The sequence below is a fragment of the Centruroides vittatus genome, unplaced genomic scaffold (genome assembly GCF_030686945.1).
Source record: "Centruroides vittatus isolate TY-2023 unplaced genomic scaffold, ASM3068694v2 contig_436, whole genome shotgun sequence".
In the NCBI taxonomy this organism is placed as follows: Eukaryota; Metazoa; Arthropoda; class Arachnida; order Scorpiones; family Buthidae; genus Centruroides; species Centruroides vittatus.
This window is the reverse complement of record NW_027122237.1, coordinates 1,225,197-1,698,495: the sequence shown is the minus strand read 5'-3', so window position 1 is coordinate 1,698,495 and position 473,299 is coordinate 1,225,197. Positions and strand designations below refer to the sequence as shown.

The 473,299-nt window shown below is 33.0% G+C and overlaps 8 protein-coding genes and 1 long non-coding RNA gene across 20 annotated transcripts; 4 read left to right on the top strand and 5 right to left on the bottom strand.

Annotated features, from left to right (window-relative positions):
* Positions 1–12,345: 12,345 nt before the first annotated feature.
* Positions 12,346–42,382, bottom strand: LOC136976960 (mitochondrial glycine transporter A-like). Its single transcript, XM_067272364.1, is given in 13 exon segments — positions 12,346–12,785; positions 15,359–15,451; positions 16,015–16,181; positions 18,496–18,594; positions 29,461–29,530; positions 29,801–29,906; positions 37,361–37,431; positions 37,778–37,859; positions 37,928–37,976; positions 37,979–38,039; positions 40,425–40,500; positions 41,572–41,685; positions 42,220–42,382. Coding segments are annotated over 12 exon segments (909 nt in total). The 5' UTR covers positions 41,580–41,685; positions 42,220–42,382; the 3' UTR covers positions 12,346–12,758.
* A 392-nt stretch (positions 42,383–42,774) lies between these two features.
* LOC136976959 (2-oxoglutarate and iron-dependent oxygenase domain-containing protein 3-like) lies at positions 42,775–85,910 on the top strand. 2 transcript variants are annotated; one of them, XM_067272363.1, is made up of 8 exons: positions 42,775–42,975; positions 62,094–62,311; positions 65,648–65,723; positions 68,415–68,522; positions 70,895–70,951; positions 71,039–71,192; positions 75,285–75,408; positions 85,535–85,910. In XM_067272363.1, exons 2-8 carry the CDS (start codon positions 62,182–62,184, stop codon positions 85,672–85,674), a joined length of 789 nt encoding a protein of 262 aa, XP_067128464.1. In that variant the 5' UTR covers positions 42,775–42,975; positions 62,094–62,181; the 3' UTR covers positions 85,675–85,910. The 2 variants fall into 2 exon arrangements, with proteins under 2 accessions (XP_067128464.1, XP_067128463.1); XM_067272362.1 differs by lacking the exon at positions 42,775–42,975 and adding an exon at positions 49,827–50,001.
* Positions 85,911–90,395: 4,485 nt separating this feature from the next.
* Positions 90,396–188,835, bottom strand: Hrs (Hepatocyte growth factor regulated tyrosine kinase substrate). 3 transcript variants are annotated; one of them, XM_067272319.1, is made up of 16 exons: positions 188,687–188,835; positions 157,357–157,421; positions 152,477–152,561; positions 143,428–143,503; positions 142,113–142,205; positions 140,656–140,779; positions 135,153–135,274; positions 132,852–132,976; positions 125,401–125,464; positions 122,377–122,490; positions 117,192–117,257; positions 103,114–103,299; positions 96,111–96,318; positions 95,855–96,027; positions 94,788–95,124; positions 90,397–91,008 (listed from the first exon to the last, which is right to left on the bottom strand). In XM_067272319.1, exons 5-16 carry the CDS (start codon positions 142,137–142,139, stop codon positions 90,659–90,661), a joined length of 1,896 nt encoding a protein of 631 aa, XP_067128420.1. In that variant the 5' UTR covers positions 142,140–142,205; positions 143,428–143,503; positions 152,477–152,561; positions 157,357–157,421; positions 188,687–188,835; the 3' UTR covers positions 90,397–90,658. The 3 variants fall into 3 exon arrangements, with proteins under 3 accessions (XP_067128419.1, XP_067128420.1, XP_067128418.1); XM_067272317.1 differs by lacking the exon at positions 157,357–157,421; XM_067272318.1 differs by lacking the exons at positions 122,377–122,490; positions 157,357–157,421 and having other exon boundaries at positions 90,396–91,008.
* A 1,259-nt stretch (positions 188,836–190,094) lies between these two features.
* On the top strand, positions 190,095–252,156 carry LOC136976939 (queuosine-tRNA galactosyltransferase-like). Of its 3 annotated transcripts, none has more exons than XM_067272332.1 (12): positions 190,097–190,301; positions 203,947–204,063; positions 216,430–216,529; positions 226,874–226,938; positions 228,669–228,734; positions 228,865–228,960; positions 230,507–230,602; positions 234,450–234,574; positions 245,394–245,529; positions 248,504–248,572; positions 249,451–249,525; positions 251,795–252,156. In XM_067272332.1, exons 1-12 carry the CDS (start codon positions 190,284–190,286, stop codon positions 251,873–251,875), a joined length of 1,044 nt encoding a protein of 347 aa, XP_067128433.1. In that variant the 5' UTR covers positions 190,097–190,283; the 3' UTR covers positions 251,876–252,156. The 3 variants fall into 3 exon arrangements, with proteins under 3 accessions (XP_067128435.1, XP_067128433.1, XP_067128434.1); XM_067272333.1 differs by lacking the exon at positions 190,097–190,301 and adding an exon at positions 203,336–203,636; XM_067272334.1 differs by lacking the exons at positions 228,865–228,960; positions 230,507–230,602 and having other exon boundaries at positions 190,095–190,301.
* A 1,176-nt stretch (positions 252,157–253,332) lies between these two features.
* On the bottom strand, positions 253,333–264,145 carry Rpp21 (ribonuclease P protein subunit Rpp21). 2 transcript variants are annotated; one of them, XM_067272308.1, is made up of 5 exons: positions 263,638–264,145; positions 261,218–261,318; positions 257,771–257,853; positions 253,906–254,054; positions 253,333–253,827 (listed from the first exon to the last, which is right to left on the bottom strand). In XM_067272308.1, the coding sequence occupies exons 1-4, from the start codon at positions 263,689–263,691 to the stop codon at positions 253,909–253,911; spliced, it is 384 nt and encodes a 127-aa protein (XP_067128409.1). In that variant the 5' UTR covers positions 263,692–264,145; the 3' UTR covers positions 253,333–253,827; positions 253,906–253,908. The 2 variants fall into 2 exon arrangements, with proteins under 2 accessions (XP_067128409.1, XP_067128408.1); XM_067272307.1 differs by lacking the exon at positions 253,333–253,827 and having other exon boundaries at positions 253,869–254,054.
* A 200-nt stretch (positions 264,146–264,345) lies between these two features.
* Positions 264,346–285,475, top strand: LOC136976927 (coilin-like). Of its 3 annotated transcripts, none has more exons than XM_067272304.1 (7): positions 264,346–264,589; positions 269,276–270,212; positions 271,378–271,491; positions 277,879–277,926; positions 278,033–278,105; positions 280,356–280,426; positions 285,319–285,475. In XM_067272304.1, the coding sequence occupies exons 1-7, from the start codon at positions 264,357–264,359 to the stop codon at positions 285,364–285,366; spliced, it is 1,524 nt and encodes a 507-aa protein (XP_067128405.1). In that variant the 5' UTR covers positions 264,346–264,356; the 3' UTR covers positions 285,367–285,475. The 3 variants fall into 3 exon arrangements, with proteins under 3 accessions (XP_067128405.1, XP_067128404.1, XP_067128406.1); XM_067272303.1 differs by having other exon boundaries at positions 269,276–270,236; XM_067272305.1 differs by lacking the exons at positions 277,879–277,926; positions 278,033–278,105; positions 280,356–280,426; positions 285,319–285,475 and adding an exon at positions 274,715–274,803 and having other exon boundaries at positions 269,276–270,236.
* Positions 285,476–288,356: 2,881 nt separating this feature from the next.
* On the bottom strand, positions 288,357–395,471 carry Dgkepsilon (diacylglycerol kinase epsilon). Of its 3 annotated transcripts, none has more exons than XM_067272324.1 (11): positions 395,234–395,471; positions 351,305–351,390; positions 345,394–345,694; positions 343,888–344,240; positions 341,831–341,974; positions 336,737–336,882; positions 332,607–332,661; positions 330,551–330,664; positions 323,800–323,999; positions 308,285–308,396; positions 288,357–288,637 (listed from the first exon to the last, which is right to left on the bottom strand). In XM_067272324.1, exons 1-11 carry the CDS (start codon positions 395,268–395,270, stop codon positions 288,515–288,517), a joined length of 1,671 nt encoding a protein of 556 aa, XP_067128425.1. In that variant the 5' UTR covers positions 395,271–395,471; the 3' UTR covers positions 288,357–288,514. The 3 variants fall into 3 exon arrangements, with proteins under 3 accessions (XP_067128425.1, XP_067128427.1, XP_067128428.1); XM_067272326.1 differs by lacking the exon at positions 395,234–395,471 and adding an exon at positions 380,552–380,621; XM_067272327.1 differs by lacking the exon at positions 351,305–351,390.
* Positions 395,472–399,881: 4,410 nt separating this feature from the next.
* Positions 399,882–462,056, top strand: LOC136976934 (kelch-like protein 20). 2 transcript variants are annotated; one of them, XM_067272322.1, is made up of 13 exons: positions 399,882–400,041; positions 416,155–416,551; positions 422,024–422,146; positions 429,516–429,817; positions 433,718–433,889; positions 435,902–436,088; positions 450,370–450,516; positions 450,774–450,905; positions 452,300–452,476; positions 454,047–454,193; positions 457,732–457,897; positions 461,264–461,366; positions 461,452–462,056. In XM_067272322.1, exons 2-13 carry the CDS (start codon positions 416,363–416,365, stop codon positions 461,485–461,487), a joined length of 1,881 nt encoding a protein of 626 aa, XP_067128423.1. In that variant the 5' UTR covers positions 399,882–400,041; positions 416,155–416,362; the 3' UTR covers positions 461,488–462,056. The 2 variants fall into 2 exon arrangements, with proteins under 2 accessions (XP_067128423.1, XP_067128424.1); XM_067272323.1 differs by lacking the exon at positions 399,882–400,041 and adding an exon at positions 411,176–411,218.
* Positions 462,057–470,589: 8,533 nt separating this feature from the next.
* Positions 470,590–471,119, bottom strand: LOC136976948 (uncharacterized). The gene is made up of 2 exons (XR_010881006.1): positions 470,937–471,119; positions 470,590–470,791 (listed from the first exon to the last, which is right to left on the bottom strand). It is a non-coding gene; the product is annotated as an uncharacterized lncRNA (long non-coding RNA).
* Positions 471,120–473,299: the final 2,180 nt, after the last annotated feature.

Here is a 473,299-nt window from a genome sequence, read left to right as displayed (position 1 = left end):
AAGGGCCCCGTATATGTTATAGCTTAGGCCGACGACAAATTAAATCTAAATGCCTGGTCGTTTCGTGCGTGATATTTACTTGTCTTTAACATTACGATAGAAACGTCCCGACTGATTTAAAAAGCTTTTCGTGCTAAGTTATTTGTAGATGAAGAAATAAACAGCGTTATATTATCAAGTTCCGCATTCCGTAGATTTGGATTACGTATCGATCGTATCTCTTTATATTACGGTGGTATATAAAGAGAGATGTTTCTAGACATCGTATGCCTCGTAAGATTTCATAATTGTCACGAAAATATCCGTAATAGCTTTTTTTCTGCTCCGAAAAGCATCTAGAACTCGAGGGCGCTGGCGTTTTCGCGTAATATTCATCAAAACGAGTAGCGATAAGAATAATTGATGAATCTCGTTGCTTAATATAGATTGCTACTTGATATTCAATCTTCGTCTACTCTCTCGGGCTCGATTAACTTCTAATAATCTTCGATTGGTTTACAAAAAGCCAATACTTTTAGTATATTGCCGGCGCGACGTACTCGCTGCTTGCGGAACTAATCTTAAGCCCGCGCAGACGCTCTCTGGTCAATTTTTGTGTAACCAAAAGATTGGGTGGCTACACCGATGTCTGTCGACGTAAAACCGAGCCAAGAATATGTTTAAGAACGGGTTTGTAAGTGCGGACCCGAGCCCCGCACTTACAAATTTCTAAGAAATTTCGATGTTTCGGGGATGTATCGATATAAGAAATATTTTAATTAAGTTTATATCGATTCTTTGTTCTTTTATCGACGCCGGTACCGAGTACGACGAGATAAAAGACACCGGCAAATACGAGTCCCCGCATTGCCAGTATTACGACTATTTCGGAGTCGCACTAATAAGTGATTCCGGGGCCCGCAATGCCGGCCCTGCTTAAGAGTAGTTAGGATTAAGCCTTCGAAACCTCTGCTGCGGAGGCATTAATATAAGCCGGATTGCCTAGAAAATTTTTTCCGTCCCGGATGTGTTAAGATCCACACGGCAAAGTGAGACTCGTCTATTCCCTAAAAGACGGAAATAGTAAAAACTACAAGAAGGGCTTTTATAGTACTCGAATCTCTACAGACGTGGATTTGTATAAAGATAAAAGCATTCTGGTTTGTATTATCCTTTCTTTTAAGATAGCTCTACCATTGTAGTGACCGAAAATTATTTTCGGGACTGACTCCGTTAGTTCTCGGTATATTGTGTTCTATACGAAAACGATTGTCTGGAACTCCCAAAATAATCGATACGTCTGTACTAATGATATATCGGACGGTATAATTATCGGACTTACAAAAAATAAAAAATATCTGATTTAAAAATATATAAAATCGAGTTTTTTAATGTATATATACATATATGTGTATTACTGTTACAATAATATATATATAGAATATAAAATTAAAAATAATCTTTTTGGTTTCTACTTTTCCCGACTGGTATAAGTATATATAACGTAGGAAAAGTATGGCCCCCTAAAAATTTATTTTACATTTTTGGACTCGGGGAACCTCGAAACGTAGAGAAATGCATCTTAGGTGTTTCTGTATGTATGAATGTTAGTATAGGGCACGCTTTTGTCTATCCGCTTTGAAGTTGAATGACTCGTGTGCCTTTTGTCGAAAATTTCTGAAATTTTGCGAAGAGGTTTGGGTATTAAAGGGATCGATACCATTAAATTTTGGTGGTTAAAGGTCAAAAAGATGGGGAGATAGAGGGAATCGTGTGTGGTATTTCGAGTGAGTCGGAATTAATGGAGATTTTGCTCGTTATTAGCATTTGTAATTATTTATAAAACTCGTCTCTACCCTCAAAATTTATCTTTTAGCCATTTTATAATAATTAATAATATAAAAATTTTCTACAATAAAATCTCGTGACAGATGGCGCGACGAACAATTTTAACTTTGTGTTCTATTCCACGTAGTTCCAGTTGATTGCCTAGACACCTACGTAACGATTTGTAATTAACAAAAAAACTGTGTTAAGCAAAGATAATCGCTTAGCAGATGAATTAAAAATGAATTTTGAACCAATTGTCCTTCCAGTCTAATTTACATAAATAAAAGTGTGTGTGTATTTTTTAAGATATAAATCAATAATTTCCATTGTTCATTTACAAATAGCTAAGTTAGGTTATTTTGGTGAGCGACATTAACATTTCTTTAAGATGTTACTTTTTACGATGCTTTTTTTACATTAATAACAAATAATCATTATATAGTAACCTTCGAGTTGTTCCTGATAAATTCTTATGTATTATTTATATACTGTATAACATACCATAATGATAAGTTCTTTTTCAATAATAATATATTATTGAAAACGTTTTTTAACCCAAAAGGAAAACCTTCCTCGTTTCGTGAGTCATTCCCAGACTGGGTGCCAACATTATACGTGGGGATGAGACGGGGCCACGACTCGAATGCATATCGGAAGCGTTGTGAAAGAGCACGTGATCAGCAGAAACACAGCCACTTGTAAGATAGTTATGGCACTCTAAAGATTTGTAAAAATCTTTAGAGGGCCGTACTAACTTACAAGTGTACTAATCTTTAGAGGGCCATACACTCATTTGTAAAAGAGTGTAGTAATTTGTCGTCAAAACCAAATAGTTTATGATGTCACCAAATTCTATTTTAAGCCACAATTCTCGATCTACAACGAAGATGGATCGACACCTTGACATAATGAAACTTTCTCTTAATACAAAGCAGCATCTTGTGCTGTCTGACTGCGAGAATAACCCGCCAGAAAAGCATTTTTTCTAACTTTGTTTATGATAGAAAAATACTGCAGTTTTGTTATGTTTAAATTGAAAAATACGCCGTCAACCTATCAAATAGCGAGCTAAGCAAGTGGAAGCAAGACCACAAACATGGCGGAGGGGCGAAGCAAACGTGCGTTTTATCACGTGACACGCGACCTTGAAACATTTTCTCAAGCAGTTTACTCAATAGAGTAAACTGCTTGAGAAAATGTTTCTATGTCTAGTGCGATGCTTTAGTGGAAACCAAACATGTGGCCTGTGGTCGCCTAAGAGAGACTTTTTACCTTTCTCCTCCGGACATACAGGTCTTTTTTTTTTTAACTCTTTCCGCCCTGTGGGCACTAAGAGGGCCCCTTTTAGTAGGCTCATTATGGGTTCGGCTAGGCCCACAATGGGGCGACCGGGTGGTGAGGGACGGGGCCCGACATATCCAAACGGACCACCCCCCGAAAAATTCCTGGGGATTATTCGACCCGTTCGGATTCGATCCCGGGTCCCCAGAGCGGTAGGCTGTCACCTTGACCGCTCGGCCATCCGGCCGTCCCGGACATACAGGTCTGGAGGAGTTACTAGGGTGTTTTTTTGTAAAAGAAAGACATCTGAATGTAATTTTCCTATTTTTCGTTTTTTTTTAAATCATAAAATGGTGCTCCAAATGTGGTGCCCAAGACAAGCATCCCACTCGCGCCATCTTAGTTACGCCAATGCGTAACTAAGATGGGCTTAGTATGCCTATATAGAAACTGTACTTTCTCATCTAAATTCATCGCTTTTTCAGTGTTTTTTTTACCCCTTTCTACGTTACTAGATACATTTCTTTTGGAACTTGTTGTATTCACTTCAGCACAATTATTTTAGGCGCGCAAAATCAACCGATCTAAGGAACAGCGAACGTCATTAAGCATTCGCAGTTTCGGTTCTGTTACTATAGTGTCAAACGTTTATTCCATTTTAGTTTTACTTTCAAACAATTCGAATACTACACACACCAAACTTTTTCTGTTTTTTACGTGTCCGCATTAGAACATTCTACTTTCATTTCATCTCGATAGTTCTTTCTTCTGGGATAAGTCGTACAACACGGCCTATCGTAAAACAACATAGACTCTAAACAAAAATGTTCCGAGGGAAACCAAAGGCGACGCGAGGCAGGTTCAGCGCGTTCGCCGGAATCCGGCCTCGCGTTTTGGAAGGTCTAGGAAAACTCGTCGGACATTTTGCAGGACCCCCGTATAGTGGGTGGAAAATGCAATCGCATCTTGGGCTCTAGATGCGATGAAATACATTATAAAAAGCCCGTCTTTCGGAAGCAAACCCAAATTTATTAATTGCGTTACAAATAATGTTAACTATGCCAGTAACCTTGGCTTCTGCGGAACGTAGTTTCTCGCGGTTGAAAGTAATAAAAAAATTATCTTCGGTCATCGATAAGCCAAGACGGATTTACATCTCTGGCCATTCTTTCGATAGAAAGCGAAGTAGCAAACTCGATCAATTTTGATGACGTAATCAAAGATTTTGCGGCGAAAAAAGCGAGAAAAATTATGTAATATACATCTTAGAAAAAATATATGTAACATCCTTTGCACTTATAATAAATAATTCCTTATTGTGAAATTTAAGTATAGGATTTGAATGTGTATTCTGGCCCCGCAAAAGGTCACGCCGACCCCGGAGAAACTCCAATATTATAAAAATACAGTATTAAACAATAAACTTGTATTTATTGTGAATAAAACCAATTGTCAAGCGAATAAACCACTGAATACTAGTAGCATAGTTGGTCGCGGGTTCGAGCCTCACCGATTTCTTTACATTTGTACACCTAAAAAGAGCAGTTCTCCGTAGAAGCTTCTCTCGGGAAGCATCTCCTCGGCACATCACCGGTATCGACAGTAACAACATTTATTAAATATTTATAATCAGGTACAGATAATATTATAGCGCAAAAAGTAAAATATTTCACAAAACAAAACAATCTGTGTAAATCTGAAGTCAAAGAAAGTACGCGCTGTCGTGACAGTCTAAGGCAAAAGTGCATATGCTGTGGACAGATTGCTGACTTATGGTAATCATTTTTGACATAATTGCTATTTATTTAGACTCGAGTGCGCGAGAATTGTCACAGGAGCATGACAGGAATGCCACTGAGTTACCGTACAGTTAATTGTACGGCAAGATATAAAACAGGATCCGGTATCACGTTTCACCGGTAATTTAGATATACTGTAGGCCTAGTTGCTCTGATACTATATCATCTTATGTACAAAAAATGAATATGGTATCCTTTTTTGTACGTAAAACGATCACACGAGGGATGTTTTGTTGACAGGTTTCCAGAGAACAATCGATGCTTCTGTCGGGGGTTGACGACAATCCGCCGCGCAGTGACAAATGGAAACCGGTTCTTTGCAGTCGGCACTTTGAACCTGATTGTTTCTACACACAGAACGGAAACACCTATTTGCATGAAACATCTGTTCCTACAAAGTTTGAGTTTCCTCGGCATCTACAGAGACAGCCGGTAGTGCCACGAAGACGTTAAAGCGAACGTCTTTGGCTAACGTAGATGATGATATCTACGATCTCTGTGCAGCAGCAAGATGAAGTTCAAATGCCTGACCCACCACATCAGATAATCGGGCTCGTCGTGGCAGTGGCGTAGCGTAGTGGGGGCGGCAGGGGCGGCCCGCCCCGGGCGGCACTTTTAAGGGGCGGCAAAATTTCACAATAAATAATAATAATATCTTGTAAAAATTTGAACCTGTACAATACACAATAATGATGATTGTTCTTGTTGAAAAGTTCTTTAGAATTACTGTATATTTTAGTGTTTTAAATTGAAATACAGTGGAGCATCGATTATCCGACCCCGATCAACCGTCAAATCGGTTAACCGACCGCGTTCTAGTCGGCAAATTCAAATGTCCGCTAGTGATGTGGCGCTACAATATTTGACTATGTCTTGGCTACAATAATATTATTTTTGTTAAATTTTTGCGTGTTTTAGCTGGCAACAGTGACTGGACCATGAAAGGGAGGCCAGTGTTTAAACGAGGCATAATTTTATTTAACGACACTATGCAATTGCTGTTTCTAAAACATGTGCGAGATTTAGCGGCGAAAAAACGCGTGTCATCTGTGAAGCAAAAGAAAATTTTGGACTTCTTTTTCTAATGTATAGGCCTACTTTATGTAAAATATGTAACCCGAATATATATTTTTTTGTTTTACTGTATATTTTTCAATATACAGTACAGTACTGTATTTATTTTGTGCAAAATAAAGAAATAATTTTTAACGATACAATAGCGACGATTAGTACAGTATTTTTAAAAAAAAAATTTGTTAGGCTTAACATCGATGAAAATTCAACGCGAAGTAGGTTAATAGCGATATACTAATATACTATACTAATAATGTATTTTTTCATACTTTTCGGTTATCCGTTTTTTGTTATCCGACCAACCCCAGTCCCCAATTGAGTCGGATAATCGATGCTCTACTGTACCTAAATAAGGGGGCGGCGAAATTTTTTTCCGCCCCGGGCGGCTGACACTCACGCTACGCCACTGCGTCGTGGTATTTCTGTATAACAAATGTACAGTACATCAAACTTGTTCATTTTAAAGGTTAATAAATTACGTTTATCGTTGAGTTATTGCATTTGAATATATTTGTACGTGGATATCCATAAGTTACGTCCGCATTTTTCTTGAAATTTTTACTCCCCCTCCCTTCTTGTCTCAGTTTCCGTAACCCCTCAACTCTTCGTAAGTCCAACAAAACTCAACCCCCGTTAAAACCTTCCTCACTTTATGAATGATAGATACCTTACAGATTAGTTGAATATTTTTCAGAGCATTTTGACTATTTCATTTATTTATCAGTTCTTCAAATTAGTCATGAAAATTGTGTATTTACGTTTTGCACAGTCGTATCTGTATTAGGAATTTTTTGCAAGTGCGCAGCTTTCTGCCTTTAAGTGTCATTGCAGACACACGTTCAATTCGCTTCAAAAATGGCGCCCCGGCTCGGGGTCTAGTAGTTATACGTCGTTGGTCGCATCCGTATCCAAATCCGTGTACAAGGCTATGCAGCCCCGGGGGCTGAATTACGAATGCTCGGATAGTGACGTCACCTAGTAGCGCAGGAGGAGTGTGGAGGATGCGTACGCACTCCCTAAAATTTTAAGTAGAAAAGAGTATTTTATAGCACAACTACAAAGCTAGATTTACAATTATGTTATGCGATAATGCCAAAACAATTTTCAATCCCATTGTGCATTGCAAAGTGACTGATAATTTCCCCAGGAAGTGACACCCAAAGTTATTCATTTTTAAGCATGATGTTTATTCATAAATTTAGTTTATTTTTACTTTTAACTAATAATTTCGAACAAAGCGTTTATAACATAATTATGAACAGAAAACGCAAGTATTGCACCGCTATATCACATATCGTACTGTTTAAACTTTGTCTATGACTATATTTTAAACACTTGCTACATTTCATTTTATTTAACTATAACGAGTTCGACAACGTTGACAGTACGATAAACAAATGATAAACGTGATATTTTACAATTCGGATCGGGCGAAAAGGCTTCTACTACCCGAAAACTAACAAATCCAGTGCCGCCATTGGCGCTGTTTGCCGTAGCGGCACAATTTAGAACTAATGCTCGTTCGGGAGCTAACTCTTGTAGTTAGAAAATCCTTATTATTAAATACAGCAGAGCTTGTTTTTTACTTATTCGTTTGAATAAAGAGAAAATGTACTGTAGTACTAGCTGACCCGGCCACGCGTTGCTGTCGCTCAAAATGTATCTATTATAAATGTATAACACTTCCCCCGTGGGGGGAATTTCAAAAAATCCCTTCTTAGTGTACATTGAAAACACCTTAACATATCATTGTGGTGTTTTCAATGGGTCAAGTGTGCTTCGAATAAGTTTCGGCAAGCTCCTAAATCTGTGCAATGGGTTTTCTCTGTGTGCCTCGATATCTTAGTGTTCAGCGTGTTTCAAGTAATCAACGTGCCCTGATGTATTCGACGTGTTTCTAACTGTAGTACGAAATTTCAGTTTTTTGTGGAAACCAATGTGTTTATGTATGCTTCAGTTGTGCATTGAGAGGTGCTGCTTTTAGGTCGTCCCTTAGTGCGTGAACTCTACATCGTCTGAGAGTTGCGCCTTGTTAAAGGCAAAGTGTCTTAAACTACTGGGGCATACTTTACTGCTGTCAAAAGATTTTACTGAAAACCGATTTTATTGCCAGCACTATGGTCCGTGGAGTGAAAGAGTGGACACCAGTCAGCCTGAGGGTCGATTTCCACACAACAGTGACGTGCCGGCACAGTGACCGTTTGGTGCATAAACATCGATAAATATCACACACAGCCAATCAGAGTTTTATCTATGATATGTGATCTGTATTCTGTCAATCATACAAGTGTCGTACATGAAACTCTGATTGGCTATGTGTGATATTTATCGATGCTTACTGCACTGTGCCGGCACGTCACTGTTGTGTGTAAATCGACCCTGAGCTGGAAGGGTCTATGTCAGATGAAAGGAGACATTTGGCTATCCCCTTGGGAGTTGTCATCTCTTTCAGCCGTTTTTTTAAAAATATTTTTAAAACGTTCTTATGCCATCTTTATCACAAATATTTTTGTTGTTTTATTTTTTTACAAATTTTATTACTTACTCTAAATTCTGATGTTATTCGCATGCCTTCTTCGGTCCCTTTCGTGTGACATCCCGCTCGGGCTGACTCTTGTCTACTCTTTCGCTGCGCTGATTATAGTTTAGGAATACCGATAGGGGTGTACTATAGATTACCCCCTATGGAATTTCAGGACTTTGATTATATATTGGAACTCGGGGGACCGAGACGAGTTCAACGGTACCCTATTTTTGGACCGGAGACGAAAAATAAAAAAAATTATCATGCTTTTTAAGTTACCATACTTTTTTAATGCTCTCACGAAGACTGCACCATAGTTGCTAGTACTGCCATCTTGCGGTAAAGTCTGCAAACCATAACGTCGGACTACGGTCATCTCCAGTAGGGTTAAACCAAGGCCGTGTAGACGGCCTTGGTTTAACCCTACTGGAGATGACCGTAGTCCGACCGTCGTATCGCGTGTTTAACCAAGGCCGTCTAGACGGCCTTGGTTAAACACGCGATACGACAGCGGAGAGAGCGACGCGACTTCCGATCATCGCGCCATCGCCATTTCGATTAATGTTACTTATGGCTAACGTGACCAGACGTCCCGTTTTGAACGGGACTGTCCCTTTTTAGAGTTACGAGTCCCGGTGTCCCCGAAATGAACTCTGGGACGCAAAATTGTCCCGTTTTCTGAAACCGCGCGAAAATTTGAGTAGTCGAGCCGGCCGGACGGCCGTCGCGCCGGCGGCCGAACGCGCTCGGTGTGCGAGAGCAAACCGCGTCGTCGGTTGACGCGACGATAGCCGAGAGTGGCGAAGACGTCATCGCTCGCGCTTTGTTGACTAATTGTTTGGCAGATTTTTCGTTCGCCCACTTCTCGATATTTGTTTTGTTGTTGTCTGATGCTCGTGTACCTAGTAAATAACTTAAACTTCTTTTGTTTTGGAATCATAAGTTAAAATGCCGAAACGCAAGTATACGTTCAATGTTAACTTACAAGCAAAATATCCGTTTATCAAGCAAATAAATACTCCCTCAGATGTCAGATGTGAAAAGTGTCGTACAGAATTTAGCGTTTCCCATGGTGGTGCCAGTGATATCGAACAGCATTTAAAGTCTGAAAAACATAAAAATGCCGATCGTACCGCCGCTTCGAGTTCTTCGATGTTAACCTTTTTCAAGAAATCGGACTCACCAACTTTAAAGGATTTGGATATCGCCGCGGCAGAAGGCGTCTGGGCTTATCACACGATACAAGAAAACCACAGTTTTCGCTCTAATGATTGTGCGTCGAAATTAATTCAATCGTGTTTTGATCCCAAATTTACATGCGCGCGTACGAAATCAGAAGCTATTGTAGTAAACGTTTTGACGCCTACAGCAATAAAATAATTAAAAGATGGTCTTGATAAGTCCAATTGTATTACAATACTAAACGACGCTTCAAACCACGGTAACAAGAAAATATACCCTATTCTACTGCGCTTTTTTCAACCTTACGTAGGTGCGCAAGTAAAAATTTTAGATCTCAAGACCAACCGGATGAGACTTCTGACATCATTGTCGATTATTTAAACCAAGTGTTGACAGATAATAATTTGACAGCAAAAGTCGTGGCATATTGCGGAGACAATGCCAACGTCAATTTCGGAGGTGCGGCTAGGCGAGGAACTAACAATCTGTTAACGAAATTGCAATCATCACCGAAAAAGCCATTGAAAGGTATTGGATGTGGAGCCCACGTAATTCACAATGCAATAAAATCTGCTGCAGACAGGCTACCCTTAGATTACGAAAGCATTATTGTGAAGATATATTCATTTTTTTATATTTACACGATTCGAGTTGAAGCTCTAAAGGAGTTTTGCGCCGAAACTGAAACGGAATATCAACAAATGCTCGGCTATAGCAAAACTAGATGGCTCGCTCTTATGCCTGCCTTGGAAAGGGTTTTAAAAATGTATCAGCCATTAAAAAACGACTTTTTGAGTATTGAAAAATGTCCCCTGTTGCTAAAAAAGCTTTTTTGAAGATCCCGCATCCGAACTGTGGCTTTATTTTTTACACGCTCTGTCAGCAAGTTTTCATCAAGCTGTATTGAAACTGGAAGGTCAGACTGTATCGGCAATTGAAGCTGCAAAAGAAATCAATCAACTAAAAGACAATTTGACTCAGAAACGGACCAATCAGTTTCTTCCATTTATGGTCCGTCAATTAATAGTGAAATCGAAGGATAATGTTACTGACATAGATGAAGAGTTTGTGAAAAGGGCGGCTACAGAATTTTATCAAACAAGCCGTGAATATCTGGAGCAGTGGACTCGCTTTCTTACCAAAGAAATGGAGATATTTTATTGGACAGATTTAAAAAAGGTCCCCGCATGGGAAGACGTTCAAAAATCATTGGATGTATTAATTGAAAAGGAATATATTGACTGTAATAAAGATGCAGAAGTTTTTGACGAATTTTCGTTAATTTGTAACTACATTACATCGGATAAAGTAACCGAATGGAATAATCTAAATGTTTCCACGGAAACTCGTTGGGTGGAAGTATTCAAACACTTTCGAGCCAACAATCTTCGGCATGAAAACTTTTCTATTTTAATTGAATATATTTTATGTTTGCCCGCTACAAGTGCTCCAGTAGAAAGAGTATTTTCTATGATGAACAAATTGTGGCCATCTGAGAAGACCCAGTTACAAATTTCGGTTCTAAAGGCGATGTTGATAATTAAGGTGAATATAAAAAAATCGTGCCAGGAGTTTCATTCTTACTTAAAATCATCACCAGCTATATTAAAGCAAATTTGTTCCTTTGATAAATATAAACATAACTAAACGTTTCGGGTATATATATTTTTTAATTCGTAACTTTTAAGCTAACTGACTTTGTCTGAATAAATAACTTTAAAAAAGTGTTTTTTTTATTGACTACCTGTTAATTAACCTAAATAAACCAATGTCCCGTTTTGAGTCAAAAAATAAATGGTCACGTTACTTATGGCAGCGAACGTGGTGGCCGTTTCCACTGTTCGTGCTCCCGACTGACCTCCCGGAGGGGAGCCACTAGCAGGCTGCCATGCGCTAAACGTCACTAGTTATTGATTCACGGTAGTTATTGAACACAGTAAAAAAAAGGGGAAAACGTCTACTAAAGGCAATTTTAACGGCAAGCGACGCGACTCCCGATCGCGATAGCGAGGCCGACTTAGCGGTGAGAGCGACGCGACTCCCTATCATCGTGCGATCGCCGTAAAAAGTATGATAACTTTTTTATTTATCGTCTCCGGTCCAAAAGTAGGGTATCGTTGAACTCGTCTCGGTCCCCCCAGTTCAGATATATACTCAAAGTCCCGAAATTCCAAAGATAGTAATCTATAGTATCCCACTGATAGTCCTATGTCAGACATATACCCACATATTTCTGATTCATTATGAGACAGTGGATATGGATAAGTAGAGTATACGGCAACAGCTTTTAACCTAACAGAAGTCACAAACCTCCAGATGCGCCAAGCTTCCGTAACTCTGCTGGAGAAAAATATATTTTTTTCTCTAATTGAACCTTTAGATAATTTCTTGCATATTATTTTTTGAGAACAGTGTCTCTTCTTTTGAGATAACTTCGGAATAAAAATATACGGTCCCGTTCAAAATATTGCTCGGCTTCTCGGTGGGAGCCGTCTTCGGCTTGCGGAACGCCGTACCGGTTGGAAATAATTGTTTAAATGGAATCCGCACGCTAATTCGGATTGAATCCGATCCAAATTAATAAGAAGTCAAAAAATTAGTTGTTGCAAATAAGTGAAAACAATTAAAACAACAATGTTCTTTTCACTAATGCAGTTACAGTAAGAAAACTAATCCTTATTTACAAAACAATATTTTATTCAATCACAGATATGGTGCTAGTAGTTGTAGAGTGCTACGATATTATAGATATTCTGTAAAATATAAATAGATGTACAACAGCATTATGCAATGAAAAAGTAATACAGTACATTGTTAATTAATTAATATTGAATTTAGAAATCGTATGATCATTATCATTTTTTAAAATAAAACTTTCATATTTGAAATTTTGAGATTACATTTATTTGTGAAATCCATTTATGGAGAGAAGCTTTCTTCATAGAAGAAATTACATTTAGATATTATATATCAAGAATATTTTGTAATCGTCGTCTTTTGATAATAGTTCAAGCACAAACTTATTTGAAACTAATGCTTGTAAATTCAAAAATAATACTAAGGCACACTTTAATTAATTTTGCAGTATTTCATTTCAATCCCATATTCCTAGTCACCTGTAATGGAATTTATAAATACAATTATATAATATCATAACTAACAAAATAATAATTCGATAGACTTTGATAAATGATTACTAACTATAAATTTAATTATCTATAAGTAGTAGCATTACCTATTTATTATGTGAACAGTTAGTCAATTAAATCCATTTTGAGGAATATGGACCTTGTAATTATCGTGACGAGAAATAATACTTATTATGGTGTTACATAATATCGTAATTATTTCTTGTCGTGATAAATATGGTATTATGTCGTATGTATGCATGTTCTTAATGTTTGAAGCTCTAACTGACAAAGCTCGATTAGCGTTAGGTAAATGCAGTAATGTTATTTTGTGTAGTTCGTATTAAAAGAAATTTAATCTAATGTTGCAAGTTAATTTAATTTCTAATACACGGCAACGTGGCCAAACGGTCGAGGTGGCAGCTTACTGCCGAGGGGAACCCTGGATTGAACCTGGACGAGTCGAAAAACCTCTGGAATTTTTCAGAGGTGGTTCGTTCTGATATGTCGGGCCCTGTCTTGCATCTGTCCCACCGTGGGCCTAACCGAACCCGTAATACCCTTGCTAAAGTAGGTGGCCCTCTTAGTGTCCACAGGGCAGAAAGTCAAAAAATAAATAAATAAATGCATATTAACATGCAAGTTCTTCACAAATTTGTTAAATTTATTTCATAAATTCGAATACCTTGAGAAAAAGTTAATCACCTTCTTGTAACGATACCGGAAAATATAAAATGACTCGCTAAAACCTTTGACAATCCAGTAAAAATATTTAATTGAAATAACAAACGTTTTTGACCTTAGTATTCGGTCGTCGTCGGGTTTACAAATACTGAGATTCTAAGAACGGTTATGTGCAACAATTTAAAAAATTTTTTAGGAATTTCCAATTCTGCATATAAAACCGTCGTGCGCGTGCGTTGCCATAGATGATTACGTGTTGCTAACATTTGTAGCATGCATAGCACAAACGAAAGAATATAGTTATTATATACACAAATAAAGGAACAGAAGTGTGTGTTAAATAGAGCCGTGGGAGTTGACTTCCCTTTCGTAACAGAACTTCCAAGCTTGAGATATATTAATTGCATCCTTGGAATTGATGTCGTTAGTATGTAATCCGGCTTTGTACATTTCAAGAGTTTTTAGAGATCGTATGTGTTCTATGCGATGCGAGAGTCTGATCATTTTGGCATTGTGAAGGTCGCGGTCGCGCAATGGCAAAGACAAAAGAGACAAAAGATTGGTTCCGGGTGTATACTCTGTTTCACTATGGGACAACAGGTTTCAAAGTGAGCTTGTGTATATTAGTTCCACGAAACGCTCTCTCCATAAGTATCTATGCAAACACAGATATGACATCGATCGCAACAAAGACGCTACTGCCCCATCCATTTATGCCTCGACCCCGGGCATAAATGGATGTTTACATATATTTTATACAATAAAATATATGTAAACATACATATATTTTATTGTATAAAACTAATTATTTTAATTTAATCGAAAATACCTATGTAAAATTTTTTCCCGAAATTTTCCGATGTTTCGTTAGGTTTTTTCCGGGTTTGGTTTTCTCTGCCTGTGGCCCTCATTATTAGGCCACACTAGGCTGTCGCAGTAATAGAAAAAAAAAATTATGTTTAAACATAATTTTTTTTATAGTTTTGTGGGGGCCCTGGGCACAGGCTCCAAATGCCCTTATGTAAATCCGGCCCTGATCGATGCCACTCGTCATATACAAGCTACCATGCCAAATTTTGTTTCTTAATCTTTACCCCATCCTGAGATATTAAGCAAAATAGTGCCAACATATACATACACATATATCCATAGAGTTTTTTTTTGTCATTATTTTACTTTTTTTGGATTCGGGAGGTCTCAAAACGTGGAGATTTGCAAAAGAACTCTGAGGGTGAAATTTGCCACGATTCCAATACTTTCCCTCCTTATGTATACATAACAGCCAGGAAAGTAGTGTTGTGCATGCCATGAATCAAATGTTTGGAAAACTGATTTATAAACCAGAACATTTATATTCTGCTTTTAATAATAATATATGACTACTTTCTAATTAGCTATTTCACCAAATTCTTTTATTGAATTCTAATATATTCCATATTATAACTGGAGAAGTTGAGTTTATTATCTATTAAGGCCATTCTTGTAAGACTAACTCGCTACTAAATAAAAATAACATATTGGTAAAAATAGCTTACGGTTAAAAATGATCATATTATCAAACATCAATAAAAAGCTATTACTGTTTTTTTTATCAATTTGAAAATAGTAGAACAGTTATAGATTAGTTAGATAGTTTCTATTAGTTTTTATAGATTACCATTGTATATTTAACAGGATAGCCTTTAAATTTTGATAATTTCTGATAAAATCAATCAATCACAAATTTAATATAAATTAAGATTACAAAAATATAAACTTGCTAACAGTAAACAAAAAAACTATACCAAACTACATATTTTAATGAGATTTTTTAAGGTAATAAAAATTAAAAAATATATACAAATTATTTTAATTTAGATAAATATAGATTTTAATACTTGTTCGTAAATGGTCCAAGCTGTTGCCGACATTAACGACCTGCGAACGATACGAGGAACTATTCCTTTGAAAAACCCAGAAAGTCCGTATTCCTATAATAATAAAATTTTTATTTATACGGAGGTATAACAAGATACAAATCATTTGAATTATTATTTTTATTTTTATTTTTTAATTAAAGAAACATCTACTCAGATTTATCATCTTCATATTTTTCCTAATAACTTCAGAAGACATTATAAAAATGGAAGATAACAAAACTTTGTGCTCAGTAATTAGAAAGAATTATTACAACTAGATTTTTTTTAACGTTTTACAACCAAAACATGATTAAAATGAAGTCTGTAAGGGATTTTAAAAACTTTTCAGATGGAAAAAAATAAGCGATCTACTTGATAAATGTGATAATTATTTCAATATATCTGTGATTTGATATTTCAAATTATAAAAACTGCTTCACTGTGATACTGTACAAACAACAAAATATTTATATTACAAATCTATATATAACATAATATAAAAAAAATAAAGTTTGTTATATATTTTTATGTATTTTGAAATGTTTTATATATTTTTAGAAACTTACTATTAATTAGTTTTAATAAATGAATTTAATAACGACATGTACATTTTTAAACTCTAAGCAATGAATTACCTGATAAATAAAAATTACTGCCGACTTTAAACGTCCAAATTTTTTTGGATATAATTGCATTTGTGTTTTGATTACATCTGGAGGTTGAGTAACAAAAGAAGCTAACAATCCTGCTACAAGTCCACATCCAAAATCAGCTGGAGCTTTACTCGATCCTTCTTTCCAATCTAAAAAAAACCATTGCAATTCTATTTATTACAGTAAATTTTAAAATCTATTTTTACAAAATCAGACATGGAATGTATTAACTAGCAATTAGTACATCCTCAAAGAAAAGCATTTAGAATGAGTTGATTATAAATAATTTTAATATCACAGAATTTTCTTTTTGAAATATTTTCAGTTTTTGTTTTTAAACAATTAACTTAAACTAAAAATAACTGAATACACAAAGAATATTTTCACATTGTAGAAGTCAAGTTACAAATATTTAATACTTTAAGAAATAATTATACATTAATACAAAAAAAACATAAAACAGAAAAAAATTTACAAAACTACTAGAAGTAAAGCTTTAAAATTGAATAAAGAATGGGTTAAATTCAGTTATTTTCTCTCTATTAAATCTAAATACTGTATACTTGGCACCTGATATAACACAAGTTTCTGGATTCGAAATATCAGCCCACATTGTGAGTGAATGTGCCAGCTATTTAACATATTTTGACAAAAAAAGGCATACCAGAAATTACTCAATACATACAGTAAGTGGGTAATAAATTAATTATTACCGTGATAGTCACGCGAGTGTACAATAGTCCACGAGACAGTACGCAAAAAAAATAACAACAATATTTTATTTTTTTTCACGTGATTAGCAATATACGGGATTCTTTCGGATTCCAACTCTTAACATTATACGATATCCAAAATTGGGGCAAGGAATCGAGCGAATACGGAACAAAAGAACACGCTCGCGACAAATAAGAAAAGACGAACTTGTAATCTTACGACTAACTTACACTAAATTCTAAACTAAAAAGGAAGGGAAGAATAGCAAGAAGTTTTAGTATGATAGAGGAGGTTATAAGGAATACCCGGGTTCTCTGTTTGGTATTGACGCTCTTCTGGTGGGGAACCACTCTAAATCGTTTCTCGCCGATTTTTTTTGGATCTCTTCGAAGATTCTCCTTATACAAGGGATGTCTCTATCTCTTTACGTTAGTGGGGTCCTTTCTCTTTCCGTAGGCCACCTTCGTCTCCCTTTGTCCTTCTAGACGACGAGCGGGAGAGTAACTTTCGCACGTCTACCTTCGCCGAGAATCCGACCCGAGAACGAACCTTCTTATCGTTCTAGTAGCCTCGGGGCCTTCTCTTCCTATTGTTAACGTGATTTGTGGAAAGGGTTACCCCACCCACGGGAAGGAATGTTACTAGAAAATTCGAGAAAACAAAAGGAAGAACATAGAAGAAAGAAAACTTAAAACTAAACTTATATCTAATATATACAATAATATGGCATATTACCACATTACAAACAATTAATTATATACTCTTTTATACTTCATTTTAATACTTGTATGATGTCATATAAAAGAAATAACTTTAATATTAAATGAATAAGTTAATTACAGTGCATGGTAGTAAAAAGGATTATTGTTTGACACACACATGAAAACCATTGAAATTCAGAGATAGAAATCAGTGTTAACCTTTACAATCTCATCACTGATATCATCATATTACTGTTATTTGATATCATTACATATAAAACTAATAGAGTAGGTTGTTGGGAACAAGAAAAGCAAATTTTTATAAAATTTTATGAAGCAGCTCAAACTACCAAACTGAAAACAATAGCATCTTTAAATATGAATTTTACAATCACTATTAGGGTGTATGTTATATTATAAATGTCATTATTAATTATTTACTTCTGTGCTTAAGTTACGAGTTATAATTTAGTATCAGTTATTTTATTCATTAAATGCCAAAATTTCATTACATTATAATTGGGATAATTGATTTAATAATTAGGAAGCTTTAACCATTGGTAAGCATGTTGTATCTGTTGGAAATTAATGATCAGTTTATTTTTGTGTCTTAAAACTTACATTAAGAACAGGATTCTAACTGAAACACTAAAGTATGAACATATTAGAATAATGTTAACTGTGTTCAAGATAGAAGTTAGTCAAACTAATTTGATTAATTTTAAATTATAACTATAGCATTGGTTAATTTCCATAATTGGTTGAATGTCATTTAGAAGGCCCATGGACTCCAAGTGTACTTGACTGACAGAGCAATTAATAGCTACTGTTATGTTTAAACTACAGTAACACCTTACTCAAATTAGGTACTATATTACATTAATTATTTACATGACAGAAATAATTCATTGTTTTCCTACTATTTTTTATTTTATTGTCTCCTGATAGATTTAACTCAATTTTTTTTCAGTTACCAAAAGAAGTTATTATTATTTAAATATTATCTTAAAAATATTTTTCTTTCACAATAAAATATTCAAGTTATTACCTTTGGGAATTAATGTTTTTGTCTGTGTATAAAACATAAGATATATTCCAGAGAATGGTGCATCACGAAAAAGAGTTGGAATTAAACCACTGAATAAACCTAAAAAAACAAAATTAATTATTTAATAAGTTATAATACATATTAATTAAATTTTATCTAATGAACTCTCTTGATATAACTTAAAAGTATGTTTTACGTTTCTGTATTGATCAAAAAATGTTATTGAATAAATATTAAATAAATCAGCTAATGTTTATCTGTTTTTTCAACATATTCTATCATAAAAATATAAGAAACTTGACACCATACTGTTCATTAAACAAAAAATGCTTGATTTAAGTTACCAAAAATTGTTTAATATGAAATATTTTTGGCCTTATTTCGGGCCACCATCATTGTGTGTGAGAAGTGAATAATAATAACAAAATAGAATATTTGCAAAATTAGATTTTTTTTTAATTTACAAAATAGAATTAAAAATAAAATTCATTTTGAAAATTAAAATGTGAAGTTGCTTAAAACAATAAAAATAATGATAAAATAAAACAGGTAAAAATAAAATAACAGCTAAATTATAAATGTACCCAATTAGAATGATAGAAAAAATAAATAATTAAAAATGAAAAATTTTAATAATAATTTAAAGTTTATTAATTAGCTTGCTACATAAAGAGAAACTGAATGAATGTAATAACAAAGCCTATGATGTAAGCATCATATTAATTAATAATATCAAAGCATTTGCAATGTATAGATATCTTTGTTCTAGAAATAAATTCAATATATTGTTAAATTAATATATTGAATCTAATGTATAACATCAATAACCAAAATTATTTAAACTCTATGAAAAAAATGTTGCACATTTTCCTTCCAAATCATAATTAAATTTTCTCAAATGACTCAAGATCGTAACACACTAAAATGATATCATCGACTAGAGTACTCTCCCCATTAACCAGAGCTCGAGCAACAGGCAAAAACAAAATCAAAGAAATAGAACCGTAATAAAAATTAAAATCAATTTCTAGCAAAAATGTAAGTTTAAACTTGGCACACCACACTGTGAATAAGTGCGTGCATTGCACACCAACAGTTCTCTCTCAATCTGTTTGACTGCCATTTACGTAAAATTGCACACTGCATAATAATATCTAGTTAATATAAAGTTTATCATACAGTATGGATTAGAGTATTGGTTAGACCTATTTTTAATAGTAAATCCCAAGCAACCAGACACTAAATTTATCTGTCATCTACCAATCTCCATGGTTAACTGAGAGTCTACCATATAAAGAATGACAAAAGTGTTACACATCTCCTGGACAATTATAGTTGTTGTTATATTTCATTAGAATTATAGCAAAGATTGTTTGTTCAAATTATTAGTTTTTATTCATTCTTATGATCAGAAATACAACATTTTTATTTGTAATCTTTATTAACATTTTTGCTCTAGGTCAGTCAGTATGGCCTCTTTTGAGAATATAAGATTTAAATACAGAAGAATATAAGATTTAAATATAAGATTGAAATACAGAAGCCACAACATTTTTGCTTAGGAAGAATGAAGACAGTTTTTACAATGTTATTTGTAAATGAATTTTTTAGATTTCATGAAGTAAATTATTTGCTGCTGCTATTTCTTTTCAGCATAAGAATACTAAGCCCTATTTTCATTTGTAGAATTTGTATTTTATGAAACATTCATATTCTGTTGTGTGTTATAACAGAATATCAATGCATTTCTATTTCATATATCAGTTTTGTCTACACATATCTCATATTATTTTATAGTATAAAAATGACACAGAATTATTAGCCAAATCAAAGATGTCAACTTTTTCCAAGTTAATAATTATGCAACTAAGTGAATTAAATACTAAGTAATACATCCTGAAATAGACACAATGCAATGTCATATGCAAAAAAGTTTCTATAATTTATTTACCTGGATGAAATAGTAAATTAGTAACACAATTAATTTAGAATTTTCTTACTCGGGTTAAGAAATCTCGTGCTATTTATTAACATTACACACGGTACAATAAATTTAATCGTTGGTAATGTTCGAAATACAACTATTTAATTCGTAGTTAATTAAACAATCTGGATTGTAGATGGTTAGTTTTTAGTAAATTTTGCCTTTGTTTTTTTTTATCATCATCATATAGTTTGAACACCATTAATTTTTTTAATTCTTGATGATTATGAAATTCATTATAACTATTTATAATACAATTATATATGGGAACCCAATTGTATAATAAAAATATCTAAGGCTGTGGCAAAACCAATTGCTTTCACTTTGTAAATTTGTTTTCAACTGGATTTAAAAATAGAAAATAAAAAAGTAAATGCATTTCTTCTTGATCATTAAACGAATCTAGGTACAATTTTGAAATGCATGCCCATAATATACCTAAATCATTAATTGTAATTAAAAATGTAGGAAAATGATGATTAAATAAAAATACAGTAGAACATCGATTATCCGACTCCCGATTAACCAACTTATCGGTTAACCGACCGCGTTCTAGTCGGCAAATTCAAATGTCCGCTAGTGATGTGGCGCTACAATATTTGGTTATGTCTTGGCTACTTTAATTATTTTTTTTAAATTTTTGCATGTTTTAGCTGGCAGCACTGGCTCGACCACGAAAGGGAGGCTAGTATTTAAACCAGGCCTAATACACTATACTAATAATGTATTTTTTCATACTTTTCGGTTATCCGACCAACCCCAGTCCCCAATCAAGTTGGATAATCGATGCTCTACTGTACTTAATTCACAAACAGAATGCTTAGTGTAGATACATATAAACTATAAGCATCCTTTCTAAATTTTATGCTGTTAAACCTTATCTTCTGTTATCCAATATTCATTTAATCATACTAAAAGAGCACTCCATATCACAATTTGTGATAGGAGAATAGAATTCAAGTTTTGCATCATTTTTAGGACTTCACCACTTCTTCAGAAAGATAATGCCCAATTTCTCATAACTTCAGTCAACATTTTTTGCCAGAATGCACTTTATTTATTCTTTGACCTTTTGCTTTCTGTTAGTTCGTAACCAACTAGTTTCTGATTTGATTCTTCAATCTTTAGTCCTTGGGTTTCCAACTTGGAAATGGACTGTGAAAGAAAGCAGAAATTTGAATTAACAAAGGTGCTGAGTCTGCTGTCAGACAAGTATTTTCGAGACATTTCTATGCTTTTCAGTTGCATTCAGCCTCCACATGGTCAGAGAGAGCATAACTTACTTTTTCAGGTCAAAAATTTGTTGCATGGAATTTTATCACATCCAACAATATACCTCAACAGATCAGAACAGGATCAGGTGTCAAAGGCAGGTCTGGCAGCATCTCCTTCACACTCTTTGACAGTTTGAGGAAAACTCTTCGCAGAACTGATGTACTTATCCACATTGGGACATTGGGATCTAATTTTCTCACACACATGCAGGCTTTAAGCTAAGCAAGTCAAGAATATAAGATTTAAATACAGAAGCCACAGCAGCTTTTACCTATAGCTAGGACTGCATCTGTTAACAGCAGGGTGACTCTACCATACTGAATTCCACCCATAGAAAGCCTAAGCTGAAATAAAAGAAATAGGGCAAAATATGCCAAAACATACACACTAAAAGTCCATTTATAGAATTCCTTCACCCCTTGTTACCAATTACACAACAAAGAAGATACACATTGTGTGCAAACTCTTTCACTTAATAATTATTATTAAAGTTTGAATCAGTAAATTTTATATTAAAAAATATAAATGGACAATTGCATCTGATGAATTTCTTTTTCTTGTTAATTATTGCTAAACATAATTGCTTATTTACCAGAAAGCATGTATTCAATGGCTAATGTTGAACTAAACAGGACTCAACTCTGTTCTCCAATACTGAAGCATATAGAGATGTTCTTAGTCCTCAATTTTGAAATGATGCGAAGTTTGAAAATAAAAACAAAATTAATATCTCAAAAAATATAAATATAAATTACTTAATTGAAGCACTACAGAGAAAAGAAGAGAGAAGGAGAGAGTAAAGATTTTTTTGCTAATCAGTCATCTTTAGAGTATCATGAAAGAGAATGGCTGCTTAGTAGAAAAATCTTTGCTCTCTCCTTGATTCTTGGGCTTTTAGTTTAAAATTTTTTCAGGCCTCTTTTTTTAAATAATAAATTTACAAAAATATGTATTTTTATCCCTTGTAGCTCGTGTTTGATCAGTTTTAGCCAAAAGAGGCCATACTGACTGACCTCTTGTTTAAAAAATTCCTCAAAAAATCGATCCCAACCAAATGTGTTTTACATATTGCAACATTTTAGAAATCTTAAATCTTTCTATGAATTTATGTTCAGGTATAGGACTGCCCTAAGAGAGCAGGCACTGTACAAGGCACCACAGGGAACACCAAAAGATATTCCTAATTAAGTCTCTAATTTGAATTATGAAATGATAAAAAATGGAACAAAACATTCAATAATCCAAGTCCTGATGCTTGCATTATATATTTATATGGATTTATAATATTGCACAATCAAGATGTGTGAAGAGGTCCTGGTGGCAAGTTTCTTGTCAGGCAAGGAATAAGCTTTTATGGATTAATATATAGCAATTTTTCTTTGAATTTGGATTCTACATATGTCACATCCAAACTCAATTCAAAGGAGTTTTGATGGTTATTATAAAATAGGAATTTACAGTATATTTGCACTAATTCTTATTCATAATTTGGGTGCAAAATGTAGAACTCACATGCAAATGCAAAGATATGTTGTTCAGATATGTAGACATAAGAAAGTTATGTGATGGCTCATGGCCACATTACAATTATTTTTTACTTTAACAAGAAATTTCTAAATTAGTATTGTTTTATACCTTTGTGTACTTAACAATTACATACTTAGCATTATGACTTAAGACCCAAATTTAGGGCCATAACTCAGCTCTATTAGCTTTTATATAGATCCAGTACTGGGCAGGAGCATAATGCTTTTCTATGATGTGCTCCTGCAACATGATTTATTTGATGTTAATTTGATATTTTGGTTAATTTTCTATATCAATGAATTGTATACATAACAATGGCAACTTGTTGAAAAATTATTTTTCAAATGTTTGAAGACAACTGTTTAGCTGAAAACATACAAATTTTTTCCTCTCTAGTTTATGATTATATATAAATAGCTCTTGCATTTCTCTGTAAATGTCCTCTCTGCCTTTAAATTAATATCACAAATCTAACTTCATTAAATACTTTTTCTTCAAATAGGAAGAAAAGTATCTAAAAATTTTATTGCATAAACAGCACAATTATTTAATGTTACATGACCTTCTTTTCATTTTGCATTTTTCTAACACGCACATAAATAACACCTTATTCTTGCCAAGAAATGTATTTATTGCACTAATAAACGTTTTCAGCCTGATTTACAGGCCATCCTCGGGTTGTGAACAAAATTGGAACTAAGGCATTCCATTAATAGAATACAAAATTCGAATTAAAAATTAAATAACCAATGGAATAACGTAAAAACAAAATTAAAATTAAAAATCAAAAAATTAAAATAATCAAGGGAATAACATAAAAGCAGAACAAAAAAGGTACATAGAATTAATAAATTCAAATTAACATAACTCTTCTATTAAAATCCCTAGTTTAATTAGTTAGAGTTTTTAGTAAGTTTTTTAACCATAAATTTCCATGCAGAGAGAAGACTTTCTGCATCCCTCGCATTCAAACATCCTTCCTGTAGTTTGCTTCTATAAATCTGGATCTTTTATCTATCTCTAACCAATTAAACTAGGGATTTTAATAGAGGAGTTATGTTAATTTGAATTTATTAATTCTATGTACCTTTTTTGTTCTGCTTTTATGTTATTCCCTTGATTATTTTAATTTTTTGATTTTTAATTTTAATTTTGTTTTTACGTTATTCCATTGGTTATTTAATTTTTAATTCAAATTTTGTATTCTATTAATGGAATGCTTTAGTTCCAATTTTGTTCACGACCCGAAGATGGCCTGTAAATCAGGCTGAAAACGTTTATTAGTGCAATAAATACGTTTCTTGGCAAGAATAAGGTGTTATTTATGTGTTTGGTGATTTGCTGAGTACTTTATGATAGTTTTTTTCTAACATGTTTTAAATATATCCAAACAGTTTTCAGTTGTCTTTTAAGAGCATTTACAATTGTAAAAGCAGTATTACCATTTCAGTTATTTCAACATTAAAACATATTATTTTCATTTTCTAGTTATTTTTCTTGTTTTATTCTCCATTAACTCTAAAAATTTAGAAATTGAAACTTTTCAAATATATTAACAATACTATCATACAAATTGACTTTACTCTATCTCTACATATCAGATTTCCTTCTGACTTTATACTTCCTTAATGTTCAATACTTAGAAAATTACTTTCATTGCTTTGATAACATTTCTAGCTATAGTGAAAATTTGCACATACGAGGGTTGCCATAAGTTCAAAACCAGAAACTGGGGCATTGTATGTAAGTGAAATAGAACTCAGTGGAGTGTTATAATGTGGCTACTTGCCATATTGTTTGTTTTATTTTTACACCTAATGTCTTTCCTTTCATTCTTTGTTCCTTTGTTTTTGAGAACTTTCTGTCTCCTTTTGTTCTTTCATCAGTCAATGAGGAGGATCCATTCCTGGAACCATCAGGAACAATAAAAAGAGAAGTCACACGGGAAGTGGGGAGGAAAGTCATGGGCACTTTTTGCCCGACCATCAGAAGAAGAGGATGTACTTTCACTCGAGCCAAGAAAAGGACTGGGGGTGCTAGGAGCAGAGTCGAACGAGAAGAGGTGGCAGGTGATCCAAGCATACTCTACAGATTGTTCGATGAACTCTTGTGACAAGTAGAAAGAAAAAGAAAAGCATCAAAGCATATTGCACCTAAAGAAAGAAGTAGAACACATAAACAAATAATAAAAATATCTTCTTTACTCGCCATGTCCAATCACCAGGAACAAACTATTCTCCACAGAAGAGATGACCTTTCTTTAGAGGCTACGCCTCTCCCAAATTATGTAAAACAGTCTAAAACCACATGTCCACAGTTGTCACCTGTGGACATTTTAGACTGATTTACATAATCTGGCAGAGGCTCAGCCTCTAAAGAAAGGAATATTATTCAATTGCAAAGAAAAAATACCCCGGGTATTTCTATCCTTATTCTATCCTATCTTCTTCATGTGTCTTATTTCATATCTTCGTGTTCTACTTTTTAAGATAGTTTTACTGTACCTTAGTTTGTGATTATTGTAACATGTAAATGGAAATTACTTTTGTACATTTATGACGTAAACAAAAATTTTTGGGAGGAAACAATCACTGGTTGCAGACTATAACCAGAATCTTGGAAAAGAAAAAGATCCTGTAAGCACAAGCTCAAAAAATAAATTTTTGTTTCGTTTTGTTTTATATACCAAACATTCTTACTGATGACTTGTCTGAAATTTTTGATCCAGTCTTCATTGTAGGGATCGCAAAAATGCGTAAAAATGGTGAATAGTTATAAAGTTCCGAAGTTGGGAAGTTTCGAGAGTCAAATTGTGTCAGGAACATGTGTTGGTGATGTAAACCAGATACGAAAGAAACTCTCCCAAAACTTATCCTAAAACAAACGCGACACAATAATGAACGACCGAAGAGATGTCAACCGAGAGAGAGGGAGCTTTGTCCAGGTGCTCGTGTACGAGTGTCAGAAACGGGAAACAAAGAGGGGTAAATGGCCACCGAAGCATCTGGCGGACCGCTTGAGGTCAAAAACGTCAAAGAGAGAGCCATAACGGCGAAATATACGAGCACGAACTTCAAAGACTCCGTCAACACCTCTCGGAACTCTCCCGACCCAGATCGGTCTCCGGTTTCGCATAGAAACAAAAGAAATGACCAATTGGGGTAAGGGAGAGGAGGAATAGAACCAATCAAAAGGGTGAGATTCAAGAGGGAAAAGATTATAAAACTCCCGAGTTGCGAGGTCAGGGGGGTCGATTCTCCTTCGGTCTTTCGGAAAAGAAGTGCAGCGGTTCTCCTGCAGACAGGTGGTTCATCTCCAGTCGAGTCTACCCAGGTCAAGACGATCTGGGTCAAGAGATCCCGGGAAAGGAAATCTGCTGTCTACATAGGCTGACAAGATTCCCTCTCATCTACAACGAGACCATACCTCATCGTCCATCAGCGCCCAGAGACTGTCTCTCCAGAATTGACCGAGGAAGCCCCAAAACGTTCCCAACATTACCTCAACTACGCTACGCTAACGATCTAGATCGTGTTGTACTGCAATTATATGTAAGTTAACTTAGTAGTTAGAATAAACGGTTTTGTGTAAGACACTTGTCATCTTTGTCTCCTACCGCCACCACCCACATATGTTTTCGACCCTAGGTTTCCTGACGCGTGATTAACTGTTTTCCCCTGGAAGTCGGTGACCTTACATCATCGGCAAATTACATTCACATACAAAACTCACTATAGCTTCACAGGGCCCAGGCAAAGTTGAATTAGAGGGCCCCTAGTACAGTGTCAACTTAAGATATTTTTCTTCGAGAAAATTTGTTGGAGAAAATTCTTATAAAAGATTGGTTGGGGGTTTTGTTAGCAGGGGCCCCAGGCAATTGCCCTTTTTTGCCCATAAGATAACATGCCACAGATAGCACTGTGGTAAAATTTGATGGATACTCAGCAGCTACTCTGAAAAATAAGTGAATAGTTCTTATAAAACTAATTTTATTGAATATGCTATAATAGTATGCAGTACATCTAATAATTTAAAAAGATGTAATATTTTACAAAATAGTATTTTACGAATTATTCTAAAAATTGTCCCTATAATTCTGAAAAACCTCTTTATGAAAAAGAACATATAAATACTATAGAATTATTGTGTACAAAAAGATTAATACTGTTTTATTATATACATAATTACATGGATAAGAAAATAGATCACTTTTTAACACTACTTAATAGATATATAAAATGCCAGTTACAGCAGTCATAATAAGACAGATTTACTGTGGGACAAAAATCTGTTTTTTTTTCACTCCTGTAAAGCTCTAGATTAATTTATAGTATAGATAAAATTACAAATTTTGAATTAGGTTTTTGTTGTTGTTTTTTCTTTTCTTTTGTTTTTTGTTCAGAGTTATTTACTGTATACTTTATAATTAATTTTGGTTAATGTTACCTATGGTAGCGAAATATGGCGGCCCTTCCGGTAATCTCGACGGCACGAGTTTTTAGAAATGAAATGTAGATGGCGCTTATTGTACTGATAAATTTGTATGCAAATTTTCAACAAAAGTTTCCGTTCTGGAATAATGTGAATTTCGATTTTGGTTACGATGTAGATAGATGGTGCAATATGCACCATATTTTTAAGTTTTCTAAAGGTGTCCGTATTTTTTTAAAGTATGTACAATTTTCTCTATTTTTTTAAAATTTAATGAGTAGGAAAATTTGGCCAATGGTAATTGCCTTGCTAAACGTGTCCTAAATGTGTATTAAATGTGTTAAACTGTGTTAAATGTGTGTTAAAAGTATGCTAAATGTCATAACCAAGGATATGTTTCTCGTGATTTCCGACGCCATGAGACAATGCAACCGACGCATGGAAGGCGAGGTGTGCATGGATCGCAGGAGCCAACCTCCATGGAGACACTGTCTCTCGTAGTCGTAAAGGCGAGAGATGTGATCGCAAGGTTGCTGTTTTTAGAGGCTCAAACTTTTACGTATACTCCAGGCAAATTCTGTTCGACCCACTGATGTATCCAATCTCGTAAATCACTATGTTCAGTTATCGACGGATTTGAGGTAGAATGATAAACTTTTTGTTTTTTGTCTTCGATCCAAAAATGGAAATGAAACCAAAGTTTTGGGGAAAAGTAAGTAGCAAATTCACGTTTTAAAAATGTTTTAGTTTACAAAAAAGTTTAAATCTAGTTGCGTATTGGTTAATGTCGACAGTTGCCATCTTGTTTGCACATATGCTTGCGCAAACAAGATGGCGACTGGAAGGGCCGCCATATTTCATTACCATAGGTAACATTAACCTTAATTTTTATGGTAAATCTGAGAGATGGTTTTGTTGCCAATGGTTCATCCATACAGTACTTTTTCCACAGGGTGAAAAGAATAAATAAATAAATAAAGGCTGGACTATGGCTAGATGTAATCATTGATCCATCATCAATGATTGGACAAAACCTTCAGTAATTTTGAAGCCAGCACACAGCACTACACAAAATACAATGCATGTGCTACAGGTTATTAAAAATGCATGCGAGGAAAGGTGTAGGTTTCGGATACCTATTGTCCACTTCTTATTTGACTGTTTTTAATACAAATTAAAATATTTTTGGATAGAAATGGATACAAATAGGGACATTCCAGAAAAATACTCCAACTGGTACAAAATGTTCTAAATTAAACAAATCCTGGAAAAATCAGGACTTACAGTGCAGACTTCAATCATCAATAGTTTAGTGATAATTTTAACAGTGTTAAGCATTGTTAGAACACTGTTATAAGCAATTAGTAATACTGATGACAATATTAATTTGATATAACAAATATGCTAACAAATATTGTAAATTTAGTTACTTTTCCATAATGATTTGCACAAAAGTAACAACAAAATTTCTACAAAAAGTTATTGGTCAACTTAAAACTGTAACTATTAAATTTTTAATGAATAAAACATTTTTATTGACAAAGATATTGTTAAACTACTTTATAATTTAAAATATGGGTTATTTTATACAGGTTAATTAATATTAACATTAAAAAATATATTGACTTTTATTGTTATCCTGTCTATTATTTTTGTGGATGTAAAAATGAACAAAAAAATTTCTTCACTGAATTATGATTATTATTCTAATTCAATGAAGTAATTTAATAAAACCCAAAACGCCTAACCTCGAGTTCCTTCTGTCCTATATATTATTTTTAATGCTTCTGTCAAACTGCCATACCGGTAGACTCCACTCTAAAAAAAAAATGCATAATTGTATATTAATAGTTTTATATTTGAATTTTCACTCATAAAAAATTATTTGTTTAATTTTTATCTCTCAAATTATCTTTAACTTTGTTTATTATAAATATGTTGATAAATTATATCATCATCATTTTTTATTTATCAAAACAGCTTATGAAGTTTATGCTGATAAGAAAACAAAAAATAAGTTTATAAATTAATTTTTTATTCCATAAATTATTCATTCAATTTAAATTATATTAATAATTATTGATGTACCTCAAATCGTGTTTTAATGACTGTGAAAGGAAGCAACGTCGATCCAGCTAGGGTCCTTGCCATCACTCCACAGCAAACTGCTTCGATAGGAGATGGATTTCCAAGGCTAAAAACACCAGTTGACAAAAAAAGGTAAAAATTTGCAATGTTGACTAATAATCCTCTTCACTATCAACAATAAACAACATAGTTATAACATGGAGACAAAATTGGAAGACTGCAACTCTTCTCTTCATAGCAACACTGCAAACATTGTAACAAAATTCAACCATTAAAAATTAACTTTTTTTGACCTGTTTGACTTATCCAATTCTAATATTTTTTTTTTCTTTTTTCTAAATCACTTGAAATGAGATGTTTACTTTCAAATATCTCAACCATATCATATCAATTCAAAGGCAACAAACAACTGATATAAATTATATCCAATCAACAACCTCAAACAGTCTATTTATCAAAACCATTACATAACTTATTTTGAAAGAAAGATTAAACTCAGTAAAAATTAAGCTAATAAACAATAAATTTATCTACATTTTTTTCCACATAAAAGAAAGAAAAAGATACAAAATCAACATGTTATATTAATAAATCTCAATTCTTTAACATAAAAATTCTTACATTCTTTATACTAAGGGATTATTGAGCATCCGGCTGCATGTAAGGAAGGAAGAGGCAGAAGCAAACATAGAGCTATGTCCAGAAGAAAAAGAAAACACCAATGAGGGGTTAGGTTAAATTCTTTACTTTAATTATTTATTTTATAAGAAGCAGCACTAACCATCATTATAAATAGGAAACAATATACAAAATAGATAAAATTTAGCACCATAATGAAACTAAAACACAGTACTTTCTTAGTTGAGATGACCAAAAAATGCAGGGTTGCCCAAAAATCATTTAAAATAAATTTTAAAATCTATCTTAGTTAAGAACTGGTTTGAAACAGCTGCATATTATTTTTGTAATTAAATTGTTTCCAATGAAATAAAAGAATCATGAATAGTAATATGCAGTTGGTTCCAAATAACTTTTAACCATTTTAAAAATAACTTTCAAAAACTATACGCTGATCATTTTTCAGTTTATGTACGAGTTGAATAATGAAGAACAAAATGATTTAAAACAAAGAACATTAACAACAAATTAGTGGTTTTATGTTTAATGCTCTTTATTTTAAATTATTTATTCTACATCATTCAATTTATATGTAAGCTGAAGATGGCCACGCTAATGGACACAAACATTTCTCACTAAAGAAATAAATTTATGGCTTTGTTAACAAAGCAATGTGTTCAATTCTGATTGCACAAAACATATAACATTTTTATAAATAAGAATATTTATTATTATAATTACTCAATTTTGTTCCCATCATCAATACATAAATATCATAAAATTGAAAAAATAAAGCAAAGTTTAGACATTTGAATAAAGAAATATTTACTTTTATGTTTGGAACATTATCGTCGTTGTCTTATCTAAATATTTAATGTATTCATTTATCTATAATTATAATAGGCCATTAAGAAGTTCAATTGTACTTGTACGGTCAAACTTCTATATAAAAAATTGCCTCTGGAAAATATGGATAAATTGTTATACAGAAAATTTGTTAAATGGAAAGTGCACTGGTAGTGAATATAAAAAAAAATTTATTTTCAATATTCTATAGGAAAACTTGTTTTATAAGACTTCATGATACAGAATTTCAACTGTATTTTATTTTAGTATAAATTTTAATCTTAACATATAAAACATTCTCAGAACTCTTACTGGATTTTGGACTAATAAATTTAGTTTCTTGTAAAATTAATTAATGATTAGATAATCTTAAGGCAAGTGATCATATAAATCTTTTTGTTCATTAATAATTTTAATAAAACATTCATCCATTGCTGACTAAATTCAGATAAAGTTAAACTTTTCATATATGGTTCAGATAAGAATTTTAGTCCCATAATATTGGGTGATCAAATAACAAGTTTATTTGCAACTTTGGCAATGAAAAGTTTAAAAAGTACACTTGACATGTCAAAAGCCAGACGTGCTTTCTTGTATGTCCTTCCGAACTTAGCATAAAGTTGCTAACAAAAACAAATCGTACAGGAGCACTCAAAAACCTTTGCAGTGTAATTTTTTACAATTGTTATGTTGACGACTGCTTTGTTGTTTATAACACGAAATCGACCGGTCCCCGAATTACACTTCAATACACCGATAATATCCAAAACAATATATGCTTTGAAATAGAAAATAAAAATAATGGCAGGTTAAACTTTTTAGATATCATAGTTCAAAGATATGATAATTTTATCATTTTTAAAAAATACATTAAACCATGTAGCATCAGAAAAGTCATCAATTTCTATTCCAGCACACCTATTTATATAAAAAAGAACATATTCAATATGTATATAAACAAAATTAAATTATGTACAAGTGATATAGCAGACCAAAACATATAAATTGAGCATATATGAAGTGTGCAATGCCATAAGGTTGTAAATGCCATTTTTCTCAAAATACATTTTATTGAAGAAATGAATTTTAAATGCAATGTTTTTTCCTACAAAAAAATATTGTGGCGATAGTGACGCTCTAAGTGGCTATATTTTGAAGACGAATTTATGTGCAAGCCATAACGTTTTAAGTGCCAAAGTGCAAGCCACGTGACTTTTGGCATGTAAAATGTTACGGTTTACATTTACATCATTTTGTTATTTCAATTTGTAATGCAGTAAGTTTTTTATGCAGAACCGGATAACTGAATGCCAGTTTATTAATAGTTAACCTGTATCACCTTATTATTTGATATTTCAAAATGATATTCGGACTTCCATTAATCTTTCAGATTTGAAGTTTTTAAATACATTTTAACTTTTATTACACTAAATTAATACCTTATTGTTTATATTTTCCTTTATTTATCATAATCATATTACAATTGATAAAGATTACAGCCCAGTTCAAGTACCAAAACTGTGGGCCCAACATTGTTGAAGCCAGGAAGCAGTCACTAATAGATTATTGCCAGTTTTTAATGTTAAAATTGATATTGAATTTGTAAATTGTGTTTAATAATTTAAATGTAAGTTTTTGGTATTCAAAACTGTTTTTCAGCTGTAGAAACATTAATTTTATGATTGCAATTGTTTTTGGCATTTACAACTTTATGCACTTGCACAATTTTGGCATTTACAACGTTATGGCTCTAACCCTGTTTTTAAACATTTTTTGTTTCCCTACTATTATGCTTAGGTGTTTGAAATTAAACCCAATGTTTTATTTCAAAGTGTAAATTGTTAAAATAATTTTTATAGCATTTGACTAAAGTTTGTTCATTAGAAAAAGTGTTTTTTCTCTCTCCTGAAAAGTTTGTTTTTTGGCATTTACAACATTATGGCATTGCACGCTTCATATATACTGCATCTCTCAATTAAATAACTACACCAACAAAATGGCTACATAACCACACAATAAAACAACCAATACCTAAAACACAAATAATTTATAGAAAACTAGATTATACCCTGATAATTTTTGAAAACATCCAAAAAATATTAACACCGTATATTATTATTCTAGTCCCCACACTGAATAACAAAATCAAAAAACCAATTAATAATAAAATAGATGTATTGTTAAACAATAATTTAGTTTACAGCTTCACCTGTACTTGTCAACCAAAATATTATTATATAGGTGAGACAGGTAAAATGTTAAAAATTAGAATAAGAGCATATAAGAGCTGTGAAGTATAATTACACCAACTTAACAGTGTCAAAATTCTTAAAAAAGAAAAAAATATTATTAAAAGAAAATTTTTTGAACATAATGAAATTAATAATATAAATGAATTTAAACACTGGCCTTGTCATCTTGAGATCTGGCAACCATTACTACCAAAATAAGAAGTGTCTATTTTAAGATGTTCTTCCTCCCCTCCCCTTTTAATCCACTGTATGGTACAAAGTGTCATACTTCCTGATAAACATACAGCAAAAGCTTTTACACATTGTTTCTAACCAGTTTTTATTGATTTTAAGAATTTTATACTTTTTCTACCTTTATTAGTCAGATTTTTATACATTTCAACCAAAATACTTTTTTACAGGTATACCATATTATTTTTAACAACATTTTATTATATTTATTTATTTACTTATTTTTGAATTTATTCTAATTTTACTTATTTTATCCCATAGTTTTAATAATTAGTTATTCCAGCTGTCACTATAATTATTTTTAAGTAATTATATTTTTTTAAAATTTTTGTGTACGTATGTTAAATATAATTTGTACATTCTGTAATTTCTTACCTAGTTTTTACCAATATACATAAAAAAATAAGGACCAAAGAGGGGCATAGAACCCGAAATGCATATCCATTCTAAATTATAGAAAACAAATATATTTTTTCCATCAAAAGGAGTGTTTCTGTGTGATTTGTTCTCAATAGCAATTTTACGCTAAGTTCCGAAGGACGTACTAATTGAGAGAACGGCAAGCAATCAAATGCTTTTTTGTCATTGCTACACGCCGGGAAAAACACTTAGCTCTCGAACATTTATTTGCTACGTATCTAAGGATAATATTTGAAATTTTAAATAAATAAATAAATAAATCTGTGCCATGTGACGAGTCTACCAGGTATCAATTTCTGCTGTTGCAGAGAGTAGACTCAAGAATTAAACATTTACTTAATCACCCTACAGGAATGTTGTCAAAAAATACAGCTAACTTTTAGTGTCAATAAACAATAGAAAGAAGATATATTTTAATTTTTATTAAAGTTCATTAATTATTCAATTGTAGTCATTGTCTGTAATATTTTTAGATCAATAAGACAAATAAAAACAAAATTTTCGTATATTCAAACACAAAATTTGGATTTTTTTCACAGTACCGGTAGTCTATTTACAATTTTTAAGCATTTATTTAAAGATTGATAATGAATGAATGAGAAATTTTGCAAAAGTGAATTTCTAACTGAATATATATAATATATATATTTAATAATGCTAATAAAAGTGCATGGCTTCTTTATAAATTTATATATTAATAATCTTGTCAGTATGCATAACTTTTCCACAAAAGAATAATTATAAATCTTTCATTTGTTTTTTACTGATAACCAAATTCAGTTACTAACTATAAAATCAAATCATGTAAAAGTTAAGAGAGGTGATAACAGTTATCAAAAAATTATGATAATTTTAATTTTAGTGTATTTAAGCAATACATATGATTCTGTAATTGATATAATATTCATAGCTTACAATTGATAACTTTTAATATTATATATAATTTATAATGTGACCTGTTCTAAAATAAAGCTCAGTTTTTTCTGTGAAGGTGATAAAAATTACTCTCTTTACCAGAAGTTTTTATTATAATAATATATATATTTAATAAATTTGGTAAAAAGTGATTTTATAGTTAACTAAACTGAGCGTATGAAATTTAACCAAATAGATCAGATATGTAAAAAAAATTAAAAATTTGGCAAAATAAGAACCACAAAGATTTCTGTTTTCTAACAAGTAAAAATATCATTTGAAATTATGTGTTAATGGTGCACCATCTTAAATAATATGACATGATATAACAAAACTTGAACTTGACATCATGTTGTATTTGGCAAATGATGACTTGATTTCATTTGTCAGGAACATTATATGACTTGATGTCAATTATCAGAAAATAATATGACATAACAATACTTGACATCACGTTTTGCTTGACATCAAGTGAGATCGTTTGTTAAAAATGTTTCGTATGTTTTTAATTTTTAATATTTTAACATCGACTAATGTCGAGTGATATTGTGCCGTGATCGACATCGCTCGATATCATTCGACGCGACGCGACGTGTTCGGATGATTTTGAAAATACTTTGAAAATATTTTATCGTTATTTAAAGATTGGAGCCACCCGTTAATTATGTGTACATTTTTGAGCGACCTTTGATCACCTCCCTCCCTGTTGTGATGTACTTTTGCAAAACCTTTTCCCCTTCAATTACCTGTACCATAATTCATAAAATCCATGACATTGAAGAAATGCCAAATAAGTTCTGTAAATATTTTCAGTCTGCATGATTACTAAAATTAGCTTATAAAAACAAATTTGTACACCACTAATACAACTAAAAAGTCTATGTAGACAATGCCACAACATTCACCCTCTGCCCCTTTCGTGACAGCCATCTCTTTCTTAAACTGCAGAGTTAATTAACAGACAGCCCCGTTTCTGACTTGTATAAAAGAATTTAGCGACGTACTTGATATCATTCAAAATTAATCATTACAGAAATGATATTATGCCTTTGTCATTTGGTCATTGGAAGTGTACTAAATCACTTCTGATATCGCTAGAAATGACTTTAAAAACGACGAAACAATATCTTTACTAGGTTCTAGAGTATCTTTAGAAATAAACAGATAATTCATACCTTCTTTATTCAAATTCTTAACATAAATACAAAATTTTGATAATATTAAAACTCAATCTTAAACTTCTTAAATGGGTTATAATTGCACAGATAAAGGAAAAACGTTTAATTTTAATAAAATCAATGAAGAAACAAAATGATAATTTACTTTATAAATTACTTTTTGTGGCAGCAACCCAATATTTGACCCCAGCAAGAATTGAAGACAGATTTCACTATGCTAAAATTATTCAAAAATTTATTAATCTGATCAACATTGATTAATCTTAGAAAAAAAATGTTTTCTATCATTAAGTAAATAAGTCAGCAAAGGCCTATCAAAATTAATGATAAGAATGTACTGCACATCATCAATAATTTAAAATTTAGGCTATGGCCTAAATTTTAAATCAACCTCTTTTATTTATTATTATAAAAATAATTTTAAGTCAATTCAGATTATTTAATACAAAAATTATCAAAGATTTAAACTCCAATTTCTGTTTTTATTAAATTAATTGTATCATTCTGTATATGATATAACCTTTATCTAACAACTAGCTGTTGCTACTCACTGAAAATAAAGTTGCATATCTACATTTCAAATATTGATATGATCCCAAATTTAATTGATTGATACATTTTATAACTATGATTTATAAATATATCATCATAATTTAAACATTACAATTACAGTAAAACCTTAAGTTTACTTTGCTCAAAATCTATTCTTTTTTTATTTAACCAATTTCTAAATCTAAAATAAATGTATGTTTTTACTAACTAATACTAATGATAGTTAAAAAATAAAATGGTAAATTAACTACAGAAAGGCTGTTTGTGCTATCATTTGTCATGAGACTGAAAGAACAATCTGTGATTAATGAAAATTAAATTACCATATTATTCACATTACTCTTTTTTGGATCTGCAATTTAAACAAAATTCTTTAGATAAAAAACAACTTTGAATATTTAAAGTAATATAAATATAATTACAGATAATTGTAGTCGTATAAAATTTTGACCGATTCCTAGGAAAATATAAACAAAAGGTTTTATTGAAATTAAAATAAAATAAGCATAAATTCAATATTAAATTTTAATAATAATAATATCTCTTACTTAAACGAAGTTTGGATCCAATGTAATGAACAAAAATACATCCCAATACCAGGAATGCACCTCGATATGGACTGTGTAATAATAATATATAGTCAGTTAGCTTTTTCAATTAATAGAGTACTTTATATATTGCCATATTTTCATGCATATAATCTGCAAAAATTTGCTAGAACAAAAATAAAACCTTTGCATAACTCATTCACAATGTACCTCACATCTATGGGATCAGCCATTGCTCCATGAGTACATAACTGCAATTTAAAATTGGCATATAGCTTTCCCATTGCATAACCCTCACCCCTTTCAAACAAAGCCACAGATAGTATGCACAAAAATACAGTTCTTAAATATTAAAATAATAAAAATTTTAATAAAAGAAAAATGGGAAAATAATAAACACTGAGACTAAATTCTTACAGGAACTGTTCCTCTCCATAAACCAAGAAGTCTCTCATCTTTGGCAACTTGTATCATGAGGCTCATCATTCCTTTATGTGATCTGTGGCATTATTGTTAATTTTTTTAAAAATATTTACAGTTATTATTAAAATTTTAATGTTATCTTACCCTCTCGAAGAGGCATTTTGTATCCTAGTTTTAACTAAATCGAGCGGTGAAAGAGAAGAGTCGAGCAAGTTCCACTCAAAGCTCCCGCAAGAAACGACTTAAGGAGAGGATACTAAAACATTTTTATATATTATAAATATGTTAAAAATTTCATTAACATTTATAAATTAATATTTTTGCCAATTCAATAAACTTCTTTTTTTCAAAAAACATCAAACTAATTATGTAACAAAACAAAATAGAAATAATCTTTGGCTAACATTATACGTACCGTGCACAAAATCACTTAACACTACTTTCGAGCAATTATACGACCCTTTAAAGTAATGCGTTAAGTAAATTCTCCATACACCCACCACCTAGGATCGACTTCTTTCGGGCCATATAAATAGCATACGGTACGAAAATTATCCATAATTAACGAGTTACGTTAAAACTTAACTTAAAGCGCATCGACAGAAAACTGTCCATATACCATTTGGAGATATCCATAAAAGTTGGAAAAAATTATAGTAAACTATAATTTATTAGATTATGTTGATGTTAGTTGTATTATATATAAACTGTATCTTTCTCTTCCAAACAAAAAATGTTTGGAAAAGAAAGATACAATTTATATATAATGCAACTAACATCAACACAATCTAATAATTTGTACAACAATTCATTAATTTTAAATAATTTGCAGAAAACAGATCTTCTTTCCATCAATAATCAAAAACACAAAAAAGTTTATAAAAATATATTAATTTTATATCATGTTTTAAAAAATATATTGATAAAATAATAATTACAACTAAACTTTAACTTTGCATTATTTTAATAAAAAAATAATGAATATATTTTGATAATTTCCATTAAAAAAATATATAGCTTTAATGCCTGTAATGAAATTTTCACTTCCAACTTCTTGTTAATATCTTCACTCAAGTTTACAAACTTTTTCTAAAAAAAAACTAAGTATTTACTAATTTTAAAAACTGAAATTATCGTCGTAGTTATCTCAGAAAAATACAAATTTAATCCATAAATCGAGTAAGTCGATAAATTTAAACATAAAATTCGACGTTTTTGCTCGAATTGTGATAAATTAAATAAATATTCTCGATAATAGAGTAGATAAACGTTCAAATTTCAATCTTTAAAATAATTATCAATAAACTTCAAATAGTAATTTAGTCTTTAATTTTGATATCTGTTAGACATTTTGAAATACTTTAAAATAAGGATTCCCAAGTTTGTTTTATTTGTTGATACCTTTCCAAAATTAGACTGAATTTGCTAAATCTCCTTTCTACACTAATACAAAATAAGAATACATTACAATTAGAATTAAATAAAAAAATCAAAAAAGAACTGATAGCAATTTTTACCGTTAAAGATAAAACAAAATTCAGAGTTATGTCGTTTATTTTTCGAAAATTTAAGGCCGTGTCAATTATTGTTAGATAAATTTATTCGCCGACTACGACCTCTAGCAATATTGACGCCCCAGATAAATCAAATGACCTCTCTGGGATCACTAGTGACTAGGTTGAGAACTCTCGCTTCAGAAGAATAAAAATATTCATTAAAATAATTTATATAATTGTATATTTTATAAGAAAAATAAATGCTCTTGCAGAATTTTAAAAAGTAAAGAATCGGTTTTTGTACAAATTTTTGTATCATTTTTATTCACTAATTATAATATTAATGATTCAAGTATCAGATGTTAACAACAATATTTCTCTTCAATAATTATCCGTAATTCTATGCGCTTTACTTAAAACTTATATAATTCTCTTTATATGTTTAATTAAACTGTATTTTATTTAATACATTAATAAACAACTCATCAATGTACCAATAATTACCGGCACATAATAACAACATTTATCGTTATTTTTTAAACGACATACTCGAATTTATGCAGCTTTACAGTTGCCGTGCAAGTTTAAAGCTGTTATTTAAAAAATTCTAAAGTTTATCTTTCAGAAATTCAATATTTATTTAATAAATTGAATAAAATAAATATTTGTAGCACTCCGTGCTTAATAAAGTAGCCAATATATAAACAGATATAGAATAAAGACGTAAGCAAAAAAATCGGATTTCGATATCCGTCGGTAATTTTTTAATAAAATACGGATATAAATTTTAAATTCTTTCAAATAATTCTACTAGATTTTTAGTTTTTCAGTTAATAACAATCTTTATGCAGTTTAACACATTCTGTAAAATATATAAAAATAATAATCTTGAACTAATTTATAATCAAATACATTAAACTAAAAATCCAAATGATAAATTTTAAATCATCATTATTTAAAAATTAGATAAAAGAAATTTTTTAAAAAGTATATAAATTATTAGCTTTTAGAAAAATTAATTTTTTAAAAATTTTTACAAGTTAAATTATATAAATGATAACGTTAACTATATACATATAATTAACATTAAAATAAAAGTTATTTTAGTGCTCTACGTATATTTTAGAAGGTGAAAAAATTCTTACGCCGTGCACTAAATCCATGACAGAACTGGAAGAGGAAGCGTAATCGTCTTCTAGGCCGTTATGTATCCAGCCAATCCTGTAAACGATTATCGAGCGTTCTTTATATTTATCTTATCGTATAAATAATAGTATTTAAAGGCTTGTCTCTATGTTAACAATCATAATTTTTTTCATTTTTGGATATTTTATGAGCATTTGTTCGTGTTTTTGAGAGAACCGATTTTTCAAATTGCTATAAATCTTATCGTAAAATAAATTTAATCTAAAAACATAGATGAAAGTTAGATATCAATGCTTTAACGTTGTTATATATTTTATTTATAGTACTGCCGAGAACGTAAAATAAAGTTTTTGAGACGAGAGCACAATTTCTATTCTTGAATCGTAACGTGTTAGATTCAATGAATTTTTGTATGAAAAAACATCAGATATTTTTCAAATTATATAAACAGACAGATCTTGATAAATATTACTTAAGCAATTGAATTTCACTTTTATTTATAATGAAACTAATCAATTATACAATAGAATTTTCGTCGATCTGCTTTTATTTTCTACGACGACGTATTAGACCGGCGGTTCCCAACCTTTTTTTGACCAGGGACCGCTTTAATTTCATTGTTGTTAGCAGAGACCACAAAGTTTAAAAAAAATAAACTTTAATCAAAACTTTTAACATAAGTAATTGTTAAACTCAAGAGTAATACGCTTTAACAGTACTATTATAATAGAAAACATCACATTTTTAGTAAAAATTAAATTCGGTTTGTATCAACGTGGGAATAATAATTTAAAACGAATAAAAGTTTTAAATCTTTCGCGGACCATATTTTAGCTCTTGCGGACCGCCGGTCGGGAACCGCCGTATTAAACTAAGGCTATTCGGATACGAGTCGGTAAGTAGAAAACAACAAATTTTTTGCCATTTTGTAGTAGGAAAGCAAAGCTCGTCGGTCGTCGCACGGATTTATCTCTGGCAGAATTAAAATTTCTATCCTTACGAATCGTTTCTCGTTTTTGTGCTCGACGTTAACCGTCCGGTGCATAAAATTCGTTCGCTCGCGTCCACATATTTATAACAAAGCATAAAACAAACGATTTAATAAACGGTCTTCCATTTTTGGCTTACTTTTAAAACGCCACTTACCTCGACATTTCGAGTACACGTTAGCGTAAAGTCGTTCTCCGGACGAATTTATTCGTCTCCCTTATTTCGGCACGTCCGTCATTATTTCGTTCGAAAGCATTTACTCGTCGTCTCCTATATAAAATATCGAACAAAACAAATTCGTTTCTTAAGCTCGAAACCTATCCGTCAACCTAAACGTATAGTCGATCGCTCAAACGGTTCTTATTAAAACAATACGATTACTACACGTAGGTACTTCTCGTAACTCGCTCACGCACACTAATTAGATATTTTACGTAGCTTTAAGTACATTATTATAATTTTTTTCATAATATTGTTTTTATATGTATTTATAAATTATGTATAACGTTTATTTCCTATAATCTGTGAATGTTTATTATAGAATTACAAAAAATTATTGAAATTTTACTCCATATCGGCAGTTATTTCGCTTTAAAATTGGAAGCAAGCACCACTCACTGACACTAAAACATGCTTACGTCGTTCCATTTCATAATTGTCATAGCAGATAAGTATTAAAAAAAATTCATCGATTACAACAATTAACTTTGAGAAGTGCAACTTTTAACGAGTAACAACGAATGTAAGTTTGAATCGCTTCTTAGGCCTTTCTTAATACATTTCGTAGAAGAAAAACCCCTTTACCTTTCCTCCCGTGGTTTCCCCGTGTTTATTATGCAATCAAGACCGAATTAATCGTCATTATCAGACATAATTTCTTATCGATCGTGCGTCATATTCGATACAAACAAGTTTAAAACTCTTGCAAAACTCCCAAGGTTGACTGATGTAACCAACAGTGGGGAGACTGATACTTACGCAATCGTTATATATGACATGTAGATACGAAGGACGTTGCACCATCGCCGACCGAGTGCAATTTAATTATAATTATTCCCGTATGTTAACTAGTTACCACGTGATAACCTCGTCTGCCGAAAGTGGCGTTTAATCAATTTAATGGCTGTATAAGAAAATAATTATTTTTTAAAAATTGTACATTTAACGGCATTGCACGCTACGCTTCCATTATGCAATTTCTAGTAAATATTATGCAATGAGCACATTGCCTGGTATAAGCAAACCAATAGATTACGCGTTTGAAACGAAACGGACTAATTTGTTGGTTTGCTTGTCCGGTTGCGTTAAAGCCGCTTTACCGGGCAATGCGCACGCACAAATTATATTTAGGAATTTGACGGAAAAAAATGGTCACGGTTTAGTTCTTGGCAGCAGGCATACGCGGTGCACGATACATTCTCCCGAAGATAATCGTTATCCTGTGTTATCGCTGAAATAAAAAGTTTGCTTACGGTTAGCCTTAAACTAGAACTGTTTATCAAATTTGGAACGTCGATACTCTTCAGTTATGTAGAAACAAATCCTCATTTTCCTATTTAGGTAAATGGTTTTTTTTTTATTTAATCTGAATCTTGGCATCTTTTTAATTGTCTAGACATCAGTTTTATAAAGATAAAAGTGTTATTTTCTTAAGGAAAGTTGCGTTATCTACGGAAACTGTTTCTATCGTTTGAAAAAATTTGAGTGCACATTTATAGATATCGTTTATCTCTTAGCGGCGGTTATCTTCGAAATAGGAACAATCCGATAGTACGAACATTCGGGTTAATTTACCAAATATGGTTTCGTGGTACACATTGTCAAATTGTTCAAAATCTGTCACTCGTAGTGTGCCTTATATCAGGGCTGTCCAACTGTCAAATTGTTCAAAATCTGTCACTCGTAGTGTGCCTTATATCAGGGCTGTCCAAATTATTTTTACGGCCCGCGAGTACATTTTACTATGAATAAATTTATGTTTCTAAATTATTATTATTAATATTAAAATTATTTTACTATGTGAAAATTACGGCCACAATGTTCTCATTAATATATTACGAATATTTTAAAGTTTTCTTTTTAGTATAAATAAAATATATTTTTAATTAACATAAACTGACTTTTCATTTATCAACCTTCTTGGCTCCCGAAATGTTTGGTGAAGAAAATATGGCCCGCGGGCTATGATAAGTTGGATAGCGCTGCCTTATATTGTTCTTGCTCGTCAACCAACGCGGGTGTACTATAGATTACCACCTATGGAATTTCAGGACTTTGATTATATATTTGAACTCAGGGGACTGAGACGAGTTCAACGGTACCCTATTTTTGGACCGGAGACGAAAAGTAAAAAAGTTATCATACTTTTTAATTTATCATACTTTTTTAATGTTCTCACGAAGACGGCACCATAGTTGCTAGTACTGCCATCTTGCGATAAAGTCTGCAAACCGTGACTTCGGACTACGGTCATCTCCAGGAGAGTTAAACACGCGATACGAGAGCGGAGAGAGCGACGCGACTTCCGATCATCGCGCGATCGCCATTTCGGTTAATGTTAATTATGGCAGCGAACATGGCGGCCGTTCCCACTATTCGTGCTCCCGACTGACCTCCCGGAGGGGAGCCGCCGGCAGGCCGCCATGCGCTAAACGTCACTAGTTATTGATTCACGGTAGTTCTTGAACAAAGTAAAAAAAAGGGGAAACGTTTACTAAAGGCAATTTTAACGGCAAGCGACGCGACTCCCGATCGCGATAGCGAGGCCGACTTAGCGGAGAGAGCGACGCGACTCCCTATCATCGCGCGATCGCCGGAAAAAAGTACGATAACTTTTTTATTCTTCGTCTCCGGTCCAAAAGTAAAGTATCGTTGAACTCGTCTCGGTCTACTGAGTTAAGATATATGCCCAAAGACCCGAAATTCCATAGGTGGTAATCTATAGTATCCCCGGTTCTTCTATTCTATTCTATTCTATTCGTCTCCTCTCTGGTTCATATGGAGGTTATAGCCTTATATTCGCCTTTCCTCTGAAGAGTGGTGTTATGATCGCTACGCGACCGAAGAGCCAGCCGTTTATCTCACGGCCTAAACGTACGCGCGGGAAACCGTGTCTTCCAGGAGGACTTTTATGGGGAACTGGCCTCCTATTCAGTCGTTATTGGCTAGGAGAAAACCCAGAAAACTCCTAGCAGCCAGCCTGTCCGAGTCGCGGCGCGAACCCGCGACCGAACTTCCCAGTGTTTAGGGTCCGGTCACCACCGCTATGAGCGGCAACGGAGACCACTCGGCCACTGGTGGGCCCCCGGTTCTTCTAACAACTGAGAAGCAGGTAACACGAGCAGGGCGCACGTTTATTGGGACACGTATCCTCCTTTTTCTTCTGGGTTGTCCTTTTCTTAATCCCCAAGGAGAGCCCAAATTTCATTATCAACAAACAACAGAAAATTCCTGACTTCTGGCTAGTCTATTCCTCAAATATAAAAGAAACTAATGGACTATATTTGTCCATTGTCCCATGCAAATTCGTCGTTTGTTGATCGTAATCACGTTCCTTGTTGTCGAGGCCAAGTTAGCCTCGAGTGCAACCAGCACTACCTTGTGAGAATGCTGATCCGACATTGAATTATAGTTCGAAGCTTCTTGCTTAATATATAATGCCCCTTTTCACAGCTTGGCACTCGCAGACTATAGAAGAGTGTTTTCTAAAATTTGCGGGCGCCGCTGCGTACGAGTTTCCTGTTAGTTCGTCGGCAGACTAACAACGAACATTGTGAAGATAGGCTTACAAAATGAAAAAAAAAAAAAAATTATGAATAGAGGACAGGTTGTTCTGAAAAGGAGAACATAGCGAGTGTGTTTGAATAAAAACACATTTTTAATTAAAATTGGGAAATGTTCTCATTTTGGAGGACACTCATTTTAGAGACCATGGGTAGGTTCGTAAAGTCGAACGTGTTAAATGAGAATGACGTCATCGTTATTCTTTCTTTCGCTAGACATTATGATGACGTTTGCAACAAAATAGCCGTTTCTAAACTCGTTTACAAATAGTGTTATTGTGATCCACGTGTGCTCCCACTTGTCTCCTTCCATCTCTATCCAGTAGGTCTTTCCATCTCAGGCTGATTCTTCTCTTTCGCTGCGCTGATTATATCCAATATATATATATATTTAGATTGCTTAAAGATAATAAATATACTGTATAGAAGGAAAGAAACCGTCCATTAATTACGTGTACAATTTTTGAGCCACTTTTGACCCTCTCCCTACCTCCGTTGTGTACAACGGATATACTTTTGGCAAAGCCCTCCCCCTTTAATTACGTGTAACCTACGATAGTTTGGGGAACCTGATTGGTTCCCGCAACAGGCAGTTTCCCCGAGTAAATAAACGATAAATAAGAGAATACTGTATTCCAAGTACAAAAAGTCGACGCATTTGATTCGGAGTTCGAACGGCCTCCTGAAACGAATTAAATTCGAAGTAGAAGGCATTACTGTATACACACAGTGGTGCCTCGTACTTCGAGGTGTACGTGTGTTAGCGTATATTTCGTTTAATATCTTACGGTGGATAAAGATTAAAAACCGAAATTTGTCAGAGTAACTTGTACCTAAAGGGCATTGATGCTATTAAATTTTGGAGCATTGAACTCGAGAGTGTTGGAGATAGGAGGCCTTTTGTCATATCTGGAGTGGGGCAGATCTAATGAAAATTTTGCTAGTTATCGGCATTTACAATTAAAAAAAACGCATCTTTATCTCAAAATTAAGCCTTTATCCCAGTGTTTCTCAACGGGGGCGATATCGCCCCATGTGGGTGATTTTCCATATTGGGGGGCAATTAGTAACAATTTATATTTTGGGAGGGCAAAAAATTTTTTGGGCGATATAGTAAAACATTATATTAAGAATAATTATATATTTTATTCGTTATATCGTACAATAATTAAACAAATAACATTATACTAGTCACTAGTCTATTCAATACAATACGAATTTGATGGCCGAGGCTAACGCCCAACAAAATTTTTTTCAAAGTGAAGAGGGCGATACTACGTAATGATTTTATTGAAGGGGGCGACGATTCGTTAGAGGTTGAGAAACACTGCTTTAACCTTTTAGCACGTGAAGTGCTTGACTTAGGACTTTTGTCCGTCTGATTTCCACGCGCATGCGCAATGACTTCACTTTTGTTACCTATGCGTTATGTTCGTTCCATCCATTCGATTCAAACGTAAAAATTCGGTTTATAACTTAGGCTTAAACTCGATCAGCAAGAAATTTTCAACGTTAGGCTTAAGAGTTACCTAAGTGTTATGTTCCGTTCAATCCATTTATTGCGCATGCGCAACAGCTATTTGATGTATTTCCTTATTAATTTTTAGCACGCTCCACTAGTCCAGTGGTTCTCAATCTTTTTGAAGTCGGGGAACACTAAACTTTTGACATTTTTTTCCGCGGAACACTTACAATACATCAGCTTGGCACAACACTTGCTGATTACATTCCCATACAAAAATTATTTTACATTGTATTTATATTTCTTTTGTAACAATTTTTAATTGTATATTGACTTTTCGCGGAACACTTGGTGGCTTCACGGAGCAGCCGTGTACCGCGGACCACGGCACTAGTTCGATCCATTTATTGCGCATGTCTATGAGCGTGCTGTGGCTTTATTAAGCCTTGTTATTTATTTTTCTTTTCTTTATTTTCCTTATACTATCTTCCTGCGATAAAAACTGTACTTCCGGCTTCTGTTTCCCTAACGACACTGTAGTTAGTTGACCCATGTGGTCTGATCTGTTATAAAACAAAAGGGGGTGACACCCGATCTGTCGAGGGGTTACTGGCAGAGGAGGGAGGGAGATTCGAATGGGAATAAAGAAAACACTTTCGGGAAGAGAGGAAAGCAGGACGGAGGATATGTGAGGACGAGTACGTAAAGAAGACAATTATTAGCGAGGTTGAGGCCGAAGTTTTAAACGCGAAAACGTGTACGTCGGACGTTCGGCGCCACTTTCCTGTAAGCGTAGAAGTTTGACAATGGCGTTTGGAATGTCGAGCACGATTCCACTGACTTTCCAAACGCCATTGTCAAACTTCTACGCTTACAGGAAAGTGGCGCCGAACGTCCGACGTACACGTTTTCGCGTTTAAAACTTCGGCCTCATCCTCACTATTAAGGAACGGATCCAAGGTTTTTTTTTTTTTTTTTTTTTTTTTTTTTTTTTTTTTTTTTTATTGTTGCCAGTCACACCTTTGAACTTTTCATTCTGTACAATTCCTGTATAATTCTGACTCATATCTTACTATAAATTTTGGGCCCGATATTGGTATAATTTAGTTAAGTTAAACCTAAGCTATAGTAAACTCTTTGTTTGTCAGTACTTGGGAACTCGTCAGTTGTATTGTAACGACTGGTTCCAGTTAATTTGTATATCGTAGTTTGTAAGCGTGAATATTTGTATATTCAGGATTTGGAATAATTTTTGAAACCATTAAATTTTTATCAACGCCGAGCGATTCTCCGGATTCTGTTATTTATTACTCGGCTATAATATCATACCTATTTTAGGATAATAACATTTTGGTGTGCCGTGTTGAGTCATGGGTGTGCCGCAAGTAGAAAAAGGTTGCGGAACACTGCTTTACGATACTCATGAAAAAGTTTATTTAATCATTTATTGATAACTAGTAATCAAATGTTATCGCTTATCCGAAATGAAATGTTTCTGACAGACTATTGTATTGATATTCACTTTATCCGTATTGAAATTTTTCTGGTTAATTGTCGAGAACCATGCAAATTACCTTCGTCGTAAAAGCTCTTCAGTTTGGGGTCCTCGATGACAAATTATGCCGGGAATTTTAAAAACTAACGTTCCTTTGTTCTCGAGTGAACTAGCATTACACCTAATTACACAACAATTCACCATAGTGATATTCGCGACGAATAAACAACACGAGAACTCTAGCTAAAGCGCGCATAAAGACAAATAAAACGTACACAAACCACAAAGATGGCACCGGACAATTGCCATGCTCATGACGTGGACTTAAAACCTCTCTATATTTTTAACGTCGTGTCTGAAATCAGGTGGGGCCTAATCATTTTATTTTTTGTTTGTGGAAATTGTTAAATTTAAGTTCACAAGTTATAACACAATTTAAAATAGGTTTACGTCAAATCTTCTACAACAAAGAATTAGCGAATATTTGAATTAAAATTTAGTGGGACATGAGTTTTGATTTTCCTCATTAGGGATGGATACGACTGAACTGACAATGTGGACAGGTAACAGAAAGAATAAGCCGGCTCTCGTTGTTCTAGATGTGACGAAACCCAACTCGAATCCAGTGTTGATAACCTTTTGTGGTGAAAACTCCCAAAACAGGTCTGAAATTTCCCATAAAACTAATTTGAGCGAAAGCATCGCGAAACGAAGCTGCCCGCTCCGATCTTGCCGCGAGATTCTCGCGCAAGAACAGTCGTCAACCGTGTGACTTTTGCAAACTCCAACTCGTCGCCGAAACTGCACTAACCAACACGACAGAATTTATATTTTCTCCCTAAACTGTTTCACCCCATCCTGCCGATATCCCCCACGATTGACTCGCTGCCCAAATTCGAAAATTTTCAAATTTTACGTAATTTTTGTATAAAGTTTAAAATAACTAAAAATAATTTATACGGTATTTAACGATAACGATTAGAATTTGTACAGGCAACCCCGTATAACATGGCACTTCTATAGCACGGATTCACACTAACACGGTTCAAGAATTGGGAACATCTCCCGTATAACACGGTGCTTTTATAGCACGGGTTCACTCTAACACGGTTCGGGAATTAGGTAAAATCTTTGTACAACACGAAATGTATTAAAAACTGTTACCAGTTGATGATTTTCATGCTGAGATCATCATATAGGATGAATAATCTCTGGTAAAATATTTACTTAAATAAGTATTTTACCCATAAAAAAAAATCTACTATATAAAACTGAAAAACCGGTTTCTATCACTGTACGTTAAAAATGGCCACTAGGGGCGCCCCTAGCAATTATTTAAATTAATTTAAATTAACAATATAAATTATTTTATATATATTTTATATTTTTACAGTATACTATTCAGTATATTATTATTTTTATTTGTAATTTTGTATGCCCCAATGCCTGCATCGGCATTTTGTGAATCATAAATCCGATTTAAAGAAGGATTTAACAGCATGTTTTTTTTTTTAATTTTTGAACCTAACCCTCCTTTTCGCACTAGTTCTTTGTTTCTTATAACACGGATTCGCATAACACGGCAATTTTTTGGAACGTAACTCCCGTGTTATACGGGGGTTACCTGTATTTATATACAATTTACCAAAACGGAACGTTTGGCGCTGCTATCGCCGTTGGCGAGAAATGTGTCGTGAGTTGTTGGCAATGAGAAATAAACATTTAGAGAGATTTTCCTGCTCGCCTTCGATTTCCTCTTGATTTCGAGTAGAATTTAAAGAAATGTCTCCTAAACAACGCAAAAAAACTACAGAAGAAAAGCAAGAAGATATCAAGGAACAGGAAAAGTTAATATTTTCAACATTATTATTAATATTACTTTAATATTATTTCTATTAGTTATAAAGTAAAATTTTATACAGTAAACGAGGAAAATTGGCGCTAAATCGTTTCGTAATAACCTTGGATCAATTATCGATCGAATATTTCTCTTTGTGAGCTGTTTGCATTAATTCTCTTCTATAACATGTGATAATTACATAAGTTAATATTTGCTGCGTTATAACAGGAATAAAACAGCTGAAGATCAGCTGATTAACAACTCCACCTCTTACTTGCATTGATCAATGGGGACATTGAAACACCTGGCATTGTATGTTATCAGATAAGCTTTTTCCTGTACTTAATTTCTTACCTTTCATTTTACCAGATCAAATAACTTGTTCTATAACTAACAAATCTCGATATCTTGCAGTATTTAGTTTTGACTAATGCAGTCGAATAATTTTATGAGCTTTTTAATTATATAATTGCCTATGCCGGATTCGAATATGAAATTTTAAGCACGCTCGTCTGTCGTATATGTATATATAATAACGTCCGTAACGGTCCTCGGATTCGACGGACTATCTTACGGACTTTACGGTTTTTACGTTTCTACGTTCCTGCAGAGCTTGTGATTTAGGATTCTTGTCTCGATTCTTACTTTTTTTAATTTGTTCGCAAATGGGAAAATGGGGTAATGTTTCGCTTTTTTTACTTACCACCGGAGGCGGTTCTGTCGATTACTCTGTCTTTTTGCAACAATTAGAAACTATGATTTGCTTTTAGTGCTAGTGTGGATGGTATTTTTATTAATTTATAGTTGTAACAAGAAATTTTAATTTGTTAAACTCAAATAAAGTTAAATATTAAAAAATTCGTAAAGTTAATACTTAAAATGGTCGACCTATGCACATTTTCGGCAGTGAAGGTGTCCGACAAATGAGGTCGATGCTTTTAATTATTGATTTTTGTTTTAGCTTTTGGAAATTGTATATTTATAAAGTTTTCAAAATGATTTTGCAGACTGTCATTTTCTACATTGAATGATTTGGTTTAAAAGTACGTGTTCTTCGATATAAATTCGTACACTTTTTTGTCAAACGAAAATTAGTATTTTAAAATTAAATATCGATTCTGTTACGACGACGATACTCAGGAAGCGGTCGTCGACTATCGATGCCGAATGAAAAAATGAATGGATAAAAACCACCAAACGGTGAAGTTGGTCCCGACAAACAAGTAGGCCACGTAAGGTTATTTGGGTTTTCTCCATTTGACTAACACTTAAAAAGAGGCCAGTTTATCATAATAGTCATCCTTGAAATCACTCCATTGATAGATCACTTATGTTATGTTTGTATTATTTCATCAGTCCAATCTGAAAAAAGAGTAAACTCAAATAGAAACAGTAGAAAACCATATTATGTTTATATTCACAACTAATCTATTTGGAAAGATTCTATCCCCTTAATACTCTGTTCCTGTTTCTGGTCACAATAATTTCCAAAATAATAATTTATTATTTGCATTCAATCTTTTGTTTATATACATGAAATTATTTGCCAGGGGTATAATTATTATAACAATAATTTTTTTTTTTTTTTACAAATATCTTGTAGCTTAATGATTTGCAGATTGATTAAAAATGAAGATGGTTCTTAGTATAAATAGTGTGTTATCCAGATAAATGTAATTGTAAATGTAAAGCATCTATACTTGTATGTACAGTACATTTAGCAATTAAATGGTAATTTTTTGATAATTAATGCGAAACATGTTTGGCCAGAACTTTGTATTGTATAAAAATAATGTGCAATTCCATTTATTGTATAAATCTAGAAAACGTTTCCAGATAATTTATATTTGTCATCTTTTATAATCTTTCTGAGATTTTTTAAAATATCTTATTGTCACGCTATTAAAAAATTTGATAGTAATTCTTATAACAATACTTGTTAACTTATTCAAAATTGCACTTCATACAGGAAGTGAACTTTTTCTATTTCCTGTAAAGTAGCTGTCTGCATGACAATGCTTTGTTTACATTATGTACCTGGTCTAGATATTAAAAATAGTATAATAATCTTTTTCTACTTCTCTGGCTTTGAGCCCTAGAGATTCTTTGCTGCAAAAATCTGTCACCATTGTTTTCTGTCGTGCTATGGATTCGCAGTCATTTATGTTTAGTCTGATGTCTTCCCTGGTCTTGTGTCTCCATATTTACCATGGGCAAATCAAATCTCTTCTCTGTTGGAAATTCTAAAAATACCTTTTTGAGTCTTTGCTGATTGTCCATTTCTAGGATATGTACAGTATGTACCAGCCACCATAGCCTGTTAGACTTAATGATTATTATTATATGCATGTCTTTGTATGGTTAATGGAGCTCTGAATTTGTTTTTTCTCATCATCTTTCAATGTATGGACCAAATATGGCTCAAAATTACACAATATAAGTATATAACGCATTCAAAGTTTCTGAACTCCAGATTTCATAAAGAATTGAATCTATGTTTGTTTATTTACATTAAAATTTACCCTCTCATGTGGGCACTAAGAGGACCTAATCATATTCATTATGGATTTGGCCAAGTTTACAATATGAGTGGTGATTATAGACATAACCTGACATATTCAAGACTTATTGCTCACAAAAAATTCCTGGAATTGCTCATCCAGATTGATTTTAGGCTCTCCAAAGTGGTAGATTGACACCTTAACCAACAATTGCCTTGACTATTTGGTCAATGTATAAGTTGTGCCACTGACTTTAGCACTGAATGATAATGGAATATAGATGTAAAATTCAGGAAATACAATTACTACATATTCTCCTTCATTGTTAATTATGTTCTGCTAGCATTTAGGCAAATAATCAAGTCCTTTCTTGAAAAATGCTACAGGTTGAGCCATGAAGAAGTCATCCATCCAAGTTTCTACTGTATTATTATATTGAATGTTCAAGAGAGAATGAAACAGGTGAAAACTAGTAAGGGTCAGGTCTGAAAGTACGGTGGATGAAATGGATTTAAATCTTCCAGTTTGAGTCCTGAATCACTGTTTTGGTTATGTTTGCTTTGTGTGCAGCAGCATACCATATCTATAACAAGGTCATTTTATGCAAATGGTTCTACCAGATGTGGTATTGACCACTACTGTCCAGCAGGGATGGGCAACCATTTTCTATGTAAGGGTCGCATTTTAAGACTTTTGAACTGATGCGGGTCGCTTACAAGAGAAAGAGAAAAAAAAAAAATGTTGATAAATCAGAATTATTTATTCATATATAATTATAAATTAGATTAGGTATACTTAATTTAGCCTCTGGAACTGATATAAACGTAATATATTGGAAATATTTGGTTAAATATTCGTCACTGCTAGTTTTAAATTAGTTTCCATGTGTCTGTTAGCCAGTTTCTTGTTTTAATTTTTACTAAATTCGTTGTGGGAAAAACTATTCACATACATAAGTTGTAAAAATAACGTTTGAATTTTTGCTGCATACTTCCTTAAGCTGGGAAATTGATATATTTATTCACATTTTATGCGTCGCGGGCCGCATGTGGTCCGGGGGCTGCAGGTTGTCCATCCCTGCTGTACAGCATGATGGTTTGGTTTCTCTGAAACAATTCATAGTGGATAATGCATTTCATATTCCACTATACACACAACATTGTCTTGCATGGATAAAGATTGTGTTTAGGATGGGATATTGTTCATTTCTGTGGGCTCAGTCACTTATTCCATTTTTTCACATTGATTCTCATTTTCTGTGACAGTGTGGAACAGGAATTGTCATTGATCACAAGCATGGTGATACTGACAAAGCAGAGGCACAGCTGATTGATAAGCCTTTACCAAGTTTTTAAATACATATTCTATTTTTTGTTTTAAAAAAATTTGACAAAGGTTTATGAGTCAGGCTGAAAACATTTGTTTTGATTAAATTTAGTTGCTGGAAAAGTGTATAAGATATGTTTAGTGTTTTTATATACTGGTGAAGTTCCAGCTTCAACTATTAATATAATTTTAAAAATGTTTATTTCATAAATTACAATAAAAAAATATAAATAATTAAGAATTTATTGCACAAGAAAAAGATGACTGCATAGAAAGCAACTAATACACTCACTTTATAAGCAGCAAAACAGTATTTAATAACAAATGTTTTCAGTCTTATTAAAAGACTATATTCAGGTTAAGAAGAAGTCTGTCAAATGCAAGAAAATGGTTAAGAATGCAAGAAAAAGAATACAAGATTAGAGAATGCTGAACATTTCAAATTGAAACAAAAATAAAATACTGGAAAATAACTCAAGTAAATACCAAAAATACATAAAATGCTTAAATAAATAATAAGTTATAAAAAATCACTTACATGGCCTTCACATAATGATTTATATATATTTCCAAGGCTTTCACGTATTGTAGGAGATATTTATTTTTGATGGCCTTCATGATTCTGGCCTGATTCCAATGTACAGTAACTTAAACAATCAAGTGTATAAGCCAACAGTGCCATATTAGATAGCAGATTCTGGGTGATCCAGACATCACACCAATATTTACTAAGTCATGAGATGCTCTCTAGTCAGTAATGGGAACAGAAAATATTCCAGGAATACTCAAAGGTCCAGTGGGCCCTTGTCATTAGAGTATTTTGTAAGATCAGTGGAAGATGTTTTATAAACTCTTGCTAGTGGCTTTTGTTAACTTAAATTAAGTTAATCATTAAACCATTATTAAGTACAGCTGGAAAACTGAACAGAAATGGAGAAGTTAAAATATATTCAAATTTGTTTTCACTGATTTCTGCCAACTAAAAGTATATAAATCAGAAGTTGCATAATTCAGTTTCAGTTTTATTTTCAGGTAACATATAGTTGGGTCTTAAGCTTTGAATTTTGGACTCTTGATAAATCAAGTTCAGTCACTTTAAAAATATTTTCTAGCAACATCTTTTGGATACTCAAACTTGTAAACTAATGTTTTCAGTCATATTCTGTGACCACCTTCTGGTTCACTATTCAGAAAAACAATTTAAAACACTAGTGGAAAATGAAGTTAAAAAACTTTAGAATACCAAACAAGGTTTAAAAAATTAAAATAAAATTTTTCAAAAATTTTATTTTAATTTTTTAAATCTCATTTGTCATTCTTATGTTTTTGTTCCGTTTTCCAATTAGCATTTGTAAATCATTTGATTTTTTATTAGTAAACCTTACAAAGGTTACTGAAAATATTAGTTTATGTGGATAAGAGGTGCTGAAATTCTTTCTTTTCTCTTTAAACCTTACAAGTAAGCTTGAGAATATCAATACAGCACTTCTAACATCCAAAGGTTTTCAATGACAATGACTTTAATACAAGTGCTGCTTAATAATAATTGGTTTTTGGATATTTAAATGCCTTCATGAATAAGTTAGATTCCTACATATGAGCTATAAATTGTTATAGAAAGCAGATGTCCTTTTAAAAATTATAATCAAATACAGGTAACCCCCGTATAACACGGGAGTTACATTCCAACAAATTGCCGTGTTATGCGAATCTGTGTTATATGAAACAAAGAACTAGTGCGAAAAGGGGGGTTAGGTTCCGAAAATTAAAAAAAAAAATGCTGATAATCCTTCTTTAAATCAGATTTATGATTCACAAAATGCCGATGCAGGCATTGGGGCATACAAAATTACAAATAAAAATAATAATATACTGAATAGTATACTGTAAAAATATAAAATATATATAAAATAATTTATATTGTTAATTTAAATTAATTTAAATAATTGCTAGGGGCGCCCCTAGTGGCCATTTTTAACGTACAGTGATAGAAACCGGTTTTTCAGTTTTATATAGTAGATTTTTTTTTATGGGTAAAATACTTATTTAAGTAAATATTTTACCAGAGATTATTCATCCTATATGATGATCTCAGCATGAAAATCATCAACTGGTAACAGTTTTTAATACATTTTGTGTTGTACGAAGGTTTTACCTAATTCCCGAACTGTGTTAGAGTGAACCCGTGCTTAAAAGCACCGTGTTATACAGGGAGATGTTCCCAATTCTTGAACCGTGTTAGAGTGAATCCGTGCTATAGAAGTCCGTGTTATACGAGGATTACCTGTAGTTTTTTATTTCTAAAACGTCTCGTGGGATGATTGATACTTGGTTTTTAATTCTATGCTTTTTATTACTTTTTTACATGAAAAAAGCAATAAAAATATTTGAAAATACAAATGAAAGATTGTATAAATTGAAAAATAAAGTCAGTTTTGTAATGTGTCTTTTTGATTTCTAATAATTTCAGTATTTTTTTTAACACTATTATATTCTCCAAAAAAAAATTTGTTATGATGAACAAAACGTCTTTTAGTTTGCATAATAAATATTTGACTTAGTTTTAGAGTAAGTAGGAATGTCCCAATACCACAAAAGTATCGAAACTTGAAATCTTGCCAGCCGTTACTGTTCAGTCTTGCATCACCTTCCAATTGTTTTTACTGCTGAGTATTCATTATAATGAAGGCTGAATTGACCCAGAGCAGCAAGTAATATTTTGTTGCTTACTCCAAAGAATTGAATTCTGGCTATCTGGTTCAAGAGTCAGTGCATCAGTTAGTACTCCAGTTTACACTTATACGATGTCTTATGTACAATTCACAAAACGAGACCCAGATCTACAGCCCTGCTAATGGGCTGTGTACACAGGATAGGGGTGGATAAGAAATCATTGATAAAGACATAAAACAGTGTCTTTACACTAAAAGTTCTTTATTATGTTCAAATTATACAAATGTCAGTGCAAACAAATATATACAAATTTTAGTTCATTTTAAACATCACTGGTGGTCCAAGTTGATTAATAAAAATACTGCATAAATATTTATTTATAAATACTAATCAGAACTAAGTGAATTAATTGTGTATTAATTATTTTTTTAAGCATATGTATTATAATAGGACATATAACAACATATATATAGTAATGTAGCCAGCACCAGTGGTTAAATGTTAATTCTGTTGAAAATTCTTGTGGATATGTTAGATATATGTCTGATTATAAGCACTAGAGCAGTGTTTCTCAACCTCTAACGAATCGTCGCCCCCTTCAATAAAACCGTTACGTAGTATCGCCCCCTTCGCTTCGAAAAAATCCGATGCCGATCAAGCTTCAAAATTTCGATGCCGGGGGCCGAGGCTAATGCAAAATTCGTAGTGCATTAAATAAACTAGTGACTACTATAATGTAATTTTATTAATTATTGTACGATATAACAAATAAAATATCTAATTATTCTTAATATAATGTTTTACTATATCGCCCAGAAAATTGTTACTCCCCAAAATATAAATTGTTACTAATCGCCCCCAACATGGAAAAATGTCCACATGGGAGAGATATCACCTCGTTGAGAAACACTGTACTAGAGTCATCAGAAGTATTTCACCAGTTGTTAATTGTCAAAGCCTGCAAATATCATTTGATAGATGCATCAGTTATATATATGACTGTACAAATACAGTAGACATCAGAAGTATCTCACCAATAGTTAAAATATACTGTACTGTCAGACGTATTTCACTAGTAGGGAAACGTGAACTCATTTGAACATCACTTTGAACATGAAAATGTGTTTGTTACACAAGTAATTGTAAGCAATCACGTTTTTACTTTGTAATAATCTGAATTGTATTTATCCTTATTTTTTAAAATATTGTATAATTTTTAGATGTAATACCGAAGAGGAATCACTAAGATGGTATGATCTGAAATGCATTTATATTAGAGAGAGAATAATAGTAAATGTGTCAAATGCTAGCTTAGTTACTTGGTTTGTCGCAGTTCTAGACAATTGAAATTTGGAAAAGATCTGTACCGAAATCACTTGGTTCACAAATTAAGAAAGAAGCAACAGAATAAGCATATGAAATGAAATTTGATGTAATACATTTATTGATTTTTGGTCATTAATATTTTTTATATAAGTTTAACTTAACAAGTAAATTGCACTATAAACCTATTGCCTGGTGTAAGAAACACCAGACAATAGGTTTATAGTGCAATTTATTTGTCATCTGGTGTAAAGTGTTCTTTTTTGTTTAACTTAACTGAAAATAATGTAAAGTTCCATTTCAATTTCTGATTCAGCTGCAAAACCTGGTATCGGACAGGCCTTATCTATCTGTAAAAAATGTAACGATACCAGATCTTATACTCAAGGTAAAATATCAATACTAGTATCTGTATCAGCTCAAAAGTATTGAGAACAAGTACTTGGTATCAAAAAATGTATCAGTATCGACTGTATTGTAGGAGTAAGCAAGTCAATTCAACTTTCAGATTTTTTAGCCAAGAACAATTTCTGGTATTGTATTTAATGTGTTACTCATCTGTTTTTGTAGTTGATTCTGATCATCAAAAAGGTTTCCTCATCGTGGACTAGTAAAATTATGTGAATAATTTTACATGGACTCATAATTATAAGCAACTACAAATTATGTTTATATATGCTTACCTAGAATCAGTCTATGTAACAAAGTATGGTAACTTTACATTACTATTTAAATGTCATCCAAAATCAATTTTGCCAAGTATCAGTACAGTCAGATATTTTTCTGTGAACTAGCAATTTAGAAACGATGGTCTAGAAGATCTAAATCAATGAAAAAAATCAGTAACTTCTAGAACAAGCCATATTTTTGAGTTTATTAATTCATTGTAATAATAAATTTATAAGGAACACTTGATGCTAGAAAGGATTAAGGAGTCTATTCTTACTCTCCCAGCTCTGTTATATATAACAGAGGGAAAGTATGGCAATCAGTCAAAAAATGACCTCCAAAATTTTTACATTTTTGGACTCGGAATCTTGAAACATTGAGAAATGCAAAAAAATTCAGGGTTTTTTTCTGTATATATGGATGTTAGTGTGTGTGGGTGCCCACCAGTGGCCGAGCGGTTCTGTTGCCAAACACTGGGAGTTTGGTCACAGGTTTGTGTCACGCTCGGATGGCCTGGCCATAGGGGCCAGTTTCCCTTACAAGACCTCCCAGAAGGCATGGGAGGTCTTGTAAGGGAATAACATTGCACCCCAGAGAAGACAGTTAGTTAGTTAGTTAGTTATTTATTGATTAAAATACCAAAAAGGTACATTCTCGATACCGTAGTATAACATAACCGGGTGCAAGCGCAACAAATGATAAGATACATTAGATGAGAGTGTAGATTACAATACATAGGAACGTAGATACGGCAAATTAAAATACCGTATACAGTGTAAATAAAAATAATAATAATACAATGATGCACTCAAAGTGCAATGACATGACAAAGATAAGATTATTAAATTTATACATGAGAATTAAAATGTAAAACAAAGTTATGATAAAAAAAAAAGGTGGGATAGAATACAGTTAAATACAATACAAATACATATGATAAAATAAAGAGAAATAAACTACAATATTTACAAAATCTACAATGAATTGTGCAATATACAAGCAGAGGCTGGACGAACATGCTGAGGAGTAGAATGAGAATCGCCGCTAACCGTTGCCAAGAATTCAGTAGGCAGGTACAGATGTTCTTTTAAAATACACAGAAATAAGGTGGAAAAAGGCACTGTAGGTGTCTTTATATTTAAGAAGACTGACCAGATGTTGAGGGGGCCAGTTGTCATTGTGGGTCTCGATGGTCGTCTTGAGGTGGAGTCGTTCCAACTCCAGAAGCGGGCACTGCAGGGTGTAGTGGGTGCTGCCATCAGAGGTTCCACAGATGGTGCAAGAAGGGTTAGTTGTCTCTTTAAACCTAGCCAGGTAGGTAAAGAACCTACCATGGTTGGTCAGAAACTGAGAAAGATGGTGGTTGGGAGTGTACCACTTAAGAGTCAGGAATTCCTTTATATTTGGAATAAAGTTAAAGGTGATGGAGTCGTTATGATTCCATTCGTCCTGCCAAGAGGCAAGGAGATCCTGCCAAAGGATGCCTTTGATGGCCCTGATGTTAATTTTATTATAAGAGAAGGGCAGGGAGTAGTCAGTGGAAGCTTGTTTAGCAATAGCATCCGCCCTCTCATTACCGTGGGTGCCCTGGTGAGCTCTGGTCCAGCTGATGTGAAAATGGTTGGGAGAGTGGATAACAGTTTCGTGAATGCCAGTGGCAATGGGATGATAAGTCTTGGCCTGAAGAAGTGCCACTGCAGAAGCGCTCTCTGTAATAATAGCGATTTCCTTAGTAGTGTAGTTATCGTTTGACCAGTCGATGGCTTTTCTAACGGCAAGAAGCTCTGCCTGGAAGACGGAACAGTGCTCCCCAAGCTTGAAATGGCCCATAGCAATTTCTTCGTCATTATTGAAAACAGCAAAGCCACAGCCCACGTTCGAGTTGGTTTTAGATCTGTCAGTGAAAATATGGAGGTCAGTCTGGTTAGAGGTGTCGAAACGGATATTGCAAGGAGTCGCTGGGTGCCTAGAATTGGCAAAGCTCACATTGGTCTCCAAGTCTTCATGTTTAATACAGTGATTATCAGTATAGATATCTCGACCCCATTTTATGTGCCACAGTTTGGAGTTGAGGGCTATCACTTTATTGATGGGTGCCTTTTTTGCCAAAACTTGTAAAGAAGCTCTGGGGGTGGTGCAATACGCCTTGGTAATTTGAAGAAGAGCTCTACGTTGGACGGTGATAAATTTCCTTTTGATATGGGATTTGGTGATGTCAAGCCCCCAGCTTCCACAAGCGTATGTAGTGATTGGCAGGAAAATCTGATTATATATTACATCAAGGGCTTCGGCTGCCAGGCCCCAACGCTTCCTTGCCATGCCTGCCAGAGCATTGAAGATCTTCCCGGTGCGATCTGTAATATACTGGGTGTGGGTATTCCATAATAAGCGAAAGTCCAAGACAACTCCCAAGTACTTAATAGTTTTCTTCCCAGAGAAGGCAATGGGAAACCACTCTGGATGTAACTTCCCCTAGGATACACCTCAACGCATTACTAACTACTTACTAACCTATGCCAGGTGTTTGCCGACATCAGGAATCTGATAAGGCATACAAAGAAGAAGTGTATGTGGGGGCACAATTTTGTTCACCCACTTCAAAGCTTAATAACTTCTGTGCTTTTTGTCAAAAATTTCTGAAATTTTGCACGGAGGTTGGTATATTAGGGAGATAGATGCTATTGAATTTTGGTGGTTAAAGATTGAGGGGGTGGGAGATAGAGGTGGTCATGTGCCATATTTCAAGTAGGGTTGGACTTAATAACAATTTTACTCATTATTAGCATTTACAATTTTTTATAAAACTCATTTCTACCCTCAAAATTAAGCTTTTTGAAATTTTATAATAATTAAAAATATAAGAAGTTATGATATTTTAAAATAAAATATCATAACAGATAGCACCATACATAATTTGAAATGTTGCTGGAAAAGTTAAGCAACTTGTTGCTGGATTTTTTTTAATCAAGATTTTTTGGGATTATGCATCCCATTGTCAGAATCCTTACAAAAAATGGAACATGAGTGTTGGCACTGCATTCCAATGTTTCTTTTTTCAATTGTTTAGAAAATTCAAAAGGTATTTTGAGTTCATCAAAGCCAAATGATTACTGTAATGAATGAATCAGACTATTTTCTGCTATTAATAATTAAATTCTAAGTAATTTGATATGTTAGTTACTAAGTAATTTATTACAGCAATTGTTTGGTTTTAATTAATAACATCGAGCTTTGAGATGTTTATTTAGATATTTTGAGTATATTATTATCATAATATATTGTAAAAGTTTTCGAACATTTGAGATTTTAAACATTTATTCAGGAGTACTGTGACATAATGGAAATAATGTTAACTTGAAGTAGTGGAGCAAGCAATTCACATCAAATGCAGAAATTTGCAGCTAGTTGAGTATACATACAATTGGCATAAACAATTAAAAAAATTAAATGTTTTTCAGGATATGTAATTTCACAAAACAACTGCAATAGATTAAAAAATTAGACTCATTAATTGTTTTTAGCATCAAATGTTCTTTAATTTTTCATAGAATATGTGTAAATGCTTAGTAAATTTCAATTTAATGGAGGAATTTTATGATTTTTACAGTACCGAAACCAGAAAACAAAAATATGGAAATACTCCCGGTATTTTATGGAAGAAGATATTCACCAGAATAGCTCTTTCTGTTGGAATAATGCTACTGGTATATTTTTCATCTCAAAACTCTGAAAAATCATTTGCTTTACAGTCAGAAACTGTTAAGGAAAAATTACTTGAAGTTCCTTGTTCTAAAAAATATAAAAAAGAAATTCTTAAGTACAAAGGTAAGGGTACATTTGTTTTAATATACAGTGGGTGATCGGTTAATGAACAAATTGGATAACGAACACTTTCACGAAAGATTTTTATGTTCGGATAACAAACACCTCACAGAACAAACACAAGAAGAAGTGACTTAAAATAATGAATACCGATTGGTCTTCCCTTGTTTCCAGGCAACAATTCGAAACTTTTCGGAGTGCAGGAGACGTCGACTCGACGCTCAACCCGGTATATACTGATCGAATAGTATTCCTCTGAACTTTGAAACTCTCCCTTGAAATTCCAGCCTTTTATTTTTCTGACAGAAACAATTCTTTTATAGTATTCACGAGAGTGGGTTTTTATTTTCAAAAGTTGAGAGTATAATAGCAAAGGTAGAGAGTGGGCAGATGATGTCTGATGTTACTGGACAGTATGGCTTGAACAGATCAACAGTAGGCCACAGTTCAATCTTATCTAAGAAAGATACTGTATAATCAAGAAGACTCAAGCAGCTTAAGGAGTAACAAAAATTACATCTGAGAAATAAAGAACATCGAAGAGCTCATAACGGAACCTGAAACTGATCTGACGATAGAAGAACGCCAAGAACTCTTGAATGAAGAACACAAAGAAACTCGGCGAGATATGTTTTCTTCTGAAAAAGAGGATCAATGCCGGTATCTGCTATTAAAGATTTTTTGAAGAAGTGGGAGGATGTGAGAACGATGATCTTAGAATGGCATTCAAACCAGGTTGAGATTAATAGGCTTAGGGATCTCTACATTTACAATGCTATTAATTACTTCTGAAAAATCCTGAAGAAAAGAGAAAAGCAATCGACAGATTCTTTACCTCTCACAAACGGAAAAAACACAACTAATAAAAATGCAAGACTATGTATATATGTATTTTTATTATTACATATAAATAAACGTAGTAAGAAAGTATATATTTTTTATTTTTGGGGGTATCCAGAACGAATTAATCAAATTTCCATAAAAACCTATGGTAAATCGGTAATCGGTTAACAAACAATTCGACAAACAACAAACAGCGAACAAAGTCTTGGAATGGATTATGTTCGTTAACCAATCACCCACTGTATAACTCAAATTTTGGATTGTAATCTAAAAAATAATTAAGTAATAATTACTGAACAATTTAAACGATAAAGCATTTATTTTTGTGTTGCTTTAATGATTTACATCGGGTTGGCATCACAGCACCTGTGGTGCATTTCAGATATGCCCACTAGAATCATAGTCATGCAAGGGAGGTTTAAAACTGATCTAAATCTAAAATAGAAAATTGTCGTAGAGATCAATGTGAACTGATAGCAGTCGGAAACTTGATTGACATGTAGTGTACAACCAGCTTGCAACTGATGATTGGCCCATAGATCAAATTTAAAAATTTCAGCTTTGTTATGATGTTGGCTTTGCCGTGCTGTACTTATTTGTAAAAAAGTTATGTTTAGTGTTCATGCAGTTGCTTTAAACTTCATCACAGACAAAACACTTTCTGAGCTCCATTTATGCTCCTCTCAAATATATATATATTTTAGAATGGAGAGTGATGAGGTTATTGCAAAATACATAATTACTACCAGAGCACAATAATTACGTATTTCACAAAAATTTTTATATTATGATCAGTAACTCGAGCATATTTTGTATAGCATTATTAGATTTCAACATGTTCACTGTTAATGGTATGGCAGGTAACCTGATGAAATTTAATTTTGTATGTGAAGATTATTGACTTCATATTTTATTTCTTCGTGAAATAAATTGTAGTATGCTGTATTTTAATATCATATATATCAAATCAGTTCATAAGTCCATGCACATTTTTATGATCTTGAGAAAAATCTTGTTTCGTTAAAATGGAAGTAACCGACGAATATAAAAGACATGTTTATACTTTTTATTTTTAAGTGGTGAGAATGCTACAAATGCAGCCAAAAAAATAAATACTGTACATAATCAAGCTGTAATTAGTGCAAGGACTGTGCAGAAGTGGTTTGAAAGATTTAGAAACAATGATTTTAGTGTAGAGGATAAGGCTTGTACTGGAAGATGCGTTGACTTTGATAATGATGCTCTATCTGCACTAGTTGAAGCAGAACCATCTTTAACAGTTGACGAAATTGTGGAACGTTTAAATTCATCCCACGGAACTGTTCATAGACACCTACAACAAATCGGAAAAGTTTCAAAGCTAGGAAAATGGATACCGCGTGAACTGTCAATAGCTAACCGACAACAACGTGTAAACATTTGCACGTCTCTTTTATCCCGTATTGCTTTAGAACCTTTTCTTGGTAGGCTGGTTACTGGAGACGAAAAATGGATCTCCTATAATAATGTGACGAGAAAAAGACAATGGATGGATTGCGACAAGCAGCCAAAACCGACTGCAAAAGGTGGGTTGCATCCAAAAAAAATTCTTTTGTCTGTTTGATGGGATATGTCAGGTGTAATTCACTTTGAGCTGTTAGAACCTAATCAAACAATTACAGCTCAAATGTATTGTGAACAATTAGAGCGTTTAAATGAAAAATTGAAAAATCGACCGTCGTTAGTGAACAGAAAGCAGGTTCTCTCTCAGCATAACAATGCCAGACCACACGCTGCAAAAATAACTGTACAGAAACTTGAAAGCTACAACTGGGAAATTTTACCTCATCCACCATATTCGCCAGATATTGCTCCCAGTGATTATCATTTTTTTTGCAGTTTGCAGAATTTTTTAAAAGGGAAAACTTTTGAGGATGAGAACAATGTAAAAAAGGCTATTTCTGAATATTTTGATACAAAACCGAAATCATTTTACGAAGATGGGATTAAAAAGCTACCATCAAGATGGCAAGAAATTGTACAAAATAATGGTGAATACATTATAGATTGAAATAAAATTTAATTAAAATTTTTTGCTGCTTTTTTTGTAGATAAAAATACGCATGAACTTATGGACTGACCTGATAGTAGACTCTAAATTATCCTTGATTTTATTAATGAGGATGCCAAAAATATTATAGATGAATCATTAAGTTATTACAAGGAGCTTTATGATCCATCCAGTTTAAAAGCAATTGGCCAGAAAGAGGGGAAGGAAAATGTAAAACTTAATAAACATATGTATTATGTGTGTTTGTGCATCTCTACTTTTATTTTTATGTCTATTTTTAGCTATCTTGCATTTTAGTATCTTATTTTCAACTTAATTATCTTACTTATATTAAATTATTGTACTAAGTATTATAACTTTAATATTTGTAATTTATATCTTTTATGTGAAAATTGCAATATTTAGAATATAAACATTTATTTATTTACTTTAATATTTTAAAACAGGTTGTGCACCCCAGCTATGTGGTCGCTTAGTAACAGATGATCTTATTCTACCTCAAGAAAGTGCTCAATTATTACAGTAAGAATTAAGCTGTTTCAAAATACTAAAATTACTAAATGACATAATTTCCATAATTTTTCATGACATACTTGTTATTTTTCCAGAATAGTTTAAGAACGTTAGATAATTCCCAATAGCTATAAACAAAGGAATATGATGTTTGCATTTTATTATTTTTTTTAATATTCTTTTTCAAACTCTTATTGCATTACTTCTTCTTTGTCCTTGTTGATTTAATTTGTCTCAGCTGTACAAAACATTTATTTTTAAGTTAAATTGGATAAAAAATTAAGAAACTAGAACAATGATTTCTTTGGCTATGTCATGTAAATTATACTTTACATTCCACTATTTGTGCCACTGTTTAGATTTGACTCTAGCAGAGTCTAACACGTGGCTTTTATTACCTGTTAGATCATCTGTAGTCAAAAACTCATTTCTGGAATTTAAGTCACACCATGCCTTGGATCTTGTTTCTGTAATTATCTTTGTCTTTCAAAATATATGGAGAAATGCTTGACATTCTTTTTTTAATGATATATAATCAGAAACTGAAAATTTATTTAATGCATTTTTTATGGAACTATTAACATTAATGTTGTTTATTAGAAATAACCAACGATCTCCTTAAATATCGGGCTATAATCTGGCTAATTAAATGATTGAAATAAAGTAATTTGTGTTGTTTATTAGTATATACTACTTACTTTAATAAAAAAATTATTTATACATTGATAAAATTTGAAATTATTTTGTATTAATCCAAATGTTTATTATACTGTCAAACCTCGGGTTTCAGACTTGATTTGTTCTAAAACTAAAACAAATTTTCCCATAAGAAACAATACAAAATGGATTAATCTGTTCCTGATCTCCAAAACAAAACCATTTTCTTTTACCTTTTTAGCTGTATTTCATTTATAAAAATGCCTAAAAAGGCAATATAATATATTATTATATATATATATTCTCTACCTGAATAAAATATCAATCAGAGCATGTAGAATAAACTACTTGTTGTCTGTCTTGAAGTATTATGTTTCAATTGATTTGATATCAGTTTTAATTTAAATTAATTAATTTTGATTTTATTTTTAATTTTTGTTTGTGTAAAGGTCAGAGTTTTAATTATTATTTTATTACTTTTAGTTTTAGTTTTAATTAACTGGCTACCTAATATTAATTAATATTAATATGTCAATAAATTTTTGTCATTTAATTTAACTTAAACTCATTTAAGACTTCTTGAATGTCATTTATATTACATTAATATCAATTAACATGGTTTTTATTAATTAATTTGATTTAAATTCAACTGCGGCATATACCAAAAACCAGAAATAGCATTTTTTTTCCATGCACATTGGAATGTAAATTTAACCCGCTGTTACTCGAGGGTGAGGGCTGCGCTCACTTTTCATTTTCAAATGCATGTAACTCAGGCTTCTTGGAAGTTTTGTGGCCAAATTCTCATTTACCTTCCTTCCTGAGTATCTCCTTTAACAAGATACTGGAATCAGAAATAATAGTCATTGCTAACAGTTTCAGTGCTGCCTTTGTTTTAGTCGTGTTTGACAGGTTAACACAGCACGCACCATAAATAAGCCTATATTTTGTTTTTTTCGCATTTGAAGTAGTATGATTCTAATTGAAAAGTGATATTGTATGTACCTAATATCAAAAAATGTGATGAAATGTTACTATAATGGCTTGATGAGGAGTCTGGGGAAGATAATAATGTAGGCTCCTTCCTTGCAGACAATGACAGTGAGGAGCTCCATATGAAACTCCTGGAAGCATTGAGAAAGAAACCAGATCCTCCACAGGCAAACATCTGTATCAGGAGAAAAGTGTGCCTATTGTCCAAAAAAAGAATAAAAAAACAGCTCCAAGAGTGTAAAATGTAGCCTTCTGTGCCGATCTGCAGATACCACATAATAACAATCTGCAAACGATGCCATTTTAAAAATCCAAACTAAACAGATTCAGAACTTGAATAGAAATTATACTATTAAGTTTAACAATAATGTCAGATATCATATTTCAGTTTTTTCATTCTGATCAGATTTTATTTTTTGTTATATATCAAAATTACTTTTAATGTATTCTAACTGAAGTAAAGTAAGATAAACATTAAAATGTGTATTATTCATAACAAAACTTCCTGATTTATGTAAAATTTCTCACAACAAATCATTAAAAATACAAAAATGTATAGGATGAACACTGTACTCACTCTCAAGTAATAGTGTTACAAATACGACCACAAGTAGCACCAGGTTAAACATCGATGTCATTGATGATTCGTATTGTGACATGAGGCAATCTTGGTGCCACTAATTTTTGAATCAGTAGTCCTGTCGTTGATTGATCGGGTTGTCGACTTTCTTTAACATAGGAAGTTTAGGAAGTTGATCGTCAATGATCGGTTCTGCCAAGTAGCTTGTTTGGCAACCAAGTTATCATAAGACAATCAGGTCAAAAATGAGTTCAAAATTTTGTTTGTAAACTGAGTTGTTCAAAACCTGAGGTTTGACTGTGTTTCAAATTTGATCCATTTAGTTTTAACAAAATAAAATTTGGACAAATGAATTTATTTCAGTATTGTAATATTACATATAATAACAGAATTAATTAATAGTATATAGTATTTCCATTTTCACATTTTTTACATTCAATTCTTACTGTTTTTTTTCCTCTTTTTTATAGAATAGCTAAGAAAGGCCTTTCATTAAGCAAGTCTTCAGGAGGAGCATCAATTCTAGATTTACATTCCGGAGCCATATCTCAAGGTAGCTCATTCGTCAATGTTTACCAGTAAGTGTTTATGCTTAAAATCTTAAATTTATAGTTTTTCCCAGCTTTAAACAATTTCCATTTCTGTTATAATCTGTTCAATATTACAAATTTATTTAATAATTCATTTTTTTTTTTTTTACAAACATTTTGAGTATTTGTGAATTATGAACAACTATTTTGATGTCAAGTAATATTATTATGTTAACAAGTAAAACAGCAAAGCCGTATTTGGGACAAGACTATGTCTCGGAGACTCACTACTAAGCGGAATCACTTTGACGCTCAAGTGGGTCTCGTTTTCATTCTCCAATCTCCTTTGGTATCGCTGGTTTTGAGTGCAATCGTTCAAACTTCGCCGGCCACGACCACGAGGTCGTCCACGATGCATTTTCGGTGAAATTAACCTATCCAGGTATACCCTATCGAATGTCGGAATTTCTTTTCATTGCATGATGGCCAGGGTTGAATTTTTGTCCGTACGTAACAAAAATTTCCCGTTTTTGAAAAAATAATCGTGGCTATTGTATCGTCCAAAATTATTTTATTTTATTTTGCACAAACAATATACAGTTTAATCCAATTATAACCTCATTGGATGTAACGGCAACCCAAATATAATGTCTTTAGTGGCGCGGCTAAAATTTGTACGTGGCACATTCTACCTTGTCCGCGATGTCCACGTTGACCTCGACCACGTGTTCTGTGTCTTTTGTTCTACCAGTAAAAATTAACTGAGAAATCGATAATTTACTTAATTTGTATCGGCTACGTGATATTTACAATAGTATCAAGATATAATATATATCCAAGATCAGCACGGCTGTCGAATCGAAAGGTCAACTAAATGAAGTAAAAAGGTGTCTCTCCTCATTAGAATTTAGGAGTAAAATGAGGTCAAAGGGCGAAGGTCACGTGATGGCACCATCTGCCCTACATGCAAATTTTTATCGGTTCCACGATTTTACTATACCAGATAATGTTAAAAAAACCGACTTGTAACGACATAAAACTATTTTAACGTCATATTTGAAGCACTTCCAAATTTACAAAATTAGATTACAAGTTTTATTTAACATAGGACTGAACATGTAGTATTTTCTAAGGTCAGAGTTCACTTCTTAGAATGACTGTGGGTGATAATCTCTCTACCTGACTTCGGTGGGATGAGGTGCCTGTTTCTCCTGTTTGTAGAAGAGGGTCGCCATTTTGTATTTTATTTTGACTCAGTTCTTCAGTCCCCTGACTACCTACAAGTCTGGATTTTTTTATGTGCAAATGATTTGGGCAACTAACACTCTGTGCCAAATTGCAACTCCTGGCGTACTCCTTCATACCTCTAAGCTGGTAATAAAACGGCAGTACGATTTTATAAACAAGACATAGTCTTGTCAATAAAAAAAATAAATAAAAATTAATTTGACAATTCAGATTATTTTTAAATGCATAGAAAACTTCTTTCATCATAGTCTGAACACCACAATGTAAACTACAGAAATTGATTAATTGCTATATTTTGTATTGCAATACAAGCTGCTCTTACAAAATTTATAACTCATAAATTTTTTCTTATTTTTATTCAAACAAGAGCAATTTTTGTGAAGTTTGAATAGGATAGCAGTTTAATCTTCACAATTGTTACTGACTTTTGGTCACTGTATATTTTATAGAACAAAAATTTTGTAAAAAATCTTTGTATAGCACTTATTCTTTTTCAATTTTGGCAATCTCTAACTTGAAACTATGTCATCTCTTAAAAATTATCAGTCGTGATTTATCTTCTTTGATTTACAAATCAGAGTAAAAAATCTTCGAAATTACATATTTATTTAGGAATAAAGTCATTTAATTTTGTTTGGTCACTTATCAAATGGCTAGAGAGGAATGCATATATGTTTGACAGAAACAAACTCAAAAAAAATTGTAGAATTGTTACAGAAGTAACTTTTGGTCATTAATTAAATTGTATAATTAAAATTGTGTAACTTTTCAAAAACTTATTGGTTAACACTGATTTCTTGCAATTACCCTCGTTTAAAAATTGTTAGTCAAAATAAAATTCACTTATAATGAATTGCAGGAAATAGTTAAGGTTTCGATGGTGTTAGGTGATTGAGCTGGCAAGTTGGAATAGGATCTTGGTGGAAGCTAGTTTCTACCTCTTCCAGTCTATGTAGATCTCTGCCTCCTTTTCAATGGGTACCCAAGAGTATGGGATTGTCTGTCTCTGCTTATTTGTCTGGTTAGACCACCAATGTACTATACTGTACCTTTGTGGCATCCTTTGTGGAGACGCCTTTAATTTACAATTTAAATTTATTAAAAAGTTAAAGAATACAATTTTTAAATAAATAACTTAAATTTTAATCTTTTGTTTATCTTGTTTTTTATAGATTAATGAAAGAAAATAATTTGAATGTTTTTACGCATCAAGATTTCCAAGTATATAGGTTTGAATTTTTTTATTTTTAATTTTAATGATGTAAAATTTCAATATTCTTACAATTAAAATTATTCTGGTTCTTATTTTTATTTAGAAATGTAAAGAATAAAATAAAAGAAATTATTGCTTTTAAATTTGGGATTATACCTCAGTATTTATATCTCACACATCCGACATTTTTTTCTCAAATGACAAATCGTCCACCAAAAACCGTTCATGACGAGTACTGGCACATCCACGTCGATAAGGTATGGCTTTCGTGCATATCATAAAAATAAATACTTATCAATTTTTAATAACTATAATAAATTGTTAAAAATTTGTATAACGTAACTACAGTATTTATATGAAATAGAATGGAACTGTCTTCAGTCAATATTAAATTTTGTAATATATATGAGCAATTATTTTATTCTGACATTAAAAATTTCAGCCTGGCATTGTAACAATGTTCTCCACCTCAGATTAGTAGTGTCTTGCCCCTGTACATAATACTTTTCCTGTTAGCAATAGTGCAATAGTGTTGTGTCAGTCATCTATCTAACTCCTTTTAGGGGAAATTTTTGAATTGAAATAACGTGACTTCTGGTGCAAACCAGAAGTTTGTATATAGTTAATCGGGGCGTCCTGCCCCTAATCCTTCCATATTTGGTCTCGATTTTCATGTATCTAACTCTGTTCTCGAGATAAGGAAGGGCAGACAGATAGACAACAGTGGGAATTTATAGGTCTACAACTTTTTGAAATTGCAGCCCAAATATTTTATATATTTGGTATGAGGTTCAAGCTGTATTCTATCATGGTTTCAAATAAACTTACTAAAAAAAGTAATTTAAATACGTGACTAAAAGTATCGGTGCATTTATACATATACAGTAGAGCATCAATTATCCGACCCCTGATTAACCGACTGTGTTCTAGTCAGCAAATTCAAATGTCCGGTAGTGATGCGGCGCTACGATATTTGGTTATGTCTCGGCTACTTTAATATTATTTTTGTTAAATTTTTGCATGTTTTAGCTGGCAGCACTGGCTCGACCATGAAAAGGAGGCTAGTATTTAAACCAGGCCTAATACACTATACTAATAATGTATTTTTTCATACTTTTCAGTTATCCGACCAACCCCAGTCCCCAATTAAGTCGGATAATCAATGCTCCTACTGTAGTAGTAAAGTATCAAATAATGCCAAATTTTTTTTTCAGAACTTTCATCATAAAAATGAGTGAATTTTTCATGATAACATTAAAAAATCAGGGGAAAAAGTTAATATAAAACTTGAATAAGCTTCTGTGAAATCATTGTCTTTCTACTGAACTCCTCTTATGCTAAAAAAGCAGCATAACTGTTAATGCAGTATACTTTTGCTAATCTGAACTAATTATTGTATAGGATAACTTATATACACTCATTACCATAAAAATTAGTACACTAAGAAGGATTTGTTGGAATCAAACAAAATTGTAAAGGTGACATAAGTGATTACAAAATGAAAGCAAAACAATTTATTGCAGCAAAACCTACAATTGAAAGGAAGTTCTAATACACTGTTGAGCCACCTCTAGTGTGAATACACAATGTGATACTAACAAGCATGTTGGCATACAGGTGCCATATGGTCTCCTGCAGTATCTCACTCCACAGTTGCTGCAAGTGGTCCTCTAGTTCGGTCAAACTCCTAGGCTGTCCAACTTGGCATCTCAGATGATCTCAGATATGTTTGATTGGTGGCAATGTGGCAGAGACAGTCCTATGACACCCTTGCCATGTGTGGTCGAGCATTCTCATGTTGGAAAATGGCTCTTGGCCCTGCCACAATAATGACATCTTGCAGTCACATGTGTTGGTTAAATATTGCTGGGCTGTCCTTTGGATCACTACTATACAGGGTTTGTCCAATAAATATTGGGACTGAAGTCATAAAAAGAAATTTATTGAAGATATATGTACAGTGAGCTAATAATCTTCAAAATATAATCCTCCTGCATCAATACACTTCTGCCAACACTTTTTCCAGTCTTTGTATGCCTCCTGGAAGGCAGCAACTACAGGGCTGTTCAGGCACCCTGTCGAAGCCACTTGGACCACCTCAATCGTCCCAAAAGATGTCCTTTCAGGCTCCTTTGATACGAGGGAACAAAAAAAAGACATCAGGGGAGCCACATCTGGACTGTAGGGTGGTTGGGGCAGCATTAACATGTTGTGTTTGGCCAGTGCCTCTCTCACAATTAGCAACATGTGACTGGGCGCATTGTCATGATGGAGCATCCCAGTATCAGCGATCTCCTTTTGGATGCAGCAGATCCTAATCCTCAAAAGTTCTTGCACTTTGACCACATTTTCATCGGTTTGGGTCACATGAGACATCCAGCATGTTGTTCGTCTTTGACATCTGCCAGCCATCTTTGAATTTTTTATGCCACTCAAAAACATGCGTTCTGGACATGGCTTCATCCTTGTAAGCCTCACGGATCATATCCAAAGTCTCAGTGGTGGATTTGTTCGATTTAACATAAAATTTGATGGCAAAATGCTGCTCGATGATTTGCTGCATCTTGACTCTCGATCCGAGCACTAAACGTACTTTCACTTCAGATGCAATCTACACACTCCAAAGGTTCAGAGACAACTGAGCTGGGTCTCGTAGCTTACGTTACATTCCCACCACCGATCTTGCCCATAGAAACCGTCTTCCACCCCTTCCCATTGGCAGGAAAAAAATCAGTCTCGATACTTATTGGACAAACCCTGTAGATGACTGGCTGTCATATGTAATGGCACCCCAGATCATCATGCCAGCTGTGGGGTGGTGTGCTGCTCCAAAGCATATGTAGAATTGAGGCATTCATCACCAGGCTTCTAGAGCTTCCAGACACATATTCAGACTGGCATTGACAATGGCCATGTTTGTCACTGTAAACGACTTGGTTCATTCCATTGTGGTCCAATTCTATTGGGAGAAAAACCACTCTAAACGGAGGTGATGATGGGTGGTGTCAAGAGTAGTGCATGTAATGGCTGCCATGATACCAAATGTTCCTCACCCCAGCTCTTTGAAATGGTACAAACAGACACAGGTCTGTAATGATGGCTCCACTTGTGCCTGGATGGTGAACAATGATACCTTCGGCAGTGACCACTAGCCAAGAGGACTGCCTGGTCCTCTCAGCTTTGGCTAATGGTCTAATGAGGGCATCTTGATCCTGAGTGCTGCATGCACAAGCTCTCTCTCATCCACTGATCTCAACACCTCCTTACAGTGTTGTCAGAATGGCTTAGGTGGCAGGCTATTCAGTGAGATGACCATCCTTCCCCTCTCAAACTCAGTTAGTTGTTCACATGGTCTTTGATTATGACTTAAAGACATCTCTAGTGAAATATCCAGCATCTCTCTGCAACAGGTAAACTACAGACAAGATGCCTTTGGGCACTTTTTTATAGGCCAAGGGGGGGACACTTTGCATGATGCCAGCAGAGAGCATTAATGAGCCATCACGATATAACTCTAATCATTTCCATACCTGCTTTGAGACTTATCTGCATGGCAAGTTTTGCCTCAATACAACAACAACTCCTTGGTGTGCTAATTTTTTGTGGTAATGAGTGTATAAAGAAACTGAAGTCAAAAAGGAATTATGGAGAGTTTATTGCATAAATTTTTTGTTATTTAAAAACTTTAATTATTAACAATTTATTTTTTACAAATACAAATATGTTAAAAGTGTCAAGAGACCATTTAAATATATTTGTATTAAACAAAACAATAGAGATTTTGTTTTTGAGGGAATATTTAGAGATAAAATGAACAAATTTAATTAGAATTAAGTGGAATTTGTATCAGCAAGAATGCACTGCAATGAAGTTATTTTATTTGCTACTAGATGTAGTCATTAGGCACCATCTACCTCTAGTAGCAAATTACTTGGTATTAATTATTAAAAATAGCAGATTTATAGTCTGAGTATTTAAGGCAATCATTTGGCTATGTATGATCTTTGGAGATCAGATATCATCCGAAGAAGATTCCAATATTATTGTTGCAATCATATTTTTAATCGTTTGTACTAGCAAAACCAAGTTATTGACAAACAAGTTCTTTTACTGTACTACTCGGCTGGAAAATGACAAAAGTAGATATTTTGTGCAGTTGACTGCTGACCATTGTCAAATCTTTCAAAAAATGCTTAAACGTTTCATGTAAATTAGTAAATGACTTATCCTTTGTCAAACATTTAATAGTGTTTCAGTCTGTATACAAATTGTTAAAGTATTGATTAAATATTATGTAAATGTTATTAAATTAGCACTGGCATTTATATACTTTTTCAAATGTGCCATAGGAAACATATCCGTCCTTTCACTACACGTCATTAATCTACTTGAACGATTACAACAAGGACTTCACGGGAGGACGTTTCGTGTTTGTCGGAAAGGACTTAAACGTGACGGTGGAACCAAAAGCCGGTAAGTCTACATTTTATGACATACTAAAATATCATTTACTAATACATTATTAAAATGTCGTCGTACATTTTGGTATAGTTTTCAATTTTGAACATAGTTCTCCAACATGTAAAAACATTATCTTTGTTATAAATTATGCATTTTACAATTTAATTACAACTTTTTTCGTAAGGTGAATTCATTTTATTAATAAATATCACATTATTTATTGACTTTGGTGAGATGCAGATTTGCATTAATATTAAGCATAATATGCTATTTTCCACACACACAGTGTTGGAAGTAAATTTTTATTTGTCTGAAGACAATTACAAAAACATTGTAGAATGTATGACTTTGTAAATTTATTAACTGTTTCTGCTGGAATTAAACAATGAAACTAACGTTCTTGGCTAAAAACCTGAAATAGGCCACTTTAATTAACATTCAGAAATAAATACAAAGTTTGGAATGTCAGCAAAGTATGTTTTGTAAAATTTTTATTCACTTGTGATAAATGGTAAAAATAAGGTATAGCAAGTATATAGTGCAATGTGTATATGTGAATTTAACAGGAAGTAAATATTTAATTACACAAGTCTGCAAGTAAAAAACCGCATAGGATTTTTATACATTTTCTTATAGATTTCAACTTGGATTTTTTTTGTTACACTCAAGTTTTTGTTTGTATTTAGCATAAAATAACTTAAGGCCATTTTTTAAAAATACTAAATTTTAAAACGAAGACTTCTCACATTAATTCTATCAATTATAGCTGGACTTGGCAATAATTTTTTAAAAAATGTTAATGGTTGAAGAGAGTAGTGGTAGGGGGAGGTGGGTTAAGTAGTTTTAGCATTAAGAGGAAGGTTAAAAGTTGATAGTGAGTGAACAACACTTTCTGGAACCTTTTACCGGTGTTAGACACAAAACGAAAAATTTCCGTTAACGTTTTCGAACTTTGTAGTTCTTCTTCAGACGGTAAAAACGCAGATCGAATAAAAGAACGAGTTATTTTTAAACCGAAATCGAATGCTTCACGATGCAGCTGGTCAGACATGCGCATACGATGCGAGTAGATGGTGATTAAAGGTCCGTGTCGATGAGGGTCTGCCAGGCGGTGGACAAATTGAGTTCCTCTTTATAGTTAATGCAGGTGGCGGTGCGGCTGTGTTTGTAAATGGAGATAGCCTCCAACCACCTCAGATGCTCAGGGTGAGGCGATGCGATGATAAGCCTGGCTTGGTTGAGGGCCGCTTCGATGTCCGGATCGGTGGCGTAAGTTGAGAGTGCCGTAGAATCTCTCTCATGCAGAATATCAGCATTGTGTTCACGTAATCTGATCCCCAAGGATCTCTTGGTTGAGCCGATGTAAACAAGGTTTCTGTCAAACCTGTGATCCTTAAGAGGAATGGAATAAACGCCTGGAAGTCTGTTGGGGTCGGGGGGATCCTTCCCGTTACGGAGTGTGTCCAAGATGGTGGGACGTCTTCTGTATGCGATCTTAATACGGCGCTTGCGGGTAATCTTCTTATATAACGTCGCCACGTACGGATTATACGTGACGGGGATCCGTGACTCATTCTTCAGGTTGATTGGCGAGACGCGATCGGATGTCGGAAATACGTGCTGTGCGACGGTGACGGTTAACTAATCTATTAACGAGCGTGTGGTATCCGCGGATGGTCGCTACGCGTCTGACATGCTCCAATTCGGTGGCCAGTGCTGCTGGAGTGAACGAATGCGAAAACGCCCTCTTAATTAACGTGTTGAAAGTGGCGGACTTGTATTGGAATGGGTCACATGACCCAACAGGGATGTAGAGAGAGGGCGTACCAGGTTTACGGTAGACCGAAGTGTGTATATATGGGCCTTCAATGCTGATGTTTAGATCTAAGAAATGGACCCGAGTGCTGTTAGCTTGTTCCAATTCCACGGTCAAGCCATAAGGGTTGTCATTAACCGCTTCCACGAATGCCGACACATCAGGTATATTTCTCCATAATATGATGATGTCGTCGATATACCTTTTGTATAACATGATGTCAGGAAGATAGTGTGGCTGGACCTTTTGCTCCAATTGTCTGATGACCATCTCGCACAAATCTCCAGCTACTGGGCTCCCCATAGGGACCCCTCTTTTCTGTGTGTAAACAGCTCCATTGAACATGAAGAACGAGTTATAGCACAGCGTATGGGCCATCTCCAGCACTTGTTTGTGCAAAGTGCGGTCTCCAACAATACCGAGGAGGAGGTCCCTAAGAGCGCAAAACGCTGGGGGGAGCTCCAGTGATGGATATAAAGATTTAAAATCCAAAACGGTGATGAATCTTGGGGGAGAGGGAAGATCCTTAAGGATAGAAATGAGGTCCACAGAGTTAGCGATGTTGAACGAGTAGCCTTCCATTAGGGGGGCTATCAATGAGTGTGCGGCCCTTTCGAGTTTACGAATAGGGGCTCTAGCTTTATCCACCACCGGTCGTAATTGCCGACCTTGTTTATGTGTCTTGGCGAATGCGAAGAGCCTCGGCGTGTCGGGAGAGTCAACAACAATGTTGCCCAATTCCAGGCGTTTAATTAGCTTCGAACGGGCTAGTCTCTTGACCTTAGATTGCAGTTTGTCTACCATATCATCTGCCACCCTGTCGCACTGTGTGAGATTAAAATATTCGGTTAGATTTCGTTCATAAGTGGAACGCTTCATAAGCACCAATGACTTAGACTTATCCGCTCTGACCACCGTTACGTTGTTAATTCGCATCCACCTGGTTGTGCGCCGTAGCTTGTTTCTCAACTCCGCAACTTCAGAGGGTTCCTTAGCCCCTTTGATTCTGAGTGTTGCCATCCACCTATAATATTCCTTTTGCTTGTCGGGCAGGCCTTTAATTAGGTTTTCTAAGTCAGGAATGAGGCTCCATGACCCAGTTTTAGGGGGTGGAGGTGCAAAGGACGGTCCGTACTTCAGGATGTCCACCACAAAATCGGGAGGATGTAGGTCGTCCCACACAATAAACGGAAATGTCGGGTGCTCATGATACCTGGGCACTTGGAAGCGTAATATCCATCGTAGTTTCTTGGCGTACTTTCTCCTGAGGTTGGCATTTAATCGGTCTTGTATGGACACCAGATCTATGTTCTCCCGTGCTAACTGCTCAGGGTCCCGTAGGAACAACAAATCCTCAATCTCCACAAGATGTGTTAATTTAGAAAACACTTGCTTTCTGGTAGATCGGATGGCCCTGTTGAAGCACATTAATTGGACCTTACTGAGGACCTTACCGTATTAAGATCGCATACAGAAGACGTCCCACCATCTTGGACACACTCCGTAACGGGAAGGATCCCCCCGACCCCAACAGACTTCCAGGCGTTTATTCCATTTCTCTTAAGGATCACAGGTTTGACAGAAACCTTGTTTACATCGGCTCAACCAAGAGATCCTTGGGGATCAGATTACGTGAACACAATGCTGATATTCTGCATGAGAGAGATTCTACGGCACTCTCAACTTACGCCACCGATCCGGACATCGAAGCGGCCCTCAACCAAGCCAGGCTTATCATCGCATCGCCTCACCCTGAGCATCTGAGGTGGTTGGAGGCTATCTCCATTTACAAACACAGCCGCACCGCCACCTGCATTAACTATAAAGAGGAACTCAATTTGTCCACCGCCTGGCAGACCCTCATCGACACGGACCTTTAATCGCCATCTACTCGCACCGTATGCGCATGTCTGACCAGCTGCATCGTGAAGCATTAGATTTCGGTTTAAAAATAACTCGTTCTTTTATTCGATCTGCGTTTTTACCGTCTGAAAAAGAACTACAAAGTTCGAAAACGTTAACGGAAATTTTTCGTTTTGCGTCTAACACCGGTAAAGGTTCCAGAAAGTGTTGTTTACCTCCCCCTGGTGTTCCTTGATGTATGTAGATTTTTTGATAGTGAGTAATATTACTGGTGACGTTGAGCATGTTTCGACATGTTATCTGGGATACTAGGAATAAATATAAACAACCTGCTGTTGGATTAGATCATGTTTCGACAAGCTAAATAAGTTCAGGCTCTTGCTGGCCATCTAATGCCACACTTGGTTTATATCCTGCATTCGAACGCTACTGTGCTCGTATTTTTATTTCTGGAATATGGTTCGCAGAGGTTGTGTAATTTCTCCCGACAGCTTATGTTTGTGGTGAATACACTGTGAAAACAGAAGTCAACAGAAACGTGAGTTTGTGAAGAAAGTTTATTTTGCGTATTTCAAATTGAAACTTGGAGATCGAGACAAAGCATGGGCTCTGCATAAGGTGTGTAGAAGATGCGAGGAAGATCTTCATTTGTGGTTTAACCCTTTCCCTGCCAGGGGACCGATCTATCGTTACCCTGATTGTTTCGCAAAACGGCCAGGGTACCGATTCATCGTTACCCTGTTAAAAATCGATTTTTATAAAATTTATCGACAACAGATGTCAGCACTTGACGGTATCGTCTTGTTTATCGTCTGTTTCACATATTTTTGTCCAGGTGGTGTTTTGTAGATGTAAAAAATTTTAATTATCGATGTTTTTTCCTTAATTTTTCATTTTCTGATAATTTTTTATTTCATTTTTAGCATATTCATGCAATAATATTACTATAATAAGTTTATTCAGCTATAATATGTTAATGCATTATAAATATTCAAGTTATGACCTTCAGTTCTGATATTTTATATATTTTTTTAATTTTTAATTATTTTTTAAATCTAAAATATCAGCAAATGTTACATCTGTTGCTACTAGTAATCATATGTTTATTACGAAAATAAATAATCTTGTTTGATATAAAATGAATAAAGTATATTAGTTCATTATATTAGTTGAAAGCAAAATAAAGTTTAGATTTTAAACAAATGTTTGATATAATGTGCGATAATTTCACAACGAATAAACGTACATGCATAAATGTTACATCAAATTGTACAGAACAATATTGTACGTGGTATTGGCTCAGTGACAATAAGAATGAAGTAACCAGGCAATGTTAATTTTGACAAATAGTAACAAATTTTCAAGTCTGAATGTCAGTTATCATATATATTATTTTTTTTTCTCATAAATTTTTTAAACAAACTTTATCGAAATATGTCGTATTTAAAACTAACTATATTCGATAAATATATGTGATTTTTTTCATATGAATAAGATAATAATTTAATTTTTAGTGAATTTTTAAAATAATATTGCCTGATTCACCTATTTTGACCTTGGCCGTTTTACAAAATAAGGGGGCGTGGCAAACGGCAGGCTAAGGGTTAAGGGTAAGAAAAATTCATTTCGTTTTGGCATAGGAATGCCAAACAGAACCGAAAAAATCACACAACCGACTGCTACTTCTGTTCGGTAGATGTGAAAGGATTTAATACAGGTACTCCTCACTTTACGACCACTCGCACTTACAACCGATCGAGTTTCGACCTGCAATTCGAGGAATCCCCCTTTCTCAGCTTGAGTGTTGATCAGTGGCGAATGGTGACATGCGCACTAAGTGTACTATAATAGTCTTTTTATGAATAAATTTGAAGTTTGTTGCATAATTTGTTAGTAGTTTAGTTTAGTTTAGTTATAATAGTTTACAACGATCCTACATTCCAGGCGCAAGCTCCCGCTTATTGACCAATTCGCTTAACGACGTAGTCGTCGGAACGGAACTCAGTTGTAAAGTGAGGAGTACCTGTACAGAAAATAAAAAGAAAATATTTTACTCTAACCTTGACTCAGCTATTCGTCCAGTGTCCCATGGTTCTGAAATACCAGTTCCATAGCCACCTTCTAATTTAGATGACATCCCGAGTGAGTCAAAGGACTCTGACACATTAGCTTCCCAGGACGAATCTAGCTCAGATTTTTCCGTTGACGAAGGACCTCAAAGACCTAGTAAGACACTTAGGTCTTTCAAAAGATGCAGCTGAATTACTAGGATTAAGGCTAAAAAACAAAAACCTGCTATCATCTGGGACCTCATTTTTGTGGTACAGGCATCGAGAGAGAGAATTTACTCAGTTTTTCTCCAAAGAGGGAAATCCAGTTTATTGTAATGATATTCATGGGCTCACGAAGTGCATTGAAATAGAACATGATTCATCAGAATGGTGCATATTCATTGATTTGTTTAAAACTAGCCTCAAAGCAGTCTTGCTGCATTATGAAAATGTATTTGCATCTCTTCCTATGGGATACTCGGTTCATGTGGGAGAAAACTATACCGACTTGGCTACGATTCTTAAGTCAAATATCAAGAGCATCAATGGATGTTTGTGGAGATTTCAAAATACTAACCATGTTGTTGGGTCAGCAGGGAGGTTATAACAAAATATCCTTGCTTTCTTTGTTTATGGGCTAGTAGAGCGAGACAGCTACCCTGGACAAAAACTGGCTGGCCTCCACAAGACAGTTTAACTCCCGGCAAGAAAAACGTCATCAATACGACATTGGTTCCCCAGAAAAAATGTTATTACCACCTCTTCATATTAAATTGGGGCTCATAAAGCAGTTTGTCAAATCACTGCCCAGAGATGAAACACAGATGTCCGAAGCCAAGTTAAAAGAGGGAGTTTTCACTGGCCCCAGGATCAGATAAAAGTTTTCTTATCGATCCCCAAAAGGGGATCGGATAAGAAACTTTTATCTGATCCCCTTTTTTTGGAAACAATGGGAGAAAAGGAAAAAGAAGCATGGGACTCTTTCAAGAATGTAGTCCATAAGTTTTTGGGGAATACTGAGGACCCTGACTACAAAACCATTGTACAATGCATGCTGGCAGCATATGAAGGTCAAGGATGCAAGATGAGCTTAAAAGTTCATTTCTTACACTCCCATATTGACTATTTTCCCAAAAACTTGGGAGCCTACAGTGAAGAACAGGGTGAAAGATTTCACCAGGATGTCCGTGATATCGAGAGACATTACCAAGGAAAACGAGATGTCAGTATGTTAGCCGACTACCGTCGGATGCTAAATCGAGAAACCAGAGAAGCAAATTGGAAACGAGTTCGGAGAAGCATCAAAGAGAAGAAGAAAAGGTTTCATAAGAAAAAAGAATAGACCTAAAATTGTGTATAAATACAACTAATCAAAAAATTGTTTCTGATAACTCATATTTAGTTCATTGTAATAAATATTTTCTTTTTATCAAAAATTTGTTTTTATTTTGCAAAAAACCTATATGTGACGGGATGTTACAGAAGTCATTTTTAGAATCTCTGATCTTTAAAACATATAATTCAGCAAAAATATCCCTTGCAGACCTGTATTATCTATCCAATTCAGATGAACTTAGAAGAATGAGATTATCTACTAGTGATGACTGCTATGCTGTTAATGCAATTCCCTTAAGGGTTTCAAGTTTGCCATTATATGTGCAATTTACAATTTTGCTTTCATCCCATTTTTGTTGTTAAGCTAAGTATGCAAGCAAACAAGGCAAATTGCTACTTGGAACATACATTGTGATCCGCTTCGGCAATCTATGTTAGCTTTCGATCGGTGGTACGGAATATATTTCGTGCATCTGGCATCGTCGATTACCGATCGCGTCTTTACTAATTGTTACTTTCATATAGTAAATCAGCTTTGACTTTTGTGGCTACAATTTTATAAGTCTGGCTCAATTTGGAGTCAAAGTCAACTACATTTTTTGCTGTTGTATTTACAGCTCCGGTTTTTGTATTGTGTGGGCTTGTTTATTAATGTAGCTATAGCATATAGTTACAGCTGTGTGTTTTATTCGTTGTAATTCACAATGCACCTTCCATGCTAGAGCAATGGGCAAACACTGAATTAGGGCATTTAAGGCACTATTTTATAAGCATGTGGGTCATTAGATGTTGAGGAGAGAAAGGTAGGTTTATGGTAAATCTTTGTAGCTGTATGACTATCTTTAAATTGGATATGTAAGTCAAAAAATGGGCTTCTCTACCACTTTCTTGGTGTAATTCTAATGTAAATTAAAATTGATTGCTATTGAAAATTTGTAAAATACTGCCTGTATTAGGTTTAGCCCTTCAAATAAGAATATTGTCTATGTAGCATGCATATTCTATAATTTCTGACTCTAAAGGACTAGTTTTTCTAATTAATGCTTCTGAAGTATTTATTGTGCCTGCTCCAAGATCCCCCACCTTGATGTAAGCAGGCTTGCATGCCCTATAGACCCTGTGAGCTATGTCAACGGTACCCATGCTGGGGATAGGAGCCAGAGTTCAAAGATGGGATCACTTATCCTCCACACTGGGGATTGTGCACAAGGCTAATACTCCCATGTAAAAACTCTCTCTCGTTAAAAGAAGGCAAAAGGAAAGAAAGCAGTGGGGGTCTGGACTTGGAGTTATCCCCACCAAACAGGAAGTGACAGGACCAGAATAGGCAGAAAGAAAGTGGAAGTGTGACTGTCGATTGGGTTTGTGGAATGTAAGAGGATCAAGAGAGTTTAAATTGATTCTTTCCTCATTATTTACAAATGAAATTGCAAAACTGTGGTACAGTAATATATTTTTATTCCAGTTTGAATTTCAAACTGGTTTTGTGTTAAATTCTTGTTTTTAATGATGTCATTTAACTATTATAAATTATGCTGAAGACCACCGACTCTGCAAGCTCTGGGGAGAACGATCGCTCGATTTGAGGAAACCGGTCGTCTGGGAGTTCGACCCGGTTAAGGGCACAAATCTATGCTTCAGAAATTGAAGATGTTACCATAGGTGGTGTTGAATAATCAATGAATAAGTGAATGAAATGAATACGGAGTGAAGAAACAAGAAGCTGCACAAGTGATAAATAAAGTGCATATGTGGCAACAGACAGAAAAGTGTACTCTATGTACTGTACAAAGTGCAAATGGTGAGGTGGCATGAATATTTTGAGAACCTGTTGAGGGGCAGTGCAACTGTTCATTCATGCTAAGTGAAGATAGTAATGGATGTGGGTGGCACTATTTGACTGAGTGAGGTTAGGAATGCAATTAGAAGAATGGAGAATGTGAAATGGCAAATCTTTGACTACTGAAGTGTTAAAATATGGAGGGAAAAATAAGTTGTAGAGTTGGAGCATCCATTCTTCATGTTGGGATTTGGGCACGTTGCCACGCGATTGGAGAAATGTTCGGATTTGATCCGACGTAAAAGGACAGTCTGCAATTACTTCCGTGGCATAAGTTTGTCGAGCACACTCGGAAAAGCGTTTGCACGCATGTCGGTCGACAGAGTCTAGAAGCCGACCGCAACGTGGGTTTACGAAAGGGAAGGGGTGCGTGGACCAGATCTTCACATTACAGATGTGAAGATCTGGTTCACACATCCCTTCCCTTCAAACACTAGTGTTTATAATATGCTTTCTATAGATCAGCAGAATGAAAAGGGAGAAACTGGAATAAGAAGTAAATTACAGTTCTTAGAGGTGCAAGAGCAATATATGAAAAAAGCAAAGCATGTGGATGCTTGGATGGCAAAGTTTCCGAGTGGTTCATAATTGAGGAGGGTATAAAGTAAGGATTGTTATGTCTCGCTGGTTCGTGGATGCACGAACGAGAAGATCCAGAGTGCCCACCCAAGTATGGAATGAGAATTGGCATGTGCAGACGATTTCCAAACAATTATTGTGCTAATAGCACAGAGCAAGGAACAGCTTCAGACACTTGTTTCTAATCTTAAAGGTGTGTGGAGTGAATGTGAGTAAAACTATTGCGATTGCTCACCTTTGTGTTCAAGCACAAACACATTCCGGTTGTTCGTCCCAGAACAATTATGCAATGGTTTGATATTGTCCCAACAGACTATTGGATTAGTAGTTTGATTTTTGGTGTGCAAGTTCCATCTTATTTTTTAGGCAAGGTTTGTACACCCCTCTGCTTTAAATAGTTTTTTAAATATACTTTATGGTAAACCAATGGCCTACAGACAAATAGAAGCATTGGATTTGTAATTGGGAATCAAACAGACCAGATATTCACTTCATCCATACAGTAACCATTATTTTAAACTATAGTTAGCAGTTTTGATGAGTTGCACAAAAAATTAGAGAGCCTTAAATGGCAATTTATACAGATTAGTTTAATAATTGAGGTGACATATTTACATAAGAGTATTTCTCATTAACGAAAATATCTCTTTTCAGGTCGTGTGTCGGCATTTACTTCGGGTGCGGAGAATCCCCACAGAGTAGAAAAGGTGACGAGCGGGACGAGATACGCACTGACGGTGTCTTTTACTTGCGACAAGAGTTCGAGTATAGCCGATCCCACTCTAAAGAACTAAAATTATTTTTACATTTATTCAATATTAATTACTCTTGAAAAAAAAATCATATAGTATTATTTCTTTAAAAATGTTAATGTTAGCAAAATAAGTGCTCATAGATAAATAAGGATTATGTTTGCATTCCACAAATATTTTTATTGAGAGAGATTATCTTGTAAAGATCAAGTATGTTCAAAAATTGATGTTTTTATAATGTATGAAATTTTTATATTAAACGTTGAAAATTTTTTAAATTGATTTGTCATTTAACACAAAACCAGTTTATAAATTATGCATCTAACTATGAAATTTAATCATTGAAAACAAGAATTTTAAATAATTTTATGCACAAAATGTTGTATAAAGAAGTTGGTGTTGTGACTGTTTTTAGTACAATTCAATCTCTCACTAACTTATGTTCATTCTCGTTTTGCAGACATTAACGTCACAAAGCTCGTCTATATATATAAAATTACACGTCCCAATTCGTCGCTGCCCAGAACGAATCTCTGAACCGAAAGTGGCAAAATTTGGGAAAATGCACACTAAGAAGGGATTTTTGGAAATTCCCCCGCACGGAGGGAGAGGGAGAACGTCGACTTAACCCGAAGAACGGCTTCTACCGTACTATTTTAGATGCAATTTTTTGTTTTTAATTATGTTTAGTCTTCATTGAGTACTTAGATGTATTAAATTGATAACATTTCAGATATTGTTATAAATATTTTTATATATTTTGATTTTTTAACCAAATGTTCGAACCGTTTTAAATTCGATATTGGTCGATTATAGAACGATTGGAAGCATTCGTTTGAAGCAGTAAGATGGTTCTCGACAATAACGGGCGTGTGTTATATAACAATTACTACGATCGTCGAAGATTACCATTCGTAGTAATAACTTAATTTCCAAACGTACAATATTTACCAAATCGTCCAAATCGTTTGCCCGAGCGACGCCGGGCTCATTTGCTAGTAGAATATACAATAAAGATCTGTAAATTAATTTCAGAACCAGATTTAGAACAGTATACTAATTTTTTCTCTACCATAAGTACTCTATAATATTCTAATGGCAATGTAGTATTATCTCAAAATTTATAAAAAAGTGGAGTTAGAACACACTGGTTCTAGAGCAGCAATTTAACAGTACAAATGCAATTGAATCTGGTATTGTAAAATTTCAGGACATGCAGAAGACATTCCCGTAAAAAAAAATTTAGCACCAAAACTCACCAATGGGCCCTTTGACACCGGAAGCAATGAAAAAGAAGTTTCATTTGCATAAGCATATGCATTCTAACCAAGTCCACAACTGTTGAATGTTATCCTTATTAGCTACGATGACCATCACCTTGCCAAAATGTGCATTTTGTTACTGCTGTTTTTGTAAAACAATAGAAATGCTGCAGCTGCACTTTGGGAATTTACCACCGTAGGAATTTATGCCAAAACTGTCGACTCCGCAAGCTCTCGGGAGAACGATCGCTCGATTTGAGGAAACCGGTCGTCTGGGAGTTCGATCCGGTTAAGGGCACAAACCTATGCTTCGAAAATTGAAGATGTTACTTTAGGTGTTGTCAAATAGTCAACGAATAAGATGTGTCCAAAGTGAAGGGACACAAAAATTCGACTGCTGTAGATTTAAAATGAAATGTTATGATAAAATTATCACTTTTTATTGAACATAAAAGTTATCTTTCTTTAGAAATTCAATTAGTTGCATTTAACACCCTTATATCCTATTTCTTGAAGTTTTCTTGCAGCTTTTCCGGATTCCTTCGACATCTTATTGCTGCTATTTTGCCAAATTTGTTGAAATCCTCTCAAATTCTCTTGCAGAATGCCCAAAATCTTTTGACACCTCGTTTGCAGGACATTAGGAACGTTTTTCATCTTCTGTACAAAATCAATATTTTCTTCTTTTAAGGTATTGGTGACTTTTCTTGCAGAATGGGCTATTGCCATGTCTGGCCAGAAGAAAACATCATCCTTCTTGTAATGTTGATCTATGAAAGATAAAAGAATGCATTCAAGGCAGGCTTATAAGTAAACTTCACAGTAATAGTGCCTTCAGAAATGTAAGGTTTAGATACATTGCTAAATCTGTCCATCGCTTCCCAGATGAGATACCGTTTGTAGAATTTAGCTTGAGATTTGACAGTTTTATCATAGGTGACTTCTTTCGGGTCTTCTGCATGATAATACTTCTTGCCTGGTACTTCTAAAGGATTGAAGGGAACATACGTTTCGTCATCAATAATGAGGATTTTCTTCAAAGATCTTTTGTACACTGCGACATCCCGACTTTCCTCGGATTTCCTAACTGCCAGAGTACTAGGGTACGCATTTTACGTGTGTCTTGATCCCAGAGGTCTACGATATCCTATATTAAAATAGGGTATCGTAGACCTCGGAATTTTCGATTTATGGGCCGCAGCTCTTACGGACGTTGACGGGTGCTTACGAAACAAAGCTTTTACTTTGTTTTCGTTGGTTTTTTTGTCTTTAGTGTCCCTAAATACCCAGTTTGAAGCTTGTAACCTCAATTCCATTCTTTTTATTACGTTCAATGATACAATAAATGCTTGACCTTCTGACTTCTTCCAATAAGTGATGAACCGTTGCTTTTTGTCCATAAGATTTGTAAAACGAAATTATGCATTTTGCTAGACACTCCTTTTCAGTTCTACATTTTCATAAAGATGAAGCTTGTGATTGCACCTCCTGCATATTGTACAACAACAACTTTTCACATGCATGTGCAGATGTTGTAAGGTTCTAAGATGAGATTTGATTGTCTCTCTTCACTTTGGACCCACTTTAATAATGCAGGCTCTAGTAGTGCAGATGCAAAGTCATGGCAATAGGGTATATCCTATGACAAAGTGTGGAAAGTACTGAGAAAATGGTTCATCGTCTGTATAAGAGCAGGTGATTACCACTGACAGAAACTTGACTGACATTTGTATTGCCTTTTATTTCCTTGCCAGAATGAAAGTGGATGTGTCATGGACATTAAATATGCCTCACAACGATCGCCGAAACGATCAGGCTATAATATGGCTATAATCAAATAATTAATATAAATAAATTTGCTATTAGAGGTGGATGTTAGGCACCATCTCTTTTCTAAATTAATAATTTTAATTTTAATAATTTAATAAATAATTTAGAACATTTGGAAGAAAAGAACTGACCTGGGGCTTTTCTTCCAGAATGTTCTAAATTATTTATTAAATTATTAAAATTAAAATTATTAATTTAGAAAAGAGATGGTGCCTAACGTCCACCTCTAATAGCAAATTTATTTATATTAATTATTTGATTATAGCCCGATCATTTAGGCAATCGTCGGTTGATTATAATTACTCATTGGGCTTCGGGATGTGTATTATATGTATATGTTACTGTGAAAGACCGAAATCTGGCAAACGTCAGCATTCACACAGTTGTTTCGTGTACGTACGAAATATTTGTTAAATATCATTATCTCTCATTTACGCCGACAAATGTCGACATTCAGCATGCACCGACGTGAACGTTGAAGAAAAATATTGTTCCTAGCATTTAGTCGTGGAACACTTCTTTTTACAATTACAGCATGTACAGCTTGCCTTTCACTTCTCAAATTAGTTGCAGATGCTTCTCTCGGGAACATTTTTACCTAACATTAATAAAACCAGATATTTGGTCTTTTGTATATGTCGACATTCTCTAATTTTGATATTTCACGGTGACATATAGATGCCTCACACAACAAAGATCTTCAAACTGTAGCATTTGGGCCATAGAAAATCCTCATTTTCCAGAAGATTCCATTGATTTGCCTACAATTAATCTGATATGGAGTCATACCCGTATTTATCCTTGGACTATTCTTCAAAAGAAGTTAGTCTTAATGGGCTTGTGACATGCTCTATAAGCTATTTAGGAATTAATAGCAAATAACTACATGCTGGATATTCACATTGTAATTTGCTATTAATAAAAATTTTTGTTATCGATTATTCTTTCTTGCTAATACTATTTTGATCACTGAAAGTGAGATATAGTTTTAGTTAGAACATGTTCTGAATAGTTAGTTACTAAATTAAATTTTAACAGTTACAGCCTGAATGAATAATAATTTTACCAAGATAGAAAGCTGAAGGAGTTCATTAAGATATTAATAAGTTGTTATTAAGTGCAAAAATCACTACAAAAAAGTCAAAACTTTAACCATGATATATATGCACCTTTATTTGAATTCAAATTTTAATCTCTTGAACAATACATTAAGAACAGAACAATTTTATTTTATTTTTTTAATTTTAATTAGTATTTTAGTAAATTTTAATATTCTTATTTACAATTTTTACATAATAAAACACATTGTTAAGTAATAAAAAAAACTGAAAATTGATTTTCTTTTTGTGGAAGTTTCTTTAAAATTATCCCTTAAAACAACTAATTTCTACAGCTAATTTTAAAATAAACATGAATTATTGATACGCTATTAATTTGTAATTTCTCAAACTATCACGAGTGTAAATAGGATATTGTAACTTCTTCCACATGACTTCTAGTTATCTAAATGTTCTCAAAATATTCACACACTCCACAATACAATTATTTGAAAAATTTACCGTTTTGCACTATCTTCAACGTGTATAACATTTTATTTACTTTAAACAGGATTTAACTTTTATACACGCTGTTTCTTAACAGTTTATAACATAAATGATTATTATTTTATCATAATCCTTAAAATTAATAAGATATTTAGAATAATTTTAAAGATATGAAAAAGTTTTCCATTTATTGATGATAATTATAAATCAAGGTTAAATAGCATAAAATCAGATTAAAGCAATAATATACATGTATATATTTTACTAGGCTACTTTCTTTGATATTAAAAGGATTATAGAAATTCAGAAATTTACAAATACCATTAGAATATATATTTCAAATTTTGTGAGAACTAAATGTAAAAATTAAATTTGACTATGGACGACAAATTAGTCAAACGAGATTAGTGCACCCTCTGACGAATTTTGGGAATCTGCAGAAGGTTGAGGGGGTTGAGGTGGAGGAGGCTGCTGTTCCGATCTGCCAGGAGGGGACATGGGTGGATTGGTTGGAGACACAATCTGGTGCCCGGGCACTGCATTTGGTCCTGGCTGAGTCACCTGCTGGGGCAGAATTGCCCTTGGTGCAGAATCGATTGGACCCCGGGGCGGATTCATGACTCCCGGGGGAACGGACGGAATCGGACCGGGGCCCGGAGGAGCGGCAGCAGTGGTTGCAGTTCCTGGAACGGGAGGATACTGACCCATTTGGGGAAATTGAGGATGACCACTTGGAATACCTGTATAAATAAATTTGATTATAATAATAAAGTAGCTACAATTATTTTTTTAGTTATTATTGCAATTTTTAATTTTATAATCATGTATAGTGAAGACTTTGCAATAATATATTGGGATACTTTACCACTACCATTAATAGTCAAATTTTAAGTAATTTGGAACTAGAGTTAGGTGTTAGGCACCATCTCTTATTAAATTTAATAATTATAATTAAATTAATATTTACTAAATAATTTAGAATATTCCGGATGAAAAGATTCAGTCCAGAGTAGGACTAACACACAAGTCCTGCTTCTCAGTCTGATCCTTCATCTAGACCAGTGATTCTCAAACTTTTTCGATCCACCGTCCCCTTTGTCTATAAAGTTATACCCAACGCCTCCTAACCCATTTTCTCTTGTGTGAGAAAAAATTGGAAACATTCTTAGGAAAACTTTTCTATGAATCTCACACTTTGTGCCCTTATCGTACATTGTTCTCAACATCTGGAAACCATTAAATGCAATGTTTTCTCTTATCCGTTTAACAGAGAAAAGGGAACGGCTGTCAGTGACCCCAACTTTTGCCTTTGGTCACCGTTCGGTACCCTGCTTCCAGTGCCCCCCTAGATTTACTCACCTCCCACAAGGGGACGTTATCGCCCACTTTGGGAAATGCTGATCTAGACATTTAATTTTAGATACCATAAGTAACCATATGGACGGTTACATTTAAAATTAAATATGTCTGGAGGTGAAGTGTCAGAGGTCTGGGTAGCATTACTGGCAATGCATCTGCATGATAAGCAGGAGTTGTGGATTTGAGTCCCACTTTAAGCTTATTCTTTTCTTCTAGAAAATTCTAAATTATTTAGTAATTATTAAATTTAATAAGAAATGGTGCCTAATGCTTAACTCTAGTTCCAAATTATCACTACTATTAATAGTTAAATTTTAAGTGAAGCAGCCCGATTCATTACGGCAATCATTTGGCTTATTATTAAAAACACTGGGCTTCAAGATGTTTATAGAATATGCAATAAATGAATAAAGAGAATTTAATTATTCCATAATAAAAATTGATAGTTCTGAGACTTCTTTAAGTTTCTCATTTTATATTTTAATTTTAACTATATTTCATAACTTTCTTCTAGAAGTTATTTTATAGAAATTTAATTAAATAAGTGAATAAGAGTTAATAGTATATTTGTATAATTTTAGGAGTTGACAAGCTTTATTCCAAGTTTTCCTTTCAAGGAGTAAAAAAAAATTTCAGGAAATTTAACAATTTATTAACTCTCAGCAATACCATAATGTTGTTGCCTATTCTTTTGTCTATTGTAATATATAATCTAAAATACTGGAAGAATAGGCCTCAATTTATGCAATCCAAGAATTTAAACATTTTTGCCAAATTTCGGGAGAGTGAGCAACCCTATATACAATAGAGTCCTGATTAAACAAGAGCTGTTTAACCAAGGTTCTGCATTATCCAAAGTGAACTGTTCACTTAATATTCTTGAAAACATTTTAGTTAGGAACAAGTAGCTTCTTGATTTAAGTTTTGGTGTGTATTGGTAGATAAACCTATGATTACAATTAAATTTTATAAATCTTAAAAAATATTAAAGATTGTTGTGAGAATTCAACAACAAATTTTTAAAATTTCTAGAACCCTTTTGAATATTGTTCATTGTATGGCCAAAATTTGTAAGTCTACTATAATATGTTCTCATCTTTATTAACATAATATTTTTCCACAATTCACTTTGGATAATGGAATCTTGGTTAAACAGATCTTGTTTAATCAAGACTCTATGGTGTATTATACATACATATTAAACACATATTGTATCTATTAAAAAAATAAACGACTTCTAGAAGAAAGTTTTAATGACAATTTAACTATTTTGTGCATGCATGCTTGCATGTTGATAGATATGTACAGAATGATTCCTGGTGATACATGTCAAAATCATAGGTTTATGTTTTCATTAATAAATATAGATGTAAATGAATTGTATAATAAAATACTTTTAAAAAGTCATTATGTTCAACACATAATGACTTTTTTGTGTATATGTGTTTTTTGTGTATATTACTAACCTAAATATAAGGTATATGTTAAATTAGGAACTGGATTTGAGATGTATTATCATGTCACGAGTTTTTAATTTTTCTGAAATATCCTCGTTCCTCACCTGGAATGCATTTCCTTGGATAATTGGGAGTACTATATATATATTATATAAGTATATATAGAAAACTAACATTCTTCAGCTTGTTTTTTTTTTATAAAATAAAACAATTTTTTATGAATGACAATTTCTTATATCAGTTTAATTTAAAAACTACAAAAGCCAAGTTATGCAGGAGATTCCACTCAGTGTAATCAGGGTTTGGTTATCATCCTCACTAGCTTCCTATAAATAGGCATCCTTAGGCTTTCTTTTCACATCATCAGCTTCAATACATAGCTTAAAACATGCAATTGTTATCAATCTGAACTAGTGGTTAATGGTTAAAACAATAAATGTTTAATGTTTAATTTGTTCTCAATTTGTTCAATTATATTTTGGATGCATTATTATTAATAAAAATAAATCTTCAAGTCATACATTATTTAACTGTTTTAACTTGTCCTTTTAATGTCAGAATGAATAAAACAGAAGTCTACTTAATCAGTAGTCTTATTTATTTACTTTGCTTAATATTATCAATCAGTTATTGTTTCAGTCCAGGCAAGTCCCAATCAAAGTAATAATTTTTTTAACACAGAAGAATCCATATAACTTTGTTTAAATTTTGTGATCAATTAACATTCATTACTGTTTTCATTTTAATGTACACAAGAATTGAACAAAGGTATAAGATGTGCATTCTGCAATTCAGATCCACTATACTAACAAAAAAGTAGCTTTAAATAAACTTTTCCAGACCATAAACCATTTAAATATGTTAAATAAAAAAATTTCAACTTACAAAAAAATGTTAGCTAAAATATTACATAAAATAATCAGATCTTTAAATAAGAGATTGGAAATTTATTAAAATGAGAAATTGATATAGCTTGATTTTTAAATGATGTAAAAATATCAATTTATCACAAATGAATGTATCGTATCAACCAGGTTAAATATTAATAAACTGTTTGCCATCCAGCATGATTCCAGAATGCCAAAGTGCATAAAATTTGAAAACTCACATCATTCAGAAATGAATGTATTTGATTGTGTAATAAATTCATTCATATTTTCAGATAAATAGGAAAGAAATCGTTTTCATAAACATAGTGAAAAAACAAAATCCAATTTGTTCCTTGGTGCAAAAATTGATCAAACTGTATATAAATAACACTTCATTCACTCATAATTCATCCTCTTTATATAATATTTTAAGATAATGCTCATAAAAATGTATACACCATCAAAATCCAAACTAATTCATTTATATAAACCAAAACAAACATATATATCTATAAATAAACTCACTAATATATTAGTCAGCAAGTTTGTAGATTGATAATACAATCCAATGGTTAATACTGTATATTACAACCACTGTAGAATTATGTTTAGAATAAGCATTACGTATATTAATATAGTACAAATCTAAGCAACAAATGATGTTTTAATAAAAGTAATGCTTAATTATCGATAAGCTATGCTTATCCATAATTATGAGGAGCATAGTTTTGCTTTAAAACTTTACTAAAATTTGAAGAAATTAATTTATCATATTGCTCATATTATTATAGTTCAAGGAAATTCCAGGATTAAAAAAATTTATTATTTCGATACCTTGCATGTTAAAAGGCTGAGGTTGAAATTTTGCTTGGTTAGATGGCACCATAGCAGGATTTGACGGACCAAACGATCCAGGAACAAATGGAGGGTGTGCAGGAGAATTGCCACCGGCAGTCCCTGGAGGTGGCATTCGATAGTTGACGTTAGACGGAGGCGGCACATAAGATGGCTGCGGAGGAGGCGGAGGACCAGAATACACTACGGGCGGAAGTTTGGTTCCCTGCTGCATGACCTGGTACTGCTGTTTTTGTTGTTCTTGCCTTAACTGCATTTCACGTTCTTGTTCTTGCATTCGTTGTAGAGCTAACTGTCTTTGATATTGCAAATATTCCTTTAAAAGAAAAGTATTTTTTTTAGTAATTGCAAGGCCAATTTATAAGAACTGATTTCTAGTCTAAAATTATGCAAATTCAAGAAAATTTTTTACAACTGTAACTCATTTAAATTCTAAATAAATAATAATTGACAAGGGATTTCAAAATTATGATAATTATATTGAATCTTTGACAATAGTAGCTAAATTCTCAAAAAATCTTAAAATATATACCAAATTTCTGTGGCAAAAACTCATTTTCATTATTCCAAGAAAACATTAGACATAGCTATATAAATAAACTTTAGGTTAGGGTTTACAAGCAATTAAATAATTTATTATTATTATTATTCCTAATATTTAAATGAACAAAAGCACACTTCCCCTAATTTTACCAATTATTAATTTTCAAATAATATGTCAATTATAGCATAAATCAATTCCTAATACTTCAAAAATAAATTTATACTACTGTTATTTTTCCATTACATAAATATCCAAATTTCTTAGTTCTCTTTGTAAACTGAAAATATTGCCATCGAGTACTCATTAATTTTGAAAGTTTTAACATTGTTAATGGTTTTATGAAACAAAAACATTTTAAAATACATCTCTTCAGTTTTTTTCAACTCAAAAATAAAAAATCAAAGTTAAATTTTTTGCATTCTACATTCTTTAGGAATTTATAAATTCCTCAGAAGTTATTTTACTATAGCTATCAATGTTGATTTAGATCAGCACTACAAACCTGTTTCTTTTTTCGCATAATTTCTAATTTATGAGCCATTTGTATTTGACGTTGTCTTTCTGCTTCTTCGGCTTCCCTTCTGCGATGTTCTCTATGTTCTTCTCTAAGAGAATCTAAAGCTGCCCTTGCGTCACGAATCTGAGCCAATTTATCTTGAAGACCTTCATATTGTACTAAAGGAATAATTTAAATTCTGCTTTTTTAATACAATAATAAATAAATATGCATACTCAAATACATACTTTAATTCTCTTACCTCTTAAATCATCTTGTTCTTGTATATACTTTAGAAGTTGGGAATGCATATTAGTAATATTCATAAATAAAGACTGAACATAGGTATCATTTGCTAGAGGTCGGCCTCTACTAGAATTGCTTTTCATGCGATTGACAAATATTTCTAATGTGCTCCGAAGATTGAATAGAAATTCTTGCATTTTATCCATTTCACCATTTTGAAATTTCTGAAAACGATAAAATAAAAATCTTAATACAAAATATACGAATACTTCTAAACACTGTTCTAAATTTTCTAGTCTCTTTATATAAGCTTAGTGAATTCTAAATATATGAAATGGCCAACAGTAATATAGTTTTATTTATGAAATATTAATTTAATATATATTATATTATTATTATGAATCAATATTGATTCATAACACTATGCTGTTAATCATGAACAAAATTAAGGTCAACTATATAGTCAAAGAAGAATGGATATCCCCGAGTGAAATCTGCTACAATCCAAATTAAATGGATTTCAATGCTTCTTAATGTAAAAGATTAACTTGCATTATAAACCTACAGAAATGTAAGCATTTTACATTCAGAATGGCATAAATTCCAGAATTAAAACATCAAAATCAGAAAAAAACATTTTTTTCACAAGATACTAATACTTTTGTAGAAGGAAAAACAGTGACATCAACTTATATTAATTAAGGCAGCAGTGAAAATATAAAGCATAAAACCTAACTTAATTTTATGTTTGCATAAGCATAAAATTCCTGTTCATCAACCCACTATATTTTGCACAAATAAAGGAAATGTATTATTAAAATAAAAATTTACTTGCTTAATAAATAGTAAAAGCTGGCAAGGGCTCATGCTCAACTTAACCCAGCACTCAAACAAGAGATTAAGGGGGCTGAAAGTTGATAATTTTCAATTATACAACAATATAAAATTTAAACAACAACAAAAGCTCAAGAGAAATAATTTTGTTAAATTATGAGAAATTTCTCTACTTAAATATTATTTTTTACATTTAAACACTAAAATACATTAGCACAAAGTTAAATTGTGTATGGCAATATCTTACAAGATTTTATTAAAAACTAATTTTTATATTATTAATTATCATAAAAAGAAAAAAGGCTTAATTTTCAGAATAGAGATGAGATTTTAAAAATATTACAGATGCCAATAACCAGTAACATCTTCATTAAGTCCAACTCCACTCATGATATGACATGACCCACTACCTCCTCACTCCTGATCTTTAACCATAAAAATTTAATAGCATCAATGCATCATGTATTGAAATAATCCTGCAAAGTTCAAATTTTTTGGTTCATCCAATCCTGAGATATAATGAAAAATAGACACCGACACATACTACACACAATTTCGTTTTTTACATTTTTGACTCAAGTCTCAAAACACTGAGAAATGCAAAAAATGGGGAAGCAGTCAAAATTTGGCTGATCACACTTTGTTATATTCTATAACAGCTGGAAAAGTAAAAAACTAGAAATGATTACCAATACCAATCCAATACATCATGTTCTACTCACAACCATAGGACAACCATTTCTCATCCTTGAAATGAATACTTCTCCCATTTTTCAGCTTTATAAATTTCTACCACTTCCAGAGGCCTGATGTTATCCAATTGTCTGGCTAGTCTAATAATGATGGTGTTCTGTAGATTCACTTGTCCATTTGTCTCCAACAATGACATTCAAGGCAATGGCATGTTTCTTGTTGCTGATATTGTAATTATTTCCACTACCCTACTATATATAGAGCTGGCACTAGAGTTTATGCTGCCCAGGGCAAGACAAGCATTTGACATCACTTATTTCCCTACATAAAATGAAAAAAATTTGTTTTGAAATGCCATACCTCGATCTGTCAATCAACATTCAACTGATGCCATGTAATTTAAATAATAAGATGCCAGAAAATTTTGTATAAATTTATAAATATTTGTCCGTATGGTAGTGCCGACCCTAACTATATATAACCTATTACACAACGGAAGGATGTGGCCAACCAATTTCACTAACCAGGAACATATTCAATTCTCGCAACAGACCAAAGAATCCACTGGGACTGGGAGTACATCACTTCAATCACATACTCTACAAATATTAGTGGAACATATTTACAATATCAGCAACAAGACACACATCACAGTCTAACCATTTATGCCCTGGACAACATCCAAGCCAATCTACAGAACATTTCCATTAGGCTAGCCAAGCAATTGGATAACATTAGAGCTCTGTAAGCACTAGAACAGTGTTTCCCAAAGGGTGGTACGAGTACTCCCAGGGGTACGGGAAGAGTTTAGTGGGGATATGCACCACACCGCGCTTTGGCTGCGCCTGGTGCAACAAGCAGTTTACTTTTTTCGATTACAAACATAGAAAAATAATAAAAAACTTCGTTACTTGTTAGTGGTTTCACCTGGCACTGTGATTCTGCACATTCCTCCACCCTATGGCCCAGACAACAGTGTCATACAAAAACCTCTAGTATCTGCACATTGAACTGTTACAGCATACGCGTGTGTATTTTTAACTTTTGTGTGATTTTTCTAATAGGAAAGGTTTGTTATGCACTTTATTATTAATAAAAAGCTAAAAATGCCAAATAAAGCAATTTTTCTGTAGATAGTTACTACCACTAACAATTCTCAGCAGAGACTTACTTTTACAGTGCTTCTAGAAAGACGAAAATGAGACCTAAAGTCCATATCGCTATATCTAGGAATGATATTTTTCACATAGCCTTCTATTTTGGCTTTTTTCGATTTTTCAATTGCAGCAGCATATAGAAATGGAATATCCTCATTATCTTTGGTTTTTGATTTAAAAAACATCTCATAACCCCCCTCTACTCTCAAATACTATTTAACAGAACAGTCACAATCACCACTAGGGTTTCTCAAATGGGATCTCAGGATCCGGGAAACAGTTTACTTTTATCCCGGAATCCCGGGACAAGCAAAAGACCAGGAAATGAGAAACCCTACTCGTTGCAAGAATTCAAAATGTTGCCCCAAATGTCATATCCACACATTGTTGCATACACAGAGGTTTTGGCAACATGTAACATGCCCACTGATCTACAGGAAGTTCTGGATGAAAGCGTGAAAATCATTAATTACATTAAAGACCGTCCTTTGAATGCACGACTTTTTTCACAAATGTGTGAAGAAATGGGAAGTACTCACACTCGGCTTCTTTTTCATACCGATGTTCTTTGCCTATCTCGAGGGAAAATTCTAAACTGATTATTTGAACTTAGACATGAACTTCCAGTTTTTCTTAATGATAGATTTGAGCTGAGAAATTGTTTACATGACTGGAAATGGCTTTGTAAACTGGCATACTTAGCAGATATATTCTCTGTTTTAAATTGCCTCAACTTATTGTGTATCTGGTTTTAACAGAAAAAGTCCTGAAGTACCTCTTGTCTTTTCCAACTTCATATCTATGTGAAGTTGCTTTTTCAGCATTTGTAGACATTAAGTCGAAAAACAGGAACAGACTTTTGGATGCGGAACCGCATCTCTGATTAAAATTAACAACCAGGGAACCAAATTATGATGATCTGCCGTCTCAACAAACAATTTCATCCTTCTCATTGGTCCTAATAAATATTATTTATAATATAACTTTTATTTATATTTTATTATAAATAAATTTAATTTTTTGTTTATTATTATTTTGTTTATGTACTAAAAAAAGGAAAAAAAATAAATATATTTTGATTGTTATTAAAGTATTATGCAATGTTTTTTTGACGAGGGGTACTCGGCGTTACGAAAATTATAGAAGGGGTGCACAAATGTGGAAAGTTTGGGAAACACTGCACTAGAAGCTTATAAAGCTGAAAAACAGGGGAGAAATATTAATTTCAAGGATGAGAAACAGTTGTCCTACACATAATAGATATTGATTTAAAAACCACAATCCAATGCAACTGTAACAAAATTATTTGTAGAATATTCCCTAAGTGCTTTTGGAAATTTATATACTGCACTTAGTACATGTTATCAATTATTATTTTATGATAACAATTTCACATAACAAATTTAAACCTGTAAATGCATTCAGAAACAGAACATTTTAAAAAACACAATATTCTAAATGTAGCGATTGCAAATACAGTAGAGCATCGTTTATCTGACTTAATTGGGGACTGGGGTTGGTCGGATAACTGAAAAGTCGGATAACCGAAAAGTATGAAAAAATACATTATTAGTATAGAGTGTTAGGCCTGGTTTAAATACTGGCCTCCCTTCATGGTCGAGCCAGTGCTGCCAGCTAAAACATGCAAAAATTTAACAAAAATAATATTAAAGTAGCCAAGACATAGCCAAATATCGTAGCTCCACATCACTAGCGGACATTTGAATTTGCCGACCAGAACGCAATCGGTTAACCGATAAGTCGGTTAATCGGGGTCGGATAATCGATGCTCTACTGTATATTCAAAAAAAGCATTCCAATTCTAAAACCACCATTCACCCGAGAAAGACCCAGAGTGAGGATTGAAAATGCTAGTCTTGCTATGAGTGATGACTTACTGGCAATTTTATTTAAAAAGGTTCTGTAAAGTGTTTTAGTACTATAAACTGATAATATATCAGAATGTTCCAAATACTGTTTTACAGAGTGATACTCCAATCTCTTTTTAAATTCCTACTATTAGTTCACACTCTCCCTATATATATACGGAGAGTGTGAACAAGATATATATATATAGTTCAAATTTTCAATTGTTAATAAAATACTTTTTATTCATCCACTCAAGTTCAAATACATTTTATTAAACTTGTAGTGAATGGCACTTGATGTTACAGTTTTTTCAAATATTAATTAATTAATTTTAGTTTTATATGGGAGAAAAAATTTCTCTTGTACAAGATATTTAGCATATTTATATACATATTTATATTAATTGTAATTATTTAATAAAAAGTAACTAGAATAAAATTTCTTTGTTGACCTAAGTAGGAATTGACTTTAAAAAATTTTTTTTTTATATTACTTGTTTTTAATAATCCCTAAAAAAGAAAAAAAATATCAGAACATCAGCTTTTAAAACAGTATACTAGGAAAATTCTGATATGCCAATACATTGGTATGGTTATCATCTCTACACTAGCAAAACAAGAAAAGATCTGATATTGATTTATAAAATGAACCAATCCTATCTGATATATCAGGAACATTCTAATATACTAAGTATTGGTTTGGTATCAGTTACATCTCTAGTAAAAACTTTATTAAGCAAATTAAAAAATTATTATATTCTTTAAAATTATGAAAAATTAATTATGAAAGCTCTATGAGGGTTGTCCCGGAAGTACCCAACCTGACATATAGATGGTGGTAGTTGTCTGAAAAAATTACTGTTGTCGAAAGTGTCAACCTTATAAAGCTTAAGTTTGAAGTTTGAAGACGCTACGTTGTTTAGTATTTGTTTGACAGCCATCAATAGTGAACAATCCCAGTGAATTTGTAAACATGGAAAAAATTGGTCAGCATTATGTGATACAATACTTTCATTTGAAAGGTTTCAGTCCAACCAATATTAAAGCTGAGTTAGATTCTACTCTGGGGGAGTCTGCTCCCTCATTTACAACAATAAAATATTGGGTGGCAGAGTTTAAATGAGGCCGTACAAGCTGCCAAGATGAACATCGCAGTGGACGACCAAGTGAGGTGACCACGCCAGAAATGGTAAAAAAAATCCACAAAATGGTATTGGATGACTGTCGACTCAAAGTGCGAGAGCTAGCAGACACGGTAGGCATTTCAAAAAGTGCTGTACATCGCATTTTGACTGAAAATTTGGACATGAGAAAGCTGTGCGCAAGATGGGTGCTGCGTTTGCTCACAATTGAACAAAAACAACGTCGTGAGGATGTTTCAATCGAGTGTTTGGCGATGTTTCGCAACAACAAAGCCAAGTTTTTGCGTCGATTCATAACCATGGATGAAACATGGGTCCATCACTTTACACCTGAGATGAAAGAACAGTTGAAACAATGGAATGAAAGGGGAGAATCAGCTCCAAAGAAGGCGAAGACAGTTCCATCTGCTGGCAAGGTCATGGCGTCAGTTTTTTGGGATTCGCATGGGATAATTTTCATTGATTATCTTCAAAAAGGAAAAACAATCAATGGCGAGTATTATGCAAACTTATTGCTGCGCTTGAGTGATGAAATCAAGAAAAAATGGCCACATTTGGCAAAAAAGAAAGTGTTGTTTCATCAAGACAACGCACCGGTTCACACATCCATTATTGTGATGGCCAAAATCAATGAGTTAAGATTCGAATTGCTCCCTCACGCACCCTATTTGCCAGATTTAGCCTCCTCGGATTATTTTCTCTTTCCAAACTTGAAAAAGTACCTCGGTGGTAAAAGATTTGCCAACAATAAAGAGGTAGAGTCTGCGGTTGATGGCTATTTTGAGAAGCTCGACAGTTCTCACTATAAACAGGGTATCGAAGCTATTCAACATCGCTGGGAAAAGTGTATCGAGCTAAAACGAGACTATGTTGAAAAATAAAGATATGTTTTTCCAAATTTTTTCTGTCTTCTTTGTTAGGTCGGATACTACCCTTGTAAGTCATTCACTTCATCATGTACCTAATCGAATGAATTTTTTAAAAACTTTTATATAGTTTCCTCTATTATTATTATTATTTAAAAAAAGAAGTTTTTCTTTTATTTTATAAAAGATCTGCAAATGCTTGCCAATTACTCAATACCCACACTTTTCCCACAGCACCTAAATTTTCCAATTCAAAAATTTCTCCCATGTAACAACCTTGGAATGCACACGATGTATACTACATTTTACCTAGTACATTACAAAAACCAAAAAATAAAATGAAAAGCATAAAAATGTGATACAATATAATGCAATACAGTGTGTTATCACAATTATCCAATCGCAACTGAAATACTATTTTAAAAATTATTCTTCTCAATTTTATTTCCTTTTTCTTACCTCTGTTAATTTCTTGGGTGCTTGACTTGTTACAACTGTTGAAGGAGCACTAGGTACAGGACTTGTTCGAGTATGAGGAAGACCTTCTTGCTGTTTCTTTTCCCAGAAAGAACGGTTTAAATAATGAGCCAATTCAGATTCTGCAGCATTATTTGAAGACTCCTTAAGAGACTCATTACTAATTTCCTAGTTATACAATTATAATCTGTATTTAGTATATTAGCTTGTTTTCAGTTAATATTTTTACATACACAACATGGATACATATATTTGAATCAATAAAATTAATACAGATTGAGAAACCTTTATTTGAAATGCTTGGGATCAAAAGTGTTTTGGATTTTGGAATATCTGTATATTGATATCTGATTTGATTTATATTTGTTTGATTTTACTTCTTTGTGTTATTTATTTAGGAATTTTTATTAATTTTCAGATAAAAATTTTCACACATCTAGATGAATGTGTTTTTTTAAAAATGCCTAGTATAGATAAACAATATTCTTTCACATACCTACTGTAGGGATGTGGAGATGTTTTTAAAAGATATTCACATAGTTGTATTAAAGTAATTTTAGATATGTTCACAAAGTTGTTAATTGATCTGAAAAAAGTCTCTCTTTAAATTTTAAATATGTTCTGATAAATTTGTTAAAAATTACCATATTTTACGGACTATAAGACACTACAAACTATAAGACGGACCTGAATTTTTAAGCAATTTTTTTAAAAAATACCTGTAAGATGCACCTGAATTTTGGAGGCAATTTTTCGAAGAAAAAAGTGCTTCTTATAGTCCGTAAAATACGGTAGTTGAACTACACTGTAGGTATATTAAAAAAAAGTCACATCTTTCACACGTGCGTGTGAGGCATGCACACACCTCAAAAGTGAAATCACAACACCATGAAAGAATGCACATAGCCAGATGTAAATTTCAGACCAGTAAAGGTGACAGAAACATGCAAATGATGAAGTTTACATGCACATCAAGTCATGTGGTCACCACTATGAAGACCAGTTTCCAGCTTCGGCTGTAAATACTACTACTACTTAAATGGAGCAGTCCATCCTTCCTGACAGTTCGTCGGGAGGTTGGTACTCCAATTTTATTCATGACCTTGCTTCGCATCTTGCTTTGCAAGGGTTTAAATACATACATGCGGACGTAGCCGCTACATTATTATCCCGACATTGTTATCTAATTTATAATTTATTTGTATCCGGATAATGTTGATGAGTTCGAAAGTTCACTCATGTTAGAATGTTCGTTAAGTTTTTGAGTAGTGACAGTTTGTCTTTTCCTTGTCTAAGCTCCTATGAACTCCCCTAACACTTTGTGCACAATACTCACTTCGGTATTAAGAGGATTCTTATGTCTTATTGTGTTGTTCTGTGGTATTGGTGTGTATTTCTTCTTCCTCCCCGTTGTTTTATCGCTGTTTTTCTGTCCTCCATTTCGTTGTATTCTATCTTTTCTCATCGTACTATTCTGTCGTTCCCATTGACATATTCGGTCGCATGTTCCCGATACTTACTTTCGTGAGGATAGGGGTTTCTCATCTTTATCGTTGAGCGCTATCATAGTATTCTGTGATTATTCCTCCTAGTTGTTGCGTTATATCTTTTTGCTGACGTTGTATTCTATCATGGAGTTTTATTGGTATTTTCCTTTCGTTGTTAATCTTGTAAATGTGTTTGCAGTTAGTGTTTCATACGAAACCATTTCTTGTTTCAGCGCGTTTTCTCAGAACGCACTGGTTGAGTTCTTACATGTATTCCATTATATATTAGTTATCGGTTATTATGGTTATAGAAACAATAATAATATTAATTGCTTTATAATACAGTGGAGGGTGTATCACTATAATCTATGGTCGGCTACGAAAGTTTATTTCACAAACTATTCCAATAGTTGATAGGAATATGTTAGATAAGGCACCTATGTGGTGCAGGTGGTTTTGATGATTTAATTTACTTAAGTGAGCAGTGCAGAGTATATCACTATAGTCTAAAGTCTGCTATGAAATATATTAGCACCGTCTCATACTATTGATGTTGAAGAGGTGAACAATTTGGCATTTATGTCGTTCAAATGATTTAGTTATGTACATTTGCGGAAAGTATCCTAGGCAATTTGAATTAGTGTAGAAATCACCTATGTGTTACGGTAGAGAGGTGAAAGTCCCATTGCAGATATTATGTATTTCACCGAACTTTTGGACCTATTTTATATATAGAGTTCAGCAATCCCAAGGAAAGCACTGAGAATTAACTTATAAAGAGGATGGAAGTGAAATGGAATGTCCTAAACTCAGCATTGAATGTGAACACTAAAGACCTGTTACCAATTTGTACTACCCTAACTGCTACAACAGAAACATTCACAGACTGTATTCATCCCTTAGGAAGAGCTAGTTTTTATCGAGATAATTTCGATTATAGAGGTTTCCCAGCATAAATTAGCTAACTGTTATTTACTTATGTGAATATTTTTTTTTTCTATATTCTTTTCTATATTCTATTTTTATAGCTTATTTTAATAAATTCATTAAAATGATGGTAGATATGCTCATTATTGATCAAGATTCGTTTTCGTACTGGCCATTGATATCCTTCTTTATTGCATATCAGCATTAAATTATGTCTTGGTAATTCATATCTGATACAGTCCATTAGTATGTGTGTTGGGGTTTCCTCAGTTCCGCAGTTTTCGCAAAGACCGTCACTCCCATGATTAAATCTTCTGTGGTAGTCTGCAAAATCTCCGTGTCCTGTCAGAAATCTTGTATTTTTATGGTGTATAATAAAGTAACTATTCGTAACTCTTTGGTTTATATCCGGTAGATATTCAAATAGTTCTCTGCCTGTTCTTGACTCTTCCCATCTTCTTTGCCAAATGATTAAATATTTATTTTTTATTTCTCTTTTTATATATTGCTCTGACAGCTTACTGTATATTTCCTTTAGTGTTAAATCACTGGCCTCCTTTGCCAAGTTATCCGCCTTCTCGTTGCCAATGTTTCCCATATGGGCTTTAACCCAACTAAGTTGTATCTTATTTATTCCAATTATGATGTTTTGTCTAATACTGTTTATAAGTTCATGCGTATTGTTTGGGTCATTAAGTGCCTTTAGTATTGATTCACTATCCGTGCATACTAGTATTTGTAGATTCTTCTTGTTTGTATTGATCCACTTTATTGCCTGGTGGATTGCAACCAACTCTGCTTGGTAATTATTACATCTGTTATCTAGTTTAAATTTTTTGTGATATTGCTCACGTGTTCTTGTAAAATAGATGAAGGCGGCACCCACTCCCGTTGAACTTCTTGAACCGTCCGTATATACTCTGTGAGGGTGTGATTCATTGTATTGTGTGATTTTGATATGTTTCCATTCGAATCTTTTCAGATGTTGATGCACTTTTAGTTTCTGTTCTATTATGTCTCCGTTTCTGAGGATATCATGGGAATTTATATTCTGTTTAATTATATTTCTGGTGTCTCTTCTTTTATTCACTTCCAGATCCAACGGTAGCAGTCCGGCCATTACACATAAAGCGTCGTTAGATGTAGTGCTATATGCACCTGTAATTCTTAGTAAAATTTTTCTTTGGAGACTAATTATTTTTCTTTTTGTGTGTATTAGATTTACTCTTTTCCCCCATACTTGTGCACCATACGTGACAATTGGTATGATGACACCTTTATAAATTTGTATTAATGCTTTCCCACTCCTGCCCCATTCTCTTTTCGCTACCTTGGCAATCTCTTGGAATAAGTTACCTACTTTATTCTTTATTTGTTCTATCTGTGGTGTCCAGAGGAGTTTATTATCTATTGTTATTCCAAGATATTTTATTTGAGTTGTGCATCTGATTACCTTTCCATTCATTTTTATGGTTGGTTGTCTACGTTCAATTTGACATTTTGTAAAGGCAATGGCGTTTGTTTTGTCCGGGTTGAATTTTAATTTGTTCCTTTTCCCCCAATTAACTATTTTTTCTAAGGTCCTATTGCATTCCTCCTCTACTCTTAATCTGCTACCTGCCGAACAAACTACCATTATATCGTCTGCGAAGGCTGTAATTTTGTTATCTTTTAGAGAATTATCATTTAAGAGATCGTTTAATATTATAGACCAGAATAGCGGGCCCGAACACGAACCCTGCGGGCATCCCATAGTCATGTCTTTTTCTATTATAATATTTGAGTATTCTATGAAGGCCTTCCTGTTTGTTAAGTAGTCACATATGAGTGCGTAGAGATTACGTGGGCAATTTAGTTCTTCTAGTTTTGTATGGAGGAGAGGCCACCATGCATTATCAAATGCGCCCTCTATATCTAAGCTTAAAGCTATGACCCATTTGTATTTTTGTTTGTCTGTTTCAATTTCGTCTATAACTTTTGATATGGCGTCTTCGGCTGAACAGCCTTCTCGAAACCCGTATTGATTTTTATTTATCCATTTCATTGAACCTAGCCATGCTGTAAGACGATAGACTATCATTTTGTCTAGAATTTTCCCCATTACCGGTAGAAGGGAAATTGGTCGATAACTTCTCGGATCCCGTTTGTCTTTGTTTTTCTGTTTATATATTGGTATGATTTTTGCTTGTTTCCATTCTGATGGAAATATTGCGTATTGTAGGCATTTATTATATAGAGTGTGTAATAGCGATGGAATCTTATTATTTATGATATTCACCATTTCTATTGTTATTAAATCGTGACCGGGAGCCTTTCCTTTCTTAAAATTAGATATGGTCCATGAGATTTCTTCTTTTGTAAATTCTGGTATATCTGGTCCATTTGTTTTATAGTTAAGTTGTTCTCTTATTCTCTTTTGTTCTATGGTGTCCAATATGGGATTGTCTTCTTTGACAAATTCATTGATTAGTAATTTTATACATTCGTCCTGATCACTTATAAGATCACCATTTTTGCTCTTCATTTCTGTTAATTGAAAATGTTGTCTTAATTTCCCCGCAGCGATTTTATATATTAACCCCCATGGATCACTTTCACTTTTTTGACACAATTTATCCCAACTCCTCTGTTTAGACTCTTTTATTTGTTGTTTGTAGTTCCGTTGTTCTACTAAAAACTTTTCCTTAAGGTATGTCCTTTGAAGTGGGTCTCTACATTTGTTGTATTTTCTTCGTTTAGCCCGTACTTTACTTTTAAGAATTGTCAGGTCAGATGTCCACCATTTTGCGGTGTTATTTTTCATTTCATTGCATATCGGGATATGTGCACGTAGTGCTTTATTTAGGTTATCTATAAGTTTCTTTATATCGCGCTCAGCTGTAACTTTGTTTGTTGCTGTTCCCAGATGTGTTAGTGTTGGTTTTATATCCTGTATAATATTTTCCCATTGTGCTTTTCGTAGATTATATTTCTTAGTCGTTACTGTGCTTAGGTCGTGGGTGATGTCATATTCTATATATCGATGTTCAGATAAGCTTATTTCGTCATTTACTATCCAGTTACTGATTTCATTTAGGGCTAGGCTGTTTACTATGGAAAGATCTATGTTTGATGTGCCATTTGTACTTTCAAATGTACTAACCATACCTGGTTCATTCAATATAAATAGGTTTCGTCTATTGACAAATTCCTCTACCTCTTCACCTCTAATATCAGAATTATCATCAAACCAAACGTACGAGTGGGCGTTACTATCCCCTCCAAGGATCATTGCATGACTTTGTTGGTATTTATCGCAGAGCCTGTCTAGTTTTTCTAGGTATTCTGTTATATTTGAGTCCATTGGAATATAAAATGTGCAAATTATCCAGTTTTTGCTCTTGTGGTTGATTGCTATTGTTGTCATGTTATTGTCACTGTATTCTGTGAGTAACATACATTGTATGTTCTTGTTGTTGATGGCAATGATAGTCCAAGGGGTTTGTTCAATACAGTGATAGAGAATTTTTGTTGGAAGTGGCCAGCCCATCGGTCTCTTATCTTTACAGTAAGGTTCTTGGATCAATAATATGTCAAAATGTTGGAGTTTGTTCCCTACTAGTTGGGACACTGCTTGAATTCCTCTTCCTAAATTAATTTGCAGTATTTTTAAGCCTTTATTTCCTGTTATATTCCCATTCTGTCGACAATGGTTAGTTTCCATAGTCGGTTCTTTCTTTTATATATTTTAATACTCTTTGCCTTTCTGGGCATTCGTCGCTAATCGCCTTATGTGTGTGGTGTATGTGTTTAAATTTGATGCAATTTGTACATGTTGGGGTTTTTTCCTTGTTTATACATTCTTGATATTTATGATCCCCTGCGCAGTGTGTACAGTAGTTACGTTCACTATGACACTGATTTGCTGTATGACCGTATCTGCAACATTTATAGCATTGAATTATTCCATAGTATTCTTTTATTTGACATCGAATCCACCCCATATTTATCTTGTTTTGCTTTAATAGTACTTTTCGTAGACTTGGTGATACTTCAATTACCCAGTTTTTTGAGTTTTGATTCTTGCCCCATTTAAATTTTATTTTAATTTCTTCATTATATTGGGTATCGTCTGTTACCGCCTTTAATATATTTTCGTTTTGTGAAAACAGGTGATCTATGAAGTTTTCTGTGTCTATTTCGTTAGGAACGTTATAAATACAAAATTTTGGCTGTACTTTTTTGGGTGTTCTCGCTGTTAGTTCTACATGGTTACTTATTTCGTTCAATAAACGTTCTCGTTGTTTATCATTTTCCACCTCCACTAGAATAGCTTTATTACGAATTTTTCTTATGTTTTTGATTCCTATACCTAATTTAACTGGATCAAAAAATGTTTTTATTTTTTGTTTAATTTCCTCCGATTCGATGTTTTCGTTTTTATGGTTAATGATAATCATTGCCTTATTATCCTTCGAAGATTTTTCCCCTCCTTTAAGTGTTTCTGCATATGTTGGAGTTTGGATAGTTCTCCTGGTGTCAAGATCCTTCATAATTGTGTCTAATTTATTGTTTATTTCGTGCACTTTATTGTCTATGATAGGCCTGTTTTCTTTATAGATGTCTATTATCTTTTTAACGCTGTCTAGTATGAATTTTGCATGAATCGAAGTACCTAGTTTTGAGTTTGAGTATTCTTTTATATACTTTTCCATTTCATTTTTAATAAGTAGAATTTGTGATAATCCCTTATCTCTAATTTCTGGCTCAACCTCAGATTTACTCAGTATTGAATTATCATCTTCCATGTTTATATTATACTAGAGATCTATTTATTTCCATGCATTTATTTAGATTCCTCTTGATGAGCCGAATCCAAAAATATATATATTGCCCTATGTAAGTAAAATAGAATTCGCGAAACACGGCAATCACTGATTTTCGGACCTAAAGGTCAATGACCGTAGCTAGGCAACGAAGAAAAAGTTCAATGTTTAATTTCGAATGTGGTAGTAGAATTGCCATAATTTAAAAACTAATGGACGGATTTAAAAGTTATTGTACAGTTATGATGACTAGAGGGTGTAGAAAGAAATGACCGAATATTAACTGTCTACCACCAACAGGAAGTCCGAAAAACGCGTTCCATGGACAACCGGAAATAGATAAAAAATAGCTAATAAAATCGTAAATAATGGCCCTATAACCACCAAATTTTTAACTTAGTGTTATATTAGTAATACGAAAGATATCCCGTACTAAATTCCGGATAATCGGAATCGCAACGGCCGGAAAATCGAGTATGAGGACTTTTCCGTCAAAATTCGAAAGTGATGGAATGAAAACTATCCTACTTGACTACACCTTGCTCTAGGTACCTTCCAATGTTCAATATTTTTAAAATACACACTCTGCAAAATAAATTTCCGCATAAAAATCAGGTTTTTGTAGGAGCACAAACTTATACAGCTTCTCTGCATCAGACTTCGAACCTTCGACCTACTCAACGACCTATACAATTAACTTCTAGACTCTGAATGGGATAAAAGTTAACGTAGAAACTTACACCGCCATCCGAAGCCAAAGAAACTAGGCTTGGCCACCACAGTCTAAAGGTTAGATCATACTCGGCTGTAAATACTATCAGGGACAGTTTGTGGAAGGCAAATTTTTGAAGTAGTGTAGAAAATGCCTTGGAGACAACAGTGAGTTGACTGTCACCATAAGCTGTCCAAACCAGCAAACATTTTGTTCATTGCATGTTAGACGGCGCAGAGCTCGTCTATCGCTGCCTTAGAAACCTAGCGACTAGCGAGAGTAAGCACATCAGTTTGCATCATTCTATTGCTAATAGTAGGGCTGGAGTTCATTTTGGTTATGACAGTATTACATAATAAAAAAAAATTACAAGAATAAAGTGACACTCAAGGCAAAAATTCAGAGGTAAAGTACAATTTTTGTGTTCTTTGATAAAAAAATTTGTTGCTCTACAACAATTTTTTTCAACAAGACAACCACTCCCCCCATCAATTTTGTCCCACTTTACCAATGTTAAAGTCTGGCCATCTTACTTTGGTCATACAAGTTTAGTCTCTTCTTAACAACCAAAAGTAAATTAAGCATTCTTTCCAACACCGATGCTCTATCAGGAGAAAGTGCCTGGCGTGAAATTGACACTCTTTTATGGGAATGAGGATTTTCAATGCTGATTTCACTAATTTGGCTATACTGGGATATTTATCATTATCAGAAACTGTTCATTTTTTGGTTAATGTTACCTTAGGTAGCCAAGATGGCAAACCTTCTGGTAATCTCAATCCAGGGTGCGTTTTATGATGGAGCAAATATGCACATGATATGCTCTGCCATTTATTAAATACTAAATCCCGATTTTAGAATTTAAGGATTTTTTTAAAATAAATACTATTTCGAAATATTAAAAAATATATAAAAATAAATAATAAATATAATGTTATTACTTACGTGATTGTGCATGTTGTTGTTCTTTTTTTTCGATGCTTTGATTCGACCAAATTTGCTTCTGTTTGACTACTTGACTTTCTCTTCTTTTTTCTGCCCTCATTCCTACTTTTATCGATCTTATCAGTAGTAATATTGCCTCTCTCTCTTTTCTTCCCCTTTTCTTTTACCGCCTTTTTTACTTTTTTCTTAATATTAGAAACTGGGGCTGCAGGGACTGTCTCAGATTCTTTCCACAAAGGAATTCGTCCAGAACTGGGATATATCTTACTTAAATGATTCACAAATGTGTAGAACTTTTCCCTGGATTTTTTGGACGGCCAATCACAAAACTTTTTATACATAAAGGAATACATGTACGAGTCAGACAGATCCTTGGTGTGATGCTTTGGTAGGTTTTTTTTATTTTTTAAATATCCCCATAGCCTTTTTATATTTTGAGTATGGTCTCCTGTTCTGGGGTTAACGAAATTCTCTAAGTGATTAACTGTCCTGTGCTCTATTTTGACGCCTTCTAAATCACCTATGTTGTTGTAACCTTTCCATTTGTCAGTTAGGACCAAGCTTCCTGAATTAACAAATTTCGATATAATCCAATTTAACGTGATTTCGGAACGATCGTTTATTTGACAGATAAAACAGCTCGTCTTCTCGACATAATCCCCCTACGACCCATTTCGTACTTTTTACTTTGCGGCCTTTTTCGTATTTTCGTTTACATATAACAGTCTCGTTGATTTTGACAGTTTTCTTCAGACCTCCGATTTTAAACGATGTCATACTTGTGCAAAGCTACTAGCATAATAAAACGTATATGGTTGGACCAGTCGACAGCAGTCTTATTAGAAATACCTACAGCAACACCTGAGGTGGTCGAAGAGCATTCCAATGCAATATAATGCCATATAAAAGATAATATTCTACTCCATGATATTTTTCCACATTTACCTTTAAAGGTTCCATCGAATGCCAAACTATTTCTTCAACATTTTTTGCACCTCATCACACACGAATCTCGGTCATGTCGATAAAATATTTTGCACGAATTCGAACAAATCTTACACACTTCCTCAATATGCTGTAATCCAAGACTGACCGCAAATTTAAAACCTTTATCGATTCTGGGATACATATCTAATTCAGAAAATTCCGATTCAAGCACTTGATAGAAATTATGGTGGTGCACGCTGCCCAAAATTCTTGGGAAGAAATGTCGAAAGCACTCATAATTAACCAATTAATATTAAACACAAAAATTCGAAAAGAAAAAAAAAAAATCACATCTAAAGTCAAAAATCACTCAAATCAATGCTTATCAAAACTGTTACTACTTTCTGACGATAACTCAACACGAAATGCGTCGTTAGTATTAATTTGCATAACACATCGTGATAGTTTGCAGCTCCCTCCATTACCAACGTCACTAAGTACCCTGGATCGAGATTACCAGAAGGTCCGCCATCTTGGCTACCTAAGGTAACATTAACCCATTTTTTAATGCTTTGAGATGTGTAAATATTGATTTCAAAATAAAATAATAAATCTGAGATAAATATATTTCAAATAATAAGTAAAATAATATTTTATTAATGATTTCATAAATAACAAGAAACTTTTTCCTGCAGACGAATAAAAACCAACATCGTTGCAACATTGTTAACCTTTTGGAAAGTGTGTGAAAATTTCTCTCACAATCACATGTACTTTTTACAACACTTTGAATCTTTTAATTTATTTGGTAAATTTTATATGTAAATATGAATTTACATTTTCATTTACTTTCTTAGTCTCTCAATTAATGCACAATTACAATCAGCATAAGAGAAAAAATTAAAAAATGGATATTTCACAAGTAAAGTAATCACACATTTTATGAAAATAATACTTACTATATGGAATAATTATATTGTAGTCAATTTAAACACACACTTAGGAATATATAGATGTGATTTAATGTTAACAATATGTCATGAAATCATTAAAATAACTTTATTCTATTTAACTCAAGTTTATGAAAATTTAAAGATAAATCAAGTAAAAAAATATTTTTGTAAACGACAACTCCATAACCCGATTGTTAATTAAAACCAAATAATCTGCCAAATTATTGGGCTGTAACAAGGATAATTAAATGGCCAGAAACGAAATAATTTGTCTAGTGGTAGGAGGTTATGCTACTATTTTGTGTTAATTTTAATAACTATATGTTTTGAATTTAAAAGTGGCAGCAGTGTTGTCAGCTTGAGAGAGTAATCCCACAATGTGTGTTTTCCCCCACAGAAGGATTTTAATGATTTTCTTAGAAAACAGCCAAAAACACAGGGATGCTTACAATACTCATTTTTAAACTCCTTAGAAGGAAATGCAACTCTGAAGAATTAGATTTTGGCTAATAATGAAAATATGGCATAAGTATATAACTTTACTCAACACTGGGTTCTGAATTTGTAATGAGGGATTTTTTAAGTGAATAAAGGATTTTTTTACATACATAAAATAAATTTTTGTTTCCTATAACCTAACAACACTGAGTGGCAGTTGCGATTTTGGGTCTTGCTCATGGCCGAGTATTTTCTTCCAGAAAATTCTATTCTGATAGTCCAATAATTCGGCAGATTGTTTGGCCTTAAAATTATTTTTAATTTGTTCCACATCTTAATTAGGCATGTGGAAATGACCAAAAAAGCGAGAAAAGTGAGGATACTTCAGAAAAGTGAGAGACTCAGAGGCCTGCATTTTGTATCATTCTTGGAACAAGGATTTCAACTGTGCAAAGTGGATGAGACATACTGATCACAACTACATCCCAAATAAGTATGCTTCCCTTATCAATCCACGAAATACTAAATTATTTCGTGTGACTACAGTGGACACACACAGCATCTTAGACATCAAGGAATGGTAGCCAATCTATTTTAAACATTTGTCTATACCAGGGATGTCCAATTTGTAGCCCGCATGCAGCCCAATAAAGATGTAAACAAAATTGACAATTTTTTTTATTTTTTATTTATTTATTTCAACAGCATAAACTCAAACAAGTTTCAAAATGCCGTAAACCTTTATACATACTTTATTTTTGAATGGAAAGGAAATATTTTCAAATACTTGGAAATATGTGAATGAGGAAGGAATACTAAATAAAGCTGGAGTTAAGACTCAAAGGATTACAGATCCAAATTCGGGGAAAGGAGGGAGAGCCCAAAAGATAAAAAGTAGTGAGAAAGATTAAAGAGATCTTTTGTTATGCAAATATTGACTCTTAATTTTCCAACCTTCCTCACTTCTTCATCTTTTGTCCTCTCTCTCTCCTTTCCCTGCATTTGGGAGTATAATCCTTTGAGTCCCAACACCAGCTTTATTTAGTATTTCTTCCAGCATTGCAAGATTTGGCTCCTTTGTGCCAAATTTGGCTACCCTTTTTTTAGTTTGGTGTAAAAAATATCATTTGGCACATTGGCTACTTTTTGGCTACGTATTATTTATAAATATATTAGTCAAATATGGTGGTTTGTCATTTTTTTATTAATTAGAGACCCAAATACAACAAATATTTGTGTTTTTCAAATAAATTTTTGTCTGTCTCCTTTATAATAAATGAATTTATCTATTTCTAAGTAAAAATTGAAAGTGTTTGTAGAAGTAATTTTTTTAAATATCCTTTTTCGTGATAAAGTTTTAATACTTACCACTATAATCTAGACATGTTAATCCTTAAATATACAAGTATACTTAAGGATTGGGCTACAAGTATATTATATATACTTGTGGCCCAAAACTCCATGACTTCTTCCAATGTGGCCCTGAGAAACAAAAAGGTTGGACACCCCTGATCTACACAGAAACATGAGGTTGCCATGTAAAATCAAATGACATTTCTTTTATGTGTAAGTGCCAAAAGCCTGATAGCATTGTCACCTATGCTTTACTTCACTGATTTTCAACAGGATGCTGCAATGATATTTCAAGGGTACTGCAAAATATAGCAATGAGTAGCCCATAATACTTTTTACATGTATTATTAAAAGTTATTGCATATTCACATGTAAGTAAAATTATAAATTATTTAACATCTTTGTAATCATTTTATTGAAAATATTATATACAATTTAAACTAATACATATTATAAATGTGTGTTCAATTAAAGTATATAAAGAAATAGAGGTGCTGCAAGAAAAAAAAATACCATTAGAGTGCCACTATTAGAAAAAGACTGTTCCACATCAATGGGATGTTGATTAATACCCTCTTGTTGAGTGTACAAGACCAAGCCTATGATATCCTTCTGATTAACCAAAAAACATTTCCAACATCACAAAGGTCATGTTGTCTATCAGGCAAGAATTCTTAGATTTATGTAATAAGTTCATAACATAGAAGACATTCACTGTGGAAGACAAACAATTTGGAACTAGTGTCAAGAGCAATGATCAAAAGACATTCTCTTTTATTCATTCATAGACTGACACATTTTATTTTTTATAATGAGAAAACTTCCAAACTTTTGCAAAAGTGTCATACTGTTTTATGTTGCAAGATAATAAAATAATCATAGTATTGAGTATTAATACTTTTGTGGATTATTATTTTTTAAGAAGGAAAAAATTGTCAAAACAATAGCATAAACTTATGGCAGAGAGAGAGATCACAGGAATTAATAAGAGAGAATTGGAATGAGTAACACTTTATAGTGTATAAACTATCTGCTGCACCAAATTTATGCATTGCAAAAATTAAATTGCAAAAAAAATCCATCATTTATATAATGAATACTGTAAAAAGTATCTGTTATTGGTGGCATATTTCCTGCCAGAAGATTCCCATCAAATACAATACTAATGGGCAAAAGGATTAATTAATAGCAGTCTCCATTCTGGCAGAAACTGTTTATTGTGAATATCTCAAAATTGTCATTATAACTTGTCACCTATGGCAAACTACTAATTCAATTATTTCTAAGATAAATAAATAACATTTTCAGTTTGATTTGTAAATGTAAATAGGAATACTTGTAAACAAAAATCATGAAACTGGTAAACAATTTTTCATTATATAATAAGTTATTAAAACTTGGAAATGATTAACACTGAATCTGGAGAATTTGCAAATTCTCTAGTTACAACCTAAATTCAATAAAATACTTAAAAAATTCAGAGTTTAATAATACAAATAAAATGTATATTTACTGTAGTTGCATATATTCCATTTAATCCAAAATCTTTCTGATTTGAAAGCAGTTTTCCTGTAGTTCTCTGAAAATAATAATAAAAACTATAAACTACTTAAATATATTATAAATTAAATACTTAGTAAATAAAAGTAAACATTGTAAATCATATATTTACTACTAAAAGTAAGAGAGATTAAAATTATAAAAAAATTGAGCAACATATTAAAATGAGCAAATACAGTCAAACCTGTTTTTATGCGCTCTTTTTATGTGCGATTTTTTTAATGCGAATTTTTAATTTGTGCGGTATAGTTGGCGACTAGTCTCGTGCGATTCGTCATGTCTCACGTTGACTTATTATAGCTAAATAAACTTATTATAGCATAAATGCACTTATTATAGTAATATTATTGCATGAATATGCGAAAAATGAAATAATTTATTTTTTAAGTCAACAAAACACCAACTGGACAAAAATATGTAAAACAGACGATAGACCAGACGATGCAGTCAAGTGCTGACATCTGTTGTCAATAAATTCTATTTCGTACGGTTTTGAGTTATTTTCTATGTGAGACTTCTTTTATGCGGTCCCTGTTGACCGCATAAAAAAAATAGTTTTTAATTGTGTTGCGAAAACTATTATTTACAGCCATTCGTGAAGTTTCGTGAGATTTTTTTTATGCGTTTTTTTTAATGCGGTCCCTATCCCCCGCATAAAAACAGGTTTGACTGTATATTTGTTTTCATGGTAGCATTAGAAAAAATGATCTTCAATACATTTATTCATCTCAACATAAAATTAAAGAAATTTTACATTGTAAGTTATGAATGTCTGAAGACCTAACAAAAGTTTTCCCAGCCAATATGGCAAGGCAAAATTTATTCATTTTATACACAAATTGTTCTAAATAAATGCAAACTAATTTATCTTATAAATGAAAATCCAGTATAGTTTAATGCAGATAAAATACAAACATTTTCAATGTACATAGGAGATCATCTTCAGGTTAATGTGTTCCAAAATGGAATGTGAGGCAAGAGACATTTTAAAATTTTTTGAAAACGTTCAAATACATAAATAATGCACAAGTATATGTGATGGGATATGAAATAACAAAATCTGTAACAAAATGAAATATAGAATTTACAAAAAAATTTTTTACATCTGTCATTGTTGGTATAAAGATTGCCATGCATATGATAATTGTTTATAAGTTATTTTCAGTTATAAGGTTCATCAGTTTGCATTTTTCTGACATGCTTTATTCCAGTCTTAACTTATTTAGAACAAATAGTTCAAACACTATCTTTAAAATAAAGAATCATTTAAAGAACATAATAGTTTTTTGTTTTGATCATTAACACTTTCTGGTTGAACTTATGAAGAAGTCTTACTCATAAAGTCAGTTTGCCTCTAAAAGAAAAAGGCCAAGTCTCGCTTGTTCAGATTTACATGTTATTCTATGATGTTGGACAGCTTGGAATCATCCATAGTTGATGTGTGTTTAATGAAAATAAATTATCATTTACACCATTGCATGGCATGCATTATTTAATATTTTGATGTTTTGTAAAATGTCTTCATGCAATGCTATTGGTTGATGCTTTACATTTAATAAATGATAATCTCAGGTCAGAAATAAATGGTTCTGATGCTGAAATGAAAGAAAATGAATCAAATTTAATCCCTATCAATGAAAAGACCATAGTATTATATCAGACTTTTTAAAATTTTTTAAACACTTTTTTCTTTTTAATTAAATTGTTTCAGGTTAATAAAAGTACAAGGAAACAAATCCCAAAATGTTGTGACAAATATTGGTTCTTTTATGATTTTTTGAAAATAACCAAAAACCCCAGTCTACACAGGAGTTCACAAGGACTTACCCCAATTGGAAAGTGTTAACTGAGAATTATTTCATTATTAACCAAAACAATTTTCTAAAATAATAACTAAGAAAATTTGTATTTTTATAACAAGTATAACTATATTTAGTCTTAACAAATAGTCTCAGAACTGTCTTTAAACCTGATTCAGAATAACAATGTATTATTATAATCAAAATTGTAATCTTTGTTTAGGAGCTTATTATTATTAGCTCCTAAACAAAGTTTAAGTTTACAATCTCATTAACAACAATATGTTATATTTATATCACAAAACTATGTTAAATGACCACTGTTGTTAAAAATATACAGAAACTCTCTGTTCAACCCATTATAACCTTTACTTATTAACCATGGCATCCAAGAAGTGTGTAAAAGGTTGTAATATTGCCAAGTGAGATGATAAAGCTACCGTATTTTTGCGAAATGACCAGCATGCTGGTCTATCCAGGGAGACCATGAAATCAGATATTTTCATATGGTAAAAACCAGCATGCAGATTTATCCTGGGGAATGCCAGCATGAGTGAGATTATACATCCTTCTCTAGAGTAGTGTTCTGCAACCTTTTTCTATTCATGGTACACCTATGACTCGACATGGCACACCAAAATGTTATTCCCCTCAAAAATGTATGATATGATACTATTAACAGAATTTTATAATTCCATAAACGTATTATTATTATTATTATTATGTTGGGTTTTGTGAGTTATACTGGGTTGACACTGATGGTTGTGTAGCAAGCCGGACCAGAGTCAAGGCACAGTAATTTCAAAACAAGACAAAATTAAATAAGTGTGTCAGTGTGTGTGTCTGTATTTAGGAATTTCCTAACAATATGACGTATTCAATATAGTGTGATGTATTCTGTAGTGTGATGTGTACATTTCTATTCAATTTTAATGTTCCCAAGCTTTTGTGTAGCATGTGTGGTATGACACCTGTAGAGAAGAGAACAACAGGTACAATAAGCACCCTATCCATCCTCCATGATGCCGTATTTCCTGGGCGAGTTCTATGTACTTGCTAATTTTTTCAGTGCATGCGTTTTGTATATTGTGAGTGTTTGGAATGGATATGTCTATAATGTATGTGATTTTATTGTGTTTGTCAATGAGTGTTATGTCTGGTCTGTTGTGGTAAATTGTTTTATCTGTGATTATGGCTCTGTCGTAGTACATTTTGTGCGTGTTGTTTTTCCAATACTGTCTGTTGATTGTAGGCCTATTTGTAGTATGGTTCGTGGATGTCTAATAATTCGTGTTTCTTTGCAAACTCGATGTATTTGCTATTTGATTGTGTCTATGTAAATAATCTGTCTGTGCCAAGAGCTTGCAACCAGAAGTGATATGTTGTATGGTTTCTGGCATGATGTGACATTTTCTGCATATGTTGTTTGTGAATGTTGTATCTTTGAGTATGTGTTTTCTGTAGTTTTTAGTATTTATGACCTGATCCTGTATGGCAATCATGAATCCTTCCGTCTCCCCAAAGAGGCATCCCCGAGCTAACCAGCTGTTTGATGCAGTTTTGTCAACAAAATCCTGGGCCAGATCATAAGGATGCCTGCCATGGAGTGCCTTTCAAGCCCACGATTGCTTAATGGTGTCTGTGCTTTTTATATGTTGTGTTGTGTCCATATGATGTGAGTGTAAGTTTAATGGTGTGTTATTCGAGTCTGCTAGAGTTACTGCTTTGTGTAATTGTGATGTTTCTTGTTTTTTGTAGAAAAACTCTCGCAGTGACTGTATTTGTTTGTAGTGAAGGTTAACTATGTCAATCAGGCCACGTCCGCCATCTTTACGTGGAAGGGTTAGTCTTTCTGTGGCGGATTTAGGATGATGTTGTTTATGCTTAGTAAGTGTTGTTCTTGTTTTCCTTTGGAGTTGCTCAAGATCTGTGTGAGTCCAATGTATAACTCCAAAAGAATATGTAAGTACTGGAATGACATATGTGTTTATAGTATTATCATCATCTTATTTCATCAGTGCTGCAGCTGAGAATGAAATAACACAGCAACTGTGATAATATATAAATAAAACTTGAAATTAATAGAATATGTAAAAGTTCACGTTACACCTTTCACCTTGTGATGGCACACTGGTTGCGGAACACTGCTCTATAAGGCAAATTAAAAAAAAATGAACAAGTTTTTATTCTAAAATTGTAAAACTCAGCATTACATCAAAAACCACAATTATATGTTTATTTTTTCGTTTTTGTCTTCTTTCTAATGATGTAAAGTACTAGTGGAATTCCAAAAGTCTTTTTTATGTGCATTTTATTGTTATTTGATTCAAAAATGAAAAATAAACATATTAAATTTAAGAAATTTGCTGTAAATTATCTCAACTTATACCAATTAACATCTGCTTTGTGTGAAATTTAAGAGGAAGGTGTCATTTTTAAAGTCAGGGTAGATGGTCAGTGTAGCCCACATTGATGAACTACTACTACTCTCAATAAGTTTTTTAGTTGTTTTATTGTCTTAAAATCAGGAAGAGTTTTTGCTTACAAGTCAGTCAAATTACAATGTAGTTATGTTATTGTACACCAAAGAATGTTTTCTTTAATGTTTAATTAACAACTAGTTGTGTTAGATCTGATTAATTTTATATTTTAATTGCAGCTTAACTGGCATGCTGGTCATTCCACAAAAATACAGTATTTATCTTGAATCATGAAACCAGTACATGTGTGACAGATCAGGCATCCATGTTTAAGAGCTGAAGTCAACACGGTGCGATCAATAAACGCAATTTTCATTTATTATATAGTATTTACATATTTTATTTATTGTTTTCATGGTTTAATTTATTATTAGGGCATTTAGTTGTGTTATTTTTTTACCTTAAACTTTGTGTATTTACTGTTTTAAGTTCATTGAAATTGGTATTATTTAGGGTTTGGGAATGGATTAATTCAGTTTTCATTATTTCTAATGAGAAAAATTGATTTGGACTTCCAATGATTTAGAGTTTAAATGGCCTCTCAGAATGAATTAAATTTGAAAAATGAGGTACCACTGTACTTCTTTCAACCACAAATCAGAAAAGAAGAACAAGTTTTGTGAAAGCTTGTACTTACAATTTGATGAAGACATAAGAGATTCCACAATATAAATCTCTACAAATAAGACAGACTTTTTTTCTTTGGACTACTGCTACAAAGTCATCTGGTCTATCTAGGCAAGTCTTACACTGAACCTTGTTTTGGAATTAGTTTGTTTACATTCAAAATAAATAAGAAACCTTACTTTTGACATTTTCCCCTCATATTTAGATGCAGAACTTAAATATTTTTACTCACTTCTTTTTGACTTTCAGCTTCACTTTGAGATAAAGCTAAAGCTAATTGCAATTCTTCTTCCTCCTGCAATTCTTGTTCAGACTTCCCTCCACTAGTACCACCACTTCCAGCAGTCTAAGAAAATTATGCACATGTTCTAATATTATACAAGTTCATTTTGTCATAATTTAGCTATTAGTTAATTTATGCACTTTTTACAGATGTACAATACCACCAATGTATATGTGTGTACACACACATGGCAATAACAAGTTTTATTCCCAGCTGATTATTTTAAAAACAAATAGTAAAAATCATAGTATACTTTGGCAAATGTTGACAAAGTTAAGTATGCACTAGAGAATAATGCTACTATCCATCATCTTTTCCTTAGGTTATGAAAGATGAAAGCTATTACTGCCTCTACTGAAAGTAGGCATTAATGTCAATTACAGAGTTGTAAAAATTGACAGTATATAGTTTCTGCTTTACTTTCATTGGAGCACCTATGAGTATATTGCACAAGTGTACAATGCAAGAGATTGAATGCACCAGTCACACAAACATGGACAAAATCAAATGTTTCAGCTATTTAAAAAAATACATTAAAAAACTGATGTTTAGAAGATTGTTAAAAAAAAAGACCAGATTTTTGTCATAGTGCATGAACCATCACACTGATCAAACTCTGGCAAGTGATGCCATACAGCCAGAAACGTCAGTAACACAACACCACTCGGCACATTATAGAACTGTGATTGGTTGGCAATCTAGAGCTGTCAAAGTAAACACATGCAGTCACCACTCTGCAATGTGAAGTTGAAAGACTTTAAGAAACATGTTTGGGCAAAATTTTACTTTAAGACTGACAAAACTTTTACTGAAACTGGCTTTGCTTCAGCAGGCCTACAAGGAAGACTGTATAAATCATTCACAGTGTCACAAGTGGTTTAAGTGTTTTAAATCAGGCAGAACATCGATTGAGGAAGATTCAAGACGACCAACTTTCTTTGTTTTTTCTATCATCAAGGCATAGTCCGTCACAAATTCATGCCATAAGGTCAGACTGTTAATAAGGAATTCTATATAGAAGTTTTATGGTGTTTGAGAAAAGATATGCACTGAAAAAGGCCTGAATGGTGGGAAAACAAGAACTGGATGTTGCATCACAACAATGCACCATGTTACATCTCTGCTTGTTGACCAATTTTTGGCCACTAACAACTTTAGCAGTCCTTCCCTACCCCCTACTCTCTAGACTTGGATCCTGCAAACTTTTTCCTGTTTCCAAAGTTGAAAACCACCCTGAAAAGATGATGTTTTCAAATTGTAGATGATATCAAACAATATTCACAGACAGATAGGTGCCATTTCACAGAGTTCCAGGGAACATTCCAACAGTGGCAAAAACAATGGAAACAGTACATTGCAAACAGGGGAGTACTTTAAAGGGGACAAACATGCATAATACTATAATCATGGTATTAAAGTTTGTATAACAAAAGTTTGATATTTTTTTGAACAGATCTCATACAAATCTTTAATTTTACATACTCAAAACTATCACTTTCTACAATGATGTATGCCTATAACTTTGAAACTTTAAAACTACAAGACAACTTGCACAGCTAACTATAATATTATGGCTACATAAGAAACCAGAATATATATTTTAAATTGCATTCAGTGGCTATGTATGATAAACCTTGAACTTCAAGTAGCCCCACAGAGGAAAAAAATCCATTGAGGTAACATCTAAGAATTTTGGGGCCAATCCATTGATATCTGAATGTGACATTTAACCACTCCCAAGCTATATCCATGTTGAAGTGATACTCCATCATTCTGAAATCATAGCAAATCTCTTATAAATTCACCTCTAATTTTCAGTATTTACTATTCAACTGGATCTTTCGAACTTACCTATAACTGTGTGAACATTGTATTCAGTCCCTCCTGCATTGTACACTAGTTATGCAGAGATGTATGTAAGCATTGTTTCTTTTATAGCCTGTTCAATTTGCTATTTTGGTATGGAAGAAAAGCTGAAATCACACATTTATCATTCTCTACAACTTCTTAATTGATATTAATGTCCTATTTTCAATAGAAAGGATCTTGTTTTGTTCCACATCTAAGAAGAGGGCAGATGGTGACAGCATCATTTAGTACATACTTAATTAGCAAAAATCAACAAGTTATTATTTGTTTCTGAAATAACTGCCTGGGAAAAGACTTTTGTTACCATCTTGTGTAAAAGAATTTTATATTTTTTTATGAATAATTATTTTAAATTTAATGTATTAATATCTAACTGAAAGAAAACAAGAAATATCTTATGTTATACTATATATATTATTAATTTCATTTTATAAAAATTATATCAAGTGATAAAAAAGATTATTATTGTGAAAATTTCTCTCTTAATATGCTGATAAAAAAAAATATTTGATCAAATGTAATACAGTCAATAATACTCTTTAAAATGTTACCCTTTACAACAATAAACCCCAGTATAACAATAGAATTTCCATGGTCTCGGCCAAAGTCCTATACAAATACTGTAATTTATAACCCACTACAATGATAGTAAAAACCCTGATACAACAATATGATTATTAGGATGTGTTGACTGCATCATACTTTTCCTTTAGCAATAGAGTTGTGCTGGTCATCTATCCAACACCTTTCAGGGAAAAAATTTTTAAATTGAAATAATGCGACTTCCCATTTGCATCAAAAGTTTGTATATAGTTTAATCAGGGCCTCCTGTCCCCTAAGGCCTTTCATATATCTAACTCTGTTCTCAAGATTAAAGAAAGAAACAGTTGGATGGATGACAGTAGAATTTTACAGGTCTGCAATTTTTTCAAACTGCAGCCCAAAAATCTGAACCGATTTACTGTAAACTTTTTAAACAACAATCTTAAAATAATAAATTAAAACTAAACAGTATATTAAGGAATAAAGATAAATATTTTTATTTAAATTGTGTTCTAATTTCTAATTAAATTTATATATCAAATTCAAAAATTTTATTCTTACTTTGTTAGCAACATTGGAAGGAGATTGTTCAGATCCTGAATTAGTTTCCTTTACAGCTGCAGATCTAATAAATAAATTTAAGAAATATAAGAATTTATAACAAATTATTAGATCTTTAAAGAAATATTGATTTATTTTTTAAATATTTTTCTGATTAAATCATTTTTATATTACTTCTGTGAAATAAATCCCCTTACACATGATTAACAGTAATAAATACAAGGTTTGTCCAAAAAGTAATGCACCAGAATTTATTTTGCTGTTAGTATTAAACATAGTCACAAAACTTGGACATCTAACTGTTACCTTCAGCTATTCATGTTATTTTTCAACAAAGTCTCTTTGTTTGGCCATATGCCAGTATTGAAGGAGGGCATGTATGCAGGCTCAGTACCAGTCATGATTCTGTGCATGCAACCACTTCCTGATAGCACTGACATCTTTATCTGACTGGAACTTAATCCTTGGCTTGCATCATCAGATGCAAGCAAAGAACTTGTCACCATCAAACTCGTAGTGTTGCAAGAGTTCAGAAGCAATGGTTTTCCCTCGCTTCTTTTTGGTCAATCTTGAGTTGCTTCAAAACCCATCATGAACATACTTTGAAATACCCATGTTCATGAATGATTTGATGAACACTCCTGGCACTAATGCACAACCATTCTTCCAGCTGTTGGACTTAAATGCATCATTCCTCCTGAATCATTTCATCATGACTGCCTGACAGCTGTGGCAAGATGATACTTTGTGCCATTGTCATTGACTTTGCCATTTCACTCAATGACTGACAGTACTTCAGTTGACGACACAGACACCACACAATCATTTGTGAATGTTTCCAATAGTTCCCTTTTGGCAACGAGAAATTTTATCACTGCACACTGTTTGGAATATACAGCACTGACATTTGCCATTTTTCAGCAAAGCTTAGCAGTCCCGCCTGGCAGAGGAACTTGAAATTTTCCACAGCATTAGCAAAAGCTTCCATATACAACTTCTGAAAAGCAGAACCATGTGTAAGATTTGCCGACTTTCAAGGGGGTTATAATTAATCCCACGTCAGGATGAGCCTAAGGGAACCCGTGTATGTGGGCGGTTGCAAAGGAGGCAAATGATAACAAGTGTTTACATGCAGAAAACTGTTTATTTGGATGAATACGTGCTTACATCGAGTACTGTTCCAAATCTCGGCGATCTTCTGAAACGTGAGAGTTCGGCAGGTTGATCTATCCAGTCCCGGGCGGACGAGAAGGGCCGTTGAACAATGGGGACGAGCAGTGATACACTTAGATGTTCCGGGTGACGACACTACACACACCGTCGGCTTAATCCATAAGAGGCAGTCCATAATTCCGAAGCTATTTCGACCTCAAAGTCCCAGTTTTTATACGTTTTTCTCGTTTACTATCCACCTTTCGGACTGGTCCTTCATCCCTTTCCTCGTTTCCTGATTGGTCTCCCCTTTGTTTTCAAGTGCAAAACAAGACCATGTCGGGTCGTGGGAAAGGTCCAATTCGAGGTGTCTATTTGACACCCTTTGTCGACTATGCTCCGAGATTGTTGATAGAACCTCAACACCTGCACTCATAATTTAATCCGTTGTTTATAATTGATGTCATTTTGGAATTCTAACAATCATGCAATATTTTTCAATCTCTCCAATTTTTCCCCTTTTCTGAAATTGTTTTCCTAAGTTGAATTCTTGGTGTCAAACTTATACCTCTTTATCAGTGTTGTCAGAGTTCTACCTTTGGATTGAACATTAACAGGTCATTTAACACGCGTTGACGTCGTCCTGAGACTCGTTGTTTACATTTTTTGTTATGTTGTTTTGATCAAGAGTTTTTTTTCTTCTTCTCTCTCTCATATAATTTATCGTTATTTTTTTTCACAACAAAATTCTGCATTTTTCTGATTTTGGACCTTGTCTGGGTCCTTACACATGTCAGTCTTCATTTCTCAGATCTAAATTATGGTGTACTACTTTTTGAACAACCCTTGTAATAATAATAAACTACAGTAAAGTTTCATTTTAATGGATTGCCCAAACTGCCAAAAATCATTCATACATACATAAGTACATGTACCAGTACATAGCTAATATTTTGTTAATTTTAAACATTTACATCAGTGGTAGTCACTACCACTGATGTAAATGTTTAAAATTACCACCAACTAGTGGATGATTTGAGCTTTCATGGTGGTCGGTAGGGGTTTTGTCCAATTCTGAAGCTACTTTCTGTTATCATCGTGCATCTATGACTCACTGATGAAGCAGGTTGTACTGTAACAGTGGCCATCACTCAAGTTGAGCTCATTTCGTGGTGGGGTCAGCATTACCAGATTTAGCTACTTTTTTCAGTTTGACATAAAAAAAAAACACTTGGCACACTGACAAAAAATTTCTGTGTATTATAAACATATGCAAAATATTATTATTATTATTATTAATCTTTATTAGCGTATTATGGGAAATTCCCGTTACAAGGGGGAAATCATAGAAAAGCGGAACAATAATAAATATGGCTGTACAATTTTGTATTATTTCTAAGTTACAATTTATATCAATTAACTCTATGATTCGCTTTCTATGTTTTTACTTACATTCTCAGACATTTTAATATATTTATTGAAAAAGTTATATAGCCTAATTAACACTGTTGCACTTATTTGAAATAAGTTGTTATAGAATTTCGTGATTGATTTACTGTTAGACAGGACAGTAATACCAAATTGATTTCTGATCTCTGTACATTCCTTACATACACAAATTATATGATAAATCGAGATTTGTTCTTTACATAAGTTACACAAATTGTTTTTAATATTCAGATAATTCTGATTAACTATTACATAAAAACTATTCAGTCGGAGTTGCATGTAAAATCTTTTCATCGCGAATGGAATGGGAAAATGCAAATAAACAGACGAAGGAGGGAAAATTAGATTATCAATATACCAGGGATGAAATTTAGAGTTCTGTAGTTTATCCATTTCTTGCTGGATTGAGTTATTAAACATGTTTTCTATTAGAATGGAGTACCCAAAATTCCAATCTGCTTCCGTATTATTAAATAGTATAGGTGATATTCCATATTTTGCCAACATTCGACAAAATTTATTATACCAATTATTTACGTAATTTTCCTTTGTCTCAGTTAGACTCTTAAGTTTTTTTAATATAATATCTATCCAAATATTATGACTATTTGTCAATCTCTTATAGAATTTTAGAATTCTTACTACCAAATAAGACTCTAGTTGTAATCGATTTGTATCATGCCGGATCGCATATCCGGGTACAGCTCTGTCTAAGCCATATATTTTCCTTATGTATAATAATTGAATTTTTTCCAGTCGGGATATCCAGTCCATGCCCCATATTGGAAAGCCATAACATATTGAGTTTATGACTATTGTTGAAAAGAGCTGCATTTGTTTCTGTATAGAGTTTATTCTTATTTTAATTAATAAGTGAATAAGGTTATTAATTAATTTGTGTGCTTTGTTCCATATATATTGCGCATGAGCTTCAAAAGATAATGTTGAAGATAAACTAATTCCCAGGTACGAAATCTCCTCGACTACTTTTAGTTTCTCATTTAAAAGGTAAAAATTATAATCTTGTCTAGACAGTCTTCCACCCCTTCGGAATATCTGAACATACGTTTTGTTTGGATTAATTTTTAAACCTAGTTGTAAGAAGTATTTCTGCATTAAATTAATTTTTCTCTGTAGACCCATTTTAGTGTTCGAAATTAACACAATGTCGTCTGCATATTGAATTGAATGAATTAGCTGATTCTCTATCAAAATCCCATCCTCTTCTTTATTAAATTGCCCATTAATGTCGTAAATCATAAAATTGAATAAGTGAGGCGACAGTGGATCACCCTGCAGAAGACCACCATAAATATCAAATGGTGGGTATACATTTTTTCCACATTTAATTGTAACGGAGTAATGACCAAATAAAAACTTTATAGCCTTAATAAACAAAGTATCTGCACCATGATTTTTTAGTTTATCACATAATGTTCCTATTGAAACCGAGTCAAAAGCCTTTTCTAGGTCCAAATAAACTGTATATAATTTGTGTCTTTTTCTGGATAAATGGATTTGAATGATTGAGATTAATGTAAATAATGCTGTTTCTGTTCCACTCTTTTTAGTAAATGCAAATTGGGAGTCTGAAATCAGGGAATTTGCTTCCAACCATTGAATAAATCTTGTCGCCAAGATTGATGTAAAAATCTTCCTTAATGAAGAGAGAATTGCGATAGGTCTGTAGTTGCTAGGATTTAATTCATCGCCTTTTTTAAATATCATTCGGAAATATGACGAGCACCATGACTCAGGGTAAATACTGTTTTCATACATATAATTAAAACTAAGTGCTAACAATTCAGCCGTATCAAATGGTAATCTTTTTAAAAAACTATTTGGAATGGAATCAGGTCCCACAGCAGTAGTTTCTTTTAATTTTTTAATAATGTTTACTATTTCTAGAGCCTGAATTGGCGAATCCAATACACCCTCATTTCTGTTCATTGTATCCTGTCCTGATTCTAGAGTATTATTTATATTATTTGCCTTCCTTTTTCCAAAAAATTCAAACCATTTTTCAAATCCAACAAACACTTGCTTTTCCTCCTTTATCCTCGGTCGATATTTTTTAACTGTTGACCAGAAAAAATTATTGTTTTTCTCAGTAAGTAATTTTTGATTAATCGTATTAAAATATTTCTTTTTCTTCGCCTTTATAAGATTATTATATCCTTTTCTTGAATCTATATATTCCTTTAGTTGTTCTCTTAATCGATGTTTACGAAATAATACCAATGCATGTTCTTTTTTTCTCTTTGCTCTATAACACTCCATATCAAACCATTCTTGCTTAAATTTATATTTCTTCTTATTTAAGTTTTTAGTTTTATGACAATTCGGTTCTATAATATAGTCTTTAAAAATTTTTATTAAAGAATTGTATATTTCTCCAATCTGTACTCTATGGATTAGTTTGATTCTTTCTCCTATTTCACTTTCGTATTTTCTAATGTTAAATCTACATTTCATCTCTTGTAAGTTCTCTTTTATATTTTTCTTTTCGCACAATAATAGGTTAGGCAGGTCTTCTCCTATAATTAGTTGTAAAGGGAAGTGATCGGATTGGTCGTTATCTAACACCTTAAATTCAATACAATGGTCCAATATAAATTCTGAACATATTATATAATCTATGACCGATGCTCCTCTTGGAGACAAAAAGGTATGTCTGCCAGGATAATCCTCTATAGTACGACCATTTAGTATGTATAAATCGTGACTTTTGGCAAGTTTAAGTAACAAGTTTCCTTTTTTATTACTTCCTGTGTCAGAGCTACTTCTTATATTGTAAATTATTCGGTTATTTCCTTTATAATATGAATCGTTGAGATTTCCAATTCTGGCGTTAAAATCGCCTATAATTAGCCATAATGGAGTAAAATGTAACCAGTTCGATAAAATCTTTTCAATTTCTTGATAAGGACTTTGAAGCGTTTCATAAGGCGGAATATAATTGACTATTATTGCCAGATATCTTTCGGCGAAATTACTAAGTTTTTTTGTTTCCAATTTGATCAAAGAAAATATTAAATATGAACTTGTATAAGAGTAAATCAAGCTCCCCAAAGTTTTATTCATTATTAACATAATTCCACCTTTAGGCCTGCCTACACCAGGATTTTTTAAAGCAGGGACCATTATGTAATCAAAAGTCTGTAAAATTTGTATGTCGTTTGTGGTTAATTTATTAACCCAAGTTTCTTCTATACCTATTATATCATACTTCTCCATCATCTTTTTTAAATAAGTTGAAGAAAACTTATTTCTGAATCCTTGGACATTCCAAGTGAGTATTCTAATTCCAGACTCTTTCATATATTCCATTTTAGATTTATCGCACTTACTGCTATTATTATTAAAAACATTAGTATTATTGGGTAAATTTAGTAATTGAAATTTACATCTAAAAAAGTTTTAGCATCCACTAGGCAGTTATTTGTAAAACTATATGTAATTTTCATGTTTTTATAAATGATATAGTCATTTCTTAGTAAAATCTGGACACCTTTTTTCTTAGCCTCTATATAATATGGAAGAATTTTGGCTCTACGATCTCTTGTTTCTTGGGTAAAGTCAGATGACATGCGCAAATTATTATATGGCTCTTCCAATGAAACTTTTTTATAATTATAAAAATAAGATATTATTTGATTCTTCCTTTGAACATTAGTTAAAGAAATTTTTAGAATAGTAGGTTTTTCCTTTTTAATTATATAAATGTCTTTAATTTCTTCTAATTTAAAGTCTGTTATTTTTAAGGTCTTCTGAATAAATTTAACTAGGCTTTCTTTTATAATTGTACTTTCTTCTATTGGGTATCCGAATAACATTAAGTTAGCTTGCTTAATTATATTTAAAGTGTTATTTACCATATATTGCTGGGCTTCCATTTTTCTGTCAAGGTCAGGAACCATCGCCTCAAGTTGATTTACTTTCTGCTCCAACAGGCCAAACTTTGTTTTGAATTCCTTTAACTCCTGGTGAATTAAACTTATTTCGGATTTAAGTTCCAGAATTTGTTCAGTTATGGATTTATGAGAAGCTTGTACAAGTTTTGACAGTTGTTCTATGCTGGTTGTTATCGGATTATCATCTCTCTCCCTCACTTCACCATAGATTTCCAACATAGACTCCTTTTCCTTTTCTCTCTCATTTTCATGTGTTATTTCCGTCCCTTCCTTCTCCTTGGATGATGTATGTTGTCTACGGAGCATTGTATCCACACAAGCTGCTTTAGACATCTTAACTGTACTTGTACTTCTAGTCAATGGCGGTCGTCCTCTCTTTGGCGGAGAATGTGACAATGGACCTGGGTTTTGTTCTATCCCAGCCATTATCAGCTTTATCCGTATAATTATTAATAAATATACCTGAATTAGCCACAAATTTAACGATAAAAGTTTCTTTTTTTCATACCAAAAAAGCTCCGACTTAATTTTCACCCTCATGGTTAAACGCCTGGAGCGCCCCCCCATATGCAAAATATAAGTAAAGCAATCAATTTAACTACCTATTTTTACTAAACTGCCACTCAAAAATTACGAGTACTTTGCAGTTGCACTAAATTAACTTACTGTGGAACTAGTGGGCAGTTAAAAAATTTTACCACCAACAAAGATACAAAAGTGGGCAGTAGGTGTAGAAAGGTTGACTATCTCTGATTTACATCAACTGTTAACACTATTAGAATTAGATTATTATTAAATTTTCACATATAAATTACATTTAAACCATATTTTCCATTTATTTCCTAATTTTTATAACCATCTTTCTCTACTAATATTAACTTGATAAAATAAAATAATAATTTTTTTCTTAAAATTTCAGTATATAAATTCAGATACCTGTTTAGTTTATCCCAACATAATTCACAAATTCTAACTTCTCTTTCAATACCATATCGAGGAATTGGAGCAGTTCTAGAAGAACATTTATTACAGAATATTTGACCGCAATTTCGACAATGGTGCTGAAATTTATTCATTATTTTAAATTTAAAAATGTAACAATATATAATTATTTAGTTAACATTATACAATTTAAATATTTATATTATATAAATAAACAATAATAAAAAAGATAGGTAAATATTAGTTGTTTCATTGTTTGCTTGTTTGTGTATTCATGTATTATATATACATTTAGTAAATTTTAAAATTTCTATTGCTAATTCTCTCCTAGTGAACAGCAGACAATATATCTGTAGATATCAAACCTAGATAACTTTATAATCAACTTTTGGAAATAATCAATGCATATTAAATACAGCAAAATTAAAAAATAAGATTTAATTTTCATTTAGTTTGTTTACAATTTATACAGAACATGCTAAATGGTAAGTGAATTATGGATCTCTGTCGGAAGCTAGTATTATAAATCTGCTCCCCTTTGGAAAAAAAATAGTATTTGTCAATGACAAAACTTTTTTCCCACAAAGCAGCCAAACTGCTATTAAATAAAAAGCAACCTATTTAATGAATGAGAAGTTCAGGAAAAACATTTTGCCACTGATCACAAAAACTTACCCAATGTTCAAAAACAAATACAATGAAATAAATATAAAATGGATATTATTATAAAACTTTCAATTATTTCTTATTGTTTATGCAACTTTGCTAAAGAAATTACCGTATTTTACGGACTATAAGACGCACTTTTTTCTTTGAAAAATTGCCTCCAAAATTCAGGTGCGTCTTATAGGTATTTTTTTTAAAAAACTGCTTAAAAATTAAGGTGTGTCTTATAGTCCGTAAAATACAGTACTCCATATACTCTCTAAATATATAGTTTACCAAAATTAATTCTGTTAATTCTCTTTTTCTTAAAAATAATTTAAAACTACATTTATTTTTTATAATAATCTTAATCATAATAAAATCATTAAAAAAATAATAAAATCAAACTGCAAGATTCATTATATAATAAACATACAAAATCATAAATTAAAATAATATATTAAACTTTTTACATTTCAAAGAAGTTTAGAGACATTTAAAATACAAGTTAAAGTATTTGAGGAAACAGTTAAAGAAAAATTTTTTTATCATTAATTTTACTAACATTATTTTGAATGGTATTAAAAAATTTATAAAAAATTACTTATCATTTCATTACATAATATTTTGATTAAATTTATCATCATCTAATATACCAGAATCATCTGTGACCAAATTTTGACCAAATGAATTATGTTTAATATATTTATTTTTAAACTTCTAGACAGAAGTTGAGAATTTTAACATTTAATAAATGTATTAAGCATTGTTTACAAATAATTTCAAACTAATAAATTAAAAATTGTAAGCTAAATATTTCTTAGAAGTAATCTAAGAAATATTTAGCTTACAATTTTTAATTTATTAGTGAAAATTATTGAAATATTTTCATCATAATTTTAAATGAATCATTCTACAAATTTATAGTACCCAAATAATAGATATAAGCATAATCAAACCATAACAAATTAATTTATTAGCATAGTAAGTCATTATTATCTAATCAAAAGATGATGTCTGGAAAATGATGGATAACAAAACATTTAGGTAACATAGAACATGGTAATACCTAATACAAATCATATTCGGAAATGCAAGTTTATTAATAAAATAAACATTTGTAAAACCCTTTCAGCACCCTTAGTAACCACAGGAAGGAAAAAATTCACTTCACTTTCAATTCTATACATGGCAGGGGGCATAGTGAACGTATGATACATATGATACAAATGAGTCTCTGAAATAAAATATCTAAAAAAGAACCATTGTTTGATGCAAGTAGTTCTAATATTTCCCATCAAAAACAATTTTCAAAATGTCCAGCACAATAAGAACAAAGACAAAAAATACCTGTAGTCAGATAAACAAGAGAACTTTACTACATTAAGAATTCTGATGTAGAAATGAAATGAAAAATTTTAAAATCTGATATAAAAAAAAATTGTTATAAACATTAAAATTTCTCTAATTAATAATTAGAGAAATGAATCAATAAAAAACTAATTGCAAATTAAACAAATTGGAAGATCATGGTGTTTATTAAAGAGATCTATAAATTCAAGCTAAATAGATCAAAATATAAACACTAATTTTTTATGGAAAAAAAAATTTACAACTTTGCTTTAAAGCTGAAATATTTAAAAATTTTACCTTTCTTTGTACCATTGAAAACTGAACTCGACAACGATGACAACAATCGCCATCTGCCCATTTTGGTGCTGCATCTGCAGCAAACATTGCATCGCTTTCCTTCAGTACTGGAAATTTGAAACCTATTAATGTTAAAAAAAAAATCATTTTTAAATATTTAATTAAAAACAATTATATAATTTTATAATCAAAGGTCTTTAACAAACAGTTATTTAACTGTCATACATATTTTATTTCAATATTTCTATAGAAGCAGAACTATATTTATTATAACAGTAGGTAGTTTATGCAGTTAAAGCTATGGATAATTAAGAAAAAGCTTTAGCATAAATTTAAACAAATGCTTTTTATAAATTTATAAACTTGTTGCTATAAACAACAAGTTTATAGTGTTTTTCAGGTTGCAAGAAAAATAAACTGAAGTAAAATGTTATAAGAAAAATTCAAAATTAACCATTTCAGAATTAATCATTTTGAAATTTTTATAAATTAAGATAAAAAAATTATTCTATTATAAATCTTACAATGAAAGGGAATGTCTCTCTCACTAACAGAATTTTTTGTTGAATTTTTCAATGCTTAATATGTTTATTTAAAAGAAATAAACAATTCTTCATTAATTTCTAGTATTCACAGCTAGCTAGCTTTCAAAATTCCAAATAGTCATAACTGTCAAATATTATACATCGTAAAATGGTGCTAAGTTTCAAAATCCATAAGCAGTGTATTTGAAAGAACAACGTTCTTATTCAAAAATTTTTGTCTCAGACAGACAGACACACACAGTGAGTCATAAGGAGGAAAAGGAAATAAGTTGGATGATGATAGCATATGGGTCATTGTAAGCAAAAAACTTCATAAGAACATGGGTATTATTCTCATTCGTTTCAGAGATACAGCTGTTTGAAAGTTGCTCATATACACAATAATAAATCATACACGTTATGTTCATAATAAATGCTCAAAACCTGATCTGTGGACCTTAATACACTTTACAATGTGTGTCTAAAGATGATGTATGGTTTCTTTGAGTTACTGACCATGTATCAATTGGAAAAATTTGATTTGTATCTCAGCATCTCCCATTAGCAGATGTTGGACCCATCATTAGTGTAAGGTATTGTTAGTGATGTAAAGTTCAATTGTAAAGTGTATTGAGGTTTGCAGTTCAATTTTTGCACATGTATTGTGAACATAAGTGTATAAATTCATTATTGTTGTCTATGTGAGCAACTTTCAAAACAACTGTATCTCTGAAACTGATGAGAATAATACCCATGTTTATATACATTTTTTTTTGCTTACAATACACATACAGTTAAACCTTAGGTTTTGAACTTAATTCGTTCTTAACAGTTTGAAAACCAATTTGTTCTCAAACTGAAACAAATTTTCCCATAGGAAACAATGTACAAGGGTCATCCCAGAAGTACCCGACCTAATGTATAGATGGTAGTAATAATCTGAAAAAAAAAAAAAAATTACTGTGGTCGAAAGTACCAACCTTATTAAGCTTAAGTTTGAAGATGCTACATTGTTTAGTATTTGTTTGACAGCCATCAATAGTGAACAATCCCAGTGAATTTGTAAACATGGAAAAAATTGGTCAGCGTTATGTGATACAATACTTTCATTTGAAAGGTCTCAATCCAACCAATATCAAAGCTGAGCTAGATTCTACTCTGAGGAGTCTGCTCCCTCATTTACAACAAAATAATATTGGGTGGCAGGGTTTAAACGAGGCCTTACAAGCTGTCAAGACGAACATCGCAGTGGTCAACCAAATGAGGTGACCACACCAGAAATGGTAAAAAAAATCCACAAAATGGTATTGGATGACTGTCGACTCAAAGTGCGAGAGCTAGCAGACACGGTAGGCATTTCAAAAAGTGCTGTACATCGCATTTTGACTGAAAATTTGGACATGAGAAAGCTGTGCGCAAGATGGGTGCTGCGTTTGCTCACAACTGAACAAAAACAACGTCGTGAGGATGTTTCAATCGAGTGTTTGGCGATGTTTCGCAACAACAAAGCCAAGTTTTTGCGTCGATTCATAACCATGGATGAAACATGGGTCCATCACTTTACACCTGAGATGAAAGAACAGTCAAAACAATAGATCGAAAAAGGAGAATTGGCTCTGAAGAAGGCAAAGACAGTTCCATCTGCTGGCAAGGTCATGGAGTCAGTTTTTTGGAATGCACATGGGATAATTTTCATTGATTATCTTTAAAAAGGAAAAACAATCAACGGCGAGTATTATGCGAACTTATTGCAATGATAAAATGAAGAAAAATGGCTGCATTTAGTGAAAAAGAAAGTGTTGTTTCATCAAGACAATGCACCAGTTCAAACATCCGTTATTGTGGTGACCAAAATCAATGAGTTAAGGTTCAAACTGCTTCCTCACACACCCTATTTGCCAGATTTAGCTCCCCCTCAGATTATTTTCTCTTTCCAAACTTGAAAAAATAGCTCAGTGGTAAAAGATTTGCCAACAATGAAGAGGTGGAGTCTGCAGTTGAAGGCTATTTTGAGAAGCTTGACAGTTCTCACTATAAACAGAGTATTGAAACTATTAAACATAACTGAAAAAAGTGTATTGAGCTAAAAGAAGACTTTGTTGAGAAATAAAGATATGTTTACCCAAATTTTTTGTGTCTTCTTTGTTAGGTCTGATACTTCTGGGACTACCCCTGTAATGTCATTTAATCTGTTCCTGACCCCCAAAACAGTTTTTTTTCCTTTTTAGCTGTATTTCATGCATAAAAATGCCTACACATGCAATATATTATTATCTATATCCACACACACATATATATGTATGTATGTATATATATGTATGTATGTTACAGTAAAAACCCGTTTTTAGTGAAAAAGCATTTTAACTAGTCGAAACTAGTTTTTACTGGATGTCATTGTTATAACATTTTTACTAGAATTTACTGCTAGTCAAAAATAAATTTGAGTTAAAACTAGTTTTAACTAGACAAAACGGGTTTTAACAAAATGGCTTAGTAAAAACTGTTTCGACCAAGGTCATTCAGCTAACACGTTCCTATAGTGTATGATGAATTTCGTATCGCTTTAACCCTTTTCCCCCGACATCTTGTTTACGTTTATTTTGCGATCCCTCCTAAGGCAATATAGGTCAGTCGGGCGATATTATTTTAAAAGTTCACCAAAAATCAAATTATCATTATATCTATATGAAAAAATTCACTTACATTTATTAATATCTTTAGTTTTAAATACGATATTTTTCAATGCATTTTATTAGAAAAATTTACAAGAAAAAAAATAATATATATCAGAACTGACACACAAACTTGATAATTTGTAACATTTTGTGAAAATTAACATTGTCTAGTTACATAGTTGTTTGCTGGCGCCGAGCCAGAAAAATGTAGAATATTGTTTTGTACAATTCGATGTAACACTTATGCGTGTATGTTTATTCGTTGTGAAATTATCGCACATTATATCAAACATTTGTTTGAAATCAAAATTTTATACTGCTATCAACTAATATAATGAATTATTATACTTTATTCACTTCGTATCGAACAAGATTATATCTGTTGTTAATAAATTTTACAAAAATCGATATTTACCAAAGTAACGACGAATCGATCGGTGCCTTCGGGGACAAAGGATTAATTAATGTTAATAACACAGATGTGTGACCAATATTTTCAACAAATATCGTATTAAATAATACAAATGTTTTAATCCCAATCATCACTTTATTTCTTTCCCCCAAACATATTTATGTAGCTAAAATTAGTTTTAACTAATGTTAAAAGTTAAAACTAGTTTTATCTAAAATCAAAACATGTACAGCAGTAAATTCTAGTTGTAACTAGACAAAACGGGTTATAACAATGACATCCAGTAAAAACTAGTTTCAACTAGTTAAAACGCGTTTTCACTAAAAACAGGTTTTTACTGTAACATATATATAAAGCAAAATGTTCCATCACCTCCAACCAAAACAATTTTACAAAGTGTTATAAATAGAGACTCAACTCTACCTGGATGAAATATAACCAAATTAATTAAGACCAATAACAAGTACAGTACTTTATTCATACTTTCTAAAATTTTATGTTTCAAATGATTTAAATTAAATCAAATCAATTGTGATTTTATTTTTAATTTTAGTTTTGGTATAAAGAACAGTTTTAATTATTATTTTTAGTTTTAATTAACTGGCTACCTAGTATTAATAAATATGATATATAATACATATTATAATATTATTATTATATTAATAAATTTTTGTTATTTAATTTGAGTTAAACACGGATTCATGGATGTCATTTTTATTATGTAACTGTCAATTAACATGGTTTTTATTAATTAATTTGATTTGAATTCAATTGGGACAAACAATAAACAAAAGTGATATCTTTCTGATATGCTCATTGAAATCTAATTTGAATAACTATGTCATCTATAGTTTGTGTCAAGTTGTCTGATGATGCAAGGCAATCTCAGTGCCACTAGCTTCTGAATCAGTAGTCTCATCATTGAGTGATCAGGCTGTCAACTTTCTTTAACACAGGAAGTATAGGGAGTTGCCCATCCATCTCTCTCTAATCTGTGGCTGGCTCTTGCCAAGTAGCTTGTTGGCAACTGAGTTATTGTACAGCAACTGGCATTCAAAATTTTGTTCATAAACTAAATTGTTCGAAAAGCAGGGTATTTGAAACCTGAGGTTTGATTACACTATCACATCTCCCAACTTGTTTCCCTTTCCTCCTGACTTATCGTGTCTAACTGTTCTACATTTAATTTATATGTATTCAATAGCTTGAAATGCAACTGAAAACATTTTTTGACTTTTTAATGTAAAAGTAATTACAGTAAAACTTCTCTAACTCAAAGCTCCAAGGGCAGGAAAAAACTGAGTTACAGACAATTCAAGTTAGAGAACAATAGAGTAAAAAATGTCAATTCTGAATATATCTGTATTTTTACCTCTTGCATTACATGAAGAAGCTTTGATAGTTTTGTTTTAAACAGCCCTTGTAATGCCTTTCAGCAAAATGTTCAAAATGATATTGAACAGTTTTGCAAATACATCTTGTTGAGATGTATCTGCAAAACTGTCTGAAAATTGATGTTGAAGAGTAGAAACAACCAACCAACTGTCTGAAAAATTGCATGGAAATCCAATAATTAAGATCACTTTGGATAGAATAAACATTAAAATTCAAGTCAGGGAAGTTGAAAGTAACAAATTGGTATTGAGGGACCATGAAAAACTTCAACTCGAGAAAAAGTCAAAAAATTCAAGTTGGAGACATTAAATCCCTATGCTATTCCATTGAACCTACCAAGTGCTTCATTTTCTTTGAGTTAAAGAAATATTGAAGTTACAGATGTTTGAGTTAGAGAAGTTTTACTGTATTTAGCTATTATGATGATGATCACTGTAAAATAAATCAAATGTAAATAACTATTATTTATCATCACAAAAATTAAATTATAAATTTACCTTCCATATTCATTAATGAAACTGTATCTTGAACAGCACGATAATTTGGTTCGTTACGAAAAGCGTGAGCCCAAGTTTGTATTAATTCTAAAATTTTATTCTTTATATCATCATTTGGAGTAATCTATTTCAAAAATTTTAAAAAAGCATTAAATATTTTTAAAATCTCATAATTATTTTATTTTAATATATTAGTAAAAGTTTACTATGAGTAAATTAATTTTAATAAATATGTTAGTTTTAAACAGTTAGATTAACATTAATAATAGTATAATACAATATATAAACAATTATTTCAAACCACAGTCAATCTTCTGTATAACAAATTGCCTCTGAAAACAAATTTGTTACATAGACAATATATCAGAAGTGAAAACACATAAGTGAACTATAATGACTTAATACTTTCAATTAAAATATTTTTGTATATTATTTGTATTAAAAACAAAATGATGTTACATATGCATTATAAATGAAAAACTCAGATAAACTGTTAACAGCAATATAGTGTACAACAACAATATAAATTACTTATTTTTTGAACACAAATATGTAACTGTATAATACTTAGGAATGTAATAATAAAAATACCTTTCTCACTTTTTCTAGCAAGTTTTAATAAAGTAAATTAATGTTTTCAGCTATTTTGAATAGCCTGCCTCAGGTTTAACATAATTTTGAACATCAATTAGAACAAAAAATTTAAAATTTGAATTAAAAATTTAGTTCAGCTATTTTGAATAGCTGAAAATGTTAGTTCATTTTATTAAAACTTGCTAGAAAAAGTGAGAAAGGTGTTACTATTATTATCTAGAAGTTCTAGCTTATAGTGCATAGAACTTAGGAATGTTTTCATTGAAATAATTTTTCAAATTCAATAAATGAAACAGTTTATCTGAGTTTTTCATTTATAATGCATATGTAACATTATTTTGTTTTTAATACAAATAATATACAAAAATATTTTAATGGAGAGTATTAAGTCATTAAATTTAAAAAGTTAACAGTTTTTTCGCCATTTTAAAAATTTAACATTTTAACGATGGAATATCCAAACATTTTAAATTTAAAACAAAAATATAGATAAATTAACAAATAATAAAATAATAAAACAAAATATATTAAATAAACTAAAATAATAACGATATAAATAATATAATAAAATACACAAAAAATGCATCCAAGTATAAGGGCAGGTGCAGACTTAAAATTTTTATATTTTAATTTTTCTTTTACGTAGAATTTCCATGCAGAAGCTAGTCCATCCACATTCCTGGCATTAATATAACCATCCTTTAATAGACAACCTGCTATTATTAGTTAAATTCCTATGCATATCAGTAAATTAAGCCATTTTATATAAATATCATTATTCTTTGATCATAAGATTAATTTCATGATCATTGTCTCTTATATTTTTATATATAGAAAATAAAATAGTTTCAATTATTCCATACCTTAGCCAATTCTCTCAATTCTTCCATAAAAGCTCTTGTAGATACTTCTTGATGAACAGGTGATCCACAGTTTTTGACACATGATTCTAAAACCTACAACATAAAATAAAAATAAGTTACTTTTTACACCTTTATTATTCATAATGAATTTGGAAAATGACAAGTAGGAAGAACAAAAACGAATTCCCAAAAGTATCAACTTGTAGACTAAGGGCTCCAGAAAATATTTTTCTGATTACATGTTCAGCTATGAAAAAATGATTTGTGGCTGCATCTTTGTGAAATATTTCTAGCAATAACATCCATATTCCTTCATATTTAAGTTTTTATTATCCAAGATGAACTTCAGCTGAAAATTATCTAAAATAGTGACTATTTCAATGATACTCAGTGAGTGAAAACTTAAAACATTAATTTCATGTTGGTCACATAATATTTCCTTGGTGACTGCATGTGGTCATAATGGCCACATTTAAGACCCATTCTAGATTCATTTTTTGTAAAATGTCAAGATAGGACTGAAACTGACTTTTCTGAACAAGTGAAGGAAAAAATTCAAGATTTCTATGCATTTAAGCACTAAAGGCATATAATATCAATAACTTAGTAGTAAAATAATTTGTTCTCATATGTTTGATAAAAAAAATTCAGCTTTCTGTATTCTAACTGGCCAACTGAACAGCACAATAAGATATTAATGGTTGCTCAATTAACATCTCATATCATGCAACTACTAGCTTTAGAATATATTCTGTATAAATTTATTTTTTAAACCAGCATTTTCTAAATCCTTGACTCAAATTCTTAAAAACTGAAGATTTTTTTTAAGTTGTCAAAATTATTTATTTGAACATTGAAGTTTTGAGATCTCTTAAATCATCTTCAAACAAAAAATGATTTAAATTTGAAACAAAGGGTACTTGTATTAAAAACAGACATATCCAAACAGAAAATTAACTAATCAATAAATTATAATGTAAAAAGAATACAGTAGAATATAAATTGCAATAAATACTAAAATAATAATGAAATTTTTAAAGTTAAGAAAAATGTCAATTACAGCTTTGGTTAGGAAATTAATTCAATATTCTAAAAATTTATGAAATAAAATAAGTTATATACTTTGTATAATGCTATTTGCAAAATGTTCAAATCATACATCATTAATTATTGAGTCCAAATTTCAACAGAGTGACATTAGATTCATTTATTAATTAAGTTTACAAATTAGATGCCATTTGTTTAATAATTATTCTTAGTTTAAAACTAAGAATAATTACTTAACTAAAATTAAAGATTCAAAGTTCAAACTTACCTGCAGAGCAAATAAAGCAACGTGTGGATTTTGTGCATATAATTTTTTCTTTATGGCATTAACAGCATACTTTGCTCTGTAAAAAATATGAATTACATCAAATCAATTATTCATCAAGAAGCAAAATTTTTTTTTTAAATTATTTTTCTGATATCCTTATAAAATCTGTTAAATGCACTAAAGATAATTTCAAAACTTTATATATTAATTATAAACACAAATTTTATTATTTAACAAAAAACTGAAATGAATACTATCTATTAAATAATATAACAACTATACAATTATATCTATCTATATCTGTCTAATCTGTTTAGTCGTGTCCGACTCTTGGTCACTATGGATCAAAGCTCTCCATGCCTCTCTATCCTGCACAGCCTCTTTCAATTCCATTATAGATAAATCAGTGTCACTTTTGATTATGTTGAGCCACCAAGTCCTTGGTCGGCCTCAGGCTCTTTTCCCGCTAACCATCCCCAGCACGATCACCTTCTTGAGGAAGCTGGTTCTCATTATATGCCCAAAAAAGGACAATTTCTGTTTGGTTATCTGGGATTCCAGTGATAACTTCGGTTGGACTCTGTCTAAGACAGTTTTGTTGGTGATCTGCGCTGTCCATGGAATGCGCAAAAGCAGTCTCCAACACCACAGTTCAAAAGCATCTATTTTCCTTCTGTCTGATTTCTTTAGATTCCAAGTTTCACATCTATATATGACAATAGAAAAAAATAATCACTCTAACTAATCTGCATTTAATTTGGAGGCAGATATCTTTGCTCTTCCAAAAGCTGTTCATGCTGATCATTGAGGTTTGTCCAAGGTCTATGCATCTTCTGACTTCAGGACTGCAATCACCATTACAGTTGATTTTGGACCCGAGGAATATGAAATTTTCCATTACCTCAATTTCTTCACTGTTGATCACTGTTTTGAGTTCCGCATTCCATGCAGTAGTCATTATTTTGGTCTTCTTGAAGTTAAGAAGCAGCTCTATCTTTGCACTTTTGTGCTTGACTCTCAGAAGCAGCTGCTCAAGATCTTCCCGACTTTCTGCGAGCAGCGTGGTATCGTCTGCATATTGGAGATTATCAATGTTCTTGCCTCCAATTTTCACTCCAATGTTAGACTCATTCAAATCTGCTTTCCTCATCGCCACTTCTGCATATAGATTGAATAGTGATGGTAAAAGGATACAGCCCTGGCGAGTACCCCTTCTGGGGACCTATTCTGAGTAGTATCGTTAAGCTAACGAATACGATAAAAACCAGTTTCTATCGGAACCACGTGATTCGCGTTTAATCAACTGTGAAAATGCTATTCCGAGCTGTACGTTTCATTTTCGGTGCCAATAGCCACGTGCGATAACTAAGTTTTTGTTATCGGTCACTCTCAAGCTGCCGTTAGGAACGTAACGAAAGTGAAAACAACATGGCATCTTTTCGTGTAAGAATGATTTTACTTCACGAGCAATTGGAGAGAGGGGACAGCAGTAACACCAATTAAATTTAGTACTCTTTCTTCAACTTCAGTTAATTTTTGATTAACTGAAGGCCCACCTCCTGTTTGAAACGTTGATTTTTTTTATTTGTGAGGCTTTACTTTTAATGTTTGCTTACCAGTCACTCCATGTCTATGCAAATAATATTTACATTTAATAAGATGTATTGCATTTGACATTTAATCATAATACTAATTCTAATTTGGTTATAAGGTTTATAGAAGTAGAACTTGTGGCAAAATTAAGTTTGTCATTTTATTCTTAATGAATGAATTAAAAAATACATTAATTACATGAAGTTATATAGAAATATACAAAGAAACTTAGACATACTTTGTATAATTGTAAAATGTTAGCACTATGTAATAATAGAAATCTTTATTTTGTAGATCTTATCTAAGTTTAATGTCAGCTTTAATTCATTAGTTTTAGTAAAAAAAAAATATATCCTATATGTGTAACTTAACAGTAAACTATACACTATACATAAATGACTATCTATCACATAAATTATAATTTTTAAAAACAAATATTTGCTTAACGGATGGGCTGACAAAATAAACCCAGTAACAGACCCAGACATTTTAAAACAAAACAAAACTATATCACTAGCAGTAGTACACGACAATGTTAAAAGCGCATGCTTCACTTAGAAAATGGCGGGTTGCAGTCACGTGACAAAATACAATGTTAACTAAACTGTGATTGGTTAAAGCGTAATAGCTATCGATAGCATGGAACCCAAACGCATCTTGACCGACTACCCGTAGCAAAACCCACTTAACGTGGAGCACAGAATAGCAATTTGTCTAAGGTTCGTTAACTGCCTTTCGCTAAGGGGACTTATCAAATGTCCCGTGTATCGCTCTCTTCAGTTATCGGAAGAGCTCAGAATAGGTCCCCTGATCTTGAACCAGTTTGTATCACCATATGGCGTTCTTACAGTGGCTTCTTGTCCAGTATATAACGATCGTATGAGTTGGGTGAGATGCGGTGAGATTCCCATTTTCTGTAGGAACTTCCACAATTTGTCATGATCAATACAATCAAAAGCCTTTGAGTAATCAATGAAGCACAAGTATAGATCTTTTTGGTATTCCCTAGCTGTTTCCATCATCCAATGAAGATTAGCGATACGATCACGTGTTCCACTTCCTTTTCGGAAACCTGCCCATACATCTGGTATCTCTCTGTCTATGGTTAAGTACATACACTGTTGAAGGATCTTCAGTAGAATCTTACTAGTGTGTGAAATCAGAGAGATAGAGATGATGCAATAGTTGGAGCAATCTTTGGTATCGCCCTTCTTTGGTATGGGGATAAAAATAGATCTTTTCCAATCCTTTGGCCATTGGCCATTCTTCCACACATTACGGCACAGTGCTGTCAAAACTTAATGGTAAAGGTTTCAGTAACTCTGCTAGTATTCCATCAATTCCTGGGACCTTGTGGCTGGCCAGTCGTTTGAGTGCCCATGCTACCTCCTCTTCTAAGATGTCTGGCTCCAGCTCTGTCAGTTCTTCCTTTTCAATACCTTGGGTATCAACTTCCGTTTCACTGGCGTAAAGTTGTTCTGTGTATTCCTTCTGTCTTTCTTTGATTGCGTGTTAATCACATAATTCACGACCATCTTGGCCATTGACAGCCGCCTTACATGCAATAAATGGTGTTTGGGCTTTCTTCACATAAGCAAAGCATTGTCTAATGAGGCCTTTCTGAGCTGCTGCTTCCATTTTCTTGCACTGTTCTTCCCAGAATTTTTCTTCATCTTTCCTGGCTTCTTTTTGGAACTTTGCATTTAATCTTCACATTTCCTCTTGGTTACCAATGATTTTTGCCTTTCTTCATTGTTTTGCTACTTCTATCATAGTTTCTGACATCCATTTCGCCAATTTTGCCATCATCTTGAATGGAATGAGTTGATGCACTACATCAGTGATATATACTTTTATATCTTTCCATAGTTCTTCTGATTCTTTTTCTGCAAAATTGAGTGAGTCAAATATATTCTTTATTTCGATATCATAGGCAGCAGAGATCATTTCGACATCAAATTTTGGCATCGCTGATGGTCACTTGACATTACAAAACCTTAGTTTCACTTTGGCAACGAGCTGTTCATGATCCATTCTGCAATCAGTGCCAGGATACGTTTTCACAGACAAAACAGAACTCTTCCACTTTTGCTGGACCAAGAAGTAGTCAATCTGGTTACGATAATTTCCATTGGGAGAAGTCCATGTATACAATCACCACCTTGGCTGTTCAAACCACATATTCATCACGGTCATCTGTTATTCTTGGCAGACTGAATCAGTCATTCACCTGACTCATTTCGTTCTCCAAGACCAGATTTTCCTATAATGCATGATTCTTCCATTTCACCTACTTTAGTATTGAAATCACCGATGACATAGACAACATCTTTTGTTCGTGTCTGATGCAATGTTTCTTGGAGTTCATTGTAGAAAGCCTCATTTACTTCTGAATCAGCAGTGGGCACATAAACCTGCAAAATCATAAAATTGCGAGGTTTCCCTTTGATATGGATTGCTATGATTCTGTCGTCAATTGTTCGAAAGCTTTCTATGATGCAACTGATCTCGTGCAGAATGAAACCTACTCCTCTTCGCCAGATAGTATCATTTCCAGAGTAGTAGATAATGTAATCATCAAATTTAAAGAATCTGCTTCCAGTCCAGTGAACTTCACTGATGCTTAGAAGATCTATCTTCAACTGATTCATTTCATTTTTGATGATGTTCAACTTTCCTACATGTAACCCATTCATGTTCCAAGTTCCAATTTTAAATACTTTAGTACAGCACAGAGTTCTCTTCTCACTATAAGCTACATCAGCAGTCAGGTGTCCATTAGGATTTAGTGTGATTGCATCATCAATGCTCCTGCTACTAATAACTCATTGCTCTTTCCCAGTTACTCAATTAGTACCTTCTGGCCTAAGAGTGGCACAAATCAGTACCACAGTTGAAACTGTATTTGTAAATTGATCCATAGGGTACTTTGGCAAAATACTGGAGTAGGTTGCCAGGTCTTTCTCCAGGTCTCTAAATAATTTGCTACTTACATTAAAATGATTTCAAATGCTAATGTTCAATTATATAATGAACACAAAATATATTTTAGTCTAACAAATTTCACTTACATTAGTGAATAAATAGAACAAACATACTAGTAGTGTAAATACTAGCAAGTATATATTCTGGATTCTCACAGTAGTTATGCTTGGTAAGATATATATATATATATATATACACAGAATAATCATAATTAAATTTGTTCTATTTAGAGGACTCTGAAGCTCCAACCAATAAACTGATTAATACCAAAATTTGTATACACACTATTCAAAGAATGCAAAAATAGATTTTGCAAAGAAAAATTTAGGTTCTCAAATTGTCTGCTACAGAATAAACAATGCTGCAAGCAATAAAGTGTGATATACATAGCTATGTGGAATATAGCCAAGACTGGGTAAAAAAACACTGATAACTAGTGAATGTTATTCTTATCAGCTACAATGACAATCACATTTCCAAAACAAAAGCATAAAATACTTTATAATTTCTTGATTGAGAATGATTATTACTAATCTTATAACTAGAAGCCTAATCACAAAACTCCTACTGAATTTTATTATTTTATGCAAAATAGTGCATTTTTAGAATCATCATAATTTTGATTGAAATTTTACTTACACAAATATAGAGAGGTCTAATCCAAATTTTATGTGTTTACATTATAGATGTTCAATGCAACACTACTGCACTATAAAGCAATTAATCAAATCTGATTAAAAGTATAAAAATATAAATCATTTAAACACTTCTTAAAAAATATAAGATTAAACTGAATAAAATTTCCATCACCAGAAAAGGAGGAGATATATTCTACATATCATATCATTTAAAGTTGAATCCTATTACTACTGTTTTGGCTCTAGACAATCCATTTCATTCTGTACTGTATTGATAAGAAGAAAAGTTGTTACATTGGTTTTCATTAATTAAATTAACTGGCAATTCCAATAAACTATATTGTTTATTGCCATTGCCTAAGGATTTTAATCATTTTGTTTAAATGAGATGAAACTAGAATAAACCAATTCAAAGTTTAAAGGTTTAAGTGGTGGATGGACAGTACCAGTAGTTAATATCACTTTTAGTTAGTGCCTTTATCATACAATGTCTAAAAAGCACAAACAAATATTACTGCTGAGGATAAAGTAAAAGAATTTTTAAAGGAAATTTTCCACACTAATAACAGACACATGTTTCTGTATTATCTGCAATATTGTTATTAATTAATCACATCAGGAAAGACACATTAAAAAACATTTGAAGTCTGAGAAACATGAAGAAAGAGAAAATGACAATCAGGCTTATTCAAAAAAAACCAAAAATCTTTAAAATTTACATTCAAATATGGTAAAGAACTGTAAATTCACAAAAGCCAATTCACTTGAAGCTAGAAAGTGCTTTTCCATCAGCTAATGTTCCTTTGGGAAAACAAACTCCTAAATTACAGGAATTAACAACCATTTAACTAACTGCAATGCACTGATATTGAAAATTAAGCTGAAAACAATATTATCTAATTCACAAAACAACACCTTTACTTGTTGCTGAGATAGTTTTATTGAGAGAACTAACGTTTTCGGCCTACTCAATAGGCCATCCTCAGGCTTAACTTTCGAAAACGGAACATTGGCGTTCCATTAAAAGAATACATTAGTTTAAAAATTCAAAGCATCAGTAACGGAAAAAATTAAAAATAAAAAAAGGAAGAACATGGTAATATACACAAATATAAATATACAATAAAATCGACATAGTGAGAATAAGAAGTAAAAAATAAAAATAAAAAATAAATCTATTGGTGATACTATATATAAACAGAGTAGCAAATTATTGAGGAATAATTGATGAAAAATGTAAATATAAGCTAAGGCAAGCCTACGGGTTTGTGATACATTTCTTGACTACGAATTTCCAAGCTGTTGGTAGGCTGTCTGCGTCCCTCGCATTTATGCATGTCTCTTCCAACTTGCTTTTGTAAATTTCAATTTTTTCAGCAATTTCTTAGCTTATATTTACATTTTTCATCAATTATTCCTCAATAATTTGCTACTCTGTTTATATATAGTATCACCAATAGATTTATTTTTTATTTTTATTTTTTACTTCCTATTCTCACTATGTCGATTTTATTGTATATTTATATTTGTGTATATTACCATGTTCTTCCTTTTTTTATTTTTAATTTTTTCCGTTACTGATGCTTTGAATTTTTAAACTAATGTATTCTTTTAATGGAACGCCAATGTTCCGTTTTCGAAAGTTAAGCCTGAGGATGGCCTATTGAGTAGGTCGAAAACGTTAGTTCTCTCAATAAAACTATCTCAGCAACAAGTAAAGGTGTTGTTTTGTGAATTAGACTAATTATTTGCTGAGCAAGTATCTGCTTTACAATATTATCTACCAGTTTTAGATGAAATTCAAAAAGATAGACTACAGAAGATTGTAACAGAGGCTAATTTTGTGAGTGATTACAAATGACAATAGTGACTTATAAGGTTAATGTGTTTTACACATTTTCTTGTACTACTATAAAAGGACAGTAATGACTATTTAGAATTACACCTGATAGCTAGTGAATATTTAGAAACTAAATGCCGCAGCAGTTTCACAATAAATAGTAAAAATCTACATTAACAGTTGCCAAATTAGATTGTTAATAGCAGTAGTAATTGATAATGTCCATGAAAAACCGAAAACGGTGCATTATCTCATATAAATAAAATTGTCGCATTTATTTATCGCGGCATGCGGTTGATGTTTTAGCAGTAGTAATATAGCCCAATTAAATGCTAAGTAATTTAACCTAGAGTCAGGCATTAGGTGCCACCCTTATTACATTTAATAATTAATTTTAATATTTATTAATTAATTTAGAAGATTCTGAAAGAAAGTAATTGGTCTGCTGCAGGACTTGAACTTGCAACTGCTGCTTACTGGAAATTAGGCTTTAATATAAATAAACATCAGGATTACATATGTTTATATTTGTATAAGAATCTGCATGAATATGGAATCAAACCATATTAAGTATCAGGATAGATCTTGGATAATGTTATGTACATATAAAAATACATTACATTTAAAGTTCTAGAAAATTTTCCAAACTGCATTTACAACATGTGAAGCACAGATTGCTGCATTAGTAGCAAGTTTTTGGTAAGCTCATTTTACCATTCTAAAAGTTTAACATATGTGATGGTAACCCTTCTTCCAGAACATGTAGTAACTTGGTGGAATACATGATTTGTGTCAGTCACAGCTTTACTTTGAAATTAGGAGTGTTCTATAGAAAACTATCTTGCTGTAACGACTATGGAACTTCTTGTAATAACTAAGTTGAAACAATTAAGAGAGATGCTTGATAGTGAGTTCCTTCTAGAAGATATGAAATTTATTGCTGAACATGCTTCAACACTGCAGTCACTTTGATCCAATGCAAGCACTCATACTAATAAGAGCTTTTCAAGTTCAGCAGTTTCTTTTACAAGTAATCTTTCCATCTCATCACTATGGGCTGGAATTTCTCACTACTTGAAATGTGCCCACAGCATAGATGAATCCACTTCAATTGTAAAGTTTGGAAAAAGAAAGCTACTGCTAAGAAATTTCCTTTTCTTTCAATTTGGCAGTCAAATATTTAAGTATCCCTACAAACTTTGCAGATGTAGAGAGAACTGTTTTCTGATAAAGCCAAGTGTTCATTCTCTCAAAGGCAAAGGCTGTCAGAAAAAGCCAAGCAGCTTCTAACTATTGACATTTTTCAACAAAAATCTTTAGAGACTATGATCTATAGTCCAAGTTATGATTAGGTATTATATAATATATACAATTATAAGAATTTACAAAATAAAGTAAAATAAAATCTCATAAAAATATGTCAAACCTATTTTTTTACATCTTACAGCAGCATAAAGTTCAGGATAGAACCTTATGTTTTTAGCACAAAAATTCTTCAAAATTTTATAATTTAGAATGCAAAAATGTATGCCTTTACTTATAACAAAACTTTATAAAAACTTCAATAATTTTAGCATTAATACATGTTAAAGCAAATAAAGAGAAATATAAGCTTTTATTTTTATTAGTTTTTTTGGTGTTAAATTTAATATTTATATGAAAATATTAGTAATTTCTTGATTTTAATAAAGTTTGCACTTTAATTCATATTAAAGGCATTCAATTGGGTTTAGGTCAGAACAATATGCAGATCAGTCCAGTTTTTTAGAATTACTATCTTCAAATTACTCTTTTTACAAATCACACAATATCCTACTGCTGACTCAGGAATAGTCTATCCTCAAAATATTGTCAACTTCAATATACATTAGCAGCAAAAGAAAATTTTAAAAATTTATCAATTTTTTGAATAATAAATATCATCATCATTGTATGTAAATATATTTTTTAGTTTATCTATTCAACATATTTTTCAAAACTATGAAAAACTTACTGTACATCTCCTTGACGAATAGAGTCACAAATTTGTAGTATTGCATTCCAATCAGGTTCTAGCTGTAAATGACTTGTAGCTTTCTCTGAAATATAAAATAAAAATAATTATTCTAAACATTCAAATTTCATTACTCAGATTAAAGTCTCAAAATTCTGAATATAAAAAAAAATAATTATGCTCTTACACACCACACCCACACACACACAATAAGTCAAAATTGCACTTTATTTTATACATAAATTTTCTCTTTAAAATTAAACGAAGTGATAACCTATTTTGATAATTTGCTATTAGTAATCAAGCTATCAAATCTGTATTTAAATATTAACATTATATATTAAACATACACAATTTTTTAAAAATTAACAGATAACACAGATCTATATGATTTCTGAAATCTACAAAGTTTTGGCTGTTCTTTGCTAATTTAGTAATGCTGAACATATAAATGATGTCTATTTTTTCCATCACGTGCAATTTTTCCACAACAGTAAAATATTTCAAATTATTCCACCCATTTTTTGAAGACAAAATATTGCCAAAAACAATCTAAAATTTTTTTTATTACCCATCTGATATAAATCAATATGATCCAGTTCAAACTAGTTTCAATCAATCTAACCTAAAATATCCTGGTTTTGAATTTGTAGCTTTATATGAATATACATTATATGATGCTTTCTACAACTTACTATTATTAAAATGTCATAAGAATGTTATGTAATAAAATAAAGTTGCTGAAATTGTTTTTTTAAACAAATTCTATTATTTTGTATGATTCTGGAAAACAAAGACAAACTATGATATTGCATGTAGCATCATAGAGGTTTGAAAATGAGAATGAAAAAAATGTTGCATTCCTACAAAATTCCTATACTGAAAGAAGAATAAAGGATTTCACCAAGATATAAAAGAAATGAAATATAGATACTAAAGCTACTGGAATGCAAATACAATTACTGTATATCTCGGCAGATAAGACAATAGTTAAATCATAAAGAAAAAGCCCCCAAAATCCCGAGTCATCTTATAGGACAGATACAAAAAATTAGATTAAAATTTATATAAATTAAAACCATTATAAAAAACAGACGAACTGTAATTATTTACTAGTAGAGAGTAGGGTATGTGCACAAAATAGAATAACCCATACAACGTTTTTGTGAATAGTCAAGTCATTACCCAAATGCCAAATCAGTGTAAAGGTTTGCAACAATCACAAGGCAGTGCTGCAAGATGCAAGAAAATAAATTTGTTCATTTGAAAAATTACAAATAAGACATAATTCTGTATATGCTATACAGTATTAATATTCAGATGATGATCGCTGATCTAAACTAAATTCATAGGCCATTGATAGTTTGGGGATCGTCTTATAGGACAGATATAAGCTAAAACTATAAAACTTTGATGAAAATTTATACCTCGTCTTATCTGCCGAGATATACGGTAGCTATTGCTGGTATATTAAAAAGAGGAAAAAACAAAACAGGAGAGAGATAATAAATCCATAAAATAATCTTGCAAGTTAAAGAAAATATCCAACAAAAAATGACAGCAGCAGATGGAATAATTAGGAAGTCAAGAAATTTCCAGATAGTGTCACAGTAGAACTTGTCAACTCTTCTTCATATTCATAGGTGGTCTCATCAGAACTGAATCTATGTATTTTCTGCACTTGCTTGAACAAATCCTATCCACCAATGAAGACTGACAAGGTTAATTAAATTTGAAATCATGTTTTAATGTTATCCTGTATTTTCAATGCATTTTTTATTTTTATTAAATATCCTGATATCTAAAATAAATATATGCTATTTTACAGTGATAAACAAGTAATTTTACCTTAATTGTGAGAAAATCTGGTGTGATAGGAAAAAATGGATAACATTTCTAAAATCTGCCTAGCAAATTATGAATTACATATTAATAACAAACACCCATCAAATCTTATTTCATATGGTTAGTGTAATTATCAAAAACTGCAAAGTTACAGCTTAATTTTGCTAAACCTTTTATCCAGTGAAATTGTAACTTATTAATTATGCAGCATTGCCAAAAGTTATCACCAGTTTTTAAAATCAGTTTGAAAATTTCTTGAATGTATTTTACAACAAAAATAATTTTGCATATTATGAATATTTAAGTTATAAGACAAACATATTTATGCTAATCTTTAATTAGCATAAATTTAGCATATTATAATTTATTATATTGTATTATTTTACTACCATCAAAATTAAAGTTTGATATTTGAATTAAATTTTTTGGATTAGAGTTGATTCTCAATAAGTCAAATTTTATTACTGTTCTGGCATAATTCTCATAAGTATTAATGCATTTTGTATTTCTATAAATTAAAACCATTTTCAAGGCTTGCTTCTCTAGTTGAAATACTCACCTAATAAATTTAGTATGTATTTAATTTTGTATAATGCTTGACATTATTAGGTATATGAAGAATGGGAGCTTCTCTACTTGTATTATGGAAAGACAGTACGTTTGAGCAGTAAATTTTTTGTTTGCTGGAAAACACATTTAGGTGTTGGTTATTTGTTCAGCTTATAAGCAATGTGTACTGTTAGATTTTTATATTTACCAGGTGTATAAGCTTAAATCCGCTGTTTTTTAGTCAGAAAAAAACACGTTTTATTCATAGAAAGCAAACTAAATATATATTAATGTATTTATAGTAGCTTAAATGTAGTCTGATGTGAGATACAGCAGAAAGAGGTGTTTTATAGTACTGGCCATTTATGTTATGTAAATAGCAGCTCAACTGGAAGATCAAGAAACAGAAACCAGGCCCTGATATTTGCTCAAATTTCAGGACCTGAACACTTCATAAATGCTTTTTCTATCTGTTGTTGCTCGATAGATTTACCTATTAATGACCATTGAATAATGTGTTGAAATGTGTTCAGGGAGGGACAGAAATTAGTATCATAGATGACAAGCAACCTGTTCCTTTTATATGTAGGAAAGCTTGAAAAGTTCTTGAGCTGTTATCAGTTTTTTAGGGGTCTAACTCAAAAGCAAATGCTTTAAAGCATTTGCTTTTGTGTTAGACCTCTAAAGCATGAAACAAGGGGCATGAAACACTGTCAAATCTACAAACAATATTCTTTCATGAATGGTATGAATGTTTTGTAAATGTTTATAATATGCAATACCTAGAAATTACTTTTAAAAAATGTATTATATTTAAGTCTAACTACATTGTACACATTGTGATGTTTATTATCTCATTGAAGTAATGATAATTTCCATAACTTTATAATTTTCTCTGTTCCTTCCACTGAGTTATCAAGAGTCAACTGTGAAGATCATAAAAAAAAACAAAAATTCTGTGTGGAATATATAACAAAAATAGTACTGTACATGCAATTTCAATTTAGTTGTTTACAGTTTACAAGGAAAATAAATTTGGTATATTTCATATTATAATTTGAAACAGTTTAATTATTAACCTATTTTGATTAAAAAAATAAACAATGTGACATATGTTGGTGTAGTTAACAATAATACTGTTTTGTTCATTTTTGGTCAGCTTTTATGACACTTATAAACTGGAACTACATGAACAAATAAACACCTAAATGCATTTTCCAGCAAACAATAAACAAAAAATTTACTGCTCAAACATTTTCAGCCATTGTTTAGAGGCCATCATCAAGAATACATAAAAAAAGTTCTATCTTTCGAAAATTTCTATCATTCGAACTTAGCTGCATTCCAATCTTTTAAACATTTAAAAAGATGTTTGATGTGGACGTCGTCTCATTTACATCACAAAATTAAATAATTGTTTTTAAATAAAGCTACAGATAAAAATTACTACTACTACATTCTGTGGCAATCTAAATAATATTTCCATGGTTGTGGTACTGGAATACAGTCCGAGACGATGCAATTTCCTTTCACGCTGACTATATAAATTTCTAAAGCCATTGGGTTTTCCATCGTTTAGCTAATGCAAAATACAGCTTGGATAACACAAAAGCGCCAGGGGTATACTATATTCCATTACAAGATGGACAATTTAACAGGCATATATCATACATCAGATCCACATACAGATCCCTTCAAGCCAGAACATGTGACCAAAGGGAATTATAACAGCACTTTCCTGTTATGCTGCCAAAACCCAGGGTTTCCCCATTGGGATGAAGCTACCCTTTTACATAGGGTCTTAGACCAACACGACATACAATCTTTGGAAGCTTTAGAAATTTATATAGTCAGCATGAAAGAAAATTGCATCATTTCAGACTGTATTTCAGTACCACAATCATGGAAATATTATTTAGATTGCCACAGAATATAATAATAATTTTATTCGTAGCTTTATTTAAAAACAATTATTTATTTAATTTTGTGATGTAAATGAGACGACGTCCACATCAAACATCTTTTTAAATGTTTAAAAAATTGGAATGCAGCTAAGTTCGAATGATAGAAATTTTCAAAAGATACAACTGTTTTTATATATTCTTGATGATGGCCTCTAAACAATGGCCGAAAATGTTTGAGCAGTAAATTTTTTGTTTATTGTTTGCTGAAAAATGCATTTAGGTGTTGCTTATTTGTTCAGCTTATAAGCAGTGTGTACTGTTGAATTTTTATATTTGTAATTTAAACTGTTAGAGGGGGAAAACACATAATTGACAATAAAGCTATATAGTGAATAGTAAAATTTTAATACATACATTTTCTGTTTTGTAAGAGGAAAAGAAAATATGACTTTAGATTTGTCTGTCTTTCCAAAGAATGAAGAAACAACAGGAAGTTCATTGTATGCACAAAATTTTAATGTATTTCTCAAAAATATAAAATATGCTCTTTTGTTAGTAAACTTATCAAAATTAACAACTCACTTCTAGAAGTCCTAAATTTATTTTGTTAAACACTTTCATAGGCCTCTTCCATCATCTTCAAAAACCTTTTGAGAACAATTACAGATTAACCAATAATTTACATAGCCTATTATATTATTAGAAGCATATCTGCTGATTTAAAATTAATTTATGTTATAAAAAAGGAATAAATGACAAAAACTTATTTTAAAAATATTTAAAGTTCAAAATTAGATCAAAACAAAATAATATATTAAAAAAAACTTATTTTAAATATATAATAATTTAAAATAAATGATTTAAATATCTTGTTTCTGATTTTGTTTATAATATCTTCTTTTAATTTGTTTTTAATAAAGGTTTTATTTCTAATAATTTAAAAAAGATAATATACTATAATTATTTAAATAGAGATTTTACAAACCAAAAGTTTTATAAATCATTAGTTAACATGTAGCTGTTTTTAAAAAATATGAAGATGAGGAAAAAATCTTTTGAAAATATTTAACAGAATTAAAATTATAACATTACCAAAATTAACAATTCTTAAAATTTATGTGAAGAAAATCAATCTGATAAATCTTAATTTTCCTATAAATAAAAATTTTGTCACAAAAGACCACAGTAGAAGAAAAAGACACTTTCTGCCCATTTTTCTTGAAATAGTCATGTCATTCAGTGGTGATTCACCTATCTGAGAGGCACTATTACTTCACATAAACTATTGGGTTGTTCGGAAAGTAATTTTATTTTTTACCACCAGAGGAATTAGTTGTATTTTTACCCACCAATTTCATTCTAAAATCGTATTGTCATTGTTTATTTTAACAGCTGACATTTCAAGGCTTATTTGTAAAAAATTTTGTTTGATTCTGTGCAATTGTTTTTTTTTGGTGCCCCATCAAATATGGAAATTGAAAGCAGCATTTTCAGTATATTTTACTTTTTTTATTACCAAAAAAATAAAAATGCTGTTCAAGCAAGAAAAAAGTTGTGTTACATGTATGGAGATGTGTTGACAGAACGACAGTGCCAAAACTGGTTCACAAAATTTTGTTCTGGCAATTTCGATATTGAAAATGCACCACTCTCTGGACCCTTAGTCTCGAGTTTTTTGTGTTGTACTCGAATTGACATCATTGAACTCATGTTACTATGACTCACATAATTGGTAGTCTCAAGTTAGACCCATTGAGCAAACTCGAAAGGCAGGCGGAAATATGTCATATTCACTTGGTTACATATGCCCTTAAGCATGATGGGATTATTTACAATGTGTCTGGGTTTGTGACTATAATGATTCGACCAATCAACTTATACTGTAACAAGTTGTAAACAAATCAACGTGAATTGAGCGGCTCACTTGCCAAATTGATTAACTCCACAAAACAAAAAGAATAAAAATTGATAATATAAATTAGTTTTTTAAAATTCCCTTTAAACTTTTTAAAATTTAAATAAACATTGCAGAATGTATTTTTATATATCATTATATTAAAGCATTATATTATACAAGATGGCGGCATTTGGGGCATTGGTTAAAAGAGCCTATACACACTTATCCACGCAACAGGTGCTCACAGAAGAATTAAAACACTTGGATGAAATTGCCAGGACCCACGGAAAATCTCTGAGCGACACAAATGAACCCAGGCTTCTTCCAACATCCCTGCAGCAACACAAAGAGGTAACATAAGGATGGATAATGGGAGGATACATCTTACTTTCAACCCCATCCTGAGAACTTTGTACAGTTCCATCGCAAAAAAACGTAATATTACACTGGCCTACAGGAGATGCCCTACTCTGTTTGACATCTTACGTAACGGAAAACACCGATCCAGTATGGGGAGACTATCTCCCCATACTGAATTTATAGTGTCCCGCTTAGGGACAACCGATTTAACAGAGATTTGGTGTATATAGGATCGACGTGTATATAAACATTCATTAGGGGTTAGGTTAAAAGAGCATATCTCCGATATACAACGTAATAGATGCACTACCTCACTCTCCACATACGCCAACGACCCCAAAATCGAGGCGGACTTCGCATGAGTGCAGTTAATTGTTACCACACCACACATTGACCACCTAAAATGGTTAGAGAAAATTGAAATTTTTAAAGCTTATTGCACATCCATATGCATTAATACAAGGGACGAAATTAGCCTTTCCATGGCATGGCAAGCATTAATACATATGGAGTGATAGCGTTATAGTATCAATCTTGGTAAAAAAAAAAATGCTTGACAACATGTGTATTTTATCAATCATTTATTTTTCAATCTCTATTTTATGTATCTTGACCTAACTTTCGTTACCGTTTGGATGTTGATGGTCAAATTCGAATGCTTTTCAACACGTCACGTGACCAAATACGCAAACGAACTGGACATTCAAAAACTAACATCGTTCAGATTATTTCAAATTTTCACATTCCAATTTCGATCCAGCTAGTTTTACCCGAAGAAAAACCCAGAAGGGGTTAGGAAAACGTTTGTTTTGGGAAGAATAAACTTCATACGCACTGGTTACAGGTTCAAGTAGGTAGAATTTATATAAAATTAGTTACGTGAAAAATTTGAAAATAATGACAATTAAGAATTTACAAATGGAGTTAGTTGATTTAGCCTGTAAACAGCTCAATTATTACAAAGAATTGCTTTTAGCTCTTGGTTTAATTAGATTAATTAAATATCTACTAATGTGGGGTAGGTAATAAGGACTTATCACATCAGTGATAATAGGCACAAACGCTCTGGTATCAATGTAGTACTGTACATTTAATAAAACAAAAGGGGGTGTACATTAAAAACTCGATTAGACACGTAATTAACATGAAATAATCGAAATGCATTTCGGACTATCGGAATAGTCCCTCTTCAGTTGGTATTAATATAAAAAGGTTATAATACTGAAAATTATACAAGACAAACAAACTGCTATAAAGGTATGATTAGTGAACATTAAATGGGTGCAGAGAAGACAGGCATAAGGCAGCTTCATAATGCTACAAGGTAGCTTGACATAATAGAAGGAAGATGGAGTTTGAAGGTGGCATTACTACAAGGTGCAGCATATGAAGGACGTGTAATACAGGCAACATCTGGTGACTAACTTCTTAATGGCCAACCTTCATTCCATCACCTCTTAATTAGTTTGCATGTGCTACAGTTACTTTTGTGTTAGAGCAATATAGGACGCAGAAACAAAATGGAAGCCTCCAATGTTTTATCTAAAAAAATAAACAAAGAACAAAAAGACACAGTAGTCACACATATAGAAAATAATAAGAAAATAAACAGTGGAAAATTTGACAACGAATTTACTAGAATAAAAATATTTCGATATGTGAAAAGAATTAATTCAAAAATTAAATGCGTATGTTGTAGCTAAAAAATCCATTGTGAAACGGAAAAAAGTAAGTACAGTGTTTTAATTTAATCCTTTCTTCAGTTTTTCTTCCTTGATCTATTTCTTAAATTGTTCAATGAACTTAACACTTCTGATTAATAAATAATCTTACTATGTGACTATGGTCCGGCATAGTACTTAGCCACCGGTGTTAACCAAGTATATTTCACTTAACCCAACATAATATAAATTATATTATATTGTAGCGGAGACAAACGGCAACAAGTCTTTAGGAACACAAAGGGGTGTTTATTCACTCAGAAAACGTACAATCACTGCAGCTTGCAGTGCTGGAACAATAACCGCCCTCAACCTGAGAGCTTGCGATTATTTACTGTGAGGACATGGTTGATATATGTAAATGATAATGAATTACTGTGTGTTCTCAGACTGTGAGAACATACAGACCAAAAAAACCACATCAAAGAGGTTTGAACCAGAAACCTTCTTCCGATAGGCAAAGACGCTAACCCCTGCACCGTAAATGACACAGTGGAAAAAGTGAGCTGTGGCATTATACCCTCCACCTAGAAGACAGCACCTCACTGTTGTTTAGGCACTTCCTCCTTTGGATCTAGCTCTAGCACAAGTCATTGGCCCAGCCAATGTTGAGCTTGGTGGTCCTTTTCCAGGCACACCCGACTCACCAGTGTGGGTTTCACTAACAGCAGGACTATAGATATCACAGGTAGAAGCAGGGTCTTGCATACTGGGATTACAATAAGGTTTCATGCAAAGAACGTGGACAGTATCCTTTGGCTTCCTTTGCTTGGACGCAGGATCGAAATCCTCAACTTCATAGGTAACATCAGACAAGCATCTAAGGACTTTGTACGGGCCAAAGTAACACTTAAGGAGTTTTTTTGGACAGACCCATTTTGCGCACCGGTGTAAATATCCACACAAGATCACCAGGGTGATATGATACAGGTTGATGGGCAGCGTCATACCGTCCTTGATCTTTCTGCTGGGTCATCAATGTACGTAAGCAAGCTAATTGTCGCGACTCCTCAGCCGTTGTGACTAAGTGCCCCAGGTGAATTGTTGGCTTGATATGGGAATAACGTGTCCATTGTTGTCTTGGCTTCACGTCCATGGAGTAAATAGAATGAAGTGAATCCAGTAACATCCTGCTTTGCAGTATTATATGCAAAAGTGACGAAGGGCAACACTGAGTCCCAGTCTTTCTGCTTAACACCGACATACATAGACATCATATTGGTTAATGTCTTGTTAAAGTGTTTGGTTAAGCTGTTTGTCTGCAGATGGTATGCGGTCGTCATGCTGTGTGTTACCTGGCAGCACCAAATAAGTTCAGACACAAGCCTGGTTTGAAAAACTTTTCCTCTGTCAGTGATGAGTATTCTTGGGGCTCCATACTTCAACAGAATTTCGTCAACAAGGAATCTAGCTATTTCTCGGGTCTCAGCTGTTGGCACAGCCCTGGTGATGGCATATCATGTGAAATAGTCAGTGCAGACCACAATCCATTTATTACCTTTGAGGGATTTCGGGAGCTGACCAAGTAAATCCACACCAATTCGATGAAAGGGCGCTATCGCTGGTGGGATAGAAATAAGGCAACCAGGGGGTTTCTGTGGTACCTGTTTCCTTCTCTGACATTCTCGACAATGGGAGACATAATGCCTTACTGTACAGTATAGCCTTGGCAAAAAAAGAAATGCTTTCGGATTCTGTCATAAGTTTTAGCGAACCCTAAGTGACCAGCCATAGGGGCGTTGTGGAAATGTTGCAGAACATTCAGGTGCAAGTGCTTGGGGATAACAGGTAACCATCTCTTTTCAGTCGGATCGTAATTTTTCTTACAAAGAATGCCATTGATAAGTTCAAATTCTCCTTTGATAGGCTCAGACCTTTCGAGAGCACGAATTACTGCTGCCAACTTTGGATCCTTCCTCTAATCGGCAGCAACATTCGTAAGTGTGGCAACTAAGCCAGCCACTATAGAAGTGTCGACATCTATGGGATTCCTCAAAAGACAGTCTGCGTCTTTATGTTTTTGTCCGCTTTTATAACAGATGGAAACATCGTATTCTTGAAGTCGTAAGGTCCATCTAGCAAGCCTTCCAGAGGGATCCTTCAGTCCAGCTAACCAGAATAATGCATGATGATTGGTTACCACAACAAATGGTTTACCAAAGAGATATGGCTGGAATTTGTGGATTTCCCATATCACTGCGAGACACCCCCTTTCTGTCGTCGAATAATTCTTTTCTGCCTTGGTAAGTATCCAGGATGCATAAGCAATTACCTTTTCTTTGCCATCTTGCGTTTGGACTAAAATACCCCCAATCCCGTAACCACTGGCATCTGTGTGGAGTTCCGTTCTCGTTGTACAATCCTAATACAGGGTCAGAAGTAAGTGCCCTTTTTAAGGTAGCAAAGGAATCAGCTTCTAGTCGACTCCCTCTTTAGTAGTTGCTATAATGGTTTAGAGCTTTACAGAAGAAATTTTTAATAAAGCGGCGGTAATAGGAACAGAGACCCAGGAAACTTCTTACGTCATGCGTATTTTCTGGAGTAGGGAAAGTGGTGACTGCTTGTAATTTTTCAGGGTCAAGTCGTATTCCATCTCTTGATATGAGGTGTCCAAAGATCTTTCTCTGGTTAGCACCAAAGATACACTTTTTCAGATTCAGTTGAAGGCCTGCATCCCGTATGCAGCTTAGAACAACTTTTAACCGCAACAGATGATCTTCAAATGTTTCGGAAAACACAACTATATCGTCAAGATAACATAAGCACATAGTCCACTTCAGATGGCATAACAAGTTATCCATCATTCTTTCAAACATAGCTGGCGCATTGCATAAACCGAATGGCATGACTTTAAATTCATATAACCCCTCTGGTGTAATGAAGGCGGTTTTCTCTCGATCATGTTCATCGACCTCAATCTGCCAATACCCTGAATAAAGGTCCATCAAGGAAAAGAAATTGGCTCCCCTTAAGCAATCTAGGGTATCGTCAATGCGTGGCAAAGGATAAACACCCTTTTTTGTGATCTTATTCAGTCACCGGTAGTAGACACAAAAACGCCAGCTTCCATCTTTCTTCCTCACAAGGACAACTGGCAATGACCATGGGCTCTCGGATGGTTGAATTATATTATCCCTCAGCATCTTCTGAACTTCCTCCTAGATAATTCGGCGTTCAGTGGGGGACACTCTATAAACCCTTTCACTGGTTAGTGGGTGATCTCCGGTGTTGTTATTATGATGTTCTATAATACAAGAACTATTTCAATCATTTTTTAGTAATAAAGAAAATCTAAAAATAGCTCACCCTCCAATACCGTTCTTAGGCCGTGTCTCTCTAAAAATAGTACATTGTTTCAGAAAGAATGATTTCATTTTACCGATAACCCCCACAACCAACCCTAAGATTATTATTATGCAACAATAGAGACAACAAACAATTTGATAGACCCCAGATTTTTCGTTCAATTGAAAAGATATCTTTCAATTGAACGAAAAATCTGGGGTCTATCAAATTCCACTAAAGCATGCTCTGTCAGGTGATGAAACTAGCTACATAGGGGCCATGGCTAGAATGTTAAATTCTCATATTATAGAACATCAGGAGGACATCAGAAACAGTAGACCATCAACAGAATTAGCAAAAAAGTGCTTGACCAAAATTATAAACCACTCTGGGCCCAAACAAAACTACTCAAATGGTGCAACGATCAGAAAGAATTGTTTATTTGGGAAAACCTCTACATAACAATAACACCATGCAACACCCCAACCCTTGAAATCCCACAAGTGTGGGTAACATTATTCAAGTAATTCAACCTACAATTTTAGTTCTTTTTTGCATAATCATTTTTACTTTATCTATTGCTCACTATGTAACCTTGGGTAAAGTCTGTCACTCGTAATTGCCATTTTATAATTTTTAGAACATCGTTCTAATTCAAATTTGTTTTAATTTCCATCCACATGCTGCTTATAATTTTAAATTGTTCGAAAGCTTAAAATTCAATAGCTGTTGTATTCATTTGCCTGACGATGGTAACTTTATGCTACTGAAAGTACTAGTGAACATTCTCATTTTAAAGTCTATTTTAGTAACGCCACAACATTTAAGTGTTATTACTATATGAAGCGTGCAATGCCATAATGTTGTAAATGCCAAAAAACAAACTTTTCAGGAGAGAGAAAAAACACTTTTTCTAATGAACAAACTTTAATCAAATGCTAGAAAAATTATTTTAACAATTTACACTTTGGAATAAAACATTGGGTTTAATTTCAAACACCTAAGTATGATGGTAAGGAAACAAAAAAAGTTTAAAAACAGGGTTAGAGCCATAACGTTGTAAATGCCAAAATTGTGCAAGTGCATTGTTGTAAATGCCAAAAACAATTGCAATCATAAAATTAATGTTTCTACAGCTGAAAAACAGTTTTGAATACCAAAAACTTACATTTAAATTATTAAACACAATTTACAAATTCAATATCAATTTTAACATTAAAAACTGGCAATAATCTATTAGTGACTGCTTCCTGGCTTCAACAATGTTGGGCCCACAGTTTTGGTACTTGAACTGGGCTGTAATCTTTATCAATTGTAATATAATTATGATAAATAAAGGAAAATATAAACAATAAGGTATTAATTTAGTGTAATAAAAGTTAAAATGTATTTAAAAACTTCAAATTTGAAAGATTAATGGAAGTCCGAATATCATTTTGAAATATCAAATAATAAGATGATACAGGTTAACTATTAATAAACTGGGATTCAGTTATCCGGTTCTGCATAAAAAACTCACTGCATTACAAATTGGAATAACAAAATGATGTAAATGTAAACCGTAACATTTTACGTGCCAAAAGTCACGTGGCTTACACTTTCGCACTTAAAACGTTATGGCTTGCACATAAATTCATCTTCAAAATATAGCCACTTAGAGTGCCACTATCGCCACAATATTTTTTTGTAGGAAAAAACATTGCATTTAAAATTCATTTCTTCAATAAAACGTATTTTGAGAAAAATGGCATTTACAACCTTATGGCATTGCACGCTTCATATATTATCTGTGGTAGTTATATATGATAAAAACATGCAAATTTATAAAATGTATATATGTTTATATAATAAAAACAAAAGTAAAAATTTTTTATACTGTATAAGGTAAGTAGGTATGTAAATTTATCAGATGTTAACTTATCTAGAATTCATTATTTTTATTAATTATAATACGTATTATATTGTTGAATGTCAAAGTTAGGTTCAAGGCAAACTGATCCAATTGGAAAATTTTAATCTTATCATTTGTTATATTTTAGGTGATTCAAACTAAGTCAATGGACATTTTTATACTATTTATTTGTACAGGGGAAAAAATATAGATGAGTTATACTACATGATGCAATTCTTACATTATCAGCATTGAAATATATATATAAAATATATAGGAAAGTACTGTACATGTAAAGTTTATAAAAATTTATAGATAATTTTATACATAACCTATAAATTTAAAAAAAAATAATGTATTTTTTTAAAATGAAATCAGTCTCTTTCTCTTACAATACCAATAAATAAAAACAAATGAAATACAAAGCAAGTACAAAATAAACAAACATTATATATATATATTATACGTGTTTCAGGCTAGCATGCCCCCTCATCAGCAGTATTACTACCAAACATGTAAATACATATTCCGATCCCAAGTACAACTGGATAATATTTCTTGCTTTACAATCATTTAGCATTTCACTGTATAATTGAAATTAAATAAGTAAAATAAATAAAGACGATAATTATTAAAATCTAACAATATCATGTAAAATTTCATTAAAAAAACTCGCATCAAGGCTTCGTTTGTCACCATTCAACAGCATTATAAGAAGAGTCTGTTAACTATTTTCACACTATACTTTTTTATAAACGTCATTGAGTATGGTGCTCCAGGATTGGTGGATTATACGACCTAAATTATTGTTTATTCTTTTCTTTCTTTCTTTATGTTTAAATGTTCGCCCGAAACACGTATAATATGTGTACAGAAATTATTACTACAGGTGATATAACAATTTTTTTGTTTTTTTCCTGAACTAACTTTCATTACTGTGCCAACCTTTAAACACCAGTATAAAGTCCTATTAATTAGTAAAGTCCAAGTAGACAATTAACAATAATATATATATACTAGCGGGTAGGCCCGGCGTTGCTCGGGCAAAAGTAACAATAGTGAAGATTAAGATTATTACATTATAGTCACAAAAAAAAAGAGTAATTTCATCAACAAACTAAGTTTTTCTGAAGAAAGATCGAATTTGAAAATCGAATGTTCTAATATTGTTTGATTTTCTTGACGTGTTCTGATTATATCCTTTGATTTTCATCAAACGTTCTAAAGAAGAAAGGTCGAGAAAAACCGAACTAATCTGTTTAAATTTGAAAATCGAATATGTTCCAACATATTACTCTTTTTCTTTTTCCTTTTTTTTTCCAGTGTCCATAAATCTTGCACGTCACTTTCTCTTGTTCTCCATTGTTACTTAACACTTTGGTACTTAAATCTGGTACCCTAACTGTGCACCAAATTTCAACTTTCAACTCCTAACTGTTTTAGCAAATATTAAGATTATTACATTATAGTCAACCTTACCCATTTTCACAGAATGTGAGAATTGGGTCCTCCCTGTTTCCAGACTAATTACAGAATTTTTAGATAGGTCTAAAAATATGTTTGATTTCCCACGAAAAATAATAAAAAACTGCATCTGCGTCTTGCACGTCACTTTCTCTTAACACTTCCATTGTTACGTAACACTCCATTGTTACGTAACACTTCCATTGTTGATGGAAGTGTTAAGACTTAATCCTGTCCCTCTCCCCGTGGGGAGGAATTTCGAAAAATCCCTTCTTAGCGTGCGTTCTCGTGACGTACCCTAACAGTGTACCAAATTTCAACTTTCAACTCCTAACCGTTTGGGCTCTGCACTGATTATTATCATCATTATCAACTCGTCTCGATTATATATATAGATATATATGTATATTTCTTAATTAAATAAATGAGGCATAATTAGTATGAGTTAATTGAGTGAATAAAGACCATTTTATGGTATTTTTATATGGAATGGTAAATTGTCATCCATTACTTACAAGAATAGTTTTTGAGTCACTTTTGACTTGCAAATCTTTGATTACATGTACAGTAGTGTTCATGGACCTTCCTGACATTGAAGAAATAACTTAAAAAAATTTTGTAAATATTTTCTAACTGATAGTTTATTCACAGAACTGTTATAAGAATACTTACTAGTCATGGGTTATATATTAGACACACAAGCTCCTACCTAATGTGTGACCCCGGGGCTTTGACAATGCAGTTTTATTTTCCTGTTTCTTGTCTTGTGCCATTATGCAACCCTAATTAAGCTGATATTCATGACAAAGAACAAACTAAACTTGAGTAGAGTCCATGCAGTGAAAGATAAACTGAACAAGCAATTATTTATTGTGACATTGTCACAATGCCAGACAGCAATTTTTAACCATATTTTTTATTTATTTAATTTAAAATATATGCTCGCCACCTGAAATTAGTATTGTAGTGTCTTGCCCTTGCACACCACACTTTTCCATTAGCAATGGAGTTGTGCCAGTCATCTATCTAACTCCTTTCAGGGGAAAATTTTTAAATTGAAGTTAATGCTAAAGGAACTATTTTAATGCCGAACTCAGTGAAATCTTTTACCAGAAGCTAGTTAAACCTTGGCGTGAGTACTTATCCTTATTTTTGTTTACAGGTAACCCTCAGTTTACGCTGCAGTTCTGTTCCTACAAAAGCCGGTGCAAATCGAATCGGCGTAAAATAAACCCAAATTTAGTGAGGTATAGGGTTAGGTTCTACATAAGTGAAAAATAAGTAAATAATTGTGTTTATTGATACAATATAATACAAAATATAAATTTAATTTTTAAAATGTATGTAATATATTTTATGATGAAATGTTTTTATTAAAAAATCTTAAGAAAAGCAAATGATATTTCAAAGTTTCGGATCTATTACATATTTCAGAAAAAGTATCCATCTTTAATTGTTTAGATTTTTGTTTTCTTTCATTAAGAATTTCAGAATATGGTCAAATGGATGCGATGATGCTCCTTTTTACATTTGCACTTCAGTCCCAATTGTTGTCTAACTCAGAAAGTTCATCCGTCAAACTTTCCATAGTTGAAAGGATACGCTAACCCAACGTAGAGCTACAGACGAGCAGAGACACAGTTTGGTCAACCGCCAGCCGCTGTAGCGCATATATAAGGTCAGTTTGAGCAGGAAAACTGAAGGTAGCTAAGGAGAGAGATAGATATCATCTGGATAATAAAAAAGTATCGTCTGGCCAACAAGTAGATTTGTCTCATTAACGATAATTTGTGATTGCCAGAAGTGCTACTGCGTCGTAAGATGTTTTCCTGAACAAACTATACGGAATACATTCATTGGCGCTATGGATTCAAACGCCATTTATTGGACTATTAAGTTTAATAACTTGACTCGTGGGTACCTAAACGTTTAGTATTTTAATATTAATTTAATGCAAATGTATACATATCTAATAATATTAAAACAGAAAAAATAAACAGTATATTCAATAAAAATCTTTGTTTTAACGAATGTACAATGTCGCGGCTCAGTAAATATGTCAACACTGAAATGAAAATCAGTCTAGCATAGGGAAAAATCAGGGAATTACACCACAAAATGGCAAATTGCACAGCAGCATTATTGTGAATCGGCATAAATTGAACCGGTGTAAACCAAGGGCTACCCGTATATTATTTAAGTACCTGTACTGATAATTATGGAGTATGTTAAAGCTAACTTAGAGCCTAGTGCACTGATAATTATGGAGTATGTTAAAGCTAACTTAAAGCCTGCAACTGCATAAGAAAAAATGTGTGGCCCACTGGAAGCTTATAAAGTTCCTTGCCACTCTCATCCAGAAAAGGTCGTTCATCATTGGCTTATAAGAAAGAATTGCCACTAAAAAAGTTAATGTATAATGCCTTGACTCTTTCCTCCCCATTGTGTATAATGATATACTTGCAATGACATCCCCATTAAACTATACACATAATTAATAGACAATCCCTAAAACCAGCTATTGGTTTTGGTAGTATGAATAAGAACATTAACAATAATATTTTCAATTACGTAAATATTTAAATGCTTATAAAAATAAGATTCTATCAGAATAATTGATTCAAAAGATGAAAGTCTCTAAACGTACACACAAAATGTCTAGTGAGAAATGAAAATAATAAAAGTATTCAATAAAAGATAAATGAAGTGTGCAATGCCATAATGTTGTAAATGTCAAAAAACACTTTTCAGGAGAGAGGAAAAGAACAATATATAAGAAAAAAAAAAAAAACCTTTTCATATAATTATAGCACTTCTTTATAGTTCTAACGAGTGTTTTTGGCTTGCTTTACAGGCTTTCTTCAGGTTTTTTTTTTTTTTGTAACTCTTTCCGCCCGGTGGGCACTAAGAGGGCCTCTTATAGCAAGCCCATTATGGGTTCGGCCAGGCCCACAATGGGGCGGCCGGGTGGTGAGGGACGAGGACCGACATATCCGAACGGACCACCCCCCGAAAAATTCCTGGGGATTTTTCGACCCGTCCAGATTCGATCCCGAGTCCCCCAGGGCGGCAGGCTGCTAAGCTTGACCGCTCGACCATCCGGCCACTGGCTTTCTTCAGGTTAGAAGTTGTTCTAATTAGGAGTTTAAATTGTTTCATTTTGGAACATAGCATACATTTCTGTGAAATTATTTAAATTTCAAATGTTGTAACTTGAGATTTATAAATTTAAATAAATTTATTAAAAATATAAAAGAACCTATAATAAATATTAAGCAAATGGAGGTGATTAATAAAAAATTATTAATTGATTGATCACCACCATTTGCTTAATATTTATTATAGGTTCTTTTATATTTTCAATAAATAATTTTATTTAAATTTATAAATCTCAAGTTACAACATTTGAAATTTAAATAACCTTGCAGAAACTTTAAATTGTTTCATTTGGAACACAGTGTAACTCCTCCTAATTAGAATGGCTTCTAACCTGAAGAAGGCCTGTAAATCAAGCTGAAAACGTTCATTAGAACTATAAAAAAGTGCTGGAAATGTATGAAAAGTTGTTTATATATATATTATATATAATTTATAAAAATTACAGCTTATGGTAGAAGATTTAGTATAAAAAAACAGTTTTTATAGTAAATGAATTCTTTCAAGTCTTGAAGGAATTCATTTCAATTTTACAATAAAATGGTAAACTCACTAGGTTACAAATTCTTTTGAACAACAAAATGATGTAAATATAAGCCGTAACGTTTTGAGCACCAAAAGTAACATGATTTGCACTTTGGCATTTAAAACATTAAGACTTGCATGTGAATTTAACTGCAAAATACAGCCACTTACTACACCATTATCGACACAGTATTTTTTTGTAGCAGAAAACATTACATTTAGAATTCATTTCTTCAATAAAACATATTTAAAGAAAAATGGCATTTACAACATTATTGTATTGCTTGCTTTAAATTGGCTAGAAACTCAAATAGCTTAGAGGATTAAATGGGTATTGCATAAAATGGAAGAGCACTTACTTTGACAAAAAAAAATTGAATTAGTAAATTATTCAACATATAAAATAACTTCAACTAATACAGTTGGATTCTTATGAGGCTATGTTATGGCTAATTAACTAGCCATATTATAGCCTGATAAGAATCTGACTATATCATTTGATTATTAACATAACAGATTTGGTTTTATATGTAATTAAAATAAAAAAAAACAGAAATATATCCTAGTACTATGGTATCATTTCAACTTATTTTCAGGCATACTTATAAACCATAATGACAAGATTCTAGTTCCTCTGATCTGAATGCCTACTAATAAGACACTTGTTGGGAACATTAATCAGGTTACAATTCAGAACTACTTCACAGTTTTTATCATTTTAAGAAATGATAAAGAACCAATAGAACCTCTAAAGCAGCGGTTCCCAACCTTTTTTTGACCAGGGACCACTTTGATTTCATTGTTGTTAGCAGGGACCACAAGGTTTAATAAAAATAAACTTTAATCAAAACTTTAAACATAAGTAATCGTTAAACTCAAGAGTAACATGCTTTAACAGTACTATTTTAATAGAAAACATAACATTTTTAGTAAAAATTAAATTCAGTTTGTATCAATGTGGGAATAATAATTTAAAATGAATAAAAGTTTTAAATATTTCACGGACCATATTTTAGCTCTTGCGGACCATTGGTGGTCCACGGACCACTGCCTCATAAGGTAACTCTTTTCCCCTGCTCCGCCTCAAGGCACTACAGGGTTTTAGAGACTATGCCTTAATCATGGGCCTTGGTCTCTCACCCAAAGGTAGTCACCGACTCTTATTTTATTTAGTTGGGACACCGAGAACATCTCCTGGGCTCCCATCCGTCCTCTTAGCCCCAACTCACTAACTTAGCATAACTTTTGTTTAATGTGCAGCCTGTTCTGCGCTTATAACAGCTTTGTCCCTTTTAGCTCAATATATCTCCAACATTATCAATATGATAATTGGTCAGCGGGGTCTTCCTTCCCTACAAGGTGACCCATTTAGTGTGTCCACTAAGTCAGGGTCTATAGATTAAAAAGGTCTATGACCCATACCATCAATTCCTTTAGTTTCATTAGGTTTCTTTTACTTGCTGCAAGCGTTCGAAGTACTTGTTCAGGCGGCTGAGACCAATTGACTTGGCCAGCCCCTCGGCGAAAGTCCTCTGTAAGAGGACAGTCAAGTACATAGTGTCTCGCGTCACTGTGAGGACACCCACAAGAGCAGCAGCCATCTCCTTGTCTGAATTTGGACTTGAAGTGGGGAAACCTCCCGTGTCCAGTCAGTATTTGGGTCACTAACCAGTTACAGCACACTGGGGTAAAGCCAACTTCAGGCACGAAGGCGTAGGTTGACTTACCTACTGTACTATGAGTCCAGTGCTCTTGCCAGCTTTTCATCAATCGCTGCAGTAGAGTACCTTTTATGTATGTAGCCGAGAGTTCCACCATCCTCATTTCAAATGGGCCCTTAGCACCCGCCTTGGCCAGTTGGTTGGCACGCTTGTTACCCAGGATCCTGATGTGGCCTTGGACCCATCTCAAAGCATCGTGTTGCTTGTGCTTCGCCCTCAGTACCCTACCTCTGACCTCCTGTACCAACTCGTCTCTGTGGTAACCATCGCTTAAAGCCTGAAGCGATGACTAGCTATCAGAGTAAACCGTGACTGGCTCTGGGCCTGGATGTTTTAAGACCCACTGGAATGCCCCCTCTAGGGCCACCAGTTCTGCCTGGAACACGGACACCTCCTCATTCAATCTGACCGATTGACAGTACACTTGTACCCCATCAGAAAAGACGTAGTATGCGGCACCTACTAAGCTGCCGTCTTCCGAGCTGTCAGTGTAAATTTCTACACCTGTACCTGTCGGTTCACCGACATCCCAGTCAAGCCCTATCCTGTAAGCTGAATGGACCTTTAGAACATCTGTCTGATGTCTAAGTCTGGCTGGGTACATCTGGTCACAATGCCTTGCCTCAATCCTTTCAACTGTAGTGTGATAGAAGGCTGCCTCTTGGCTGACTACCAGAGGCAACGGGAACAGCCCGGCCAAAACCAGGGCCGCCTCCATGGACACAGTTCTGTATGCTCTCGTCATCCACAGGGCGACGGGTCTCTGAATCGTGAGCAGCATCCTGCTCTGCTTGACATTAGCAGAATCTTTCCACCAAACACCACAGGCGTAGCAGACTACACACTCTACGCTCATCTTATAGATGGCTCTGAGCACTTCGCCGCTAAGGCCATAATCCTGCCTAGCTAGTCTTGATAGTCCTGCTATCATTAGGTTTGTCCTGTCACAAACACTCCTCAGATGGGGCGTCCAGCATAGTGTCTGGTCGATGATGATACCAAGGTACTTTAGCTCGTTCACCCTTTGGATGGGGTTGCCCCGTATCCGGTATATTGGTCGGCGTGCCAACACTCCGGTATGGGCAACCATCAGGGCCTCCAATTTCTCGGGACTGAAGGAAAGCTTACGCAGCTCTCCCCAGCAAACGAGTTGTTCTATTGCTTCGTTGCCGCAAACCTCCATGTCACGTTGGTTGTGGCCTGCTACTACTAGCAACAGATCATCAGCGTAGGCCTGCAGCTGGACTTCGTCCGGGAGGACTAGTCGCAGTGCCGTATCTGCTAGAACGTTCCATAGAAGGGGCACTATACAGGACACCTGGGGACAGCCCCTTTCCAGTATCCTCTCATACCTGTCGGTGTCTCATAAACAACTGTACGATCACTCAGGAAACTCCTGGTGAGTGAAATGAGGTTGGTCGGCAAATTCGCCTTCCACAGTTCACCCACGATGGATGGCCACCAGACATTGTCGAAAGCCCCCTTGACGTCCATCGAAATGAGAAACGTATGGAGGCCCTGCCGGTGGTTCTGGTGAACCAGAGCAACCGCCAGATGTAATGCGCGACAGGCCAACGTGTCTGGGCAGAATCCAAATTGAAGTGGGTGCAACAGCCCTCTACGATTAAGGTGGTGCAGTACTTTGTCACTGAGGATTCTGTCGAGAATCTTCCCCAGGACTGGTAACAGGCTGATCGGTCTGTAGGACCTAGGTTTGTTCTTTGGGCGCCTATTTTTGTGAATAAACACAAGACGCACCCATTTCCATTGCTCTGGGAAGTGACCCAGGAGCAGGCACTTTGCAGACCACTGGTTGGGAACTGCTGATTTAGAGGAAGAAGCTTAAGGTAAAATTATAAAGGAGGATAGAAAACGGGATGAAATGGAAGTCCCAAGGGCACCTGCATTGCTTTTATTCAAAACAAAATTAAAAATTTACATTCAGTTGTGGAACAGTAATTAAGAATTACAGAAGCACCCTAAGTGATGGGCATGCAAACATAACATATTTACAATGCCCATTGTACTTGCAGTGGGGGAACTGACAAAGTTCCTTATGACAAGACAATAAACAATATGTACTGTACAAACACAGAATAGATGTCCATGTTACAGAAGTGTCATAAGTGAGGGACATTCTGAATAGACAAAACATTGCAACTTGCAATGGGAGACCAACAAGAACATTAACACAGGGCATAAAACAATGAACGTATGCAAAAAAAAAAAAAACACCACATGTTAGGAAAAAAGCATGCCAAACTAAGGGGGTATGCGAACAAACATATGAACATTGCAACTTGCAATGAAAACTGAAAATCTTCACCAAGGAAGAAAATAAACAGATATATACATGGTAATAAAATACAACACATACTAAACAAAGGTGCCCTAGATGGGGGCTTGTGACCACTATTAATACAATACACATTGCAATTTGCAATGGGAGACTGACAATTTCCTGTGAAGCAAGTGTCTGACAGTTGGTTGACACTTGCAAGAGTCCTGCCTGGTCTTCTTAGTAGCTGAAGATATTGAAAGCCTGAGTTGAATGTGGGAAGAAGCACCATTGAAAACATAGGTTTAGTCTGTGAAGATGAAGATCACATTGAGTCCCTTGTGGAGTACTCTTGAAAACACCAAGTATAGTTAGTCTGTGGAAATGAAGTTTGCATTGAGTGCTTTGTGGAACACCATTGACGACACCAAGTATGTATATTTAGTCTGTCAAGATGAAATCCCCATTCAGCGCTTTTGTAGAGCATTTTTGAAGACACCAAGAATGTATGTTTAGTTTCTGGGAGTAAAGGTATCGTTGAGTGCTCTTGTGGAATCAATAAAGATGTTTAGTTTTGTATATAAGTCTTTATTGTTGATGAAGGCATTCAAAGGATGTGGCCAATTCCATCCTGAAAAAAGGACCTTTTGTAAAAGTGGAATCCTTTTAGTATCAAAAGAATAGCACAGTTAAAGATAAAATGATGAACATCTTGCCGAGTTTGTCGCAATTACACTAGTTACTGTCTCAAAGATGGAACCTATGGAGATAACACCATAGGATTCTGAGGCCTGTGAGGAGTTGGGAAGTGGTATGGTTGATTTTCAGGTATTTCCATTTAAGTGTTTCCTGGATTTTTGGTATAAAGGAAAAAGTTAGCTTCCCTGTATTTTCTTCCTCCCACTCTCTCTGCCAAAGAGCAATAACTGTGTTGTGTACAATGTTTTGGAGAATGGTCTTAGCTATTCCATTAATGCTAACTGGAATTTCAGAGTCTGCAGCTTGTTTTGCAAGGTGATTGGCTTCCTCATTTCCTTTTAGTCCATTATGTCCTTTGACTCAGGTTAGTCCATAATGATTATTATCATCATCATCATCATTTATATCTTGATTAATAATTCTTGACTGGAAACAGTTTTGATTATGGATTCTTTTTAAGGTAGTTTGGCTATCGGATAATATGCAGGTATGTCATGACTGTTGATCTTTTGATTATTTAATTGCTTGGTCAATGGCTAGTAGTTCAGCTTGCATGATAGTACAATATTCCACAAGATGGAATTTGTTACTATAAATTGGCTGAGTAGGGTCTTTACCATACATGACGAAGGCCGCCCCAACCTTTGTTCTGTTTTTAGACCCATCCATAAAAATTTGCAATGAGGGTTTTGGTTCCTCATTTTGGTCGAGTTGTGAGATGCTACTGTGATGACTGGGATGTAATTTGATTGGTATCTGTGCATAAGAAAGACCTTGGCATATCTGTTTCATGAAGTTAACATTCAGATTTGGTAGGAGTCCGATTTGAGTATATTTCGACAGGTCTTCAGGCTTGTTGAGATCTAAGATGTTCCAGATGTGCCATTGCCACATAATTTCTTTTACTTTCAGATGTAATGGTTTAAGACCAGTGAGCACCTGAAGGGCAGCTGTGGGTGCTGTCCTATAAGCTCTGGTCAGCCGAAGAAGAGAGAGCCATTGGACTTTAAATATAAACACCACCATGAAATTCCAGTAAAGTTTGATAGAACTAATATTTTCAACCATGTTTTAATGGTCATCATTATTTAGATTAAAGAAATAGAACAATATTTAAAAATGGAATATTTAAGAACTTAGGTTGTTTCTGTAAATGAAACAAATGCATAAAAAATTATGGAATGGAATCATAGTCAATAAATACAAATTTGAATTATGTTTTATGTATAAATACAGACATATTTTGAGGAATAACAATAAATACATAATGTTAAAAAATTAAAAAATAAGATAAATATATAAAAATGCAATATAGATTTGATAATATGACATGTAGAAAGACAAGTTAGGGAACAAGTTATTGAATGTCATAACATGCTTTTCATGCATTGGAGAAACATTTTGTATTTATACACTAAAAATTTCTAGCAGACTTCTAAATTTCTAAAATCTTCACTCTTTTTAACCCTGTATAACTGTAGATTGGTCATGTTCAGTGTGTTTGCTTTAGATATACATGTACAGGAGCTCCACTACTTACAAATATTCAACTTTTGAACTTTCAGACTTATGAATAGTTTGACTATGTCTAAAACTTAAGTTTTGTGCAAATTCTGACGTTCCATTGCTGCTTGTGAAGTGGCATCAAAGTTTTTAATATTGAAGTAATGGTGTTTTTTGCTATTGTTTGCAATTTTTATAAATTTTATAACAAGTTCTTCAAAAGTATCTATAATGAAACACAGTGGAACCTCAGTATACAACCTTAATCCGTTCCTGATGTTTGGACTTATACCGAATAGGACGTATACCAAACCAACCTTTCCCATAAGAAGTAATGTAAAAATGATTAATCCGTTCGTATGTAAAAAAACTCTTGATATGATATATTAATGGGTTGTAAAATAATTGAAACACTGTTTGAGCACATTAATAAAAAAATAAATTTTATTATAGATTTTTAAAGTTATTACAGTATATTGTATTATATTATTAAAATCATTAAGTCAAAATCAAATCAAACTCTCCTTAATACTAATAATCTCTTTACAAATTGATTAAACCCCTTTTGCAACGTTATCAGATTTAATAATGTCTTTATTTTTCATGATTGTCGATATCAGAATACGGTATGCAACAGTTAAATCTCGAACACCCATGCCACCTTCATATTTCTCAACAATCTCTTTTTTCAGTTCCATTGTGATTCTAGTCATTGTTTTAGTTTTCTGTTGCTTTTCATTTGCCTTTTTGCAATTCACAATTAATAAAAATAATAAAATTTTACTTACAAATTAAAATCAGAAGAAATTTAACAAAGTTATAAACTGTGGGACTGCAAACGTCTAGTCTGGTATAGTACACCAATAGTGCTACTTGTTCATAGATGGTGCATATAATTGAAATTAAGTCGTATACCGAGCAAAATTTGTTTCATCCAAACAGGATGTATTCCGAATTAAATGTATTCTAAAGCAGACATATACCGAGGTTCCACTGTAGTAAATCTAGCAGTGGAGACAAATGCAAGAAATATGGCTCTATTATCATGAAAAATAAACTTGACATTATAAAACTAAGTATGTTAGATGAAAAAAACCATGCTTGAAACACCTGCTACTAAGCAGTAACAAGTGAGTGGATAAGCAAGCATAGTGTATTCTATTAAGTACATTGAAAAATATAACTTATGACAAAACCTCTAGAAGTTAACCTGTTATTAAGGAAGTGCCTGTATTTGTACATTAGGATCCATGACAAATGCCACTAATGATGACCATTAAAATATGGTTGAAAATTTTAGTTCTAGTAAATTAACTTTGCTGGAATTTTATGGTGGTGTTTATTAATTTTGTCTCCAGTTTTTGTTTGCTTATATTAGCTGCATATGCTTGGTGTTGGCTTGGGCTTTTGAGGGAATGGTTGATTGGTGAGGTTGAGTTGGGAAAGAATGATAAATAAAAACATTGATCTTAGTAACTAAAATGTAAATTTATTGACCTTCCTATTTACAATAATGAAACTGCAAACAACAAAAATTACTCAGGGTAAAGTTAACAGGGTGGGACCCTGACATGTTTGTCCAATTGCACTGCCATTTTGCCACACCTGAGCCATGGTACTTGTCTCAAATCTCTCATCATGATCAGCATCTACAGCAGCGGTTCCCAACTAGTGGTCCGCAAGAGCTAAAATATGGTCCACAAAAGATTTAAAACTTTTATTCATTTTAAATTATTATTCCCACATTGATACAAACTGAGAGTGGACTGTTCCGTCAGTTGGAAGACAGTGGATAAATCGAGCTCCTGATTTTTTTCGAGATTTCATCGGGAAAAAGGGATTCTTGTGCAGTTTTTTGCATATATTTCGATAGCATTAGTTAGTGTGATCCTTTTGATACCATTTTTACCCAAGTGGACCCGATATTTTGGAGAAGTGAACTTTTTAAGTGACCAAAGATTCGGAACCGATTTTCCGGATTCCAGGACCTATCAACCGGAACTGATTGTAAAGGGTGAAGCCTTATTGCCATGTGAGTATATCATTCAATTTTGAACTTAATTGGCCTGATAGTTTGAGAAATTGAACTTTTTTCTTTCAACTTCGGCGGCCCGCATCAGGCCTCCTATCGGCCATCCAGTCAAATCATCGACGGGTTGGACATTAGACCTATTTTTCCTCCTTCTGTCAAAATTTGGTGGACCTACCTCCAGCGGTTTTGAAGATTGGACAGTTTTAAAACTTTACAAAGTCATCAGCAGTAAAGGTCAATGACCTCTCGTCAACGTATTCGATCAATAACGGACTTTTCAACGAAACTTTCCAACGATCGCCTTGGAATAAGAATTTAAATTTAGACTTGTTTGTTACGCGATTTAATCATAAGATACCTTAAGTTATTTTTAAGTAGATTTAGTTAGTTTTAACTATCTCCTTCTCTCTGCACTGTTGTGTGACAACCTGACAGTGCAGAGTTGCTGGTACAATAGCTACCTCTGTCCAAAACTTCCCTTCAGATTTTGGGTATTAGGTACAGGAGGGTCTAATGATGTGTTCACTTGTTTATAATCGATCAGCGCAAATCGCAACCGTCAATCTCGTAACGGTCAAATCGTAACAGTCAACTCTTTGATAACAGGTGCGTGTCTGGGAATTGTAACGGATAAGTTACGGCGGCGCTGATCGATTATAAACAATGTGAACACATCATTAGACCCTCCTGTACTCACAAGGGCAATAATTCTGTCTGTCCCTTATTTTGCCATACCATGGAGGAAGACAAAGGCCCCCTTATGGAAGATTTTTTAGAAGAATCTTCCGAAATATTAAAAGAAACGAGACAGTATATAGATGATAGCCCAGATGGACGATTATCAACAAAAGCCCACCGGAAATTCATTCTGGAACAGATGAATAAGTTGATACGATTAGCAGAAACGACATTCGTAGAAACACCAAAAAATGAAGAAATCAAGGAAAAATTAAATGAGCTGATGAATAAAGAAGACTTTGTGAAAGTGATAGGGGAACTAGAACACAAGACTGTAGAAGCTATAAATGATATGAAGGTAGAGGTGAATGAAATGAAACAGGCGGCAAATAATAGATTTAACCTATCTGAAAATAATGAAACATTTAAACAGGAAATCGCTGAGATAATCAAAGAAAATAATAATAACTTAACATTAACTGTTTCTGCCATTAAAAATAGATTAGAAAGATTTGAGGAGACGCTGAATGAGAAATCATCGTCAGTGCCACTCTACAGCTCAATCGTCAAAATGGGAGCAACTAGAACACATCGTACCACCATGCAAACACACATCTCTAGGGAAGTTTTGTTGGTCTACCAGTAAGAACAAAGAAGAGGGTAATAGCGATAAAGTTAAATCGTTACTTCAAGAAAGGATTAAACCGTCAGAATTGAACATAAAGGTAGAGAGACTTCGCAAGATCGGAGGGGGAGGTGTGGTGATCGAAATGAGTGGACATGGGAATGCTAAAATCTTAGAAAACTGCATTGAAGAAAAAATTAAAGAACTTACTGCACACACTCCTAAAAAAAGGTGGCCCCATCTTGTCTTACATTCAGTACATAAAGATATCTCTAAAGATGATTTACCAAACGAGATATACACACAAAATCAGCAGATCCAAGAGGAATATACTCAGGATGAGTTTAATAGGCAGTTCAGAGTTAAGTTTCAATTGGGGAGAAGAACGGCAACATATAAAAATTGGACTGCAGAGGTTTCTCCAACACTGAGGAAAATACTTTTGAATTTAGAAAAGATTAACATAAACTGGTCGCGCTGTAGGATCACGGACTTTTGTCCGGTCCTGCAGTGCTTCAAATGCTGCTATTATGGACACACCGCGAAGGAATGTACGCAACCACAAGTCATCTGCAGTCAATGTATGGAAGCACATCTGTATCGCGATTGCCACTAAACAGAAAGAAAAGCCGAAATGTTGCAACTGCTATGCTGACAAGCTAAAGGACATCCATCACAACGCACGAGACACTAAGTGCCCGACATATCAAAGAATAAAAAATAGCATACAACAAAAAACTGATTATGGAGAAGAACCATAATCCAAATAAGGATATTGCAATGTAATACGCAAAGAAGCATTTCGGCTGCTTCCTATTCTCAGTAAACAACTGTGCAACTATGACTTAGTGCTCATGCAAGAACCGTATTGTAAGGGTACAGACACCAGCATGCTTACCAACTTTCTGCCCGATTATCCAGGGCACCAGCAACTACCCGTAGGCAGTTACGTTAACTCCTAACACTGATCTGCCTGTCTTGCACCACACAAAATTAAGCAATGATTGGACTGTTGTGATTGAATCAACAATAAATAATGAAAGACTTGTTATCATTAATGCATATTTTCCCGGTGACATGGATGATGGCTTTCTGATGGGAAATCTTCAGAATATAATAAACAACTTTTCAGGACGCCAATGTCATTATTGCGGGAGACGTGAATGCTCACCTCCCCTGCATGGGGGGGTGAACGCGTAGATGACAGAGGAAGAATGTTTGAGGAATTTCTCAATGAAAATGACTATTTGATATTAAACAACCCATTCTCTCCCCCGACTTACTGTTCGGTAAGGGGGGAATCATGGATTGACGTTACTGTTTGCAACTCACGCTGCTATACAAAAATAGACAACTGGAGGGTCTTATCGGAAGACTCACTGAGTGATCATGCGCACATTGCCTATGAAATTGTCAACAATAGAACTGAAGCAAATTATATGGACACCGAGGTTAAGGTATGTTATACACAAGGCAAACTGGGAACAATTAAAAAACTACCTAGAAACCAACTTACCCAATATATGCACTGACAACCGAGAAACAGCAAAAAATCAGATTGAAACAGCTATTGATATAATTAATAAGGCATGTGAGGCGCACATACCAAAGAAAACCTCTAACAAACCGAAGTGTTCCATGGTGGTCAAGTAAACTTAGCGAACTGAGACGCCAAACAAGGAGGTTGAGAAGAAAATACCAGAGGTGTCACGATATTACTATACGAAATCAATACAGAGAGGAGTACTTGGAATGCCAAAGATTCTATAAAAAGACAATAAGGGAAGAAAAAACACAGAGTTGGTGGGAGTTTTGCTCAAGGGCATCGAATAACCCGTGGGGTTATATAACCAAGATGTGTTGTGATAAGCTAAGAATTACAAAAATCCTTACTGACATCCAGGATAATTCACAAGCTCCTTCAATGACGCAAGCAATGATATCTCAGTTAAACAACTACTGTCCAGATGACGATCCTTCACTAGACACCGATCTGCAAAAACAGATGCGCCTTGACTTTGACAACCTTAACAACGCTGAAAATACTCCTGCATTTACTGAAGAAGAAATCAACTGGGCCTTCATTTCTCTAGGAAGGCGCAAGGCGCCAGGCATAGATGATATAAGAGCTGAATTGGCTCTTAAACTATGGAACTTAATTCCAGCCTATTTCATAAACCTTTACAACAGCTGCCTTCATTATTCAATCTTTCCGAAGGCCTGGAAAATAGCAAAAATAAATACCTGTGCCCAAACCAGGCTCGAATGTTGGACAGTAGTCCAATTTCACTACTGCCTATACTGGGAAAGTTTTTTGAAAAACTGATTGCAGGAAGGTTAACCTGGCACATCGAACACAATGGGCTATATAATAGTGCCCAACATGGGTTTCAGGCAGCAGAAATCTGCGGAGGAAGCAATAGAAAAAACTGTTTCACTCAAATAAAAAATTTGTTGGAAAATAACAAGTACGTCCTAGGGGTCAGCCTCGACATCTCAAAGGCATTCGACAGTGCATGGTGGCCCCTAGTGATCACAACAACTCAGGAACTTTATTGGCCAAAAAATTACTAGCCTGATTATTGATTATTTTAATGATAGGAAAGCATTACTGCAGAGTGGTATACATACTGTTGAAAAGGCAATAACAAGGGGTTGTCCGCAGGGATCGGTTTGCGGTCCATTGCTTGTGGAACGTAATGTTTGACAGTTTCCTTAACAATAATTTTGGCCAAACATATTGTACAGCCTACGCCGATGACGTATTCATGATATTAGGAGGACGATCAAGAGCAGACTTGGAGGCAAAGGGCAATAGTTTACTGCAAGGAATATATAACTGGGGTGAGAGTACAGTACAAATTGAAATTCAACACCAACAAAACTAAGACAATTGTATTTAACAAATCGAGGGAAGCCAATCTATACACGAGACCTCCGCACCTAAAGATGAATGGGACAACAATCAAAGTCGAAAAATCTTTACGCTTACTTAGGTGTCATATTGGATTTTAGGCTGGCATGGGACAGTCATATTACCTACATCACCGATCGAACTGGTCTAATCAGCCAGGCATTTTCACAAGTCGCTAAACAGAAATGGGGCCTGACCTCCAAAACATTGTCTATAATATACAACGGAATTTATATCCCTACCATTACATATGGTTGTGGCACCTGGGGGTGGGCTATTTCCAAGGTCCACCCCAGGAGGAAAATGATCTCATCTCAAAGGCGCATGCTGCTAATCATCTCTAAAGCATATAGGACAACAAGCAATGTTTGTTTGCAAGTCATTACAAGAAAGCCGCCGATTGACCTAGTGATAGAGGAAAGGCAAAAGTTATTTAAACTAAAAAGAGGAGAAAATATAAAAATTGGCACGAGAGAGATAAATCATCAAGACATTGAATGGCCGTCATCAATTAATTGCACTCTACCACTGGATAAATCCATCCTTAGTCAAAATATGCCATAGCGGAAGATACTATAGTTATCTACACAGACGGCTCTGTGCACGATAACAAAGTCGGATGTAGCTACGTTGTTTTTGAAACTGACAATGAAATTGACAACTGTAAATTTCATCTGCATAATGAATGCTCAATATTCCAGGCGGAAATGTGGGCGATAAAAAATGGCCGTCAAATACTCAAATAACAATTTCAAAAACAAAAAGATAAAAATATATACTTGATTCGTTCTCATCGGTCCAAACTATTAAAAATAGAAATTTACATCCAATAGCGAGGAAATCAGAAAACTAATTTATTTGTCAATGAATAAATACGACATAGAATGGGTAAGAGCCATCAGGGCGAGATGGGGAACGAACGAGCCGATTTCTTGGCAAAGGAGGCTGCTGCCGAAGACACCCTGCCAATATCATACAATAAAATTACTAAAAGAACTACTTGTAATATATTAAAAAAGGAGACCATCAGGCAATGGCAAGAAAGGTGGAACCAGCATAATGAACATATTACTTACAAATTTATTACAGACCTTGAAGACTTCATTCACAACAAGTGGTATAGCCCAAAACCACCACATTTCGCAGCTTCTTACAAATCATGGAAAGTTCGCCACCTATTTGGAAAGGTTTAATCATTACACTTCAAAAATCTGCCCTACCTGTCAGATGGAGGAAGATGGCGCTCTACACTACCTTTTCCGATTGCCCAACTTTCGATAGAGAAAGGATTGAGCTTCAGACAGCTATACAAGAGCATGGTTTCGTATGGCCTTGTAAGCCATCAGACATCTGGTTTTCCAAAGAATACCTTCATGGCCTTTGATAGGCTCTGCAAACAGGTGAACTTTGTCAACAGCAATCATAACTTCGATTAATACGAACTGCCTGCTAGCTTTGCCCCTTCGCGGGAGCCCGTGTCTGATCCCAGGTTATGACTCCTTATTGCTTTAGAGTGAGCCCCGATGCCGTCGGGTGCCAACATACTGCACCTGGACTGCCGGCATCAACAGGGGGCGGGGTTGGCCACAGGGGACCGCTGCTTGGGCTCTCCCTCTTTAAATTTCATTTTGCTTTTGTTAATGTATTTGTTTCATCCTGATAAGTCATCAGAGTCATTATTAGTTGTATTTATTTGTTAATTATCATACTTGTGTATATAGTCCACTTTTAAAACTTGTAAATACTTATTGTTACAAACTATTTTACTGTAAAACACAATTTTCATTGTTCAATTCTTCCTGATAATGCCATTAGCGGTATCAGGACATGTAACCAAATTTGTACCTAAATAAAAATATGATGATGATGATGATGATTGATACAAACTGAATTTAATTTTTACTAAAAACATTATGTTTTCTATTATTAACCCTTTCCATGCGGGCGATCTACAGCAAATAATTGAGTGGAATTCGTCATGCGGCGCATTTTTTGCAGTTTTTGGATGATTTTTAAATCGCGATATTTCGCTTTAAAATCGCGTTATGTTTAATCTGTTTTTTGCGTTTGATTAAGAACATATTACAGTTTACGATTGTTTAATTTTTAGTTTAATAGAAATTTAAAATAATATTAAAATTTGAAGCTTACGAACAAAAGAAAAAAATAATTAATTTACAGAAAATCGCTAAACTTTGTACATTTGTTAGTTAGATACATCTGTCTTCTTTTAAATAAAAGAAACCGCAGCTCTCTAGCTAGAGCGGGGGAGAAGTTATTGTCATTATTTACACTATGTCTCTAATTACTTGGCAGGGAGAGGGTCTATTTTACCGAAAATATTTATGGCCCAGGGGTGGTCACAAAACACTTTTTGGCTTAAACAAAGTCAATCGACCTACAGAATAGCGAATCAAAGCTAAGATTGCTGGAAAATCGAATATAACGCAAAATAATCAAATTTTTTGATTAATTACGCCGAAAGGCGTATGCTGCATCACGAATTATTAACGGCAAGTCACGTGACATACGCCTAAATGCATATAACCGCATGGAAAGGGTTAATTAATATAATAGTACTGTTACAGCATGTTACTCTTGAGTTTAACGATTACTTATTAAAAGTTTTGATTATCGTTTATTTTTAGATTGACACAGTTTATTTTTCTTAAACCTTGTAGTCCCTGCTAACAACAATGAAATCAAAGTGGTCCCTGGTCAAAAAAAAGGTTGGGAACTGCTGCTCTAAATCATCTTTCTTCATTTTCACCCTAGGCAATACCTTTGAGTAGCCCTGGTTTCATCCCCTATCTGCTAAAAATAAAAGGCGGTGTTTATATTGAAAGTTACAATACTGGACCAGGCTATAAAAAAAACATAAATCCATTTCCAATTTTAAACAACTTTACAGAAATCAAACTGAAATTGATGAAAAAATTTAAAAAAAAACTATTTCTTATCTAAAAACAATAACTGACATTACATGAACACATTCATCTGCTAAAAGATGACAATAACCATTCTTTTTGATCCTTCCAATATTAAAGAATATAATAATCTCATTGACCTGACTTCAAATCTATATATATAATCGAGACGAGTTGTTAATAATAATAATAATAATAATAATAATAATCAGCACAGAGCCCAAATGGTTAGGAGTTGAAAGTTGAAATTTGGTACACAGTTAGGGTACATCACAAAAACGCACACTAAGAAGGGATTTTTCGACTTTTCTTCTTTAGAACATTCGATGAAAATCGAACGATATAATCAGAACACGTCGTGAAAATCGAACAATATTACAATATTCGATTTTCAAATTCGACCTTTTATTAAAAATATTTAGTTTGTTGATGAAATTACTCTTTTTCTTCTGTGACTATAACGTAATAATCTTAATCTTCGCTATCATTACTTTTGCCCGAGCAACGCCGGGCCTATCTGCTAGTAACCATATAAAATTAAATTTAATGAAGTTTCATTAAACAAGTTTTGGTGTGATTTAAAAAAAGAATATCCAAATTTATTCAAAAGGAAATTTGTTGTTTGTTGCCATTTAATACCATATATTTGTGTAAAAGCAGATTTGCATTCTACACTGCAACAAAAACAGAAGTTAGATGCCACTCCTGATATTAAAATTCAGCTTTCAACAATCAACCCAAATTTTGAAACAATATTGAAAGAAAATAATAGTTTAATCCTACACAGTAATTACCAGTTTGAACTAACATTATTTGCTCTTTCATTATTAATCTGTTTTTTTACATTAAATTATTTTTTATTTGTTTTATTTATAAATCATTAAAAACCGTCAGGGTTCCAAAATTGTTTTATCAAAGTGAAAGAGGTTCTCTTAAAATAAGCTGTGATTCATCAATATAGAATACCAATTCTCAAGCATCCTTAAACTGTATGGCTAAATTTCAGTAGTAGTTCTTACAACTACTTCATCTTTGTATGAATGTTTGAAAGAAAGAAGAAACAAGTTTCTTCCAGTTCCTACATTTTGTTACATTGCATGCTTTTTATAACTTAAACATCTTAAGTATGTATACACTTTCTTTAAAGATGTGCAATAGTATAGAGCTCAAAAACACTTTGAAAGTAGAATTTCACATAAAATACTTTATTGAAAGTTAAACTAAGTTGTTCATATTTAGTTAGGGTCCAGAATACTAGATAAATAAAACTAAAATAAAAACTGCTTATCAGAATAAAAATGATAAAACAAAGTGCACTAGTACTTTTAGACAATTCGATTCCATCTTTTTGTACTTTTATCTGAATTTTTGAAGTGTCAATAAGTCGATAAGATTCTGTTACTAGAGACGATTATTATTTAGACCGAAAAAAATAATTCCGCTCTTTACGTCAGTCAACACAGACTACATATTAAATTACGTAGATATTTTTAATTACGATTAAAGAACGAGCCAAACAATTGCCATAAAGTATCGGGCTATTTCCCCACCACTATTAATAATTAAATTATAAGTAATTTGTTTACGGCAATCGTTCGACTCCGAATAATAATGTCGGGTTTAAGACATTTATACAGGATTATTTCTTCTTACAAATCGAAAAAGATTCTCAAATATTTAATGACGATTATAGATATATTAGATTTTTCATATTATATATTTTTAATAACGATTTTTGAAAATTTGCAATCGGCATCGACCGACGTAAACTGCAAGATTACTCATAACATTTTTAGCTTATTTTTTATTAGAAGAAAAGCTGTAAAGAAAAAAACAAAACAGAATTTTAGTTATACATATAAAGATGGTAAAAGTTACTCTTATGTACTATGTTTATGTAAATACATAAAGAGCTAAAAGTAACCTCTATAGACCTCATTAATTGCTTACTAACTGTTCAAGGCTTTGGTACATAAAAAAATTAAATAAATAAAATTCCATTAAAATTTCAACAAAACATTTCTGCCATTTTTTCATATAAAACTTCTTAATAATATCATCTGAGTTTAAAATTTAAATTTTTATAATTTTCCAAATGTGGAATTATTATTTGTCAATCAAATTTCATTTCAGAAAATTAGAAAATATTGTAAACAAATGTTCAGCTGATGAGATTTTTTTTTTTTAAATTAGTTAAATTTACATAATTTGTGAATTACGATTTAATAAAACTTACCTAAAAGCTTATCGAAATTAGAAGAAGTCCAAGTGAACATTATCTTTATGTTATAATTACCAATACAATTGCAAAGATGTGTAATGCAATTTATTTGATGACTCACAATCACGACACCACACTTGGATGGTCTCTTTCGCAGTTACGTCGTCTGCGTATCGAAAAATATAAATTATATCGACTTTATCATTTTAATAACTATTTTAATATCGTATGCTTTAATAAAACTATTAAAATATTATTTAGTTTATACTTTTTTAAATTCTAACATTTTTTTTCTGTTTTAGAAATAATTTTTTTTTTTTAAATCTTTACTTTTATTTTATATTTTATAGTTATATTTTTTATTTTTTTAAATTAGTGGTTGGTTATTTTGTAATATATGTTTTATTAAAAATTAAAAATAAATAAATTTGTATAAGAGATGACGTCATTATGTTTTGCTGTAAAACTATAAATTAATATGAAATTATTTTATTGTCTTTTTTTATCTTTATTTTCTTTATGTGAAAATGTTACTGACTTAAAAATTTAAATTATTTTATTTAACTCTTTAGATTATAAACTAAAATTTTTTGAAATGATTGAATAAATGCAAGTTTTTCATTATTGATTTTTTTTTCCTGCGGACACTTTCTAAGATTCTTTCTTCCGTACCCATCGTGAGTTCGGCCAATCCCACGGGATGACCGAGTGTTGAGGGATCAGTTCCTACACGAGGCCATTTTACAGACGGAAGGCGCCGGTAAGCCATACCGGCAGACAGCATAAAAAGAACCGATAACCGGTACTTAGTACCGGCTGTTGTTCATTAAAAACAATTTTACATGTTCCATCACCTTATATAAATACCGATAATAATTTTTTATATTTTAGAAAACCCAAATATCCGAGACAAATTGCCTATGAAAAATTCTGCAGTTGCTCGCCCAAATTAGATTATGGGTCCCCAGAGCGGTACTCTGACTTAACCGCCTTGGGCCATCCGACAGTCAATCATAAAAGGAATTAGATGACAGCGCGATGCGGCGACCTACTGTAACGAAGAATCCAAGTTCGAATCCGATTCGGATTCTTCGTAATTTGTGATGAACAGTTTAAGCTGAACTGTTACTCTCCACTCGAACGAAAAAGAGTGATCCTATAACCCAAATCTGTGATAAATTCTACAAAGTCTATGGCTATTTCTAAGCACACTCAAATCATTGGTAGGCTTACTTAGATGCTTCTCATTCAGAAACCTTATATTCGGACAACAATACAGTTTTTTTAAAAATGAAAATAAAACCGCGGAATTTATTTTTCTTTGTTTTAATTAAAAATTACATTTATTAGAATAAAAATAAATTATAACTTGATTCTAATATTTATGATTACTAAAACTAAAATTAATTTTTCAATTTGAAATCTCCATCTCCGAGAGGTGGCAGTTTTTATTTTTATGCAACGTGGTTGAAAATTTAATATATTAGTTGCCAAAGTTGAATTCTATTGTTTGAATGTAGATAGTAATACGAATAACAATAGGTTTTATCTTTAACACAGAGATTATTGTTATTTTATTTTTCTCAATGTTTTAATTTTTTTAGTTTAGAAAATGAACTGTGTTGATGTGGTTAGTAACTAATTAAATAAATAATCTATACAATAAAGATTGTTGAGTACGAATTAAGGAAGGAGTGCATACTGTTTTAATTGCTTAGAGGTAATTAGGTGAAATGTGTCAGATGGTGATGGTTCCGGTGCAATTCGGGGTGGGGAATGGGATAAGATTGCAGATGTGAATGATGCTATTGGGACCTTAACCCAGCTGTAAAGCATGTTTGTAGGAGCAAAAAAGTCAAACACCTCTAAATGTGACCCTTTGCGAGATATAGCCTCTGAAAAACTGGCTAAACCCTACTTCTGTGTTATGTTGCCACCAGGCCAGTTTTCGGATTCGTGTTCCCCGATTAATTATTAATTTGTCTGGTTTTTGTAAAAATTGTGAAATTATGATGAAACAAAATAAATTTATAAAAATATCTGCGAGTATTTTATTTTAACAGTTAAAGACTTTAACTTCACACCCCCACCAAACTTTCTTATCCCCATCTTATCCCTAGGCTAAGAGTGACAGAAAATGTACTTTTAAAATTCTAACTTGCAAATATCTCTGGCAAATATTAGGCTTGTTCCAACACAAGTCCCTGACTGGTTTAAAACTGGCATGTGCATTGTTCAGTTCTTGGCCGTAAAATGACATTGAGCATTCCTTGTATAGTTTCAAATTCAAACCAGTCAGGGACTTGTGTTAGAACAAACCTATTGTAAAGCAAATGTGAGTTTCAGTTTACAAGTTGATAATTTCTATTTTAATAATTTAATATGACAACTCAAGAAATTGAAAATCCCAAAAAAGGAAGCAAACTTGTAAATTTAATAAAGATTGACTGACGAATTTCAAAAATGGTTATAACCTGTTCAAATAGTGTTGCCACCTTTTCAAAATTGCTGACCCTGTCTGGGTAAGCAATTTTGAAAAGGTAGTAACACTATTCCAGGTGCTATGGGATACACCTGCCTGTTTGCTCCATTAAACCTGTCGCACATTTAACAGTACAACACTGTGATCAGACATTCTAATGATAATTATCGGTAAAGAATAAAGAAAAGTCTGATGGCTGACCTCTTGTGAGATATTTGTCTCCAAATATAAAACGGCAGCAGTTTCCGTTGCCATCTTGCTTGCGGATGTCATGCTTGCTAGGAAGTTGTTATAGGCACAGCAATCAGTGCCTGTAACAACTTCCTATAAATGCATTAACTTCTACTGACTAAAAATAGTATGTACTGTACATTGAACTAGTACTACTACTTGTTCTCCATGCTCTGTGTCATCAAGGCTCTGCATGTAGTTGTGTAGTTTGATGCTCGCACCTCAGTGCCCAGGTGGGGGCTAGCCCCCACACCCCTAAAGGTACATAACATCAAGTACTCTATGAATAGTGAAGTGGGCTTCTCGAAACCAGCATTGTCTTAGTGGAGAGTGTTGTGAGTGGTGTAACTAGTGATCACATACAGCTGATTTTGAGGGATCTCATGAAGGGTCACATTTAGTGATATGGTTCCTTTGACTTTCTTGCTACTATAGATATGCTCTATAGCTCTGTTAAGGTCTCAACAGTGTCATTCACATCTGCAATTGTACTGGGAAGGGCACTACACCACATTGAAGCTTAGTACACTGAGAAAAATTTTTTCGATTTGGAAGTAAAAAGGCAAAGCTGTGAAGCTTGCCTTTTTACCAGAGTATATACACTCTAAACAGAATTTTTTACCTTGAAATCAATACTACTGGTATTGCCTATTCAATTGACAGTAAATCTTGATCTTCTCTCCACACAGATGTATGCTTGTGTGCTTGCTGATGATTGTATCTCAGTGCACAGGTGGGGCTTGTCCCCTGTATAACCCCCAATTATTCATTCTGCATGAATGGTCAAGCGGACTGCTTGATACTGGCATAGGGCACATTTACTTTTAGCCTGCTCAGCCTGTATACTTTTTGTTAGCTACCAATGAGGTCATTGTTTACTTTTTGCATTTGTGATTGCTAGTATTACTGGTGTGCTCGGAGAATTTTCAATCAACTTGGAGTTAGTTCAAAGAAGGCTATGCCTATGTATGGCACGACCATTAATTTACCAGACAGAAGAGAGATAAAACTGCATGAGTGAAGATGTTTTTGTCAGATGATGGATGGTAAGTAAAAACAGATTCCTAAATGTATAATTTTATACCATACAATATGATTTCAATAATAGAGGAATGTGATGAACTTCATTGTAGATGTAATTTATGATATAGAAGTGGGTTTGGATTCTATTTCCACTGCTTCAGTTCAACCCAATGTCCTTGCTGGTAAGTCAAATTTTGATTTCAAATGAAATCATCGAAAGGATAAACTGATAAACCAAGATCACAATGTATTTAGTGTTGATTGTTAAAAAGTTTTAGAAATTATAAACTTCTTATAAGTGCTCCACATGCTAAGTATTTTCTGTCTTTTATTATAGAGAAACTCTGTGGCTTCCAGTGGCCCAAGCCAGAACAATACAGTTAATTTCTTTACAGGGAAAAGTTTGAATTGCCACAGTATACAAATATTCAGACTTGCCAAATGAACACTGTTTCTGTGAACCTTTCATAAATATTTTCTGACAACCTTCTCTAATATTCAATATCAATATGGAGGATGATTGCAAATAAATTGAATGAGGAGGGATTTTCTGTCACTCCAGCACAGGTTGATGCCAAATGGACGGGAATGAAGAAAACATTTAAAAAAATTAAGCAACATAATTCTATATCCAGTAATAACTGAAAGCATTGTAAATTTTATTCTTTAATGGAAAATGCCATTGGGATTAGGCCAGTGATATCTCCTGTTGCTACTTACAACACAGATGAATCTAGACTCAAATTTGCTTGGACAAGAGAAGGAGATGAAGATGTGGCAGTGATGAGTGAAGACTTCAAAGTCACCCTCTTCATCTTTGTGCATTTTAAGAGACCAGACTTCATCTGCAATCAGTTCTCGTAAGAGAAAACAAGATAACAGTTAACTGGAAAATTTTAAAAGCCATAAGAGAGGAAAGAAAACAACAGAGTGAAAAGTTACAAGAAATATTGAATAAAATTCTAGAGAAATTATAAATAAACTTTTTTTTATTGAAAACAAATTTTTTGTTATTTCATATGAGGTAAACATAAGTTAGCTGTATCCAAACATTTATGCAATGAAGATTACCTAAAAAATATTAAAAACTACGCAACCCTTGATGTTTAAACTGTTAACATCACTTTATGAAAGACTTCAACTGCAGACATTGCACATTCTAAGACAATTCATCATCTTCAGACTCTGAATCTAGTGACTGTAGTTTGGAAATTATAGCTATAGCCACTGATACTAATCCAGAAGCTGCCATTATTTTGTGTATACTTTTACAAATGCTAATATGACATCAGGCTGTGCTAGGTGTCTGCTTGGTAAGCTTGGAAGCTAGCAAGCAGTAAACACACCCATAATCATGTTGGCCAGACAGAAATATGGAAATGTTAATATTGTCAGGAAAAACATGCAAAAGTGCCCTTTCCTTGACTTGTCTCGGAACTACCACCAATTGTCACATTTCACATAATTACCTCATAAGTAAAAAAAGAAAAAACAACAAACATCCCTTTCCTTAACTTGTATCAATTCTTGAAATTAGCAAAAATTCTTATCATGTATTTTTAATTTTCATTTAGATAGAATGTTAATTCTTTTATAGAACTATTAATAGATAAATTGACTAAAAGAAATAAAGATCATGTTTATAACAATTTAAAGAATGATCACAAAGTAAGATTGTGACAGGACATAAACACAAATTAGAGATCTGTGATTAAGATTTCTTGTATATGCATACTCATTAATACCTGTTTTATTTCTGCTCATTTTTTTTCTGATACAGTGCTACGTTGAGTGGAAATATGATATAACAAATATATATAGTATTATGCTAATTTGTTTATTATTGATTTGTATCTTCTTCTCATACATATGATAAATCTTTAAAAATAAATAAATTAATTAATTATTGTTGCTTGCTATATCTGTTTGCTAAACTCTGTGCAGAAAACATTACAGATCTGTATCATGGAGACATTGTTTACTTTTGACCTCTTAACCATGTAGATCTGTCTTAATAACTTGTCTAGTAATTATTTTTCTTCATTGTAAAGAGGAAATCTCTTGAATCAAGAGAAACTTGATATACATGTATAGTGTTCTATAAAAGTGAGGCAGTACAGTCCGCGAATGAAACGTACAGAAAGGACTGTAACGACTACAATAATAGACAATGTCCCTTTATTTCACTTAGAACAAATAAGGTTTTTGTTGTTAAGGAATCCCAACTGACTTACAATTTGAGGTGTTTCACACGGGACTCTCTGTCCCTAAACAAAGCACAATGGTGTGTTATTTTTCTAGCGCGTAACAATCAGTCCCTCGTAATCGCGTGACTAACCTAACTTAAATCTAGCTTAAATCTAACTTAATATTAAGGAAAAATAAGAAAGATAGGATAGCGGGAAGGTAGAAGAAATGAAGGGATGATTCATCTGGGGTTCTCTCTTTCTTCGGCAGATACGCACTTTGTGTAGGATCTGGGTTCAACAATAGCGGCTTTCTTCACTATCCTTTCTTCTCTCAATTATCGGGGTTTTCCAATATGCTGGTCTCTATATTTCAGTTCCTCACTAGACTATCGCAAACTTCTTTCCTCTCTCGGAAATCACGTTCGAGCCTCTCTCTTTTTGTCCGACTCTCTTCGTGTCTAGTCAAAAAGTGACCCCTCTCTTAGGCACTTTTTCCCCAGGCCACACTACCTGCTATTGTCTCTACCGATTCTCAGAACGGCTAATCCAGCCCCACGGCGATAACGGTCATCTTGGAAAGTTTAAGAAAGAATAGACAAAGGAAAAAAGAGAAAATTGCAAAAATAAGATAGGATTATAACTATACAGTAAAATATATATATACAATATGGCCGATGGTCACACATGAATACCTCGATTATCACGGTTTATAATTTGATACCAAAATTCTAATTATTTCATTCCAAATTTAAATTATCATGGTTGCAAGATGTAGCCCACTACATATGCAACCAGAATAACATTTAGTTCAAGTTGCCATTCTCCAAGTAGTGCTCTTTGTTTTTATCCGACAGCTCCTGCTCACTACACACACACCAGTAGCTGTCTGCCTTTGCCTGAAGTAAATGTGAATATTTATTTCTCTTATTTACCCATACAATGAATGCTAAAAGAAACAAGGATGATATCAAGTCTACAGCTGTCAATGCAGAGTGATCAGCTTAGAAGATAAGTTGCATATGATAAATAAGTAGAACCAAAGCCAAAATTGCAAGAAAGTACAGTTTAAATTTATCAATTGTACTTCTTATATATAAAGATTAAAGAATAATCTTGTTTTTCTAAATGAACCTTCATTTTTTACTTATGTTTAACACATTTTTTTTACCTCACATATAAAATTTAATTAATAGATTTGAAAAATCTTTGGCAATGATCATCCATTTTACATGCATTATTTATCCTGATTATTGCAGTATTTTTTATGGCAACAATAACTGCAATAATTGAGGTATTCCTGTAGTTAAACTTTTACTAACTGGCATAAAGTTAAAGTGTTTTGTAACTAGTATAGTAGAACCTCACTTAACAAGCATAATTCATTCCAGAATGCTACTCACAAAGCAAAACAATTTTTCCCATATAAATTAATGTCAAACATGATAATGTGTTACATGGCAAAAAAAAATACTCAAATATTTTATGTATAATGTTTATTCAAAGAAAATTTTACAATATTCTTGTTCAAGGAACATGAGTCGTCATCATCTAGTGCGGAATGAACCAACCTGGAATGCGATTTCCATTGCAGAGAACAAAAAAAAAATCAAAATACAGTAATTTCTAATATTTAATTATAGCCTTTACATAGCCCAAGAATTTGGCATATATAACGGGCTATGGTTGTTTATGTTTTATGGTTTATATATAATATGTCTGAACACAAGTTTGGGAAAATGTGTGATCATAAGTGACACTAAGATATGAGTGCTAAACACAGACTGATGGAGCATGCACACAATCTGGGACTTCTCCTCTCCTCATCACTTGTTATGCGAAACATTGCTTGTTAAGTGAGTCATTTTTTTTTACAATTTGCTTTGCTCATTATGCAAATTACTCGTTATTAGAGGAGCTTGTTAAGCAAGGTTCCACTGTACTTACACAAATTAATTCAAAACTGGATTTTTTTATAAATTTTTACACATTTAATGTAAGCAATTTTTAGAAAAGGTTCAAAAATATTAGTTTTGAAAAAAGTTATGCTTGTTAGTAAAGATTTAACTATATCAAGGAATCACATTTTAGCAGTTAAAAACTTCTGTTACACTACAATTTTATAGAATTAAATCCTTACACTCCTTAGTTAGGTTTTATTGCAGTTGAGATTAACATTTTAATTATCGATAACTTCAAAATTTGTATGTTTATATCATTTTATAAATTTCTTAAAGAATATTAAAGGTACTGAAATCAAAAAGAAATGGTTTTCATTTTAAAGCACAAGGACATTCAGTATAAACAGTTGTTGATTTCATATTTTTCACATAGAAACTAATCAATGCACTCTGCCAAGCAGTGCCATTGATGTAAGAACGTAGAACAAGTTAAAATAAATGTTAATTAGTTGATTGATATTTATTGAATCTGTAATTTATAATTTTTATTTTGTTGAATTATATTGGCTGTTTATTTTTGTCTTTTGATTGGGATCAAAAGAAGTAAAGGCTGATAAGTTGCAATAAATAGAATTACTGGTTAGTCATCTACTGATATGATTGATCTGTCACACAGTGATCAGGAATTATACTGATGCATAAAAACTATTAATATAAATAGCAACAAATTCATTTCATTTTTTACATATACAAACATTTTTGGCTAATTAGTTATCATCAAGTTACAACACAAAATTTGTAAGAATGAACTAGCCGTTATAGTTACTCAACTGAATTAATCAATGCACCTCTAACAGTGGGTGAGGTTTAAAGAATATTAACATTTTCAGTCCTATTAATGGGTCATCTTTAAGCATTTTTTAACTGTCTATGCCAGAAGATGACTCATTAACTGGGTTGAAAATATTAGCATTCATTAAACCTTACACACTGTTAAAGGTGCATTGATTAATTCTACTAGAATTTGATAGTTTAAGTTCTGTTCTGTAACTGGAATCAGATAATGGGATAATTAAAGTAGCAAAACTGTTTGTTCATGTTAAAAATTAAATGCTAAAAATTAAAGGCTTAATTTAATATAAACTATCTTACAGTTAAGCAAGAATCTCAAAGATGATGTGAAAGTAAAAACTTTAGATATTTTGTTTTATTTTTTCCATCAGATTGAAATTAAACAAATATGTTTAGTTTCTTTCTGAAACGTGTGTTCAAATGCTGACATTTAGAAAATACATTTAAATGAGATGGATGTACTGTACATAGGATCTGTAAACTGTTTTTACAATGACACACTCAAAATAGGTCTTATCATACACACAGCTGTCAGAATGTGTTTTTATCCTGCCTGTTAAACTTCCATCAGAAATGAAAGTTTGTACCATATATTGTTAAGTGTAAATGTTATATGTATGTATGCACTTTATGAACAATAACCTGAAATTAATTACTGTAAATTTAATAATAATAGATTTTAAGTACATTCACAACATAAAAAATTTTTCAATTTAAAGATTATTTCAATATGATGTAGTGACAATTCCAATGATGTTTGTAAATGCAATGTAATATTCTATTTGAATAATATGATCATTTTGTTGCTTTTTATTCTATAATAAATTATGTGTTGTACAATATTAAAGACCCTTTACTTCCAAAAACATTTACTAAATCGTGTAATGCATGCTTTCGACCTTATTCAAGGTCTGCATCGAGTTATAGAACCGTCAAATTCCAATGTCGGAATGCATTGAAAAGAATGATTTTGAATATTAAATTTAAAATATTTGGAATATATACAGAGAGACTCAATGTTTGCAAGCACATGAATTCGACATATACATACAAGGCAATCCCCATGAGCTTATTTGAGGGTTCAGCATGACAGCAAATAATATAAATTTAACAAGCGTTATCATTGCCATTCCTCTCACATACGTAATGCCAAGCATATGATAATGCGTTACCATCCTTAAAATTGAGACACCTGCCTGTCAGGCCAGCCTCTATAACCTGATGCAGACCTTGGAAAAGGTCGAAAGCATTTGTTACATAGTTTAGTAAATGTTTTTATTACCGGAAATAAAGATTCTTTAATATTGTCATTGTCACCAGTAATTGAGGTAGAAGATATCTTTGTGTTGTACATTTAAAATTATTTTCTGTTAATCAAGGATCATTTGAAAGTGCTAATTTGATCTAAGATATTGCTTGTAATCAGTTTTTATGCTTTGTGTCTGACATATTGAAAACTTTAAATGCCTAATAGACACCCACAATTGCCATAAATAATCAGGCTACATTTTGGAAATGTTAATTACGAATTATAAATAAATTTGGCTCTATGGCAGTTGTGGGTGTCTATTTGCTAAGCATTGGGTTTTGGTAGTTGTTTATATTTTTATTAAATGCCATCTGCAGTTTGTGAAAATGAAAATCAGGAAGCAACATTCAGAAGTTATGAATAAATCAACTAGAATTAAAATGTGTTCTTATTAAAAAAAATATATATATATATATAATTTTTTTCCAAAGAATTTGGCATTGGCATCATTTTCATATTAATTACGTTCTTACTAATACAGTCAAGGACTGACTGATGTACTATAGTTAGCATAATAGAATTAAAGCAGTAAAGATTTTTTTAGTTTTTTAAATGTACATATAGGGTTGCCACCTATCCGGGTTTAACCCAGAGACTCCGGGTTTCACTGAGTTATCTCCGGGCTCTGGGTTTAATTAATATTTCTCCAGGTTGTGCAAGAAGGTTCTCAAAGTCGGTTATTCCAGTGGAATAACCGACTTTGAGAACTTTCTACTCACCCTCAACTTTTGCAGGTGTGGAGAATGAAACAATAGAGAGCAGGAGGCCCTCAGGGCAAGTTCCCACTAGTTGAGATACTTTTTGCCAAGACACCTAAAAAGAAAGACGTGCGATCGGTGAGAAACACGTGGAACAATGGGTACCCCTAAAAACTTATTCCTTCCTAAGATCTTCTTATTCTCTAATCTTTTTCTATCTTAATATTAAGTAGGTTAAGAATATAAGATTAAGTTAGTTGTTAAGTGCGATTAAAAATTGTGTAATTACATGATGAGAAAACTGTATACACAAGTCCGTGTAGTTATTAACCGGGCTCATTTTTGGGGTAATTGTCGCCATATTTTGTCTCTGTACACACAATAGGGAGACACAATAGAGTTGGGACCTGTATATTTATGTATCTTGTGTTTGCTTGAAAATAAAATATATTACATCGTCATTATTCAAGTTGCACAGCATACTAGCCCCTAAGTCTATTCAAGTAGTTCTTGACGAACTTGGAATCAATAACGGCAAAGCAATTCTGTTTTCTTTGGCTAATGATGCATCTAACAGAGGTAACAAAAAATGTTCCCAATTGCAGTTCAATATTTTCATTTAGAAAAAGGAATTCAAAACAGAATTGTTGAGTTTCATGAAGATCCAAATGAAAATTCTGAGGCAATTGCAACAAGATTATTGAATTGTCTTCAAGAATATAAACTTGATTTATCAAATTTAAGTTCTTATTCTGCAGATAGTGCATCTGTTAATTACGGCAAGAACAAATCTGTTTACAAAAAATTAACCGACCTTAATCCACAAATTTTGAAAAGTAATTGTAACTGCCATGTAATATGTAATGCAGCCAGACACGCACCTAAGCCATTATCTCTTGATGTTGAAAACTTAGTATTAAAAATATATGCCGGATTTTCTATTAGCTCTAAAAAAACTGAAGAACTAAAACATTGCTTTGAGTTTTTGGAATTAGAATATGACAATGTTACAGTAAAAACTCGTTTTTAGTTAAAACGCATTTTAACTAGTTGAAACTATAATATTTCTTTGTAAAAAGGGCTGGCAGAATTACAATTTAATAAAAAGTAAAAAAACATTACAGATGGATACTACTCCAATCTTCACTGCTTGCCATGTCCAATCACCAGGAACACCTGTGGACATTTTAAACTGTTTTACATATTTGTGCAGAGGCATAGCCTCTAAAGAAAGGTTGTCTTTGCAATGGAAATAGTTGTTCCTGGTGATTGGACATGGCAAGCAGTGAAGATTGGACTAGTATCCATCTGTAATGTTTTTTTACTTTTTATTAGTTGAAACTAGTTTTTACTGGATGTCATTGTTATAACATTTTTACTAGAATTTACTGTTAGTCAAAAATGAATTTGAGTTAAAACTAGTTTTAACTAGACAAAACAGGTTTTAACAAAATGGCTTAGTAAAAACTGTTTCGACCAAGGTCATTCAGCTAACACGTTCCTATAGTGTATGATGAATTTCGTATCGCTTTAACCCTTTTCCCCCGACATCTTGTTTATGTTTATTTTGCGATCCCTCCTAAGGCAATATAGGTTAGTCGGGCGATATTATTTTAAAAGTTCACCAAAAATCAAATTATCATTATATCTATATGAAAAAATTCACTTACATTTATTAATATCTTTAGTTTTAAATACGATATTTTTCAATGCATTTTATTAGAAAAATTTATAAGAAAAAAAAAAATATATATCAGAACTGACACATAAACTTGATAATTTGTAACATTTTGTGAAAATTAACATTGTCTAGTTACATAGTTGTTTGCTGGTGCCGAGCCAGAAAGACGTAGAATATTGTTTTGTACAATTCGATATAACACTTATGCGTGTATGTTTATTCGTTGTGAAATTATTGCACATTATATCAAACATTTGTTTGAAATCAAAATTTTATACTGCTATCAACTAATATAATGAATTATTATACTTTATTCACTTCGTATCGAACGAGATTATATCTGTTCTTAATAAATTTTACAAAAATCGATATTTACCAAAGTAACGACGAATCGGTACCCTCGAAGTTTTGCTTAAAAAGCCGGGGTACCGATCGATCGGTGCCTTCGGGGACAAAGGGTTAATTAATGTTAATAACACAGATGTGTGACCAATATTTTCAATAAATATCGTATTAAATAATACAAATGTTTTAATCCCAATCATCACTTTATTTCCCCCAAACATATTTATGTAGCTAAAATTAGTTTTAACTAATGTTAAAAGTTAAAACTAGTTTTATCTAAAATCAAAACATGTACAGCAGTAAATTCTAGTTGTAACTAGAAAAAACAGGTTATAACAATGACATCCAGTAAAAACTAGTTTCAACTAGTTAAAACGCGTTTTTACTGTAACAACAATATTATTCAACATGTGAGAACAAGATGGCTCTCTCCTCATAAAGCTCTAGAAAAAATTGTTAATTCCTGGTCAGCAATAAAACTTTATTTTATACAACTGGGTGAAGAAAATATACACAAAATCATTTGGGAATTCATGAAGATGAGATTCGAGAGGATAGTTTATATTTTCCTGAATGTTATATTCACCTTATGCATCATTTTATGGGACTGATGAATCATCACATTTTACAGGTTGAAAATCAATCAGTAACAAGTTCAGAATTGCATGACATAATGCTATCTCTTAAAAACAAACTGGAGACTAGATTAGAAGATCAATTTTTCGGTAATAAAGTGAATACAAGTTTAGATTTCCTAACTACCTATGAAAAACAAAAATTTTTGAATGAAGCGAGTAAGGTGTACATAAAAGCTATTAATTACTTGGTAAAATTTTATAATTTTGAAAACAGCCCTTTCAAATATTTTCCAGTAATTAATCTTAAGGACGAAAATTTTAAATGCTGCAAAACACGTAAATGTAGAATTAGACGCCGATAAATTAAATGATGACATCTGTCTTCTTAAAAAGATCATTCCTTCCACCAAATCGCTCGATTTGCCAACTGATAAAAAATGGATAAAAATATTTTCCTCTTATGTTTTCACTGAACTATCCAAACTTGTTGGTAAGATTCTATCGATACCTATAAGTAATGCATACGTGGAACGAATTTTTTCGATTATGTGAAATACCTGGACAGACAACCATAACAGGATGAGGGTTGAGCTAGTAAAGGCAGAATTATGCGTAAAGCTTAATTTTGACACGAGCTGTCGAGAATTTTATGAATTTGTAAGAAAGCCAGAAAATGTGGATCTTGTAAAAGCTGCGATGTCAAACGGGAAATATATATGGAAAAATCTACATAAATAAATAATTAATTACACATATACCATTTTGTATCTTGCATATTTTTATATTTATTTGCCTGTATTTATTTTATACATAAATTGTTAGATTTGTTTTTTATTATTTCTTAGTTTTATTAGTTTTTTATTAGAAACTATGTTGTGATTATTAGAATTGTATTAAATTTGTAGAAACTTGAGTTTTGAATTTGTTAATTTATATAAATAAAACAATTGTATATGTATACGTATGGGTTGTTTTTGGTTTCTTAAATCGTCATCTCCGGGTGAGACTAAGTTATGAGGTGGCAACCCTATGTGCATAGCATAGATATGAATTGATAAGAAGCAAAATTTTGTTTATTTTTTGCTTCTATGATGCATAAATAGGATAAATTCTTTGATGGATGAATATATCAGTTTTTATACCCATTATGGAGAACTTATTACTGTATAATTATTAATGATCTGTGTATAAACAAATCTATCAGGAGTTTCATCGTAAATGTTATAAATGTGCCAAATTGAAGGGCATAGAGCCAGAATTATGCATAAGTCCACATTTTCATTCTTTCCACTTTCTGAAAATATAGTCTATTATTGGTTAAAACTCTGAAAATACTTTATTTAAATGTTTGAGTTATATTTCATTATACTATAAGACAATATTTAAATCCAACAGCAAATATGATATAATGGCAATTGTAAAGACTAATTTCAATGATGTACATCAAAGTCAATAAGATGTAGTTCTGTCTCTAGGCCCTTCAATTGCATATAATTTTGAGCATTGGCCCAATGTTATCTGTAGAAACTAGATATTCATTTATACAAATAGCTATGGAAATTAGATCTTACATGCTAAGGAATTCTTGTGATTCAATTTTTTGGTCTACAGTTTGTTTTGATCTGTATCTCTATATCTTTAAAGAAAGTGTACAGTAGAATCTTGCTATTATGTATTAGGTAATATATTTTTCATTGGCTATCTCAGTGTTATAGTATCATATAGTTCAAAGTTTATTTCTGGAAATACATGCAATTTATGATACTAAGGCTTATAGAAAATACGATGGTTAATTTAATAAAAAATTTCTGATTCAGTAATGTTGTAAAAGTGAGGAACTATCTTCAATAGACCAAAATTATTCACTGCTATAAAGTTAAATTGGAATTGCATAATAGATATATTTTAAGTATATTTATTAAATTTTTAGTATATTTAATTGAATATTAATAGTATGAATACATATTCTGAATGTTTTTTTATTTACAGTCTATTATTTTACCTGTTCATAATGCTGAGAAATGGTTTGATGAATGTTTAGCTTCGGTTGCCAATCAAAAATTTAATGGAAAGCTAGAACTGTCAGTTTATTTTGATGCCAGTATGGTATGTTTTAAACTTATTTATTGTAATAAGTTTCTTTTTTTTAGCAATTTCTTTAATGTAACTAATGTTTTCAGCTACTTTGAATGGCCTTCTTCAGGTTAAATAAAAATAGAATGTCAGTTATAAAATAAATCAGAATGTAAATTTAAAATATCAAGATCTTGTGACGTTGTGGTTTCAAATAGAATAAATAAATAAAAACAAAAATAAACATGAATAAAATTGAAAAAAGTCCGTGGGAAACAGTTTTAATTACCGAATCAATCAGATAATTTTTTGAACAACTAGAAAAAATGTTATAATAATTTATTGTCTTAATATAAGAAAAATTGTCTTAAAATGTTCCTTAAAAATTATAAAGGTTTCTTTTAGTAATACAGGTTTGGTCCTCACATGTTCAATTTATGCAACAACTATATTACCAATGAAGGCCCCTAAATATGGCTGAAAACATTTGTATTTCTATTGAAATCTTGTGCTGGAGTAAATATGAATGGTGTATTTTGCTTTAGTTATATTGAACAGATGGCCAAGGAATGTAAATGCATCATTCTGTTGCTTTGGGGATCCAGGTTCTAGTCTGGATAGAGAAATTTAGGAATTTTTCACATTCAATTGTTCTGGAAATGCCTGGCTCTGTTCCTCACTACTTGGCTGTACTAATTGGGGCCTACCAAATATCAATACATATCAAAATACAATATCAATTTTCTAGAAAATACAAAATACAATTTTCTAGAAACACATATCATGTGATATGTATTTCTAGAAAGGTGTTCTTAGTGCCCATAACATAGAGCAGGGGTGGCCAACCCTGCGCCCGTAAATGATTTATTATGCGCCCATGACACGATTCCCGATAAATTAAAATAATTTTTGTATTTTATTTCCAATTAATTTCATGATCCAGCTTTTAAGCAGAATTTTCTTGAAATTACTTATTACTTATTTATTAAAATAAAGTTGAGAGCTCACGCCAAGTTTTAACTGGGTTCCGGTTCTCCTTAGAACATTCTGCACATTTGTTTTTAAAATAATTCTTTTCACCTGAAGACGACGATTATAAACTCGTCGAAAGTGCTAGTGGTAATAAAAGAGAAATAGTTTAATGCCGAAATCAGTGAAGTCTTTCTACCAGAACCTACTTATTTATTAATTGAAATTTTCAAGTAATTATTTATTGACATATTAAATAACTCTATATGGATAAAAATTTGAATGCTAGTTTAAGAGTAGCAGTATCAAATTACTCTATTGATTTTGAAAAGTTATGTCACGAAATACAGTTTCAACCTTCTCATTAATTTTTCATGTATTATGTAATAAATGTCTTTCAATAAAATTGTTATTACACATTTTTATTATTATTTTAACCTATAAAATAAAATCAAAAAGAATCAAAATTAAAAATGACAAAAATTAAATGAAAAAAAAATTTAAGAAAGTATAATTAAGAATTAAAAAAAATTAAAAATAACTTTAACAATAAACATATATGATGTTTTGGGTTCTAGATGAAATAAACACAGAATTTAACAGGTAAAACAAATTTATTTGGAACTCTAGTACAGTGTTTGTCAGTAGTACCATACACGTGGTCAGAATGGCTGACCGGGAGACATAGGGAAAAATCTAGGGGCACGGTAAGATGTTGCCAGGTTGGCCACAATGTCATTACATATTGTTGCACCCACAATGTTCATGAAAATTTTTAATTGTGCCCTTGCTTCCAAAAAGGTTGCCCACCACTGACATAGAGTGAAAAAGTAAAAAGAAATCCGTTCAGTATGAAAATAAAAACATTTTCATTAAAATTTGTATTATAGAAGAGTTATGTACCAGAAATGTAATGCATTGTCCATTTGTTAAATTTAACGCTTAGATCATTCGGGGTTTGGGAAATTGTTCTGTAAGGCTGCGACTCTACTAGCGTAAAAATGGCCGTAAAACCCCTCGCCGTAAAAGCTTTTAATCACGTGACCATGATATTTTATGCCTGAGTAGGTCGTAAAACCAACATAAAAGCGAGTTGAGCAGTGTTCAACTTTCGAAGTGAATACGGCCATAAAACAGTACCATCCACCAATCAGAAATCAGTGAAATCTAGGTCATTGTGACACAGTGCGAAAATGGTGGAAAACGAGCTTTTGTGTATGTTCTTTCATGACTATTCTAGAATAGATCTGGAAAGATTTGTTGAAAACATCCAAAAGTATTCATGTATCTACGACAAGAAGTATTCCGATTATAATAATGGATGCCTAAAACACGTGATATGGAAGGCCAAAGGAAAATCCTTCAATTTAGAGGAGTATATTATAAAAAAGCTAAGCATATAAGTGCTGTATATTAACTTAATAATACAATAATAAAAGTTAATATATGAAAGTAAAGATATTATTTTTACTACATTTGTAATTATAGTACAGAAAAAACTTGTAGAATATAATCATTGTCTTTATATCAATATATCGCATATACAACCGTACAGGCGTAACTTCGACAGCACTATGATCGTAAAAACTTCGCTAGCCGGACCTCCACTGCAATCTGAGTGCAAACGCAAATAGGTCACATGATTAAAAGCTTTTAAGGCGAGGGGTTTTACGGCCGTCGTTACGCTAGTAGAGTCGCGGCCTAAGAGTTTATTTCTCAACTCAAAGTTGAGTTAACATTCAATCTGATATAAACAATAATCAGAGGGTATTCATAAAACACAAATCTTTAGGTTCCCATTACAATTAGTTGATTCATCTGGTCGCAATAATGAAATATTAGTCTAATCCCACAAATTTTCTTTCTTACACAAAAATCTTACCTTCAGCATACAGTCAAACAAAGGGGAGAAGAGACATAAAAGAAGAATTTCCTCTAAACTCCATGCCACATTGTGGTGTACATGAGGACGAACAAAAAAAATACGAAATTTTACACAAAAGAATAATATTTTATTATTATTTCACGTGGTCCTTTATACACTATATACTTTGTGATCCCAACTATACACCGCTGATATATATAACTGTATCTAGTCAGTGCGGTAAAACTGTGTACATACAAAGGGGATTGATGCGTTTACGCGACAATGGTCTTTGTTTGTAGCTCTCACAGAGGTAATACGGGTTAACTTAAACTATCTTAAACTAGCTTATAATCTAAAAGAAAATAGGAGAGGGAAGAACAAAGAGTAAGAATAGAAGAAAAAATGCTGGGTACCCAGTGTTTCTTTCTTGTCTGGTCTTCACTCTTGACGAAATGGAGATTTCTATCGCAGTCACTTGTAGTTGTCCTTTTCAATCGCTCCGATCAAATGAAAGAGTCTATATCGCTAAACTCTCAGTTTTTCTTGTTTTCGTCTATGTCAGTTCTTTTTCTGTAGACGACCTCGGCACTTTGTCTCGATCCGTGACGACGACCACTTTCTTTTTCGTCCGCTTCTTCTCAACGCTAGCCTCGGAATGCCTCACCCCCGCTCCCTGACTTGCCTCAGGGTTTTTGTTTCACACCTTGTTTCCGGTGTTATTCTATGAAATTTCGTCCCCATCAGCCGGAAGGAAAGACCGTTAGAGAATTCGAAGAACAGACATAGAACAAAGGATTAACGAAACTTAATACTAGGCTTAACGCTATATATATATATACAACAATATGGCGTATCGCCACATATGCCCCCCTTAAGAATCAAACTCCGTAATGCAACTTACGGTAATCTATTTTACACCCACGAAGATTATACGGGTGTTGACTTATCACATCTTTATTACTATTAACAATTTTTTTCTCGTTATTACCCTCCTGTTCTCTCGATTGGTGGTTTCCTACACCTGATCTTGGTTCTCTGTTGGGTGTCCCCATCCTCAGGTATTCATATGGATCCCCAACTTCCAATTCCTCTTCCTCGACTGGTGCTTCCCGCATTTCGCGATGTCGAGGAGCTATTCTCTTACTTTCTTTATATACTGGGGAGTAGCATAGTTTTAGGCGGTCGGTATGCACCACCAATTTTTCCTTTATACGATTACTACCAAGTTCAACTGTTACAGGGCCTAACACACGAATAATCCTATACGGCCCTAAATATTTTGGGGAAAATTTTCCCGTACCTCTCCGCTTACCCTTTCGAAGCAACCACACCTTCTGACCTTCTTTCCACACACTAATTCTTTTGCCGTCGTTTTCTCTTATTCTGTTTTTTCGGTTCCGCTTTCTCCCCAATTCGTAAGCAGTTCTCCTTAACACATTCAACTTATCTACAAATTCAGGACCTCTTTCTTGGCGTTCTACATCCCCAACATTTTCTTCTGGGAACGCGCTAGGAAAACGAGGGTCAAACCCATACAGGAGAAAGGCTGGAGATTCATTAGTCGCTGAATGGGTTGAGTTGTTGTAAGCGAACGCAGCAGGGTGAATGAAACTGTCCCAATTACGATTGTCGCCCTTTGATATCCAGGCAATGATTCCACATATGGTTTTATTAAAACGTTCGCATACGGAATTTGAGGACGGGCGATAGGCGGTCGTAACATTATGTTTAATTGTTAATTCATTACATACTCCTTGGAACAAACCAGAAGTAAAATTTGCCCCTCTGTCAGATATAATGACGTTGGGGCAACCATACCGACATATAATATGGTCAAAAATTTTATCAGCAATCTCCTGAGCAGACTGATTAGAGATGGGGATTGCTTCAGCATAGCGGGTGTAAATATCGACTATGGTTAATATGAATCTATTCCCTTTCTGGGATGTCTGAAGTGGGCCTATGATGTCTGTAGCCACTTTCTGGAGGGGAAAATCAGCGGTCTCAGTTTCTTGAAATGGGGCTCGGCCTCTGTGTAAATTATGCTGCTGGCAGGTTTTGCAGCCCCTGATTACACGCTTGACATGATTTTTTAAATTTTTTATATAGTAATATCTATCGATTATATTACATGTTTTCTCGACCCCAAGGTGGCCAGACAGGGTAGAGCTATGGAAGGACCATATCACACGATCAATCATATCTCTCCCTACACACACACGGGCCCACCTCCTAAGCCCCATTCTTCCTGGTTTTACATTCATAACAACCTCACCGTCAAGTTGGAATTCAGGTTGTTGAACACCACTTGTAACCCCTTGATTGTCAGTTCTTTTACAATTGTTTCGTAACTTCATTAGGAAGTCATCTCTCTCTTGCGATTCCACTACCTGCCGCCATAGTTCCTTATTATCAATGACGTTACTGCTCACATCTTTCTCTAACTTCTTATTACCATAATCTGGCCGTGATAGTAAATCCGCAACTTCATTACGTTTTCCTTTTACGTGGTTTATCCTTACATCATAATCAGCGATCTCTGTTGTGAGGCTCTGGATAGGTCCGAACCTCACTGAAATTCGCGTTAAAATCATTTATTTTTAGGAAAAAATTATTTTTTTTAGAGGAAAAAAAAATAGAAGTTAGAAATAGTTTTTCTTAAGGAAAACGACGCGAACTGTTAAACAATAGAACAATGGGGAAACGTAGATCGTCTATCTCCGAGTGGGAATCGAATTAAACTTCGATTTTGACCTCTCCCGCGCCCCCGAAAGGTTTCGAATTGTCATCAGGTGACGAGAAGAGACCAATCGGAAAGCGGAATCGGAGGAAAACAGATAAAACCTGAGAATTCAAGGACGCGAGGGCTTCTTCTCCCGAAAGTTCCAAGTGACGGATCTATTGTTGTGTGTGTGTCTGGTGCCCATCTTCGTCTCCGTCTCCCGACCTCGGATCGACATCTTTCCATCAACGGAAGTCGACCGCATCGTCCTGGAGTCGCGGAGTCGTCGAGGGAACTGGCCATTCGCGACCTAGGGACACTCCTTCAAAATGAGACTATATTCGAAAGGAGAGGAAGACCCAGAGGCTGCTGCCGACCTAGAACTTCCAAGATCGCGGAAATCTTGTAAGCTTCTTTCGTGTCAAATAAACGGTTTCTTGTAACCGTAGAGTCTGTCTCAGTGCCGATCGCCCACATACGACCCTTCGCGACCGCTCGACCTTCTTGACATAGTCGGCACCCTGTCGGCAAACTCACACTGTTGACCACCTCATGATCCTTTTGTTATGGTTTCTCATATTGCCGATGAAGATCAAAGGCTTGTGATCTGTGTGCAGCTCGACTCTGTATCCAAGAATTAACGGCCTGAAGTGACGCAGCGATAATATTATGGCCAAACATTCTTTTTCGATTGTTGAGTAATTTTTCTCGGCACCTACGAATTTTCGGCTGAAATATCCCACCGGATAGAATTCACCATCCTCCCTCTGTCCTAACACTGCGCCTGCACAATAGTCCGACGCATCGGAATATAAATGAAAGGGGGACCCAAAATCTGGGTGTTTCAATAATGGGGGTTTCGATAGTATGCTTTTAAATTTTTCAAAACTATCTTGACAGTCGGCATCCCACGCAAACCTTGCATTTTTCTTAGTTAATTTAGTTAGCGGGAGCGCAAGATCTGAGAACTTAGGTACAAAGCTCCTAAAAAATCCCACCATCCCGAGAAAACTTCGCACTCCTTTCACACTACAAGGGGGTTCCAATTCGAGTATCGCCTTCATATTGTCGACATCCGGGAGTATCCCTTCCTGACTTATAACGTGGCCTAGATATTTAACTTGCCTGACAATAAAAGAACTTTTTGTGGGATGTAATTTCAAGTTCGTTTTGTCCAATGTCCCTATCACCTCATCCAGGAGAGATATGTGATCGTGGAGTGATTTAGAGAAAAGTACTATATCGTCCTGGAATACATAGCAATTTATGCCAACAAAACGGGCTAACACTTTAGACATTACCGCCTGGAAGAACCTCCCGCTATTCTTCGCGCCTTGCGGGAGACGGCACATTTGAAATTTACCCCAGGGAGTCGAAAATGCAAAAACATGCCTAACAGATTTATCTAAGCTTATCTGAAAATAGCCAGATTTTAAATCTAGGACTGAGAAGTACTTGCTCCCATGAAACTTACTTAGTATCTCGTCTACTCTGGCTATAGGGAATTCCTGGGTTGTAGTGACCTCATTCACGCGCCTCAGGTCGAGCGTCATCCTGATCTCCCCATTTTCCTTTTCTACGACGTGGATTGGGGAATTCCACGCGGACGAACTTTCTTCGATTATCCCCGCTTTTAGGTACGCGTCAGTCAGTTCTCTCAACTTAGGCAAGTGGCATTCGGGAATGCGATATTGCCGCACGTTTACCGGTCTGTCCTGATCAACGATCGGTTTGTGGGACTCGCCTATCATACCCGTTAATTCCTCGACGCGTTCGGCGAAGCAACCTGGGTGTTTTCTGAATATGTCATGCACCTTTTTCTTCTCTTCCGAACTTAAACCTTCTAACCCTTTAATTACTATATTTGAATCGCTCGTCAATTCATCGTGTACATCTATATACGCGCTACAACCACGTGTTTTCTCCTCCATGGATACTCTCATACTATCTATGACCTTATAGATCTCCCCAATTACATCCATCCCTAGAATACCTTCGTATTCTACGTGTCCCGGTAATAGCATACACGCGATCCTCACTTTACACGCCTGATTCCTGTACTCCACTTTTGCACGTATTAATTTCTCACACTCTGTCACTTCACCGTTTATCCCCCTGATTCCCAAGCCTTCACCGTCTGCTGTTGCACGTGCTATGTTCCGGTTCGATATACCCCTTATCACCTTAGAATTTATAATAGATTTTTCCGCCCCTGTATCTATAAGAAAGTGACACTTCACGCCTTCTATTCTTCCTACCACTAGCGGAAGACCTCTTTGCGATTTAGTTACTTTCTCGGCCAGTCTCACATTTATGAAAGGAACGTTATGCTCACCAGTGTTACGCTCCTCTACAAGTTTAAATGATTTTTTCTACGTTCCGGGCAATTTTGAGCGAAATGACCTATCTCTCCGCACGTGAAACACCTTTTCCCTACTACTTTGCTCTTCTGTTCGTCTCTATTCACCATCTTATTCACGGCCTCAACCAGTGATTCGACTTTCTTCTCCAATTCCCTAATTCTATCGTCATCTTTATTTCCCCTAACTATCCTATCACTGCTCTTGCCTACTATGGCATCCGATTCTTCCTCTATCCCCACGTTTACGTTTTTACGTTCAAAACGATGATCGCATTCAAGTCCTATCGCTTCCTCGCCCTCGGCTATAACAAACGCCTCTTCGAGGGTCTTAGGGGCCCTTCTCAATACATTTCCCTTCAAACTACCTTTCAGTCCCTTTACAAATCTTTCCTTAATTATATCGTCCGTAAACGATCTCAATTTGTCGTTATCACTAATGGCCCTTGCCAACAGAGTTTTTGTGCGGATTGAAAATTCCGTTACAGATTCATTTTGTCCTTGCTTTAAACTTAAAAGTTGGTCCAAAATATCTTTGTCTCCAGCTTCTCTTTTCTTGAAGCACTTTATTAAGTCATTCTTAATGTCTTCGTATGACCCGGGGTATTGGTCAAGGAGACACATGAATGTCGTCAGCGGTTCTCCTTTCAGCCTCGATTGCAGGACGGCAACTTTGACTTCATCATTCCACCCGGCAAGCTGGGCAATATTTTCTATAGTTCGAAAAAACTGTTTCACATTTACGGTGTCCCCCTGAGTTCCCGTAAATATAGGGATCATCCCTAGAAAGCCCGTCACCACCAAAGGTTGAGCGGGGCTCATTCCGTTACTGCCAATTGAACTACCGACTTGGCCGTCCATTATTGTTACACTAATCTTAATAATATATAATAATTACACAACACAAGAATAGATATAACACAAATTAACCCTATAACACGTGTGGCCCGTATACCTCTTCACAGTTGGGATCCTGTCGCGGACGCCATTGTGGTGTACATGAGGACGAACAAAAAAAATACGAAATTTTACACAAAAGAATAATATTTTATTATTATTTCACGTGGTCCTTTATACACTATATACTTTGTGATCCCAACTATACACCGCTGATATATATAACTGTATCTGGTCAGTGCGGTAAAACTGTGTACATACAAAGGGGATTGATGCGTTTACGCGACAATGGTCTTTGTTTGTAGCTCTCACAGAGGTAATACGGGTTAACTTAAACTATCTTAAACTAGCTTATAATCTAAAAGAAAATAGGAGAGGGAAGAACAAAGAGTAAGAATAGAAGAAAAAAATGCTGGGTACCCAGTGTTTCTTTCTTGTCTGGTCTTCACTCTTGACGAAATGGAGATTTCTATCGCAGTCACTTGTAGTTGTCCTTTTCAATCGCTCCGATCAAATGAAAGAGTCTATATCGCTAAACTCTCAGTTTTTCTTGTTTTCGTCTATGTCAGTTCTTTTTCTGTAGACGACCTCGGCACTTTGTCTCGATCCGTGACGACGACCACTTTCTTTTTCGTCCGCTTCTTCTCAACGCTAGCCTCGGAATGCCTCACCCCCGCTCCCTGACTTGCCTCAGGGTTTTTGTTTCACACCTTGTTTCCGGTGTTATTCTATGAAATTTCGTCCCCATCAGCCGGAAGGAAAGACCGTTAGAGAATTCGAAGAACAGACATAGAACAAAGGATTAACGAAACTTAATACTAGGCTTAACGCTATATATATATATACAACAATATGGCGTATCGCCACATATGCCCCCCTTAAGAATCAAACTCCGTAATGCAACTTACGGTAATCTATTTTACACCCACGAGCAGAGTCTGTTCACTCTCGTAGTTTTTCCCTTGCACAGATATCATTGTCATTGATTGCCTTCATATTCCTCCTGTGATGGCACTGAAAAGAAAGAGAGAGTCTCTCGCAACAATGTGTCAACATATACGGCCTCACTGCTCCCCCACTGGGTTTATTGCCCTCCAGGCAACAATGGGTGATGGAACATTCTAGAATCAAATAAATGAAGGATTTTTAACTATCAATTTCATTTATATGTTACTGTGAAAGACTGAAATTAGAGAATGTCGATATTCTCCGGTGAATGTCAACGCATACAAAATACATCAGTGAAAGACTGGATATTTAGTTATATTATTATACACTTGAACAATCTCCAGTGTATGTTGGCAAGCACAGATAAGCTTTGGTCGATGTCGACAGAGAGGCGACAATCTGTTGCCAAATCCTTTGTGGGTAGCCGGAGGTAGGACAAAGTTGTACCTTTTTTCCTGGCAGCGATTTGATGGAAACCGCCCACTTTGTCACTGGATGGTGTTTTTGTTCTTTTGATCCCGTGAGGTGGGGATCGGTTTGTCAGCTTTATACCCATAATCAGTTCATAATTTGTAAAGAAAAGCTACTTTCCATAGATGAGATTTCTTCTCAAGAAATATTGCTGAGAGAAGCAGCTCCAGCTAATTTGAAAAGTGGAAGGCAAGGCTATACACACTGTCATTGCAAAAAGAAGTGCTCCATGAATAAATGCAGTTGTAAAAGCAAGGGACTCTTGTGCAATTCAAAGTGCCATAACAGTTTAAGTTGTTGCAATAAATAAGATTGTATAATGTTAATCACATAAATTATGTGTACATTTATTATTGTATTATTTTCTTTAATGATTTAAAATGTACTGTTCGTTTTAGATTCAACAGTTTATTTACATGTGCTGTTACTTAAGCTTTTTCCTATTTTGACATATTAAAAAGTTGCATTTTTGTCTTAATGTAATAAAAATATTTTCATTCAACATTCACCATCAGTGCATGCTGAATGTTGACAATTGCTGATGTAAATGAGAAATAATGATATTTAGCAAATATTTCATACGTACAGGAAACGACTGTGCAAACGACAGGAAACGACATTCTCCTGATATCAGTCATTCACAATAACATATGTACGTAATAGGATGAGTGATTGTCACAGTTCCACATGTTGATGGACATTTTTATTTTCACAACATTCTTAAGCTTATTTTGATAATAATTAAATAAGACATGCATAATAATACTAATTAACATATGAAAAGGCATTGTTTGTGTAAATTATGTCATTATACCCAGCAAAACGGTAATTAATGGCATAATTAATATGTTTATTACCTTGCAAGATATTTTATATTATTTTAGCTAATATCATTGTGATAATCGTCAAACATAGAACAGTAAAAATACTAAAAATAAAAATTATCTTTAGATTTAAAACAAGTAAAAACTACTTTAACTTATTCCGACTTCGAGGAACGATATGAGTTTAAATGGATGAATCAATGATAAAAAATGACTTCAGTATTTTAATATTACCAGTTTTATTTTGTTATCCTTTTTACAATTTAGAAAGTCCATGGACTCTCTAAATTGCAATAATTTAATCCTTAAAGTTTAAAATGCCAGTAATTTTGTGGGGGATGTCAGAGCTGATGTTTTTTAACCCAAAGGGCACAAATATGTATAGAACGATCTTGCTCATTTGTTTCAATACCACATAATGACATGTCCCACTAGCAATAATTGTTCTCCATCTATAAAATTTCTCAATTATCAGCTATAAGCAGCATATATCATATAGTTCATATTTAAAAATTTTTTTTTAAATTCTCGTTTATATGTTTTTTAAATAAGCTTAAGAATGTTCCATTTTTGCATTCCATTTGAGAACGCTTTAACCTGAGGAAGATCTCCTGTGTAGATCGAAAACATTTATGTTTGCATTAAAATATCCTGGAATTGTACTTTTAAGGTTTAGAGATGTGCTGTTTTTATGATGTATATCATTATATCGGACAGTAATGTATGATTAATTTTACATTACTAGTTACAAACGACCTAGATAAAGTAGCCATTTTGTAAAAATGCAGCACCCTCTATAGTTCATGAAAAACACGAATAGACAACGAAAGCATGATACCACATCTACTTGACTTAAATACCGGTTAACTTAATACACACTCACTTCGTTTAACCTTAACGAAGTGAGTGTGTATGACGATCAAGAAGTACCAGATATTAAGGTTAAACGAAGTGAGTGTGTAGAAAGCATGATAGAAAGGGCGTGAGAGGGGAATCCCCGCGTTAACAGTTTCAACATGTTTATTTTATCACTTGCAACGAATAAATCAGTTCAGCCTAGGTCAAACTAGTTAAGCCTGAAGTATTTAGGCCAAACTAAATTGTCCTGGGCTAAACTAGCATATCATGACATGCATAGGATAAACCTGTTTGGCCTGAAATCGGGTTTGGTCGGTAACATATATAATATATTATATATATATATCAAGTAATTAGAATTAATATTTGCTTGTTTAATCATTTTATATACAGTATATAAAACAAATAAACAAGCAAATATTAATTCAGTGTGTATACTAATTTTAAAGTTTTTTGTTTTAATATTTAGAATTTTTATTTTTAGGATAATTCACAAGATATATTAAAATCTTGGTTGGATAAGTTACAGAAAGAAAATATAAAAGTAGTTATTTCAGAAGGAAAATCATCTATATCTAAAGGAGGTAAGTAAATAGTTTAAAATTTTAAAAATAAATATATTACAATCTCTGAATTAGATTGCAGAGCCCTCCGGTGGCAGAGTGGATAAGATCAGTGAGCTTGGTCCTGAGTTTTTGCCTGATCACTGGGCTTGCCATGTGGATTTTTCAGGTTTCATTCATGTCTGACACAGAAATAGGGATCAGTTTCCCATAAAATGTCCTCCCGAAAGATGTCTATCTCCCTTGGCAGATCACTCTTGTGTTGAATTGTCTTATCCCATCAAACTACACTATTAAATTGCAATGTATTTATTTTCTCAATTAAAGAATGATTAAGATTATAAGATGTATCTTATAATTTAAGTTCAAATGTTCAAAAGGCAAAACTATTTTTATGAATTTCTATAGTTCCTAATATATCAAATATAAGATTTTTGAATATATTAAAATTCAAACTTATTCTCATATTAATTTTGTTCATGAAATACATCATGTACAATACATGGTCCCATAATTCAGTAATATAAATTTAATAAAAAAAAATTACTTTTTAAATTATTTATTATATATATTTGATTTTAGATGGCACCTAATACCTGCTTCTAGTGACAAATTATTTGGAAATTAATTAAAAATAACAGCAGAGAAGTAGACCAATTTAATCCAGCAGTCATTTATTTCTAAGTTTCTTGGGATATATGCAATAGTAATGTTGTATTATTACTATATGTATTATACAATAGAAAACTAAAAGAAATGTTGAAGTAACACAAAGTTAACTTGATATTTTAGGCAGTAAGCTATAACCTCTATATATTATTGCAAAACACCTTTCTCACTTTTTTTAGCAAATTTTTTAAAATTAAATTAAATGAACTTACGTTTTCAGCTATCTTAAATAGCCTTTTTCAGATTTAGCATAATTTGTAATGTCAGTTAGAACATAATTAATCAATCAACATTTATTTGTTATGGCTTTTGCCTTTACAAAGGGGGTTACAAATTCATATCAAAATGAACAAATACAAACATTATTATATGTAATTGTAAAGAAAAATAAATAATACAACTTAAGTTTAGTAAGATTTTATTAACATGTTTAATGAATAACAGGAAAATTTATAAATATTATACATCACAGAACTTAAATTATCATCATATAAACAAAACATATCAAAATCAATTGCCAAAAAAGTATTCTTTAAGTAGTTTCGCAAGATACAAATAGGTGGTTCTTAACGTTTTCACAAAATCTGTTACATAGAGGACAATTTGAGTGAGCCAAAATATTCATTCTACGCCCATTTAAAACAATAGTATAGTCATTAAGTCGCAGTTGTATATTAAAGATTTAATATTGTAATTTAAATTTGATAATAGATAATATCAAGGTGTCCATGGGAATGATAGGGAAGTTTCAAAAAAACTACACTTTTGCTCAATATAATGAATATCTTGGGTCCAATATTTATCTTTTAATGACTGAAATATTTCAGCTAGAAAGAGTTTTCTTTTTATCAGAAATTTGAGTATAGTAATCAGTAGAATAACCTAAATCAGACAATAAACGTTCAACTGAAGAAGACCAAGTTACAACCAAAGAATTTCTACCTATTAATTTCAATTTATTATAAACTGGCTTTCTAAGATCAAATTCTGGTAACTCAAAAATTTTAATGCAGTATCTAAAAATGGCCAATGCTAAACGTATAGCCATTGGCGGACGGCCCAATTCGAATCTTAAAGCACCGAACGATTAATATGAAATATTGATCTAATAAATCTCAGTTGTGTCTTCTCAAGTTTATTGACAACAGATGATCCCCAAATAGGAAACATAAATCCCAAACTTGAGCGTATCAAGGAATCAAACAATCAAAAGTATGACTTAATAGAAGACTGCTTCATTCTAACCATATGCTTTATTAAATTAAAAAGTTGAAGTTTATATTTCAAAAACAATTTATCTAGGTGATAAGAAAATGAACCCTGAGGAGTAAAAATAGATACCCAGATATTTGTAAGATGAGACGATCTCCAACTCAGAGTTAGATAAATAAAATTTATCAGCCTTCCCCAGTCTGCCCCTCTCCAAAAAACCATTACTTTAGATTTAGCCTTGTTAATAAGTAGTTTATTAGAATCTTACATATTGTACTTTCAAAAAAAGTGCACAAAAATTTCAAATTTTCTATTCTTTTCTGACTTTTAAGAGGACTAAAAAATTAAAAATTCTAAAACATTTATAAAAAATGAAATAGAATTCTCCCAACGGATCAAGAAAATCAAACAAGTATATAGAGAGAAAAAATTTTTTTTTAATTACATGATGTTTATTAGACTTACAATAATCCTGTAAAAGGTCAAGTTTCTTTTGAAAGCCAATAGGCGAATACGAAAATATTACAATATCATCAGCAAACAAAAGACAGTTCAATTCTACCTCCAGTGATATAGGTATACCCATAGTATTATGACTATAAAAAAAGTCCAGGAGATTGTTAACGAATAAATTAAACAAAATAGGACTAAGTAGTTCACCTTGTGGAAGACCTTTATTAGCAATTACCGCTTCTGAAAGACAGCGATTAACTTCAATTTGAAAAGTGGTATCAGAAAACAATTGTCTTACGAGGTTAATAAAAGAAGATATACCTATCCGAGAAAGCTTCGACCATAAAATATCATGATCTATTGTATCAAATGCCTTTGACAAGTCAATAAATCCAACATATAATTTTTTATGTTTCTTAGTCAAAATTAATTGCAAAATTCCAAGAAAAAGAAATAAATTGTAACCAACACCTCTAATTGCTACAAAAGACCCTGACTAATAGAAATAACATGAGACCACTCAAGTCAAAGTCACAAGCGATTAGCCAATAACGTAGAGAAAATTTTTCTAATTACACTGATTAGCAATATTGGATGATAATTCAGAGGATTGAAACGATTACCCTTCTTACATATCATTTTTAAGCAGATGTTTTTCCAAGTAGTAGGAAAAGAATAATTAGTTTTGAAATTATTAAATAAAGATAGCAAATCATTTAAAGCATTAATTGGGAGAGATTTAATCATTTAAGCCAGGGGCTTTATTATTTTTTAGAGAATGCACTACAAACTGTAATTCATCAGAAGAAAATTTTTCTTCAAGTAATGGGTCCATAGTGTCATTAGTACAAATAGACAGTACAGCCAAAGATGGTCCAGAGAAATAGGTTTTCAAATAATCCAACCAATCACAAATAGAAATGTTGTTATAAGCAAATTTGTTAATAAATTTAGAAATAACAATCTTCCAAAATTCAGCAGAGTTTTTAATATGCGATAACTGAAAATTAATCTTATTCCAAAACAGTTTCTTTTTGGTCTTACAGAGGGATTTGAAGTTTTTTTCCAAGTTAGAATAAATAAAAAATTGTTGCTTAGATCTTCATTGCTGAAATGATCGTAGAGCATGATTATTCTCTCTTTTCAATCGTAAACAGTCAGCATCAAACCAAGACTACACAAATTTTTTTGAACAGTCATGCTTGACATACATATTACTTTGAATTACAGATTGAAGGATCACATCAAAAAAGGAAGAATAAAAAGAAAAAGAATCTAAATAGAATTCACTTTTAAAATTTGCACATTGCTTGGTTACATTATACAAATACTTGTCCAGACACAAAGGTCTCCACACATAACGACAAATTTTAGTAGGCAATTCTTTACTGAGAGGAAGAGAATCAAACCTGAAAGCATTAGAAACTGGGAGATGATCGGAATCAAATTTATTCCGACCTTAAAGTCCACTATGTTATCGACTAACATAGTGTTTGTAGCTATCAAATCAATAACTGATGCACCCAAAGAGGAAATAAACGTAAAGTTTGCAGGGAAATCAGTAACAAACTGATCATTTAAAAGAATCAAACCAAAAGATTTGACCAAGTTCAAAAAATTTCTTCTCCTATAGTTAAAGATCTTATCTTTAGACTCTCTAAGGTTATAAAAATTTAAATTAGAATCTGTATATAATGTATCTATTTTGGAAGCAATTCTAGCATTAGAATCACCAAGAATCAAACTGTCATCATCATCTTTAAAATCAAGAATCAATCTCTCAAGGTACTCAATCAGTGAATCATATTTATTGATAGAAATATAAACCAAGACGATTAAAAGTCCAGGATGATCATTAAACAGAAGTTTATCGAATGTAAGTTTAGCGATAATAAAATTATCGGAGCGATGACAAATTTCTAACTTACCAAATTTCCTAGAAACTACTAAGAACAAACCACCAGATGATCTTCCAAGTCCCTCAGGTTTAAGAGCTAAAAATTCAGTAAAATAAAACTGAGAATCTAACGATGAAAGAAGGGTTTTCAACGAAGATGTCATCCATGATTCAGTTATACCAATAATATGATATGAAAAGACGAAATCAACAAAACTCTTATCAGAAAAATTAGTATACAATAAACCTTGGCTATTCCAAGATAATACCTTTAGCGTAAGAAAGTTCTGAGCAAGGAATAACAGGTAAAGTTTTTAATTTTCATCCATTTGACGATCCACTGACTTCCCTGGTGATAAAAAAGGTTCAATCTTCATCAATTTATTAGTAAGTCAAATGTAAAGTTATCTCCATCATTATCTCCATCAAACAATCAGCTCTCATGAACGCAGATTTACCTGTTGCCTTAGCCTCTTGATAGAAAGAGACAAGATTTCTTCTCCTAATTCTTCATCTCCAATGTAAATCATCAAAAAACTTTACCCTAGAACACTTTTCCCTCATTTGGATGTTATGTACATTTCAGTAAATGAGTTTTTTATCAGAGACAACGTCGAGTTCAGCCACCACCAAATTATTTTTTGAAACTATTTTAAGATCTTTCACCAAAATAGTCACCATTGGGTCTTTTCACAGATGACAGAATGTCGGAAACCAAGGACAGAACTTCAGACAAATTTTCCTCTAATCTTGCGATAACAATATTATTTCTCTGACATTCATTAAACAATGAATCTAAGAGAGATAAAAAATAGGAAGTCGGAGTAGTAGAAGAGACATTTAAGTAGAAAATTTTTCTACCTTCTTCTCCACATTAAGATGCTGTTCAAAGTCTTTATGCAAATTTGCCATCTATTCAGATATAGTAGCTAAATCTTCGAATTTAGTCAAAATGGTATCAAATTTCTCCTCCAAAAAAGAAAATAAATTTTGAGGTACATTAGTAGATGAAGCCAGAGGAGGAAAAAAGATTTGAGTCATTGAGATTTTAGAGTTGGTTCACTAGGAGATCTTTGTCATTTACCGACAGACAATATGGACAACTTGGAAGGAGGAGTGCAAGACATCGGGCCAGGGTTAGACTTGATGCCTCCAATTAATAATAAAGCATGTAGTAATAAATATATATCAAAAACTGAAGTAAAGAAGCACACAATTTGTAAAAAAATCATATCCAAAGCGCTAGAGTTCATTAATGACAGCTCACTCAAAAACTCACCAACACTCCAGTTAGAACATAAATTAGAACATAAGATTTGAAACTTTGAGCTTTGCTCGCATTTTTATGATGTCATGATATTACCATGATATCATAAGAATGCCATTACATTTGCTTATACGATGTTGCCACCTAGCCAACAAATACAATAATAATCATCAAAAATGTAGCACCTTTTGTCAGATTTAAATCTAAGTGGTTTTGATTTAATTATTAACTGTGTGATCAGTTGAAAAGTGTGAACATTTTGTTTATTTTTTCTAAGTATGATACAGACACAGAAAGAGCCTTTGAAGTACAGACTGTCCATACTAAATATAAATATGGTAACCCTATTATTATTATGTAATTTTGTAGTGGGAAAATAAACTTTTCTTCACACTGTATACATCATTATTAACTTAAACATTTTGTTATTCTATGTAATCTTCCATGCTTAAAGTTATTTTAATTTAGTGTATCTACGTCGAGAGAAAATAATAAATATCTTTCATAATTTCAATATTTGTTTAATTTGTTATATACAGGGTGAGTTTTTTATCTTGAGACAATGTAATAACTTAATTGGATCTCATTATTTTGAGAAAAAGGTATAGACAAAAGTTGTAGGGTTTCGAAGAGCCAATCAATTAGTGACCTTGACCTTCAAGGTCATTTATGTGGAAAGAACGGGAAATTTCACAATGAGCTATGACCTTGAGTACCCTAAATTTGACCTCTGAAGGTCATCTCAAGCCTGATAATTTTAAGTGCGGCTGAACAAATGCATCCAAGTGAAAGGGCATCATTTTGAACATTTGTTATAAAATTTTCCCCCGAAACCAACATTTCAAGCAATGGTGAGAAGTAAAGTGACTCACCAAAAGCAAGCACCACGATAGTGAGAGGCAAGGGGACTCACTGAAAATAATCACCTCAAAGGGAGCAGAAAATTACTATGTCCACATCGTTACTCCTGGGTAGTGCTAAAAGTAGTGAATGCTTTTAAAGGTCAAAATAATAAGGTCATGAAAAAATGTAACTTTTATCTCCCTGCCTATTCCAGTAATAAAAAGTACAGTTTCCCATTAGAAAAAGCTTATACAATAGTGCCTCATATAACATATTTAATCCATTTCAGGTACAAGTCCATTAAGTGAAAAGTCCGTTATACGAAACGCATTTTCCCATAGAAATACATGTTAAAACATCTAATTCGTTCTACTGCATAAAATAACTGTACTGTACCATAAAAAAAATGAAAATGGAGCAGTCACCAATTATGCTGGGTGGTCAGATGTTGTGAGGAGGAGACAGAGGAACGCTTTTCACACATTCATACAGACACACACTTTTTACACATTGCAGCAGGTCTCTTTTTTATTGTTTTTTAATCAGAGTCAGATTCAAGAGAGGCTACTGGGGCTTGCAGCGTCAACTCCTCTTGTTCCATCCTTTGTATTTTGGCAGCTGGCTTCTTGAAAAACATGTCCAAGGTGGTCTATTTCTCTCTCTTCTTCAACACCTGTTGGAAATGATGGGCAAGGGTGTCATTGTAGAGATCATTGATCCTGTTGGCCTTAGCTGTGTTTGGATAGTGAGTGTTGGTAAACTCCTGAACCTCTCCCCATTTGACAAGGAAGTCCTTCATGGCATCAGTTGAAATTACTTGATTGGATTGCTCCTCCTCCTCGTCAGATGAAGCTTCTCTTTGAGCTTCATTGTGTACCTGGGCTAGAAGTGCTTGTCAGCTCTTCTTGGTGTTCTTCAATGAGCTCCTCCCCACATCCTCCATTTCCACCTCCGATTCCAACTCTCAGGCCGTCGAGATGATCTCCTGCACCACTTCTGTATCCTCAGCTGGTTCTTCCTGGGTCCATTCAGGAACAAGCCTCTTCCAAGCTGAATTGAAGGTCTTCTGCAGACTTCTCCCCAGGCCTTCTGGATGAATCTGATTGCCACAAGAACATGAAACTTCTCTTTCCAGAACTTTCAGACAGTCATGTCTCCACAAAGCTGACATTCTTCAAACACCTTCATGAAGAGAGCTCTGGTGTACAGTTTTTTGAAGTTGACAATGATTGCTGATTTATTGGCTGAAGGATGGCAGTGATGTTTGCTGGCAGATACTGCACTTTGATGAAAGGATAGCTTTCTTCCAGGATCTCCTCCAGATCTTTTGGGTGACCAGGGGCATTGTGCAGTATCAGTAGGGCTTTGAGCGGCAGCTTTTTGTCCAGCAGGAGAAAAAGTTTCCAGGATCCATTCCTTGAAGATAACTTGGGTCACCCAGGCTTTTTGGTTAGACTTCCAATGGACAGGCAGGTTGGACAAAGAAGAAGAAGGAAAAAAAAACAGCTTGCTCTTCTGCAGCCAAAGAGCAACTGTTTTCAATGGCTCCCAAAATACCTACATCAAGAAGCTATTTTGGGAAGCCAAGAAAGGGAAAACATCTAAAAAAAAGCAGATTGTCATTGGCAATGGCAAAAGAGTGGAAACATCATTTGCACTTGTTCACAGAAAGTCCATTGTTTGCCTCACGTATCTGCCGAACGGAAAGTCCGTTGTTCGCAGCCAGTCCGTTGCTCGAGTCACGTAACGGCCAAACAGAAAGTCTGTTGTTCGCAGCGTCCGTTATTCAAGGCGTACATTATACGAGGCACCACTGTAATTTAAACCTTAAAATAATCTTGACCTTTGATCTAGACTATAAGGTCAAAGGTATATCCGGTTGTGAAATTTTCTGCTCTTTCCATTGCCGGGGTCAAAAATATGTGTGTCCATTGAAAAAAAAGATTTGACCCTCAAATGACCTTGCAGGTTAAGGTCACCAATTGATTGGTCCTTTGAAACCCTACAACTTTTGTCTATACCTTTTTCCCAAAATAATGAGATCCAATTAAGTTATTTCATTGTCTCAAGATAAAAAACTCGCCCTGTATATTTGATTTCAGCTATGTATTGTTAAACTTTATTGTTATAGTTTTAATTTAAATGTTTTTTAAAAACAAACATTTTTAAATAAGTTATTTTTACTTGGTATTCTTCTTTTGCTTTAATTTATGAACTAAGAAAGCATAAAAGATAATTTCTGGAATAACTGAATATTATATTTTATTTAAATCTTTGACATACTTCACTTATTGTTGAAGTGAAGAAGTTGCCATACATAATAATGGTCACATTGAACACTTGATTCACAGAGGATAAATCATGTAATTGTCCCTCTTTTTATATGTTATTTTCTGCTATTGTAATTTAAGTAAAGATTGTGTTAAAAAACAAATGTTGGATCATCTCTTACACCACTTTTCATATTAGCCCTTTGATGAGTGGGTGTACGTACTAGTGGCTCCATTTCCATTCAGTGAGTGAGTTTTTAAAAATGTAGCATTTATGAAAAAATTACTATCTTGTCTTCTAATTAATATTTTTTAATAAACTAGGTAATATTTTCTTTTTCCAATTCAGTTGTGTTGAATAACTCAAACAATTCAGAAGGAGACAGCATATGTGAGTGACTGCTATGTTTGAGTTTATGCTGGAAAATTCTATTCTAGATTTCATAAAACTTAAAAAAACCACATAAAAAAAAATTCTAGATTTGTCAATAGCTTGTAATTAGTTGTCTGTAAGGTTTTAAGTTTGTCTATAAATATATGACCATACTAAAGAGAGATATACTTGAAGAACATATGTATATGTGCTTACTCTGTACAGTACAAACCACTATGTGCATCACAAGTAATTATAGACATACTCAGCAGATGGTTAGTTTTCTAACTGAAATAAAATATTTACTTTCACCATTAAAAGATTTTAAATTTTAACAATATATGTTGTTGATGAGTCCAAGAATGTTAAATATAAATAAATATTTCTTTTCTGGAAAGTAGTTATATTTTTTGTTTTTTTTGTGCCAAATAAGTTGTTGATTTTGATTCAGTTATTTTAAATTTATGGAATTTTTATTGTCTATATGAAATTATTAAATATTTAATTATAAATATGATATATATATATATATATATATATATATATATATATATTAATATTTTAAATTAAAATTGTAAATTTAAATTACAGTGGGTGATTGGTTAATGAACACTTCAGACTGTGAACAAATGGGACAATGAACACTTTCGTGAAAGATTTTTATGTTCAGACAACAAACATAATGAATACCTGACAGAACAAACACAAGAAGAAGTGATGCTGCATTTAAAATTTGTAAAACTATATTTTAATGGCATCTATACACGGTTTATGGAATGAGACTTTCATAGTTGTATACATAACTTCTTTTGCACTAGTTAATCTCTGTTCTCTAAATTTTGTAAGTGCTTTTCTGAACTTTTTATTTAAAAAACTGATAATAATATGGGGCCTAAAAAGAATGGAGTGTCAAGAATTATATTCACTATAGAAACTAAGCAAGATATAATAGCCAAGGTAGAAAATGGGCAGATGTCTGATATTGTAGGCAGATGACTTCAACAGGTCTACAGTAAGCACAATCTTAGCTAAGAAAGATATAATAAAAATGAATCAAGCTGATTCAGGAGTAACGAAAATTGCATCTGAGAAACGAAGATGTGATATCCATGAAAAAAATGGAGAGAATGCTTTTAGTTTGTTATTACATGTAAATAAACATAGTAAGAAAGTATATAATTTTTTATTTATTTTTTGGGGTCTCCAGAATGAATTAATCAATTTCCCACCAAAATCTATAATTGACTAACAAACAATTTGGATAGCGAACATGGTCTTGGAACAGATTATGTTCGTTAACCAATCACCCACTGTATTAAAAAAAAGTATATATTTTTTTTATTGGTATTTAAGTTTTGATATGAAATGTATTTTATAATAGTTGGATATGCTAAAAATAGAGCAGTTGAACAAAGTAATGGAGAATATCTTTGTTTTTTGGATGCTGTAAGTAATTATTTATTATACTTATGAGAGCTTAATGTAAATTAATATATAATACAATAAAGTTTCATCAATTCAAGAATAAATATTTTGTATTTTGTTATATTGCATGTTATATTGTTGATTTCTATTTGCATCCTGTCCCTTATGTATAGTACAGTACATAAAAGATAAGGATATGTTCCAGACTTCTTTCACAAATTGAATTTCACACAACAATGGAATAACTATTAAAATATTGACAATATATTCTTAATATACCAAAATTATAAAACTCCATGTAATATTCTAAACATTTTATTTTATCTGCATACAGCAGTGATGTAGTCATAATGGTACATAAAGAAAACATATTGTTAATGTTAGACTATTTTTATTTTTTATCTGTATAATATACGTATATATAAGTATATATTTTAGGGACTACCCCCCACACACACACGTGTGTGTATCTTGTTAATTATTATAATTGATTCTTCTTTTATTGGGTTGTTTGGAAAGTGATTTCGTTTTTTTACCACCAGAGGAATTAGTTGTATTTTTACCCATCAACTTCATTTTAAACCATATTGTCATTATATATTTTGACAGCTGACATTTCAAGGCTTATTTGTAAAAAATTTTGTTTGATTCTATGCAATTTTTTTTTTTTTGTGCTCCATCAAATATGGAAATTGAAAGCAGCATTTTCAGTATATTTTACTTTTTTATTACCAAAAAAATAAAAATGCTGCTTGAGCAAGAAAAAAATTGTTACATATATGGAGAAGATGTGTTGACAGAATGACAGTGCCAAAACGGGTTCACAAAATTTTGTTCTGGCAATTTCGATATTGAAGATTCACCACGTTCTGGAAGGCCAGTCAAAGTTGATAAAGACAAAATAAAAGTATTGATTGCAGAAAACTGCCAAATAACAACACAAGAAATCACTAAGAGATTAAATTTCTCAAACTGAACGATTTATGATCACTTGACATGACTTGCTTTCATTTCAAAGCCTGATATATGGGTTCCACATGTTCTTAAAGAAAGAGATGCTCTCTTTAGAGGGATTTTAAGGAAATTCTTTTTCTTTTTGAGTTTCTACCAGACAATTCCACAATTGACTTGAATGTGTACTGCCATCAAATGTACAAATTGAGTGATATCATCAAACAGAAAAGGCCAGAATTGATCAACAGAAAAGGTGTGTTCACTATGATAATGCCAGACGTCACACAAGTTTGGTAGCTCATCAGAAGTTGTTACGGCTTGGATGGGATGTGCTACCACACCCACCATATTCACCAGATCTGGCACTCTTGGATTATTACTTGTTTCAGTCTTTACAAAATGTTTTAAATCGTAAAACATTTACTTTAAATGAAGATGTCAAAAATCACTTGGATCAATTTTTTGTAAGCAAAGATCAGAACTTATGACCATGGAGTCATGCTACTACCAGAAAGATGGCAAAAGGTATCTGACCAAACTGATCAATATATAATTCAATAAAATATTTATATATTATAAGAAAATTGTTTTTTTCTCCACAAAAAAATGAACTTACTTTCAGAACAACCCAATATTTTTGTACCACAAATTTAAATTTATTGATTCTGATGATAAACATTATATAAATTGTCAAATTTTCCCCAACCATAATAAATATCATTTATTGAATTCTAATATTTAGCTTTCTATCAATACAATACAATTTGTGATATTTAATTAATAGCAAGTTCTTTTAGGATGATGTCATGCATCCTTCCCGAATCCAGAAGCAGTACGAAAGTGCAAGCAAAAATAAAGATGCTGTAAGTTTATTTAGTTAAACATTACATAATATAAACTACACCTATATTATAAAATAAAATTAAGAATAAATTTTTATTTATATTACTAGTGAACATATTAAGGTTTTATTCATATTTTTAATGTCTTCAGATTATTGGAAGCAAATTTAATCGTTTTCCTGTTGGATCTACAAAAAGATTTACTGATTGGGCTAATAATTTGAATAATAAACAGTTATATACCCAGGTACAAAATTTGATGATTAAAAAAGTGTAATTTATTTTGGTAATTTCTAGAATAACAAATTTTGAAATAATTTTTAAAATATTTTAATATACAGTAGACTTGCTTCATAGAGACTGTAGGGGACTTTCAAAAATGCTATATTGAATTTTCCCAATGTTTTCCAATTTTAGTGGGAAGATGTCAATTATAAAAAAACTGTAACTGAAGGTCAGTGAAACTAATCGAAAACTTTCTTATTTTATTAAATTCATTGCTGGATTTATAAAGGTGTGAGTTTTTGTGATCGATCTCTCCAGTTATTTCAAAACTTATAGATGCCAATTATGTCATAATCTTGTGTTTACATAAGAAAACTACTCTAAAACTTAAAAAAGTTATTTTTTAAAATTATATTATTTAAAGCAATTTTAAAAAATTAATTAAAAAAGTACAGAAAAACATCACTACTATCTTTTTTTTTTATAACTAAATGATAGTCAAATTAGAAAAATGAAAACTTAAACAGTCAAAAGACCATTACTAGATATGTATGTACTTTACATATGTTTTATTATTGTAATCTTCGTTGTTTCTTGAATTAAATTTTAAAAGCTTTTATGCAATCAAAGATGGCACTAATCTATATCTTCAGTTGTTACATGTTAACTTCAAAACATTTTTGATCTTTTAAGTCCATCATCAGTGTGAGTTTTTCAAGAAGCACGATGAAACATACACAACTGATATGCTAGGACTGGTATTTAAATTTAATTTTTTCCATATTCCTTTGAAGGTTTAAACTCAAACGTAAAAACAAATGCTTTCAATGAACAATATCAAATAAAAACTATTCAATCCAGAGTTTCAGATAAAAAATTGGAAAATGAATGATTTTCACTGAATATTTCCATTTAAATGTTTCATTCTTTCGAATTGTATTGAAAGATTTTGACCTTGATGTATTCAAATGAAAGGAATGAAGATACATGAACCATGATTCAAAATAAAATGAAAGACAAGACTTAATAAAATAAAAATAATCAATATACAATGTAAATGCAACTATTATAATTCAAAGAGGGTTTTCCATGCACTGGAAATGGTTCTACAATCTTTAAAATTAATGCAAATTGACTTTATTTCAGATTGTTGAAATTTTTCCATTCAATTCATTATCAAAATTATATTTATTTATACATATTTTATGTACAATAAAGGTAATTTTAGTTCAAAACCTTTTTTAAACATTAAGGCATATTTTCACCTAAGAGGGCAGTTTGATTTTATTTTCAGATTTGTTCATTCAAAGTTCAAAAGGTCAAATCAATAATAAAATAATAATATGTTTATGAGAGATTGATCAGAACTTTTTGTGTTGATTGATATATCATGGTGAATCACTAAATCAAGGGTTGCTATAAAGCAAGTTTACTGTATTATTAATAAAATTTAGCTTTATTTATTCTGTGTGATAAATTATGAACTTTTTGCAAGTACATTTTTTCTTGTATTAATATAAAAATAAAAAATAATAGATAACTTTAAAACATGTGACTAATTTTTTTAGATATATACATCTCATGGACCAACGTTAATAATGCCAACTTGGTTTTGTTCCCGTGAAGTTTTCAAAAAAGTTGGAGGATTTAGTGAAGCAGGAATGGTAATTTCAAACATCTAAATTATGTATATATGCATACATATACATATATAATTCTTAAAGTAAGAAATAATAATAGCATGCATCACCATTGAAATGAAACAACAAAGAGGAGAATTCAGTCTTCAGTATTAAAACACTGAAGACTGAATTCCTTAAAAATGAAATACAGTAAGACCCCGCTTAATGCAGAGGATGCATTCCTAAATGACAAAGCGCTAAATGAAATGGCGTTAAACGAGGTCTTTAACATAGAGTAAATAGGGTTGGGGAAACACGCGACCAAAAATAAACAAATTTTACTTTAATTTTAAGTTATTTTTATATTAATTTGTATAATAATATATAAATAACACATAAACATATGCACACAGAAATGTAAAGTTCATTTTTTGTGATGAAGGTCCTGGCTCTTCTGGAATTCATGTTTTTTTTTTTTTTTTTGCAATAAAGTCATGTAGTTTCATTTGTTGCTTTTTCTTTCCTTAAGCAAATGTCGGCAGCAGAAGATCACATCCGAAACGCCTCGTTTTGCTTTTGCACTCCTTTCAAAACCTTGATCATTCTCTACAATTTGATTGACTATTTCAGTTAATATTACCAAACTTTTACTAAGGAAATTTGTAAAGAAATTTTTTGGGTTTTTCATTTTCAGAATCTCTATTTTCCAGTTTTACATGAATTCCTTTTTCTGCCAGTTTTTGAAGGTTGTCGTTGGTAAGGCTCTCATCAGAAACCTGCGGTAACTCCTCAATATCCTGCTCATCTTCACCTCCTAATCCTGCTGTATCAATTAGGTTGACCAATCAACCTAACGATACAGCAATAGGCTCTTCTCATTGAGAATTCTTGGATACCTTCAGCCATAACTTCTTCCACACTTCATTCATGCATTTATCAGTTAATTCTCGCCAAACAAAGCCGATATTGCCTATGGCATCCATGATGTTACATTTTTTCCAAAATTGCACCAAACAAACATGGATTTAAAGAAAGTACACCTTTTTGCCACCTTTTTCTGATTGGTTCGTGTTCGTAAGTAATCACCTTATATATGAATCAATGAAATGCAGCGATAATTTAAGATCAGCATAAATTTTGAGCTTTTTTTTAGGCTTTGAGCAGACCGCATTCATCATCGTAGATGGCAGTCAACGTGTTAAGTGGGATCTTATTGTACCTTTAAATATAGAAATTTCTTCTTAAATGATCCTCATATTTTTGATGGTTTTTATTTTTCTGGTTTTAAAGGGACAAAAACTTATTATGACTTATAATCAAGTTTGGTTACTAAATCAAAGAAAACTTTCATTTTTTTTCTTGCAAACAGCATGAATAGATATTTGTTGCCATTGTGCAGCAAAACTCTTTTAAGGCTGAACTTTGACGAGTCAATAAAGAGTCTCCACTCCACAAGATCCTACGGAGTGGAGACTCTTTATTGACAGGATCCTCCAACAAATGCAGTATATGGTTACAAAAAATGAGATTGTCCTCCATTGAAAAAATTTCACTTTTCCTGATTTCCTTTTTCTGTAATAGGATGCCTTAACTACTTTCTCCTTTTTCACTGCTGGAGATGTGATGCAAGTAGTTGAGCCTTTCTTTTTGATTTTATGATTGGTGTAAGTCCATTTTTGACAAAAAGTTAGTTAATGATAACAATGAATGCAATCTGCTATGAGCTTTTTATCTATGAACAGTTCCCAAAAAAATACTTCAAAATTTTCATCCTTTCGTCAATATAAGTTTACGTAGTTAATGAAATTACAAATATAATTACTTTGAAAGTGGTGTAAGTCCACTTTCTGCAAAGTAGACTGAAATGTATCAAAATAAGAGTTTATTTTATAAATACCTACCTGAATCACTGTCCGATTCTAAGGTGACATTATCCATTTTGAATATTATATAATATAAAATGCACACTTGTTATAAAATTAACAATTTATTAGTAATTTTAAAAGTAATCATACTTATTTACTTCAAATTAAGTGAACAAACAGAACACACTACTAAGTTTTATACTCTACATAAGATGCAGGAAGTACCAAAATTCCAATGAACAAACAAAAATTTGAAAATATAATACTAGCACCTTTATATCACCATGCCAGGCCCATCACATCCGAAAAATTCAACGATATGATGGATCTATTACCTTATATCCCTCTAATACATCATGACTATTTTCAAAAACTCCCTCATAATGATAAAAATTAAAAATGGCACATATTAATATAAAGTTGTAATTAAAATAATTTAAATGGCATTACCTGAAGAAATATTGAAATAAAGCCTTTTTCTTTTGTTTTTTTTGACATATTTAATAAAAATTTCATTAAAAAATTGGTTTGATTCAATTCAAATCCCATATTTAATATTTCATAAATGTATGATTTTTGCATTTTGTTGACTTTGAAAGTGGTGTAAGTCCATTTGAGGTCTAATACTAATACTAATAAGGTAACTAATACTTCAAAAACAATCACATTATAAACTTAAATCAATTTAATATTTAAAAAACATAAAATGATCATATTAACATATACCAATATTTTTCAAACCATTCAAATACAAACCCTTAAATATCTCCATATAATATAAAATGGGCTTACACCACTTTCAAAGAAAACAGCTCAAATGGTAAACATCTACATCCAAACAACACCAGAGTGAAATCACCAATATTGTTAAAATCCAAATCATGAATTAATCTGGCACCTGACAGCTGATGCCTAATAGTATACTAAGATGTAGCACTATAAACTACTTCAGAATTGGCAAAAAAAGTGCTTGATCAAGATTATCAGCTGCTCTGGGCCCAAACAAAGTTACTCAAATGGTGAAACAATCAGAAAGAATTATTTATTTGGGAGAACCTCTACATATCTGCTTTAACACCGTGCAACACAACAACTCTTGAAATCCCACAAATACGGACAACTTTATTCAAGCAATCTAATCCACATCTCTAGAACATCATTATCGCTCTCTATGTATATTTAAAGAATTATGTTACTCATATTGCTGATCAAAAAATTTTAAAATTCTTATTCTATTTCAAATTTATATTGGTATTCCATCTATGCGCTTCATAGAATTTCATAAGTTGTTCGACAGCTCAGAATTTAAAAACTGTTGTATTCAACATTCACCTGACAATGGTAGTTTTATGCTATCAAAAGTGCTTATGAACTCATTTATACTTTAAATTCACCATAGGTAACGCCACAACACACAATTGTAATTGTTATACAGTTAAGTGTTGGCATGAAGTGTACTGTACATTACTTTTATTAGAGTAACACAATACAGTAGACCAGTGATTCTCAATCCGTGTTCTGCAAACTTTCTTAAGTGTTCCACAAAAAAGTTTTCATTGCAAATTTATTCCAATGTACTGTACTACAATATATCACCTTATTCGTAGACAATTCCTTGCTTAAAATTGGATTCAATATAATAAAGTTTATTGCTTTATTGTTTCATGAGAATAGTAAACATGGAATTGCTTATCAATTTTTGAATATATTGATGCTAATGTTCTGCACAATAAAAAGTATATGAATGGTGTTCTGCAGCTTCAAAAAGCCTCTGAGAATCTCTGCAGTAGACTAGAGAGGAACTAAATAAGTACAAAATAAATATGTTATATACAATATATTGTTTTATTTAAGTTTTTAATTTTTCCAAATGGGAAATTAAACTCCCAAAAAAACTCCAGTGCACATGGCCTTGACAAAAGTGATTCCTGTCCATTTTATATACTACTATATTTACAAAAATAATTAATTCAGTAGTAATTAATTTTTTTGACAAATTATCTTTATACTTATATTACTTACAGGGAACACCTGAAGATTTATTATTTTATTTTGCCCATTTGAAATTACATGGAAGTTTATACAGGGTGGATGAAGATTTGTTGATGTATCGTTATCATCCTGGTGCTACTACTTTTTCCATTGATGAGTATGTTTAAAATATTTTATGTATTTATATCATCAATATAAACTAAATAGCTAGACTTTACTGGCTCTTTTTTAGATTCTATTTTAATTAAGTTAATAAAAGACACCTTCTGCATTTCTAGCACTAGTTTATTTTTAGGGTCAAGGAATGGAGCTGGCAAAGTGTGGAAGGTGTCTTTTATTATTGATCAACTCCAGTTTCTAGGAGTGTTTTATTAATTAAGTTATTAAAGAATTTCTGACTAAAAGTAAGTGATGTTGCTCTTCTGTAATAAATTTAATGATTGGAATTAACTAATATTTTAGAAAAGTCTAAAAACAAAAATTAATGTGGGAAAGGACTTGATTCCATATCTTTACAAGCTAGGTGAATATATTACCACTCATATTATTCATACTCTAGTCTAATATACAGGGTGGGCCAACGAAAACGTAACGGCAGAATGTTCGTGTTCGTCCAAGCAAATCGCTCGGACAGGTCGATTTTATTCTCGAGGGGACATCTTTTGCAATAAAGTTTTTGCAATTCTGAATACAACAGACAACAAAAATTTTAAAAACTCATTTATTTTGTATTAACTAAACAAACATTTATTTCGAAAAAAATGTTTGTTTAGTTAATATTCAGATTCGCAAAAACTTTATTGAATAAGATGTCCCCTCGAGAATAAAATCGACCTGTCCGAGCGATTTGCTGGGACGAACACGAACACTCTGCCGTTTCGTTTTCGTTGGCCCACCCTGTATACTGTATATACATAAGAATCCCTTGTCAACTGTAGTTTAGAAATACAATTTCTACCAAGAATTGAGTTAATGAAAATGTTACAAAACATTTTCATAATATTGTGGTATTATTATTTGACATATTTGATTACTGAAATAATATACTTTATTTTAAAATGAAATAAAAATTATTATTTTCTTTACATAATTAAAAAATTATTTGTAATTAAATGCTAAAAATGACATTATTCTTTTTTATATACCATTATTGATTGTATACAACTACGAGGGCAAGTCAAAAGAAATTTTATTTGTATGATTTTATAATAAACTTTTATTTTTGCTTTTTTAATGTCAAACAAACAACTTGACACCTAAATGAGAATTCCAGCATATAATGAACAAATAAACTTTAATGTTCAAATGTTTTCGGTTGTCTTTCAAAGGCCGTTGTTAGGAAAGAATGCACAAAACAAAAAACAGCTCTATCTTTTGAAAAGTTTTAGCTTTCGAACATAGCTGTGTTCCAATTTTTAAACATTTAAACAATGTTCAATACAAAGATAATTACGTATTACAACATATAAATAAATTATTTTTAAAATAAAGCTATAAATAAATTCATTAATAGTATAATATATGGCATTGTAAAAGTTAGCCCGATGTTTTAAACGATAACAACACACAAACAATGTTCGATAAGAAAATTTTTCCTTTACAGTGCCTAAAGATAAATGCATAATTACATATCAAAAATTATGCTTTGTGGCATTGTAAATAATACTTCCACGGTTGTGGAACTGGAATATAGTCAGAGTTAATGCATCGTTTATACATTAAAACATTGGGCTAACTTTTACAATGCCATATATTATATTATTAGTGAATTTATTTATAGCTTTATTTAAAAAATAATTTAGCCATCCGACGAAAGAAACAAACTTTTTGCAATAATTCGTCACCAGAGGGGATCCCGAAATCTACATTTACCAGCGCATTCTTCTGTGGATATAAATCGGCCAAAATCTCCGAGTGGAACAGGATGGAACAGGATGGAACAGTATTAGAAGATGTCGTAAGACCAACCTATTCCGAATTTTTAGAAAATTTTATATTTTTAATTGGATAAATTTTGTGTTTTTTAACTAGAGGCAGCCAAGTAGCCTAAAAAGAAAGGTCAGGTCGTCCAAATGTTTTAATCAAAAAGCATGTAATAAATGGTGGTCTTTTGAATTGACTGTGTCTTTAATTTACAAAAAATAATTTATTTATATTTTGTAATACGTAATGATCTTTGTATTGAACATTATTTAAATATTTAAAAATTGGAACACGGCTATGTTTGAAAGCTAAAACTTTTCAAAAGATAGAGCTGTTTTTTCTGTTTTGTGCATTCTTTCCTGGCGAGGACCTCTGAAAGACAGCTGAAAACGTTTGAACATTAAAGTTTATTTCTTCATTATATGCTGGAATTTGCATTTAGGTGTCAAGTTGTTTGTGTGTCAGTTTTTTAATGTCTTTATTATGATTGTTTCATACCTGTTTTTATTGTTTATTTGTGCATTGCATGTTTATTTTTATTGTCTATTACTTGTTGTTATCAGGGAACTTCTTTCTTGTCCTGTAGAATATTACCTGTATTAATTTATTTAAAAAATTAAATTAAATTAAATTGAGAATGATTTTCTTCCTCACACAATAATCACTATGAGATGTAGAAACTAGTATATTTTTAAATGTTTCCCCTAGAATTGAATGCACTTCTGCCATTATTTCTGTTAGTTCTTGAAGATGTATAGTAGTCCATTTCTTGGAATGTTTTGACCACCAGTGCTGTGAACAGGAAATGAGTTCCCTTGTAACTTCAGCTTTAGTGCTAGGAACAGAAAAAAGTTGCAGGGTGCTAAATTTGTGCTGTACAGGTGATGTGGGCTGCACAAAATAATTTTCTTAGTCAAAAACTGTTTCCATGTTAGTAATGGGTAGATGTTCATTGTCATTTTGAAACAGATAGGCAGCAGATAAATTTGTTCAAATTTCTATACAATTTTTTTACTTTCCTGGTTCTGTTATATATAACACAGGGAAAGTATGGTGATCGGTCAAAAAGTAACCATTAAGATTTTGACATTTCTGGTCTCAGAGAGACCTTCAAACATCCAGAAATGCAAAAAAAGGTTGGGAGGGTTTCTGTATATATGGATGTTAGTACATGTGTGTGGAGGGCATGATTTTGTTCACCTACTTTGAAAATTAATAACTCCTGTGTTTTCTGTCAAAAATTTCTGAAATTGCAGGGAGGTTTGTATATTATGAGGATTGATGCTATTAAATTTTGGCGATTAAAATTTTAGTCAAAGGAGTGGGGAGATAGAGGTTGGCGTGTGTCATATCACAAGGAGGGTTGGACATAATTAAGATTTTATTTGTTGTTAGTATTTTTAATTGTTTATAAAACTCATCCCTATCCTCAAAATTAAGCTTTTGAGATATGATATTTTATTAAAAAACTTTATGTAACAGATGGGTTTGTATGCAGTTTTAAATGTTGTTGCCAGAAATGTTTTTTCTGGACAGATGCATTAAATAACTGTTCTTTACAGTGATATAAATCTAAAATGTGTTAATGCAGTACTTTTGACAGGAAAAAAATCAATCTCTGTTTGGACTCACCCTTGTGTATTGATCATTTTATAAACACATCAGTTCCAAAACATAGTTTGAACTTAAATGAATAGAAAAAATTTTGATACCCTTTAAAGAAATTCAAAAATATTTGAAAAGTAAAATTTTCCAGACATCAATTCTTAGTTTTTTTAGAGAAGTTGTGATGTTTCTCATCTAGTTTAAAATAGTTTTTTTCAATTCCTTGTGATTTACAAAAAATCAGAATGTTGCATTTTTATGTAAAATAAAATTTATTATTATATAACATTTATTCAGTATTGTAGTTATCTTTGTTCTCCTAATCCTTTATTGCTTATAGAGTCTGTTTTCACAAGCATGATTTTAACAACTGCCCCATTTTTTTGTTCATGTTTTTTTATTGGAACATAATTTCTACAGGTGGCAAGAAATGCATATATTTTATTATTTTGGAATATAACCATACAGAATGATATATACATACCAACTAAAAATCTTTTATTGTCATGTTTCTAAACTATTTATTAATTAATTTTAATCATTAAGTTTATTAAATGACATCATTTGCTTTTAGTAAGATTTTTATTATGTTGGGTTAAGTGAGATATACTCGGTTAACACCGGTGGCTGTGTACTATGCCGGACCAAAGTCAAGGCATAGTAACCAAAACAGAAATTAAAGAAGTGTATCAGTGTGTGTGTCTGTATTCAGGAATTTTCTCACAATATGACATGTATTCAATATAGTGGCCTTCTGTAGTATGATGTATGTGTTTCTATTCAATTGTAACATGCCCAGGCTTTTGTGTAGTGTGTGTGGTATGACACCTGTAGAGGAGAGAACAACAGGTACAATAAGCACCCTATCCATCCTCCACAGATGCCTTATTTCCTGGGCGAGTTCTGTGTACTTGCTAATTTTTTCAGTGCATGCGTTTTGTATATTGTGAGTGTTTGGAATGGATATGTCTATAATGTATGTGATTTTATTGTGTTTGTCAATGAGTGTGATGTCTGGTCTGTTGTGGTAAATTGTTTTATCTGTGATTATGGCTCTGTCGTAGTACATTTTGTGCGTGTTGTTTTCCAATACTGTCTGTGGAATGTATTTGTAGTATGGTTCGTGGATGTCTACTAATTTGTGTTTCTTTGCAAGCTCTTGGTGTATTATATTTGCTACTTGATTATGTCTGTGTAAATAATCTGTCTGTGCCAAGAGCTTGCAACCAGAGGTGATGTGTTGTATAGTTTCTGGCATGATGTGACATTTTCTGCATGTGTCATTTGTGAGTGTTGCATCTTTGAGTATGTGTTTTCTGTAGTTTTTAGTATTTATGACCTGATCCTGTATGGCGATCATGAATCCTTCCGTCTCCCCAAAGAGGCATCCCCGAGCTAACCAGCTGTTTGACGTAGTTTTGTCAACAAAATCCTGGGCCAGGTCGTAAGGATGCCTGCCATGGAGTGCCTTTCGAGCCCACGATTGCTTAATGGTGTCTATGCCTTTTATATGTTGTGTTGTGTCCATATGATGTGAGTGTAAGTTTAATGGTGTGTTATTTGAATCTGCTAGAGTTACTGCTTTATGTAATTGTGATGTTTCTTGTTTCTTGTAGAAAAACTCTCGCAGTGACTGTATTTGTTTGTAGTGAAGGTTAACTATGTCAATCAGGGCCACGTCCGCCATCTTTACGTGGAAGGGTTAATCTTTCTGTGGCGGATTTAGGATGATGTTGTTTATGCTTAGTAAGTGTTGTTCTTGTTTTCCTTTGGAGTTGCTCGAGATCTGTGTGAGTCCAATGTATAACTCCAAAAGAATATGTGAGTACTGGGATGACATATGTGTTTATTGCTTTAACTGTGTGTTTTGCATTTAACTGTGTTCTGAGAATAGCATTTAACCTACTTTGGTATTCTTTAATTAATCTTTGCTTTATTTGTGTATGTTCTGTTAGTTTGGCCTGTTGGAATCCTAAATACTTGTAGAACTCGCCCTCTTCCATGGATTCAATAATGTCTCCATTTCCAAGTGCAAAATCTTCTTTCTTCAGGATTCCTTTTTCTATGTGAACTGTTTTGCATTTATCTAGGCCAAATTCCATTTGTATGTCCTTGGTGTATGAATGTGTGATTTGTAGGAGTTGATGAAGTTGTTTTTGTGTGGATGCATAAAGTTTTATGTCATCCATGTACATGAGATGTGACAGTGTAAACTGTGTTGTTTTTTTGTGTCTGATATTGTAACCATATTGCGTGTTGTTTAACATGTTGGATAATGGGTTCAGGGCTAAGCAGAACCAGAGAGGACTCAAGGAATCTCCTTGAAAAATTCCTCGCCTAATAAAAATTTGGTTTGTTTGTATGGAAGTGTTATGAACCCTGAGATGTAGTGTTGTTCTCCAGTGCTGCATAGTGTTTTGAAAGAATGCAATGAGTGATGGATGTATTTTGTACATGTGTAGGATATGTAGCAGCCAACTGTGTGGAACACTGTCGAATGCTTTTCTGTAGTCTATATATGCCATGTGTATGTTTCTGTGTTGTCTGTGTGCTTGCCGTAGAATGACTGAATCTATGAGTAACTGTTCTTTGCATCCCCTGTGGTTTCTACGACAACCTTTTTGTTGTTCTGTTAGAATGTCGTGTTCTTCAACATGTTTGTATATTTTGTTTGCAATACAGGATGTCAATAATTTGTACAGTGTTGGAAGACATGTAATTGGTCTGTATTGTGTGGGGTCTGTGGTATTGTTGTTTTTAGGTTTCATGTAGGTGATGCCCTGAGTAAGAAAATTTGGCATGTCTTGTGGATTGATGATGATGTGTGTTAGGTGTTTAGCTAGTTCCTGGTGCAGTGATGTAAACTTTTTGTACCAGAAATTGTGAATGTTGTCTACACCAGGTGTCTTCCAGTTGTGTGTTCTGTTAACAGTGTATTGGAAATCATGTATGTTTATTTCAGCACAGGGCATAGTTGGTATGTTGTGCAAGTTTCTGTTCTCCTCCTCGATCCAGCCTGCATCAGGCATTGTGCGTGACAGCACTGGACCAAAGAGAAGACCAATATGTTGTGAGTTCTTCTTCTGTTGGTGTGCCACTGTGCTGTGTATCAGTGTTTGCTTTGTTATTAATTTGTCTGTAAAAGAGTTTTTCATTGTTTGTAAATAATTTATTTTGTTGTTTTCGTAGTGTACATGTTTTGTATCGTTTGAGTCTACGTGCTTTGGCAGCAAGTTTTTGTTTTAGTGTATCAATGTATTCTGTAATGCGTGTGTTGTGATGTTCATGTTTTGTGTGTGTTTTTATTTTCTTGAAAATGTTTTTGAGCTGTTTCCTTAATTTGGGTGTTATGTTGTTTTTAGTGTATTGTGTCAGCCTGCCTAATTGCTGTCTAATGTCATTTATTTGTGTTTCTATTCTTCTCTGCCAGGCAGGTTTGTGATAGAATTGTGTTTTCTGTGTATTTGTCTGTGATTGTACTTTCAGTCCATGGTGTGTCACTACTGTGACTGCCCCAGCATAAACTAATGTATGAATGTCTGCGAGTGTAGAAATTGAATGAATGTAGTGTGGTAGTAAGTGAGTGTTTACATAATTTAGTGTTTTTCCTACTTCCTTCGACGTGTTGATTTTTGGTATTCGTGGTCGTTGTGTGGGATCTGTACCTGTATATTCAGTGAGTGTTTCCTGAAATATAAGTGAGAGCGTATTAACTAAATTCATGTCTATGTTATCAGTGATGGATGAAGAAGTGTCTGTAGTATCATTAGTGGTAATTGTTGTATGTGTGTTATTATCAATGCTTGTTGCTGGATTATCCTGACAGGTTACATGATCTTCATTAATGTTAGATGTTTCTGTCTGTTGATGTATTTGATCAGCAACCTGTTGTTTGATAAGTTCAAGTGTTGTTTGTGGAATAAGGTTGTTGTGTATAATTGTTCTTTTTTGATCAACAACCCTTTGTTCGGTGACAGTGAGATGAGGATACTGTTGTGTGAATCTATGGTGTAGTTGTTGTCTGTATGCTGTCATGTTTGTTTCGAGTTTTGTGATGGTGTAATAAGTACGGATGATAAACTCGTTCATTTCTACTGTCCATTTCATCCGTTGGCGTGGTTTTCCAGCCTTTGTGGTCTGTGGATGCATTGCCACAGAAACACCAAGGCTGGGTTGGTTCCTCACATCTGTTGAGGGCATTGCAGTAGCCATGCTTGGGCCGGTGCTGCTTTCGCCACCGGTAACCAAGGGAGACTGTGACCTATTTTTCGAACGTGAGCCTCTGCCTAACCCACGAACGCGGACCTTGTTAACCCGGGCGACGTCCGAGCCGGTATCACACTTTGATCTAGTTATTACCATGATGAATATCTCCACAGAATGTGGGCGTGGTCACTCTTAGCTTCATTTCTCCCCATAGACCTTACTGGCATGGGTGTCCCTACCAGGAGCTTGTGCTCCAGCCTGCATTGCCCTACGGATCAGTAAAATTACTGGGCTCTCCCACCACGACCAGGTGGTGACCACGGGAGAGTTATTATTATTATTATTATTATTATTATAGCCTGAAAAATAGTTCATAAATTCCAGCTGTATGATTTTTATATAATTCAGTTTGTATTTTTGATATTTATAATAATAATAATAATAACCCGAGTATATCTCACTTAACCCAACATAATAATAATAACAACAACAACACCAACTCTCCCATGGTCACCACCTAGTCATGGTGGGAGAACCTAGTAATTTTATTGATCCATAGAGCAATGCAGGCTAAAGCACAAGCTCCTGGTAGGGGCACCCATGCCAGTAAGGTTTATACAGAGAAATGAACAACACTCACAAATGATACATGCAGAAAATGTCACATAATGCCAGAAACTATACAACACATCACTTCTGGTTTTAAGCTCTTGGCACAGACAGATCATTTACAGAGACATAATCAAGTAGCAAATATAATATACCAAGAGCTTGCAAATAAACAAATGATTAGACACCCATGAACCATACTACAAATACATTCCACAGACAGTATTAGAAAACAACATGCACAAAATGTACTAACAGAGCCATAATAACAGATAAAACAATTTATCACAACAAACATTGCACTCATTGACAAACACAATAAAATCACATACATTATAGACATATATATCCATTCCAAACACTCACAATGTACAAAACACATGCACTGAAAAAAAATCAACAAGTACACAAAATTCACTCAGGAAATCAGGCATGGAGGATGGATAGGGTGCTTATTGTACCTGTTGTTCTTTCCTCTACAGGTGTCGTACCACACACACTACACAAAAGCCCCGGAGCATTGCAATTGAAGAAAAACACATACCATATATCACACTACAGAAGGCCACTATATTGAATACATGTCATATTTTTAGGAAATTCCTGACTATAGACACACACTGACACACTTATTTAATTTTTGTCTTGTTTTGGCCAAAACAAGACAAAATATGTCATTGACCTGTGTACTATGCCTTGACTCTGGTCTGGCATAGTACACAGCAACCAGTGTCAACATAATCATCTAGCAATCACCTTAATATTTGGGCTATAATATGGCTATAATCAAATAATTAATACAAATAGATTCGGTACTAGAGGTAATCATTAGGTGCCATCTCTTATCTAAATTAATAATTATAATTTTAATAACTTAAATAATTTAGAACCTTCTGGAAGAAAATAACTGACCCGGGGCGGGGCTTGAACCCGCAGCCTCCATTTGCCGTGCAGTGCTCTACAATTGCACCACGCGGACCCCAAGCCAGCCTTTGATTCCAGAAGTATTTAAATTTTCGATATAACCTTCCATGGTTACTAACGGCGCTGACTGGAGACAATCCTATGTCAATGGCTTATGAACATCTCTGCGGCACTCAGCCAGCTATCCCTGTCCCCAGCGAGGTATATACATACATACATACGTACATACATACATATAATACACATCTCAAAACCCGAATATTTAGGCAATTGTTAGATGATTATATTAATTCATCAGGCTTTGAGATGTGTATTATAACCTGTGTCAAATGAGTATAACTCACTAAACCCAAAAAAATATAATAATATGACAATGAATGATACAATTAACATTACATTGATGATTCAACAAAGTAATTCTCTGTTAACATAATAGATACATTCCTTTAAAACAGAATATTAAGTGTTGTATTCTATTTTCAAGGAATGTATCTGTCATGACTTTCAGGACTATGTTATACCAAAACAAATGTGTTATAAAAAAAAATTGTCCATAATTAATAAACATTAAAATAAAAGCATGTTATGAGGAACTCACTTAAAGTTCCAATAAAATAATAATCATTTTTTTCACTCATAAAGAAAGTTAAAAGTAATGAACTATTTTTGACAAGAGGTGGCACTAAAGATGAGTTTGTCTGTTGTCTGCTCTATTTGACTACCTTTTCATTTTCCCTGCACATGGTTTTATTTTTGGACTCCCCAATTTTGAGGAAGATGATAATGATAAAACACTTGTTTATAAATAATTTTTGTATTCACAAGAAATATACAAGATCATTCACATGTATTTATAATTATAAACAAAGATATTATTATAGTATATTTGACAAATTTTTGTCAGTTCCATTTCAAGGATCCTATGTCCTGGGCTCTGTGCCTATGCACCTGTTGCACTTGCCTAGTTACAGCATTTTTTGGAATACAAATGTTTAAGTTTATTTTTGGTTCCTCTATTTGTTTAGTCCATTTCTTTTGTAATTGTTTTTGTTTTGAAAAAGAAAGCACTCTGTGCTTTAACAAGCCACTCTGTTAAAGATAATCATATGAACTGAATGCATCAGGGATATAGAGGTCCTAGAAATTTTTAACTGATTTTTCTTTGTAACTGATGCAACTGCCCGTGAAGGGCAGTTACATCAGTTACAAAGAGGAGAAGTGTGTTTTCAGGGTATGGCAAGTCTGGTGTGTTGCATCGCAGTGAAACCAATATTCATCCAGTGGACATTCATAATTTGGAAGACCTAATGGCATTTAAACATCAAATTCTATATGACAAAATTTTGAAGTGCACATTCCAAGCATTCCATTTTCAAACACTATGATTTCTTGAAGAAAGTCTTTGGTGTAGACCAAAAAACATTTGAAGAGCTTTGGTGTTCTGCTGAGTTGACATTTAGGCTTATTGAGACATTGTACAAAGAGAGAGCATATTTTCATCCTGAAGTCTTTCTTGTGGTTTTTTGAAGTTGGACATTATAATGTTAACTGAGAACCACTTGTCCTTAATTATTTATGGAATATTTAGTAAGAAAACAATGTAATTAAAAGTAATAATAAATAAATTTAAATAGAAACAGCTTTTTGCAGTATTTACTGTTTATTTTCATTTAATGATTATTTAAAAATTTTAAATTATTTTCATACAGAAAAACAATATGGGACATTCGGATTAAGGAATTGGAAGAACATGTTTTGTGTCATTGGCCAAAATTTACAATTTGGAATGCTGGAAAACAGGGAAGAAAGTTCTTCCGTTCTATAAGTACTTCTAACAGGAGTAAGGTAATTAATAATATCAAATTGTAATTTTTGACTAATTTATAATGTAATTTGTTATTTGGTGTTTAAATAAACATAATATTTTTGAATCATGTACAAATATTTATAAAACAATTTTTATTTTTTCTTATATTTGAAAAAAACAAATTCCTCACCAAAAGTTTTCTTTAATTTATCTAGTTACTCTCATATAAATTAAAGTTGGTCAAAATTCCCAAATAATAAACTTTAAAGATTGAGAATTATCAAATTATAATATTTTTGTAATTTCTGTAAAAGTATTTTCATCGTTCTGAATAAATTCAACAGTACTAAAGCTACTAAAAAATTAATGTCCAGCAGAGAAGTTCGGAAATGCTAACATTTTTGCCTGTGTCAAATGGGCGAAAATGTTAGCACTTCCAAACTTTTCTGCTGAGATATTAGGTTTTATAGTAGCTTTAGTTCAAGTATACCCAGTTTTTAAGTGATAGTATTATAAATTTAACAGTTTCTGTTATGTCTGTGGTCTCCTCTAGTCAAAGGATTTTAGCTGACAGATGGTGGTTTTCCAATGGTCACAATTCCTTGTTTCTTGCAGATACTATTGTATATAGTCTGTGAAGTTTCCTGCCCAGTTTATTCAGGATCTTCCTCTTTCCCTAGTGCCCTCAATATTTCCCTGAATTAGTCTTTAAAATTTTCAGATTTCCTTAAAGGTGTACTTAGGATTTGCTAGATCCTAGGCAAAATTTATTTCTAAGGACCATTATAAGAGCAATGAAGGCAGAGGGTGATTTATTTAGATCTACAATAATATGAATATTTTTAATATAGAAACAATTTTAATTTCAATAATTTCCAATTTTATGATTTAAATACTAAAATGTACCAAATTTGCAAGTGCCTAGCATCACTTTTTGCCTGTATGTAGGCCTAATTCAGGTTTCCTCTTATGAATGTGAATTCCTTTTTGTTATAAATTCTATCAGAAAATAATAATAGTTTTTATTTATTTATTTACTTTTTTGAGGACTAATTTAACATACAGTCGCAAAGTTTCTAACAGCATACTTATGATAGCAATGATATAAATTCTTCTATAAAATGGTAGACTAAACCAATTGGATCGTTACACCAATAACATTTTTCTTTCAAATACTTATTAGTGTTTGTTTAACTTGAGTTAAATGATCAGTCTTTTAATGGAAATTGCAATTGGCATTATCGTGTATGGAACCAACAGATGGAATTTCTAACATCTAAGGATATCAACTATGCAAAGTAGATTTTAGCAAAGATTAGTCAAAGGAAAAATGTAATTATAATACAGAATAAAATAATATGAAAAAAATTATTCATTACAATAAAAAAAATAAATATGGAAGGACATACAGAACATAGATTTAAATAAGTTCCTTTAAGGTGCACTCAGCAGAGAGAGACTACAATCTTATTACACCTTCTAAGGTTCGCTGAGAGAAAACTGTTTGTTTAACAAACATTTTCTACTTATTAACATAGACTATCATCATTTTTTGAAAACGATTTTTAATTTTAGTTTAAAACCTGAAGATAGCCTATGTTAATATGTTGAAAATGTTTGTTAAATAAACAATTTTCTCTTAGTGAACTTTGGGTGGTGTTGTAAGATATAATTACCTTGAAATATAGTGATCATTTCTACATCAGTAATATTAAACAATGAAATATTATAACAAAAGGATTTTGACCTATTTGAATTTTTGCAAAACTTTTAAACTTCAAATTCTATTATTGTAGCATATAATTCAGCAAATTAGCTGTTTTAAGGTTTAGAAAATCCTGTTTTTAATATGTTGAAATTCCAAATTTTGAATGCTGTTCTCTAAATACTGTTCTGTTTTATATTGATCACAATACAGAAAAGCTAAAAATATTTCTTTCATAATATAATAAGTTCATTTTGGTTGCCTTAAATAAGCAATATTGTTGTATTCTTACATGATAGTGCCAAGATTTATTTGTTCTGATAATATTTAGTTCTTTATACATGATGGAGTCAAAAAAAATAAATCAAACTTTTAATGTAACTTTCATTAAAAAACTCAAACATCAACACCTGTTTAATATTACAACAAGATTTACTAATACTTGAGTAAGATTTTTTTTATTAAGTATAACCATTTTTAGAGTGGGAAGTGTAATTTTCATTGTGCTAATAATACAAGTATTTACAAAGACCTTCAAAATAAGCATCTTCTGCAGTGCACACTTGCCAACATTCATACCAGTTATTAAGAGTCATGCAGTCCATTCTGTACTACTTCCTTTACCTTGTTCAGTCATGATGGCACTTTTTTTTTGTGAAAGACCTGATGAATTATGAGTTTGCTCTTTGTTACAGACCCATCAATAAGGAATTTTATGTTGACATGCTTGGTTGTCTTTGCAATGTGGTGAAAAAATCTCATCTCTGGCAAACAAAAGCTGGTTTCTCCATCACAACAATGTCTTGGCACATGTTCCTAGTTAGTTAATACTTCCAAAGCCTTCTTACTTACCTTACTCTTGTAGACTTCCATGGTTTCACCAAAATGAATGCTCTGTTGATGGCTCTCAGTTCCAAATCAATGGAAGAGATTAAAAGTGCTGTGAAAATTGCACTAAGGAATTAATGCAGAATGGACTGTAACACTGTCTTAATAAGTGGTACAGATGTTAGCAGAGACATATAGTCTCTTCCATTGTATCAATTTTGAAAGTGGTCATTGGAAATATATCTATTATTAATATGATAAAAGTTACATTAAAAGTCAGGTTTATTTTATGACCCTACCACATATAATTTTTTATCATAAATAATGTATTGAAGTCAGCTTTATTTTCCATAATAAATCTTCAAGAAATTATGAAAAATATATAACATAATTCATAAAATATTAATTTAATTTATGTATATATCTACTGAAAAGAAAGGTGGAAAATATTCTGTTTAAAACTTTTCATATTATTTCAGATAGTTGCATTTTGTGATGTAGACAGAAAGAAAATAAGTAAAGGATTTTATACATTTGAAGAAAGTGAGGTAAGTTTCAAATATTTTATCATACTGTAGTCAAATGTAACATTAAATGACTTAAAACCAAATGATTGCTGGATTAATTGGGATATATTACTTCTACTATTAATAATTAAATGCTAAGTAATTTGGCTTAGAGGAAGGCATTAGGCACCATCTCTTATTAAATTTAATAATTAAAATTAAATTAATATTTATTAATTAATTTTATCCAGACAGATTCTTTTCTTCCAAAACCTTCCAAGGAGGTCTGGAGTGGGACTTGAATTCACAACTGCTGCTTACTGTGCGAATGCATCGCCAGTTATGCAGAGCTTTGTTTGATCTTCATTTCCAGAACTGTTAATTAACATATACTGGTTACTCATGGCATGACTCACGTAGCCTAACTGGCAATTGAAGAGGTTTGAGTCCTGCTCTGGGCCAATTCTCTTCTTCCAGAACCTTCTAAATTAATAAATATTAATTTAATTTCAATTGTTAGAAATTAATTATCGAGTAAAATAAAATCCATCCAATGAACAAAGTGATAATAAATACAAATAGGTCATACTAATCTTATATAGCTTTGCAATTACTTTTTGAAACTAACACTAACTGCAAAGCTATATAAGGTTAGTGTGACATATTTGTATTAATTATTGAGTTTTTATACTTAACTGTAAAATTAAATTTTTTCTTAACAGATAGAATATGTTCATTTATTTTGTATTGCAGATTCATTTTTTTTAGTCTCTTAAGATTTATACATCAGGAATTATAGTTTAAGTAGGAACTATTTATGAATATAATTAGTACCATTTTATCTATACATGAAAATTAAAATTTCATTTATATTACAATAATTTGAGATGCTACTGATATTTAGTATTTTAAAATTACAGGATTTAGTCAAACCTAAAATTCCTATTATTCATTTTACTCAAGCAAAGCCACCATTCATTATTTGTGTAAAATTAGTAAGTATAATTTTAAGTGCTTGAATAATAAATAATATTTTGGATAAAATTATTATTCTACATATTTATTAGAAATATATAAATTATTTTAAAATTATATATCATAAAATATATTAACAATTATCTTAAGCATTCTCAGTCATCATTGAGTATAACCTATATGATTATATCTAAATTAATAATAAAATTATTATTGAAATTACATAATACAAATCCTACATAAACCATATTACTTCAAATTTAATTTTAAAAAAAACCAAGGTATTTTTTTCTTTTTTAACATTACACACATAATTACAAAATAAGACTGACAAGGAGAGGGTCATATGTTCAGGTCTCTAATTTGAACAAAACTTGGTTAGCATGTAGCACTTCTCAAGCATTTCCAAAAAACGGACTTTTGGAAATTAAGTGTTTAGTTTATATATCTTTGAAAGTTTCGTGTCTCCTCGGAAAGCTGAGTGGATAAGATGCTAGGCAGTGGAGCTACACAACGTAGGTTCAAATCTTTGCAATTTTAGTTTTTTTTGTGTAACATAATTATTCTATTATTCTATTGTATTATTAGCATTATTATTATTATTATTCCTCAAGTTTAAAGCTTATAAAACAAGAGATTAAAAATCATGATGTAATTTCTTGTTTAGTGAAAAAGAAGTCTCTAGATTTAACTCTTTTATGTCATTAAGTAAAATTTTCATTTCTTCATATTTACTTTCAGATGTGGTATTGTTATATTTGAAGTGTAACAAACATGAGAGCATGAGAAAATTGTCCATAAAATTAACAATTAAAAGGAAAAATATTGCAAATACACTACCCTATTTTGATATCAGACTTGTCTTTTTCATCCATACACAGTAATGTCTGAAGTTTATTTGTTTATGGTGACATAGTATGTAACCATGAACAAAAATATCTGAAAATAAATAAGAAGATATGAAAATTTTACTTAACGACATAAAAGAGTTTAAATCTACAGAAACTTCATTTTTGCTAAACAGGAATTGATGTCACAATTTTGTAATCTCTTTACAGCTTTAAATTTCAGGAATAATAATAGTAATAAAAATAATAATGATACAATAGAATAATAAAATAATTGTTACAAAAAAAATAGAAAAAAGCTAAAATTGTAAAAATTTGAATGTACATTGCGTAGCTCCACTGCCTAGCACCTTATTCACTTGGCTGTTGCCTTTCTGAGAAGACATGAAACTTCCAGAGACTTATAAGCTAAACACTCAATTTTCAAAGGCTTGTTTTTCAGAAACATGTGAGAAGTGAGTCCTATTATTTGGACAAGCTGATTGTGTTTAGGGCTATATGCTCACCAAGTTGTTTGAAGATTCAAATGTCTGATCCTCTTCTTGTGAGTTCTATACTGGGACTCTTTTCATAAGTTGGATTGGTCATAGCTCAAACATAAAAATTAATGGCAATAAAGGGATATAGTTCTCATTGTCACATACAAATTATAGAATACCACATAAATATCATTGCAGAAGCTGACTGGTTTTTATGCTTACTGGCTATATTCATCAAGTTGTCAGTACAAAAATATAGTTTATTAACACATATTCAGGAGTACAGGCAGACAACCATATTTAAAATCACCAAAAATCATATTGAGAAAGTATTTCAATCTTCATGTACAATTGATTTTATTTTGGATTGTTAATTTTTATTTATTTAATATTAGTTAATTTATTTATTATTAAACTCAATTAACTTTATTATAAAATTGATATTAGAATAATAATCCTGGACTGAGCAACTCTGCAGAAAGTTCTTTTTGCTTTTTTGGTAGTAATGACATGAATTCAATAGTTAAGCACAAATAAATTTACCAGTTATTGTTATATAGTGTTTATACCCATTGTGCTATTAGTGTGATCAATTGTTTAGACTCAAAAATAATAAGTTAAATTTACCAGTTTTGATCATACCAGTAGTAAGATTTGAGACTGGCTGTATGTTATTTTTCTTACATGTAATGCTCATTTTAATCTTAGTTAAAAACTTGTTATAAATGGATGTTTAGTTTTCTCAAGTGTTCTAGAACATGTTAAAGCTCCTTATAATTAAATCTAATGATAATCACTAAAAGCCAGCCATAATAATTTATTTATACTGTAAATTTTTCTGGTTATTAAAGATTTGAATTTATTTTGTTAACCAGTTTTTTTGTCAATAAACCATACAATTTATTAGCTTTATAAATATATATATTTCATGTAAATAATATATTTATATTATTTTAAATTAGGATCTAACAGGAGGAAACTTTGAAGAAAACCTTTCAAGTCTTAATTTAACAGAAGGCATTGATTATTTTCTTTTCAGCTGAAATTTAATGTATATTAAAAATTAATCTTTTATTATCCATGTTTGAGAATATCTTCAAAACTTCAGTAATTTCCATATTTTTTTTAGTTTATAAATTTGCTTTGTGGAAAGATATGTTGTTACTCAGAAATGCATTTTACCATCCTTATCTTTACCTAATGACAAGGAAACAATGATTTATATCTAAATTTTATTTTATATCATAATATAAAACTGAATAATTCTCCAGTACACAATTCGATTTACCTTCAATAAAATAAAAAAAAAATTTATGCTTTATTGAAACTGAATAATGTTTTCTAATATATATAAAAATAGAAATTTATCTAAGAGCATATAATTTTTAATTGTATTCTATACATTAAAGAATTGTTTGTACATACTGTATATGACTTGTTGAATATTTGTCTGTTGTCTCAATTTTTCTGAATACAGTCAAACCTGTTTTTATGCGCTCTTTTTATGTGCGATTTTTAATTTGTGCGGTATAGTTGGCGACTAGTCTCGTGCGATTCGTCATGTCTCACGTTGACTTATTATAACTAAATAAACTTATTATAGCTAAATACTTATTATAGCATAAATGCACTTATTATAGTAATATTATTGCATAAATATGCGAAAAATGAAATAATTTACTTTTTAAGTCAACAAAACACCACCTGGACAAAAATATGTAAAACAGACGATAGACCAGACGATGCAGTCAAGTGCTGACATCTGTTGTCAATAAATTCTATTTCGTACGGTCTTGAGTTATTTTCTATGTGAGACTTTTTTTTATGCGGTCCCTGTTGACCGCATAAAAAAAAAGTTTTAGCAACACAATTAAAAAATATTTTTTACAGCCATTCATGAAGTTTCGTGCAATTTTTTTTATGCGTTTTTTTTTAATGAGGTCCCTATCCCCCGCATAAAAACAGGTTTGACTGTATTTTATACTATGAAAACATAGTTTTGCATAAACATTGTGAATGAGAGGTGATATGCTTACAGATCATGGTGTATTTATCCACAAACACTTATTTATAATTCAAATTTTAGCAACATTATAAAAAGATACAACTTTTTAAATTTACATACATGGAGCTTGCATGGCAATCAACTCAGGTGTTTCATGCAAGTTTGAATCACGATTAAAAACAGCTATATACAAGTTTTGTGTTAATTCCAAAAAAATGCTGAATCAATTTTAATTTTCCACCTTTTGTATACTTCAAAAAATATGTTAAAAAATTCATTTTAAATAAACATCAATATAGTATGATTCTATTGATGTAATTGGAAAAATGTAATATATATCAAAGTAAAGTATCACCAGAATCATAAATATCTTGAAGATGCTTCAGTTTAAATACAGTAAAACTTTTATATAGACATCTTCAGGGTATACAACTTTTATCTACATAAGTAGTGTGATCACTTGTGTTATGAAAAAATTGACACTCATAATCTATATGGTACTCTTATTATTTCTTTACTTACAGAACTGTAATTAATTTCACATAATACTGTACATACATAGTATGAAAGCTTGAATTATATATTACAGAATAATTAACACTATACATGGTATGTGTAAAATGAATGCAAACAGTGGGGTTCATTTAAATACAGTACAGTACCTAAGCAGGTCTCTAGAGGAAATCTATATGTTTATGAAATGGTAACAAGGTTTTATTTAAAGTCTGTATTTTAACAGAAGACAGAAAAAATTATTAAATGGAAATCACTAAATATGCGGAAGTTTCCAAGTGTCAAAAAAAGTGTTAATTAAACCAGTTTTTACATCAGGTTGAGTGTTGCAAATGATAGACTGTGATCATCACTGATTGAATGTTTTCAAAATTTACAGACCTATAAATTCCCACTGGCATCTGCTGTCTGTCCGTTCTTCCTTAATCTCAAGAATGGAGTTTGCTAGTCATCTGCAAGTTTGCTACTTTCAGATTACTAGAATGAAAAACAAAAACCTTTATAATGGAATTGTTAACTTCAATCTTCTGATAAAACTACAAATTAAATTAATACATTTTATTTCTCAATATGGTTTCCCAAATATTCAATAGATACTTGTGCTTCTGGTCTGTTGTACCAAAGTTCATAATCTGCTTTATTTAGAAATCTTTTTATGGTTCCACAAGTTAAGCATTTGATAATGCTGTGTTTTGACCTTTTACCTGAAAAATAAAACCATTTTATCAATAAAAGATAAAACAAAATAGTAAATCAAGTAGTAATAAATTAGTGTTGGACCGAATATTCTGTATTATTTGGTATTTGACCAAATACTAAACACATGTATTCGATATTCAGCCAAATAATCTCATTTTAGTTGAGAGAGAAAAAGGAAAAAATGAGATTAATATTGTGAAAACTCATATTTAAAAATATTGTTATATTTGTTTCTGAGAGGGATAAATAACTTAAGCAATGATTTCTCAAGATTATTTATTAATTATTAATCACAATTCAAGAATGATAAATTGTAATGAACAGTAATGCTTCTGCATTCATAGAAGTAAATGATTTTTTTTGGTTGTCAAATACTTCCAGTTTCACTGAACATACCATATATTCACTAAATACAGTACTTAGCAAGGCTGCCAAAAACCAATTGACCTCAATGGCAATATTTAGTTTTTTTACTTTACTTTAAAATTAATTGTATTATGTAATTACATAATACAATTTTATTTTTTAAGAATTATTACATAATCTTTATTTATTGAATAGAAGACACTGTCCTCCACCTTATTCGAAAGCTTAGGAGTTTAAGTATTCTATTTCAGGCAGTTTCATATAAACTAGCTGATATTCAGCTAATTTATATTTGGTATTCAATACTAATAACATCCAAATTATTATTCAATATTTGGCCAAAAATCCACATTTACTGTATCCATATAATTAATACAGGCAGTCCTTAGCTAGTGCAGTTTCAGTTAACATATTTTTGCTTTAATGCAGTTCATTATGAACAATTTTCATACTATGAAATAGTAGTGATCTTCTCTGGAACCAAGTACTGTGTGCACAGTTTGCTTAACATACCTACCACATTAACTGAGGACTACCTTCTTTAAAAGTACTATCTGTGGTAATTATGATTCAATTACTTAGCTAACAAAATGAAAAGATAGAAAATGTTTTAGCTAAGCATGCAATAATAGCTGAATTATCATATGAATTCTTTTCAAATGGCACATATATTTAATACATTGAAAGTAAAATTAATTTTATCACTTATATAATAATCATACATTAGTTCCCTACACAGGCCTAGGAGTGCTATTTCCCGTTTGAAAAAGTGAGAAAAGTGAGTTGAAATACAGAAAAAGTGAATAAAAAGTGAGTGCAATAGTGACAAAACAAAGTGAAAACACAGAAGGAAAACTCAGCAAAACAGCAGTAAAAATTGTTATTTCTTTTTATTCTGTTATGGTTAAACACATTTTAAAAATTTCTGTATATACTGTAATATAGTAGCCACTCGTTATATCGCGTTTTTTTTCTGTTTCCCGATAACCAGTGGCTTCTGTATTTCCAGTAAACCATGAATACTTGAAATGTCTTTGGCTTCTGTAAATAATCAGTCATGAAAGATGATGTTCTTTTATTAAGATTATTCTGCATGTTATCAACTTCCTTCTATTTCGCTTCCTCTTGCTTTTGAACACTTAACACTAATAAGCATCACACGTGCTGCTTGTACTTCATTCATGTTCTTGCTGTTAATAGCCTTCTCCAGTTTTTTTGTTTGCTGCTTCTAACAAAACTTAGACTGTCGCATGTATTTCATTTTCTTCTACATTTTTCTGGTTTAAACTCAGTTGCCGTTCCATAATCTTCATGTTACGAACAGCTTTCTTTTGTTGTTCTTCAAAACATTTCTGTGCTCTTTTTTCCGTTTCTCTTATTCTTTTAACTTCTTTTCATTTTCCAATCGTTCTTGATAATTTCTATGCACCGAGGAAGCTAATTTCAGTCGTCCTTTGCAATAGGTACAAGGTGTGGGCTTTGGTCATACATGTTTAGTCCCTCCTTAACAATCAAAAGTGAATTAAGCATTCTTTCCAACACTGATGCTCTATCAGGAGAAAGTGCCCGGCATAAAATTGATCCTCTCATTCATGGGAACGGGATTTTCGATGCTGATTTCACTAATTTGGCTATTCTCGGATATTTATCATTATCAGAAACTGTTTATTTTTTAATGCTTCGAGATGTGTAAATATTGATTTCCAAATAAAATAATAAATCTGAAATAAATATACTCCAAATAATATAAGTAAAATAATATTTTATTAATGATTTCATAAATAACAAAAAACTTTTTCCTGCAGATGAATAAAAACCAATATCGTTGCAAAGTTGTTAACCTTTGGGAAGCCTGTGAAAATCTTTCTCACAAGCAATTACGTGTTGTACTTTTTACAACACTTCGAATATTTTAATTTATTTGGTAAATTTTATATGTAAATATGAATTTACATTTTCGTTTACTTTTTTAGTCTCTCAATTAATGCACAATTATAATCGGCATAAGAGAAGATTAAAAAATGGATATTTCACAAGCAAAGTAATCACACATTTTATGAAAATAACACTTACTATATGGAATAATTATACTTGTAGTCAATTTAAACATACATTTATGGGAAGATGTAGATGTGATTTAACGTTAACAATATGCTATGAAATCATTAAAGTAATTTTATTAAACTCAAGTTTATGAAATTATTTAAAGATAAATCAAGTAAAAAAATATTTTTGTAAACGACAACTCCATAACCCGATTGTTAATTAAAACCAAATAATCTGCCAAATTATTGGGCTATAACCAGGATAACTAAATGGTCAGAAACGAAATCTTTTTTAGTGGTAGGAGGTTACGCTACTATCTCGTGTTAATTTTAATAATTATATATTTTGAATTTAAAAGCGGCAGCAGTGTTGTCAGCTTGAGAGATTAATCCCTCTGCGTAATGTGCTTTCCCCTGCAAAAGGACTTTAGTGATTTTCTTAGAAAACAGCCAAAACCGCAGGGATGCTTAGAATACTTATTTTTAAACTCTGTAGAAGGAAATGCAATTCGGATAAGGTAGATTTTGGCGAATAATGAAAATATGGCATGAGTACATAACTTTACTCAACACTGGCTTCTGAATTTGTAATGAGAGGGATTTTTTAAGTGCATAAAAGATTTTTTTAAATACGTTAAATAAATTTTTGTTTTCTATAACCTAACGACACTGAGCGGGCAGTTGCAATTTTGAGTCTGCTCAGGGCCGCGTATTTTCTTCTAAAAAATTCTATTCTGATAGTCCGATAATTCGGCAATTCGTTTGGCTTTAAAATTATTTTTGGTTTGCCCCACATCTTAATTAAGCACGTGAAAATGACCAAAAAAGTGAGAAAAGTGAGAAAAGTGAGCGACTCCGAGGCCTGCCTACACTATCTAACTTAAAAAAGAAAGTCATTAATTCTTACTTTTGTGATATTTCTATGATTAATCATTTTAATAATTTTCTAGAGTGATACTGAAAGTACTGTTCATGTCAAAAACAAAGCCAGTCAGTAACAATTTATATAGATGTTTGAACAAAGCATGCTTCCACACCAACAGAGCTCTACTCAACAAAAGGTATTGATAATATTGATATATTCTCCACCTTCGTACAACTGATGTATGTATCTTTTCACCAAAGATTTACTTTTATCGCTTTGATTGTAGTCCTACAAGTTATTGTGTATTATTCTGTATTAGATGTCAAGTAATACAGTCCTTGCTGCATTTGTCTACAAGTCTCTCTATTCATGTACAAATGACATCTGTTCTTAAATTTTGGACACGTATTAAAAAATATATCAACTTTCAATGAAGTGAACTTACTTTTTAATCTAAAAGTAGAGGTTATTCCTGGATATAATATAATGTAACATTTCTTACACATTGTCCTTTTAATATCTGGATCTCTAAAGAATGCATTAAAATATTCATTAAATTGAATTTAGGAAATAAAGCTAAAATGATATAAAAATATTTCTATTAATTACTATATACTGAAAAATTTATAGATTTAAATTAAATAATATTGTAATAATATTTAACAGTAGTTTTAAAACAATGTCTACCATAAAAAAACTAAAATACAAATAAAATTGCAGCCCAAAAATAGTGCTTAAATCTTCAAATTACAGCCAAAAATTATTGTTCATCTGTCTGTCTATCTTTCATTAGTCTTGAAAACGGAGTTAAATATATGAAAATCAAGAGCAGATATAGAAAGCTGAGATGACTGGTATGACTCAATTGTTATCAGGAGAAGTATGATGTACAGGCAAGACACCACTAAAATTAGACCAAACATGGAAAGTTTAAGGGCTGGACACCCCAATTTACTATATATGAACTTCCAGTCTGGACCATAAGTCACGTAATTTTAAATTAAGGCAATCCTGTACTTTCGTACAATTCGCTTTTTCATACTTTCAATTTTTATCAATATATATGGCAAAATGTGCATACTTTCGTGTAATGACTCTCCCCTTCTCATGAACTATTAGTCACTAGTCCCTCCCCACCTCTCCAATATTGCATGTCCATCAGTGTAATGTTGGAGATTATCACGTCCATTTTCAGTGTCACAGGTTCAATCATTGAAATAGTCGATATAATAAATGAATTAAAATTATTAAAATTACCTTCTTCGCAATACTATAAAGAATCACAAACACACTTTAAAAATGAACTAGCTGTCAACAATGAAGATATTGATGAGTTAATGCAATCTCGCTCAGAACCTCTGTGAAATGAAGACCTGATTAGACTACAAGAGATGAATGAAATATAAAATGAAGAAGAACCTGATAACAAACTCATTGTTAAGACTTTGACACTCAATAAAATGAATGAAGTCTTTGTGCATCTTGACAAATTTTTGACCATCATGGAAGAATGTGATCTCAATGGAGAGAGTATATCTCATGTATGAAGGGCAATAGAAAAAGACACAGCTTGTTACAGAACTCTTTATTAAGAAAAGAAAAAGAAGAGTACAATTCAATTATCTTTTGACAAATTTATAAAGAAAACACCATATACTAATCAATAAAAAATAAATCTGGCACCTGATAATCCAAAATATCCAGTAATCTGGCACTAGGAAAAGTAGCAAATGGTCTGATGATAACTCTACATGCTAGTATTCCATGAATCAAAATTTGTTTGGACATATGGTGGATTAAAAACCAGTCCTAGGTAGAAATTGAATTGAAGAGGAGGTGTACAGCCTATGTTGGAAGATCAAACATGGAATTAATGTCAAAAGTATTTGCTTAGCTATTGTGTATGAAATTATTAAAGTGTATTAAAGTCTCTTATTAATTTTATCATTATATGGTCAAATATGGGATCTAGAACAATACAATTAAGAAAACTACTCATTTTGTTATAGCATCTTGTTTATGTTGAGTTGAAAGCTTTCGTAGGTGCTTTTCTGTGCCTAATACATGTTTACACCACAACTGCCAAATAAGTTGGTGCAAACATCTTTCAGGACTGGACTTGAAAGAATCATATGATGTTTGCAAGTTTCAACAAGAGTTTGATTCTCACTATCTGTTTGGTAATGTCTATAAAAGAAGCTTTCCACTATTGCAACATGAGTTACTTGGAATTTGCTTTTCAGTCAACAAAGTCAGTAAGTAGAATCAAAGGTTGATCTGACTTCTAAGAAATACAACTTGTCTTAAATATGAGCCAGCTTCAGATACACCACCATTAGTTGGCAAAGCAAACCATAGATTAATTAAAAGAAGATGGAAAACTGCCGTAATTTCATAATTTTTGTTACTCTTTCAATGTCTGACATGCTAGATTATAGAAAAACATGTAATTGAGTGACTTAGGCATAAGTTCACTCCCATGTGTGTGGCTCTCATTTTCCATCTTTTCTTTATTTATGCAGCAACATCCACAAAACCACTTTATTGCAGTACATTCTATTGTGTTTTTTTTATACAATATTCGTTATTTATAAGTATATTTTTCTTATTTTAAAACACGTAACAAAAAATCGTGGTGTTTCGGGGTCCGGAACAGATTAATAACATTTAATAGGGAAAATTTATTTGACATAAGAGTAATTTAAGTTACGAGTTCTGTCACGGAATGAATTAAACTCATACACCACTGTATACAGCAATATCTGCAACATTCAGATTGCCTATTAGTTATCAAATTTTGTAAAAATACAAAAATATTTAAAACACGTAACAAAAAATCGTGGTGTTTCGGGGTCCGGAACAGATTAATGAAATTCGTAGCTCTATTAATTACATAAATGATAAGTGAAATTCAGAAAAGAGTAAATTTTTTATATGCACTTAACACCAAATTATACACTATACAAACAAATGAGTGTATCTTTCACTGTTAAACTTGGAAAATATTATTTATTTAAAACTAAATGCTCGTATTTAGCAAAGTATATTCAACATCTTCAGACAGAAGATTCTAAAGAGAACACAAAATAGTTTCCATGTTCTAATGGAACATATCCACATCTTTTCATTGTCTAAAATTTAATGCATTTAACTGTATTGTACAATGCTCTGCTTGTTTGGGAGATGAAGTTTCAAGAAGTTCCACTTACACTTACAAGTTAGTATTTCTGAGCTTTCCAGTCCATTCTCACTGGTTCCAAAACCATTGGTACCCTTGTTTCAGTACCCTGAATATAGATTAATGTTGTCTTAGTCAAGTTTCTAAGTTTTAGTTTTAATACTAAAACAGAATTTGGATGTATACACTAGCATATTTGTTTTCACTGAAACTATACTGGTATGGACTGGAAAGCTCAAAATAGTAGGCATTAGTGAAATTTTTTCAAATTTCATCTCCAAACAAGTAGAGAACTGTACATATTAAAATTGTTGTAGAAATAACCACTACATATAAAACATATATTCAGCAAAAAAAAAAAAAAAACCACTACGTAAAAGCAAATATTTAACCTACAACAACCACTCAACATGGGTGAAAATATTTGCTTTTATGTAATGTTTTGTATTTTTTTTTTTTTTAATGGATATTGGTATTGTGTGTAGTGCTTATTTACATATACCCAGTTTGAGTGGTTGTTGTCCTGACATCTTCAATTTAGAATTTTTGAATCTCAGGATTCCAGGACTTTGAATCGGGAAATGATGATAGCCATTCTATAGTTTTACCATACTTACTTTTTCATAATATTCTGGCATTAATAATTTCATAAATTACAACAAATAATATATCTTTTAAAACATTAAGCCATCATAAAAAAAAAACATAACTTACAATTTTATTTGACTTTTCTGACATATCATCTTGATAGTGCGGCCATAATATCTTATTAGATTGAAATTTGTTGGAGTCATAGCTAATACTGTATAGGCTGCCTAAAACAACAATAAATTTATTAATTTTAACACTTTTTATTACATAAGTTAACTACTAAAATCAATAATTGCCAGAAATAAATACAAATTTATTTTAAAACATATAAATCATTAAACTACGATAATCCATTTTGGGTGTACTACAGATTACCACCTATGGAATTTCGGGACTTTGGGTATATATACTCAGAGGACCGAGACGAGTTCGACGGTACCCTACTTTTGGGCCGGAGGCAAAAAATAAGAAAGTTATCATACTTTTTTCAGCAATTGCGCGATGATACGGAGTCGCGTCGCTCTCTCCGCTAAGTCTATTGCGTGTTTAACAGGCAGTCCGGCAATCGGCCATATATACCTTCAACAAAGATGGATGTTTATCCACGAGCACACCGATCGTCTACAGTTTGAGTTAAGTCCTTTTTGCAACCCTCGCACTTGTCGATCTCGGGGCTACGACTCCTCAGTCTCGCTATCGCTCGCGGTCGGCTAGTAAGTACTACGAGCCGACCGCACTATCATGATCGGGAGTCGCGATGCTTGAAAAAAAGGAACTGGCGTTCGACTGTTTGTGCTCCCAACGAACTCCCCCGGGAGTCCGTCGGCAGGCCATCGATTGTTTGACGTCACTAGTTATTGATTCACGGTAGTTCTTGAACAAAAGAAAAAAAAAAGGAAGTGGCATTCGACTGTTTGTGCAATTTCTTGCCTTTCACAATGCTTTTTTTAAATTTGTTTGCAAACTTTACCGCGAGATGGCAGCACTAGGAACTACGGTCCGTCTGCACGAAAGCATTAAAAAAGTATGATAATCTTGTGTGAACCGTCTTTGTAAGCCAAGTAATGATATTGGTAGACGCTCCAACAGCATCGGTTAGGGAAACTTAGTTTATTTATTCATATGCATTTCGGGTTGGTTTATTTCCCAATCCCTCTTCGGTGCTGTTAAGGAAAAATTACAAAAAACGTCGAGGTTTCCGACAGTATTTAGGATCACGTAAATTGGAAAACAATAAACACAGAAACTTACATATTATAAAGCTGGTGCGTTATTATAAGTTGGTACAATTTTTATAATTATTTTTCTGTATTTTTAACAGGAGTGTTACATTCACTACAACAAAAAATCTGTGATTTAATACAATATAAACAAATTTGTGATTTAATACAATTGTTAAACATATACATATTTATTTATTTACAGTTATTCATTTTATATTATTTAAATAAAAACTTACATTTGCAGTGCAGGTGTTATGTTCATGATGAGAGTGAAGATGGGTAAAGACCGGTGTTTAACGGGACTTGGCTACGTACTGACATGTGTTGTAAGGTTATCCGAAAGCCCAGGCAATCTAAACAGTGGGGTGTGTTGTAAACGATGTTTAACGGATGGAGGTGTCTTTTATTAGTTGGTACCAATGGGGGTTTATTGTCATACCCTCAGAAATATTAATGAGTTGCTCTTTAGGGTGTTTTCTGTTTTCTGGTACCAACTAATAAAAGACACCTCCATCCGTTAAACATCGTTTACGACACACCCCACTGTTTAGATTGCCTGGGCTTTCGGATAACCTTACAACACATGTCAGTACGTAGCCAAGTCCCGTTAAACACCGGTCTTTACCCATCTTCACTCTCATCATGAACATAACACCTGCACTGCAAATGTAAGTTTTTATTTAAATAATATAAAATGAATAACTGTAAATAAATAAATATGTATATGTTTAACAATTGTATTAAATCACAAATTTGTTTATATTGTATTAAATCACAGATTTTTTGTTGTAGTGAATGTAACACTCCTGTTAAAAATACAGAAAAATAATTATAAAAATTGTACCAACTTATAATAACGCACCAGCTTTATAATATGTAAGTTTCTGTGTTTATTGTTTTCCAATTTACGTGATCCTAAATACTGTCGGAAACCTCGACGTTTTTTGTAATTTTTCCTTAACAGCACCGAAGAGGGATTGGGAAATAAACCAACCCGAAATGCATATGAATAAATAAACTAAGTTTCCCTAACCGATGCTGTTGGAGCGTCTACCAATATCATTACTTGGCTTACAAAGACGGTTCACACAAGATTAATATTCACAGCATCCACACCTACTACATTAAAAAGTATGATAACTTAAAAACTATGATAACTTTCGTATTTTTCGTCTCCGGTCCAAAAGTAGGATATCGTTGAACTCGTCTCGGTCCCCTCAGTTGAGATATATACTCAAAGTCTCGAAATTCCATAGGTGGTAATCTATAGTATCCCCTTCATTTTTAACAAAAATAAAAAATAGAATTTTTTAAATTCACCTGATAAAGAAAATTAACTCTTTGGTAAATATCTTTTCCTTTTCCTTTACCCATTTTGACAGCTGCAAATCACGTGGTCCAATTATTTATATAAATTATCGCATAAACGGTTGCTTAAATACAACACGGAGATCCAGTCTTAATTACTTCTCTCTCTCTCTTTTTTTACTGTTCGTACGAAGGTTTTAGCCTCTTAACTTCTTATTTTGATACAAAACAAACATCATCTTTACCTCCATTTTTCAATCACAGGCGACAACATTTCTATTCTGGGGCCACGTTCTTGTTCTTGTTCTTGTTCGGAGGTTTATATTGGAAGGTGTAGCTGTTATCGGCTTTTCTTCCGAGGCGCCGCCTGGTGGCTAGGCGAAGCGGCCGGTCTAGTAAATATACCGCTCGAGAGCTGATATGTGATGGCGCATGGCGCGGGTCAATGCCCGCGTTTGGCCAATAAAGTTGGCTAAGATGACGAATCTGGTGCAGGTCCAAGGAGAGGGCTTGGCCCAACTTCTGGGGCCACGTGTCTCTACGTAAAATATTTATAGCTCCGCCTACCGGACGGAAAATTATTTATTAATTTTAAATAGACTATTGACCGTTTTCAAGAGAGAATTTTTTATTTATTTTGTAAATAAATAAATATTAACATAATGTTTAATTAATTAGAACGAAAATACTAAACACGAAAATAAATTTCCAAGTTAAAATTTAAACTAGAAATGGCGGTTCCTACGATTCTGCGGATAAAGTTAGATTTGAAAGAAGTTTCGCACGCCGTTTCGAACACTTTAATTTGGATTGCCGTGGATACGAATATCCTCAGAACTATTCAAGATTTAAAAAATTTAGTTGCGAAAAGGATTAATATAAGAGAGTTTAATTTATTTTTTAAAGATTGTCTTCTGCCAGATGACGAGACGATTTCAATCGTTAGAGACGAGGATCTTATTAAGTAAGGGAAGTTAATTGTTTTATATGATTTTAGCGTATGTTAACATATAAGTTGCAGTTTATTCCAGCAACCATTTTTAATTTATTTAAAGCTTTCGGCTATCTGTGTAGCCATTCTCAGGATCCAGGCTTATAAATAATTACCTACCTCGCCTTCAAATACCCATACCACAGACATAAGGGACACCATTAAAGAGTTGAGCAGAATCAAAAGCAGCTATGCATGGGTATGGCCATACCCAAGGTTGATTATTTAATTAACACGTACGATAACGCCAGATCTCGCAAGAAACCTAAACACCTTCCGTCTTTAATCACCCCGTGACGTATAATAAATTATTGGATAATGCCTATGGTAAAACTGTTAGATCGAGCGGCAGAAGTATCGCACGTAAGCGCGACGAAACTATTTACGGCCGGTTATGTAACTACGGAGACCAGACAGATTCGGGCGTACGAGATACTGATTAATTTAGGTCCGGAAGACAAAACGAACGAGTACGTAGGATGCGCATCCGGAAACCTCCCTACGAGACTTAGTGTTGGTGTGACGTACGTAAAGGCAAGATTGCGATCGTAACTTGGCTATAATTGTTGCCGTTCCGGAAGATACGCCAAACTTTAATGAAACCGAGCTTTTAAGAGCAATAGGGGATTAACAAGTGAGTAAAACTCTAGAAAAAAATATACATATATAAATGGTGTTAAGAATTCGTGCATAAAGCGTAAAGATGCCGCTCATCTATTGGAAGCTCGGAAGTACCGGTACTTTCCAAATGCAGTGAACGGTGATACTAAAGACTAAAATAAATATTTTCTTTCGTTTATGCATTTGTTTATTTTATTTTTATTTTTTATTAATTAATTAATTAATTAATTTTATTCTGTATACTTTTGTCATTGTAGTACAGTTTTATTTGTATTCTCAATTTATCAATTTTATGTATTTAAATAATTCTTGTTTTTAGAACATAATATTTAAACTTTAAAGAATTCTATTCAAAAGTGTTTGATCCCGAGAATGGCTACGCATGTAGCCGAAGGCATTAGATAAGTTTAAAATAGTTGCTGGAATAGGTTTTTCGTCTTTATGTACAGTAAGACCCTGCTTAACACGGGATGCGTTCCTAGACGACAAAATGCTAAACGAAACCGTGTTAAATGAGATCATTTTAACATAGAGTAAATAGGGATAGGGAAACTCGTGACCAAAAATAAACAAATTTTACCTTAATTTTAAGTTACTTTTATATTAATTTGTATAATAATATATGTTAAATAATACATAAACATATGCAAGCAAAAATGTAAAGTTTATTTTTTGTGATGAATGTCCTGGCTCTTCTGAAATTCTTGTTTTTTTGCAATAAAATTGTGTAGTTTCATTTGTTGCTTTTTTCTTTCCTTAAGCAAATGTCAGCAGCAGAAGATTGCATCCAAAACGTCTCATTTTGCTTTTGCACTCTTTTCAAAATCTGGATCATTTGCTACAGTTTGATTGATGATTTCGGTTATCGTTACCAAACTTTTACTAAGGAAATTTGTAAAGAAATTTTATGAGTTCTTTGTTTTCAGAATCTCTGTTTTCCAGTTCTACGTGAATGACAATAAATAGACCATTAACGGTTTGTTGGGTGCTTTGTGTCTTCAAGTAGTTTTCAGTGGATATATTTGTTACAGTGTGGTGAAAGTATATATTTTCAGATTCAGGAAAAGCTTTTACGTCGATTGGTGTGTTTAATTTTGCGATTCAACAACATCGGTGAAAGTTATCATCGTCGAAAAGCACAGTATCAAGTGGCGACAGATTGGGCTTTTGCCTACCTGTACAGACTTTTCATAGTAAGAGATTTTTATATCATTGTGTTCAGCAGACAACGTGGATCATTTTGACTAGCTACTCTCCTGATTGGATTGTTTTCTTTTAGAAAGTCAGACTCTTCATTGGGAAGCTTGGATCCTTGAGGACTCATCTATGTTTCTGTGGGCTTATTTTTGGTTTCCGTGTTCCCCGCCCGGGCATGTATATCTGCATTTTGTTGGGGGGGTGTGCAATAATTTGCTTGGAAGTTATAGTGTCCCAAGTCTTTGACCACGTGTTTGGGGAACAAAGGCCATTGTTCTCACCTTGTGGTCCATCCGACCCTAACCTAACCTCTCTGGCTGGACAGCACACTAGTTTCTCTACTTGGTCACTGTTGGTTTCATCATCCCAATTTCTGTGGACACAACACTGTGGTTGTATTATGATTAATATGGTATGCGGAAAAGCTGCCAGGACAAGTGTGGTTACAAGGAACAACTGTGTCCCTTGTAGCCCCAACCAGTCCGGACTGGAGACTCAGTTAATACAGACTTTGTTGAAGAGGAGTTAATATCCACCATTAGCTCGTGTTTACAGTTCTACACGAATTCCTTGTTCTGCCAGTTCTTGAAGATCATCATTGGTAAGGCTCTCACCAGAAACCTGCAGTAACTCCTCAATATCCTGCTTGTCTACATCTCCTAGTCCTGCTGTATTGATTAGGTCGACAATTTAATCAACCTAACGGTACAGCGATAGGCTCTTCTTATTGAGAATTCTTTGATACTTTCAGCCATAACTTCTTTCACACTTCGTTCATGCATTTAACAGTTAACTTTTAACAAGTCGATGTTTCCTATGGCATCCATGACGTTATATTTTTTCTAAAATTGCACAAAACAAACAGCTCTACGACGAATTGCCACCTTTTGCTGACTGGTTCGTGTTCGTAAATAATTATATTATATATGAATCAATGAAATGATGCAATAATTTGAATCAGCATAAATTTTGTGCTTTTTTTTTTAGGCTTCAAGCAGACCGCATTATATCGAGGCAGTGTTAAGCGGGGTCTTACTGTATTTTACAATAATCCAGTTCAAGGTTAATATATGTGTTAAGTTCGATATTCAATTTAACAAAATTGTAACACGTGTGTTTATGTTATGTAGTGTTGATGTACAGTCCACAGCTCTGTCACACGTGTCAGGTGTGTTGTGTAACTATAGACTTGGGAATGCGGGGAGAGATCTTCCTGCCTAGAGAAGGAAAAATTGTGCCTTCCTTTGTTGTGGCCGGGCAGTGCTGACCAGAGTGTGTGGCTGCAAAGAACCAGTGTTGTGCCTTTATTAATTAATTGTCGGGTGCCTGAGTGTTACTCGCTTGTGGACTGCCAGAGTGTTACTCACTAGTGTTGAAAATAAATTACAAATAGTTTTGTTGTTGTGTTATAAATAATTTGTGTACTGTGTTTAGAACGTGTAAACAGCAACATGTTAAAACATTTTACAATATGAAGTTCTAGTTTATCGGGATATGATTTGAAACTCCTGCTTTGGGCATGTTTCCTTGTCAAGCATCTAAGTAAGCAAGCCAATGATATAAATCATTTCATATGAAAGGAACTGTCATTGATTTACTTATTTAGCTGCTTGACTAGGAAATGTGCCCCTTTGAGTTTGTGAATGGCATGAAGCACTGCATACTGCATAAAATGTAGAGAGAGAGGGGTCAATCACAGTTATAGCTTACAATCCTGCAACCTTTCCTTCAACACAAGCCACTTCTGGTGTATGTATGAGACCTAGGTAAAAAGAAGGTAACATGCATGAATGAGAATACCCTCCGTGCCTTCTCAGTGAGATCACATGATGGTTAGATGTAAACTCTGAATGAGGGATTTTCCAGAATTGTAGACCCTCTGTACAAGCAAAAAAGTCGAAAGGGACCATATCTGTATATGCGACATTTCATGAAATATTGGCCTCCAAAGATCAGTTTTTCCTGTGTACCAGTACTATTGCTTATTCTCCGTAGTTAATATAGATATATTATTAGTGATCTTGATTTGGTAATGTAAAAGAAGAATGTATAAATTTCTCTAAAAGATTTTTTTGAAAATCTAATAAAAAAAACTATATTTTTATTATAGAAAGTTATGAGATCAAGTTCAGTAGTTAGATTGAGGTAGAAGATTTTTCTGGGATCAAACCAAGAATCTTTTTCAGATCAATTTATTTTATTTAACAAGTTCTGGTCATTTGCAATTTTATCATAAAACTTATTGCATTGTAAGTTACAGCTTTGTTTTATAATTATTATGGCTTCAATATTTAATCTTGACTCTTGATCACGTGTGAAAAATTTTTTTTATATAGAAGCTATAGTTCCTGGAAAACAAAGGACTAATTCTGTCAAACAATTAAAGTTCTTAGAATTCAAGATCCTTTTCTTGCATTTCATTAAATATTTTGACCAAATTGTCAGCTAAATTGATGTTTTTTTTTTTTTTTAATTTCTTCAAGTATTTAGTTATTATAAAACTACTGGTGGTTGGTTTCAGGTTTGTGCCTTACCGACAGGATGACTATGTAGAGTTTTCTAGGTTTTCTTTGTGTGTCTGTATCTAAATAGGGGCCAGTTTCCCCTCAAAAGTCCTCTAGGAAAGCATTCCCTTGGCAGATCACCTGTGTGTTGCATTTCTGTATTCCATCAATTATTCAAACCAACCATTTGCTAACAAATCACAAGTTCAGAATACAATATACAAATGTTTAATGTAATTATTTTAATATTATTTTACACATTAAGTTTAATTTTTACTGTATTAATGTGTTATTTAATAATAAAGCTTATCTCTTAAAAAATTTATTTATGATTTAGAATCCAATTGAATAATTCGTCAAGTTGTATTTTGGAAAACAACAAGATAGAAAATTGTTCTGTGACTGTTGACTGTAAAAATAGAAGTAAAACTGTTAGAAAAAGGAAAATATCTGATTTGAGTGATGACAGTGACAAATTACAATCAAAAAATGATGTAAAGAATAATGAAGATAATATCGAAACCTTTCGTGATAAATCTGTTACATGTAAGAAAAAAAAGAAGAGAAAGAAAGAAAAGTATGAAAATAAGTACAATGAAATTGTTGTTACACCCGAATGTGAAATTAATGTAAATGACATTTCTTCATTATTTAGTGAGAGAGACAAACAAGAAGAGTTAAAGTCAAAAGAATTAGAATTAGTGTCAGATAAATGTAAAACTAATGATGATGAAGGATTTGATAAAGAAGCAACTTTACAAATCATGCAGAATACTTTTGAAGAATGTAACCAATCTTCCGCATGTGATGATACGAGGATTAGTAAGGTTTCAAAGAAAAGACGAAGGTATAGAAAGAAGAAGAAAGATAATTTTTTAGATCATTCTGTGCAAAATATGACAGATGAATCGAACAAAATTTCAAAAATTGATGAACAACCTCTAATAGTTAAAGTTTTAAATGTTCATAAAAATAAACACACTAGATTTGATGAAAATGAAGGAAAAAATGATAATGTTACAAATGCATTGCTACACGAAGAAAAAGTGAAAAAATTTACTGAAAAAATTCAAGATTCTGTTTCCTTTGAAGAAGAAGCTTTGCAAATCATGCACAGTACTCCATTAAATGAACAAAGGAACAAGAAAAGTTCTCAGTCAAAATCATTATCACAAAATCATTCATGTTTTCAAAATTCTTCAAATACAGAAAACAATTTTAATGAAAAGAAACCTAATTTATTTGCACAGCTTAAAAACAAAGAAAAACAAGAAGTAAGTGCATTGTCATCATTCACAGTAAGTAATAATTAAATTAATTAATATCACATTAATGATAATTGCAATTTATTACTATTTAACTTTTAAGATTATAGAAATGATACTTAACATCAACATAAACAATAAAACACAGTTGCAAACATTGTCAAATGTCAAAAAGTAACTGTAATGTTCAAGAAAATAAACAAATAAAAAGTACACAAAATTTAGTTGAAGGGAAGAACTTCTGATAAATTAAGTTTATCTTTTTTGGATAATTGAACAGAACAATATAATTATTATCCTAGTTATTAGACCAAGTTTTCTTTTATAAATATTTTGTAATTAAATTATTTAGTCAAATGATTATGGTACAGTATATAATAACATAATCCTTGCTGTTTACATCAAAGTACATTCATAAAGCTTCTTATTAGTGATGTGTGATTAGTGTTTTTATTAATTAATTTATTTCTTGGAACTTTCCATTCATTAAATCCATATGTATTGTTACTTTTTGAAGGTGTTTACAGTGCTATTATTTAATAAGAGGTACTTTTTAAAGGCTTAATTTGATGGTATAATTATTATGGAAACACATATATGCTATTCTTATTTTTGGCTAATAAAACCAACTAGAGACTATTAACAATTTTGTTGAGTCTCTTTTGTTATATCTGTCTTTCAAAAAACTAAGACAACATAATCAACTCCTAAAATTATCTTTTATTGCAATGCAATTTGAATGGGAAACCACATCCCCCTTTAGACAACTGTTTTGTCACAAATTGTTAATAGCCTCCAGTTGTTTTTATTAGCCAAAAATAAGCTTCATTTGATGCCAACAGCTTAGATCTCCAAGTACAGGTTGCACTAATGTTACAAATACAAATTTTAAAAGTTTGGGAGAATATTAAGAGCATGTAAAACAATTCAGCCACAGAAATTAAGATTGACAATAAAGCCATGATTAAATATAAAAGCTTCATTTATATACCATACAATAATATGACATGTTCAGTTTTAAAGCAGAATAGTTTCAATAACAATTTTTCTTGTTTAAACTAATAATTTATGTTTGGCCTACATTTATAGTTTAACATAATTAGTATTTTTCAAAGAAGCAATCTTTTTTTAATCTGATGCTTTTTTTATTTTATTTTTTTAATTTAATGTTAAGAATGAAGATGAACAACAAAATTTAAATGAAGTAATTACAACAGAAAAGAAAGATTATCAACAATATCCAATTTTGAGAGGACCTCCCAGGGTTGGCGACATTGTTGCATTCAAGGTAAAAAAAAATAATATAATATGTAATTGTAATTTTTATATTATTTTATCATATAAAAATTTTATTAAAAATGTTCTTAGTATATATATATATATAAAACAACTTATAACCCAATTTTAATTGATGAAGCCAAACAGTCTTGCTGAAATTATTGGGCTACTTTTGGCTCAGTCAGCACTGTAAGTAACCAGTATGGTTGTGTCTAAATTAATAGTTCTAGAAGCAAAGATCAGATGGAAGTCCAGGTAGTGTAACTGGCAATGCATTGTACCATATGTGGGAGTTGCAGGTTTGAGTCTCACTCTGGGCTGATTGTTTTGTTTCAGAACATTTTAAAATTAAATTAATTTATTATAATTATAAAAATTAAGGAGATGGCAGCTTAACCACCTACCTCTAGTTGAATTAATTATTAATGTAGCCCAAAAGTAACCTGATAATTTTGGCAAAACCATTTGGCTTAATCATTCTTAGAATGTTCAAATATTTTGAATATTTACTTGAATTGATTAAGAAATTGTACTTATGTAATTTTTACATCTGACACTTTAATTTAAAAAGATAATTTCTTTTAAATGTAAAATTATTTTACATTGTTTATGAAAAATTAATAATTATGATTATCATTTGGTAACTAAATATCCTACTCAGCACCTTAAACAATAAATCATCCAACACCTGTTGCTGAGAAAATGTTTATTAAAGAAACATTAACATTTCTGACCTACTACAATAGTCAGATGCTGGCACATCTTCAGATGTACCAGAAATTCGAACGTATTTAACATTTAAACGGCAGAACGTTCGAACACTTTTTACATTTAAATTTAAACAAAATACTGAGTAAATTAACAAATAAATATTAAATACACTGAATTAACAAATATAAAAATGATGTAAATAATGTAATAAAAATAATAAAATAAATACACAAAAAATGCCACTAAGCGTGAGGGCAGGAGCAGATTAAGAATTTTTGTGTTATAGGTAGAACTTCCATGTGGAAGCTAGTCCATCTGCATCTCTGGCATTAATACAACCATCTTTTAGTTTACTTTTATATATTTCAATTTTTTCTTCGGGCATTGTGAGTGATGGAAAATGCATAGTCCCGAGAATAGTCACTTCATTCCACTTGACCACCGAGTTCTCTGCTTGTGCCATACAGGATATGTGCTTGTGTTGCAGTGCCGTTTGTTGATATTGTATTTGTTCTCCTTAAGTCTGGTAGCTAAATTACGTCTTGTGACCTCAATATAGTCCTTCTTAATTCCTAATTCTCAAACGGAATTCTATATACGCCCGCTTTTTCTTCTTTTTTAATCATGTTTTTGTCATTTCTTAAAATACTGTATACATTAGGCGATCTTTTGAAAACCATTTTTGAATGCTTTCTGTCTGACATTTGCCTCATGATTTTTTTGATGTTTGGATTATAGGTGAACTTGGAGATTTTTTTAAAATGATTTGTTTGTGTTCTTATTACATTGCCTTCTTCATATCTTTTAATTAGCCCTTCTATTGTACTCTTTTTATATCCCAAGTTTGAAGCTGTTTCTTTAATTCTATTAAGTTCTTTGATCCTATCCAGCAAATTAGAGCAATATGAACAGGGCCGGATTTACCAATCCAGGGGCCCTGGGCACAAATTCGGTTGAGGTCCCCCCTTTAAGAGTAGGAAAATTTGATTATTTAGAAAATTTACACAAAATACTGTACTTTCAATTAGATTTGAACTAGGAAATTGTAAATTTCATTTAAAAATAAGGTTATTGTAAACATACATATATTTTATTGTGTAAAACTAATTATTTTAATTCAACTGAAAAATACCTATGTGAAATTTTTTTCTGAAATTTTCCAATGTTTCATAGGGTTTTTCCCGGGTTTGATTTTCTCTGCCTGTTGCCCTCATGATTAGGCCACACTAGGCTGTTGCGGTAATAGAAAAAAATTATGTTTAAACATAATTTTTTTTTTTTTTAGTTTTGTGGGGGCCCTGGGCACAGGCCCCAAATGCCCTTATGTAAATCCAGCCCTGAATATGAATACGCTCTTCTGATGAGTGCTCGAAAGGCAGACAGTTTGTATCTGTAGGGGTCGTTCGAGTTAGCGGGAATGTATAGTGGACTAAGTGTTGGTTTTATGTAGATACCTGTTGTTATACCATCTCCTTTCAATTGGATGTCTATATCCAAAAAATGTATCCGTTTGTGACTTTTTTGCTCTAGTTTAAGTTTTAATCCATTGCTGTTGTTATTGTTGATTACATGTAGAAACTGTTGTATTCTCTTGTCATTTCTCCAAATAATGCACACATCATCTACATATCTTTTGTAAAATACAATATCCATCTTGAATCCATTGATAATGCTCTTCTCCAAGTTGTATAGACTAGTTTGCACAATAATCCTGGCTTCGGGCTTCCCATAGGTAATTTTCCATAATCATCGGGCTTCCCATAGGTAATTTGTTAATTCAGTGTATTTAATATTTATTTGTTAATTTACCCAGTATTTTGTTTAAATTTAAATGTAAAAAGCGTTCGAACGTTCTGCTGTTTAAATGTTAAATACATTCGAATTTCTGGTACATCTGAAGATGGCCTATCGTAGTAGGTCGAAAACGCTAATGTTTCTTTAATAAACATTTTCTCAGCAACAGGTATTGGATGATTTATTATCATTTGGTTTGAAACTACAGTATTTAGAAACATTTTTGATAGATGTTATACATGAAAAGAAAACATTTTAATTCTACTAAAGAAAGGGGTAATGATTCAGTAGAATAGATAAAATCAAAATAGAGTAGATTCTGCTTAGGTTTGGCACAACACCACTGAAAGGTTGCTGACCCTTGCTCTATGCAATATATTGATCCTTCACTCATTAATTTGTAAATAGTTACGTTGGGAAAGGCAACATTTATTGGCCCCCTTAATTGATTATAAAAAGATGTTTGATAGTGTTTTTCTACCAGTTTTATTTACAAAATTAACAGCATTGACAATCTCTGACAAATTCATTAAAGTCATTTAAAGTTTATTTACAGGGCTAGAAGCCTGTATAGTTACAAATTTAGGAACCACAAATAGTTTTAAATTAGAAAAGGGCCTACCACTGGATGATACCTTTAGTCTTTTGTTGTTTGTTATGGGTGACAGGTAAATAGTCCAGATTTATCCAGGTTAGGATGTTCTGACACTGTGAATTTTGCCCCATAGGAAACCTTCAAGTGCAAGCAGTCTTGTACAGGACTTGAGTAAGCAGACAGAGGATGAATTAGAGAGAGAAACCACCCATAACTAATTCATTCAAATTGTGAGTTTAATAATAAAGAACATTTATTTAATTAAGCTAAGAATATAATAACAAACATAAACAAATAACTAACAATTCTATCAATACACATTCATCTCTATGTACAGAGAGTTTACAGTTAATTCATAGGTTGATATAAATACCTTGCACCTGGCAAGGTATTTATATTGATCAATCTGACGTGACTCTTAAATTGTAGTATTTAGTTCTTAAATCAACAGTTCACTTAATCCCATCTGTATAGTGGAAAGTTCTTGGAGGATATAAACCCAAATATAATTCTGTGGAATGTTGAGGCGGCTTTGAGAAAGACTTTTATGAGGTTATAATCAAGGCAGCAGTGACAGTTTAAATGTTGCCTCTTCTTTTATACCTTTCTTTTTGAAAAAGAGCACTTACACCAAATGACAAATAAATTGCATTTTAAACCTATTATCCAGTGTTGGTAATATAAACTTCATGAATATTTTTGGGCTTTACCTGAAGCAGAACTCAGGAGAAGCCCAAAAATGTTCATGAAGTTTATATTACCAACACTGGACTACAGGTTTAAAGTGCAATTTACCTTTTCTTTCATCAGATACACCAGTATCTAACCAAATTTAATCATCTCAATGTGGTTCCTATCAATTGTCCAATTCAACAATTTAACCACACTTTCTTGGAGTAACACGAGTTGCATTCAAAGGAAGATGTCTCATTTTAGATGGAAACAAAGTCAAAGATAAGATCTCATAAACTTCCTTATTGAAATTTGTAATCTTTCGGCTTGTTTAACTTTTTTACAAATATTAATACAGATACAAATAATATTTTATATAATAAACAACAATCCTGGATTCTCACTTATATAAACAACCTGATGCAGGCTTTTGATCATTTAAGAGCTTACGCCATTACTTTGAGTGGTTTTGATGTACTGTACAGTACAACTGCTTTAGTTTAGACAATACAGTTTTGTTGTTGATTACACTGGTCTACTTTCAAAGGAAGTTTGATATAGTATATCAATATTTATTTTCTTTGGGTTTAAGGATTAACTTCCGTAAGTCATCAGGGACAGGAAGGGTGGCTAAGCAAATCAGATAGGTTTGTTTTTTTATATATATATAAACAGTAAAGAGATTAACATTGTAAGCAAAGTGATATACCTGGGTATTCATTTATCAGTATCAGGTCCTTTTGTCAATTATGTTTTCTTTGTAAAGCGTAAAGCTTTCTCTAAGGCAAAAGTAGTGATTGATATTTTAAGAAAGATGAAAAATAGCCACATGCCACTTTTTAAAAGATTAGCTGCCTCTCTATTTATGTCGAGTTGGTCATAGGGTTTATCTTTATGAGGACCTTTTTGTTTTGACAAGATTGATTTGATTGAGTTGCCGATCTTTTGTTGCTTTTTATGTCTCGAGAGAGAGACATCGACATACACTATCAGATCTGAATTCGGTTTGGAATTTCCTCATAAATGTTTTATCAAACTTATACTTAAATTTCTGTCAAATATTGTTTCTGACCCTTCCTCTCTTTAGTTTGCAGCATATTTAGTTTTAAAATGACGAACAGATTTCCGAAAAATAGTTGGTATACCGAATTGGGTGGTCTGCTGAATCGAATTGGCTTTTCCTTAGTTTTAATTGATTCATCTTCAGAGACCATAAAATATTATAGCAACACAATTATATTAGAATTTGACAAACCTTTTCCAAGGAGGAGAAGGAAAAATAGCCAATGCCAAATTTCACCTTTGGTACACAGAAATATTGGACAACTGGTAGGGGATTTTTTTGTTTATTATCATCAATTACCTTATGTTGTAAAGAAAATGATTGCCTAGGTGCATTTAAATAAGTTTCATTTAATGTGGAAAAATTTCAATGTAAATGTAAATTCTTTAGATAAGTGTATTTATACATGGGGCAATGCAGCTTTGAATCATTATAAATTGTGAAAAATTTGTATCTTCTCATCCAACTGATGATTGTATCAGTGTTTGTAACTCCTTGGTTGACAAGATACATGAATTGTTTTCTAATACAGATGAAACAATTTGGAAAAAAATATAACTTTATTGTAAAATCCATTAGCTGTATTAACCCCTCCTCCTAGGGGAGATTTTCTGTAAGGAGTATACAATAAAATAAATAAGAATAATGCATAAATTAGTACAAAAATTTTATTCTTTATTATTATATTTATTAAATTACAGCTAGACACCAACCAATGCCGAATCCCATCGGGCTAGACACGGCTATATAACTAAATAAATTATGCAACCAATTTAGCACTAGAGGGAGGAATTAGGTGCCATCTCTTAATAACTTTAATAATTATAATTTATAATTAATTAATTTAAATAATTTAGAACTACCGGAAGAAAATATCGGCCCGGAGCGGGACTCGAACCCACAACTCCCGCTTACCGTGCAGATGCGTTGCCAGTTACGCTATCCAGACCTCCAGTATATATAAGCTTACATTATAACCGTCGACAGTTATTACAATACCGGTTGGGGACGCATCCAGTGCCCACGTCCCGTAAACATCTCCCAAGGCACTCAACCGGCCATCACAAACCCCGGCAAGGCATATATAAACAAACAACACTGCTAGACCCAATATATTTGGCATTGGTGGGTGTCTAGCTTTATAATGTGTCGGGTTTAGCGACGTTTATTAAATTACAGTAAACACAGTATATGTAGAGATATTACACCAAGCATTTGTATAACAAATTCCATATAAACAATTTGAGTAAACAAATATAAATATTAACAGTAAAAGCAAAAAAATAAAATAGAAAATTTCTACTTTTATTTTAATGTAACAGCTAATAAATGATTAATGTAAGTTACACGGATTTTCTGTAATTTGCAAACAACAGTTAAATATTTGGTTTATTTAGATATTAATAATCTAACATCCTGTTTAATACTTTAAGTTGATCAGAAAAAAATAATTTTGATCTTTGATTTATATTAATTTTAAATTAAAATTAAAATTAGTTTAAATAAGTATAATGTCATATTTAATTTGATATATAATTTAATTACTTTAAATTAATTTTTAGGTTTTAGAACTGTCTTCGTCATATTGTCCAGAAATATCGAGTTATAAAGTAAATATTTTGTTATTTTTAATTTATATAAATTTGTTTTAAAAATTTATCTTAATTCACATATCTGAAATATAAAATATAATTTTCTATGCTTGCTTGTTATTAGGAAGGAAAAGTATTACAACACGATCAAGGGACGGATAATTTTGTAATAGAAATGTTTACTCCAAATGCAACTCGTACGTATATTTTTAAAGTTAATAATGTTAATGGATATAATAAAAGTCATACAGTCAAAACTACTTAATGATGCAATATTTATCAGTTTTTTTGTCACTTCCATAAACAACTTGCTTGATCATTGGTTGCCAGATATTTAGGAATTTTTTAGATTTAAATTTAAATTACGAAAGGTTTCGTTCATGGCATATTATTAAATTATTTTATTTTATTTTAGATTTGATTCATTCATAAGTTTGCTTTTATTTCTGTCCTGTCAAAGAACAAGAAAAACAGTGTACATAAGAAGTAGGATAATTAATGCTGAATTCATAGAAAAATATATTTTTCAATGAATTCAGCATTAATTGTTCTAATATAGAATATATATATTTGATTTTTTTGTTAGAGGAAATGCTTTTTCATTATTTCATCAGCCTAAAGAAATTACAATATTAAAAAAAATCATGTTAAAAGCTATTACCCAAATATAAAACTTTATATGATTTATCATTAAATTAACTGATACGCAGGACAGTTGCAATTTTTCTGATTTAACATTTTAATTAGTCAACTATTTCAAGTAATGTTTAAATTTTAAATTGTCACTCTTAACATTAATTCAAAATTTTATACTTTATGTAAAATTCTATTACAGATAGTTTTCTATCAGATTGATATTTTTGAAAAGCTTGAATTGCTTTGGGAGTAAAATTTGTGCTTGCCCATCATTTCTTGAAAACTTGCCTCTGTATGCAATTTCAGTTCTTTTACTTTCTTGTTCACTGATTAAATTGTATTAATTAATGAACAAAATATAGAAATACATAATTTTACGTTCTAGCTTTATTAAAGCAGATATGCTAAATTTGAAGGGAATTTTGTAACTCTTTCTTTCTTTACTTTATAAAGAAATTGTTGCCAAAATTGGTACTTGGAATAAGTATGGAAAGAACTTGTTTGTAATGTTAAATTTTCCTCTCAAAGAAAACTTTGTTTAACTGCTGTTAAATATAGTTATATTTAATAACTTGATGGAGTCTCTGCTGACTATGATCCAGTCATATTTTCCAAAAATATATCCAATACTTAAAAACTTCAAATACAGAAACTTAATTCTACCTTCCCCCTCTTCTTTACTATTTATTTGGTTTACTAAGAAATTTTCTTAGGTTAATATATAACTTAATGCAGTATACTGTAGATGATAATTTCATTAGGTTTTTGTTTGTCAATTTGAAATTCTTTATTCTTTTGAAATTCCTATAACAATTTAAATAAGATATTCTTTATCATCAAAAATACTTTTTTTAATATAAATAATTTGCTTTCTTGAGGAAAATATTTATTGTGTAATTTTAATTAGTTAATATTTGTGTTAATATAAAATAATATAATCTATATTTACCTCGTTAATAACAAAAATAAAATGAGAATAATGTGAAATGAGAAATATATACTCTGCTTATTGTATTTGCAAACATTTTTGTCGGTCATTTAATGTTTTCAAGTCCCAAAACAAAACAAGTTAAAATTAAACTTTGCTTACTGTTATATAATCAGAATTCAGTTATTGTTATCATTATATTCTGGTAAACAGGCATTTTTAAGTCATCTGTTTATATAACACCCTCAAGTTTCATGTTATCAGTCATAACCAGTATTTTAGATGCTAATTGTTTTAATCATTATTTGCTAATACCATGGTAGCTTAAATTGCTGATATTTCTTGCTTCAATAACACTACTATAAATAATACTGCATGAATAAATAATAATAATTATTATTATTATTTACTTCATACAAAAATTAGTTCAAAAATTTAGCTCAAGACTGATATTTTAGTTAATACACAATTTTGATGCAATCAACTTTATCTTAGAGATAGTACATGAAAGGGGTTAACTTTCATTTTCATGAAATATGTTCTGTTGAACTGAGAAAACAAAGACTTTCAGACAAACTTCTGGTGAATATTTGGGATCCTTCTCAATATAACTTGTATAGTTTTTGTGTACAGTAGAGACATTTCTGCCTCTAGATAATAACATTGATTAAAGATAAAAACATATCAAATACAAGTGTAACTTGTATTTTGACTATAATTATATAAACAAATATTTAGTTTTATATGTTTGCTATACTATACTAATATAAATTTATAATCCCCATTATTTTAATTTTATCAAATGTATGATGTAATTTAAATAGTATGGTATACTTTAATTGATTTATCATTCATAAATTGAATAAATTGATGTTTTCTTTAGGAACAAAAGGCAAGTTTGATTTATCAGATAGTGAGACAGATGAACAAGCTTCAAGTAAACAGCAGAAAACAGTAATGAAATTTTTAATATATTTTATTAAACTAGTGACATATTAATTAATCTATATTATCGGTAAGTTTATCGATACCATTATAGACTAGTTTCGTTAGACTCTCGTAGGTTGTTTCAAAAAGTTTTGAGACTAGACTTGTATAAACCAATTACCGGATGTATTCGTGTGCATTACATATTTCGAGCTCGTTACTTTAGACGTGTCGGGTCGTGTGGCAAGACTCCCTTTGTTCGACTCTCGCAGGCTATCTCCAATAATTATAATTGGCTATTTAAGTTACTACTTACAACTGCAGTGTTGTTAAGATCGAATTACCCCATAGCTCATTTCGGTTGCAAATAGTATTACTTGAATTCTCTGTATAGGTCAAAATAAAATTCTTTTTTACAAGTTTTTCTTTCTCTTTTTTTTTTTTTTTTTTTTTTTCTTATGGCTAAGAAAAATTAATGTAACAACTTGCACTCGTGATTTTATGCACGTGTAGTCGTGACGTAGACACGTGTCGCCGTAACGGTGCCGGGATGATACAAACCGTCGACGTGCCTGTGGAGTTACGATATATACTGAGCATCCACTATAGTAGCTACAGTGGGCTTGCAGTGTATATTATTGATATATCTGATATGTATCCAGTGTTAGAGTTTTGTTTATTCTATTTACGATGATGATGATACTCTATGAATAAACATTTAACCACTTCCAGAACCTTTGAAAGATAAAAACACATTCTAAACTCGGGTTATGATTTTTAGGCTACCATGTATACACAGTTACTTGAGTTGTGAAATAATCTGCTTTTATTAAAAATTTTAAATTACAGCAGATTTCAAATACAGAAGAGTCCAAACTAATTGGGACCGAACCTTGTTCAGATTAGCCGAATAATTAAAATAATGCAGAAGCAAGCAGTAAAACAGGTCTGATTTATATAGATCCAACACCATCAATGACTTTTGTTTCTGTTTTTGTGTGTAAGTACTGTATAGATCTGCTGTTTTAATAGGCCATGTCAAACACTGATTTATTAATTTTGTACAGTATTCAAATTATAACTCATCGTAGACTGCATATCTTATTAAAACACTACACTCATGACACCTTATAAATTTGCAGCCGTGTTTATTCGGTACAAACGAACGTTTTCGGTCGTGTTTAACGACCTTCTTCAGGAAATATCCAAAAAAAAAAAAAAATTCGAACACAACGAAAATCTGCAAAAACGAACAAACTTCGGAACGTTTTTAAAAATATTCTAAAGAGAATTGCGTGCGCCATCTCTACATCGATGCGTATTAAATAACACATTACATGAGAATAAAATAAAAATAAATAACAGACAATAAAAAGTAATATGATCTCGCTGAGTCCCTCTATTGCCTGCTCGATTTCCGGCATGATTTTTCCGAGTGTGAGTTTAGGTTTCGGGGCGTATTTAGGGCCATATTTACATGCTTCTTTCACGTATGTGGGAAGTGTGATATTATCCCAGCATATAATAGTATGGTTTATCTGCGTTCTAGAACGAGTATCCTGGTGCTTTCTTATCCATTCCATTTTTTTCCCATACCTCGTCTTTAGTCTGTCTTTCACTTGCGTAGCTAGGTGTAAAACACGGGCGTTAACTTCCGTTAAGACATGTGGACCTTGCTCGTACAGTTCGTTTTCAAGTTCAATGAGTGCTTTAATTAAGTAAAATCTTCGACGCCGTGTGGAGCGGATGGCTCAAGAAAGAAACATTTAGATGGGAAGTCGCGTTCAAAATCAAGCATGCAAATAGTAAAAAAGACAGCGACCCCATCTGGTACTATATCAGGAAAACTAAAGAATGGCTGAAAGCTAATAATATTGTGCTCACAAGGGCAGATAAGTCAAAGGACTTAGTGGTCATGAATAGAAGTACTTATGATAACCTCATGCTAAAATACATAAAAGACACGCAGTGTATTACAGTGCATCCAAATGCAATAGAGAAACTACAAGCAAGGATTAAAAAATTTGCCATCACACCGCTGGCTAAAGAACTGGGTCTGACAAAAGTCGTAGTCCACTCTCCCTCGATACCTAGGCTATTTGGGTTCGCCAAAACTCATAAAAAAGATAAGGCATTAAGGCCGGTGGTAGATAAAGGATGCGCACCCACAATCTTACTAGAAAGGTTGGTTAACGGCTTCGTTAATAAATATTTACCCCAGAGCCCTTACAGCATAAAACAACCCCTAGACCTTCTACAGAAAATGGCTAACATGAACCCGCAAGAAATTAAATATATGACCGTATTAGACTTCAAGGCTCTGTATCCCTCTGTCAAGCTGGAACCATGCTTCTGTCATCTAAGGGATTTCCTGTTAACCGTGATCAAGTCCCCAGAAAAGAAGAGAAAACAAATACTAGAGATGGCGCACCTAACCACATTCTCATCCATCTTTAGCTTTAATGGCATCGCTTACACGCAACAGAAGGGTGTAGCCATGGGTAGCCCCCTGGCAGGTACTTTATGCGAGATGGTCCTAAGAACTCTGGAGAATGCACTCCTGCCAAAATATGCAACGCAAATCCTAACATATGCAAGGTACGTCGATGATGTGGTTGTTTTCTGGAATGTCAAACCCAACTTACACCAATTCATAACGGACATCAACGATAACAAATTCGGCCTCGAGATCGAACTCGAGCAAGAAAATGATAAGCTTATACACTTTCTAGATTTATCTATACAGCTCGACAGCCAAGGAGCTTTCCGTACTAAGGTATACAGAAAGCCTACTTACAACCCAATCTTTATCCCATGGAACTCGCACGACCCGCCGACGTACAAACTCGCAGCATTCCGAGCGCTCGCGGCACGAGCACACACACACTGTAGTAGTACCCAAGACAAAAACGAAGAGATGAACTACATCATTAAGCTAGCTCAGAAGAACGGGATCAGTCCTAAAGCTGTCACTAGCGAGATTACGACACGCAATAAGGAGCGAAACCTCCTAAATACAGAGGAGTTTACATTGATGGAATACAGAGCGGAACTGGGCAGCATCTATAGACGTATAGGAACTGCCACAAACAAAAGAATATATAAACGGAATCCCACTATATACCAGCTGCTAAGAGCTGATAAAGACGCCATAGACACTAACTCCCTTCCGGGGGTTTACAGGATCCCTATTACGGACACACGGAGGCAAAATAAGCTATTTTACATCGGAGCCACCAGAAGATCACTCAAGGAAAGGCTGGCGGAACATCAGAGAAATATAAGAAGCGAACAACCATGCACAGTGTTGGCGACTTACATCCTGGCAGATCCCCAAGAAGTCCAAGCTGAATGGGCCCAAGCAAGATTAGTACAAACAGTTCGCAACGTAAAGCACCTCCGTTATACAGAAGCCTGGCATATCTGCAAAGCAAGCCAAAAAGGACAATCTATCAACTTCAGAGAGGCTAGTAAAATATCTGCAGCCTGGCGCTCAGGCGACATGTAAACCTCAGAAAAGCGGATATGCGGAAGCCTACACAAGGACAGAAACCGTAGTTTTTTGTCTCTGCACAGCTCCTCTCCTTCCCTATGTTCTGTGCGCCGTTCGGCTTGCACCATAGTTTATGTTTGTATTTTATTTTTAATGTCTCCAAGGAGCATATTACTTTTTATTGTCTGTTATTTATTTTTATTTTATTCTCATGTAATGTGTTATTTAATACGCATCGATGTAGAGATGGCGCACGCAATTCTCTTTAGAATATTTTTAAAAACGTTCCGAAGTTTGTTCGTTTTTGCAGATTTTCGTTGTGTTCGAATTTTTTTTTTTTTTTTGGATATTTCCTGAAGAAGGTCGTTAAACACGACCGAAAACGTTCGTTTGTACCGAATAAACACGGCTGCAAATTTATAAGATGTCATGAGTGTAGTGTTTTTGTACAGTATTCATACAGTACTACAATAAGATACAATTTTTTTTTGTTGTGGAATTCTAAATCTTTCTGTACCATTAATACCATTTAAATTCAACTGGAAAATACAAAAAAAACATACGTTTTGCAAGCTAAAACATTTCCTCTCCACCGACCGAAACACGTTCGGATTAGCGGGACTCTACCGTACAAAAGTTTGTCACGGTACCCATTTTGAAATCTCCGAGACAATTTATCGTAAATAAAAAATCCATTTTGTAGAAATACGGCAAACTTCCGTATAACACGACAAAAAAATTTCGACTAGTACTCATACCTACCCACGACAAAATTAGAATTTTGTACGTTTTCTTCTTCGGCTTCTGGGCGTAGGTTTAAACTTGCATAAAATTGTCCGACAATGCACGTCTCAATAATGTTGAATTATCCCCACGTCATAAGGGACTCCGTTTTAATAAGTTAATGCAAGAGGTTTGACGATGCCAGAAGCCCGCCACGCCATTGCTCTGGTAAACGTGGCAAGATTTACATCCCAAATAATTATGCAGTTAGTTGGAGTGACGAGGGTAGTTGTCACGGAGAGAGAAACCGACCTTTAGTAGTACAAATCCACCATTCTAAAAAAAAAAAAAAAAAAGGCCGTGCGACATAAATGGTTTCGGAAACCGTTATGGAGTCATTCGTTAACCAGAATTTCAGTATAAGTGCAAGTTTTTGCTAAATGGGAATACATGTATATGGGGGAATTTTGAACAGACAGATTATGCAGTTTAGTATGTAAATGTCTACTAGGACTTAAATTTGCAGAACCAGGTCGCCGGTATAAGTCCTAGTAGACATTTACATACTAAACTGCATAATAAAAACACAATGGCATATGAATTAATTAAGAGATTAAACTTCACTTTTTATATCCAGGAAATTGTATAAAAGAATAATTGATGAATTTTATGCAATTATTAATTTAAAATTTTTATTTTCTAGGATTCTGTTAGTTGGTCGGAGATGATAGATCCAAGACTGGTAACCTAGAGTACCGGTTAACAGATTGTTGTAATAGGTGTGTTTTAATTTAAAAACAATGCAAGTTCTGTTGTAAAATATTTTTCGATATTTCTTAATAAATGTTTATTTTATTGTATTTATTTGTTGAAAAATTTTAAATATCATCAAAACATTGCATAAAATTAACCATCCTGCTTTTGAAAGCATGAGAAAATTTTCAGGAATTTTACTACAGTAGAGCGTCGATAAGTGGAACGTCGGTAAGTGGAATGGCCAGAAAGTGGAATGATTTTCAGTCGGACTGTGTCGTGCTGAATCGAATGTTTTTGATACTAAATTTACTTCTAAAGTATAATTTTCATGTTTTTTATATTCTTTAATATATTTATTTTGTTTGTACAAAATGCAGAAATAATTTTTAACGATACGATAGCCTCGATGATGATTATAAAAATTTTCGTTAGGCTTAAAATCGACAAAAATTCGACACGAAGCGACACGCAACGGAGAAAAATTTGAACATCGGACAGGTTAATGTATTTTTTCGTACAAAGTCGGAAACTGGAACAAATCATTAACTGGAAGGACCCCAGTCCCCAATTGGTTCCACTTATCGACGCTCTACTGTACTTTTAAACTGATTCAGAGTGATTTTACATAACTTTTATGTTTTTATCATTGCTTATTTAATTTTATTTTCTAAGAACTAAATTGTAACACCATGTCCATAGTTCTTCATTTTGATTCACTTTTTGTCAGTAGTTTCTAGTGGTATTTAAAAAAAAAAAAATTTTCTTAAGGAGTTTTTGTGTCGGCCAATAGTGATATGTGAAATGTTAGAGCCAAGTGTCTAATACCATATAATGTGGTTTTATATTGTATTTACATGGGGTGTTAAAGTGAAAGCAGAACTTTGGCTCAGTGTTACCAAACTCCTCCAGCTTTGCTTGTTGCACCAATAGTTCAAAGTGTAGCAAATTCTTGTTATAAAATAGTCCCGGAAACTCTACTCTTGATAACTCGTCGTGTCGTTCAAAAACAAAATACGCGTAATCTAATTTTTACATTTAAACTTATTTGATCCTAGGATTAAGTTAATTGTTCTTCACTGGCAACACTTGATAATAGCATCAGTTTCACTTGTTAACAAAGAATATAATCCCTTTTCCAAGGTGTCGCCGTAAAACATTACGACACGAATGTCACTACCGAACGGCCAATATTTTTTTAAATTATTTCTATTTGTGGTTAAAATTTAATCACTAATAATGTTATGAAATGACGATGCATGTTGAGAACTGCATTGTGTATCACTTAAAGTGACTTTGTTGTTTAAATCGGGTGATGGCATAAAAAATTTCCCTGCAATCTTTACTTAAAAAGTATCAAACCGAGTAAATACGTCTAATCTTTGATTTACACAAAAACAATGTAAAATTGAAATTATGCAAACGGACGATGCATTTTTATAGGAAATACGGAACCTTCTATTCCTTTGGTTCCGCAAAATCTTTGTGTAAATCGATCCGCCGTGCACGTCGAAAGTCGAGTAAAACTTATTCCGAAAGCTCCACTAGTAATTTCCATTACGACACACTTCTCTGGCATCAACTTTCTACTATTACCGGTACATCTTTGAGGTCCCGTTTAAATTTGCATAATAGAAATAGTAAAATTAATCTTGTTTTTGTAAGTAGTAGTGATAGTTCATACCAATAATCACTTTGTTGATTTATTTTTAATTTCATTTTGAAGTGTCTTTATTAGAAAAATCATTTTATTGATCTAAATATATTGTCTTCGGGAAAAATAAAACTTATCAAACTTCTTATCTATTCTACATTAAATATCAGAAATTATAAAATGATTTTGTAAAAGTTTAATAATTTCTAATGAGCTCTTAAAATTTATGATGTAATTTTTTGTATTTGTTGTATCTTTATTGGAAATTCTGGAATAGTTATATTACGCAAGTAATTATTGTAATATATAAATCTGGTTAACATTTAAGTGCACGAATTAAATTTTTAACGTCAAAATCAAAACTCAAACTTCTGGAGGGCTGAGAATTTAGCTTAAATAAGGAATCCATCTACAATATACTAGTACTCAAGTACTGCAAATTATTTTATTTCATTGTCTTGGAAGGATTATATCAATCAATAGCAAAAAATGGGGAAAACAGTTAATAATGCATCACCTACAATATTAAGCAGTAGAAATTTCTAATAAAAACACTTCCCAAAATTAAAGCAGCTTCAACTGAAGTAGTTTAAACTACTAGAGCATAAACAGATATCCTAAAGGATACTGTTTATGCTCTAGTTTTGTTAGTAGTTTAAACAGTGCGTGTTTGTAAAGTAGCTCTAGTTATGCTATAAGTTTGTCGACTTAGTTCGACTACGGATGGTGATCCTTGGACCGGTGCCGTAAGCCGTCGACTCGAGGAAAGAAAGTATGATTTTAGTAATGCCGTGTTTTCGAAGGACGTGTTACGCGATTACGGCGCGTACTTATCTAAATACGAAGATACCGTTACGTGGGCATTCCGATGTCCGAATCCAAAAATATGGTATCGGTTCCCGACGAATTGGAGAAAACGTCGCCAGTTTGAAAAGTACAGCTTTGAGCTGTTAACCAAAAAGCCTAATTATCTAAAATAGTGGAAATTTTGATAAAAGCCTAACGTCGTACATGGTTTTATTAACTGGTTTATAGAAAAAAACACTGATACATTTATAATTTGTGTATAAAAGCATTAATTAATGAATATTTAAATGTTGTATTGTATAATAGGATTCAATGGGTTAAGTACAGACTATAAAGTGTGTTAGTTGTATTAAATTCAAAATGAAAACTTAATTTTTTTAAAAACAATTATTTTATACATGAATATAAATACAATAAAATATATTAAAAAACAAATATATTAACAATAATTAAATAAAATTAAATATATAAAAAACATTACAATAGTAAGATATATTGAATATAATTTAAACAAGTAATTTAAAATCGTAAATGTATATTAATGTGTATATTGATATAAACTCTATTAACTTTAACATTTTCTTATTTAATGATTCAAAATATGTTTAATAATGATTTTGATTAATAATATCAACTTAGCATGCACTTGTAATGATTTTACACACACAAATTCAATGTTTGAGTTTTATTCCTGTGAATAATTATAGAGCATGGTGACCTGTTTCAAGTGTGTGATGATTACGGACGAAGGAAATTGTTCCCACGGCTCTCCGTCCACCTGCACCGGTAATCTTTCGTGTAAATTAATCTACAAAATTAAACAATGAAAAATTTGTCACATTTGAAACTTTAACTTTTATGCTTATAATATTACATAGAGAATCTGTATTAATTATACAGATTTTCTTCTTTGAAATGCAATTTATCACAATGAAATGAACCCGAAATATTTTCCAAAATATAGAAATAATAGCATCATAAAATGATGCAAAGGAAGTATAATTTACACAAGAGCTCTGCCAAAAATAATGCAAAACTGGACACAACTTTTTTATTTACTGACATAAATAGTTCAAAATTCAAAATAGTGGTTGTTTGTAAAGTAACTCTCCCTCTATGCAAAGTTACTACTCAATGCAGTCTCCATTAAAAAGCAATACATTTGAGCCATCATTGAACCCAACTCTAGAATCCTCTCTGAAAAAATTCAGGTGTGCACTGTCATACCCACTTTCACTTTGTGTGTATCGTCGAACTGTTGTCCCCAAAGACTGTCTTTCACTGGACCGAACATGTTGAAGTCAGAGGATGCCAGATCTGGTGCCCTCTGTCCAAGGCCGGATCATCGCACAGACAAATGAGACAAATGTCTAGGGCCCTGTCAAACTCTATTTTGAAAAGATTTGTAAATAAGATTATTTCAGAAAAGTAAACTAAGTCTATTCATATTTATATACTTAGTTTTTTTAAACTATCTTGGCTTTTACTTAAATTATCTTTTTCATTACTCAATTTACTTTTCGTGGGTAAAATATTATATTATTTAAATATTAACCAATTAATATTTTAAGGTAATATTATTGTATAACAACTTTTGTTAGACATTTAATAAAATAAATTTCAATTTTTTTAAATTTATAAATAAACTGTTCAAACTTTTCTAGAAAAACTAAAATTTATTGTTGTATATTAAATATTTTTTTATTAATAAAAATTTAAGATTTGTTTTAGTTTTTCACATTATTTAGTTTTGTTTTATTTATTGTTTTATAGTTTTTGTGCGTTCTGTTTCTTGCGGGAAGGGAGGCAGCCCGGTAAGAAAAAAAATGTCTAGTGGGTTAATCCGGTCCTGCCTCTGTCCTTCAACTTCCATCTGTTTGGTCCAATGATCTTTGGGGACAACAATTTGATGAAACAAAGTGAAAGTGGGTACAACAGTGCACGCCTGAATTTTTTCAGAGATAATTCTAGAGTTGGGTTCAATGATAATCTCCATTACAAGCAGACACATTTGAACCGTGCTGATTAGTATAATTGGCACAATGAGGAATTGCACTTGGTCGATACTAACTGTGTCTATTTTAGAGTGATGGGATGGGGTAGTACTCTCCACGACTATACCTTGTATAGAGGAAGAGTTTACTCCATCAACAAGTGCAATTTGAACAGCCAATATTATTTAAATGAAAGAAAAATTATATTTTTTTTATGCCCAAAAATTTTTGATATTAAAGAATAGCACATAAATTATCAATATAACAACTATTTTAGATATATAGGAGAGACCATTCCATGTACAGATTGTCTGTAGGTGGAACTATTTAAATTTTGCAATATGTATTTTGTCAAGAAACTTCCCAAAGTTTGTTGCTAAATAATACCCATGTATTGAATCTGCACTGTAAATTTCAGCAAAACTGGTGCAACTGCGTGGACCAGAAAGTGTAAATCAATTTCGAGGGTCTTGTTCGACTTTTTTGGGTATGCTTATAAGAATCTCGGTCAAAATGTTTTGCGGCATTCCATCCTAGCAGTGAAGAAATAGGTCTATCGTTAGTCGGATGGATTTTGTTTGTGTTATGGTAGGTTTGAATCAGCATTGCAGTTTCTGAAAATTAATCATTATAAGAACTATATTTACATCATTAATAAGTTTTCTGGGTGGTAGTGATCGTCAAAATGCCACTGCCAAAGTATTGCCCGAGTAAAAACGGGACGAAACTGCATCTGATGACAGACTTGCCATCACATACCTCACAAGGAAAAATTGCTCATGGATATTTACAATCACAGATGAAAAGAAACATTTAGTTGAGCACATAAAAGGCATATTTGCCAAACTGCCATTACCAATACCTGTAGTTTCTTCGTCCCGTATGGCGTCGGCAACCTTTTTATTTAATGTTTCTTTTGATGGGTATCTAATGTCGGCTAATAATAATAATCAATATTAAAACATATTATTATTAGCACGTTTAGCTTTATGTTTTTAAGTAAAAATTGGATATTAAGACATTCAAAATTTTTTATTGTCAAATGAATGTCACTCCTTTGATTCTCAAGTCATTTTGTAATCACTTAAATACAAAGATAATAGTTTTAAACTTTTTACAAAATATGCATGATATATTCATACACTTAGATAGATAGAGTGAGATATGATAGAGTGAGAAATGAGGAAATTAGGAAAAAAATGGATTATCAAAACTCTATAGTCAACTATATTCATAACAAACAATTAACCTGGTATGGCCATGTTCGGAGGATGGAAGAAGATAGACTACCACAAGAGAAATTGAAATGAATTCCGGCCAGCAGGAGGAGGAGAGAAAGGCCGGGGACTACAAGGATAGAGGAAGTAACAAAAGCTATGGAGCACAAAGGACTGACAGAGGAAGATTGTCAAGACAAGAGAACGGAGAAGAAAAGTTTGGGCACAAGAAGATGTTTAAGCATTATTAACCTATATTATAATAATAGTAATAATAATAATAACACTGCACAAAAGCCTGGGCACATTACAATTGAATAGAAACACATACATCACACTACAGAAGGCCACTATATTGAATACATGTCATATTGTGAGAAAATTCCTGAATACAGACACACACACTGATACACTTCTTTAATTTCTGTTTTGGTTACTATGCCTTGACTTTGGTCCGGCATAGTACACAGCCACCGGTGTTAACCGAGTATATCTCACTTGACCCAACATAATAATAATAAATGTCATGAATAGAACTGTATTTGAAATTGATGATATCAAATTCATTATTCTTATCCATGTTACGATGATAAAAGTGTTTCTAAGTTGATCAAAAAATTGAAATGAAGCTAAATATATTATGTAGAAAAATACAAAAGGTTTAGTAAATCAACTTTATAATTATATATAAATTCAATTAGAAAATTTGCAAATTATAGAAATCAAAACATGTTTGATTGAAAAATGAAATTGTACAGCATTACTACATGAGGAAGATACTTAATAGCTATAGCATCGTGTGATGAACAGATATACCTGTTATTATTTTTGGCTGTTTTGTTATTTTTTTGGAGTGTAGCTTCTGTTATATCTCTTAAACCTGAAATAGATGATTTTTTCTAAAACTGTAAGATAAGTGTTAGTAAATCTTTGACTTTTTATTACACTGTAAAGAGACCATTCCATGTCCAAATACTTTTTAGTTTACAATCATTTGTTGTGAGGCTATAGAGAACAAATTTAATTATATACTAACCCAACTTTTGAAGCTACCATTCTGTCAGTATTGAAAGTGGGTTTCCCAAATAACTTTTCAAAAATAGCAAATCATCCAATTGTGGAACAGGATGATACATAACTAGACATCGCTTTTCCACCTTTGGACATAAAGATTTCTGGCCAAAGAAAATTCAAATATCATGCATAATATCACAAAGCACTCAGCAAAATATATATATTCATACACTTAACACCTTATTCTTGCCGAGAAAATTTATTCAAAACAAACGTTTTCAGCCTGATTCACAGGCCATCTTCAGGTTTAGAATACATTTGAACTAAAATTCTATCATTGGAACACAAAATTCAAATTCAAAATTAATAAGATACATTTAAACAAAAATTAAATAGACAACATAAATACCAATAAACTAAAACATAAAATATATAAACATGCAAGAAACGAATATATAAGTATTAATAAATGCAATACTAAGACATTCAATAAAACAGTTATAACTATTGGTTAGAGCCCTTATTAAAGTTCCTAACCATGAACTTCCACGCAGAGGGTAGACTTTCTGCGTCCCTCGCATTTAGACAGCCTTCTTGTAATCTACTCCTATAAATCTGTAACTTTTCTGCCGTCAATGCCAAAGATGGAGAAGATAAAGTGTTTATGATGGTCGCCTCATTCCATTTAACTATAGCTCCTGGCGCTTGCGCCATTTGGGACAAAATTGTTGTATTAGACCTCTTTCTGATGTTATAACTATGCTCCTTGATTCTAAGCCCTAAACTTCTAGTGGTTACTCCAATGTAGTCTTTTTTAACGCCCAATTGCATGTTCTCATATGGAATTTTATAAACTCCTGCTTTCTCTTCTGATTTTATACCATCCTTATCATTCCTGAGGATTTTGTATAAATTAGGCGCCCTTTTTAAAAGCATTCTCGAATCTTTTTTGTGTGCAATCTCCTTCATGACTGTATTCATACTCTCATTATACGTAAATTTTACGCTTTTATTGGGAGCATTTTTAAAAAACCTTTTTTCGATGTTGGCTTCATACTTCTTAATTAATCCCAGAATCGTACTTTTTTGGTAACCTAGGGCCTTGGCTACGTCTATTATTCTATTCATTTCTTTCCTCCTGTCTTGTACTCTTTCACAATACAAAAATGCTCTTCTTATTAAAGCTCTGAAAGCCGCAATTTTATATTTATACGGATCCTTGGATTGGGAGGGAATGTACAAAGGGCTGTGTGATGGTTTAATAAAAACGTTAGTGGACAGGTGGCCTTTTCTGAATGTAATATCAATGTCGAGAAAATGCAGATTGTACATTCCCTCCCAATCCAAGGATCCGTATAAATATAAAATTGCGGCTTTCAGAGCTTTAATAAGAAGAGCATTTTTGTATTGTGAAAGAGTACAAGACAGGAGGAAAGAAATGAATAGAATAATAGACGTAGCCAAGGCCCTAGGTTACCAAAAAAGTACGATTCTGGGATTAATTAAGAAGTATGAAGCCAACATCGAAAAAAGGTTTTTTAAAAATGCTCCCAATAAAAGCGTAAAATTTACGTATAATGAGAGTATGAATACAGTCATGAAGGAGATTGCACACAAAAAAGATTCGAGAATGCTTTTAAAAAGGGCGCCTAATTTATACAAAATCCTCAGGAATGATAAGGATGGTATAAAATCAGAAGAGAAAGCAGGAGTTTATAAAATTCCATATGAGAACATGCAATTGGGCGTTAAAAAAGACTACATTGGAGTAACCACTAGAAGTTTAGGGCTTAGAATCAAGGAGCATAGTTATAACATCAGAAAGAGGTCTAATACAACAATTTTGTCCCAAATGGCGCAAGCGCCAGGAGCTATAGTTAAATGGAATGAGGCGACCATCATAAACACTTTATCTTCTCCATCTTTGGCATTGACGGCAGAAAAGTTACAGATTTATAGGAGTAGATTACAAGAAGGCTGTCTAAATGCGAGGGACGCAGAAAGTCTACCCTCTGCGTGGAAGTTCATGGTTAGGAACTTTAATAAGGGCTCTAACCAATAGTTATAACTGTTTTATTGAATGTCTTAGTATTGCATTTATTAATACTTATATATTCATTTCTTGCATGTTTATATATTTTATGTTTTAGTTTATTGGTATTTATGTTGTCTATTTAATTTTTGTTTAAATGTATCTTATTAATTTTGAATTTGAATTTTGTGTTCCAATGATAGAATTTTAGTTCAAATGTATTCTAAACCTGAAGATGGCCTGTGAATCAGGCTGAAAACGTTTGTTTTGAATAAATTTTCTCGGCAAGAATAAGGTGTTAAGTGTATGAATATATATATTTTGCTGAGTGCTTTGTGATATTATGCATGATATTTGAATTTTCTTTGGCCAGAAATCTTTATGTCCAAAGGTGGAAAAGCGATGTCTAGTTATGTATCATCCTGTTCCACAATTGGATGATTTGCTATTTTTGAAAAGTTATTTGGGAAACCCACTTTCAATACTGACAGAATGGTAGCTTCAAAAGTTGGGTTAGTATATAATTAAATTTGTTCTCTATAGCCTCACAACAAATGATTGTAAACTAAAAAGTATTTGGACATGGAATGGTCTCTTTACAGTGTAATAAAAAGTCAAAGATTTACTAACACTTATCTTACAGTTTTAGAAAAAATCATCTATTTCAGGTTTAAGAGATATAACAGAAGCTACACTCCAAAAAAATAACAAAACAGCCAAAAATAATAACAGGTATATCTGTTCATCACACGATGCTATAGCTATTAAGTATCTTCCTCATGTAGTAATGCTGTACAATTTCATTTTTCAATCAAACATGTTTTGATTTCTATAATTTGCAAATTTTCTAATTGAATTTATATATAATTATAAAGTTGATTTACTAAACCTTTTGTATTTTTCTACATAATATATTTAGCTTCATTTCAATTTTTTGATCAACTTAGAAACACTTTTATCATCGTAACATGGATAAGAATAATGAATTTGATATCATCAATTTCAAATACAGTTCTATTCATGACATTTATTATTATTATGTTGGGTCAAGTGAGATATACTCGGTTAACACCGGTGGCTGTGTACTATGCCGGACCAAAGTCAAGGCATAGTAACCAAAACAGAAATTAAAGAAGTGTATCAGTGTGTGTGTCTGTATTCAGGAATTTTCTCACAATATGACATGTATTCAATATAGTGGCCTTCTGTAGTGTGATGTATGTGTTTCTATTCAATTGTAATGTGCCCAGGCTTTTGTGCAGTGTTATTATTATTATTACTATTATTATAATATAGGTTAATAATGCTTAAACATCTTCTTGTGCCCAAACTTTTCTTCTCCGTTCTCTTGTCTTGACAATCTTCCTCTGTCAGTCCTTTGTGCTCCATAGCTTTTGTTACTTCCTCTATCCTTGTAGTCCCCGGCCTTTCTCTCCTCCTCCTGCTGGCCGGAATTCATTTCAATTTCTCTTGTGGTAGTCTATCTTCTTCCATCCTCCGAACATGGCCATACCAGGTTAATTGTTTGTTATGAATATAGTTGACTATAGAGTTTTGATAATCCATTTTTTTCCTAATTTCCTCATTTCTCACTCTATCTAGTTTTGGTCCCAATTGTGAACTATATGAGTGTGTTTTTTGGCGATTTTTCGAGCTATTTGCTTTGCTTTTCACTGCTTTAACTCGTGTTCTTTGGGAAAGTGACTGTCTACCTCTGAGTGGTGAGGCCCGCAAGTACCGAAAGGGAAACCAAAGACAGGTTGCGTTTACTTTAAGTTGCCTTTTAAGGCAAGTTTGGTGGGAGTGGTATGGCTTTTGAGCCTTCACTTCCTGGAACACAAGTTGTGCTTCCCCGAAATAAAGAGGAAGATGTCACGCTGGAGCGTGAAGATGGCTTCCCTAGCCTTGCAAATCAGCAAGGTAAAGGGAAAAGTGCAGGAGTCATTACAGCTAATCAACTACAAGAGGAACTTCATCAGTATCTTATTGCCAACAAGACATCGAAGATAGGATCCAGAGATCATATTACCCAAATTATGGACAAGTTCAAGAAAATTATCGATTTATTGTCTGCGAAGGAGGATTTACTGCAGATGGTTACCAGTATAAAGGAACAACTGAATGAAATACAAGATCATGGACAGGGATTCGGAGGAAAAACTTTTGCTCAGGCCATTACAGGAGCGCCTTTCGTTAATAGAAGGCCAGTGGAATCCAGAGAAGTACTTTTAGTGCAACCTACGCTAGGAGAGGAAGATGGAGATGCAGAACACACAAAGAGGATCATAAAGGAAAACATTAATACCAATCCTCAAAACGTCCGGTTTAAAGGTTTGAGGAAGTTACGGAATGGGGCAGTTGCGGTTGAATTCGACAGGAAGGAAGATAAGCTAAAGTTAAAGGAGGCTGTTGAGGCCATTTCTGGTATGTCAGCGAAGGAACCTAAAAAGAAATTGCCTAAAGTAATAATTCATGCCGTTCCAAAGGAAATTGTCAAAACCAAGTTATTTAAGTATGTTTTTAAACAGAATGAGGATATCTATAAGGATTATAAAGAGTTGAAAAAATTTTCCCTGGACTTCGTGGTGAGGTTTGCTCTCGGGAACAGGAATAAACCGACTACTAGGTGAAGGAGAGCTATATGGAGAGGAACGACCCTCCTTTTACTGTTGAGGAAATTCAGGAGTGTATAAGGAAGATTAAGGCCAATCGAGCCCCTGGTGAAGATCGAAAACGTTATTATTATTAAATATTTTTTGCTGGAATTATCAAGGTTTTTTGTTTTTAATAGAAGATGATATCATTATACAGATAGTCCAGGCGATTTGGGAGGTCTGTCCGGCGGTTTTCCAGGATGTGTTTAATACTTGTCTGCAATATGGTGTTTTTCCTACTAGGTGGAAGAAGGCACAAGTGGTGATAATTCCAAAGCCAAGTAAAACAGACATGACGGACCCTGGTAGCTTTCGGCCAATTAGTCTTTTGCCTGTCATGGGGAAGATTCTCGATGACCTGATGATTAAGAGGATTATGTATTGGGAGCATGATGACATGTTAAACGATGTCCAATTTGGATTTAGGGCTCAACGAGCCACTGACGATGCGATAAATAAGGTAATTCAGGATAGTAAGGATGTGTTACATGAGGCCAAGTACGCAGTGGCAATAAGTTTGGATATTCAAGGTGCGTTTGATTGTGCTTGGTGGCAAATTATTCTACATCAATTACGGACCCATCACTGCCCACGGAACTTGTACGAACTTGCGAAGGATTATTTTACTGAGCGTAAAGCAAGGTATACTCTTAACTACATTGATGTTGAGAAAACCCTCGAGAGGGGTTGCCCTCAGGGATCAAAGTCTGGGCCAGGTTTCTGGATTATTCAATTTGATATTATTCTACGGAAGATTTTGGAGAAAGGTATTCGTTGTACAGCGTATGCCGACGATATCATGGTGGTTTATCCGGAGAAGTCTCGTAGGGATATTGAGATTGGCTCATCTATTGGACGATGTTGTCCAGTGGGGGATGGATAGTAAGTTGCTCTTTAACCCTAAGAAGACCCAAGCGATGGTATTTGCTAAGAATTTTTCTTCTGCTCTTCAGAAGCGACCTCCGATTATTAAGATGGGGACGGAAAAGATTGCGATAGTAACTCACATGCGTTATCTTGGAGTTATTTTGGATACTAGGCTGAGTTGGAATGAGCACATAAAGAACTTGAAGATTAAAAGTAACTTAATTTTTTTTCTAAGCTTGCCCAGGTTGCAAGCGGCACCTGGGGGTTAAAATCGGAAGCTATGGAAGCGATATATGACGGGATGTTTGTACTGATCATGACCTATGCTGCGTCAGCCTGGTGGGAAAAGGTGAACACCACTACTCAAAAGAAGTGTCTTCAGCAGGCGCAACGGACGGCACTCTTAAGGATGACAAGGTGTTTCAGGACCACTTCTACCGAGGCACTCGTGGTTTTGGCAGGCAAGGTGCCATTGGAGCTGCTAATTGAGGAGCGAGCCAAGAGGTACTGGATAAAGAAAACTGGAGAGGGCTTTATGTTTGGTCTCTCGTTACCTTTACATAATTTCAAAAGGGGTGTTCCTGCTAAGTATTTGCCACATCCAGCTAAAAGGCATACTATTAATGTTAAGGATGTTCACCAAGTCAAGACGGAAATTTATACTGACGGTTCCCGGTTGGATTCGGGGACAGGTGCCAGCTTTGTGGTGTACGAATTTAAGGAGGAAATTTATAATGAATTGTTTACGTTGGAATCATATTGTTCCATTTATCAAGCAGAGTTATTGGCAATTGAGAAGGCAGTAGACTGGTGTATCATAAATCATCGGCATGAAGGAATACGGATTAACACCGACAGCCGGAGTGCTTTGGAAGCCATGATGGATAGGAGCTCTACTCATGCGCAGGTTTTTAGGATTCACTCTATGTTATGTGATAATCACCTGGTGGATCAAATTCATTTCAAGTGGGTTCGAGCGCATGCTGGTATTCTTGGTAACGAGCGTGCAGATTACTTGGCAAAGGAAGCAACTAAAGGGGATGTTTGTGTTTTTCATTCTGTTCCCATGAGTTGGGTCAAAAAGGAACTGAGGACATTAACTATTAGGAAATGGCAGGAGAAGTGGATTCAAAGCGAAAAAGGTCGAAGGACATTTGCATTCCTGCCCAATGTCGAAGAAAGGATTGGGCAGTTGACTTGGTTCAGGTTGCAGTGGACTATGCTGGTGTGTCTTTCCGGACATGATGGGCTAGGAGCTTACAAACAACGATTTAATATACGTGGTGAGAGGACGTGCGTTTGTGGAGAGGAAGTAGTAACTTTGGAACATCTGGTGTATGATTGTCCTCAATGGCAAGTGAATAGGTATTACCTGGAGTGGATGGCCAAAAAAGAAGATCTGTCTTGGCCCTGCGATATGTATCATCTCATACGGAAGGAAACTACGTTTAATCAACTTAATGACTTTTTCCAGATTATTTTGAAGAGCAAAGTGGCTCTTATTCAGTGTTAACTCTACTTTCTGAGCGAGGTGCTCAGTTTGGTTCTTTTCATCTAACTTTGTTTGTACCTATGTTACATTTTGGTTAAATGATTCTATGTATGCTGGTATTTAACTCTGTTGTGCGTCAGCGGTGCGGGGAGACTGATCCTCGAAAGGGGAAGTGATGATCCCTAATGAATAAAAAAAAAATTAAAAAAATCTATCTAGTTTTGAACATTGAGCAGATCTCAAAAAGTCCATTTCTGTGGATTCTAATTTAGATTTAAATTTTGAATTTAATACCCACACTTCTACTTCATATGTTTTCACACTTAGAACTAATCTATATATATACAGTAGTACCCCAAACTTACGCAATAGGTGGGACCGAGCGATAACCGCGCAAGTTGATTTCACATAAGTCAGGGTATAATTTCGCATATAAATACATACAAATTATTTTTAATTTGGGCAGGAGACTAAAGAAAACAATTTTCCTAAATTATTTTCTTTAAATAAAATCTTAGATAATATATATGTATAACAAATTATATTATTAAAATTGTAAACCGAAGTTATTTTGATGTAGAAGGCTTCATAAAATCTAACAAATTCATCTGACGACTCAAAGATTTTTTTCTCCTGCGAAATTTCCTCGTAGCATGCTAATAATTTTTTTATTTCTCGTTTTGTAGAAGAAATGCGCTCTTCGTTGGAGTCGGGTTACAAATTTTCTAAAATATGTAACCCCTTTTCAATTGAACTGAGGCCTTCTGTCAAGTTTTCACAGCTTTGAGAATTTTTTCTTTGCCTTTTATAATTGTTCTAACCGTCGATTCCAATAGATCAAACTTCTTTGCCAATTCACAAATTTTCATTTTTGAATCAAATTCTTTAATAATGTTAAACTTTATCTTTGGAATGTAAAGTTTTCTTTTCTTGTTTGATGCAGAAGAATCTCTCAAGAATCTGACATAGTAGAGTCTCTCAAGTCTCCATAGATAAAACAAACACAGAAATAAATAACAAAATAAATTGTAGCTATGCGTCGATTCCGCGCGACACGTCCGAACATGTAAGCTGAACAATAGTGTGGGGGGAGTGAGTAATCAAGGGTTGCATGGCGCTCAAACAAACGACGAATTGACAAGATTTGAAAATCGCGTAACTCCGGGTTCGCATAAGTCGAGGTATTACTGTATGTATATGTCGTATTATTTTGCAGTCGTAGTCGTGGGGTCGAGTGTAGGGTTAGCAAGACAAAAGAAAATTGGAGACCATAAAAACACGTCCGTTCACTTTCAGGTCCTCACTCGAACTCTCCTTTATTCTTTATTGGTGTTGTTAACCTCATTCCAAAAGGGGCGAGATTAACAAAGTAAATTACAGAAAAATATACAAAAATATATACAAAATTTAAAATATGTTAAATGCCCCCCTCCTGAAAAGGCGACATCATGGAGCCTCAGGGAGGTTGGGCTGGGTGTTATACAATTTATCGGCTTGAACTCTAAAGTTGGTTGGATTATAATACGGTATAATTTTATCTACATTTACAATATCAGTTAATTTATTTAATGATTGGACAGGTCTGTCTATTTCTACGTTACAAGGAGATACTATCTTTAATATGGTGAAAGGTCCATGATACTTTGGAGCAAGTTTTCCTTGGTCGGGATGGAAAAAGGTTTGTAGTAGTATTTGGTCTCCTACTTTGAAGTTTGGAGTTTGGTGTTGACTATTATATTTATCTCTGTTTCTTTCATGAGCTATTTCGGTTCTTTCAGTGGCAATCTTACGTGCTTCACTGAGAGGAGGGATAATTCAAGTTGTCAGGTGAATCGGGGATTTCTCCGTACATTAAAAACATTGGAGGGAATCCTGTTATAGTATGAGGCGTTTGATTGTATTCTTTCACAACGTCACGTAACATTTGAGTCCAGGATCGTTTTGGATTCTCTGAATATTTTATTCTTAGTCTAGAGACAAGTGTGGCGTTTAGTCTCTCAACTATCCCGTTGTGCTGAGGTCGCTGAGTACTTGTTAGATGTTGTTTGATTCCATTCTTTTCTAAATATCTTCTGAATCTAGAGGAGGTAAATGAAGGTGCTCTATCTGTTAGTAGACGTTTCGGGCTGCCTGTCTGTAATATTTTGCCTAGACAATCTATGTAGGCGTTTATAGAAGTAGATTTGGATGGAAAACACCAAGCAAACCTAGAAAAGTGATCGATGGCAACATGAAGGTAGCCTTTAGTAGATCCGTATCTTTGCATTCCAGAGACAGTGTCCATAGATAACATGTCAAATGGAGCTTTTGATGAAGGTAAATCACCTAACAAGCCAAACCTTTTATGGTTGTATGTCTTTGCTTTCTGACAAGCATCACAATGTTTAACAAACTCTACAACATCGTTGATGACATTCGGCCAATAGTAACGTGGACTAATTAGTTTCAGCATCTGTGTTATACCTGGGTGACCATAGTGTGCATGTGCCCTGGATAGCACCTTGTATTGAAGCGATGGAGGTATGACTTTCTTTGTAAATCCCTTCTTTCTGATACAGATTACATCTTCACGATCTCGGAAGAATTTGGGTGAGGTGAGTAATGAGGTATCCTGGTTGGAAAGGACTTCCTCAGTGGTAACAAAATGGCTCACGGGGGCTCTGGATAAATAATCAGCTTCTACATTCTGGCTTCCCTTCTGATGTTTAATATCATACTGATACATGCTTAGTTTCAAAGACCATCTAAATAACCTTCCAGATGGGTTTTTTATACCTTTCAGCCACTGTAAAGCCTGATGATCAGTGTGTATGGTGAAATAGATATCATGAAGATAAAAGTGAAACTTTTCAATAGATGCTACAATTGCAAGGCATTCTCTCTCACTAATGGTGTAGCTTTTTTCATATTCACGTAAGGACCTGGAGAAATAGGCAATAGGAAGTAATCCTTTAACAGGGTGTTCCTGTTTCAAGATACTCCCTATACCATCTCCGCTAGCATCTGTATAAAGATGTGTAGGAAGCAAAGGGTTATACATGTTTAAGATGGGTCTGGAGATAAGTGCTCTTTTTAATTTCTCAAAAGATTCTTGACATTTAGTCGTCCAAACCCAGTTTTGATTTTTCTTTAGGAGCTTATTTAGAGGAGCTCTTAAATTTGCATAATTTGGAATAAATCGATGGTAATGGTTTATGGACCCTAAAAAGCCCTGTAATTGTTTGATATTAGTTGGACATTTTAACTTTTGTATTGTTTCTATATTTGGTAATGAGGGGGAGTAACTTTCTGGTTTGATGTTGAACCCAAGATAATTAATTTCAGATCTAACAAACTGACATTTTTTAAGATTTAAGTAGAGACCCTCCCTTGAACATAATTCAAATACTTGCGTTAAATGTTTTAGGTGTTCGTCCACGTTCTGACTAAAAATTAACAAGTCATCAAAATAATTGATGAGAAAAGGAAATCTATATTTATTTAGGATATTTTTTAGAACTAGCTGAAAAATCTGGGGTGAAGTCTTTAGGCCAAATGGTAAACGATTCCACTGGAAATGACCAGAATTCGTTACAAAGGCAGTTAGTTCTTTGTCTTCAGAATGGAGAGGAACCTGCCAATAGGCTGACAGAATATCTACCGTAGAAAATATTTTCGCACCTATAAGTCTATCCAGTAGCTCATCTATTCTGGGAATAGGTTCATTGTTAACTTTAATCCTCTCGTTTAATTTCCTATAGTCCATACATAATCTAGTTTTTCCCTCATCTCTTTTCTTGGCTAATGTGACTGGGGCAGCGTAAGGGGACGACGATGGTTCAATCAATCCCGACTTTAGCAATAGTTCCACCTGTCTATCAATCTCTTCCCTATCACGGTAAGATGCTCTGTAAGGTTTTAAAGTTATGGGTCTTTCGTCTTTAAGTAATATTCTAGGGGAAGCTATTTTTAGGGCTGGCACTGAAAACTTCTCAGCAGAAAAAACTTCCCGAAATCCTAAAACAATGCTCTTTAGCTTCTGCTTCTGATCATCCTTCAGATTAGGGTTAACAACATCCCTAATGTTAAAAATATTTAACAGAGATTCCTTTAAGGAAGTAGAACTATTCCTACCCCTACAAGTTCCTGCTGCATTTTGAGCCAAAGGAGGTGGGAAGACAAGGTTAGGAGCCTGAGGGGTCTCCTTCTGATCTATCTTATATAAGCTATTACTATTTTTACTTATTCTATTACAAAAATGATTAATGTCTCTACTATAGTAACTATTTGTGGAACTAGAGTGATTTGAACGTACTTCAAAAGTATTAGGATCTAATGCTAGGATAGTCTGATTTTGGGAGATCTGATTAAGACTAGAATCTATGACAAGACTAAATTTTCTAATGTCTGGATAAGATAAAATTAAATAAGGGAAATACCTGGATACTACATGTAAAGTAATGTTTTTTGTCAGGTTTCCAATCTTAAGAGGGATTGATACATTAGCCATGCTTGTGGTAGATCCTGCAGCTGTAGTGATAATCTTCACATCCGATTGGTATTGAAAGTATTTGGATAAAGTATCTAATAGTTTTTGGGATATAAGGCTGATGGAACTTCCTGTATCGATGAGCGCAGGCATCGTCTTGTTCTCCATTGAAACAGTTAGTAGTAGTCAAGATGGTGAAGTTGGTTCTGCCTCATTTGCTTCAGATACCTTGTGGACGTCTCTGTGAATAGGAGCTGAATATCTTTGGGGACAGTCTCTTCTCCAGTGCTGTGCTGGTAATCCCTGCTGATAGCAAAAACGGCAAGGGGATGGCGGTCTGCTCATGTGATGTACGAAATTTCTGTACTGGGGTTGACCCCGTGGTGGAATCCAAGATGGCGTCGTTTTCTTTGTGTGCGGCCATGACAGTATCTGGTTTTTGGCAAAGTGTTGGGATCCTGTGTAATTTTCTCGATTCGGTTTAGTTGCCGGATGATTTTCTTTCTGGGTCTTCGGCGGATGATCTGCTTCTTCTTGAATTTTTATTAATTTAGTAGCCTTCTGAAGCCATTCGACAGCGGTGGCTGGCGGTGCGGCTATCATATATTTTCTAATTCCTGCATTTATGCCGGCATTGAGACCTGTAATGGTCTGTTGCATGTTTAACTTAGCTTTTTCCGCCAAGGAGGTTTTTTCCCTATAGTAAGTTAAGACGTCTTCATCTCGCTGGTGTTGTCGATTTACAAAATCGGTGAAGTAATCTTCTTCTTCCTGTGGAAAGTACTCGAGTAATTTTTGTTTAATTTTGTTCCAATCCGTTTCCTCCACTAAATTTTCACAAAAATAGTCGAAAGCTTCATGCTGTAAATACTCTGGTATGTAAAAGTGGAGCTCTTGTTCGTCAATCCTTTGTCTCGCCGCTTGCTTCTCAAACAGTCTCATCCACGAAGTTAGACTTAGCTTTCCACGTGGGTTAAACGGAATAAGATTTAGTTTAGGAGGAGAGGTAGAACTACCTGTTTCTGGGATGGATTTGTCTCTAGATTTACTCATTGCTGGATAAGGTAATCCTGTCGACTCTTATAAATTGTCGTATTATTTTGCAGTCGTAGTCGTGGGGTCGAGTGTAGGGTTAGCAAGACAAAAGAAAATTGGAGACCATAAAAACACGTCCGTTCACTTTCAGGTCCTCACTCGAACTCTCCTTTATTCTTTATTGGTGTTGTTAACCTCATTCCAAAAGGGGCGAGATTAACAAAGTAAATTACAGAAAAATATACAAAAATATATACAAAATTTAAAATATGTTATATATATATAATTACATGTCCTGACTGACTGATTCATCATTGCCCAGAGCAAATCACTGAACCTAAACAGGTGAAATTTGGTACACAGTTAGGGTACATCAGGAAAATGCACACTAAGAAGGGATTTTTGGAAATTCCCCGAAAGGCAGTACCACAAATGTGGTTTACAAAGAGGTACTTGGTGTAACTGAAACTCTATACTTTAGGAATTTTAGAAAAATAAATACTTTAGGAATTTTCAGATAACATCATTTATGTTTCAAAGAAACACATTAAACTCAGATTTATTGTATCTCAGAATCCCATAATATTTGAAACTTGAATTTAGGTGCATTAGTAGTCCATGGTTTGAAACAAACAAAAATCTGTAATTTTACCAAATTAGTAACAACTAATGATTGAGAATCTTGGTGAAGTACTGAGGGAGGGTTATTTCTATCAAATTGCAAAATCTGCACGGGTGAAGCCGTGAGTAACAGCTAGTGGTTTATAAATGTTTATTTTTGTTGTTTTAAAGATTTGGGATAAACAAAAGATTCCATTTAACATTCTTATCATAGATCTTCCTTTCATAATTCTGTCCCTATTTTCAATTTCCATTCAACCATCATTAGTAATTTTTGTTCCTAAATATTTAAATTCATCACATCCTTTAATCAATTCAATTTTTCCATTTTCCTCCAAAACTAAATCATGTATGTCTTCAGTTTCAATTACCATATAATTTATATTCAGTCCCCAGTTATTATATTCTTCTTTCAGCTTTCTTGTCATATATGTTAAATCATCATAATTGTCAGCTATAACTAATTGGTCATCTGTAAATAATAATGTATATACAGTATTGTCTCCAACCATTAGACCCATACCACTACATTTTCTCTTCCATATTTCCATAGCCTTTTGAATATAAATTTTAAATAATGTTGGGGGAATGTAGCAACCTTGGGTAAACCTTTAGTAACTAGAAATCCTTCAGATAATCTTGTTGTTATTTTAATTTTAACAATAGAATTATTATATAATTTTTTAATACTATTTATTATTTTCCTGTTTATTGTTGTATTATCTAATAGGTATACTATCGTATGCCTTTTCTAAGTCAACAAATAATAAATGTGGAATTTGATTTCTAGTAACTTTTTCTCGATTGTTTGTCTAACACAGAAAATATGATCAAGTGTGAATCCTCCACTCCTAAAACCTGCTTGTTCCTAATTTTCCATACCTTTGTATTCCTCTTCTAGGTAATATTTTAATAATTTTCCATATATCCTGCTGAATGTACTGTATACATGTAACAGTAATACTTCTGTAATTCTTACACTCATCTTTTTTTGCCTTTTTTGTATATTGGTGACAGATATCCAACTTTCTAGTCTTGTGGTATATCTTCTTCACATCGTTCCATTAAGTTTTTGCAAATTCTAAGTAACCTATCAGATCCACACTTAATTAGCTCTACTGGTATTTCACCAATGCCACTAGCTTTATTATTTTTTTTAAAGATTTAATTATACTTTCAAAAAGTTTCATATCTATTTGAATATAGTTATCTTTCATATTATCTCGTCCATCCTCATTCTCTGTATTATAAATCATATATTCATTAATAACCTTTTAGCAGAAAACAGTAAAGTAGTCCTCCCATTTATTTAGTGATATGTACTGAGCAGTATTGTTTCTCTTATTATTTCTTCTTAAATTTTTCAAAATTCTCCATACTTCAGTATTTTGTCTTCCACCTATATAAGCTTGTATGGCATTACAAATTTTTTCCCAATTGTTATTCTTTTCTTGCAATACTTTTCTCCTAATAACAGCCTGAAGTTTCTTATACTCTATTTTATCTTATATATTTTTTGTATTTAGCCATTTTAAATATAAAATTATCTTATTTTTCACCAATTCTGCTATTTCCTCATTCCAATAATACATTTTTGTCTTACATGTTTCTGATTTAACTTCTCCCAATGACTATTTCACTGCTTGATGTATACTCTGCACTATATGATTGTATTATATCAAAGTAGATTTCTTCTAATTTACCATCTAGTTGTTTCTGGTAAATAGTCAAGTACTTTCATTTTGTAAAGAGAGTAGTTTATATCTTGGAATTTGTAATTCTGTCCCTTGTAACTCATTACTGATACTACTGTCAACTTTAAAGTATGGAAAATTTATTTTACTATTAATCACATAATGATCACTTCCACAATCAATCCCTTTAAAAACTCTGGCATCTTGGGCCAATAGTGCAATATTCTGTTTTACAATGATATAGTCCAATATTGATTTTGAATTCAACTTGTCTTGATGTTGAGTGTATTTATGTATATCTTTATGTTGGAAATACCCTTTTGTTATTTTTAATGAGTTCTGCATACATAGTTCAATTCATCTTTTGCCATTATCAGTTATTATATCCTCTTCAAAAGGTCCAACTATTTGGTTCATATGCTTTTTTATCAATTTGCCCATTAAAATCCCCTGCCATTATAATTTCTATTGTTGCCAATATTATTTATTATAGTATTTAATTTCTCAAAAAATCATCTTTATCTAATTTATTTTCACTGTCACTTAAAGCATATATTCCCAAAATTGTAATATTTCTACTGAATAGAGTTAAATTAATTTTAATCGTATTTTCATTTATTGCTTCCCAAGATGTAACATTTTTCTTATATTTCGTCAATATCAGAACAGAAACTCCTCTTTTTGACCTAGTATCTTTTGGTACTCCACTGTAAAAATGTAGATATTTATCCTCTATAACTGTCCCTTCTTTTTGGTTTTTGTTAATACAATTATATCCTGCTGTATTCTGTTTAATTCCGAGATAATTAATCCCTTTTTATTAATAATACTTTGCACATTCCATGTTCCTATAATCATTGTCCTTTTCCGTAGCCTCTGTCGTCATTTCGAATATCCAGCCGGCTTATTTCTGTTGGGCTTTTTAGCATTTAAGTTTTTTCCGAGAATGGGGGAGCGGGCCCCGTGTCTCAACTTCCAACTTGTAGGTTGAGATTTTTAATCACAGTTTACTCCTCTAGGAGAGTTGCTGTCACCACCTGCGAGTCCCTCCTAAAGTATTAATCTCACAAAACATTTAAACAAACAGACTTACCATTCAAAACTTTTAAATTTAAATCTCTATTTTATTTGTCAAACCAAACTGATAGCTTAAAAATTTATATTCAATTTTTCTCTTAAACAATAGCTTAGAAAGAGTACTAAGAATAATTTCCTCTCTTTTTGTACAAGTAATTGCAGCAGGAATCTAATATGCAACTATTTTTTTTTTATTCTTTGTGTATTTTTAAATTGATATTGAATTATTTCTACTAATTTTAAAAGCATTTCCATCTATAACGAGACAAAAAAAAAACAGAAATACATACTTTTACTTCCTTTGCTTGTCCAAGTCTCACTGGTTCAGATAAACCAATATGCAACTGAGCAATATGAAATGAAGAGTAAATTCCAATGACTTCCAGAATTCCATCATCATATCTATAAGAATAAAAATGATTTCTTTAAGTATACAATAAAACAGAAAATCAACCAAAAAACATCTTTCAAGTCAAAAATTTGTTACAATAACTTTCAGGCATGAAGAAGGTGTCTGCTTGAATTTTTTGATTTTGTCAGATAATGTGTGTAATGTCATTCAAGAGATAGCTGCTTGCTTTCAGACATATAGTGAGAGACTCATGTCTCATCTCCTGTCACTAACTGATCCAAAAATTTATCATTTTATTTATGACAGTATTCCAAAAATGACTGAAACATGGTATTTGTTTCTGCTTGTATTCCAGTTTAAGCATTTGTGGAGCCATCTTTCACAAATCTTTTGGCAGTGAAGATGAATAGTGACAATTTTGTAAAAGATAGATAGAGAAACAGTAAGGAACATCTTATTATGCTTTTCTATAGTGAAACATATATATTTTCTGAATGTGTACATCAACATCAGTTTTCAACCCTTCCTTAAATGGTTAATGCTAATTATGTACATTTCCTTTATTGATAATATCTTTTCCATACACCTCAATAAGCTGACAATAGATTTCAGCAGGTCAAATGCTTTTTGCATTAAAAAATATATATTACTGAGCACACCTTGCAATCAGAAGGATTGATGATTCTCTAAAATAGCTGACATCTGGTGGCCATTCCACTTAGTAAGTAGGATAAAGTTGCACTACTTTCATTTCTAAACCATGTGAAGCCCAAACATGACATCAATAAAAACAAAATTGAAATCTCGTCAATATTGTTGTAATAATTATAGAAATGAAAATATTAAAATGCATGTTTCCAATAGATTTAAAAATCGTTAAGAATAGACTTCATCATTAAGAATAGGGAAGAGATAATATCAGAGATGGTTGTATTTTTAAAGCATTTTTGCAAAATACTTTTATTTTTTAAATAAAATTAAAAATGAATTTAACATGGCCAACAGTAATTTATGTTTAATAATAATATAATAAATATAATTACAACTTTTAACAAAGATAAAACTTTGCTTCAGTCTCTGTGAGTTTTGTGATTTTATGAACTGCAGATGGTGTAAACAACAGAAAGAAAGACTGAAGCAGAGTTTTATCTTTGTTAAAAGTTGTAATTATATTTATTATATTATTATTAAACACTTTTATTTTTAATAATACAGTGATACCTCGGTTTTCATCAATAATCCATCCAAAAATAATCTGCAAAATCTGAAACCGACAAAAACTGAGGCAATTATTTCCATATGAATTAATGTAAATACAATTAATTCATTCTAGACACTCCAAAACACATACCAAAAACACTTTTTACAGAGAATAAATATAGTGTTAATACTAAAAACAATAAGAAATGAATATAAAAGATGAATGTAAAGAATAAATGAACATTTAACATGGCATTTTCCATGATGGAGCTAAAAGGAAAGGAAAGCAATAGAATTGGGCATATTCAAAATCTCAACATCAATCCAGTGAGATGCTGCTGGAAGCATCAGGCAACAACAACCTTCCCATTACTTATAATAAAATTAGCATTAATACCATCAAAGCAATTCTCTGGAAGGACCTTATCTTGGACTGGCAACAGGACTGGAACACCAACAACTCCAGCAGTATTACTCATGACTTCATCCCTAATCTTGAGGAGTTCTTTAAATACAGATGGTATACTCCCAGCCATATGACTACACAGATGTTCACTGGTCATGGCAGGTTCTTTGCCTACCTGGATTGTTTCAAAAATACTCATAGCCCCTTGTGTCCTATCTGCAACATCACCAACGGCAGCAGGTGCTACATTCTCAGCTGTCCAATGCTGGAGCGTGAAAGACTTAATCTCAGAATCCTCTGTGAGGCTCACAACTACGGATGGCCTCCCTCCATTCTCAACTGTCTGCTTAAGCATGAGGACACTTATCACACTCTCTTCAACCTTTTCACTGCGTGCCTCAGGAATACTCCTGTCCCAGGATTCTCCTAGTTTCATCGCTGGATTTTCCTGTGTCATCTTATGTTTCGTGTTTGTACTATATGTGCATGCATTGCTCGCTCTTTGCTGCACTTGCTTTGTATATATTCTCCCGTATCTTTCATTTTTATTATTTTTACTACCGTTTCATGTTTTTACTACTTCTGTACATACGCGTTTTCCTTTGTATTTATTTTTCATGTATTTAGTGTTATGTTATTGTATTTATGCGTTTGTTACTTGTACTGTATCCCATCTTTTTCTGACATTGTACTCATGCTTGTTTGTATTTTCCTGGTTATGTTATACGGCACCGGTTATGTACCCTTTGTATTTCTTGGTACCTTACAACAAAATGAATGAATGAATGGAAGTGATGCAAACTGTTGGCATTTTCTAGAGAACAAACGCTGAAAGCCAAAAATTTCGGGAGAGAAAAACAATAAAAATGGCAAACTATGTGGACTTCCACATTATGTTAAATTTATTTTTGAACTTATTAAATGAGAACAGCTTAATGAAAAATGAATATTTCGAAAAGAGAAATAGGGATGAAGATTTTTAAAATTTCCATAAGAGTTTTAAATACAGGTAACCCCCGTATAACATGGTACTTTTATAGCATGGATTCACTCTGACCCAGTTCAAGAATTGGGTAAAACCCTCGTACAACATGGAATGTAATAAAAACTATTAAAAGTGAACTTTATCTAATTTGAAAATAGGGAAATCCCCGTTCAATAAACATGATAAAGCTTTTAAGTGCAAAAGATACATCATTTGACATTTTTCGTACTATCAGATTTTCATGCATAATTTTTGTGGACTATTAGTACTTAAGTACAGTATGTAAATTGTCTTTTCCCACCTTCTGTCGATACATGTGGTCCTTATCGAAACTTCTCTCAGTGTTGCCAGATCTCAACACTTCTGCTTTTAGTGTTGCCAGATGTTATTCTCTTATTATTCCCTTTCCATACTTGCTTTATTCTGTCACCAGTTCTTAGGCATTGAACCGCACCTCCGACCGTTGGGACAATCCACACCTTTACAAGTATACTTTAAGACTTTAATTGTCTCTCTTTTTTGGCTATGTAGATTAAAAATTTTCGGTTAATAGTGCTTAGTGATGATGATGAAAACATTGTTTAATTTATATTAATATGTATCACTTCTTAAGAAAATTTTAATAAAGATATTTATCTTAATTATGAAAATATAATAGCATGTTTTTTTAATTTTTGGAACATAACTCCCGTGTTATACGGGGGTTACCTGTAATTAAATCAATCCTAAGGTTACACTTTAATAACTAAAAAATAGTATGTGATGTCTTATGTAAATACAGTGGGTGATCGGTTAACGAACAAATCAGATAACGAACACTTTCGCAGAAGATTTTTATGATCAGACAATGAACACCTCACAGAACAAACATAAGAAGAAGCGACGTAAAGTAATGAATACCGATTGCTCTTCGGGCAAAACTTCGAAACTTTTCGGAGCACGGGAGATGTCAACATCAACACTCAACCTGGTATATACTGATAGGATAATATTCCTCCAAACTTTGAAACTCTCCCTTGTAATTCCAGCCTTTTATTTTTCTGACAGAAACAATTCTTTATAGTATTCACAAGACTGTCGGATGGGCACGCGTTAAGTTTTGCGTCAGTTTTTATTTTCGAAAGGTGAGAGTATAATAGCAAAGGTAGAGTGGGCAGAAGATGTTTGATGTTGCTGGGCAGTATGGTTTGAACAGGTCTACAGTATGCTGCAGTTCAATCTTATTTAAAAAAGATACAGTATAATCAAGAAGACTCAAGCAGCTAAATGAGTCACAAAAATCACATCTAAGAAATAAAGAACATTGAAGAGCTCATAATGGACCTGAAAGAGATCTGATGACAGAAGAATGCCAAGAACTCTTGAAGGAAGAACACCAAGAAACTCGGTGAGATGTTTTCTTCTGAAAAAGAGGATTAATGCCGATATCTGCTCTTAGACATCTTTTGAAGAAGTGGGAGGATGTCAGGACAACGGTCTTAGAATAGCAGTATATTTTGTTTGTTGTAAGTGTTGAAAACTAACGAAGACTGGTGGACTCGTGATCATCCAATCCGGCTATCTAAAAAAATAGGTGTTTTCGTTGGAATCATCCGTTTTTTCGTCTGGTTTTTGTGTTTCAGCGGACAGAACTAGTAATTGTAACCCTGCTGACAACAATTTCGGCTACGTGGACCCACTATGTTGGAAGTAATGAAGTCTTAAAGATCACGTTATTTCGGGTCAATCTTCCGAAACTTCTTTCACCGTTAAACCGGAATTGAAGACGACAGGAGTAAGATTATTAATAAGTGAGTACAACCTTCAAAAATTTATGGGCTTTTGCCCAACCGTTCTCCTAATTTCAAACCTTTTGTGCGCAGCACTCGGCAGCCTGCATCAGGCTCTTGATGTGCCATCGGGACCTAATTCCTGGTTTATTGGAGGAAGGAAGTTGTCAGCTTTGCGCTGTTAAAATTTTGGAACTCTATCCTTTTTAGTTTTTAAGTATTGACAATTTTAAAATTTGTACTGGCTTCCTCACTGACCTGTTGCTATAGTAAATGTCATTGACCTTGTCAGTTGTAACGTTTTCCAACGGCTCTAACGGTCGTTTTGTAATTGTCGCGCTCTTTTATCTTGTTATTAGTTTGTAACTTAGTATAAGTTATTTTAGTTTATTATGGGCTCTAATTTGAAAAAAAAAATTTCGTGTTGAAGCTCACATTCTGATTGATGAGGTCAAAGGGTACTTTGCCAAAAACCGCCGTGCCAAACTGGGCACAAACCAACATTTGCGATATGTTACTGATCAAATGAGTAAAATGATTAGCTTAGCTGAATGGGTGCTAAAGATTAATAGCCTCCCAGACAGAGTAGAAAAATTATTTACATTGCTGACCCACTTCTGAAGAGATTATCAACATTTTAACTGAACGCAATAAGGGAATACAAGAATCGATAGAGTCTGTGTCTGGTACTAGCAGGATTGGAGGTTTAGAGATTGAGCAAAGACTGAGGTCAATAGAGTCCCAACTGCCCAACCTGGCCACTCGAGATGACATTGGGAGGGCAGTGGTTGCTGCTAATAGCCTGGAAGTCGATATTCTTGAGATTAAAGAATCATTAAAAACTGTGTACAAAAATAAACAATGTGAGGACAGTCTTTCCAGTCAAAGAATAGCCTCCTTGGAGTCTCGGCTTTTGGGACTGGCTGCACGGGAAGACATTAGTAGGGCTATTGAGGCCATAAGTAAACTAGAAGTGGAGATTGCAGAGGCAAAGGTTTCCAGCAATACACCTCGTAGCGTGGTCAATCCGGAGGGACAGGCACCTCTATATAGCGATATACTTAAAAGGAGTCTAGGATCAGGGAAGCATAACAGGAATAGCTACCCTAGCTCGCTTCTGATTTACCCAAAAGACAACCACATGAGCTCAGAGGATACCAAAAATATTATTAGAGATAACATTGACCCCACACAGTTGAAAGTGGGCATTACTGGTTTTAGAAGAATTGGGAAGGGAGGTATTGCTATTGATGCTACCAAAATGAGTGAACTCCAGGCTCTGGAACATGAAATCAACCAAAAGGCTCCGGACCTCAGAACCATGGTGCCAGTTAAAAGAAAACCAAGTATATGTATTAGACAGGTCCCAAATTACTTGGAGAAAGAGGAGATAACAAACTGTATATTTGAGCAAAATGAGGAAATACAGGGACAGTTAGGCAGAGATCAATTCATGGAGGAATTTGGGCTACGTTTTGCCTTTGGCGGAGGCAAAAACAACCTTGTAAATTGGGTTACTGACATCTCATCCGGCCTTCTGAAAATTTTTACCATGCTGAGAAAAGTTAACTTGAAATGGGCCAGATGCACGGTAGAGGAACATTTCTCTATCATACAGTACTTTAGATGTTGCGGGTTTAGCCATGTCAGCAAATTCTGTTCAGAGCCCAAGGAGGTCTGTAGCCAGTGTGCTGGCAGTCATAGGTTTAGGGACTGCCCAGGCAAAAATAAAATTGCAAAGTGCAACAACTGTCGACTGCAGAAGGAAAAGGATGGCTCACACAATGCTTTTGATAAATGTTGTCCATCGTTTAAACATATCAGAAACTTAATTATGACAAGAACAGATTATGGAGAGTGATTATAAAAATATTAATTTTCTGCAGATAAACCTTCAAAGATCGATTAGTGCCACATCCTCCCTTAGTGTCGACATGGACAACTGGGACATAGTATTAATTCAAGAGCCCTATTGTATTGGGGGCAAGGTGGCCTGTGTTCCTCACAGGCATTTGGTGATTCAAGACTCTAACAGTACTCCTTGGGCTGCAATTGTTGTACCCAATAATGGTGTTGCCGTCTTCCATCACCAACAGTATACCACAGAAAACAGGGTGTGTATCGAGACCCAGCTTGATGGTCGCAGCCTCATTATTATCTGTCAGTACATACCGGGAGGGACTGACATACGTCAGGAGCTGCAGGGCATACAAGACATTCTTGATAACTTTAGAAACTGCTCTATTATCTTGGCTGGGGATGTCAATGCCCACTCCCCCGCGTGGGGGGCTAAGCAGTTGGATACCAGGGGAAAGGCAGTGGAGGAGTGCCTAGCAATAACCTGATCATTGTTAATGATCCCAATTCCCCACCTACCTTTGTTGGGCCGAACGAATCGTCATGGATCGACATCACTTTCTCGGTCAACCTCATTCCGCACCTACATAGCTGGAGAGTGCTAGAAGAAGACATCCTCTCGGATCATAATTCCATTGTCTACAAGTTATACTGTGCCTCCAGACACAAGCCCAGGAACTTCAACAAGATCTACAATTCTAATGGGGCAGATTGGGACTCTTCTACAAGCATCTGGACGAGAACATTGATGATAATCCCTTCCTGGAGAATAGGGACTCTGCAGTCAAGTATGTTGACTCAGTAATCAATACCATAAGTATAGCCTGTGACCAGTCAATGCCTCTGTGCAGTCAGGGCACTAGGAAAGGGGGTGTCCCATGGTGGAGCAAGGAGTTAGCGAATATGAGAAAGATCAACAGGCAGAATAGAAGACTTTTTCAGAGATGCAGAAGCGAAGATCGGGACTCATTAAAAGCAAGGTATTTAGACTTTCAGGCCACCTATAAGAATGCCATCAAAGAGGCAAAATTGCGTTCTTGGAGAGACTTTTGCTCATTGGCCTCTTCTAACCCCTGGGGGTTTGTGTACAAAAGTTGTGCTACAAAACTAAAAACTCCCACCTGCCTTAGTAGTCTGGGTGCTGGAGATGACAATGGGGAGATAGCAGACATGGAGAACACTATTGAAGCACTATTGGACAATCTATGCCCTGAGGACAATTGCTCAGAGGATAGTGCAACTCAGCAATATATTAGGAATCATGCAACTACTTACATCCCAAGCCCTTGTCCACCTCCCTTCACTGCTGTGGAGGTTAATGAAGCCATTAAGAGGCTTGCTACTAGGAAAGCTCCGGGACTGGATGGCATAAATCAGCATTTCTCAAAGTGGGCGGTAACGCCCCCTTGTGGGTACTGGAGGCTTTCAGGGGGGCAGTAGAAGGCTCAAAGGAAATTAGGGGGCATTAAGGAAATCTAGAGGGGTGATGACAGACAAATTCTATCTATAAAAATCTGACTATAATATATATAAAATGCTGACAATCTATATATTTTTAAATTTTTATTGAAGATCACAACCTGACTATTTCTAACACGTTGACTTATATTATAGCATGAATGAACTTATTATAGTAACATTATTGCATAAATATGCTAAAAATGAAAGTTCAAGAATGGCTACCAAGAATTTTGGCTGCAGAAGCAAATCTCTCAACTGTACCCTGAGTTATGGTCAGTTGTTCAACGATTTCTGATAGCATTCCCAAAGTCGTATTTGTGTGAACCAGTGGCGTAGCGTAGTGGGGGCGGCAGGGGCGGCCTGCCCCAGGCGGCACTTTCAGGGGGCGGCAAAATTTCACAATAAATAATAATATCTTGTAAAAATTTGAACCTGTAGAATACACAATAGTGATGATTATTCTTGCTGAAAAGTTCTTTAGAATTACTGTATATTTTAGTCTTTTAAATTGAGATACCTAAATAAGGGAGCAGCGAAATTTTCTTCCGCTCCGAGCGGCTGACAGCCACGCCACGCCACTGGTGTGAACGTGGATTTAGTGCTGTAGCAACGTTGCTAACCAAAAACAGAAATCAGCTGCAAGTTACTGAACGCGGCGACTTACGGCTGATTTTAAGTGAATTCGACTCTGATGTTAACAAACTGGTCGAAATACATCAGATTCATCCTTCACATTAGATAAGTTTTAAATTCAAAGCCTTCTTTTAATGTTAATAAAAATACTTCTAAATATGATTAAGTATGAGTTTTATTTCCTCTCATTGAAACATTCTTTGATCTCAGAAATAGGATATAGATCACACCCTATCTATCCTATCCATATAATAATGCATGTTTAAACATTATATTTGCAACTGTTTTTAAGATACGCAACAGATGGTAATGTAAAAAGGCAAGTTAAAAATTATGGGGGCACTAGGAATTTTTTTCCACCTCCCTTAACTGCTGTAGAGGTTAATGAAACCATTAAGAGGCTTGCTACTAGAAAAGCTCCGGGACTGGATGGCATAAATGAAGACATCGTTAGGGAATTGTGGAAGTACCGTCCCGGTTTCCTCTTGGCAATATTTAATAATTGTCTCAGGCATGGTATTTTTCCAGAGGCCTGGAAGGCAAGATTGGTTTTAATTCCCAAGGATAAAAGTGCCAAAATAACATCTCCCAGCGGGTACAGGAATATCTCCCTCCTGCCCATAATGGGTAAGGTTTTGGAGAGGTTGATTTTAAATAGACTAGTCTGCTTTCTGGAGAGAGGTGGACATCTTCATGGGCAGCAGTTTGGTTTCCGCTCGGGTTCTTGTACAACAGATGCTATTGGATCTGTGGTGAACAAAATCAAAGAATTACACATAATGTTCCCATATGTTTTGGGTTTCAGTTTGGACATAGCCGGAGCATTTAATGCCGCATGGTGGTCGATGATCCTGCATAGGCTCAGGCAATGTCAGTGCCCAGCTTACCTATACAATATAATTAAAAGCTACTTGGATAATCGTTCAGCCATCCTTCAAATTGGCTCTAGGAGCTGGACTAGAAAGATCACTCGAGGGTGCCCACAGGGCTCCGTCTTGGGCCCCATGCTGTGGACCATGCTCTTCAATGGCTTTCTATTGGAGGACTTTGGTGGAGACTGGGTTGTGGCCTTTGCCGATGATGCTATGGTGTTGGTTGCAGCACGCTTGAGGGCAGAGATCGAGCGGAGGGCCAACTGCATCCTGACCAGAATACAAGACTGGGGCAGTAGAAATAAATTGGTGTTCAACCCTAGTAAGACTAAGGGGATGTGTCTTCTCCAGACCCAGGGCTCCACATCTGTACCGAAGGGTCCCGACCATACGTATGGGAAATCACAGTGTACGGGTGGTTACCACTCTAAAGTACCTGGGGGTCATCCTCCACCACAAACTTAGCTGGATCTCACATATAAAGCAAACCTGTGACAAGACCAATCTGCTCTTCAACGCCATGTCGAAAGTGGCTAAATCAAAATGGGGCTTAAGTCCACGTATCATGAGCATCATTTACGACTCGGTTTTCCTTCCTATGATATGTTATGCTGCACCAGTCTGGGCCGAGGGCTGGGGATGACCCACATTGATAGGAAGCTATTGAGTGCCCAGAGGAGGGCTCTTCTCCACATCTGCAGGGCCTACTCAACCACCTCTACCGTTGCCTTGCAGGTGATTGCTGGAAAACGACCGATTAACTTAGAGATTGGTACTGTTGTGCAAAGATGGAACATGAGGAAAGGCACCAGCATTGATCTTAACAACAGGGTCTTCGACAACATCGAGATGTCTCACAATGGTACTCCCAGTGTTGACCCAATGAATAGCCACTTGTACACAGTCAGCCTTGGCCAGATCAGACCCTTAATATTTTTACGGACGGGTCAAAGAATGATGATAAAGTAGGGTGCGCATTTGTGGCATTTCAGGATAACACGGAAGTCTACAACTTCTCTGATAGGCTTGGGAGCACCTGCTCAGCTTATCAGGCGGAGCTCTGGGCCATCCTGTCAGCAATCAAATGGTGTAATATCATGTTCAACCTCAACAATATTAATATATTCACGGACTCTTGTTCATCGGTGCAGGCCATCTCAAACTACAACTGGCACCACCCACTAGTTAACAGCATACTACTCGAATTACATAAGAGCAACAACAGATTTGCAATTATGTGGATTAGAGGACACTCTGGGGTGGTCGGCAATGAGTGGGCGGATGAGCTCGCTCGTTTGGCTGCCACTTCTTGTGTCGACCCAACCTACAAGGCAACACCACAGAGCTACATGATACAAGAATTTAAAGAGGATGCTAGAGACAAGTGGCAACGCAGCTGGAATACCCAAACTAACAGCCTAACGAGGGATTTTTTTCCTTTGGTCTCTACTTCTGTTAAGAGAAACATTGAGCACTGCCTTACCCAATTCTACACGGGGCATGGCAAGTTTTATCAGTATCTACACAGGTTCAGGTTATCCAATCAGCAAAACTGTACTACGTGCGGTGTTCCTGATGGTGCTCGTCACTATCTTTTGGAGTGCCCTATGTTGGATGACATGCGGACACGAGTTACTGCTTTGTTGCCCCGTGACTCTGGCTGGCCGCCCAACCTCAGTGTACTGATTCAGGATGATAATTTGTTCCAAGCTACCAAGGACCTTATCAAAACGTACTTTAGGAGAACTACTGTGACTTAGCCTCATCCTGGTTTTGTGGTTTAACTGTATCTTAGCTACTTCATTGTTTTGTTATATGTCTTATGTATTAGTACTGTTATCCTAATTGGCTTTATTGTATTGCCCATGGCAGTTCTAACTGTTAAAATGCTGTCATGGGCATTGTCTATAAGGGTTTTCAACCCAACTTTTTCCTTCACTACTGGCAGGTAGCCTTTAGTGTCTGTACATATTGTTCTCTGCTGCTTGTGTTGATTTGTTAATATGTATATAAGCGCATCACATATTTCTTTTTGTAAATCTGTAACATCAAATGTTTATGTTGAATATGTAACCTTTATGTACTATTTCCTTGGCTATGCCTAGCGGTGCCAAGGCATTGATCAATAAAGAGTTTTTAAAAAGTGAAAAAAAAAGTGGTCTTAGAATAGCATAGTACAGCAAGCCCCTGTTCGTGTGGTCAAGTATTTCGTGTGCTCCGCGATTTTCAATGATTTCGTTAGAAAAAACAATTCTTGCCCGGATTTTAGTGTGTTGCTTGACAGATCTAAACAGTGTGAGTCCATTGACATCAAATTTGACCAGGTGGACCCATTATTTTTAGAGCTGCGGACATCTGAAAACTCCGATTTTTCGGATCGTCTCTCCGGACGCCTGGTGTTCGGTTCTCCGGAAACAAAGACAGCGGAGGACAGATCGTCTCACCGTATGTACGTTCTCCAAATTTCATGTACTTTGGCCCAGCCTTTCGCTAGATTTTGGCAATTTTGTATCGGCCTGCAACGGGCTTCGTGGGTTTTATCAACCAAAATCCTGTCACCGTAGGGTAGCTGACCTCTACAGTAACCATGTGCCAAAAATTTTGCACCACTATCGCCAGTAGAATTTAAATTAGGGCAGTTTTAATTCTTGGAGCATTTCTTCACTGAACATCAACTAACGCTTCCCAGGTAGCAGTCCTCCAATACTTAACGGACATAACGGTCATCTCCAATCTATTTACAATGGATAACGTTGACTTCATCGTGTTATAAGCTTTACATCTGGTGCTTAAAGATAAATAAACATCTTTCTTATGTATTACATTACCTCTTTTGCTGTATGTTAACAAGTTCCATACTCTTCATGCGATTAATTTGTTATCTTATTTTAAGCTAATTTTAGCTTAGTTGTTAATTAAGTAATTATAAGCTATCTTTCTTCTCTCTGCTCTGTCAAGTGGCAACTTGGCAGTGCAGAGCATTTGGAACAGAGTTTTCTACTTTCCATTTACTTCTCTTCAGAATTGGGATTAGGTACTCCCACTTACAGGGGCTATTGTTTGGGTGTCTGTTCAACTCATCATCATGACCCCGCAGATTATCAAGAAATTCCTGGATAAGTCAAACCAGGCCCTGAATGAAATAAAATGCTATGCAACTGAAAACAAGAATGCACACCTTGGCACTCCACGGCATATTAAATACATAACCGAGCAATTTCAAAAGGTTGTTAATATGGCAGAGGAAGCCATGAAAAACTGCTATATGCCAATTACTTTGATTTAAACATTGAACAGCGCACAGCATAAGATTGCTGAGAAACTTGACAACATCGAAAATAGTGTTAAGCAAAAGGCTCCACTTGCTCCACTGTACAGTGCAGGTAGGTATGGGAAGATAACCAAAAGAAAATAGAAAGGATCTGGAACATGCTACACCGAAAGAAGTCTTGCTGGTGTTCAGCAAGGAACAGGATAATAAAAATAGTGACACAGTTCATAAACTTTTACAAACGAAAATCAAACCGTCCGAAATAAATATTAAATTGTTATATTGTTATATATAACAGAAAGAATGGTGATCAGTCAAAAACTAACCCCAAGATTTTTACATTTTTGCACTCAGGACCTTGAAGCATTGAGAAATGCAAAAAAATTTAAAGTTTGCTTTTGTATGTATGGATTTTAGCATGTGGAGACTGCAAGATTTTGTTCACACTATTTGAAGCTTTAAAGCAAAAAGCACAGGAGTTATTACTCCTGTGCTTTTTGCTTTAATTTTTCTCAAAAAGCACAGGAGTTATTACTCCTGTGCTTTTTGAGAAAAATTTTTGAAATTTTGCAGAGAGGTTTGTTTTTTAGGAGCGTTGATGCTATTAACTTTTGGTGATTAAAGGTCAAGGGGTGGGGAGATAAAGGGGATTATGTGTATCTCCAGTAGGATCAGACTTAATGACAATTTTACTTATTATTAGCATTTACAATTGTTTTATAAAACCCATCCATACCCTCAAAATTAAGCTTTTTGCCATTTTATAATAGTTAAAAATATAAAAACTTGTTTAAATAAAATATCATAACAGATGACACTGCCAAATGCTGCCAGGAAAGTTAAGAAATGCATTGCTGGATTTTATTAAAACTGCAACAATATATTTACATTTTTTGCTTAGAACAGTTTCACAGCTACATTTTGCTGACCATTCATTCATATCTTTTAACAATTTCAGTGAAATTTTACAAGGATTGCTATATAATTTGCTTATTTGTAAACAACATCCAACAATTTTAATTTTGTTTCCATTTTTTATTGTTATTTCACATAATATTACATCACCAGCATTAAAAACCAGTTTATCTTCTTTAATAGGTTTCAAATTACCTAGAAAAGCTATTATATTGCTTATATCTACTTGTAATTGCATTCTAAATATAAACAAATACCTTGTAATCATATACAGTGAAACCTCGCTTAACAAGCATAATTCATTCCAGAACCTTACTCGTAATGCGAAACACTCGTTAAGTGAAACAATTTTTCCCATAGAAATTAATGTATAATATGATAATACATTCCATGCCAAAAAATACTCAAATACCATATTTACTTGCATATAAGATGAGGTTTTTATTCATTTTTCACTGCTTCAAAAACCTAAGTCATCTTATATGCACGAGCAAAGGATCCTTTGTGTTTTGCAATTATTTTTGTGAGCCATGTACATGCTGCCATTATAGCAGAGTGCTATCGAGGTCAAGATGAATGTCGCTTTTAAAGAGATGATCCGAAAATAGCTGGTCACTTAGCAATGATTATAAATGTACTTATTTCATATTTGTTAAATTGGTATTTTTAATGAATATTTGTACATTCTGAATCATTAAAAATAAACTTTTTCCTGTCATGTGCATTATAATCTGTTGGTTTTGCTACCTGGGTATCAGGTGCGTGGAAAAGCAATCTTCAAAAGCTGATAGCAGTCATTCAGGAAATACTGCATTTTAAATTCACTCGACAGATCAGAGGACAATGTTTTGTGGAGTAAGAGTGAAAAAGAGGAGAATTGTAGCAAAGCTTCGGAGGACAAGTCCAAGTAGACAAAAGGTTATAGCATCAAGAAAACATGGTTGTTTGCCTTAATATGATGCATATGATGAGAATTTATTTGTGATTAAATGAAATAAAATTAGAATTGTACTAATAAATCTAATTTTCTTTATTTTGGTTTTTAAAGTCACATCTCATCCTATATGTGAGTAACTGTGGTATTTTAGGTATAACATTTATTCAAAGAAAATTATACAATATACATTGTTAAGGAGTGTGAATCTTCATCATCTTTTCTTCTAGCATGGAATGAACCAATCTGGAATGCAAATTCAATTTGCAGAAAACAAAAAAAAAAAAAAAATCACAGATACAGCATGATGGAGCATGCACACAATCCAGGACTTCCCCTCTCCTCTTCACTCATTATGCGAAACTTCACTCGTTAAGTGAGTCATTTTTTAAAAATTTGATTTGCTCATTAAGCAAGGTTTCACTGAACTCAACTGTCAAAATGTATGCTATCCCACATTTTTTAAAGCTAGGTGATGCCACCTATAAGGCTTTTTGAATGCCAATAGCATACAGAAGTTCAGAATTTTCTAGACATATGGTGAACAGTCTAAAAAATGTTTTCAATCTTGAAATGGCTCTAGTCACTGACCTGCACAGATGATTCTTAATTTAAAAACATCTTTCATACTCCATTAGATAATTTTGATAACTTGAACATTAAATAAAAATAATTTAATTTTTTCTGAGTCTCTTGTAATTCAAATTAAGAAAAGTTCATAGTGTGTATATATGGTGTGTGTTTGTATGTATGTATATATATATAATAATAAACTTCACAGATATCCACCGTGTGTATGATAGACTTCAAAGGGGCCATGAGATGGGGCTCTCACTTTCATCATGGAGGTGCTACAATAGGAGAAAACTGGGTCAACTGTATTTTTCTTAAATGGTAACTCCATTTTTTATTGCATATTATTGATACTATATCAAAAGCAAACAAATTTTCATCTCAAACATCTTTTTGAATAATACACTTATCGGAAATTATGTGCATTTGAAGTCTTATGTGGATGTGAATGTGTGAATCTATGAATATCTGTGAAGTCCATTGAATTGAACAAAAACAATTTATTTATAACCAAACTCCGTTATTCTATGTAAAAACACATCAAGTTTTAAAATGAATTTTATTTAAATATATTTACCTTTGAACAGGTACATTTTGTTGTTTACCCATTGTCCAAGGTCTTATGCCAGCACCCCACGATGGAATATTTAATACTACTATTGCCTCCACTTCTGGTAACTGCACATTTCTGCCATCCAATTGCAAATCTAACTTTTGATGTAGATTTTTACATTCTCTTTCCAAAAGATCTTTTGTACCATAACTCATATATAAAAACTAAAAAAATTATAATGCTTTATTAAAAAATATAATATATTTCACAAATGAAATAAATAATAAACAAAATACACTCAAACCTGTTTTTGTGTGGTCTTTTTTGTGCGGGATATGAAAATTTCAATCAAATTGGAACATAATTGACTTCTGTAAAATTTTTAAAAACTCTATTGGATGTTTTCTATGACATCAGCAGGTTTTTCATTTTTTATTCAGTAAAATTTTTTTCTCTTACCTTTTTTGGTCCCCTCATATTTTAATAGCATAAAAATCAGAAATATTGTGTTAAATGTAGACTGCAAGTGTGAAATTTCATGCCTTGTTAAATGAAAGAATAACACTTCCTGCAGCTATATTTATCAAATAAAATAATTTTTTAACAATTATTTTTAACTTTTTATATAGTTTTTCTGTAAAACCACTTTTTGGGAAGGTGTTTATTTCGCGGGAATTATTTCCCGGCAAATTTTTTAAATGTTAGATTCGTATTTAAGTGGAAATAATTAATTAATATAAAAAATAAAATTTTTAGAGGATTTTTTTTCTCATTAGGGATTGCAGAAAAAGGCTTAAGGAGTTAAAAAAGCAATTTCTAGTTATTTCGTACGGTTTTGAGTTATTTTCTACGTGAGACTTTTTTTATGCGGTCCCTATTCACCGCATAAAAAAAAAAATACTTTTTAATTGTGTTGCAAAAACTATTTTTTATAGCTACTTGTGAAGTTTCATGCGATTTTTTTTAATGCATTTTTTTTTTTATGCGGTTCCTATCCACCGCACAAAAACAGGTTTGAGTGTATGTCAAAAACTCTAACTTAAATCATTTATTGATGAGACTATGTCTTGTCTATAAAATCGCACTGCTGTCAATGACTGGATACCTTAGAGGTATGGAGTACTGTGCATATCAGGAGTTGCAATTTGGCACAGAGTATTTGGTGCCCAAATCATGCACACATAAAAAAAACCAGACTTATAAGTAGTCAGGGGACTGAGAACTGAGTCAAAATAAAATACAAAATGGCAACACTGTTTCTACAAACAGACACTAGTGTGAGACATGCGCATGCGTTGCTCATTGGGAATTTCGAAATGCAACCATTGCAAAATTGAATTTTGACAAATGTGTGACACATGTTACACATGTATTCTCTTGCTCTGGTCATTTTGATTTTCTTCTGTGTTGCTGACACCTCATTCAGATCTATTTGACATTAATTTTACCGAAAATGCCACATGGATGACCTCTCGTGGTTGTCGCCATGACGAAGGTCCATGAAGTTTGAATGATCGAATGATTGCACTCAAACCAGCAATACCAAGGAAGATTGGAGAATGAGCACGAGACCTGCTGTGAATGTCGAAGTGATCCTGCTTACCATAGCCAAGAACAGGCAGGCCCGTGACAATGCAACCCATCGTAACCACGGTGGCAATGAAGCTCGCCATAATCTACACCAAAACCCCAAGTACCAATATCGGCTTTTCCTCATTAGTTAGCACTCATTTTTCTCTTATCCTTAGAAAACAGTGCACAGTCAAGCCAAGTCTCTGAGACATACTCATCCCAAAAATGGCCTTGTCATTTTACTTGTTTGATTTTAATTTTCAAAGTTGACAAATACAAATAAGAATTCCAGACCAAACTGCCCATCTTCAAAGAAAATTATTTCACAAGAAATAAATTTTTTACATTCAAAAAAGCAAACTGATTTAAAATAATATATATAAAATTCAATAATTGTTACATAGTAATACTAGTCTAAATTTTTATTAGTCACTTAGTCATTTTCATTACTTTCACAAAAAGTAATGAAAATGCTGTAATGTGATAAACTGTTGTTCTAGCATATAATGCATATGTGAGATCCGGAAATTCCTCTGAATGAAAAATTTTAAAAATTGTTCCCTTTATTCAATTGAAAAATTTTCCTATTATAAGCATCCTGTCTAAAAACGGTCCTGGACGAGAAAGTATGCATCCCCGGCCATATAACTATCAACTATCTATTGTTCTTAAGCTTTCTACAGATCATCTTGCAACCTAAGTTTATAGTTAACATTCAAATTCGTCATATATTTTTAGTCCCGGGAACACCTATGACCCAAATCGCCATCAACCATCGATCACGTGACCACTTTTCCCAGCCTAAAGCTATAAAAGCCACTCCTTTCCCCCCCCTCAGGGGAGTCTCTTATCATCTGCCGGATGAACGCCATTGCAGGTCGTCACCACTCTGGACCTACAGTCCCAACGTCTCCACGCTCAGTCACGACTTTATGAAACTGTGCCATTTTTGGATACCGATTTCCACTTTCTGGATATCAAAGTGCTAACTCTATAAGGAAACTGATAATGAGGTATGAACCGAATCTGTAAGCTCTCTCTCGAACCCTACGCGAATTAGGGAATTTAGTCAGATTTTGTATTTGTGTCCTTTGTTAATTCCAATAAACCTTGTTTTAATTGTTAAATGGTGTCCTCCTTGACTCGAATATCGCTTTTGCCTTATCGTCGACCCCATCTCACCTTCTATCCACTCGCCCGACAAGAAGAGTCCCGACTCTTGGGACTGAAAGCGAAACTTTAGCCATCTTGACAAGTGAAAGGTCAACGACCTGTTGCCAGAAAAGGGAGATACGACTTCCTCCTACCTCCTCGATCTCACACATATTTTAATGAACACATCGAAAACCTTGTAAAAACACTATACATGAATGGTCTCCCACAAAAATTTTAAGACAATATATAAATAATAAACTTACTGGAGTGAATGAAGTTTTACAGTCAGAGGTAGAATTAAAAGATGGGAATGAATTGGGTTAATGTTACCTTAGGTTCCGAGATGGCGGCGGTGGGAATTTTTCCCTATTTTGGCGACTGCGGCAGGGAAAAATTTTTTCCCTAGAGTCGTGACGTCGACGCCGTTGAGAATTTTTCCCCGTTTGGTTTCAATCCTGAGATCGACGTTGCCGAGTATCCTGTAACCTCAAAACGGCGACGGTCATGTGTAAATTTGCGATGGTAGAGGAAGCCTTTTCGTGACGTCGTGTGAAAGTAATATCGGCGGGAAATTCATAGTTGTGTTACGAACGAATATGCAAATGCTCGATCTGTGATGTGATTTCTGTTCATTTCAATGCAATTTTATGCAAATCAACTAGTTTCCAGTTGGAATCGTTTACTGCAGTGTTGCGACGAATTGCGTATTGGAATATTTGCTGTTTTTTTTTCTGGTTACGATATTTCATTTTTTTTCCTCACCACCTCCCCGCGTTTAGTTTATTGCCAATTATTCGATAATGAGTAGTTTTGCCGATTTGAGTTTCAACGACGAATTTCGGTCGAGTTGCACCACACGTGATTTCTACAAGTTAATGGAAGACGACTTCTTGGAGCTAGGTTTGCCTCCCCGTATCGATAACGCATTGAGATTTCCGAAATTTGCTGTAAAATTAGGTATACAGCCGACCGAGACCGTTTGCATTCCGTGCGATTCTAAATGCAAATTATATCATTGGAGTAATAGAGAAAGCTGTTTCTTGCAAAGTAGTAAGTGCGGAATGAAGACTTCTGCCTTTGAAGGAACATTTAAAAGTAATTTTGGCCACATTTCTTGGGGTTGCATTCTGTCGTTTATATGGCCAAGTAGTAATAAATCGAACAGAGGGAAACGCCAATCGACCAATAAAAGAGCAGCCGAATCGAAAAGAACAGGGAAGAAAAGAGCCGTACCAAGAGAAAAGGAAAGTATCCAAGCTGGCAAAACCGAAGAAAGAATGGATTGGAAAGGAAAAAAAAAGTAGGAAGAAGTAGGCAAGCACCATCGAAAAGTGAGTAAAAATAATCTTTTTTTTTTTTTTTTTGGTTATTTCGGTTAACGTCCGCGGAGTCTGCAGAGAAATTCAAGATGGCGGCCGGAAACGCGGCCATCTTGAATCGAGGAAAAAATTTTTTCCCCGTCGCAGTCTCCAACGTAGGGAAAAATTTCCCCCGTCACCATCTCGGAACCTAGGGTAACATTAATCATGAATTGTATACTACTTTTAGTATAATATGAAAATATACACTGTACTTTACTTAATTTTTGTAAAAATTAATTGGTTTATTGATAAATAAAATTTTGTTTTACTTAACAAGTTCCACATCTTGGACTGGAACTTGTGACCTTTTCATTACAACAAATGTTTTAACTAAAAATACCTGTACCATGGTGATGATTGCTATACATGTGCCAATATTTTTATTAAGGATATTTAATTCATTATTTATTTAATTGATTTAAACCTGATTTTCACATTATTTCTATCTAAAGTAGAAATTTTTCAAAATGTAATTTAAACCAGACATTTTTTTAAAAGTTTAATAAATTTGTTCATAAAGTTAACTTAATCACTAGAATAATTGATATCTTATGACAAACAACAAAATGATCTGTGAATAAAATTAACACTACTTTTGATGTGATACAGAAATATTTTTTGCTTAATTTTTATAAAAATAAACTGACTTATTTTCTGAGCTGGTTAGATAAATGGTAGCCAATAGAACTACAGTAGAGCATCGTTTATCTCAGTGTTTCTCAAACTTTTTGGTCCGCGACCCCCTTTTGCACTTAAAAATTTCAAAGGACCCCCGAAGAATGAGTATGTGTAGAAAAACATCCCGGAGGGAGGGGGGTTAATTTAAATTCAGAACAAGTTAATTTTTGTTTAATTAATCTATTCCATGTTGAAATTTCTCTCCGTTGCGTGTCGCTTTGCGTTGAATTTTTGTCAATGTTAAGACTAACGAAATTTTTAAAAAATTATTTCTTTATTTTTCACAAACAAAATAAATATATTGAAAAATATAAAAACAAAAAACATTATATTTTGGAAGTTAATCTAGTCTCGAAACGTTCCGATTCAGCACAACACAGTCCTCAGAAAAACAAGCAAAACTTACCACTCACGATGGGAAAAAAGTCTCGTTCAAATACTGGCGCGTCCTTAAGTCCCTCTCATGGTCGCGCAGTGTTGCCAGCTAAAAACGCATATCAACTAAAATAATATCGGAGTATCCCAAGACATAGCCAAATATTGTGGCGCCACAGCACTAGCGGAAATTCGAATTTGCCGACTGAAACGCTTTCGGTTGATCGGTTTTTCGGATAACGACGCTCTACTGTATTTCTAACTCGACTTGCCTACAGACGCAACGCTGCTAGCGAACACCGTTCCAAATGACAACGCTGTTCTATCATAGTTTAGGCGGAGAGTGGAACTCGGGGATTCCCCAATAGCGCACAAATTTATGAATATTATATTTAGGCTCGTATTTAAATATTTATATTGTTTTTATTTATATGTGCAATTTATTTAAGTAAAAATTATTTTATATATTTTTTATTTCTATTATTTCTAAATATGAATCTATAGTAAATTTATAAAATATTTGAAAAAAAAATTGATTTGGCATCAATTTTTCAGCGACCCCCCAAATATTTTTCACGACCCCCTTAGGGGTTGCGACCCCCACTTTGAGAATCACTGGTTTATCTGAAAGCCAATCAACCGAAACGCCGGTTAACTGAAAGCATTCCAGTCAGACTGTTGTGCTGAATTGAATGTTTTTGAAACTATTAACTTCCAAAATATATATTTTTTGTTTTTATATTTTTCAATATATTTATTTTGTTTGTACAAAATAAAGAAATGATTTTTAACAATACAATAGCCACGATTATTATTTTAATAAATTTTCGTTAGGCTTAACATCGATGAAAGTTAAATGCGCAGTGACACACAAGGGAGAAAAATTTCAACATGGGATAGGTTAATATATTTTTTCGTACATAATCAGTTATCTGAAAAATTAGTTATCTGAACAACCTCAGTCCCAATTGATTTGGATAAATGATGCTCTACTGTATTATTATTATTTTAGTATTCCAAGAAATAGAAAATAATTTTCATTGTGACAGACATCTTATAGAGTAACATAAGATGCAATTCATAAATAAAATATTTTTTCAAAACCATGAGAATTTTCAATATTAGCACAACAAACTTACTTCACATTTAATATAAAAAAATAACTTAGTTGTTTCCAATCATCTGGTAAAAAAAAAATCTGTCCTAATTGAGATGACAAAATAGATTGTTTAATTGTTCTTTTTAATGTTTTAACTGATTAGAAATGCTGAGAAATTTGAAAAATTAATTTTAAAACGAATAGAAGGAACTTACAAAAAAATCAATTGTACAATCAGAGGAGCATTTGCATTGGAATTCTCTAGATTCATATTGAAATAATACACAGAACACAATTTCTAACTCTTTATCTAAAATAGCTAACTAACACAAAATTCTAAAATATAGTTAATAAAGCACAGGAGTTCATTTTAAAAATTATTGTTTTAACATTTTAGATTCATCTTGTGATATACATTCTAGGTATGTCACAAGATAAACTTAAAATATTAACCTAGAATGTCTTCACATCTTCCTAACACATAAGTTGGGAATGACTGGTTTAAAGAACAATAAATGGAAACAGAAGTACAAACCTTATTCAACAATCGACTTCCATAAAAGTAAAGTTTGGATTCTCTTGTCTTATGAAAATTCAATGCAACAAGTGCATCAACTCCAACAGATGCATAATTGTTCATATAGATTTCCTGAAATTAAAAATTTTTATTCAAAATAATTAAAACAAGACAAAGAATGAAACAAATGCAGACTATTAACAAAAAGAAAAATGAAACTAAATCAGAGATATTTTATATATTTATTATATTTCTAAACAGTATATGTTTTATAATGATAACCTTTTATATGTAAATAATCACTTTTAACAGCAGTGATTATTGGGCTGCAATTTAAGAAAATTATAGACCTATAAATTCCTACTGTCATCGCTGTCTGTCTGTCTTTCCTTACTCTTGAGAATAGAGTTAGATAGATGAAAGACAAGACCAGATATGGAAACCTTAAAAGCAAGAGGTCCCAATTAATTATATGCAAACTTCTTATGCAAACTGTAAGTCATGTGATTTCAATTCAAAAATTTCCCCTGAATGGAGTTAGATAGATGACTGGCATGACTGGATTGCTAAAGAGAAAGTATGATATACAGGGGCAAGACATTACTAATTTGAAGGGGGAAAACATATATTTTAAATTAAATAAATTTAAAAATGTGATTAAAAATTGCAGCCTGGCATTGTGATGATGTTACAATAGAATAATTGCTTGTTTACATATAAAAGATTCTTATTCCTAACTAAACATTTATTATTATGAAATAATACTAGAAATTAGTCACTTTTACTCTAAAATATATTTGTATTTTTAAATACAATGTATAGAAATAGATATTGATTAAATAAAGTAAAATATTACTTAAAACAATTATAAAGTAACTTTTTGCCTGGGCAAAGCCCTGCATTGCCCAGGCAAAAAGTAAGAACAAACATTAAGATTACCTAATTTTGTACTTCTAATCATTCTAATTATATATTATAGAATTTGGTTTATATTACTACAAAGATTATCTTACATAGCCGATCTTACCTGTTTTCACTGGGTGAAAGAATTAGGTCCCCTCTCTTCCAAAGCTAATTAGAGAATTGTTAGATGGGTCTAAAAATATGTTCAATTTTCCAAAAAAAATGCAAAAAACCACATATAAAATAGTACAGTAAAAACCGAGTTCTTCAGGGTAATCCTTAATCCTCTCCCTCTCCCCCACAAGGGAGAATTTCCAAAAAATCCCTTCTTAGTGTGCAATATCATGGCATACCCTAACTGTGTACCAAATTTCAACTTTCAACTCCTAACCATTTTGGCTCTGTGCTTATTATTATCATCAACCCATCTTGATTATATTATAAGATACTGTATTTTAATCGAAATAGATATAGTCAGTCTCCTACTTATGACAAACCTTACTTATGATGCCCAAAAATATTAAAAAACTTATTTCAAAGTTTGAATAATTCATCACTCTTAATAATGGCATAGTATAACAGTTAAATGTTAATGCAATACTGTAACAGACAATAAACATGTCTTATATAACAATAAATATTAAATTTATTCATAATTTAATAACTCAAACTAACATCTAAGAAACAAAAACTTTCTGCAAAGCTTCTCAACCACAATTATCATTCTAATTAATCTTAGAATAATTTTATTATAGTGAATTAATAATAAATTATTTAAAAATTAACAAAAAAATAAAATCAATTCCACATGAGGACTGCAAACATAAACGGCTTAAGTAAAGCAAGCTTATGTTTTAGTTTTACAGTAATTTTCTAAAATAGCTCACATAAATTTTTCTATCTCATGTAAGTTTCATAAATTTTGTTTTACTTGTTTTCATAATAATTTTTTCTTATTAACATCCTTTACTTGCTTGATAGAATCAATATGGACATTTTTATAAGAAAAAAAATCAATTTATGAAGATTTCTTTAAATATTCCTCATAAATTAGAGAAAAGAAGAAATAGTTTATTCACTTCAATCAGATTCCTGATTCAAATGCTGAGATAATCTTTTATTGTCTATTTATTTCAGTAAATTATTAATTATAATTATAGATAAGGCTCACCTTAGGTGGTCTTTGAATTCCCAAGTGTCGTTTAGGAATAATTTTTACTTTCCATCTAAAAAGAATAAAACATTGAGAAGACAATCAAGTAAATAAATTAATATAATAAGAAAGATTGATAGGTATATATCATTTATTGATTGCTGCTAATAGCAAAAAATAAATACAATCATAATATATAAATAACAAAACTCAAAAAGTTATTATACATAACTAAAATTATGCATAAGATCAATTATTTAATAGATTTTTTTAATTATAAACAGTATTAAATCTGTAAATATTTTAAATAATTTCTATTTACATATTACAATCTTAATAAAACAGAAAAATAGTTTAAATGTTTTCAAACTATTTTCAATGATAAAATGTTATTAAATTATCAATTTAAACTAGTTAATTAACGCTGCATCAGCGTGTAGTCGGAACGAAGCTGCTTGCACCTTTATTTTCTAGATTATGAGGGAACAAAGAATCATTTGTTCTCAACAATATATTTGATTTCTATTGGATCATTTAAAGGTACAGATATAAGGTCAGAATAAGCCATTCATTAATTGCTATGCCAACGTTTCATGAAATTCTGTCTATCACTACGGGCCTTGGACTTACAGATTGACTTGTAGCAATCTTTATTGTAACTCTTTAAAAATACTGAGTCAGTTATTTTTTTCACTCGACTCAATGTAACATAGGTAAGACCAATAGCTGTCTCTTTTTTCCCTATATCTATTTTGATTTTTGGAAGAGTTAATCCCTGTGATTTATGTATAGTCATCAAGTATGCTAAGGTAAGGGGAAACTGTCTACGAGATTGCAATATACTGCCATCGTTCGAAGAGAGTAGTTATGGGAATTATTGGAAACAGATTACCATAAATGATAGGTCTTTGATAGCTATCGAATTCCACTAAAATAATCAAAGGAAGAGCTGGAGGGCGAGCATTAGGAGCATATATAATGTAGCGTATAGTTCCTAATGAACCATTGACGAGACCTCCTTGCACCCATAAGTTGACTCTCGGCATGATTCTGGCATTAACTGAGAGATTCAAATACTTGGAGACACCAAGGCTGAGTCATCCTTGGAAGCAGGCGGGGCAATATCTGAAGTGTTTTCAGATGCTATATAAGCAAGAGGGCATCCAGTTGACTGCAAGTAGTCTTCGTTGCTTTGTTTAACTTGCTCATTTGTTGAATATAGCTCTACTGCCGTTTGGAACTGATCAAGTTCATCTCTGGATAAACAGGCTCGATTTCTTGTCATCAGAATGTTCAGATCTGTATCAGAGAAATCACTCAAAGCTAGATGTAAGACATCTGTGAAGGAACTATCTGCGCTATTTTGTCTATGAGAATTACTAAGTTCAATGAACTTCTCAAAAGAATCAAATGCAAATGTAATGTAATGTCCCAACAAGGTCCCTACCTTGTTGGGACATTACATTGTAAAAAACACTCGAGTAGAGAGGAGTATCTTTAACAGGAGGAAGCTGATGAATTGACCAAACAAATAGATAAAGAATCCACCAAACACTTTCATTTTGGACAAAAGACAAATTTAAATGTTCAAACACTTTCACATTTAAATTTAAAACAAAATACTAGATAAATTAACAAATAAATAATAAAATACAACAAAATATACTAAATGCACTAATATAATAATGACGTAAATAATATAATAAAATAAAAATGAAATAAATACACAAAAAATGCCTCTAAGTATAAGGGCAGGTGCAGGCTAAGAATTTTTGTGTTTTAGTTTTTCTTTTATGTAGAATTTCCATGCAGCAGAAGCTAGTCCATCCGCATCCCTGGTGTTAATACAACCATACTTTAAACTATATACGAATATCGCTATAAATACTAGCACTTTTGACGAAACTATTTCCGTCTTCGTCAGGCAGATGATAACGGTTAAAATCCTTTTTCGAACCAAAAATTTTTGAATTGAACTAACGGCATTAGAGCTTTGGAACAAGACCAACGATGGAACCGAGTGTAAAAAAATTTAAACATGCGCTATAAAATACTGAGACATGGAGCTAGAGGCAATGCCTTAATCTGTTATATAAGTTGACCCACATAGCAGGCAAATCAAGCATGGGTGTGTTGCACGGATTTAGTGCAGCGGTAAGAAAGGCCTCCCAAATAAACACAATGCTCCTGTTATTACAATGCCTGAGCTTCACCACCTGGTCCCACAGCAGGGTGTATAGGTGCTGTAACACCATTCTTGCTAGCTCGGTATCACAATTGCCTGCCCTGATGGAAAGTTGGTGTTCGGAAATACGACAAGCCAACATTCTAGTTGTCGCACCAATGTAGTGGGTGTAAATACCAGATGTAGTATTTTCCATTGGGATAGAGTAAACTCCAGACCTCTCTAGTACGGAAGTAGCATCCCTGTCATTGCACAGTAGCCTTCTAAAGTTTGGCCGCGGGGAGACTGGTAGACACGTGTTGCCTAAAAACACGGCAAATACGGATGGTGACTCAGCCACAGAATGGTAATGCGGGAAGAACTACCATGCATTCCTTTGGAACATGTAAAGCCGTGGCAGGAAAAAGTGATCTTTTGACCTTGTTTAAGATGTACCAGTACTTGGCATTAGTGTACCCCGGGTACACTAAATCTGTGCAACACACCCATGCTTGATTTGCTTGCTATGTGGGTCAACTTATATAACAGATTAAGGCATGCCTCTAGCTCCACGTCTCAGTATTTTATAGCGCATGTTTAAATTTTTTTACACTCAGTTCCATCGTTGATCTTGTTCCAAAGCTCTAATGCCGTTAGTTCAATTCAAAAATTTTTGGTTCGAAAAAGGATTTTAACCGTTATTATCTGCCTGACGAAGACGGAAATAGTTTCATCAAAAGTGCTAGTATTTATAGCGATATTCTTACATAGTTTAATGCCTGAATGTTAATTTTCTCGTCTTTTGCCTATTCAGTGATTGGCGTGAAGTCCACCATCGTTACAATCAACCATACTTTAATTTGCTTTTATATATTTAGATTTTTTCTTTGTGCATTGCCAATGATGGGAAATGCATAGCCCTGAGGATAGTTGCTTCAATCCATTTAACCACAGAATCTTCTACTTGTGCCATACAAGATAATACTGTGTTGCAGTGCCCTTTATTAATGTCATATTTGTGCTCCTTAAGTCTGATAGCTAAATCCTTTTTTGTGATCCCAATACAGTCCTTCTTAATTCCTAATTGCTGATTTTTCAAATGGAATTTTATATATGCCCACTTTTTCTTCTTCTTTAATCATGTTTTTATCATATCTTAAAATACTGTATAAATTAAGCACTCTTTTGAAAACTATTTTGAGTGTTTTTTCTTCAACACTTTTCATGATGTTCTTGATGTTTCAATTTTAAGTGAACTTGGAGATGGTATAACAACAGGTATCTACATAAAACCAATACATAATCCACTATACATTCCGGCTAACTCAAACAACCCCTACAGATACAAACTTTCTGCCTTTTGTGAACTCATCAGAAGAGCATATTCATATTGCTCTAATGTGCTGGACAGAATCAAAAAAATTAATAGAATCAAAGAAACAGTTTCAAACCTGGAATGTAAAAAGAGTACGATAGAAGGACTAATTAAAAGATATAAAGGAGGCAATATAATAAGAGCCAAACAAACCAGTTTAAAATCTCCAAGTTCACTTATAATCAAAACATCAAGAACATCATGAAACAAGTGTTAGACAAAAACACTCAAAAATAGTTTTTAAAAGAGTGCCTAATGTATACAGTATTTTAAGAAATGATAAAGACATGATTACAGAAGAAGAAAAAGCAGGCATATATAAAATTCCATTTGAAAAATCAGCAACTAGAAATTAAGGACTATATTGGAGTCCCAAGAAGGAATTTAGTTATCAGACTTAAGGAGCACAAATATGATATTAATAAAGGGCACTGCAACATGATATTATCCTGTATGGCACAAGCAGAGGATTCTGTGGTTAAATGGAATGAAGCAACTATCCTCAGAGCTATGCATTCCCATCATCATATTCAATTTTCATTAAAAGAATTTTTTTAATGAGCATAAAACTTAATTTATTCAAATCAAATATATATTAAATTTTCTTACCTATCAAGATTCACTGTATCAGCATTATCTATCTGATTCAAAATTTTTTTAACATCAATAACACCAGAAGATCCAGAACCCCAACCTAATACCCTAGCTAAATCATTACCAGTTCCAAGTGGCACAATGCAAATATGAGGCAAAGGCTGTCAAAAGAAATCATAATAAATTTTTATATACAAGGTGTTTCAAAATTCCTATTACAAACTATTAGGGCAGATTCCTTAAGGAAAACTAAGATAAAAATGTTCAGTAACATTTTTTGAATAAAGCCTTTATTACAAAGTTATAGCTCCATATTTGATTTGATGCATCTGAAAATATTAAAAAGTATGCTTGTATTTGTTTATTGTAATCTATTATTTTCATTAAAATAACTATCTTTTAATTGAATACGGTAAATTTTTACTTTTTAAGTAAATTATTACCTCCATGCAGAAGATAGTAATAATTATGGTCTTGGCACAAGAAATTCAACACACATCAGATATTTTTCAGAAGGTGTACCAGAACATGCTTTGCAGTCGCAATGTTTGCATAGATATTGGAGGTCACCATATTGAGCAGCTCTTGTAATGGATCAGGATGCGAAAAGAAACAAATGCTTAAGTAGTATTATACATTCTTATAAAAAGAACATTGCTTTCAAATACATCAAAATAAAATAAAAAATTTTAAATTGAATCTATTTTTTTTTTCTTAAAACTTTTCAACTTAAAGAAATATAACATGAATTTGTCCTCATCTGTACAAAAACCTGGAAGTGGCATCACTGAATTTTAAACATCTAAAACTCCTTAATAAAGACTATTTGAAAAATGTTACTGAACATTTTTATCTTAGTTTTTCTTAAGGAATCTGTCCTAAAAGATTGTGACAGGAATTTCAAAACACCCTGTACAAAATAATATTAAATTATTGAATTTAATGTAATACATAACTTACAATATTATTATTTAAAGGAATATATATGAAATTTAAATATCTTGTTTAATAATGCACTCATCGACAAAAAAAGTTACACATTAATAGACCATCAAAATACACCTTAAGTTGCTGAGATAATTTATTTAAAGCTAAACTAACATTTTCAGCCTATTCAATAAGCCATACTCAGATTACACATTCAGGGGAAGACATTGGAATTGAATGGAACTTTATTAACGCAAACATAATGACTTATAAGGAACCAATACTAGAGATTGATTAACTGTCACATGAGATAACTCTTTAGACCAGGATGCCAGCAATGGGAGCAATATGCTACCCAGTAGTAAAGGCAAGATTGAAGTGTTCACCAGTGATCTACACTCTAACACAATGATCATCTGCTCCCACATAAAATTGAAATTTGTTGCTAAAGATGATATACTGACAGTATGTAATACTCACTAGTACTTTCAGTTACATTCCTACCTCAATCACGTCAAGAAGTAAATCTTCATTCTCTGGCAAGACAGCAGGGACCATGACACCACTGGTAGGCTCACCTACTCTTTCATCCCCAAGGTTGACACTACTGCGATTCTTTGCCACTTTTACCCTAGTTACATCCTCACTCAGCTACTTACAGGACACGGCAACTTTAAGCAATACTTGCGTAGATTTAACCTTGGGGACAATCCACAATGTGACTGTGGTATTTAGGAGGACCAAACACCACTTCACTTAGTTTTTCGCTGCAATAGGTATAGTACAATCACATTAGGGATAGTTTAATAAGAGCTGCTATCCTTGAAGGGTACAACTGGCCTTGTAATCCACACCAACTCATTCACGCATGTACAATGTTCCATCATCTACTCACATTTATATCCCTTAGTGGAGCTCTTGAGAGCACTCACTTCAGGGGCATGAATGGCAATTAGCTTTTCTTGCTTTGTTTCAACTGTTAGCATTTAGCTGCCTTTTAACTTTGTATTTTAATTCTTTTTTCTGTCTTCTTTTTCAATCTAAATTCAGTTAGTTCTAGTTGTAAGTTAGATTAGGGACTCTTAGCTTGGTTTCGAATTAGGATATGATAGGTTAGGTTAGATTAGATTAGGGTTTGTTAGCTTTAGTCCTCTGGTTAGGTTCATCCTAGGTTATGGTAGGTTAGTTTAGTTAGTGAGTAAGTTAATGTTTAAAAATAAAATAAAATAAAAAAAAAAAAAAAAAATTGGGGTCTTGCCTGTTTGTCTGAATCGGTCCGTTTGTCTCATCTAGTTTGTCACTGTTTTCCTTTCGTGCTGTCTGTCTAGCTGTTAAGTAGTATTAAGATTCACAATCGCATTCAGTTTTATTAGTATTAAGTAGCTATAAGTCTTCCTACTAACAGCCACTTGGCACTAAGGGGCTGGTCCATAAATTACGTAAGGGCGATTTCGGTTATTCTAGACCCCCACCCACCCCTGTGTAAGAAACTGTAATATTTTCTTTGATCCCCTCCCCTTTCCTATCTTACATAATATTTAGGCATGATTTAAAAAAAAAGATTTTAACAAAAAAAATTTTTTTATGAAACCCTAAAAATCTTAGGTCCAAAATATATAATTATTAATTAGTTAATTAATATGTACTATTATTTATAAAGACTTTATGTGAACAAATTTAAAAATTTAATGAATTTGAATGAACAATTTATTTTAAGAACTTCATTTTTTAATTATTAACAATCTTTTCATTATTATCATCATTAATCAATGTCATAATATTCATTTTTATATTAATTTTAATTTTCACAAAAGGACGCAAAAAACTTTGACAGATCAACTAGCTACTACACATGTAAACAGAAACATCATACAAAACAAAACAAGAGAAAGAAACCACCACACTGCCTTTCTCCCATGATAAAAAATGTGTAGAGCATGAGTCTGCTAGCATTAATATTCTATCATATCACACGAGATGGCATTGGTACAACGAGAGTTCTTAATAGAAACTGCCAAATTCAAAACTCCACCACTCAACGAGATCAAAAAATAAAAATAAGAATATTACGTAAGACGAGATCTATTACCCCCTACCCCTGAGTAAGAAATCATAAGAAATCCTTGACTCCCACCCACCCCAAAATACCTTACGTAATTTATGGACGGCCCCTAACTTCTACATTTAGCTATTCATGGCGGCACTCAATTATTGGTGTTTGCTACACTTGGGTTTTCTTTTAGACCCTTTGGGGACTATGGCCTTGCAGCATAAAAACTGTGCGCCAACATCAAACATAGAGGATACTGTAACCATATGTATGCCATTCAGAGGGATCCTATCTTTCTCTACTGTCTATCTCCTCTCCCTTCTTCTTCCCCTCTTTTCTGCTGGCTAAACACTTAGTGTACAGTCTTTCTTGTACATGAGTTGTTCAGTTCATGCTTCTCTATCATGGCACCACTGCAAGCAAAATCAACAATGTTGGAGTGCTAATGGCAGAACATACAGCAATCACTATGTATACAAATCTGTCTCTGCTTGTCACTTGCCAATAGTAAAGAAAAAGACAGTTCTGTAGCAAGACTTCCATCTATCTCTGGATAGTGGACAAAGATGTTGTTTCAGCTATTCACACTTGTCTCACAATCAGACATTCATCTATCTTAAAGGTATGTTTGAAGATTCCAGAGCCTTCCCACATGTTCCCTAGTGTATCTACTGTATCACCTCCAATACCTCCTCACAATCATGTCAGAACAGTCCAGAAAGTGATCAATTTGGCAAAACAACTATCCTGTTTCCCTCAGACTGAAGATGCAGTCTTTTTCAAACTCTGTCAGTGTACATAATGTCTTTGTCTGTGTCATAAAGACTTGCCTGATGTTTGAAGACTTCCAAACAATGGATACTTAAAAATTCTGAATGTAGTGAGCCACTGAGAGCTTTTCTATAATATACTGGTGTAGCAATTTTAAGGCACTTTTGTAGCATTATCTGATATGCAATTAGATCACAACCGTAAACATTTACATATCTCTGAGTCATAACTGTTTTCATTTACAATTGTTTAGCTGTTAAATATGTAAATGGAATAAGTTATTCCAAGCACTTTCATTTCATTTCATTTCTTAATGCATTAATAAGTATGTTTAAGACATCAGCATACCAATCTGGAGAGCTAGAGATCAAATACCAGAAAGAGTAAAAACCCCAAGAATTTTTCAGGGATGTTCTGTCCCAGATATGTCAGGGTCTCCCTCTCTCACAACTTGCCCTATTGTGGGTCTGGCTGAACCCAAAATGGGCCTGGAAAAAAAAGGATCCCTTAGTATCTATAGGGCAGAAAGTTAAAAAAATATATTGTAATAGCTTTTGTGAATTAGATCTACACTGAAAAAAATGAAAACATCTAGATCTGTTTAAGAGTTAACATTATTTGTCAAATAATATGAAAATCAACTTTGACTGCAGTTTTATAACTTTTATGATCTCATCAGAACAAATAATTAATTCTAAATTCTGTGGCACACTTATGGGGTTGTGTGGGTGTTGGATACCAAGAGGCTTTAGAAATAAAAAAAAAATTTGTTTTAAACGACAAATCTAAAATTACATTTTATTAATGAATAATTCAATATCAATCATTTCATTTCTTATTATAATAAAAAAATGAATGCTCAGTTATCAATTGCTTACTTATACTAAATGATTGTAGATTGTTCTAGATGAAAGATCATAGTCTAGATATTGAGATTGTTCTCAAAGTTTCCTTCTAGATTTATCAAGAATATTATAGAACGTATGTCTGGTGGGTATATAAAGGATGCTCAATTGTTAGCAGTGAGTCAGGCTAATACTAGACAGCAATCTGAGTGATAAACACATCCTCTGAGATCATCTCCCAGAGCAAAATCTTAGTTATGACACTGACTGAATAAAAACTAAAAATGAAACTGAAAGCTAAATTCCATTATTTCTATTTTGATTCATCCAAAATAAATTTGATTGTCATTAGCAATTAATTGCACAATCTAATTGCTTTAATTGCTAAATTCTAAAACAATTTAAAATTTTGATAACTGTGATATATATTCAGCTTCATGTTTATAATAGAAATATCTTTAATTCTAAGATATTTGAAAATATAATATTAGAAAAATGTAAAAATGTAATGTATACCTCAATTTTTAATTTATCAATAATGTTTAAAACCCAAGATATAGTTCCATCTCCTCCAGCAATTAAAATACGACATGTATGATTTGATATTAAATGACACCACTCCAATCCATTTTCAGGTGACACATCATGTATATCAATTACCTGTAATGAATTGTTATATGAAATCATAAGTAAAACAGCCTTATTATTTTTTATTTATTGGTACACATAAAACAACTTATTCAAAATTCATTTTAAATTACAATTATAATTCAAATTATAATTTATATGAAATATAATAAAAATTATGTAACTTCAGTATTTCAAATTTTGTTTTGTCTTTATGTTTTTATAGCCTTAAATTTATTGTAACTAAATAATGTAAGTTGAAAGTGATAAACAAATAGTAAAACTGTAAATTCTCATATAACAAATATTAAAAAAAATTTTCACTCATAGTAAGTTATAAAGGAATATAAGTCATTTTAGATTCAATATTTGAAATTGATAGTATACAAACTTTTATTTTCTTTGAGTCAGTAGAATGTTTTAATAAAAATTATATGTAAAATTAATCTTTGTATTATAAAAATAATGATTTAATTCTAAATTAATAGTTGAATTTGGTTGAATATGCTTTTATTTTTGGTAAACAGCATTTGCTTACTTCTGTTCAGTAATATTTAGGAATTCAAATACAGTTGACTCACCTTAAACCCAGCAAAATGCAATTGTCACAACATTAATTTTTACACAATAAAGCAAACAAGTTTTACCAGAATTCATTAAACCAAACTGTAAATTACCTTCATAACCCCCCAAGAAATAATCCTATTTCCACTAATGATTTTATTATTCATGTCAAAAAGTTTAAAAAGCAAAATGGTACTGTAATAAAAGTTCTATTTTGAGTAGAACATTTTTTTCTCCTAGTAAGCAAAGACAAGTTTGACCTCCAATTGTAGAGTGATTCAAACATCTGGTTTTAGCAGACCATTCTACTGTACTCAGAAAATAGGAGTTACGGTTTAAGGACATCCACTGTTTTAAATAGATGCAATTCCATGCAAACACACACAAGTTTGCATATCAAGAATTGCATACATAATGCCAGTTGTGGCTATTTTGCACCATATTTAACTCCTTTTTTATCTTTTGCCACAAAAAATATTTTATACTTTTTCAAACAATTTTCAACAGAATAAAATTATGAATTACTTTTAAAGCTACACTAACTGCTGTACAAAATCAGGCTATATGTCGGTGATAATAATTATAAATTACTGATTAATTTGACCGCAGAGGGAGGCATTAGGCACCATCTCGTATTAAATTTAATAATTATAATTTAATTAAATAATTTTAGATTAAACTGGAAGAAAAGAATTGGCCCAGTGGGACTTGAACCCACAACTCCCACTTGCCATGCAGATGCATTGACAATTACACTAAGGAGTTGAGTGTTCAGGTCCCATTCCAGGCTTATTCTTTTTTTCCAGTTTAATCTAAAATTATTTAATTAAATTATAATTATTAAATTTAATAATTATAATTTAATTATATGAGATGGTGCCTAATGCCTCCCTCTATGATCAAATTAATCAGTAATTTATAATTATTATCACTAACATATAGCCTGATGTTATATGGCAGTTGGTGTAGCTTTATTGTAATGTATAGGGTTTCGTAAGATGTTTATATTTGAATTTCTTTTTCAGTTTTATTTTTTTAACCTCTCTGATATACTGCTCCACACTTTAATGATGAATACCATCTTCTCCATTATTTTTTATTTGAAAAATCATTTAGAATTTGTTTTTGTTAATAAATTTATTTTTATATAACTTTATTTAGTAAATTACTTCAAAATATTGTATTATATTTTAGAGATTTTGATCGTCTGTTAAGCCTTAATTATACAACCTTGACCTTGACCCTGAAAAAACATTAATATGAATTTTCAATAAAGTGAACTAACTACTGTTCTCTTAGCAATTCATATTAACACAAACTGACTGTATTAATACTTATTAGAATGATTTTACAATAACTAAACTAAAATGTTCAAAACTTACCTGAGCAGGATTAAGAACTGATCGGAAGGCATTTAAAATGTAACTTCCTTCATTATTTCCACTTTTACGATTAGCAATTACAATCAATGGATTCCATGGCTTAAATACAGGTGGTCGAACTTCTGAAACTACTAAATGACGTCTTCCTTTAATGCCTACTAATTTCAAACGCACACAAAATGGAGGAACAATAAATGATTTGAAACGACCTAAATCACATATTTCTGACATTTTTTGAAGACAATCAGAATGTACTGTTCTTTGACACCAACAACAACGAAAATCGGCTAAACAATCTTCTGTACCACAATTTGTTTCACAGACATCACAAATACTTCCAGATTTTAAGTTTCCTGATAAAATAAAAATGTCAAATACAAAAATATTTTTAATAACTATTTAATATTTTATTTGAAATTTATTTGATTTATATTAAATTTAATGATTTATAAAAGGCTTTTTATTTGAAATATGTAGTTTATAGTCAACTATTTGATGGATTTTATAATACATAGTTATAATAACGTATTTAATATATTTGTTTCAATTTATTTAGTAGATAATTTTGAAGGATGTGTTTTTGTTTCTTCCAGAAATGCATATTTAATTCCAATTAAATGTTTTTATTTTACAACCTAGTATTGCAGGTATTTAAAATAAGACATTCTTTCAAGTCCTGTTCATGTACAATACACTTATAAGGTTCAAACTGCCAATGCATGGATGTTTATGTTTAAATAAAAAATATAACTACAGTATATACTATTCTTGCACAGGAAAATTTTTTATGCAAAAATAATATGCAGTAAGAATAAAGTATAAATCAATAATTAAAACTGCTTTTTATAATTGGTTTTTTAAGAAATAAAAATAATTTCAGATATTTCTCCAATGCTTCTATCATAAACACAAGAAACTACTGCTCATTACTGTATGTTACTTTCAGAGAGTTCAATTTAAAAACACTAATAAAAAAGCATTTGTCATTCTGTTTGAGTAAAACATTTATAGAATGCTTTATTGAAATAGAATACACAATATAAATTAAGATAAATTCATATAAATATGAATAACTATAGTATCATTTTCAGAAGGTTTTTAAAAAATTCTCAAAGAAGACTAAAAATACTAAAACATTTACAGGAAGTTTTTGTCACACATGCATCTTATGATGCACTCTGATAAAGCATTTTATAAACATACAAGAAAAAAATTGTAATGATAATTTTAAAATAAAGAAAGTTTTCAGCTAATGGTAATTAAATTCAAATTTTTTTATAAATGTATTTCATTTAATGTCAATCTATTTCACAACAAATTTCTTAAATATTGAATTATTATAACCATGTATTGTTTTGTGTTTTATTCTTAGGCAATTCAATATTGTTGCTTTTAATTAGGGATATTATTACATATGGATAATTCCAACTTGCTTGATGACAATGCTTTTGTAATTAGATCATTTAAATAACATTTGATTTGATTTACCATATCCATTTCACTTACCTTTCACCCAATGGTGCTTCATAGAATTTCCAACTCCAGATAAAGATTTGCAATAAACACTTTTATCTGCTTTCTTAAAACATGACTGATCAGCATAAACTCCACATGAATCACAATACCATCCATCAACAATCAGACTTTTGCAAATGATGCAATATGCTGTCTGGGAAAATATATCAATTACACACCAACTATGCCCTTTGCTAATATCTCTTGCAGGAATTTCGTAGTGGCATTGTCTGCGAAAAATCTTCCACAGAAAAACTGTTGTTAACATTATAACACTGGCATAAAAACTCACCTACATATAATAAAAAAAATGTAATTATATTAATAATGAATTCTAGTAATGAATATCAAAAATATTAATTATAAATTTCAAATAAATTTATATTTCAACCCTTTACACCTGCCAGCTTGTTTATGTTTATTTTGTAATCTGTCCTAAGGCAATACAGGTCAGTCAGATGATATTATTTTAAAAATTCACCAAAAATCAAATTATCATTATATTCATATGAAAAAAATCACATACATTTATTAATGTCTTTAGTTTTAAATATGATATTTTTCAACACATTCTATTAGAAAAATTTATAAGGCAAAAAATAATATGTATCAGAACTGACATTTAAACTTGATAATTTGTAACTTTTTGTCAAAATTAACATTGTCTAGTTACCTAGTTTTTTACTGGCACTGAGCCAGAAAGATGTAGAATATTCTTTTGTACAACTCTATATAACACTTATGCATGTACGTTTATTTGTTGTGAAATTATCGAACATTATATCCAACATTTGTTTGAAATCAAAACTTTATTCTGCTATCAACTAATATACTTTATTCAATTCATATCGAACAACAATATAAATTTGTAATAAACATATGATTACCAGTAGTAATACATGTAACATTTGCTGATATATTAGATTAAAATAAAAAATAAAAACTACATAGAATGTCAGAACTGAAGATCACAACTTGAATATTTATAAGACATTGACTTATTATGGCATGAATGAATTTATTATAGTAATATTATTGAATGAATATGCTAAAAATTATCAGGAAAAAATAAATTAAGGAAAAAAAGCATTCATTAAAATTTTTTAAGTCAACAAAACACCACTGGACAAAAATATATGAAACAGATGATAGACAACACGCTGCCATCAAGTGCTGACATCTGTTGTTGATAAATTTTATAAAAATCGATTTTTCTAGGGTGCCTACGAATTGGTACCCTTGAAGTTTTGCTTAACAATTGGGGGGTACCAACTAGTGATTGCATTACCGGTAACCGGTAATGCAATCAAAAAAATTAATTACCGGTAAATTTACAGAGGTATAATTTTCCTATTTTATCGGTATATCGGTAAACCAGTTACCGATAAAATAGGAAAATTATACCCCGGTAAATTTACCGGTAATTAATTTTTTTACCGGTATTTCGGTAAAAAAACCATCTTAATTAACCCGATATTTATTTTCTAAAATTCCCACGGGTATTTCCCGTGAGAAGATTTCTTTTTTCTCTCACCCCATACCATAGCAAGAAAACTAGGGTCTCTCAAACGAGATCCTGGTTGTTTTTTTAACCAGGGAATTATCCTGGAAAATTTTTCTTATCCCGGGAAATCCCGCAAATTTTTTAAAAATTCAATTTTTTTTATTTTGTGTTAAGGTTGAGGAAACTTTGCCAATAAAAAACATAATTAACCCATAAACTGTCAGAATACATTTGTATTTATTAATTTTAAACTTAGTTTTTAAAATTTTTGCTCGTTATGGCATGTCACAAATGGTCAATAATTAATATGTAGCTTATTTGTGGCAGGACTCTCAAAATTCTTTACTTGTCAGAACCTGTAATATCTGGAATAATTGTGCTTATGCTCTATTAATATTCAACCATGCCCAGTAGCTTCAAAAACTGCATAACATCAGGTTGTGCAAATTAGGCAAGGATTTAAATGAGTACGAAGTGTGCAAGTGTGAAATTTTTCTTCATAAACCTGATTATTAAAGACAAACGAACTGCTGAATTATTGAGCTATAAGCTTAATGTTTCTATTAAAGCAGTCGAGGTAGATAAATCAAGAATAGTAGAGAGCAAAAGAAATACAATAGAGCATCGATTATCCGACCCCCAATTAACCGACTTATCGGTTAACCGACCGCGTTCTAGTCGGCAAATTCAAACGTCCGCTAGTGATGTGGCGCTACAATATTTGGTTATGTCTTGGCTACTTTAATATTATTTTTGTTAAATTTTTGCATGTTTTAGCTGGCAGCACTGGCCCGACCATGAAAGGGAGGCTAGTATTTAAACCAGGCCTAATACACTATACTAATAATGTATTTTTTCATACTTTTCGGTTATCCGACCAACCCCAGTCCCCAATTGAGTCAGATAATCGATGCTCTACTGTACTACAATCTCAAAAACAAACTAGAAATCTTCCAGGCTACAGGTGAAAATCACATAACATCTGTCTTCTCTTGAATGCATTAAAAACAATTCCACTCACGTCAATTGAATCGGAAAGGGCATTCTCAGTAGCAAGACTTTTCATTACTAAAATAAGAATTACATTGAGTGATCAGAATATTGACGATCCTTGCTTTGTAAAATCTTACAAAGTATTATTGTAAATTTTTATATTATGTTTTATTTAAAAAACGAAAATTGCCTTCTAAGTTAGAAGTTTGATCTAAGTCCATTTTTTTCCAATTTTCAACTTAATTCAAAGCATTGTTTTTTTTTGTATGCAGTTTCCAGCAAACTTTAATGATTTTTTTTTCTATTTGTGAAAATTTCAATGTAATTCAAAAGTAATTTTTAATATATATCTTACACAGCATTATTAATATGACTTTGGAGGTTACAGAACGTATTAAATTACTTTAAAAAATGAAAAATAATTATATCATTTGATTTTAAGATATTTTGTATAACTTAAAAATAATTAATTCTATCCCGGGATTTCCTGGGATCCCGGAAAATAGTTCACTTTTATCCCGGAATCCGGGGACAAGAAAAACACCAGGAAATAAGAAACCCTAGTTCAGACTCAGATTCTGGTGAGAGATTTATTACTTACCACACCGTCAACTTCTCACGTCGACACGAGAAAAAAATCTCCAATAAAATTTAACAATGAAATAGAAATTGGATTTATTCATTAAACATCAAACAAGCGTAGACACTGATAACAGTAATATTAGTAAATTTAAAAGTTTGAGAAATACAGTTAAGAAAGAAATGAATTATTTCGTAGAGCAAAAAATACAAGGAACGTATCTTAAAAAGGTTTTCAATGCTCTAATGACAGTATGTCCAACTAGTATTGGTTCCGAGAGAGTTTTTTCTAATGCAGCTGCCATTTGTACAAAAATTAGATCTAGATTAGATGACGAGACCCTAAATGTATTATGTTTTTTAAGAGCCTACTTTCAAAATAAAGAAAAACATGATTAATAATTAGCATTATTTCAATGTCTGTTATGTCATAATAATTACTATTATAAGAATATTGTTTGTCTAAACTGATAGAAAACTTGAAAATAAATGGTTGTTCAATAATTCTATCAGTAATTCAGTTTCGTTTTAAATTATTTCTTAATACGATTTTACCAGTAGATTACCAATAAACCGGTAATTCCGAATAAAATTACCGAATTACCGGTAAAGTAATATCCAGTAAATTTGCAATCACTAGTACCAACCAATCGGTAGCCTCATTAAGAAAGAGTTATTAAATGAATTTAAAAACCATATGTAATGATCCCTGGTGTTCATGAATAATTGGGATCAAGAACCCTTCATAAACATTGAATTCTTGAACTTTGAGTTCTATTTTCAATGTTAAATTTGTAATTAGTTCCAAGACTTTATGTCAATGATGGCCAAATGATGGCTCACAAGCCACTTGTGGCTCCCATATACTTATACAATTTTTTTATAAACTTGATGCATACTATTTACTAGTGATGCCACAAATAGTGATTTTGCCGAATACCGAATATTTGACTACGCTCTCAGCTGAAGCACCAAATGTTTGGCAAAATATGTGTACATTTCGCCGGTGACAGGTTACGACCTGTCTCATTGTGGTGGGTGCGGTAGCAATGCCGTGGGCGCATTTGTTTTATTTGCTAGTAGATCATGTCATGACGCGCATTATGTCCATTGTTACATCATATTGTGTTACTAATAGTCCTATTAGTAACACAATTTGAGCTTGAAACACAGTTTAACTTTGATGAGAATGACAAATATCTGGTTGCCACTTTTCTTGACTCACGTTTCAAAACCAGTTTCTTGGGATTAGTTCAAATGCAAAGAGCAAAACAAAAAGTTCTTTTAGAAGATCTGAAAATTAATTGTGATGAGTCTACTAATACCGATGATGATTCTTCTCCACTTCGTAAGAAAAGAAATATTAATGAAAATGATAAAACCATTGAAATACATGACAGTTTCTGGAACTGTTTTGAGGAAATTGCTACAGAAAATATGCAAAATGATAAGGATGTGGAGAAGAAAAGTGTTATTGCAAATGAGATTGATTTTTATATGAAACTGTTCACCTAGGTCGGACAACAGACCTTTACAAGTGGTGGTCAGCAAATGCAAAACAGTATCCAAGCCTGACAGAAATTGCTAAGATCTATCTATCGTCTCCCGGCAGTAGTGTATATAGTAAAAGGTTATTTTCAGAAGCAGGTATAGTTTATGAGGAAAAGCGCAATCGTTTGCTATCAACAAATGCTGAAAAAATTGTTTTCATTCATCACAACTTACCACTGATAGATTTTAAGTATTAAATGTAATAATTTGTGATTAAAATAAATACATTTTTAAGTAATATGTGCATTTTTTTCCCATGATTTAGTATTCGGTATTCGGCTGAATAGTACGCAACATTCAGCCAAATACTGAATATTAAAAAAGTAGCCAAATATTTGTGGCATCACTACTATTTACACATATATAATATTTCTGTAAGTTTTTTGACTTTTACAATCTCTGTGTATATGACTAAAAGAGCATTTTTAATCATATTTATCATGGGTTTGGCCAAGCCCTCAATGGGACAGCCTAGTGGCAAGGGATGGTACCCAACATATCCAGGACAAACCAATCCCAAAAATTCCTGCGATGTTGCTCACCCAGATTCAATTCTAGGTCCCTTACAGCAATACACTTCAACTGCCTCAGCCATCTGGCTGTTGAATGGTTTTGTTGAATGGCTATAACAGAACAATTAAAGTGATATATTTCAAGAGACAATAATCATATTTCAAAGACATATTGAAAGCAGATGGAAAATATCAATAGGATTTTTAAATATTTTCAAAATATTTATGCAGCATTAGGTTTTATATCAGAAATGATAAAATAAATTACCATAATTTAGGTAAAGGAATGCTGATTAAATGGTAGCAACATTGCTTTGCCAGTTTTAACCAGTTGCACATCATTATTTAAATTGTGTTTTTAATAATTAAATTGTTTTATTAATTTGCTATTTCTAAAATTAAATAACTGAACATGAAGTTAAATGTGTTATGTTTTCAGTGGCAGATTAGTCTAAAGGCAGTGACATCAAACATTCATTTGCTAAAAGAAACTTTTCTAGTCATTTGAAAAAAAATTGTGGACTTTCATTATATTTTATAGAAAAATTTGTAACGCGTTTGTAGGAAAGTTATAAATAAAAAGGAAGAGAAAAATTAAGAGAAAAGAAGAAAAAAATTCAATGGCACTGTGAAATGTGTCAACTGTTCTATCTCTGTAAGGCATTTACCTTACAGAGATAGAACAGTATGACAGTGCTACAATCAAAATTTTTCTTTTATTAATAAGATTACAAAGAATAAAAAATATACAAAAAAAGCAAACCTGAAAAATTATACTTGATTCTCCTGGGGTTGGTAAGAACCACATGATTGAAAATGGTAATTTATGAAATGATTTTCCTAATTTACCTAAACATAAAATGCAAATATTTAATTTTAAAAATTTATTTTTTATTTATTATAAAAAAAATATATACAATGATGCCTAGTATAATGTACGCCTCGAATAATGGACGCTGCGAACAACGGACTTTCTGTTTGTCCGTTACGTGACTCGAGCAACGAACTGGCTGTGAACAACGAACTTTCCGGCATAATTGGTGACTGCTCCATGGGTACGTTCTTTAATAGCGGTTGCTCTGTGTCTCCGCTACTACGGGAGTGCGCTGCTGTTTGTAGGCATTTACAAGGTCTGTATAAGAAGATTGGGACACACTCCCGTGATTCTATGTGGCAGCGGCCATGTTGGGACATATCGATAGAGATCACCATATGTGGTCCCTGCATGAGTCAACTATTATTATGTACATACGTACTCAGAATGTTGAACAATGGGTTATTCTGTGGCACCTAATTGTAAAAGTAAGTCTACTGACCTTCGATTGTTTAGATTTCCTGCAGATAAGCAGAGGAAAGTGAAATGGGTGCAGAACTGCAGACAGGATAAGTGGCAGCCAACTGAACATTCTAAACTATGTGAGAGTAGTGTATATTATGTATTTTTCTATAGATACTGTCTTTGAGATGTACACTCAAACCTGTTTTTGTGCGGTGGATGGGGACCGCATAAAAGAAAACGCATTAAAAAAAAAAAATTGCACAAAACTTCACGAGTAGCTATAAAAAATAGTTTTCGCAACACAATTAAAAAGTATTCTTTTTTTTTATGCGGTGGATGGGACCGCATAAAAAAAGTCTCACGTAGAAAATAACTCAAAATCTTACGAAATAACTAGGAATTGCTTTTTTAACTCCTTGGGCCTTTTTCTGCAATCCCTAATGGGAAAAAAAATCCTCTAAGAATTTTATTTTTTATATTAATTAATTATTTCCACTTAAATACAGATCTAACATTAAAAAGTTAAAAATAATCGTTAAAAAATGATTTTATTTGATAAATATAGCTGCAGAAAGTGTTATTTCATTTAACAAGGCATGAAATTTCACACCCACAGTCTAAAGCTGGAGGGGAGCTAACTTACCTCATCTGTTCAAATATAACATAATATTTTGATTTTTATGCTATTAAAATGAAGGGGGGACCAAAAAAAACGTAAGAAAAAAATTTTACTGAATAAAAAATGAAAAAACCTGCTGATGTCATAGAAAACATCCAATAAAGTTTTAAAAAATTTTACAGGAGTCAATTATGTTCCAATTTGATTGAAATTTTCATATACCACACAAAACAAATCGCACAAATAATAATCGCACAAAACAGGTTTGAGTGTATACGTGAGCTCACATTAAATTATTTGTTGTTCAGCTTCATTTCGAAGAATCTCAGTTAGAACTGTTAATCTCAACTTTTCTGTCAGTGAGATTACATATTTTTGCCAAAGATATGAACAGTACTTTGAATGTAAAAAAACTGTATGGAAGCAAAAACTCATTTATGCGTCCTTCTACCGACTTCCGAAAATGGTATTTTATTATATTTGTATCTTGTGTGTTTACAGAGAAAGAAGTTATGTTTTGGATAAGCTCTGTTAAAAATATCATCAAATTGTGTTTAATATTATCCTTTTTGATTAAATTTTATATAATTAGGAAAATATGACGTTTAAGCCTTTGTAAAGCCAAAAATGTTCATTAATTAAACGTTAGTCCAGTATTTATTTTTTAATGCATTAATATCGTATTGGTAAATGCTTTAAAATAAAATTTTGGATAACTTATGTTATTGCATTACTTTACCAAGTGCTTATATACATAATTGCATCAGTTTTAGCACCTATTTAATTAGTTTCATTCACGACAGCGAGTGATGTGGATGATTGTTTCTTTTAAACTATTTGATTGAAAAGTTACATAAAATTGGGGATGCATAATCATCCGAAATTATTATTATAATTTTGACTGGAAATCACTGGATTTATGCAATTTTAGTTTAATTAATGCCATATAAAACTGACTGCTCGTACAAGTTTGCTTAAAACATGCGACTCAGAATACCCCAAAATGACGGCTCGAGAAGTAGGTCACGCATGTCCTGACCTCCTTATACAGACCTTGGGCATTTAGGAATGATGGTGAAAGAAAGAAAGATGGCGGTGCCCGCACTATTGATAGTATCGTAATGGAGGAATCTATAATTTCTAAATATGAGCTTTAAAAGGCAAAAGAAGAGTCCCAATTTTAAAATATAACCATAAAATGGATTATTTGTTGAAAGAGAATTCAAAATAGCCTCGAAAAAAAAATTCGTAAAGACACTTACATCACCGCATGCGCTAACTTGTGCTTTCACAATTTCTAAATTCTCATTCATAAAACCACATAATGGACCCGGAAACGAAACTATCTGAGCCATGGAGAACGCCATGTTGCTTTCCACCGTAAACTACTGCTACAAGCAGCTGTTTTTGCCGTTCGACGGCGTGCATTCCCACCAAAATTTAGGAACGCGTTCCGCAGGAATTTTTTAATGGATGTCGCTCTCGCAGAGTTACACGGAGGAATAAAAGAACGCACCCCATGTTCATTTTTTTTATGATACAGTACGGTTATTTTATGCTGTGGAACGAATTAGCTGTTTTAACATGTATTTCTATGGGAAAATGCGTTTCGTATAACGGACATGCACCTAGAACAGATTAAGTACATTATAAGAGGCATCACTGTATTTAAAAAAACTATATTATAAAAATTATATTACATAATTACAAAAAATGTAAATTACAAGTTATAAAATATGTAATATTTTAATGAGATAAAACAAAAAGAAATACCACTTATTAATAATTAAAGATAAATCTAAGAAACTGTAAGCATTATGGATAAATGTGTTTAATTGACAAATACTTTTCAACAGCATATAACCATCATCTTCAGGTAGTACAGCAGATAGAACCTTAGAACTGTAGAGACAGAACACATTTTCAAATTGCTCTTTGCACATAGGCATGGAACATAAACATTATTTAAATTGTTTTAAATTGGTACAAATATAAAAAAAAATACAAAATTATACATTATTACAAAATAAATATGATATACAATGGCTATGGCAAATGAAATTAACAGAATTAATATACACAGAAATAATTGATAGCAAAACAAGCAAAACAAACATTGGAACACTATTGACACTGCTATGTTTTTGTCACATAATTGTGCGAACTATGATATTAAAAGTTTAAACAGCGCAACCCACAGCTCAGGTTTATTGAGTGTGAGAGAGTTGCACAGTAACATTGATGTAATGTACACATACACGTAGTTAAAGATAAGGCCAAACTCGAAGGTATGGCCTTTTAGGAAGAAGGGGAGGGAATGAGGTAGTTAGAAAAAGGAGAAGGTATAGGATGGGAGGATGGAGGAAGAGGAAAATGGAAGAGAGGGAGAGGGATAAGAGAAGAGAGGGATCCATGGGCTTCTGCCAGGAACCACTTATTGATTTAACAAATGATACAATTAATTCCACGTGTAGTTGGGTGTACATATATACAATAGGGAGGCAACAGAAGTTAACAATATGGAAGAGTGATACTGGGAGAGATGCCAATAAAGTGACCGGTACAAAATAGATGGAGGTATCTAGAAGAGTAATAATGTACAATAGGTGTGGCAGAATTGTGCAATTTAGAAATGCTACACACACGATTAATAAAACAGCATTGGGTAGCTGAACCAGAGGATTTCAGCATAGACGAGAAATCAGTTGGGGCAAAGTTTGGGCCTTTGTAAGGCAGACCACCCATTGGTACAGGTGAGAAGAACCTAGGTGGGGGTTGTAGGCAGAAAATTTGATGTAATGTACAAAGATTCACTTGTTTCCATAGTGTTTCACCAGAAAAACTTGCAACCAAAGAGAGTCAAAATTATACTCCATCACTTTTTTGGTTAGCTCTTGTTGTACACCTCCTAATATATATAAACAACACTTTAACAATCCAGTAATTTAATGTGATAATAACATTTTCGACTATCTTAAATAACCATCTTCAGTTAAACGAACTCAAACAGAAAAAATGCAGAAAATAGAATACAAGCAATACAAAAATTCAAAAGTTCAAATTAAATTCCAATACCATGTATTAGAAAGCATAGAAATGCGCATGTGCCATAAATAGTAATAATATTAATAATAATAATAAATATCCTGTATCGCAAACAAAATATACGAACATGTTGAAGAACACAACATTCTTACGGAACAACAAACAGGTTGCCGTAGAAACCACAGGGGATGCAAAGAACAGTTACTCATAGATTCAGTCATTCTACGGCAAGCACACAAACAACACAGAAACGTACACGTGGCATATATAGACTACAGAAAAGCATTCGGCAGTGTTCCACACAGTTGGCTGCTACATATCCTACACATGTACAAAATACATCCATCACTCATTGCATGCTTTCAAAACACTATGCAACTCTGGAGAACAACACTACATCTCAGGGCCCATAACACTTCCATACAAACAAACCAAATTTTTATTAGGCGAGGAATTTTTCAAGGAGATTCCTTGAGTCCTCTCTGGTTCTGCTTAGCCCTGAACCCATTATCCAACATGTTAAACAACACACAATATGGTTACAATATCAGACACGAAAAAACAACACAGTATACACTGTCACATCTCATGTACATGGATGACATAAAACTTTATGCATCCACACAAAAACAACTTCATCAACTCCTACAAATCACACATTCATACACCAAGGACATACAAATGGAATTTGGCCTAGATAAATGCAAAACACTTCACATAGAAAAAGGAATCCTGAAGAAAGATTTTGCACTTGGAAATGGAGACGTTATTGAATCCATGGAAGAGGGCGAGTTCTACAAGTATTTAAGATTCCAACAGGCCAAACTAACAGAACATACACAAATAAAGCAAAGATTAATTAAAGAATACCAAAGTAGGTTAAATGCTATTCTCAGAACACAGTTAAATGCAAAACACACAGTCAAAGCAATAAACACATATGTCATTTCAGTACTCACATATTCTTTTGGAGTTATACATTGGACTCACACAGATCTCGAGCAACTCCAAAGGAAAACAACAACACTTACTGAGCATAAACAACATCATCCTAAATCCGCCACAGAAAGATTAACCCTTCCACGTAAAGATGGCGGACGTGGCCTGATTGACATAGTTAACCTTCACTACAAACAAATACAGTCACTGCGAGAGTTTTTCTACATTAAACAAGAAACGTCACAATTACATAAAGCAGTAACTCTAGCAGACTCAAATAACACACCATTAAACTTACACTCACATCATATGGACACAACACAACATATAAAAAGCATAGACACCATTAAGCAATCGTGGGCTCGAAAGGCACTCCATGGCAGGCATCCTTACGATCTGGCCCAGGATTTTGTTGACAAAACTGCGTCAAACAGCTGGTTAGCTCGGGGATTCCTCTTTGGGGAGACGGAAGGATTCATGATTGCCATACAGGATCAGGTCATAAATACTAAAAACTACAGAAAACACATACTCAAAGATGCAACACTCACAAATGACACATGCAGAAAATGTCACATCATGCCAGAAACTATACAACACATCACCTCTGATTGCAAGCTATTGGCACAGACAGATTATTTACACAGACATACCACGAACCATACTACAAATACATTCCACAGACAGTATTGGAAAACAACACGCACAAAATGTACTACGACAGAGCCATAATCACAGATAAAACAATTTACCACAACAGACCAGACATCACACTCATTGACAAACACAATAAAATCACATACATTATAGACATATCCATTCCAAACACTCACAATATACAAAACGCATGCGCTGAAAAAATTAGCAAGTACACAGAACTCGCCCAGGAAATAAGGCATCTGTGGAGGATGGATAGGGTGCTTATTGTACCTGTTGTTCTCTCCTCTACTGGTGTCATACCACACACACTACACAAAAGCCTGGGCACATTACAATTGAATAGAAACACATACATCACACTACAGAAGGCCACTATATTGAATACATGTCATATTGTGAGAAAATTCCTATATACAGACACACACACTGATACACTTCTTTAATTGCTGTTTTGGTTACTATGTCTTGACTTTAGTCCGGCATAGTACACAGCCACCGGTGTTAACCAAGTATATCTCCCTTAACCCAACATAATAATAATAATAAAAATATTGCTGCAATACAAGCATATTACAAGATAACCATTATTCTTTATAGTAAAATGACTTCCATGCAGTGGATAAGCCATCTGCATCTCTGTGGTTAATACAACCTGTGCTAATGTAGGACTTGTAGATTTCTAGCTTTTCCAGATGCTTCAGCGCCTGTTTGTTGTTCGTGGACCTAACGATAGAGGCTTTGTCCCAATGCACATTGACATCCTGATGCTTAGCGAAAGCCACTAGCACAGTACTATCCAAGCACTTATTGGTGGAGTATTTATGCTCCTTAATTCTCTGCCTTAAATGCTGCGTGATAGCACCGACGTACACAAGATCTGAATTAAAGCGATGATCCCTTAAAGGTATAGAATATACCCATTTTAGAATTCTGGTTTTCTTTTTTCTTGTCGTTTCTTAAGATTCTATATACTGTAGGATAACGCCGATATAACAATGTTAAATTATTATTTCTGGTGACATTCTTAACCAACATATGTAAGAAAGGTAAATAATTGAGAACCACCTTTCTTTCTTGATCCATAGGAGGATGTCGATTTTTTGGCCTCTGAAATTTAGTAATAAGCCCATCAATTTCTTTACTCCGGTAGCCCTGTTGTAATGCTGTAGTACGAATGTAAAGTAATTCTTTATAGGTATCAACCACACTGGTACAATGCGTGTAAGCACACTTGATCCATGAATGAAATGCTGCATATTTAAAATTCCTAGGATCGAAAGAATTTTTTGAAATAATAATGGGCTAATAACTGGGCTAATAACTTTTCTATAAATGTCCATCCATATTTGACCCTCTTTGCATGTGATGGAGAGATCAAGAAAATTTACATTAGAGGCACTTTCTTGGTCCAGTGATAACGTCAAACCATATGGGTTTTTGTTAATTTTGTTAAGGAAATCTCGAGCGCTGCTATCATTTTCCAGAAGATGAAAACATCATCCACGTACCTTGCATATAAAACGATTTGGATAGTACTGTGCTAGCAGCTTTCACTAAGCATCAGGATGTCAACGTGCATTGGGACAAAGCCTCTATCATTAGGTCCACAAACAACAAACAGGTGCTGAAGCATCTGGAAAAGCTAGAAATCTACAAGTCCCACAGTAGCACAGGTTGTATTAACCACAGAGATGCAGATGGCTTATCCACTGCATGGAAGTCATTTTAGTATAACGAATAATGGTTATCTTGTAATATGCTTGTATTGCAGCAATATTTTTATTATTATGTTGGGTTAAGTGAGATAAACTCGGTTAACACCGGTGGCTGTGTACTATGCCGGACCAAAGTCAAGGCATAGTAACCAAAACAGAAGTTAAAGAAGTGTATCAGTGTGTGCGTCTGTATTTAGGAACTTTCTCACAATATGACATGTATTCAATATAGTGGCCTTCTGTAGTGTGATGTATGTGTTTCTATTCAATTGTAATGTGCCCAGGCTTTTGTGTAGTGTGTGTGGTATGACACCTGTAGAGGAGAGAACAACAGGTACAATAAGCACTCTATCCATCCTCCACAGATGCCTTATTTCCTGGGCGAGTTCTGTGTACTTGCTAATTTTTTCATTGCATGCGTTTTGTATATTGTGAGTGTTTGGAATGGATATGTCTATAATGTATGTGATTTTATTGTGTTTGTCAATGAGTGTGATGTCTGGTCTGTTGTGGTAAATTGTTTTATCTGTGATTATGGCTCTGTCGTAGTACAATTTGTGCGTGTTGTTTTCCAATACTGTCTGTGGAATGTATTTGTAGTATGGCTCGTGGATGTCCAATAATTTGTGTTTCTTTGCAAGCTCTTGGTGTATTATATTTGCTACTTGATTATGTCTGTGTAGATAATCTGTCTGTGCCAAGAGCTTGCAACCAGAAGTGATGTGTTGTATAGTTTCTGGCATGATGCGACATTTTCTGCATGTGTCATTTGTGAATGTTGCATCTTTGAGTATGTGTTTTCTGTAGTTTTTAGTATTTATGACCTGATCCTGTATGGCGATCATGAATCCTTCCGTCTCCCCAAAGAGGCATCCCCGAGCTAACCGGCTGTTTGACGCAGTTTTGTCAACAAAATCCTGGGCCAGGTCGTAAGGATGCCTGCCATGGAGTGCCTTTTGAGTCCACAATTGCTTAATGGTGTCTATGCTTTTTATGTGTTGTGTTGTGTCCATATGATGTGAGTGTAAGTTTAATGGTGTGTTATTTGAGTCTGCTAGAGTTACTGCTTTATGTAATTGTGATGTTTCTTGTTTTTTGTAGAAAAACTCTCGCAGTGACTGTATTTGTTTGTAGTGAAGGTTAACTATGTCAATCAGACCACGTCCGCCATCTTTACGTGGAAGGGTTAATCTTTCTGTGGCGGTTATTATTATGTTGGGTTAAGTTAGATATACTCGGTTAACACCGGTGGCTAAGTACTATGCCGGACCAAAGTCAAGGCATAGTAACCAAAACAGAAATTAAAGAAGTGTATCAGTGTGTGTGTCTGTATTCAGGAATTTTCTCACAATATGACATGTATTCAATATAGTGGCCTTCTGTAGAGTGATATATGTGTTTCTATTCAATTCTAATGTGCCCAGGCTTTTGTGTAGTGTGTGTGGTATGACACCTGTAGAGGAGAGAACAACAGGTACAATAAGCACCCTATCCATCCTCCACAGATGCCTTATTTCTTGGGCGAGTTCTGTGTACTTGCTAATTTTTTCAGTGCATGCGTTTTGTATATTGTGAGTGTTTGGAATGGATATGTCTATAACGTATGTGATTTTATTGTGTTTGTCAATGAGTGTGATGTCTGGTCTGTTGTGGTAAATTGTTTTATCTGTGATTATGGCTCTGTCGTAGTACATTTTGTGCGTGTTGTTTTCCAATACTGTCTGTGGAATGTATTTGTAGTATGGTTTGTGGATGTCTACTAATTTGTGTTTCTTTGCAAGCTCTTGGTGTATTATATTTGCTACTTGGTTATGTCTGTGTAAATAATCTGTCTGTGCCAAGAGCTTGCAACCAGAGGTGATGTGTTGTATAGTTTCTGGCATGATGTGACATTTTCTGCATGTGTCATTTGTGAGTGTTGCATCTTTGAGTATGTGTTTTCTGTAGTTTTTAGTATTTATGACCTGATCCTGTATGGCAATCATGAATCCTTCCGTCTCCCCAAAGAGGCATCCCCGAGCTAACCAGCTGTTTGACGCAGTTTTGTCAACAAAATCCTGGGCCAGATCGTAAGGATGCCTGCCATGGAGTGCCTTTCGAGCCCACGATTGCTTAATGGTGTCTATGCTTTTTATATGTTGTGTTGTGTCCATATGATGTGAGTGTAAGTTTAATGGTGTGTTATTCGAGTCTGCTAGAGTTACTGCTTTATGTAATTGTGATGTTTCTTGTTTTTTGTAGAAAAACTCTCGCAGTGACTGTATTTGTTTGTAGTGAAGGTTAACTATGTCAATCAGGCCACGTCCGCCATCTTTACGTGGAAGGGTTAATCTTTCTGTGGCGGATTTAGGATGATGTTGTTTATGCTTAGTAAGTGTTGTTCTTGTTTTCCTTTGGAGTTGCTCAAGATCAGTGTGAGTCCAATGTATAACTCCAAAAGAATATGTGAGTACTGGGATGACATATGTGTTTATTGCTTTAACTGTGTGTTTTGCATTTAATTGTGTTCTGAGAATAGCATTTAACCTACTTTGGTATTCTTTAATTAATCTTTGCTTTATTTCTGTATGTTCTGTTAGTTTGGCCTGTTGGAATCCTAAATACTTGTAGAACTCGCCCTCTTCCATGGATTCAATAATGTCTCCATTTCCAAGTGCAAAATCTTTTTTCTTCAGGATTCCTTTTTCTATGTGAAGTGTTTTGCATTTATCTAGGCCAAATTTCATTTGTATGTCCTTGGTGTATGAATGTGTGATTTGTAGGAGTTGATGAAGTTGTTTTTGTGTGGATGCATAAAGTTTTATGTCATCCATGTACATGAGATGTGACAGTGTAAACTGTGTTGTTTTTTCGTGTCTGATATTGTAACCATATTGCGTGTTGTTTAACATGTTGGATAATGGGTTCAGGGCTAAGCAGAACCAGAGAGGACTCAAGGAATCTCCTTGAAAAATTCCTCGCCTAATAAAAATTTGGTTTGTTTGTATGGAAGTGTTATGGGCCCTGAGATGTAGTGTTGTTCTCCAGTGCTGCATAGTGTTTTGAAAGAATGCAATGAGTGATGGATGTATTTTGTACATGTGTAGGATATGTAGCAGCCAACTGTGTGGAACACTGTCGAATGCTTTTCTGTAGTCTATATATGCCATGTGTATGTTTCTGTGTTGTTTGTGTGCTTGCCGTAGAATGACTGAATCTATGAGTAACTGTTCTTTGCATCCCCTGTGGTTTCTACGACAACCTTTTTGTTGTTCTGTTAGAATGTCGTGTTCTTCAACATGTTTGTATATTTTGTTTGCAATACAGGATGTCAATAATTTGTAGAGTGTTGGAAGACATGTAATTGGTCTGTATTGTGTGGGGTCTGTGGTATTGTTGTTTTTAGGTTTCATGTAGGTGATGCCCTGAGTAAAAAAATTTGGCATGTCTTGTGGATTGATGATGATGTGTGTTAGATGTTTAGCTAGTTCCTGGTGCAGTGATGTAAACTTTTTGTACCAGAAATTGTGAATGTTGTCTACACCAGGTGTCTTCCAGTTGTGTGTTCTGTTAACAGTGTATTGGAAATCATGTATGTTTATTTCAACACAGGGCATAGTTGGTATGTTGTGCAAGTTTCTGTTCTCCTCCTCGATCCAGCCTGCATCAGCATTGTGCGTGACAGCACTGGACCAAAGAGAAGACCAATATGTTGTGAGTTCTTCTTCTGTTGGTGTGCCACTGTGCTGTGTATCAGTGTTTGCTTTGTTATTAATTTGTCTGTAAAAGAGTTTTTCATTGTTTGTAAATAATTTATTTTGTTGTTTTCGTAGTGTACATGTTTTGTATCGTTTGAGTCTACGTGCTTTGGCAGCAAGTTTTTGTTTTAGTGTATCAATGTATTCTGTAATGCGTGTGTTGTGATGTTCATGTTTTGTGTGTGTTTTTATTTTCTTGAAAATGTTTTTGAGCTGTTTCCTTAATTTGGGTGTTATGTTGTTTTTAGTGTATTGTGTTAGCCTGCCTAATTGCTGTCTAATGTCATTTATTTGTGTTTCTATTCTTCTCTGCCAGGCAGGCTTGTGATAGAATTGTGTTTTCTGTGTATTTGTCTGTGATTGTACTTTCAGTCCATGGTGTGTCACTACTGTGACTGCTCCAGCATAAACTAATGTATGAATGTCTGCGAGTGTAGAAATTGAATGAATGTAGTGTGGTAGTAAGTGAGTGTTTACATAATTTAGTGTTTTTCCTACTTCCTTTGACGTGTTGATTTTTGGTATTCGTGGTCGTTGTGTGGGATCTGTACCTGTATATTTAGTGAGTGTTTCCTGAAATATAAGTGAGAGCGTATTAACTAAATTCATGTCTATGTTATCAGTAATGGATGAAGAAGTGTCTGTAGTATCATTAGTGGTAATTGTTGTATGTGTGTTATTATCAATGCTTGTTGCTGGATTATCCTGACAGGTTACATGATCTTCATTAATGTTAGATGTTTCTGTCTGTTGATGTATTTGATCAGCAACCTGTTGTTTGATAAGTTCAAGTGTTGTTTGTGGAATAAGGTTGTTGTGTATAATTGTTCTTTTTTGATCAACAACCCTTTGTTCGGTGACAGTGAGATGAGGATACTGTTGTGTGAATCTATGGTGTAGTTGTTGTCTGTATGCTGTCATGTTTGTTTCGAGTTTTGTGATGGTGTAGTAAGTACGGATGATAAACTCGTTCATTTCTACTGTCCATTTCATCCGTTGGCGTGGTTTTCCAGCCTTTGTGGTCTGTGGATGCATTGCCACAGAAACACCAAGGCTGGGTTGGTTCCTCACATCTGTTGAGGGCATTGCAGTAGCCATGCTTGGGCCGGTGCTGCTTTCGCCACCGGTAACCAAGGGAGACTGTGACCTATTTTTCGAACGTGAGCCTCTGCCTAACCCACGAACGCGGACCTTGTTAACCCGGGCGACGTCCGAGCCGGTATCACACTTTGATCTAGTTATTACCATGATGAATATCTCCACAGAATGTGGGCGTGGTCACTCTTAGCTTCATTTCTCCCCATAGACCTTACTGGCATGGGTGTCCCTACCAGGAGCTTATGCTCCAGCCTGCATTGCCCTATGGATCAGTAAAATTACTGGGCTCTCCCACCACGACCAGGTAGTGACCATGGGAGAGTTATTATTATTATTATTATTATTATTATTATTATTATGTTGGGTTAAGTTAGATATACTCGGTTAACACCGGTGGCTAAGTACTATGCCAGACCAAAGTCAAGGCATAGTAACCAAAACAGAAATTAAAGAAGTGTATCAGTGTGTGTGTCTGTATTCAGGAACTTTCTCACAATATGACATGTATTCAATATAGTGGCCTTCTGTAGTGTGATGTATGTGTTTCTATTCAATTCTAATGTGCCCAGGCTTTTGTGTAGTGTGTGTGGTATGACACCTGTAGAGGAGAGAACAACAGGTACAATAAGCACCCTATCCATCCTCCACAGATGCCTTATTTCCTGGGCGAGTTCTGTGTACTTGCTAATTTTTTCAGTGCATGCGTTTTGTATATTGTGAGTGTTTGGAATGGATATGTCTATAATGTATGTGATTTTATTGTGTTTGTCAATGAGTGTGATGTCTGGTCTGTTGTGGTAAATTGTTTTATCTGTGATTATGGCTCTGTCGTAGTACATTTTGTGCGTGTTGTTTTCCAATACTGTCTGTGGAATGTATTTGTAGTATGGTTCGTGGATGTCTGCTAATTTGTGTTTCTTTGCAAGCTCTTGGTGTATTATATTTGCTACTTGGTTATGTCTGTGTAGATAATCTGTCTGCGCCAAGAGCTTGCAACCAGAGGTGATGTGTTGTATAGTTTCTGGCATGATGTGATATTTTCTGCATGTGTCATTTGTGAGTGTTGCATCTTTGAGTATGTGTTTTCTGTAGTTTTTAGTATTTATGACCTGATCCTGTATGGCAATCATGAATCCTTCTGTCTCCCCAAAGAGGAATCCCCGAGCTAACCAGCTGTTTGACGCAGTTTTGTCAACAAAATCCTGGGCCAGATCGTAAGGATGCCTGCCATGGAGTGCCTTTCGAGCCCACGATTGCTTAATGGTGTCTATGCTTTTTATATGTTGTGTTGTGTCCATATGATGTGAGTGTAAGTTTAATGGTGTGTTATTTGAGTCTGCTAGAGTTACTGCTTTATGTAATTGTGACGTTTCTTGTTTAATGTAGAAAAACTCTCGCAGTGACTGTATTTGTTTGTAGTGAAGGTTAACTATGTCAATCAGGCCACGTCCGCCATCTTTACGTGGAAGGGTTAATCTTTCTGTGGCGGATTTAGGATGATGTTGTTTATGCTTAGTAAGTGTTGTTCTTGTTTTCCTTTGGAGTTGCTCAAGATCAGTGTGAGTCCAATGTATAACTCCAAAAGAATATGTGAGTACTGGGATGACATATGTGTTTATTGCTTTAACTGTGTGTTTTGCATTTAATTGTGTTCTGAGAATAGCATTTAACCTACTTTGGTATTCTTTAATTAATCTTTGCTTTATTTCTGTATGTTCTGTTAGTTTGGCCTGTTGGAATCCTAAATACTTGTAGAACTCGCCCTCTTCCATGGATTCAATAATGTCTCCATTTCCAAGTGCAAAATCTTCTTTCTTCAGGATTCCTTTTTCTATGTGAACTGTTTTGCATTTATCTAGGCCAAATTCCATTTGTATGTCCTTGGTGTATGAATGTGTGATTTGTAGGAGTTGATGAAGTTGTTTTTGTGTGGATGCATAAAGTTTTATGTCATCCATGTACATGAGATGTGACAGTGTATACTGTGTTGTTTTTTCGTGTCTGATATTGTAACCATATTGCGTGTTGTTTAACATGTTGGATAATGGGTTCAGGGCTAAGCAGAACCAGAGAGGACTCAAGGAATCTCCTTGAAAAATTCCTCGCCTAATAAAAATTTGGTTTGTTTGTATGGAAGTGTTATGGGCCCTGAGATGTAGTGTTGTTCTCCAATGCTGCATAGTGTTTTGAAAGAATGCAATGAGTGATGGATGTATTTTGTACATGTGTAGGATATGTAGCAGCCAACTGTGTGGAACACTGTCGAATGCTTTTCTGTAGTCTATATATGCCATGTGTATGTTTCTGTGTTGTCTGTGTGCTTGCCGTAGAATGACTGAATCTATGAGTAACTGTTCTTTGCATCCCCTGTGGTTTCTACGACAACCTTTTTGTTGTTCTGTTAGAATGTCGTGTTCTTCAACATGTTTGTATATTTTGTTTGCAATACAGGATGTCAATAATTTGTAGAGTGTTGGAAGACATGTAATTGGTCTGTATTGTGTAGGGTCTGTGGTATTGTTGTTTTTAGGTTTCATGTAGGTGATGCCCTGAGTAAGAAAATTTGGCATGTCTTGTGGATTGATGATGATGTGTGTTAGATGTTTAGCTAGTTCCTGGTGCAGTGATGTAAACTTTTTGTACCAGAAATTGTGAATGTTGTCTACACCAGGTGTCTTCCAGTTGTGTGTTCTGTTAACAGTGTATTGGAAATCATGTATGTTTATTTCAACACAGGGCATAGTTGGTATGTTGTGCAAGTTTCTGTTCTCCTTCTCGATCCAGCCTGCTTCAGCATTGTGCGTGACAGCACTGGACCAAAGAGAAGACCAATATGTTGTGAGTTGTTCTTCTGTTGGTGTGCCACTGTGCTGTGTATCAGTGTTTGCTTTGTTATTAATTTGTCTGTAAAAGAGTTTTTCATTGTTTGTAAATAATTTATTTTGTTGTTTTCGTAGTGTACATGTTTTGTATCGTTTGAGTCTATGTGCTTTGGCAGCAAGTTTTTGTTTTAGTGTATCAATGTATTCTGTAATGCGTGTGTTGTGATGTTCATGTTTTGTGTGTGTTTTTATCTTCTTGAAAATGTTTTTGAGCTGTTTCCTTAATTTGGGTGTTATGTTGTTTTTAGTGTATTGTGTTAGCCTGCCTAATTGCTGTCTAATGTCATTTATTTGTGTTTCTATTCTTCTCTGCCAGGCAGGCTTGTGATAGAATTGTGTTTTCTGTGTATTTGTCTGTGATTGTACTTTCAGTCCATGTTGTGTCACTACTGTGACTGCCCCAGCATAAACTAATGTATGAATGTCTGCGAGTGTAGAAATTGAATGAATGTAGTGTGGTAGTAAGTGAGTGTTTACATAATTTAGTGTTTTTCCTACTTCCTTTGACGTGTTGATTTTTGGTATTCGTGGTCGTTGTGTGGAATCTGTACCTGTATATTTAGTGAGTGTTTCCTGAAATATAAGTGAGAGCATATTAACTAAATCCATGTCTATGTTATCAGTGATGGATGAGGAAGTGTCTGTAGTATCATTAGTGGTAATTGTTGTATGTGTGTTATTATCAATGCTTGTTGCTGGATTATCCAGACAGGTTACATGATCTTCATTAATGTTAGATGTTTCTGTCTGTTGATGTATTTGATCAGCAACCTGTTGTTTGATAAGTTCAAGTGTTGTTTGTGGAATAAGGTTGTTGTGTATAATTGTTCTTTTTTGATCAACAACCCTTTGTTCGGTGACAGTGAGATGAGGATACTGTTGTGTGAATCTATGGTGTAGTTGTTGTCTGTATGCTGTCATGTTTGTTTCGAGTTTTGTGATGGTGTAATAAGTACGGATGATAAACTCGTTCATTTCTACTGTCCATTTCATCCGTTGGCGTGGTTTTCCAGCCTTTGTGGTCTGTGGATGCATTGCCACAGAAACACCAAGGCTGGGTTGGTTCCTCACATCTGTTGAGGGCATTGCAGTAGCCATGCTTGGGCCGGTGCTGCTTTCGCCACCGGTAACCAAGGGAGACTGTGACCTATTTTTCGAACGTGAGCCTCTGCCTAACCCACGAACGCGGACCTTGTTAACCCGGGCGACGTCCGAGCCGGTATCACACTTTGATCTAGTTATTACCATGATGAATATCTCCACAGAATGTGGGCGTGGTCACTCTTAGCTTCATTTCTCCCCATAGACCTTACTGGCATGGGTGTCCCTACCAGGAGCTTATGCTCCAGCCTGCATTGCCCTATGGATCAGTAAAATTACTGGGCTCTCCCACCACGACCAGGTGGTGACCATGGGAGAGTTATTATTATTATTATTATTATTATTACTATTTATGGCACATGTGCATTTCAATGCTTTCTAATATGCGGTATTAGAATTTAATTTGAACTTTTGAATTTTTGTATTGCTTGTATTCTATTTTCTGCACTCTTTCTGTTTGAGTTCGTTTAACTGAAGATGGCTATTTAAGATAGTCAAAAACATTATTACCACATTAAATAATTATTGCTGATTGTTAAGTGTTGTTTATATATATTAGTATAGTTCCAGTAAGAATTTTTGGTTGTACACCTCCTATTTATAATATCTTCATAATGCTCTGCTGGACAGATATAGAGCATTCTGGCAATGGCATCTATATATAATAGTTTTGATCCAGTTAGCTGATTTTGTAAATGAATAGCATAAACTCCAGATTTTCCAAAAATGTAACCCTGCCTCAATCATTGTAGCCCACATTGAATAGGATACTTTGAAATGATTGAGACAGCATTACGCTTTCAGAAAAATATGTTAGTGCAGTTTTGTTACAAAATTCCCCTAACCCCCTATTTAATGTGTTTATTTTTGAGTTTTTGAATCAAATAACAATAAATTACACGTAAAAAAAGCACTTTCAGAATTCCGAGTATTTTATGACATTAAAAAGAAGACAAAATGAAGAAATTAAACATATAATTGTAGTTTTTGATGTAATGCTGACAGTTTCACAGTTTTAGAATATTCCACCGAAATTCATTTTACCTGAAGAAGAACTGTCATTTATAAACATTTCGAAAACATTTGTAAAGTGCTATTTCTGTTTGTTAACAGTTTGGTCAAAGAAGGAGTTCACACAAGTTTGGGAAGAGTTGTTATTAGTTTTAGAATAAAAACTTGTTAGTTTTTATGTGACGTAACTCATTTGTTTTTTTTAACATGCTCTCTTTAGAGGAATTTATAACCTCACTTAAACTGGCATGTCTGCATTTTCCAGGATAAACCAGCATGCTGGTTTTTACCATAGGGAAATATTTGATTTCACGATCTCCCTTGGATAGACCTGGCATGCCAGTCAATCCACAAAAATACAGTAATAATTTGCCACATTATTTTAGAGTTATTGGATGTCATCAAGCTTTTATTTAAGTTCCAAAAGTAAGATGGTGTTTTCTTCTGACATAATAGTTTACTCTTTTAAATAATTTTTATACAAAGCATAACATTTATCTGTGTTTAATTTCTCAGTATCTGATTGTAAAATCAGTACAAATTTAACCTTAGAGACTGCATCAAATCTGGGTCTTCCAGGTCCCTCATTGCTATGAGACATGTAATGACATATAACCATCAGGGAACTGATTCAATTAACAAAGATGTATGCCATGTTTCTATCAGACAGAATACATACATTTTATGTATCAAATTCCAGAAATTAGGAAAACAGTATTTATTATTTAAATCTTCAGTATTACAGAAAAGAAGTTTTGTATTATCATCTTTATCCAAATACAGGACTTCATACTGATCATCCTTGTCATTTATAGTATCATGTTGTTTACCATTATAAATTATAAATTATATTCCTACAAAAAGTTGTTTTCCATCTATCTGGAAAATTTTGCCTTTGTAATTATGAGCAAATATCTTATCAGCTATAATTAATACGTTAAATTTACTGTGGATGTCACGCCAACAATTGTTTTAGCTCAAGCGAAAATTCATACCAAAGGCATTAAGGAGCATTTTAAATAACTTTTTATTTCTGGCTTGTGCTTTCGACATAGATAAGAACGTTGTCCTCAGGCAGTAATTAAAAACAAACAGATTTCAAATGGGTTTAAATTTAAATGATTACATAATATAACATTAAGAACATGTGGAACGTAATTTAAAAGATTAATTTGAAGCGCGTAACAATGCCGCACATGCGCCTTAACACACATGGGACACGATAAATGCATTAGTCATTTGGAAGAACAACGATAAGAATAAGTAAAATTAAACATTAACTTGAAACACATGTAACAACGACATGCATGCACCTTAATTTGTAGTAAAGGTGGGGGGGTAGATGCAGAACTAATGTTGATGTTTTTTAAATGTTTGTACAAACTAATCCAAAGTTCAGGCAATTCAAAAATGGGGTGGTGTGATTAATCTGTCGTATCGCAATTTAAGATTTTTGGCTATTTTTTAACACATTTGTGAAATCTGGAAGTTAAAAACCTAAATTTCTGAATTATTTCACTCCAGTTATAAACGACTTAATCAACAACATTCCATACCCGGGAAACTGTTTTAATAATAATTTAAATGTTATGGATGTGAATATTAAGTGTGCTTCTAGAATTGGAAAATTTAAACTGAATTAAAAAAAAAAACTGGTCACTTTTGAGTTGTTTAATTTTGAAGATAAATTAAAAGTATATAAAAATGTTAGTAATTTAAAATGTTTAAGTATATTCATTAATGATGAGTATTTGATATGAAAATTATCACCTTTAATTGTCCAGCACAAATGTTTTAACAAAAATAAAAACGTTTTCGGTCGTTTTCAACGGTCATCTTCAGTTACAACTCAAATTAAAAAAAGAACGATAAAATAGAATTAAATACGAAAATAATAAATGCGCATGCGCAACTATAAATATATCGCGCATGATGCCTAATATACAGAATAAATGAATAAAATTATGTAAACAAAAATACGTGGCCGCATCTCTTGTATGTTGTTATTGTTTATCTTTATAAAACGATTTCCATGCGGTTGATAAAGAATCCGCGTCTCTATGATTGATACATCCCGTTTTTTCTTGGGCTTTATATATTTCTAGCTTTTCTAGATGTTTGATTGTATGTCTATTGTTCGTCGGCTTGATGACGGAAGCTTGGTCCCACAATACCTCAATATCTTGTTGCTTGGCGTATGAAGCTAGAACCGTACTGTCCAGATTCTTATTAATCGAGTACTGGTGTTCTTTGATTCTTTGCTCTAAGTGCCGTAAAGTAGCTCCCACATAAACAATATCCGAATTAAATCGTTGGTCCTTTATTGGTATGGAGTAAACCCCGTTAAAGAGTTCCGATCTTCTCTCTTCTTGTCATTCCTTAACAATTTGTAAACTGTCGGATTACGTCGGTAAACGATACGTATATTATTGGCCTTAGCAATTTCGTTTATCATTTTGTTCAAGAAGGGATAATAATTGATTACCATCTTCTGTTTACCGTTATCCGCGGGAGAGTGATTACTTCGATTCTGGAACGTTGTGATAAGTTTTTCTACTATATTTCTCTGGTAACCTTGTTGTGTTGCTATTTCGAGTATGTAATCCAATTCTTTATAGGTATCACATATGTTTGTGCAATGAGTACAGGCACGCTTGATCCAAGATCGGAACGCCGCATACTTAATATGCCTGGGATCCACCGATTGATTCGGGATGATGATAGTATTTAGACCCGGTTTCCGGTAAATGTTCGTCTTGATTTCCCCTTCCCCGCAGGTGATATTAATATCGAGGAAATGAACATTATTATAGCTCTCCTGGTCCAGTTGTAAAGTTAAACCATAAGGGTTATCATTGATATCATTTAGGAATCGTTGAGTGTTGTGCTTATTATTCCATAGAATGAATATATCGTCTATGTATCTAGTGTATAGAATAATATCATTTTGGAATCCGGGAAGAATAGTATTTTCGAGTTGTCGTAACACCAAATCGCATAGTATAGCCGACATCGGACTGCCCATTGGCACCCCTCTACCTTGCAGGAAAACTCTCCCTTCAAATTGAAAGAAGGATGTATAACATGTTAAATCAGACAGCTCCAGGATGTGTTGATGGTATTTGTATGAATTCTTGATGTTTTTAAAAAGGAAATCCCTTAACGCACAGAAACATGGGGGTAATTTTATGGAGGGATATAACGATTCGTAATTTATAACAGTCATGTACTCATCATCCTTGAGAGCAATGTTTTTGAGCTTCTCTATCAATTGTAGCGAGTTGGTGATAGTAAAAGGGTGATTTTGTTCTTTAGAACGAATAAATCTTTAGCAATTAGTAAGATTTATTCGTTCTAAAGAACAAAATCACCCTTTTACTATCACCAACTCGCTACAATTGATAGAGAAGCTCAAAAACATTGCTCTCAAGGATGATGAGTACATGACTGTTATAAATTACGAATCGTTATATCCCTCCATAAAATTACCCCCATGTTTCTGTGCGTTAAGGGATTTCCTTTTTAAAAACATCAAGAATTCATACAAATACCATCAACACATCCTGGAGCTGTCTGATTTAACATGTTATACATCCTTCTTTCAATTTGAAGGGAGAGTTTTCCTGCAAGGTAGAGGGGTGCCAATGGGCAGTCCGATGTCGGCTATACTATGCGATTTGGTGTTACGACAACTCGAAAATACTATTCTTCCCGGATTCCAAAATGATATTATTCTATACACTAGATACATAGACGATATATTCATTCTATGGAATAATAAGCACAACACTCAACGATTCCTAAATGATATCAATGATAACCCTTATGGTTTAACTTTACAACTGGACCAGGAGAGCTATAATAATGTTCATTTCCTTGATATTAATATCACCTGCGGGGAAGGGGAAATCAAGACAAACATTTACCGGAAACCGGGTCTAAATACTATCATCATCCCGAATCAATCGGTGGATCCCAGGCATATTAAGTATGCGGCGTTCCGATCTTGGATCAAGCGTGCCTGTACTCATTGCACAAACATATGTGATACCTATAAAGAATTGGATTACATACTCGAAATAGCAACACAACAAGGTTACCAGAGAAATATAGTAGAAAAACTTATCACAACGTTCCAGAATCGAAGTAATCACTCTCCCGCGGATAACGGTAAACAGAAGATGGTAATCAATTATTATCCCTTCTTGAACAAAATGATAAACGAAATTGCTAAGGCCAATAATATACGTATTGTTTACCGACGTAATCCGACAGTTTACAAATTGTTAAGGAATGACAAGAAGAGAGAAGATCGGAACTCTTTAACGGGAGTTTACTCCATACCAATAAAGGACCAACGATTTAATTCGGATATTGTTTATGTGGGAGCTACTTTACGGCACTTAGAGCAAAGAATCAAAGAACACCAGTACTCGATTAATAAGAATCTGGACAGTACGGTTCTAGCTTCATACGCCAAGCAACAAGATATTGAGGTATTGTGGGACCAAGCTTCCGTCATCAAGCCGACGAACAATAGACATACAATCAAACATCTAGAAAAGCTAGAAATATATAAAGCCCAAGAAAAAACGGGATGTATCAATCATAGAGACGCGGATTCTTTATCAACCGCATAGAAATCGTTTTATAAAGATAAACAATAACAACATACAAGAGATGCGGCCACGTATTTTTGTTTACATAATTTTATTCATTTATTCTGTATATTAGGCATCATGCGCGATATATTTATAGTTGCGCATGCGCATTTATTATTTTCGTATTTAATTCTATTTTATCGTTCTTTTTTTAATTTGAGTTGTAACTGAAGATGACCGTTGAAAACGACCGAAAACGTTTTTATTTTTGTTAAAACATTTGTGCTGGACAATTAAAGGTGATAATTTTCATATCAAATACTCATCATTAATGAATATACTTAAACATTTTAAATTACTAACATTTTTATATACTTTTAATTTATCTTCAAAATTAAACAACTCAAAAGTGACCAGTTTTTTTTTTTAATTCAGTTTAAATTTTCCAATTCTAGAAGCACACTTAATATTCACATCCATAACATTTAAATTATTATTAAAAAGTTTTTGAACATTAGTTAACAATCATCAATTTTATCACTATCCTCTAAGCCTGAGATTACATTATTCCTTCTTTCCATACCTTCTAATCTCATTAACTTTTTGTGAAAATTATAATAATAACGAACAACCACACACCGAGGTACACCGAGGTGTATAAAATAAAATGTTACTCACAAAAACCTTTAACCAATGCATAACAGACAATATCAGTCACTAGAAACGTTTTCAAAATCCCTCCTGTGTTCTTCTTCAGGTAAAATTAACTGGAATAATTTTCGAAGATGAAAAAAGGAACCAAACCACGTGCCAAACAGCATCAAACGTCAAATTTTTTACATAAGGCCGAATGTTATTTTAAAAATATTGATGTCACATCGCATCGTGGGAAACAAATTATAAACGCTTCCCTAGCTCCTCCACAAACCATCCTTTATGTAAAAGATACTGTTAAAGCATTAGGGCCTGCCAAGCCAAGGAAAGCGTGATCTCATCTCTAGAATTGATGGATGAGAAAGTACTGTAAGCCTTATAAATCTCCATCTTGTTCCAACCATTTGAGATGGTCTACGCGTGTTGTGGTGACAATCAATCTAGCTTTTGATAAGTCCACCGTAATGTCAGGATCAGAGACGTATGTTGATAACGAGGTGGAGCATTTACTGTGTTGTATGTCGTGCAAATGCTCCTTCAATCTGACCCCAATAGCATGCTTCGTCGATCCCACCTATACTAAGTCCTTATCAAAACAGTTATCCCTAAGTGGTACTGCATACACTCCTGGAAGTCTCTCCATATTAGATCTGTCTTTCTCATTACGCAGCATATCAAGCAGGGATGGGCATCTTCTGTATGCAAGGGAGACATTCCATTGCCGTGTGATCCTATTATATATCGATCTCAATACAGGGTTGTAAGTAACAGGGATCATCTGTTTCTCCATGCTTTGGCTGCCATTTTGTGAAATATCATCTGCGGAAAAAGGGGCCTTCATTCGATAGATCTGCTGAGAAATTTTTTTGTATAATGTTGTGGTACCCATGCCTTTTGGCTACGTCATCCAAGTATCTCAACTCCTCGTTTAGTGCCTGTTAAGTAGAAGAATGTGTGTGGGCTCTTCTAACTATGGCTCTAAAGACAGCCATCTTGTATCAGACTGGGTCACATGAGTCTACTAGAATGTATGTGGGTTGGTTAGATGATTTACGATATACAGAGGTGTAAACGCCAGACTCCCCAAAGTTAATATCTAAGTCAGGGGAATGAACCCTTGAGTTGCTATGCTGTTCAACTTCCAGTAATTTTTTTTTGGACGAAATGAACAACTCGTATGGGCTATTACTGGAGCTTTAACAGTATCTTTTACATAAAGGATGGTTTGTGGAGGAGCTAGGGAAGCGTTTATAATTTGTTTCCCACGATGCCATGTGACATCAATATTTTTAAAATAACATTCGGCCTTATGTAAAAAAGTTGACGTTTGATGCTGTTTGGCACGTGGTTTGGTTCCTTTTTTCATCTTCGAAAATCATTCCAGTTAATTTTTACCTGAAGAAGAACCCAGGAGGGGTTTTGAAAACGTTTCTAGCGACTGATATTGTCTGTTATGCACCGGTTAAAGGTTTTTGTGAGTAACATTTTATAGCAAATTATAATGTTACATCAATTTCTGTATTTGATTTGCCACTTTTAACATAACCTTTTTCTCAAACAGTTTCAAAGACATAGAACTTAGGTTCAAGATCTACTAGAACTGTATCAATATTCTCAATTCATGTTTGCATTCTATCTAAACATTCTAAACATACTTGTAATTTACTATTTGAAAAAGCTTTAATTCCTTCTTAAACATTCATCTCGTTTTCAGCACTTATATAAGACAATATCAACTGTTCTGTTGACTCACCTAGGACATTTTTATTGCTTCAAATTTATTTTCTTACATTTTGTGGTGATACATCTTGAGATAATGGTGAAAAAGTTTTCCTTTTCTGAGATGGAAACTGACATTTTTCAAGAAGAAAACAAAAATGAGTTATATCATAAGAGTGAAACATATATAAATTAAGTGAATGGGTTCCACATTAACTCACAGCAGAAAACAAATTCTAGAGATTTTCAATTTTTCTCTCTCTTCTTTCTCATCATAAAAGCAAGCTGTTTTGGACAGACTACTGATATGCAATGAAAAATGGATTATATATTGCAATACTACCTGATCTTATCACTAGCTATCTTCCAGGGAACCTGCATCTTCCATATCAAAACCTGCACTTAAACAACAAAATCTTCTGTTGATGGTTTGATAGAATATAAGAGGTATTGTTCATTATGAGCTCTTATCCTTAAACAAATCCATCACAGGGGAAGTTGACTCTACTCAGCTGCAATGGGTGCACGAGAAGCTTTTCTAAAAACAGCTGGTGCTGATTAACTTCAAAGGTGTTGGTGTGTTTCTTCAGATAATGCAAAATCTTACACTTCCCAAGTGACTCAGGAAAAGCTTCATAGCTTCTTGAAAAATTCTACCCCACCTACAACATTCACCAGACCTCTCACCATCTGATTTTTACCTTTTCTTCTCACTTGACAATCATGTGTGTAACAAATTTTGAAGTCAAGAATTAGAAAAGGAGTTGAATGAGAATTTTGCTTCTGAAGACAATTTTATAAGAGGGAAACTTATAAACTTGTTTCTCACTGCAGAAAAGTTATTAGTCACGATGGTGCTTATTTTTCAGAATACAATATCCTTGTTTTATTTTTATGATGTTTTAATTCTGTCTTAAAAAAAAACTGCATGAACATTTTTGGTTACCTGATATATGAGCCATTCACAAGCCAAATTGATTTACCCACATTTCAATTTTTTTTTTTATTTTAGTGTCAAAGCACTTGATATATTTGTAACTTTTTATATTCATAAGTTTCCCTAATAATAAGAATTAATATCACTTAATCACAAAATTTTATTGGCCATCAAAAAAAATTTTATTTATTTCAGAAGCCAATGTAATTAACTCCATACTGTAACATAAATCTGCCAGCGCACACTGCAGCATTGCAATCTCAGTGTGCACTGACCAATGCCTTCTAACGGTATATTATTTCATGTTATCTCATCACAAAAAGTAAGTAAAAGAAATTAGTTACATTCCAACTGCCACAAAAGTAAGTATACTTGTGGAATATTAAACAATTTTTTTCTAAAAACAATTGCCATCAAAATTAAAACAAAATTATTCCATTATATCATGATGGATGAAACTAAAAATAATTTTTTCATTCCTCCTATTAAACACGATTCTTATAAAAATTTAAGAACAAATCGACATGATAGGACCTCAAATACAGCTGATGAAGAAGACATCATTTATGGTGCTGAATAATCAATTTAAACAATATAATGACAACCATTGTAACAGTAACAGAACAGTTATTATTCATTTCTGCAAAAAAACTTTAATAAAAAATGTATGATAATGAAGTTTCTCTATAATAAAAAACTATGTGAAGACTGAATTTGATATTACTATGTTTTACACTTGCCAAATCAATTAACTCTCTCAACCACACCAAAATCATAATGATAATAATGATTATAGCATATCTATGCTATCTTATACATTTTATATGTTGTTAAATAAAAGCTACATTTACAATAATACATTTTACAATGTTTATTTGAATTTATATTTTAAAAGGAATTTTAAAAAAGAATGTATATTATTTTGTCACTTTTCTCCACTTTTTGTTTTATGGAGTTAATCGATTTGGCAGTGAGTGGCGCACACACACACACACACACACACATATATATATATATATATATATACATGTGTGTGTGTATGTAATGTATGAGCCTAAATATGAGTATTATTGTTAAAAAGAACTTAATTCATTTATTTATAGCATCTTTTATATAACAAGTATATTTCAATAAACTGATTTTGCTTCATTTGCTTTAAATTTATTACTTATTTTTTACTGGCATGAATTGCTGTTATAATCACATTAAAAGTAACTAGGTTATTTTCATTGAAAATAAAACTACTGTAGTAAAAATGCAATTAAAAAATCTAACAGCTGTAAATATTTATTATTTAACTATATTTATTGGAGTTATATTTTATACTTTGCTCATTAATAATAAATCAGTTAAAAGCTTTCACAGTATGTAAACTCATTCCACAGTACTTTAACAAAATTACATATCAATATATTTGAATTCTAGAGAAAGTTAAATTATTTATTTATATTTTTTTAGCTATAACTTGATGAAATTTGTTAATTTTATTTAAAAAAATATGTAAATCAATATACTAAACCAACAATCGCCTAAATATTTGGGCTATAATATGGCTATAATCAAATAATTAATACAAATAAATTTGGTACTAGAGGTAAGCATTATTTAGGTGATCATTGGTTTAGTATATTAATTCATCAGGCTTTGAGATGTGTATTATATGTATATAATGCAATATTGAAAACTAGATTTTTTTCATATTATGACATAAATAAAAACTTACCAAGTTTCATGACTTTCTCATATTTTAAGTAAAATTAAAATAGATTCAACTGAGTCAAATTTATTTTAATAAGAATATTTTCAAATTGCCTGATCCAATATCAGCTGTTTCGAATTACCCAAGTTTTAGAAATGAATAATTTGCTTAGATTTAAATTGTAAAAATTATGTTTTTAAATGTAATATACTCTAAAATTTAAATTCTTTCATGTTCTTAAATTTAGCAGACAATTAAGAAGTAATTTAAATTTGTTAATTACTTAAATATTAATTATATAATTTAATAAGTCTAACAATTTTTGTTATTTAAACTTAAATAATTTGTTAATTACATCACAAATGACTTAAATTTAGCAACCACTTAAATAAAAATTAGCAGATTAACAACAACCTACAGTTTATGCAATTGTATGTAGATCATTAATAATTTGCTAATTGTCCCTTATCTGCCGATAAGATTTAATAATATAAAACAATTTGAAATTATTAAATATATATAAAATTTAAAAACTTAATTTACTCCATCTGAACAACTTTTAATAATCTTAATAATAATAAAAAAAAAAATTGTTATTGGAGTGGAAAGTCCAAAAATATTTGTTGAAACAAATTATGGCATCATTACCAAATTTTGATTAATTTTTCTCAAAATGAGCTGGAAATAAATAGGAAAAATATAGTTATAGAAAAATTTTGTTGGAAAATTTATATTTATAAAAGGAAAAATACAGAAAACATAATTTTTATATAATAATAACTTAAGTTGTTTTAAAATGATTGCTTTTTAATAAGAATGTTTTACTTATTTTTTTTTTTATTGCAAAATTTAAAAATCTGATTACAATTGTGTTATCCTAATGGAAACATTTTAATTTCAAGATTTTTCAATACCAGAATATATCACATTAATTGACTAGGTGTATCGACACATCCTCTGTCAACGCTAGCCCAGGACTCTCTCTCTGCACGACCACTTTGGACATGTTATTGTTGTACACCCGTTGGGGCAGCTGTTCATGGGTATATTCAACTTGATGTTGTTCCCTTGCCTTGGTGTCAGTGTACCTTGGCCAGCTGTAACCAATTCTTCTATTGCAAAAGTGCGGTATAATTTCTTTTTTTTTAATTCTAACAGCATTGTAGGTAACTGTAATCAGTTAACTGTATCATCCATAGCCAAATTAGCAATTATACATATGTAAATGTTTCTATACTATTTCAGCTAATGCATTGTAGGACACATGATGACCTCTTCCCTACCACCTTCCTTCCTTCCTTACTTTCAACCCTCCCCCTCCTTTTCTCTCCCCTCCTTCCATGGCTAAGTCGTCTAGACAGCCTTCTTACTTTAAATTAAATAAAATAAATACCAGAATATATATTTAAAAAATGTTCATTTATTATTTTTTCTATACTGTAATAATCATGTGTGCACTCATATATATGCATGTACAGTACATGCACAGGAAAAATGTGAAGTGTAAGAACATATCTGCAATTAAAACTATGAATATTAATGTTCATGGAAATGATGGTAAATTTTGGAATCTTGGATTAAGTCATATTCATGGATCTGAGCCTGCTGAAGTATGCACAGAATTAATTGAAAATAAATTAAAACAATTTAATATCTCTTTGGCAAATATTGTCTGTATAACATCAGACAGAGCTGCCATAATGAAGAAAATGATAAAATAAATTAATTTACATATCTCCAAGCCTGTTACTGGTGTAAACTCCAAAAAAATGACGAAAAAACGATAAAAAGCAGTTCTTTACTTTGCTTGGAGGCCATTTATATATACAGATCTAGCCTCAACAATTGTATCAACCACAAGGAGGAATTAACTCTGTCCACAGCATGGCAAATGCTAATGGACAAAAACCTATAAATATCATCAATTGCTGGAGTGCGCATGCCCACAAGGATGTCATCAAGAGACCCATGTTCAAATTTCAAATTATGTTTCTTTTTTATTTTTTAATTTGCATTCTATCGGAAATTCACCTTTACCTGAAGAAGAACTGTTTAGGGTTCAAAAATATTTGTAAAGAACTGTTTTTTACCATTTTTTCATTGTTTTTTCAGAGTTCACACTGGTAACAAGCTTGGAGGTATGTAAATAACTTCACTCCGGTGTTGGTTTAGTGGTGTTTTTAAAATAAATTAATAAAAATCACCAGTTATGTCTCGCACATGGACTACAATTAACAGTTATAAAAGTTCCTTATAACGTAAACACAATAAATAAACAGTATGAAAATCAATATGATGCTAATTTACTACTTACTACTGATTCTGATAATTCAGATATGGAAATTTGATGATGTCAAAAATTATGGAGAAACTTTTGAAGTAAACCAGGATGATTTATTTGATACTGGACATGTTTTACAAAATGCAGAATTATATTTTTTAGTAACAAAAATACAAAAAGTAGTAAGTTGTTTGGGATTTTCTTTTTAGAAAATCCCAAACAAAAAACAATGATGTCCTACAGAAATATGTGAAAGAAATCACAAGTAAAGACTTTTCTTTAATTTTAGATTGTAAGACTTGGTGGAACATCTTATAAAGAATGCTAGAACAATTTTCACTTCTTAAAGATGCTGTTCAAAAAAGTCTGATAGATTTAAAATTAGACATAGATTTTAATGACAAAGAACTGAAATTACTATCTAATATCATCTCAGTCCTGCAACCTATAACGTTGCCGTTGAAACACTAATGTTAATTTTTATGTAGCTGATGTTACATTAAAATTTATGCTAAATGAATTAACTAGCCAAAACACATTTTTAAACATTGAACTGAAAAAATCTTTTCATATGTAGCATAAAGTTACTATTCATAGACATGCTACACTACTTAACAGATCCTAATTTGAATATTTCAGACTAGGAAAATTACAAAATTTTTAATCTAAGCAGTAAAGCCACAATTATAAAAATGATTGCTGATATTGTCGAAAACATTTCTTACAATAAAACAGACTCTGACAATAGTACTGACTTAAGTGATTTGGATAACAAAATTAAAACTCCATCAACTGCTGGGTTATCTATGAAAGAAAAGCTTAATATGTTGTCCTCCTATGTCCTATGAAAGTACCTCAGGAAAAATCAGTTATAATAGAAAAGAAAACCAAGGAGCTGAGTTAATAAAAAAATGAATTGGATTATTTTCGACAAGAAAAAGTAAGGGGAAAGTACATTCAAATAGTTTTTGATTATTTGATGACCATCTGACCAACAAGTGTGGAAGCCAACAAGTGATAGTTTCAGCAGCTGAATTGTTTTGCACCAAAATTAAATCCCAATTAGGGGATGAACATTTGGATAAATTAAGCATTTTGCAAACATACTTTTTAAAAAATGTTAATTTATAAAAAAAATATTTATTATATCTGTAGTAATCTCCATATGCTTACATTTTAATATCAGTATTTTATATTTTTCATTAATATTTTTATAAATTGGTTATTAAAAAATTTAAATATTGTTTTGCAATTAAAAAACTGAATGGAATATTTTGTTTATGTTTAAATGTTTACATTTATTACTATCTAATATTTTGTGTTTGAAATAAATGCAAAGCACAAACCAAAAATTCTTGTATTTATTACCTTTAACATGTTATTTTTCAGAAAAAAATTTACTGGTAAATTACCGGTAAACTGGTATTCAAATTTTCATTTACCAAATTACCAGTAAATAAAAAGTTATTAAATTTACAAACTCTATTACATAATTTGGACAACCAAAAGAGAAAATGATATATAGGGATATTTTTCAGCCATAACATGCCACTTATCCAAGATAGCATAACAGGTATTGATAGCTGATACGTAGTATTGGCAGTTGCTCAGTAAGAAAAGTCTGTATTTTTAGTCAAGAAGTCTGATAACTGGTACAATAAAAACAAACAAAACAAACTAGGTTACTCTATTGGCCACAATGAATACCATGGGCTAATCAAAGCTGACATGAAAAGTAAAAATGGGATAAAAAGTCAAGGCTATCATCAAAAGGCAATACTGTCTAGTAATTGTCTGTTGTCTCTAAGCTCTTGTCAATAAACAAGGTACAGAAAAGCATTAATGATAATATAATATTTTGAGAAGAAAGGTAAAAACATAGTTATTAAAAAGGCAACATTTAACTTAACAACTGACATTAAATCCAAAACAATAAATAGGAAATGCAGTGCAGACAGAGACATAAAAATTTGGAAAATACTATAAATGCTAAAAGATAAATGTATACATTTATAAATAAAAATAAATACCATTAATTAGTCATATTAAACACTTTTTAGTTGTTACATTTTTCCTAAAATGGAACCTTATTTTTAGTCACCATATATGCATACCAAAAGTAATATTTTTAGAAAAAAAACACTAGTTATATAATTAATTAACTTTTTTTATGCTACTTTAACATAAATAGTATTTAATGACAAAAATCCCTTTATTGGAATTTACTTTAATAAGTTTCTCATTATTTTCAGGTAATTGTACCCATTGTTAGGTGCTACAAAAATGTTAAAAATACTTGATAAATTGTTATTGAAGTGAACTCCAATAAAGCAGAGTTTTGTCGCAATTTAAAGAATTCAATGTTGTTTTCACTGTTTATAAATAATATTCATCTAAATTCTGCATAATCATTTGCATATTTTAAAATAAATGAAATATTTTGTTCTTTCATACATATTTCATTGAGTCCTACTATAAACTACTTTCATATAAAATTTCATTTAATTTGTTCATAATTTTTTCAAATATTTCAAATTTTCAGAATTCTTACTAAACTTCTCACAAGTTAAAATTTAAATGTTTTCTAACACAAATTAATTATTAAAACACAAATCCTGTAAACAAAACTTTGTAGATTACAAGATTTCTTAAGAATTTTTTCCAATTATAAAGATAATTTTAGAAATTATTTAATAATTTATAAAATTAAAAACTATACTGTTAAATGAAAACATCAAATTCATCTAAATAACAGTGTTAACAAATTTAAGGATTCATACAGTAATATTAACAACAGAGGTAAATTTTCTAATGGAATTACAATATGAAATGAAACACACATGGCATGTACTGTACTCAAAGATTTTGAAAGCATGATATTGAGAAATATTTTTTCATCATTTACTTAAATATAATTAAATATTAATAAATTAAAAAATCTGCTTTATTGAAGCTTTAAATTTATTAAGAAATGGGAGTTTATTCATTATTGTAACCAAATACCATTTTCAATTAGATAAGGAGTAAAGAATAACAAATTTGATATAAAATATTGATATCTAGTATTGCATTTTGTAAAGAAAGCATGAAACCAAAAGTATCAAAGAACCTTCTAGTAAAAAATAAAACAAATCTATTAAAAAACAAAAGATCATTACTTTTCTCCATAAATTATACAAGTATTGTAAATAATAGCAATGAATTGAACCTTAAAAGAAATTCCAGGATAATCTATTGCAAATTCTTTTAAGGTTCAATTTGTATTTTTTATGATATATTCCAGGCTTGAAGAGTTTGAGCTAGTATTGTAAATACTTGTATAAGTAATTTATCAATGTTAATATATTTTAATATAAAATATACCAAGGAATTCTATAAAACATGACATCACATTCAAATGTCACAAAATAGCTTCTAAGTTTCAATAACCCAAGAAATGTATACCAATCCTAAAAGCAGAGTGTCATAAAGTGATTTACTGTTTCTACATTCCATACTGAGTTTTTAAATATTAAACATATTTTTACTGAAAGTAATTTATTTGACAGTGGTGCATTATCTAGGGATTGCAATTGCCGGATCCCTCATCCAGCAATCCAGCTGGATCCAGCGCATTCTTCGGCCTGCTGGATCCAGCACTTGGTGCTGGATCCAGCGCTGCGGATTCGCAAATACTCAATTAACTTTCTAAATAATTGCGCAAAAGTCTACGTTGTCGCGTTGCCGCTTTGATACCTACTAGACTGCTACTAATTACTTACTAATTATTTACTCACTACTTTACTAACACTAATAATTAAATTACTTATAAATAAACTATACCTTAATCAATCCAGCAAAATTTAATAAAATAATAACATATTCAATCGCTTTTAACGATCTTCCTCAGTTACAAAAAAATACAACATTAACTATAGAACATAAAATGTGTTTCGAATAAATATAAAAAGAATAGTGCTTAATTACATCCCATTTTTTTTAAAACAAGATACATAGATGTACTGCCAGGTCTGATAATTTTCATATTGTATACCGACGTAATCCCACTGTTTTCAAACTTTTAAGAAACAATAAAAAGAAAGAGGATCGGAATTCAACAACGGGTATATATTCGGTGCCTTTACACAACCAACGTTTCAATTCCAAGCTTGTTTATGTGGGTGCAATGATGCACAGTTTAAAACAAAGGCTCAAGAGCACAAATATACAATCAGTAAGAACCTTGACAATACTGCGCTGACATCATACGCAAGACAGAAGGATGTTAACGTCCAATGGGATCAAGCAGCAATTATAAAAACGACGACGAATAGGCAAACGGTCAAACATCTTGAGAGATTGGAAATCTGCAAGGCACACATGACAACTGGTTGTATGAACCATAGAGATGCGGACTCATTGTCTACCATGTGGAGATCCTTTTACATTAATTAATGTTATTAACGGTCAATGCTGGTTTCGTTGTTATATCTTATATACAGTAATACCCCGAACTTACGCAATAGGTGGGACCGAGCAATAACCGCGTAAGTCGAATTCGCGTAAGTCGGGGTATAACTTCGCATATAAATACATACAAATTATTTTTAATTGGGGCTGGAGACTAAAGAAAACAAAAATTTAGAAAAAAATGTTTAATAAAATCTTAGATAATACATATGTATAACAAATTATATTATTAAAATCGTAAATCGAAGTTATTTTGTTATAGAAGGCTTCCTAAAATCTAACAAATTCGTCTGACGGCTCAAAGATTTTTTTCTCCCGCAAAATTTCCTCGTAGCATGCTAATTTTTTATTTTTCGTTTTGTAGAAGAAATGCGCTCTTCGTTGGAGTCTATATTTTCTAAAATTTGTAACCTCTTTTTAATTAAACTGAGGCCTTCTGTCAAGTTTCCAACCGTCATTCGATCATCTGATTGAACTGGGTCTAAAGGATCAAGTTTTGCCAATTTACAAATTTTCATTTTTGTATCGAAGTCTTTGGAATGTAAAGTTAACATTATTAAAGATGGAGTTTTTCTTTTCTTGTTTGATGCAGAAGAATCAGTTCTACTTCGTTTGGATGACATAGTAGAGTCTCAAGTCTCCGTAGATATAACAAACACAGAAATAAATAAGACAAAATAAATTGTAGCTATGCGTCGATTCCGCGCGACACGTCCGAACCTGTAAGCTGAACAATAGTTTGGGGGTAGTGAGTAATCAAAGGTTGCGTGGCGCTCAAACAAAAGACGAATCATCGAGATTTGAAAATCGTGTAACTCCGGGTACGCGTAAGTCGGGGTAGCGTAAGTCGAGGTATTACTGTACAGGGTGTTTTTTTTTTAAACTGACGGTACTCAGAGACATCTGTAGAGCAATCTAACAGCCAGACTGTCGCCAAATTTGGGAGAGTGACAAAGGACAACATGGGAAAGAGATTCCGCGAAGAAAAAACTAGTACCCAAATTTGCCGGTAGGGGTGGATTTAGCGCTGTTGTAGCGAAACAGCTAAGAATCTGCATAAAATCCAGCTGCAATTAACAAATACACGAATGAATAATCAGACAGAGGTTTCAGTGTAATAACGAAAGTTTAATTAATCAGCAAATAACCTCTCTTCTTCAATGTGATCACCGTCCTGCTGGAAAAGGCATTGCATCCTGAACACCATATTCTCTATGGCCTAACGTAACATGTCCACAGGAATGTTCATCACAGTTCGAGAAATGTTGTCCTTCAAAGTCATCAAGTTTGGGTCACTACCAAGATAGACCTTGGACTTTAAGCAACCCCACAGGAAAAAGTAACATGGGGTTAGATCCGGGGAGCGAGGCGGCCATGCAAGTGGAAAAAAGCGACTGATGACCCTTTCTTCAGTGAAGTGCTGGTAACTTTTTCGCTACAACAGCGCCAAATCCTCCTCTACCGGCGAATTTAGGTATTACTTTTTTCTTCGCGGAATCTCTTTTCCATGTCGTCCTTAGCCACTCTCCTATATTTGGCGACAGTCCGGCTGTTAGATTGCTCTACAGATGTTTCTGAGTACCGTCAGTTTAAAAAAAAACACCGTGTATATATTTTTTCCGCTATTTATTTTGTTTATTTATCTATATTTTGCCCGTTTGGGCGTTTTCCTTTAATTTTTATATTTATTCCGAACACATTTTATGTTCTATATTTAATGTTCCATTTTTTTGTAACCGAGGAAGATCGTTAAAAACGATTGAAAACGTTATTATTTTATTAAATTTTGCTGGATTGGTAAAGGTGTAGTTTATTTAACTTATTCTACTTCCAGTACATAGTTTTATATACCTATAAATAACTACAGACTAATATGTAGAGCCTATATATGAAAACTGGTAAGACCGATAGCCACTTAGCCACTGATTATCCGTCCTTACATTATTATAATATATTAATATAAATTAATCAGTAGAATTACCTTTGCTTTTATTTAACTTAAAGATTACATTATAATTATAATCTAACTAAACATTTAAAGTTAATTATCTCTATCTCAAGTGTTAAACCGAACCAAAGTTAAGTTTACTACCTAAATGTGTAAGAAGTTTTACTGATTTATAGTGACCAGTCTAAATAATAAAAGCTTCTTAAGTATTTTTTAAAATGTTTTATTTCATTAAAAAAACATAAATTGCAGGATAGATAAATAGACAGATAACACTATTGCACCAAAAATACATCCACGCTGGATCCGCGCTGGATCCAGCTGGAATGATTTCAATCCAGCAAAAATCCAGCTGGATTCAAAACACTGCTGGATTGCAATCCCTAGCATTATCCTATGGGCAAAAAGGCAATTCCCAGGCAAACCAATCTTTTATAAATTCATCATTGTATTAACTCTTTGGGTTAGGTGGGTTAAAAACTGTCCCACCTTTTGCTTAGCTTTTTATGCATGGTGGGATATATTTTAATCCACTTTGAAAAGTCGAAGTTACTCATAGTCATACAGTTTAATATTTTATTTAAAGCGTTTCATTCAGTTGGCAAATGTTTTTTTCCCATTTTTTATATTTAAAAAATTCTGTGCAACTAAGAGAAAACTTCTCTACCTCAAAGAGTTAAGAATATCAAAATTTAAATTTGTCACCAGATCTGAGAATCCTAGATTGCCACTGTGGTGATAATCTCTAGAAGGTTAAGTTCAGTGCTATGTTAAAAAATGAACAAGGAAACCCTCAAAGAAAAATGTCTGAAGTCAAAACTGTACATGAAGCCCCTAATTCAAATTTTCCTGGGCTCAAGAAGTTATAATTCGCAACTATTATTTTAATACAAAGTATAATGTGGCAATGTGACTGGATTTTTAATACTTTTCTTATGCTTATAGGGTTTCAATTTAAAAAAATTGTAGACCTATAAATTCCCACTGTCATCCATCTTTCCTTAATCTCAAGAATGGTGTTAGATAAATGAGACCAGATATGGAAATCTTAGGGGCAAGAGGCCCTGATTATCTATATATGAACGTCTGATACAAACCAGAAGTTACATCATTTCATGACACTATACATGAACTTCCAGTATAAACTGGAAGTCATGTGATTTCAATTCAAAAATTTTCCTCTGAAAGCAGTTAGTTAGATGACTAGCATGACTGCATTGCTAATGGAGAAGTATGATGTACAGGGGCAAGACACTACAGTACTAATTTGAGGTGGAGAGCATATATATTAATTAAATAGATTAAAAATATGATTAAAAATTGCAACCTGGCATTGTGACAATATCACAATAAAATAATTGCTTGTTCTTTATTCTGATTGTCTAAAATTTTAGCAATTTTCTGGAAATCTTAGCTTATTTAAATGAAATATACAGTATCCTCTCCATTAACCAGAACCAACTGAAAAAAAATCAAAGAAATAATATTTTAAATAAAAATTAAAATAAAACCAATTTCTAATGAAAATGTAAGTTTAAATCTGGCCTACTGTGCCATGAGTAAGCCCCACACTTCATACACTACATTTGTCTCCTATTGCCATTTAACTAAAATTGCATACCGCATTCACAAAGATGTTTTTATATCATAACCATGTTACGTTAAGTTTGTCTTTATTTGTCTTAATTGGGCTGTAATTTTCAAATTATCTGTCCATCCTTCATTAATCTTGATAATGGAGATAGATAGATGATAATCGAGACCAGATATGAAAAACCCAATTAACTACATACAAACTTCAAGTCTGGATTAGAAGTCATAAAGTCATATGATTTCAATTCAAAATTTTCTCAAGAATGGAGTAAGATAGATGAAAACCGAGACCAGATACGGAAAGCTTAGAAGCCGGAGGCCCCAATTAACTATACACAAACTTCCAATGCAGACAGGAAGTCATGTGATTTTTTTAAATTAAATGACAATTAAAAAACACAGCCTGGGATTGTGACAACGTAACAACAAATAACTGCTCGTTTACTTTTAATCAGTGTTCAATCTTAATATCAAGTCATTAGAGTTTATGGTACGTTATGATTTAGCATGAGATATAGTATTAGGTCTACTTTTAATAGTCTCTCAAGGACCCAGAAACTACAAGTGCATTTCCTATGTACGCAAGCTAACAACATACAGTAGAGTCTCCCTAGTTCGAACTAATTGGGACCGAACCCCATTCGAATTAGCAGATTTTTGGATTAGCCAAATAATTGAAATAATGCAGAAGCAAGCAGTAATTTATATAGATCTAACACCATCAATGATGTCAGCACCCCACCTGGGACAAGGATGAAAGTGCAACAAAATTGGCAGTAGAAATTGGAGTAGGCAAAGCCACAATAACCAACCAAAAAAAAAAATTGCACAAAGATCAAGCAGTTTTGTGCCTCTACTTCAGAAAAATCAATTGAAAATTGACAAACAGCAAGGCCCTCAATGTTTGACAAGCTTGATAAAGCTGTGGCCGCCAGCGCCAGAGATCCTGAACACTGCCTGGCAACACTTGCCGACGAGAGTTGGCCGGCAACGTGAAAAAGGAAGCGCGAAAAGTTCGCGGGTTTTTGCCTGGATGTTGGCCGAGGATGTCGGTGACAGTTCTCACCTTTTTAATAAAGTTTTTTGTTACTGTTCGTGTTTGTCTGCTTAGTTCTAAAGATCAGTAGGAACGAATGACAAAGTGGTGACCCGAACGTGATGCGATTAACGAACTACCTGGACTTTCGACTAAATTGGATAGTGAACAACTCTGTGTCTATGAAGGAACATTTTTAACAGGACATGCAGGTATGATCAGTTTCTGAATCGTAAATTCAATAAGACGACTAAGAGTGCGTGACTCGGGCTAAGCCTAATCAAAGACTATCCCGCTTTCCTTGTACCCGCATAGTTAGGCGCCCAAAATGGCGGAACAGAACGAGTTGGAAATCGGACGTGTACAGGCAAAAATGCCTATCTTCACTAAAACCAACATCAAATTATTTTTTGTGCAGCTAGACGCAGCTTTTGCCATTAATCGGATTACAAGTGAGAACACTAAGTACAACTATTTAATCAATTCCCTGGACACGGAGATTCTATCTAACGTCAGTGACTTAGTATTTGACCGTCCAGCCAAGGCTCCATTTACTAAACTCAAAGATCGACTCCTCGAAATTTTTCAGAACTCCACTGCTAAAGAGGCTAAAATTCTGCTTGAAGATCTGGCGTTAGGGGATCAGAAACCCAGCGTTTTACTCCGTAAAATGAGGGAGCTTTCAGCAGGCAAGATTACCGAAGAATTTCTTAGAAACTTGTGGCTCCAACATCTCCCCAAAAATATTCAGACAGTTCTGGCTGTTAGCGGTGATGAACTAGACAAGCTAGCAATCCTTGCTGACAAGGTTGCTGAACTTACAGAACCAACCCAACTGGCCAGCATCAACTTAGAAGCCGACAATCCCGTAATCAAAAATCTCGAAATGCAGATTTTAGAACTCACAACGAAGGTTGCAGAACTTAATGTATCGCGTACTGCTCGTCCCCGTTATCGTAGTAGGGAGAGAAACCGACATGACCCGAATTCGAGGTATCGCATTAGTTCACGCCCTCGAGGAAGAAGCCTCAATCGTCAGGGATATTGTTACTACCATGATAAGTTTGGATCAGCCGCTAGGAAATGTCGTTCGCCGTGTTCCTTCGACCGAACTGCATTACGATCAGGGAAACGAGCGCAGCCAGCTGCAGTAACGGCCTGTGGGTCCAGCCTGGCTCCTAAATATAGCCGTCTGTTTGTGTATGACAACAAAACTGGCCTAAATTTCTTAATTGATTCTGGAGCAGATTTATCGATCATTCCCAATCGCACTAAGAATCAGCCTACAAAGGTTGAATTGTATGCTGCCAACGACTCTAAAATCTCGACGTATGGAACAAAGGTGCTAGAACTTGACCTGAACTTAAGACGTTCTTTCAGATGGGAATTTACCATAGCTGATGTGCAGAAGCCTATAATCGGTGCAGACTTTTTGGCCAACTTTGGACTCATTCTCGACATCAGAAACAGATTACTGGTTGACCCCCTGACTTCCCTTACTACACGAGGAAGATATTATACAGGACCACCTACTTCGGTCAAAACTATAATCAGCAATTCCCCAATGCAGGATATTCTCAAGGACTTTCCACATCTCACTCGTCCTCGACCGTTTTCAGATAAAGTCAGGCACAACACAATGCATTATATTGAGACACACGGTCCACCCGTATTTGCCAAACCCCGTAGATTGCATCCGGCTCAGCTGCAAGTAGCAAAGCAAGGATTCCAGCACATGATGGAGTTAGGTATATGCAGACCATCAAAGTCCAACTGGGCTTCTCCCCTCCATGTGGTGCCGAAGGGCCGTAACGATTGGAGACCTACTGGAGACTATCGTGCCCTGAATAGGATAACTGTTCCCGATCACTATCCAGTGCCACACATCCACGATTTTGGTCAAAGTCTACATGGAGCCCGAATATTTTCCAAGATTGATTTGGTTAGAGCCTTCCATCATATACCAGTGAACCCAGATGATGTGCCTAAGACAGCCATTACAACGCCATTTGGGCTATTTGAATTCGTTTTCCTTCTTTTTGGTCTCTGCAACGCAGCCCAATCATTCCAACGATTCATGCACGAAGTTCTGAAAGGCTTAAACTTTTGTTTTTCATACCTAGATGACATCCTCATTGCTAGCACTTCGTGGGAGGAACATAAGATGCACATGCGGCAAGTGTTTCAACGCCTTGACAAGTACGGTCTGCAAATCAATGCATCCAAGTGTACTTTTGCTGCCCCACATGTATCATTCTTAGGATATATGGTGTCTTCCCATGGCGTTATGCCACTTCCAGAACGTGTATCTGCCATAACTCAACAGAAGCGACCACAGACCCTCAAACAACTGAGAAGGTTCTTAGGCATCTTGAACTTCTATTGTAGGTTCCTACCCCATGCGGCCCATCACCAAGCTCCTTTACACGATCCTACTTAAAGGAGCAAAGAAAAACGACCAGCGCGAGATTAAATGGACTGACAATTCGATTCAGGCATTTGAGTCATGTAAGTCACAATTAGCAGATGCCACCTTACTACATCATCCTTCACCAAGTGCTACCCTTGCACTTCACGTCGATGCATCCGATTCTGCTGTGGGCGCTGCCCTTCATCAAGTTACAGCACAAGGTCTCCAGCCACTGGCGTTCTTTTCCCGCAAACTGAGTAACTCTCAGCGTCAGTATTCTGCATACGACCGAGAACTTTTGGCTGTGTATTTGGCTGTGAAACATTTCCGGTTTATGCTGGAAGCACGACAGTTCACCATTTACACAGACCATAAACCATTAACGTTTGCCTTCCAGCAACGACACGATAAGTGTACACCCCGTCAGCTGAGACATCTTGACTTTATAGGACAATTCTCAACAGACATCAGACACATAAAGGGGATCGATAACGTTCCAGCTGATGCTCTTTCCCGTATTGAATCAATTAGTAGCCCATCTATAGATTATAGCAAAATTGCAAAAGACCAACAGCAAGATCCTGAGCTCCAGTCTCTCCTGACTTCAAGTGACTCATCACTTGTACTTAAGAAGTTTAAACTTCCTGATAGTGATGTCGAAATTTACTGTGATGTATCGACAGGTCGCATTCGTCCATACATTCCGCCTAGTTATCGTCGCACTGCTTTCAACACTGTCCATAACCTGTCCCATCCAGGTGTAAGGAGCTCAACAAGATTGGTAAAAGCAAAATTTGTTTGGCTATCCATCAGTAAAGACTGCCAGACATGGTCTCGCACCTGCATTTCTTGTCAACGGTCAAAGATCCAGAGACATGTCGCTAGCCCTTTGGAAACCTTTCCTGTTCCAGACGCTAGATTTTTAAATATTCATATTGACATTGTTGGTCCATTGCCACCTTCCAACGGCTCAACATATTGCCTCACAATCATCGATAGATTTTCTCGTTGGCCTGAAGCAATCCTGTTGCCAGATATAGCAGCTGAAACAGTAGCTTCAGCCAGGGCCGGATTATCGAATAGGCAAAGTAGGCAAATGTCTAGGGCCCGTAATTCGGAGGGGCCCAGCTTCAGTGCAGAAGATTTCTGTTTCAAAACGAGTTAAAAATTATGTAAGAAATTCGATAGGACAGAAAAGGCTGTATTTAACAATTCCTACTAAGCTCCGCTCGACTAGCCGTTGCCTAAAAAAAAAAAAAAGGTCAACAGTCACCCGTGCGTCAGAAGTAACGTACTGTACGCCACAAGATCTTTTCTAAATCTAAACTTATACGTCGTGACATCGCATATTCGATATAGCGTTCAAGTTGCTCGAGTGTGAAAATATTACAATTCAATAGTGTTTTATAAAAGAGTTAAAAAGGGTGACACTACGCTGTGACTTGGGGTGACACCACGATATCCGCACCGGGTGTCACCCATGCTAGCTACGCTAATGTCACATTATATAAGATTTGTTTAGAAGCAACTTATTTAAATGGGGCCCCAATTTAAATTTTGTCTAGGGCCCGCTAGAGGCTTAATCCGGCGCTGGCTTCAGCCCTGTACTCAGGCTGGATATCTCGCTTTGGAGTGCCTGCCCAAATAACATCTGATCAAGGACGGCAATTCGAATCTGGCTTATTTAAATCCCTCACTCAACTTCTTGGTACCCAAAGAGTTAGGACAACAGCATACCATCCAATTGCAAATGGCATTGTTGAACGCTTTCATCGTTCACTTAAAACTGCCATCAAGTGTCACTCTACTGAAAGATGGACGGAAGTGCTGCCTACAGTCTTGTTAGGATTACAAACTGCGCTCCGTGAAGACATCAATACTACCGCGGCTGAGATGCTTTATGGCACCAGCCTCCGACTGCCTGGAAAGTTTTTCGTCCCAGGTTCTCAGGACGTCAATCCATGTTCTTTCATCGAAAAACTCAGGACGATGATGGCAAACTTAAAACCAGTGCCTGTGGTGCACCACTCCTACCGCAACCCATTTATCCATAAAGAACTGCAGTCATGTTCCCACGTATTTCTTCGCAATGATGCTGTACGGAAGCCCTTGCAGCCTCCATACGATGGACCCTACGAAGTCGTGTCACGTGGTAGCAAGACATTCACTCTATGCATAAAAGGAAAAGAAACTGTAGTTTCTATTGATCGACTGAAACCGGCTTTTATTCTCGCAGCGAGTGAGTCGGACCAGTTACCCCCAATGTCTCCAATGCCAAGACCAGCACCAACTAAACATACCACAGACAATCCAGCCCTAACGCGACAAACTACCACACGCTCTGGCCAACATGTATCCTTTCCCGCTCGTTTCGTGTCGCAGACACTGGGGGGGAGTAGCTGTGGCCGCCAGCGCCAGAGATCCCGAACACTGCCTGGCAACACTTGCCGACGAGAGTTGGCTGGCAACTTGTAGAAAAGGAAGCGCGAAAAGTTTGCGGGTTTTTGCCTGGATGTTGGCCGAGGACGTCGGTGACAGTTCTCGCCTTTTTAATAAAGTTTTTTGTTACTGTTCGTGTTTGTCTGCTTAGTTCTAAAGATCAGTAGGAACGAATGACAAAAAGCCTTATTCATGTGGTTCACTCAGAAAAGAAAAAGTGGAATACCTCTATGTGAACCTCTTGTTAGAGAAACTTTCCTCTCTGCCGACCAAAAGACGTTCGGACTCTACTGTAGTTTGTTTCATACGTAACGATGTATGTCATTGGTTTATCCATTTATCCGGCATCAATCAATCCCCACGATGCCGGTTAACCGAGAGTCTACTGTATATATAATATTTACAGACAGTACTTTTGCATACATTTTACTTAAAAGAATCTATTGTTGATAAAAACTTGTTTCATACGTAACGATGTATGTCATTGGTTTATCCATTTATCCGGCATCAATCAATCCCCACGATGCCGGTTAACCGAGAGTCTACTGTATATATAATATTTACAGACAGTACTTTTGCATACATTTTACTTAAAAGAATCTATTGTTGATAAAAACTTGTTTCATACGTAACGATGTATGTCATTGGTTTATCCATTTATCCGGCATCAATCAATCCCCACGATGCCGGTTAACCGAGAGTCTACTGTATATATAATATTTACAGACAGTACTTTTGCGTACATTTTACTTAAAAGAATCTATTGTTAATAAAAACTTCCATCCAAACATTTAAATTAAGTGTGTTAAACTACTATAAATTTAGGCAAAATATATTTACCACATTTATGACGAAACAGCTTCTTGTTTACAAACATTTCATCATTTCTTGCTTGCACGGACTCTTTATATTATTATTAACCTTTCTTTAATTATTATTATTATCCTTCCAAGGAAACGACATGTTTATAATTAAATTCGCAAGATTTATAAACAGCATATCTGCACGTAAGGATGTTTTTATCATAAGAGTAACGTTAAGATTTTATTTTTAAAGCGTTGCAACCGAACGTCAAACGGTATCTCCGATCGTCTGTTTTTTTTTTTTCTTTTCTTTTTTTACTTTGCATCGATATCTGTGAACTTCATTAATCTTTTTGAATTGATTTTAATAAGTTTTAAAATATTGAAAATATTTATATAATATTAGAAAGATATATAAATATTAAAGAAAGCTTGAAACTGTTTTTACCGATGAGCCAGTCGCACTGCATGATGCCAACTTAGGAGTTTTCCCTAAATTTAGGGGGAAATCAGCAGAATGAGGGAAATGTAAAAAATCCTCATATTGGTTTTTTTAAAATTCTTTTCGCCCTGGAGCACTAAAAGAGTCTTTTTTTTAGTAAGCCCGTTATGAGTTCGGCCAGGCCCACAATGAGGCGGCTGGACAGTGAGGAAAGGACGGGCCGACATATCAGGTCGAACCAACCCCCGCCCCGAAAAATTCCTGGAGATTTTTCGACCCAGTCCGGATTCGATCCTGAGTCCCCCAGAGCGGTAAGCTGCCATCTTGACCGCTCGGCCACCCGGCTACCTCCCCATATTGGTTAGAAGAGTTTCGGTGACGAATAAGAGCTTCCAAAAGTTACATGACATAAGATTGTTCTCTCGGCGAGATCCGAATCGAGTCGATTCATCACATGATGCTTTTCCTCAATTGCGATCACGCCGTCGCGCCCTAAAGTAAAAATTTGTGTTTCTCTGGTTTGTCAAGACTCATACTTTTTGTAAGCATTGCACTTGGAGCAAAGCTATTCAGGAGAAATTTGTTTTAGTTTTTAGGGAAACGCTATTAGTTTTAGGGAGTTTTCGCGACAGAAGGTTGGCGACTGCTGGATAGTAAATCAAAGTATCTGTTTGAAACAAAAACTATTAAACTATGTGCATGTCGTACACAAGATGTTAACATGTTACGCACATTGATCATATTCTGTGACTTAAAAGTGAATGCTTTTTAAAATTGCTTTAGCTTTATATACGTGTATATATATGTGTGTGAGTAAAGGGAGATTATATCATTCTTGCGCATGTGCAAATCGACTATATGTCCATTTTAAACATCTTTCAATACAATATTAAGTTTAACTGTAATTTGAATTAGAGGAAAATTTCAATATTGGAAAAGTAAATATATAATGTGGCTGATAATTATAATAAAAATTCCGTTACAAAAACAAAAACAAAAAATACCAACGGTAAAAATACAGTAAAATACAAAAATTACGATAAATTATGTAAAATAATCAGTAGCTTTAATTTGACATTATTTTTTGTTTGTATTTTGTATACTAATAGTTCCAAATAGTTCCTGTGGCTACACACCATATTTCTAATGTATATTTTTGTATAAATTTATATTACTTTAAAATTGTAGGGGATAGCATAGATTGCACTCTATGGAATTGCGGGACTTTGAGTATATATTTGAATTCAGGAGACCGAGAAGAGCTCAACGATACCCTACTTTTGGACCGGAGACGAAAAATAAGAAAGTTATCACACTTTTTAAGTTACCATATTTATTCAATGCTATCATGAGACAGCACCGTAGTTGCTAGTGCTGCCATCTCGCGGTAAAGTCCTTCCTTTTATTCAAGAACTACCATGAATCAATAACCCCGCGTTTCTTTATGCAGCGCTCGAGAAGCGCTTTACAGCGAACACACTGAAACTGGTTTCTAACTGGCCAACACTGCTCGTGACGTCATTTCGCTACACTCTTGCTGCATAAAGGAACGCGGCCTAACTAGTGTTTTTAAACAATCGGCGGCCTGCCGGCGGCTCCCCTCCCGGGGGAGTCCGTCGAACGCCAGTTCCTTTTCTTCCTCTTGTTCAAGCATCGCGACTCCCGATCGCGATAGCGCGGTCGGTTCGTAGTACTAGCCGACCGCGAGCAATAGCGAGACTGAGGGGCCGTAGCCCCCCGAGGTCGAGTTGCGCGAGGGTGTGTGAAAAAGACTTAATTCGAACTGCAGACGATCAGTGTGCTCATGGAGACGGCCGGATGGCCGAGCGGTAAAGGTGGCAGCCTACCGCTCTGGGGGACCCGGGATCGAATCCGAACAGGTCGAATAATCTCCAGGAATTTTTCGGGGGGTGGTCCGTTCGGATATGTCGGGCCCCGTCCCTCACCACCCGGACGCCCCATTGTGGGCCTGGCCGAACCCATAATGGGCTTTCTAAAAGAGGCCCTCTTAGTGCCCACAGGGCGGAAAGAGTTTAAAAAAAAAAAAAAAAGTGTGCTCATGGATCAACATCTGCCTCTGTATATATGGCCGACTTGCCGGACTGCCTGTTAAACACGCGATAGGCTTAGCGGAGAGAGCGACGCGACTCCCGATCATCGCGCGATCGCCGGAAAAAAGTATAATAACTTTCTTATTTTTGGTCTCCGGTCCAAAAGTAGGGTATCGTTGAACTCGTCTCGGTCCCCTCAGTTCAGAAATATACTCAAAGTCCCGAAATTCCGTAGATGGTAATCTATAGCATCCCCATTATTATTATTAAGTTATCAGGAACACGTCAGATGCGAGGCGAGAGAGTAGTCACGTGGCCGGATGGCATCGAGAAATGTCACGTGACACACTTCGTCCGCCGTCCAATGTGCCGCCCCGCGACGAAAACAAGCTTAAGCAATGGTGTCTCGAACGGGGTACAATCGGTAACTAGTCCTATGATTTTTTTTGTTTATAACACTTTATATACGGATCGCCCGGAAAAATGCTATGCGTTTTTTGAATGTCTATTAAATATACCTTCTTTTTAAGAAATAATATTTAAAAAAACTCATATTCCCTTAAACTGTATAATTACCATTAGTTGGCATCCTCAAAGAATCCTGTATTACGTCGAGTTAACATACATTATTTTATGATAAATATTAATATTTTAAATTTATCATTTTTTTTATTCTGGCACTATCCCACAGACGAGTACAAAAGTTGTTAATCTCTACAATGGAATTTTTTAAAAAAAACGAAGTATCGCGCATCCATTCGACCAATTATTGGAAGTTAACTTAATAGCTAATATTGAAAGATTAATCGCGGGCCGGATCCGGCCCGCATGTTGGCCATGTCTAGTATAGTCTATAGGGCCTTTTCCCATATATGCTTTTCGACTTTCATGTATATAATTCTAGAAATTAATAAGGAAAGACTCACAATAGACAGACGCCAGAGGGAATTTATATGTAAACATAAAATCACAATTATGGGCTTTTTTTTAAACTCTTTTCGCCCTGTGGGCACTAAGAAGACATTTTTAGCAAGCCCATTATGGGTTTGGCTAAACCCACAAAGGGGCGGGGCCGAAAAAGTGCTGAGGATTTTTTTGATCCGTTCGGATCAGGATCCCGGGTCCCCTAGAGCGGTAAGTTGTCACCTCGCCTACTCGGCCATCCGGCCTGCAACATCGACGATCTAATGGTGTTGTATTTGGTTTCAATTAAGAAATGGCCCATGGTAATTTAAATATTAAAAACATATAGAAGAATAAAAAAAAGAAGATTATTTTGAATTCTTCAATATTTTTGTAGTAAGTATTCCACTTGGTTTATGTACTTGTCAATAAATTATGAAAATTGATTTTATTCGCTTAAGATTTCTACACGATTGCTTCGGTTCAGTTACAAAACGTGTAGAAAGAAGACTATAGTCTACACCAGCGATTCTCAACCTTCTTAGCTCTGCGACCCCCCAAATAGTAAATATATATAAAATTAATATTTCGCGACCTCCACCCAAAGGAATAATAACAGTAAGCCGAGATCGAATCCGAACAGGTCGAATAATCCCCAGGAATTTTTCGGGGGGTGGTCCGTTCGGATATGTCGGGCCCCGTCCTCACCACCCGGACGCCCCATTGTGGGCCTGGCCGAACCCATAATGGGCTTTCTAAAAGAGGCCCTCTTAGTGCCCACAGGGCGGAAAGAGTTTAAAAAAAAAAAAAACAGTAAGCCTTACTATTACTAATTGAATTTTGACTGTAATTATAAATGTAAATTTTTTTAAAATATTATATAATCACATTGCACTAATTTTATACATTAAGAAAATACCGACAGTATAAAAAGTGTAATACAACTATTCCCGTTATTTTATGTCGCTGCGTTTATAGCGACGGGTACGAACACGCATGTATGACGTGTACTGTACTGTACTGTACATACATGAGCAATTTACAAGTTGCAACTTGATGTGTACGTGCTGGGGGTCGCGACCCCCAGGTTGAGAAATGCTGGTCTACACAAATGATAAATATCATTTTATAACTTTTATTTTATAAAAGTACTTTAAATAATAACATGAAAAATAATAATATATGTTTAAATTGAAATTTAACTTCTTAACTTTTTTTTCACGAAAGACTTAGAGGAAAAATCCTCTGTATTTAGGGGAATTTCCTCTAAATTACAAAATTGAGTAATCGAAAGCGCTTGTTTATAGTTTGTTTAAATCAGTTTCTGCATGTCAAAATCAATGAATGAAATATAAAAAGTATAAGTTGAAAAATGAATAACATAAATTATATTAATTTAAGACATTTTTAATATATGTTAATAAATATATAAAAGTTAATAAATAGGAGGTAAGTATAGCATCATTTTAGAAATATAATAGGATCATGTACGATTCTCATTGAATGGGAGAGAATTAAACTATAATTTCCTCTGATAATTTATTACCTTACGTTGTTATGGTGTATATCAACGGTATTTTCATCTAAGGTTTCTGTTGGTAAGCTAATTATTAGGAATTTCAATGTTAGAATGAATACACATGAGAATTGTAGGGACTTTTATACATGTCCACACACAAATAAATGGCATAAAACTAGCATCTAGCAAATTTTATTCTATCTGATTCTGCAGATTTACATCAGTTTTATTCAATTAAAGAAACGAGACACACGGGTGATTTGCAGAGGGGGAATGCCTCCCGGGAGGTATTTTATGGGAAACTGGCCCCTATTTAGGTGTTGATGGCATTAAGAAAACCCAGAAAACTCCACTTGGCCAACCTACAACCAACTACCAGTGTTTGGTGGTTTTATCCTCTCTGCCACTGGTTGGCTCCGGCATAATTGTTATATCACTTTCTGATTATGGTAGTACTGTACATACACTAATCAGTAATTATAAATGAAATAAGTATATCCAATTCTTTAAATAACTGTTAATTGATATGATAAAATTATGATATCTTTTTATAGAGGCTAATTAATGAAAACATGCTAAGAGATGTAGCAGGCAAGAGATAGAGAAATATGTATGACTGTTTGCACTAAATAAAAAACAGTGTTATGAACTCTTCTAATTGATAGTAAAATTTCCAAAGTTTTGTCAGCAGAAAGTTAAATGTTATGCTGATGTTAATATTGAAAATGCTAAAAAACTGCTATGTTGTTTATTTATTGGTATATGCTATTAAAATATGCATATGCATATTGCATATTTTGCATATTTATATCCAGTAAATAGTTCTTAGACATATAAATTTAGGCATTACAAATCTATGATTTGATTTATAATGGGTCTCCAACATATGGCTTGAAGGGCAAATATAGCCTCAAAAGATATTTATCCAGCCCACATGGCTTGTTTTCATTGATCTATTTTATCAACATTTGAACTAGTTCAAAGTACAGTCAAACCTGTTTTTATGCGCTCTTTTTATGTGCGATTTTTATTTGTGCGATTTTTTTAATGTGAATTTTTAATTTGTGCGGTATAGTTGGCGACTAGTCTCGTGCGATTCGTCATGTCTCACGTTGACTTATTATAGCTAAATAAACTTATTATAGCATAAATGCACTTATTATAGTAATATTATTGCATAAATATGCGAAAAATGAAATAATTTACTTTTTAAGTCAACAAAACAGCACCTGGACAAAAATATGTAAAACAGACGATAGACCAGACGATGCAGTCGAGTGCTGACATCTGTTGTCAATAAATTCTATTTCGTACGGTTTTGAGTTATTTTCTATGTGAGACTTTTTTTATGCGGTCCCTATTGACCGCATAAAAAAATATTTTTTTAATTGTGTTGCGAAAACTATTTTTTACAGCCAATCGTGAAGTTTCGTGCAATTTGTTTTAATGTGTTTTTTTTAATGCGGTCCCTATCCACCGCATAAAAACAGGTTTGACTGTATATAAATTTTTCAAAAGTCAAGTAGGATTAATAGACTTTGCTGCAAATGATTTTTATAAACACCTATTTAAAGAAGGAAATTTGTTAATTTTTAACTGATCTCTGCTAGGAGAAAATTTTAGTCTACAAAAAGCTTAATAATATTGAGTACCACAAAATTTATCCCAAATTTTATAACATTCTTTTGAAAAAGCAATTGCAAATTTTAAATTGATTTACACCTGTTGTCATTTAGAAATAAAAAAGCAATCTTATTCTTTGACTGTATGTTTTATACCTGGCCTCTAGAATTGTCTTTTGCAGCTCGTGCCTTTCTCAGAAAATGGTTGGCAACCTCTGACTTTGAATATATTTATTATTTCCATTCAAAATATAGGCTATTAAGGTTTATACAATATATTATTTCTAATTCAAAACTTGAGATTTTTGAGAAAAATGGAATTAGTTTATTTAAAGAGTAAAAATATCAATAATATATGTGTATATACACATATATTATTGATATTTTTACTCTTTAAATAAACTAATTCCATTTTTCTCAAAAATCTCAAGTTTTGAATTAGAAATAATATATTTCATGTAGAACATATATCTGTATATTGAATTGTATGTGTATATATATACATATATATATATATATACACACATACAATTCAATATACAGATATATGTTCTGCATGAAAGTAAAGTCTGATATATATATTGATTTAATTGCATTTTAAAAGTTGAAAACATCAGCTAATTAATAAGAGTTCGTAAGTTTTGAAAGCAAATTTGAGAGAGTTTATATTTGATTCAAAAATTGTTTCAATCATAATGGTTTTATGGAAGTGTCTGAAATGAAGTGTGGGATCTGTATGTTTTGATTGTGTAATACAAGCTATTTTGGTGGAAATAAATTCATTTAAACTTCTATATTCAAATTCATTAAATTCATTTAATTTCTACATTCAAATTCATAAATTCATTTAAACTTCTACATTCTATTTTTTGTTCTGTGTTCCATCGCTTCTATTTTTCCATATTGTCTGAAGAAGGACTATTAAGGTTCAAAAACATTTACAATATTTTTTCCGTCATTTCACCAACACTGGTAACAGGTTCAGGTATATGTTGATTCATTTATAAGTACTTATTGATATTTGACAAGCTTAGTCAAAGTAGAATGAAGAGATGCATAAATTAAACTCCAAAAATACCTTAAAAATTACATTAATCACTTTAATCTTTAATGTTTTTTCACTTTTAATGGTGTCTTATACATTCAGAACCAGGGTATTTCCATGGAAAGTCCCCTTTCCAGGACACATTGTGAAATGGTGGTCATTGGTGCATAAATTATCCATACCAGATACCTGTAATTATTATGAAAATATAATTCAGAGAAAAATTTTTGAATGGCTTCAACAGAAATATTTATTATTATTCAGAAACATAAGTGAAGAAGAATTCTCAAGAGGTAGCTGAAAAAGAAATGAAAAACTATATTCAATTAAATGTGTAAGGAACTGAGTCTGAGCGTTATTTTTATTTTATTATTATTTTTCCGTTTTATTATATTTTGTTTGGGGCTTATGTTTATTTAGGACGAAGGTTCCCCACCACTCTCTTGTTAGTAACGAAAAAAAGAAGATAAAACAACTCACGGAGAAATAAGCACCGTAGGAAAAATCTTGCGCACTTGCACTGCCCGGCGGAAGTAAACGGTCCACAGAAAAAAAATGGAGGGGGGAGTCCCCACACTCACTAGTAAAGAAATATTTGATAAATCGTCTTAACATCCTAGAAAATTATGATAAATACTTTGTAAACAGTTTATAAGCTTTGTCGGAAACTTAAAGCTGCCAGAAAAGAAAATTAATGTTAGCAACTAAGTATGTAAATAAGGGGAGTAACTCAGCTCAAGTGTGACGTCACCTCACAGTATAAAACCCGTACGTTAACCGAAGAAGAGAGAGGTGAATTCCAAATCAAGGCGACTTTGAGAGCGAGGTGAATTCGAAAGTGAAGTGTTTTCTGATAGAAGTCCAGATTGATAATTGGACGATCCAAGGTGTTAAAGAGGAATTCGATTGACGATTTGACGATATTGAAAGGATTGAGGAAATAGGTTCTTCGTATAGTGAGGTGACGGATAGACGTTTAATTAGTAAGAGATTTTGTTCATAGTTTCTAAGTATTTGATTTGTCGAATTTTCAAAGGGGAATTAATATTAAGTTAAGCTAAGTAGCCGAGTTTATTGTCGGGTTGACTTGTTGATTTTCGTAATAAATTTTGTTTGGATTATAGACATTTGTACGTAGTACATTCTAGTTACTAATTAAATATATTTGAACTTTTGATTTGACTTGATATTTATCGTTATTATTACAAATTTTTCGGTGCACGCTTAAAAGCCCAGGCCTGGCAAACTAATCTCGAATCTGCGTAAAGTACCCGTTAGGTTAACGGAAGTTTTACCGATCGCAATTAGTGTCGGTTTCCTAAGATACTAAAAATAGTACTTTACAAATGTCATTGATCTAGATCAACGATTCCCAACCTTTTTTTGACCAGGGACCACTTTGATTTCATTGTTGTTAGCAGGGACCACAAGGTTTAAGAAAAATAAACTGTCAATCTAAAAATAAACTTTAATCAAAACTTTTAACATAAGTAATTATTAAACTCAAGAGTAATGTGCATTTAACAGTACTATTATAATAGAAAACATAACATTTTTAGTAAAAATTAAATTCAGTTTGTATCAATGTGGAAATAATAAATCTTTATACAATATAACTTCATAAGCCTTTTAAATTTCCGGTACTTCATACGAAAATTAACAACCAATTAACTAACGTTTTCGATCGCCTTTGCGATCTTCGTCAGGTTTTATCGACGGTTTTGAAATAGAATGCAAATAGAAGTTAATGCAAAGGCTTATGAAGTTATATTGTATATTGGAGTACCGGTATGAGGATTGTTTTTCTAATAAATCTTTTTAAATTTTAAATCTTTCGTGGACCATATTTTAGTTCTTGCGGACCACTGGTTTGGAACCAGTGATCTAGATATTAATTTTTACATGCAAAGTCATTTACACGGATACTCAAAGAGAGGTTGTGACAAGGGACATAGAGAAAAATGTTTGTTAAAATTAGCCTTTGAAGAAAAAGTCAGTTAACAGAGCTGGACAAAGTACTAAAAAAAGTATTTCAAATACTAGATACTGACATTTGATATTTACAAATTAAATACCAAAAACTAAACATATAAGGTATTTCAAGTACAAGTACCAAATACCAGTATTTATATTTGAAGATGATGTACAGTGAGCAAAATATAAACCCGGAAATGGCATTAGCAGCAAAATAAAAGTTAATTGTGGTGATTGTTTTAAGTATTTTAGCTGTTAAATGAAAGAAATTGTTGAAAATGTGATAATATTTTGGTCATAAATATTTTAAATAACTTAGTTAATAATTGATTTAAATTAAACAAAAGTAGAAGGAATATATGAAAAAGGTATGCAAAATAATTAATTGGACAAAGATTATAATATAAACAAATATATAAATTAAGAACAATAAATCAAGCATAAATGTAATAGTATGAAATGTAATACAAACAGTTCTGATACTAACCTAAATATCAGATTAACTTTAAATTCAAGAATATGCCAAAGTATGTTGATGCAGAGAAAATTGGTTGTTGATTTACATCAGTGGTTCCCAAAGTAGTTCCTATGGACCTCCAGGGGTCCTTGGTACCACTTTGGGGGTCTGTGACAAATTAAAATTAATTTGGGGGTGTGTGGATAATGTCAGGGGTCTGCGAAAAGTTTAATATAAAGTAAAATAATTGTGACCCATTTTCATTATTATGATAGTTAAAAATAAATAGCAATAAATAAATTGGTAGCCATTTTTACATTCTGAGTAAAATACTGTATAAGTATATAGGTACGTACATAAAACACAAAATACAAGTAATGACAAGCATCGCACAGCGAGAGTCGAGTAGTGTTGCCACCTTTACAAAATCACTGACCCGGACGGCAGGTCAGGTTTGTTCGAACAGAAGTTCCGACACATGCACAATGTCATTTTATAATGCGAAGAATAACGTGCATGCAGGTTCTAAATCACTTACAGTTAGGGACTTGCGTAGGAGTAACATACAAGCAGAAAAAAAGATTGAGAAGCAGGTTGCGCATCACTCGTCAGCAAAAACAGAGTAACACAGCAGAATGGCAGATGAGTTTCAGTGAGTGTGAGGTCTTTCATTGTTCAAATGGTGTAAATTTATGACAATATTTGCAAGAACTTTGTTTCAGTTTCACAATTTCCACGAAATTTCTGGACAAAATTAATAGTTCACTTGGACAGTGACTCAATTCCCAGACTGTCCGGGTGAAAACCGGATGGGTGGTAACACTAGAGTCTAGCCAACTGCGGCCGCCTATCTATGCAGGTTTGAAAATGAATGGAATCTCGCCGCAACATGCAATAATCTGTCTAAAATATGACACTAGACAAGTTGTGCATCTAATCAACAATTTAATTCTGTTTTGTGCGTGATGTGAACTGCATACAACAAATTTTCCAAGTTTTGAACAGAAAGTTGTATAATTTTTTTATTGTTATGAAGATAGAGTATGTTATGTAAGTATTTTTGAACACATTTGATATCTTCTCGTATATTAAATTCATAAGTAAAATTATACTGTGGCCGTGAGCCATGTTATATGTATTTTAGTTATATTTTATATTTTCTTTATATTCTAGTCTTTCCTTTTTGTCATAACTTCCTTCTAGAAACTTCTTTATTAACTCTTATTGCATTAAGGAGGGATTATTTCTTCCCAGAACTCTTGGTAGAACAAAAAGATAAGGGGATTATCGTTTCTCTGAATTTTGGAGAAAACAAAAGAAAGGAGGAAGCCTAAGGCAAAACTGCCAACGGAAGAGCCATTCTTGGTCAAGATCCCAGAGCAGATGGAAGGACAGGGCAGTGCACCAGACTTGAGAAAGGGAAAAGGGGACGGCGGAGTCAAAGAAAGCCGTAGAAGTCGATGAAATAGAATAGATTACAAGCACAATACTTTTGTTAAAGTTAATTTATTTAATAGTTTTATTATATAATATTTACCATTATTTTATTTTATTATTTATTCATTATTACTTAAAATTTTATCCTTTTATCTTAAATAATTAATTGATTCGATTGTTACTTTGTAGTATTATTGCATTTTCAAATTAAAATAAATTATTTCTTTGCAAAAAACAAGAAACAGAAGTTTTTATGAATAAATAGTGGTTTTTTGCAAATAAACACTCGTCAAACCCGATAATATTAATCCATTACATCATCAACTGCCGTAAATAATTGGGCTATAAACGAGTAGCGTAACTGGCAACGCGACTGCACGGTAAGCAGGAGTTGCGGGTTCAAGTCCCACTTCGGGCAGATTCTTTTCTTTCAGTTTAATCTAAATTTATTTAAATTATTATAATTATTAATTTTAATAAGAGATGGCGCCTAACGCCTACGTCAAGTGCCAAATTTATTTATAATCTTTAATCGTTTATAGCCCAGTTATTTATGGCAGTTGATGATGTAATGGTTTTTTGCAAAGAAATAATTTGTTCTATTTTCTTGTATTTTAAAAATTTGTGTGTTTTTTTTACAGATAATATGAGTGAGCCAAAGAAAAAATGCAGACAATATAGTGTTGAATATTTAAAATATGGGTTTATTCCATTACCAATAAATAGTACTTTACGTATGTGCCTTATATGCAATAAAACTTTGTCAAACAAATCAATGAAACCTTCTAAGCTTAAGGAACATTCGACAAAAGTCCATAGTGACAAAAAAGATAGATTTAACTTTTTTTAAAACAATCAAAGAAAAATATTTGAAAACACCGTCATTGAAACAAGTCTTTGTGACAACATCTGAGCGAAACGACGATGGACTGTGTGCTTCTTATAACATTTCTTTACTGATTGCAAAGTCCGGAAAGCCACACACCATTGGTGAAGAACTCATTCTATCAGCTGTAAGTGAGGTAATATGCACCGTGCTACATAAACCAGCTTCCGATATTATAAGAAGAATTCCACTGAGTAATAATATGGTGCAAAGAAGGATTGACAAAATGGCTCAGTCCATAGAAAATGTGAGTACTTAAAAACATCTGAATTCTCTATACAGCTTAACGAGGCAACTTTGCCAGGAAACGAAGCATTACTTTTAGCTTATGTAAGATTTGTAAAAGATGAGAATATTTTCCAAGAATTGATATTTGCCAAATGTTTAGAAACTGATACAGAAGGTGAAACAATATTTAATGAATTAAAAACATTTTTCGATACAAAAGATATACCCTTGAGTAATATCCTTTCTGTTGCTACTGATGGTGCTCCGGCAATTGTAGGATGACACCAAGACTTTCTGGCATACTTGAAACAAGCTAAACTGAATATATTATCTGTACATTGTGTCATTCACCGAAACCATTTATTCGCCAAAAACCTTAGTGAACGCTTGCATGGCTCACTAGATTATGTCATTCGGGCAGTTAATAAAATCAAAAGGAATGCCTTAAATGAGAGATTATATGCTCAACTTTGCTTAGGAAATGATGACGATTATAAGTTGGTTATCTAAAGGTGCGTGTTTGGATCGATTTTATGCACTCTTTGATTCAGTGTTGGAATTCCTGGACAGCAAAGACAATGATTTGCGGCTCAATTTAATTAATTCAATAAATGACATAGCATATATGACTGACTTATTTGCCAAATTTAACAAAACCAATTTGAAGTTACAAAGTGATCAATTAAATTTAATCAAAACTAAAAGTATAATATCTGCATTTGTTGCAAAACTTTTTTTATACAAACAAAACTTGGGGAGAGGAGAATGCTCACAGTTTCCAAACGTTTCAAAATTGCAAAAATGAAATGATTTGCTTGTTTATTGTCAACACTTAACGGCTCTTCATTCTGACCTCATCCAAAGATTTGAAGATATTCTTCACTTGGGCATCCCTGATTGGGTGTTGGACTCTTTTGCAAGTAGACCCACAAACTCAGGTGAAGCCATACTAATACAGGAGAAACTTATTGAATTATCCACAAATGAGGAGCTGAAACCAATGTTTGAACAAGGATACCACAAATTCTGGTTACGAAAACATACCAATTTTATATCCTGCATTATGGGCCACTGTACAGAAGCTGTTGATTGCTTTCCTGTCTTCCTATTTAGTAAAGCATGGATTTAGTGCAGTTATGAACCTCATCGCGAAAAAAAGAAATTGACTGCAAATTAGTACTCATGGAGACTTGCGAATGTTACTGAGAAACATCGAGCCGAACATAAATAATCTCATATCACCCCATCAGATTCACTCATCTCATTAAAAAATAATGTGCTTTTGTATTTTAAAACAAAATTTATAATTTGAATAAATACTACTTTAAATATAAAAATGTTTTATTTATATTTTGTTTTTACATCACCATTCACCATCCAAGACATCAAAGTTAAATTTGAAATTTTGCTATAATGCAGTTGTATAGAGTTATTTCACTTGGGGTTCATTGTCAGGTTTTTACTATGAGAAGGGGTCTGTGGGCATAATAAGTTTTGGAACCACTGATTTACATCAAGAATGGAAAAATTATTGGCAGATTGAACACTCAACTGGAATTGCTAACTCAGCAGTTGCTAACCTAATAAGAAAAAATATAAGACACACAGAATTGTAATGCTGAGAAGAGGATGGAAAAGAAAAATAACAGATATAATTAATAGATTAATAAACTTCATGTATAATCAATATCCAGCAGAAAGAAACTACAAGAAAGCAAATGTTTTCATCTGTGTTTAAAGTTAGTCTGACGATGCCCTTTAGGCATCGTCAGGCTAACTGACCTTCGTAGTTCAAATTTAGCTGTTAGTTTTAATTGGTGGGATTGTGAAACTGAAGCCAAATCTCACAAAGCAGCACAAGAAAGATAGGTATCAGTTTGCTTTAGAGCATTATAAAAGAAACTTGAATTATTTTTGAAAAACATAATTTGGTGTGATGAATCAATATTCAGTCTAAATCTGACAGCCTAGGAAAAGTTTCGAGGAAGCAATGTAAAGTTTGAATGTTACTTTCTTGCATCAAAGCACAGTGATGAAAACAAGATGGTTTGGGACTGTATGGAGTGGAATGAAGTCAGACAATTGGAATTTACAGATAATACAATGAATGCAAAGTATTATTGTGACATTTTATTCAGGAATTTATTGAATTCAGCATCAAAACTAAGATTGAGATCATTTCTGTTTCAGCAGAGTAACGATCAATACAGCTAGGCACAGGTTGGAGATTTTTAAGCAAAACAAAATAGAATTCCCTACTCTAGCAACTCCTTCTAATACAAAATTGCAACATTTAGGATGCTGGTAAAAACCTACTTTCACATACTGATCCTAAACAATCAGAAATTAGTTTTCTGCAAGTTTGAGATTTATGTATATTTTTATATAGATGCTCTTGCACAAGAGCCTCCTGGCATCTGGAAATGTGGATGGGAAAGTAGGAGAAGAAGAATATAGTGAACCTAAAGTTGTGTAGAACTTTACTAAGGTGCATGAAGTGTTGATGAAGTAAAATTTTTTCTTTATGTGCATAACATAAGTGATGGTGATCATGAAAGCATTCTAAGCTTTGAAAAATCATACTTTCAATTGAGATGTAAAGTTTGCACAGAACAAATGTCAAAGATTTCTTTATCAAGAATTAGTGTTTTAAATATATTGTAATGTTTTATCATATATTTCAAAGAATAATAATCATTAAATTCTTCTTATCTAAAGTTTTCAATAATTTCCCAAAACTATTTTTTTCCTATGTTTTGTTTTATGATTGTTTTTGTTTTTAAATAAAATGCAATGTGGTTTTACTGTATAAACATGCACATCAATATAATGGTAACATATCAAACAGATGTTTAAAAGCATGTAAATACTAGTATTTCAAAAATCATCACTTTGTTACAAACCTGTTACCGGTGTACTTCATGAAATTACAGTTCATCACAAATGCTTTCAAACTTTTGAGCAGTTCTTCTTCGGGTGAAATCTGACGGAATGCTTCAAAATGGAATGTGAATATTTAAATAAATCAAATTCCCGTAAGCCGAGATCCGTTATGACGGGCATGCACATTTGTGCGTGGATGACAATTAAGGGTCGGTTTCTATGAGAGTTTGCCAGGCTATCAATAGATTAAGTCAACCGGAAGGAGGAGCTAATGATCTTAAGAGTGTTTATGAAAATCTTGTTTATAATTTTTAAATCATTTATAAAGTATTAAAATCCCATTTAAATAGAGATACTGTAATTTAAAGAAAAATTGGAAAATATTTGCTTATATTAAAAACTGAGAATGGACTAACCAATTCTAAAATGCTATCATATTGAAATTTTATATTGTTTATTTGAAGTTTAATTAAATCATAGATTATTGTTTTCCTTTATTAATATAATAGAGGAATGTTATTATATTGGAGCTCATTTATACTGATAATAAAGATTAACCAATAACATTAAGCTTGGTAAGTAGCTTTGCAAAAATTATGATTTTATTGATTGATATTATCAAAGATGTTTACATTTTTTGTCTTAACATGAAGATTTATTATTATTATTAATTAATCATAATTCATCCAGTACTGTTTACTTGCTATGTTGCATGATAATCTTTAACAGCAATTCGTGTATAATTGATGTAGGAAATGCCACCAGTTTAAACCACTGTAATGTAAACAATAATGATTAAAATGATAATTGTTTAACATTTAAAACATTGATTAAGACTTATCAGAATTGTATATTATCAACCACATATTGGGGCTGATAATGCAAATAGACAGCTTAAATGTATCTCTTTGCCTAATGATGATAATTATAACTGAATTCTGATTACAAAGTTTTATAAATACAGTGGAACCTTGCTTAATAAGCCCCTCGCATAACAAACAAATCAATTTTTTAAAAATTGAAAAAGTGACTCGTTTAACGAGTGAAGTTTCGCATAACGAGTGACCAGGAGAGGGGAAGTCTGGATTGTGCACATGCTCCATCATGCTATTATCTGTGATTTTTTTTGTTTTCTACAAATCGAATTCACATTCCAGGTTGGTTCATTCCCATTCCATACTAGAAGAAAAAGATGATGATGATTCACGCTCCTTAACAATGTATATTGTATAATTTTCTTTGAATAAACATTATGTGTAAAATACCGTATTTACTCGCATATAAGACAATATCGCGTACAGACGAGATATCACTTTAAAGATCAAAAATAAACAAAATTAGATTTATTAATACAATTCTAATTTTATTTCATTTAATCACAAATAAATTATCATCAAATGCACATATTAAGGCAAATAACCATGTTTTCTTAGCACTATCACCTTTTGTCTACTCAAACTCGCTTTTTGAAGCTTTGTTACAATTTTCCGCTTTTTCACTCTTACTCCACAAAGAATCGTCCTCTGATTCATCAAGTCAATTAAAATGCAGTATTTCCTGAATGACTGATATCAGCTTAGACTGCTTTTCCATGCACCTAATACCCATGTAGCAAAACCAAAAGATTATAATACATGTGACAGGAAAAAATTTATTTTTAATGATTGAAAATGTACAAATATATATTAAAAATGCCAATTTAACAAATATGAAATAACTACATTTGTAATCATTGCTAAGTGACCACCTATTTTCGGATCATCTCTTTAAAAGCGACATTCACCTTGACCTTGATAGCATTCTGCTATGAACTATACACGGTTCACAAACTTATTGCAAAAATGCAAAGGATCCATTGCACATCCATATAGGATGACCTAGGTTTTTGAAGCAGTGAAAAATGAATAAAAACCTCGTCTTATACGAAAGTAAATATGGTATTAGAGTATTTTTTCGGCATGGAACGTATTATCATATTATACATTAATTTCTATGGGGAAAAATTGTTTTGCTTAACGAGTGTTTCGCATTACGAGTAAGGTTCTGGAATGAATTATGGTTGTTAAGCGAGGTTCCACTGTACTGTATATCTTACATGTTTTGAGATATGCTAATTCTTTAATATTGACTAATACAGGGGTTTCCAATCTTTTTTATACTGCGACTTCCTTTACAGGCTGTAATGTTTTGCAACGCCCTTCTGAAAAAAGATACCTGCGTAGCTCTAGCAGACATTAAAATTACTTTATTATTCAAAGAAAACTCCAAAGAATATAGAATCTTAATAATTATTATTTATTAGAAAACATAACGGTACAATTAATGAGAAGGATGAGCTTGGTTTTCTAAGCATAACTTCTCAAATTGGAGCTGAATTTTTGAAATCTCTACTCTCATTTCTTTTTCTAAATTTATTTGTGACCTGTATTTTGACTTGATTAATGCAACTGCAGAAAAGCCAGTTTCACTCAAGTACGACGTAGCAAACAGTAAAAGAGCCTTTAAAGCTGTAGTACTGATAGTAGGATATTCTTGGGATATATTGCTCCAAAATTCAAATAGATTTTCTTTATCGAATCATAGTTTTAGGCTCGTATCACAAGATAGTTCTAACAGCTGTTCTTCATCGATTGTTGAAAGTGTAGATGGGGTGGGGTCAATTGGAATGGGTCTCTAATCCAATCGTATTGATCTAGATTTTTTGGAAAATATGTATCAAAATGGGTGCTTAATGTTGATAAGTGTTGGATAAATATCAATTGCGAACTTGGCCCCAAATTTTGAATAAATTTTTCTTGCAGAAAGCCATTTAAAACAGGAAACAGTCAGCATTTCCTTGCTCCTCTTCTATTTGTCTTTTCCACAACAGCAACTTCTTTTTAAATGCTGCAATTTTATCAGCCAGTTGCAGTAAATATGTTTCATTTCCCTGCAGAGATTTATTAAGGACATTTAATTTCTCAAATATGTCACAAAGATACGCCAGTTTTATTAAGAAGTCAGTATCTTTAAACTTTTCTGCGTCATGATGCGATTCGATCAATAAATACGTGTACAACTCATTTTTTAATTTGTATACTCGAGAGAGTACGTTATTTCTCTACAATCAATGAGAGTTACAGTAATAAAGTAAAGATGTATGCTAGGCATCCAAATCTTCACAAAGCTTTTGGAAAAATCTTGCTTTCACGGGTCTTGTTTTTATAAAGTTTACCACTTTAATAATTATATCCATCACAAGATTTAATTCAGGTGAAATATTTTTTATAGCCAGGGCCTCCCTATGTATGACGCAATGTGTCCATTTTGCATTTGGAGCCTTGGTTTTAATGAGAGCTTGAAGTCCTCCATACTACTATGACATTGCACGACCTCCATCTGTGTACACACTGACATAGTTCTCCCATTGAATGTTATTTTCTTCCATGTGTTAATCTATGATCGCAAACAAATCACTAGCCTTCCCAGTATCAGTCATTTCTTTGCAAAATAACAATCCTCACATACATTGTTTTTTCCATGTACCACACGTAACATATTAATTGAGCGTCATTATTACTGTCTGTTGCTTCATTCCGTTAAATGGCAAATAAACCAGAAAGTTTTTCCAGGATTTGCTCATTAATGTTTTCATCTATGTCATGAATGTGACGACTAATCATCTTGTTAAAAAGACGAATATTTTTTATTTCTTTAGCCACCGATTCTCCAATCATCCTTGATATCACTGCAGGTAAAATAAGATCTTCAGCAATCATGTGTGGTTTTTTGCATTTGGCAATACGGTGAGCGACTTTGTAAGAGGCGAGCAGTGCTTTGGAGGGAATAGAAGCTCTGGAAAACAAGGATGTTGACTGATTTTTCAGCTCTCGCAATTTTCTTAGAAAAAAATCTCGCAGTTTTCCTTGTAAATTACTGAGTTGTTTCTAAATGATGTTTCAATTTATTAGGAAGCATACTTTCGGCTGCTGGCACCTTATGACAAACAACACATTGAGATAGTTCCACATTTCCTTTGCTAATGTAAATAAATCCAAAATCTAAATATTGGTCATCACATTTTCTGTACTTTTTTCGTATTTTTACAGTTTTCTTTGTACTCTTTCCTGAGTCTTCGACACATTTTCTATTTATTTGAATAAAGTTATTCATTTTACGATGTGTAAATTAAATACAACAGACTTGAAATCAAAACACTGATTTATCAACGCTTGTAATCGACGAAAACAAAAGACTAAACGAAAGAGCGGGAAAATGGAGGAACAGGATGATGAGATGCATGCGCTGCACAGTCACTCATTATGTCGCGTGCAGGCGACCTGTGGGTTTCGTCTCACGACTCCCCTAGGATAGCGCCGCGGCGCAGTTTGGGAAGCCCTGGACTAATAACAATATTCAAGGTTATCAAGAGTTACTGCAGTGACTCCACACCAAATAAAAAAATCAATGGCTGACTATATATACAAGAATCAAGTTGCCAATTTTTGGGGGTTGATTTCACTGCCCAAAATGCCTATAGTAATTCTGAATGTCTCATTTGAAATGTAGTTGTTTTCTTAAGTAGTGTGCAAAATTTCAGGTTTTTCTATAAAAGGATTGCCAAAATATAACAATCAAAAAGTGCAAAAAATAACCAAAAAAGCTGTATTTTCTTATTCTTTTCTTCATCTGGCACTTTAGATACTCCTAAAGAAAAAACTACTGGGTGTAGAAAACTCAAATTTTAAACTTAAGCCTTTTTTGTTATTAATTAGTGAGGTGCTGGCGAAACTTCCTGATTAATAGGTCAAAGTTTACTGGGTTCCTCATAGAGTTATTTTACCTTTATCACTTAATTTCATGCTTATAAGGATTAAATCGGATTGAAATGAATGATTTTTATTCAAAATGCTATCTAGAATAACAAATGCTCAAATTTTTGTCAATTAAAACTTTTTATAACAGTTTTACTAACAGCATATTGAAAGCATTCAGTTGGGAACTATTGTGTCATCAAGTGCCAACTAAACTGTTAAGTCATTGTCTTAGGTCCTGATGTAATAACACAATCATTAACCAAAGACAATTTATATCCAAACATAACCTCTGAGATGTAAAACAATTGTGCCAAGTAAAAAATTATGACAATTTAGATAACAGTCAAATTTTTTCTTAGGAATTTTTCTTTCATAAAGATAAGCTTGGTGTTTTGAAGTAGTAGTCAAGTTACCTGTATTAATGTTTTTTACATTTTACTTTGAAGTGCCAAGATTATCTTTATTGAAGAAAAACTCGTAAGAAAACATTTGACTGTTATCTAACATGTCATAATATTTTACTTGGCACAATTTTTTTACATCTGAGATGTTTTTATTTGGATAATAACTACTGTAGATTCTACCATATCTTTGCCTGCGTTTTTTTGTTCTTAATATAATAAAAATACTTTATTTAAATGATACGTAAATTATTTATTACATTAAAATTTATTTTATAAATTTTTTAAAAAAATAAACTTTCAATATTTTTCAGAAAATATGCATCCATTTTATCATAAACTTCTTATGGAATACATAAAGCAGTGCCATCGTAAAGGCTAAAAAAAAGGAAAATTAAGATATCTTTATAGCATAAGTTGATGTTAACAACAAATGAAACAAAATCATGTCTTGTTTCTGGAAATACAAGGATAAATTACTGTTGTATTTCTTCATTGGCAGATTGCTTTTAAATTCTGAAAATGTATAATGCATTGCCTTTAAATCTTTCTGCTCCACATCTTCAATTAGTAGAAAATTCTCAAGAACCGTGGCAAACTGACGAAATTAGCGTAGAACAACGTGATAGCCAAGAATCGTTTTCAGGTTCAAGTTTTAGCACACTGGAGCAAGACGAATATCATTTTGTGGAATCTACCCATCCAATTGAGGTTAGTTTATGAAATTTGTTAATTTTAGAAATGGATTTCTGTACTACTTTCAATATAATAATAGTGAAGATCCTTATGTAATCTGCTAAGATCTTTACGATGATCTGTCTCGAGTTGGTTCTTACGACCCGAGAATGTCCGTACGTTGGTTCTTAGAAAGGTACACCTCCACACTCAGTCCAGAGAATATTTACAGTTTATTTACAAAACAAATATTTACAGGATATACAAGTTTGACAACATTACACACACTATGCAACAAAGGTGTGGTGTCTCACGTAAAAGCTTGTCTGTTGGGGACTATTAGACTCTGGGGAAACTCCGGTCGGTTTGCAGAGTTGGCTCAACCGTGTGGCCGTCCGGTCTCTACACTAACCCTTCTCAGAGGAATTCCTAAGAGGAGAACACTCTCTCTACACCTCACGGGCTTCCTAAGTGTCAGAGACTACCACGTATCTGGTCTCTCGTCCTTCTCCCCGTTCCTCTCGCCACTCTTACAATTTAAAGAGTTTCATGGCGACCACTTGCGACCAATCAGGTCCTGCTTTTCCCCTGGGAACTTCCAAAGACGTTCGCCCTCCTCCCGACGATGTAGCTTACAGTCGCGTCCGTCCCTTGTTTACATTTCTCAAACCGAGCAACACGTGGCAAACACATTGACGTGTACTCATAAATGGAGACGCTATCCCTTTGTTCTCCCCGGCTGTTTATAGCCCCAATGCCAGGTGGGACCAATTATCCCGGTCGCATGGCTTTTCAACCTGCTATGCTAAAAGCGGACCTTTGCAATAATATTAGATGTCATATTCTTTTTCAGATTGTGCAGAAATCCCATTTCTATATTGCATGTTCCTACTTTTTCTGAAAACATTGATAAAATAAAAGAAACCCTTCTAACCTTTTTTACCCGGTGTGGTTCTATTTTTAGAATCGCTTCGTTCTATTTACAGATTAGTGAGAAGGGCTCATACGCACTCCTCTACAAAAAAAGCGCTCGAAACGGAGCTCAATCATATCCAAAATATTGCTATAAGCCATGGATACAGCAAAACGCTCATTGAAAAGTTGTCTAGAAGACATGAGAACTCCCAAAAGGAAAATAAGCAAACAGCACAACCATTGAATATCACACAAGAGGAAAATGAAAGGATACCTATCACATACAATCCAGTGCTGAAATCCATTTACAAAACCGTGGCCAACCGTCAAGGAATTAACATCGTGTACAGAAGATGTCAGACTCTCTTCAGAATATTAAGCAACGGCAAAGACCCACCAAACCCCGACAGGCTTCCGGGAGTATATATGATACCACTAGAAGATCACAGGTGCGATAGACAATTAACATACATTGGTTCCACGAAACGTGCGTTAAAAGTGAGATTAAAGGAGCACGAGTCAGACATACACCACGGTAGATACACCACGGCCCTGGCGACGTACGCGTCGGAAGAGGAGATAACGGCGGACCTGCATGCGGCAAAAATCATTATACCCAGCTATAACCCACAGCAATTGAAATGGCTAGAAGCCATAGAGATATTTAAGGCTGGATTACGTAACACCTGCGTTAATCATAAGGACGAAATGATCCTATCGAGCGCATGGCAGGTTGTCCTAGAAAACAGCGTTTAAAGGAGAGGAGCATCGAGCATGCGCAGTACAAATATCCAGCTGCCGCACGTGATAATATTCCGGAAAGAAATTTAAATTGAATATTTTCGAATGTTAACGGCCTATTCGACGAAGCCTGAAGAAGAGCCCAGGAGGGGCTGTGAAAACGTTTGCTAATCTGAAGCGAATTCGATTCTAGAACGAAGCGATTCTAAAAATAGAACCACACCGGGTAAAAAAGATTAGAAGGGTTTCTTTTATTATTACAAGTTCCGGTGAATAGAGAGATTATATAACATTGATAAAATGCCTTGAAATCATTATTTTTCCATTTCTTTTATTCTTTTTTTTAAAAATAGAAATAAAGTTTCAAAAAGTTTATAATAATTAATAATATAAAAATTATTTTAAAAATAATAAGCACACTATATGCTGGAAGTAAATTATAAATATCACTTACATAAATTAAAACTCCAACTTGTAAAACAAAATGCCAAAGGAAAATGAATGTTTTCAATTGCCTTCAGCAACCATCTTCATGTTAAGTACTGTACAGCTGAAGATTTCCTTCATTCTTAGCATTAGTCAGGGTCTGGGCTTGGAGTTCTGGCCACGGGTCTTTTCATCAGAGGTCTTTGTACTGGGTGAGGCAAATCATGCCAAGTTGCTCCATCCCTTTTGTGGAAAAAGGACTGGTTTCTTATGGGCTTATTTTAAAGATTTCAACAGAAGGGTGCAGAAGGATGGAAAGCACCAACAGATGAAGAGGATTAGAAGGACAAAGAGGATCCTGTGTCCTTGAGAACCATGGTTTTTATACAGTTTGTCTCTAAATTCCTAGTTCAGATGATTCATTGCTTCTCTCATACTGATTGATTCCCTGGTCCGTTGCTATAGAGGTGATGATGCAAATAGCATCAATGTTCCTTATATACATGTTATCACCCTTTCACCCCACAACTTCCACTTTCCCTGAAGGGTTGGGTTACACTTCTAATGATTGTCTGTAAATTAGAGAAAATGTATTTCTCTTTCCTCTAGGAGAGGATCAATTATTTCCACATGGTTCTCATAAACATCACCCTCCAAGAAATTTTGACTTGCTATTAAGTAACCACCTTAATAGGAGGTTGAAATTGAAAACAATTTTCTGTTAATGTCATTTCCCTTCTCCGTGCAAACTTTGACTGGGACTTCCTTGACCTTGCACAAATGGTATATGACCCATATATTGAGATTGGGTACCCTCACCTGCATTGTCGGGTGAGGTACCCGATCTCACCTGACAATGCAGGGTTCAAAAACACAGGGTCAAATGTGACATGATTATAGTATTATAACAGCTAGGAATATAACCCATATTACATTAAAACAGCCAGGAAAATAATAACAAAGTTAAAATTTGTGATGATTACAATACTTTCCTGTGTGATAATAGCTGAAAAAATAAAAAAGTTGAGATTTTTGAATTCTAAGTAGAAATTGAATTTTTGCATTGCCTGAGGAAGAATTAAGGTATTTGATATTATTCTGACAAGGGTGATATAGAAATCTCATTTTTACACTACAACCCCAAAAATAAACCTCAGACAGCATGTTACTTTAATCTATCAATAACTTAGCCTTCAATAATATCATACATTTTATACACTTATAATAAAAGTTTACTAATATAAAATAATTATAACTGAAGATTTCACATAAAAAATTTTCATGTTAATAATATATAAAAAAGTTATGAGCAGTTGAAAAAAGCCTGTGCAACCAAAAAAAGTTTGGACAGAGCCATTTCTGACAAACAATACTGAGGACAGTACATTAATATTTAACCTTTGGATTATACAACAGCATTTATATGATTATTCATTGTATCAACAAGAGCCAGGCATTCATTTGGAGTAATTTCATCCCACATTTGCTTGATTTGTTTTGCTTTAAACCATCCACACTTCTTTGAGGACATTTTCTCAATCCTTTTTTTAATTTTACCACACACATTTCCTATAGGGAACATAATATATAGAATAACATATAACATATGTTATTCTATATATAACATATTCTACATTCTATAACATAATATATAGAATTAAAATTCTATATATTATGCTGGGCCAGCCAAGCTTTGCTGGTTTTAGCAGTATGGCAACTTGTACAATCTTGCTGGAAAATAAAATGTCTGTGATATTGTAATCTTTCTAATGATGGTTATAGGTTTTCCTGAAAGATATTTGTTGGTACTGTACAGTAGAGCGTTGTTTATCCAAAAGCCAGTTAATCGAAACGTCGGTTATCCAAAAGCTTTCCAGTCGGACTGTGTCATGCTGAATCAAACATTTTTGATACTAGATTAACTTCTAAAGTATAATTTATTTGTTTTTATATTTTTCAATATATTTATTTTGTTTGTACAAAATAAAGAAATAATTTTTAATGATACAATAGCCTCGATTATTATTATAAAAATTTTCGTTTGGTTTAAAATTGACAAAAATGCAACACGAAGTGACATGCAACAGAGAAAAATTTGAACATTGGATAGGTTAATATATTTTTTTGCACGTAATCGGTTATCCGAAAAAATCATTTATCCGAACAACCCCAGTCCCCAATTGATTTGGATAAACGACGCTCTACTGTATTTCGTTGCATTTACTGAACCCTCAATGAAATGCAAATCTCCCACACCTTGGGCTGACATGCAACCTACACCATAAACACTTGCTGGAAATTTTACAGTGCACTGTAAACAGTCATGATGGAATGCCTCTTGCTTTTTAATGACTTTTCTATTGCCTCCAATGCAGACTTCAAACTTTGCCTCATCACTAAAAAACAACCTGCTTTCATTTTTATGTCCAGAATTGGTGCTCTTTGGCCCATTTCAATTGGTTTTTTGTGTTTTTGTAAGAAGTATTTTGCCTTTGTTTAAGAAATATCACTTGTCATAATTGTTAAGTAAAAAATAATAATGTTTCCTTAGTAGAAGCTGTAGCCAAGTTTGTGCAGATGGATATACAAATTTCTTTTGTAATGTCCTCTCCAGTAACTTTATTCCATTTGTTCACTAATTCACTGAGTGATGCCCCTCGATTTTTTTTCACAAAGGTGCTTGTGATCAGTCTCTGTTACAGTTGCTGGCCTTCCAGTTGATTATTCTGGATGAATCTTACCAGTTTGCTGATATTTTGAAACAATACCCCCATACCGTGAAATTACCAATTTTTAATTCCTTTGCAGTTTTTCTTAAGGATTTGTCCTGTCTGTGAAGGATGATAATTACTTCATGTACTGTACATCAACACTTACAGGTGCCATTTTCATTAAACAAATACACTTCAAAAATGTTAATAAGAAAAATATGCAAGTATCACATTTCAGCTCATTTACACATTTAATGTATTGTTAGATATTATTTGTCAGAAATGGCTTCATCCGAGCTTTTTTTCGGTCACACGTGCTTTTTTCAACTGCTCATAACTTTTTTTTATGTATTATTAACATGAAAATTTTTCATGTGAAATCTTCAGTTATAATAAAAGTTTACTAATATAAAATAATTATAAGTGTTTACAAAATGTTTGTTTGATATTATTGAAGGATAATCTAGAGATGGGTCAAAATAACATGCTGTCCGGGTTTTTTTCTTTTTTTTGTCTGGGTTGTAATTTTGTTTATATAATTATTTTATAGATGAAGTAATGTAAGAAGTCAATTTTAATTTATAAAATTGAAAAAGTGCTTTAAGTTTCAAATTTAAATTTGGTTTTAGAAATATTTTAAAAGTTATATCAGAAAATGTGTTATTTTTTGTGAACATTTAATTTTTATTTAAATATATAAATTTTAAATTGACAGGTTTTAGCTGGTTTAAATAGTTTGCGATTAACAAAAACATTTTGTGATGTAACATTATGTGTAGAAGAAGAAGAATATCCTTGCCACAGAGTTGTATTGGCTTCATTTAGTCCCTATTTTAAGGTCAGTAAATAAATTTATTTATTAGTTTGTTAAATTACAAAGAGTGTTTACCTTGTTACAGGTGATGTCTGGAACTATTTGTATTGAAAAATAGTCATTTTAATGATATGATTAATAATAAGAAAAAATTTGCAATTTATACAATTTATTTTTTCTGCTCTATATTTTGTAAAGCTGATCAATCGAATTCTATAATTATCCTTTGAAACATTATGGAACTTATTAAAATATATTATATTGTTTTTTTCAGACCATATTTTTCAGATTCTTTTAAAATATGGTATAGAGAAAAGTTCGGATCAGTGCATTAGTAACAGTTTTTTGTAAAATTAATGTACATACTATATTTTCATGAGGATTAGCTATGAATTATTTATGTTTAACAAACAGTTTAGCACATCACCTGCACCCTGTTTCAATTTAAATTGCAATTATAAACTTGCATCTATGAAGCAATTGCTGTTCCACAGGCATGGAGTATTCTGTGGATACATTATGTGAAGACTATTTTTATTCTAGCAGTTTTCTTAGGTTATTTGTATGAAAATATGGTACTGTTAATATACACAGGAAATTTATTTAATAACAGATTAACAACCTCTTAAATAAACCACAGTTGGAATTTGCAATATATATTGATACCAAGAGTGAAAAACAATTTCCTAGAACCTCTTGATCCTTAAAATAGTGTGCGAGAAGACATTATTCGTTAACTCTTTAAGCTTTGACAATATCTTCTTTTTATGTACCTGGACATGAAATTGGTTTTACTCTTCAGTCTACAAGGGAAATTTGTATAGCAAAACCAGTCAAACAACTTTACCTTTGGCTGATTTCATCTCAAACAGATTAAGACAATTTTGGCTGACCTTGGGTTTAAAGAGTTAACAACATAGCCATATTTCCAATTTTATTCAGATTTTTCAAACAATATATTTGAAACACCATATGTATTTAAAACAATATATTTGAAACACCATATGTATTTAAAACAATAAATTTATAATTTATAAATTTATAAAATCATAATTTATTTTTGTTTAAATGATTATTTTTTAACTTAAACATTTGTTTTAATATTGGTTGAATGGTGTTATCACTTTAAAATTTTAATCAGTAGTAAATTTTTGACATTCTTTTTAGATAGAAAAAACAGCAAGAAAACTTGTTAATAGAATAATTTGCTTCTTGTTTGGTTTTAATAATCTTGATGTACTTCTGCTTATTGTAATTCCTTTTTCCAAACTTACCACAGTGATCAGAAATGATGTAAAGTAACTGTTTTCTCATTTTATTTTGTTGTTATGTATTAACTTCAATATGCACTTCAAATGTATTACTCGTCCCTACTCAAGTGATTACGATATCATTTGAGTAGGGAGATTATCAACTTAAAAGTTAAGTAAAAACTTCTCATCAACCTGGTAACCTGTTAAGCTCAGGTTGCAATGTGTATCCTGGAACATTTCTTTTACATATTAACAAAGAAATGTCAATTATAATTTTTTGTTACACATATAATCCAGTGTTCATATTGAATTTGCATAATATACTATTAAATTATCTATGGAATTATATAACCTTTATATGAATTTGAACATTTTTAATTTTCAAAGAAGAAAAACAAATAAATTATTAATTAAAAGTTTAACTTTTTTATGTGTGATTTTTAGATTTGATTTGAAGTTACCATTTCAATTAAAAACCACATCAAGATATGTAACATTATTAACTAATCTGAATAAGTTGATTATCAAAGTTATTTTTTTCTCAGCATTAGTCATTTTAATATTATTACCAAAAATCAATATTTTTGTCTTTAAATAAATTAATTCCAAAAATGTTTTTATTTTGACGTTTTAAAAGACTTACATAAAAAAATATAATTTTTTTGAGTCTATTCCATTTATCCTTTTCACCAGAGAGTTTGAAGCAGATAAAATGTTAAGGCTATAAAGCAAGATAGATATTGTGAAAAATTTTTATCATTGTTTTATTGTAAAAGTGCCATAGCCTAAAATAAAAGGTTGGTGTTTTGATCATTTTTTAACTTTGTGTGCAAATTTTTTAATATTTTATAATTGTTGTTTTAATGAAGGTTACACTATATCTTCAAACCAATTAATTGTTACTTCTGAGGACTGAAAAAGATAAAAGGAATAGACTCAAAAAAATTATATAAATTACGTACCCAGAACCTTTTAAGGTGTGATCACATATAAATATCGACAAATGAACGTTTTCAAACCACTTCTGGGCTCTGCTTCAGGTTCCAATCAGTTTCTATGTGGATGTTTGATATCTGTTAAATATCAGTTTCTATATGGATGTTTGATATCCATTAATTCACAACATGCTCTAGTCACCTGTTATACATGGACAGGCTGATTTGTCGCGCATGCGCGACGTGGTTTTTCGTAAATCCTGTCGAACCTACGATCGAACTGAAAATTTAAACAACGTGCGTAATGAACTGATATTTAACAGATATTGAACATCCATATAGAAACTGATTGGAACCTGAAGCAGAGCCCAGAAGGGGTTTGAAAATGTTCGTTTGTCGATATTTATATGTGATCACACCTTAAAAGGTTCTGGGTACGTAATTTCTGAAGTAATTCTGGTGTGGTGAGTAGTGAGTTATTTAAAAATTATATATTTTTTTATGTAAGTCTTTTAAAACTTCAAAATGAAGATAATCCTGGGTCAAGTCATCTTTATGTAAATATTGTTCAATTTTTATGCAAAAAATGTTTTTATGTTAATTTTATATTGCAAAATCACTATATTTGGAGCCAGTACAATCAAATCATAAGCCTATAGGATTACATTAAAAACTGTATCATTTACTTGAATACTATTTGAAGAATTAATACAAATTGTGTATATTGTGTAAAATAAAGATTAAGTAAGGAGAAAGAGGAATTACTTCTAGGAGATCGAAATTTTGGGTAAATATCATTATTTAATACTAAGCTTATTTTCTAATTTATAAATAAGGATAAAATAGGCCTGATAAACTGACTTGCAGCTTCTTTTCCCTCCAGTTCTCTCCACTAACTTTGACACATATAAAGAGTCAAATTCTTTTTCCAGATCTATTATAATGTATCATATACTTTATGATGTTTCCTAGATGATTGTATTTGAACTAGTGAAAGCAATAAAATAATTGCTTTTTTGATACTTTTATTGCTGTTGAATGAATATTGAAATTCAGATATTCCTTAATTTTTATTATAGACTAGTTCACTAAGACCTGCTTTCAAAATGAGGATTTGAAGGATTAATTATGAGGTGTTTGGAAAGAATTAAAATATTTTGAAAACAAACTTTATCAATATTAGATTATTGGGAGTTTTTCAAATTTATAATTTTGCCTAACTAAAACAACATTTTTAGAGTTTCAAAATGTTTTAAAATGTAAATATGCTGATGGATAGTATAAAAAGATCTTCATATCAGTTTGGACATGTAATGGTACATTCCATTTCCAATCAGAGAGATGTTGCTGAATGATTTTAATACAGGTACAGTAGAGACTCGTAAATCGGAACCCCGGTAATCGGCACGATTTTCAGTCGGACTGTGTCGTGCTGAATCGAATGTTTTTGATACTAAATTTACTTCTAAAGTATAATTTTCATGTTTTTATATTCTTCAATATATTTATTTTGTTTGTACAAAATGCAGAAATAATTTTTAACAATACGATAGCCTCGATTATTATTATAAAAATTTTCGTTAGGCTTAAAATCGACGAAAATTCAACACGAAGCGACACGCAACGGAGAAAAATTTGAACATCGGACAGGTTAATATATTTATTCGTACATAATGGGTAATCGGAACAAATCCCTAATCTGAACAACCCCAGTCCCCAATTGATTTCGATTTTTGGTTCACTACTGTATTTATAATAGTGGAGTGGTTCTGTTCAAACACATGTTGGTTCAGATGAGGAGCAACCAATCTTCTTTACTAGAAACATTTTAGCAAAGTAAGTAGGAAGCTCCGAAGAGTTCTTTTTGTGATTTTCTAGAATCAGAAAGATGTTATCTTTTTCTGTGCTGTTCCAAAAGTCATTATCATAAATGGTGAATCATAAAAGAGCTTATCTCAAATACAATAGTAGAGATAACACACTGCTACTGGTAACATTAAAATGACACATCAGAATGCAACTTTATTACTGGTTTGCATTTCTGTACATAAGACCCTCATTGGCCATACATAAAAATATATAGGTATCTGTTGTAGAAACAAATTTGCATAGAAACTAATAAAAATTACAAAAATCTAAAATTTAAAACATTCCTGTTCAAGATTTATTTTCACCCACACTGCAGAGTACTATGAGGATTACATTATGAACAGTCCAACAATATCTAAACAGGCCTGTTCATAATGTAATTTTCATAGAACTCTGCAGTGTGGGTGAAAATAAATCTTGAACAGGAATGTTTTAAATTTTAGATTTTTGTAATTTTTATTAGTTTCTATGCAAATTTGTTTCTACAACAGATACCTATATATTTTTATGTATGGCCAATGAGGGTCTTATGTACAGAAATGCAAACCAGTAATAAAGTTGCATTCTGATGTGTCATTTTAATGTTACCAGTAGCAGTGTGTTATCTCTACTATTGTATTTGAGATATTATTTTTAATAAATGGTGAAGCTTACAAATTTTTAATCAAGACAATGCACTACTGCATAGGGTGTGAATTGTCACAGAATTTCTAATTGGAACAGTGTATTGAGACTATTAGACACCCCTATTCACCTGATCTTGTTTCTAGTGATTTTTGGTTGTTTGAAACATTGGAATTTGCTTCTTGAGGAGGATGGTTCTTATTTAGATCAATTTGGGTTCTGCAGTTTACCAGTCACTAAAACCTGAAAAATCCAAAACATGCTGTGACAAGTGGGTTGAGCACTGGCAACTGTGCTTAGACAAAAAAAGGAGACCATGTAGAAAAATAACATGAGTGTAATATGTGTAAATAAATTATTTAAAAAACTTTTTTGTATGTTACTTTGGACAATCTTGCAATCTTTAAATTTCTTTCCAATTCTAGTTTAAACATGAACCTGTCTTTCTCATTCTGTATAAAGTAGCAATCAGTAATTGAATTTTTAGCATTGGAAGATTGCATGCAAAATGAAAAACGATTTGATGAAGTAATGTTAAATCTTCCAAACATTTAAGAGATGTATTCATAAAGTAAGACCAGAGAGAACCATCTTTTTCTTGTACTATGTTAACACAGAATCATTCTGCAATAAAGAAACAGCAAAGATGTTTAAGAATCTAAAGTGATAAGCAATTTCACACAAACCTGTAGCCCAGAGCTAGTACCATCAAACTTCTGATTGTTCCCAAAATTAAAGATGTTCAAAGATCAGTGCTTTTCACCAGATGCCAAAGTTCAAATTGCTTATATGAAAATAAATTGAGGAAAATATACTACAACTTGAACACTAACTATATAGTGTATTTACTCGGACACATGGCAAATTTCATCACTAATTTTTATTCAGTTGATACGTGTATTAAGTGCTTGTACACGTTTCAGGCTGTTGACGCTCCTCTTCAGCCAACTTGTACTTTGGTCCTGTATCCATTGTCTATATGCTGACTGTTATGCATCTTCTTCTGATGAATTATGCCATTTCTGTTTTCTTAATTCTTATTGTAGTATTTATGAAACCATGCCGATACTTATTCTGCAACTTGAACACTAACTACATAGTGTATTTACTCGGACACATGGCAAATTTCATCACTAATTTTTATTCAGTTGTATATATAGTTATTTTCATTAGTCATTTCATATATATATGAGCAGTATATGCTTAATCTAGTAATAACTATATATGAGATGTGTCCAAAAAGTAAAGATACATCGCTTATAAGCAGAAAGCTAATGTTTTAGTGCATATGTTGACAATAATCGATTTGACTTTAAACCTTTCATGCACTTTTTGCATTTGTTTGTCATTACTACATTGAGTCTGGTTTAAGTAGCACATACTTACAATGGCTGTGCTGATTCAGAATCCCACTAATGTAAAGTGTGCTTTATCATACATTTTCTCAATGCAAAAGATGAGAACCCAGTGAATATTCAAAACAAATTGTTTCCGTTTATGAGAACATTCTGAATTGACAAAATCTAAGAAAGTGGTGCTATGCTTCTCTGGAGGCAGGACCAATGTTCATGACAAACATAGGAGTGGTAGGCCATCTGTGATCTTTGACAAACTTCTTCAAAGAACTGATGAAGCAATTCATGCAAATTAGTGTCTCACAATAAGATAATTGCATGAAATCATTCTGGAAATGTCTAAGTCCATGCTTCATTCAGTTCATGCTTCAAGTCCATGTGACAGCAATTGTCACCAAAATGTTTTTTGAATGATTCAAGTGGGAAGTTTTCAACCATCCACTATACAGCCCACACCTTGCTCTTAGTGACTTCCACTTGTTTCTTCACTTGAAGAAACAAGTGGAAGTCACTAAGAGCAAGGTGTGGAAGCAACAAGATGTTTCTTCATTTGAAGAAACATCTTGCAGGACAACACTTCATGATGATGATGGGATCAAAAATGAAGTTGAAATGTGGTCTGGCAACAAGCGGTAGAGTTCTATGACTCTGGTTATTAGCTTCTGTATCCCAGACTTAACAAGTGTTTGGACAATGGTGGTAATTATGTATATAAATAATGCATATACCAGTAAATAAGGTGTGTTGGACATTTTGTCAAATAAAAATGTTTTGAATGAATTACTAGCCATTGTATCTTCACTTTTCAGACATGCCGTGCTTATATAAAATAACTGATAAGGTCTCCATTTTTATAAAATTAATTTGGGAAGAGATAATATAATGTGTATGATATAGTTTAGAAAGTAGTAAAAAGCATTTAATTTAATCATACTTATTCATTTTGCAACATAACCATCGTTTAACAGATACATTTTTCCAAATAATCAATCCATTTTTTGTATTTTATTCTTAAACTTCTTGTTTTTTTCAATTTATTTTCTTATAACAATATATATATATATGTAGTCTTAATTTCTTATATATATTTAAGATTTCCAGAAATTATTCATGAGTTTGTAGTATAATTATATTATTGAATGAAAGTAATCTTTTCTTATTTTGAAATTAAATTATTAAAGTTTTATTGAAAATTAAATAAATCAATATATATTCAATAATTACAGATAATATCTATTAAATAATGTCTATTTAAGTTTAAATATATAGTGCTTTTTATGGTTAAATAGAATTTATAGTTTTAGCGATGATAATATAAAATACACAATTTATTAATTTCTCATTTTTTAAATATTAGGCTATGTTTGCTGGGGAGATGGCAGAAAGTCAACAAAATAAAGTTGTGCTAAATGGAGTTGAACCGAAAACTCTACAGTTATTACTAGATTATGCATATACTGCTCAAGTAGTTATAAGTAAAGCCAATGTCCAAGTTTTGTTATCTGCTGCTAACCTTTTAGAAGTGCTCCCTGTCAGAGATGCTTGCTGTCGATTTTTAGAATGCCACATGGAAGAATCAAATTGTCTAGGAATTCACTGCTTTGCTGAAACTCATGCATGTATTGAACTTCAACAAAAGGCTAAAGAATTTGCTTTAAAGTAAGTATTTTAATTACAATAAAAATTAATTAAAATGAGTTTTTTTGTTTTGGAATTTTTTTTTATATACATATTTCTTCATTAATAATTTTTAAATGTAATGCTTATAAAATTTATTTTGTGTTTAAAAGTACAGTGGGTGATTCGTTAACGAATATAATCCATTCCAAGACTTTGTTTGCTGTCTGAAAAATTGTTTGTTAACTGATCACCCACTGTATTCTCAATTTTGTTACAACAAAAATAAAATTGATAACATATATAAAAATATTTATTCATCTGTGTAAGTTTGTAATAAAATATACATTTTAATATTCTAACATTTACAATCAAATGTCTATACTTTATTTTAAAACTGTTATTCTTATATAATAATAATATAATGATTTATAATAGTAAAATGGGACTATAAGGTAAAAATTTTTGTTTACATATTACAATTATTTCAAATGTATTTTGGATTTTAATGTGTTAGTAATAGAAAATATTGATATTTATTTAATATAACTGATGGCTTGCTTTAATTGAAATTGTATTCACAACTTATCTATAAAAGGTGTGTATATATATCAACATCTCTAAACCAAATTTTATAGTTAAACAAATGATCTGCTAACCTATTGGGATATTATATGATTAAGTAAATGATTATAAACTAATGATTAGTTTCTAATAATTTAACTATGAGTTCAGGTTTAGTGATGATGATGATATTTATAAACCATGCCAGGATAAAAGCAATAGCTGGCTGAGTGCCACAGAGAGAGAGAGATAGTGAGTGCTGAAATCATCCTCAGTCAGTGCTGTGATTAACCAGTATTGTTATATCTAAATTAATAGTTCTAGAAGTGAAGATTGGATGGAGGTCTGGGTAGAGTGGCAATGCATTTGCATGGTATGTAGGAGTTGCAGCTTCAAATCTTGCTCCAGGCTAATTCTTTTCTTCCAGTTATTCTAAATTAAAAATTAATTTATAATTATTAAAATTAATTTAAGATGGCAGCATAAGCATCTGCTCTTAGACAAATTAATTAGTTTCTAATCATTTACATAGTTATATAATAGCCCGATAATTTGGCTGATCATTTGGTTTAATTATAAAGGGTATCCACTTAAACATCTATCCAGGGACAAAAGAGATGTTTCCAACATTGCACAAGTGTATGCATGTGGTGCATGCTTGTTCCAGTGCTATTTTAGCACTGGAGTAAGCAACCACCACACATATACTTGTACATTTTAAATTGATTCCCTTCAGTTATTTTAACTGAAGGGAATCAATTTCAGATGATTTAGCATAATATACAAGTAATCTCTGATTGTAATAACTACCTCTTAACCTGTTACCGGTGTGTAATCCCTCTTCATCCAAACTTGTAACTTAAAAAATAGGTGTATACAAATGTTTTCGAACCACAAACATTGGTTCTTCCTCAGGCAATACGAATTTCGTTGGAACTGCCGTTCGAATCACTTCAAATTCGTCGAAATTATGCTCAAATTCACGTTTCCTGTTTACGTAATACTGAGGCATGCGTATTAGGTGACCAACTCTGCTATCATAAACTACCATTCATAACAGCCTGCCATGCTAGTGAAAGTGTAATCTTGTTCTTATAATTAATGCACCAATTTTCCTTAAGGCTGGCTAGGTATATGGTGGCCACCTCCAGCCATTTGATATGGTGTGGGTGCCGTGCGGTGCGGATAATTCTTGCTTTATCTAATTCAGGGTGAACATCAGGATCGGATGCATACGTTGCCAGTGCTGTTGTGTTTCTTTGCCTCTGAATATCCATGGCGTGCTCTTTAAGTCTAATCTCTAGAGATTGTTTGGTGGAGCCCACATATAGAAGGTTTCTGTCCCATCTGCTATCTATAACCAGAATGGTGTAGACTCCTGCCAGCTTATCTCTATTCGGTTCATCCTTTCCGTTGGTTAAGATGTTAAATAATGTCGTGCATCTTCTGTAGGCGATGCGTACGTGTTTCTTTTTCGCTATCTCGCATAGAGCCTTATGACATATGGATTATATGTGATAGCATATGGTTGTTTACGATAGCCGAGTTGGTCACCTAATGCGCATGCCTCAGTATTACGTAAATGGAAAACGTGAATTCGAGCATAATTTCGACGAATTTGAAGTGATTCGAACAGCAGTTCCAACAAAATTCGTATTGCCTGAGGAAGAACTGACGTTTGTGGTTCGAAAACGTTTGTATACACCTATTTTTTGAGTTACAAGTTTGGATGAAGAGGGATTACACACTGGTAACAGGTTAAGAGGTAGTTATTATTATTTTCCGATGTTGAGATGGAGTTTAGTAATCTCTGATTGTAAAGGATAAAGATAACATGGCAGAAATTTATATCAAAAAAGCTCTTTTTTTGTTAGAGAGTATGTTTAAAATGGAAATATAGAGACATAGATATTGAGTGTAGCATTATGGATGACCATGGAACAGGTTCATGTTGTCCTGTTCAGAGGTTGCTAAACCATTCTGCAAGCTACTGATGCACATCTGTTGGGAAATGGAAGTAGTGTACCATCTTGCTGGTACTCAAACCTACTGTAGTTGCACCAATGGCAAATCATCAATCCATTTGTTTACTGTTGTATTTAGGATGTTTAGATATCTGTCACTATTTTGGGTGCCATCAATGAGTATGGGACAAAGAAGCTGCTCACCCCAAATTCCACACCAGATATTTAGGGTAAAACATATTTGGTGTTGTGTATGTTGCTTGCATCATGGAGCATGCTATGCCAAATGTTGCACAAATGCTATTGTGATTGTTATACACTCCATTCCAGGAAAACAGTGCTTAATCACTATAAAATGTGCTGAAGAAAGTTGTGATAGATCATGCTATAAATTTAACATCTTATTGCATTATCAAAATTCTGTGTGGCATTCTCTGCATATTGTGCTTGTTATAGATAGCAGCAGAATGGGTGCATGTCATGCTCAACATAATATCTGGTGTTTTTGTATCTGCTGCAGTGTACAATCTAACCTAACCAATGCTGGAATGATCTCTTTTGCATCTGGATAGATATTATTTAGTGGACACCCTGTATATTGCATCTTGGAAAGGTGTTCAAGATTTATATTCTCTGATCCTAGTAAATATACAAATTTGAAACTTTGAGTGTCAGTAGATCAAAAAACTGAATATTTTTATACTAGTTTGATGTTTTTACCTTTGATTTTATAAATCAAAATGGTTATAACTAAAATTTGAAATAGTATCCAATGTCTTGTGGCATGTTGTTTTGATGTAATTTGATGGTTTGTTTGACTTTGAATCTGATTGCAAAGTTGAATTTACCATTAAAAATCCTTTAAAATGATGTGCCACAAGATGTGGATTTCTACTTGAAATTTAAAGTTAGAATCATTTTGACATTTAAAGGTGAAAGGTAAAGGTGAAAATAGCAGGAAAAGATGCATGTTTTGGTTTATTAATACTCTCAAAATTTTAAATTTTTATAGACCCCAAAAATATAAGCTTGGACTATCCTTTCTGGGACATACTATATAATTCTAAATACATTTTAAAATGTTTTAATAAACTCTACATGTAAAAAATTATTTATGCTATTACATTATTACTTCCACTAATAATACAATACATGCATTCAGTTAAAAGTGGAAATAAATTATAAATGATAAATTTGAAAAATAACATTTAATAATTGAAAAATAAATTATTTAAAATGAACATGTAATTATGTAACAGTATTTATTGTTTGTAATATATTAATAATGTTTTCAGATTAGATAAATTCATTTTTTGATAATAGTCTACTAAAATTTGAACAAAAACTTTTGAAATGAAAATGTTCTAATTGCATTAATTTAAAAACAATTTTTTCCTCAAAAATGGTGAAATAGGTATTTTCAAGATGTAGTACAACAAGAAGAATTTTTAACTTTAAGTAGAAGTAAATTGATTGAATTTATAAGTAGTGATGAGCTTGAAGTTGAAAAAGAAGAAGATGTATTTGAAGCAGTTCTCTTATGGCTTAATTATAATGTTGAAGTCAGGAAAGAAGAATTTGAGAAGGTCAAATTTTTATTCTTTTAATCTTTAGCAAATCAGTTTGTATGTTTTTTCTTACTACACATGTTTTTTTAAATGAAACTGTGTCTTAATTACTTCTTAGTTTCAGAAATATTTATTTTATTGTCTAAAGAGAGAATGAATGAAATTCATTTATAGAGAAAACATTTTGAAATAGACCTCAAATGAGACTCAAATTTGTTGTTATTTTAAGTAAATATATCATTCAGTTCTTCCAATAAAGTGTTTCTTTCAGTTGATGTTGCATATTTTTTTTTTATATGGAAGCATTAAGACATTTGAAGTGAATGCAAGAAAGATAATTAAAACAAGTTAATAGAAACTTGTTTAATTTACTGTGTAGAGATTAGGGTTTCTCAAACAGGATCCTGGGATCCTGGTTGTTTTTTTTTAACCCGGGAAATACTTAGCATCCTGGGAAATCCCGCAAATTTCTTAAAAGTTCACTTTTTTTTATTTTATGTTAAGGCTGTGGAAATTTTGCCAATAGAAAGTATAATTAACTCATAAACTATCAGAATACATTTGTATTTATTAATTTTAAACCTACTTATTAGTTTTTTTTAATTTTTCCTTGTTATGGCATGTCACAAATGGTCAATAATCAATATGTAGCTTATTTGTGGCAGGACTGTGAAAATTCTTTACTTGTCAGAACCTGTAATATCTGGAATAATTGTGTTTATACTGTCTTAATTTTTAACCATGCCCAGTAGCTTCAATAGCTGCATAGCTGTAACGCCAGGTTGTGCAAATTGGGCAAGGATACAAACGAGTATGAAGTCTGCAAGTATGAAGTTTTTCTTCATAAACCTAATTATTAAAGCCAAACGAATTGCCGAATTATTGGACTATAAACTTGATGCCGCTATTAAAGCAGCCGAGGCAGACAAATCAAGAATACTAGAGAGCAAAAGAAGTACTACAATCTCGAAAATGAACTAGAAATCTTCCAGGCTACAGGTGAAAAAATACATAACATCCGTCTTCTTTTAAATGCATTAAACACAATTCCACTCACATCAATTGAATCGGAAAGGGCATTCTCGGTAGCAGGACTTTTCATTACTAAAATAAGAATCAGATTGAGTGATGGGAGTATTGACCATCTTTGCTTTTTAAAATCTTATTAAATCTTATTATAAAAATTTACAATAATATTTTGTATTATGTTTTATTAAAACATGAAAATTACCTTTTAGGTTCATTTTTTTTAATTTTCAACTCAGTTCAAAGCCTTTTTATTGTTGTTGTTGTTGTATGTAGTTTCCAGCAAACTTTAATAAATTTTTTTCTATTTGTGAAAATTTCTACGTAATTCATAGGTAATTTTTAATATATATCTTACACAGCATTATTAATATGAATTTGGAGGTTGCAAACATATTAAATTACTTTAAAAAATGAAAAATAATTATATCATTTGATTTCAAGATATTTTGTATATTTTAAAAATAATTAATTCTATCCCGGGAAACAGTTATCCTGGGATAAGCAAAAGACTGGGAAATGAGAAACCTAGTAAAGATCTAATTCATATGTTTTTCCTTTCACTGTTAATTTGAAAATCAATAAACAAAATTTTTAAATAATAATTCTTTCTGTTATTTATTACTTCATTAAGTTCTGAATTTTGTTTTTTTTCCTTATGTGTCTTAGTATGGCATAAATGAATATATTAAAACTAACAAGAAATATTAAGATCAATCACATAAGAATAAAATCTTACTAAAATATTTTAAGATTTATTGAACAGTGTTAACTTTAGTCAAGATTATTTGAAGATTATTATTAATCCTGGATAAAATACAAATGCCAATTCATTTTACTAAAAAATTTTATATTTATAGAAAAGTAATTTGTAATTAGAATTAAAAATATAATTAAAATTAACAGTTTATTATTTTAGCAATTTTTAAAAGAATAATGTAAAATATTTCTTAGACATGATTGATTTGAAACTAATATAAACTTTTTGAATTCGAAAAAATTAGATTATGGAACATATAAGACTTCCTCTATTAAGCCCATATTATCTGAATGATCGTGTTAGTACAGTCCCAGCAATATACAATTCACCTGAGTGCAGAGAGTTATTGGAAGAAGCTAAAACATATCACCTGTTACCCGATCGACGCCATGAATTGAGCAGCCCAAGAAGTAAACCAAGAAAATCTATGGGTAATTTAAAATTTAAAATATTTGTAATATCAAACTATAAAGGTAACAGATTCTTTTTCTCACAGTGTTGTCAATTATCTTTCATTATTGCATTTTACAAAATATTGAATAAATCTACAAGGATTAGAAAAATTATTAGAAAAATAGCACATTAGTAGGGAAAAATAATGATCATGTGATTTAGGTGGCATTGCAAGCATTGTGGTTTAAAAGGCAACAAAGATGGTAACTTCCAATTATAATTACTTGATGATTGCTAAAATTTAAAACTTTTTAAAGGAGATACATAATGTAAAAACAATTGGGTGAAAAATGAAGCCCTTAAGAAAAATAGTTGTGTACTTATTTTGAGTATTGTTTTTGTCTTATCTATGAGGACTATCTGGAAAGTAACTTCTGTTTTCACATGGTGCTGGTAGTGATGGAGATAACAATGCCATATTTGGCAACAGTATAGAGTGAGTCAATACATATCCAACTGTGGCAGAGTGTAGATTGTGTTCTCTGTCATCTTGCAACAACTGCTGTTCAAATGTATGCTGCCATTCAGAATCCCACTAGCTGTGAGGTGCACTTAGATTTCTGTTAGCTAAAAACTATAAAGCTGTTGAAATCCATTGTCAGTTGTGTGAAGTATATGGAGAGAACATAATGAATGAGTGTAAATTGAGCAATGGTGCAGTGTTTTCAAAAAAAACTGTAAAGTACTTAATTTTTTTTTTTAGTAGCTTAGTAAACCGACTATAATTACGGTCGGTGAAACTTCCGTTAACCTAACGGGTACTTTACGCGGATTCGAGATTAGTTTGCCAGGCCTGGGATTTTAAGCGTGCACCGAAAAATTAGTAATAATAACGACAAATATCAAGTCAGATCAAAAGTTCAAATATATTTAATTAGCAACTAGAACGTACTACGTACAAATATCAATAATTCCAAACAAAATTTATTAACGAAAATCAACAAGTCAATCCGACAATAAACTTAGCTACTTAGCTTAACTTAATACTAATTTCCCTTTGAAATTCGACAAATCAAATTCTTAGAAACTAGGAACAAAATCTCTTACTAATTAAACGTCTATCCGTCACCTCACTATATGAAGAAAACTATTTCCTCAATACTTTCGATATCGTCAAATCGTCAATCGAACTCCTCTTTAACACCTTGGATCATCCAATTATCAATCTGGACTTCTATCAGAAAATACTTCGCTTTCGAATCTACCTCACTCTCACAGTCGCCTCGATTTGGAAATCACCTCTGTTTGGAAATCACCTCTCCTTCTTCGGTTAACGTACGGGTTTTATACTGTGAGGTGACGTCACACTTGAGCTGGGTTACTCCCCTTATTTACATACTTAGTTGCTAACATTAACTTTCTTTTCTGGCAGCTTTAAGTTTCCGACAAAGCTTATAAACTGTTTACAAAATATTTATCATAATTTTCTAGGATGTTTAAGACGGTTTATCAAGTATTTCTCTACTAGTGATTGTGGGGACTCCCCCCTCCATTTTTTTTCTGCGGACTGTTACTTCCGCTGGGCAGCGCAAGTGCGCAAGATTTTTTCCTACGGCGCTTATTTCTCCGTGAGTTGTTTTATCTTCATTTCTCATTACTAACAAGAGAGTGGTGGGGAACCTTCGTCCTAAATAAACATAAACCCCAAACAAAAGATAATAAAACGGAAATAATAATAAAATAAAAATAACGTTCGGACTCAGTTCCTTACAAAACTATTCACCTGCATACATGTGCACTCAAATATAGCTGCAACAATTCAATTGGGAACTGTCTGATCACTCTCTGTACAGCCTGAACTTGGCACCTAGTGGCTACCATCTTTTAATGCACATGAAGCTGTGGTTAGCATCATGGTGCTTTGACGATGAGGAGGAGTTGCAGTCAAACATCCACACATGGCTGAAATTACATGTGATGGAGTTCTATGATATTGGAATACAAAAACTTGTAATGTGATATGATAAATACAGTGGAACCTCGCTTAACGAGCATAATTAGTTCCAGAGTCTTACTCATAATGCAAAACAATTTTTCCCATATAAATTAATGTAAAATATGATAATGCATTTCAGTTTCATGCCGAAAAAAATACTCAAATATTTTATGTATAGTGTTTATTGAATGACAATTATACAATAAACATCGTTAAGGAGCATGAATCGTCATATTTTCTTCTAGTGCGGAATGAACCAACTTGAAATGCGAATTTGGTTTGCAGAAAACAAAAAAAATCCAAAATAATTTGTTTGATAAACACACCAGACGACATGCCAAATTCTTGGGCTATGTAAAGGCTATTATTAAATAGTAGAAATTAATTAATTTGACTAGAGGTGGGTAGTTATGTTTTCATCTCATATTAAATTTAATAATTATAAATAAACAATTTTTAATTTAGACATTTCTGGAATTTAATTTGGAATCGGTCTTTAAATTTAATATGAGATGGATGCATAACTGCCTACATCTAATCAAAATAATTAATTTCTAGTATGTAATTATAGCCTTTACGTAGCCCAAGAATTTGGAATATCGTTTGGCGTCTTTATTATATAACGGACTATAGTTGTTGATGTTTATACGTAATATGTGTGAACACAAGTTTGGGAAAATGTATGATTACAAGCGACACTAAGATGCTAACTGAACAAGTGCTAAACACTGGCTAATGGAGCATGCGCACATCAGTTTTTTGGGATGCCAAAGGAATTTTGTTAAATTGACTATCTTAAAAAAGGAAAAACTTCACAGGCCAATACTATACAACACTTTTGGACAGCTCAAAGCAGCAATGCAGAAAAATCATCCAAGAATGATAAAGAAAAAGTTTAACCATGATAATGTGCTCACTCATTCAAATGCAGTTGTTCAGCAAAAACTGACAGCAATTAAGTACAAAATTTTCTAAATCTACCATATTTATTGGATTTGGCTCCCTCAGACTTCTACCTGTTGCTGAAACTCAAGACATTTCTAGCTGGGAAGAGATTTTGGTCCAATGAAGAGGTGATTGAGATTGTAAATAGCTATTTTGGGAGCCTCGGAGGAAAATAATTTCTGGGAAGGAATTGAAAAGCTGCAGAAATGTTGGATCAGGCATTAAGATTTGAAGGGATTATGTTGAAAAAGAAAGCATAACTTGGAAATAATTTATTTTGTTTTCATTGTCATTTTGGAAGCTTTTCAATCCACCTTTGTGTAATAAAATTCCTTTTATTGTACTAATGTTTTTTTAATAACCAAATGGAAATTACTTTCTTGATAGCTTATATAATATCATCATCTTCATAGACAAAGAAATCAAATCATACTGATGTGATTCTTTGTTTGGCATATAAGTTAGTATGTAATCTTTGTTCAGACAGTTTAAATAACTTAAAATAGGAAATATCTGATTTTATTTTTTTAATCATATTTAAATGCATTAATTTTTATTTAAGAATGTAAAGATATGATGATAGGAAGAAGAGAACTGCAGATCCTTTTTATATAATGATTGAGAAGCTATGGAAATACAGTAGACCCCCCCTATAACACGGTAGATATGTTCCGTGTTGTACGAGTCACTGAAATACACGAGCCAATCACAGCCCGGCACGTGTGCAGTTTAGGGGCTACGGCTATTTGAAAGGTTTTCTTCCATAAAATTAACCGATTCTAGACTAATTTGACTCAACATTTTCAAAACATGTATAATTTTTTGGGAATAATCCATATAAACTATGCTATAAACAAAAAATTGTAGGATTACTTACCGAGTGTGCACCATTCGACGATGCATTGCTTAAGCTTGTTTTCATCGCAAAGCGGCTCATCGAACAGCCAGCGCATGTTTCCTAATAAGTTATTTTTTTGCAAAAAATTTGCTGAACTTTGGAGACATGATTAATATAAATATAATTTTTATGGCCGTTAAATAATAAATGGTTTTTAGTAGGTCCACTGCTCGTCTAAACTCGACAGTTTGTGCAATGTCCGCTATTGGTCCAGATTCGACCAATCCTGTCGTGACACGAGTTGGCGATGACGTTTTACCATGTTATACGAGTCTCTTTTAACGTGTTATACGAACACGATTGCAATTCTTTTGTGGTGTTATATGAATTCGTGTTATATGAACCCGTGTTATAGGGGGGGTCTACTGTACAGTATCCCCTTATTATAAAACACTTGGCAGGAGACAAAGAAAAAGCATGGTATATCCAGCAGCACAATATAATAGAGTAATAAAAATTCTGAGCTTTTACTAAACAGATTATACATACTATGGAATCTCTATCCTCTATTCTTTCATCAGTGTTTCCAATATGAAATAAGCTTAGTTTTTCAATACAGTGTGCCACAAAAGTATAGAACCACTACAAATTTACTATAGGAAGGTTAGGAATTACACGTATGATGTAGCTATCTTTCTTATATTGTTCAGGATTTATCAAAAACATAATCTGTCAAAACTCATAGTTTCCTATATTGCAGCAAACAGCAGAAATTGCAAAAAAACTGATTTTAATCACCAGAAAAATATAGAATTGACTAATAAATGAATGCAAAAAGAAAAACCTTGTAACCGGTGCAGTCCAAGTTGTTACGCAAACGTTTTCGGACCCTCACTAGGTCCTTCTTCAAGCGAAATTTTCTTTTTCGACCGTTCCATTGAATACTATCCTCCCAACGGATAAAAATTCGAATCGTCCGAATTCCGAATCTAAGGAAACCGCGTGTTATCCAATATTCCAAAGTTTTCGTCCGACGATCACGTGCTTATCTTCGTGACGTAATCATCCAATGTCAGTCTGATCGTAACTTTTTTGATGCGACTTCTCCTTAAGGGCCCTTGTTTTATTCATTTGGCCCTCATTGTTTCGAACCGTTGTCTTGAATTAGAGCCTGCCACGCTAAAGATAGCTTCATCTTGTTCTTCGAATTGATTGGTTGGGAGTACTCGAAGGCTTTACAAATCTCCATTTGCTCCAACCATCTGAGGTGGTCCGTGTGGCGAGTGGTGGTGATGAGTTTTGCATTCGCGAAGTCCGCAGATATTTCCGGGTCCGAGGCGTAAATCGCAAGTGCGGTGCTTTTTCTGTTGGCCCCAATGTCTTGCTGATGTTCCTTCCATCTAATCTCCACTGATCGTTTCGTGGCGCCGATGTACATTAAATTTCTATCAAATCTATGGTCCTTTAAAGGGACCGCGTACACCCCTGGTAGTTTTCTTCTGTCCGGTTCATCCTTATCATTACGTAGTATTTGAAACATCGACGGGCATCGTCTGTATGCTATGCGTATTCGTTGTTTTTTCGCGATACTTCTATATAACGATGCCAACCTGGGATTGTAGGTTACTGGTACCATTCGTTGTGTTAGCTCTCCCATGTCGCCGTTGGGGGGTGGCGTCCTACTTGTATCATCTGCATATTGCCTCTCCAATCTCCGAATTAATCCATCAAATCCGTGCTCTTTTGCCAGTTCCCGCAGGTACCTCATTTCCTGTTTCCGTGCTTCCCGTGTGGAGCAGTGCGTGTGCGCCCTTCTGACCAAAGCTCTGAACGCCGCAATTTTGTATTGGTAGGGGTCACAAGAATTCCGCGGTATGTAAGTCGGGAAATTTGTCGTCTTGCGGTATATGGAGGTATTAATGCTGTTTTCCCCTAACTTTATGCTCAGGTCCAGGAAATGTACCGCCATCTCACTATGCTGTTCAAGCTCGACGTTGAGGCCATACTGGTTGTCATTAAACCGCTCTATGAATACTTCGATGTCTATGTTCGTTTTCCATAGCACGATGATGTCATCGACATATCTTGCATATATGCTTGTAACTCACCGTTTTCGGAAACAACAATAGGTTACATAATAATGAGGCAAGTACCAGACCAGGACTTTATTTAAAACTAATAATTTCCACAAACCACAGACAATATCAAAATCTTGTACAGCTTTCTCATAATAAAGAAAACGTTTTATCTCCTCCTCAAGCTATAAATAGTGTACAGCCAAACACAATTTCCTCGAACTTATCACTGACGTTTACCACCTTGGTCACCTGAAGCTCTCTCTCCTTTTGGTCCTGGCTGTTCCGCTTTTAATTGTTCATCCAGTGTAGCTCCGCACTGTCTAATTTACATAGGATGATGTTCCAGGATCGGGCAACGATGCAAACTAAGTTAAAAATTTTCGTTTTTTTTGTTCTTTTGGTCATTGGTGCTTGGGAGTTTGTCCGTAACAACAAAAAAAAGGAACCAAGAAAAAGAAAAGAACAAAATAAAAATAACGCCCCAAAACAAGAATTAATGATCGGACATTGACTCCTTTACACCCCTCCCCTCTTAAAAAAAAGAAATACTGGATATTTCTTTTATAGGGTTTGAAAAATATTATATACCAGTAAGGGTGCCCGTCCTGGTGCCGTAATATTGGTAATAAAGCTGTTGTTGTAGATATTTGTCGATGAGGAGGAGATTTACAGTTTCCTAACATCGATGATTGACAATAAATTGTAACCATTATCGGTGCTATTGTTTTCTTTATTCATTTCTTAGACCTCCGTTTGGCAGTCTGTCGGTAGTCTATTTTCTTTCGGGGCCGGAGTCGTCGGGGTGCTGGTGACGTCTGATCAAGAGGAACTGGTGATACGGTTGGAAATAAGTTGTATTTCTTAAGGTTTGATATATGATGTCGTCCATGTTTGGCTCCTGTAGCGGGGTCCTGTAGTTCGTAGACTAATGGCGATATCACCTTGGAAATTTCATAAGGTCCAGACCATTTCGGGGCAAATTTTGCACTAAAACGTTTGGGAGAACAAGAAATTGGATGAGTTTTTAATAATACAGGTGTACCCACCTTATATGAGAGTGGCTGCCGTCTTAGATTATACGTTCTTTCTTTTCTTCCTCCAACTGTTTGAGAGCGCTGTTTCTTCTTTCTTTTCTTCTTCCAATTGTTTGAGAGCACCCGTTTCTTCTTTCTTTTCTTCTTCCAATTGTTTGAGAGCGCCTTTCTTTCCGCACTAAGGGGTTGAGTTAGTGCGCGTTCAGGTAAACTTTCTCTCGAATCATCGGTTCGTTCCGCAGATCGGCGACTGGTCGGCTTTCTCCGAAATTCGTACTCCTTGGCAGTTCGCACTAAGTCATTAATAGAATAACAATGTCTAATTTCTAGATACTCACGTAAATTTAAAGGCATTTGAGTCGTTATGCATTGGACGATTTCTTCGTCCCTGGCGTAGGGTTTCCACGCACGGTACAGCTGAACAGTGTCCCAAATGTACTGTTCGACACCAGACATACCATCATACGATTGGCTGAATAATTTCTTTGCTAGAGCGACTTCGTCTGTAAGAGGAGAATACAATTCTTTAAGTAAATGGGAAAAGAGAGGCCAGCTATTACCTACTCTTTTCCGTCCATCGTTTCTCCACCATTTAGCTGGAGAACCCTCTAATAAGAAGGCGGCTGTATCAACCCAACGATTAGCTGAGACCTGATTAACGAAAAAATATTGTTCCATATCTTGGATAAAGTCGGCCGCCGGGTATTCAGATGTCCCGTTAAATGTTTTAGATGGCGTAGGTTGAGCATTGACAATCACCACCGAGGTATTTGGTGTCACTGGTGGGAGGGGAGTAGATGTACCTGTTGGCGGCCTATTGGGAATGCTTCCCCCCGGACTGGTTTGGCTCACTTCCCTGGGATCGGGTCGGTTCTCGGCTGGCGGCTCCGCCTGCTTAAAAGATAAGGCAGAAGCGATACTTGCCATACTTTGCGTCAGTGCAGCGACTTGCTGCGATAACGTTGTCAGCTGGTTTTGTAAAGTCCTGAACTCTTCACGAGTAATGGAATCTTCCTCAGACATTATTTTCTCGTCCATACAAAACAAATACACTAACGGTTCGATCTGAAATAAACTCAAAAAAAAAACTTGCTTATGACCCATAAGGTCCCTGTTCGGGCGCCAGTTATGTAACTCACCGTTTTCGGAAACAACAATAGGTTACATAATAATGAGGCAAGTACCAGACCAGGACTTTATTTAAAACTAATAATTTCCACAAACCACAGACAATATCAAAATCTTGTACAGCTTTCTCATAATAAAGAAAACGTTTTATCTCCTCCTCAAGCTATAAATAGTGTACAGCCAAACACAATTTCCTCGAACTTATCACTGACGTTTACCACCTTGGTCACCTGAAGCTCTCTCTCCTTTTGGTCCTGGCTGTTCCGCTTTTAATTGTTCATCCAGTGTAGCTCCGCACTGTCTAATTTACATAGGATGATGTTCCAGGATCGGGCAACGATGCAAACTAAGTTAAAAATTTTCGTTTTTTTGTTCTTTTGGTCATTGGTGCTTGGGAGTTTGTCCGTAACAACAAAAAAAAAAGGAACCAAGAAAAAGAAAAGAACAAAATAACAATAACGCCCCAAAACAAGAATTAAGGATCGGACATTGACTCCTTTACATGCTTATGTTGTTGTAGTACTGCGGAACTATCCTCTCTTCTAGTTGCCGAATTACCAGCTTACAGAGGTCGCCCGAGACCGCACTGCCCATGGGTACGCCTCTCCCCTGGGTGTAGGTAATTCCTCCAAATTGGAAAATCGAAGAGTAGCAAATCAAGTGCGCCAATTCCAAAATCTGATTGTGTAATCCCTCGTCGTTTACGTGTTGGAACAAAAAGTCTCTAAGTGCGCAAAAACATGGCGGTAGCTCGATGGATGGGTAGAGGGATCGGAAATCCATGACGGAGATCTGCTTCGGGCGTTCCATGCTTCTAAGAGTTTCTATCAATTCCCCAGAACCGGTTATCGAGAATCGGTAATTCTGTAAGTATGGCGCCAATATATTATGTAGTGCGGTCTCCAATTTACGTGTAAGGGCGACTGCTTTATCCACTACTGGTCGGAATTTGTGCCCCTGCTTATGGGTTTTTGCGAAAGCAAAGAGCTTTGGTGTGTCGGGGGCATCCACTACAATGTCTTTCGTACCCAGTCTTGCTGCCAGTCTCGATTTCGAGAAGTGTTTAACTTTGTTTTGGAGCTTTTCAATCTCGTCGCTTTTTTGAACCATACATCTAGTATCGTTAATGTATTCGCGTAGCCCTGTTTCATATGTTTCCTTCCTCATCACCACAAACTCGTTGGTCTTATCCGCTCTGAGCAAAACGATGTTGTTGGTCCGGAACCATTTAATTGCTTTGGATAGTTCGTCTTTGAATCGAATCTCCTGCGCGGAGTCTTTGCCGTTCCTAATCCTGCATGTGGCCATCCATCTGTGCATCTCTTTCTGAATTTCATTTATGCCGAGTATAACATTTTCAATGTCCGGGATACATGCCTTAACCGCTTCTTTTTTGTGGGGTGTGGGTGCGTACTTCAGAGCTTTGGTCAGAAGGGCGCACACGCACTGCTCCACACGGGAAGCACGGAAACAGGAAATGAGGTACCTGCGGGAACTGGCAAAAGAGCACGGATTTGATGGATTAATTCGGAGATTGGAGAGGCAATATGCAGATGATACAAGTAGGACGCCACCCCCCAACGGCGACATGGGAGAGCTAACACAACGAATGGTACCAGTAACCTACAATCCCAGGTTGGCATCGTTATATAGAAGTATCGCGAAAAAACAACGAATACGCATAGCATACAGACGATGCCCGTCGATGTTTCAAATACTACGTAATGATAAGGATGAACCGGACAGAAGAAAACTACCAGGGGTGTACGCGGTCCCTTTAAAGGACCATAGATTTGATAGAAATTTAATGTACATCGGCGCCACGAAACGATCAGTGGAGATTAGATGGAAGGAACATCAGCAAGACATTGGGGCCAACAGAAAAAGCACCGCACTTGCGATTTACGCCTCGGACCCGGAAATATCTGCGGACTTCGCGAATGCAAAACTCATCACCACCACTCGCCACACGGACCACCTCAGATGGTTGGAGCAAATGGAGATTTGTAAAGCCTTCGAGTACTCCCAACCAATCAATTCGAAGGACGAGATGAAGCTATCTTTAGCGTGGCAGGCTCTAATTCAAGACAACGGTTCGAAACAATGAGGGCCAAATGAATAAAACAAGGGCCCTTAAGGAGAAGTCGCATCAAAAAAGTTACGATCAGACTGACATTGGATGATTACGTCACGAAGATAAGCACGTGATCGTCGGACGAAAACTTTGGAATATTGGATAGCACGTGGTTTCCTTAGATTCGGAATTTGAACGATTCGAATTTTTATCCGTTGGGAGGATAGTATTCTGTGGGTGCCGGGAGGCGGCCAAAGCCTCGTTCCTCCTTTTTGTCGGCTAACAGGTCCATGAGACCTGCCCGCGTCAAGATGGCGGTTCGGATGAGTTACGCGTTACGCGAGTGGAGGAAGTGAATGGGGTCGACGGTAGAGCGGCGGATGATAATATTCGAATAAAAGACATAGCCAATGGATAATAACAACAACAAGAATTTATTTAAGCTAGCAGGATAATTACAAAAGGGGCGTGCGACGGTCGCCTCTTTCTGGATTCGTGGAGGGAGAGTTTACATAACTTCGGGACATACCTCGTGATCCGGGTCGGTCCTCGTAGTCGACAATATTTCGTCGATTATCGGCGGTTCCCCTCGATTTTGTCCGCACACGCACAGTCTAAAGAAAAACGTAACCGACCCCCCTTTTCTTTGTCGTCGCCCTTTTATTCTCTCGGTCACGAGTTCCAGTTTCGCCAACCCGCGTTTTTCGACTCTTGTTCCTCCTGATTCATCTTTTCTTTCTTTTGACTCATATCCCTTTTTCTTCTACTCGCGCGGAAAGGGATGTATCATTACCGGCTTCGAACTTTCACAATTCGATGGAACGGTCGAAAAAGAAAATTTCGCTTGAAGAAGGACCTAGTGAGGGTCCGAAAACGTTTGCGTAACAACTTGGACTGCACCGGTTACAAGGTTTTTCGGGAGATTGGATTAGTATTAACCCGGTGTGTATAGGTGAATTATGCAAAAAGAATTATTATACTACAAAATAGTTTAATTTAGTAATTTATTTGTACACCTCTTTTACTGATAACATCAAAAATGCAATTTGGCATGCTATCAACAAGGTTTTTATGATCAATGCCTCAAGGGAGTTCCAAGTAGTGACAATTGCTTGTTTTAAGTGTTCAGTGTTGATATACTGATGATTTTGGTCATAAATTCAGTCAACCAAGATCCCCAAATGTTTTCTATAGGGTTGCAATCAGGAGAATGAACTGGCCAATTTGTTTATTTTCAAACCACTGTTTCGTATCTCATGATACATGGATAGATGCATTGTTCTGTTGAAAAATAAGAGGAATTCTTCTAAATCTATGTTTGTATGGCAGCAATTTGTTCTCCAGAACTTTTTCATAGTTGGTACTGTTCATATGACAGGAATACCAAATCTAGTTTTATCAAAGCAGAAAAAGCACCCCAAACCATAACACTCCATGCCAGTAGAATGCTAAACCATCTGGCCCATCCAAATTAAATTTTTTTTTGTCTGAAAGGATTATCTGTACGACAAAAAGATCGTTATTTCTTGTACTAGCACGATAGGCCTAAACAAAAGAAAAAACTTATTCCATTGAGTGGCCATGTTTTTCCTAGCAATCTTGAGTCAGGCAGCTTTGTGCTCAGGCTTAAGAGCAGGGGCATTTCTCATTCGAGACCGAACAATGTTGTTGCTGTGTAAAACCCTTCTAACAGTTTCATGATGTACTTGAATACCCAAATTGTCCCAAACTTTAGGCATGGACACTGGAATTAGAAACTGCATCTGCAGTCTTGCAGGGTAAGAATTGAAGGACATTCACTTCTACGCTTTGGTCCATAATTTGCAGGATTTGACAAGTGATGTTGAATGACCTTTTTTTGAACTTGATGCTGTTTGCTACTGCCTGATGACTTAAACCAGTGCTTCTCAAAGCTACAATTTGTCCTTTCTTAAAGTCGGTTAAATGGGTACCATGAGGCATGATGAAAAAATACTTTCACACTTCAAACTTTCGAGAAAGATGGCAATTCTATACTTATGTGACAGTATATAAATTGATTTCCTCATCATTCCACAGTCAGCCACAACTTAGTTTCCTACAATTATGTTTTTATAATTTAGGTGCTGAATTACACATTAAAAAAAAATTATTTCTATCTGTTCTGACCTTAAAAGACCAACTTTTGAATGGTTCTATACTTTTGTGGAGCACTGTACTGAATTTTATTCATGGTTATATTGTATTAATTGACTTTTACATAAACATCAATACCAGGAATGCCTGTTTAGCATTTTTGTTTCTTTAACAATGACATTTAAAGACAAATACTGTTGATATAAAAACAAAATATCAGTTGCGATTTTATTATACAGTATTATATTTCATAATAAATCTTTAAAAATTTATGTAATTTATATTTTTCAATAGAAATTATAAATACAGTAATTGAAAATTAAAAAATAAATATTGAACATATAATAGAACATCAAAACTTATAAAATTACAGAGTAAAAATTCTCTAAAAGCAAAATAAAGTTACCACTGTATAAAAATTTTAGAACTTTCAATTAAAAAAATAAATAAATCTTTTCCTTACACATTGCCATGAATTCGAATTCACAGAAACTTGTAAATGAGGAGACAGTACTTAAAACCAATAAATAAACAACTCTTAATATCAAAAGGAAACATAACTTATAATTGATCTATCCACCTGTTTTGCTTATTTAAGTGTTGATGAATTTATTGTTTCACCTGCAGTGATAGTTTCAAGGACAATGGTAGGGATAAAATACTGTATTTTGTTGCAAAAAGAAATTCAATGGCAATTGATAATTTAAAATTTATTGACTCAAGTGCTTTTAAAATTTGGGGACTAAAAAAATGCAATATATCCAAATCTATAATATAATAAGGTATGACATAATGAGAGACTACTGTGTTTGGATATGCAGTTAATATATACTGGAGAATGTAGAAAATAGATTAATAAAATTTTTAATACAATATCTAGCTTTCCATTACTGATTGATTAAAATAATTCAAATTGAATTGAAGTTAAAGTGGTTGTTATTAAAAATCTAGATTATCAGCTTGCAGTCCTGCAAGCTGATAATGTGCTCAAAGGCTTTGACCAGCTAAACACAACATGAAACACCATCTGATTTTAACTGTCTTTTTAAGCTTGGCATTCCTACAAATAATAGTAGAAATAACAAATAAATTAATTAATTTCATTGGTGAAATAATTATTAATTATAAAAATGATACGAATGATTTTATTAGAATTGTCACATTTTTATTTTCATCAAACAAATAAATACATAAAATGAATTTCATAAAGATAATTACTGTAAAAGGTACTACCAAACTGGATGAGATTACATTAAAAGCACAAACTGACATCTGTAATCCAGTTAAAAGAAACCAATTTATAAGAACAAACGTTTTCAACTGTCTTTGACAGCCATTGTCAGAGATGTTACATTATAGAATGTTACATAGAACAAAATTTAAGTAAAACAGAACTCCTTAAGTTCATACTGGTTGTCACTTATAATAAAGTGGTTTCTTTTAATTGGATTATGGTTGCTATTTTGTGATTTAAGATAATTACTGTAATACTCACTGTAACAATTAGTCTTACAATACTGATAAGATGTAAAACATTCTCTGTACACTATGCTTGTTTTCTTAGGCTTCCATTTTCTCTTATAATGGCAATTATTCACTGTTTTCTTAAATTTTCTTCTTTAGGAAACATCTACCCCCTTATTTTTGCATGTTGGTATACAACACCAATCTTCTGACATTTTACTCTACTGTAAAAATATTGTGAGTAAAATTAAGTTAATTATTAAAAAAAGAAGAATAAGTACTTCCAAAATTACTATAAACAACATGTGCTATGTTTTCAATGTTTTGAATTTTAATGTTCTGCAGTGCTTCACAACACCACCTGATAGCCTCATTTGTAGTATTTTTCCCCATTACAAAAATAATTGATTAAAAAGTTAGTTCAGGAATTACAAGATGATAATTGATCAATTTTATGATTTTTTTAATTATTTGTTTGATATTTTAGTATTTATTGTAAATTTTCATATAGGAAAATATGTATTAAGGAAGGTAATTCTAATATCTTAGAATTTAATAATTATTTTTAATGCATTTTGTAATATTAAATTAAAACATCACAGAATCTTAAAATTTTAAAAATTTATATTTGTATTTTGAAAATATAGGAACAATTGATGTAATAGTTGCAGTTGGTGGAGAAGATGACAAAGTTGTATTAAGAAGTGTAGAATGTTTTGATCCTGTGAAATGTAAATGGTCAAGTTTAGCTTGTCTACCATTTGCTGTCAGTAAACATGGATTGGTTGTTACAGGTAATCCCTATTCCATTAAATTTTGGTGAAGTTGAAATTTAGACAGTTGGTCTTGAAAAAGGTTCTGTCAAAATAAAAATAATAGAATTTCTTAATTTATTAGTAGTTGAACTTCTTTAATATATTAATATAATAATTCAAAACTAAGATTATTTATTTCAATAGTGTATTGAAACTTAAAATGTAAAATAAACAGTTAATTATAAAATTTATAAATTTACATATGTATATTAATAGAAATTACTTTGTATTTTTAGGTCAAAATATGTTATACATGGCTGGTGGAGAATTTCCTGATGGTTCAGCCAGCAAGTCCATGTGGCGATATGATCCAGTTTTTGACTCGTGGCAAGAAATGGCATTTATGAATGTTGCTCGCTCAGAACTTGGTATTACTTTAAGTGATATGAATGAGTATGAAATGATATGAATATATATATATATATATAACAATATTTAACATTCTTGAAACTGTCGAACAAAGGATTTAACAATATGATATGAATAATTTATGTTCAAGTTATAAACAGAAATTTTTAAGAATTTATTTGGTTTGCAAAATTTAAAAAAAAAAAACTGTGTTACACAATTTCTATTATGTCAAAATTATTATTACAGTTTTGTTATATTGCATCGTTAATAGAAAGCTCACTCTTTTCAGCTTCCATGATGTCACACGAGTCAAAGTGGTAGCACACAAGCCACAGATTTATCAGGGGTTTCATGTTTTGACTTTAATGTTATCCACGACATTTACAATATCAATATCATTGTTGTCATTGACAACACAGGTGTACATCACACTGAGAATGTTCATTACAACTTGAAAAATTACACTTTCTTTTCTAGTCAACACTTTGTACACTGACAATACAAACAATTAGTGAAGATAGTTGATGCATGCATTGGAAACCGGGAGTCAATAGATGGGAGATTTTTGAACAAAAATCTATAGTTTACAAAATATTTTTTATATTTTATTGTTTTAATAACAAAAATAACAAAACAACTGAATTACAATATTAAATGCTATGATTAGCTTGTAATTTTAAAATTAAAAACCACTTCCATTGAAATCCATGCAAATGTATTATTTTTAAATATGTAAAGTTTTGTTTGTATTCATTTCCTGGATTCAATTTGGGGGTTAGATTAGCATGTTGTATCCACTAGTTATAATCATTGTCCTACAACTCTAACTGATGTTTAAAAATGAGCATTGATTCTTTCTTTAAGTCACTGTAGAAATATGTATGGGAATGCACATTTCTATAGTGATTACAATGCCTTCTTTCTTCAAATCACTGTATCTCATTGAAATGTTTGGAGTAATACATAAAGTTCATTTATTTATTTAAAAAATCCAAACAAGAAAAAAACACAGTGAAATAATAGGGAGAAAATTGGACTTTTGCTAAATTTGATGGTATGACCAGTGGTTTTTGTGAAGTTGCTTAATACAAACATCATTAATACAAAGTGCCAACTTTAAGCTCCTTCAACTTTATATTAATGGGGTTTGACTATATATTTTTATTGTGAAATGAAATAATGAATATTTGAAGTTTTAAAATTATTGTAACAATACACAATTTTTTAACACAATGAATTAAAAATTTCAATTGATATTTAAAAATTAAAATTTATTGATTTAATAATTAATAAATAGTTCATTAGTGTAAACTGCTTCATAATTCTTTTAAAAAAATTTTTTTCATTAATTTTCGTTGAACATATTTTAATTTGACAAAAACTAGCTCCATATAAATTCTTTTGTTTATAGGGTTAGCAACTCTAGATGGATATATTTATGCTGTTGGTGGTTGGGAAGGAGTATCTAGATTATCTAGCGTCGAACGTTATGATCCTGTAACTAATAAGTGGCAATTTGTAGCATCTATGAAAATCTCACTAACAAGTCCTGCTGTAGTTGCTCATCAAGGATTACTCTATGTCACAGGTATTATATCTTTTAAAGTAAACATACACTATAATTTAATAAGATTAGAACTTCAAAATTATAACACTTATTTAGTATATTATTTCTGGTATTTGAGGTTTTATTTATTTTATTAATTTTTAATTACTTATATTGAATATTTTGTTTTTGTTACTAATCATCAAAATTATATATATATATATATATATATATATACAGGATGTCTAACATAGTGTTATGAGCTAACTCGAGAACAACTTGACTGATGCAGATAGTCCCTTTTCACTTTTTATGATTTCATAGGAGTTTTGTAACAGTGATAAAATTATATTACTCCTTGTTTTCTTATGGATACAGGGCAACTTTGAAATTTAAAATGGAAACTTAGAGAAGCTCTGAGTTGATTCAAACTGTTAACCAGATATAACTGATGAAAATGCAATAATATTTAAGAATATTCAAGTTATTGAACATTTATTTTTTTTTAAACATTTAATTATTCTTTTTACAAAATTTTGTTTAATTCTGCACAATGTTTTAGTGATGGTCATTGTAACACAGGCTTCAGATTCTCTCTCTTTTCTTTGACATATATAGAAAGTAGTCAAGAGATGTAAGATCAGGTGAACAAGGAGACCATTGAGTCAATGAATTAGTACAATAATATAGTGCACATATAATAGTGCACATATCTTTGGCAAAATATGATTGAGCACCATCTTGCTGAAACCATGTTTCTCTTTTCAGATTAGTAGTACATTTTTTATAGCCCTGTCTCCCGTGAACGAGGGTGAGGAGCAATATGGTTTTATCATTGTTATAAAACTTCTTTGAAACCATAAAAAGTGAAAAAAGGTGGTTTGCATTGGTTAAGTTGTTTTGAATTATTAGCTTGTAACACTTTGTGGTATATTCTATATATATGCATATATTAAATCTCAACTAACTTTATTAGGACTTCCCTAATATTAGAAAAGTTCTAAAACAATTTTCAAAATTTAAATTTTAGTATAAATAATTACTTGTACTAAAATGTTGACTTGAAAAATTGTCTTAGAACTTTTATAATTTAAAAATTTGGAACTTTAAGGCAAAAAATTGTTGAAAATATTTGTTCTGTATATTAAAATATGTTTCTAAGATCAAAATTTAGTATAGATATACTTACTAGAATTTAATATAGATTTAGGTTTAAGTAAATTTCATTTAAAAGTTCCTCATTAAAACTGTTACCTTTTAAACAAATTTTAAGAACTAATTTCATTCATAACAAATACTTAGTAAATTGATACAGCAAATTGTAAAAGATTTTTTTTTATTAATTAATTTAAATATTATTATTATTATTTAACTGTAAAACCAATATTCTTTGTTCCAGTAAACATTTCCATACTGTAGTGAATTGAAAATATTACTCTTTTGCTTTGAACTTTTATTTCAATTTATCTGTGTAAATAAATATTTTCTTCTTAGCATATATAACTATGATCACTGACATGATCTAATTGCCTGTTATTTGAGAGTTCTTATATAATTTGATGATTTATATTTCATACATGACAAATATATTACTACTTTTTAAAACATTTAGGTGGTGCAGTGTTAGAAGATGGAGATGGCATTGATTTAGTGCAGTGCTATAATCCTAGAACTAATTCATGGAACGAAGTTGCTCCTATGTTAATAGCACGTTCAGGATCTGCTATTTGTGTGGTAAAGAATTTGATATATGTATTAGGTAATAAAATATTGAATATTTTAAGAATTGTGTAATATTGGCAGTTAGATATATTGAAATAATGAAAGCTGATTTTCTGTTAACCGAACAACTATAAGTTGGATTATATTTGGATTAATGAGTGTCCAGAAAAAATTCACGCAAGTTTATTTAATGTAAACCAAACAATTGCCGTAATTAATTGGGCTAATTAAATGCTATTATTAATGAGTAATTACTAAATAATTTGGTAATAAACTTTCGGGCTAATCAATAACTTTGGTACTAATTAACCCAATTAATTACGGTGATCATTTGGTTTATTATTAATAGATCGGGCTTAATGATGTTTGTAGTTGTTTAATGTAGTTTTTATCTTGGGAAGAAACTATGGACTAAATAGTCATTTGAAAGGTGATGAAAAGTTGTACATTATTTTTTATTATTGTAAATCTACAAGTCCTCATTATTTAATGCAATCAATTCAACTATAGGTGTTCAGTTCAAGTTTCTGTCCAAGGTTTTGGTTCATATTTTTCAGCTGATACTTTATGCAATTGATCAACCAATTCATGTTTTTTGCCTTTATCCCTTTTTATAAATAGCTGCCTTGAGTATTGTCCAAAAATTCTTTATTGACCTATTTTCTGGAACATTTTTTAGAGTTCTTTTTTTTGATGAAAGCAATGTTTATTTGTTGCAGGTAATCCAGTATGGTTTTGTGTAGTGGAATCTTACTCAATCAGGGCAGAAGACATATTCTGATTGAGAATAGTTCTTTCAAATGTAAGGAATCAGGAAATGTCACATACATTTATGGCAATCATTTGGTTTAGTATCATATACATTCTTTGTTTTCAAAGCCTTATGGAGCCAACTACATGAAATTTTTAGTTTCAGGGCTACAGATTGAATTGAAACCTTGCCACTATCTTCAAAATTCTCTTCAGTTTTCCAATTAGGCTTTCATTAGAATTTTCACTTTTTTTCCAGACCTCTCTTCTCTGTGGTGCTAACTCACTTCTGAAATGTTGGAGAATACAGTATATAGTTTGTTTTGAATTCCTTCATTTTCAAAATGATTTACAATAAACATTTTTCCTAATACAGTAGAGCGTCGTTTATCCGAAAGCCGGTTAACCAAAAGCTTTCCAGTTGGACTGCTTTGGACTCCGGTGTCGTGCTGAATCGAATGTTTTTGATACTAGATTAACTTCTAAAGTATAATTTCTTTGTTTTTATATTTTTCAATATATTTATTTTGTTTGTACAAAAGAAAGAAATAATTTTTAATGATACAATAGCCTCGATTATTATTATAAAAATTTTCGTTAGGCTTAAAATCGACAAAAATTCAAAACGAAGCAACACGCAACGGAGAAAAATTTCAACATCGGATAGGTTAATATATTTTTTCGCACATAATCGGTTATCCGAAAAATCAGTTATCCGAACAACCCGTCCCCAATTGATTTGGATAAATGACGCTCTACTGTATATAATAAGTAAGACCAACCCTGATATTGTTTCAAGTATTAAATGAACAGCCAAGACTAATGACTAATTAAGGCTAATCTTTTTTTCCCCGAATATTCTAAATCAAGAGATGGCAGCCTATTTGTTGCCAAATTACTTAGTAATAATCTGTATCTATCTTTATATTAAAAGCAAAATGTTCCATCACCACCACCACACACAAATAATAAAAATTTAAAAATTAATTTGATTCAGAATTTGAAAATTTCAGAACAACTTTTAAACAGTTTTTAGAAACATTATTTTAATTTTCAATTGATTTGATTTTATTTTAAGTGATTAATTTTGATTTTATTTTTAGTTTTGGTTTTGGTGTAAAAGCCAGAGTTGTAATTTTTATTTTATTATTTTTAGTTTTAATTAATTTTTGGGTTTAATTTATTTATTTAATAGTAATTTACTTTTAGTTTTTATAATTATTTTTAATAATTTTTATTTATTTATTTATTATTTATTTAATTTTGCATTAAATTTGCCTGCATTTTTTGAACCTTTAATTATAATTTTTTTAATTAATTGAAACTTTTTTTTTCAATAGAAATTATTTTAGTGTTGTTTCACACAAAATATAATGAAATTTAAATTTATTTTAATATTTTTTTTGAAATTTTATTAATTTTTGTTTTATAAATTTGCCTGCTTTTTAAAATTTTTTAAAAAATTTTAATAATTATAAGTGAGTTAACATTGATTGAACTATTGGACTACTTTTTTATTCTTAATAGCTTGATAAAGGAATCCTGCTGGACATTTTTCCTAATGTTTTATTTAATGTGTAAAAGTTGTTTACTGTTAGTCAGAAAATCTTCCTTCATTGCCATTTTGAAAGATGCAGAAAAAGATTTTATAATGTTTTACAGTATTTCATGCACATTAATTGTAGCATGTGAGGTATAATTAAGAATTATTGACTGTTAGCTAAAACCTGAGATACTTTGTGCAGATTTTTTCTGGACACTTGTTATAATTAATCATAATTATAATCTATATGTAATTCAGTGTTTAGATATTTGGCTGTTGGCAGTTAATTGTTACAATTATCCATTTTTGGAGCATATCAGACATTAAATAGACATTGTATAGAATGCTTTATATGCTTAATGTTAAATACTTTAATGTAAAGGACCCATGGAATCAATGTAGAGTAATTTTTGAATATTTTATTAATTTTTTAAAATTAAATAGATGATAACACAACTTTTTCATTGGCAAAAATGCAGGTAATTAGAAGATTTCACTGTTGGAAAAGTACTTCAGGAATTATACATATTGTTATAATTGTAATTTGCTATTTTAAAAGTTCATTTAAATATAGTATTTTATTGGCATAAGTATTTCAAATGTGATGTATGTGTTATAAATATGTGGTGCCCATCCCCACGCTGATATGACTTGGTCGAGTCCAATGTCGTGCACAGGCAGGAAAAAAGACAGACCATTAGAGTTATAAAAATAAGAAGCAACAACGTGTCTGCCTCAAGACGATTAAAATCCGTTTAATAATTAGTATCAAGATGATTTGTTTAGTGTTCTTCGTTTTGTAATGTTTTCTGTATCGTATTAAAATATACGTCATTATATGTCATAAGAAGCTCTTCATATTCTTTCTTAAACTGCATTCTGCATATGCTTAGTAACGCCCAGCCCAGCCATCCATAGACACCACATATGTATACACAGATAATATACATATATATACTTACAATATATACATGTGTGTACTGTACATGTTGTAATAAATTAATTTTACAATAATCTTTTCCATAAAATATACTGTATTTTTTATAAATTATACTTAAACTTTAAACTTTATATATGAAAATAGACTTTACATTGTTCTTTATTTTGGATGCTTTGTTACTCACTGTTCAATGTATTTGTAAGCTAAAGAAGACCAGAATAATATACAAAAATATATCTCATTAAATATTTTTTTTTTTTTTTGTTTTCTGAAAGAAGCAATCTATTTAATTTTTGATAACTTTACATATATATTTTTAATGAAATACGTTTGTGATTGCAGGTGGTTGGCATGCATCAACAGAAAATACTAATAAAGTGGAATGTTTTAATCCAAAAAAAAATGAATGGCAGTTTTGCAATCCAATGAGAGAGAAAAGGTATCAACCAGGCGTTGCTGTTGTCAATGGAAAAATATATATATGTGGTGGAGAAGAAGGATGGGACAGGTAGAAAATAAATTTTATTAAAATTTTCAGAATAAAACAGGAAGCTTAGATTAGTTTCTAATAATTATACTATTAACCCTTAGCCTGCCGTTTGCCACGCCCCCTTATTTTGTAAAACGGCCAAGGTCAAAATAGGTGAATCAGGCAATATTATTTTAAAAATTCACTAAAAATTAAATTATTATTTTATTCATATGAAAAAATCACATATATTTATCAATATAGTTAGTTTTAAATACTACATTTTTGAATAGAGTTTGAAAAATTTATGAGAAAAAAAAATAATATATGATAACTAACATTCAGACTTGAAAATTTGTTACTATTTGTCAAAATTAACATTGTCTGGTTACTTCATTCTTATTGTCACTGAGCCAATACCACGTACAATATTGTTCTGTACAATTTGATATAACATTTATGCATGTACGTTTATTCGTTGTGAAATAATCGCACATTATATCAAACATTTGTTTGAAATCTGAACTTTATTCTGCTTTCAACTAATATAATGAACTAATATACTTTATTCATTTTATATCAAACAAGATTATATATTTTCGTAATAAACATATGATTACCAGTAGCAATAGATGTAACATTTGCTGATATTTTAGATTTCAAAAAAAATTAAAAATTAAAAAAATATATAAAATATCAGAACTGAAGGTCATAACTTGAATATTTATAATGCATTAACATATTATAGCTGAATAAACTTATTATAGCATTAATGAACTTATTATAGTATTATTATTGCATGAACATGCTAAAAAGAAATAAAAAATTATCAGAAAATGAAAAATTAAGAAAAAAACACCGATAATTAAATTTTTTTAAGTCGACAAAACACCACCTGGACAAAAATATGTGAAACAGACGATAAACAAGACGATACCGTCAAGTGCCGACATCTGTTGTCGATAAATTTTGTAAAAATCGATTGTTAACAGGGTAACGATGAATCGGTACCCTGGCCGTTTTGCGAAACAATTAGGGTAACGATAGATCGGTACCCTGACCGGGAAAGGGTTAAATAAGCTGTCACAAAAATCAAAGTTTTGCTGTTTTCATGAATTTCATTGAGATATTAGAATCAAAAATCTTGTTATCACTCATTAAATTTTAAAATCTCATCATAAACCATTATTTTGATACAAAGAAACTGACTGAATTAAAATAGATTCATTTTACGTAGCAGGAATGTTTTCAAATCTGGTTCGATATTAGTTGCATTCTAAAAATAACTTCCAAATCAAACAAATTACAAAATTTTAACTATAAATTATATTTAAAATTTTGTAATTTGTTTGATTTGTAAATGACAAAGCAATTTTAGTTTTCCTGATTCTAAATAATAATTAAGATGTAATTTTTGAATTTAAATTGAAGTTTGTTTGATTTGGAAATTTTTAGGATGTCGCTGATGCTAAACTGGGAGATTCAAAAATATTTCTGCCAAACAATACTGGCTTCTATGATAGTCTGTTTGTATTTTTATTTTGGATGAATATGAAATTGTTAGTTAAATAAATTATAATTGATTACAGAAATTTAATGAAATAACAAAATTTTTGTAGTAGATTGTTCATTTATTCATTGTTTGTTTTGTTTATTTTCATTGTTTTTTTTAATTCTCAATTGAGAAGAACCACACTGTTAGGGATTCTTTTATTTATTCTTTTGAAATATAAAATAGAATCAACACATGACCAAATGCAGTGATTTTATTAAGATTTTGCAATAATGATATACATTTCAAGCGTTTGTAGCTCTCTTCAGTCAGTCAAGAGATTAATGACTGAGAGAAGTGCTACAAACACTTGAAATGCATATCATTATTGTAAAATCTTAATAAAATCATAGAACCAATGCATGACCTGATGCAATCTTCTATTTTTGAAGAATAAATAAAGTATCTTTATTATGATAAACAGTCATAAGCTAATTTTTATTTCAAAGTAATTGCTAAACATTTTTGACATTATTAATTTTTTTGTATTTCATATTGATTTTGATTTTTTCAAAACTTTTCATTCCTTAAGTGTGATTAAATGAAAATAATCATTTATTTATTCTTGAATAAATGGATCAAATTACTTTTTACAATGCATACCAAGTTTTATGTATTATAATAAAATTTTACCTACTTTTATTAAACTAAAATATTGGCAATCCTTGAGTTAGCAAGCTTTTAGTTAATGCATTTTTGTTTTAATCTAATTCATTATGAGAAATTTTTGTACTACATGCCACTTTTTCAGTGTAACATATTTCCAAAGAACATCCTATTAAGCACCATAGAAGAGTTCTCTTAATGTGTTACTTTCAAAGAATATATGTACAGTAAGACCCCGCTAAACTTGGAGATGCGTTCCTAGAAGACAAAGCACTAAGCGAAACAGCATTAAATAAGACCATTTTAACATAGAGTAAATAGGGATAGGAGAACACGCGACCAAAAAATATGCAAATTTTACTATAATTTTAAGTTATTTTTATATAAATTTTTGCATAATAATATATGTTAAATAACACATAAACATGCGCACACAGAAATGTAAAGTTTATTTTTTGTGACAAAGGTCCTGGCTCTTCTGAAATTCTTGTTTTTTGCGATGAAGTTGTATAGTTTCATTGGTCACTGTTTTTTCCTTGAGCAAATGTCGGTAGCAGAAGATCGCATCCAAAATGCCTGGTTTTGCTTTGGCATCTTATCAAAATCTGGATCATTCAGTACAATTTGATCAACGATTTCGGTTATCGTTACCAAACTTTTACTAAGGAAAATGTAGAGAAATTTTTTGGGTTCTTTGTTTTCAGTACTACATAAATTTCTTCTTCTGCCAGTTCTTGAAGGTCGTCATTGGTAAGGCTCTCGCCAGAAACCTGCAGTAACTCCCCAATATCCTGCTCATCTACTTCTCCTGTATTGATTAAGTTGACAATTTTGTCAACCTAACAATACAGTGACAGGCTCTTCTCATCCGGCCATAACTTCTTCCACACTCCGTTCATGCATTTCTCAGTTAATTCTTGCCAAGCGAAGTCGATATTTCTTATGGCATCCACGATGTTATAATTTTTCCAAAATTGCACAAAACAAACAGATTTAAGGGAAGTACAGCACTACAACAAATTGCCACCTTTTGCTGATTGGTTCTTGTTTAGGAATAATTGTATTACATACGAATCAATGAAATACCGTGTTAATTTGAATCGGCATAAATTTTGAGCATTTTTTAGGCATCAAGCAGACCGCGTTATATTGAATCGGCATTAAGCGAGGCAGTGTTAAGCGAGGTCTTACTGTACTATGTTAGCTAGGATTAATTACATTTTAACTGAAAAAATTTATTATTTTAGATACCACGACACAATGGAATGCTACGAACCCGAGAAAGATCAGTGGACTATAATAGGAATGATGCAGACATCTCGTAGTTGGTTATGTTGTGCTCCACTTCAAGTAGGTGTTGCAATGCACTCTATTGCATTTATCAATAACTTTATAATTATTATTATTAATTGTTTTTTGTATTTTCATCAAATAGCTTTCCCGTAGTTTATTTATACAAGAACATTCCTGACAACAGCATCGAGCCAGTCTGATTGCATCATATTTTGGTTGTCAGCTGGCAGATTATATTTTTCAAATGCTAGTCACTATGGAACATCAGTTTGATCATAACGAAAGAATATTTGAATTATTTTCAACTCTTCGAGCTACATGGAATATTAGTATTTGGCAAAATTTGACTTTTAATGGTTGAAAATAACGTGTAATCATAGATTTCATTGTAATATATTTCACAGATCAAATATCATTTCTACTGTTTATATTTATTTCTATATATGTATATTGATATATATCATATTAAGCTTTTAATGTTAATAAACTTGCTTAAATTGTATTCTGTTAATGATTGTTTATGTTGTGTTTTAAAAAAAGTTGAATTATTTGTATAAATTGTACATAAGGGATTTATTCTCAGATTGTTGTTGCTGAAATTTTATTATTGATTATACAGTATTTATAATAATTTATCACTGCCACATATTTTTAACACTCCTGTGATGGTTAAAACAAATATTTTCTTCTCCATGTAATGATATTAAATTAGGATAATGTATTACTTTTCTTAATAAAATATAATTTATTGTATAAATATATAAATTGAGGATTTTTGTACTGGAAAAAAATATTCATCACCACATGCATTTCACATTTTAAAAATGAATTTTTTGTTATATTTACAAACTTTGTCTAGATTACATAGGAAAATATACTGTATTTCCACAGGTATAAGAACATGCTCCTATAAATGGAGAAAAGTTGGCACTGTATTCTCCAAAGTACCGACAAAAACTTATTGTTTTTATAGTATTGGAAGCATTTTTATTTTTAATAATTGTTACCACAAAGATGTCACTGAATAGTTACTGTATTAGTGTAATTTCATTTACAGTAGAGCATCGATTATCCGACTCAATTGGGGACTGGGATTGGTCGGATAACCGAAAAGTATGAAAAAATACATTATTAGTATAGTGTATTAGGCCGGTTTAAATACTAGCCTCCCTTTCGTGGTCGAGCCAGTGCTGCCAGCTAAAACATGCAAAAATTTAACAAAAATAATATTAAAGTAGCCAAGACATAACCAAATATTGTAGCGCCACATCACTAGCGGACGTTTGAATTTGCCGACTAGAACGCGGTCGGTTAATCGGGGATCGGATAATTGATGCTCTACTGTAATTTACATTAATAGTTAGTGCTCTTATAAGTAAAGTAGATCATGCATTTTGTAAATGTGAAAATCAGTGATTTTTTTGTAAGATTTCTGTGCTTTTCTTTGTAAGATTATTATTTTTATTATATAAGATTTTTTCTAATGGTTTAATTAAGCAAAAAATTTCAGTTCTGAAGATGTAATCAATACTATAAGCCGGGTGGGCAAGCAAGAGTTCAGTGGGAGCCAAAATGTAGGTTTTGCAAAATGCACGGGAGCCGCAGTTCTGTACTGTCGTGACGGATAGTATGGTAAGGCGCACAATTTTATTATATAATATAAAACAAATATTGAATTTTTTTTAATAAACATATTTTCACAAAATTATAAAAATAAAATTGTAAAAATAATAATAAAAAAACAGAAATTGACACTTTCGGCAAGAGCCGCATTTGCCCACGTCTGCTATAAGCCATATTACTTATCAGTTTTCAATTGTTTCAAAATAGTTTCAGTACAAAGTATAAATTATCTTAATTAGCTTCAAAAGTTTTTATCTAAGTATATTTGAATTTTCTACTCTAACAAATTTTACTAAAATAGCATTGTAATAGTTGCAGTTAGATCCAAGAGGGAACAAATAGTAAAAATGTAATCAAAATAGTATGAGTATTTCTTTCTGTATGCATTATAATTATGCTTAGAGAAGTTAAAAACTGGATAACTGAATTCAAAACAAAACCCTTTAATCACATAGAAGAGCAAGCTTGAATTATAAAAGCAATCAAATAATGTTGCTGGATTAATTATCAGGCTAGAACAGGGGTCTCAAACTCAAATCAGCAAGTTAAATAGATGTACCATATTCTATACTACTATATTCGGTAAACCAAAACATGCTGTAATTAAAAAAGGGCTCTAAAATATGGTCTTTTTATTGCCAGGTCTTATGTAAACAGTTAGACCAGTATTTTTCAACCTTTTTTTCTCTCAAATTATCTCAAACTGAATTCAAACTTTTATACTGTTTTTGATGGATCGATCAATATTTAAAACCACATTTTCATTCTAATTTGTTAAAACAAACCACACGCACATGCAGTATTAACACACTTCCCAGATCAACTAAAAGTATTAATTTTTTCATCATTCTTCTGTCCTGATGACTCTGTGGAAAGACAGACACCTGACTGCTGATCTTGGACAAATGCCCACCACAGTATCTAGAATGTCCTGCAAGCATTTAACTATATCCTCCCAATTTCTTGTTTCTGGTATCCAGTTCTAACAAGTCATGAACAATAATGGTTAGAGCATCAATGTTTATGATCTAACCCTTATTTGGAACAATTATTGCTCAGTACAGGACTTCTTCAAAGCAGTTAACAACAATAAAGTGGACTTTGCTCTCAAAATGGCTCAAAAAAGTTTATTGAAAGAAAAATTTTTGGATGTAATTGTTTTTGTAACAAAAAAGCAATATTGTAGCAAAGTGTACAGAAAGTCAGGTAACATCAGTTCATATAGTCACTTGTACTCCAATGATTTAATAGCTCATAAACTGGTAGCATATAGGGTATACTAAAAAGAGCTAAAGAACATTAAGAACATAAGAATTCTGGAGCAAAGTTTCATTTACATATTATAAAAGCATCTAAACATCATTAATGCACAGGAATCTATAAACTGGACACCAGATAGGTGAGAATACCAGAAACAAGAAATTGGGAGGATGTAGTTAAGGATTACCCTGAACTCAGATTCTACTGTACTACTATAGATGCAGTTTTTTGTTTTTGTGGGAAATCAAACATATTTTAGACCCATCTAAAAATTCTCTAGTCTTGAAGGAGAGTGAACCTAATTCTTGCACCCGGTGAAAACGGGTAAGATCGGCTATAATCTAATAATCTAAATTTTCGCCCGAGCAACACCGGGCTCATCTGCTAGTTATCATATAATGCAGAGATTTATCATTATCATATAACATAAGGACTCAAGTATTTCTGATAATTGGTAAAGTTAATTTTTACATTACAGCTAACTTGACACAGATTCAATTTCCTAACATAGACAAAACAACAACAATTGTGAATTCTCATGGTAAATGTTCCTTAAAGTCATGTCTAGTATTACAGCATCCCTGTGCAACAGGTAAACTACAGACAGGATGCCTTTGTGTGCTTTTTTTTTATAGGCCAAAGGAAACACACTTTAATGCCCTCTGCTGGCATTACACAATGAGCCATCACACTATAACTCTAATCATATCTGCTTTAGACTTATCTGCATGCCAAATTTTGCAGTGATATGACAACTCCTTGGTGCACTAATGCTTACGGCAATATGTGTATTTTCATACATGATAAAATATTTTAATTTTTTATTTAGGTTTTAATAAGTTTTTATTTTTCAGTTTAATTAACCACAATATTCTTATTTTAATAAAATAATTAAAAATATATGTTTTAGCTTGTCTGTAGAACACATCAACAAATTATCTGTTTCACAGACTGCATAAAACCTAACATTTTTTAATGCATACCAGGTTTATGTAATATGTTATCTATACTTTAAAAAAAAACAATTTCACAATATTTTTACAAAATTAAAAAGCTGAATCAGTAGAAATAGCTAAACTTCCAAATTCCAAACATGATTTATTTTTCACTTTAAAATATGTGAAAAACTGAGCCTGGTTTTCTAAACAAGCATCATTAATAACGGTGTTACATAGGTCATAAGAATGGCTTAACAACTTTTTTAGCAATCCGTCCTGCTATGTAGTAACAAGCATTCTCTATTATAATGTCAAATTCAACAAGCAATGTTATTTTGTCATCAAAAGTATTATTATTATGAAAAGGAATTATACTTTCTATAGTTGCTCTTTTTCTCTTTATGCAGCTAACTAATTTGTCGTCGTCGTATTCACAATTTTACTTATTGGATAGTTTTAATAAATTGGCCAAATATATATGCTTCAATGAATTTTGAAACTGTATACAAGATTGATTGCTACAACTTCCATTTTTCTGTCTAATAACAGAAAAAAAAAATTTTCAAATCCATCTTTATTCACTTTTCTTGTTTGCAAAAGTTGATATTATTGAATTTTAAGTCTTCCCATATATTCAAAACAGATACGATCGATAGTTTTAGCCCATTTATATGTGGAAGCTGCCATTTTGAATTAACTACGATTATCTAAAAAGTCTAAGCAGTCGAGATAATATATGTGAACTATTTAAACAATTCAAAAATTTGATCCATTTTTAATATAAAGTTAGCAGTATGACTTGTATGTTGTGGAAGCGAACCACATGGAATATGTGTTGAAAGAATGCTTGCTACTATTTTTCTCAGTATCTGAGTTACATATTTTACCTTTATTTTTGAAAATGCAGGAAGATATACATGCCTGTCTGTCAATTTCGATAGTTCTCTAATGGCTTATCTTTTGTCCTTTTTGTAAAATTCAACAATGTATTGCCATAAAGCCTTGTTTTCTCCTCCAGATAAACTATATTTATGAAAATTATTTAGGATACACTTGAACAAATTTGGTACATCATACATAAAGTGAATTTTTTCTTCATTGTTAATTATATAAGGCTTTTGTGGCAAAATTTCTAATAACTGAAATAAAGATTGATTATTTGCACCTTGATCACAAACCACAACTTTCAGTTTTAAACCAATGTTATTAATAATTTCAATGCAATGGAACAAAAGCTGTCTATTTGCACTAGTTATTCCTTTTTCAGAAAAGAAGAAACCAATTGGTAATTTCCAATTAGAAGTTATGCCACAAAGCATAAATACCAAAGCATATACCCAGCAATTCCATCTGTAAACTCATCACCAAAATTTTAAAACCAACTACAATATCTTTTGATTCATTATATTCCAGATGATGTTTTAAAAGACATCTCATCAAAAAAAAAGGAACATAATTTACTATCATCAAAATTTTCTGCAATTAAAGAAAGAGGTTAAGCAGCCAATCATTTGCAAGCAAGAGAAAACTCATCTCGAAAAACAAAATGGCCGCTTCTGATATTCCAGTGCTATCCATGCTTGATTATTTATTGAGAAAAAAACATGTCAAAAAGAAAATGATGTTGGGTGACAGAAATATTAAAAAACTGAATTACACGGTTACCTGCTAATTTGGTGTGAGAGATGAGACTGAATGACAAAGTTTTTTTTAGGTAGGACTGTTTATACTAAGTTTTATTCTCTAGTAAGAAAAAAATATATGAATAACAAAAAATTTATTATAACACTTTTTAATTTTTTGGAATGACGAGAGAATTATTTGACGAATTGCTCTGTAGAGTAGAGCCATTGATACGTAAAAAATATATGAATTTTCGTAAATCCATATCTCCGAAGATCTAAACATTCTCTCACATTAAGGTAAGGAATTTTGAGTTTATTAAGTGATCTTTACTATTAATTGATTGAAATAAAACAGAATTTGTGATTTTATATTGATAAGCATGCAAGCATACTTGTCTCTGATATATTTCTAGTTTGTTTAAATTTTATTTTTTGTGTGAGTCCGGAGCCAACCGATATGTGATTTCTGGTGCCTACCAGGGTTCCAAAAGGGTCAAAACCCCACTCGAGTGACACCAATATGTGAGAACGGGGAGGTAGGAGAAGTCATATCTCCCCTTTCCGGTAACAGGTCGTTGACCTTTTGCTTGTCAAGATGGCTAAAGTTTCGTTTCGGTTCCGAGGGTAGGGACTCTTTTTGTCGGGCGAGTGGATAGGAGGTGAGATGGGGTCGATGGTAAGGCGAAAGCGATATTCGAGACAAAGAGGACACCAATTAACAATTAAAACAAGATTTATTAAATTTAACAAAGGACACCAATACAAAATCTGACTAAATTCCCTAAGTCGCGTAGGGTTCGAGAGAGAGCTTACAGTTCAGTTCATACCTCATTAGTGCGTTTCCTTAGAGTTAGCACTGGATATCCTCTATGTGGAGAGTAGTATCCGAAATAGGCACAGTTTTATATAGTCGCGACTGAGTGCGGAGACGTTCGGACAGTAGGTCCGAGTCAGTGACGACCTGCGACGGTGTTTGTCCGGCAGATGATAAGAGACTCCCCGGAGGAGGGGAAAGGAGTGGCTTTTATAGCTTCAGCCTGGGAAGTTAAGTCACATGATCATAGGTGGATGACGATTTGGGTCATAGGTGTTCCCGGGATTCAAAATACATGACGAATTCGGACGTTAAGTGTAAACTAAGGTTGCAAGACGATCTAGATACAATTTAAGAACAAAAGGATTGTTGACAGTTATCTGGCCGGGGACGCATATTTTCTCGTCCAGGGCCGTTTTTAGACAGGATGTTTATAGTAGGGGAAAATTCCTAAAACGAATTATTACAAGTTAAATTCTGAGGAAATTCCAGTTCTCACATTTGCCACCAATATAAGTTTAAAATACTTTTATCCATTGACTCTGAGAATAATTTTTACAATTAAATATAAGATATAGGATTCCTTATTTAATTTCTTAATCCGTAAAAAATTGTTCAAAAGTGGACAAAAGGTTCTTGATTGTGTGAGCGGATTTAAATATAAAATTGATATTTAAAACTTATATTTTAAATTAAATAAGACTTTTAATTCCAAGATCTCGTCTTATATTGATATCGAAAATTTATATAATATATATTTATATATTTTTTTAAAATAACGAAATGTAATAATAATTATAAATGCAAGTGATAAATTATTTATTATTTTTAGTAAAAATATGTTTGATAATTTTAGGTATTTAGCTAGTGGAGATTATCAAATTTCCCAAACTTTTGCATTTTGAATGGGTAGATCAACTGTTTGCACCATCATTAAAGAAACTTGTGAAGCTATTTGGCATGTGTTGGCAAAAGATTATGTGAAGTTTCCAAGCAGAGAGGAATTTGCCAATCTTGCTATGGAATTTAAAAGATGGAATTTTCCTCATTGTGTTGGTGCAATAGATGGAAACACATACAAAAGGTTTGACCTTCCAATTACAGACTATATTATAATTATAAAGGCAACTTCAGTAAAGTTTTCCTAGCTGTAAGTGATGCCACATAGATTTATATACAGTCTAACTCGTTTATAACGTCATCCATGGGACTGGAAAGTTTTTGACGTTATAACCGAGTATCGTTATCTGCGAGGTCATAATTTCAGTCTCATAAAAAGTACCAAGTGTGTTTAAGAATCTATTATAAACTCCATTCTAATTTAACATCGTATGTATTACCGTAAAATTATTTCTTAATGGTAATACAGTATACTGTATCTATTATGATAGTAATAATTTATTAACCCTTATAGTATCGTATGTATAAAAATGCAAACTACATGCTTAAATAAACTTTATTTATGTTATTATGTGTAAGTTTACATTGATGTAATTAAAAATGTGAAAAATTACCTTTTATAAGAAATTTCTATTTGTCTTAAGTTTCAATAATGGCGGAACTTCCAGTTTTGAGAATAATGTTGAATCGAAAGGCAACAAAAGGTTAAACTAATGTATGCCAATTAAAAATCATTTAATTATTTCTTTATAAACTATTTGATATAATATGTTATATTAAAAATGATAGAATATTTAACAATTTAGCATAAAGTAATTTAAAAATGAGTACGTAATAACCGATCGTCATGTTGTTTAAAAGTGGCGAATTTCAACCCACCGAAGTCAGGTGGAGAGAGCATCACCCACAGTCGTTCTAGGCAGTGGACTCTGACCCTAGGACTGAACAAGTAGTTTTTCTTTCTTAAATAAAATTTGTAATCTAATTTTGTAAATTTGGGAGTGCTTCAAATATGACATTAAAACAGGGTTTTATGTCGTTACAAGCGGGTTTTTTAACATTATCTAGTATAGTAAAATCGTGGAATCGATAAAAATTTGACATTATATTAGGGTTGTCGTTACATCCAATGACGTTATAAACGAGTTAGACTGTATGTTGATATTGGAGGAGTTGGTGGAAGAAGCGATGGTGGTATATTTTCCTGTTCGAGTCTTGGCAGATTGCTAGAAACAGAAAAATTAGATTGGCCACAAGCATCACCAATAAGTCGAATGCCTGATTACCTACCATATTTTATGGTTGGTGATGAGGAATTTCATTAAAAGCTTATTTACTTCGACCATACCCTGGCAGACAGTTAACAACAAAAAGGAATATTTAACTACAGACTCAGCCGAACTAGACATATAGTAGAAAATACATTTGGCATTCTTTCTGCACATTGAAGGATTCTATGCAGATGCATTCAAGTTTCTCCATAAACTGTGGATAGCATCATAAAATCTTGTGTGTGTCTGCATAATTTCTTGATAAAAGAAAGTTAATGCAGAAATGAAATATTATTGTCTCCTCCTATTTTACTGACAAAGAGGCTGCGGATGGTACTATTACAAAAGTTCAGTGGAGAGAGGAGATCATCTCTTCCTCAAAGACCAAGTCAACAGCATAATTATTCACAATGTGCAAGAGACATTAAAGAGCAATTTGATACTTATTTTCTTGGAAATAATATTTTACAATAGCAATTAAATTATGTAAATCTATAGAATAACAAATGTATAATAAAATGTAAAAATCTGTTTACATTTTTATTATACATTTACAAAAAGCGATTAAGAAACCTGTCTCCACAAAAGCGAGCCGCTGGTCACTTTTGTGGAGACAGGTTTCTTAATCGCTCAGCTTAACTGATACAATAATGATAGTGTTCATCATCTTTTTGAGGTTGTTTAGCATTGTCTCCATTAGTTGAATTAAATTATGCACATCATCATCCTTATTTTTTTCCTGATGTTTTGGTAGCGTCGAAGATACTTCTGTCGATGATGATGTGCATGGTACCGATACAACTTTTGAAATATCCCTAAAAATTATAAATATATAAATGAAACTGAATATTTAATGTATGTAAGAGCATTTAATATTATTATTAAATAATTTAAGATAAGGACTGATTAATTTACTAACAACATATATGCAATAATATATTACATTGAAACACTTTGAAAATCTGGACTTCCTGGATAGAACAACTGATTACACATCTCTCCCAAATCTTCACTGTGTGTGACATCATTTAATGAGAGATTGCTACAAGTTCTAATAAAATAAAGAAAAAGTGTATAAGTGAAGTTTTATCTGGATTATTTTTCAACTTTAAAAAAATTTGTTTTTAACTATGACTTCTTATTTATTGTCTTGTATCATTATTCATTATAATACTTAATATATTTCTGTTACATACTGTGAAAATTGTCCATCTTGTCCATTGAATGCATTCATTAGAAGGTTCATTTGGGAAAGCCATTTCCATTTGCAATTGTGGACGTAATCAACACCAGCACCACTTCTGGTTTTCTCATCTAACAGTTTTTTTCTTTTCTGTAGGTATTTAGTAGGTTTTTCCATTTTTTCTTTACTTCTTCAACTTCAAAATAATAACAGACAAAAAATTTCCATGTTAAAATATTTATTAATAATAATCAGTTAAAATTAACAGCATTGTTTCTTCCTTATATTATTTTAGAAATACATAATAACTTTTACAAGGCATTCATTCAATATACAGTAGTATTCTGTACTTTGTATGGGTATTTTTTTTTTGTTTTTAATGATTTATATATGCTAGGCTTGTAAACTTCTTGTTAAATTTGTGTTAAATTCTACTTAAAATGCTTTTATAAGTGTATTCTTGGGGGACTGAAACTGATTAATTTAATTTACATTTAATTATTACAAAAAAAAAACCACCCCTCAATGTTTCACAATAATTTGTTATTAGTAATATTTTTAGAATGTTTTGGTATTTAAATCTATTGCTATCAAAATATTGCATAAACTCTATGGTTAATAATTAAGTTATTGATATTTTTCTCATACCATTAAATATGAATTAAGCTATTTAACTTACCAAATTTTATATGTTTAAAACCTAAATCATTTATTTACATAAGAAATAATATACAAATGCATGTGCTTCAAATTTGATTGTTCATTTTACACCGAATAGTTTGTACTTGTAGTTAGGCCTATAATAAGCAAACTTACTCACCTTTCAAATTAAAATGCTCCACAATTAACTTCCACCGATTTTCCTTTCATTGAATATCTTTATATATTGGATTCATTTTTATATACAAAAATGAAACAGCTTCCCTTTCTTATAAAGATCAGTCAACATCTACTCTATTTTGTGAGGAAGTTTGTATAGCCATCTGGAAAACAATAAGAACCATGTGACAATTAGCGGGAATACAATTGGTAGTAAAATTTTTTCACTTTCGAAAAGCTTGACAGTTCCGAAGTTTGAAGCAATTTGCCAGAAACAACGTCATGTCTGATGTGTTATTCGCTCTGTTTTTTACTTTCACCAACAAATCACACTCAGTGTGAACTAAGCTTTAGAATTATGGAAATACACATTCAATGCCAAAGATTTAATTTCATCACTAAAGTGATAGCTTTGTTTACTGTTTTTCTCAGCCAATTCTATTTGACATGAAGTAAATGACAAGTTTAATTTAGAAAGTCTGTGTATTTTTTTTAAGCATATTATTAACATTTATATTATTTTGTTTATTTTTTGAGTTTTTAATATTATATTACCTATGTTTATACTTATTTAAAAGCTTCTTATATGATGTTAAATGGTCGGTGTTTAGTGATGGATTAGGAGATAAAATAAATATCTTTTTCTTAATTGATATTTCTATAAATAAAATAGAAAATATGAAGTTAAATAAACAATGCTGTCGAATTTGAATTGACTTGAATAAATTACAGTGGTGCTTCATATAACGGACGCTGTGAACAACGGACTTTCTGTTTGGCCGTTATGTGACTCGAGCAACGGACTGGCTGCAAACAATGGACTTTCCGTTTGGCAGATACGTGAGGTGAACAATGGACTTTCTGCGAACAAGTGTGAATGACACTCTTTTGCCGTTGCCAATGACAATCTGCTTTTTTAGATGTTTTCCCCTTCTTGGCTTCCCAGAATAGCTTCTTGATGTAGGTATTTTGGGAGCCTTTGAAAACAGTTTCTCTTTGGCTGCAGAAGAGTAAGCTGTTTTTTTTTCCTTCTTCTTCTTTGTCCAACCTGCCTGTCCATTGGAAGTCTAACCAAAAAGCCTGGGTGACCCAGGTTGTCTTCAAGGAATGGATCCTGGAAACCTTTGCTCCTGCTGTAAAGAAATACCTGCTGGACAAAAAGCTGCCGCTCAAAGCCCTACTGATACTGGACAATGCCCCTGGTCACCCAAAGACCTGGAGGAGATCCTGGAAGAAAGCTATCCTTTCATCAAGGTGCAGTATCTGCCAGCAAACACCACTGCCATCCTTCAGCCAATGGATCAGCAATCATTGTCAACTTCAAAAATCTGTACACCAGAGCTCTCTTCATGAAGGTGTTTGAAGAATGTCAGCTCTGTGGAGACATGACTGTCTGAAAGTTCTGGAAAGAGAAGTTTGATGTGTGGCAATCAGACTCATCCAAAAGGCCTGGGGAGAAGTCACGCAGAAGACCCTCAATTCAGCTTGGAAGAGGCTTGTTCCTGAATGAACCCAGGAAGAACCAGCTGAGGATACAGAAGTGGTGCAGATCATCTC

Excerpts from the sequence above, each read along its gene's own strand:
- LOC136976959 (XM_067272362.1), top strand. The coding sequence starts at position 49,937 with ATGTCTCCTAAACAACGCAAAAAAACTACAGAAGAAAAGCAAGAAGAT. Across the intron at positions 62,312-65,647 it reads AGAAATTCTTAAGTACAAAG|GTTGTGCACCCCAGCTATGT; the intron begins GTAAGGGTACAT and ends ATTTTAAAACAG. Across the intron at positions 75,409-85,534 it reads GACGGTGGAACCAAAAGCCG|GTCGTGTGTCGGCATTTACT; the intron begins GTAAGTCTACAT and ends ATCTCTTTTCAG.
- Hrs (XM_067272317.1), bottom strand. The coding sequence starts at position 188,726 with ATGTTCACTTGGACTTCTTCTAATTTCGATAAGCTTTTAG. Across the intron at positions 140,780-142,112 it reads AATTGAGAGAATTGGCTAAG|ATTACTCCAAATGATGATAT; the intron begins GTATGGAATAAT and ends TTTTTGAAATAG. Across the intron at positions 96,028-96,110 it reads AGAACAAGATGATTTAAGAG|TACAATATGAAGGTCTTCAA; the intron begins GTAAGAGAATTA and ends TTATTCCTTTAG.
- LOC136976939 (XM_067272332.1), top strand. Across the intron at positions 230,603-234,449 it reads GATTTAGTGAAGCAGGAATG|GGAACACCTGAAGATTTATT; the intron begins GTAATTTCAAAC and ends TATTACTTACAG. Across the intron at positions 234,575-245,393 it reads ACTACTTTTTCCATTGATGA|AAAAACAATATGGGACATTC; the intron begins GTATGTTTAAAA and ends ATTTTCATACAG.
- Rpp21 (XM_067272308.1), bottom strand. The coding sequence starts at position 263,691 with ATGGGTAAAGGAAAAGGAAAAGATATTTACCAAAGAGTTAATTTTCTT. Across the intron at positions 261,319-263,637 it reads GAGTTAATTTTCTTTATCAG|GCAGCCTATACAGTATTAGC; the intron begins GTGAATTTAAAA and ends TTGTTGTTTTAG. Across the intron at positions 254,055-257,770 it reads CTCTACTTTTAGATTAAAAA|GTAAAAGGTCAAAACACAGC; the intron begins GTAAGTTCACTT and ends TTTATTTTTCAG.
- LOC136976927 (XM_067272303.1), top strand. The coding sequence starts at position 264,357 with ATGGCGGTTCCTACGATTCTGCGGATAAAGTTAGATTTGAAAGAAGTT. Across the intron at positions 264,590-269,275 it reads AGAGACGAGGATCTTATTAA|AATCCAATTGAATAATTCGT; the intron begins GTAAGGGAAGTT and ends TTTATGATTTAG. Across the intron at positions 280,427-285,318 it reads CAAGTAAACAGCAGAAAACA|GATTCTGTTAGTTGGTCGGA; the intron begins GTAATGAAATTT and ends TTTATTTTCTAG.
- Dgkepsilon (XM_067272324.1), bottom strand. The coding sequence starts at position 395,270 with ATGTTTGTAAACAAGAAGCTGTTTCGTCATAAATGTG. Across the intron at positions 332,662-336,736 it reads GATACAGTGAATCTTGATAG|ATGGAAAGTAAAAATTATTC; the intron begins GTAAGAAAATTT and ends TATTCTTTTTAG. Across the intron at positions 330,665-332,606 it reads GAATTCAAAGACCACCTAAG|GAAATCTATATGAACAATTA; the intron begins GTGAGCCTTATC and ends TTTTAATTTCAG.
- LOC136976934 (XM_067272322.1), top strand. The coding sequence starts at position 416,363 with ATGTATAATGCATTGCCTTTAAATCTTTCTGCTCCACATCTTCAATTA. Across the intron at positions 436,089-450,369 it reads TAAACCAAGAAAATCTATGG|GAACAATTGATGTAATAGTT; the intron begins GTAATTTAAAAT and ends TTGAAAATATAG. Across the intron at positions 452,477-454,046 it reads AGGATTACTCTATGTCACAG|GTGGTGCAGTGTTAGAAGAT; the intron begins GTATTATATCTT and ends TAAAACATTTAG.